General features: G+C 39.6%; 3 protein-coding genes across 5 annotated transcripts; 2 read left to right on the forward strand and 1 right to left on the reverse strand.

Moving 5' to 3' along the window:
* Positions 1–1,417: 1,417 nt before the first annotated feature.
* slc26a2 (solute carrier family 26 member 2) lies at positions 1,418–15,458 on the forward strand. The gene is made up of 5 exons (XM_041797676.1): positions 1,418–1,527; positions 5,192–5,808; positions 6,506–6,796; positions 7,090–7,538; positions 10,597–15,458. Exons 2-5 carry the CDS (start codon positions 5,206–5,208, stop codon positions 11,423–11,425), a joined length of 2,172 nt encoding a protein of 723 aa, XP_041653610.1. The 5' UTR covers positions 1,418–1,527; positions 5,192–5,205; the 3' UTR covers positions 11,426–15,458.
* Positions 15,459–68,073: 52,615 nt separating this feature from the next.
* Positions 68,074–374,312, reverse strand: htr4 (5-hydroxytryptamine receptor 4). Of its 2 annotated transcripts, none has more exons than XM_041797980.1 (7): positions 374,111–374,312; positions 276,447–276,525; positions 212,305–212,418; positions 198,109–198,309; positions 167,403–167,556; positions 158,823–159,415; positions 68,074–68,379 (listed from the first exon to the last, which is right to left on the reverse strand). In XM_041797980.1, exons 2-7 carry the CDS (start codon positions 276,500–276,502, stop codon positions 68,292–68,294), a joined length of 1,206 nt encoding a protein of 401 aa, XP_041653914.1. In that variant the 5' UTR covers positions 276,503–276,525; positions 374,111–374,312; the 3' UTR covers positions 68,074–68,291. The 2 variants fall into 2 exon arrangements, with proteins under 2 accessions (XP_041653914.1, XP_041653915.1); XM_041797981.1 differs by lacking the exon at positions 68,074–68,379 and adding an exon at positions 123,101–123,201.
* Positions 374,313–485,829: 111,517 nt separating this feature from the next.
* Positions 485,830–500,993, forward strand: lman2 (lectin, mannose-binding 2). Of its 2 annotated transcripts, none has more exons than XM_041797661.1 (8): positions 485,830–486,207; positions 489,813–489,931; positions 490,649–490,766; positions 493,225–493,304; positions 496,626–496,787; positions 496,900–497,014; positions 497,317–497,436; positions 498,092–500,993. In XM_041797661.1, the coding sequence occupies exons 1-8, from the start codon at positions 486,072–486,074 to the stop codon at positions 498,250–498,252; spliced, it is 1,011 nt and encodes a 336-aa protein (XP_041653595.1). In that variant the 5' UTR covers positions 485,830–486,071; the 3' UTR covers positions 498,253–500,993. The 2 variants fall into 2 exon arrangements, with proteins under 2 accessions (XP_041653595.1, XP_041653594.1); XM_041797660.1 differs by lacking the exon at positions 493,225–493,304 and adding an exon at positions 493,095–493,177 and having other exon boundaries at positions 485,833–486,207.
* Positions 500,994–576,716: the final 75,723 nt, after the last annotated feature.

Below are 576,716 nucleotides of genomic sequence, written 5' to 3' on the forward strand. Positions count from 1 at the left end.
TGAAGCATGATTGCTTTCTCCTCCCCAGTTCCCCACTGACTGGCAACTGGGCCCTAGTATGACTCCCTCTTGCTCATATCTTCATACTATCAAAGGCAGGATTTTGATTACAAGAAGTTTGATTTCAGAATCAGCACACTAGAGTATATTAGAGCAACTCAAAAGTCTTTGTGGCTTATTTTGGTTCGTTTTGGTCAGAAATGGCCTTCTTACTTTCTTGCATTGTTTAAAATGATTATTGGGAGGAACTGTTGCATTTATTATACATCAAGCTTATGTTAAGAACCTATACATTGGCATGATATGGATTGCATAATGTAAGTGAGCCCAAAAATCTTACTCGGCCTTTAACACACCCTGAGTTCTTTCATTGTTTTTAAGTAGTAGAACTGTGATAAAGTTCCCCTATGACTGAAATAATATCATATACCACTCTCCTCTGGTGGTGAGCAACTAACTTCATCCACCCTAACTCCATTTTCTCAGGAATCCGACACAAAGAATAACAAACAGATAGAACAGCAGTAGCACCGCTGGTGAAAACATAAAACCCTTCCTCACTGTTCAGCTGCTTCCACTTGTGTGATGACAGTGGAGGCGGGTTTCATCAAAGAGTATCAATTTAGCAAGAGCTCTCACTGCTCCTCATTATGCCGTGGTCATCAAGAAATATACCAGGAATTAGCTCAGAAATGAAAGACAACAGGTACATCATGCAAAATGTAAAAGTGTTATAAAGAGGTCATACTTTTAACTGAGTTCAAATCTCCCTTATTTTGTTAAATCGAGTATTTCTAGGGTTTTAAATCAGTCAGTCATGTAAGTTGAAAAATGCGTTAACTGGAATTTAGTCTGGGGACATGCAGAGATGACGACGGGTGTTTTCATGGGACTGTAATTTTTATTGAACGGCTTTTAGACGAATGACGTTTGGTAATTTCTAATGTAATGCTATTCAAATAAAAAAGGTTAGCTTCAACAACAACGACAAAAAGCATTTTTTCCTCAGAGTCCAAATGTGAAATTATATTTTTAAAGAGCAGTCTTAAAGGATAATATTTTAATTTTGGGGTATGAAACATGACTGTTCACCTCCTCCAACTTATTTTGGCGCATCGTCATGTGAAACACACAGTCATTTCCGTGAAATATATACCAAGATTTAGTTTATTGCTTCGATAATGATAACAACTTTATTATTGTTGTTTATCACTCATTTGTTCCACTTCTTTTTAAAGTAGTTATCACTATTAATTTCCCCAAACTGTGGTAAAAATTACTTCGTGGTTTTTATTTACATTTTTATTTATCTTTGCCTTATTCAACTGCAGAGTGAGAAATCTTACTTAACAAACAATCTTTGTCTCAGCACATCATGTGACGTACACCACGCGTTCTATTTACGTCATCACGCACAAGGCAACAGAGTCGGGTGTAAAATGAATTTGAAGCGGAATGAGACCCGATCGTCTCAACACTGGTCACCATTACCGTTAACCAAGTAAACCACGGCTGCTTCGAGCTCAGGTCAGCAACTTTACCCTTTAACATCATGTGTTGCACATTTTAAGTGTAAACTTTTTTATTTTTGTACACTTTATTTCCCGGTGACTTAAGTTTCATTAAGTGTCCACGTTGACATCTTGTTTACAATAGTACCCATTCAGGTCGGCGAGTGCGGCGTTGGCACATCTTTTCGTTGAGGTGGGTTAGTCAGTCGACAGAAAGGTAGAATACGAAGGTATAGCAGCAAATATGATTTAAATGTCTCTACTCTTTCATTTCAGAAATGTTAGATAAAACTTACAGACATTGCTATTACCACTTAGTAACGTCAAAGATGTCGTAATTCTCCGCCTAATGATCCGTAAAGGGAAAGTTTGGCTGTTAAAGATGCTCTGCTTCCTAGTATTAGCCGTCTGCCTTTATATAGCCTGTAGACAGTACCGATAATCTCATTAACACCAATAAAGACGAGACTCTTATAGGAAACAAAGTTGAAGCTTAAGTTATCCGATAATAACGTTTTAAACCCGAAAATGATTTGAAAATGCAAGTGGAGAGTAGTTGATGAAGGGCCATGGCGATGACAAAAGGTGATTTTTAATGCAAACCAACTGTTAGGGATGTATCTATATCCTGAAAAACAATTGAATCCATATGACCAGAGTACATATTTCAGTACACAAGGCATAATGTGCTTTTGGCATCTCTTGTCAGATATCTAGAATTTACTATTGAAAATTAAAATTAAACAGTTGAACTAACATTTATAGAGACAAAAATAGCAAAGGGACAAGGTTTCTATAATTAGCTAAATAAGTAAAACAAAAATGTAGAAATAATTTTAGTTAAGTAAAACTAAATAGAAACTAAGCTTTACAAAAAAAAAAAAAAACAACTTCAACTAGAATATTTGCTTACAAAGCTAACTAAAATTAAATTAAATTAATTAAATTAAATTAAAGACCAAATCTCCATACTTTTAGTCTTGGACAGCAGCAGAATGACTCACATGTATAACCAAGGCTGGAGAGAGTAAAATCCCCTGATTAGATTGGAGAAGACCTCACACAATGGTCAATTTTGGTCTCACCTTGTACAGAAACATCAAAAATGAATAATTGAAATGAAAAGTGACGAGCCCTTTTGGGCCTCACCCCTGACAGGTGTCCTATATTGCCAAAAAGACTTTTGCAAAATAAAAACTAAACTAGCAACCTTGCAGGAAAAACTGATTCAAACTAAACTGAAATGTAGAACACAAGGTAAAAACGAAATTATAATTAAAGCTAATGAAAAACCCAAAACTATTATAACCTTGCAAAGGGGTCTATTTTTCATTTTAATTATCACAGAATGTAAGCATCATCACATTAATTTGTAAATCAGCTTCTATCTTGGGTATATGTCTTAAAAAAGGATTTTAAATAATGTTATAAAATATTTAGGTGAAGCTGCTATTGGGATATCATGGATTAAGTATATAGATTACATCTTTGTGATCATACCTTCCAGGAGACAAGGTTTTGACACCTTAGCTTTTTTATTCTGAGGGAGTTATAGATTTGTTGTTAGTTATAGATTATAGATTTAGATATAGATTATGGTTGTAGGTTTGTATATGTAGTTATAGATTTGTTCATGCTAAAGTAATTTTGAAATTGAAATAGAATATAGAACATAACTTCTAACTACATTGACCAGATTTTCTCCACCAAAGCATGTTGTTATGTTGTTTTACCAAGTTTAATGAAGGTATTTATAAAGGTTTTTAGTAGGGTTTAGAGGTAAAAATCCCACATATTTTCTTCGTGGTAGGTTTGTTTATTGACCATGAAGGCATACGCCCAAGGTAGGCTTCCCACAAGCTACCAAAGTGTTTAACCATAGTGTGTGTTCCTGTGTAAGACAGTATTAACCTTGTTTTTAGAAAAACATTTTTTTCATGATCTCAGGCACAAGAAGCACTCTAACCACATTCCTCAGTATCACAGAGACGTCTCAGATTGATGGAGCCCACTGATATCATGGAAATGTTTACTATTCCTGCTAACTTCAGCTGATGGTATATCAGCACTATATGATCTTTTAACATACTAACAATATAGACAATCCAGTTAAAATCTAGAGAAGAAAGAAAGCCTGTTAAAGCTCTGTACATTTGAGAACCTAGCATTCATAAGGAATTAAGCATGCATAGCTCCTCTACACCCAGAAAAAGAAAAACAGCTTTTAAACGAGCTTGCCTTTTTTCTCTGTTTTCCAATCCCATTTTTGCACCTATTTAACATATTTTATATTGACGAGTATTCAGTCACTGGTTGTCTTGGTTCCTGGATTCGGAATATAGGGGTTTTCTGACAAGTCAATGAAGGAGGTTACTTCTAGAACCAGAGCCACCAAAAAGCAAGTAACCACTGTTTAGCTTTATTAAGCCTAGTTTAAAGCTCGAATTCTATCTTCCTGTAGATGTGGCTTCAACGCCCAAAATAAAGGTATCAGAGACCGGGGACCCCCACTGTACCTGAAGGAGGTTGAACATAGTCATGCACATTCCAGAATAATCATGTGCAGACAGGGCCGTACATAAAGGGGGATAAATGGGAGAGCTTTCTGGTGCCCAGCCAAACTGGGGTCCATGGAGGACAACAAAATCATGGCCTATTGTAAAGTTAAGCTGTGATATCCATATTTTATATTTAACCTGAAATATAACCACTCTCATCAATGAAACAAATCTCTTTTTTAAATGATTTGTGTGGAGTATAGCTGTTTTAAAATTGTAAACCCCATTGAAATGGGTCAAAAATTGAAAAAATGGGTTAATAATGGCAAAAAATGGTGGCAAAGGTGGTGAAATTGGACTTTAAAAGTAGCAAAAATGGGTTATAAGTGGCAAAAATTATATTAGAGTGACAAGAAATAGTTGAAAAAAGGCAAAAATGGGTTACAGTGGCAAAAATGGTCATGAATAGTGGTAAAAGGGTTAAAAAGTGGCTGAAAAGGCTTTAAATTGGCAAAAATTTGTGGAAATCTGGTGAAATGGAAAGAAATATCAATATATACTGGCAAAACAGTGCTAATGGAGAGAGAAAAATTAGGCAGATATTGACAGAAATTGTTCAAACTGGCAAAAGTGGGCATAGCCCCTTTGAATCTTGAAATTTAGATTTTTGACTTTGTATGATGCCTAATGGAGGAACAGTGCTTGACAAAGTAGAATCAAAACTTCTATAAAGTTGGAAAAAGCTATATATGCATTAATACATTGCATTGGTTTTAATTTTCCCTACATTTCCGCTTACTTTATTAGAAAGACAGTAGCATTAAGGGCTCACTTCTCTGTGTAACCGTCACTGTGCTGAAGTGTAAGAAAAATAGGAAGTGTCATTTTTGTATTCTGATGCAATTTCAAGAGAATGACATTTCTAGGCTCCAAACAAAAGTAAGGCCCACACCCACTGACCTGAAATGAGATAGCACCTCTCCTCCCCCTCCACGTTGCTTTTTAAAGTGTCATGTGGTGGTTATTGTAGTCAGGTGCAAAAGGTTATGCAAGTAGAGTGGACAAGTTGTAATGTTTTATTGTTAAAGATATTACTTTGCTTGTAATTTTGTATCATCACCTCAGATGATTTTTGTATGACTTCATGGTGAACTAGATTCTTTCTGTTTTGACTCATCACAGATAAGAGCTTGACCATGACTCTCAGCGCTGACTTCTGCACCACGGTAGAAGATGAAGCCGACAGCAGCCCTACGGAGCCTCTCGTTCTGGAGAGAGTGGAGAAAGAAAAGGACAAAAACTGCAAAGCCATCCTGTCCCATCAGCTAAAAAAATGCTGCTCTTGCACACCAAAGAAAGTGAAATCCAAAATACTCGGCTTTGTCCCGATTCTGAAGTGGCTGCCGAACTATCAGCTCAGGGAATGGCTGCTGGGTGACCTCATGTCAGGACTCATTGTTGGGATCCTATTGGTCCCACAGTCCATAGCATACTCCTTATTGGCAAGCCAAGACCCCATATACGGTCTCTACACGTCGTTTTTCGCCTCCATCATCTACACGCTCTTGGGCACTTCTAAACACATCTCAGTGGGGATTTTTGGAGTTCTTTGTCTGCTTGTAGGTCAGGTGGTTGATAGGGAATTAGCTTTGGCAGGATACCTCCCAAAAAGCAGCAGCAGTGTTCGTAACAACAGCGAGATCCTGCCAGGGAATGACAATGTTGTGATGGAGTGTGACAGAAGCTGCTATGCAATCACAGTGGGAACTACAGTCACTTTTACTGCTGGAGTTTATCAGGTACATAAGGACATTCTAATGACCTATCCACATATGTCATTAGAATGTCATGGCATTTTAAAGCTGAGCCTACTTTTACATGTTGGTATGTAAATGACTGGAACTTTGAATCTACAGATTAACCGTGACATACGTTTGATTTATGATGCAGATTTAAGATAACAATTTAGGCCATGTTACAACATCAGATAAAAACAGCATCTTTTGCACATTGAAACGTGTAAAATACAATCATGTTTAGAGGATGTTGAAATCCCAACAGACCTTTTGCACAAATGTCATCACTATGACCTTACTAGCTGCAGTGGACAGCAGAAGTGGTGATGTTAATTCAGTGTTTACATTAGGCTACAGCACTTTTTGGACAATAATTTGATGTAGGTGTATTTTGGAGCAATGAAAGTAACAAAGTGACAAAATAAAACTAGCCTACACGACCCAAATGACAATGACTCTGTCAAATGAAGTGGTTCACTTTGAAGGTGCTCACAAAAAGACCGAAAGAGGTGTTTATCGGTTCACAGGCAGTTATCTTGGAGCATACAAAAGCCTCTATTGCTATGTAGCTGTCCATGGAAATCCTCTCAGTTTAGAGTTTTTTTTACAATATCAAAAAATTCACATCACACCAAAGAACAAAAAACTAACATGCTTTTGATAGCTCTTTTGGTAACTCTTGCAAATCTCTTTCCCCCAGGTACTCATGGGTATTTTCCAAGTAGGCTTCGTCTCTGTCTATCTCTCCGACTCTCTTCTCAGTGGCTTCGCTACAGGAGCCTCCCTGACCATCCTCACCTCCCAGTTCAAGTACCTCCTGGGTCTAGAGATCCCAAGACCCCAGGGCTGGTTTACTCTGTTTAAGACCTGGTACAGCCTATTTACTCACCTGGGACACACCAATATTTGTGACCTGGTGACAAGCTTGGTGTGCTTGCTGGTACTAATACCTACCAAGGAGCTAAACGATCGTCTTAAATCCAAGCTAAAGGTAAATAGACTGAGTGTAGATGAGTTTAACTTGAATAATTTAGTTTGGTGTTTTCAGCTTTGAGTGCAGAGGCAATTAGTAGAACTACTTTCTTTCATCTCTTGATTGGTAAGCAACCAAGTGTCGCTAATAATTTTTACTTTCTTTAAGCCAGATTGCACCTATAATATCACTATAAACAGCTTAAATTCTGACTATGTGACATTTATTTGCTCTGTCACCATTCAGCCAAACTGTACTTTGATGCCTCTCTAGTTAGATATCTAATTTTGTCTTTGATTTTCCTTACACAGGCTCCGATTCCCTTTGAGCTCTTTGTCGTGATAATTGCAACCCTGGCTTCTCATTTTGGACACTTCAACTCTGAATATCTGTCAGACATTGCTGGGGACATCCCAACAGGCTTCCTTCCTCCTAAGGCGCCCATGTGGTCTCTGATCCCCAACGTGGCTGTGGACGCTTTCTCCATAGCCATCGTGGGGTTTGCTATCACCGTCTCATTGTCTGAGATGTTTGCCAAAAAACACGGTTACACAGTGGACGCCAACCAGGAAATGTACGCCATTGGCTTCTGCAACATCCTGCCGTCGTTCTTCCGCTGCTTCACCACCAGCGCTGCCCTGACGAAGACCCTCGTGAAGGAGTCCACAGGGTGCCAGACTCAGGTGTCTGGGTTGGTCACCGCCCTCGTCCTGCTGCTGGTGCTGCTGGTTATCGCACCACTCTTCTATTCCCTTCAAAAGTAAGATAACAAACCTAATTTACCATTTTAAATGCATTTCTTAATCAGTCCTCTTTCAGTGTAATCAATAGGAGATAATTACTTTGCTTTCACTGCGGAGATTAAAATCTGCAAAGATTAAATAAAAACAGTTTCTTGATGCTGTCAGTTTTTGATTACATTTCACTTTGGATTTGTCCTGGATGGGGTTTTTGAAAATAAAACGGTGTATAAATAGTGAAAGCATGGTAAGGAGAGGGTAAGAATATCCAAAACCTCATGTGTGCACCACAGTCACTCACGAGGTAAGCCATTACAGTAACTGACAAAAGAGAAACTGGTCAGGGCAGTCATGCCTACACGACTTGCCAAGCAATTATACTCTAACGTACCAGGCTGCTTATCACCATGGTAGGGTATGTCAAGTTGTGAACAGGAACATGCATGGAAACAACTGTATATTTTGGCCCTGAGCAAACACATAACAAGTGTCTATGGTGATACAGGTGTTGATGCACAAAAGACTTCAATATAGACGATAGAAGGGAAACTGTAAATCATGTTCAGCTCTAGGTGCTGAGCAATGCCTTCCTTGATGATAACGTCATATTTTCTGCAGCTAAAATCAGTCTTTTTTAAATTATTTGAATGTTCAGGACCACTGATACTTAAAAGAGGCTTCTGACAGCAGATTTGAACAAACTACAACCCGCACACACAAATTTACATACTGCCTATGAAGTCTATGTAGGTGATACTTTAAAAAAAGATGCAGATACTGTATGCATACTCAGAGCACATTTGAACTGTTTTGAGAATCTGTTAACAGGGACAGTCTGCAGTGTTCATGCACTTCATTGGATGAATGAGGTCTGTAGAGCAGAGGGTCAGTTAGAGTTTGTTTCTAATCTGTCCATCTGAGTGTAACTACACTCTCCCTCCCACTTGATTGGCCATGTAAGTCACCTATATAGCTCACTATATCAGCTCGACCGCACTGTATACCTGTGCACTGGTTGGCACCACCTGTTTAAAGGTTGTTTTTGGGCTTTATGCCATTATTCAGATAGGATGGCTGAAGAGAGACAGGAAAAATGGGGAGAGAGTGGGGAAAGATATATGTGTGCCTGAGCCAGCCCGGTGTAGTAGCACCTCTTTTTAACAGCTGTTCTGCCTCATTATGCCAAAAACACACATTCCAAGAAAATTAAGATTCATAGTTTAGTAAATAAGCATAATGGAGGGCAGTTTTTATTTGTATGACTCCTTAATTCTTGGCAAATGAGTGGTAGAGCTGGGCAGTGTGTGTCTATCTGAATTACATTTGTGTGGTGGTTCTGCAGTATAAGTAGTTGTACTGGAACCTTGCAAAGCAGATGGATCTCCCATCAGCAAAAAGAGGTCGGTGCAATTATGGTGAAAGACATTAGTGTGGATGCTGCTATAGCATCAGTTTTATCCGAAGTTTTTGGCCTCTTATCTTTTTTAACCATAAAAGGAGGTTTTAGAGATAAGAGACAAATATAGATAACCTTTGGGCCTAGTTTACTCAGTTTTCACTTCACTGAAAGCTGACCAGAAGCATTTGAAGTGACAGCTTCTGCAAGGAAACAGACGTCAAAGACTTCCTGCAGTTCTACTATCATGTTAAAAGAAATGATTGTGGTTTAAATGTACAAGATGGAGCAAAAATTTACCATTTACCAACTAGGTGGATCAGACTCCTTAGGGGTACTTCAGGTACTTCATCGAACCTTTGTAAGAGAAACATTAATCACTGATTGTTCCTCGGTTTAAACTGCAGCTGACGATTTGTATGGATCCACTTCTTTGCAGGTGTTTTGTGAAGAAATACTCAGACAGTGCTCCACTGGTCAAATTGAATGTCTGTCCTCAATAATGTGCCCTTGTTTTGTTTTATTATTGGTCATTACTTTAATTTCTTATGTCTGTCTTTTTTGTCTTGGCCTGTTTTTTCTCTCTTATCCTCAGTTTATATTGTATATCTTCCTGCATGTAAAAAATTGTACTGAAATAGAAACCATAAGCAAAGGTTTCAACGGACACTTAACCAGTCTCCTCTACCACTGCAGAGTATTGAAGAGTATTGAAGAGTCTTTTCTGCCCAGTTAGATTTTTGCTCAAATCTTGGTATTTTCTTAAAATGTTAATCCAGTGATATGATATACATCTGGCAATGCACATAATGTTTAACTTTCTATTTTTTTATAGTATTCTGGCCCATCTGCCCGATGCTGCTCAGTGTGGGGGTATAAGGGTCAGTTAAAAATAACTTAAGTGCATACTTTAAAGGGGACACCTTTGCTACATGTTGAGAAAGTATCACAACATTAAGAAGGGCACCTAGGGTCCCACTGGAGCCTGAACACAACACAGCCATGGCCTTTGGAGTTTAGATAAATATATACAGTGCTTAACAAATTTATCAGACCACGCTAACCCTAACCAAAGTAAGGGTTATGCCACAGCTGTCTTAAATTAACAGCATTGGTAATTACCAAAATTATTTTTTATGTTTCTGCAATGGTTAATACACCAATATGTAGAAGCTCTTTAACCCAAATGATATTTTTAATGCTAAAGTATAATTTTTATTGCTATCCATAAGTATAAAGTTTACTGATTGACAAAAAATTGAAAAAATCGTAAAGCACATTAATATTTCTTGATTAATATGTCAAATTATAGTTATTTACCATCATTCCTGAACAGAAAAATTATTTTTAGTGGTTGAATGTTATGCACGATTAATTTGTGACTTCTCAGAGAAGCCCAGTGAGCCAGCTCAAATTTGGGTGAATTCAGTTTGAAATCCCTCACTCCTGTTCAAAATGGTAAAACATGGAGAGCTCACTGAAAATGAAAGAGTCCGCTTTAAAGCACTTCATGATGCTGGATGGTCTTTGAGACCAATATAACAGGTGGTCTAATAAATTTGTTAAGCACTGTATATTTTTTTGCTAGCATAGAACTTACAATAGCTTTCATTGTAGCTGTTTTTTTATTAACTGGTTGATTCTAACTTCCATTTCCTTCCTGTTTTTCTTCTCTTACTCAGGTGTGTGTTGGCCGTCATCATTGTTGTTAACCTCCGCGGAGCGTTACGAAAATTCACAGACGTCCCCCGCATGTGGCGCGTGAACCGTGTGGATACAGCCATCTGGTTGATCACAATGGCCACATCAGCACTGGTCAACACAGAGCTGGGTCTTCTCGTTGGGGTTTTGGTGTCGGCTTTCTGCATCCTGGGTCGAACCCAGCAGGCCCAGGCCCTGCAACTTGGCCGTGCTACAACCAGAGAGCATTATGAAGACATGTCGTCTTACCGTGGCCTTCGGACACATCCTGGAGTGGTTGTTTTTAGATACAATGCTCCAATTTATTATGCTAACCAAAACTTGTTCAAAAAATCTCTGTACAGGAGTGTGGGGCTTGATCCTGTGAAGGAGAAAAGCCGACGTATAAAGTTCAGCAAGAAAAACAAAAAGAAGGAAGAGGCCAAAGGACTCCTAAATCTGAAATCAGAGAAGACGGCTGCAGGTAAAGAGGACAAGGCTGAAGATGGCGCAACTGTAACTCTGATGCTCAACAGTAAATCCCTTAGTTTTCACAGCTTGGTGATGGACTGCAGCACCGTCTTGTTTTTGGATACAGCTGGAGTGAACGCTCTGAAAGAAGTGCGTAAAGATTACGGAGAACTTGGGATCAAAGTTGTCCTGGCTCAGTGTAATGCCTCGGTACTTGATGATCTGGAAAGAGGAGGATACTATGATGAAAAAGGTCCCGATGGAGGAGAGAACAAAAGAATATTTTTCACCATTGCAGATGCTGTCCACCACGCCCAAAGCCTTTTAGCTCCAAATGGAGATTATGACAACAAATGCTAAGAAGACAATCTTTTTAAAAATGTTTGCAGTTCATACCTCAGACATTGCAGAGGATATGCCAGTCCCCGCTGTTATGTGCCTTGCAATGCTTCAGTGAAGTCTTTACAGAATGTAAACCTGAACCCGTCCATCATTAATGCAGTAGACAATTTTGTACTTAATGTTACAGCACAAAAGGCTTCTAAGAAATGTCGTCAGATAGTGCTTGTGCTTACAGTGAAACTTCAACAAGGCTATTTCTGCACTAACCTTAAGCAACATTTCTTTTTCTCTTTGCACATACAAGCCAAAGTGAGATAATGAACAAAGACCATCAGTCACAATGAGGAAGGATGTAAACTACTGATGTAGTCACACCTTGATGCAGTTTGAAGTTGAAATTGTGGACACTGAAAATTGATTTCAAATATAGCAGTAGTGGTACGGTTTTGTCTAGTAGGATGTTTTCAGATGACATGTCACACTGAAGAACTGCGGATGGAGGGCAGGAAGTGGTATCTGCCTAGAGAAGCACTTTTAAAATGTCAGTTTTGCGATTTATGATCATGTTAGATATTCAAATTGTGATAAAGAAAAAATTAAACAGCCTTGTAGTGCTGAAAGTAGTGACACACAAAGAGTAAATAAAAACAAACCTCATGGAGAAACAGGGGCAGACATGGATTTAAATCCTCTGTCTAAAGTTTGGAGGAGCAGAGTCGGACAATGCACAATTTGGCATGATATAAACCCTGATCATACTTGTCATACTAGCCACTGTCAAACCAGCTTTGCCTTTGTGTTTGGAAATCCATCTCTCTTCACAGATCTATTGCCTGTTGCACCAGCTATGTGCAGATCCACACTAAACTCTACTTTGAATCTAGTTAGGTTATAACTTAAATTGTGCTATTATTTGATTGCACCACAGAGATGTGAGGTTCATCTTAACTTGTAGAGCAGTAATCATCAACCACATTTGGACAAGGGCCAGCTATTTTCTATGCAGGCACTCTGGGGGCCGAACTTTCAAGTAAAAGACGTTTTTTAAATGAAAATTAATATAATTTTGTGTGGATATTTTTATTTTCTTTCAAATGTATGGCTCTAATAGTGAGATAAGCCCCTGTACTACAGCCAGCCACGAGGGGGCAATTGAGATATTTTAGCAGAATATTTCTGTGGCTATCGTCCATTACTCGGTTTGAGACTTACATACTGTGTATTGACATGTGAAAAACCCAAGCAGGACAATTACACTTCAAAAACGCCTGAAACTTAAAGTTGACATAGAAAATGGCAGTTTTATCAGGAATGGACCGATAAATCTGTGTTTAATATGCATCATATAACAGCTGACCGGTTGATTTCTAAAAACAAAGAGATGAGACAGTCATTCCTGATAATACTCTTTCAGTCACAATTGCTTTTGGTGTAAGATCCAGCAACCTCATTTTGTCTTCTTATTCTTGTGTTTCTTTTTTCAGACAACTAATTGTAGGAGATGTTTTTTTCTTTTTACCTTGACATGTTTTGGCTGTCATCTGCAGTCTTCCTCAGAAGCGTCGACCGTTGTGACATGTCCTTTTTTGCTGGTCTTCCTAGGCGTGGTCAGACTTTATCACAGCGTTTTAATGGCAATACAAAGTTATTTTTTAATTGAATTTGATGTCCTGGGGGCCAGATGGGAAGATGTGGGGAGCCTGCTGTGGCCCCCAGGCCGCCAGTTGATGACCATTGTAGTAGAGCTTTATATCCAAACAAACCAAAATATTGTCTATAACGTTTTCACTTAATTCAACCAATCAATCAAAAGCATTTTTTAACTTAGTGTTAGTTATAGCACTGCCTCTCGTGTCTAATTGACTCTAAACAGGCTAATGGCTAAAAATAAAAGCCTACAGCCTAAACTTAGAGCCAGTATAAAGAAACAACACTGATACTGAGTGGTAAAATCACTAATAACACTAGATAATTCAACAGTGGTCGGTGGAATTTACGCTCAGGGAAAACAACCTTGTTACTGATGATGGTGCTATACTGTCTCTAAGAACTATTTTATGACAGCCATACTTTACAGAGGACTTTACACCTAGTAGGAGGTAGATGTAGGATTTAAGTTCTAACTCAAACCTAAGTTTAAACAGTATAATAGAGCACAAACCCCGTCATAAGACTTTGCGTTCAAACTAGGCTACGCTTGTACTTTTGCACAGCTGGTGCAACCCATAGCTGGATTATTTGGCTCAGCTCAGTTATAAGAGCTGCTTTATTGACTCACAAACAGTTCTCATTTGGCACTAGACGAAGAAGAAAGGACACTGGCTCTGAAACGGGAGCCCACGCCTGTTCAACCAGCTCATTTGCTTGCCCAATAGTTCATCACAATCTTTATTAAAAGTATGCTGATAATAAAATGAGGGTGAAAGGCTGTTAAAGGGGTAAAGCTGGCCTTTTGGCTCAGTACATGCCTCCTCAAGACTGATGTCTCCCTTTATCTGACTAAATGTGTAGTAGTTCATTGTTGTTGTGATATGATTGCCAGGTTGTAAAAATCATTTTTATTTTAAGAGTAGGGATCATAACCAACGAATGTCAACATTTGCTGATGCTACTTCAGCGTGCAGCTCCACAGAGAGCTTTAACGTACTAACTCATCATTAGGTGATCTTCACTTCCTGCCCCCCCATCTAACTTTATTGCATCATTGAGGTCATGTGACTGTAAACAATCTTTTGTTGGCCCTCTGATTGGTCTGCTGATCCACCAATCAGAGAGCCCTCAGTCAAAGTGGCAGTTGGTCAGTTTTAAAGATACTGTATAGCTTAATCACTGTATGTGTCGCATTTTTAGTCCTCTTATTTCAAAAAAAGGTCCATGTTTCTCTAATGCATCTCTTGTTCATTCATTTAAATCCTGGGAAAAAGTGCATTATAAGGTTTACTGTAAATGCCATTGCTTGCGTCTGGTGTGAGTCAGGAAACCTGCAAAGAATGAGAACCAAAAAAGAAAAACAGAAAGAAGAACCAAATGAACTTATAGTTTAGTTTCTGATTTGAATGTTGTCAATCGATTGTTGGTTTTTTGTCAGCTGGAGTTGTGTAGCAAAATGCTGTGCATAAATGTTTTGCAGCAAATGGCCAGATTGCCTACAAAGAAATGTACTACAACTATATGTTTCTATCTGTAGCTGAAATGCTGTTATCACTGATACCAATGCTAATTAATGACGGTATAGTTTATTACTGCCAGTGGGAAAGACTTGGTCATGTTTACAAAGCCATAAAGCAGTAAAGTTCAGTGACTGATTGTTTGAAATATATGATGTAGATTGTAAAGTAGGTTAAACGCTTGGCACAATCAAACAATATAGAATTTGTGTTTTGAAGCCTTTATGTATGCAAACAGTTGCCTTAGTAGGGACTGTACAGTACAAATACTGTATATATGCAGTGAATGTCTTTATATCATTTCATATGATAAACTTTTAATTGTCAATCTTATGGATTTTAAATTCCTTCAAAGAGCACAACCAGCTTATGATGCACAGCCCTCTGTTTTGTGTGTTTTAAGTCATTTATTTGAGAGGAATAAAAGGTCATGTGTTTATGGAAATAGATCTCCATGGGTCCTTCAACAATGTTGTGGCGTTTCACAAACTGGTATGAACTCTGTATCACTTTAAGTGCTCTTATAAACTTTGTCCTCAGTCGCTGTTTACTGAAGGAGGCAGCATTACTGACGTAGCTTTAACCTCTGTCCTATTAGCTCAGTAAATATATAGGTGATGAATGGTTGGGAGGTTTATGTTTGTTAAAACATCTCTGTAGTGAATGCCATTTTGGATTGACATGAAAAACCAGATTGACCTGGTTTGTCTTCTGTTTGATGTTGAATTATGTCTGTCAATCTTTATTCTTTGTGTGTTTGTTAATCTACTGGCTGGTTTATTGTTATTTTTTTTATATACTGAATACACTGCAATGTACCGTGAAATCTGGAATACAAAAAGCCCAATTCAAAAAAGTTGGGACGTTGTGTTAAATGTTAATAAAAACAGAATACAATGATTTGTAAATTCTTTTTTAACATATAATGTCACTGCTGTAATTGTCAGCCTGTGTGTCTGTTGCGATTTGCATGACATGCTGTTGCTCCAATTGTCTTTGATACTTCTTAGAACATTTCTTGGGTGTACTGGTTTGAAACTGGAACCATGACAAAGATCATAAACTTGTACAGATTTTCTATAAAATCTTAAAATGTGGCATCGACTCATCATTCAGGAAATTCTGCTGCATTCCATTAACGTCAGAAGTCGTATGTTGGAGCTGGGAATGACGTCACACCTGAGTTGAATACGTTCCTTTAGCAAAGAGCTTATAAGAGTGAATGATAGAGCTGGAAAACAACTGGACATGCCCACAAGTTGGTGTTAGAATAACTCTGGGAAATCACAGTCAAAGTGTTGTTTTGTCAGCTGTAGTCACTGGTGCTGCATAAACGTGTTTGGATGTGGGTCTCTCTCCATGTAGCCAGCATCATACGGCAGGTGAACCGTGTGATTCTTTGTTAAAGCTCCACAAAAACAGTGCACAAAAACTTGTTAATAAGTCCAAAAACACATCTTTAATGTTCCCTTATTGTGTTGCTGGCCTATCACCGCACACACGCACTGGCACACGGACTCTGAGCTCATGTGTAGTTATTTAGTGAGAATCACCCCTTTACACACAAATTGGCATTATTTCATTTGAAGAGGAAGGAAACAGCATAAATTAAGATTAGTCTACTGTCTGTGAGCTGATGGAAGTGTGCTGCAGTTTTTATGACGCACAAACTTCAGAGATCAGGAAACAATTACACCTCTATCTCTATGGCTTTACATTGGGATGGCACAGTGGTGCAGGGGTTGCCTCACAGCAAGAAGGTTGCTGGTTCACTTCCTGGTCAGGGCCAGGGCCTTTCTGTGCGGAGTTTACATGTTCTCCCCGTGCACGTGTGGGTTCTCTCCGGGTATTCCGGCTTCCTGGTTGAGCATGCCTGTCTGTCTCTATATGTCAGCCCTGCGATTGACTGGTGACCAGTCCAGGCTTCTTGCCTGATGACAGCTGGGATAGGCTCCAGCCCCCCCGTTACCCAGAATGGAATATGCGGTATAGAAAATGGATGGATGGACGGCTTTACATTGCTTTGACATGCTATTACTAAGCCATAACCAGGAGTTAAATCAGTCTGCTACTCCCAAACACTTTTATATTTCCATGTGTAGCACCCATATGCATGACAAGAATGTGATTTCCTTCATTCAGAGAGGAAACTTAATCAGGGTGGTGCTAAATTAAGCATATCAATATGGCCTTTAATCAAACACTGTCTGTTATTCTGGATATTTAACATGGATTGTCAGGATCTGTGCCGGTGGGATTTCCCACACCTTTTGCAGGTGTGGGCAGGAGTGGATTGAGGAGTGGTCAGAAATCCAGTGGGAGCAGGATGAAGAGCCATGTGCAGGGCTCTGGTCAGCTACTAGTAAATACACCACCAAGACAAGGTATTACATAAGACTTTATTGTTTTGGGGAAATACATTCTGAGTTTGATGCCTGCAATACACTCCAAAAAAAGCTGGGACAGGTGCAAGAAAAGACATAAAGTTGCAGAATGCTTAAAAAATAAGTGCAACATTTCACAGGTGAGTAGGTATATTGGTAACAGGTGATAGTACCATGATTGGGTATAAAAGAAACAGTCCATAATGTCATTCAAATACTCAGAGAATCTTATGAATGTAAGGGGCAAGGTGGATAACATCTTTGGATGTTATTTATTCATATTAGATGCAATGTCACCTGTTAAACCCCCTAATATTAAGCATCTTCTAAGGTTAAAAATGTGTTAGAGCAGGAAGATTCACACCACATTGCAATTTTTGCATCTGAAGTGTATGCAAATACATCAACATTTTTAACAACAGGATAACAGAATATAGGAATGCTTTTCCCTGCTGTTATTTTGAATCTTATGGAGCGTGGCTGTGCTGAGTCACAGTTTTGGTTAAATATTAAAGAGGAAAAACTTCTGTAAAGTCCAAATAAATCTCAGCTGTAAAGCTATTAATTTTTATAAAGCTGAGTAATATGCTTTTACTGTTAGAAGTTTACTGTTCTTAAATGAAACTAGGTAGTTTCTTATGCTTCTTTTGGTTACAGAAAAAACCTGGAATGACAATCCAAATTAAGACAGTAAGCATTTGCTCAAGAGAAGACGATGTTCTTCCTTCATGTTTGAGGAGAAATCTAAAGGTCATACGTCATGCCAGAATGTACTTTAATCCACATAAAGTCATTGTTCTTTTGATTCAAGTCCAGTCAAAGGACTATGTAGACGGCTTAAGAAGGGACAGTGAAATAAATCCGGACTGCCCTTGACTTAGATGATGTGATTCATTCCCCTGTGATGGTATTTGCACTCTGCAGACGTCCTTCAGCAAAACTATTTCCTGCAGCTCCTGAACACATCAAGATTTTTCAGGTGTTAAGACGCTGCTCCTCCCAAAACCTCACACCCTGGAGCAAAAGCAAATAGGATTATAAGAAAAGAACTTCCTGTCTTTTGTTTAATGCTTAGGGTGTCTTCTTAGAGAAGTCTGTAGTAATCAAACACAACTTAGTTTGATTCAATGCTACTTTATGTGGCATAGAAAATCTGTAAGTTACATTCTCAAAGAAACATGCACAGTATTGATCTTTTTTTTCCACTTAAAACCTCTGAAGATCCTATCAGTTTGAAGGTATTGTAGTGCACCTTAGAGCAAATTGTGCCACCTTAAGCATTTCATCGTTCTAGTTTTTCCTCAGGAAACTTTATATGAAAGCTGCACTTAAGAATACAATTACAGTGAGGTCTGGTGTATATGAAATATTTTAATGCTTTTCATTTCCTCTAAAAGGTCAGCTTCATCCTAGAGGCCAGTGTGAGTAACATATCAGTACCATATGTGCTATCATAACTATGAATGCTGCTACATGCTTTTAAATATTCCCCTCCATTCAAAGTGAATTGCAAGCGTCTACTTCTCACAAAGTGCTGGTAAACATAGTTATGCAGACTTTCGGGGATAGGTACAGTTTTTAACCGCTTTTCTCCCTCATAATCTGCATTTAAGGATAAAATATTTACTAATAAATAAATAAACCTTTAAGTGCTTTTTTTCAGTTGAAGACAAATAACCAGCTGAGGTGGGCAGCGTAACTTGCAAACTGTAGGTTGTAGTTGTAACTAAACAAGATGCCTTACATGCTCAGTCTTGTCGTGACTAAGATATCTGATGAAACCAAATCATTTCCTACTGCCTTGAATATTACATGTATTAGCTTATGAAGCACCATGCATGCTGCTTACGTGCACAGCTGATGGAGGAGACAGGAGTGTTTATGGCCATATGGTTATTTTAAAATAAAGGCATGTCAACAACATAATCAATAGGTACTTTTATCATGAAGGACTTGCCTGAAATAATGTGTTTATTATCAAATTAACCTAGCTTTAGCAGTGTAATAATACTGTTAGGAGTTACAGAAAGTAGAACTGCTCTGCTGACGACGAGGCACAGCCACAGCTGGCTGCTTTTAACCACTTTGGACTAAAGACAAATGAAGCATGGGCTTAAATACACCTTCAGTAGACAGGTGTATTTTTATGGTGATTTTAGTTCCAGCTTTAGTGGACTTAAGTTAGTCCATTAAAGCACACAGCCTCTCTTTGTTGACTAATGAAGCTTAGCTTTCAATTCACCCTTTCATTCATTAGTAACCACTCACTCACCTGTCCCCCCTTTTCCCGCTCGAGTGATCACCAATGGGTGTCTTACTTAAGCTTCAGCCACAACCTCCCTTAATCCAATCATCCTAAAATCTGTTCTCTTTCCTCCACAGTCAGTCTGTCGTTTCAGTGCAACCCTCCTCCTCCCCAGCCACCTCCATTATAGTGTCTGGGTCAAGCTCCTCCAAAATCTACACGTCAGAAGTGTCTCACTCATCTTATCTTATTCCTTCCATCAGCACCAGTGTCTAGACTCCGTGGGGGGTATCCTATCCTGCTGTTCGTCTCACTACCCCTTCAAGTTCATAAAGACACCACAGTGGAGTCTATATGCCAAAGACATGTCACAACTCCAAACTTGGAAAATAAAACATTGTTAAACTCGTTTAAGTGTCTTCTGGTTAAATAACAGTGGCTCTGACATGAGGAAGAGGCACGTTGTTCCTGCCATTAATGACTCTTTGGCACTAAAACACAAGCATGAATACGTAACACTGTCACTGCCTGAGTGCAGCGCTGTGTGTTTACAGAAGCAGACAGACAATCAGAAACATTTGTGCAGGAATGTCCCTTTACGTAATCGAGATGTTTGGACTTGCACTCTGTTGTAGCAGTGATTAAACCCCACCCTTAGAACAAGCATCTTTACAATGCAGCTTAAAAGACAGTTTGAAAGGAGCTCAGGTAAACAACCCAACCCTGTTAGTGGAGTCATGTTTCATTAAAAGGCTCGTCTGGATGTCTATCATCATCATGCTGCTCTGAGATACACTGGTTTCCTCTTCCTGTTTCCTGTAAATGATCATCTCTTCTTAGTGTAACTGCAGTCCATGTTAGGATTAATCAACACAGAACAAAATTATGTACTAGTGATGATGTTTTAGTGCTTTTTTAACAGGCTAAAATTGGGGAGAACCATTTTGGAAAAAAAGTGGTAATTGAAATATTTTCTCTGTGTGATATATATTTTAATATTCTAAAATACAGGAAGTTTTTCAAATAAATTCAGTGTTTTTCAATAGGCTTGCCTGCAAAATTCTATTTCTCTTAATGATTTAAAGTTTAATAGCCTAAAATACAGTAAAAGAATCCTTTATTACTTTAACTACAACAATTTGCATGATCTTTCTTGAGGTGAATCAAGCATTTTAACCTCTGAATTTACAGTAATTGCTCTAAAGGGGAGCCGATAACAAGTGAAACATACATGATGATGAATGAGAGAGCAGTATGAGTTTGCATTTAGCTTTTCTCCTTTAAACACACATTTTTCAAGAGTAACAAAATAATAATAAATAAAAAGAGTTAAAATGAGACAGACTAGAATAGAGAGAGAGAGAGAGAGAGAGAGAGAGAGAGAACAGGCTTAGCAATAGGGTGGGGTTTTGTCAGCCTTCATTTTTTGCCCCAGCTGACTTTACTCCTCCTCATCCAGATCCACTGACTGGCCTGAGCTGCACCATCTGACATTTCCTTGACTGTCTTTTGTAAATTCTGTCCCTGCACTCCCAGCTCTCTGAGTAATGAAACAGCTGATCTCGCTACAAACCCCCCTACACTGTCAGCTCCATAAAATAAACTACACGCTGACTGGCAGACCATAGCACGATGTCAGGCCTAAGATTGGTGCAAACTATCTCCTGTGGCACAACAAGTTTCCCTCCTAAATCTACCTGCATCTCCCAGTTCTTAGCATCCGTTAACTGGCCTAACTGGTGCCTACATTGTCCTACATTCACCTGCCGCCTTCTGTTTTCAATTCCTGCTTAAGTAAGTTTTAACCAGAGTAACTATACTTTAACTTGAGTACCATACTCTTGCACCTTTTCCATCTCTGTTGAGTACACTGTATTTCAAATCTGGGGGATGTGTCAGCAGAGTTTCCCATCATGCCCTTGTGCAGAGTGTTAAGATGTATTTGATCTATATTTTCTTAGTGTTGAAATGTTGCTTGTTGTTACTCGGGTTCTTTTGGCCATTTTTCAAGAGGACTGTTGCCGTTTTTGTTGTTTGACACATTTGCACCATGAGTGAAGTTATCCTCTGACTCAGGTCTTCCCCTGTGACGAGGGCTGCATGGTGCATATTCTCCGTCAGTATGCATTGCCAAGAGTTGCTGTGGCTCTGTCATACTGTAAGACATGCAAAACTCTCAAAAGAGCAGTTTAACTTTACGTAGTGTGGACAATTAGCAACTCTTTTAAAGAGTTAGATTTAACTCTACGTGTGTAAAATCAACACTGTCAACTTTGCAGTGTATTTGACTTAATTATAGCGGTGTGACTTTACTTGAACTACCGGTTTAAAGATCTTTTCTCTTGTTTTTCTTTCCAATAAGAAAAGGTCAAATTTTACATTCTGCTTCTGCAAATCAGTACTTAAAGAAAACTTAAATTTAACACTTTTTACCTTTACTTGAGTAGATTTATAGAGCAGTACTTTTACTTTTACTTCAGTAAACTTTTACCAGAGTAACTGTACTTTTACTAGAATAATAGTGCACTTTTTCCACCTCTGGTTTCCACAGCTCGGCCCTGACTAATTATTGATCATTAGGAACTGTAGAATGAAGTGGAAAGCTTTTTTTTTTTTTGTCCCCGGTTTGACTGAAATGTTTTATTTTACCACCGCCATTAACCTTGTGCGCAAAACTTAGCCTTGGAGCACCCAGTCATTGATGTAGAATGCTTTTATTTAGATGATTTTTATAGCTTTTTGTTCAGCATTTATGCTGATGTTAAATGGGAGCTGTATGTATTTATAGCTGCTCTTACTTACCTTGACAGTACAGAGAGCATAATAAAATAAGCATAAGCATTAATAATAGCTGTATTTTTGCAGCAGGAAAAACAATTAAAGTGCATTTTATGGCACTGTAAAGCATGCAAAGAACTTCAGATAAAAAAGCAGCTCTATTAACACAGAAGAATGTGTGTTTACATTTTTGGTTTCAGATTGAAGCATGTGATCCTGAGAATGGCTGATACATGTGTTGTGCTCTGAGGTTCAATCTCAGCTAAGAAGGAATCTATTTCTGTAGCTTTCTGCAGAACACTGATGAAAAGTGGCATGAGTTCTCTGAGAAACAGCTGTTGTTTGATTTCCTGATGTCAAATAAACTTCTTTCCTTGATTTAGCAAATACTCACACTTATTTATAACAGGGAAATAGTTTTGTAGTTATGTAACCATTGCTTTTAGTGAGATGCTTTAGTAAAGACTTTCAGTCTAGGAGTGCCTTTTTAAACAGCTGTTCTCAACACTATGCTTAGCAAACAAAAACTCTGACTTAAGCTTTAATTTACTCTCCTCTCTTTTGCTTCTTATCTCGGCGCTCAGTTTCATCTGCATCAAAGCCTCATAGGCTCTAAAATGACGTCTGTTTGCCTGCAGCTTCAAACACTTTCATACCTGCTCCTTCATTATTGTCCTGAAAGTCTTTTTACAAATATACATTTCGGTTCTGTCTTTATTTGGAGGACTTTGTTCCAGACCTCTGCTCTCTCATAATGCATGCACAGCAAAAAATAAAATAAATAGGGAATATTCAAAGAGAGGCAGTCAAACCACTGACATTTTATTGGAGTTAATCTCACTATTTCTGTAGTTAATTGTGATTAATACATCCTTGTTTGTTGCAGTTTAAAATTCCACTATTTTGCATTAAACAAAGGGTAACTGATATCCTGTCTGGATGAAGACATTTTTTATAGATCCTCAAATTATGACATAAAACTCAGCCACAGAAAAGAAAATCATGGAACAATTAAAAGGTAACTGTTTAATAAGATAAGCTGCAGATGACTTTTGACTTGTTTTTTTTTTTTCTTTTTCTTTTTTTGTGTGAAATGAGATGTTAAAGACCCTGTAAAGAGAAATCCAAAATGTGTGTCTTAACACTCTAGATATGTTGGAATATGGCTGCTGTAAACATGTGAAAACACTGAGATCTACATGTGCCTGAGTTTTGGATTTAGACCATTAGAAAGTTTTTCACCTCTTCCCTGGCTGGGTTTAATGTGGGCGGGGCAAACATGTGTACTGGTGATGTCACCAGTCCACAGGAATGACCCCGCCCCCTAATGCTACAATGTTGTTAATCTTGAGCAGTTCATCTCAGTCTGTTTTTAACTGATGTCACTGCCTTTATTGAGAGTTAATAGTCAGTTAAATTATGTTTTTTTAAATTTATTGTGAGGTAAATTTTACAAATCTATCAGCCACAGTGGTCTATGGATCATTTAAAGCATCATAACAGAGATCTAAGGTTAAGGGGCGGGCCAATAGCATGAGTGCTTTCTTGCTTTCATCTATTCAGCCTGTAGAATTTTTTAAATTTGTGCAGAATGTGACTGAAAAATTATTGCTCTAATTATGGACTTTAATTCGTTTTGATTATCCTGACAGCCCTAATTCTAAGACTTACTGAAACCCTTCAATGATTTGCACCAACGATGTTCAAACATAGCCTAGTTTTAATGCAATTTTAGAACTTTACATTCAGCTAACTTTAATAAAGTTGTTGAATCAGTTTAATGATATATATCTACCTACTAGTAGGCAAAAGTCTAGTAACAATATTGTTGTCTTGGGTAGAGCTTTGAAATGGGGTTTACTTAGAGGATGAGGAGGAGCACAGTGTTCTCCATGATCAGTTACCTTTCTCAGAAATGTCTGATGACCTTCTTTTGACTCACACTTGCATTTCCCATTAGCAGATATAGAGTAGGTACTGTTGAATATGTCATCATGTAGGCCCAACAAGAGTTGGACATTAGCAATCACTATAAACTCTGTGCAACAGTTCAGCTTCATGTGCTGTAATGAAACTATGTTAAACTGCACCGTCCCTATCAAATGAAATATATTAAATTCAAATGACAGCTTCACCACTCACAGTTGCTCTTATGTGACTTTAGATAAAGCTGTAGTCCCAATGCTTTGACACATTTTGCATACACTTTTGTCCCTGCTTGTCCATTAACTGCAGTTCAATCAGGAGCAACTTAATACGAGTTTAACAATAAATCATTTTTATAAGTTTGTAAATGTTTAAAACTGTGAAATGCCTTTGGTGAATAGACACCATCATGATGTCTCTGTGTATTCTGAGGGGCTGTGAGGTCAACAACAGGGTAGGATTCCCCCTATGGAGTCTAGACACTGGTTGTGGTGATGTAAGGATGTAGGACAAGATGAGGAAGGACTTCTAAGAAGCTTGACCCAGACACTGATGAGATGACTTAGAAGTAGTGATGAAGGGATACAGGATAACACAAAGGAGCCGGACCCTGCACTGATGAGAAATAATAGAGGTGGCTGAGGTGGAGGAGGGCTGCAGCAGACTGACTGCAGAGAGGAGAACAGTTTTTAAAGTCTGACAGAAGCAGGAGGATTGGATTGAGAAGTCTTGGCTGTGAGTAGATGTCCATACCGGGTGATTACCAGAGCAGGAAACATTGAGAAAAGGGAGACACATAAAGGAGTGATTATTAATAAATGTATAACAGAAGTTATTCTTAGCCACTGGACTGTTCAGAGACAAAAGGCACGAGAAGAACCCTGCAAACAAACTCTACTTGTGTGTCCCTTTTCTAAGGGAACAGACAAAGGAAATGCAAAATGCTCATGAGCATTTCAAGGTGAGCGAGGATCCTTAGATGACCTGTCTGACACTTTAGTCGATAACTAATCCTTCTCTGTGTAAACGGTTTGAAAGAGATAAGAGTTTATCTGCTGCTTTCACTGCTTCAAAGAAACACAAGTCAACTTTTTACGACTACGTGATAGCATCAAGACTATATGTAGGGGTTATTTTCCTCTTTCTTCACAGTTTAAAAGGTTTTCTTGCTCTCTACATGACTTAAAGTTTTTTACTTAAAAGTTTGCTTTTATTGATACAGAGATTGCCAAGTTAACATAAAAATCCTTCCACCCATAAAACAGGTCAATTATCAAGTATAAATAATATTTTGTAAAGAATTGTAATGACTTGATTATTTAGAAAATAAAGGACTAGGACGTAAATGTTTGACTCTGCACTCTGTCATCAAAGGTAGTGTCTTTATTTGGCCACCAGAGGGCAGCATTGACCAGGAGATTGTGGTAAATATGATGACTGATGTAGAGTGGTTTACTATATAATGCTTTCAATATTAAACATTTCTGTCAATTAACAGTGATATTTAAATAAATCTCACTCATCACAGAAGAAAAAATCAAGTCCTGCATTTTACTGAAGGTGTCTTTCTGTGCTGATTTTGCTACCTTAACTCTTTTTTAAAAACTGTATCCAGATATTTCATGTACCTATACTGCTAACTTATAAATATCTGTTCCTCTTTGATTGATAGTAGATGAAGAACTCATCAAGACTGGTCTTCACTTCAAACTTTGGTCAAACTCAAATCAAGCCAAAGGGATCAAAATAACAAGCAAATGGGCTGATTAAAGCTTTTTATGGCAGATTTGAAAGAATTTTGTTGCTGTTATGCAATAAAGGATAACTTTATATGTTCAGAAAAGCTGCCTAATGACTGTAGCAATGCAACTATCTTCTTTAGCTAACATCTGACCTGTTTTCTGAAAGGTTATGTGGTTAGAAAATAAATCCTGATAAGTAATGAAACACCATTTCCTGCAGAGAACTGAGAAAGCAGAGGTGAATTACATCTCTTTCATAGCTTTCTGCTTCCGTAAATTACATTTCCTGGGATATGGCACCTGTGTCGATGACTACAAGATAAAAAGTCTCGCACATGTAGGATGAAAAACTATTTTATTTCTCCCTCTTACTTTCAGTCTGCTTATTTTTTTAAATTTTGTCAACTCCATGAAGCCAAAAATAAGTGTTTACCAGAGGTGGAACTCTTGAAGTTGTGCAGAAATTGTTATATCATTAATCAATGTATGTATTTTAACAGATTTAATATCATGTGTCTACACTACAACAAATATGAAAAAAGCCTTATGAAGTCTCTAAGGTTCCAGTCTACATTTTTAGGCACTTGTACAAACAACAAAAGTTGCCCAAGTCATATCAGTGCAACCAAACTTTATAAGTGTTAACAGATAAAAAAGGAAGGGATGAAAGCCTGAATACACATCACTGCCAAGAAAGTCTAAAATCCATCTGATTCATAGCAAAAAGAAATCCTCTCCGTGCGTATTTGACGTAATAATGTACTCAGGGATTTACAGTCAACTAAGAATTCCTGTCCTTACTCAAGCTCAGGAGATTTCACTGCCCTCTGCTGGGGGGTGTAGGGATTGTTTGCTTGTATTTAACAGCCAACGCTTCTGTTTTCAAACATGCTCCACCTACGTATAATCAATGTCAGATACTTCAACCTCTGAATACCTTAAAGGGGAATCTCATTGATTCATCACTGCCTATCACAGTCAGGTATAGAGTGTGAAATAGCCTGCAGTTATTGTATGAGTTGTTTGTGTCTCAGATGCACATGTTGTTCTCTTAGGTGTTCGGAAAAGAATACTCAGACTACAACCAGAACTTTCCCAACAGCAGAAATCATCTTTCCCTGTCAGATTCTGCACGTATGAAACAGTATCAGGATACCGTTAGTGCAGCACACATTACATGATCTACTGAGAGCTTTAAATGACGATATGTGCATTGAAATACTGGGTGTACAAACATCGCAAAAATTTATTTTAAAAAATGAATTTTGAATCAAGGTTATCACATACCAGAATATTGATGTTATACTATTTAAAATCAAATATATTTATTAAAGATGCAAACAGGGCCAACACTGATGCTGAAAGTAATATTCTAGCCAGCTGTTAGTACTGATGCTGATGGTTTTTCATCACTTATTTTGGTGCAAGACTTCCACTAAGGCGATATTTTCTTTAATGTTTGACCACAAAAACAGATCAGAGTTGGTTCACCAGGTTCCTTTGTTAAAACTCTCTTGTCTAAATCAGTACTTTTTTTGTACTAGATGCCAGCATTAGCTTGCAGCTACACAACAAATAAAATCCTTCTAATGACATTTGATCATGCGACATCATTTGTGGATACTGTTCAACAGGGCCGATAGGATGCACCAGGATCCACTCCCTAATATTGAGATCACCACTGCTCCTTAAGGTCTCCTTTACTTTTAAAACTCACAGACAGCTCAGTGGATGAGTCAGAAGTCATCTGAACCTTTCTAATGCTCTCTTATTTCATCTTCAGTCCATAACAAGTTCCTTTTTCTATGGTTAACTTCATGGTATAATATTTAAGCTACCTATAAAAGCAGGTCTGTCACCAACAAAAAGTCAGTCACTCAGGCCTTTACAGATTAAGGGTTATGCAAATACACTTCATGAGAATGCGAATAGTTCTGAGGGGAATATTGTCGCACATGTGCACATCAGGATGATGTGATTTTGCTACTAAATCATGCACATATACAAATCGACGACCTCCTTGCTGTGTGTAAAGCCACCTTTATGCACAGAAAAGAGGTCAGTGCTATTTTGTTTCCCTGTTTCATTCACTGTGCAAGCCAAGTTTGCTAACAGGAGGGACAGACTTTTTATTCATTCTATGTTAAATATTATTAATAATAATGTTATTTGTTGCATTGTTCCTAGGAAGGTTTTGGAACTGCTCTTCTAAACAAAGCAGGTAAAAGTGTGCTGTTGTCAAAGGGTTACGATGCAATACCATACGACACAGTAAGACACGATACAATGCAATAAGATACAATATGATCTAATAAGATACAACATGATACAGCACAACATGATAATGTATGATAAAAATGATATGATACGAAACGATCTTATATAGTATGGTTTGAAATGGTAACATACAATCAACTCCTGGATGCCTCCCTTCATAGGTTTTCTGGGCACACTTGATTGGGAGGAGACCTTAGGGAAGACCCAGAATGCCCTGGAGGGATTATATATCCTGTCTGGTCTGGGAACGCCTCTAGAATTGGAAAGGTTCACTGGGAAGAAGGTCGTCTGCCTTGATTTGCTCAACCTGCTACCACTGCGACCCGGCCCCAGACAAGCAGAGGAAGATGGATGAATAGACGGTAGGATGGATGGACAATATACTTCACCAATTCTTTGGAAAACATTACAGTGCTTTTCAAAATCAGAAAGTTTGCTACAATATGATTTCAGCCATGGGCGGAGCTAGGGGGTGGCTTATGGGGCTTCAGCCCCGAATGTTTTCTCAAAAGCCCCCAATCTTTCAAGTTGGTTTTAAGTATGTTGCTAAAGTACTTGCTGATCACAGTGTGGAAATGTAATTCTTAAAGCAATTTTTAAAATCATATATATATATATACTTTTTTTTACTTTTAAGAACACATGTACAGAGGAGGATTAGGGGTTTTAACAAAAAAAAAAATTGGTATGCTTTTTTTTTAAATTCTAAGAAACATGACAGAATTTTGACTTTTTCTTAGAATTAAAGAATGCCAATGTAAAAAATGCTTTTAAAATAGTACTAAAAATACAATTTTCCCTTATTTTCATGAATAAATTAATATCTCTAACTCAAAATGTTGCTCTTTATGTTCTTTGTTTGAAAATGCAGAGCCTTAATTGTAAACTTTTTCACCAAATTCCTTTCACCCACCTATGCTATGTTACTTAATATATAAATTCCAGACATTTTTAGGAGGCAGAAGTGAAAATTATTGGACTCCAGCGTGATGTATCATGATTTTAGACTGATAATGACACTTTTAGCACAGTTAGGTTAAGAAAAAAAATGATGTTATCAACTAAATATATAAATTTTTTTTTAGGTTGAGCAACATTATTTCTGCATTAATGATGCGCAGATTTTTTGCCATTTTGAATTTAAATTTTTATTTAAAAGTGCACATGTATTTTGCATTAAACTGTCCAATGCACACATAAATTCTGGGGAAGTGCCCACCCCTCGGCCACCTTTTGTTTGGGCTTAGCCCCGGATTCTAAACATGTCTGGCTCCGCCCCTGATTTCAATTCATTTTAATACAGGAATCTGTGGTTGATATTAGACAATAAAATGATGTTTAACACCGTTAAACCTGTTGACGAAGCGCTGCTGGGCAGAAATGATCAACCAGGTAAGAATTCTGTATAAATTTCAAAATAAAAGCAGAACTCAAAGATGACAGATGTTTTGAATTTCTATCCATTCGATGGAATACCTGATCTGCTGATGAATATATCTATTCACATAGATGGATCATTATACCCCACTGTACTGAATAAGGATGACTTTTGTGCGTCTTTTATTAGAATATGCTGCCCCCTGTAGGAGGTGTCAGTCACTACAAAGCTAATTAGACTGACCAACCGCTACATCAGCTACTATAGCAAATGGCAAAGTACAATCCTGGTCAGGATAGATGATCAGGAACGTAACTGGCTGCAGAAAACATGATCAAGGTATTTCAGGCATTAAAAATAATCCATCTTAATGCTGACAGTGTTGTTTACTGTTGTGGTTATATCAGTCTGTTTCAAACCCAGTTTAAAGAAGAAGAAACAGTGGATTTTTTTCTTCTTCATGTAAAAGAAACTTTAAATGGGATCTCAGGGAGATTTGTGTTCATGTATTCCTCTACATCCTATTTTCCCAGGTCACTAACCAGGCTAATATGATTGAATAAGGCCAATGAAAGGTCAAGTGGTACCTTCAACATATTCGATCTTCAGTAAATGGAGTTAGGAGTCTCTACAGTGAGAGGCTGTGCCGGGAGCTCCGTGAATTTCAAACACTTTCAGACTACCGTTTGTGGAGTGTGGCCTTTCTCACCTAGATATTTCCACTTTGTTTTATTTGCACTGTTGACAAAAGCTGCTTCATCCCATAATAGCTACAACTTGACACGGCTTTCATCCTTTTGTTTGCTTTTCACAGAGGAGACAGACAGAGTTGGGGAGCTGGTGAGAAATGCCCATGGATAAAACACTTGTCATCCAGAGGGATGTTTGCTTCATGTTGTCAAAATCCCAATATTCTGTGAGGGGATATTTCTATATTTCAGAGGTTTGGACAGGGGAAGCTAACAGGGTTTTATGTTTACTGTCAAAAACCATTTTATCACCACTCTCACATCAGCCTGACTTTCTCTCCACCTCACATCCAATATGTTTCACCAGTAGAGCTGCCAGATAAGGAGTGTCTATTCTGAGAGCAAGAGTGGTGTTAAATGACACACAGGGTGGGTGAAAATCAGAGTTTAACCTTATTTTTTTATTTCTATTTAATTCATTTAATCAACAATCTGATAGGAGGTGGAAGTTTTGGTTATGTAGGTGATTTTCAGCAGCGGTTCTCATGTTACAGCACTTATATGCAAGAATTGTTTCTGTTCTACTTGACCTGACAGAGGGGCAGAAGGCTGGGTTTAGTTTTGCTGATTCAGCACAATTAAAAAAAGGTGTCAGTGAGAATAAAAGCAGCTGTCAGTCCCAGAGGGTGACACTAGTTTGCCTTTCAAACACCTTTCTGAACTTCTGTTCAGACTTTTTGATGTTCTAATTTGGATGAACTAAACAGCTCGGCATATTCAAGCATTAGTTTAATTTATCCATTATGCATTTTGGTGTACCATGACTCAGAGAGCTGGGATAATATGCCTGTGTCACAGCTAGGCCTATAGTCAACCAAATAAAAATTATTGCACACTGCATGTTTTCCTTTGATCAACCTAATCAGTAATGGTGTCTTCACTGCACCCTTCTTATAATCCTGAATAAAAAATAAACTAAGCAAGCTTTCATTAGCAAAATAATAATATGAGTTCATTAAGAAGAGAGTTGACCAATGTGCACCTGTTTTTTTATATCCATGATTGCAGCACAATAGCCTAAATTATACTCTAAATAAATGCTTTTTTTCTGTTTTTTCAGTGATAGCTATTAGTGGAATCAGGGGTGTAGCTATGGATTTTTGGCCCCAAAAAGAAAATTACACAGGGCCTCCCTTAGTTGGTAATCCAAACAAACATTGTTTTATAAATATCGATGAGTTTTAGTGTATTAGTTAATGTGTTTGCTATGTAGCGTAACTAAAGGCCAGAAATGTGTATAGTATTTTAAATTAACTGGGCGCTTTTTTAACTTTAAAATCTCAGGGTGGAGAAAATATATTTAAGGCCTAAAGAAAATATTCCGCTACAAAAGGAATGAAGGCAAAGAATCAGTTATGTTCCTTTTGTCTTTCCTTTAACCTAAATTCAGGGGAGCAGAACACATTAATCCTTCAAGGACATGATTAACAGTACCATAGGCAAATTTCTCCATGCATTTCATCAATTTATAACATAAATCAGTTCACTCAGGTGATGACCCCAATTGTCCCAACAGTTCAATAGAATTCAAATGCCCCATGGCATCCCCACCCCCCAAAGTTCATGCAAAATCAAATGAAATGTTCCTCAAGCACAAACAGTCCATAATTCAAATGGGCAGTTTTGGGGGAACATTTCCATGGAATATAGGTAGAATCTATTTGTAAATTTATGGGACTTTGATCAGACATTTCAAGTGGAATTTGCCTGAATTTTTTTTAGGAATTTTCATGGAACTTTTGGTCTAAATTTACATCTTTAAGCTTCTTCTTCTTTTTTTTTAAGTTTATTGAAATGTTTAGGGGATATCTGAGGACATTTTGAAGTATTTTTGAAGGGGTTTATGGATTTTACAGAAATTTTTGGCAATGTCTTGAACATTTATGAGAATTTAGGGGATTTTTATGTGTTGGAACTCTCAGATCGTTTTAAAGGGAATTTTCAAGACCTACAGAACTTTTAGGGGAAATTTTCCTTACTTTACCTGGCCTTACTTTCTCATCGCCCCCCTACAAACTGGCCCTGCACACTCAAAATAAAAAATAATAATAATAACAAAATGTTGTGTATTGTACAGTAAGATAAGCCTGTTGTCCTCAGACATTATGGTTTTACTCCAAAGTACTTCCTGATCAATGACAAAGCTTTGGTTTTATACCTATCCAGTCTTACAAACAAAAGCTGGGGTCTGGGAGGATAACCTACAAAATGGGAGATATGATTATGGCCAAGACAGCCATTAATTTGTCTTCCATTTGTTTTGTTGTTTCTCTTGTCCCTCTTTCAGCATCCCCCTCTTCTCTCTTCCTGCTTCTCCCCCATCCTTACCCCCCTACAGCTTCCCAACTCCAATGCTTGGGCAGATGGCTGTCAACATGAGTCTGGTTCTGCTCAGGATACCTGCCCATTAAAGGTAAGGCTTTCCTCACCACTGTTACTATGCTAAAAAACATTGCTAGTGCTGAGCTCATGATGATTAACTTTGGGTCTTAACAGTAGTACATCAGAGAGTACAGTCTGGATCCACTGCACACTCTCATTTCGGAAATGCATGCACGATAGAAGGCTAAATTTAGGCCTGACTTTGAAATTAGCTGTGAAACTCAATATTTGGTTTGGAAACAGTCTGAAATCACATAGTGCACTCCCAGCATTTGTACTGTTTGTCACTTGCTTCCTTCCTGCAGAAATCATTACCATACTCAGAAAACAAAATGTTGAGCTGAATATCAGATTGCTATTTGGAGCTTATAGCCAAATCAATGCAGTGCAAGTTTTATCATCAGTGATAAGTAAGTAGATCAAGTAAATTGTCATATTAAATTTGATTGCATTTTATTAGTATTTATATGCCAAGCTTTAAAGGCTTTGTTGATCTTAAACTAGTTCCTCCTGTAACTATTGTTGAGCACCCTCAGTCCCTTTATGCACACTCAGAATCGACCATTATTCCTGCAGTAAGCCACCATAAATGAGGGGAATCTCTCATCAATTAACAGTAAACTAAGAAGCATGCATTCCCCACTATATGAATTCTGAGCCATGATTGGACTGGCTTAAGTGGCCTACAGGGAGCCGGAAGGGACACACTGAGCTGCAGCGAGCAGATGGCGTGGAGGAGGCTGAGGGCAGCGACACACACTGACAAACTCACCCCCACGTACATGCACACACGCTCTCACAAGCAAAACGACCCCTCTGAGCCCCTGTCACAACCCCGGCCACCCTGTGTCATCCACTGACTGAAAACTAATGGATGAGTGGATCAGCTGGGGATCAGTCACATTCACACAATCACAGTCAGTCCACAACCACAGGCTCTGAGCACATATCAGCCAAGGAGTGACGGTCAGCTGGGCAGTGAGGCTTGGCATGGCTCTGCGCTGATGCTTGTGGGACGACATTAAGAGGCAGTATGAGGGATCACTTCAACATCTGCATAAAAGATGTTACAAGTCAGTAATGGTACTCCATAGGCATAGAAATTGTTTACGTGACATTTCCTTATTCATTGGCATTCCCTTTTTAAAAGGTGATACTTATCCTACTTTCATCATACTAATGTAAAAAGATTTGAAAGCTACAGTTTTTGTTCTGTAACTCAGTCACAAGACTGTTTTTCTGCTAAGTCCACCTTGAACTTGGTAAAAGGAGTTTCAAATATGGTGCTCCTGCAGCCTGGAATCCTCTGCAGGAAATTTTATGTCTGAGGGAGCTGGTCTCCTTAAATTGGAGAATTAAAGGTTTTGGAGGAAGATGCATCAGGTTTACAATGCTTTGATTGATGACATTCTGCTCTGGAGCTGCTTGATCTAAGTTTGTATTGCTTTTATATTCTTTATTTCCTGTCTGCAGCTCTGTTAAATGTGCAGCTGTCTGTATAGGAAAAACTGTCGAGGTTCTCAGTGTTAAAACAGTTTACAGTTGATTTTAACTCCCAAAGTGTAATTGAGGTCGTTTTCATACCTGATAGTCTGGGGGACTCGGTCCGTTTTGGAACAGAAATTGCAACATTGTTGCACTTTCCTTTGGTTTGGTTTGCATTCACACTGCTCTTTGTCGAACGGACCAAACTGTCTGAACGCCTACAACTTCTGCCCACTAGGGGCGCTGTCGTCACAAACAAACGGCAAACAAGAAGAAAAGCCGGCGTAGAAGAAGACAAAACGGGGAAATCCAGCTCCTTCCACCAGTCTTTTTTCTACATAAACAATGAAAAAAAAAAAGAATTTACTCTGTCTTGGGGTTTCTGCTCTTACATTGGGGCATAAGGAGCAGCCAGCGAGACGGTGAGCTGTCCAACATGTCGTTCTTTACACAAGATGAATAAATAAGCACGGACTATGATGTGTTGCTATGGTTACACAGACGCCAAGCGAGGTACCAACATGTATTTGAGTGTATTAAATCACATATAAATCCTTCTATCATCACGCTTTATGCCACTTCCTGTCTTTGGTTCACAAGTTGCTCCGCTTTGCTTTCACACCTCAAACAAACCGCACCAGGGTTTGTTTGGAAGCAGACCGAGACCCCCTGTTTTCAAGCGAACCACACCAAAGTTCGTGTGAGCTTTCACACCACTCCAAACAAACCGCACTATTCGAGAAAATGGACCAGAGTTCGTATAATACAAACCAAACAGCTCTGGTGTGAATGCGCCCTTAAACACCATTCTGAGCTAATTGGTCTTCACTGTTTGGAGTTATTTGCCAGTTTTTGTCCATTCAGTGTCAGTCCAACTCTGTAGAGCGTCATTTAATCTGAACTCCCTGTTGTTTCTTCTTTGCACCATGAGTGAAGTCATCCACTGAGTCAGTCACTTTCCATCTGTGGCAAAACACTGACTACAGTGAAAGGTAACCAATCTACCATCGCCAATGGACTCACCCAGACAACATATGACCCAGTCAAAATTTGGGGATGTTTGATTTGTGGACTTTGAATTTAAACATCCCCAAAGCAGAGTCCACCAGTCAGACACACCCAAACTTCAGCGAGTCCACAAATCAAATGTCTTAAAACAGTTCCTTAAGTTTGAATGTAAACATCCTCAAATCAAACTGAAGGAACTCTTTTGGGAAATTTGATTTAATCAGTAAGATATTTTGCAAAACTGATGTACAACGTTGAAATAATGCACAATCACTATTTTACTTGAATTAAAATACGCTGATGAAAATACTGGCATATCAGTGGGGACCGATCCTGGATTTGAAATGTCCAACAGTCCACAACTATTTTTTTTTTTTTCCAAGATTTATTTTTGGGCTTGTGGTTCCTTTACTGATAGAGGAGGAAAATGGAAAGCACCAGAAACGGGGATGAGAGAAGGGGAAGAGACATGCGGGAAGGGGCCACAGGCCAGATTCAAACTCGAGCCCACGAACATGGGGCACGCCTTAAACCACTGGGCCATCTGCCCCCTCCCTAGCTATCATTTAAGTATCCTTTATGACAACCGCAAATCAATATTCATCAGTTTTTTGTACAAAGATCTATTTTTGGCTGTTCTAAGTCTTGTCCTCATCAAGATAAAAAGGGAAGTTGACTAAATTTTGCTGAGGCGCACCCTACTGGCAACAGGAAGTGACATAGTTGAGCCGTGTTGAACCTATCAAGCTCAGATTTTGATAGAAAGGTGTTAGTATTTCTCTACAACACTAACATGTCTCATCAAAGGACACCTCACTGGCAATGTTGATTATTTTTGATATCTCACCAGTTTCACAGGAAGTTGGTATAACTCTTAAATGTAAACTCTGATTTTCTTCAGATTTCTAATGTATTATAAGATGTGTCCCTCTACATATTTAATGACTTTGCTGTGGTTTACACTTCTTACACATCCTATATTCATTGAATTTCCTATGATTAAAAATATCAGTCCTGCCCCGATCACATCTTCATACTGCCATCTAGTGTTGGCAGCCAGAACTAACTCATATACAAAGTGCAACATGATCATTATTTTTGATTTCTCTGACAGTCCTGGAGGATTTACACAGCCTTTCTGTTGCTCTGCAGCACACTGCATGGGTTTCCAGTACCCAGTGGATTCATACTCAGTTACCACACACCCAGACATGTGACAGGTGCGAGGGCTCTTCACTGCAGCTTGCAGCCCTAATTATCTTTGTAACACACTTGAGCTTAATCGAAGCATAGATGTAGTATCAACATAGAATGAGATTAAATGAAAAAACCTGGTTGTTTCAACCAGGGCTCACTAGCAGAGTGGATTAATAAAAACAGTGATGTGGTTTATGATCTTTAATGTATTTTTAGCTGCATTGTCTCATCAGCAGTTGGAGATGTCTTTTCATAATTTCTGGTTAAATGTGGGCTTTTAAGTCATCTTTTTAATGTGAGGAGTGCACTGACTCACAGTAATTTCAATAACAACAGAAGCTGCAGTTTCAGCTTGTCTTATAACAAGCTGATTGATTTTTAATGCGTGTGGGCTTAATAATGATTATGGGGAAAGGTTTTCATATGGGAGTGGGTGATGAGGTGTGGGTGGTGCTGGGGAATGCAACTTGTTTGTGCATGAAAAACGCTTGTGGCGTGGGTTTACAGAACTACACTTGCACAGGCTTTTATACGTCTTTGCATTCATTTAATCAGCAAGTTTTCATAATTTAGTGACTGGTCTTACTTCCTGTTGAGAGACAGTTTCCATTTTATCTATTTTTATTGTTCTTAAATATTAAAATGGCTCCTCCATGTGCACCCTGAGCTATCAGATATCTAGTTGTTTTCAGTGAGGCACATCAACTCAAAGCATTAAGGATGTGGTATCCAAATGCAAAAAACGGATATAAATCAATGTGAATGCATCGTATAAACAAGACTGATAACTTCTGAAAAGTATCCTTACACTAATTTCAAAGCACGGATTTGCACTTTTTGATTATATTTATCATTTCTGCTGACTGTTTGCAAGAGGTTTTTCTCTCGTATTGATCTTTTACCGAGGGTTCTCGTTCTGCTTGTGTGTTTATGTTTGTTTCTAGACAGAGGAAAGCAGGCAGCAGCATGTTAGCAACTGAAACGAGATTGAAGCCAGCTCTTTGTCTCCTCTTTTCTTTTTGCCCTGCTGAGAGGAATCAGTGGGAGCAGGTGAGACATGCAGGGCGGTGATCACACCCCTGGGATGTCAGTTCAAGACTTACTGCCATTACTGATGGGAAGAAGCAAAACGAACACACTATCTGGCAGACTGAGTACACAAACTTATCACCTTTCACTTTAAATAGATGCACATTCTTTTATATAGAGCTACATTTTACTCTAAATAGATGATTCTCTTTCTCTTGCCTGTAAAGGGAGGGACAACAAATGAGGGTGTTTTTTTCTTTTTCTTTATTTTCGCTATGTGTAAGTATTAGACATTGTTCTAATATTAATGAAACAATCCTGAAGAACATATGACAGTTAATTCACCATGATGCTGAGTGTACTGTGGAGAGATGGAGGCACTGCAGAAGAGGACAAAAGGGAGTTTGACAAGTTAAAAACTATAGAGATTCAAAAGCTAAAGAGGAGCCAGTTTACCTGTTTGGAAACTTTAGTATCCACTAAGAGTCCAACACAAGGTGATTCAAAGGAAATCTTGATTGTCAAAGATTAGCTGCCGCTGTGACTGCTCAGTGCTCCTGCCCTCATCAACCAGCCTGCAGTGAGGCTGTTTCTCAAAGCCAAGGAAGGATCCTCGAACAGCCGTTTTTTGGAGGATAGTACGTCATTGACTGTTGCCGGAGGACTGTTCCAATGTCAAGGATCCTCAAAATTTTTCAAAAGTCCTTCAAACAGAGAATTTCAAAGGATGCACATATGGATCCTGTGCTTGCAGGAATCACCCACAATTCAATGCACACCATTTTCCCTCTCTTAAAAAGAAATTTTAAAATTGCACAATATTAGAGGAAAGGAGTCCTCAAGCACTCAGTACACTTTTAAATATCCGATTTATGGTTCAAAAGTTATTTAACTTTTGATAAACTGTGTCACTTCTCACATTCAGAGAAAAACTATCACGCAGCCACCATTCTTTGCTGCCGCGGGTCCCTTGGTTCTTTTTCACTGCGCTAAAAAGGGAAGCCTTTTCATAACGTGGCAGTGGAGAGGAATTGATTTCTGGATTATAGCGCTAACATTTAACATGGCTAGACAAAGCTAAATATAAAGCTAAACCAAACAGTACTGGATCAGTGCATAGACTTGTGTACTCGCCGATACTAAATCCTGCATTTTAAGCAATATCGGACGTATTTTAGATACTGGTATTGAACTTGAAACAACCCTAATTTAAAATTCATATTGATGTAAAAGTCAGTGTCTAATGCTGATGTGTTCAAGAGAGTGAGGATGGGAAAAATCAGCTGCCTGATAAGGAAATGGTAGCATTTCCGTGAGTGAAGTCATAGCTAGTTTTCACATCTATGTTCATGAAACCAGAGGTTTTTCTGCTGCTTCACTGCACAGACAAGGATTTCTGCACTCTTTGAAGACATGACAGACACTCCTCAACTAAACCTGTGCTGCTGTTTGTGACTCTGAGGATGTCTGTAATCTAGTGCTTTCATTTTGGACTGCATTGTGTGTTATTCCCCTGATGGTACGGGGAATAAAGGGGAGTCCCAGTGGCGTATATCCTGACAGGGGGAATAATGGGACGTCCCGGTGGAGCGTCTCGGTAAATGGCTTCTTGTTGATGTTCTGGGTAATTGCTGAGTGCAGCTGTCATTGTTTTCATCCCGACAGTCGGCTGGCTTTTCTCTCTTCTTGACAAGAGAAGACACCGTCTCCTCCCTTCTTGGAGGAAATGTGACTTTGTGCTTGGATTTGTGTGGTCGTGTGTTTACACGTGTGTGTGTGCATCAGTGTTTGTGGAGGAGTTTGGGTTTCTTTGATTGAGTCTGTGCTGAAAAGTAGTGACTGCATCTCTGCTCTGACTTTTTTTCAGTGTGAGATTGGTTCTGCTGTTTGTGAAGGCTTTGCCTCCAGGGTGCCTGTATAATTTTAGGTATAAAACGCCTTCAGACCTTATGGATCTTGTTTCATCATGAGTGTAAAATATGCTTCTGATATAGTTAGACATGGGTTACACATACTTTTTTTGTGATTGCCATCTCTGAGCCTGCACCAGTGTATCATCCAGAAGGAATATTGCCTTCATATATCATCTTTTAGCCAGCTTCCTCCTTAGCATACTGAAATGCTACATGGCGGTGCTGAATATAAATTGCCATTTTACTCCAGAGCTGCAAAGCAATATTAGATAAATAGTTTAATCTCTTCCAAATGCCACTCTGCAGACCTGGAACACCTCATTAATGTGTAATCCAGTGCAGTCTCATAAAAATTATCAAATAAACACCAAATCTGAAGTGTGTGTGTTGTCTTCAGAGTCATTTATGTTCAAAGCAAAGTAACAAACACGATTTGTTTAAAAATGAGCAAGGGACGTGATCAGTCATATATATAAAGCCAGGGGCGGAGATAACATGAACTCATGTTCCAACTTTCCAGGCTCTCCTTTAAAAAAAAAAAAAAAAAAAAAAAAAGATATTCTTTGGGGTGGTTTAGGACAGGACAGAGGTTGGACAATTATCCATATTTGAGTGCTTCTTTTAAAAGGAACCCTGCATGATCAGACAAGTTCATCTTGTTGGATAGGTTTTTCTATCTCCTGTATGTACACCGTGTTCCAAATTATTATGAAAATTGGTTTTTAGTGTCATAAACATCATTTTTGTTTTTCAATCAAACTCATGGATGGTATTGTGTCTCAGGGCTCTTTAGATCACTGAAATCAGTCTCAGATACCTGTGATAACTAGTTTGCCAGGTGAGCCCAATTAAAGGAAAACTACTTAAGAAGGACGTTTCACATTATTAAGCAGGCCACAGGTTTCAGCAATATGGGAAAGAAAAAGGATCTCTGCTGCTGAAAAGCCTCAAATAGTGTAATGCCTTGGACAAAGTATGGAAAAATTAGATATTTCACACAAACTTAAACGTGATCATCATACTGTGAAGAAATGTGTGTCTGATTCAGAGCACAGACTGGTTCCTCCAGATAAAGGCGCAATGAGGAAGGTTTCTGCCAGACAAATTCATCAGATTAAGAGAGCAGATGCTGAAATGCCATTACAAAGCAGCAGTCCCACCAACCTCAAGGTGTAGGATCCTCCAGAGTCTTGCAGTCGTGCATAAACCTACTATTCAGCCACCCCTAACCAATGTTCACAAGCAAAAATGGTTGCAGTGGGCCCAGAAATACGTGAAGACTCATTTTTAAACAGTCTTGTTGTCTGATGAGTGCCGTGCAACCCTGGATGGTCCAGATGGAGGAGTAGTGGATGGTTGGTGGATGGCCACCATGTCCCAACAAGGCTGTGATGTCAGCAAGGAGGTGGCGGAGTCATGTTTTGGGGCAGAATCATGAGGAGAGAGCAGGTAGGCCCCTTTTGGGTCCCTGAAGGTGTGAAAATGACCTCGGCAAAGTATGTAGAGTTTCTGACCAACCACTTTCCTTCCATGGTACAAAAAGAAGAACCGTGCCTTCTGTAGCAAAATTATCTTCATTCATGACAATGCTCCATCTCATGCTGCAAAGAATACCTCTGTGTCATTGACTGCTATGGGCATAAAAGGAGAGAAACTCATGGTGTGGCCCCCATCCTCCCTTGACCTCAACCCTACTGAGAACCTTTGGAGAATCCTCAAGCTAAAGATCTATGAGGGTGGGAGGCAGTTCACATCAAAACAGCAGCTCTGGGAGGATATTCTGACATCCTGCAAAAAAAATTCTAGCAGAAACTCTCCAAAAACTCACAAGTTCAATGGATGCAAGAACAGTGAAGGTGATATCAAAGAAGGGCTCCTATGTTAACATGGGACTTGGCCTGTCAAGATGTTTTTGATTGAAATAGCTTTGATTTCAGTAAATATGACCTCCTAATACTACAAATTCAACAAATGACCATTTTCAGTTTTTTACAAATAATAAAATGTTTTGAAACCCTGTTGTGCATAATAATGTGGAATAGTGCACTCAATAGGAGGCCGCCATGTTTTGGTCTGCGCTAGCGCTGTGATGTCACAGTTCTGCAGCACTCCTTGCTGTTCCCATGCAGTAACCGCTGTTTGAGACTGGCAGCCAGTGTTAGGGCTGCATCTCAGAGATGCTGCACATCTCATGCACAGTGAATTTTAAGATTTGAGGCTTCTTCTATTTTTTATTTGCACCATGAGCAGTTATCTGTCCATCTAGACAGTGAACAGTTAAGTCTTAGCTGAGTAGTGTTTGAGTTAAAAAGCTATAATTCAGTCGCATCCATTTTATATCCCTCACATATAAACACATTCTTCATATTCACAACTGTATTAAGTAAAGTTTCTCATCAAAAAATCAGTTTTCACATTTTTATGTGCCATTTGAACATATCATAACATACATAACACAGTTGTCTAATTTACTGAGGTTACCTGAACGTATCATATTTTGCATCTTCAGCTCCTGAAGTTCACTAATTAACTTCAATTCCACCGCAGATTTCTACAGTGGATTAATATTGTTAACAAACAGGACTAGCTCAAAGTTTTGGAGCATTTATCAGCATTTATCTGAGCAGCTGACGAAGAAAACTGTCCCGAAGCAACTGAAGTGAGGGATTTGAGCCTGTTACTCCCAGCACTGGATATGGTGGCATGCGACACACAGGCAGCGTCTTTTTTCCTCAAGCCGACAGTTTAGGTCCATTCTTGTCTGATGTGATGCATGACACTTCTAGTTTATGTTCCCCTTGAAAGAACTGATGTATGTTTTTACACCAGTCTTCTCTTTAAATGACGTTACGTCACAGAGCCTGTGAGACACGATAGCAGTATCGATAAGCTAAAACTTTATTGATTTCAGGTTTCAAAAACACAGAACCGGGTCCTTATGGACCAGGTTTTGATCCCCATCACTAACATTGTGTGGCATGTTTTACATTTAGGCTGGCTGTCTTCCACAATGACACCCTGGTCATTTTTCTTGTATCCAAAAAAATCTCACACGGCTGACTTTAACCGTTTATTCGGAGTTAACAGGTCTTCCTCTTCCGTGCTGTAGTGTGTTCGGGACTGTGACACACCTCTGCCTGCAACTGCACGAAGCAACAGGAGGCGGTGACATGCGGATGTTGTGTAACTTTGTTTTCATTCCAGGCGAGTTGTGCTGTCATACCAATATGGTTCCTGGCATAATCTTTTCTGGAAATTGACGGTATTTAGGAAACATTACGATTAACTAATGGTAAAGTTTAATACTGCAATTAATTGTGAAAACGGGTAATTGTGCCATCCCTAGCCATACCACAGAGCTGCCCTGCTTAGATTAAACATAGCCAGGAAATAGACTTTACAGGAAAAACTTTATAACAGTTTAATCTTAAATTCAGTCATATGTAGATCTCAATGTTTTAACATGATTACAGCAACCATATTCCAACATATCTAGTGTGTTAAGACAAAAAATGGATTTAACTTTAAAGGGTCTTTACGGGTAAAAATGCCTTGGTCCTTTTGATTTCAGTCAGGATTGTTGAGGATGATGAACGACAGAGTCGCCTGGATGACAAAAACCACCCTAAAACCACTGCTGCAGCTCTGATGAATCATTTGAAGAGGGTGAGTCACATTTTGGAAGTGATGGACAGCGAGTCATTACCATCCTTTAGCCGGTACATGGCATGACTGGTGAGTGCTTAATCTGCTCCCTCTTATAGTTTGTCGTCAAGAGGAGTTTTTGTACTCTCTAGCTGTTCTGTCACCATGTTTTCTGTTTTTATTGATTGTGCAACATTCAGACAGCTGAAGATAGACTCAGTATGACTCACAATGGCTCCTTTGTTTACAGACTAACACTCTGTTGATGTGCAGTTGTCAGATGGGCTGGAATAAATTTAGATTCCTGCTCATCCCTTTCAGCTTTATTGATGAATTCAGTCTCTCTCTTAAATGAGACATCACTGTGAAAAATGGCACATAAAGTGTATATGAGCCACATTTAATGTGTTGCAGGTTGCAGGCACGTCAGTAGAAATGGCGTCTTCTGTCTGGGTCCAAATATCTAACACACTGAGAGAGGAAAGTCTATGCTCAGCTTGAATGCTCTATTTCCAGCAGATGGATGAGTGTTTTTAACAGCCTGAGTGGAAAGAGGCAATTTCGGGTGTGCTTAAAGGATTATTGGAAGTGATGCTCCTGGGCTGCAGAATTTTTGACTCAGCACTTGTTTAATGCATTTGTAACACAGGCTTAACGAAATGCATCGTAAAATTCTCTTTCTCATACAATAAAATGTTTTAGTTGTTGGCCGTTCCTGCAGAATCAGCTTGACAGAATTTATGTTGTGCAAATTTTTGATGTTTTAACAGGTGGAGAAGACAATGGAACAAAGGGAAATTCCTGTTGGACATGGCTGATGGCAATTTAAATTAGACTGCAGAATGGATGTAGTAAAAAAAAAACATCCTCTTTAACACACACTAGGCTTTCTCTATAACTAATAAGATCACATGACGTCTCTCCTAGAGGAGCTGTCAACCACAGATGGTAGATACGTTAGCTCTTGTGTAAGCTCTTCTGTTGCATTTCATTTTACTGAATGCAAATTAGGATGTATGGTGTGCCTCCTTAGCCTTTCCCCTGCATATTTCAGTTTGCACTGCAAACCATTGATCAGCCTGAAATAAACATTTGAGCACATTTAAAGGTATAATATGTAGAATTTTTGCACTGAAACGCTTTGGATAACACTGTGAGCAACTCCAGAAGCTTTGCAAGTATCTTTCAGTACTGATGAGCCATTTTATTAGGGACGCCTGTTCAATTGCTTGTTATCACAAATAGCTAAGCAGCCAATCACGTGGCAGCAACTCAATGCATTTAGGCTTGCAGACATGGCTGAGATGACTTGCAGAAGTTCAAACCAAGCATCAGAATTAGGAAGAAAGAGGATTTAAGTGACTTTGAATGTGGTATGGTTGTTGGTCGAAGTTTTCAGAAACTGCTGATCTACTGGGATTATCAGACACAACCTTCTCTAGTGCAGTGGTTCTCAACCTTGGGGTCGGGGCCCCATTGGGGGTCACGAGACACTAAGAGGGGGTCTCCAGATGCCTTAAAAGAACTAAGAATATTTTTTTAATTACACTGTTGCCACTTTAAACCAATTTGACCAATTTTTAATACTTTTTCATCACTATTAAACATCAATGTTGCCAAATCTTACACATTTTTGCCACTTAAAATCCATTTTATACCCTTTCCACCTCTTCTTTCTGTCTGTTTTTGTCACTTCTAAACCAATTCTTACCACTTTCTGCCTATTATCGCCTCATTATTGCCAGTATTAACCACTTTCTACACCCCTTTTTCCCATTTTAACCACAGTTAACCTATTTTTGCCGGCTTATATCAATTTTTTATCCCAGTCCACCCACTTTCCCTCAATTTTTTTGCACTTTAAAGCTATTTCAGCCACTTTTTAATCCACTGTTACCACTTTTTGTACCTATTTTTGCAAATGTAATCAATTTTTGGGCCACTTTTATCTAATTTTTGCCACTTTTAACCCATTTATGTTCTTTAAAATCTAATTTCAACAACTGTTCCACGATTTTTTTTGCCATTATTCACTAACTTAAGCAACATCTTTTACCCATTTTAAATATGTTTTTAACAAAAGTTATTTCATTTTAAGCTTAACTTCCCAATGGACCAGGATTTTGCTGGCCCCCAGTTTGGCTCTATCTCAGAAACCTTCCCCTTTATCCCCCTTATGGACAGCTCTGTCTCCACATGGCTATTCTAGAATGTCCATGGCTGTGTTCAACCACCTTCAGGTACAGTGGGGGTCCTGGTCTCTGGTCTCGCAATTTTGTAGTTTTCCTCTGCACTTTGAGTTTTTAAATGCTCTTTCAGCTTCTCAACTTTATCCTTAATGTTGAATAAGATCATGTTGAAAAGTCTCATGAGTGTAACACCAAAGTGTACAAATAGAAGGAAAATAAGGATTCCTATAAATGTATTTTTCAGCTTGCACTGAGTCTGGTTCGTTCCTGAGAAAAAGTCAGTCCTGAAGTGTGGCATCAGCTGGTTTTCTGAAACACAAGAGTCTCTGTATGAACAGGTTATTTGTTGGCTTACAAACATCAGACAGCGCCTCTTCTTGAGAAAATATCCACAACAAGTTTGTCACAACACAAACTGAGCTGGTTTTACACTGTGAGAGATTTATTGATTGTCTATGAAATAGAAATAAGGCTGTTGGGCATGAATGTCTCCCCATGGGGACTGGAAAGGTGAGGTTATATTGGAAACTGTGAGGAAGTCAGTTTGAAAGGAAACTGACTGAGTCACAATCAAATTGCTTTCTTTTTTCATTTCATATCTTGGAGATATACAGTTGCAAGAAAAAGTATGTGAACCCTTTGGGATTTCTTGGATTTCTGCATAAATTGGTCATAAAATGTGTTCTGATCTTCATCTAAGTCACAACAATAGACAAACACAGTCTGCTTAAAGTAATACTGCACAAAAAATGATATGTTTTTATGTTTTGCAACATTCACAGTGCAGGGTGGAGAAAGTATGTGAACCCCTAGGCTAATGACTTCTCCAAGAGCTAATTGGAGCCAGGAGTCAGCCAACCTGGAGTCCAATCAATGTGATGAGATTGGATGTGTTGGTTAAAGCTGCTCTGTCCTATAAAAAACACACACCAGTTTTAAGTTTGCTGTTCTCAAGAAGCATTGCCTGATGTAAACATGCCTTGTACAAAAGAGATCTCAGAAGACCTATGATTAAGAATTGTTGACTTGCATGAAGCTGGAAAGGGTTACAAAAGTATCTCTAAAAGTCTTGATGTTCATGTGTCCACAGTAAGACAGACTGTCTACAAATGGAGAATGTTCAGCACTGTTGCTACTCTCCCTAGGCGTGGTCGTCCTGTAAAGATGACTGCAAGAGCACAGTGCAGAATGCTCAATGAGGTGAAGAAGACTCCTAGAGTGTCAGCTAAAGACTTACAGAAATCTCTGGCACGTGCTAACATTTGTGTTGACAAATCTACAATAAGTAAAACATTAAACAAGAATGGAGTTCATAGGAGGACACCACGGAGGAAGCCACTGCTGTCCAAAAGTGAACATGGCTGCACGTTTGATGTTTACAAAAGAGGACCTGGATGTTCCACAGCACTACTGGCAAAATATTCTGTGGACAGATGAAATCAAAATTGAGTTGTTTGGAAGGAACACACAACGCTATGTGTGGAGAAAAAAAGGCACAGCACACCAACATCAAAACCTCATACCAACTGTGAAATATGATGGAGTGGCCATCATGGTTTGGGGCTGCTTTGCTGCCTTGGGGCCTGGACGGATTAATGTCATTGACGGAAAAATGAATTCCCAATTTTATCACAACATTTTGCAGGAAAACTTAAGACCATCTGTCCACCAACTGAAGCTCAACAGAGGATGGGTGATGCAACAGGACAACGACCCAAAGCAGAGAAGTAAATCAACTACAGAATGGCTTCAACAGAAGAAAATACGCCTTCTGGAGTGGCCCAGTCAGAGTCCTGACCTCAACCTGATTGAGATGCTGTGGCATGACCTCAAGAGAGCAATGCACACCAGACATCCCAAGAATATTGCTGAACTGAAACGGTTTTGTAAAGAGGAATGGTCCAAAATTACTCCTGACTGTTGTGCAGGTCTGATCTGCAACTACAGGAAACGTTTGTTTGAGGTGCCAAAGGAGGGTCAACCAGTTATTAAATCTAAAGGTTCACATTCTTTTTCCACCCTGCACTGTGAATGTTTACATGGTTTTTTCAACAAAAATGCGAAAACATCATTTTTTGTGCAGTATTACTTAAGCAGACTGTGTTTGTCTATTGTTGTGACTTAGATGAAGATCAGAACACATTTTATGACCAATTTATGCAGAAATCCAAGAAATCCCCAAGGGTTTGCATACTTTTTCTTCCAACTGTATATGGAAGGAAATAAACTCACTCTGAGTTTGGAGAGAAAGAAAGAAGGCTGAACAAAGATGAAAGATATAATTAGATGTTGGTGTAACAGATTTCTTCATCCTTTAATTCACTGTGGTAAAGTAAGCAGCAGACAAACTGACATCAACTTAGATTCAGTAGATCTTTTTGACAGCACTGACATAATAGAAGGCACTGACAAGAGATTATGTTATCCCAGCTTATCCCAGCTTGCATTAGGCAAGAGGTGGGGTACACCCTGGACTGGTCCCCAGTCAATCACAGGGCTGACATATAGAGACAAACAACCTGGCACACTTACATTCACACCTACAACCAATTTAGAGTCACCAATTAACCAAATGAGCATGTCTTTGCAAACGCCACACAGAAAGTTCAAGCGGATGAGGATTTCAACCAGGAACTTTCTTGCTGTGAGGCAATGGTGCTAACCGCCACAGAGCAACTTTATCTCAGACATAGGAGTCACTAGGATTAGAAATAACAAAAACAAATATTTCTGGCCCTGGTTCTGCTCTATACATGCAGGCCAAGAAAAAAGTGGTGAGACTGATGGGAATTTTCTGTTCAATGTGTAATATCAATAAATCACGGCCTCTTCAAAGCAGAACAATTGATGTAAGGGCTGCAGATGGAAATTTAAAAAAAAATCCATTGTGAGTGCAGAAAAGAGGAGCCTTCATATGGATGAAGGAATAATGACTCTGTGGTAGTCTGCCAAGAATGTAAAATCGAAAAGTGAAGATTACTTCCTCTGCTTTAAGCTCCAACATGAAGCTCTGGGGGGCTTTTCCTTTCAGACAAGATGGTTTATTAATAAGATGAAACTCTGTATCAGAGGATATTTATATCTCCCTGAAAGAGCATTTACATTTTATCCATTAAATATCCGTTTGGCTCCTTTTCACATTTCATTCAAATTCAAATGGATGCAGGGAAAGGTATCTGCATGTGTCTCTGTCCCTCAGCTATCATCAGAATTTCAATTTAGAGAACTTTCACCTGCAAAGCAGTAAAAAGAAACATCATAAACACTGAAATGAGGAAGTCACTGGCATCAGGATGACTCATTTAGAGTCAAATCTGAAGCATCAGCTGACCCAGAAGGTGCAGAAGATGAGTAAATCTGAGGGTAGAGCAGTACTGGGACTTTGTGCTGCAATGAGAGATCACGTATTGATTATCTGAGAGTCCTTGTCTCTGATTGTACCAGCTGAGCACAGATAGAGCACACAGAGGCTCATGTGGACGATCAAACCGTCATAATCTGGTCAAGTGGGGGACAAACAGGGTGCTGAAACAAGAAAGCTGGTAGATCAATCAACAGGATGAAAGGACTGAGTTCAAACACAGACTTTGATAAAAGTGGAAACTGAGGGAGCGCTGTGAGGATCAGGAGGAGTTTCAGGTGTTTGCCAAAGTGGCGAAAATGCTCTATTGACACCTGCTGAACAGGTGAGGTATTACAGAGTCCAGAGAGGAAGGTTTGCAGAAATCAGAGGAGAAAACAGCAGAAATGGCATAAGATTGCTGTGCTGTTGCTATCGTGCAGATGGTGACAACTTGTCTCTGACATCAAGAGACAATGACTTTCACAGACACGAAAAAAGAAACTAAGGGGCTGTTTGCTTCTATTGTACCTTTTTAGTCACTGATTTGACAGGAGAGGCAGCTTAATATGTGCAGCACATATTGCTGAAACAACAAAAGGCATTTTAGCAGCTCTATGTTAGTGGCAGCACAAATAAATCAAAGTCATATTAAAATCACGAGAGCATTAAAACAACACAGTAGTGAAAAGGCACAGTGGTCTAAAACCCTGTTATAAAAGCGATATAATATAGTCAAAGTGTTACTACAGTTATAGTAATGAATCTTGGAGTGCTGGTGCTGTGATTGCTGGTTAGAAGGTAGAGTAGAGCATTTTACTGCCTGTGAAAACATCCATCAATTTGACAAAACCATGTATTTGAATGTTATATGGTACTTTTATGTGATTCATACAGGACACTAAAAAGAAAGCGGTGGTTCTTGATTATCTTAATAGAAAGGAAAGAAAAGTTCTGTGAAAAGAAACATAGAAAATAAAACATTTACCAGGATTTGAAATCAATTTGCTGCAGGTGTTGTGTTACAGTGATGCATTTTTGAGATTGTGTCTGCTGCACAGCTGTTAAAAAGGAATCAAAGATGCACTATTTGCACTGAAAGCACTTACATAAACTCAAATATTTAAATCAGTTTTCAAAGCCAGAGAAATCCCACATGAAATGTGCAACTAATTTCATATTAAACAGGCCTATACTTTAATAAGAATAAAATAAAGAATTAAAAGGTAACAGAAAATTTTGCTGTTTACCTCGGTTGTACCACTTGACATGGAAAATGTACCCACCTACCTAAGCGAAACGAAGCAAAACTGTGATTAATTTTTATTTTTTGAAACATGTGAGAGCACATTTACCTAGTTCAAAGCAAAGTTAATATTTTCAGAGATTTAAAAGGTATTATTCATTTCATATATTGGCACTTTTTGCAGTTTTACCACCTGAAACATTGGTTGTACCACCTGACACAAGGGCTGCGCCATTGTTGGAGAGGCAGGGGTGAGTCTTAGCCCCTATGCTATGGGTCATCAATAACATTTGTACAAGTGCCAGTTTTTACTTGAAAGACAATGAAGGAGCCAGACTTTAAAAAAATACCAAATATTCCGGCCAATTAACATATAGTTTTTCCTTAAGAAATGTAAATAATTTTTTGCCTTTGGCAGTAAGATCAGTGCCACCTGCCTAAGCTGCACCTGCCACCAGGGGGCAATTGCAATATTTGGACAATATATTTTCTGGGGCTGCCATGTTGTGTTTGATGCTAAAATGCTGTGTTGTGATTGGTGGGGAAAACGGTAAAGAAACTGGTCTATTATGGTGGTTTTCTGGCAGGGAAAATTGAACTTTCAAAGTGCCTAAAGTAAAAGTTGACATTAGCCAATCCTACTTATTGCCTCCCAGCTCCTACAGCCAATCATAGCTCTTTCTTTTAATACTCCACACAGAGACGAATTCAGGAGAATACAGAAAAGTTTTTCTGTCATATATGCATTTCATCCACAAGTTTTTGGAGGTCGTAAACGCTACTTTTCAAAACCGGGTCACAAAGTGAACAAATCTGTAAACGCTTACCGTTTTGTCTCCGCATGGATAGCCACCCACATCTTTTTTGAAATGATTACGTCACACATAGTGTAGCCCGCATGCGCTGCATGTGCATGTCGAACCAAAACAACAATGGCGGATTACAAGGTATGCTCATGCTGCAGAAGCTATTGAGCTTATTATGGCTTTTACAGCAAAATCTGATGCTCCTTTACCACCACGGAGAACTGCATACACTAAATTTGTTTCACACATCCATCTAGAAAACCAGCGTTTGGTAAAGGGCAGAGCCTTTGAAAAAAAAGCTTGGAGGGTGATTGGATGAATGTTCTGTCTGTCACATCTTTACGGGCCAATCAGAGCAACAAAAGACGTGATGTCGTAGCCGCTACCGAGGAATAAACTCCATATAGAACAGCATAACATGAACCATGGTGAGTTTAGACATGTTAGTGCCCATCTTTTGTCGAATTTGAAAAGAACACAACTCACTGCTGTTCTTTGTTCTTCTTTTAACAAAGAAATGTCGTCAAGCTCTGATAAAATAGGCACTTTAGCAGCATCCACGCTAATCTCTTCTGCCATATCTTCACTGGCCTCTTGTTGCTGCTTGCCTATGTCACGACTCCACTCCACCGGAAAGTACTGACCCTCGTCGCTGACTGGTTCGTCACTTTCTAACCGGGCTCAAACTGTTCAGACGGGAGGTTTGCAAGATGGATTCACCTGCTTTGCAAGGTTACTGCTCCCATTCATTCAAATCAACCAGGCTGACGGTTTTCTCATCACATGCAAACTTTTAGTTCTGTTACTGCAACATCACCAAACATGTTAACTTTCTGCTCCAAACAAGTTTGACTCAACAGTCAGCCTTTCCTCTCCTCTGTGTCTCTCTCTCCTTGGAGGATGAAATCGTCAAACTGTTGCTCTGAACTCTCAGCACAGTTTAGAGTTAAAGGTCAGCGACTCCCTGTGGAAACAATAAAGACGAGTCAACGTCAGCTTGTTGAGGTGGAACACGACCGGGGGGAAAAGAGAGGAAAGTGTTCACTTCATGCTGGGTCTGGTACACACATGGATAAAAACAGATAGATGAGGGGGAAACAGAGCAAAGGTTAAAGGTGGTGGTAACGACTGACTGTATGACTACAGTAGGAGTTACATGTTTATATGCATTTAAAAGTCCAGAACCAACAAATTATTCAATTTTTTTCTTTATGTAAACATACTGAATGTGTTTCACAGCTTTTCTGCACTGCAGTGATGCATGCAAACTATACCAGGTTTTAGAGACTGTCACAAAAACACAAGAACTAAATCAGAATATTTTCCTACCATGATTTTAAACTTTAGGCTTTTGTGCAGGAATGAGTGCCAGTTATGATTTGATTTTTTTACAAAATGGTTTGAGGCATTGTCAGCCTTGGAACAATCCTGCAAACTGTTTTCTGCTGCATTTACAACAAGGCTAATTGTGAGAGCTTTGCAGCACAATTCCTTTAAGCATGAGAGTGCAAACTAGGTTGAAGCTGTTAGGGACTTTTTCTTACATAAATTATTCCAAAACTAATACCAAATTATTTCTAATCTGTGTTCAGAAATCCCACACGTTCTTTCAGTGAAACAGAGACATGCCGTGTCTTAACTGAAGCTTTGTGTCTGTTCCCCGGACAGTTTGTCGCTGAGACTGACGAGCAGCAGTCAGAGAGCTGTCCTCCATCTGTAACCACATTAAACCCTCGTCAGGAAGGATTTACTCCGCCTAATTTCATTGAGTCGATGTGTGGGCTGACTGCTCCACTAACTTCTGTCTATCTTTTCTCTCTCTGTCTTGTCTTTATGTCTCTATTTAGATTCTGTTTACCCCGTCCCCCTCTCTGCTAATGTCACCATCTCTTCCTCTTTTAACTTTGAAGTGCTTTAATGGATGGATTTTAAGACAACAGGAAGCGACAAAACAAGAATCAGTCATGTGCACATTATTTATGGAGAAACAGAAAGAAGCAGAATCTCAAAGATTAGTCATATTGACCCATGCATACATATTTGCTGTGTAATTTTCTGTTGTAAAACTGCTTCAAAATACTTTAAATATGTTGAAAAAACTGACAAAGGAACTCATTACATTTGGTGTCAGCTTTAACAGAAAAATTGCACCAGACTGGCAGAGCTTGAATTGATCCTTGAGTAATAAAGCCGCCTGCTACAGAGAACTGTTGTTCCAGGAAATAGTCACAGGTACCTGACTGGAGGCAGGAGTATGGATCATCAATTCACAGAGGACTTGTTAAAGGAGGAGAAAGAGTGGCTGGTGGAAGTCAATGGGTTTACCGTTGACGTGAGCAACAAAGGCATCAGAAATTAACCCGTTCAGACCAAAGACCACCTAAGAACTGTAAATAACCTGAGAGTTTTCTGAAAACTGCACAGTATTTCAACTTTTACCAAAATCTTTGATTTTCTGTCTCTGTGGTGGATAAAGATAGTTAGCAGGGCCTGCTGGTTTTGTGTTGCCCGTGTGCCTGTGTCCTTTTGTCTCTCTGGGCAGGATTTGCTACACCTGGGCAGACCAAACCAGTACGTGGTTAATCAGTAAATGGTTAAATTCATTTACTGACATATTTACGAGTCAGTTACACTTATTATCCATCATTTTTTATAAACACAGGCTTGAAATCCCAGGCTATAATCCACCGATCCATCTTCTTCCACTTATCCAGGGTCGGGTCTTGGTGGCAGCAGGTGAAGCAGGTCAACCCAGACATCCCTCTCCCCCGCCACACTTTCCAGTTCCTCCTGAGGGATTTCAAGGAAACTTCCAAGCCAGATAGGATATATAATCCCTCCAGCGAGTTCTGGGTCCGCCTTGGGGTCTCCTCCCAGTAGGACGTGCCCGGAAGACCTCCACAGGAAGGCTCCCAGGAGGCATCGTGATCAGATAACCGAACCACCCCAACTGACCTCTTTTGGTGTGAAGGAGCAGCGGCTCTACTTCAAAATCCTTACGGATGTCTGAGCTCCTCACCCTATCTCTGAGGCTGAGCCCAGCCACCCTCCTAAGGAATCTCATTTCAACCGCTTGTACCCGAGAGCTCATTCTTTCGGTCATTGCCCAGAGTTCATGACCATAGGTGAGGGCTTGGGCCATGGATCGACCGGTAAATCAAAAGCTTTGCTTTCTGGCTCAGTTTCCTCTTCACCACAACGGGACGGTACAGCTCCTGCAAAACTGCTGACGCTGTACCAATCTGCCTGCCAATCTCACCTCGGTCTATAATGCTCTTTTAAACTGTAATGAACCTCCCGCCACTAGAGGCTGCTGTAGCTTCAGTTAACAAGCCACTGCCTTCCTGTCTGGCACCTCACTGCATGTAAATATAAGAAGATGTGGTGGCTTAGCGGTTAGCGTGTAGTAGGAACAGTGCGGTATGACAGTTTTTAAAGTAGCAAAATGGAAATAAAGTGGAATGTAGGCTGTCAAGGGTTGAACTCACGTATAACTACTCACCCAAAGTGAAAAGAGCCCACATATCAAAGCACGATTTTAATCTGCAAAGAGGAATAAAGGTAACCTGACGAGCCTGCACCTTCCATACACGGCGTTTGAAAAAGGGCAGAGCCTTTGAAAAAAGACTTGGAGGGTGATTGGATGAACCTTCTGTTGGTCGCATCTTAACGGGCCAATCAGAGCAACAAAACACGTGACGTCATAGCCCCAAACCGAGGTGCGCCCCTACTGACAAGTAGGCTAATCTCCATAGAGAGCTGCATAACACGAACCATGGTGACTGTAGACATTTCAGTCTAGACTTTTGTCGTTTTTGAAAAGAAAACAGCTCAATGCTGTTTTTTGTTCTTCCTTAAATGAAGAAATGTTGTCAAGTTCTGATAAAACTGATGCTTTAGCAGCATCCATGCTAATGTCTTCCGCCATAATTTCACTGGCCTCTTCTCACTGCTTGCATACATCACGACTCTGACGTGCCCAAAAGTACTGCCCCTTGTCGCTTATTGGTTCTGTCACTTTCTAACCGGGCCCAAACGGTTCAGATGGTAGCTTTGACAGATGGATTTGCCAGTAAGAAACATGGAAATGGGTGAATCCATCTGCTTTGCAAGGTTAGAACGAAGGATGGCGAGGCTAGCTTTTAAAGGGGACATATTTTACCCTTTTAAAACAAGTCTTCATTGGTCTCAGAGGTCCCCAAAACATGCTTGTGAGGTTTACTGCTGAAAAAACACTCCAGTGTTAGACTTTTGCATGTCTGAAACCCCCTCTGTTTCTGCTCTGCTCAGAACGAGCCGTTTCTTTGTCTGTGGCTTTAAATGGTAGTTAGCTGTCTGACTCCACTCCTGACCACACCCCTCTCAGGAAATGGAGGTGGCACTCCTGATGTTACAGACACTTTCATCCAAAGATTAGGGCCTTTCTGGGTTTCGAACAACAATCTCCCAGACTGTAGTCAGCAGGGTAACCCACTGAGCTATCCAGCATCTCAGCTGGCAGCTGAGAGGAAGATCAGTACAGGAGGGCATAATATGTCCCCTTTAATGTTAGCCACGCTGTAGAGTGAGGAGCGACAAGGTTGAAGTCTAGATGCCAAACTCAAACCATGCTCAGCTGCAGGACTAAATGTGCCAAACCATTGCAAATGTGAGTTGCCTGACTAAGCTATGTTTGTACAACAATAACACAGGCTTGACATTTGTCAGCACATCTCTTGGAACCACAGCTCCATATCTCTGTGTGCTTTCATAAAAAGTGCAGCCCTGCATGATGTGTGTTTCTCCGAGGATATTTATCCTCCAGGTTTCATCGCCTCAGTGCTCTGCAGAGATTAAACTCTGTAGAGATGAATGGAGTCCAACAGAGATGAATCCAAAACATGCTGCTAAAGCAAAGTGAAGCTGAACTCTGAGCAATTTCGCTAAAACTCAAGTCCTGAATAAAAGCATGAGGGGATTCACGACCAGTCACACAATGAGAAACCTGTATATTCAGGGGGGCTTAAAGATTGATGGTGTTTAAATGTGCGTGTGTACCATCAGTGAATCTGCACATGTTCTTGCATATTAACCCCGGTGTGAGTGTGTATATCTTAGAACATATGCTGATGTGTGTATGTGTGTATCTGCAGTGTTAGTGTGTCTCTCTTGTGTGTGAGTCACTTTGAACACAGTGACCAGCAGCATTTATTTCTTAGTTTGTCACCCCGCTGAGCTGCTGCGTCCCTGCTGGCCTAAAGATTACAGCCTAAGGAACAAATCCAGCTAAATTCACTTCACAGAGCTGCTGGATGGGAGTTTGCTGTAGCAACTGGATGCTCGCACTTTTAATAACACAGTTGATTTAAAGTTTTGGCTTGACTTCCAACAGAGACATTTGAAGTTGTTTGAAAAGAATGTGTTCAGAAATATGTACAAAGAGCTAAATTTAATGCTCGTCAAATACAGTCGTTAAAATGTCAAATGAACCCAGTAGTTCAGGTGCTTTACTTAAAAACTGACACTTAAAGGTGAAGAATGTTAAATTTTAGATTAAAGACTGCTACTGTGTCACATTCATGTTTTGTGCTGCTTTTTTGTAACGGACCATGATTATTCTCTGTCATCAGCTGCCTGCTGTGTGCCCAAAATCACCCCCATGATTCCCCAGTACCACTGACGTTAGCTTTTGACTTTGATTGAGAACCTCCTGGTGGCAGAATTTATGTACTTTGTATTCAAAAACTAATGCAGATATTATCTAAAAAAAAAGTTAAATCCTGGTATTGGTAGATACAAAGACTTCTGCTGATATTCAGGGCCAATATGTGTCAGTCAGCAGTATAAATCATTGGCCTTAAATATCAGTAAAAATGTAGAACTTTACCGTCAGGTATAGGAGGTTGCCTAGGGTGAAACACACTGAAGGGGACCCACCATGAGCAAGGCTGCCCATAAGGGGGGAAATAAGGGGGCTGAGCCACACTGGGGGCCCATGGATGTCAGCAAAATCATAATCCACTGTAAAGTAAAACTGTGATAACCATATTTCATTTTAAAGTATAATAATAACCACTCTTATCTAAGAAACAAAAAATGAGTTTTATCTAATAATGCTTTGGTACAAATTAGCTTTCTTAAAAATGTAAACCCTCTTTCTTAAAACAGTGATTTTTTTTTTTTTATTGGTAATACTAACATATCAAGAGAGAAACAGAACTAAACAATTAGGAAAGTTATGTGAACTTCATTGGCCATAATCTGCACAAACACAAAGTAGAAATAGCCGATACAGCTTTGATAGAAAAGAGTCGAGTCAATATTAAAAGAGACCAAAATTGGGAAAAAAAGTGGGGACAAAGTGGAGAACAAGGGCAAAATGTGGCAGAAGTGGGTTAAAAGTGGCAAAACTGAGCTAAGATTTGGCAAAAAGAAGGGACCAAAATTTGTGAAAACTTGAAACAAAAAAAAAGGAAAAATGGGTCTAAAGTGCTGAAGAAGTAGTAAAAATGGGCACCATTTGGCATATAGTAGCAACAATAGGCAAAAAGTGGCATAAATTAGTTCAAAGTAACAAAAGGTGCACAAAAGTGTCAAAAAATAGATTAAATGTGTCCAGAGAGTGGCAAAATGGGTTAAAGTGGCCAAAAGAAGTAGCAAAGATAGGCCATAATTGGCAAAAATGAGAAAATTGTGGATAAAGCAAGTTCAATTTGAAAAAATAAAATGAGTTAGAAGTAAAAAAGTGGCAACAACTGGCAAAAATGATTGAAATGTGGCCAAAAGAAATACCAAAAAAGGACCATAATTGGTGAAAATGTGGAAAAAAGTGAGTTCAAACTGAAAAAAAGGCAAAAATTTGTGAAATATGAAAAAAAAAAAAGCAATAAATGGCAAAAAAATTGGTTGTCCAAATTTGGCCTAAAAGTGGAAAGATAGTTTAACAGTGGCCAAAAGAAGTAGTAATGATGGACCATAATTGGCAAAATGAGTTTGAATGGGAAACAAAGCGAGTTAGAATTGGCAAAACGTGCAAAAAAGTTGCAAAATGGGTTAAATGTGGCAAAATTGGCAAGGGAAGTATCAAAAATGGGTCAAATTTGGCCAAAAGAAGTAGCAAAACTGGGCAATAATTGGAAAAAACAGGCAAAAAAAAGCAATAAATGGCAAAAAAAAAAGTCCAAATGTGGCCAAAAAGTGGAAAAATGGGTTAAAAGTGGCCAAAAGAAGTAGTAAAAATGGACAATTATTGGCAAAAATGGTTCAAATTGGAAACAAAATGGGTTAGAAGTGGTAAAACTTGCAAAGAAGTGGCAAACTGGGTTAAATGTGGCCAAAAGAAGTATCAAATATAAGTAGAGTGGTAAAAATGAAATTGTATTCAAGCAGAAGTAAGAAATTTAAAAAAAAATCCTGTTATTTGTATTTTTTTTACTTCCCTTAAGTTTTTAAGTTCGAGTTAAGCTTAAATTGCATCACTTATGCTGAGCCACTACTTCTAATCTCTCTGGACTATTTACTCTTTCATTCAAGTCTAAGATCTTTCTGCAAACATGTGAGGCAGAGGTTTTATGGAGGTTTCAAACCCTCATCTGTCTCAAACTCATGGTGAATTATTTCCTTTGTATCTGTAGATCTCATCAGAGTTTGATGATTAATGGTCACACGCTGACAGAGAGGAGCTGAGGCGTGATGATGAATTTTATTTTCATAAACGATGGGCTAAAAATTTTCTTGAAGGCCTTTAACCGTCCAACTTACCGTCTGCTCCTGCATAAATGTGTCAGTGGAGAGATGGAGAGAAAGCGAAGGATGAATTACTATAATTTATAATTTCACACAAAAAATACCATAAATGTATCAAAAAAGACTGTTTATTTATTTCACCTAAATATTTAAAGCTAATTCTTCCATGCAAAGGCTCCAAAGGTTTGGTTATGTCACAACACACAGGTTATTCGTGTTCAGACCACCTTCCCTTTTTTACAGTATTATTATATTTCAGTCTGATGCTACAGTCATTTTTATTCTCATTGATCAACACTCAGTGCCCTGTACTGACAAAGTGAAAACAGAGTTTGGAAAGGCACAGCAGAATGTTGTCTGAATGCTCTGTACCTCATTATACTGAAAAAGTTGTGTAAATGCAGAGCCTGCAGAGATTTTTCTCTCAGACGGTTCAGTTACAACCGTGATAAACACAAAGACTGACCTCTTCACCCTGATGAAGCTGCTGATATGTTCTCTGAATGTTCCTTCCATTCATCACTGTGTCATATCTCTGCTCAGAGGAAACCCTTTGTGTGCTTTTTCTTTACGTGTTTTTACTTTCTCTGCTGCAGACTAAATCCTCCAGAGTGCCTGGATTCATCCACGTTTCACTTACCAAAGAGCAACGAGAGAGAAAGAGAGCGTAGCCTTGGATTAGCCACAGGAGGAAACGAGGATCTTTAGAGTGAAGTGAGCGCTTTAATGAGAGAGCTAACACAGAAATACACACACAAAAGCTGCTGCTATCACAGCCACAAAGATAGTCAACACCAGGATTATCAACATCTCTTTAATCTTTAATTATCCTTTATCAGAACTGTCACATAGCAACAGAAAAAGTCATACACATCTCAGCTCCCTGGAAGAGAAGCCTTTATGTTCTTTAATACATGAAAATACCCATTTTGTTCTGTCAAAATAAATACTGAAGACTTTAGAAAAGTTGTTTTTTTTGTCACTTTGCGGGAGTTTTCTTTTTATATACACATTCATGCCGTAAGCTGTGAACAGAATAAATTAAAATAAGAGATGAAGGTGAGACAGAGAAGGAATGATGCTAACACAAGTAGAGAGTTTCAAACATGGCAGCTGGTTTTGTGTCACATTTATGTTGTCAGTTTACAATGAAGGCCCACAGAGAAAGGATGGCTTCACACAGGATGGTTCTGGGCCGGATTTATGGTACAGTGTGTGCCCCCATCGATCAGGGGGCATGGCCTGATGTAAGACTCATCACAGCAGATTATTAGTCCAAGTTAGGCCAAATATCAAACATGATTGATAATTACGATTCTGGGTTTGGGAGGCTACGACGCGATTTGGAGCAGTAAATGAATCGTGTTGACACCACACAAATGCAGACTACTCAGACAAATAATTGTTTGCGATGAGGCTCCAGTTGGTATACGCCCCCATGATCGTCAGGGGAGGCAAATCTTGCCCCAAATCGGGCTTAAAATCCTGTAGTGCGTGGACGGCCTTAGTGGTGCTAGTATGATCAGGGCCTGTCCTCAGTCTTTACCTTTAGTTATTTTCTTTGAACTAATTTTATTAGTCATGTTGTTCAATTAATATGAATGTAGATTACTCATATTTATGGACCAACAATAACTGAGTTAAATATACTGATGTAAATACTAACAACCTTATATTAACAGTGGTGAAATGTGGATTTTAAATGTCCAACATTCCAGCACTCACATTTTAGTCTCCTTGACATAAACTAACCTTACTTCTCTTGTGGAAAAATAAAGTCGTCTATCATTTTTAGTCAAAGCTTTAGTCGATGAAATTAACACTGAGCTACAAACCAGGAAACTTCACCCTTTCAGATCACTTTTTCTTCCACCATTATCAGATTCTGATTGGCCGGTGAGGGGAAAAGTGACATTTAGTCATCTTGACGAAAACTAAAGTTACTTTTGTCAGTTTTAGTCACCACAGATATATTTTTGTTAGTCTTAGTCTAGTTTTTGTCATGGAAAAAAAGGCTGTCGACGAACATTTTTAGTCACAGTTTTACTCGACAAATTAACACTGGACTCTACTGGTGGTAAATCTGTCAAAAAACAATGCAGCTGTATCTCTTCTGCCTCTCAGCTGTGGAAAGCAGGGCCCCTAGATTTGGCAGAGTGCAGAGAACACACTACCATGACGTTGTACTAATTATGGCAAGAAAATAAATGCTTGGACTACAAGTAAAGAATAAAATGTCTTGAGTTTTTGTCGACTAAAACTAAAAGGGTAGAAATGACTAAAATTTGACTAAAACTAAAAGACATTTCATCTAAAGACTAAGACTAAAATTAAAAATAACTGTCAAAATTAACACTGTTGGTGAGCATGGCACTGTTCCAGAAGTCGAACCGTATTCAACTGAGAGCGCTGTGAGCATGGCTACAAAACCAGCTTACACCAAGGACATTTTCATAAACTCAGGATGCTGCAAGCTGGAAACTGGAAACTAAAATAAAGTTTACATATAGTTTCAAGATTTAAGCTGAAGTGTTGAGAAAAAGGGTCTAAATGTTGAGAATGTAATTTGAAATTTCTAGAATAAAGTTGAAATACAATTTTGAGACAAAAAGTCCAAATTTCGATAAAGGCCAAACTTTTCAGACTTGAAGAAAGTGTTCATTTTGTCAAATAAGACTAAAAATGTTTGTTGACTACCTTTTTATCATGAGAAAGACCAGACTAAGACCGGCCACACTTCAGGATTTTCAGCCTGATTTTCAGCCTGATTTGCCTCCCCTGATGATTGTGGGGGTGTACCCCAAGTGGCGCCTGCTGCAAATGATTATTTGTCTAAATAATCTGCATGTGAGTGGTGTCAACATGATTATTCTACAGCTCTACTGCTCCAAATAGCGTAGTTTGAATCGTAAATATCAAACTTGTTTGAGGTCGTAGTGTCTCTGTTGGAGTACCCGCAACAACCAATGAGAGTGAGCAGATGGGCAGCGTCACCAGCTGAACCATATGTATTTTCACCGCTCACAACCATAAACACAACTGTAGCTTCATTCCAGCCAGGATTGGACTCTACTACACAACAGCACATTTGGACTCACATACGAATCATCTAGAGCAGTGGTTCTGAACTGGTGGTGTGGGAGCAAAAGTGGATCACGATACCGTTCTTATTGGTTGTTCTCATTGTCAATATTCTGATTAGTTGGGGAATATCAGACATTTAGGATGCAGTCTCTCATGATGGAGTTCTTGGTGGGTCCAGTTGAAAATAACTGGTGTATTTTGTGCATTCTGAGGATTGTCATGGTAAAAATCTGTTGATTCTGTCTTCATGTCTGCTCTTTTCAAAATTTGAAAGAAATAAAAAAGGTCTTGTGTGAAGCCAGCCTTTGGTTTTCAACATTTCAGACACTTTTCTATTCCATGTGGTTTAAAATAATACAATCTCTGTTACTGTTCTGTTTTGTTCATCAGCATTAAAAATCAGCAGAGCTTAGAGAGAGGAAAAGCTGATCATCATCATACAGCTTGAGAGAGTTTATGAGAGTGAGCTCTGTCCAAATTGTGCAAATTATTTGCCTCTGGTTTGTGCAATTTGGACAGCATGCAGGAGGTTGACTGCAAACTGGGCCATTTAATACTGGAAATTCAACATTACTGGGTGTCTTGGACTTGTTTTTCTTAGTTCAATTGTATTATCGTTGATGCTAGAAACCTTTGATTGTAATTTTAAAATGTTGGTCTCGTAACAAACATTATCCAGACTAGACAATAACCTTTCTATCAGAAGACACCAAACCTCTGACTGACTGAGAAATCCATTTCTATGCACGGAGTAAGCAGCTGCATTCATGATTTTCTGTAAAGGACATTTAAGATGATGGGCACAATTTTTAAATGTTGAGGGGAAATTTTCATTTTGTGAATAAAAGAGGCGAAGAGGCTGTGCTGAGAACGTCAGGGTCAAATATTAACTGTGAGCTTGCATGGTAAATAAGATAATCCAACATTTAAAAAGGTGGTGGTGAGTGCATGTCAGTAAAATGAATAATTTGTCTGGATTCATTTATTATGTGATGGTTTTCACACCTACAGTTTGATTGCTCTGGTCTGAATCACAGACCTTTTTCTAACACCAATGCCTCAGATTTGGTCTGTGATCACATAGGGCCACTTCTAAGTTCAGTAAAATGTCTGATGTGAGAGAAAAAGTTTATTATTAGTTAAAATCACTGTCAGAAAGTGTAAAAGAAGATAAAGGCTTGTTGATTCCTGCCTGGCTGTGGCTGCTCTACAGATATTTCTAATAGCAGAATGGAGAGACAACTGTATGGATTGATGCCTGATCTTGTTATTGGTTTTTGTATCATTTGCATTTATCACTGTAGGAATATGATACAGTTTGGATATAAGACGCAACTTCAGCGCTAACGTTGATGGACTGGAATCCCCATAAAGTAGATTCTTATCAAGACAAGATCATGACCTACTCATCCTACAAGCATCCATCAGGTACGCCAGAGGTCTTTAATACCTGCTCAGTAATAAAGAAATTATAGTGAGCATCCATGTTAGCCTTTCCTCTTTGTAGCTGCAGATATATTTAGCTGAAATGTTTCATGTTGAATCTACTTTACCTTAATAGAGTTTCATGGGTGGAACAACGTTACGGATCGAGGTTGGTTCATATTCCATTTACAAAAGAACCACACCAGAAATGTGAACCAGGACCCAGCTTTTCAGACAGTCTTGGTGCAGTTGTTTTGACACTCAAGGTTTTGATTACCTGCTCTTACACAGGAAGAACTTCTTGTGCATGCAGGGGGAGACTGGGGACATGGAGTCTGAGTGGTCCATGTTCAAAGCCTCCACTCCACTCCGAGCAACCGCCAGGAGTCGTGGCCAGAAGACAATCAGTGCCTTAGCAACCTTTGAACCTGCTGGTGGACACCAGTGGTGAAGGAAGCCGTTGGAGGCCTTCTGGGCATGGTTGGCCCAGGGGTCTCTGGGGGCAGCTTGCAGAAGCAAAACCCAGTTGTGTGGGAGGATTTCGGGGAAGCTATGGAGAAGGACTTTGGGCTGGCAAACTGTGTGAAGACTAACCCAAACAAAGTGCACTGAGTTGGCAAAAATACTTTCAGCCAGAGCAAACAGATTCAGTGTGAAAAAAGCCAGAGTTTCTATATCTGGAATAAATCTGAAACATCAGTTACAGAGACAGCCAATCTAAATTAAAGTTAACTTGGAAATTATTTTGACGCATCAATGGCTGGTGGGGAATAAGGAGGCAAAATGTTTTAAAGGCTACAGATTCTGCTTACAGTAAAGATTTTAATGGAATTAAATACACCATTCTTCTCTTTATTTAGCAGTGAAACCATCCTTAACCACCATGTCAGTTCCTGCTGAGGTTCCTGCTGCTTGTTTTATCAGTTTTTAAATTTTTCCTGGCCTTTCATGAGCTTGCTTCATTTTTCAAATCTCTGTTGATGTGTTACTTTTTCCCATTGACATGATTTTTTATGTCTTGTGTATAAAAGATGTCTTGCTTTCTGCAAAGTTAGAGGACTTTAATTCTCTACTTTGTTAGTGGCAGTATGTTTTAATTTGGCGCAGACAGATGCTTCAATGCCACCTTTGCACTTTTCTACTTGTTGCCATTTAATACTCTTCAGGAATTAAAAAAGAGGCATCTTAATTTGCAGATTTGCTGCATTCTGTACTGATTTGAGAACACGTACTAAGTCACAGCTGATTCTTATCAGTACTTGGGGAAACAGCGTTTCATTCTGTCTTCTGTTAGCTTCATATTACCTAAAGTAGCTGCGCCCTTTTTCTCTCAGATTGATCCCAACCGGAGCATGCTCAGATTTAGATTGTGTATCTCTGAGTGATTTTTGGTCCTTATTGCACTTTTCAGCTCACTTATTTTCCTGAAGCTTGGGCTCAGTAATTTTAGATAGCTGCGGAGCTTCCCACACTCAAACATACAGACAGATGCACAGACGTCCACACAGAGTGGACACACACTGACAGAGCATTCGATGGATGTCATGGAAACAGCAGCTGTGAAAGTGGGCGGCTAGTGAACAAAAAAAGGAGGGGAAAAGGCAGAAAATAGAAAGACAAGGAATGAATGACATCCTATAAACAGAGACGAGTCTGACAGGAAGAAATCTGAGTTCAAAGATGCTGAAAACAGGAATGTGATTGACTGTAAAACGGCTAAAACTGCAACCCTATTGAGCCAAAATCATCTACATGGATGATGTATTCTTTGGCTGAGAAATTATTCTGACTGTGAGTCATAATGATATTTCTGATTTACATGTTTTCTATTTATTATTGTAGGGGATTGGCGTTTCCTTCCTCTGTGTGTTCATCTAAGTTATCTGCCTGGCTGTAGGTGTGGATGGGAGCTGGTGCATGCAGCCACAGTGCGGAGAGCTGCAATATGCTGACTGTTGATTGGCTGCAGGTTAATAGCCGCCACCTACATTTTTGCTACCGTCTTTGTGCAACAGCAGATTGTTTTGTGATAACATGTAGATATTGTTAATTCTGTAGATGCACAATTTGTATTAAAGCGGTCTGAGGTAAGTAAAGGAGAGTTTCTTCTCTTTGTACCAGAACTTTTCTCCTGCTTTTTCCTTTAGGGAGTCACTTTAGGTTATTGTGTTTTTATGTGTTCATAAAGAGTTAAGTTATTTTGCTAAAGAAACTGTTTTTGTTTTTTAGTGACCCCATTACCCAGAGGTAATGTTTTGGCATTTTTTAGTGTAAAAAACATTTACAATTGTGGGCTGAAAGGTCAGTTTTTAATGCCTTTTTGTTTGTTTGGGAGTCAGAAAGGGGAGGCAAAAACTTTATGCTTCATCTGGTTTCCCTAGGCTGGGTGTAACAAAAAAATCCTTTATAGATTTTGTTTTACAATTTCAACTCCCAATTTTAATCACACACTCTAAAACCGTGGTTCTTAACCTGCTTTTGCCTGAGGACACCAGAGATCAAGACAAAATTTCAAAGCATGTCATATTCATGTAAAATGGCCGTTGTGTCTCACCTGAACTTTTCGCCTTAAAAAGCCTGTAAAACATCAACCCTGCGGTGCACAGTCAAGCTGTAAACATCCATTTTTTTGTTTTAAGAGTTAACACTTTATAGTCTTTAGTTTATGTATGGTTGTAGTGTTAACGTATAGTTAAACAATTTTCTACAGCACTCCTAAACACACCGTTTCATTTTGGAACCACTGCCCTTATAAAACCAGAAATGTTTAAGTAAAGTAAATGTATGAATAAATGTAAACAAATAAGAATAGGGACGCTGAAAAGGGTGGGTGTGGGAATTTATGGGCAGCTGGTCCAGTTGCACAATGTCAGAGCTTAATGTTAAACTAAGCAGGCTAGTCATTTTAATCCCATTTAGAAACAAATGAAAAATACAAATTATTCAAATGCAATTAAAAAGAAATCTTTGAGCTCAAATCTCAGGGTTAAATCAGTTCATATCTTTACTTCTAACTCTGATAACATAGATTTATTGTAAAACCATGTAAAAAATGTGCTTTTGCATGTATTTTTTAGCTGTACGTTGTCAGCTAATTTTTGTCCCAATATAAAGTCACAAAAACTCTGAACATGGAGTAAATTTGCCATGGTAGCCTCATCTGTCTGCACAAGGCTGTTATAAAAAATAAAAGCACTACTGTTTTAAAGAAATTCAAGTGAATATTAAAATATAAAATATCAGTATGTCACAACCTATAATGTTTTTTTTTCTACCATGATGCTCAATATTTCATTGGCTAGATGTGGGCTGAATCAAAGTTGAAAGTGTACATGACTTCTACCAGCCTGAGTGAACCCGCTGACCTCCCCTCCTCTCCCCACCCTCTCTCCAGACTGAGCTGTAATGTTCCAGGCTCATATTTATGGATCTGGAGAAACACGAGAGACGGTGTCATTGATGAAGTTTCAGCCTGGATTAGATTTTTCCTCTGAACTGTGACTTGTTGAACTGGGTCAATAGGTTTGGCTCTGCAGGGATTTGTAATTACCCCGCCTGAGCAGAGCTGTTTGGGCTGTTCTTTGTGTCTGTGAATTGGTGCTCAACAGTGTTTTGGTCCGATCATCTGATTTTAGAGGGCTTTGTTTGTTTGTATGCAAATATTTTTAGAAGGTCTGCTTCTCTTTCTGTGTCCGTTTCGACTCCAGTGGATAAGGCTTTTGATGTCTGTTAAGGCATAGAGACAGGGCGTGAATTTTAAATGCCCTAATAGTCATTGATTTATTTTTTAAAAAGCCACAAGGTTAGACATAACTTTGATCAAAGTTGGCACCAGGTAGCTAGATAAAGCTGTTAGCTGGCCACCATTATAAAACTAAAAAAAGAAGAAATGATAAGTTGTATTGATGATGTGAAGAGCTGGATGTGATGCAACTTCCTGCAACTAAATGGTGATAAAATGGACATCCTTGTCATTTGGTCCCAGCACATCACAAATGGAATGCTGCTGTCTGCTGGCTCCATTTTTTTTCAAATTTAAAGCCTGTTAAAAGTCTTGTTGCATTCCTAATTATTACTATCAGGTAAACTATGGGTGTGTATGGTCAGTATTTTGCCCCAGATTTTTTTTTTTTTTTACATTTTTACATCCTCATATCCATCCATTCATCCATTTTTATACCCCTTATCCCATTGGGGACTGGAGCCTATCCCAGCTGTCATTGGGTGAGAGGCGTGTGAAACACATCCATCTGGTAAAGCATTTATAGACAATGTTTGGGAGAGGGCAGAGGCTTTAAAAAAAAAAAAAAAAAAAACAAACTTGGAGGGTGATAGGATGAACATTCTGTTTGTCACATCTTTATGGGCCAATCAGAGTGACAAAACGTGACGTAGCCGCTACCGAGGAGTAAACTCCTGCAGTTCCTCCTGAACTGCAATGTCTTTCGCCATGACTGCACCGGAACCTTGACGCTGATTGGTCCTGTCACTTTCTAACTGGGCCAAAACGGGCTTTGCAAGGTTACCCATCTTCCATATTTGTTAGAAATGATCAGAGGCCCCAAGTAACACTGGATCAAGTCTTTTCATGGAGTAAATAGTATTTAAAGTCTAGGTTTACCTATTATATTGTAAACAACAGAATGGATGTGCTCAGAGTCGGCCCTTGTTCTTATTTAACATTACCTCCAAGGTGAGCAGAAATGGTGGAAATGGATGGTGTCATGATGGAGTCAGCACTGTGTGGTTTGGTGGTTTGATGGGAAAAGATGGTTTCATACTTACTGGGATCAAAGAAGACAACATTAACACAGAGACTTAGACACAGACTTGCATGGAAACACACTTACACTGAACGGCTCCAACACCATCAGAATCATATAATTGACTTGTTTTGGGCAATTTTTCTGAGTTTCAGTCCTCTTACTTCCTAAAGAATGGACAGCTTTCAGCCTTATGGAGTGATGTATGTAAAGAGTGAGTTAGCAGCCTCTGTTAAAAAGCACTTGAACTGTTTAGGTCAAGGATTTGATGGAGCCTGGAAACCACATTTTCCTTCCAGCTTAGTGAGGATTTTGCAAAGCTGTAAAGCTTTGACCTGTGACATGTACACTTCTTCAGCTTTGTGTCCAAAGTGGAAAAAATGTGATGTTGAAAGTTTGATGTTTCCTAAAATAAATAGTTCTCAACTCTGCCTCTTTTCCAGAATATAACACTTCTATTTGACAACATATTTTAACTTTTTTACAGGGAACAACTTCTTAAAATCTATCCATCTTTCTGATTTGGAAAACAACAAGGTGAATCATATGATGATCAGGAATAGGTCCTATGTATGCAAAATAGCTTTGGCAAAATAATTCACTTTAAAGACTCCCAGTCATGAATCACATCACGGACTGTGAAACTCTCTTACAAAGACCACATAAGCAGCTGGCTCTTGAGACAAATCAGACCTCGTAGAATCGCGTTCGAGCTCTGTTTCAGTTCAACCAGAACAGCTCAGTCCAACAGAACCATGACAGACACAACACTGGAAAGATCCGCTGGCTGAACATGTCCCTGCCACTCTTAAAGAGCACAGATTGAGTCACATTCCTCGTCTGGACCTCTAAGTTCTACTCCAGCTCTGGTTTTAGGAGCTCCGCTGGATTTGTAGCATCTGGGATGGGTTTCAGCTCCAGCTGTGTGGTTTTCCGTCGACTCGATGGTCGTCGTGTTTGAGCTGAGGTCTTTGGAGATGTGACTGAGGAGTCGTTGTTGGTCACAAGCAGGACTCATGGGACTCTATGTCTGTGTGGAGAGTCTTCTTCTCCTGCTCCACATGGCTCCCATTTTGAAGGACAGAATACCTGAAAGAGAACAAAAGCATGGATGAGAGAGAAAATCATGAGTTACTGTAAGTCATATCAAAGAAATACTAAACATCATCTTCCTCCAGATAGTCACGCTGTTGACCACCACAGCTCAAACAGCATTGGCACCTTCAGCAGACACAGCCTATGTTAATGCAAGCTCCACAAAGCTACATCACATATGACACCCCGTATCAACCTACAACCAAACAGAACAGACTAACAGACATTAAGAGCCCATGCATTTAAGGTATTATCATGTGGACTTCTCTTTTTATCGGTGTGTCATCGAGTTAGGACAACAACACCACTGAGACATCCCAGTGCCACCCCCTCCATCCCCTCACTGCCCATAACATCCATACATCAACAAACCCAGTTACTCATAGTGCAAACATTACACAAGAGGAAAGAAAACAGAGGTAGGTGGAAAACTGAGACAAGAAAAAAAGAGCAAAGGTGAGACGCCTGTTCATTCATAAGCTCAAACCTGCTTAGACTGCTGTGCTGTCAACAAATTAAGATTTTTTTTTGTACTATAGAAAAACAGTGATAGAAATGTAGAACTCTTGAAATATTTCACAAAGAACCATCAGAAAAGACTGAATATTTGGAACCCATTTAATAGACATTGTAAAGCATTTTTAGGATGGTACGTGCTCAATCAGTTGGATGGATGGATGGATGAATGGATGGATGGATAGATGGATGGAGGTTAATTGGAAGGAAGGATGGATGGATGTGTCGGCGGGTGGATGGATGGATAAATAGATGGATGTGTCAGTGGATGGATGGATGGATGAATGGAAGGATGGATAGATGGAGCTTAATTGGATGGATGGATGAATGGATGCATGGATGGATGGATGGATGGATGGATGGATAAATGGATGGATGGATGGATGGATGATGGATGGAAGGATGGATGGATGGATGCATGGATGGATGTATGATGGATGGATGGATGAATGGATGCATGGATGGATGGATGATGGATAAATGGATGGATGGATGGATGGATGATGGATGGATGGATGGATGGATGGATGATGGATGGAAGGATGGATGGATGGATGCATGGATGGATGTATGATGGATGGATGGATGAATGGATGCATGGATGGATGGATGATGGATAAATGGATGGATGGATGGATGATGGTTGGATGCATGGATGGATGATGGATAAATGGATGGATGGATGGAGCTTAATTGGATGTATGGATGGATGGATGGATGGATGGATGGATGGATGGATGGATGGATGAATGCATGGAAGGATGTATGATGGATGGATGGATGAATGGATGCATGGATGGATGGATGATGGATGGATGGATGATGGATGGAAGGATGGATGGAAGGATGGATGGAAGGATGGATGGAAGGATGGATGGATGGATGATGGTTGGATGCATGGATGGATGATGGATAAATGGATGGATGGATGGAGCTTAATTGGATGTATGGATGGATGGATGGATGGATGGATGGATGGATGGATGGATGGATGGGTGGGTGGGTGGATGGATGGATGGATGGATGGATGGATGGATAGGTGGATGGATGGATGAATGATGGATAGGTGGATGGATGGATGGGCTGGGTGGGTAGATGGATGGATGGATGGATGTGTAAAAATTAAAGCTGACTCAGGTTTTTTTGGATTTTACTTACATCCAATCACAGGCAATCTCTGAGATCGGCCCCTCTTTACTTCTCATACTACCTTTACTCTTAAACTAGCACTGCCAGTTTACAGCCACAGTGCACTAAGCAGACCTCACTGGTTGAATCCGTCTCATTGGTAAAGACTATTTTTAGTAGACTATTGCTCCACATAAGGAACCAGCTACCAAATGCAATCCTAAAGCTCCCATGCCATTAAAACAGACTTTAACTGAGCTGTGGGCCTTCAGTGATACAGCACAGTTGGAACAACAGTTGGTACTTCATCTATGTCTTAAAAAGTTTTCCAAACCACACCGGCCTCAGCTGACATTAAGCAGACTAAACTGCAGCAGTAGAGTAAACTGATGTTCTTAGTTTACCCACATTAAAGTCATTAAAATCAGTTCCAGACTCAGTTCTTTACACTGTCCAACATCTCACACTACAACAACCTTTGTAAAAGGATAATACATCTAGTGAATGCCTCCTGATATTATCCTGATGGAAAGTGAGTCATTTCTTAACGTGGTCTTATCCCTGCTTACTGGAAAGGTGATCACACAGTCAGGGTTAGAGGAGGGTGACAGAGAGGAGCTGTCAGAGCTGGCCGCAGGCTGACTTTGTTACAGGATGTTACAGGAATGGGAAAGCATGAAAGTGAAAAAACACACAGGGAGAAAGAGATGGTTTTGCACATCATTGCACTCAAATTCAAGATTAACAGAAGTCTAGCTAATGTTTTATGATCTGATAAACTCTTAAAGTGTAGATGGAAAATCATTATCTCCATTGTATGGTTTTTATGATACATAGTGACTAATTTCTGTTTACCAATCAACCATTTCAAGACCAGATGTCATCAAAATGAACAACTGAGACAAGCACTGTCCCCATAGCATGATGTCCTGTTATAGAAAGAGATTTCACATCTTATGTCTGCATATTAGAGTCATCTAAGCAAAAAGATGAGAAAGAGGAAAAGTTTAGTGAGAATATAAGAGGCTTTTTAAAGCCTTCATCAGCACATCTCAGCACATCCATCAGAATCAAACGCGGGCTCATATATCATCATCCCCAATTAAACTGTGATGAAAAGTGTAATCATTGCCCTGATGGTTCAGTATGAAATGAATGAGCTGCTAAATTGGTGCTGAAGGAAGGTGGATGGGTGGACAGAGAGCATACAAAGTGCAGAAGTTTTACACAAGGGTCTAGAGCAGTGGTTCCCAACCCTTTGTCCATAGAGTATCGTTACTTGTAAAACATAATCACCCATAAATTGCTGTCAAAACTAAACTTTTTTATAAAGTTCAATTCTGATGTTCTCAAATTATTTTATAGTGATGTATTCTCGTTCCATGTTTTGCTTTTCTGCTGTAGAGCACTTTGGTACCCTTGTTGTTTTAAGTGTGCCATATCAATAAAGTTGAATTGAATTGAACTGCATTTAAACTTTGTAAACTTTATTGGAAATATCCCAACAGAAAGGCCTGAACACTGGCACAGCATCACATAGGAATGCTGTGTAAGTGTCTAATTCTCTGATCTGTGAATATCAGGCTCCCCTTGTAAATACATTTTGCCATTTCATGAAAAATAATAGCTCATATTATGGCAGTAACATGCCTCAAAAAGTAGGCACAGGTCAATTAAAGTCTGGTTAAGTAAGTAGTCCTGATAAAAAAATAAACAGCTGGAAGAGCATTTTGCAATTCATTGGGTTAATATGCAACAGGTCAGTAACATGACTGGGTATAAAAGGAGCATTTTACAGAGGCAGAGTATATCGAAAGTAAAGATGGGCAAACATTCAACTATCTGCAAAAAACTGCATCTAAAACTCATAGAACAATTTCAGAAAAACAGTCCTAAACATAAAATTGCGAAGACTTTGAATATCCAACCACTGACAGTCCATAATATTACTGATAAATTTAGAGAATCTGGAGAAATCTCATGTGCATGTGCCAAGGCTGGAGGTCAATGTTGGATGCTCCTGATCTTCAGAACCTCAGGTAGCACTACATCTACAACAGGCATGAGTCTGTTCTGGAAATCACTGCATGCGCTCAGGAACACTTCCAGAAATCAGTGTTGGCCATGCCAACACAAATGACTGTTAAAGCTAGATTATGCAAAGAAGAAGTCATATTTGAACAAGATACAGAAACTCCACTGACATCCATTGGCCAAAGCCCATTTAAAATGGAACAATGGAAAACGGTTCTGTGGTCAGATGAATAGAAATTTTAGATTCTTTTCAGAAACCACTGATGCTGTGTCCTGTGGCCAAAGGAGGAGAGGGGCCATCCAGCTTGTTCTCCTGGCTCAGTTCTAAAGCCTCCATCTCTGCTGGTATGGGGCTGCATTAGTGCCTGTGGCGTGGGCAGCATCTGGAAAGGCACTATCAGTGCTGAAAAGCAGATTTAGAGCAACATATACTCCCGTCCAGACAACATCTATTTCAGGGAAGGCCTTGCATATTTCCATAAGACAATGCTAAACCACATACCACACCCATCACAACAGCACGGCTCCACAGTAGAAGAGTCCATGTGCTGAACTGGCCTACCTACAGTCCAGACCTTTTACCATTTGACATCATAAAACACAGAATCAAACCAGGAGTAAGGGCAGCTAGAATCCTATATTAGACAATAACGGGGCAACATTCCTCACCCAAAACACCAGCAGCTTGTCTCCTAACTTCCCAGATGTTTACAGAGAGGTACAACTGCATCCAAGCAGAGATCGTCCCTGTGCACAAAAAACCAACTGTGGTTGAAAAGGCCTTCTTCTGGCTCCACAGACTTTTTGTAGAATTCATTCAGAGACAAGAAGATGTGGGGAGACATCCTCTAAGTATCTAAGAATACTTGTTGAATTTGTGTTTTCTTGGTAATTATTTTTTCCCATTTTGTGACTTATTTATAGATATTTTCAGAGAAATGCATAATAATAATAATCTGACACACCGGATGGATTTGTTTCACTCATCCATCTGGTAAACCTCTCATAGACAGTGTTTGGGAAAGGGCAGAGCCTTTGAAAAAAACTCAGAGGGTGATCCATGGCAACTGTAGACATGTCAGTACACGACTTTAGTCGTTTTTGAAAAGAAAACAACTCAGTGCTTTTTTTTGTTTTCTTTTAACTAAGTAATGTTGTCAAATTCTGATAAAACGTACAGTTAAGAAGCATCCATGCTAATGTCTTCCTCCACAACTGCACCAGCCTCTTGCTGCTACTTGTTTACGTCATGACTCTGCTGCCCCTAAAGTACTGCCCCTCAATGCTGATTGGTCCTGTCACTTTCTAACCGGGCCCAAACGGTTCAGATGGGAGCTTTGCAAGATGGATTCGCCAGTGAAAAACAAGAAATTGGGGTGTATCCATCTGCTTTGCAAGGTTAGACTTTTGTTAGAAGACGAGGGGATGCTACACAATGGTAAACATGGCCCTGTCTTTACTTTTTTGAGATGGGTTGCTGACATTAAATTTTGCATGAAATGTTAAAATGTCTCACTTTCAACATCTGATACGCTGTTCATGTTCTGTTGTGAAATAAATATGGGTTCATGAGATTTATGAATCATGGCATTCTGTTTTATTTACATATTACACAGTGCCCCAACTTTTTTGGAACTGGGTTCGTAGTGAGCAGTGATAATGGCTGACTGTTGAGCATGTATTATATAGCTGACTCTCCAGGCTGGTGTCTTCCTACTATGTCATGTGACGCGCAGAATGTTCGTCCAGTCATCTTTTTTAAAAGGTTCTGCATTTCCCAAACAACCGCATAAATTTGAAACAAAGTTTATCTAACGTGAGGTGAAATCTGGCAAGTTAAAAATAAGTAACTCCACATTTGTCAGTTTTTTCTTAGATTAATTATGGATGAGGTTTTTCCTTGATGAGGACAGACACATCTTTATCTTGTTCAGGGAAATAAACCATTTAAATCACATTTTCAACTCTCATACAGCTGAATTTCTGTCCAGACAGTGATAGTACGAAAATGGATTAAAAAACAGGCTGTAACACCACAGAGAAATAACCAAAGTGGCCTAATTATCAGTTTAGTCTTCATGATAAGGTAATTGATCCACAAAGCCAATTCTAAAGTGACAAAAACATACACTGTAATTTCCTCTGATAGGAAATTAATGAAGCAAAACACAGTAATTATCTGTTTTCTGATTTATGCCACTCTAATGTGTTCAAGAAAGCAATTACTCAGGCATCTTTTTGTGCCAAAGGAGCGTTTAGCGGCACAAAAGATGAGCATGACGCACACAGACTCATCGCTTCGTGTCTAATATGTGACAGTAATTGGTTCAGACAAACAATCCTGCAGAAACAAATATTAATATGACATTACTGAACAACACGGCCCTCGTCAAGGAGCGTATTCGTTAAAGTGAATCGTCAGAGAAGCTCATCTGGCACTTTTAATGAGTCTCACTTGTAAACACACTGGAGGCTTTGCTGCATTTAAATGAGAAGAATCAAAGTGTGTGGTGCACATGCAGGACTTCCCGTATGCTTCATGTGTTTTTATCAGTGTGCAGATGTTCCAGGTCTCACTGCGGGTGAAAACCATTACGAGCTGTTTACACAAACACCCTGACCAAAGACACTTCCTGCTGCCAAACTGGCCGTGAAATTTACCGACCCGACAGACGAGAACATTAGAGCTTTTCAAAAAGAAACAGGCTGCAGATTCTCGCCGGAGCAGAACCCAAAAATTGCTGCCACATTGCAGCTTTAGGCCCTTAGCTGGTCTCTCCATGGTGTCGGTGTCACTGCTTACACTCTCTGGTTAAAACCGAGATGCAAAAGAGGCTGAAAGGGGTGTTATTAATGACTTTTTCATTGATCTCTAATAAGTTGAGCTCTGTAACATACTTGATTTGATGTCATGTAAGTCTATATCAGGTACGAGCTCATTAAATGACTACATGCAGAGACTGAGGCCCTTTACTCTCAGTGAACACTGTCAGAGTGCTGCTGCATTAATCTTCATCGGTTGGAAATTAGCCCCACATGCCTGAGAGCTTTCTGCTTCTCAACACTCAAATGAGTCTAAATCATGTTATAAATGATGCAGAAATCAGTACAGCAGCGTTAAAGTGAAATAAACTGGATTTTTAGTACCAACATTACACTTAAATATGGAGATATGCAATAAAATAGCACCAACATTAAAAACAATCTGAGGTTTATTGCTTTATCTCTTCTTTTTGGAGAGAAAATTAAAGTGAAATGAGGAGTGAAACAAACATTTTCTTCTCACACCTTTAAAAAATGAAAAAAACAAAAAACAAAAAACAAAATCAAAAAAACTACATGTTTAAATGTAACGCATGAATCCCAATGATAACAAGCTGTTATTAAGAATACACAGAAGCTCTGTTCATTATGTGAAGGGCTCTTTAAATCTTTCTAATCAAATGTACATTGTATATATATATATATATATATATATATATATATATATATATATATCTAGGACACATAACAAAATGCTTCAAGGTAAAACTGTGAATATCACACTGTGTGAGCAGTTCAGACAAGGTGGTGAAACACTGCATGATCATTTTTAACACACACTAATGATGCAGATATGCATCAAGAATCTACATATACACCTCAGTGTAAGATAGCCACAACCCTGGGCACTAATAGGAGTGCAAGGTCATTTTCTATTTTGAGCAGTTGGTGTGAAAAACACCGGCACCATGCTGCTTTGTATCAGGCGTATGATGGGGCCTTTATGTTTATCACCAGCTCCAGCAGAACAAGCTGAATATCAATTTCCACTCTAACATTGTTAGATAGCTGCTTAAAGACTGTTCTACTATGCAATACAATGCAATATGACAAATTAACAAGCCTGGAAATTTATATTATTGTGAGCTGCAAGGATTAAAAAGAAGTCCTGTGGTCCTTATAACATTAAAGTAAAGGAGATAAAACTCCAACACTTGCCTGAATATTTTACATCCAGAAACCCTGACTCTTAGGAGAAAAGATAAAGGATTTACTGATGTACCCTTTAGTGATGTTGATCTGCAGAAATCTTACAGAAAACTTCTAACTGCCCCCGCGTTCCTCTGAACATTTGGATCGGATGAACATTTGGAGCCGTACATGTGGTCGCACACATTCTGTGTTTATGTGCGGTTTTGTTTGTACACAGCGGAGCCACTAGCCTAACTGGCAGAGCGGGATGCAGGATGGAGGTTTGTTTAATGAGGCCAGAGGAGAGAGAGGGACAGAAGGGCCGGATTACAAGCAGACTAAACACTTCTGCACATTTTGGGCAGCAATGTGGCAAACATTCACCTCGATGAAAAGCTGCTCAGCAGGATTTCAAATGTGCAAATAATCTGATGTTCCCGTAAAGGAAAGGGACAGGAAGAGAACATTTCACAATCAACATCATCATGATGCATGTCCAAAAACACTGAATTATGTATAAGTCACACCTGCAGGGCTGAGAGATTTCAGAACAGAGTTTTTGCTTTCTGGGATGATTTACTGTGAAACTGAAAGAACTGTTGATAAGACATTAAGTTTGACCAATGCTTTGCTGCCCACATATCCAAATGCACTAGAGTAGTAGTTTTCAACCTTGGGGTCGGGACCCCATTTGGGGTCACGAGACACTGAGAGGGGGTCACCAGATGCCTCAGAAAAACTACGAATATTCTTTTAAATTACACTGCTGCAGCTTGAAACCAGTTTTACCAAATGTTAACCATTTTTCATTAATTTTTAACACAAATTTTAGCACATTTTTACCAATTAAAACCCATATTTGTCTGTTTTATACCATTTCCACCATTTTTTTCTCCCTATTTTTGTCACTTCTAAACCAATTCATGCCACTTTCTGCCTATTGTTGCCTCTGTTGAACCATTATTGCCTCTATCAAACACTTTTTACGCCCTTTTTGCCCATTTTAACCAGTTATCCCATTTTTCCCAGTTTATATCATTTTTTCATCCCAGTCCACCTAATTTCCACCTATTTTTTGCACTTTAAAACCATTTCATCCACTTTTTAAATGTAAATGTAAATGTACTTTATTTATATAGCCCTTTATTTATATAGTGCTTTACAAAAAACAAAGAAAAAACAAACAAACAAACAAACAAAAATCAATAGTATTAAAAGGACAGCAAAAGACAAATCCATAAAACAAAAGTAAAAATAACAAAAAAAAAAAAAAAAAAAAAAAAAAAAAAAAAAAAAAAAAAAAAAAAAAAAAAAAAAAAAAGACTCACAGCACTGCTAGGTATAAAAAGCCATCCTGAATAAATAAGTCTTTAGTTTTGATTTGAAGACGCTCAAATCAGAGATAACACGCATATCAGGGGGGAGATTGTTCCAGAGCCTGGGAGCAACAACTGAAAAAGCTCGGTCACCCCAGTGTTTGTATTTAGACCTGGGCACTTCCAGCAAAAGTTGGTTGGATGACCTCAAGGCCCGGCCATGATCCTGAAGTGTTACAATCTCAGATAAATAGGACGGAGCCAGGGCATTCAGAGCTTTAAAAACAAACATTAAAAAGTTTAAAATCCCCTTTACCACTTTTTGTGCGCGTTGTTGCCAATTTAATCCATTTTGGGTTATATTTTGCCAATTTTAACCAATTTACGTTCTTTAAAAATCCAATTTCAACACCTTTTCCACAACTTTTTTTGAAATTATTACCTTATTTAAGCAATTCTTACCATTTTAAATAGGTTTTAACAAAAGTTATTTTCATTTTTAGATTGCTATTTACTACACAAATGAGTCGATATGATATAATATAAGAGTGGTTATTATTCAGGTCAAATATAAAGTTGGTTTTCACAGCTTTACTTCACATGGTTTTGCTGACCTCCATGGACCTCAAGTTTGGCTGGGTCCCAGAAACTCCCCCCCTTTATCGCTCCTTATGGACGGCCTTGTCTGCACACGACTATTCTTGAATGTTCATGGCTGTGCCCAACCACCTTCAGGTACAGTGGGGGTCCCTGGTCTCTGGCACCTTTATTCTGGGGGTCACGGGCTGAAAAGGTTGAGAACCCCATGCACTAGAGGAGGCAGTGTGGCTCTTAAAACTGTGAAATATAACTAAGGAGAAAATTACAAGACTTATTAGAAGGCAGTGTCTATCAGAATAAACTGGAGTTTCTTTTAAAAAAGTAATGGAGGTTCATTGCTCTGATTGGTTGTAGAAGTTGTAGTCTCTTGGATCTGAGCTTGTTGATACCCTTAAAAAAAGAAAATGAACTGAGCGGTTGAAGTGAATTAGTCTGACAGTGTCAGACAGGTGTATTACAGCATTGCATTAACCTGAGAGCTCACCTCTGCAAACAAACACTCCTCTGATAGGGAGGAGCTGTGTTCTTAAGTGAATAAAGAAGATTTGACTCAAAGATCTGACTAAAGCTTTCCAGAGGTTAATTCACAGGTTAATGCAGAGAACACGGACAGCTTGGAGATAAAGGTTTAGCAAACACAAGGTACATTTACAGCTCCAACCCTCCAGTGTCGAGAGAGAGAGAGTCAGTCCTTCAAAGGCTGGATAAAAATGAAAATACTGCAATGATTACCATTTAAAAAGCATGACAGACACCAGCCTTCACTTTATCAAGAGTATTGGCCTTAGTTGTCTCCCACCATTGTGTACATATATGTGACTTTTTTAATCATAAGGACTAAAAAAGTTTCAGTTTATTCTGACTAGAGCGATCAAACTCTGAAAGTTTTTATTATTGCAGTCCTTGTTTGTACTTGAACAGCTTCACTACCGTTTTCAGGGTTTGTTTGAGGTCTTGAATAAAAGCTGAAAGTCACGAGGGAAAGTGTCGTCCACTCATATCTACTGAATGTACTTTAAGGGTAAAATTAGTCAGAAACACCCATGCAGGAATTCCCAAATCAAACTGAACACTAGGTTTGGACCATTTCAAGCACAAGCACACACAAGCTGTCTTTAGAAATATAACACTGAAGTTTCTTCCCAACCTTTTAGATTGACTGTAGCTACTGGTACTGAGTAATACAGCACGATTTCTTCCCCATCTGTATTGTGAAGCAGAGAGCTGATGACTGTAGCTGGAAGGTATTAGCTTAATATCTCAACTGGACCAAAGCATGAAGCCTTGCTAGTTTAGGTGCAAAGTTTATTAAAGGGGACATATTATGGAAAAATCACTTTTTCAGCCTTTTCTAACAAAAATATGTGCCCCTGGCCTGTCTGCAATCCCCTTGAGCACCAGAAAACCCCCCCTCTCTTTCTCCAATTTCAGAAAAGGTGTGCTGAAACAAGCCGTTTTCAGAATTTTCCCTAATGATGTCATGTGGGGAGTTAGTCCCGCCCCCAGGTTTGGTTGGCCTTGCCCGCTTGGAAGAAAGTTCCGCCCCCCTCTCTTGATCTTCCTCACAGCTGGCAGCTGAGAGGAGGATCAGGAGAGCCATGTCGGTACCTGATCCGTCCCGGAAACCCGATTTGTACTGCGCATGTGCAAACATGCGTCTACATCCGCTCGGCAGCCTATCGAAGCATTTTACAGCTGTTACTGATCGTGCTGTTGCTCAGCAGTGGACTTCACAGGCATGTTTCGGGGACCTCTTAAGCCAATATAAACTTGTCTTAAAAGGATAAAATATGTGACCTTTAAAAAAAAAAGAATAGAAAATAACCTGGTTTTATGAGGAAAAGACTAGGTGTTTTCAAATTGCATCTTTATGGAGGAAATCCTGGTTTTGACTGAAAATTAGGCTGGTTTTAAAGAAGAACCTGTATGTCAACTGACCAACAAAACCTCCAAACAAATAAACTAACAGGGCTACATCACGTGGTATTTGATACGATTGCAGCTAGAAAGGATAAAGTGATGCCTTGAAGAGTTGGTGTACAGCTTCTTTTTTACAAATAATCTTCAAATACACAAAAATATCCAAGCTAATTCGAGGTTTCTGAAATTGATTTGCTACAATAAAGCTATTAATGATCTAATGCAATAAAAGGTTTTTAAAAAAAGAGCAAGAAAGAGAGAGAAGAAGAGAATGTTCCAAAGATGCCATGCTTGGTGTGCTGGGTGTGTTTGAAGGAGCATAATACCTCCATTTTTGTTCAATGGTTAAGTCCTGAATTCATCTTTTGCACCAATGAAGGGAAAAATGTATATTTGAGCATCTTTGTCACCCATTTTCTCCTCAAGTGATCCAATCTTGCACTTGAGGAAGATTGGCCATCGACACCCCATCAAAGGTCTCTCACCCTCTCTCCAAACTCTCTCTCTTTCTCTCCATTGCCTCTTCCTCTGATGATCCCACTTAGACTCTTTTCTGCCTGAAGTACAGTAATTGATCATCACCATCAGGAGTCTCTGAGCTATTTCTTTCTCCCTTTATGTGCTGTTGCTCCAAGTTACCACCAACAAAGACAACAAGGAGCTGGCATCAGCTCCCAACCCAGTGTGATGCTAATGAATGGAGAGGGAAGAGAAAGTGCTGCGGGTATGTGGAGCATGATGAATATGAGATGAAGACTATAGACGGTGATCTGAATAGAAGAGATTATGCAGTGTTGAGTTTACTAGGGTGAAAGGAAGAAGAGAATTTTTCGCAAAATTATTCAAGTTAACTCCCAGGAGGAAAAATTGCTTTTAGCTTAGCAACACAAAATAAAATCTTTTTATTTTTATGTTTGTAAGAGAATCGAGACTTGCCAAGGATTTCCTAAAAGAACAGAAAACAAGCCTTCTGTATTTACACTTCTCCAACCTTGAGGGTAGATCTGTTTGCAACCCTAAGATCTAAAAATGTGCTCAGGTAAGCAAAAGCACCACAGGTGTGGACTGGAAATGAATTACAGTAGCTTAGTGTCATCACCTCAATTACAGAGACGGAGGAAGTTTGCTGTTAAAGGGCGGTCGAGGAGAGGAGGGAAGAAAGGGCAGAGAAAGAAGAAGAGATGGCGACAGAAAGCAAATTAAAACTAGAACTATTGCCTGCCTGTTGTACTGTATGTCTCCATGAGGTTAAACAGGAAAAATATCAGACAGGAAAAATACTTCTCGAAGCATTCTTAAGATGTTGCATTTACAAACAAAATCCAATGGGCTTAAACTCTGACATAAAAAAAATATCTAATCACTTTATCATTAAGTCAGAGTGGACATTTGTGCAAAGGTTGAAAAAAAACCTTTCAAATAATGCTTGAGAAAATGAATTCAAAAGCAGTGGATGAGCATGAAGCCTTTTATTATATTTGAGACTTTTATCAAAGATGCATCTGAGGATGTTTAGTCAAACAAAGGAAGAACTCAAGGCCCAATGACTTTGACCTTTGACATAAAAATCCACCTAGTTTATCATAAAGTCAGAGTGGACATTTGTGCAAAGGTTGAAGAAAATCCTTCAAAGTGTTCCCGAGATATTGGGTCCACAAGTAGGAAATTAAAATAAAACACAATGACCCTGACCTTTGATCTGTGACCTCCAAAATGTGATGAGCTCATCCTTGAGTCAGAGTGGAAATCTGTGAAATGTTGAATTAAGGCCAACAAAGCATTCCGAGATGTTTTGATTACAAGAAATGAAGAACAGAACCCCAAAAGACCCTGACCTTTGACCTATGACTTTAGAAAAATACTCATGCTTGAGTCAGTGTGGACATAAAAAAACTCTTCAAAGCATTCTTGAGTGGTTGCTTTCATAAAGAAAGGGTGAACACGATGCCAAATGATATTGAACTTTGACCCGGAGAATCTACTCACTTTTTTAACAAGTCAGAATGGACATTTGTGCAAAGTTTGAAGAAATCAGTCTAAGTCACTGATCATCAACTGGAGGCCCGGGGGCCAAATCAGGCCCTCCAAAGCTTCCTTTCCGGCCAACACAAGGTCATTAAATTCAGAAAAGCAGGAAAGAAGATGTTGTGGTTTAAATAGTAGCTTTTGTCTTTAAATGTCTGCAGCTGTTACCACCCCACTAATTAATAGTGACATAGTTTTAGAATGACTAACATTTGTACTGTTTTTACAGAAATTCACTTGTTAGCCATTATCAGTAAATATTAACAAAATGTGTTAAAAATGGCAACAATAGCCAGACAAAGTGGTGAAAAGGGGTTGGAGAGTGGTAAAATTGGGTTAAAGTGGCAAAAATGGTGGAACAAAGTAATAAAAAGTGGCAAAAATTGATAAAGGAGGGATACAACAAGATAAGTGGTTTAAAGGAGTTAAATAGTGGCAACAATTGGGTTAAAGAGGCAACAAAAAAGCATAAGATGTATCAAAAATGTGTTAAAACTGGCAAAAATGGCCAGATAACGTAGTGAAAAGGGGTAAGAGAGTGGCAAAAATGGGTGATAAGTGTCCAAATGGGTTGTGGAGTGGCACAAAGGGACAATACCTGCAGGAAAAGTGAAGAAAATAGGTTAAAATGTGTCAAACCATTAGTATAAAAGGAAAAAGGGGCAAAAATAGACAAAAAGTGGCAAAAATGGATGAAGAAGGGATAAGACACGCAAGTAAAATGGTTTAAAGGAGTTAAAGAATTGTAAATATGAGGTGAAAGAGGCAAAAAGGGGGTAAAGTATCGAAAATGTGTTCAAAGTGGATAAATGGTGCAAAATTAGCCAATGGCAACGCAGTAAAAAGGCAGGAAAGTGGGTTAAAGAGTGATAAATATAGCAAAAGTATCAAAAATGGGTTAAAAGTGGCACAAAATGTTGCATAAATGGCAGCTTGAAGCAGTAAAGAAGTGTAAGAGTGAAACATGAGTTCATATTGGTGCTATATCATAATTGTTGAGGGCCCATTCTTTCCAGCCATTTCTGTGAGCATGTCTGTCTCCTTATACGGCATTATAGATAAGGATAGATCTCACTGGTAATGCCTAAAAATGTCCTGCGTTTGAAAGAAAATACATATACTAATAAAATGATACATTAATCAGAACAATACATTGACTTAATTTTTCTTTATTTGGAAATCCGGCCCCCAGAGACTCTGTCAAGACTAAATCTGGCCCTTGTGCAAATGTACTTGATGACCCCTGGTCCAAGTGATTTAAGGATACTGCATCCACCAAAAAAGAAAAAAAGAAAAAAAAAAAAAAAAGAAAAAAAAGGAAATTGGACAGTATGACATGGACGATGCACTTAGTTCATCCTTGTGTCAGAGAGGACATTTGTGCAAAGCTTGAAAAATATTCTCAGAAATGTATTGGAGATGTTGTGATTGCAAGAAGGCAATTAATGCAATGCCAAAAAACACTAACATCTGAACTATCTGTGATCAAGCCGATCCTCGAGCCAGAGGAGATTTTTTTATAAAGTTTGAAGAAAATCCTTCACCGCGTTTTTATGAAAGTTCATTTTGGGGTAATAAAAATGGAGGTCAATGACCTTGACATTTATCCTTGAAAATGCAATTTGTTCATCCTCGAATCAGAGTGGACATTCATGCAAAATGTGCAGCCAATCCTTTGAAATCAGCCTCAATGACAATGGCCTTTGACCTATGATCTCTTAAATCAAATCAGAGGATCCAAAAGTCAGAGTGGACACCCGTTCAGAGTTTTTTAAGAGGACTCTTAAAACAGTTTTTGATATGTTTTGTAGGCAAGGTCTGAACATGAAGCCTGGTGACCTTGACCTGCTATACAATATCTTAAGGTTCAGTCAAGGTTTCCACTTGGACGGTCGCATGGACACAAACTGGCATGTAACGGTAGCGTGGAAACATCTGGTGTGTTTATACCTAGCGCTGGCTTCCTCCTGGTTACAAACCAATATTCTCACAAAGGCTAGGGGGCAGTGTCTTCCAATATTCAGGTCATCAGCATGTCTAGACGTCTGGTGCATCCACATCTGTAAAACATTTTTGAGATAAGTGGGGATAGACGAAAATGGTCATAAAGGGGCATGCTAAGACATTGACGTCGCATTTGTGCAGACAACTCCGTGTGTCAAGCATAAAACAGCCCTTAGTCTTGTTGGTTCAACCTTGAGTCAGTGAGTGGATGTTTCACGCAAGGCTTAAAGAAGTCCTGAGCAATGGATTCAAATGAGACCCCATGATCTTGACCACTGATGTGCTTCTTTCAAACTCCATTCAGGTCATCATCCAGTCAGAGTGGATGTTTGAGCTAAATTTGAAGAAAATCCTCCAAAGTGTTCCTGAGATATTGCATTCACAAAAGTGGCCCTAACAGATGGATGGATGGACTGAGGGACTGGTGGACCTCTTACAAACTTAGTGGGTCAGGTCATAACTACCTCTGAAGGCATAATGAGGACTATTCAGGATGATTAAGAAAGTTTAGGAAGCTACAAAAGTCAGGATGTTGGCACCACTTTTTTGGGTTACCTAATAAAAATTAAACCAAAACTCAGCTAGAAGATCCCATATGAAAAGCCATACAAGGTGAAAATCAACTCAGAGTTAGACAATCAGTAACACCGCTGACTGCAGGTCTACTGAGGGAATCAAAGAGCTGCCCTTTCATGGGATTAAAACTTGCCGGATACTTTCTCTCTCTCCTTTTCGCTCAATGAGGCTGGTCTAAAAACATGTCAGACAGCATTAAAGGGAGCCCAGAGATCCTGGCCTGTGCCAGAGAAACCCAATCTGCACCAAGCTAACGGAAAAAGAAGTGAAATGCTGAAGGAATGCTACTGCAAAGATCTGTGTTGTTTCCACAGTGAGGAACAACAGGAACGTTTTCTACAAGGTCAGAAGAGAACAGGATGGAGGTTAGTGAGTTATTGATGTGAGCAAGACGTCTCAAATCTCAGATTAGGGAAAAAAAAGAGTTTAAGGCAAAAGTTAGCTACATCAAAACCAGACTAGCTGATTTTGTTTTGCTTTAGTGCTCAAAATTTTTCAAGTAACATTTCTTACACTGTCAGTAATGAAACGCATGCCATTACAATGTCAATGTGTTTGCTGTAAAAACCGTCAGAGCTAAATGGATGGTGATTGATTTATTTAAACTCACTAGTTATACCTTTATTAAGTAAGGATTTTGGTTTTTAGGCTAAAGGAGAGCAGACCAAACAAACATCATTGCTCCTTTCAATGGAGGACGTGCAATTCATATTTGATCAAGGAAAAGAGATTAAAGACAAACCAAAGCCTAATTAAACAGACTATCCTGTCTTCTCTTCCAGGTTTCTGAGACAAAATTAACAAGTTCAAAATTTTAAGAGCCATCCCAGTTTTTGCTCAGGAGGCTGCTGCAGTATTTCAGAGCTTTGACAAGCACTTTCATGAAGCAGCGGTTAGATAATTATATTATAAATGGTGAAAAAGAAATCGGGATTGTCTTTCACTAACACCTAGATCACAGCTAGATCACACAACTGGCCAACTTCAATGGTGAGGGGAAGAATAGCAACCAAGGATCTTTGGCTTTAGATAAACATGTTGTAATGAACGATTCAGACATAAAATTCTGTTTAAATTATGTAAAAGTTCTTATTTTTGGTTCATGATCAAGAGCACTGCAGCACATACTGTTCCTGTAAGCTTTAAATTTTGGAATATTTACAGTATATATAAGTAAAAAAACGGGGTTATAACTAAACAGTAAACTATTTAAATATTTTATTTTTAAAACTTCATTTTTCTTCTTCTAACATCTTTAAAAAATCTCAGAGGCATTTACCAACTGTTACCAAAATGTGTCGAATCCGCCTCAGTGGATTTCATCGTGTTTACCTTTAGTTTAGTGATCCTGATGTCTGAGGTTGTTTCAGAGACATGATGAGATACTATGAACTGTTGCTGGTGAAGCAGATGGAATGTGGCTTAAAACAAATTAATGCTCTGGAAGTTACTTCAATACAATCCTGCTGGGTTTTTACTGAGTCATCCATTCACACATGGAACCCTTAAACAACACATGGGGTTGACTCAACTAAACTCAGCTACACTAAACTAAACTCAAAATTTAAGTTAACTCAACTAAACTAAAGTAAACTCAAATAAACTAAACTGAACTAAAGTAAACCCAAATGAACTAAACTGAACCAAAGTAATTTAAATAAACTCCACTAAACACAACTAAACTCATCTAAACTGAAATACATATAACTCAACTAAACTCAGTTAAACTAAACTAAATTGAAATATTCTAAACTAAAACAACTAAACTAAAGCTAAATTAACTAAAATTAACTAGACTCAGCTAAACTCAGTAAACTAAACTTGAATAAACTCAGACTCAACTAAACTAAACTAAATTGAAATACTCTAAACTAAAACAACTAAACTAAAGCTAAATTAACTAAACTTAACTAGACATAGCTAAACTCAGTAAACTAAACTCGAATAAACTCAACTGGACTAGACTTAACTAAATTAAACTACACTCAACTCAACAACACAAAACAAAACTAAAATAAACTCAAATTAAACAAAACTCAAACTAAATTATACTCAAATAAACTGAACTAAACTCAAACAAAATAAACTAAACTTGACTGGACTAGACTAGACTAGCCTACACTAGAATAGACTACACTAGACTAGACTAGACTAGACTACACTGGACTACACTAGACTAGACTTCACTAGACTAGACAACACTACACTACACTACACAAGACTAGACTACACTACACTACACTACACTAGACTAGACTACACTAGACTAGACAACACTACACTACACTACACTACACAAGACTAGAATAGACTACACTACACTACACTACACAAGACTAGACTACACTAGACTAGACAACACTACACTACACTAGACTACACTAGACTAGACTAGAGGACACTACACTAGACTAGACTAGACTAGACTAGACTAGACTAGACTAGACTAGACTACACTACACTACACTACACTACACTAGACTAGACAACACTAGACTACACTACACTACACTACACTAACTAAACCAGACTAGACTAGGCTACACTACACTACACTACACTACACTACACTACACTAGACAACACTAGACTACACTACACTACACTAGACTAGACTAGAGGACACTACACTAGACTAGACTAGACTAGACTAGACTAGACTAGACTAGACTAGACTACACTACACTACACTACACTACACTAGACTAGACAACACTAGACTACACTACACTACACTACACTAACTAAACCAGACTAGACTAGGCTACACTACACTACACTACACTACACTACACTAGACAACACTAGACTACACTACACTACACTACACTAGACTAAACCAGACGAGACTAGGCTACACTACACTACACTACACTAGACTACACTACACTAGACTACACTACACTACACTACACTACACTAGACTACACTACACTACACTACACTAGGCTAGACTAGACCATACTAGACTAGGCTACACTACACTAGACTAGACTAGACTAGACTAGACTACACTACACTAGACTAGACAACACTAGACTACACTACACTACACTACACTAGACTAAACCAGACTAGACTAGGCTACACTACACTACACTACACTACACTACACTACACTAGACAACACTAGACTACACTACACTACACTACACTAGACTAAACCAGACGAGACTAGGCTACACTACACTACACTACACTAGACTACACTACACTAGACTACACTACACTACACTAGACTACACTACACTACACTACACTAGGCTAGACTAGACCATACTAGACTAGGCTACACTACACTAGACTAGACTAGACTAGACTAGACTACACTACACTACACTAGACTACACTACACTAGACTACACTAGACTACACTAGACTACACTACACTACACTACACTAGACTAGACTAGACAACACTAGACTACACTACACTACACTACACTAGACTAGACCAGACTAGACTAGGCTACACTATGATACGCTAGGCTAGGCTAGGCTAGGCTAGGCTAGGCTAGGCTAGGCTAGGCTAGACTAGACTGGACTACACTACACTACACTACACTACACTACACTACACTAGACTAACTACGCTACACCACACTACACTAGACTAGACTAGACTAGACTAGACTAGACTACACTACACTACACTACATTGTTATCTGGTTTGTTAAAGTCTAACAACGTCATACATGGATCTAAATGTGCCACTGTCATCTTTTTCCAGTGTCTGAGGAACTCTGCCGCCTGTAAAGGTTAGCTAGAGATGTCATCTGCCCTGCAAACAGCACAACAGGTGCCCTGTAGGAACTGAATTTATGAATCTCTAGTTAATTTGAAATTATGACAAAGTTGAAAACATTTAATAGTTTGTCTCCTCTCCCTGGTCGAACATGTCACCAAACTAAATCTGTAATTTTTTAACCACCAAATAAAAGCAGGTTTGGTTCAGATTCAGTGCACTGCTGTGAACATGTCCGCTGAGGCTGACTTGAACATCAGAACCCCAGCTACTCTTTTTTTTTCCTGCATACCAAACACCACAGCCTTCCTACAGAGTCCCTGGTTTGGATCTAATGACAGCAGCTCCCCGCTGAGACTTGTGGGATTAGACAGCAGAGTTGAGCTGGCTTTGCAAGGCGTCACTCTCTGCAAACAAAAACTTCCTCTCCCGTCCTCTGCTGCTGTGATACCATCTGCAATTTGGAGCTTAGTTTCGGAGATGGAGGAAGGGGAGGGAGAGCGTCCATCATAACCATGACCAGGCCTCTGTGTGTTCTTCATCGGGGCACTGAGGTATCAAGATGAATGGTCGATACCAGCCTGTTATTCCAGTCTTTTCCTCTCCTTGTTGTCTCTCTGTGATAAAAGGTTTCAAGCCTTTAGGCCCGTAGGGCTCAATCAAACTTGATTCCTCGATTGAGCAATTCTTCGAGCCGCGAAGGTGGCGGAACCGAGCTATCTCAGCAAGAAAGCACTTTAATCTGAAATGGACCTTACACTGATAACAGGGATGATAAAGGCTGGCATGATTGGCAGAGAGGAGGGGGAAGCTTCTGGACTGAGGACTGTACTCTATTTTCCTCACTGTTACTAGTAAATATTCATTCTCTCTGACTGGCTTCTGTTGTTTTTGGCTTTCAACTTTGCCTATAGAAGTTGGATTCACCAAAACACATGTATCAATGAGTCACATAGCCCACCACATGGTCCTTAGTGGCCATGCTGCTAAACAGCATCGTTACCATCAGCAGACCTAGGCTTTTGGTGTGCATGCTTTAGATAGACACCCCAACTTTATCTTCTAATACTACATTACCTCTAATGGCTCAACCAATCCAACCATGAAACTAGAAGAAGCTCATATACAGCAGGGGTCATCAGCTACATTTACAGGCATTATATACCAATCAGATAGTACTGAATAAGAAAAAACAAAGTGGGAACACAATAACATGGATGCGCTCAGCTGAAAGTCACCAATTTACATGGTCACTAACTGAACTGATACACCAGTGTTACCAACTGTCCTTTTTCCAACCATATTTAAACGCCGATCTCTACAAATGTACTTTATGTCAGACATTTTTGCCTCTATGCAGGGACATCAAACATCATAACGTTGTGGGTAATTGTGGACTTGGTTTATCAGTTTGCCTATAAAACTTTCTCTTGGTGTTACTCTTGGCCCTACCATCCACATGCATGCCACACCTCACGTCCATATTACTTTGATTTTTGAGAACGACACAGGGGAGGAGTGGCAAACCATCATGCATTCATGCATGTATACTATATGGACCAACGTATTTGGTCACACCTTTAGATATTTGAATTCAGGTGTTTCAATCAGACCTGTCACCACAGGTGTAGAAAATCAAACACCCAGCCATGCAGGCTCCACCTGCAAACATTTGTGATACAAATGGTAGTGTTGTACTCAGCACCACACTATCCGAGTCCAAGACTTGCCCAAGGCCAGAGTGCGCCGAGACTGAGACAAGACCAAGACTTTAGGCTGTTGAGACCGAGTCAAGCCGAGACCAAGACCATAAAAATCAATTTTCAAGGTTGAACAGTTAAAGAGCATTCTCTCTTTAATTTTATTTTTCTCTTTAATAAATCTGACAGATAAAAACAAGGTGTCTGCAACTCTTTCAAAGCACAACATGCAAAAATCTCAAATCTTAACAAATTTGTTCAACTAACTCCTTTATAAAAATTATTCAAAAGCCACTGACAAGTGAGGAATGATTTTAAATATCTAAAAATGAGATGTTTATCTAGATTTGTGGGTGAATGAGGCCTAAAGTAAGTATTCAGAGGTATTTCTGATTAGAAATAAGATGGACTGAAATCTGAGTTTTTGCAGGTGTAGCTATTTGTTGTTTTAGCAAGTGCTTCTCCTTATTATTGCATTGATGAAGTTGAAGAATAGCAGATCAGTGCTGGTCTCGACTGGTCTTGATGGAAAGTCCCAAGACCAGCCAGTCCGAGACCGAGACAAAACTGAGTAAAAATGTTCTTGAGATCCAGACAAGACCAAGACTTTCAAAATGTTGTCTTAAGACCAGTCTCAAGACCAATACCATTCTCGAGTACCAAAACACTAAAAAATGGGTCCCTCTAAAGCACTGATCATTAACCAGCGGCCCGGGGGCCATATCAGGCCCCTCAAAGCCTCCTGTCCGGCCCCCAAAAGAGCATTAAATTACAAAAAAGGATGAAAAGACGATGCTCAGGTTTTAGTAGTATGTTCTGGCTTTAAATGTCTGCTGTTGTTAAATATTGAAATAGTGTGAGAATGACTTAACATTTCATCTGTTTTACTGAAATTTACTGTCCTAATTAGTAGATATTTAAAAATAGGGTTAAGGTTGGCAGACGTGCTGCAAAAATGACCAGATAAAATGGTGAAAAGAGGTTAAAATGTGGGAAAATTTGATTAATGAGGGAAAAGGGGCAAAAGGTATCATAAATTGGTTACAAATGACAAAAAAAAAGAAAATGGGTTAAGGAAGCAAAAAGGGCAAAAAGTACAAAAATGGGTTAAAGTGGCAAAAGCCTGGAAAATTAGTGAAAAGGTGTTCAAGATTGGCACACAAGGGAAATCATTGGCAGGAAAGTTGCAAAAAGGGGTTAAATGTTGCAACTATTGTTGAAAAAATGTAATGAAAAGAGTTTAAAAAGTAACAAAAGTAGAAAAGTGGCAAAAAGGGATAAAACATGCAGGAAAAGAGGTTCAAAAGGGATTAAAAAAGGCAAAAATTGGGTTAAAGATGCAAAAAGGGGTTAAAATGAGTAAATACTAGTACTAAATCACAATTGTGGAGGGCCCATTCCCTGGGATTTTCAGGGGCCCAGCCAGTTCAGTTGTCAGGCCTGTCTCTTTGTGGCTTGCTGCATGATAGATAACAGGGACTTATCTCACTGGTAATGACTAAAATGCTCTGCATTTTGAAAGAAAATACAAATACTACTACAATAATATGTTAACCAGACCAAAATATTTATTTAATTTTTGTGTATTTGAAAGTCTGGCCCACAGAGTTTCTGTCAAGACTAAATCTGGCCCTGGTGCAAATGTACTTGATGACCCCTGCTCTAAAGCTTGCAGTGACTTCAAGTGTGGTACTGTGATGGATGCCACCTTTGCAGTAAGACTGTGAAATCTCATCCCTGATGGAGTCAATTGTAAGTGATATTATTAGAAAATGGTAACATTTAGGAACAACAGGAACTCAGCCACGAAGCGTAAGACCATGCAAAATCACAGACGGGGGATCAATGACTCATGGTGCATTAAAGTTGACAACACTCTCCTGATTCCATAGCAGAAGGGTATCAAACTTCCACTGGAATTAATGTGACCACAAAAACTGTGCAGCAGGAGCTTCATGGAATGGGTCCTGCAATCGAGAAGCTGCATGCAAGCCTCACATCTCCAAGTCCAATGCCAAGTGTCAGATAGAGTGGTGTAAAGCACACTGACACTGGACTGTGGAGCAGTGGAAATGTGTTCTGTAAGTGATGAGTCACACTTCTCTGTTTGGCAGTTAGATGGGCGAGTCTGGGTTTGGTGGATGCTGGGAGCATGTTGCCTGACTGCAATTCGCCAAGTGAGAAGTTTGATGACTGTGCCCCAGTGCACAAAGCAAGGACTATAAATACATGGTTTGATGAATACGGTGTGGAAGATCTTGACTGGCACGTACAGAACCCTGACCTCAACCTCATCGTGCACCTTTGGGGTGAAGTGGAATGCAGACTGCGAGCCAGGCCTTCATGTCCAACATCAGTGCCTGAAGTCATACACGTTCTTTGGAATGAATGGGCACAGAAACACACATGTTGAGAAAAGCCCTCCAAGAAGAGTTGAGGCTGTTATACCTACAAATCTCCATATTAGCATACATCTCTGACCTCGATATTAGCCTTCTTGGAGTTTGAAACAGTCCAAAGAACAACTCTCGGGTAGCAAAAGTGAACATTTTTTTCTGAGACTCTCAAAATACTAGTAGTTTCTCTGTTCTGACCTGCAGCTTTCAGGCCAAAAACACTGAAGCTCCAGCTTTGTTTGTCTCTAAACATTACAACAGAATTTAGCCTGGACACAAGCACCGAGGCAGGAGGGTGAAGAACGCAAGCAGGCAGGCAGGCCTGTGGGGAGTAAACACTACACACATGCATATTTCTACTCTGTGTGTGTGTTGGCACTCTTACTTTTACTATAACACATAAGAAATCTCTCTTCTAAGAACATGGACACAGGACGTTGAATCATTAAGCAAGCCGTCCTCTACCAGAACAATTAATACGTGTGTAAATTGTTCAATGTCAGGGGCTGTTGTTTGTTTGTGGGTTTCTGTGTTTAGGGAATGACATTGTTGTACGTCTGGCTCTCAGTAGATCTGCAGTTTGATTATTTCTGGATGACTAACTTCTGATATGCACCCTTCCTCAGTTAATAGCTTACATGACTGGAATGAGGAGGGATCACTGTGTGGGTTTCTCCGCGTTTGTCCATACCTGCATGTCGCCTCAAGGGGAAAATCAGAGCTGGATTTATTCAGATGTCTGTTTTCCAGTCTAAATTTTCCTTATAGGTCACATTCACTTGAAAGTGTAGCTAAACATCTCGTTTTAAGATTTAAAGAGCACAAATTCAGGGCTGAAATAAAAATGTCTGCAAGTACATGAAGAAAAAGTGAACCCAGAGTTATGATGTAGAATATTTTTTCCTTTACCAACATGTTAAAACATCTCAAAAAGGGAAGTGCTCCTTTATAGAATAAAACATTTCTTATTTTCACATCACCACCTTTAACATTTATTATTTCTTGTTGGCTACCCAGTGGGTTTGCTTGTCTGCTTTAATGAGATCCTCCTACACTGACAAAAGAGCTCCTCACGTCTCTATCTGGTGGGAGAACATTCACATCGACACTCTATTAGCTGCAGCGCCCACAGGGAGGATCGTACAGAAGATTGCACAGACTGTGAGCAGCAGGCCCGAGGTCTTTTGGAGCTTCTACAGTGAGCATGGAGAGCTGAGCGGGTCAGGGTTCAAGCAAGGCCAAGAGCTGCTCTGTGTGCACTCAGTGCTGGATTCACCACAGCTTTATAGGAGACTTAAGGTTTTATATGCATTTATTATCCATGTGTGGTTAATTTGCAGTGGAGGGAAGTAAGACATAATGTTTTATTTATTTTAATTTCATACTTCTGCTCTATTTCATACACTTCTATGTTAGTATACATCATATTAAAGGGATGTTAGTAAAACAGCACCGAGTGGAATAGGCTGAGTTGATCTTGAGTTAAAAAGTTTATGGAAAGGTCATGATTCCATCTGTGAAATCTATTTTATGAAGTGTGGTTACTGAACTTTTGAATTTATTAAATGTTGGATATTCACGCACAACTGCTATAAGTGACATCTTTAGTTCCCTGCTAGCTACTGACTAAAGTGCACATTTTTTTTGCTTATACACCAGAAATGATTAGCTTAGAGTTGACTTAACTGGATATTTTTGGTCAAACTGGACAAAACTAACCTGACACGCCAGATCTTCCATAGACAGTGTTCGGGACAGGGCAGAGCCTTTGAAAAAAAAAAAAAAACTCAGAGGGTGACTGAATGAACTGTGTGTCACAAATCTACGGGGCCAATCAGAGCAACAACACACGTGACGCTATAGCCTCTACCGAGGAGTTAACTCCATAGAGAACTGTGTAACGTGAACCATGGCGACATGTCAGTACACGACTTTTGTTGTTTTTGAAAAGAGAAGAACTCATAACTGATCTTTGTTGTTCGAAGAAATGTCGTCAAGTTCTCATAAAACTGATGCTGGCGTTGGCAGCATCCACGCTAATCTCTTCTCATAACTGCACCAGCCTCTTGTCGCTGCTTGTTTATGTCACGACTCCGCCAGTGAGAAACATGGAAACAGGCGAATCCATCTGCTTTGCAAGGTTAGGACAAAACAGCAGCCGATTCTTTTGGTACATTAACTGAGGTGTATGGGGAACACTGCACGCCACGTGCACATGTGTTTAAAAGGAAGTAAAGGTTTAGTGACAGCAGAGACGATGTCCAAGACCATGAACATTCTGGGCGCCAATGCACATCAAAAACGTCTGCAAACATTCAACAAAATGAACAAATCACTCAAAACGATTAACGACTCAGTTTACAAATGATAGCAGAAATGTGCTCCATTGATTAAGAGACAGTTTGGCAAATTTTGCATGAAAATTGTGCTGTTCCATTTATTTTCACCATAGGAGGTTTGATCTTTAGCCAAAATAACCCATACAACTCCCCCCGTAGTATCACAGTGACATCTCTGATTGGTGGGTGGTGTCAACATTTTTCCAGCTAAAAGGCAGTATTAGCCAAAAATCCTACGCCAGTGATACTCAACGCGTGGCTCTGGAGCCACATGTGGCTCTTTTATGATGATTTGTGGCTCTTTAATGTCTTCATTTGAAATATTATTCCCCCAGAAAACCTTTATAAAGGGAAACTATGACCTCAGAATTTATCCTTTACAAGTCATATAAATCAGTTTGAATCCCCACATTAATACGGTTGCTTTAATTTTCAACCTTTATTTTTTTTCTGTATTTTTCGAATGCCCTTATTTGCAATTTTTGGCCAATTTTTCACTTTTTTTGCCACTTTTAATCAATTTTAACTACTTTAAGCACATTTTACCATTTCTTTTTACCCATTTTTACTACTTCTATCCTCACTTTTCCCTCTAGTTTTTTGCCTCTTTTATCCTGCTTTTTGCAATTTTTTCTTCACACAATTTCAACACTTCAATTTCAAATTCAACACAAGTTTTGCCATTTTATGCCTACTTTACCAATTCTTGCCCCTTTCTGCCTCTTTTTTGCAGCTGTTTGACCATTATTTGTCACATTTAACTTACTTTTATTGCCACTTTAATCGGTTTTTGCCACTTTTCACCACTTAGATTGTGGCTATTGCAAAGGTATTTTTGAACAATTTGGCTCTTTGGTTGAGCAGGGTTGGGTAATGCCGTCCTACACAAATGACACCATGATGCCATTTAGCACTACTACTCACTTGTATAATCAGTGAGTTTCACCAACTTGCCATGGTTAGTTTTAAGTTATGGATGTTGGTGTAGGAAACAGGACGTTTGAGATGCACTTGGCCACTGCTGATTGGTCAGATGCTGTAATTACACTTTCTGTAACCTTGGCCACTGATTAGCTGAGAGAAATCTGGTTCTACTTCAAAGACAGGACGAGGGACAACAATGAATTAAACCAAAGTGATCATAAATGGTTCCTTTTCCTAATATTTGGTTTCCAATAGGGCTGAACAATTTGCAAAAATAATCTAATTGCGAGTTTTTCCCCAATATTAAAATTGCGATTTAATATGCGATTATCATTAGATTACTCAACTTATGAATTTACATGCAGGTTTACTTGGCAGAGAAGTCTCTGCTCTAAAGATGCTACCTGTGTTAGTCAAGCAGCATACTAGCACATGGCTAGAAACCCCCATATGGATGGGCACATGAATGACAATGTGTATTGAAAAAAATGAAATTAGTTCAGAAGCGATTAAGCCACAGTAGCATGAATCTGAATATGAGGATGCAACAAGCTTTAGACTATAAAGGAGGTGGCTGGGGTGGAGGAGGTTAAGCTTGTAAAGCTGCTGCTGCAAGAAAATGAATGTATTAAACTGCTTTTTTGACATATTTCAAGTTTAAGAAATTGCAGCAGGCCATATTGCGATTTCATCCAATTTGTGAATAATTGCCCAGCGCTAGTTTCATAATGTTTGATATATTGGTTCATCCATTCCTGCATTATTTAACACTTCTCAGCAGTCTTCTGAGCAACTGCTGACAAAGACAGTCTTGCAATTTTCATTACAAACCTCAAAATGTGCCACAAGTTCATCCAAGTTCACCAAACTCCTCCAAAACTCCTCATAACTTCAGCAGTACAACTCTGAGTCCTTGGATCTGACTGTTGACATCACAGTCTTTGTGGTTTTAGAAAAACTTCATCAGTCGCTTGTCTCTTTAAAAACCATCAAAAATGACGTAGGGTTTAATTTCATATCACACAGATCTGTTATTCCATGAATAAAACAATGGCACTCGAGGTCAACAGCAGTGAAAGCCATGATTAATTTTACTTTTGCAGACTTTGAAAGAAATGACTAATTTCATTCTAAAAAAGCTCTGTGTTAGAATTAAAAACTCATCTGATTTCATTGTAAGCTCTTGTTTTGAAATCTGCATGTAATCATCCCATTATTCAAAACCAATGTTTGTCCTTGACCAGGAATAAACTGAACCATCATAATCTTGAAATCTAAAGAGAATTTCATGAAGAGCCTGCCACTGCTGGAACTAAGATGCTCTGTAATTTGAGCGTAAACTCTTGTCTGGACGTGTTGTTGTAAATATCTCATGTTTGCCAGCTCTTTCAAACCAATGTTTGGTGATTTTCCTGCATGACTGGAAACAAAATCAGCCATCAGTTTCTCTGTCAAACCTCAGAACAAACATGAAGGCAGAGTTTAAATAATAAAACATGCCTGCTGGCACCGCTGTCCCCACTGACACGTCCGTCAGGAGACGGATCCTAATGAGAAGAGCCAGAGACACACGATATCTGTACAGGTAAAATATAACCTCAACACAGCAGGCAGACACGCACAGAAAGAACTCACACCAACACACTGAGGCAGCTGACCTCCAGACCACAGCAGCACAAGAGTCATTGAACATTTAAGAGTTTGGTACTGCCAGCCTCACCACTTGGACACTATGGTGAAACATTGATCAGCTCTACACTCAGGATCATTGGATAACTCTGACAGTGAAGATGAGAAGGAAAGCTTTGATTATAACAAAGCCAAACTAGTTTTGACATGCTAATTTTACCCATAACATGTAGGTTGGCTACTCAGCTAACCCTCTCCAGTTGTACAAAGATGAAGCCGAAACACCCCAGTGACAGGAAGTGACATAATGTGGATGTGGAACCAAAGTCAGCTAGAACAGCTATGGTACAGACCTCTCCACAAGGACTCAACACAGATGGAGCAACATGGGAGCCTAAATCCTTCTGATGTTCTGGTGGGGATTGTTAAATATTTCCATTTGGCAAGACGTGCAGGCTAGGCTCAAGAAATTAAGACGTTTTCATCTGCCAAAGGGGGGAAATAAGAAGTTTGTGAACCATTCTGCTGAAAAGTCTAACAATTATAACAGGGCACGACTTGTTATAATAACATCAATAATGACGTCACTGTCACTCCTGCCTTATCTGCAAAACCCCATCCTTTTCCCCTCCCTCCTCTCAGTAACACACTGCCCACTTTTTGTGCACGTTACAATTTTCTGAAGTAGGCGGAGTTAGCTTTGAACTGAGGGTTTACTCTACACCAGTGTTGCTCAACCCTTCTCAGCCAAAGAGCCAAATTATTGAAAAATACTTTTGCAAGAGCCATAATCTAAGCAGCGAAGAAAAAACAGCTTAAAATACAATAATAATAAGTTAAAGGTGGCAAAAATGGTCAAAGAGCAACAAAGGTGGGTGAAAAGGGCTGAGAATGGGGACGAAATGTGGTGATTCTGTTCTGCATGTTTTATTTTCGTTGGTTCCGTTTCCTGTGTTGTCTGTTTTGTGGATAACTTCACTTTGTTTCTGAGGCTGCTCCCTTCCTCCATGGCACTGAGGCTGATTGACTGCACCTATTGCCACTCTGCAATCAAGAACCCTCCGAGACTGCTGCAGACACACGCCTCAGTGCCAGAGTATTGTTCACTCCTCTAAGTGGTACCTCGGCTCTCTCTCTGGTTTACCTTTGAGACTACTTATAAGATTATTTGATTAGCGTTGTTGTGAACTTGATTTTTTGACTTTTTGTGTCCCTCTTCTCTTCCAGTGCCTGACTCCTTGCCCCTCCCCCCCCTCCACTGTGCACTATTCTCAATAAATCTGTTAAAACTTTGTCAGTCTGGTCTGCATTCTGGGTTCAAACACCCCACTCATCACACGAAAAGTGGAAAAGGGGTCAGAAAGTAACAAAAAATGGGTGAGAAGTGACAAAAAAAATGAGTTAAAGGTGACATAAAATGCAAAAATTGTCAAAATGGGTAAAAAGGTGGGAAAAAGGTTGTATTTAATGGCAAAAAGGTAGCTAAGATGGGTGAAAAGTGGCAAAAAAAGGTGAAAAAAGGGCAAAACAGTTTCTCTTTTTTAAGGTTTTCAGGGAGAATAATATATAAAATGAAGACATAAAAGAGCCACAAATGATAGAGCCACACATGTTGAGTTATCACTGCTCTACACTCTAACTTGATCATTTCTTTAAAAATATACACACATTGTAAACTTGACGCCTGCAGAATGTGGCAAAAAGTTTCTAAATCAAAGACTGCTAAATGATGAAGTGGTCACTGCTGTAGAAAGCTGCCCTTCCTTTGTTGCATCTGATTCATGTTATTTCCAGGAGGCAGTTTGATTGGGGCTGAGATGCAACATTTTTGTAAGCAGTTATGCATTTGTGGTGCTATAGTCCCAAACAAACAGTGATGAAGAAGATAAAGAAGACAAAAACAGCTCCTCTTTTGGCCAGAACACAGAAACCAGAAATCTTTTTCTTCTGCTGGCTTTTTTTTTTTTCAGCGTAGCAACGTGAAGGGTGTGTCTGCAGGCTCAGAGGCAGCAGTTTCAGGACAGTAGATCTAGGACCCTCCTTGCTCATATTTGTGCTGTTTATGAGCATTCTTTTAAAAACAGATTGATGACTCTTACTTTAAGCACTCTCCTCAGTGTGAAGTAAAGAAGGATGTCCATACATCCAGTTTCTTTGCCGCTTCCCGTTGGGGGTCGTGGACTGGTCACCAGCCAACCACAGGACTGACACACAGAGACTGGCACTTTTGCATCATGGGCAATTTAGAGTCACCAGTTGACCAAATGAGCATGTCTTTGGTGGTGGGAGAAAGACCCATATAAAACCATGCATGCACGGGGAGGACATGCAGAAAGGCCCAAACCGGGAAGTGAACCGGCACCACCGTGCAACCCTAAAGAGGAATGTATTTGAGGTTTTTTAATTCAAGAGCAGCTGTGTTTACACTTTTCAAACCCTTTTTATGAGTAAACTTGGAAATCACTGACTTTCTTTGACATTATTATGTTGGCTCTCTCTGGACCGTAATATTCTCTGGGAGATAAACAACAATTAACATCACCCCCTCATCTCCACCTACCTCTTTATTTTTCTCTTTGCATATTTCCTAAACTTCTCATTTCTGCGTGAGACGCCGCGGCAGTGATGAGAAAAGGAATGGAAAATATTATGACAGGCAGAGTTTCTACCTGCAGGGGAGAGAAAATTACACTTCTGTAGCGTGGAGTCCCATGAGATGGTTCTAGTTCTAGGATGCTCAGACAGGAGAATATAAACACAGCTCCATCATCAGACGACAGGTAATCATGAATGAAACCTCAGAGACGCAGAGAGTGGGTGCAGGGGTCGTGTGTTGGGTTTGTGTGTCACAGAAAGAGTCTGCATGTTTGCTGCAGAATAAAAGACGGAGAAATAAACAGATTCTCTTTGATTTTCATCTCAAATGGTTGAATCTAAAATCATTCAGAGAGAAAACTTCACCTTAATCGATGCTTACACATGATCTGAGGTAATGATAGATCGCGGCTGGCTGTGCCACCCACACTGGCCAGATCGTTACCCATGGGAACACAATAATTCCACCAGGGCATTAGGAGGAAAAGTTCAAATTATTTCTGACTTTAAACATGTTGAAGCTGACCTTTCTGGCTCGAGCCCGTTGACGCTGTGGCTGTGTTTGACTTCAGCGGGGGGTCTCTGTGCTACCCAAAAATAATCAACTCTGAAAAGTCAGAAAAGTTGAAACTTTGGGTGTCAGAGTGTAGGCGGTAAAGATGACGCATCAAGCTGCCAATTATAAGTACACAAGAAAGTTTCAAATTGGGATGTTTATGAGAATTTCTGCAGTCAGAGCTCAGCATCATGGTCAGAAACATTTAAAGAAATTGAATCATAAAATTTGTTTAAAGAGAGAATAAACAGCATGGAAGCCATGGCAATTCAAACGAATTAAATGAAACAAACAGAAATACAACACTGGGTATTTAAAGGATCCATTTTCCAACCAATCAAATGTCTGCCTCAAGTTTTCCGTTGGCTCTCTGACCTGACTTCTGAAATCTGCATCTGTCTTAGATGAAAAACACAGACAACAATAACAGAAAGTGAATGGTACCATTCTGAGATCAAACATTCTTTTTAGTGCATGAAAGAATTTCAGAAAGGACAGCGGGGCTGAGCTGGGTATCTAGACTGGCAGGGGGCATCTTCAACATTCAAATACAAAAGTAGTTTAAAATGGTGTTCCTGTTGGAGTTAAGGTTCTGCTCCTGGAGACTTTTTCGTAGATCTCTTGAAGACAAATCTGCCCACCAAATTTCATATCTCTAGGGTAAAGTCAGTAGAAGGATGGAGGGTGGCACTATTGATGCAATACCATTATATTAAAGGTAGAATGTTACCACCTCTAACCAACCATTCAGAGACCACTCCCATCCTCTCCTGCACCTGCTGTCTCGGCTCTGAGAGCTCCGGCTTTAATAATGCCAATGCTGGAGCCAACTGCCCAACAGGTAGTGCTCAGGACCACCACAGTCCACCACCAGACTACAGCCTGCTTCAAGGGAAGGGTAAAAAAATCTTGCACCTCTAAAGATCGCTCTGAGGCAGCAGTGCAGCGGGATTGCTGTCACTTTCTGGCAAGGGGGACGTCACTGTCACTCCCGCCTCATCTGGAAAACCTCGTCCTTTACCTCTCCCTCCTCCTTTTAGTACCAAACTGCCCTTTTTTTGTGCACTTTTCAATTTTGAGAAGTGGGCGGAGTTAGCTCTGAGCTGGGGGTTTACTTGCACTCTAACTTGATCATCTCTTTAAAAATGTATGCACATTTTAAACTTGATGCCTGCAGAGCATGCCCAAAAAGTTGGGACAGAAGCAAGAAAAGATGGGGAAGATTGTAGAATGTCCAAAAAACACCTGGAACCTTCCACAGGTAAGCAGGTTAACTGGTAACAGTGTGCAACTGCAAGAAATGTAGAGATTTTGCCTTCTGAAGTCCATCATTATCATGAAAAGAGTCACAGAAGCTGGAGAGATCTCTACATGGGGGAAAAGGATGAAATCCAACAATGAATATGTGTGACCTTTGATACTGCACATGGTGCTTCATTAAAAACTGACAACATTCAGTGATTAATATTATAACATGGGCTCTGGAACACTTCAAGAAACCAGTAAAGCTAAGTATATCATTGCATCTACAAACGCAAGTTAGGACTCTACCAAGTAGAACAAAAACCAAAGATCAACAGCTTCCAGAAGCATTCCAACACCAACTGTAGAAAAGTATTTCAAAGCATTTCTATGTTTTTTGTTTTTTAAGTCAAAATTTTTGGGCAACAAAGGAAAAGAACTATCTAGATCAGCGTTACTCAACCCTGCTCAACCAAAGAGCCAAATTGTTGAAAAGTGCCATCGCAAGAGCCACAATCTAAGTGGTGAAAAGTGACTAAAATGGGCAAAAAAGCTGTAGAAAGGTGGGAAACTTAGGGAAAAGTAGCATTTAATGTCAAAAGGCAGCTGAAATGGGCGAAAATTTGCAAAGTAGCAGGATAACAGTGGCTAGAACTGATGAAAAGGGGCAAAAATGGTCAAAAAAGTGGCTAAAAGAAGTGGAAAATGGGCTAAAAGCAGCAGAAATGGCTTGAAGTGGAAAAAAATGTAAAAAAGGAAAACAATAAAGACTGACAGTTAGGTTTGACCATTTTAACCTACTGTATGATTGTGGGAAACAAAATGGTTAATGTAACTTGCAATGATAAATTTCTGAGGTCAAAGTTTAAAAGAATAATATTTCAAATTTACACATACAAGAGTCACATAAGGCTCAAGAGCCACACGTTGAGTATCACTGATCTAGATTGTCATCAGTGAAAAGTTCAAAAGCCAGTGATGATGAGGTGTATTCGTGCCCTTGGCATGGGTAACTTGCACGAGTGAAGTCACCATTAAAGGAGCATCGTGTATAAATATGAGTATTAGTAGCATTTAATAGTCAAGTTTAGCCTGTGATGCACATTTCTCTGGTGAAAATGTAGCAATCAGTGGAATTAAAAATATTTATCTGTTATTTGTTTCCTTCTGTGGTACCATAGAAACATGCAGAATGCAAAAATCCAAGATGGCGACATCCATGGAGGGGACGCTCCCTATGTATAAATAAAGCATTTAGTCTCAGTTAATTAGTTTTTTGTATTTAGGTGATTAAATACTCATTTAGATAGACCTCCCTATAAATATGTTTAATTTTGACCAAGTTTATTCTGCTAAATACTACTAGGCTAAATATTACACGCTACATCTTTAATACTGAGAGGTAAATACAGGTTTTGGATTAACATATGCTACCATCCAGATGACATCTTTATCAGGGATGTCCCAGCTTTTTTTAGAAGTGGTGTTTGCTTTTGAAATTTCTGACAGAAAAGCTGAACCGCCAACGCCTGAGCAGCATCTTTCAGTACAACTAAAAACATAGCCAAACCTTAACCCAGCCTGGTGTCTTCTGTTAAATGAGACCACAGTTAACTAAATAAACACGAGGCTGTTTGGAGAAGAGTTGATTTTGAACCCTTGTGATGTCCTCACATTGTGCTGCCTGTTGGTCAAAATGACCCGCCTTCACTAAACCCCAGAATAAATGAGTCCAATTGAATTTTAAACACCAAATCTATTTTGCTTAAAGAAATAACTCGTCATTCCCCACAGTGTGAATACAGGAGCCTTCCCTCTTCACATGGCAGAAGACTGCATTTATTCAGGAGGCAACCCTCTTTTTTCAACTTGACCAGAAGACTATTAGTACTTTTTTGTACAGAATACATGGAAAAACTTGACTTTGTGTAACACAGGGGTCAATCTAGGAAAATTCATCAAATTTCATGCTGAGAAAATACCATTTAGGCGTTTTTGTCTCCACTATTAAAAACAGTGGTGGGACAATGCTGACAGTCTTGCTTTAAAATGACAGACTGGTCCTTTAAATGATGCTCCATGTTTAGATAATAATTATTGCAATGGTGTGGATCTTATATAACATGCCATTATCATTTTATTTATACTTGCCTTCACCTACACATCATTTAAATAACATATTGTGGCAATAGAAAACCAGATGCATGTCTACTCTGAAGTAATGACCATAACTCTGCTGACACATGTAGCAGCTGTGACCCACATATGGATTGTTTATGCTGAATTTAAATTGCATCTGTGAGTCAGCAGATGTGGACCACATGCATCCATATTGTTTATGGGGACTGTCACGTATTGTCTGGGCAGAGCTGACTGATTTCTGTAGGTCTTTAAGAGAGAAAATCGATGGAGAATGTTTGGAAATAAACAGAGGAGAGAGACGGAGCAGTGCAGGCAGAGATGGCCAAGTTAACGGGGCAGAAACCCACACAACCGGCCAATTCAATTAGGAAGTGAAAATCCTTCCTGACCACTTTAATGTGGTTACTGATGGAGGACAGCTCTCTGGATGTTAACTTCACATTTGTTCCTTCTGTATTCCTGCCACCAGTTCTCCTGGAGGGACAGACACACATACTAAACTGTTGAATTTACGGGACAGGATATTTTTGTTTTATCCATTTAAAGCTGTCGCTATAAAGTTATGTGCAGTCTGTAGGACCACAGCTTTTACGGAGCAGTAGCTCCATTAAATTAGCCTGGCTGTAACACAGTGTCACAGCCGGTTAATGGAGGTTAATGCTGATTTTCTATCCGTATTTTGTTCCAGGAGAAACTTCGACAAACTCTCAAGACACAAACTCTTATAAGCCTCTGTATTAACCCTAAAAACTCTACAAGTGATGAAGTCGTCAAGTGGTTAATTAGCATTTTTGCACCTTTTGGAAAAAGCAAAGTAAAAGCTTTCTTAATCTTGCAGTCTGATTCAGTGTTGCTCAGACATTATGGTAAAAAGGAATGCACAAGAAAGCAACAAATTAATGTGAAACACAAAAAACATAAAAAATGAAGTCAGTAAGGTTTAACAGGGTCTCATTTTTATTATCTATTTCCTGTTTTACATATATTTTTTCTGTTTTATTTTACTCATATTGTGGTCAGTGATGGGACTTTATAGAACTTATCTTTCCTTACAGTATACTCAGTAAATAAGGACTTTTTTAATGCTAAAACAAAGATTGCACAAAGATGTGCAGGTGGTACACTATGTTTTCTGTGGTGCGCTGCTCATCAGTTCTTCAAATTAAAGTTCTGAATGAAATAACATGAGATGACCACGTAAATGAGTGTTATTAGTTGTGCTTAAACTATAGAAATATATGTTTTTAAAAAAATCAACATGGAGCTTCACTGTGTAAATGAGACGTTCCAAACTTTATTTGGCCATCTCTGTCAACTAGTTAACACAACACTTCCATTTTCATACGTCAAAATAAAAGTCCTCCCTGGATATCAAATTATTAACTAGAAGTAAAGTACATTCACAGAGTAGAACTGCTTGGTGAGATGTGTGTGTGGCTAGACGGAAGTCTCTCCTCAGAGCAAAACACATGAAAGCCTGCTTTGTAGTGGTGGGAGTACTGATACTTAAAAAGTTCTCTTTCGGTATCGATCACTTAAACAACTCATCGATACCAAATGAGTACTTTAGAAAAAGTCTTGCCACCGCTTCTCCCCGATGCTACCCTGTCTCTCTCCTCTGCCTTCATAGCTTGTCTGGGTCACATGACTTTGGAGACCACTCAGACACGTCTACCCTACCTTACCATGTGACTTTGGGGACCAATCATCCACAAGAAACAAATCTCAGCAGCTCCATTTGTGTGTGAACTCAGCCATTCTTCTAACTCAGTGGTTCCCAACTTTTTTCCAATGAGCCCCCCCTTCACATATCTAAGAAGAGCCCCCCCATGACCAACAAGAAAAAAAGTGACTTACTGCTGTCAAAGATACACCTAATTTTGAATTGTTTTCATCAAACAAAACAGGAAAAAACACAAGTGTTACTACCAAAGACTTTTGTATGGAGCATTCAGGTGTTTTATCATGATTTTTGATAGTTTTAATGACCCTAATTTTAACAGCCTCAGGGCAGACAGACACTCAGCATCCCCACCCTCCTGAAATAATGCAGCATTTTTTACATTTTGGAAATTTTAATCTTATTTTTCGTTTTGTGCTATAATCATTTTTATCCTTTTTATTTTTTATCTGCTTGCAGGGAAAATACTGAAGAACCAAAAACCAACCAATATCTGACTCTTTGACAGTCTAATAGTGATAGGAGTCTGCCTCTGCACCCTAAACTTACTAAACAAGTCCACTACTAAAATGATGAGCCACTTAGATCTGGGTGCACTTTAGTTCTCACTGTGCTGAGTGCTGCTCCCCCTGTACAACGTATATTATCCAAGTGAAATAGCTACAATAATGTAGACTCCATACCATCCCTATACTATAACATTAGAGACAGGAAACTGTCCCTGCATTTTTCTTGCTGGTGACGACACAGCCATGAAAGCCAGCATGCATGCTGACTGGAACTAAAACACACACCAGCTGTTGTGTTTCCCTGTAAAGCCTTTTCAGAACATTTCCTCTGAGCTCAGTGAGCGCCAAACATCAGCCAAAGTGCACAAAGGACATGGAAACACTTTCACTCCTAGATGTACGAGTGCACAAAAGGACTGAGCAGCAATCATTCCTACAAAGGAAATGGATCCATCTCAAACACGTGCTGGACATTGAAAATACCATCCAGCCCTTACAAATAGAAAAAAATCAGCAAAAACTGGCTCTAATGGCAGTGTTTGCTTTCAGACAAGAACACTAAGACATGCATGAGGCTTCAGTTCTCTCATATTTGATGTTTCTTTAGTCTGCAAATCAGAATTAATCCTTGGATTTACAGCAGCATTGTTTGTGCATCTCAAAGATAAAGTATAAAAAAACCTTAAACTTGTAAAAGGAGAATTTAATCTAGGATCAATAGTTTTTTACAGTAACATCGAAACATCCAGAATTACTCTTTATTATGGAAAAGGGCAGCATGGTAACATTTATGGATGTCTGCTTAAGGTTTCCTTAATAGAAAACTTGGCATGTTAGTTTATTCATGCACTTTAAGATCAGTCAAGCTAGATTCATGAAACCCTAACCTGTGATGAACTTCTGCTAAAGGAAACAGAGTTTCACAATGTCAAACTGTAGTAAATAAAGTCATCATTTCTGGTTAATCCTGGCCTCAGCCTCTTTTCCCTGAAGTTGGGCTGCTGCACACAAACAGGCTGGATTAAGAGAAATCCTTACATGACAGCATGAGAGTGCCACTGACTGACCTGATGTCTCCCATGAGGGACGATGCAGCTTTAGGTTTTGATTCTTTTCTATCTGAGACAAAGACGTGAAACACTGAGCACTGTTCTTTCAAAATAAGAGCTTGAATTACTCCATTACTGTTGTGTTCTGCATGTAAGTAAAATTTCAGTTTACTATCATTTCCCACTGAATTAAAGCGTGAGGGGGATATATTTTCATATGAAAATTTTTCCAGAAAGGATGCTACAGTTAAACCAAAAGAGCTGCATAAGTAGACCTAGCCTAAATAAGAATGGTAGAAGAGGAGGAGTGCATTAAAGCACGCGTTGTGGATGGTGTTTTTCTCTTAAGAGGATCAAACAAACAAACAAACAAAAGTTAGATGTCCTGAAATTTTTAACAGCCATAAGTGGTTCTTGAAGGGATACATTAGTATTTTTGAAGTTGGGTTAAACGTGGTACTTGCTAAGCTAGGCTGCACAGCGCTACAAACCAGTATACTTCATTGTGTTCTATGTCAGAATTTTTTGAAGCATTTTATTTTGCCACCAAAGAACACCTCTGTGTTTGGCACTATTTTGCAATGCAAGCTTTGGCTACCAGTGTTAGTTTCATCAACTAAATCTATTACTAAAAATGTTTGTCAACAGCCTTTATTTCCATGACAAAAACTAGACTAAGACTAACAAAAATAGATCTGAGAAAGAGAGAGGGGAGAAACATTACTGGAAACTGGTGAGGAGGAGAGATCCGATGTTACCTGGTGGCGTAGATGTGTAAACTGTTAGGCCATGAACACAGAGCTGCTGTCATGATTGAGAGTTATCAACACTTCTTTAGGACATTTCTGATCGAGGATAGCGGCTCACAGATGCCTGCAGCTTGCATCACTCACCATCCAGAGTTCCCTGTCTTAGTGAACGCTGGTGTTTTACCAACCTTCTTCAGCTTTCTGGAGACAAACAGGAGAAACTGATTCTGACCAGGAGAGCTGAATGGAGATTTGCCAAGTAAGTTCATGGCTGTCGCTTTATTCTTCTGATGGCTGATAATTAGACAAGCAACAGTCGGCACGATAAGTTTACTCTATGAAAACTGTGCCAGCTGTTGAAATGGAAATGGAAAAAAGTTTTGCTTTAGTCTGTTATTGTTTTCTCTGATGAAGCTCACAGATCCAAACAGATGACCAGATAAAGGGCCGTTCCACTATGACTTTTGGCAGTGCCGATCCAAACCAAGCAATGCTGATTTACATTCATTACCAGCTTGGATGTGCCAGGCTATATTGAGCTGTGCCTAGAATGGGCCCACATGTGCCTGACCTACTACCAAGTGTGCCACAGTGATGTCACAATGGTTTGTCATAGGGCTGGGTTCAAAAAATTGATTTTCTGATTCAGATTGACTTTTTGTTTGAATTTTCGATATCAATTCATTTTTTCAAAGATCGATCTTTTGTTACTGACTGTTAAGTCTATGTTGCACTTTATGCAACATAGACTTATGCACTTATTATGTTGATTGATCAAATATGTTGGTCAATAAAAAGTATTTTCAGGAAACAAGTTTGGGGTCAGTTTTTAGTGTGAACTTTAATATCTTAAATATTGGGCCTAGATTGAAGGTTTCTTATTAATAATTCAACTGAAAGTATAATTTCTGCCATTAGTTCTCTAAGACCCCCTTGCATATTCAAGCCAAACAGCTACAGTACCTGTTTTGCATATTCAAGCAAAACAGGTACTGTAGCTGAAATATCCCTCAATGAATCGATATTGAATAGAATCGAATCAAATCGGAAATCGGATCAAATTGGGACCTTGTGAATCGAAATTAAATCGATTCAGGAAATCGGTGGCAATACCCAGCCCTAGTTTGTCATCAATGCCTTGCAGACATGTTGAAGTAGCAACCTCTGTACCAAACTTTGAAATACCTCACGACAACAGCATTGACAGGCATGATGTGAGTGGACAGCTAAACCAAACGGTGCTTCTTCTTCTGGCAGAGCAAAACAATGCTCATTGATGCACAGATATTTAATGTCATTCACTCAAAACACCACGCCATCAGCTCTGAATGTGCTCTCAAACAGGTAAGATTGTTGGTTTGGCCCATTTGACCACCCAACTGTCTTGATTGTCAAACTAAAGTCTTAATTTATAAGCAATGGCTTCTTCAAACACACTTCATGATGGTTTAATAGTATTCAGTAACAGCAAAGAAGCATTAAAGTCTGAAGATGTCCCATAATGACTCAGCATGTTTGAGCTAAGAGAGAGACGAGCATGGAGACTTCCTCTATCACACAGCTGGTGGTGCTGTTGGCACTGGGTTTGTTGGTTATCTGAGTGCATACAGCAGTACCATTTAAAGAGCTATGACTAGTTTCACACTTATAGCTCTGAAAATGGCGCTACCATCTGCCCCAAACAGAGATGGAGACATCTTTGAGCTGGCTGGTTGTCCAGATGTTCATCACATAAACACATGAATAGTGTCAATACACACACATCTGCATGCTTATGACTGTGAATTCTCACACACAGCTGTCACAAACACACGTAAACATCTCAAGGACAGCGTATGACCACATCCGTCAGATGGTAAGGTAATGTTAGCCCGTCCCGCCCGGAGGTCTGGAATCCATGTCAGGATAAGATGAAATGAAAATCACAATGGAAAGAAAAACAGCGGAAAAGTCAGCAAACGTTTAGATGTGTTGTCCCTGTCAGCGAAAAGACTGTGGGATCAGAGAAATGCTCCATGTTTGAGAGACTCTAAGCAGAAATATTCAGTTTCCTCCTGATTGTGGAATCTACACACCAGCACACAAATATACCAACAGAGTTACCAATATCTGTAAGCAATACAAACACATGGATGTAACAAGCTGTGTATGAATGCCGGTGCTGTGCATGAAGAGTAGTGTTTTTGCCAATGCATCTCTTTCTCTAAAGCAGGGGTTCTCAACCTTTTCAGCCTGCAATCCCCAAAATAAAGGTGCCAGAGACCAGGGACCCCCACTGTAGCTGAAGGTGGTTGAACAGCTGTGCACATTATAGAATAGTCATGTGCAGACAGGGCTGCCCATTGGGGGGGGGGATGGGAGAGCTTTCTTGGACCCAGCTAAACCTGGGATCCATGGAGGTCAAGAAAATCAGGATCCATTGTAAAGTTAGCTATATATTCATATCCATATTTTATATTTGACCTGAATAATAACAATTCTTAACATAGCAACAGATATCTTTTTAAGTCATTTGTGCCGTAGTTTATAGCTACTTAAAAAAATTTAAATCCCTTTTCTTAAAAATAGAATTAAATTAGTAAAAAAAAAAAAAAGTCCAAAAAAAGTGGTGGGAAAGGTGGTTAAATGGGATTTTGGAAGTAGCAGAAATGGGTTAGAAGTGGCATAAATTTGATAACAGTGGTATAAAAAAAAGCAATAAAGTAACAGGCTGAAATGGCAAAAACAGGCAAAAAAAGTGACAAAAAGGGATTAAAAAGTGGCAGAAATTGGTTCAAAGTGGCAAAAATTGGTGAAATGGGATTTAAAACTGTGAAAATGTGCTTTAAACTAGCAAAAATGGGCTAACTGGGGCAGAGAAATAGGCAGAAATTGGCAGAAATGGGCTGAACTGGTCCAAAAGGGCATATCAAACAGTGAGATGTGGTTGAAATGGGCAGAAATGGGCATAAAATGTGATAAAAAGAGGTTGATAGTGGCGATAACGGGTCAACAGATTCAACAATATATGGAGAGTGGCAAGAATTGGTTCAGAAGTGGCAAAACAGGCAGTAAAAAGTGGTGTAAAGGGTTTGAAATTGATAAAAATGGGTTCAGAGTGGTAAAAATGTGTTAAACTTGGCAAAAATTGTTGGTAAAAAGGAATGAAAATTGGTTAAAATTTGGCAAAAATGGAGCAAAGTTCTTAAAGGGGTCCAAATTTTGCAAAATTCACCAAGTCCAACGGCAAGCATTGGATGGAGAGGTGTAAAACACATTGACATAGAGCTGTGGAGCAGTGGAAACATGTTATGTGGAGTGACGAATCACGCTTCTTTTTTGGGTGGTCAGAAGGGCAAGTATTGGTAGGCGGCTGTTTTTCAGGGCTAGGCCCTTTATCTCCAGCAAAGGCTTATCTCAATGCTTCAGCATACTAAAACATTTGTAATAATGCTATGCTTCTACATTTGTGGCAACAGTTTGGGGAAGGCCCTTTTCTATCCGAACATGACATGGTTTGAAGAGTTTGGTGTGAAAAACTTAACTGGCACACACAGAACCCTGACCTCAACCCCATCCAGCACCTTTGGGATGACCCAGAATGGAGACTGAGAGCCAGGACTTCTCATCCAACAGTTGGATGGGCACAAATTCCAACAGAAATACACCAAAATTATGTGAAGAAGAGTGATGGCTCTTATAACACATGTATTTGAATACAATGGCATTATGCTGTATGGAGTTTGCACATCTACTGTCTATAATACGGTAGTTGATCTCAGTCTGAGATGATTACTGAGAAGGATTTACTGTCGCAAAGTTCCACTGCTGATCTCCACGTCTTGTCTTCAACTAAGAAGCCTTTTCAAAATATCACTTACCAAGATTGGTTTGGAGCATGTGGCCCAATGATCCAAGTAAATCTATACACCATATTTTACTGTATGTTTTTATAAGCCATCTATTTTTTTTATTGGTTTGTGATGTCTTGCAGTAATAGTGCTTCATAGTGTAGCATGGCTTACTTTGACATCCAGCCCTCTCCTGAGGTAGACTTTGGCAGAGATCTCTTTTATTGACCTCCCCCTATTGATTTATACTTCAGTTTAAACTGTGATTAAAAACTGAGGTAGTTATTTTTAAATCCACTGGGGCCTGTTTAGCTGCAAGGCAGGAAAACCTCTGTTGTAAGTTTTCATTGTTAAAGCAGCCTCAGCCTGATGAGCACCGGGGTTGTTGTTTCTTTGTTTGTGCCCTACGTGTTCTGAATGGAAAATTTGATTCAGTTTGATGAACCCTCTTGGAATCAAATTTCAAGTCTTTTACAATCAAGCCAAAATGATTTTTGTGTGTGTGAACTAGGGGATTTGACTGTCTAATAACCCCCCCCAGGCAGACAGACAGTATCAAGGAGGGATGTAATTAGATCTGTGGAGCCTGCCAGCGGCAACAAGTGGACCAGAGAGAGCCAGAAGACTCGAGCTGCTGATGGAGGGAGAAAGAAACAATCTACTAACACCCTTGAACCACAAAAACACTCAAGTCTTTTTATCCTAATCCAAATATTTCCTGCGTCCTTCTGTTCTACTTTTCACCCCAAAACAATAGACCACTTTAGAGAAGACATCACGGTTACGTCAGAGAAGTTGAGTGCTCATTATAGTGGCGGGAAAATAGTGGAGGCTGAAGAAACATGGAGAGGTGAGCCAGATCTCTGGTAAAAATGAGGAGGCGTCTTATTTTTCTGATGGATGGTGGAATAGGAAAGCAAAAAACATGACCTCCATTTCTACCCGACAGTAATAAAAGACAGTCTTTGAAATAAAACAAAGACATTTATAGTTGTATGCACTGAAGTAGCAGCTCTTAATGTGATTTATACTGTTCCAACTGAGAACTAATGTCCTGCATCATTAGGAACCCTTGTGTGGGTGTCATGAGACTTCAACCCTCTGAGCCCTAAGCTATTCTAAGATTTTTTTTAAGCATTTTGTTTTGCCTGGACTCATTTTCTTAAAAAGCTTGTAAAACATCAACCCTGTGGTGCACAGTCAGCTCTAAACATCCTTTTTTCATGACAACCTGGCCTTTAAAAATATATGTGCTGCAATTTGAAATTTAAAATTTATGGGACAATATAGCCAAAAGAAGAAACTAAATGGAAATTGAAACTTTTTACTGGTACAAACTTGGTCTCCCATCTCCTTGGGACCATAAAGCAAGAAGTAATCATATTGTGACAAAAATTCTTCAAAATATTCACATATATACAACAAAAGTCCTTGCACTTTTTTGTATTGGCTTGATTTGAGCCATTAATCAAAGAAGGTCCTGTCTGCAGTGACACAGAGGGACACATCACAGGCTCTCTGGCTCTCTTTCTCTCCATTATGAGCTTTCCCCTTGTCCCCTACAGGATCTGCCCAGTTTGACAAAGCATCAGTGCTTTAAGTGGACTGGTACCCACCAGTGGGCAGTAGCAGCAATTCAATTTTTTTTCCCCTTGGAGTACCAGGACTTCTTCCAGTGACTTCTGATCCATGTGGATTGATCATGGAATTGACTGTGTTTACGATACAATATTATCATGATACATGGGGCATGAATCAATATTATGATACTATTGCGATTTTAAACATTTTGCAATACAGTGAGTATTGCAATTACCATATATTGCAATCTATACCATTTTTTCAACTGTCATGTAGCACTTCTTGCTAACCTCATGTGTCATGTCCATCTCCTTTGTGCCCTGCTTGCATCCTAATGTCCTTTCCTTGGTGCTCCCATGTTTGTTGTACTGACTGTCTTCTGCTCTATGACTGTCACCCGTTACCTATTAGTAATTAATTTGAAAAAATCGATACTTGTTGGACGAGACAATACAATATATCATCAGAGAAAATATCGCGATACTATGCTGTATCGATTTTTTCTCCCACCTCTAATATATATATAAATATATATGTATATATATATATATATATATATAAATATATATAGGTGTGTGTATATATATATAAGTGTGTGTATATATATATATAACATGTACTTCAGCTTTGCTAAAAAACTTACTGAGATGTAATTTTTTTCCATTTCAGACAAATTAGTTCCATGACTGTGTGAAACACTGACGACAGATGATTAAGGTGAGTACCAGCACTTATTTTTCTCAACATAGAGCACTGCTAAGCATGAAACAACAACAGAATGGCCTGCCATCACAGCCTATAACAGTGCATTATGGGATACTAAAATAGACAATATGGCAGCTGGCATTAGCCACAAGTGGCGGAAGTGATCGAAAAATGGGTGAAAAATTGATAGAAAGGCATTCAATGTCAGAGTTACTTGTGTGGATTTAATCTTTCAATACCTAAGAAAGTCATCCATGTTCCAGGCTCTTTAGAAAAGCCTCCATAAAGGCTACAAAGGCATGGGTAGCATCATTGGAATGGGAAAACTGAGGGGGTCCAGAGGGAACAGCAGCAAGTGGCTATGAATTATGATTACTCAACTTTTTTGTAACATGTGTCTGTTCTTGCCTATGTACAACAATGTCAGCTTCAGAGGTTTAAGAACTCGTCTTATACTTCCAAACAATAACCACTGAAGCCACCCCTATACTCCAAAACTTTCTAATGTAAACTGACCACAATCTAACCTCCAGGGGGGTGCAGGATCATATCGGGGGGTACGGCAAGGCCAGGCTAAGCAGCACCAGCAGATGACTTCAGTCCGTAGAAGAGAAGTTTATTGAAGTCTCCTCAGACTGCATTTTGGATTGGAATGGAAAAGGAGTAGTAGTAGCTAGGCACAAGAGCCTTTGCCACACTTTTTCACCTGCCAAAGGGCCCGATAGAAAAAGTTTGGGAACCACTGATCTAACCTGATACGCAAGATAGTTTCATATTGCCAGGTCACCAAGTACATTTCACATCCATCAAGAAAACACCCCATAGATGGAGTTTGGGAAGGGTAGAACTTTTACAAAACAAAAGGTAGAGGTTGAATGGATCAATGTTCTGTCACCTTCAGTGCTGACCAATCAGAGCAACCAGACATATGATGTTGTTGCCATATGCCACCCTGGCAGCATAACTATATAACACAAGCTTGGCTGTTAATGTTGTTTATTATCAGTGGAGCCAGAAGGTAAATTAAACTCTTGGTTTATGAGAAGAGCAAAGATTAACTGTCCAGTGCAACTAAAGCACACCCATTGCTACTGCCTCTTTCTCCTTGAGTGATGCTGATTGTGGTGATTATCTGAAGGTGTATTGAAGATTTACAAGATGGATCTGACTGATGACATACATGAAATCTGGCTAAGGTTAACCACAAGGTCCCACAAATTAACACCAGTTGACTTCAACCACAAAAAAAACACCATCTTTTATAACCACCTTTCTAGATTACCAATAACTGGGTTTTTACCATTAGAGGTTTTAAGAACCATCTCATATTAACCCTTCTGAAAAGGTTTGCCTTCCTGTTTTCTTTTTTTAAAGATTAATTTTTGTGCCTTTATTAGATAGAGGTGGACAGCAGATAGAGTTGGAAACAGGGTCAAGAGTAGGGGAGAGACATGCAGTAAAGGGCCTCAGGCCGGATTCGAACCCACGTCACCTGCGTACATGGGGAGCGCCTTAAACCTCTAGGCCACCTGCTCCCCACCTTCCTGTTTTCTGATCAGCTTTATCTTTTACATCTTAGGCTAATGTTTGGTTAAGTTTAGGCACCTAATTATGTCTATTGGTGGGTGGGGTGGGGGCTTATGGTTAGGTTTAGGCTGCTGTGATAATAATACTTCAGTGAAAGCAGTGTTTTCTGTCTCTGTACCTTTTTCATCTTTTGTTTGCTGTCCTCCTCATGCAACCTGAAATAAAGTACTATTATAGAATTTAAAAGTTATGCAAGCAATGTAGCCTTAATGATTTGGCCAGCTCACTACTTGTAGTGTCAGCAGTTTAACAACCCTGGCTCTTCTTTTTAAATCCTCCTCGTTTGCAGAGCCAACTCTAAATGACTGTAGCGTAAATGTAAAAGCATGTAAATGCAGATCCCTAGAGTCATTACACTAAATGGTTCACACTCACACTATAAGATCGCAGATATAATCAATTAGAAACTGAGTTGGTGTTTTATCCTTCATTAATTCCATTGTTTGCTTTTCTCTGAGTGCTGCTGTTTAGTAAAGATGATTATAGAAACAAACAGCTTAGCTCTGCATTCTGCCCTGCTGTCTTTCCCTTAAGGCGGTACAACGGGATGCCGCTTCTTCTTTTCATCAGCATTGATCCTGCACATAATCATGTGTTATGTAAAATGATTTTGATTTCCCTAAATCCCTGCCTGCTTTTGTTCTCCTTCTGTTTCACTGCTGAGGGTGTGATCTAAACTCATCTGAAGATGTCTTTTCAAGGATTACAGGGAGATAAAATTTGATGTGTCATGTAAGATGCCTTTAGGTGATGAGGCATTTCCAATAATCTGAAGCATCATGTCCTGATATTTTTAGAAAATATAAATAAAAATAAAACCGTCGAAGGGTATAGCATTGATGTCGCTTTCCAACTGGGACATGCAACAAAACAGCCAGAAACATGGCTGCCTTCAGTAGGAGATACAACACAAACAGGAGTAAAGCAGACATGTGCTGACTTAGATTATAGACATCTGGACTCAAGAGATCCCAACAATAATCTAAGTCACTATAGTCCGTGGTAGTGTTGGGCAGGTATTCAATTTCAAACAGGATCTTAGCTTTCCCTGAAAATAAGATAATCCTGACTAAACAGTCACTGAAAAACAATTTGATTTGTGTCAATTTTTGACCACAACGCACCACTTTTTCAGAGTTGGTCCTTTGGGGACTCAGCAATCTGTACTCATGCCATGCCAAAGCCATTTGACCCCCCACCCCAGTCCCCCTTTTGGCCTGCTTTTACACGCATCCCTGCCTGAGAACTTTCTACCTAATGGGCATTCAATATCTGCATCGGACCAACGCCCCCCTGTCACCAACATTGTTTAGAGAGATGTTGAGAGGAATGGTCACATCTATCAGTAAAGTCATATTATGTCACATTCCCACTTGTGCTCCTTTATTTGCATTCAGTCCCTGCTTTGGCCCGCCATGTCCCACTGTGCTGAGGCCAGGAAAGTGTAGCACTCCCAGGTGGGATAGCGCACTCACACTGGTACTTGACTTAAGGCTCAGAGGTGCCCATGCATGGTGCAGATTGCCTAGTGTGAGTGCGCACATCGATACAGGAGGGAGGTTAGGGGCATCAAGATAAGGTTGGGAACCATTGCAATGAATGCACAGAGCTTTTCTTGGAGATGATTAGTCTGTCATAGATGGCTGCAGTCTGCACTGCTCTTCACTCACTTCATTGGTAAACTGAGCTGCATTAGAGCAGATAATCTTATCCGTTCCTTTTTCTTTACCAATGCATTATTGCACTAACCTTGCAAAGCAGATGGATTCACCTGTTTCCGTGTTTCTCACTGGCGAATCCATCTTGCAAAGCTCCCGTCTGAACCATTTGAGCCCAGTTAGAAAGTGAGAGGACCAATCAGCGTCGAGGGGTAGTACTTTAGGGGTGTGACGTAAGCAGGCAGCAACAAGAGGCCGGTGCAATTATGGTGGAAGGGATTAGCGTGGATGCTGCTATAAAGTCAGTTTTATCAGAACTTGATGACATTTCTTCATTAAAAGAAGAACAAAGAACAGCAGTGAGTTGTTTTCTTTTCAAAAACAACAAAAGTTGTGTACTGACATGTCTACAGTCGCTGTGGTTCAGGTTATGCAGTTCTCTATGGAGTTTACTCCTCGGTAGCGGCTACGTCACGTGTTTTGTTGCTTTGATTGGCTCATAAAGATGTGACAGACGGACATTCATCCAATCACCCTCTGAGTTTCTTTTCAAAGCCTCGGCCTTCTCCCAAACGTCGTCTTTTTAAAGGTTAAACTACAATCCTGAGTTGTTTAATGCTTGCAGAGTGGAGCAGGTTGTCAGTGCCACTTTTCAACAGCTTAACAGTATGATATTAAGTAAATTAACTGCTTGGAGTGTGTTTTGTGAAGCATGACCAAGGTGAGGCAGTCTGAAGTCATAATTTGTGTTGTTGTTCTACATTTAGGAACATTTTTCTTAAGTTATTATAAAAAAAAAACAAAAAAAAACAGACCAAACCCAAAAAATCTAGGGTAAAATAATCATGCTGCTATATCCAGCAGGACTCCCATAATCTAACCTCTAATACAAAGCAAAGCCAGGAGGAAATTAGTTATGAAGATACTGCATTCACAGGATTGGCCAGCTCGGACCATACGTACAGACGGGCGAACTGACAGACAACCCAAAAACATAATTCCTTCATCCTGGCTGCTTTTCACGATACCAAGACATTCAGTCAGATTTTCAGGTATACAGCTATTAAACATGACAGACCCTCTCAGACAGCATTTTGTTTTTGTGTCACTGTGTGAGGTTTACAAATGATCACAGTCAATTACACACTTTTCTCCACAGAGATAAATCTTCTGTCTGTTAGAAGAAAAAGCCTCTGACTGTCAGGCTTATCTCTGCTCCAGTTATCCTCAGTCTGTCTGCAGCTCTTTGTCCTTCTCAGGGACTGGTAACGATCAGGAGAGACTCTCTGAAACACTCAGTCAAAACACTGAACTTGACTACATTCAACACAGTGAAAAAAGAGCTTTTTGGGACACTCTCAGACTCTCATTGAAGGAGGCCTTGACTGCTTGTACATCTAAGCTTTGGATTTTTGAGTGAACAATGACTTTTCTTACTGAGGTTTTTGGGGCTTTTCTTAAACTGCCTACTACTGAAAGAGACAGAAACAGCTCTAATCTCAAAGTATCAGTTTCAGGTGATGTGTACAAGTTCAAGTTTGGCCGGCCATGTTTGCATAGTAGCTTAAAGAAACCAACCATAGAGAATGGGCGTAGAAAGTTACCAGGTGTCTTTGCAACCCCAGCTTTTTCTTCAGACTCTATGGACATATAAAGGGCCGTTTGATGCAATACCAGTCTTTTAATAAATACATAGAGCAATTCCTGGTTGCTTCATTTAGCCAGAGAGAACCTGTCATTGTAGATATGAGGAATATAAATGTGCACATTTTCTGCATCACTACCTTAATGCATGAAGGTTTCTGTGACGTCATACCAAGCAACAACCTCTGGTGTTCAGACTGAAGCAAATGCACAAGTGCAAAGAACCTTGCAGATCCAATACAACAGCCTGCACATTTTTCAGATGTTTTGGGTTTATTCAAACTGACATGCTAGATAGGCTGAATTGCATGGGATATAGTTCACATTCATCTGGGAAATCTTGCATAAAAAGCATCTGGTAAGGGCAGAACTTTACAAAATTCCTCATAAGGTATTAAATGAATATTCTGTGTGTCACATTTGTTACAGGCCAATCAGAGCAACAAGACAGAAAGAGGTTGAGCCCGGCAGACAGGCGCTGTCCCAGGTTATAAACAACGGAGCTTGTTATCGGATGAAACTCATGCTGAGGCCAGTCGGAGAAGTGCAAGATCTTCTCCACCAGGTAAACTTGTCATTGGGGCTCTTTGCTCTTGTTTCCAAAAAGAATGTTTTATCAGGTTCTGATAAAACTGATGCTATGCTATAGCTACAACTGAGCTTAATGCTACACCGGTGGCAGCCGTTGCTGCAGGCCTCCAGTACAACTAAACCCTGCCCATAACTATAGCCTCCTAAGATGGTTGGGTCCATTCTCAAATCTGGCAGAGTTGTTTCAGTTTTGGGGCTTTGCAAGATGGATCTGCTTGATGACAGACGTGGAATCTGACCAGTCCATCTGCTTTGTAAGGGCTATTTGAGATACAGGCGGTGGATGGAGTAGAAAATCAAGCATGGGGACATGGGGAACAACACAGAAAGGAGTCAACCTAGAGTCAAACCCAGGCTCCCAGCTTAAAGAACTCTTAACTCTTAGGCCAACCAAACCCCTTAATTTAAGAATTTCTTGCCAGAAATAAACATATTTTACTGCATGGTCATGGTGGTTATGTCTGCATGGGTTCAAATCCAGCATCTAGCTCCTTTCCCTGATGTCATTCCCACTTTCTCTCCCTGCAGTCTCTGCTCTATCTACCATTCTGCCTGAATAAAAGCACAAAAATAAATCTTACAAGCATGTTTGCAGCCTGATAAAACATTTCTGCTCCTATATCTTATTAGTCAGCATAAATGGTATGGGAATTAAATGTCTTAATAAACCATCAGGCTCAAAGCTGGCCTTAACCACACCTGTTTGCCTGTTTCTCAAATTATCTCTGTTAGATTGAGACAGCTTTCCTATATGGTGACCGCCAGGCTTCAGAAAGTCTCCAGATCAGTGGTTCCCATCCTGAAGTCTGGGGCACCCTAGGGCGAGCACCAAAGTTGATGCAGGGCTCTAATTTTGACAACCTATCTGAGGTCTGCACGTATTAGGTAAATATGTGATTAAAAATAGTTTATATAATGGTCTTTTGGATTGGACAGAGGATGGAGTAATCAAAACTGTGCTGCTTCTCTTAAACCAGAGAGACGGATATGTCTGTAAACCTTTACTGCCATAGTGATGAATCTTGCACACATAGGAAACACAGAAAGCATATGCATGCACCATGTAATATGGTAATAGTTTTAAAAATACAGGAAGTATAATAAGCATAAAGCACTGCCAAAAAGGGTCTGGTACATGGAAACTGTATGTAACTGTTGAATAAGCTCAAAATCTTTTCCATTTTCTAACTGTTTGGTTTTTGAAATTCAACCCATAAACAACAGTTAAAGGTCATGATCTCAGATGTCAGATATCAGAGCGTCCTGATTTAAAACCACTAACTGCAGACTGCCTGGCTCAGTGTTTGCTCCACACAAGGCTCTGTTTGTTGGAGACAAAAGCTTGGAAAACTACGGATGTGAAAATACAGGAAGGATGACAAATGAGCTACAGGTGAGACGCTTAAAGTCACAGTGCACTAAATCATACCTGCACGTCTACACAGGTCTGTTCATCTGTAAATCATGAATTATCAGTGGTACATTCATTTCTAAAAAGTTATTAAACACCCAGATTACTATGCTTTTTCCTAAAACTTTAATGTATGGGTATATTTATTGATCAGTATGGGTTCAAATCTTGAAATTTGACAACAGCACTTAAATTCCACATATTGTCTTAAAAACATTCATAGATCTAGAGACACAGTGAGTGTGGTGCCAGCTTCTGTTAACTCAGAACCCAACAGTGAACCAAAAGGTTTCCTCCTCTGTGATGGCAGCCAAAGCATCACATCATCAGTCATGCTGGGCTTTACCAATCATAGAGGTCACTGTGACACTGACAATTTGCCAATCATTTGCCACTTAACTGCCATTTTTTGCCACTTTTTTTGCTACTTTTTGACATTTTTAACCAATTTTTGCAGGTCTAACCATTTGTTGTTACATTTTGCTCATTCTGACTTTTTTTGTTGCAAATTTTTGCACTTTTAATCAATATTTGCCACTTATCTGTCCACTATTAACCCCTTTTAGTTGTTTTTCACCTATTGCTCTGACTCATTTGCCATTTTAACCCATTTCTGTAGCCTTTTAGCCAATCATGGCCATTTTTTTGCCACTGATTCGCCACTTAACTGCCATTTTTGCTTGCCAATTTAACCCTTTGTTACTGCATTTTGCTCATTTTGACCAATTTTTTTGCTTCTTTTCTGCCCATTTTTCCCCACTTGCCACTTTTAAACCATATCTTGCATATTTTTGCCCATTTCTTTCTTTCTTTCTTTCTTTCTTTCTTTTTTACAAATTTTTGCTGCTTTTCATCCATTTATACAACTTCTTTTGCCACTTTTAATGCATATTTTCCACTTATTTTGCCATTTTAACCCATTTTCTGTTATTACCCTTTACTTTGACTTATTTAAGATTTTAACCCATTTCTGTAGCCTTTTTGCCAATTGTCATTTTTTTGCCACTGATTCTCCACTTAACTGCCATTTTTTGTTAACCCACTTCTTCCTGTTTAACCCTTTGTTGCTACATTTATCTCATTCTGATGTTTTGACAATTTTTGCCCATTATTGCTGCTTTTCATCCATTTCTGCCACTACTTTTGGCCACTTTCAACCAATTTTGGCAACATCTTTTTGCCACTTTTGATCAATATTTTCCACATTTTTTGGCCACTTTTAACCCATTCTTGTTGTTTTTCACCCTTTGCTCTAACTTATTTGCCATTTTAACCCATTTCTGTAGCCTTTTTGTTAATTGTTGTCATTTTTTGCAACTGATTTACCACTTAATCGCCATTTTTGCTTGTCAGTTTAAACCTTTGTTGCTGCATTCTGCTCATTTTGACCATTTTTTTGCTTCTATTTTGCCCATATTTTCCGCTTTAAAACCCTAACTTGCATATTTTTGCCCATTGTTTCCATTTTTTTTTTTTTTACCAATTTTGACCATTTTAGTCACTTTTAACCCATTTTTGCTGCTTTTCATCCATTCAGACCATTCCCTTTTACCACTTTTAATGCATATTTACCACTTATTTTGCCATTTTAACCCATTTTTGTTGTGTTTTACCCTTTGCTCTGACTTATTTACCATTTTAACGCATTTTTGAAGATTTTTGCCAATTATTGCATTTTTTTTTGCCACTGATTCTCCATCTTTGTTTGCCAGTTTAACCCTTTGTTGCTGTATTCTGCTCATTTTGACAATTTTTTCTTCTTTTCTGCCCATATATGCCACTTTTAAACCCTTTCTTGCAACTTTTTGACACTTTTTATGCCAATTTTTACCAATCTTGGTCCTTGAAGCCACTTTTACTCATTTTTTTTCTGCTTTTCATCCATTTAGACCACTTCTTTTTGCCACTTTGAGCCAATTTTGGCCACTTTTTGCACTTTTCCATTAAAGCTGTTTCAGTTTCTTGTACTTTATTTTTTGTCATCCTATTGTTTGTGCACATCATGGCTCAGGTATGAAGTATGGCGTTGCTTTCCAAATCTTTAAGTTCCAAATCTATTTTAATAACATCACCAGTAGAAAGGTAATTCTATTTTAAGAAAAGTGTTTTTTTAAGGCTATTTTGTACCACAGCATAAATCAATAAAATTCATGTTTTGATTTTTTATTACTGCAGATTAACTTTACAGTCGACAATGATTTTTCTGACCCCCTTTATGCTCCCTTATGGCGGCCTTGTCTGCAACTTTCCTGAAGTGCACATCTGCTAACAGCTGAAACATCTGATCTCGGTCATTGTGTTTTTATAAGTCTGCATGCATTGACCAGCTGTGTGTGTGCATGCATGTTGTGTATGATGGTGTATGAGGCAGCAGACTCACTTGATAGAGCCTTGAGAGGCTCCACACATACAGCAGCTAGACAGGCACTGGCCTGGTGTTGCAGAACCAGAGGAGCAGTTTGGAGGCAGAGGAGCAGCCGCTGGAGAGATCGGAGGAAGAGGAGGAGGAGGAGGAGGAGGAGGAGGAGGAGAGGGAGGAGGAGGGAGGAAAGGACGGACAAACAAACGCAGAAATGATGGATGAACATGGATGGGAGCAATGGGGAATGGAAAGATGGATAAGATCGTGAAGAAGAAGAAGAAAATTGAAGAAAGGAAGTAAACGGAAGAGGACATGAGATGAGAGAAGTGGAAAACATAAAAAAAGAAGCTCAAATGGATAAAGAAGTATCAGGTAAATCAGAGTTAAATGAAATGAAACAAGGAAAAAAATGGATGAGGCAAAATAGAAGGTTAGGATGCCATGACAAGGACGAATGGAAAAAGGCAAAAACAAATTAGCATAAATGTCATGAAAGGGAAAAACAGAGGAGAGCAGGAACAAATTTAAGAAAAATAAAGGAAAAATGCAAATGAATTTTGAAGAAAAATATGAAGGAAAACAAAGGACAAAAGTAATGGAGTAGAGATACAAAAATGTTGAGATAAAAAGAAATAAGGAACGTACGTATATGATGTGATATGACAAAAGAAAAGTGAAAAAAGAGGAGGAATATGTAGGAAGAACCCAGAGGAAGGAGGTAGGAAGGGAAAGAGAGGGAGAGAAAAGGGAAAAACAAGGTTAGTTCACACCCAGACGACCCATCAGACAGACGGCAGACCAGACAAAGACTCCTCACTGGGTTTGTTCATGTTTATAGATGCATGTGTGTGAAACAGCTATCTGGAGATGCTCCCATTATAATTAGGAAACAGTGCAAGCATGGACATTAATCAAAATCTAATTATGTTTTTGTCACATGGTTTAGATTATGGAACACAGCAGGACATGCACACAAACAGTGTGATTATCTCTAACGCTCATAGAAAGACTGAACGCGACTCTGACTTTACCTCACTGACTAGGCTCAAGTTTGCGGGTGTATGCAGAAATAGTGTGTAGAAGAGCTAGTTAATAATATTATGTTTTAATTATTTAAATGTGCCACTTCAATTTAATGTGCTATCTTGTTTTAAGGGGCATAAATTTGCAAATGCATGTCAGAGAAATTTCTGCCTACTTTTCACATCATTCCATAATGTTCAGAAATTTCCAGCCAGTATGTCCATGTGGGCCCCATATGTAGGCTACAGTATGGGTCTCATATGGGCTTGTTCCCACCTGTGATTGCCCATGTGAATTGCAAGTGTGGATCAGCCCATAAGACACCCATATAGGCCCCATCTAGAGATCCTTGCAATTGCCCATGTTTACTACTTGTAGGATCTATCTTGGATCTCTAGATAAGGGGCCTATATGGGAAAAATATGGGCTGAGCCACACTTGCAGTTCACATGGGCAGTCACAGGTGGGGCCACCATGGAACCCATGGTCAAACCCACATGGGACCCATACTGTAGCCCACATATAACCCATTTGAGGCCTGCATGGACATGCTGGCTGGGAAGTGACACAAATGCCCCAATAAGCGTGGAGCTATTTTGTTAAAAACAAAAAAAACAAACAAAAAAAAAAACATATCTATTTGCAAAAGAAATTGTTTAAATATTTTTTTAAATAAGGAAAGTAGTTTTTTGCAAACTATTCTGAAAAAATGACACTTCAATGCTTGCATTATGTCTAGAGCATAACATCTCTGCAAAAATTAAATTAAACTGGTATTTTGACACATCTTTCATGCTAGAGAAACATTACACCATATGCATTTTGAAGTGGTAGATTATATTGCATTTTATTCCAGATTATGATGAGCAGCTCAGCCTTTGACCCAGTGCCTGTGTCAAATTAATGACTAAAAGATGGGAAAAAAAAAAATTATTGGCAACATGCATTTCTCTACACTCTGTTTGCATCTTCACGTAAACACCTTATACTGAGGTCAGACTACCTAAAGCACTGTAGGCACAAATAGGAGTCCAGCAGTTGCAGAGTTTCAGGGCCTATCCCACATCTTGGATGCGTCATAACCTCTAACCAGAAAGTCTAGCATTTTTGAGTTTATTCTGCTATTTATGATAGTTTCTGTCATGTCAGTGTTGTTGGTAAAGAAGAACACAGAGTGCTCACAAGATGGTGAAGTAAAAGCAGGATGATGAAATAATGCTCTGAGATGGATCTATGAAGTAGACGAAAAGTTTGTTGAGCTCCGGAGACAACATCCATGATCTGTTGTAGAGGGACGAACGGCTGAAAAAGGAGAATGATGTTGATGACACAACCCCAGCAGGTTGACTAGGTAATGTTTTTGTTTTTCTAGCACTTTCTAACACTTATATCCTGTTTTATTTTGAAATCATTCACCCGCATCTCTGTCTTGTAGGTTCTATTCCTATTATTTCCTACTGTTGGCATCCATATTCCTTTGTCTTGCTTTCTCGTGTGTTTTTAAATCAAGGGCAGACTACACATTTTCAGCACAATTATTGCTTGATCTGACAGTCACAGTTTTGTGTACCAGTCATGTCATTCATAGTAAATGACAATCAAAGACACGTCTGAGACACCTCACAACCTCCTGAGAGAAAGTCTACCATGCTTTCGATTTGTCCTGAACTATGATGTCAGTGACGTAGACCAATAAGAGCACAGAATGGTCGCACATGTAACAATCACAGATGTAAGCAAACCAAATGGCAAAGGGAAAGAACAGCGATGAATTTGGTGCTGAGATGAAACTAAGAGACAGAGAAAAAGTTTCTCAAGCTTTTGCATCCCTGCTATGATGTATCATCACGGGACTCAGGTCAGGTCAGGTATGGGAGCATGCCAGTTTGGCGTGTCGCTGCATCAACCTCGGTCCTGTACTGCTCTGACCTCCTGATGGCCATCTTCCAGGCCTGCACCAGGCCCGTGCCTCATCTCTCCAGGTATCTTCCCAGTTGAGCCCCAGTCCTAGGCTCCCGGTATGTGGTGAGTTGGATCAGGCCTAGGAAAGCATGTCAGGTTCCCACAGCCCTCACAATCGTATCGTAAGACCAGGAGGACGAAGGATCCAAACACTTTCTTCCGCATGCTCAGATACCGGGGATGCCACACCACCTTGCCCAGTGAACCCATTGCTCCATATGACTACCACCACAGAATGCATTTGTTTGGCCAATAGTATACATACTTCAGCAACCCAGTAACTGCTGTTAGCATTCATATTAAGCAAGCATTACATTCATCATGTTTGCATGGACAAACAAATACAATACAGCAGAGTAAATACAGACCGTCTGTTTACAGTCTTCTCTCTGGACATAGTCTTCCTCAGCTCCTTCTCCCCTCCAACATCACTGCATCTGTCCTGATGATTGGTCGGCCGCCACCGTATAGTGACCATCAGTGACATGGCACAAATGTATGGCTTTTGATTGCCTAAATTCACTGTTGTTACTGACAAAAAAGATGGAGTAGTAGCTGGTACTAAAGTAGATAGGCCCCACAATTGGCAGGTTCCTTCCTGAGGGTTTGGAGGGCTGCCATTGATGGGTCTGACCAACTTCATCCTCAAATTACTGGCACCCATAAAGCCCCACAACCTAAACATCACCCAAAAGGTCTAAGATTTACGGCTTAAACCTTCCCTTTTGTTCATGACTGGAGTGACATATTCTATCCTAAGCATTTTATAATTAAAGCCAAACAAAATGATTAACCATTGTTGACTGGGATTGAGACTGGGATTCATTGGACTATGGATACTGTTTCCTTGAACAAGATGAAGTCTCTTTGTAAAGCTGGATTTCTTTGGAGTGATTTTGACATACTAAATAATTCACACAGGAGCTTCTGGCCACTTCGAGGACATGGTTTTCAGGCCTGTGACGGTGAAAAAGGGGTCACTTTGGGGACAAACACAATCCAAGAGAGCAGCGGAGAGCAGTTTGATGACAGGGAACCAGAGGTCGTTTTCTGGTCTGATTTGAGTCCTGGCATCCCAGGGCGAAAGCACATCATTTGTGCTGTAGCTGTATTTCTCTATAAATGTATTTCTCCAGTCTAGCAAACAGGACGGGAAAAAGAAGTCAATATAAGTCAGTTTTGTGGCTGATTTCAGAAGATTTTCAGTGCAATGTTGCAGTCAATAATGGGTGGAGAACAAGAATTGAAAGATTTCATTCTCTAGTGTGTTGCTAATAATCAATCAACAAAGTGGACAGTAGTTGAGAATTATCAAGGATCAAAACTAGGCTGATAAATGCTCTTTAGAGAATGTATCACAGCCCTATAAAGAAAGAATGATGTGCAAAAAGGTCTGCATAAACTCACTCTTCCATGAAAACACCAAGCAGACAGCACAACAAATCATGAAGATTCCTGCATCCATCATTAGCACATACTTTAGTCATATCACCATAGACTATTAACCTCCTGAGACACGAGCTTTGCACATGCACATTTAGTGCACGTGCACATTCTCCCACTTGGGATAATAAGGACCTGATAAGTTGGAAAAAATCAGTCTTTTATCTTAACAGGAATTAATTTTGACAAAAATTGATGTCCAGTGACAACACAAATTCCCTGAAATTCTAAGGAAATTACATAAGTTTCTGTGCAAAATTCTTAGTCATATTTTTAACATTTCCTTTAAAAGTATGCCATTTTTTTTCAAGTAATCCTCAAATGTTTCAACTAAACTTTATTATAAAGCCTAAATTTTAATTAAAAATTACATTTAATTTCCTGAAAATTTTCCAAGAAATACTGAAGCAAATTCCCCAAAACAAATATATTCCCAAGGTTCCATGAAAAACAATGGAAATTTCCCCAAACATGCCAACAGATTCTTCTGTAAAGTCCATTACAATGGATTGGAATCAATGGATTCCCTACCTCCCAATTCCCAGTCAAATTCCCAAAATAAAAAAATAAAATTCCCAAATACCTGTGAGCATACCTGACAATTTAGAAGCAAATCATTTACAAAAAAATCAAATAAAATTCAATCAAATCAATCATATTTCCCAAATTAATACAAAAACAAACTTAAAAATGATCCATAATTTTCATGCAAATACTCAAAAATTTCACCGTAAATTTACAACAAAACTGTTAAAAATATATAAAATATCACACACAAAAAAATTCCATGAACATTTCCAAGAAAAAGTCCCAAAAATTATGCATGGAAATCCCTGAAATTTTTATTAGAATTCCCCCAGTATTTCAAGTGAATTACTACTACTTCAATGGACAGTCCAGACAATTTTCTCAAAAATTCTAATAGTAGATAGTATTTCTATGGTATGTTGTGGGAAAGCCAGAATGTAATATCCTCATATGTGCACGCAGGGTCTTACTGATCACACTTCAGCATACCCAGTCACAAACACAAACTCTGATCTCCTCCCCGTCTAACAGCAGTTTGGTGCCAACTGTGAAATTTTAGACAAACCTGAAGTTTAATGAGCTCCATCGAAACGTGACAGCGTTTGATTTGGACCCAGATTAGCAGTGTGGCCATAACAACAGCAGAGATCTGCTGGTGGTCAAAAGGAGGAGAAAATGAAAGACAAGCTGACAAATTAGAGACCACATAGTGACCGTGAGTCGAGAGAAGCTGTCAAAGAGAGAAACAGGCAGCAACTAAAAATAAAACATAGAAGGAAGCCTACAGCAAATTCCATACAGGCTACACATTTCTATAGCAAGAAACATTTTCTTTGACAGCAAGAGAAAAGACTCTGGAAGGATTCAGGAGAAGGTTTCCACATTCAAATGCAATGGGGAGGGCATACGTGTTGAAAATGTGATGTCTTTCAAACTTGGTTATTAGAGGTGAAACAGTATTTGTATTCAAACGCTTCAATGTCACAGTTTGGAGCATGCAGTCAAACAAGGATGCATCAGAGAATAGATTAAAAAAATGTCACTGATGTTAGCATCTATGTGATAAGTCTCGTATTTCTTTATGAAAGAAACGGAAAGGTATTGATTACTGATTGATCCTCCTTTGTTATAATCCTGCATATTGCCACTAAGGAGTGCTGCCAGAGAGAAATGAGCTGACTGAGATCCCTTCATGTAAAATCCACGTAGCAGTATATCTAAAGTGGACATATTTAACCCTTTAAGACAAGTTTATATCGGTCGAGGGGGCCCCAAAACATGTCTGTGAAGTCTGTTGCTGAAAAAACACTCCAGTATTGGATTTTGTACGTCACCCCCCCCCCTTTCAGCCCTGCTCAGATTGAGTTGTTTCTGTGGCTTTAAATGTTACTGGGCTGTCTGACTCCGCCCCTCTGAGGAAATGGATGTGGCTTAGTGGATGTGGCTCTCCTGATCCTCCTCGAGGAAGGCAGAACTTTCCTCCAAGTGGGGAGGGCCAACCGAACATGGGGCGGGGCATAACTCCCCACATTTTAATTTTATTGTGGACAGGCCAGGGTCACATGTTTTTGTTGAAAGAGCCTGAAAAATTGATTTTTGCATAATGCGTCCCCTTTAAGGATGATGCGCTGTATCCAAAACTTCACCTGAAATTTATATGAAAGTAAAATCTGACTTACTTAATTCAAAAGTGCAACAACCAAGAACTTCCAGATCAATAACATACAAATATGTATTTGATGTTTTGCGTAACAAGTCCCTAGCTGACCTGCCAGGACCCAAAATCATTCTAATTAGCTGCTCAAACACAAGGCTTTACTGGTTTGATTATTGGAGAATGCAAACATAATTACCGAACAGCACGGACAGTTAATGTTCCTCCAATAATCTACACCTCAGTGGATATGAGAGCAAAACTCTGTGGTTCAAACAGTTCACTAACTGTGGACCCAGTGACTCCTGCTGCTATGGAAACAACACAAACCCATATTTAAATGGTGAGCACTCTCACGTTACAACCCTATACTGCTGTAGGATTCACTGCTATGGGATTACACCACACTAGTTCATCATTGGGCTGTGGATGTGGAGGCAGGCTGACATGGGGTCGATATAACGATTCTAGGCTCCAGCATCATAAAGTAATTGTATCTACACCAAACACTTAAGAAAAATTAAGCAAATAGACGGTCATGGAATGTCTCAAATCCAGTCCCTCCTCTGCGATCAGTGGGGAACAAATCTGGATTAGATTGGGCTTAAATCATTGAATTTCTTGCCAGCCTAAAAAAAACCATACACCAAAGCCTGCTTCTACCTTTGTGGACTTTGCAGTCTTTACATTTGCTAAAGCTTTTTTTTAGATATGAACAAAATACAGGACAGGTCATATACATCTCTAACTAATGTGTCATCAGTGACATTCATCCTGCCATTTATTAATTGGCGAATCAGCCCATTTCCTGTAATGCTTGGATTTTATTCTGTGGATACAAGATAAACGTTGAAGATTCCCCATAATAACAAATGTAGTAACTGCAGATTGAAGTTATTGTCAAAGATAATCACGTTGGGTCAAAAACACAAAGGAAGAAAATATGCTATCATGCAAGAAATACACATTCACCCACAGTGCTGATTTAGTATGCAATGAGAAGTTAAGACTATAATGGGACATAAAGGTCTCTCAGCCATGAGACTGGGTTACAACTCACAGAATAGAAAAAAATAGAAGCCTTTATTGCTATGCATAAATACACCAATAAAACACACAGTCACACTCAATCCACACACAAACACAATCACACACAACCATAAAAGACAAGGCAAGTAAAGTGCATGTGTAAAAATATCAAATACAAACAATCCTCATCCCTTTAATGCTGGCTGTACACTAGACCAGTGGTTGGGGGGGGCACCAGATGCCTTAAAAAAAAAAAAAAAAAATTAAATTACTCTGTTGCCACTTGACACCAATTACACCAAATGTTGACCCTTTTTCATCACTTTTTAACACCAATTTTGCCAATTTTAAGTCGTTTTGCCACTTAAAAACCATTTTTTGTCTATTTGAAACTCTTTCCAACACTTTCTTCTGCCTAGTTTAGCCACTTCTAAACCAATTCTTACCACTTTCTGCCTGTTGTTATCTTTGTTGACCCATTATTGCCACTATTAACCACTTTTTACACCCCTTTTGCCCATTATAACCACAGTTAAACTATTTTTGCCAGTTTATACCACCAATTTCTTGCACTTCAAATGATTTCAGCCAATTTTAAATCCCCCTTTACCTCTTTTTGTGTCTGTTTTTGCCACTTCAACCTATTTTTGGTTATTTTTTTTGGCCACTTTTAACCCATTTATGCTATTTAAATATCTAATTTCACCAATTTTTCCACAATTTTTGCCAATATTAACATTTTTTTGCTATCTTTAACCCATTTTAATCAGGTTTTTAAACAAAATTTTTCATTTTTAAGAAGATCATTTACTACATAAATGCAGTGTTAATTTCATTGACTAAAACTATGACTTAAAATTCCTTTTTTTCCATTACAGAAATCTAGACTAAGACTGACAAAAATAGATCTGTGATGACTAAAACTGACAAAAACGAAGTTTAGTTTTCATCAAGATGACTAAAACTGGACTAAAATGTAATATAGTTTTTGTCAGACATTCAAAATTCGTGATATTTCTCCACTGTGGGTAAATCTGTCAAAAAACAATGCATCTGTAGCTATTCTGCCTCTCAGCTGTAGAAAGCAGGGACCCCAGGTTTAGAAGGGTGCAGAGAACACACTACCATGATTTGGTACCAGATTTAGGCAAGAGAATAAATGCTTGGACTAAAACTGGACTAAAATGTTTTGGGTTTTTGTCAACTAAACCAGACTAAAACTGAAAAGGATAGAAATAACTAAAATGTGACTAAAACTAAAATGCATTTAATTTAAAGACTAAAACTAAGACTTAATTAACAATAGCTGCAAATTTAATGCTGCATAAATGAATAAATAAAGATATTTGTTTCTTTGATAGGAGTGGTTATTATTCAGGTCAAATATAAAATATGGTTTTCACGGCTTAACTTCACATTTGACTATGGTTTTGTTGACCTCCATGGGCCCCCAGTTTGGCTGGGTCCCAGAGACTTCCCCCTTTATTCCCCCTTATGGACAGTCTTGTCTGCACGTTCTTGATTATACATATGTGAATATGTTTAACGACCTCCAGATACAGTAGGGAGTCCCTGTTCTCTGGCGCCTTTATTCTGGGGGTCGCAAGCTGAAAAGGTTGAGAACCCCTTCTGTACTGAACCAGACCACTCAGTGGAAATGAACTATAAGACCAGGAAGACCGAGGACTGAAAGACCCTGACTTCTGTCCCTACGCTCCAATACTGTGAAGGCCTCACGGCCTTAGCTAGCAAACCCATCTTTGAGCCAATTCTGAGAGATTCTTGGTAGCTGGTGTGAAGGGAATCTTCACTGTGAAACCGTTCCTTCAGATTGCAAGTGTGTGGTCTCACGATTTGAGAGTCCTCTAGTGTGTGCATTTACGGGGGTTTGAAGTTAAGAGTCAGTTGAAGCTTACGTCTATGGTCTCCCTTGTTTTTAAATGTCCTCAGATTTACTGACTCGTCTAGAGAGCAGCCAGGCTTCTACTCACTAGTTCAGTCCAGGTCAACAGGGTAGAAGATCTGAGCAACAACGGAAATGTTTTCAAAGAAATCTGGGAATTTGAAACCACTGTTTAATGAAAGGAAACCAAAAATATTTGCTGTAATTGCAGACGGATAACAAATTAAGGCTGGGCTCAGATAATGGACAATTTGCTAAACTTTGTTAAAGTTTTGAAGTTTGATCTTTGGGTTTCACCAGCAAAACTCCAGTTTCTGTTGGATCTGCTCTGTTATTCTTTAGAATAAGACGTCTAGGACTCCACTTTATTTACTTTAAAATGTATATTAATTCAGAAATAAGCTTCACATTTTAGCCATCCTCCCTCAGAGGAGTCTGTCATAATCTCCTCCATCATAATTGAAGGCAGATCCAGATAGCAAGCATGTGTGCCGCGTTAGCTGCAGTTGTTTGTTGTGAGCTTGTGACAGCATCATAACCTCGGCAGCCTGAGAGCACAGCTTCCTGTTAGGATTTTCACTCTTTGATTTTGTTTATATCCGCACTACAATGCAGTCCAGACGCACACAAACAAACACGTACTCTGCACATATATGCCGACATATGCACACATGCAGACAGAAACTAATGCAGAAACAAATATAGAGCATGTAATAGAATGCAAATATATACACATGTCCTCTCCTCTTCCTCCCAGACAAACACCTGTTATCTTCTCCTCATTTTATCACTGGCACAAGCACACATGCAGCGCACATATGCAAATATACACAAGCTGACAAGCACACTGACATAGTGGAGAGAGGCGACAGCGTGTGTGGTATCGCTTCAAGTCAACAAAGAGATGCCACACACACCGAGCGCTGCTGGGAAGTGATGTAGGGATGAAGATGGAGAGACGTAGACAGGAAAAGAAGAGAGAGCTGGAATGAGGAATGAAAAGAGAGAGGAGAAAGAAAAACAAGAATAGAAGGTGAGAAAGGAGAGATCTATGAGATATGGTGGAATAGAAGAGAGAGAAACTGGCAAATATAAACTACCTGACCAATAACTGACAGAGACGTTTTTTAAAATGTTCAGTTTAAAGACTCAACAAAGTTAGATACCAACTGCTTAAAGTCCCTGTAAAGTCAAATTCAAACTTTGTGTATTAACACACCAGATATGTTGGAATAAGGCTGCTGTTAACACGTGTAAACACTGAGATCTACGTGTGACTGAATTTTGAATTTAGGCTGGTAGAAAGTTGTTCACCTCTTTCCTGGCTTGGTTTTATACTAGCAGGGCAAAAATCAGACATCACCAGTCTTGATGGGGAATGACCCCACCCCCTTTGGCTACTATGACATAAAACCACAGAGCAGTTCATCTCAGTACTGCTGTCTGTCTGCTGTTAACCGATTTGAACTCAATGTCTTCATTAAAAGTTAACAGCCAGCTACATTCTGTGGTTTTGTTTATTTTGAGGTAAATTTCCAAAATCTATCAGCTACAGCTCTCTACAGGTCATTAAAAGTATCATAACAGAGAGAGCTGTACCAGAAAACAGTAATTTTAAACCCCAACCTGAGGAAATGTAAGAGGTTTTTGTTTGATTGGGCGTGGCTTCAGCTCATTTAACTGACACGCCCACACCATCCTAGAGCAAATTAGACTGCCTCAGTTTTTGTGATCAACTTTCAACTACTTAAAAAAAGGCTGTGCATAGAGATGTGATTTACTTGATTAATTTTTTTAATCAATTAACAGCTCTAGTTTCTATTTCGTCCTTTATATTGCTTTTTATTTCCATCTGATTCTATAGAGGTTATCTGATGACCGAAGTATTTCTATCCAATGGCATCACTAATCTACTTCTGTGTTTCTGCACCACGGTACAGAGTCAGATTCCTTTTATGTGTGAAGTACTTGGCAATGAAACCCAAGTCTGATCTGTAAAGACTCGTCAAGGTTGGATACCTTTCAAACAGGAGAATGTTTGAAAAAGCTAAACGAGAGGAAGCAATCATGTTTCTCACTGAAGAGGAGGTGTTTCAATTAAAGCAGCAACATTTCTGGCTTCAAGCTTTACAAAAGAAGTCCGCAAATGGCCACAAACCAATGATAAGATATGATGGAAGTTAAAGGAGACTTTAAGAAACAGAGAAAATATATAAAAGCCTGGTGTGCATGTAGAAAACATCACAGCAGTCAAGAAGAAATACTGAAGTGGCTGCCACCAGACTCTTCTTGGGCCCAGAGGAAAGGCACAATTTTGCTCTGAAAAAAATATCCAGTTTCAGCTTTAACATTTTTTTCATAGCTGGTGAATATGAGGTGTGCAGGAGAGATTTGTGAATCTAAATACCAAGGTACAGAAGATTCTGTTTAGATGGGGTCTATTATTGCTGGCTATCTTACAGGCACATCAGCAGTACATGATTGGTTTCCCATGTGTGTTCATATGATGCATGTCTTTATGAATATCTGCCTGTTTGTCTGCTCCTTTCTTCCCTCTCTCCTCCTGCAAACAGAGCAGCAGGAGGCTGAGCAGCAGCCGTACATTCTCAGCCAAAGGTAATATTCTCAGCTGGAGAGACCTCAGTGAATAATGAAGAGAGGCTGCTATTTGTTCCGCCAGTGAGAGCCCGACCCACTGAGTATGATAACATTTTTACATCTCTATCTCCCCTGACAGTCTGCAGGTTCAGAACTTTAAGAGAGAGAGGGGAGATCATCAGATGCTGGTTTTCAACACATTTTCAGGGCTCGTCTCTCCATTCAGGATGGAGCGTATAATTTAGTTTTTGGTAAAGCGGCTTCCAATCAGCCCACCTCATCAAGAATGCCTTTAGTCTCACAACAGGAACATGCCACTTTACTCCACACCCTTTGTCCTGAGGCTGCAAGAGTTCTGGTCAATTTCCTGCTCCTGTGGGTAAGGAAAATTGTCTCTGTGCCTCTTCAGTGATTGATTCTTGTTTGTATAATTGTCAAACACTACAGTAGTACAACCTGGTGATTTAGAAATATCATTAAAACAGTGCTGTGGTTGAAGAGTTACACTCCCACTTGCATTAACTCGGATCCAAAATTACAGATTAGCCATCAAAACCCAGTTAAATAATATTCCAATTGTGATGAACCACACTCAAAGAAATTCAAGAACAGATGACAAACATCACTGACATCTATCGGCCTGGAAAGGCTTACAAAGCCATTTCTAATGCTTTAGGACTCCAGCGAACTATGCTGAGAGCCATTGTCCACAAATGGGGAAAACTTGTAACAGTTGTGAACCTTCCCAGGAGTTGCTGATCGACTAAAATGACATAACATTAAAAAAAAAAAAAAAGTAATACCAACAGTCAAATATGGTGGTGGTAGAGTGATGGTCTCGGGCTGCTTGGCTGCTTCAGGACCTGGATAACCCATGAATTCTGCTCTCTAACAGAAAACCTGAAGGAGAATGTCCTGCCATCAGTTCATGACCTCAACCTCAAGCACACTTGGGTTATGGAGCAGGACCATGATCCAAAAAACACCTGCCTTCCAGTCCCATTTCCCGTTTGAAAAAAGCCTCAGAAATCAGGAGGAACTCTTGTTATTACCTCCGCCAAGGAGGTTACGTGATCAGCAGGGTTTGTTAGTTAGTTAGTTTGTTAGCAATATAACTCAAAAAGTTATGGACGGATTTTGATGAAATTTTCAGGAAATGTCAGAAATGGCATAAAGAAGAACTGATTAGATTTTGGGAGTGATCTGGATTACTGTCTGGATCCAGGAATTTTTTTTAAAGGATTCTTTACTATTGGGAGATAGGGCTAATGGTGGAGGTCTGCTTTTCTATTTGTTTTTTCTTTTCTTTTTTTTTTTTTTTTTTGAGCTGTTTTCCCTTTTCTCTCTTTTCTGAAAAAACACAGTGAACGGCTATGTGGGCTAAAAATTTGACATGAGGGATTTTATTTTGAAATGTTCACCTCTCCCATTGGGTCACATGATTTCCTTTTTCTTTGGTATTTCATTAAACAAGAAAAAACAAAACAAAACAAAACAAAACAAAAAAAAACAGAATTGAAAAAAAAAACTAAAGTTGCCCCCAATTTTTAAAAATATGTTTTCACAATTTTGCGACTGAGAAAAAAAAAAAAGGGGGGGGGGGTTGCTCATTTCTCTTTTTTTCCCATTTTATCCAGAACTGGAAAAATAGGGAAGTAGCTCAAGGTTCTCTGAATTCCTGATGCTTGTTTCAACCAGGAAATGGAACTACCAAAAAACACTATACACAAACCCAAGTCTACCTCTGAATGGCTTAAATAAAACAAAATTAAGGTTTTGGAGTGGCTTAGTCAAAGTCTGTATTTAAAAGTCTTTGCACACTGAGTCCATTCTTTTGTTGTCCTAATTTTTCAGACATCAAAAAATAAAATTGAGCTTATGTTGTTTTTATCATGTTTGCACTAAGAAAAAAAAAATTTAAAAACAGATCTGAAAATAATAGAGTCAGTGTGAAAAGACCTTAAATTTGATCGAGATGCTGTGGCATGACCTTAAACAGGCCACTCATAATTGAAAACCCTCCAATGTGGCTGAATTAAAACGCTCCTGCAAAGAAGAGCGGGCCAAAATTTCCCTACATCAATGTGAAAGACTCACTGCTAGTTATCGCAAATGCTTGTCTGCATTTGTTGCCACCAAGGATGGAACAACCAGTTATTAGGTTCAGAAGGGGTTATTACTTTAGCACATAGGACCAGGTAAGTATGAATGGCGTTTTTTCCCTTAATAAATGTAATCATCATTTAAAAAGTGCATTTTATATTTACTCAAATTATCTTTGACTAGGAGTAAAATTAGTTTGATGATCTAAAAGATTTAAGGATGCAATAGAAAGTCTTTTTGCCTGCACGAGGATATTTCCCAAGTCATGTGAAAGCTATGAACTGTCATGGCGGCTTTGTCTTTGCTGTGGCCATGATAAAAGTTCAAAACGAAGGTTTTCCCTGGCCTTAAAAAATGTTGGAAATACTTGAGGTAATGGAAGTGAACAACCTAAAAGTGATGGTTTTGGACATTTTAGTGTGAAAATTGTACCTTAAACGTGACAGTGTAAAATAATTTGAAGGCTGTAGTTCTTTTAACTTTTTCCCCAAACTGCCATCAGACCAGGTCACACTGATCTCAGCTGAACGGTGTGACCTTGGACGATATGATGACAGAAAACGACCCTCTGAGCGGTTTGAAGCTAAGTGGCTGTTTTCACAAGTACATCCCTTATGTGTTTCACTTCTTATAAAAGGTAGAAAAATCTCCACAGAGCCGCCCGACCATTCCTGATTCCTATTTCCCACAGCAAACACAGTGAAAGGCAAAGTTTGAGCATTTTTCAGCACTTTTTAAAGAGTTTCCTAACTGTTCAGCATGGTTGAAATCACTTTACTGCTATGTGTCTTTAACCACCCCTGTGTTCATAGCAGAGCAGCCAAAACCATTTCTGTGAGTCTGCAGTGAAAACTTCAGCTCGGTGTTTTCTCTGCTCCCTGCAGGAGGCGTGAGCCTTCATACAGAGCAGCAGCACGTCACACATGATGGAATCTGCCTATTAAGTTGAGGCTTTAAAGCTGGTTGGCATAAATCATAGTAGTTGTCAGGTACAGGACAGAAGAAAGATCCAGAATAAATATCAAACCTTGAGAGAGGCTCTGACATAACACTCTCTAACAATGCTTTCTTTTACTTTGCCTTCTTCACTCAGTTTCATTTCCTTTCACACTCGTGTTTTTCTTCTCTAATCTCTGCCTCTTCACTCCTACATCTGTCTTTGTCTCCCATCTTCTTTTCACTAACTTCTTTGCTTTTTACTTTCTGTTGTGTGCCTCTTTCTTTACCCATTTGCTCACATTTCCTCTCCTCTACTTTCGTTTTTATGATATTTGCACCTTTAATCATACCTACTGTCAAATAAATGTACAATGAAGTAGTCCAGGAAAAAAAAAAAATCACATAGCTCAACAGTCATTTGTGATTACTTTTCTGTATGTTATGGCAATGAATGATATGTTTTTGGCAGTTTGGGTCCCTTGAAGAGATCAGATTTCTTTGGAGCCCTCCCCTCCAATAGGTGGACCCAATGATGGACCACCATGCTTTAAAGCCAATGACAGTAGTTCATAATGTTTTATTTTTATTTTTTTGACACACCCTAGCCAAGTATTTCAAAATCTAAAACTTTAAAATGTGTTGATTTTCTCTCTTTAAACTAAAACCCCAATCCCAAAAAAGGTGGGCCACTTTGTAAAATGTGAATAAAACAGAAGGCAATGATTGTCAAATCTCATAAACTCATATTCTATTCACATCAGAACATAAACAACATATCAGATGTTGAAAATGAGACCTGTTACCTTTTCTTGAAAAATATTAGCTCATTTTGAATTTGATGGCAGCAGCACATCTCAAAAAAGTTGGGATGGGGCAACAAAAGGCTGGAAAAGTACGTGGTATAAGGAGAACTCTGCAACTAATTAGCTTTATTGGCAACACATAAGTAACATGACTGGGTATAAAATGAGCATTTTAGAGAGCTAGAGCTTCTCAGAAGCACAGATAAGTAGAGGTTCACCAAAAAACTGCACCTAGCATTTGTGGGACAATTTCAGAAAAAGCCCTCAGTGTAAAATTGCAAAGACTTTGTATATTATCCTGGATCCCATTTCTGATAGTATGGGGCTGCATTGGTGTCTATGGCGTGGGCAGCTTACACATCTGGAAAGGCGCTATCAATGCTGGAATGTAGAGAGGTTTTAGGGCAACATATGCTCCCATCAAGACGTTGTCTCGTTCAGGGCAGGCCTTATATATTTCAGCAAGAACATGCATCCATCACAACAGCATGGCTTCACAGTAGAAGAGTCCGGGAGGTAAACTGGCCTGCCTGCAGTCCAGACCTTTCACCAATAGGAAACATTTGGAACATCAGAAAAGGAAAAAATCTGGAAGCTGTTGAGCAGCAAGAATCCTACTTTGAACAAGAATGGGACAACATTGTAGGGGATGCTACACAACGGTAAAATTGACCTTGTTTCTACTTTTTTGAGACATATTGCTGCCATCAGATTTCCAATGAGCTTATATTTTTCATGAAATGGTAAAATGTCTTAGACTGTTTTCACATTAGGCTCAGTGGTTTCAAACTGCTGCGGCGTGATTCCTCCCCCTACCCCTTTCCTTCTCTGGCTTGCTTTCACACTAGCAACATTGATTCAGGCCAACTAGTGTATTTACTCAGTCTGAAACAGCAGGTGGCGGGATGCACATAGCTGGTTTACAACCCCGCCAGGAAGGAGAGAGAAGAGGAAGCTACCATGGCAACCACTCCGGTCATAACCTGAGCGAAGATTGTTTTTGTTTTAACAACACGGCAAAAAAGTCCATCCTGCAGCCATGGAAGATTTAAAATCATTTTTTAGGATGCCAGCAACTTCACTCTGCGTACCTTCACATCTACGTACAGCTCAGAGGATTAAATGGGCTCGCGCTGCGCAGATACAGCGGGTTTTTGAGGTGACAGGAGACTTTTATTGCCTTTGAACCTCCTCTCACTGACTCCAACTTGTGTTCATCTTTAAGGTGAGTCACAACAGACTATTTACATTCACATCTTTTCCGAACTGTGCCAGAGTCAACTTTAACCATGCCCCAGACAACCTCCCTGTTTGCATTCACACTACCAAAACAAACCGGACTTTGGGCTCAAGTGCACTCAGATCTGAGACCAGGACCCTAGTGTGAAAGCACCCTTAAATTGAACATCTGATATGTGTTTTTTATTTATTGTAAGTTAAATATGGGTTTGAGATTTGCATGGAATGCATTCTGTTTTTAAGTACATTTTACACAGTGACCAAACTTTTTGGGATTTGGTGTTGATTTTGAAGGAGAGATAATGTTTTCATAAAAAGTAATGATTAAAAAAGTTGAGACCTTTTCTTGTTAAAGTTTGACTATTTTTTTTTCTTTTACTACATCTAAACTAAAACAAAAAAAGCTAAAAATGAAAATGGTGACAAAAGGTGATTCTGGTCTTAAGACAGAGTCAAAGGTTCCCTAAGGTCACTATGAATTTAATTTTAACCAAGAATGTAGATGTTGCGTGTGGTTGTCAGTGGGTTTGATGGGTTATGGATGAACTTTTATGTATTATTGTAGGCAATATTTTTCTGTCTATTTGTATTTGTAAGTGCTATCTCTTTGCAGACCCCAGAAAGAGTATAGCTGCAGACATGAGCCAAAGCTAATGGGCATTCAAATATAAAAAATAAACATTAAGTCCAAGGTAGCTGCCAAAACTAGCTGTCCTGCCAGACGACTTCTGCAGACAGGCACGGATTTTGCTCTTGATCTTCAGTCCTTCTCTCGTCTCCTATTCTTGAGTCTTTTCCTCTCCTCTGCTCTGGCGGTGAAGAAGTGCGTCTTGAATACAGTTTGTTCTCTCCTCGTGGACATCCTTCAGACAAATGACTCCAGTGAGACTATAAACACTGTGCAGACGTACAGTCACTGTGTGTGTGTGTATGTAATGGAGTGTGTTAATATGCTCAGGAGGATGGAAGTATTGTGGGTGTGCTTTTCTTGGCCCGTATTAACCGGCTGATACATCAAATTCAACCTGTGTATTAAGCAAACAGCTGCTCGTCACACTCAGCGTCTGAAAACAGTCTGATTTATGACACACTCACCTCGATCTCTCTTCAGCCGGGGCGCCATCTTTGTTTCACAGATGTAGAGTATCAAAAAGATCTCTCTGCTTCCCAGAAATCACCTGTCAGTCAAACTAGACAGGATTGATACGTGCCTTTAAGTCCTTATTTTCTTGTTTTTACTTTGTTTCAGACGACTAAACAACCTAGCTTTACTTAGAGAAGCTTCTAGATGTTTTTTTTTCCATTTCAATTGTATTTCTAGGTATTCGTGTGTTTCCTTGTGTGTGCACTGCTTCTGCATGTAGATGTGCTCGTCTGTTGTGTGGTGAGAGCAGGTTTATGTTCAGAAGCACTGATTTAAAATGCATGTAGGTGTGATGTAACATCAGTAAGGACAGCTCCCATTATTGTGCAGCAGGCTGGGTGACCTGGATCAAGGAGGATTGTGTGGACATCAGTGACCTCTGGTTATATAAACCGCTCCAGAGGTTAAAAGGAAGAAAAGATGCTGAAAATGAAATACAAGTGTTTAGAAACACGGCAGCAGAAATTATGTTTAACTTCTCCACCACTGTCCTCCTCACTTTCACTTAAAGATTGGATTTTTTGCTAGTTCTGTTTATCATATTAATAATAATAGTTACTATTTATGTTATTTTTAGTAGAAGTGTTAGTATAAATTATGATAATGAACACAAAATAAGTAAAAACATGTTGGTAAGTCTAAATACTAGGGTATTACACTGGATCCTACTCTTACCCTTTAATTCCACATACTCTGTCAGTACAGAAAATGCTAATGCACACCATAGAAAATTGCTCTCTCTCTAGAGCCTTCTTTGCAGTTCCACTGCAAGTGCTCTGGTCCATCTATCTCAAAATTATGAGATAAAAAGACATAATTATGAGTTTAAAAAGTTGAAATTATGAGTTTAAAGGCTGAAAATACGAGATAAAAAGTCAAAATTATGAGTTAAAAATACATAATTATAAGTTTAAAAAGTTAAAAATTATGAGATAAAAAGTCATAATTATGATAAAAAGTTGAAATTATAAGAAAAAGTCATTTATGAGATAAAATGCCCCAATTATGAGATAAGATGTCCTAATTATGAGATAAAAACTCTCATAATTTAATCAGAAAAAATTTCAAATTATCAGATAAAATGTCTCATAATTAATTATGAGAAAAAAGTCCCAATTATGAGATAAAAAGACAAAATTATGAGATAAAAAGTCTCATAATTTAATGATAAAAGGCCAAATTATGAGATAAGATGTCCTTATTATGAGATAAAATGTCCTAAATATGAGATTAAAAGTTTCAAAATTATTCATGTGGAAAAAAAGGTATAATTATGGGATAAAAAGTCATGATTATGAGATTTAAAAAGTCAACATTTTTAGATAAAAATTATGACACACAATGTCATAATTATGACTCAGGATTCAATTTTAATTGCCTAACTTCCACATATATCTCTCTAAAGTGGCTGAAATGGGCTTCCATTTCATTCAGAGTACCAGAGGAGTACAATGAGGAGTCTTTAATGGATTAAGCTCATTTTGAAATAATAGGAGGGCTTTCTCTCTCTCTCTCTCTTCCTGAATGACTGTCATTGGTCAGTCACTTTCCGTGACCAAGTATTTCTTTGGTTGACTACAGCACTAGAATGTTATGTTCTTTTCTTACCTTCATTATGGTAAATCATGCTGGCCTGAGGTTAACAAAACAAAAACCAATCAGGCCACTCCACAAATCACTGCTCATCTCTTTTAACTGCAATACAGCAGCAAAGTCTCTTCATGTTCTTATGGATTTAAAATCAAAAGCCATATTACTCAAATCACAAAATCTGCATTCTACCATCTGAAAAACCTTCCATGAATGTCTGAAGCAGAGAAGCTAATGCATGCCTTCATAAGACGCACACTGGATTACTCTGATTGTTTATTCACTGGCCTCCCAAAATATCTGCTCAGCAATTACAGCTACTTTAAAATGCTCTATAGCACTGAACAACCTAACTCCTCAGTACATGAACAACATGCACATAAAGTGTGACTTGACTTGACTTAGTTTTATATTCAGATGTCCACTCAGTGAATAAAATAATCCATAATACCTAGAATTAAACAGCTTTGTCCTACTTCACTCTGAGAACATGAGCTTCAAAGGATAATGGAGTATTTCTGTTTTAGATCCAATGAACCTCATTTTGTTTATGCTGCAGCTGTTTCAATCATATTCAAGCTTTTCTGAGAACAACAATAGCCCTGATTATTATTTGTAGGAGAGAGTATCCATGATAATTGAGCCGTGATCTTTTGAGCTGGTGATGAGCTCTGAAACGGAGGCCACAGAGGGTCAAACCAACTCCAATCTGGACTAAAAGAGCAGCCAAATTCTCTCTATCTGTGCTGTTTCCCAGAATACAGCAGCCGTATGTGCTTTTGCATCCATTGTGTTGGTTAAATTGAGTATTGTAGTTGTGTTTTATGCTCCCCTGATTGCCAAATCACTGATGCACCTCTTTGAGATCACCCTGACCCACGTGTTAGGGATCAAACACTGAGAGAGTTCTGTTTAACTTCTCAACGAAGAATCAGGAGAGATATCAGCCGCCACTTCACTCAGATGGTAAAGGAGCTCGGTGATAACCACAGTTTAACTCTCTGTGTGACTCAGATATGCTTTCATCCCACCTGAAGTCTCACTCTTCAGCTCCTCCTGTGATGTAGCAGTTAAAGGAGCAGAGTCTCGGGCCGAGCTCACGATCTGCTGGCATTTTAAAAGCCATTAACTGAGCTGTGATTTTTCTATCAATGCTAAACCCTTCACTGCTTCAGTCAGACTGAACAGCCTCGCTGTAATGGAGTCTGGAAGAAAGGTTATGTGAAGCAGGGTCATACCTATAAAACCCTCCAATGGGGTGCAGGGAAGGAGGCTGAATACTGTAGGTGGTTATATTAAAATGACCTTTTAGTGCTCTCATGACTGTCCGTCCTTGAGCAAGGCACCTCCATCTCAGCTGTTTTCTTTAACGAGGCCTATAAAATCGTAAAAACAATTCTCCTGCTTTTGAGACATCATCTGGTAAAGAATCCGTCTTCAAGTATAGACCTCAAATTAATCTGAAACCGGATAAAAACTCAAACAAAAAACCCTGAACATTTTTATTGTCAGGTTGAGCTGCCTGTTGCTGGGCAACATAATGGCTAGGAGATTGCATTCTGTCCTCCTAGTTTTCTATAGGTTCTTAGCAGATGATGTCCCGTCAGGGTGGAGACGTCCAGGTGGGAGGCAGGGAGGGATTTCTGCATGGAAATCACTGATTGTGCCAACCATTCAAATGCAGAAAGAAACAATAATAAGGAACATTTGAGTCCCAACAAAGTGGCATATTTCTTACAAATAAAGTAGAAAAAGCTCACTGGGAGATGGTGCCAGGCATGAATTAAAAGCTTCCTTCTAAAGCCTTGATGAGATGAGTCAACTACTGAACGTGTATGATCTGTTTCCACAAAGTGGTCTGGTTTGGTTCAAAACAACTAGTCTTGCATGGTAAACCCTGATCTTGCCCGTGTTTCCACAGCTGATGGCATCAAGCCTCGCTCAATGTGATGGGAAATCAGCCTCTTCTTGGAGATCTGGATCATTTGACTCTTCATCTGGTAATAGTTTGGCTTTTTGAATGTGGTTTAAGTAACAAAAAAATGCAGAAAATGGAACTGGAGCTCAAACTGGAGCTAGCAGCAAAGAGTTGTTTCGTTGAACAAGCTTATTCATGAATAACACATCAGTATGCTGATGTACCCTTAACAAAATAATCCCACAGGATTTATTTGGTTAAAAATATATCAGAGCTTTCATTAAAAGCATGTTTGTCACAATATGAAGGTGAAAATCTGTTAAAAGAGCACAGCTAGTCTCTTAGATCAGTACAAGACACCTCAAAACTGTCTATTCGTCAATCCATCCATCCATCCACCCACACACCCACCGACCCACACACCCACCCACCCATCCATCCATCTGCTTACCTAGGGCTGGGCTGCGGTGGTAGCAGGTTGAGCAAGTCAACCCAGAAATCCTTCTCTCGAATGACACTTTCCAACTCCTGCTGTGGATCCAGAGGCATTCCCAAACCAGACAGGATATAATACCCCTCCAGAGCATTCTGGGTTTTCTTTGAGGCCTCCATGCCCAGAACACCTCTAAAGGAAGGCATCCAGGAGGCAACCTGTTCAGATGCCTGAACACCTCAACTGGCTCCTTTTGATGCAAAAGGAGCAACGGCTCTACGCTTAGTTCCTTCCGGATGTCTAAACTCCTTTCCCAAACTCTAACGCTGAGCCCATCCACCCTCCCAAGACAACTAATTTCAGCTGCTTGTAACTGTGATCTCATTCTTTGGTCATTACCGTTCATGACCATAGGTGAGGGTTGGGAGGAGGATTGACCGGTAAATCGAAATCTTGGCCTTTCACCTTAGATCTCTGTTCACCACAATGGTCCAGTACCAATTACCAATTCACTTGTGAACAAGACCCCAAGATACTTGAACTCCTCCACCTGAGGCAGAGACTCACTCCCTGCCCCGAGGAAGCAGTCCACCGTTTTCAGGCAGATCACTTCTACGTGGGAAATCATTTTTTTGAAAAGTGAAGGGATCAAACTCAACGTATGTCAAAATTTTCTGACAATAATTGCAGCATATATGTCAGCTTAGATCTTTAATTTTCATCTGTTCCCATTGATTCCTAATGGCTGTCCTTTATTTCCTGCCCTCCACCTGGCATTCGTGCATCATCCGCATGATGTGACAGCAAACATCCTATAGCTACAGAAATACTAACATCACATTATTCTTTTCGTCTAAATCTCATGCGAAGTAACAAGAGACAAGACAACAAAGGTGACGAACTAGATTAGCACTTGCTAGCTTCTCTAGTCCTGCACATAGCTAAAAAGTGAAGTCTTAGGGTTCTATCCTTTCATCAAACACATCACAAATTGTGCGCTTGAATCGATCAGAAAACTTTTAACTACAATATTGTGGATTTCATTCTGTCTCATTTTGTGACAGTGGTTACTAGACCCCATCTGAAGATTGCTTAAATGGTTGTCCATCACAGAGGTGAAATCATATGAGTTATCATACATAGACTGGAAAAAAATAACATACAACAAAGTGGAGCTTGTGTAACTCCAAATTGTTGTGTATCCTGCATTGAACCCTCTGGGATAAAAAAAGGTCGGATGGGTAAGAGAGGGATTATAACCTCTGGAGGGGCCGCTTTTCTCTGTGAGGGCCAAAGATCAAATCAGAGTGGGGATTAGAGCATCTTTTATACCACAGACACATTAATCTGTCTGCAACGAGTGTTTTGCTTTCTTCATGTTAATCCCACTTTGCAGCAGACTGACTGCTCTTAATTAACCTCATCAGAATTCACTCTGGGATCCACTATCGTTAACTCTAACAGACCCGCTGGAGTTGACTAATGATGGTGTTTTTCTTCACTAATTTGATTCTAATTCTTAGAAGTTGAAGTGTACCTTTGTATGCATAAATGGACACTATATTCACTTCAACAACAATCACAAGGACTTGATCGAGTATTTTGTGGTTCATTTCCTTATTTTGCTTCAGAGCTCAGTGTGTGAAATAGAAAAAGTTGAATCACTTTTCAGTTAAGGGCTGCTTAGTGGAGTCATGCTGTGCAGATATTCTGGGAGCTGAGAGCTGGCATGGAGTGGGCAAGATCTGGGATGCTGGAGATCAGTATTCAGCTCTCTGGAGGTATTGTGAGTTTTACTGAACAAAGCACCAGTAAACGGGGGTTCTGACATGACAACCACGGTGAAGTGCTGCCTTCTTGTGCCCATCAGTCTGCACCATTGACTTGTGGGGGGCAGTTTAAATGGCTTAACTGGCTTTAGGGATTTTATCGCTGAGTACAATCTCAGAGGAGTTTGAACAGCTGAAGACTTCCTGTTTGTTTTTCCATCATCCTCTCCTTTCTCCCTTCTCATCTTAACATCTTCCTCTGAGAGATGCAAAACCACTGAATGCAATGAATGTCTTTTCGTTGAGCAAAGTAGGTCACACTGAAGTTATTTAGCGATTGATCCTCGGTTGGCTTTCTGCTGGGTTAGTTCTGGTTAGACAAACTTTGGCCTAAGCCAGGTCTTTCAGGTGTGTTGTGGTTACTTTGATTTCATAACTCCTACATGGTTAAAAGGGGTGTTTCTAATCTGCGAGAATTTTGAGAAAATTGATTTATTTTAACTTAAAGTGTAGTAATATCTGTTGATATACCCTATGTACACTATATTGCCAAAAGTATTAACTCACCTGCCTTGACCTGCATATGAACTTAAGTGACATCCTATTCTTAATCCATAGGGTTTAATATGATGTCGGTCCACCCTTTGCAGCTAGAACAGCTTCAACTCTTCTGGGAAGGCTTTCCACAAGGTTTAGGAGTGTGTTTATGGGAATTTTTGACCATTCTTCCAGACGTGCATTTGTGAGGTCACACACTGATGTTGGACAAGAAGGCCTGTCTCTCAGTCTCCACTCTAATTCATCCCAAAGGTGTTCTATCGGGTTGAGGTCAGGACTCTGTGCAGGCCAGTCAAGTTCATCCACACCAAACTCTCTCATCCATGTCTTTATGGACCTTGCTTTGTGCACTGGTGCACAGTCATGTTGGAACAGGAAGGGTCCATCCCCAAACTGTTCCCACAAAGTTGGGAGCATGAAATTGTCCAAAATCTCTTGGTATGCTGAAGCATTCAGAGTTCCTTTCACTGGAACTAAGGGGCCAAGCCCAGCTCCTGAAAACCAACCTCACACCATAATCCCCCCCTCCACCAAACTTTACACTCCGCATAGTGCAGTCAGACAAGTACTGTTACCCTGGCAACCGCCAAACCCAGACTCATCCATCAGATTGCCAGATGGAGAAGCGCATCTCCACTGCTCTACAGTCCAGTGGTGGCGTGGTTTACACCACTGCATCCAACGCTTTGCATTGCACTTGGTGATATATGGCTTGGATGCAGCTGCTCGGCCATGGAAACTCATTCCATGAAGCTCTCTACGCACTGCTCTTGAGCTAATCTGAAGGCCACATGAAGTTTGGAGGTCTGTAGCCATTGACTCTGCAGAAAGTTGGCGACCTCTGCGCACTGTGCTCCTCAGCATCCACTGACCTCGCTCCGTTATTTTACGTGGCCTACCACTTCATGGCTGAGTTGCTGTCATTCCCAATCGCTTCCACTTTGTTATAATACCACTGACAGTTGACTGTGGAATATTTAGGAGCGAGGAAATTTCACAACTGGACTTGTTGCACAGGTGGCATCCTATCACAGTACCACGCTGGAATTCACTGAGCTCCTGAGAGTGACCCATTCTTTCACAAATGTTTGTAGAAACAGTCTGCATGCCTAGGTGTTTGATTTTATACACCTGTGGCCATGGAAGTGATTGGAACACTTGATTTCAGTTATTTGGATGGGTGAGTGAATACTTTTGGCAATATAGTGTACATAATATATAAAAGTGAAGTTTTGTCATAGCCCTACTTGAAAAATGCTCCAGTTGCCACTACAAATCAATCATGTGTTTTATAGTTGTGAGTATTCAGGTAGCTGTCAGCTTGGTTTACGCATAAAAGTGTTGTAATCAGGATTTTGTAAAATGTCGACGGTGGATTTACTTCTGGAACCAGAGCTACTGAAAAAGCAGACAGGCCTTTATTTTGACCGATACTTTTGTAGTTAATACCTTTAATTCAATCAACAACTCACAAAAAAGCAACATCATGCTGTTAACAGCATCTCCTTCAGCAGAAGTCGCCTGTATGTGTGTGCACTGCTGTGCTGGGTCGAGGATGGGAAATTACATCCTGTCCATGAGATAATGGCACAGTTGGATATCGATTGACAATCCCATCAGCCACCCACTGATGATTATTTGTCCAAGCGGCAACCAGAAATCTCTCACTGAAGTAAAAGATGTCTTTTACTTTTATTGAGAGGAGGTAAAGAGGAGCCAAAAAGACTCATAAATCATACATCACATTCAGACGGAGCAATAAATCACTATGATTGGCTGCCATCATGTCCTTGTACTGTACAGTCTTGTCTATTTACACCTTGGATTTTATTTTTCTAATATGACAGGCCACAAAATGGACTGGTCTTTTAACCCCTGTGATGGACCAGACTACCAGCACTCTGAGTTTGTTGTGTGTTTCTGAGAATGAAGAGAGGCTGAGATGGAATGTGATGATATCTACAACATCCTGCATGTCTTTTTAACAGCTCACATAAGCCAAAGTCCGATGTTCCTGAGAGACCAGAGTGGACTAATGGAGGTCTTCCAGCACTGAGCCACAAACCTCTGAGGTCCACAGGTGTCTCCCAGCTTTTGTTTTGGAGATAACGTGGACATATATTTGAGCTAATGAAGGCTTTCAGAATACCAACAATGAGCAATCTCATCAGCAATCATTGTCTGTCATGGTCTGATAGATGATATTTTCCTCTGACAATGGGCCTTAATTTCTCAGTAATCCTGTTGAATCCAGTGGTTAGGTTTTAACAACTTCCAGGAAAGACTCCCTTTTCTGTGTGGCATTTACACCAGCAGCTTATACTCAACATTTCAATTGTCCATAATACAGCAGAGTAGAGCTAAGTTCAGCTGTAGAATATAATTTAGGCTGGAGAAGTCTGGCCTTTTCACTGACTTTTTCTTTTTCTTTTAAACTACTTCAGACAAAATAAAAAAAGAAAGATAATCAGTTGTTAAAAAACGTATTTTTTGCATCATGTTCTAATGTAATGTAATGTTAGGATATAAGCTGGTCTCAAAGTTCCCTGCTCCTTCGTGGTCATGGAAACTAAAGTGTAGGGACATGAAGTCGTCTCTGACCTTTAAAGGGGCAATGGATGAAAAAGGACTTTTGCAAAAAAAAAAAAAAAGGAAAAAGGAAAAAAAGTGCAACCACAGCATGAAAAGGTCACACTGTAGAGCCTCATATCGATACCATATATTCTTAAACTATTAATTATGTCAGAATAGAGAGTTCTGAGTATGCTGCAAATGGTGATGCACTTTTATAAGTGAGAAAAGCCTTGTCATGTCATTACAGGTCTTTATTTTTCTAAAGCAGGGATGTCAAACTCAATCACAGCAGGGGCCGAATCCTGAATTTGGTCTAACCTGAGGGCCTAACTGGGTCTAAATTCCCCATAAACTGCCAACCTCATCTTCACTGCTAACGAATTATATGGGGGAAACAATGTTAGATGGATGATAAATGATTTTTAGATTTAAAAAAAGAAATCAAAAGTTAAAATCATGATTTCAACAGTTAAAGTACTAAATAAAATTCAAATTCAGGAGTTTCAAAGGTGAAAATATGACAAAAGATTCACAATTATGAGCTTTGAATTTCAAAGTATGATACAAAATTATAAAATCATGAGTTTGATTTTAAAAAGTTAAAATATGAGATAATTCAAAAAAAATCATGAGTTTTAAGGTCATTTTTTGAGATAAAATAAGAATAAAAACCCATTAGTTTAAAAGGTCAAAAAATGGAATAAAATTTAAAGATCATGGGTTAAAAATGTCAAAATATGAAACAAAACTCAAAACTATGATTTTAAAAGGGTCAAAAGATGAGATTAAAAAATTGACAATTTGAATCAAAAACGTCAATATTTGGGAAAAAATTCGAAATTCAAAGTTTAAAAGGTGAAAATGTGAGATAAAATTCAAAATACTGAGTTATAGAGGTCCAAATATGAGATAAAAATGTACGATTTCAAATTGAAAAGGTAATATCTGGGATTTATACTCAAAATTAGTAGCTGAAAATGTCAAAATGTAAGATAAAATTCTGATTCATGAGTTTAAAATGTCAAAATATGACTTGAAAATTAAAATGGTGAATCCAAATGTTCAAAATACGAGAAAAAAGTCACAACTATAACTTTAGGTCATTTTTGTGAGACGCAGATTTCGAAATGACAATAGAATTTTTTTCCCCACATTCTTGACTTTTTATCAAATCATCCTAACTCTTCCCTCTTTCTTTTTCTTATGACTTAAAAGTCAGTCACAGGGCTAAGACAGACAACCAGACACGCCCACTTTCACAACTACAGCTTTGGTGGTGGGAGGAAGCCGGAGTACCCGAGGAGAACCCATGCATGCACAGGGAGAACATGCAAACTCTGTACTGAAAGGCCCCAATCAGGAAGTGAACCAGGGACCTTCTTGCTGTGAGGCAACAGTGCTAATCCATGTCCCCCTGTGCAGCCCCCTTTAAAATACCTCAAAATATTGTTTTTTTGTGAGAATCTCCTAAATCAATATCAACAGTTCCTGTGACTATGTTGATTGGCTATTGCGTAATATAGGCTCACTCATTATTATACTTTGCTATCTATAACCACAGCTTCTCTGTAGCTGGTCATCCTACTGTTAGCTAAATTTGCATTTTTGGAACTTTTTAATACAAGAGTGGCGGTGAGAGACCAAAATATTTCTGCTGTTCTCATGATAAATGACATGCAGGGGCCAAATGTAAAGATTCAGCCCAAGAGAAAGTCCACAACCTCTACAGCTTGTAGAGTCAGAGGAAGCAGACATCCAACACTCAACAACCAGACGTAACACACTTGACAATCCTCCTGAATAAACACAGAATGCTTCTCTCTTTAAATAAATCTCTGAATAAGTCAGAACTCCTCAACAATGATGAAATTATCTTCTTTACTCTGAGATAAATGTCCAAACACTTCACAGTCTCCAGCCCTGAACGCTGTCTCCGGTCTGTATCTAGATAAATGGCACCATTGCTACACATGATCTTTGTTAGGTTTAAGGAAACTCAAGAGAAGAACGGCTGAGACAGAAGGACTTGCACTATGAAAGAGTGAATAACACAAATCAGGAGTCTGAAGGAGGCAATTATAAATGTTTACTGATAACACAGGAGCAACTTTAAAGTCCAGCATAAGAAATCTTTCTGTGGATTTGAAGGTCTGCATCTATCAGACTGCTCCAGGAAAAAAATAACCTTTACTTAATGAGCACTCTTCAAAAACCAAGCTACAAAGTGTTTCACAGCAATGTGGCAATAAAGAAGGGAGGCATAAAAATCAATTGTTCCTCTCAAAGTCAGCTTCTCTTTGCTAAACGGAGCTGTAGCTCTGCACCAAAGAACATAATACATCTTTACTTGACTTTATGCCTGAAGCCCTCTAAAGATAAGGCACCAAAAAGAACAAAAGTGTAGTACACTTTGACAATCGTATGCAATAACATTTAGTCCAGTATGTTAATCACTTATTTAATATTACAGTTGATGCAGTCATAGACTAATAACTCCAGTCATGTTCATGGAGTCTGGTCACTTTGAAGAAAACAATGATAAACTCTTTCAAACTCTCTCAAAGTGTGGGCTATCATGTCCAAAATAAAATCTCAGATTTTTCCACATCACACTTAAATTATAATGTTAATCTTAAAAGCAACAAATGAAACAGAAATTATTCAAAACATTTTTTAACTGATTATATCATTAGTAATTAGCATACAGTATATGACCAAAAGTATATGGCCACACCTGTTAATTATTAAATTCATGTGTTTCAGTCAGAGCTGTTGCCACAGGTGTATAAAATCATCGCCTAGCCATGCAGTCTCCATTTGCAAACATTTGTCATCCTGAAGAGCTGTGACTTCAAGCATGGTACTGTGATGGATGCCACCTTTGCAATAGGATAGCCCATGTAATTTCATCCCTGCTGGATATTCCACATTCTACTGTAATTGATAATATTAGGAAGTGGAAGCATTTAGGAACAACAGCAACTTAACCATATAAAATCACAGAGTGGGGTCAACCACTGGTGCACAGTGTGTAAAAGTCCCCAACACTCTGCTGATTCCACAGCTGAAGAGTTCTGAACTTCCACTGGCATTAACCCTTTACGACCTACCATAGAAGGAAAAACAAAGATAAAATGAAATTGTGCTCAATTTGCAAAAAGGTTTCATGCAGCCAAAATGTCATCATACATCTTCACGTACCCGTAAAGTAGGAAGTGCTGTGAAAGGCAACGGTCCGGATTATATTATATTTTTTTTGATGTGTGCGCTTATTACTACGTTTCTGCAAAAGAAAAAATGATATTTCTGGAAGGAAACAGTACTCTGGGACTCACTGAAGGTGTGATATGTTAATGTTACTCCTAGTCCTCCCTCTTGTTTTCGCATGTTCACATCAGATGAAGAGGTGTCCCAGTTCCCATTTGAATCGAGGGCTAGGGCTGAATAGCCTTTGAAATGAAGATTTTCCAGGACCACACTTGCAACCAAGGGGTATGATGGATTTCCCACCATGCACTGCGTTCAATTGCAAAATGGCACAACAGACTACAAAGGAGGCGCATAAATGTGATTATTTTTGTCATTGATTATAGAAAATACAACAGTTGTGTTTTCTCATATATTCAGTTTTAGCTACTATGGATGGGAGATTATTGTATTATGGCTATGACGTGTAAACAGGGCTATTAACTGTACAAATTAATGGAGAAGATGAGCACAGCGATCCATGGTATGAACCAGATGGTCAAAGCTTTATTGTCACCTCTGATGACGTACTGTTTATCGACAATGTCTGAACAGCAATCAAGTGGCTGAGCTGCTGCATTTCCCCAAGTCCAAAGCCAAACATAAGGTTAGGGTAAGGGTAAGGTTAAGGGTACTATACCTGCCTAACTGCATTGTGCCAACTTGGTGGAGGAGGGATAACTGTAGTTGGCTTTATTCAGGGTTAGGGCTAGGCCCCTTATCTCCAGTGAAGGCCAATCTTTATGCTTCAGCATACCAAGAATTTTTGGGCAATGCTATGCTTCCAACCTTGTGGCAACAGTTTGGGGAAGGCCCTTTTCTATTCCAACATGACTGATCTCCAGTGCACAGAAGAAGGACTATAAAGACATGGACTGATGAGTTAGGTGTGGAAGAACTTGACTGCCCTGCACAGAGCACTGACCTCAACTCCATCGAGCACCTTTGGGATGAACTGGAACGGAGATCGCAAGCCAAGCCCTCAAAAATGTTCTACAGGATGAATGCACACGGATTCTCCCAGAAACACACCAGAATCTTGTGGAAAGGCTTCCAAGAAGAGTGGAAGGGGAGGGGTAACTCATTACAGTCCCTGTTGGTGTAATGGTCAGGCATCTGAATACTTTTGTCCTTATACTGTTTACCAGAAATTTCAAGGATCACCCCATTTCATTGAGGCAGATTTCCCCATTACCTCTTGTTACTCTGTTTCAGGGGGCAATGGGAAATCTAGGGGTAGGGGTGAAATTCATAAATGGGCCTAAACCTCAGACCCATTGGGACAAACACAGTAATTCCACCTTAAATGTTCTATTTGTCTCTAATTTATAAATGTGCCTAAACTGTTGGTGTCTTTTAAAGGCCAACAGAGAGCAGAGAGGCTAAGGAGACAGGATTGGAGGTGTGTGGAAGAGCTGCTGTTAAGCTTCATCGTAGGGTCAGAGGTCATTGTAGCATCATTATTCATATATGTCACATCCCTACCTGATCAGATACGTGCATTATTATTTAACCTTTCAGCATAGACCAGGAGTCATTGAAGAATTCACTGCTGCATTACATTAAGCCGTATTCAAAACTGATAAGATCATCCTCATGGATGCATGACGGGGAGAACGACAAAATGAAATATGCAGCTTTCGAGCACATGTTAACGTCGCAGCCTTATCTCTGTGAAACATGTGTTCTATGTTTAGAAGCAGTTATAGGTCAGGAGAGTAATGAGGCGTAATGCAGCGCGGATTGAAAAGCGCAGGGTGTGCAGGATATTTAGAGAGATAAAGTCATCGAAAACACCTGAAAACAAATTATTCCTTATCACTGTGAGCTGTTGCTACTTACTATTTGACCCCACTGTACATTATTCAGGAAATTTCCACAGTGCTTACTGCACACAAGGCAGATGAAGGCTAAAGGCTCCCTCTCTGTCCTCTGAGATTACTGCTGCAACATCAAATTTATAAACTGAAGGGCAAAGCATGAGCAAAGATATTTAAACCTGGCAAGGGTGACTGCTGCAATGTACCGGCTCAGGTGAACTTCAGTGTATGAACTTACACTGCAAAAACTTTGAATTAAATGAACATATTTGTCCAATTCTGGTCAAAATACACTATATTGCCAAAAGTATTCGCTCACCGGCTTTGGTTCGAATATGAACTTAAGTGACATCCCATTCTTAATCCATAGGGTTTAATATGATGTTGGTCCACCCTTTGCAGCTATAACAGCTTCAACTCTTCTGGGAAGGCTTTCCACAAGGTTTAGGAGTGTGTTTATGGGAATTTTTGACCATTCTTCCAGAAGCACATTTGTGAGGTCACACATTGATGTTGGACGAGAAGGCCTGGCTCTCAGTCTCCGCTCTAATTCATCCCAAAGGTTCATCCCAGTGGTTCTATTGGGTTGAGGTCAGGACTCTGTGCAGGCCAGTCAAGTTCATCCACACCAAACTCGCTCATCCATGTCTTTATGGACCTTGCTTTGTGCACTGGTGTACAGTCATGTTGGAACAGGAAGGGGCCATCCCCAAACTGTTCCCACAAAGTTGGAAGCATGGAATTGTCTAAAATCTCTTGGTATGCTGAAGCATTCAGAGTTCCTTTCACTGGAACTCAGGGGCCAAGCCCAGCTCCTGAATAACAACCCCACACCATAACTGGCACAGTCAGACAAGTTCCATCCTCCTGGCAACCGCCAAACCCAGACTCGTCCATTAGATTGCCAGATGGAGAAGCATGATTCATCACTCCAGAGAACGTGTCTCCACTGCTCTAGAGTCGTAGTCTACCACTTTGTAGCTGAGTTGCTGTCGTTCCCGGTCGCTTCCACTTTGTTATAATACCACTGACGGTTGACTGTGGAATATTTAGGAGAGAGGAAATTTCACCACTGACTTGTTGTGGCATCCTATCACAGTACCATGCTGGAATTCACTGAGCTCCTGAGAGCAACTCATTCTTTCACAAATGTTTGTAGAAACAGTCTGCATGCGTAGGTGCTTGATTTTATACACCTGTGGCCATGGAAGTGTTTGGAAAACCTGATTTCAATGATTTAGATGGATGAGTGAATACTTTTGGCAATATAGTGCTTTTCAAGACATACAGTATAAAGGATTTTGAACTCTAGACTGATGCCTGTATGCCCTTGAGAAATATGCAACTGCTGGATAGTGAAAATATGGATCACCAAGAAGAAAGGCTGGCTTTGATGGAAATCTCTTAAAGAATCCTTGAGATATCATATTCACAAGCAAGGGATGAGCATTAGCCAAATGACTTTAACCTTCGACCTATGATGTCCAGAATCTAATCAGTTGATCCTTGAGTCGGGGGGTGACATTTGTGCAAAGTCTGAGGAAAATCCATCAAAGCATTCTTTATATATCATGATCACAAGAATGGCCCAGACAAACTGTGAACATAATGCATCCACTTTTGGCTATCATCGACATGGAAACATAAAAATGCAGCTTGATTTACTTGTAATAGGAGAAAATATCTGCCAGAACAGCGTGCAGAATTAACTCTGAAAGCTCTCCTTTCAAAGAACATCCCTTTAGCTTCCCTGGCAGGTATTTTAGCTCATTACAAGGCACTAAGGCCTTATTTCTGCATGTAATATCTTGAAATAAGGTGTGTGTCTGGACTTTTAAGATTGTTCAGGTTCAAAATAAGAGTTTCTGACAAGAAATGAGGCAAATAAACAAGCTGAGATAGCTGTTGCGGTGTAGACACTGCTTGATATGAAAGACAAGAAAATATCAGAGATACAGAGCTGCTTACTTACAGAAAAAATGATATTATGAAAGCAAAATGTGTGAAAAAGAACGCTAACAGCATCATAGAGTATTTCTGTCATAAAGCATGACTTTTTCATAAAATAGTGAACTATTATGAACTTATTTGGCACTGTTCTGTCTCATGCTAGGTTTTGCTTCCATGTAGTCTTCTTCAAGTCTAAGCCATCTACTCGCTGGTGTAATTTCTAAGCCAGTTCCCAGTCCTGCTTCCATATTTCCTGCTTGTTTGTGTACAGACGCCATGACAGCTAAAACATGTTGTAGTTAGAGCTGATAAAGCAGCAGCTGATTTACTGCAGTTATTGCAAAGATAAAAAGAGAAGAGACAATGAAGGAGCTGGAAAGTACAGCTGCTTAATCAACTGAGGTGAAGGACATGTGGACTGTTTTACACTGGCAAGCCCCAGTGCTAATCAGTGGACCAATCACAGGGCGTGCAGCCTGCATGGTTTTAACAGGTAGTTTTGAGGAGATGCATGTCAAGAAGGCAATCTGGGCTTAATGGCAGATTGGCTATAGAAGCCTCTCCTCAGAGCAGAACACATAAATCCTGCTTGGCTTTAAAAGTGTAGTTTTTTCAAACTCTAAGCAGGCTTTCATGTGTTTTGCACCGAGGAGAGGCTTCTATAGCCACCCTGACATAAAGCCCATCAGTGGAGGGCTGCAGTAATGGGTGTCCCTCTAGAACTTTGTCCCATCTCCTCACAGGATCTCTGGAGCTCAGTCCATCATTTTCTCGCACTTGAGAGTTATGAAGGCCACTGTGCTCCTGGGAACTTTTAGTGCAACAGAAATATTCTATAGCCTTCCCCAGATTTGTGCCTTGTAACAATCCTGTCTCTGAGCTCTGCAGGCAGTTCTTTTGACCTCATAGCTTTAGTTTTTCTCTGATATGCATTGTCAGCTGTGAGGCCTTCCAAAGAAAGGTGTTCACCTTTGGAAATCATGTCCAGTCGGCTGAATTTTACACAGATGGTCTCAAATCAAGGTGTAGCAACATCTCAGAGAAAAGATCCAGAGAAATGGGAGGAACCTGAGCTCAATCTCTAGCATTTCTGCAAAGGTTCTGAATATGTCTATGTGATACATAGGGGAAAAAGTGCCAAGATAGGATTTATCAAATATGCTAAGAAGGCAAAGGTACTTAACAAACAGTATCAGCCAAACATGGCAAATGACATAGGTTGGTATGGTGTTGCACTGTTACACTGTTGTCATGTTTTCCAAGCATTTATTTGCATCTATGGGGGCTGTGTTTATAGCATAACATCACTGTGATTTGGATATTTAGGATCTTTTTGACAAAGAGAACTTCAAAACCACAGATCACAGGACAGGTCGATTGTACTGCTTAAGCTCTGATGTATCCTTACTGAAAAGCAGAAACTGCCAGAGATCATCACCAAGTGTATGAGAGGGCTTAAAGGAACCCTTTCCAAGCATGATAACACAGATCTATGTGATATATGGGAACTTACTTGAGTACATGTGAGGACCCGTTGATCTGTGTGGCTGTGCAGGCTGCTCCAGACCCCAGGATGGACGGCCTGCGGTACCTCTTCCTCCCACAGCACAAGATGATGAGGAAGGCACGGCGGAAGGACTTGTTGAGAAAGGCGTAGAGGATGGGGTTCAGCATGGAGTTGATGTAGCCCAGCCAGAGGCAAGCGGCCCACAGCTGGTCTGGCACTGTGTAGTCTATAAAGGGGTCCACCACGTTTGTGACGAAGAACGGCGCCCAGCAGAGGCAGAAACAGCCCATAATGATGCACAGAGTCTTTGCTGCTTTAGTCTCTGTCCGCATGCGGTGGTTACGCTGGTGATCAGCTGAGTCCGACGTCGCACCGGCTCCGGCGCCGGCACCGGGGGCGTTGGCTCCTCCCGCCCGCTGCAGCATGCTGATCTGCCGGGCGTGGGCACGGGCTGTGACGTAGATCCTCTGGTAGGCCAGCACCATGAGGACCAGAGGGATGTAGAAGGCTACCACTGAGCAGGTCAGGGCGTATGGCTTGTTCACCATGAAGACACAGGAAGTGGAGTTGCTGCCCTCGCTGTGACGTCGCTGCTCGATCTGGTGAAAGAAGTCACATCAGACAGGAAGGTTAGACAACATCCTCTATAGTGAGAGACACTAAATTTGTTCACAAGGCAAGGCCAAGTTAAGCAGCACCAGCTGATGACTTCAACCCTGTAGGAGAGAAGTTTATTGAAGTCTCCTCAGATTTAACAATATTATTGCAGGTCAAGTCAAAAACCATGTCAGCATGTTGGATTGGAGTGGAAAAGGAATAGTAGTGGCATAAGAGCCTTTGCCACAATTTGTCCTTTGGCAACATCCCACCTGTGTGAGGATGTTACATTTAAAATGCAGAATCAATTAATAACTGGGCATTGAAAATAAACTGAGAGTGGCAGTCTCACAGCTGCACCCAAGACTCAAAAAGATCTGTAGCACCAAATAAATCCACAGTTGTCACTGAAATTATTGCAGGCCTGTGTGTATTAATCTTAAAGATGTTCATTAAAGGGGACATATTATGCAAAAATCACTTTTTCAGGCTTTTCTAACAAAAATATGCATCTCTGGCCTGTCCACAATCCCCTCAACTACCCGAAAAATCCAGTCCCTCTCTCTCTTTCTCCACCTTACAGAAAATGTGTTCTGAAACAAGCCATTCGCAGATTTTCCCCTCATGACCTCATGTGGGGATTAAGCACCCCCCCCCCCAGGTTTGGTTCTCCCTCCCCCACTTGGAGGAAAGTTGAGCCCTCCTATACTGATCCTCTCAGCTACCAGCTGAGATGTTGGATAGCTCAGTGGGTTACCCTGCCGACTACGGTCTGGGAGATTCATGGTTCGAATTCCAGTTAGGTTCTAAACTGGATAAAAGTGTCTGTAACATTAGGAGTGCCACATTCATTTCCGCAGAGGGGTGTGGTCAGGGGCGGAGTCAGACAGCTCAGTAATATTAAAAGCCACAGACACAGAAACGGCTCGTTCTGAGCAGGGCTGAAACAAAGAAGTGTGTAGACATGTAAAAATCCAAAAGTGTTTTTGCAGCAACAAACTTCACAGGAATATTTTGGGGACCTCTGAAACCAATATAAACTTGTCCTAAAAGGGTAAAATATGCAACCTTTAAGTTTTCATTTTCAGGGAATTGTTCATCTTCAGACAGTCAGATTTTTGAAACTCAAAAGTTTTAGGTTTTATGTTTTGGTAAATTCTTAAAAAAATGAATTTGTTTGCATAAATTGTGAATAACTGTGCCTTTGTTTTACATTTACATGTTTTCACATGTGGAAACATACGGTGAAGGGGGCCTGAAAATGTTCTATCTGCCAAAGAGGGGCCAATAGAAAAGTCTGGGAACCAGTGAACTATCCACTGTTCTCTATGACTAAAAGCCCCCTAAAGAAATTTTTAAAAAGACAAGTGAAATTTAAAAAAAGAAAATACAGAGCAAAGGACAGCGCTAAAAGTTTTCATCACAGAAAAGATGTTTTCACTCTCCTCCCGACCTGCTTCAGCATGAGCTTGCATTAGTTACGGATGAGGTTTAGTTGAACTGTATGCCGGTATTTACATTGACTACTGCTGGTGTAGCGATTAGCTTGGATGTAGCTATTGGAAAGCAGCAGTTTTATCAGAACTGGGCCACAAAACAAGAGCACACTGAACACTTATCTCAGTAGAGAAGATGCCTCTCAAATGGTCTTGACATGACCTGCATTTGCCGCCCGCCTATTTTGTCTCGGCACTCTGATTTGCCAGTAATGAATGTGAGGGACAGAGTGTCTGTCCAATCACCAAGTCCTGCCTTTCCCAGACACTTTTTATGGGAGGTTTCCCAAATAAATATTAATTCTATCAATGCAGAAAAAAGTGTTGTTTTTGCACACAGAGGCAAAACATCATCTTTGACTTTTTATGCAAACACACTAAGATAAAAGAGTCAAAAGCAGAGACACTCTTCTAGATTTAACCAGGGGGCTGGAAGGAAATACTTCATTAAAAGTTAAGAAAAGCACGTTCAGCCACTCAGGCTTACACTTGTAGCCTACTTGGAAAATGTCAGGGAGTCAGTGAGTGCTGTGCTTTTTGGGGAGGGTGCTCTATGATTTATCAATCACGGGTTTTCAACTCTCACGATCAATCATAATCCATCCACTCAGTGTTTAATACAGGTATTGTACTTCACAAGTACTTCACAACTTTTCCAAAGACTCCAACACCACTATGAGATCTTTATATTCCACATCATGTAAGTTATGAAACCCTGCCACCCAGGGTTCTATTATTCTTCTAATGGTTGGAGATTTTCAAAAAATCAATGCACACATAGATCCCTGTCAAATTTAGGACTTGTTTGACTGATGTTCTAAGCCACTAAGCAGAGGTAAGGCTGGCTCATCGTTCTCTTTGTACAGTTTCAGATAACACTGGTTTTGAATTATATAAATAAAAACTGGTTAGACAATATTACCATGGCTATGTTTGCCTAAAGCTTTAACCAGAAATCCAGCGTCTCTTTCCTGATGATCTGTTTCTTTGCTGACAGAAGTGAATAAGTCAAATGTTTTATTTCATGCTTTGATGAAATTGAATTAAAGTGCATCAGCCCTTAAAAAGACTAGTGTTAGCTTGATGCACAAACGACTCAGCTCAATCACACACAGACATGAGCATGCTGGCACTAAAGTTGGGATTTTTGAGAATGTACTATTTGTAGAAATAACTCCCAGACTAACCCCACGGTTTGGAAGGATCAGCCTTCCTATGCGGCGAAACGCCTCCAGACTTCACAAAAACCCACTTAAAATCCCACGCTCCCCTCAGTCTGAGACTCTGTGGTTAAAAAAGGCGAACGCGGGTCCTGTGGGATGGTGGGGGGGGGTTTGAACGTCATCATTAATCACAGAGAAGTCCCAGCCTCTATCTTCCGGTACTATCATCTCATCTCAGTGGGAAACTACGGCTCAGGGCTACGGGATGAATAATACAGAGATCAGTGCATATGGCTGCAGGCACACGCTCACTCGTGTACGCTGAAGTCGTTTTATGAATGAGTCTACAATGTTGTCATGAGTGCTGTAAGGTCACCTGCTCTGCTGCATGAATACACAATTATAATGAGACGTTCAGTATTTAGAAAAGGACAAATATGAATATTTTCATCTATAGTGCATGTAGGAAAAGCTGACAGAGCTTCTCTGTGATTTCTTTACTTCTCCACATCTTGGGCCTCGCCATGGAGAGTCTTTAAAGCAGCTTTTGTTGCTTTTTTCCTTTGAATCTTCTATCCAATTAAAAACCTTCATTAAAGACTCCATATGTTTTTTAGTATCCATGTGTAGAAAATATATGCATCTCTTTGAAGCTTGTGTGTTTTATGTTAACACCCATGGGATAAACTCCACCATCTTTACACCTTATTAACATCAACTGGTCAAAAGTGAACTGGGCAGAAAAAGAGTCATTTTCATCAAAGTACTGGTGGCTTAAGTTCCTATTTAATGATTTATTTACTATTTTAAACTCCAACTTTCTGCTTTTAAGTAAAAGTTTTAAAATCCTATGTTGAGTAGAAGTTCTGCTGGTGTCCTGGACCATGTCTGTAACATAAAAATGTTCAGAGGGAGTAATCCACTATCAGCTAAAGTAGAGTTTTATTTGTACGATGCACAAAAATGCAAAAATCTCATATGTTTGCGAGACATTAGAACTACAAAACAAATCATATCATTACATCTAAACTCGTGACGTACATTCCTATTACAGCTCAGTCTTTAACAGAGTTTTCTGTTGCCATATTTTCTTCAAAAAGTACTGGAATAAGGGTGTTTCTGTATGCAAAAGTCAGTCTGTTTTCTTGGTTTTGATTGTCAGACAACAGCAATGCTTTAAAGAGGGGGTATTATGCCTTTTTTCAAGGATTTACACCATCTCTCTGATACCCACATAGTAGCTTTACATGGTTTACAGCTCAAAAAACTCTGATAGAGCAGGACGTATCTGTTTGGTAAATGTTTAATTACTGTGTTACTAAATGGCTAATTGGCTTAAAGGCCTTGTGGGGGTGGTCTGTTCCACTTTGCCGGCAGCATGGACGAACCAGTCAGGAGATCCTATTGTGATGACCTCATCAGTTCGCTCCATCAAAATCTCATCTTGGGAAGATCTCGGAGAGATTCCCAACAAACCGTTTTCATCAATTTACACTCTAATTCCAAGATTACTGCCACATACGTTTATCTTGCAGTTTGCATACGTGAAGTATGAACACCCAACAATGTGACTTTATATTTATGTTTTAAAAATCGGTAAAGTATAATACCCCCTCTTTTAGTAGGCCGGTATGCAGCCATTAGCAGTAATGGCACTTCTAAATTTTGCACCTTGGCACTTTACCGGCACTTCTCATCAGTCGCCAGAACGCTCTCCTGTCCTCTCCACAGCTGACAGCTTTAATGGATCATTCATGACAGCATCTAAATAGATGCATTCTGTGGCGCACAGTGCTCTTCCTGTCCAGGTGAACTCACCTGCCACTGTTGGAGGGAAACCAGAGATTAAATCGTTCACCTCTCCAGGACAGTGACGCAGCACATGAGCGCGAGTGCAGCACCTCCTCCGCCAAGGAGCTTGATGCTCCACTGACACTTGTTCATACTGCTGCTGAATGAGACATCAACACTAACAATGTTTACCTTCATAAAGGTTTTTAGTTAAGGTTTGTTTTTTTAAGTAAGCCTTAAAAGAGCCACAACTGGTCACTAAAGAGCAACATGCAGCTCAAGAGCTGCAGGTTGAGTGTCACGGCACGAGAACTAGCACTATTAGCAATGATCCAACAAATCATATCATTACATCTACACTCGTTACGTACATTCGCAGCACCTCCTCCGCCAAGGAGCTGGATGCTCCACTGACACTTGTTTGACTGCTGCTGAACGAGACATCAACACTAACAATATTCAATAACAGTATTCCAAATGACCGGACAGAATGTTGGTCAAAGGATCAAGGGCTGTGGTTTTTGCTGAAAGAACAGCTGACTCAATGACAAAGGCAAAAGCCTGAATATACGATGGCAAAGTCAGAGACTCAGGGTGTCAGTGAGTGGAGGTGCTGATTAATCTTTACATTTGGTGACAAAGAACAACCATTAAATTCACTGCATTTGTTGTTTCTACTTCATTAAAGAGCCTTTTTACTTTTCATGTACAGTATATAATTTTTTTGTGAGTGACAACAATAATAAGATTGTAAAGCCGCTGCTCCTTCAAAGGAGCCCTTTGAGGTTATTCATGCATCTGATCAGAAAGCTTCCTAAGTTTGAAGTTCCTCCAGGCAGGTCCAACTGGAGTAGACCTAAGGGGGGACATATACCCAATCTGGACTGGGAACACGTTGGGATCCTCAAGGAGAAGCCTTGAAACGATGCTGGGGAGAGGGACGTCTAGCTAAGCGTGCATATTCTGCGGTCACCGCACCCCCGGATAAGAGGAGGGAGATAGACGGACCTAAAGTATAACAACTCATGACAGTGCCCATTATCAGAGTAATGTCTGTCATGCACTACCCCCTTTGACATTTGTAAATGTATTCTCATGGTATAAGAGCCCGGATCATGAATTTTTAGGTAAACCTCTTCTGTCTTTTCTCAGCCCAGTTCTCCAAATGTATAGTTTGGATTTATCAATTTAAGTATAAAACACTCTCAAGGCCACTCCACTGGTGGTGAGGGTTGAGAGATGGATTAAACTAACATGATCTTTCATCCTGCAGCTGGATTTCGATTCTGGTGCAAGAGCAAAAATCAATGTTGACTTAATCTAAGTTTTCTCACGTTTGCTGGATATCTACATTATTTATCTCAGAGCTCTCTCTGAGGCCCCAGAGAGTGAAGTTAGTGACTGTTCTGAAACTTCATTCACATTTTATTGTGTATTTAAAACTTATATGTGAAATGTCTCTCAAACAGCATTGCTCTGAAAATGTACTAACTGTTGTTTAGTCTGACATTGGAAACATCTGTGTGTTCATAGTCTAAGAGACACATTTTACAAAAGGGAGAAATAAATATTAGAACAAACTGACTTTAAGCCTTAAATGATGTGATTTAGTGTGAAACTACAGACATCCTCCGTGCAGAATCAGAGCAGCTTATCCCTCACGGCTGCACAAACAGAAGGAGGCATTAAAAACAGGCAGCGGCGTGTTTGTGTGTCTCTGAGTTTTGGGTTGTTTTGTCGAGTTTTGGAACTGCAGTTTGTGCCAGAACAGACTCCATTCTCAGAATATTCAACAGCTTTAATTAGACCCGAGGAGAGACGCTGCTACCTTTGCTGCTCAGTGCTAACTTTACACTGCTGGGCGTGAGTTAGAAAGAGAGCTTGTCTGTGCGAGAGAGATGGCTGAGTCTCTGCCAAGAATAATGATCATCCTGTCCCTCCCTCTGTACACTCAGGATGTCATTTCTGTGCACACCTCTGTGCCTGTTCCCTTGGATTTTATTGTATTTCTTACTTGGTAGGGACAATGAAAGTTTTAATACAGAAAATAAAACTGATGTGCTGCTGTAATTGTTTATATTCACCCCTTATTTTCAATCATCATCCCTCATTGGGATCCCTAGAGAAACAAGATTTAGTGAGAAAAAGAAGTTTCTATATAAGACTGCAAAACCAGGAAGGCCACTGTTAACAGCTTTTCACCCTCATTATGTGGATTTCATCCATAGAACTAAAAGCACGTTTCACAGTAAAATAAATACATATCAGATCTCAGATGAATAAAAGCATAAGGTCTCAGAGAAACCCCTGTCATCTGTCAGACCCCAGACAGACAGGGCTGAGGAAAAAAGGTGTACATCTCAGGTGAAAAGGTCTCAGTAAAAAAGGCATCAGACTGCAGACAAAAACTCAGAACAAGGTGCCAAACTGAGACAAAAGGGTCTCATGGGAAAAGGTGTCATACCTCAGACAAAAATGTCCCAGGAAACAAAGGTGTCAGACTTCAGACAAAAACTCAGGAGAGGTGGCAACTATGACAGCGTGGTTTCAGGACAGGAAAATGTGTCAGACTTCAGTCAAAAGGTCTCAGGAAAAAAAGGCGTTGAACTTCAGGTGAAATGGTCTCAGGAAAAAGGCAGCAGAGTTCACAAAAACAGGTCTCAGGAAATAACAGTGTCAGACTCCACATGAAAAGGTCTCAACAAAAAAAAGGCATCAGGCTCCAGGCAAAAGGTCTCAAGAAGAAGGCGTCACAGTTCAGACACAAGGTCCCAGGATTTAAAAATGTGTCAGACTCTAAGAAAGAAAGGTTTCAGAACAAAATGGCATCAGATTTATGACAGAAAGGTCTCAGAAAAAAAGGCATCAGACCTCAGATGAAAAGGACTCAGATGACAAGGTGACTTCCGACGACAAGGTCTAAGGAAAAAAGGCAACAGACTCCCAACAAGATGACCCCAAATTAAAGGCATCAGACCTCAGACAGAAACTGAGGTAAAGAAAGGCACCAGATGTCAGATTAAAAGGTCTTAGGAAAAACTAAGTCAGACCTCATGTGAAATGGTCTCAGTCACAGTTCAGATGAAAAGGTCTCAACAAAAAAGGAGTAAGACTGGTATGTTGGGGGCATGTTTCTTCATTGACTAAACTTTAAGAGTAAACTTGTTGCTTGATATTGTGTTCCTAAATGTCCTCAACCCTTGCTAATAATAATAAAAGTTTCTTTTAGTAAGTGTAACTTCTAGTTCAACAGTATCTCACCATGTTGAGCTGCCTGCTTCAACTCTGTAGCATGGCGGCACAGGTAACAGGTAAGTCTGTGCTGTAAACAGACTGTCTGTGAAGGAAAAAAACCATCAAGGTATGAAAAAGAAGACTGATAGCCATCTTTTTAGGCAGCCTCAGCTTTGAACCGGGGTTTAACTGCCTGCTTTAACCAGTGCAATCATTCTGCAGCAACCTGGAAAAGTTCAGCTCAACCAAACCAAACAGATCAGGGATAAAAACAACCAAAAGTGCACGCAGTCTGCAGGACTCACCACGTGGTCGATGCCGATGCTGTTCCAGCCCTGCATGATTGGCAGGAAAGAGATGAAGGTGGGAATAACCCAGCAGCCCCCGATCATCAGAGCCACTCGCATCGGTGTCATTTTGTTCCTGTAGACCAGAGGCTGGCAGCAGATAGCGTAGTACCTGCAGAGACATGACAAAAATACAATTTACACCATCACTGCACGAGCAAATAGATGGAAATATCATCTGAAATCTGAACTTTTTCACTTAAATCAAGTAGTCAAAAGCTTGTTTTCATCTATTCCTTGACATCAAATATCCTGTGTTTCTACCTTTTATTGAAAAACTTACAGTACCCAGACATATTTGCACACTGAAATTCCTGAATCACAGCAACATGCCACCAGATAATAGTCAGAGGCAAAAAGGGGGAGTGTTTGCACAATAGGAAACAATGTGAATGCATGTTTATTTCTGTCCCTCTGTTTTTGCCTCTCCATTTTAAATGAGCTTTTTGGCAAGACGAGAGCTTTGGCACTGCCAGTACATTTGAAAAAATATGCTAAACAACCATAATTAAGCACTACAACATTTTCAAAAATTCTTTTTTTTAATCCCTCATCCCTCCTCTTATTGTCTCTCTGCTGCTTTATTCTTACATCTTAATTTCCTTTTCATTAACTCTTATTAATGTCACCAAATATCACTCATGTTTGCTGTAATGTTCCATCTTTACTTCCTTTTCCCCTCTTTTTCTTTATTAAAAACAGGAGTTCATCCATTTTCAGTGTTTCATACACATATCTGTAATCTAAAGTAACTGATGACAGGACATAAATAAGTGCTGTGACATTATCTGTCTCATCAGACTCATTTCCTCGTCTGTTAGTCAGTAAATTGACGGTTGGCCTCGGCTGCTGCGTGGCTGCAGGAGACAGGATGTTAAGCTGCAGCGTCTCATTACTCGGCCCTCATGACAGTTATTAGTCTGACAACAGACTGATGGAGGAGCTGGCTACAAATCTGCTCTGACGTGTGATGCATCCAATGACAGCTCATCCTCTTAAAGTCACAAACTCGTGATATACCAGGTGAGATAAGGTAGCTGCATCTGTCTCTGGATGGCATCTGTCTCTCACAGAGTTTAAAAAAGAAAGTGAAGTAAAGTTGACTAAAGATACCAAATAGATGGGAATATTAAAGGAGAGAGCTTTTTGAACATTCCTTTCAGAGGGTGGCATTAAAAATGAACTTTTACATGACGTTTTCCTCTGGTTTGGAAAAAACATGAACTTGAGCTAATATCCAGAACTATGCGTAACTTTAAGGCAAGTGGGAGAGCATTCTGGACCCAGCTAAACTGGAGGTCCATGGAGGTCAGTAAAACCATGGTCCATTATAAAGTTAAGCTGTGGTATCTATATTTTATATAACTGTAAAGATAACCACTCTTATTAAAGAAACAATTATCCATTTTTCATTCATTTGTGTAGCAAATAGCCTTCCTTTTCTTAAAAACTGAATTAAAATGGGTTAAGATTGCTACAATGGGTAAATAATGACAAAAATGGGGGAAAAGGTGGTGAAATTGGATTATGACAGTAGCAGAAATGGGTTATAAGTGGCAAAAATTAGCTAAAAGTGGCAAAAAGTAAGCAAAAAAATGTCAGAAAAGGGTTTGAATGGCAATAATGGGCACAAGTAGTGGTAAAAGGGATTAAAAAGTGTCTGGAATGGCTTTCAATTGGCAAAAATGGGAGCACACTGGGTGAAATGGGATTGAAAAATGATATAAACTGGCAAAAAAATGATTAAGTGACACATAAAAATAGGCAGAAATTGGCAAAAGTGGGTTAAACTGGAAAATTTCAATAGTATAATGTGGTTAAATTTGGAAAAAAATGGCATAAAAAGTGGTTAATGGTGGCAATAATGGGTCAACAGAGGCAACATTAGGTGTGAAGTGGCAAGTATGGATTTACAAAGATTTAAAAAGTGGTGGAAATGCTTTAAAATGGACATAAATTGGTTTTAAGTGGCAAAAATGTGTTAATACTGGCAAAATTGTTGAGAAAAGAGTGACTAAATGGGTTAAAATTTGGAAAAATTGGGGTAAAGTGGCAAAAGTGTAACTTGAAAAATATTCTTAGTTTTTTAGGGCATCTGGAGACCCCCTCTCAGTTTCTTGGGACCCCCAAGGAGGTGTGCGGTTTTAAATGAATATCTCTGTCCTCCGAGATGGAGGATAAAATGCCAAGTTCTGCAGAAACACAGTCTTCAGTGATAGCTGCCACCGCGCTACGTTGCTTTTGCCCTCTAGGCCTCTGCATAATATACACATAATATAATATTCTTGGTCAAAGCTGAGTGAGAAGTTCAGTTTCCTCTGGTTTAATAAAGTAGATAAAAATGCATTCAGCAAAGTTGGAATAGAGAGAAAATCACTAACATTTGTCTGAGGGAGCTGAAAGCATATTTATGTTTCTGCTTCTCTTCAACCCAGATCTGTCTCTTGTTTTTACTGCTCTCTTCCTCTTCTTTAGCACTCTTAAAAAGTGTTACTCAGCCTGGTATTTTTCTCTTTTTATGCCAAAAAGTCAAACAATGTCGACTTTAACACCCTCTAGCTTTTTAAACAGTAAAATAAACTGGATTTAGCTCATTTCCAGCCATTCTATACTAAAATATTAAACTTAAACTTCCTCTCAGGTTGATCTTTTTATATCAGTATCTGTCTGACTTCATTCATAACTTCCTGAGTCACTTGTCGACTCTGACTGCAGAGAGCGAGTGCAAGTGAGCGTTATATCACACACTACAGCAGGAACTCTCAGCATGCTGTCAGGCAGTGATATCACTACAACGACGCTGGCACTAAAACGCATGAATGAAATCACACGGATCATAGAGGAAAGAATGAATGAGTGCAGAGAGAGAGAGTGAAAAGAGAGGAAGGAGAGATAAGAAAGGGACTGAGAGGAAATGAGGGGGTAGAGGAGACAAAGTGGGGGGAGAGGAGGAAGAGGAGGGAAGGAAACAAGCAGATAGGGGAGGATTAGAAACAGAATATTAGAAAAGAGAGAGAGAAAAAGATGAATCTATAAATAGAAAAGCTCAGATGACAGATGGATTGCTTACTGTAACAAATCCTCCATATCTGCAATTTCACCTGGGTCAATGACTGTGTGTGTTTGTGTGTTCACTGAGCGCTCAGGTCTGCTGCAGCGTGATAGGAAACAGATGAAGTCGACCAACCGAGCCATTCAGACCTCCATTACCCTCTAACCTCATGGATCTATGCATGCCTGTGTATATATACTATGGTGTGGGTTTATGTGAGTCTTTGCAGCATGTCTACGACTGCAGCATGCTTCACTGTGATTATGATTCTCCGTTTGTGTATTTGACACAAGCTGCAAAAGGTTTGCAGCGAATAATAATGTGTGCAAATTTAACACAGCTTTGAGTGAGAACCACTTCATTACAGCAGAAAATAAAAGAATGAATATCATCACATTTCTAATTTCATTTAAAAAGTTTCCAGGTGGTTAATCTGCCATCAAATGATCTAATAAAGTTTTTATTGGAGTGTTTTAATGCATCAAGAGAAGAACGTTGTGTACTTGATAGAAAAAGAGAGGGAGAAAAAGGAGAAAACCTTTCCTACATTCATTATTAGTTTTGTGCAAAATAAATGCACTTTTCTTTTTTTAAAATGCGATTAAATAGTTGATGTCCATATTGGCACACTTTGGTTCAGGTAGGGGTTCTCAGTGTTGGGGTTGGGACCCCATTGGGGGTTGTGAGACACTGAGAGGGGGGTTCCAGATGCCTTAAAAAACTAAGAACATTTTAAACTACATTGTTGCCACTTTGCACCAATTTAGCCTAATTTTGACCGATTCTAATCACTTTTCCCCCATCAATTTTGCCAATTTGAACATATTTTTGCAACTTCTAATCCATGTTTTGTCAATTTTAAACCCTTTCCACCACTTTTTTTTGTGCCTTTTTTGCCACTACAAAACCAAATCTTGCAACTATCTGCCTATTGTTGGCTCTGTTGACACATTATTGCCACTATTAAGCCCACATTTCACAAATTGATATGCCCATTTCTGACATTTTAACCCATTTCTGACTATTTCTGCCTCAACTAACCCTTTTTTCCAGTTTATGTCAATTTTCATCCCATTTCACATAATTTACACCTATTTTTGCCACTTTAATCCCATTTCAGACATGTTTGAATCCCCCTTTAGCAATAAAAATGCCCTTTTTGCCACTTTAACACATTTTTGGGTTATTTTTTGCCTCTTTTATCTAATTTTTGGCATTTCTAACCCATTTCTGCTACTTTTAAAATCCAATTTCACCACCTTTTCCAACATTTTTGCTATTATTAACCCATTTTGGCTATTTTTAACATGTTTTTATTCTGTTTTTAACAAAAGGATTTACATTTTTAAGAGGGCTGCTTACTACACAAATGAATCAAAATGTGTTTCTTTGATCAGAGTGGTTATTATTCATGTTAAATATAGGCGGCCTTGTCTGCACATGACTGTTCTTGAATGTGAATGGCTGCGTTCAGTCACCTTCAGGTACAGTGGGGGTCCCCGGTCTCTGTCACCTTTATTTTGGGTGTCACAGACTGAAAAGGTAGAGAACCACTAGGTTAAGGCACATTAACATTTTCCTACAGCTACAGTGATGTAAAATAAGTTCGCCATTGTTCCTTAACAGGAATAGACAGGTACTGTTTTTTTAGGGCTGATATGATACTGATTATTAGTAGTTTATAAGACCAATAGCCATATTTGGAACTGAAATGCATTTATTATGAAATATGAAACATACTTGACGTTGCACAATTAAATCTGCATGATCAAAAAGTGAGGAAAAAAAGTCCAAGCTCTGTCTGCATGAGGAATGGCACACAGCAGCAGCAGGAAAACAGGAAGTGATTCCATATCTTTGCTGTCTCTGTGGTGCTGAGGCTAAAGTGGTGATTGGCTGGTACTCATGTGACATAGCCAATCAGATTGCGCTGTATGCAGAACATTTGGTGAGAGTGAAAGAAGCAGGGGGGAAGACACACCCTGCAGTGGAACCAAAGACCCACAACAATTGATTACTGATTATTGGTAAGGAAATAAACGAAGAAAATGGCTGATACTGATAATCGGCCAGAGCACTGATCGGTCCACCCCTACTCCTTTAAAACCTACGGGATCGCTGGTGCTCCCATTTGCATATTTATTTTTAACCACGGGTAGAATTGTAACCAAAAAAGATAGAGCAATAATTCTTTTTGCATATAAAACTGGAGGAGTAACACTAACATACACACACTCAATCTGTTCCAGATTACTGTTTCCTTCTAGAAATATCCTTCCTTCTTTTGCAGAAATGTAGTATAAAGAGCACACATCAAAAACAATATAATATGATATAATCCGGAAGAGTTTTCTTTCAGATCACGAGTCACATTTGTTATTGTTTCTGCATGGTCTTCTGCAAACATATGCATGCTCAAAAGTATCTGACACACTTAGATTTGATTGCACTACTGTAAATAGTTTCATTTTTAAAAAGATGCTGTCTTTTTGCATATTGAGCACAATTTCATTTTATTTTCATTTTTGCCACGGTTTATAAAGATGAGTGCATTTCAAAAATGAAGTCATGAGAATACTCAAAATATTTTTTCATGGTTTGGAATGATCTTGTGCAACATTTTACTATCATAATGTTGAGGGACACAGATATGAAATCTCCGTATTTAGGGAAATGTGTAAAAAAAAAAAAAAAGCTTTTCATTTTGCTTGTGTTTTGTTGCACTTTTGAGTATTTTAATTTGTTACTATGGACTTATCTGATATCTTATCTTATACATATTACATATTATACATACATAATATCTAATACATATTTAAATTTTTTTGTTGTAATGGTTTTATTGATGTTTTAATAATGCTCTGGTGGACTTGTTCTATGGTAGGTCATAAAGGGTTAAAGGTCACATTATTTACCCTTTTAAGACAAGTTTATTTTGGTCTCAGAGATCCCAAAAACATGCCAGTGAAGTTTGTTGCTGGAAAAAAAAACACTGCAGTATAGGATTTTTGCATGTCTAAAACCCCCTCTGTTTCAGCCTTGCTCAGAACGAGCCATTTCTGTGTCTGCAGCTTTAAATAATACTGAGTTGTCTGACTCCACCCCTGACTCCGCCCCTCTCAGGAAATGTATGTGGCTTAATGGATGTGGCACTCCATCAGGAGAGGAGCGCGAAACTTTCTTTCAAGTGGGGAGGGTCGACCGAACCTGGGGGCGGGGCTAACACCCATGACATGAGGAGTGGAAAATCTGAGAACCCCTTGTTTCAACACACGTGGATTTTTGTGAAATGGTAGTTTAAATGGGCAAAAAATGGCAAAAAAGGACAAAAAATGGGATAAAAGTGGCAAAACTTGGGAAAATGTGGTGAAAAGACGTTGCAAAAATGAGCAAAAAATAGGAAAAAAAGGGATATTTAATGATGAAAGATGGCTTAAATGGGCAGATGCAGATGTTTAGACATTAAGGACATTTGCAAACCAAAATATCCAAAATATATTAATGTTAAAAATGTTTAAAGATTAGACATAAATCTTTGAAATGTTGTTGTTAAATTTTTTTTTTCAATTTGAATCCTTTTTGTGGGTGGGGGTCCACCAAATGTATCAGTTCTTCTTAGGGGAGGCTCACTCTCACACACTTTGAAAATCTTGGTCCTAGTTGAAACAAAATGACACAAAAACAGTTTGGATGCATGACAGTGGAGATTTAAAAAGTGATAAAAGGATGCACTTAATTGCACTTTAAAGAAATTCTAATCTAATCTCAATTAAATCCAAACAGCTTTCGTCATGTCTCTCTAAATTTCTGTCTGCTTCCTTTAAAGGTAACCGTTAATTCTGGGTACAGGATGAGTACAGCCATAAATATGTGGTGTCTGTTTCTTTAACTCTCTCTCCTCAGAGGCGTTCAAACAGAGAGGCCGTGTTGCTCTAAAAATCATCTTATCCAAAATGAGATTCCCCCTAAGAATGACTTTATGATAATCAAAACTGTTGCATTTTTCCTTCTGATTAAGCCCCTAACTCCCAGACTCATCCTCCCCACAGCAGCTGAATTTACACATTTTTATAACCTCTGCTGATCCTCAGAGGGTCGACTGAACACTGAGCTCTGCAGCAGCTGCATTAAAGCTAATCCACTTTATCCCATCGACTGTCACTGTTGGTATTTTGCTGCCTCCTCTGCTTTGGTCCCAGCTCATTACCTGTTTGTGGCGCATGGCATTTCACAGGCGTCAGTAATTTGGAGTGGTTGTGTATTCTGTGTGTGGTCTGCATGTGTTGTGGCATTAAGAAAGGTCAAGAGAGCCTTTCTATTTGAACAGCTAAAATAGTGGTGTTGAAAGGTTGCAAATGGATTCTTTAAGCGTGGATGAGGAAGTCTGAAGGCCAAAAGCCCCCAAAGAGTCTCTGATATAAGAATTATCTTGCTGCTGCCATGCTCAAAGCACTGTGTGACTTAAAGACACAAGAGAAAGGAGGGAGTCACTCCCATAAACCTGGGTCAGATTAGGAGTAGACTGGGCACAGCTGAATGGTAGCATGTCACAAACATTTTAAGTGGTGCCTGTTTCTTTTGACCTCTCTTTCTGTTTGTTTCCTAAGTTTTGATCCAAACTGTATTCATGTTTGTGCCACTTTCAGAAAAAGAGCATACAGGGTGTTTGATTTGATCTTTTTCCCAATTTGAGAGAAGAGGACAGCAGCAAATTGATGGCAGAATCTGCAGGCGCTAATGAGGTAAACAAGCGAGGATGTGTAAGAGCTGCAGACATATATTTTGGAGAGTGCTCTCCCAACATACAAATTATGTGTGCATGTCTGTAATTTCTGCCGTGTTTGGTTGATCATAGGATGCACGGAGTAAAAGCAAAGACCATTCCACACTTAAGGGTTGGTTTTTCCTGATTGTGCCTGTGCAAAACGGATGGCTGAGTCTAAAAGGACAAGACACTTTTGAAAGAAGTGTAGCTTCTCATGCATGGTGGAGAAGAGCTACAGCTAGCGATGCACCATAAATATGACTTTTTTTAACCAATACTGATAACCAATAATTTCCTACTCCTAATGGCCGACAACTGATAAGAATCCATTTCTTTTTTTCAACTACTGATTTTAAAAAAAACAAAGTTTATTCAGGACTTTTATGCACATCTGGGGGTAAGACTGGGCTAATATGAAGTGAGCAAAGATATTTATAACTAATTTTTTAGTTAAACATTTGTGTACGAAACAAGGTACAACATACACAAACAACTGGCATATGTTTTTCCCCTGATAGGAATTTAAGTGTCTTGACAAGTGGTCAAATCTGGTCCTAACACCTGCAGCTAAGACTAGCTAAGACTACTACCGCTTCATTTAACGTCGTTAGGATGATGACTTTTAAGTGATTTGTAAGATCCATTGTGTTAAGACTGACTTTTTTCTACTCTTCCGGATCTCTGTGGGACAAATTTGACAATCACTGTTATGTTATCCTCCCAGTAAATACTGAATGACTCCACCAGTACCACCGTGTTATTAGCCTCCTAGCACTGAGGCTGCTTCCTCTTCTTCTCTGCTGTTTAGCAGCAAGTCACGTACAGCGGCGCCTCCTACTGTTTCGGATTGTGTAGTCTTGTGAGACTAAGAAGACTCCAGGGTAGATCAGGACTCGCTTGAGGAATTATATATCTCATCTGGAATGCCTCAGAGTCCCCAAGGAAAGCTGGAAAATGTTGCTGGGGTTAGGAATGTCTGGGTGCACCTGCTGAAACTGCTGCCATGGCAACCCGACCCCAGATAAGTGGAAGAAAGTGGATGGATGGATGGGTGGATGGATGGGTGGATGGATGGATGGGTGGATGGATGGATGGATGGATGGATATGATGATGAATACTGGATGGATGGATGGATAATTGGATGATGAATACTGGATGGATGGATGAATGATGATGATGAATAATGCAAAGATGGATGGATGGATGGATGGATGGATGGATGGATGGATGGATGGCTGGCTGAATGGCTGAATGGATGGATGATAAAAGATAAAAGATGGATGGATGGATAGATTGACAGATGATAAATAATGGAGAGATGGAGGTATAACACTTAAGGTTAACCCTAAAATTCACAATTGCCATAAGATCCCATTTTCAACTGTCGACTTTTACTAGATGAAGTTGGCATCCTGTTTTGGAAAACTATTTTGAAGGTGTATCATTCTTGTATTCTAATGTTAGATTCAAATCAAGAGTAAAGTTGAATCAACACTCTTCATTCAAATATAAGCTTCTTTGCTTTCTTTTCAAATAGAATACATATATCTTTATATATTTCCAAATCAGTTTAAATAAATATAACTGTAGTGCTGGACAGATACAGTTAGACATAATTAGAGACTAAAGACCATCTCTGCTCTTTGCCTCTGTGTTTTGTATAAATAACCACATCATCAGCCTCAAGAAAGGCTGTCAGAACGTGATCATTAGTGACACATGTCACATCTAAATCACACGTTCTTAACAGCACTGTCCTATTTTGTCCGTCTTCAGCATCTGTTGCCTTTCTTTTAGTGAAGGTTAATATATGTTGGCAGTTTCTGACATGATGATAGAGTAGTAAAAGGGCAGAGCGTAGCCTACTCTCATGCAGCAAAGTGACACAAAGAAGACATCACTAAGAAAAGCAGGGACAGTATTATAGTGAAGAAGCTGTCATTATGTAAGAGGTTTTCTCAAAGATGTGCTGTGCAGGTCGAGGATCAGTTTGGCCTCTGAGTGGAAACATTATCCTTTTATCTGGATTGAGTGACTCATTGTTTTCAGACTTACATAAAGATCACTCCTTCTCCCTTTCTTTCTTTATACTGCAGCTTTCTGATATACATTTATCTCTTATGTAAAGTAGCCTCTCCTGCTTTATGCACAAGGAATCTAGCAGCAAACTCCATCGTTCAAATATGCTAAATAAAATCTCTCTTGCTACTGTATTTTTCAGGTCAACAAAATTACACCTACTTAGAATGAAATGGATTGGTTGTTGCATAGAAGATCCACTTATCAGTGACAGAGTGGTCAGTGCACTGGCAGTCTAAATGAACACAAAAATAAACATGGCAACCTTTTGGATACCAAAAACTAAAATGACGACTGACTCAGAGCCAATGAGTCATATCATTTCTGAAAATATAACTTAGTAGTCACAGCACAATAAGTTCTGACAGGTGTCAGTGTTTTAAATCAGGGTATGTCAAATAGGTGTGCCACAAGGGTCAGGTTTGGGGCCCATGCTCTTTATGCAGATGATACTATTATAGACTCTGTACAATTAGCCATCAAACACTTGCAGCTTGCATTTAATTCTCTCCAAGACTCTTTAATCAAACTTCAATATAAATATTTTATATTCTCCATGCTGGTTTAACTCCTCCATGCATATTCATTCATAGTCACGTCAGAATCAGCTGTTCACATCATCTGGTCACCCCTATCCAATAGCACTGTTGCCCCTAATGTGTCTTTCTCCAGTTTCTCCAGTTCTTTTATCAACCGTCATCCCCGTTCTCCACAGTGCGGTCAGCCTCTTCACTTCATAATCCTCAGACATCATCTCCTCTATCCTGGGCTTCACAGCTGATCCACCTTCATGCAATCAGCCTCAGATGACATCAACAGACAGCCTCACATCCGCCAGTGTCTGGGATAGATCTCACCGCAGCTCAGGGCAGACAGCATGATCCCGTCATGTCCTTGTGAAGTTCAAGTGTGCTCTACATGATTCAAGTCTTTTAAACACAGCCATAATCAAATGTTAAATTAATGCATAAAACTTTGCTATCTTTTTTTTTACTTCTTGCTGCTTTGCTGCTTTAGGACCTGGATAACCAATGAATTCTTCTCTCTACCAGATAATCCTGAAGGAGAATGTTCGACCATCAGTTTATGACCTCAAGCTCAAGTGTACTTGGGCTATGCAGCAGGACCATAATCTGAATCACACCGACAAGTCCACCTCTGAATGGCTCTGAAAAACAAAACGAAGGTTTTGGAGTGGCTGAGTCCTCCACAGGGATGTGAAAGACTCATTGCTTAAAGTTGTTGCCCCTGAGAATGGCACAACCAGTTATTAGGTTTAGGGGATACATTTTCACAAAGGATCAGGTAGGTTTTGGTTGCTTTTTCCCTGAAAAGATGAAATAATCATTTAAAAATTGCATTTTCCGTTTACATACATTATCATTGTCAAATGTTAAATTTTGTCTGATGATCTGAAACATTTTAGTGTGACAAAAAAGCAAAAATAGAGATCTGGAAGGTCTAAATGCTTTTCAGAAGACTGTAAATCTATGAGGAGAAGATCTGACAGCTGATTACTAGTTCTTCTTGAAACCTGGCTGTGTCAGAGTGTGAGAGTCAGAGTGCCATCCATCCATCCATCCATCCATCCATCCATCCATCCATCTTCTTCCACTTATCTAGGGTTGGGTCACAGTGGCAGCAAGCAAAGTCTGTTAATTCAGTTCCTCCTTAGAGATTCCGAGGTGCACCGAGGCCAGATGGGAATATAACCCCTCCAGTAAGTTCTGGGTCTGCCTTGGGGTCTCCTCCCAGTAGGACATGCTTGGCAGACCTCCTCATGAAGGCACTCAGGAGGCATCCTGATCAGATGCCCAAACCGCCTCAACTGGCTCCTTTTGATTTTCATGAAGGAGCACTTTGAGATCCTTCCAGATGTCTGAGCTCCTCACCCTTTCTCTGACGCTAAACTCGGCCACCCTCTTGAGGAATCTTATTTCCACTGATTGTATCCGCGATATCATTCTTTCGGTCATTACCCAGAGTTCATGACCATAGGTGACCTCCAATTTACAAATACAGTGAACGCGCTGCGAACTGCCGACGAATCATACTGCAGAGCACATCGCTCCCTCTTTTGTCTATCAGAACATTTCCACAGCCGGAGCTCCAGACCAGCAGCAGCGTGTGCCTGGACTGACACTTCGCTCCGCTTCATTTGAGATACGCTGCAGGTCTATTTTCAGTGCCGGCCACTGCCAAACCGTGTCAATACCTGTCGATCAGAAGGCTCCAAGGAAGTCACAAGCATAGAATATCCGATTCTTTCAAAATACAACACAATGCATGGACTTCTGATCATTAATCATCATGATATCAACATTACATCTCATCCTGCAGCGAGAGCAAAGGGTCACTGAGAGGTCAGTGGGTCACAGAGCTACAACGGCACCATCAATGAGGAAAAGTTAACTTTTGGGGATATTTAGCCGAAGAATTTTGCATAAAACCACAGATCCTTTAAGCAAAAATTAACTGTTTAACTCCCTGATGAACCCACTCAATGGTGGAAGCAATACCAAACCCGCGGCACTTTGAAATGCAGCGCAGTCGTCCTATGTGGAAATTGGAGGTGAGGGTTGACTAGTAAATTGAGTGCTTCGTCTTACAGCTCAGCTTCCTCTTCACCACAATGGTACGGTACAGCACCTGCAACACAATGCTGCACCAAGCAGCTTGTCAGTCTCACGGTTCATGCTACCCTCACTCTGGAACAAGACCCTGAGATACTTGAACTCCTTCAATTGGGGCAAAGTATCACTCCTGACCCAGAAGGGGCAACCCACCATTTTCCAGCAGTGGACCATGGCCTCAGACTTGGAGGTGCTTATTCTCGTGCAAACCGCTCCAGAGCCTGCTGCTCAGAGTGCCTGGTTATCATAATATTCCCGAGACTTTAGTCCCTGGTGGAAAAACCTTTACTTTCTATGGTAAAATGAGATGACTTCCAATGTAAAGCAATGCATTCTTGCTAGGGTTGTATTATGTGTGTCTCCAAAATAGACATTTGCTTACTTTTTCTACACCTATCTACTGTAGCGTTAAAGAGGCTGAGCCATCACTGATGCAGCTGCATACCATACTGAAGAACTCTGCTGCATCTCCTACAAACATCTCCGATATCTTTACATCTGTCATGACAATAAAGACAAAAAAATTATCTTTAAAAAGTAGAAATTTTAGGAAAATATTATCATCTATAAAGCTATATCCTTCTTGTAAACTGGTCTGATGAAATGATCTTAACTTGATTTGACGTCAGTCCCTACAAATCAACATTGTTAAAGTGTGCATGTTAAATCCTTCACAATATGTGACCGTGCATATTCAAGCCTTTATATTTGCCTGCTTTTATGCATCTCTTCCTCTATTCACTCAACTATTCTCCCCTGCTCAACAGTCTCTTCTTCATGCTCTGTGAGTTTCCTGTGTTTCTGCCTCAGTCTCGATGCCTCTTCACTAAACACAGCCGTACTGGAGCATCCTCCTTGTAGCTGTTCTGGTATTTTAAATCTTAATTCATTTTATTCAGCTCTTTTCAGCATCCTCGGCTCTCAGAGAATGAATAAGAAGCTTTATCCTGCAGATGTTCACTTATTTCTCTGCATTCTTTCGCTTTGGCTTTCTGTTTTCTATCTTTAGTCCTTTTTCTCGCTGTATTCCTCTGGTTTCTTTCTCTGTCACGTACACAGGGTCGTGTTGTCTATCAGCCAAGTTCCTCCAGCTGAAATGAACCGGAGGCAACAGATGTTTCCTTTTATTGCTCTACAAGTAAGTGATGTTTGGAGCTGCCTCTTTTCTTCTGCTCTCAGATTGTTGTTGTCCTTGTCTGTTCTGTCTTTTCAGTGTTTCTATCTTCTTATTTGACCTCTTCTTGCCCGTGGGGTCATTGCAAAACCAGATTGTTCAACTCAGATGCATACGAGTAAAAATCAAACAACCTCAAGACCAGTTTCCATACAATGGCGGGGAAACAGAAGTCTTAGGTGCCCAAGATTAGGCAATTTCTTGGTTTTCATTACCAAACTCCTGCACGCTGCCTTAAGTGCAAAAATATGCCTAAAAGATGAGTAAATAAATAGCTTTGGATGAAACAACTGTGTCCTAATACAAGCTGTATAATCTTGTCTTCTCCATTGTTGTTTGTGCCATGTTGTGATTCTGTAACGCCACGTCGACAGCTCGACAGATTGTTGCTTTGGGTCACGAAATATCTGATTTCAGTGACAGAGTTTGACAGTGTTACAAAGATGAATAAAGCACCACAATTTCAGATGACAGTGTTTATGCGTAGCTTAAAACGTGTCAGAAATGTTTGGTTATTTTGATGGTTTTTCTTCTCAATTCTTTTATTTATGTATCCAGAAGTTTCTCATTCTTTCCCTCTGTGTTTATTCTCTTTTACCTCCAGGGATTCTGTCAGCAGATGCTTCCTTTCATAATAAAAAACTTAGGAAATGTATTCTTCTCTTTTTTTTCCTAGTCGCATTAAAACTGTTTTGTTTTTGAGGATGCTGGAAGCTAAGAATGACTTCAACAACATCTTTAGGGGCATCTTTTCTTCTGCAAAGAAACCCAGAAATGTTGGCTTGATCCTTCTTACATTCTCAAAGTCAGTCATCAACAGGTGCTCTGATACTTTTGTTTTTAAGGTCCATTTTTGTGGAGAAAAAGGAATTTAAATATTCTCCCATTTCACACTGAATTCTTTGAACGTCATAGGGGTTGTATTGACTGTAAAAAAAAAAAAAAAAAGAGTAAAAACACATTCATATACTGATAAAAACGACAGCACTGTCACTCTCCGACTCAGAGTTACTAATGTGATCAAATTTAAAAGTATAATGAGTTTTTAAGATGAAGGCCAAAAGAACACTCACATACTGAGAGCTTTTCATGGCCTTTAAGTGTCTTCATGGCCGTTTTTGTTATAGAAGAGCAAATCATCCACCATCTTCTACTTAATCTATTGAGTAAAATGTTGGTGAAGCATGTGAGAAGTGAAGCTACATTGTTTTAGCATCACCTACATCAGTGGTTCTCAAATGGTGCGCCAAGTTGTGCCTCAAGGCAAGTGTGCCATGGGAATATGTACAACCATGTGTGCTTACTATGACTAAACAACTACATCTGGTATTGTCTTACTGTGCTGTGTTTCATATGCATTTTTTTTTCAATACTTTGGTGTTAAAATGACTTTTAGCTGGTGCAAAAAGTTTGGGATTTATAACAGAATATTGCTTCACTCAACATAAGGCTGATACAGCTGAAATATACGCTCCAAAAATATTAATTCTAGCATGTTTTTGTGCAATTCAGTTGTTACCAAATGGTGTGGCATTGTAAGTTTGAGCAACCAGGAGTTATTACTACAACTATACATCAATTAAAGATGCTGTAAGAAAATTTAAAGAGGCAAATTTTGCATGGATTTGGAGATAGTGTACCTTGAAACTTTGGCTTGATGTTTGGTGTGCCTTGTGCAAGAAATGTTTGAAAATCATTGACCTACATGATGTGTAAAATTTTCTGTGGCTGCGTAAAAACATCTGACGGTTGCATGAAGGCTTCATATTAATGCAAATAAGCAAGTCAGGGCCTTCAGACTGCTTGCACGAGTTTCAAGTCTTGTGCAGATATAGTGCATCAAGAATCTAATGAAAAGAGGCTTGCATATTTTTACTTTGAGCCACATGCTTCTCTTAGCCAAAGTGGACAGGAAAAGTATAAATACAGACCCAGTTTTACCTTGTTTCAGTAGATATGTATGTCTGCATTGGCAGAATATTTCACAGGGAAGACAAACAGAGCATTTTACACCTGTAACAGCCAACAGACTGTGAAGCCACGCTGTTGGGGTGGACGCAGTGTGTGGTTTAGCTTTGTCTTTAGCATCTTCTTTAGGGGAGACATTGTCCGGATAAACCTCTCTCTACTTTTCAGCGACAGTTCCTTTCCAGATGCATAGGCTCTAATGCAAAACCATACCATCAGAGATGCAGGCTTCAGAACTGTGCCAGGATAACAGGCTGGATGGTCCCTCTCCTCCTTAGTCCATAGGACATGGCGTCTGTACTTTTCAAAAACAATTTCAAGTTTTGATTAATCCAACCACAGAACAGTTTTCCATTTTGCTTCAGTCCCTGTTCAATGAGCTTTGGCTCAGAAAAGATGGTGGCATTTCTGCATCCTCTTCACATATGGCTTTGTCTTTACATGATCCAGCTTTAACTGTCATTTGTGGATGGCATGGCCAACTGTGCTGTCAGACAATAATTCCTGGAAGTGTTCCTGAGCCCATGCAATGATTTCCAGTGCAGAATCATGCCTGTTGCTGCCTAGGGTTCCTGAGATCACCATAATCCATTATAGACCTTCAGCCTTGTCCCTTCTCACAGAGATTTCTCCAGATTCTCTGAACATTTCGATGATGTTATGTACTGTAGATGGTTCGATATTCAAAGTCTTTGCAATTTTACACTGAGGGCAATTCTTTTTTTTATTTTTTCTACAAGTTTTTGATGCCATTTTTTGCAGATTAGAGAACTTCTGTTCATATTTACTTTTCAGAAACACTGCCTATCTAAAATGCTCCTTTTATACCCAGTCATGTTACTGACCTGCGGCTTATAAACCTAATTTGTTGCAATATGCTCCTCCAGCTGTTTTTCAGTAGAACCACTTACTTTTCCAGTCTGCTGTTGCCCTGTCCCTATTTTTTTGAGAAGTGATGCAGCCACCAGATTCAAAACTGAGGTAATATTCTTTCTGAAAGTGTAAAATGTCCCAGTTAAAACATCTGATATGTTATGCTATATTTAGAATAAAATATACTTTATGAGATTTGCAAGTTATTGCATTCTGTTTTTAATTACATTTTACATAGTGCTCCAACTTTTTTGGAATTGGGGTGGTATCATGCATTGTCTCTTGCAGCTAATTGCTGGTCTTGAGCTACCCCAAACCCTGTTGAGTTCTCATCAAACTGGGACATTAACGGCTCCTCTCTACCCAAGCTCCATCATCCAGACTGACACTCCCTCCTGCCCGCTGAGCTCTGAAAGATGGCTAACAAACTCCACTGGATCTGCAGAAAGTAGATGTGGTCTTAGTTTTAATTTATAGAAAGCATATCAGAATCTCTGGCTTGTTCCATGGCATTAAAAAAATTGATGAAGCAGTGTCGATTGCAGCTTCAGCATCACTTACATAAGATCCTTAACAAAATATGATTGCATGCTTTGTCTGTCTACTTTTTATTCCTGGAGTTCACAGTATAGACAGCAGCCAAGGTCAGGATTCTTCTCTCTATGAACCAGAGGCCATCAGCTGCCATAATATAAAATGCCAAAAGCTTTCTGCCGGCCAAAGCTTTGAACCATAGACCTCTCTGAACCTCAGAGGTGAACACACAAATAAAAAGGCTTTCCTTAGCACGCTCAGATGTAAATTTCTCATTCCACTTCTGTCTCATATATTTAGCCTCACTGTGGCTGGAAAGGTTAAATGGACTCAGTCGTCTTTAAGTGGCATCTCTCTTCAGACAAAAATATTTCGCAACATTCCCACAGGGAGCTGATCAGCAGGATGATAAATCTGTTTCACTGAAGAGAGCAGGGTCTCTGCTTTGATTTAGGGCATCTTCAGGGGAGAGAGAGAGGAAAGGGAGGGTTTTTATTCCTTACTACCAATCTTTCTTTCCATAAAAGTCAAACATTAAAACTTAAAGATATCTTGAAGGTTAAAGGAAGAGTGGGTCTCCTTTTTAACCTCCTGTCATGCTTTGTGCAGCCTCCACAGTCTAACCCTGAGGCTGCAAATGCACACAGACACTCCACTGACACAGAAATTGAAAACACTTTGAGAAACCACATGGAGCTCAAAATAAAGTTCCCAGAAGAGTCCTTTCATGTGGAGCGTTCAGGGGAAATGCATTTGTAGTGCGCAACAAAAGTAGAGCCCTTGAGGAACACCTTCATAAAGGTTTCATGAATACTTATGGAAGTCCAACCACTAGAGTAGTTTCAAACGTGGATTGGTTCATCAATGATGTCTGCTTTTCAGAGAAAAGATCCAAGAAACATCGCTGAAGAAATGGAAAACAGAAGGTCAAATGGACTTGTGCAGCACTTTTCTAGTCGTGTTACCACACATTCATGCAGTGGAGACTGCTGTGGAGACATTCAAATGCATGCCACTGAGGGAGCAGTGGGAACAATTTGGGGTCAAGTGTCTTGAGTCTTAAGGACACACGTGACTTCTGGTCGAGAAAACACCGACTCTCCTACCATGCCCCTGTCATGACATAAATGTGATCTACTATTTAACGCAAAATTTTGGCCATATAACCAAGGCTGAAAGTATTGCATTATTCTTTTAAAATATAACAGTCAGTGTTTTTCCACTATGTGTTAAAGGCTCCACTTGTCTTGACTCACCTCTGGTGAAGTTCTAAGTGAGCTAGGCCGATACAAAATGTGATTTCAAGACACTGTGGGCCATTGAAGGATGCATTAGTGGGATGCCTGACCTGGGGGGGGGCAACTTCCTCCCAGTGTCAATGAATGCTTGCAACTATCTCTAGAACAAAACTTTTCTCACTAAAATGTGCAAAGCAGAGTCCAAATTGCAAATTTCCCCATAGGTACAAATCAAGCATATAGCATTAGTATAGCAGGCCATAGAGCTCAGCACTGCCCCATAATTGAAATCAGCTGACCCTGCGCAAGCCCTCATCAGCTGACAGCCAGATGAAGCATGCTACTGGCTAATCACACTCAGGCTGTTATAGCCTGGCCTCTCTTTGCTGCTCCTTCTGCAAGCCAGTTTTTGCAACCTTCCTCCACCCCAGCTCCTCCTTCATTCTGCTTCTGACTTAATCAGTGCCATTCTGTTGTCACTGACGTCTGCTCAGCAGGAGCGTGCTTTCCACGTAGGCCCGTTGAAGGGCAGGGGGATCCCAGAACAGTCACATCTCCAAATATAAATAATAGCAATAAGTGCTCATTAATAACTGCTGATAAAGAAAATAATTAAAACCATAAACCATGTGGGTTTCTTGGCAAAATATTCCTCACTGAAAAAAAAATTATTGAATCGTACCCTATTATATCATATCATACCATTCCATTCCATACCATACCATCATACTATACTATTGGTTTGTATTGTATTGCGTTCACTTTTCCAACAGCAGTAAATCCAGTTCTGTCACTACCTTCAAGCCTGTATCACAAACCTCTATTCTATATTAAAAAGCCTGTTCAATATCTACTCCAGCTTGGCCTCCAGCTGTGTGAACTACTGCAGTGAGTCTGTATGGATAACCTAATATCACAGTTACACAGACAAAAAACTGGTAAACGAGCTGCTCTGTGGAGCAGAACTGAAAGTTACTGTACTATTAGATAAACTTTGAAAGTATATTTTAAGGTTGAAATCTTACATCACTTTTTTTGGTAAGATCTGGTTTGCAATGTGTTGCACTTGAGCTCTTTTTTCCTCTGTTCCTCAATTATAATTTCTAAATTCATCACTTTCCTCTTTCAATTATATTCTCACAAATTCTTTTCCAATCTCTTTCCTGTCTTGCTGTGCTCTTTTGAATTTTCATTAGAGTGCTTTTACTGCAGAAGTCCTTTCCTTTGTCTTCCTTTTGTCCACTTATGCCAATGAAAAAGATAGAATACTTTTCTTTTGTTAAGGCTGTCCAGGATCTAACAGCAGCAGGCTGGTATAAACCAAACTATTAAGTCTAAAGCTCTTGAATGTTTAAAGAGCTGGGAGACAATATTATTTGCATGTTTCTCTAAATCTCAAACTGTCCAGGGAAATCAAGGTCCTGATGTTCCTCCATGTACCAACCCGATACCCTCCCCCAAGGCTCTTGGCCCGATGCTCCTATGGAGGAACTCGATAGCTCTAATTAGTGTGTTTTGCTCTGACCTGGAACTCTGGGGTAGAAATGCTTACAGGCCTCTCTGACTTTGAGAATTAAGACCCAACACACTGACCTTACAAGAGGACTAAACAGGAGCAGCCGTGGGGGTTCTGCTCTGATGGGCCCAGGTTAAAGCTCTTTCACCTCTTAATCATGCAACTTTAAATTTTTGCTGACACTTCAAATCCATTCTACATTGTTCAGTTTTTTTTGGGACGATTGCACATAATAGTTCAATGTCTTTCTATGCAGTAAAAAAAGTCAATTAACAGTCTTGGAATTTGCCAGGGCTGCAGAAGTTGCACAAGGGTGAAATATTCATCAGGGCCCAAGATTTTAATGTTCCTGTCATGTTCACGTTTCACTTCAAGCATGTTTTAATGACACGTTAAGAGGAAAAGCTCTGACTAGACAAAAAGGATCATAATCTCATCCTGGTCACTTTTAATTACTACAGCGAGCTTATAGCAGAACACGGTGCTGGAGACAGAGTTTTCTGTGCTCCTTTCCTCCTGGGTTTCACCACTAAGGTGACTTAGAGGTTGGCCTCCCCCTCTGGTTTGTGAAACTTGTTTAAGTCTCAAGGACAGATGTGCAGACAATCCTCCAGAGAGGAAACAACCTGAGCTCTTGGTATGTTTTTAGAAAGGTGATAGAACTGTCATCCTTTACAATAAGGTACACAAAAACAGACAATGTTACAAGGTAATAAATAGGTAACTAACTACTAAAACCAAATAGATAACCACTGTTAGACAGGATACTGTAAATTTGGTGGGACCTAGATTCTAGTTAACCATTAGCTGTAAGTAACTTCTCCTAAAACTCAATCTAGACTTGCACATATAAGTAGATTCATGTTTCTTTTTTAGACATCATGCATATTGTAGGCCTCATCTTATGTGCAATAGCAGTAAGGTTTGCATGGCATGGTGCTGCATGGTACATATTTACATGTAATGATCATTGGAATCAATGGTATTGTATTTCTAAAATATGTCATTTGCCCATTTGCTCTTCATTTACACCCCTTTTCACACCTACGAGTTTTCAGATTTTCTAGAAATTTCAGGTAAACCTACAGGAAAGATGCTTGCTTTTGCTTGTTTAAACTTTCCTCTCACAGCAGGAAGATTTGACTGAAGTTTGTCCACCGGTCATTTGTGTCCCATATAGAAAAGCAGAGCATCTACTTTACTGTCGTTTTTCAATGCTCCAAATGTTTTCTATTGGTGAAAGGTCTGGACAGCAGGCAGGCCAGTTCCAGTGTTAATTTTGTCAACTTAAACTATTACTAAAACTTTTCGTCGACAGCCTTTTTTTCCATGACAAAAACTAGACTAAGACCAACAAAAATAGATCTGTGATGACCAAAACTGACAAAAACTAAGTTAACTTTTCATCAAGATGACTAAAACTAGACTTAAATGTAATGTAGTTTTCGTCAGACATTTAATATCCGGGATATTTCTCCACTGTGGGTAAATCTGTCAAAATGCAGCACAATCATAACTTTTCTGCCCCTCAGCTGTAGAAAGCAGGAAGCCCACACTACCATGATTTGGTACCAGATTATGGCAAGAAAAAAAAAAATACTTGGACTAAAAGAAAAGACTAAAATGTGAGGACTTTTATGGACTAAAACTAGGCTAAAATGTTTTGTGTTTTGTTGACTAAAACTAGACTAAAACTAAAAAGGATAGAAATGACTAAAATATGACTAAAACTAAAATGCATTTCATTTAAAGACTAAAACTAAGACTAAGGTTAAAAATAGCTGTCAAAATTAACACTGCAGTTCAGCAGCTGGTGTAGTGGTCCGGAGGGTCTCCACAGGTCAACAGAGTTGAAAACATGACTCGAAACAACCTGTTACTGTCACAATGCATGTTTGATATTTGCAGGAATGCTCAGGCGTTCTTCACAGGTCAAATAAGCACACTTTTGTGAAGGTAAAAACAAAGAAAAATTTTTAGAGTCCCAACTTAGAAACAAAAGCAGCATATCAATCCCAGGAGCATCTCTGATCTGACCTTGATGTGTACAGATTAAGTCCTAACGCCAATGTGCATCACCATAGTAACCAAAAGCATTTAAAGAAACAGTACACAGAGAGGCAATCATTACACTGGACTTGTCTACTGTGAAGCCATGCTGTTGTGATGGATGCAGTATGAGGTTTAGTATTGTCATTGTCATTGCATTAGAATTGTCCTGCATAAATATGCAAGGCCTTCCCTGAACTAAATGTTGTCTGGATTGCCCTAAAACCTCGATACAATTTCAGCATTGATGCTGCTTTTCCAGGCATGTAAGCTGCCCATGCCATAGACACAAATGCAACCCCTACCATCAGAGATACAGGCTTTAGAACTGTGTGCTGATAACAAGCAGGATGGTTCCTCTCCCTCTGTCGGTGGTTTCCAAAATTAATTTCGAGTTTTGACTCATCTGACCACAGAACAGTTTTCCATTCAGCCTCATCCATCCATCCATTTTCTATTCAGCTAATCAAATTAGGGGTCATGGGAGGCTGAAGCCTATCCCAGTTGTCATTGGGCGAGAGGCAGAGTACACCATGGACCAGTTGCCAATTAATTACAAGGCTGATGTATAGAGACAGAGAGGCCGGCACACTAACACTCACTCCAATTTAGAGTCACCAATTAACCCATTGAGCATGTCTTTGGTGAAAGCGCAAACCCTGCAGGGCCATTGATCATGTACACATATGGTTTCTTCTTTGCATGATACCACTTTAACTTGCATTTGTGGATGACACAGCAAACAGTGTTGATAGAGAAAGATTTCTGGAAGTGCTCCTGAGTGCATGCAGGGATTTCCAGTACAGAATCATGCCTGTTTTTAATGCAATATCGACTGAGGGCCCCAATACTGACCTTCGGCCTTCTCCCTTGATTGGTGAATTTTCCTATTCATTGGTGAACCTCTGCCTATCTTTGCTTTCAAGAAACTCTGACTCTCTAGTCATGCTACTGACCTAGTTAGTTTAAAAACACTCCTCCTGCTGTTTTCATTGATACCACTTACTTTTCCAGCCTTTTCTTGCCCCCTCTCTACTTTGTTGAGATGTGTTGCAGCTATTGAATTTAAAATGAGCTAGTATCTTCATGAAATAGTAAAATGTCTCAGATTTAGCTTCAGATATGTTGGTTTTGTCTGGCATTTTGGTTTTAAATATGAATTTTACACAGTACCCCAACTTTCTTGGACTGTCAGAATTGTTTTTTTTTTAATAGTAGGTAACATCCTTAAAGCGTAGTTAACAGATGGAAGAGTGTCCATCAGTCTCTACCTGGCTTTATAGTATGAAACATTTCTGTGAGACTCATAGCTCTTGATTGATTACAACACAACATTTGTGCTCCTTCTCGGTGGGTGCCCAATCATGCAAAATATAATCAGCTAAAGTTATACAACCCTCAGCGTGTGCTATATTTCTTTTGTCAGAAAAAATGACCTTGTTGTCTGGAGTAACAGCAATTTTTCACAGCTCTTTAATGCTATTCACCAAGAAAAAAAAAAAAAAAAAAAAAAAAAAAAAGCATGTAAACAAGTGCTTGTATTTCTTCCACTGCTAATTTGCATGGATGAGGATTAGGGAAAAATGAAAGAAAAACCCTCCGAATACAACTAAAATGCTCTGTGTGGAGAATAAAGCCCTTTCTCCTGTTTGTGTGTTACTCTGTATTTTCTCCCTCACAAAGATGAACTCTGAACTGAACATGATTTTGGTTCCAAGTTTTGGTAAAGAAAGCGGATTAGTGTAAAATCTGCCAGAGCTTGTTTTGATCTTGCTGCCGTTGTTTATGTAGCTCTAGAGAAAATGAGTGTTTTCATGTGTTTGTTGAAATTTTAAATATCCAGCAGAACACAAACATACAGACACTTAATCTGTGCCCAGTGCCATTCAGGACTCCAGGCGCTCTCGGTGCGACTGATTTGAGCGACAGTTTCATTAATTCTCCGTCTCATCCTGCAGTTTTTCATGAAGAAACACTCAGGCTCTCTCAGTCTGTCTGTTGGGTTTCTGATATAAACATAAACTTCATCTTAAATGCTCTGAAAACCTGTAATTACACTCTGACACTTCACAACTTATTTGACATATTAAAGGGAAACTCTTGAGATGATGATAGCCGCTCCTGTTAAAGCCAGTCAGAAACCTGGCAGCTTGGTACGAGCAAACACTTCATAATATGATGCTACCTTACATTATGTTTGTTTTTAAGTAAATTAAAAATACATGACTGAACAAACATTTACAGTCATGTGCATAAGCTTTATACATGCAGGGTGCCAAGGATTCATCACTGAGACCAACGGGCCACAAACCTGGGCCTGGGGTGGTCAGAGTCAAGCTCAACACGTATGCCACTTGGCAGCCAAGGTCAAGCTCAAAAGTGTCTTTGTCTGGGCCTTTCCACCCCTGGTGGTATGCCAGGAGAGCGCTGGTGGTTTTTCTCCTTTGGGGCATCCACAGCACGACCAGGGGCTGGTAGCAACCCTCAGCCTTAAAGGTGTAGCCTTTGGTGTATGCCTCTGGAAATATGCAAGGACATCCAGCTCTGCTTATCCCAATCGGGGCTGCAAGCAAACTGGAGCCTATCCCAGCTGTCGTTGGGCGAGAGGCAGGAAACACCCTGGACTGTTTGCCAGTCAACCACAGGGCTCTCACTTTCACACCTATGACCAATTTTGAGTCGCCAATTGACCTCATGAGAATGTTTTTTGTGGTGGGAGGAAGCCGGAGTGCATGCACGGGGAGAACATGCAAACCCTACACAGAAGGGCCCTGACTGGGAAGCGAACCAGGAACCTTTTTACAGTAAGCCAACAGCGCTAACCGGTCCACCGCCATGCAGACCGTATCTCAAGTATTTCAAATCATTTTCAAAGACAGACAAATTCTAACTGGAGCAGGACATGGCTTGTTATGCAGGCTGTCATATATTGCAAGCTCCATTTGCTAGACTCACCCCTGCAGCATGGAAACCCTAAACACTCGTCCTTTCCAGCACTGCACAACGCCACCAACCTCTGCAGCCTTCATCTCAGCAATACTTGTAGTATTCAGCTGAGGACTCTAAAATTGATGCCTCATAAAGCCTGATTTATGCTTCTGCGTCACATCGATGGTGTCATTGACCATTTGAAGTTCTGCGTCGAGGGAACGCGCTGCTCTGCAATTCATCGCCATCCTGCTAGGGGGGTGAGTGTGTGTGTGGTTTCAGAGGGGTCACATCCGAATCCTTGTTTTTATTCCAGTCACAGGCTCCCACTCCACCTTGGTCACAATGGTGACCAAGGTAGAGTAGGTGTGTTTGGAGTTGGAGCTCATGGATATCAATGAAAAAATTCTTTTGTTGCAAATGTTGAAGCGCAGGTGACCGGGAAGACGTTTGCAGAGGTGGTCTGTACGACCACTAAACGAGTCAAGGCTGAGAACGGGTGAATGACGTTTTCAGTGGACCAACCACAGCCCGTGCAGTCCACGTCGCCGCGACGTGTAGTTAGGATTTTTTGAAGGTGCGCCTCCGGCTACGGCATAGAGGTCCGTGTAGCTACGCCGTTGACGCGGCACGGAAGCATAAATCAGGCTTCAGGCGTATTCACTAAACGGCAAAACAACATTTGTTTTGTATGTTTTCTTCACTTTCTAGAGACAAATCAGAGGATGGTTTTGTGTTTGTGGCTGTTAAAACTAAACATGTGAGCTGTAGCTCACTTTAACAGTCATTAGATATTCAAATCTCCACCCAGGCTGTTTTATCACCTCAAGGCAAGGTTGTAGAGGATGAGTGTGCACATCTTGAGATATTTCCTTGTGTTGTTTTGCAGGCATGCTATTAAGGCATGATAAACAAGATGGAAAAAAACCCCAGCACAATAGTCCCTCAGCATCTATACGGACACAGTCCTATGATTAAACTGCTGTGGACAAATACAGTTTTATTCACCACAACACAAAACCTTTGTTCTGCATTTTCAATTTTCTCCTGCACATTTACTAAAAAAACCAGTGAACACAAATCAGCTTTGGAAGTGTAAAAAACACCGATAAGACTTTGACTTTAGCCCACACCTCTTTCAATTTGTGCACTGTGGAGCGGCAGTAATCCAGCTGTCTGCGTGATAAGCCTGGCTCTGTCTGCTTCAGATATTCTTACATCCCAGGCTGCAGCATCCAAACACAAAAGACACCGACAGGATGAAGCAAGCGAGCAACAGAAATAATCACAGAAACTTCCCAACACAGTCACGCCTTGTTTACGGACTTCGAAATCTATTTTGAATCTCACGAACCAGGGCATGTACAATTGTGAAACAGGATTCTAATTCAGTAAATATTTGGTAAAATCAACAAAAATCAACATGGTCGTAGCCTTGCACCTGTAAATATAGCAAGACAAGACTGGGTGCAGCTGCAGCTGTTCTCAGTGAGGCTAAGGCTTGGTGCACTTTGTGCAGATTTGAGCCCGGAAGTCAGTCGTAGCTCGGTCAGATGTAAGAGATAAGACCGACTTTATTTACACCCAGCTGGTGCACTCGGCTCCAGGAGAGCAAAGGCAGACAGAGGGTAAAAAAAGACAAGTTCCAGCCACACTGGAGGAGACTGCTTTGGCTGAAACACGAAGCAGTTATAATTGTAGTCTTTTGTCAAATTTAATGATCAGTGTCATCATAGGCTGAGAAGTTGAGTATAGATAAGATTAGATGATTTAAAGACCCCTAAAGTGAAAATAAATCTGTATTTAGGTTTGTTGTATGCCAGCTCACTGTGTTATGAACCCCCAGGTCAAATTTCAGTCTAAAATGGGCCTCCTCAATGTACCTAAAGTTAGAGGTAAATCTGGTGAAGGAGCATTTAGTTATTACGGTGCTGTCTTATGGAACAAAATGCCGGCTGACCTGAGAGGTGTAGACACATTAAGCTCTTTTAAGAGTGGTCTGAAAACACTGCTTTTCTCTCATGCCTTTAACTGTTAGACCTGCAGAATTTTGCATTTTTGGATATGTTGTCCTGAAAGAAAGAACAACAGAAGCTGTATTGTATATGTGCATTCTGTGTGTATGCGTGTGTGTGGGGTGGGGTGCTTTTACTGTTTGTTTTTATCTTGTGTAAAGTGCAATGAGTCTACATTTGTATGAAATGTGCTTTATAAATAAAGTTAAATTAAATTGAAAGTTGAATTGAAAAACACATCTCCAGGTTTATAAAATTAAGCTTCAAAATCATGAAAAATTAGGCATTTAAATCTGCTCTAGGATGGTGTGGGCGTGTCTGTTGAGACACTTAATACGGTCCTCCAAAAAAAAAAAAAAAAAAATGCTAGAATCTGAATGGAAAAAGAGCACTCAGGCCATTAACCTCTGTTATGATGCTTTAAATGATCCATAGACCACTGTGGCTGATAGATTTTGCAAATTTACCTCACAATGAACAATAAAACAACATTTAACTGACTGTTAACTTTCAATAAAGGCAGTGACATCAGCTATCAACAGACTACGTAGCTAGGGATTTAGTCCCCCAGAAAGAAAATCACATAGGCCCCCCCTTAGCTGGCTAGCCAAGCAACAAATGTTGCATAATTTTTACAAATATCATGCATTTACATGCATTAGATCCATAATATCCTGGTGTATGAGCAATATTTTTACTACGGTTGCATTTAATTTACATGCATTATTTCATAGCACTGGACTATACCATTTGGACAGGAAGAGCAGGGGCCCTCCAGTATTTTATTTCTCTGTATTTGATACAAATTTCAGTCTGTTGACCGATTCGCTTAGTTGCTTTTGATTCAATAATGACATTTGTTTCTACGAATAAATAAATAAAAACTCACTTTTCATTGCAGGCTTCCCAAGGGCCACTCCCTACTGTGGGCCTGGGTAGTCCCTACCCTTTTTCCCCTCTGTGCTACGCCCATGCAGATCAGCTTCACTGCGATTTTATATAGTTGTAGAGTTATCAGGGGCAGAGTCATTCCACACATACACCACTTTCCACATTATTAAGCAAATGACATTTTTCTCTTATTTTCCAAAATATTTATGCAAATGACAGTCAGAGTTTTTTCAAGTCATCAGCCATTAGAGCATAATTCAAATGTTTTTGAACAAACTTCATAATGATAACCATTAATTAAAAAAATAAAAATAAAAACCTCAAATGGACTTTTCCACATTTTTAAGCAGGCCACAGGTTTCAAGCAATATGGGAAATAAAAAGGATCTCTCTGCTGCCGAAAAGTGTCAAATAGGCTAGTGTAATGCCTTGGAGAAGGAATGCAAACATTAGATATTTCACGAAAAATTAATTGTGATCATCATACTGTGAAGAAATGTGTGGCTGATTCAGAGCACAGACGGGTTCGTGCAGATAAAGGCACAATGAGGAAGGTTTCTGATGGACAAATTCATCAGATTAAGACAGCAGATGCTAAAGTGCCATTACAAAGCAGCAAACAAGTATTTGAAGCTGCTGGCGCCTCTGGAGTCCCATCAACCTCGAGGTGTAGGATCCTCCAGAGACTTGCAGTCGTGCATAAACCTACTATTCAGCCACCCCTAACCAATGCTCACAAGCAGAAATGGTTGCAGTGGGCCCAGAAATACATGAAGACTCATTTTCAAACAGTCTTGTTTACTGATGAGTGCCGTGCAACCCTGGATGGTCCAGATGGAGGAGTAGTGGATGGTTGGTGGATGGCCACCATGTCCCAACAAGGCTGTGACATCAGCAAGGAGGGGGCGGAGTCATGTTCTGGGCCAGTTTCAGGAGGAGAGAGCTGATAGGCCCCTTAGGGTCCCTGAAGGTGTGAAAATGACCTCGGCAAAGTATATAGAGTTTCTGACTGACCACTTTCTTCCATGGTACAAAAAGAAGAGCAGTGGCTTCGGTAGCAAAATGATCTTCATTGCATGACAATTCACCATCTCATGCTGCAAAGAATACCTCTGTGTCATTGGCTGCTATGGGCATAAGAGGAGAGAAACTCATGGTGTGGCCCCCATCCTCCCCTGGCCTCAACCCTGTTGAGAACCGTTGGAGAATCCTCAAGCTAAAGATCTATGAGGGTGGGAGGCAGTTCACATCAAAACAGCAGCTCTGGGAGGATATTCTGACATCCTGCAAAGATATTCAAGCAGAAACTCTCCAAAAACTCACAAGTTCAATGGATGCAAGAATAGTGAAGGTGATATCAAAGAAGTGATCTTTATATTAACATGTTTTTGATTGAAAAAACTTTTGATTTCAGTAAATATGACCTCCTAATGCTGCAAATTCAACAGATGACCATTTTCAGTTCTTTACAACCAAAAAAGTTTCAAAACTCTGTTGTGCTTAATAATGTGGAAAAGTGCATTTTGGGGTTTTTATTTTTTTTTTTTAAATGGTTATCATAATGAAGTTTGTTCAAAAACATTTGTTATTCTCTAATGGCTGATGACTTGAGAAATACTCTGTTATTTGTACTGATATTTTGGAAAACAAGAGAAAAATGTCATTTGCTTAATAATGTGGAAAGCGGTGCATTTGCCTCACCTAAATTGAACCCAGCCAGTCAAGAGGTGAAAAACTTTTAAACAGTCACAATCCAGAATTCAGTCACATGAGGATCTCAGTGTTTTCATGTGTTTACAGCAACCATATTCCAACATATCTGGTAAATTAAGACACAGATTTTGGATTTCACTTTATGGGGTCTTGAAATTTTGAAATGTTCCTGAGCTTGCAGTTGAAATAGTGTGGCAGCAACACTGAAAAGCCTTTAGCCAAGGGTGCAAGTTTAACCTAACACTACCCCCTTTATTTCCACAACCCACATTTTGACAAAGTACAGTCCTGCAGACTTGACAGTCCTCTTGAGGGTAAGTTCATCTCCACATTAACCATGCTGAATACCAAAACAATTAGGTAGAATAAGTGAGGTAATGGGAAACTAGAAATCCCAATAAATAATTTTCTTGGACTTGTAAACAGCGCATTCGTGCACTTTAGGAGCCTGAAGGAAAAACTTTCTGTGCATTCTTGCAGTTTGAGTTGTCTGTTTTGTTTACGTCTGCTGCAGAGCTAAATTTCTTAGGTGCTGTAAATGCCAAAGTGTTCTTTTTTGTCCTCTGTGTTAAAATGAATTCCATCAGAGCGGCTGCAGAACCAATAAAACAAATTTATCCAGTCTGCATTCTCACACAGTCCCTGCTATCAGGGTGGAAGTGCTCTCCCTCGAGTCAATATCAGAGCTGTCAAAATGAAGGGCAGTGCTTTAAAAAGAAGACGTCACACAGCGCTCTGCACCTGATCAGCTTTAGAAGGCGTTCATAGAACAGTGTTTCACTCCAGGATCTACTTTTATGATGATAAGAAACATGAACGTGCTGTTTTTATGTCACTGCTGCAGAGTGCTGCAAATAAGAAAGTTACAGTTTAAAACTTTCTTAACAGACGGTTTTAGGCTTTGCAGAGATTGCCTGCCAATTTCAGTCTGCTAAGTGCTCTGGATTCTGGCTATGGTACAGGAGTAGTCCATGCTATGTTGACCAATCAGCAGATTTTAGTGTGTACAGATAAAAAATCCATGAGGACAACAGTAAACAGATGAAACATCATCTGTGCTGATGTTATATCAGCTCCCTTTGACTACATTGTAGATACTTTAAAGTGAAATTTTACTATCTAAGAAGGCCCCTATGTCTGTGTGATGAATCCAGTGACATGCTGTGCAGGTTTAGTCAAACCTCCAGATGCACACATACTGCACACACAAAAGTCACAGTAGCAGAAGGTCCTACCTGTCCAGGGCGATGCAGCACAGGTGCAGTATGGACGCCGTGGTCAGCAGGACGTCCAGCGAGGTCCGGACCAGACAGAAGGTCTCCCCGTAGATCCAGTGTTGGTGGACGAGCTCGATGGCACCAAACGGCATCACCAGCACCGACACGAGGAGGTCGGCAAACGCAAGAGACACGATGAAGTAGTTGGTCTTAATTTTCCTGGAGGAGAAAAAGAGAGAAAGATTTGATCATTTGGACATAACCATAAACAGCACAAAGAGAAAAGGGCAAATACAGATTATCTAAATAAATGGATGGGGCACAATGATGGGGGGGGGGGGGGGGGTTATTATGTGAAGACCAAGGACATTAAAAGACAGTAGCAATTGCATTATTTTTCTAATATCAACTGTTCATTTGGTAAATGTTGGTAATTAAGAAATCCATCCTTGACAACACAGCTTTATTTATTCCCTTTGATTATCATCTATTATTGAATTATGGAAACAAAAAAGAACACACAAGTATCAGCTTTAGTTTTTTCCACTGAGTTGATTTGATTTCAATGCTGATGCATTTCAAAAGAAAAGTAGGAACAATCATCTGAATTCAACATGTTTTAATCAACTTTTAACATTGAAAACAAAGGACGATACAGAGAGATTTTCATTTGGTTCATTTATTGTGGAAATTTATTTTCTGGATCATGTATTCTAAGTGATTTCATCAAATGAATATGAACAATTGTGTGCTCACATGTCCAAAGTTGTTTAATAAAAACCATAAAAACTCACATTAATTAGTTGAGTTCTAACATTTCCTCAAATACTTAAGCCTGATAAATTCTTCATTTTTCAACTCTACTCTAGTTTAGTCTAATCAAGTCTAGTGTGGTTCAGTTTAGTTAGGTCAAGTCTTATCTAGTTAAGTTTAGTTAAGTCTAGTTTAGTTAAGCCCATTCAAGTTTAGTCTAGCCTAGTTTAGTTTAGTTGTTTAGTTAAGTTGAGTCTAGTTTAGTCAAGTCCAGTCTTGTCTAGCCTTGTTTAGTTTAGATCACTTTAGTCTAGTTAGGTCTTGTCTAGTCTCATCTAGTTCAGTCTAGTCCAGCCTAGTTTAGTCTAGCCTAGTTCAGTTTAGATCAGTTGAGTCTAGTTAAGTCTTGTCTAGTCTAGCCTAGCCTATCCTAGTTAGTTTAGTTAAGTCAAGTCTAGTTTAGAAAAGTTTAGTTAAGTCTAGTTCAGTTTAGTTAAGTCTAGTCTAGTCTTGTTTAGATTTTTAGTTAAGCTGAGTCTAGTTTAGTCTAGTCTAGTCTTGTTCAGTTTAGATCAGTTTAGTCAAGTCTTGTCTAGTCTCACCAAGTCTACTCTACTCTAGCCTATCCTAGTTTTGTTTAGTAAAGTCAAGTCTTGTTTAGTTTAGTCTAAGTCAGCTTAGTCCAGTCCAGATTAGACTAGCCTTGTTTAGTTGAGTCGAGTTTGTGTAGTTAAGTCTTTTTTAGTGTAGTCTAGTCAAGCCTTTTTTAGTTTAGATCGGTATAGTCTAGTTAAGTCTCTTCATCCAGTTTAGTTTGGTTGAGTGTCTTATCTGGTCTAGCCTTGCTAAAGATAGATAAATTTAGTTAAGTCAAGTCTAGTTAAGTCTAGTTTAGTCTAGTCTAGTCTAGTCTGGTCTGATCTGGTCTAGTTTAGTCTAGTCTAGTCTAGTCTAGTCTAGTTTAGTTTAGTTCAGTTTAGTCTAGTTAAGTCCAGTCTAGTGTAGCGTAGCCTAGCTTAGTTTAGGTTAGTTCAGTTTATTTTTGTTTAGTCAATCTTGTCAAGTCTAGTCTGGCCTAGCTTAGTTTAGTTAAGCCACATGTAGTTTAGTCTAGTTAGTCTAATTTAGCTAGAGAACTTTTAACAGCTTTTCTCCTTCATTATGTAACATTTCTTAATGGAATGAAAAAAATTAGTTTAGTCGTCAGTAAAAACACTTTATAAAAAGCTGGTTTTCTTAAACAAGTCCTCTATTCAAACTGAGAATTAAGCGATAGAGGCAGGTGGAGCTGAACAGTGAGTCTCTACTCATCATCTTTTGTTGTTGTTTTGATTGAGCGCCCCCTGGTGGTGGATCATATATACTGTGTGTTAAATGCTAATGGATGCACCTAAAAACTTCATCATCTCTTAAGCTTTAATTTGAACCATGAAATTAAAATAAAACATCAGAAATTAAAAAATAGAAGAATTCTGACCATCCTTCTCTGTTGCTTATTCAATCCTACATTAAAAAAAAAGATTTTAAAAAGTACTGTAAGTTGTGATTCAAGATTTTTCGGTAAAATGAATAATGTGGTGGTTCTGTGATGTTCACATGAGAGGTTATCAAACTATTAAACAAGGGTCAAATGAAGAAGAATGATGCCGACCCTCCAAAAAACTAGCGCTAAATTCTCTTGTTTATAAAGGACTGACACTGGCAGACTGAGATCATTGATGTTTCGTAGTTTGACTTTTGATTCCAGCAAAGAAAAATGGCTAGAATTGAAATAAAACAATAGTTCCTACACTTCCACCCCCAAAAACAATAGATTTCCAGAGAACAGAAAAAATATGGGGGAGAAAATAGAGGATGGAGGAAGCATCCATCTTCTAAATGAATGGTTTGTGTGGAGGACGATGTGAAAGAGAAGAAAACTTTTCTCTCACAAACTTAAAATGAGATAAACCCTTGGAGAGACGAAGAGCTTACAGTAGATTTTCTCATCAAACAGACAAAACGCTGCAGAGACTCAAAAACTGAATCCACACTGATTGCTGGTACTAACAACCTGCAGAGTCCTGATCCCTCACTCTGTGATTAAATGTGATTTTCTTTATCCATGAAAATCTCTCCTGTGAGGGTCGTACTGTTCCTGTTCCTGTGAGGAACTGGTGAATACAAAAACAAACGTTTTAACACTAATCATTTCTGTTCTATTGAAGCACACAGGAGTCACGATTCTTAACGTGTAAAATGATCTGGTTTCTCTCTGCAGTACATTTGTGGTCCAGGCTGTACTGACCAATCACGTATCTGCAGACTCAACAATGACAGGCTGGAGCTCATCCATGCCTACAACATAGCAGTGCCCATCAACCGGATTCTCTCTTATTATGAATAAATAATTCAAACATCATTGTCCAATAATAACTTGATGCACTTTTCAGCTCAAAAACTGGGGTAACTTTTAGCCAGGACGCCAGCACCGATGCCACTGGTCCAACACACATGCACTGACATCATCATCCATACAACTGTGGAGGGCCCATTCACTGTTTTCTTCAGAGGCCCAGCCACTTCTGTGGGCAGGCCTGTGTGTATCCCTTTAAAACTCCCATGCGTGCAAAATCGACATTCATGATTTTACATTTAACATCTGAGATCAGACACAGCATATTTAAATAAATACCTGGCCATAAATAAGTGAAGTAATTGTGTATATTATTCAGAGAATAGTTAAACTGATAAAAATGCGGTAAAATAGAACTGAGAATCTCTTTGATTGTGCCATTCTTCATCTGCCACATTTAAGCGCTGCTGTAAACTGAAACTAAAGCAGAGTCAAAGACCAATAATGAATCAAAGTGACAGAATAAGTGTCTGATGGATTACTCAGTGCTGAGTGAAGGACAAAGTGCCTCCATCACTCACACATCGCCACAGTGACTAATCTTTTAGTTTGTTCTGTTTGTTTTGCTGCTGTTGTATTTCTTCACGTTTTTGTTAAGAGTAGCTCCTTTAGTTCTGTTGTGTATTCTAGAAAAAAAGGTGTACACAAATAAAACCTTTCAAAATAAAGAAATATAATGCAGGCTGACATTTGGAGCTCATGTTGTTGTTTTTCCAGCGTGAGGTATACCAACAACTGAAAACAAGGTCAGATGTGATTTACCTGACTGAGTATTTTGAAGCTGTCAGACACAGACTACCACCCACATAAACGCATAAACACTCACAGTCTTTGTCTCTCTTACACACTCTCACATATACAGGAATCCTGTCTGAGCCCGACAGAGAGCAGAGCTGCCTACACATGGTGACTTATAAACCACGCTGGCAGCCATTCATCCAGGGAGGGACAGAACCAGAGGAGGTAAATGTTTGATCCAATCAGTCCTGGTACTTCAGATTTAATATCATAACCATGGAATCACCTTGGTTTATTGTCATGGTTTATTAACACATTAAGGGTTATTTCCCATAAGGAATATATGTTTTTTGTCCACCCCCTACTGAATTAGAGGTGTGCACATATGTAAAAATTAAGGGTTGTACTGAGTTGTTTTTTTTCTTTCTTTTTTTTTTTTTTGCATCATTGTTGTGTAACATTCCCACTGTCCCAACACTTTTTTCCTGTGTCTGACCATAAAAAAAAAAACAATGTTCAACAGGTAACTTCTTCAGAGAAGTGTGCCATGAAGTATGCTAGATGTAAACACTGATAAATATCTGCTACTGATATCTGTTGTGTTGTGCTGATGGTCAATGTTCGTCTGCTGGGATGATATCAGTTAATACCGATAATATCTTAACACTGCACTTAATACTTCCCTCTTTCATCACATAAATGTAAAATCCAATGTCTTAGAATAGTAAAAATGTCCAAATCTAAACCCAAACTTCAAGTCAACACAGACCCCAGTTCTAGAAAAAGTTGGGGCGCTGTAAAATGTAAATAAAAAACAGAATGCAATGATTTGCAAATCTCATAAACCCACGTTTTAGTCAGAATAGAACATTAACAACATATCAGATGCTGAAACTGAAATATTTCAGCATTTTATATATATATTTTTTACCATTTTGAACAGGAATGAGGGATTTCAAAGTAAATTCACCCAAATTTGAGCCAGCTCACTGGGCTTCTCTGAGAAGTCAGAAAAAAATCAAGCACAACATTTAACCACTAAAACTCATTTTTCTGTTCAGGAATGATGGCAAATAACTATAATTTGACATATTTATCAGGAAATATTAATGTGCTTTACTATGTTTTCAGTTTTTTTGTAAATCAGTAAATTTGAAAATTCATGGATAACAATAATAATTCTATTTTAGCATTAAAAATATCATTTGGGTTTAAAGAGCTTCTACATATTGGTGTATTAACCATTGCAGAAACATAAGAAATGATTTTGGTAATTACCAATGCTGTTAATTTAGGGCAGCTATGGCATAATACATGAGGTGGTCTAGTGCATTTGTTAAGCACTGTCTGTATTATTTATATATATATATATACACATACATCTTAGAAATTCTGCAAAAACACAACCCCAATTCCAAAAAGTTGGCACACTATGTAAAATAGCAATAAAAACAGAATGCAGTGATTTGCAAATCACAAAAGAACATGACTGACATATCAGATGTCGAAACTGAGACATTTTACCATTTCATGAAAATTTCAAGTTCGTTTTGAATTTGATGACTGCAACACATCTCAAAAAGTAGGGACAAGGCCATGTGTACCATTGTATAAAATCCTCTGTCATATTTGGATGAATCTGTCAACAGAACAGTTTTCCATTATGCATCAGTCCATTAGCTTCGGTTCAGAGAAGACGACATTTCTGGATCATGTAAGATGGAATAAACCAGGGCAGAAGAATTAAAACAATATCTAATAACAATTATTTCGGCTCATATTGCAAATTTTATATCAACTGCTATATTGATAAGAATGATTATTCCATTCAATCTTACATTCTGTAGTTTATAATATAGAATGATTTATTGCTTGTAATGACTTATATTTGTTGGAAAATGTATAAGATGAGGAATCTAATATCTACAGCTAACGGCAAGTTAAATCGTGTTTGCAATGTTGGGGGAAAAAAAAAAAAAATTCGATTATTTTCCCAAATTGTTCAGCCCCACTTTCAACAGAGTTTGCCTTTGCATCCACAAATGCAAGTTATAGTGGTATCGTACAAAGAAGAAGCCAAATGTGAACATGATCCAGAAACGTCGTCTTTTCTGAACTGAAGCTGATTGACTGATGCAAAATGGAAAAATGTTCTGTGGACAGATTAATACAAATATGAGGGAGTATTTCATACAATGGTGAACATGGCCCTGTCCCTACTTTTTGAGATGTGTTGCAGTCATCAAATTCAAAATGAAATTGAAATTTTCATGAAATGGTAAAATGTCTCAGTTTCGACATCTCCTATGTCGATCATGTCTTTTTTGTCATTGCAATCATTGCATTCTGTTTTAATTGCTATATTAGATAGTGTACCAACTTTTTTCGAATTGGGGTTGCATTCTTGCAGAATTTCTAAGATGTATGCAACCCCCTGAAGGCTGAAGTGTGTGTTGACAGATTGCATGACCCACTGCATGAGCATCATCCCAACAGAAATGTTCATGTCAGTCTGATGCGCACTCATATTTCAAAGCCTCTGTCAGCTGATAAAGATGAAGCGGCGATAATATTACAGATCTCTTGGTATAAATTATTCACTTCTGTGACCTGTCAGTAGTGGGTTTCTGCCATTTCTCCTCTGAATAAGGCTGGTAATCCTTTGCATTCACAGACCCTCAGCCAGGCAGCTAATCAGAGAGAGAGTCGGTCAGCTGGCCTGTTCTCCACGGTCTGCGGTCTATAAATAGCTGCAGTAAGAGCGGATGGCTGTGAGGGTTTTCCATCAGCCTGTCAGTAACCCAAACAGCCCCAAAAAACAGGCTGGAAACAAGCATCTGTCTGCATGTGGGGCAGGCTTAAATCACGCTGGCTCACACACAAACGTGGTCATGTACATCTAAAGGCAGCGGCACATGTATATAACCCAGTACAAGTAGATGAGCTGGCCTACACACAGTCAGAGGAGAGGTGGTAGTAACTCAGGGCAGTTAAACAGCCATTAAAGTGTCCACAGACGTCTGCTTCATGTTTGGTTGGAGTGATGGATTGTGTTTGGCTTTTAAGGCAAAGAATAAATAAACTTTATTAAGAGGGATTATGTTACAGAGGATGGTGTAATTTACAGGAGCACATGGTGTGAACTGTAGAATATGGAGAGCAGAGGAGGTGAGACAAGGACTTTTAATTAGAACACTTCCATTACAAACTGAACAGAAAAGAAAAATGAAATGCATTTCAGACCCTGGTTACTGTGGCACTCTGGTTTAATTTCTCTTCTTTCATGGTTTGTTTGGTCGCTTTGGTCCTCTCCAGCTTATGAAGTGTCAAACCTAAAACCTGAAAATTAAATGACCCTGAGGGAGAAACAACAAAACAACTCCACTTTGAAGAAAATGAACCAAGCTACTAAACTGTGCCTTGATAAATATTTCCAGAGGCAGAGTATTTTTCTACAAAAACAACTTTAATCCACAGATTAAAGGGACATTTATAGTAACAGCAATACTAACACAAAACTTCCTTAATTCCTCCAAAGCCAGAGTGTATTTTTCTGTGCCACTCAGATCAGATATGTGATGTTTCTGTTGTAGGAAACAGGATTATATGAATGCTATTTTCCAATGGTCTAATCCAAGAGTTCAAGGGTCTGCACTGCTCTTTGGCGATATTAGGTCGCACACGTCCTTTATAATAGTGCATCTGCTTTCACAAAGACATGGCTGTGTCCCTGAGAGGCCCAGTGAATGGTTACATTAAAGATGTGAACTGATAATATGAGCCCGTGTGCATCGGATCAGTCGTGTTGATGCAAGCTTTATGGCTAATGTTACTTTTTTAGTCCAGCTGTTGTGGTCAAATGTGCAAGCTACCTCCCTCCTTCTCGTCTCCTTTCCCTCTCAGCATCCTGACCTTTCTGAAGGTCCTGGCATGTCAATACACGGTCCAAAAAGTGCACCTACAGCTATGTTCAGTTAGCCTGCCCTCTATGTATTTAGTGTTGTTGTATGACAAGTCCCTGTGTTATGAACCCCCAGTTCAAATTCTAGTCAAATAAAACATCTCTAAGTTTATGAAATTAAACTTCAAAATCATGAAAAATGAGACTTTAAAATCTGCTCCAGGATGGCTTTGGCATTTCTGTTGAGTGAGCTGAAGCCACGCCCACTCAGGAGGAATATGGTCCTCTCAAATTCAAAAAATGTTTCAATTTGGATGGAGGAAAGCACTCAGGCTATTAACCTGCCCCTTGACCTCGGAGTGAAGCTGCCTGGCTCTGTGCCAGAGAAGAGACAAAGTCAGTTTTCTGGCTCAAATCTCTGTTATGATGCTTTAAATGATCCATAGACCATTGTGGCTTATAGATTTGGCAAATTTACCCCACAAGGAACAGAAAAAACAGCATTTAACTGACTGTTAACTTTCAATAAAGCCAGTGACATCAGCTAACAGCAGACTGGACTGAGATGAACTGCTCTGTGATTTTATTTTGTAGTGTTAGAGGGGTGGGGTCATTCCCTACTGTAGGCTCGACATCACCAGCCTACATACAGACCCCGCCCACATGAGGTGAAGAGGTGAAAAACGTTCTAACGGTCTAAATTCAGAATTCAGTCACATGTAGATCTCAGTGTTTTCACACGTTTACAGTAACCATATTCCAACATATCTAGAGTGTTAAGACAAAAACTTTGGATTTCACTTTACAGGGTCTTTAATATTGTCCAGATTTGCTGAGTGGACATGGTTTTATTTAATCTTTTTGAATGCACAAGTGCATAATCACCAGCAGACCTGATGACTCCACCTTTACTGTTTTTTTTTTTTTTTTTATCTCCATGAGACCAATGAATAAGACAACCATCAATGAACAATAAAGATTGGAGAAAACTGTAAATATAAAAGCCAAGAATTAAATTTTATTGTTACTTCAGTAATGTTTGGCTTTAATTCAAATTAAGAAAGTAGCATCGTTAGTCATAAAAACACACTTTTAAGTTTAACCATCAGTCGAGGTCAGTCTGCTGGCTCTGCTTTAAAATGCACAGACTTTTGACACTAATAAATGCTCTTTCTAATATCATGTTGACAATATTGTTCATCTGCAGTTTTCACAAAAAGCTCCATGTTCAGAGATGGCAATGTTCTGATAACAACCACTGTGCATAAAGAGCTGCAAAATGACTCAGCCATGCCAGGCCAGTAGCAAGCATCAGATGTAAACATGCAAAGCTGGCTACTCTGTAAACATCTGAGTGGATGAATGATGAAGTAGGGTTATTTCTCAAATAGAGCCCAACTTTGTCTTTGAACTTTTTTACATACAAATATATGAAATTACTTGGTATTTATCATCTTAATCAAGTTAGCCAGAGAAGCTTCTGTAGTCATCGTTGTGTCTTTGGTGGGACTGGTTGAAAAATAAGAATCCATATCTTTCCTAATATTACTGGACCAAAGAAAGCTAACCCAGCCTCATACTTACCCAGAGTCATGCTTCTATATCCGCCTACCGTCCAGAATAAACACTGTACAGTCTGTGTGGCAGCATGTCTGTGTGTGTAAGGGTTTTTTCTCCCCACAGTCTGACCAGATGACACAGTGAAAGAAACAAAGGGTGATTGGTAGCAGTGTCCATGTTTGTGTGGTAGTTATTGATGAGGAGTTTAGCACCCTCTGGGCCTCCTCTGCTGGTGTCATCTCCCTGTGGAAACCTCTGAGAGTGTGAGGATGTGTGTGAGGAATGCCTCCAGGTTAGTCTTTTTTACAGGCTAAAATTTCCAACCTGTATTTCCAGGATACTCGCTCCTTTAACTTTTAGTCCTGTTACACTGATGGTGCAAGGTTTAGCCCAAAAGACCAGTAGAAAACATGATATGATTTTGGTAGGAACAGTTCATACCTTTATGGGCACACACTGTACAGAGAGGATTTTATTTTCTTAATAACTCATCAGTTCTGGTTTAAATAAGGAAACTGATTCATGCATTGTTGGAGGCATGGCTTGTGTGTTGTTGTAGCAGCTACACCTCTTTGTCTCTTATCTGAAGATAGTTAGAGACAGTGTTTCCAATATGGCAGCAACTGAGGATTTGACTCAGAGGTTACCTTCAGTAACTATCACTCAGGCTTTGTCTGATATTTACTACTGTCAATAGTTTTGACAAAAAAGTGATAAAAGTAATGGAATACACAAACAGTAGTCTGTACATGCTTAGTGATTTACAGTGGAGTTCATCTATCCATTATCTCCATAGAGTTTTTGGACTGAAGTTTCAGTTCTGAACTACTTTTAGTAATTGGTATCAATATGTGCATCATTCAAAATTAATATGCATTTATCAGCATATCAGACATCGGTAAAAATCCATTCAGCGCACCCCTACACTGACCATTTTTGCAGGTTTGTAAAATGTTCTGCTTTTGTTTAGTCACATATTCTGCCACCCATGGGACACCCACACTAAGGAGGATTTTCTGCTGAAGTGTCTGCGCCTCACAGTTTTTGTGCATATTCTCTGCATGTGTCCTTTTCATATTTGCATGTTTGCTGAAATCTAATAGGCTGATTTCTCACCCTCAGATGTGTGTGTGTGTGTGGGGGTGTGGGGGTGTGTGTGATTGAGTGTGTATTTCCCGGTGGACGGAGAGACAATGAGGCACGGAGAAACAAATATGGTTTGTCATTGTTCTCTCCATGGGGAGGCGAGGAATCTCAGCGGTGACTTTGTCACTCATCAGCGTTCTTAAACACACACATACACACTGACTGCATGTAGGCAATTACACACAATGATGGAACCTCACTTCAGCTGCTTTTGTTCACACTAACACAGATGTCTGCCTTTGAAAACTTTCTTCTTGCTAGAACTCATCCCCCATACAGACATCTCGGGGTCACCCTGAGCACTTAGGTGTCACAAAATGGAGAAAGAGAAAGAATGCGACAATCTGCGAGACACCAGTCGTCAGGAAAAGAAAGAAAGACAAGAGAGAGACATGACACATGGGAGAACGAGCAATAAAAGGTGGGGAGGAGAGGAGGAGCAGAAGATGAATGAATCATGGCGGTGACAGCAGCTCCCACAGCACAATGCGTCCTCGCCATGACCTGCCCGCTCTGCCCGTGTCGCTGAACTGCCGCTGTCTCTCATCCAACTTCACACCGCAACTTTTAAAATGGATCCATTTATTTTGTGCCTTTTCCTGCAGTTTTCCCTGCAGCAGGGATGCTCAGTGTTGGGGGAATCCACTTCCAAAAGTCCTCTTTTAGAAACATTTGATGTATCACTTAACTGTGTTTTCTCGCTCTACTTCTTTTACAGTCTGTCCCTCATGCAAACATCCTTACTATATTTGTCTCACTTTAACACACACTTGCATGCACCCATTCATTCTCTCTGCTAATGCTTTAATACACAAAGACATGCTGAAAGAAGCATCAGCTTTACTTAGCCTCAAACGTAGCCTGGATTGAACCTCATTTTTAATTCAGGAGGGGTTTTATGTGCGTAAAGTTTTTAGGGTTGCATAACAACATCTGGTATTAACCTAGGCCAGTCTTACCTTAAATACTGGCCAGAAAGAGAGAACAATACCAAAACACAACAGGTTTCTTGACTTCTGCTGACACTAAAAATAACTTAATTGTGCAAGAAAGTAACAGAATGGGACAGTATCTCTGCTATTGATAATGCACACTTTAAATATACTGCAGCTTGAGCAAGGACTACTTTTCTGACCATTCCACTGAATGTTTAGCGCTTTTATTTGACTCTGGAGATTGTGCATTTATTGTGTTTGAGAAAAACTCCATGCCCATGTTACTAATTAACTCTAAATATCAGAACACACTGCACCAGATGAGCTTTTAGGTGGTCGAAGGCACACTCATTTTCTGCATCCTCCAAATCAGGAGATGTAGCTCTAAGCCTGACCACTCCTCATGCAAAGAAAATCCCACCCTGCACTGTTTTTGCATTTCATTTAAGAGTTTTTGGTGTAAAAACGACAACATGCATCAGGTGGAAAATACGAAAAAGAGCTGCACTGCATGCTAAGGTACTTTCCACCCAGTTTCAATCAAGTCCTTCACTGTTAATTTACAATTAAAGGGATATTTTGGTATTTTTGAAGCTGGGTTGAATAGGGTACTTGGCAATAGTAGAGGCATTAGCCCCCAGAGATTTCAGGGAGTGTTGCCCCTTTACACATGGCTTCCTTGGGGAAGCAAGGCTATGCAGATTGGTCCAGTTGCTCTGCGTAATCTAGAAGATTTTAGCTTAATGGGCCAAGAAAACAATATTCAACAAAAAATCCTATATTGCAATGCAGGTTTCAGCTACCAGCTACGTACTCTTCCACCTCAGCATATCTAGTTCCCTGTTTAGGTCTGAGGGCATCCCCGGAGACAGCAATAAACTAACTAAACCAAAAATATTTGCAGATATTTACAGCTGATGTGAACACCATAATGTTGGACTGTAGCTGCTGTAAGTATCGGCTGTCTGTATGAAAAAGTTTATTTGTAGACAGGACCATTAGCCCTACATCACCTGAAGTTTTTTTCTGTATTTATCAAAATTCCTTAAAGTGAAAACGAATCCATATTTAGGTTTGTTGTATGATAGCTCACTGTGTTATGAACCCCTACAACAAATTTCAGTCAAATAAAACATCTATAAGTTTATGAAATTAAGCTTCAAATTCATAAAAAAAAATGAGGCGGTAAAATCTGCTCCAGGATGGTGTGGGCGTGTCTGTCGAATGAGATGAAGCCACGCCCACTCAGGAAAAATAGGATCCTCTCAGATTTAAAAAATGTTACAGTCTGAATATTACCTTATGATCAGAATGCAGCTGCCTGATTATGTGGCAGAGAAAAGACAAAATCTGGCTCAGATCTCTGTCATGATGCTTTAAATGATCCATAGACCACTGTGGCTGATAGATTTGGTAAATTTACCTCAAGATGAACAGAAAAACAGCATTTGACTGACTGTTAACTGTCAATAAAGGCAGTGACATCAGCTAACAACAGACTGTACTGAGATGAACTGCTCTGTGATTTCATATTGTAGTGCTAGAGGGGCGGGGTCATGACATCATGAGCCCACATATTAGCCACACCCACATGAAACCCAGTGTCCTGCAGTTCATGTCTGATTGGTCTCCCGTACAAGAATAAAATGAAATATGGCCAAAGTTAGAACATGACTCTCATCCTGGACTGTTCTGTATTCATAGATTTAGCATAAGGTAGTGCTACCATGCTACTTCTGTAAACAAACATTCTGACAATAAAATTTGCTGATGTGCTTTTTGTGACTAAAGTGAGTCAACGTTGTAAATGGTAAACATATTGGCAACCAAAATAATAACATTCTGATTTATAATACCTTTATTGATTACAGTGGCAAACAGCAGTACCAATAGCATTCCAGAGGCTGAGCCAGTAGTAGCCAGGGCTGACCAGGGCCTCCCTCAATATCCTTAAAATGATTGGCTATCTGCCTTGTCAGCTATTACCTATTAATTTCAACAGACTCAATCAGTAAGCATATCTTAACTAACATTTGATTGGTTTTACTAACAGTATCATCCTGAAGGTGAGGTAAATGGGAGTGGCCCCACCATCTTCATGCACTTCTGTATGTGGCCCTCAGGGGAAAAAGCTTGGACACCTCTGCTTTAAAGTGTGTTTTATAGACTCAAGTTGTAGGTCTGAATTGTATTTGTTAGTGGTACACATATCAGACTTGGGTGAAGTGATTCTGTAAATCCTGGCATATCCAATATCAGCAAAATTCCAATGTCCTGCATCCTTATTTCTGCCATAGATAAGATTTTTTAAAGCTTTTTCTCAAACAAAATATACAAAAAAAAAAAAAACAGGTTATTATTTCACTTATTGAATAAAGCCTAATTATTACCAGTGTATAAGATATATTTAGTTCCAAACTACTACAAAATAAACCAGCTTTAACTGGTGCCAGTTCATAGAAAAAGCAATGTAAGATAAGACTGTAAGAGAGTACATACTTTTAAAGATTACAACAAGAATTGTATCTTAAGTTCTAAGTGTGCTCTGTTGAATATTGTCTTGTAAAGGCGGGATTATATGAGATTGTTTTTTGTGTAGTCCTTTAAATTCAAGATAGGAGATTTGATGTTTTTATTTCATTGTTTGAATGAAATAAATGTATATAATAAAATTAAAAATAAAAACATCAGTGGATGATTGATACCTCTAATGTCTATGAAGTGAATAGATCAAAAGAAGTAATGCATACACATGTAAGGGAAAGGATAAAAGAGCTGTGTCCTACCTGAGTTGTCTGTCCTTGCAGACGGCCACCATGACCAGCAGGTTTCCCAGGATGCTCATCAGCATGACCAGAGACAGGAAGCAGATCAGGGCCATCCGCTTTGGCATGCTGTCGCTATGGAAACAGTTAAAAAAGGAACAACAAAACATCAATTCAGCCCTGCACAATGAAATTAATGTTTTTTCTACTACAGATGCAATTTTCAAAACCCAGATGATCCATGTAAAAACCAATCGGTCTTATTAAAGGTAGTGAAGCTCCATCAGCCAAAAAGTCACTCTGTCCGTCTAATCACTCCAGTCAACTTTTCCAAATTAAGCTCAGGTATCGGTGCAGGGAAAACTTTTAATGAGGCTGAGCACTTCATCAAGGGAACGCCGGATTCATCTGCAGTAACTTCTCTGTAGGTCACCGATCTATCCAATCAGACACGAAACTACACCGTTAACTTTTAATGCTGAATCTGCAGAATATGATTAAGTGATTTGTCTCATATTGATCCAAAAATTCATCAGTGAGATAATTCCTACAGAGATTTAGCATTGGTGGTTTGACCGTCCCTATCATCTGAACATTTAGGTGTCTTTAAGATTTATTTTTATCTCTAGGGCAGCGTGTTTGATTGCAGCCAAGCAGAGAAACCATCTAAGAGGCTGTGCAGAAAGAAGACACAGGATGTAGACTTTTTTCCTTTCTTGTAGGTGAAAGCTTCTTTTGTGAGGTTTTGAAACCACATGCATAATATGTTCTTGAAAGGGTTGACATTTATTGTAGAAGCAATACATTTCCCATTTCTTTTAAATTTTATTTTTGCAGTAAATGGAGAAGGGGCGGAGTGTGAAACAACAGGCCCCATAAAATTAAAAAGAAGGACTTCAACTGGCAATTTGGCTATTCTGGAAAGTTCCAGATGGACCAGCTCGCCTCCAGCAATGTTGGGCGGAAAATTCTGGGGATAAATTAAGGGCAAAGTCCATCCAGATCCAACAACATTTGGCAAAATTAGTTAATACCATTGCGTCTGATTACAGCTTCCCAAAAGTCCATGAGTAGCATCGCTTTGTGAGATGCCATCATTGACCTTGTGTCCCATACCTACTTTTGTTTCTGCCTCTTCTGTAGACAGGGAACAAGCAAGATTAAATTCACTTGTGACTCTAATACTGCACATCTATCATGATGAAATCCATGTGAGTTCCTGCATTGAAAGTGTATTTTTACAGCCTACACAGTCTGCCGTCAGTCTTCTTCAGAAAGTTGTCTCAAAACCTCTGTGGTTCTTTCCTTTATTTCTGACACAGACTAAACCTCTGAGCTCAGATTTGATCTTAGGTAAATAGAAAAAGTCACACAGTGCTAGATGAGGTGAATAAGGAGGGCAATCATTACTGTGATTTGTTTTTGGTCCAGATTTACTGAGACTGCAGTGTGAGCTGGAGCATTGTCTTGATGAAGAATGGAAAAATTTTACCACAGTTGTCCTCTCTTTCTACAGACTTTTTCTCTCAGTGTTGATTTACTGTTGACCCTTCTGGAACCCAGTCCTCCAAAATGATCCCCTTAATGTCATAGAACACAACCAACATGGCCTTGAACGTGGACTAGCTTTGTCATGATTTCTTCATCCTTAGCAACGATGGTGTTTTCCCATTGGTGCATCAGACAATTCATGTTTCATTTCTACCAATCCACAGCTTCATTGACTGATGCACTCGAGTCTCAGTTAAAGATTTAGATCTAGATTTAGGTAGATTTAAGCTTGTCTTTACACCTAATAAACAGAAAACAATCAAGAAGAAGCTGTGTCCAAGGAGAGTGTTTGTTTTGGTCTGAAAATCTGCTCTTAAAGTCGCATAGCAAGGCTCAATCTGATGACCCTTGTGTTTCATTTTGCTCGGGTTAAATCAGGGGTGTCAAACTCAATCACAGCAGGGGTCGGATTCTGGATTCAGGACTAACCTGAGGGCCTAACAGGGTCACCGTTTTAACCATAAACTGTCAACTTTGTTTCACTGCAAAATGTTTCATAAAATATGAAAAAAAAAAAAAAACAGCATGGATGATAAACGATTTTGACAATTAAAAAGTTAAAAAGATAAGTTTAAAGAGTTAAGTTTTATCAATCTTAAAGCTCAAAATATTATATGAGAATTCAAAATTATAAGTTTAAATGCTCAAAGTATGAAATAAAAAGTCAAACTTCTAAGTTTGAGTCCTAATTCTAAGGCCGGATTTAACTGTTCCACGGGCCAGATTTGGCCCCCAGGCCTTGAGTTTGACACCTGTGGATTAATGAAATAAAAACCCACCATATCTTTAAGATAACTTCTGTATCTTGTGCCTTACTTCTCCCTACCCTACATAACCTTCTTGTTGATGACTAGCTGCAGCAGTGATTACACAAGGTTTCAAGTTCACAATCATTAAGCCAAGAGGATAGGTACAGCTGGAAGGGAAAGGAAATAAAGTCAACCAGCACAGCAGCACCATGATTCCAGTGGTGTTCAGGGTTAAAACAGGGCAGCCACTGAGGACCTCCCAGCAGCAGATTCATGTTGTGACAGTGTTAAGGAGACCAGCAGAGACTTTTATATTGCCCTGTTAGGTTTAATGTAACTGTGCTGTAAATCCAGTGTTGCAGAGATAGAGTTGAATTTATTTCTGGTGATTGTACGCTGGGCTGTAAATGTTCCTGCAGGATAATGTAAATCCTGCACAGTGCAGGTGAATATATGTCTTAGTTTATGCACTATGGGTATAAATCCTAAAGGTATTGTGCTGTTCTGCTCTGCTGGGGGAGGGCAGAGTTAGCAGTCCAAAGATGTAGCAGATGCTGGTTGATCAGTTGACATTACACATATCAACACTGACTAGTATGGGAGATTACAACTGACACAAAAGTTGCTGTTTGGAATTTTCTGTTGATTTTCTAAGTGGAATGTTTTGCTGTTTTCAGAGAGTTTCCTGTTTGTCAGATCCTTCAGAGCAAGACACCAGAAAGCTTCTGACTTGATTTGAATTTTTGAATCAATACTTCTACCTCACAGGAGTGAATATTAACTTCGGGTTTCTTATCACAGCTGCTTTGAGGAGAGGAGGACGACAGACAGGTAGAGTTTTTCCAGCCATCAGTCAAATATGCTGTCATCAAGTTTAATATTATTCACCGCACTGATTCAGCTACTTGTTGGCTGGCAATTCAGTCAGCTTATGTGAATACATCGCACACACAGTCCTCCTCTCAGCTGTAAACACAATAGTATTAAACACAGGTGATCAGATTTGGTGATCAGTGTTGAGAGGTATTAACTCGTAGCTTTCAGTCACATGACTGGATTAGAGGCCTGAGGGGCAATAGAGCTTAGGACAGTGGTAGCTGCCATTGAACACTACGTGGAGCTGCAGCACTGGGCATTTTATTCACAATCTCCTTAAAATTACCAATGTTTACTTCTGAAAACTGCAGCAAAACTGATATTCACTGAAACTGTAAGTTTTCAATACATTAGACCATTATACAGCACAAGAACATGACTTAAATCACTTAGTCCCTGCAGCCTAGCTTTGGGGATGATACTTTTTCCAAAATTTTCTGGAGTTCAAGATAGTACAGATGACTAGAGCGGCAGCCCGTCAAACATGTGACACTGGCATACCCACCGCAATTTCTATGACTGTTTTGTAATGCATTACTTTTTTCTGTTCCATTTCAACTAATCTACAGCCGAGGAAACCAGAAACCAGAAACACTTCATAAGCCTTTTCCAAGTCCACAAAGCACATGTAGACTGGATGAGCAAACACCCAAGCAAACTGATGTCACCTAGTGTGATGCTGCAGGGGGAAAGACGTCTCATTAGTTAAAAAACATTGGTCTCCGATCCTCGGTTTTCGGTCCTTGGTCCTCTGCCTCGATTCCTTCAGTCTCTTCATGAGTCTCTGGTGAGAGGGACTACGACTCAAGGAAAAGATGCCATATCTAAAGGACAGTGAGATGCAGCCATGGTGTGGTCTTCTTTCACTTCAATTACGTCTCTGAAAAGAGCACTGTCAAACTAAAACTGGTTTTCTTTACGCCTGGAAGTTGCTGAATTTGTACCAGTAAAACCGACTTCAGTTCAGCTAGTCTGCATTAAAATTCTTCTCCAATCAGTAGACGAATTAGGACCATTCCTCGTCAGAATCCCTAACACAGGGCTTAGAAGTAACCAGTGGTTGACGTGGGTTTTCATGGGTTAACGTGATTAAAGAGGACTGTCTTGTCCTTCAGCTTTTTAAAGAAGACTGTGGTTGCACTGTGGAGTTTCCAGGTAACAGTGCTGAGTAAGAGTTTAAAGCCTAATAAATCTTTCCGAACAACACCTTTAACACCAGACAGCTGGATGCTGAGCTTAATTGTCCTTAAGAATCAGGAAGCAGATGCCAGCAGCTTCACAAACTGAAGCTGATGGGCGACTAATGATCAGTAAGTGTTTGAAAGCTTACAAAGAAAGCAATCCCTCCTTCGGTCTGTGCTGTCAGATCCAAAATGAGGGGAAACTCCGGCTCAAAAGAGGACATTTGTATGCAGCTGGCACTCCTGCTGCAGTGTTAAAGCGACTTCTAACAATAACGTGCATGTCAATGTCTCATTTGGGGGAAAGGTCAGACGGTGCAGCAGACAAATTTGAGATGAAAGAGGATTAGTGATGCTTCTGAGGCCTTTCTAACTTTTTTTGGTATTGATGCTCGTGTTCAGAAGCTGTCAGCATTCACCATTCGATCTGATTAGAGAGTTGGCACCACTGATCAAAGAACAAGACTCATTTTGCACACTTTCCCTTCGCCTTTGAACCTCGCATGGTGCGAGTAAAATAATTGGCAGATAGGGACGGCGTGTGCAGCTCCTGACTCGAGCAGGGAACCCCAGCGTGTTTAGCATATTACTGATAAATTGGCCTGAAAGTAAATGAAATAAGCTGCACATAAATTGCCAACAAGCTTGGGATTTTTTTGGTAGACGTGAAAGACAAAGAAATTATGTTCTGCAGACACTTCGGTGTTTCTGTGCCCCCTCCCTCCTGTCAGTCCTTCAGGTACGAGAGACCACAAGCCTCAGAGGGATTACTGTAACGCATTACCAATGTCAAACAAATCTGAGACTTAGTGAATCACTTTCAGAGTGCTTTAAAACTGCACAACTCAGCCTAAGAGCTTTGATTCATTCTTTTATTCATAACTCATGTCCACTGCTACCTTGAGACGTTTTGTTGTGGCTGTGCCAAGGTTATAAGAAGAGGATCAGAATGCAAAGTCTGCAGATTCATGCCATTAATATATATCATGTTCCCTGTTGTGAATAGTGAATTAGCACCCTGGCCTTCTTAACTCTTCTTTTACCCTGAATACGAGGAGCGATGACCTTTGCATTTTTCTTCACATTAGACAAAGAGATGTCCCATCAAAGAGTCCTTGATAAGTGATCCATCTATTTAAATCACTGCTTCAGAGTTTGACAGAATGTCAAAGATGACAGAAGAGGATTTAGATAGATGTGCCAAAAAGGTTTAGCTAATGAAAAAAATGAAGGCGAGGACAAGCTAGAGTTACCTCTGCAGAGTCCTATCTGAGAATTAGGCAGAAAAACCGTACCCGTGTGTTACGCTGTATAGCCTAGCTTCCTTGCCAATGCCCCCAGCACAATCTGCTTAAAGGGGCAATGCACACTTAAATCTCTGGAGACTAATGCCACTATTACTGCCAAGTACCTTATACAACCTTACTTCAAAACTACAGAAATATCCCTCTATTTAATATGAACTAGAACAGTGGGTCCCAACCTGGGGTCCGGGACTCCTAAAAGGGACGCCAAAGACCACAGGGGGGTGTGAGGCTCACTCTGCCCTGAGGTTTTCATAATTAGATTGTCATATATGAAGTAAAATCATGATAAAACACTTAATGAAGTTCATACAATTGTCTTTTGGTAAGAAAAACATGTGTAGAGCCATTTTCTTCTGGTTTTATCAGTGAAACACTTCAACGGATGTTGAGTTTTGGCAAAGATATGTGGAAATTTTTTCTCTGTACATTTTGGGGGGTCTCTCACCTTGCAAAACAGATGGATTTGCCCGTTTCCGTGTCTCTCGCTGGTGAATCCATCTTGCAAAGCTCCCAGTTTGGGCCCGGTTAGAAAGTGACAGGACCAACCAGGAGTAAGGGGGGCAAAGAAAAATGATTGGAAACCACCGAACTAGGAAATAATTTATTGCTCTCCACTTCACAAACAGCAGGATTATTGACATTACACATTAACAATGCATAAAACTGTCCGTTCTTTTGTATACTTCAGTTTTGGTGTTGATGTAGGGAGTAAGTTATGTCACTACTGTAGATATACCAGCAGGCCTGCCCACAGACTTGGCTTGGCCCCCTGACAAACCCAGAGAATGGACCCTCCCCAGTTGTGATTTATTTATAGTATCAATGTGTGTTGGATCAGTAGCACATCCTGGCTAACAGTTTTTGTATTTTGGAGCTGAAAAGTGTGTCAAACTTCTAATAGTTTCGGAACTGAAACTTTTTAATTGTGGGACATTTTCACCCCTTACTCTGCCCATTTTTGCCACCTTGTTTCATCAATGTTGCATCAATTTTTGCCCATTCTTGGTTACTTCATACCACCTTTTTGCCACATGTGAACCCATTTCCTGACAATTTCTACCACTTTTTACTCATTTTTGTCAAATTCAAAATCCCATTTCACCAGCTTTCTGCCCATTTCTGCCACTTTTAAGCTTTTTTTTGCCAACTTTAAATGTATTTCACAATGTGTTACACCCATTTGTGCCACTTTAAAACCAAGTTTGCCATTTTTGACTATTTCTGCCACTTTTAACAAACTTTAGCCAAATCCGAACCCAAGTTTACCACCTTTGCTGCCCATTTCTGCCACTTTTAAGCCATTTTGCCACCTTTTTACCCCTTCCACCCCTTTTTTTCTGCCTTTTTTTTGCCAATTTAAAACACATTTCACTGTTTGTTACACACATTTCTGACATTTTCAACCCAATTTTCACCACTTTCCCCATATTCAGTCAGCAACACTATCGTTATCTTGGACATACAGTTTTACTTGGCAGTGAAGGCTCTGCTTAAAAGATGCTCCCTGGGTTAATCAAGCAGCATGCTTTGACTTTCCAGGGGGCACATAACTAGAAATCACCATATGGATAATTACATTAATGACAATGTGGACTTAATACAATCAAATAAGTTCGTAAGCAATTAATCCACAGCAGCATGGATCTCAATACACAACAAGCTTCATGCTATAAAGGAGGAGGCTGGGGTGGAGGAGGTGAAGCTTTGCCAGCAGCAGCGTGGTGGAGCATCACATTAATGTGAGCAGGGATTAGAGAAGTATGTCATATTTAAATGGACTGCTGTGTTGAGAGACAGAGCTGTGATTGGCCTTCGGAGCTGGGAGGTAATAGTTGGATCAGCTAGCCGTCAGCTGATCATACAGCCATATGACTACCTTGTCCTGCATGAACTAATGCTGAGCTTCATTTGTTGCTTCTGGTGCCACTATATTAACCCCTTTTTATCACCATTTTCACCCCTTTTTTCAATTTAAACACATTTAACTTTTAACTCATTTTAGAAACTTTTTATCTTATACTTTTCCACACATTACTGCCACTCTTAACTCATTTTTTGCTACTTTTCAGCTATAGTGTTGCTCTGTTGCCCATTTGAACCCCTTTTTAGGAGTTTACATTTTTTAGAAGGCTATACACTACAATATGAATTTTAAAAAAATGATGAGTGGTTATAAAAAAACGGTCATCACAGCTAAACTTTTCAATGGACCGTGTTTTTGCTGACCTGCATGAACCCCTAATTTTGCTGGGCCCAGGTAGTTTCCTTTTATCCCCCTTATTGGTGGGCTTATATACAGATATATTAACTCATTATAGAAACCATCATAAATCTCAAACCTTGCAAAACAGATGGATTTGCCTGACTGTCATCAGGCAAATCCATCTTGAAAGCGTCGAATCCTCAATGTTTGTTCTGATTCTCCTTTTGGGAGAACAAGGCAGTAGCTATGGGCGAGGTTTAGTTGTACTTTGAGCTGACAGCAATGTCTGCCACTGTCCACACAATGGATATGAAGAGTATCTGGTGTGTCAGGTTAATAAATCTCCATAGCTGCTAAATGCTTCAATAAATTGGTAGAATGAAAAATTTCTCTTCAGTTTGTTCCTTCATTCCATGTATTCTGGTCTGTCTGTGTGTTTTTACCAGCAGCATTGTCCCATAATCCTCTGGTTCAGCAGCAGATCTGCAGAAAACCAGACTGCAGCCTCAGTAGCATTTGCACTACCTTGTATGTTTAACCAATTGTCTCATGTCTACTGCATGTCTTTTTTGCTGTATACCATGTGTTTAAAATTGACTTTCCAGATGTATAAAGAACTCCTGCACACTGTCACCTGCACTTAAACTCTCCTTTATATAACTGTGAGCATGTGAGGAGAGAGATTTTGCAGGAACTAAAAGAGGTAAAGGTAAAGGATGAATGAAACTGGAAACTTTGTCGACATCTGACACAGAGGAACTTTGACCTGCAGCTAATCTGAACTTCTGGTGGGCAATCAGCGAGCAGCAGCTTCAATTAGAAGTTCAGAGAGAGGCGAGGGCTAACTGGGGAAAAAATGTCCTCCAGACGTTTAAAAGTTCCAAACATCGTTATAGAGATTCTTCACATCACTGCCCCAAAAAGACAAAAAGCCCAAATACACTATTTGCTTCATTTCTACACATTATAAAGGTGATCCAAAGCTAGCTTTGAGGCAAATTCCTCTGGAATTAGTGCACACTTCTGTGAAAGGAGATTCCTGAAATGCGTCAGGTAGTGAGAAAAGACAGATCACCTTCATTCCCTCAGAACAGCCTCCATATCAGAGCTTCTGCAGCTCTTCTGCAGTGTGCCTGTAGCTTTTGGAGAGGCTCTGTATCAAGTGTCAGAGCTGAACGAGCTGCTGAAGTGCCGCTGATTGGATCTAAAGAGCTGGAGACTTTTTTTTTTCCAGCCCTGATGACTGGCAGCCAGGCACCTCGGTGGTCTGTGTGGACCTCCTGAAAGAGTTGATGCTGCAGGCAGAGAGCTCACTGTGTGCGGCAGAGTGAGAAATCACAGCTCCGACAGCACACTTGAGTCATTCTCCTCGAACCATTGAGTCAGCTGAGGTGAGCTGATTGCTCTGAATGGATCGTCTTTAGGGGCCTCTGCAAACTCATAGTGAATATGGTGAACATGTCTGCAACTGCATAAAAATTTAAAGCTGCAAAATGCAACCTTTCTACATAAAGTCACAGTAAAGATTCTACATGTTGCATCATGATTCCCATTCTAACACTGAACTGCAGCTGATGCCATCAAAGAAATCACCCCCGGCTCTTAAATGCATGTTGCTTTCTTTATTCTGCACTTTTCTGATTTGCTCACCTACTTTAGGCTCCTTTATATAGTAAGCATGGTAAAAATCAGTTAACAACCTGAGAACAAAAGGGCTCTGCAAGGCCCTGACTGAAGGATAAGCATGAAAAAACATGTAATATTACAAAGTGGGGAAGTAGAAGATTACTAAAACCAGAGTGCAGACAGGAGCTATCCTATAAGAGGTGAGAATATAAACTAGGCAGGGATTACTTGGCTGTTATTTTGGGCTTTTTAAGAGAGGAACAAGGTGGATGATCTGTGCAGTTCAACCTCCATAGAGGATCTTTTGGGCAACACCAATCACTGAAAAGGGAGATGTCCTTCTTTCAATCTAATTTTCTGTTCATTCGGACGTTAATAGGAGAGGTCAGGAGGGGAACTCAATGAAGTGGAAGTTCAATAGCTGCTATTTCTATGAGTTGTGATAATTTATCTGATTTTTTTTTTCTTCATCTTGTTTCTGGAGCTGTGCACATGCTGCGACATTTGTTGTGAAATGAATCAGAAATCTCACAATTTGCATCATGTCAGAGGTTTTGATCAAACATTTAATTCTTTCCAGATGGGCTTAAATGAAAAATAAATAAATGTTTCCAAAATTATGCAAACATTTCAGTAAAACTCCACTAATGATAGAATCCATTCAAACTGGTTCTCATACAAAGACATCAAATACAAATGCTTATTCCTGCCCTCCACTGCAGTGTTTTGGCTGTTGACACCTGTGAACCCTGTGCACATGGTGCATGTTAGCTGCATGTTTTTAACATGTTAGTGGTATTTTTTCTGTATGTTTACTACATGTTTGTTACATGTTAGCTGAGTATTTTTTGCATGCTTGCTAGATGTTAGTTGTATGTTTGCTGAATGTTGGCTGCATGTTTGCTGCATGCTGGCTGCATGTTTGTTACATGTTTTTTGTATGTTTGCTGCATATTTGCTGTATGTATGCTGCATGGTTGTTACATGTTTGTTACATGTTTTCTGCATGTTTGCTGTATGTTTACTACATTTGCTACATATTAGCTGTATGTTTTCTGCTTATTTGCTGCATATTTGCTGTATTTTCGCTGCATGGTTGTTGCATGTTTGTTACATGTTTTCTGTATGTTGGCTGCACATTGAATACATATTTGTTACATATTAGCGGTATGTTTTCTGTATGTTTGCTGCATATTTGCTGTATGTTTGTTCTATGTTTGCTGCATGTTTGTTACATGTTTTCTGCATGTTTGCTGTATGTTTACTATGTTTGTTTCATATTAACTGTATGTTTTCTGTATGTTTGCTGCATATTTGCTGTATTTTTGCTGCATGGTTGTTGCATGATTTTTACATGTTTCCTGTATGTTTGCTGCATGGTTGTTGCATGTTTTTTACATGTTTCCTGTATGTTTGCTGCATGTTGACTATATGTTTGTTACATATTAGCTGTATGTTTTCTGTTTGTTTGCCTCATGTTAGCTGTATGTCTGCTGCATGTTGGCTGCCTGTTAATTGTATGTTTTCTGTATGTTTGCTACATGTTTGCTCAGTGTTTTTCACATGTCTGTTGCTTATTTGCTGCATGCTGGCTGCATGTCCTCCTGTCTTCCTGCAGATCTTTATCATAAATCAATTTTTAACTAGCCTCATGGAAAAACATTGGTCAAACATTTTTAGTCTTAGTTTTAGTCATAAAAAAACACTGGGTGAGTTTCTAAACAGAAATGCTAAATTTGGCTTTTACTTTGAAAAGCACAAACCATGGGTGATCTTCTCTCTGACATATTCTACTTTAAGCTCCAGTTATGGTTGAAGTTCAGTCAGCAACTTTGCTTGAGTGACGTCTTTCAGTTTGTGTCCTTCATCGGGGTTATTAAGAAACTGATTACAAACATGATACCACCAAGTTTCTGCTTAAACAAGATGAATATCTATCACACCACAGTGAGGATGGGGCAAAAAAAAAAAATCTTCCACTGTATATTGTTTCATTTCTGTTTCTCTGTTAACAGGCTCTACAGGAGTCCCTTTAACTTGCGAGCCCCAGGATCTGATCTCATGCTGTCCCATTCTGTCTGTTTTCTATCATTCAGGCCTGTTTTCTGTTGCTGCTCATTCAAAAATGGTGTCATTAGATAACTTCAGCAACAAGAGGGACCTTCAACTTTACATTGCCTCCTAAAATAACAGTTCAAGCTGGAGCTGAAGGCCTCAGTTGGAATCCCTAATTCCAAACAATAGCTGTCTGGACTCTGACGTTCCCTCTCAGCAGGCAAACACAACCCGGCTATTATGCCCGGTGACACCAGAGGCATCGGGTGCCGTCCAAAGTCTCATCAAACGCTGCTTCTCAGCGTAACAAACAGGGGGAAATGTGTCCGAACAGAGAGCCGGGTCGTGACAGATTTTCCCCCACTGGCTGGAACCTCAGGAGGGAGAAAGATGGAGTCCAAAAAAGAGGATAATAATGCCTGAAAGCTCGGGAGGAAAACTAAATTATGAAAGCAGGTGGTTCACTCAGCTGGAAAATTTTCACAACAGACGATAAATCAGTGCATTAGAGAACGCTGCCCTATTGATGAGGTTTTATATTTAGTGGGAATGAGAAGAAATGAGCATTATCCCACCTGCATGCTAAAGAGGTTTCTTTTCACTTTCTTTCTAATTTTAGATGATCACTTCAGTTATTTGCATCAATTTCCTCCAATGAGAATCCAAAATACTTAACATCTGAGTTCAAATGATTCCTGAACCTCAAAGAAAGTTTAATCATACTGAATGCATCAGTGGTGCTGCCAGAATTAAATTTCATAGTACATACAAGAACTACTGCAGTGTAGGTACATCGTTATCTGAAGCTGTCCACAAATATACTGTAGAGGTTTCTGCAGACACGGGATCTCCATGACGTGAATGTAAGATGGGAGGAGGGAAGTGAAGGATGGTGGGGGAATCACTGTGAATGGATGAAAACTTTTGATGGACCTGCACGGTGCAGTTATTATCAGAACATTTCTACGTCAGGTATGACTGCTACACTTAACAAAAAGGTGATTTTTCCTACTGGTTGAGTGATTTGCCTGGCATGGAGGCAATATGTGTCACCGGAACTTTCAGATCTGGCGGGGTTTCAAACAGCACAAGTGTGGCTAAAGCTTAAAACAATCATTTCTGTACCTGGAAATATCCAACAATGTTCACGGAAAGAGAAGGAAGCTGTGATTTAAGAGTGCAATTAAATTAAAACTGTGGGGTCAAACTATGTAGCAGTCTTAATGTGGGGCTCAAGCAATGCCCAAACATAACCCAGTTTAAAAAGAGGTACAAAAAGACGAGTTATTCAAAGGTACAGGACTGACAGAAGTGTCTGTCACTTTATATGAAAAATTCAGTGGAAACACTTTTACACTAATAAGCAAATGGACCTTCTAGGGTAAGTGATCAAGTAATAATGAGACAGTTCAGATGAGCCTGGATGGCATGTGATGGCAAGATGGCACTTTTATATGAACCACAGGACCTAGCTCCTGTTTGAGAGCCTCTGTCTTGTATTCTATTCTTCCTATTAAATAATCCACATAAAAAAAGGCAAACATACCAAATGAAGAGCTGTAAAGAAGCCAAAAGACCAGTTGAGTTGAGCCAAATGATCCAGATCTCTAAAAAGAGATACATTTCCTATCACCATGAGCAAAGTTGGACAGACATCAGCTGTGCAAGCAAAAGCAAGATCAAGGTTTATAGTGCCAAACTGGGACAAACCAAACTGGACTGCTTTATGGAAACAAGCATTATGGGACCTTTCTCCAAAACATTTTACTTTAAAGGACTCAAAATTAGCTCCATATTGTATTTCCCTCATTTGAATGGTTGGCACAGATATAAACTTTGACTTCTTGATGGTGCAGAAACTGACAGCTACCACCTTTATTCTATCTTTATTCTTTATAAATGAAAGACAGCTGGTCTCTGTCTGGATGCGCTGATTAAGGAGGTGACGGCTAAGGTTATACTTCTGCAGAACGCCATCAGAGGAAGAAAACCCAGAGAGATTCAAAGAGCAGATCAATGCTGTGATACAGTAAAATATTGTGATTACTTCATCTAAATATGACTAGCTTATCAAACAATACTGCACCAGTTTAATTTCATGGAAAAATAGACCAGTAAAGAAGCTTACGTGCAGTGTGTACAGGGTAAGGGCAGGTGGAGTGACTCTACGCATTAGAAAACCTCATGTTTTTGGAAATCTGTGCATTTTTCCTCGGCAAAGACATAAAAATAAATCATAAGGAGACCAGCAGAGAAGCAGTTAAACTTAACGTCTGACTTTAATCTGTTTAAATAATCTTTAAACCTTAAAACACCCTTCAGCTCCAGGATCAATAAATGAAACATCACATCAAGCCATTTAGTTTCACATTTTTCAATGTACTCCTCTGTAGATGTCTAAAATAGCCAATCAACTTCTGACGTTTTGTTTTAGTCACTTCTAATGTGTTGCTCTCTTACATCTGCCTTCTATTTTTCAGTCCCTGGAGCTTATTTTTCTTTGAACAACACGAGCTCTTAGAGCAGCTGCTGCAGCTGAGTTTTACATCTGAATGGCAGCTTTCTGTTTCTGCAGAGCTGAAGGGTCGACTGAGAGTTTTGTTCCAATTACACTTTTGTTATCTTTACCTCACCTCGGGAAATGAGGTTTATGGCATAAAGTGTCCAAGGAGAAAAGCAGAAAGAGGTGGGAACAGAATCAGGATAAAAAGAGCTGGCAGAAACAGAGCGTTTTAGTGTTTGTGAGAGGTCGAGGATATACTATTTAAACCCCAGCTTTCATATCTGAGAGTGATGAACAATAAAAGTGACAGTTTGTCTGGTGTGACAGAAAAGAAATGGCTTCATTACTTGTTTATTTGCCTTCTGTAGATAGGCTAGAAGGAGAAGAAATCAAAGAAACTAGAGAGAGCAGAAAAATGTAGAAAGGCTTTGGGCAGATCTAACTCCATTTCTACATTGCACAGTTTTCTAAGGAGCTGTTTCTATGAAGAGCTGTTGTGGTGTTATGAGTCCAAAACTGAGATTTTTACCTGTGTCTGTGTGAGAAAAGATGCATTTAAGACATGTTCCCTTTTCTAAGCACAGTACCTCACATCTGTAACCATTGCATGTTACTTGCATAACAAGGCACACCAAATTATTCAATTTTTTTTTTTTTTTTTTTTTTTTTTTTACATTTTTGGAAATCTTTGCAGAAAAGAGCAGTTTGAACCTGCAAGACTACAAGTCATCAAAGACCTTAGTATGAACAAAACACCAGTGGCATTAACTATAGTTTTGGCTATGATAGAGCATTTATGAGGTCAGGCACTGATGTTGGAGGAGGAGGTCTGGCTCACAATTAATCCAAAAGGTGCTCAGTGGGGTTGAGGTCAGGACTCTGTGCAGGTCAGTCAAGTTCTTCTTCTACACTCAAATATATATATATATATATATATATAGGCCTTGCTTTGTTCACTGGAGCACAGCCATGTTAGACTAGAGAGTGTTTTCCCTAAACTGCTGCCACAAAGTTGGAATCATAGCATTTTCCAAAATATCTTGGTATGAAGCATTAAGATTGGCCTTCACTGGAGATAAGAGGCCAAGCCCACAACCCTGTAAAACAGCCCGCTACCCTTGTCCCTCCTCCACCAAACTTCACAGTTGGCATAGGTAATGTTCTCCCAGCATCTGCAAAAACCCAGACTAACAGAGAAGGGGGATTCATCTCTCCACAGAACACGTTTCCACTGCTCCACAGTCCAGTGTTGTTGAGTTTTACACCACTACATCCCACACTTGGCATTGGGTGGCATGTCCAGTTTCCATGCAGCTGCTCAGCCATTCCATGAAGCTGCAGTGGAACTCTTCAGCCATGGAATCAGCAGAGAGTTGGCCACTTTAATGTGCCATGCACCTTACCATTCATTGACCCCGCTCTGTGATTTTACGTGGTCTTCACCTTAGTGGCTGAGTTGTTGTTCCTAAATGCTTCCACTATCTGATAAAATCACTTACAGTTGACTGTGGAACATCCAGCAGGGAGGAAATTCTGCAGATCTTCTTATTGCAAAGGTGGCATCCATCAAAGTACCACGCGTGATGCACTGAGCTCTTCAGAAGGACCCACTGAGGATCACAAATGTTTGCAAATGGAGACTGCATGGCTAGGTAATGATTTTAAACATCTGTGGCAACAAGTCTGATTGGAAAGCCTGAATTCAATAATTAAGAGGAGTGGCCAAATACTTTTGACTTTCCATTAAGAGGATATTTCATGTTTTAAGAACTGCCTTGCTATTCTCCTTTGCCTTACTGTATACAGTTGTTATTTTTGCCTGATTTTACTCTACTTTACAGACTACTTTAGGACCTGGGTCCACTGATTTTTCTTTGCATTGGCAGTGCCCACACCTCATTATAAGAGCACTCTTCATAAATGTTACTTGTTTCTTATGACAGTTGACTTCTGCTCCCCTTGATCGGTAAAGCCTAGTATAACATCTCTGTCACTCAGTGGCTGGAAAGGCTGAGACTCATACTGTCCATGGCGTTAAAAGCACACCTTCTATAGTGCTTTTTAGAGTTCACTTTTTCCAATGGTCTTTGGCAACAACCTGAGCTACAGCTTTGAAATAGACAGAGTGATGTGGTCTTAACCGTTCAATAGTAAGTCCACAATTGTAGAGATATTATCAGAAGTGTTGGTTTTGTTAATGACAAAGTAAACCATTAATCAGTGATTAATAATATCAGAGAAAAATTGCTCAGCAAAATGAAACACAAGGAAGGGAAGCACAGGTGGCCTGATCTGACATTTACCAGCATTCATTACCAGGATGTTTTTTGTTTTGTTCCAGTGCACATTTATCCAAGCAGAGCGTGCACCAGACTGTTTACCCAGCTAAATGATGCCCATTAAACGGCTCTGTGCACGATGGTTATCAATGTAAATGTCAATGTTATGTAACCCAGCAGCTTCTGTGCAGACCAAAATCCAACTTTGTTTATCGTCCACAAGCATCTCATCCTGATCCTAAAGTTTAGGACTGAATAAGGCCTTCAGATCACATCTGAACAACAACTTTTCCAAACAAAGACTCAATACTAGTACTTTGAAATGAGTTTTGGCAGTGGGTGTAAATACAGTTCCGTAATCACAGCAAATTGTTGCATTTTAGGGAACATCGCTAGCACCAAAATAGCCCCAAACTCATTTAGATACAATTTGACAAAATCAGCCGAGATTTCCTACAAGGAAGCACACACCACCTGCCAAAGATGAGCTGCACAACAAGAGATGCAATCATTATCATCAACATGACACAATTGCAATCAGACATTCAGTTTTACCATCATTTTAGTCTCCTCAAACTTCCACACACATGCACACGTACAGATTCGCCCGCGTATCAATCAGGTTCCATTCACTTAACTTGTTTGGGGTTTTCTCTTGATGATGCTGCATCAGCATTTCATGAACATCGCTCACAAACACATTAAACTAGGCTGAAACCTTTCTGAGAGGTTTCTACATATTAAAGCCATTCATGTATGCTTTTAACGCCTCCTTTTCCACACATTCTCAGAGCTAAGAATTTAATTCAAATTTATCCTAGATTGGAACATGTGAAACATAGAAAATCGGCAGAGGATCCATGAAATTGAACTGCAAACTAGTCCATAAGCAGCAGACAAAAGAAACAACAGAAAAGCTGGACATTGCCATTCCTCTGAAATTGTAGGTCTTACACTAGAATTTACAACCATCTGCTTGTTATGGCTGACCATACAGTTGCACATGGCTTGTTTTATTCTATGCAGAGAAAGAGTTCAGCTGCTTACTTTCACCCTTCATGCATCAAAGCTTTGATTCGGCTGATTAGACAATCACTTTACCATCTGACAGACGACTGACAGGAGCTGTCCTCTCTGCATCAAATCTTTGTTAGATGTGCTACTTTCTATGTAGCCGTCTGTGAGTTCTGATTGAAAAGCCAAGTGCACCAGCCAGGCGTAAATAAAGCTGATCTCATCTCCTAGTGCTGGGCAAAAAATCAACTTAGAATTCCAATTATGATTTTGGTTTCCCCAATCATGAAAACAACATAATCTTGATCATAACATTACGGTGCTACATGCAGCCCTTTATGTCCACAGGTTTTCTTTGTCTTTGTCTTTGTTTTTATTCTTTAACTAAAAAAGTCATTCTTTTTATCTAGTTATTGCCATAAGATATCAAACATTTTATTAATTTATGTATTGCCACTCATTTGTTTTAGGGCGGAATTTGTGAAAATAGTCTAATCGCAATTTTTGTCTCACAATATTGTGATTACGATTTAATATGCGATTATTTAGGTTCCTCCCTTTATGTGTTGGTCAACAAACACAAGCAAGAAATCATTCTATATTATAACAAGCAGAATAAGTTAAACTAGAGATAAACAATTTGGAAAAAGAAATTTTAATTAATTTTTAATTTTTGTCAAAAAAATAGATAAAAAAAGATACTTGAATGTTTGAATAATGTGTAAAGCATAAAAGAAGAAAAAAGATTGCATCAAACTGGTTATTTTGACACATTTCAGGTTAAAGAAATATTGCACTCCCTAGGATTTGAAAACTGCAGCATGCCAAATTGTGATTTTAATCTAATTTGTGATTAATTGCCCAGCCCTAATTGATTTTCATTTAAAGTTTATTTTTAAAGTGTTTAGTGCCACCTTTCCCAAACCTCAGTCTGCTGAAGCCAAACTTGACCTGGAAATCTTCTGGCCATCAAAACCCTTATACAACCATAACACTCAAAAATGTACTTATTATTTACCATATTTTTGTTTCATAAACAGTGAATTTCAATGCAAATGCTTTGTTTCAGGTTCATTCATGTTACTCAGAAAGTGTTTGCGGAGTACAATCAATTTTTTATTTTTTATTTTTTTTTTAGAATTAAATGATTATTTAGCCTTCTACTGAAAAAAAAAAAAAAAAAAAAAAAAAAAAAGAAAACATGCCATAAAATTTTACATACATTTTTTGTTTTACATTTGATACATTCAACATTTTCAGCAACTGATCATCCACTGGAGTGCCTTTTTATTTTCTATCTGATTATATTCAGAGGGTTTGTGTGTAATCCACTGACCACATTGATTAGATAGAGGTCTCAAAAAAGTGTGTATCAAATATGATCCAATAAGTTTTAAGGGGTTAATCTCTGTAAATGTCCTCTGTGGCCCAACATTATCTTCCCAAGTAGCACTAATGTTTCCAAAGACACTAATAAATTCTTAAAATCATGAAGCAGGAAGCATTCAGGAATGTCACCAGTTTATCAAACACCAGTCAAACCACAACACAGTTTGAATGATGAAAAGGTGACATGACTCAAAACTGGCCATGTTTTTTTTTTTATGTTTTTTTGAGATTATGAAGTCTGTTCAATCAAATCAACATTTATAGACTACTGATCCTCTCAGAGTAGAGATACTCAGAGAGGATCAGCACCTGCATGGCGTGGACAGCTCCATGGTTCTACCTGACACATCTTAAAGTGTATTTAAGAGATTTTATTCTATTTATTCACAGCTCCTCGGTGAAAAGGAAGCATTCATATCAGCTGACTGCCCAATAATATTTCAGATGTAAAGTCCAATCAAAGATGACTCTGTGTCTCTCATCTTCATGACCCTTTTTCTTTACACATTAGATAAGTCTGACTTCTTACTCTTGCACCTGCTCCATCCTAGGTGTAAAAGTTACACCCAGGTGTATCTTAAAGAGAGCATAAGTCATTGATTTCTGCTGTAGTATACTGACAGCCCACCTGTCACTCTGTTCCTGTTTTCCTCTCTGTTGTTTTAATGGAGACAAAAAAGGAAAGAGGGAGGGAACATTTCCTTGATTTTCTCTCTCTCCCTCCCCAATTCTTAGCATGTTTTACAAAGTGGAGATAGATGTGCATGAATAATATCCACATCCTGTTCTGCTCTGACTTTTGTCAACACCGGGGCAAAACTGCGTGACTATGTCACAGGCTCTTTAATACAAAGCACCACTCTTCTGTTTCTCTGCATTGAAAATAAAGGAGCAAGATGTCAAAGTTTATACGCTGGGAAATTTATGGTGCAGAGAATAAGATATTTAAGAGATGCAGTGTTGACAGCAAGAGTGCAGTGATGCACAATGTCTCACGCTTGCATGCTCTCAGGACACAGTGCACAATGAAATGAGTGAAATAAGATGCTGCTGTGACGCAAAGGCACAGGCTTTAATTTATCTAACAGCATGCAATGAATGTGAGCGAGCATCAGGGACAAAATGAGCTTAATTACACTGATTTCTATTGTAGTGACCTGAAAACTTGAAGGCGATAGAGGACAAAGCAGCATGACACTGTAGTGTGATGTGGTGTGCTGTTTTTGACCTGTTGCCATGTTCCTGATTTCCTCTCTGCTGCTCACAATGTTGATGAAAAAATGCTGACTTCCTGTTTCCTGGCAGAGTAATATGGCCTACTGGTGGACTTTAATACTTACATTTAGGCCACCAAAACTCCTGAGATGTCACCTGAGCGTAGTGTGACGACCCGTCTTCCTGAACAGGACGGTTAATGATGTGTGACCAATGGCGTTCGAGGCTGAGGACGGTAAACGTCCACTAACTGTCCTGACACTGAATGCACCAGAGAGTGTTCAGAATAGAAACGGTGTGACGTTAGTCTTGCAAAAGCAGTCACTTAAAATCCAGGACGTCCAGCTGGTGGGGTTAGGTAAGGGAAGAGAAGGATGAAAATACACTATCTTCACTTCATTCAGTCAAAACAACGGTGGCAATGTTTGCAGACTCAGCAAAAGTTTCTTCACTGGCACAAAAGTAGTTGGGGAAATAGTTTTTAGCTGTCATGTCTGATTAGACTAAGATCAGGCCAGCTTCGCACTCATTACTCCTGAAGATGCAGGAGATCAGAGATAATAGAGTTGAAAAAGACAAAAGACTCATTTTTGTTTCCAGATGTACTTCTTTCACATAAATAATTCCTCCGATTCACAAGGATGTATAAGGGCGGATTGCTATACAAGCTGCGTGCACAAAAATCCTTTCCAGGGAAAACATCCCGGCTACCCTCAGGCAGAATGCCTCAAATTTAAGAATAAGAAGAGCTGAAAATACCAGAAGGTTTCTTTAAATTTAGTCAAGCCTAGAGCTAGACCAATACATGTGCGTCCAATATAAAGTGGACTTCAGATATCAGCAACATGTTCTGGCACCCGTCCATCCATTTTCTATACTGCTTATCCTGTTGAGTTCACAGGGGGCTGGAGCCTATCTCAGCTGTCATTGGGCCAGAGGCAGGGTACACTCTGGACTGGTCACCAGCCAATCACAGGGCTGACATATACAGACAGACAAGCAGGCATGCTCACACTCACACCTACGGCAAATTTAGAGTCACCAATCCACCTAATAAACATGTCTTTGGTGGTGGGAGGAAGCCAGAGTACCCACACATGCAAGTCAGCAATTACAGCCCGTAGTCTTTTTGAATATGATCTGAATAAGGTTTGCACACCTGGATGGGGGAATTTTCTGCCAATTTTTTTTTGCAAATCCTCTTCAGCTCAGTCAGGTTGGATCAGCAACATTTTCAGGTCTCTCCTAAGATATTCAATAGGGTTCAAGTCAAGGCTCTGGCTGGGCCACTCCAGGACATTCACAGAGACATCCCTATGCCACTCCTGTGTTGTCTCAGTTGTGTGGTTGGAGTCATTGTCATGTTGGAAGGTGAACCTTCGGCCCAGTCTGAAGTCCTGAGTGCTGCAGAACAGGTTTCATTGAGGATATCTCTGTACTTTGCTCCATTCAGCTTTCCTTCAACCCTGACCACTCTCCCAGTCTCTACTGCTGAAAATCACCCCCACGGCACGATGCTGCCACCATCATGCTTCCCTGCTGGGATCAAAGGTTTGAGCAGTGCCTGGTTTCCTCTTGCCTGTTCAGAAATGAAGCCAAACATTTCAATCTTGTTTCTCATAGTCTGAGAGTCCCTCAGGTTCTTTTTTTGCAGACTCCAAGTGGGCTTTCATGTGTTTTGCACGGAGACGAGGCTTCAGCCTAGCTACTCTGCCATAAAGCCCAGACTGATGGAGGGCTGCAGTGATGGCTGTCTTCTGGAACTTTATCCCATCTCCACACTGGATCTCTGGAGCTAAGTCAGAGTGACCATCAGGTTCTTGGTCTCCTCTCTTACCCCGAATTTCCATATACAGCGTGCGCACCACGTACCGAAGTGCCGCAGGTTTGCTCCGACCGAAAGGTGAGAGACCTCGCCCACTAGAAGCGAGTCTAGAGCACTGCGCCGCAGCGCGCAAGCCCTGATCAGCAGGAAGAGATCACGGGAGAACTGCGAGTCCACGCAGGAATAGCATGTCAACAGCAGATTATTTTACCTCTGGGGGTTAATTTACCATCCTCTCCAGTATAAGTCCATGATATCATTGCTTTCTCCACTGAGTGAGTACATTAGAAAGTTAAAAGGTTAATGCTTTCTTAAAGGATCTGTGGTTTTATGCGAAATTCTTTGGCTAAATATCCCTAAAAGTGAACTTTTCCTTGTCAATGGCGCCATTGTAGCTCTGTGACCCACTGACCTCTCAGTGACCCTTTGGTCTCGCTGCAGGATGAGACGTAATGTTGATATAGTGATGATTTACGATCGAGAGTCCGTGCATTGTGTTCTGTTTTGAAAGAACCGGATGTTCTACGCTTGTGACTCCATGGTTGGTGCTTTCTGAACGACAGTGAATTTAAGAGGTTTGGCAGCGGCTGGCGCTGAAATAGACCTGCAGTGCATCTGACACGAAGTGGAGCAGAATGCTTCTCCAGGCACGCGCTGCTGCCGGTTTAGAGCGCCAGCTATGGAAATGCTCTAATAGACTAGAGAGGGAGTGAAGTGCTCCGCAGTACAATTCGCCTGCGTTCCGCGGCGTGCACGCTGTATATAGAAATTGGGGGTTACTAAGGCCCCTCTCCCCTGATTGCTCTGTTTTGCTGGGTGACCAGCTCTTGGAAGAGTCCTGGTTGTGGCAAACTTCCAACAGTAATGTAATATTTTCAGGTTTTTTATTTTCAATAAATTTCAATAAAAAATAATCAGTTTTCACTTTGCTATTATGGGGCGCTGAGTGTTGATAAATAAGAGAAGAAACTGAATTTAAATGACTGTAGCATCACACTGCAACATTTTGAATAAGGAACAAGCTGTCCCAAATATCACAGGTACATGAGACCTGATGGAACAAACTGTCATTTGCTCTACTTTTAGTTTTAAATGAATCATGGACACCTAGAAATGTCTATGCTGAATGATTTAAATCATTGCCCACCCACAGTCAGTGTTAGACTAACTCTGAAGCCTGAAAAGCTTTATTATAGAGCAAAGAAAAAGGCAGATTACAGAGTCTGGTTTTGCCATTGAACATGGTGGTATAATAAAACCTCATTCCAGGATCTAATTGCGTCTATTTAATTGATCTCTAATTAACCTAAATGCTCCTCTAAGCTGAAAACATCTGTAATTGACACACAAATTCATGGAGGAAGCCATGCTGTGAGCTCTATAAACACTAAGAGATCAGTAAAGGTCAGCGATGACTTTGTACCCCTCTAAATGCAGAAGAAATAACGAGGCTTCAGCTGTCTCCTCTCCACCCTCCATCTCTCCCGCTGACATTTCAGAGCAGGTGAAAACAAATACGAGTGAGTCAACGTCCTGAATTTAGAAGTTAATTTCTCATTTTGCAAAAATGTTCTCTAATTCCTTGTGTGATTCAGATTCAAATTAGTGTCAGAGCGGCACCAGGCATCAAACAGCCGTTTGTGTTAATTTGGAACAAGAAGAGCTGCGAGTCATTTAACTCTAATTGTCTTCATATCAATTTCCCCGAGGCACAAGGCGTGATTCTGTGAGCTTCCCACACACAGACTCGAAACACACTTAAAGCGCACATCCTTAAGTTAAAAAACATGCTCCAGGCCTTTAGGGTGAGCTCATGCTCATTCAGCTTCTCTGAATTAGTTCCTCTCCAATTATCAAGGGCTCAACTGCCCCATCCTGGTGTTGGCTTTACCCCTAATGCAACAGGGGAAATCTGGAAATTGGTTACACATGGGGGGTAAAGTTTGACTGCAGTGGTTGACCTAACACTCCACCAAGTCTTCATTTTCATCCACAGCTCTGTAACACAGACTAGTAATAACCGCCAACTCCAAAACTGACATGTCTGGCATTAAGTCGGCAATTTTAAAGTCTGAACGGTCCATTTCTTTCCGAGACATTCAAAAGGCATTATGTCATTGTGCAGCTCAATTTCAAACCAACTGGTGGCACTTGATGAGTCAGAGCTATTCCAGGACCAGTCTCCACACATGCTCAGCACTCTTGCTTTGCAGGATTCATGGCAGAAGAAGAACCCCCTCCTGAGTCAAAGTCGCAGGGGAAATTATGTCAGATTACATCAAACGAACCAGAGTACGAGTCTACAGCTGTGCTAATTGCTGTGTGAGGCTGTACTTGGAAATAAAATTGCCTCTAGTTAGATGTCAGAATGCTAACATCCTCATAGTTAGGATGTAAAAGCCAAAGACAAACCGAACCAACATCAAAGAAGTCCGATGTGCCTCTTTTGGACAGCAAAGAAACTGCACTGGAGCACAACAAAAACTGTTCAGACAGCAGACAAAGAGCGGGAAGTCCTGCATTTGCATGAAAGGAAATAACTCTTAAACCAACAGGGGGAAATAATCAGAAGGACTTTGCCTATGGATGAACGCTGTAGTCAATTTGTGGGTGCAGACATCTTGCATTTGCTGCCAGAACTGATGTGCTGTTGATTGTGACTGCTTGGAGTAAAAACAGTGTGATGATTTCATCACTGAAGAGCTCTGAACTTCCACTGACAAAATGTAACACAATAACTGTGAGGCAGGAGCTTCATTGAATGGGTCTCTATGGCCTAGCAGTATACAATCACCAAGTCTAACGCCAAGGGTCAGATGGAGTGGTGCAAAGCACACCGACACCAGACTGTGGAGCAGTGGAAATGTACGGAGTCGTACATCATACATCTCTGTTTGGCAGTCAAAGGGTGAGTCCAAATTTTGAATGTTACCTCCTAGACTACGTTGTGCCAACTGTGAAGTTTGGTGGAGGAGGGATGGTGCGGGGTTGTTTGTACAGGTTTGGGCTACACCCCTTTTCTCCAGTGAAGGCCAGTCTTAATGCTTCAGAATACCAAGAAATTATGGGCAATGCTATGCTTCCAACTTTGTGGAAACAGTCTGGGGAAGGCCCGTTTCTTTTCCAACGTGGCTGTTCCCCAGTGCCCAAAGGACTATAAAGACGTGGTTTGAAGAGTTCAACATGGAAGAACTTGACTGGTCTGAACAGAGATTTGACATTAACCCCACTATGCATCTTTGGAATGGACTGAGGCTTTCTGGTCCAACATCAGACCTCATAACTGCTCTACAGAATGAGTGGGCACAAATTCCCACAGAAAACAGTCCAAAATCTTGTGAAAGCCTTCCATGAAAAGTAGAGGCTAATATAGGTGCAAAAGGGGGGAAATATAAAAGTAGCTGTCTTTGAAGACAATGTCATTACAGTCCCTGATGGTGTAATACTTTTGTCCATGTAGTGTATTTTTTATGGACTGCTGTTTTATAACAATATTCTACTCACTGAAATGTTACCCACAGATCACTCAGAGAGGCAGAGATAATGATCCTCCTCTAAAGAATATTTTATTCTTCTATGCGGTCAGTGAATCTGTGTTAAGCATCTGCTCTAATACAGGAGGACTCATCATGGAGAAAAGGATTGTGAACTGTGTGGAACCAGGGCTCCTACAAGCACAAAAACAATGTAGGACACGCAGAGTTTGGATTTTCCAAGTTGTTATTTTTACTTTAATGCAATCTTCTTCCTTCCTTTGTGGCTTATATTCTAATGTGTTTTATTTGTCATTCAATGCCTTTATTGTTGTAAGCATCGTTTTTAACCCTGTAGAGCAGGGATAATCAACTGGCGGCCCGGGGGCCAAATCAGGCCCGCCACACTTTCCCATCTGGCCCCCAGAAAATTTTTAAAATTAAAAAATGTACAGAGGAAAAATAGTTGGGACACACTGCTGTAGAGCACTTCTAATGGGGCTACAAATATATTTTTCTTTCTTTAACATGTAAGGAAAAGGAACCCTGTCACCTTTCACACCACATTTTTAATTCCCATATTAACAGTCCCATAATGTCATGATGAACACTGACACAAAGGTGTGAAACTTGGCTGTCCACAGACTCAGGGCCTAAATATAGAGATAAAAAGGTATGTATTTGTGTGCAGAAGAGCAAAAGAGTGGCACTAATCCCCTTTTTCCATAATATTACTCAGCTGTATTGGCATAACTTATTCTGTACATTGACCTATAGAGCTTTAACTTCCTGGTTTTAGTATTAAGGCTAACAGCCATGTCCAGTATGTGCCTTCTTACAGTAAGTTTAAGTCTCAAACCTTCAAACAATCACAGGTAGAAAAAAATAGAGTAATAAACACTGGTTCATGGACTGATATGTGCCTATTTATATTCAGCACAAACAATATTTGGTTTTGTTTTAGTGAGCCATCACATTTATCATCTGAAAGCTCCCGTGGAATCACTCCGGCCGGTGATGGCAGCATTTAAACACCAGTTTGGGTTGCTTGGCAACCTGTTTTGACTGAGTGTAAATGACTCTGCTTTTGTTTGGTTCCCATCACACCAGCAGAAGAGATGCTCGCACCAGCTCGCTGATTAGAGTCACACAGCAAACAAAACAGGACAAATAACAGAGATGGCAATAAAAAATATATTTCTAATGTTCCTTTCTGAGCTAATGATGGTATTTGTGCAGTCAAACTGAGAAACAGCAAAGAGCACACAGAGCCACTCATATTCATGCTTTTTTCTGATTACTAAATAAAAAATATCTAGTTTTTTATCAACTGATTTTGCATGAAGATTTTTTTTTTTAAATAGCTCTCAACTAAACCAGTAATAAAAATTGAATTCACTGGTAGTCAGGGGTGTAGCTAGGGATTTTGGGCCCCCAGAAAGAACATCACTCCAGGCCTCCCTTAGCTGGACAGCCAAGAAAAAATGTTGCGCTGTTTTAAGGATATTTATGCAATTTAATTTATTTTTAACTATAATTTCCCCATATTAATGAGCAGTATTTTTTATAAAGGTTAAATTAAATTTACCAGTGTTATTTCCTTCATATTAGTATATGTGTTTTTTAGCCTCATCTTGCTCTCTGTCCCTGCCTTCTTTTCCTCCGCTATCTTCACTTTCTATAGACAGTTTAGAAGGGAAGAGCAGGGGCTCCCCAGTATTTTTTTTTTTACTCCATTTGATTAAAAAATCTGTCCGTTGACCAATTCATTTAGCTGTTTTTGACTCAATAATGACATTAATTACAAAATTTTAAAAAATAACTTCCAGGCTTCTTAAGGGCCCCTGCCTTCTGTGGGCCTGGGTAATTGCAACCCCCACCCCATGTTACACCCATGCTAGTAGCAGAGAATCATGGGTGTGATTACCCTCTACTCCACTGGTTCCCAACATGAGATCCAGGCCACCCTTCGGGGGTTTACATGGATATATTTTTTATATTTTCTTTTCATGTATAGTTTAGGTCTTTTGGCGATGACAAGTGTGTACAGGCCTTTTCTGTTGATATTTTATGAGTATGGATCATTCAGGGGGAGTTTCCCCTTCTTCAGAACAAGTCTGGGGGTCCCCGAGGATAAAAGGTCGTGAACCACTGCTCTACTCCACCCTCCCATCCCCTGATAACAAACTGACAAACATAAGCTCCTTGTTCCAATGAATAAAACATTAAAAAAAACATTATGATTTGACCCAGGACTTCTGCTTGGTCCCTCTCTGGTCCACCATGGCTGTTCTGCAGATTGACTGCATGCCCCGCCAGCCATCAGCATCCACCGACTGTGTTTTGAATGTCTGTGAGTGAGTGTGCCAGTATATGGTGCTGAATCATGCAGTTACAACATTCGCTTCCCTTTTACAAGAATTCCTTAGTGTCTACAGAGATGTTTATATCACTAGAAAAGGTCACTAGGAAAGTGTTACTAGAATTTGAAGATTAAATATATTTGCCTCTGCAGATATCTGTTTAAAACAGCATCAGGTTAAAGCCAGCCTCTGAGGCATGTCTAGTAGAGCTGAACGATTTGCAAAAACAATCTAATTGCATTTTTTTTCCCAGTATTGTGATTTGATATGCGGTTATGAACAAGCTTTAAACTATAAAGGAGGAGGCTAGGGTGGAGGAGGTTACACCCTACCAGCAGCAGCGTGATGCATCAGCATTGATGCAAGCAGGGATTAGTGAGCAGTACATCATATTTAAATGGACTGCTGTGTTGAAAGAAAGAGCTGTGATTGGCTGTGGGAGCTGTGAGGTGATAATTGGTGTCTGCTGACTATCAGCCAATCACGGCTAAGGGTATGACTTAGATGAACTTATGCTAAGCTTCATCAATATTAGATAGAATGAACTAGACAGAAGAATTTAAAAAATACATCTAATTGAAATTATTGTTGCTCATATTGCAAATTTGATATCAATTGCTTTATTGAATTGGAGGTATTTTTTATGTCACTAATTTAATTTAAAAAAATGTACATAAAACATAAAGTGACTGTTTTTGTAAATCATTGTAAAAAATACACTTGATTGTTTGTAAAATGCCCATAAAATCTCTGCTGCTGCAAAAAATGAATGTTTTAAACTGGTATTATGACATATTTCAAGTTTAAGCAATATTGCAATGTCTGCGATTTGTAAATTGCAGCATTCCATATTGCAATTTAATCTCTTTTGCGATTAATTGCCCAACCCTAATGTCTAGGCCTCTTGTGGGTCCTCTTAAGTCAGAAAAGAGGCTGCAGACGATGAACCAATTCATCAAATTTAATAACAGACATCTGAAGAATATCTGAAGTAAATTACAGATCCATGTCTGGCTCAGTGACCAAACAAAAATTTCCTCCATCACATGCCTCAATTGATGAAGCTACCATACAAGTCCATCTCTTCATATGTTTCCTCCCAGCAATAACTGTGGTAAACCAGCTGCTGTTTAATATTTCGGTCAGGAACACTCTTTTCATACATTTAACCATTCTATGGCAAAATGGATGTACAGTTTTAATCGGCTGAGAAGGCTCTGCTCCAAAGATGCTTCTTGGGTTGGCCATGCTTTGACTTTCTAGGGAGCACATGGCTAGAAACCCTCATATGGATAACTATATTCATGACAATATTTACTGAATACAATAAAATTTGTTCAAAAGCAATAAATCCATAGTAGCATCAATCTGAATATGAGGGTGTAACAGCTTTATGCTATAAAGGAGGAGGCTGGGGTGGAGGAGGTTATGCTCTGCCAGCAGCAGCAGTGTGGTTCATCAGCATTAATGCAAGGAGGGGTTAATGAAAAGTATGTTATAAATGCACCACTGTGTTGAGAGAAAGAGCTGTGATTGGCTGTGGGGGCTGTGAGGTTATAATTGATTAAGACCGCGTCCTGCACAAACTAACCCTAGGCTTCATTTGTCAGCTCTAAAATAAGATGCTGGGTTTCAGTTTCCATGCTTTCATGTATCCACAAAAGGACAGAATCACAACTTCACTAGAAACTGGGTTTGAGCTGCTGCGGCCTTAATATTCTTTGAGTAACAACAAAAACTAATAACTGCATGAACGTTAAAGCAATTTCTGCCAGCAGAAACATGGACTAGAAGAAAATCAATTTAGCTATTGCATGCAATTAAGACAGAGCTAGTGAGAGAGCCTATTCACACCGTGTTTTTCTTCACAAAGGTTTAATACAGCAGTCTTTCACAAATGCTTAATTATGGCCTTTCTTCATGTTGTTGGCTAAACCTGTCCATCATCAACTACACCTTGTTTTTATACTGTCAAGCTTTAATCAAAAGAATCCCAATTATATCAGAACTCTAACTTTTTTGATTTGTTTGTCTGGACCTGATGGATGGATTATTTAACAATCAACCCCTGCTTTAAACAAATCTGCACCAGGATGAATTTATTTCTGCATCATCATCAGAAGAGCAGAGGGAGAAATAACTGAAAAATAGACACAGATCCAGCTATTAAAGAGAATAGAAAAATGTGCTTGATTGCAGAGCTGATGGAAATAGAGGAGGTGGAAGAGCGTCTGCATACTTTGTCCAGATCTCACCTTGGTGTGAATGACCCACATTAATCCATCATTCTGTGTCATTACATGTGCACAGACAGGACTTTAAATTTCACTTCAGGCAAGAAGAAGCAGGGTCAGACAGCTGAGAAATTCTCCTTCCTCTTTACTGCCCACTTTCTGCCTCATCTAGCTTTGAGAGGAGGAGAGAGGTGGTAAGGATTAGTCTATTTTAGGCATTTATAGGTTAATTTAGATCAAAACACTGACCTCCTGTCCTCTATTTTTGGTTACTGAGTCTTACACTTGGTTGTGAAGTTGTGTAACCTTTCAGATACTTTGAAATATGCGTTTTGGTCACAAATATTGTTCTACTTATTACAGTTGAGTTGTTATATGTGTATAGCATCATAGACATTGCTGCTTAAAGGAGACATAATTTATCCCTTTAAGACAAATTTATATTGGTCTCAGAGGTCACTAAAACATGCCTGTGAAGTGTGTTGCTGGAAAAACACTCCAGTAGGATTTTTGTATGTCTAAAAACCCCTCTGTTTCAGTCCTGCTCAGAACAAGCTGGTACTAAAGAGGGCACATATTTATGTTAGAAGGCTTATCTTAAGCCTAAAAAAGTGACTTTTGCATAATATGTCCCCTTTAATATTGCACTTGCTGCTTCACCAGTGTTACTGGCTGATGTATTGCTAAGCCCAGCCTCTTTAACTCAATCTTACCATCAATCAGCACACAGACCAAGTTAACTCTAATGGTTTTTAGTCGGGTTCTGGGTTTCATTGTGACTCCTGAACGAGTAGAGTCGCTTTTTGGAAGGTTAACTACTGTTCCAAGTTTTCTCCGTTTGTGGATAATGGCTCTCACTGGTTGAATGGAGTCCCAATGCCTTAGAAATTGCTTTGAACCCCTTTCAAGACTGATAGATGTCAGTGACTTTGTTTCTCATTTGTTCTTAAGTTTCTTTCTTTCTTTCTTTCTTTTAGGTTCTATCTAAGGGATTTCTCAATTCAACAGGTCTGGCGGTAATCAGGCGTGGATGTGGCTAGTGAAACTGAACTCAGCTTTCCAAAAAAATGTAGATAATCACAGTTAATTCATGATTTGACAAGGGGGACAATTATCGTTTCACACAGGACCAGGTAGGTTTGGATGGCTTTTTCCCCCAATAAATTTAGTCATGATTTAAAAACTGTATTTTGTATTTACTCATAAGTTTTTAAACCCTGGTCTGAAAGTGTGACAAATGCGACTAACTTTGTGAGTTAGTTCAGGCAGTAATTTTCAATGATCCACACCTGACACCTATCTAATCAAATCGCATGACTCCCATCCTCCTAATTCAGTGGTTTATTTAAGCTGCAAGATTTCCTGTCTCTTCCTATGCTCAATCGCCTGCAGCCCTGGTTCTGCACCTTGCATCAACCTGTTGGCGCCGACAGGGGTTCTGAGATGTTCTCTCATCACTCCTCAATTCTGCATGTAAGATATCGGTGAGGAGTGATTAAGTCGGAGCCTGATGCCAAACTATGGTATGCTACCATAACAAATGCTTGAAAAATTGCAAATGTGAAATGACTGACTGAAATATGCATTATACCTACTGAAGAGATCAGGAAGAGGGCAAATGCATGGTTGTAGTTCCTGTACTTGTGCAATATTTGCAAATATTTCCTCAGATAGCTGTTGTAAGGTTCAGCCATTTTCCTGATCATTCTTCTTTGTTGAGTGTTGCTGCTCTGGCTAAACTGTTGGATATATTGCTCAACACTGCCCTTTTGATTACCAATGGTATTGCAATTTTTGGTCATGTAGTGGAAAATTTCTTTTTATTCATGCTCATTTGTTATACACATGATGCTGACAAGAAAAACCAATGTTTGATGGTAACTTAATATATTTTTGCAATCACAGAGGGGCTCTAATTTCGTGGCGCAGTGCAGGGTGGTGAAGCGTAGCGTACCCCACGCAGTGGTAATTTCGTCCGGCACACCACCGTGCGCAGCCAATTTGGCAGTTTGGTAGACCGGGCTTCGCAGAGATGGGTGTGGCAGCGCAGTGACAATTTCGTGCCAAAACACTGCGCGGAAGGTGCGCTGAAAGCCGCCAGCTCCAACCTGGTCTATTCTCGGCGCAGGCGAAGCACGCCCGGTGTAGTGGTAATTTGGCTGACAGGCGCGCTGTGCGCACACGTCACCAAAACCTCACAGGCAGGTTTCCAGAGTGTCAGGCACGTTTCAATGCAATAAACAGTCACAGCAACCACTATTTAATGTAACCTTCTGAACCAGCATATACATTTGTATCTATATAAACTGTCTCGTCACATCTGATGTCAGATCAAAGCTATTTGTCATGCTTAATTGAAACTCAACCTGATGGCAGCTGGGAGTGATTAAAAACTAGCGAGTTCAAATTTCTCAGCCAACCACAAACAGCCACGGCATCCAATACAGAGTATATATTCGGCTTCTCTGGTCTCATGAAATTCAAAAGAAAAGAAAAAAGAGAGAGACGCTCGCTGAATAAATCTAAGTCAGTCAGTGTCTTAAGGATTAACCTGTGATTGCCCATATTTCTCTGTTTTAATCTTTATTCTTAACGTGATCTAAAAAGATGGAGTACATTATTGCAAGGAGGATGAGGAGGAGATACCGGGAGTGAATATATCACCAAAGGTTCTCCTGTTTGGCGATGACAGAGCAGGAATGCAGGTGGATCACAAGCATGATGCCTGGATTAGCCTGCTGCTGTGTTTAATGTAATTGACACTTAATTTTGTACTCCTATTCATGACACAGGAACAGATTACATCTGTCCCCCGAGGTGGTCCACATGGTGACGCGCATCGTGGCCCCTGATGCGCAGCCCGGTGGCCACTGTGTGCCTTCTTTGCTCTGACAGCTTTTTTTTTGGCCCTTCTCCTTACATCATTGAACCATTTTTTACATTGGGCACAATATCTGGGCAAACTTGATTGACAATATTAGTAACTTCCTCCCAGGCAGTTTTTGCATCATCAAACGCCAAAAAAAGCGTGCCATACCACACTGAACTGAGCTGGAGTGCTCGGTGGAAACGACTCATGCAGATGTCAGTCAACCTATGAAATACCATGTTTGTACTCTGCAGATATTTTTATCCAATGATCATTCTTTATTGAATTATACAGCATTTATCTTTGTTCTGTTAGCTATAAAAAGTGACTGCACCCCACGCCTGGTGGAACTCTCCCTTCAGCTGTCTGTTGACGTTGCTGTTGTGAGACGTCTCTTCTTGCAAGAGAAACTTTCAAATAAACTCATGATAAAGACTTCTCTGACTTCATTTGCTCTATTTGCTTGTATCCTAAATCCGAGAAACAGTCCTATCCATAACCTTTAAAAAAACGTGCAAAATATTGGACAAAATAATGGACAGAAAACTCTGTACATAAAGCACGAATGAGCCTTTGCACAGCAGCCTCTAACTCCTGCCTTAGTTTCACCTCATTCTGTTAATGCATTAAAACACACCCACAGCACAGCACTCTACTGACCCTTAGAAACAAGTAAATTTCTCCCTCTGAATTGCATGAACCACTCTGATTTGTTTATCTGACACAGGCAAACTTTTCTCGCGCCCCTCCTTTGTGTTAAGTGCACTTAGAGAATTTAAAGTGAATATTTTGCAGAAGTCAAGGTAAAATGAGAGTGTGCCACAAACAGTATTTCAGTGACTAATTCAATTTACAGCCCGGACCCTCTTCACACTGAAGCAGGCCAAGGAAATACCTTTATATAACCTACAGCAGACGGCTTTTATAAGCATGTAAAGCTGAATGAATCATCTTTGATACACAGTTACTGAGGCCTCTAGATCCTCAGTTTGGTCCTTTTTAGACCTAAAAATTGTGAATACATCCAACGCACAAACAGGGCAGAAAGCATGCCCTGCTGGACCTTTGTGCAGAAAATCAGAAATAGACTGATCAGGGACAAAAATATGATTTCCAGCATGCTGATAAACACATTCATACAACATAAAGCAGAGACTTTGCACTGCTGCAGAAAGCATCATCAGATAAGAAGGAGCAGGAGTTTAAGTGTGCTAAATATCATGTTGATTTATGTTACTGTGTTTCCTTCCTACTGTTTAAAGCTGTTAGATCAAGTGCATATTCATTAATATCTCTATAAATTAAACTGTCTTATCTAAAGCACTTAACTAATCTGTAATGTTTCAAATTGAATCATGTGGCTGAAATTAAAGCCTCCCTCACATCTACTTCAGCTGAATCATTAGCTGATTGTGATGATTCATTGAAGCAGTCATTTGTTTTTTTTTGGCTGCTGAGCAAAATATGATTCATTTATTGAAGATGAATACTAGGTGGTAGGAACAATTATCTCTTTCTCTATCATTTAAGATGGAAAAAAAGTCAACTATCTGCTTTAACATTGTTTTTGTACTCAGTGGTATTTTACTTACATTTAACATGTCTGGCTAAAAAAATACAGATTTTGCCATACCTGCACCTCCTAGTGGGGTAACCTTGCAAAGCAGATTGACAGGCAAGATCGTGTCTGTCATCAGGTAGACGCATCTTGCAAAACTCCAGTCTCAAATGATTTGAGTCATTTGAGGAGAACAAGGCGGTAGCTACTGGCATGCTTTTGATACCCCAAGAAGCTCCACCATCCGTAAGCTACATCAGCACCATTCTGTAGAGCTCACATTATTTACCAGAGCTGTGCATGCCCACTGCCTCATTTTGTCTCGTTGCTCTGATTGGCCTGTAATGAATGAGACAGACCGTGTGATCATCCAGTCACCCTTTGAGAATTTGTTGCAGTGCCTGACCTATCCCAGACACTTTGTATGGGAGATCTCCTACATGGATGTGAAAACTATCCCATGCAATAAATATATGAAACAGTCTATCTGGCGTGTCAAGTTATCCCCTCACATGGGATCTCATAGAAACATGTATGATCAGATGTGACTTCAGAGGAACATGGAGGATGGATGAAACCCTAGGCTGGCTGTGTCTAACAAAAGGCTGTCCTGGTGTGGGCGTGGCTTCAGCTCATTCAACAGATACGCACACACCATCCTGGAGCAGTTTTTACTGCCCCATTTTTTATAACGATTTTCAAGATGAATTTGATCAACTTAGAGATGTTTTATTTGACTGAAATTTGACCTGGGGTTCATAACACACTAACCTGTCATATAACAAACCTACATACAGATTCATTTTCACTTTATGGGGTCTTTAAGTGCGTAATATCTATTTGGTGTCGCTGCCCGGTCTGCTCACTCTTATTGGTCTGTAAAGGTACCTGTTGCAGGTAGATGGACCTTGAATTGTTAATTTCAAACAAGTTTGATATTTAAGATTCAAGGTCAGGAAGGCTCCAACACAATAGGGAACAGCAAAATAATTGTGTGACACCGCACAATTGAGGATTTTTAGGACAAATAATCATTTCTTTGTCCAAAGTCAGTGCAAATTTGGCCTTAAGTTTCCTCTAAAAAGGTGAAACATGAGGCCGGTCTGAGCTAATTAGATAAAAAAAAATGGCTCCAAACCTAAGAGCATCAATCAGTGGTGCCCGATAGCTTTGATGCTGAAGTTCTGCATATGTTGGGTCATGGCACTGACAAGAAATAAGTGTTGCTGCACTGTTTTAGATGCTGAGTCAATATAGAGCTAGCTCCTGGTAGTTCCATTCCCCCCACAAGGCATTAGCTTTCTGGACTGTGAAAGAACAGAAGTGTCTGACCTTTGACCTCCAAATCTAACCAGTTCATTTCTCAGTCAGTGTGGATATTTGTGCAAAGTTTGAAGAAAATCCAGCAAACTATTTCCTGAGATATATTATTATTAGCAGGGAATGAACCTGAGGTCAAATGACCTCTGATCCTTCCTGCAAAACTAAACCAGTTTATCCTTCAACCAGAGTGAACATTTCTGCAAAGTTAAAGCATCTTTGAGATTTCACATTTGCATTAATGGTAATAACAAACAGACAACCTCAACATCCAACATCATGACACCATATCAAGCCTGAAAAGGCCCAGAGGTCACATCTTCAGGGGAAACTAGTTCAACATCTCTCCCCGGTGACCAACCAGATCATAAGAAAACTAGGGCTGGGGATAAAATCCCAAATTAGATTAAACTGCAATATGGCATGCTGCAATCACAGACAGTGCAATGTTTCTTTAACCTGAAATGTACCAAAATACCAGTTTAATACAATCTTTTTTCTTATTTCATGCTCTACACATTATGCAAACAATCAAGTGTGTTTTTCTTATTTTTATTACAAAAACCCTACATTTCTTGTTCATGCATTTGTTTTTCATCATCAAATTAAGAATAATATGAAAAAGATCATTCCCTTCAATATCAATTGTTATGAAATTTTAACCTTGCAAAGCAGATAGATATGCCTGTTTCTGTGTTTCTCACTGGCAAATCCATCTTGCAAAGCTCCCATCTGAACCATTTGGGCCCAGTTAGAAAGTGACCAATCAGCAACGAGGGGCAGTACTTTCGGGGGCGGCAGAGTCATGATGTAAGTAGGCAGCAACAAGAGGCGGGTGCAATTATGGCGGACATTAGCATGGATGCTGCTTAAGGGCCAGTTTTATCAGAACTTCACAACATTTTTTTGTTAAAAGAAGAACAAAGAATAGCAGTGAGTCGTTTTCTTTTCAAAAAAGACAAAAGTCGTGTACTGACATGTCTACAGTCGCAGTGGTTTGTGGCGTTGTGCAGCTCTCTGTTGACCTCGGTAAGGGTGCAGCTTTTAGCGGCTACGTCACAAATTTAGTTGCTCTGATTGGCCTGTAAAGATGTGACAGAATGTTCATCCAATCACCCTTTGAGTTTTCTTTCAAAGGCTCTGCCCTTTCCCAAACGCTGTCTATGAGTGGGTTTCCAGATGGATGTGTGAAACAAATAAATCTGGTGTGCCATGTTAATGGAATTTTGTATATGAGCCTAAATCTCAATAAGACTTTTTTTTTTTGTAAATATTTTATCCCAACTTTAACTTAGCTGATACTATGCTTTCTAAAATAGAGAAGGATTTCTTGCTTATATTGTTGAACAACACATAAGATGAGAAACCTGAAAATAATTGCATATTAAATTGCAATTTTGGGGAAAAAATGCGGTCAACAGAAAATTCATTTCTAGTCCTTTTGCCTTTTGGAGAAGAGGCAAAAAGTCAAGCTGCCTTCCCTTTGGACAAAGCTTTAAATAATCAGACAACTGGTGTCTCTGGCCCCTGCCCAATCCTGCATGGCAGTTTGATTTTAATAGAATGAAAATTAGGAAAGACCATCCAACTGTAACTCCAGACTGTGTGATGTTTGCAGCTGTCAATCTAACTCTTCTCTGGGTTAAATGTTGGAAAAACATTTGAAAATGAGCTGCCTTTTGGCCAGCTGATAAAAGAAAAGAACAAAAGCACAGTCAATGGTACAATGAGGCAATGGAAGGTGATATACTGAATGTTTTGATGCTGTTTCTTTCCTTTAATGTCTCCTCAAACAAGCTGGAGATGGAGAGAGAGGGTCTCGGTTGATTCAGCTCTAAAGGATCTCTGCACAATAAACTGAAGAACACAAAGCAGAGATGAAGAATTATTTCAAGAGTACAAACACACAGTAAAGCCTGCTTATTAGAGTATGTGCAGGCAGGAAGAGTCAGCCTAGAGCAGTGATACTCAACGTGTGGCTCTAGAGCTCTTGGTGTGGCTCTTTTATGTCTTAATTTGAAATATTATTCCCCCAGAAAACCATTTAAAAGGGAAGCTCTGACTTTAGAATTATCCATTGCAATTTGTTTCCCACACTTATACAGTCAGATTTAATTGTCAAATTTAATTGTCAACCTATATTTTTTGTCTGTATATTTTCATTGCCCTTATTTGAATTTTTTTTGCCAATTTTACCCTTTTTTTGCCACGTTTTGCCCATTTAAGGTGCCTCTTACCATCACACGTCACTTTTCCAATTTTCCTCCAACTTTCTGCCACTCGTTGCCAATTTTTGTCATTTTAATTCATTTTTTGCTGCTTTTAAGTCATTTTTCACTCATTTGCCCCCACCCTTTTTGCTGCTTTATGCCAATTTTAGTCACTTTTGACTCATTTTCCCTACCTTTTTTGCAGCGTGTTGTCAATTTTAGTCACTTTTTACTCATTTTCCCTACTTTTTTTGCTGCTTTTAAGTAATTTTTAACTTATTTTTCCCCACCTTTTTTTTTTTTGCTAATTTTAGTTATTTTTCACTCATTTGCCCCATACCTTTTTGCTGCATTTAAGTAATTTTTAACTTATTTTTCCCACCTTTTTGCCAATTTTTGTCATTTTTCACTTATATCCCCCCACATTTTCACTGCTTGTTGTCAATTTTAGTCACTTTTCATTCATTTCCCCTAACTTTTTGCTGCTTTATGCCAATTTTTGTCACATTTCACTCATTTTCCCATACCTTTTTGCTGCTTTTTGCCATTTTTTGTAATTTTTCATTCCTTTTCCCTACCTTTATGCTCCTTTTTGCCAATTTTAGTCATTTTTCACTCATTTGCCCCCACCCTTTTTTGCTGTTTTTTCCCAGTTTTAGTCACATTTCACTCATTTTCCCATATCTTTTTGCTGCTTTTTGCCAGTTTTATTTTTCACTCATTTGTCCCCACCCTTTTTGCTGCTTTTTGCAAATTTTATGCATTTTTCACTCAGTTTCCCCCACCGTTTTGCTGCTTTTTGCCATTTTTTGTTATTTTTCACTCATTTGTCCCCACCCTTTTTGCTGCTTTTTGCCCATTTTAGTCACTTTTCACTTCACTTGCCATGTTTTTGCTTTTTTTTTTTTTTTCCATTATTACCACCTGTAAGTTGATGTTTTTTGTCACGTCTCACTCATTTTTACCAGTTTTTCTCTACATCTTTAGTCACTTTTCACACAGTTTTTGCCATTTTCTGCCTATTTTACCCCTTTCTTCCATTTTTGGCCACTATTTTTCAGCTTTTTCACCTATTTTACCAGCTTTAACTTATTTTTATTGCCACTTTCACCCACTTTTCACCCCTTCTGTTGTGGCTCTTGCAAAGGTATTTTTCAACAATTTTGCTTTTTGGTTGAGCAGAGTTGAGTAACACTGACCTAGAGGGTTATTTTGAATTCTGAAGTGTTCTGAATATTTTTTTTCTTCCAAGTGTGTATTGATTAATATGCTGTATCGATTTAGCAGCAAAACAAGTCTCACAAAAGGCATTTCCAAACTTATTTTTGCTTTTTAAGATTTATTCTTAGCCATCATGTAGCGAGGACAGCAGCTAGAGTCAGAAATCAGGGAGAGATACATGGAGGAGAGGAGCCACAGGCCGCACTTGAACCCAGGCGGCCCACGTCCCTGGCTATGGTGCATGGATCGTGTTCAAACTGCTGGGTCATCATTGCCCTAGCTATATTTTCTATGATCTAAATTAGGAGTTTTAGAAAGTCATAAGTCAAGTCAAAAGCACACTCATGCAGCTCAGCTTGCAGCCCCTGAAAAATAGGCAAGTATTATCAGAGAAATCTTGAGTCTTAGGGAGAGATACACATTTACAGTTATTGTTGCTCCACTCTCACTAATCTGCAGTGCAAATACAGCCAAAACGGTTCCTGGAGAAGCAACCTCTACTATGAACTCTTTTCTTATTTCTTGTTCGTTCTTACAAGTTATATTTCGTTTGATGAACCCAGAAAGTTCAGTCATGCATGTGGCACTAAATGAGTTGGAGCACAACCCGTGAACCCTTCCCTTCTTGGTAGAGACATTAAAAATCCAAAGCTGTACCTGCACTTTGCACCCTGCATCTTGATCTAGTCTGAGCAGAACAAACATGACAGCAGAGCAGCTTTTTACACCCCACATACACACACACCTCTCTGCAGCTCCCACTCAGCCACAGTGGAGCTGACATCCAGTCAGCAGAAAGAACCAAACAGATGTAGGCGAGGGGAAAGAAAAAAAAATCCTGGAACATGTTAGCCAAACTAAAATGCCACTTCTCTGAATCAATGTTTGGCTGTTTGTTGTGATGAAAACACATCATAACAAACTGGTAGATTAGCATAAACAGGCGTCCTGGTTTGGAGCTGCATGTTTGATTTTTAATGAGCCAAGATCCAGAAACACTCGGTTTTTTAATCTGTGTACAAAAGAGAGACAGTGACACAAACATTATGTGTTGGATGTAATGATGTACTTATAAAAGAGGGATGAATGTGTGTTTTTATGCTTGTGGGTGTGTTGAGGCTGGCTTTCCCTTTTTCATCTCCTTAATCACGTTTTCATTTATCGGGCTCAGTCTGTGCTGATCTCTCTAATGGACTTTCTAATGCGCTCCACAATTATTCCCTGTTCATGAATAACTGCACATAAAATAATCGAATGAGCTTTAACATTTGCATAAACTTTTATTTATTTGAATCAATAAAGTCGAATTAAATCCCAAATTGGAGTTCCATTAAAGTTTTTATTCCTGCCTGCTGTTCAATGTGGTTTTAGAGAGGGGGGTAAACAAAAACCTAATCCCATCAAAACTCCCTAGTACTTAACTTTCATCAGATATGTGTGCTCTTCTCTACCTATTATAGAGTAGCATGGGTTTTCATCTCAAGCGCCGATGTTAAAGCCATGCAGAACTGTTTGGTAATTTGATCTTGTAACATAAGCATCAATAAAATATTGAAACTTGAATAATGCCAGTTTTAAATGCAGGGCCACCTGAGGGCCCAACAAGAATCCATCTGGCTATTTCCTTTGCCCACAGAGTTTTCTCCCGATTCTCTGAATCGTTTGATGATATTATGGACTGTAGATGGCGGTATATTCAAATTCTTCACAGTTTTACATTGTGGAACATTGTACTGAAATGGTTCCACAGTTTAAGAGGCAATTTTTCACAGATTGTTGAATCTCTGCCTGTCTTTACTGACCTGCAGCCAAGTAACCTTATTAGCTGCAAAATGCTCTTTCATCTGTTTTCTTTAATACCACTTACTTTTCCAGCCTTTTGTTGCCTTGTGCCAACTTTTTGAGATGTGTTGCTGCCATCAAATTCAAAATGAGCTTATATTTTTCATGAAATAGTAAAATGGATCAGTTTCAACATCTGATGTGTTATTACCTCTGCCAAGGAGGTTATGTGATCAGGTGGGTTTGTTAGTTTGTTAGCAACATAACTCAAAAAGTCATGGACGGATTTTGATTAAATTTTCAGGAAATGTCAGAAATGGCATTAGGAAGAACTGATTATATTTTGGGAGTGATACAGATCCCCGTCTGGATCCAGGAATTTTTTAAAGGATTCTTTACTATTGGGAGAGAGGGCTAATGGCGGAGGTCTGTGCTTTCCGAGTGCTTTCCTAATTTCTATAGTAAATAAAAGATGGGTTTATGAGATTTGCAAATTATAACATTCTGTTTATTTACATTTTGCACAGTGCCCCAACTTTTTTGGAACTAGGGCTATATAGGAAACCACACATCCTTCTGAGAAAACGTAAACCTCTTAACTTTCAATTGCACTCATCCAGGTGTAAAACAATCACTTAAAACTGAAATGATGTGTGAGTTCAGACAGGTAAACTGTTCTTTACATATTATTCCCTTGTAAATTCGTAGCTCTCCAAAGATCTTGTGATCTCGCTGTGCATCGCTCCAGAAACACATCCATTGGGCAAAATTGGAGCAAAACCACCACGCACCAGGACTGCAGCCAATGTAGAGTATGTGAAATTTGAGGGTTAAACGGTGGCAAGGACAAAGGATCAAGAAGGGAGGAAAGAGCTCAGAGGAACCATGACAGGGCAGACTTTATGGAAGCTCTTGCACTACTGGAAGCACCTTCTTACTGGATATCACACCCTGATTGGATGTTGCAGGGCAGCAGACCTTTTAAAAACTTCACAACACAAGTGGAGTTTAATACTGGCGGAGAAGCTGATCTTAAAACTGCTGATTGCTGATGCTGAACAGAAAAGTCACTAGATCATCAAGCATCAGTTTTTGGTGAGTCTGTATTTTGGGATCCACAGTGAACACACAAAATATGTACGAAAATTAAACATGAGATTCAGATTAATTTTTGCATGTGAAGAATTACAACCCACTCAGCACACTAGCAGACAGATGATTCTGCAAAATCTTGTGACAACCTCTACCTGTGCTGGCAGAAAATGTACCACCTCTTTTCCATTCCAAACAACTAGAATACCCTCTTCAATTATTACTGACACAAAACTCATGTATGTTGCATTAAAATAATTAATCTTTTCAAAGTCATTTCACTCTGAGGCCACTTCTTGCAGATGAAAACTTGTGCTTACACAGCTCATATGATTGCATTCTTACTATCACTGATCAGATGACAGCATCAGCGCCAAAGCAGGACACCTTCAGACCGTACGGAACCTCAGTTTGTCCCCTGGGGACGATTTTAAAGGTTTATGTGAGCTGGTCGTCCAGTTGAAGGACAGCCAGCATGCTTGTTATTCCTCCTTGCAGCCAACGTTGAATAGATTTTGGAAAATGAGCCTTAATCTGGGGTCAATAACTGAGCGGCTCTTTCCACGACAGACGAGGTGAAATTTGCCTTTCAGATTTGTCTCTTAAAAAAACTGACACGTTCTGTGGCAAAGTGCTGCGAGGCAAAGGCCATGAGAATTTAGCTGTGAGACAAATTACTGAAAGTCCTCCAGGGACCTTTGCTATGAACACGGGGATTATTCGACTGTATTTTCGACTTACACCCAGGCTGAAAGTTTGTACTTCTATTAACAGGAGTCTGACTTAGGTCAGCGGTGAATGTTTGCACTAAAGTTGAACATTCTGGTAATTGCAAAAGTGTTCCCATATGCACAAGGACATTTATTCTCTGTTAACCTCGTAGGGATGCAGCTCACCACAGTGTTTGTCAGCTATGAGGCTGTAGGCATCGAGATAACAAGGCTTTTTTTCTGTGATGATGTTTATTGTTATTTTAGGTGACCTAATTTGGACTTAAATTTTGGATGTTTTATTGCGTATACTTTACACGGCTTCAGTAAGTCTGAAAAAGCCAGCAGTGACAACTAAGAGCAATGAGGAGCATACATTATATGGACAAAAGTATTTGGCCACACCTGTTATTTATTAAATTCAGGTGTTTCCATCAGACCCGGGTGTATAAAATCATCACCTCGCCATGCAGTCTCTATTTGTAAACATTTGTGATCCTAAATGGGTCGTTCTAAAGAGCTCAGTGACTTCAAGCATGGTACAGTGATGGATGCCACCTTTGCATGATATTGTATCCCTACTGAATATTCCACAGTTAGCTGTAAGCGGATTAGACAGTGGAAGAGTTTAGGAACAACAGCAACTCAGCCACTAAGTGGAAGACCACATAAAATCACAGGGGCAAAGGGTCATCAACACTGCTGATTCTGAGTAGTTCTGAACTTCCACTGGCATTAACGTAAGCACAAAAACTGTGCAGCAAGACCTTCATGGATGGGTTTCCATGGCCGAGCCGCAGCATGCAAGCCTCACATTATCAAGTTGAATGCTGAGCATCGGATGGAGTGGTGTAAAGCACGGCGACACTAGACTGTTTAGCAGTTGAAACGTGTTCTGTGGAGTGATGAATCACACTTCTCTGCTTAGCAGTCAGATGGGCAAGTCTGGGTTTGACAGATGCTGGGAGAACATGACCTCCAGTGAAGGCCAGTCTTAATGCTTCAGCTACCAAGACATTTTGGGCAATGCTATACTTCCAACTTTGTGGTAACAGTTTGGGGAAGGCCCGTTTCTATTCCAACATAACTCATTTCTTGACACTGAGACACTAAAATGCTTCCAAACATCAGATTTAAAAGTTTTTGAAGTCTCCACCATGTCAAAAACTTAGTTCCCCCTTACCACTCGCAGCATCCACTTCTTCCATGCTGTTAGATCAAGCAAGCAAGTGGAGTGCAAGGGATGATGGGAACTGTAGTATCTGCTTCCTTTTGCTCTGCAACACTAAAAAAAAAAAAAAAAAACTACTTATTGCCCTTAAGACCTATCATTTGAGCCGTCACATGTACATGATGACACTGACACACTGGTGTCACTGCAATACCATGAATTTAAAAATAGCATCACATCTCTTGTTATAGCATTAGAGCTAACAACCTGCAAATGCAGCATAGACTGAATGATGTTTCAACAGGTGGTGACGGCACTAAGCAGTGAGTGGGCCTTCCTGCCAATACTGTCCAAAGCTTTTTCTTTTTCTTTTTTTTTTTTTTTAATCTAAATTCTAGGGGAGCAGGTGACCTAGTGGTTAAAGGCACTCCCCATGTACGCGGGGTTCGAATCCCGCCTGAGGCCCTTTACCGCATGTCTCTCCCCCACTCTTGACCCTGTTTCCAACTCTATCCACTGTCCTCCTCAATCTAATAAAGGCACAAAAATGCCCAAAAATAAATCTTAAAAAATAAAAAATAAAAATGCTAGCAAATATGCATCTGATCGGAAACTCTGGGGTTTAGTTGCTTTTTAACTTAGAAAATAAACCAACATATAATTACGCTCAGGCATATCAGCCTTCAAACATGTCTATGAGAGTTTTTGAGTGTCCTTAGCTCCTGTTCTAAGGTAAGATCAAATTTTAGTCGGTGAACAAGGCTCGGAGTTTGATAAGAAACTTTGACTCAGTCTCTTTTTATCTCTGTTTCCTTTTTTGACTAAGGCCCTGTCCACACGAGGACGAAAACGATATATTGCAGTTTCATTTTGAAAAAGTTTTCCATAAAGATGGGATTATTTCAGGAAATATCCGCGCAAACACGGAGCCACTGAAAATGACTGAAAACACTGTAGTGCATATGCCAAGCCTGTACGTGGAGCTGTATTGCTGCCACGGAAATGCACCAAAAGAGAGAAGAAGATCACAAAAACTAACACAAACTTTCTTCTAGTTGTCCCTCTGGTTGTTCTCCACATTGGATTTAAGAACATCTGGTGTTTGCGTTTCACAGTGGTTGTAAAGGGGCATCAGATTTTGCGGTAAAAGCCATAACAAGCTCAATAGCTTCTGCAGCATGAACACAACCTTGTAATCAGTCATTACTGTTCTGGTCGGGCCTGCGCATGCACCTTAAGAGAGCTACATCGTGTGTGATGTAATCGTTTTAAGAAAGATGCAGATAGCTGTCCACACGGAGACGAAACGGCAGTTGTTTACGGATTTATGCACTCTGGGACCTGTTTTCAAAAAGCATCATTTACAGTTACCCAAAACGCCATTTCCATGTGGATGAAACGCCGATACAACAAAAAACTTTTGCGTATACTCCTGAATTTGTCTCCGTGTGGACGGGGTCTAACATGCAGTATGTTGTTCAACGCTAGTTAAGATGTGACTGTAGAATTTGTCCCCTCAACTCTCCCCTCAGGCACTAAATTAGCCACTGAAATCAAACCTGTATTGATTTATAAATACAATATATATGCAAATAAATAAAAATATTGATCGTCAGTCTTATTAATTGCATTTTTTTACATCTCCAAATTAGTGGAAAGAGAAAATCTACTGCTCTGCTCCCAAACAGTTACATGTATCAGTGGGTTTAATATGTCTGATCTTAACTGACCCTAATGTACTGGTGTGTTTGCTTACACTTGCTTTAAAATTTGACGAAAGTCAGTGGAGGCTGCTTTGTCTTGGGACAAACTCAGAAATTAAAATTACAACTTGGAAACAAAAAATTATTCGAAAAGTTCAGGTTTGGTTGAAGAGAGCTGCAGCCGAAGAACCTACACAAGAGGACACCCAACATTTATACCATCCCGAGCCAAAGAGGTCGATCATTTGATTGGATGATGCATTAAGTATCATCCCATGATCAATGAGCAGCTGGTTTTAAATAAACAATGGCGCCTGGATACAGTTTCATCACAGTTCATGTTATTCAAGAACTGGTGTCCTTTTCCTGAATGAATATGTAGAGGAAACTTTACACCTACTTCCACGGCTCTTTGCATTCAGTACACAGCTTTAAACAGCTTCAGTATCATTTATCAGGATTCACATAGATTAAAGATTTTTACTGCAGGAAATGTTGAGAGAAAAGTGAGATAAAAACAACTTTCAGCAAAATATTGATGCTGTTTTGACAGCTGAAAGGTTCCAGTGGTGTATTTTCATTCTTATCTTTAACACAGAGCTCATTAACATTCAACACATTTGCTCTTCATCATTTCAGAGTCTCTCTGCATAGAACTGATGGGATTTGGCTTTTAACAGGTAGACTGAGCATGTCACATCTACCTGATAATGATCAGGAAAAAATCAGTCTCTGCTCATTTTCAGCATGCTCATTTTCTGATAGAGAAGATACGACGAGGAAATAAAGTCTCAGTCTCAGTTCATTAAAACTTGATAAAATTTAAATGTTGCAATGTGTAATGCAAACCCAAAACTGACTCTGACTCTAGGTAAAAATCCCATGTTGTTTAAGGATCCATCATCCCTCACCTCCATGCCGGACAGATTCTCTAATCTTCATACATCAGAGGTCTTCAGGATCACATCAAAACATTACATCCAGAGGAAAAACAGATGGTGGAAGTTGTTGAGGCATTTGGCCGATGATCAAGCTGCTTTAATTACAGGTTAAGACTGAAAATGGTCTGATATCTTCTTCTAGGAAAGGTGTTTCTCTGTCTCTGAAATTATAGTCCAAAAGGCTGTTCTTTTACTAAACTTGTATAGATATACAATCAATCCATCCATCCATCTCCTACCCTTTCCTATCCTCTCCTATACAGTCCCATCCAATCCAATCCCATCTTTTCCTATCCCATTCCAACCCATCCCAGTTCATCCTCTCACACAAAGTCCCATCTAATCCAGCCCCATCCTATCCCATCCTATCTTATCCTATCCAATCCTATCCTATCCTATCTTATTCTATCCTATCCCATCCTATCCTATCATATCCAATCTTATTCTATCATATGCCATCCTATCACATCCGATCCAATCCCATCTTATCCTATCCTATCCTATCCTATCCTATCCCATCTCAAACTCTCCAATCCCATTTTTTCCTATCCCATTCCAACCCATCCCAACCTATCATGTTCCCTTACGTCCAGTCCCATCCCAATTTATCCTATCCTATCCCATCCTATTCCATCCCATCCTATCCTTTCATCTCCTGCTTTCCTCTCCTTTCCTTTCCTTTACTGTCCTGTCGAATCCCATCCCATCCCATCCCATCCCATCCCATCCCATCCCTCCTATTGCATCCCATCCCTTTGCATCCCATCCTATCCCAATCTATCCTATCCTATCCTATCCTATTCTATCCTATCCTATCCTATCCTTTCCCTTTTAAACCAATCCTATCCAATCCTTTCCTACTATCCTTTCCTTTCTTGTCCCGTCCCATCCAATCCTAACTTATCCTGTCTTATCTTATCTTATTGGCAATGTTTTTCCATCTCCTGGAAATTTAAATGCATTTCCAGTCCAGATGGGATTATCAGTACTTCCAAGTTCTGGGTCTATCTTGGGGTAGCAAGCAGACATCCTTATCAGCTGCATGAGCCCCCTCAGCTGGCTCAGGTTGACATAAGGAAAAAGCATGTCTACTCCTGTCTCCTGAACTCCTCACCTAATCTCTAAACTCTGAGCCCAGCCTCCCTCCTGAGGAATCTCAATTCAGTCACCCATATCCACAATCTCATTGTTTCAGTCATTATCTAAACCCATGACCACAGGTGAAGGTTGGAACAGATCAGCTGCTAAATTGAAAGCTTTTCCTTTAAACTCTGCTCCCTCTTTATCCTGACAGACCTGTAGAAGTCCTCCAGTACAGCTGACACTGCACCAATCTGCCGTCAGCCTCACAGTCCATTCTACCCTCACTTGTAAACAAGAACCTGGGAATATTTAAATAATGCAAACAGAAACCAAAGTGAAGTACATCATTCATTTCCTTTTTTAAAGTCTACTTTAAAAATAACCTTTCACATTTCCTAACAGTCAGACTGGAATGGAGTTTTAAAACTCATCTTTTTAAAGCTCCATCTGATGAGCATATTCTAAAAAAGGCCTCCAAAGAATGACTCTTCCTCTGGATTCCTTTAAAGATCTACTTCTGCATGTCTTTAATGAGTGCTTTTCTCTGCTGCCTTACGAAGAGAGATCAGCTGCTGTGACTTTAATGTGCAGAGTAAAGACAACCGGTGATGACTAAACAGATAAAAAGACAAACATGAGTGTTTTGGATTTTCTCTTTGCATCATTAAAGCTGACTTTCCTAAGAATGCTTTAAAGAAAAAAGAGACACTCAATGTGAATGTGGGAGACACTGAGATCACAAACACTCTTACTATGTGTGTATCAAAGAGAAGAGCTCTGTGTGAAAACACTGAGCAGACTTTATCACAGAGCTGCTTGTCAGCATTAATCAGCTAATTGTTCATTTTAACATAAAAAGTGGCATATTTGTTTCAGCAGAGGCTGGAAGAGAATCAAAACGTCCATCTTAGCATGTCTCTGTGGTAAAAAACCATCATGCTAACATCTGAAAACTCTGGATCCAAAGCAGGAGTGACTTCTGGAAGGAGGGAGAGGTTCCTGTATCCTGACTCTGTCCTGTTTTAATGCTGCAGAATGAATTCTCAGAGTTTCAGTGTGATTAATGGCTCTGGGAGTGTTAAACTTGATATAGGGTGATAGTGGGAAAATTTATTCATACTTGCTACAACCCCTGAACTTTTATTCAGAAAGTTAGTGGGACGTGCTTACCTGTGCAGAAAACTTTATAGTTACAATAAAAGTACACTTCCAGATTTTTAGAAGCCAGTGTGCCCTGCAAGGAGGGAGCAGTCACAGTTCTTCACAAAAGACAGCCTAAGCGGGGTCAGCTCGTGCTTTAAGACAACCAGACCTGAAAAATGCACAGTGGAGTGGAAGACTCATAACCAACACTCACTGCCTCCAGCTACTTTAAAGTTAAAAATATGTTTGAAAAACTTGATTGCTTGGTTTTCATGATTATTTAAAAGGTTCAGTGATGTTCAAAAGTCACATATTTTACACTTTAAGACAGGTTTATATTGGTCTCAGAGGTCCCCAAAACATGCCTGTGAAGTTTGTTGCTGTAAAAACACTCCAGTTTTGAATTTTTGTCTAAAAACCCCTCTGTTTCAGCCCCACTCAGAACGAGCTATTTCTGTGTCTGTAGCTTTAAATGTTAATGCACTGTCTGACTCCTCCCCTGACTCCGCCCCTCCCAGGAAATGGATGTGGCTTAATGGATGTGGCTCTCCTGATCCTCCCACATGACATCATGAGGGGAAAATCTAAGAATGGCTTGTTTCATCACAAATTTTCTGAAAGGTGGTGAAAGAGAGGGAGGGAGGGAATGGATTTTTCTGATTCTTGGGGGGATTGTGGACAGACCTGGGTCACATATTTTTGTAAGAAAAGCCTGAAAAATGTATTTTGCATAATATGTGACCTTTTATTCAAGTTTACTAAAAATGATGCGCTAAAGCGGCAGCAGTGTATGCATGTGATGCAAGGATGAAAAGAGGAAAATTGAAAAAAGAAAGACAAGGTTGTGGCACAGTGCTCTGCCTGCATGACATATAAACTCTGCAGAATCTTTTATAAGTGATGCTGACTGTGTTGTCGATGGAAATCATATGAATAGATATCCTAGTTATGAACAGAAGTTTATGCCCCTCCAGAGTTGCTTCAATGTCCCCTAATCTAATTTGTTTGAGTGTCGTCTCTGCTGTCGTCCATCACAAAAGCCACATAAATTATTATATTGTGATAAAAGTGATGCAAATAGTTAGCTTCTAAACTTTTAACCCTATAAAAAGTTCCTTCATAGGTTAGATATGATACTGAAGAACATAAACCCCAATGTATGGTGCATGCCTTCACACACCTTCTCTCTCCCTATGTCATGTCTAATTGGCCGTCCTATTATGGGCAAAAATCCCATCCAGTCCTATCTCGTCTCTTAAAATGTTTTTAGTAAAACATTGGTTAAAAACACAAACTTATCTATTTAAGTTCCAGAAACTGGTCCCTGACACTGCCATGGCTATGTAAGGGGATGACAGTGGGAGGTGGCGGAAGAACACTTAATCTTGTGCAATGCAAAATAGTCCCAAACACAGAGACTTTCTGGAAGAGGAATACAAAAATAAAGCATAGAAACCCTGAAATAATCACCAAAGAGTCAAGAGATGCAGCAGATAATCTGACGAGACCTTACTGAGTTAAGATTTTATGAGTTTATCTCTGCAAACAGCCACTTCCATATCATGAATCTGCATTTGATCCATGTTAATAAATCCTGATTTAACACAACAGAGTCAGAAAGTATTCTATCAACAGTCCTCACTCCTCCTTTACTTCCCTCACGCCTCTGCATTTTCCCTTTTCTTCTATTTTAGCTACACACATCTTTTTGAGAAAGACCCCCTAAAACCAGAGAGCGAACAGCCTGATTGAGGATCTTTCCGGGATGTTTCTTCTGATGGCAGACGATCACATAGCTGAGGGAGGCTCTGAAGGCTGAGCTGGAAGTGCTCTCTCTGACAGGTGGGATAAATCACCTTGTCAGGCATGACTGGAAACACTGTATGATGGAAGTCTGAACCCAACACACAGAAACACTCACACGTTCTCCCTCCACCTCCTGCTGTCTCCTGTCTGTCTGGGGGGAGAACACATTTGGCAGATTCGTGGCCTGAGATTCTGCAGGATCTTTAGCGTGTTTTCTATCAGACATGACCGCACTGCTGAAGTGGATGCATTTCTTTAAATGTCTGTGCATGTTCACGTCTTCTGTGAAAGTATTTTTTTGAATGAATGGAGGCTTCCTTTTTGGGATTACGTAAGCAGCCGCTGAATGAAATATTTAGTCACTGATGTGGAGAAGACGCTGTACTGTGTGGGCTGCCAAGTCTGTGCTCTGTAACAGTCACCAAACAGACAGAAAGTAGCTTTGAATGGAGGGACGGAAAAAGTACAATAAGCTCTGCGATTGCTGCTGCAGAGAAGAATCGATGTGTCAGAATTATTTACAGGTTGCTTCAGGTGAAAGATGATGAATGGTGTGGTTAGACTTCGCAGGGGAAAGAGCGGCAAAAACAGGACGTTCACCCATCTACTTAAAGTGTCAGGGGCTCCATAAAGTAGGGTATGACTTTCATCACTAAGAAAACTTACAGCTCCTCTGAGAAACTTTCAAATTGTTCCGATTTTTGTGGCCCCTGCAGATGAGGAAGCATGTCTAACACCATCCATCCATTTTCTATACCGCTTGTCTCGTTGGTGGGCTTGAGCCAGCTGTCATTGGGCGAGAGGCGGGCTAACCCTAGGCCAAACACAGTGCTGACATATAGAGACAGACAACCAGGCACGTTCATACGCACACCTACGGCTAATTCAGAATCACCAATTAACCTGACAAGCATGTGGTAGTGGGCAGAAGCGGGAGTACGCAGAGAGAACACACGCATGCACAAGGAGAACATGCAATCTCTGCACAGAAAGGCCCTGACCAGGAAGCGAACCAGGGACCGTCTTGCTTTTAGGCAACAGCCACGTCTGATATCGTCTCTGAAAATTTCCTGTTAATATTTGAGAGGTACAGTCATGGACGAAAATATTGGCACCCCTGGAATTTTTCCAGAAAATCATCATCAATAACATCATTTCTCCCAGAAATTGTTGCAATCAACAAATGTTTTTGGTATACATGTGTTCATTGCCATTATGTGCATTGGAACAACACAAAAATCCAAAGAAAAAAGACAAAATTGACATAATTCTACACAAAATTCAAAAAATAGGCCAGACAAAATTATTGGCACCCTCAACTTAATATTTGGTTGCACAACCTCAGAAAAAAAATAACTGAAACCAATTGCTTCCTATTACCATCAACAAGCTTCTTACACCTCTCAACTGGAATTTTGGACCACTCTTCTTTTGCAAACTGCTCCAGGTCTCTCAGATTTGAAGGGTGCTTCTTGCAACATCAGTTTTAAGATCTCTTCATAGGTGTTCAAGATCCGGACTCATTGCTGGCCACTTCAGAACTCTCCAGCGTTTTGTCTCCAATAATTTCTAGGTGTTTTTTTTAGGTTTGTTTGGGGTCATTATCCTGCTGGAACACCCATGACCTCTAGCACAGACCCAGCTTTCTGACAGTAGGCCCTACGTTGCGGCCCAAAATTTTTTGATAGTCTCAGATTTCATGATTCCTTGCACACAGTCAAGGCACCCAGTGCCAGAGGCAGCAAAATAACCCCAAAACATCCTTGAACCTCCACCATGTTTGACTGTAGGTACTGTGTTCTCTTCTTTGTAGACCTCATTCTGTTTTCTGTAAACAGTAGAATGACGTGCTTTTCCAAAAAGCTCTACCTTAGTCTCATCTGTCCACAAAATGTTCTCCCAGAAGGATTGAGGCTTACTCAGGTACATTTTTGCAAACTCCAGTCTGGCTTTTTTATGTCTCTTTGTCAGCAGTGGAGCTCTCGTCGGTCTCCTGCCGTAGTGCTTCATGTCATTCAGATGACCACGTATGGTCCCAGCTGACACTTTTGCACCCTGAGTCTGCAGGACAGCCTGAATTTGTGTGGAAGTTGACTGAGGATGTTTATCCACCATTCCAACTATCCTGCGCTGCATTCTTTTGTCAATTTTTCTCTTCCATCCACATCCAGGGAGATTAGCCACAGTGCCATGGGTTATAAACTTTTTTATATTACGCACAGTGGACAAAGGAATTTCAAGATATCTGGAGATGGTCTTGTAACCTTGAGATTGTTCATATTTTTCCACAGTTTTGCTTCTTAAGTCCTCAAACAATTCTCTACTCCTCTTTCTCTTCTCCATGCTTGGTGTGACACACACAGGCACACAACAGAAAGGCTGAGTCCACTTTTAGACATTCTAACTGGCTTCAGATGTGATTTCTAGATTGCCAGCACCTGTTACTGCCACAAGTGAGTTTAAATGAGCATCACATGCTTGAAATAAAATGATTTACCCACATTTTTTAAAGGGTGCCAATAATTTTGGCCAGCCCATTTTTTTGAGTTTTGTGTAAAATTATGTCGATTTTGTCTTTTTTCTTAAGATTTTTTGTGTTGTTCCAATGCACAAGAAGGAAATAAACACATGTATACCAAAAACATTTGTAATTTCAACAATTTCTGGGGGAAATGGTGTATTTTCTGGAAAAATTTCAGGGGTAGACGTAGGAAAGGTCAGCACTCAAAATGTCCTTTTACTGTTCATTAAGGCTTCACAGGCCACATCGGACGCGTTTCAACACGTAGGTCTTCGTCAGCGTCCTACTTCTAGTTCAACTTTTGAGGTTGTGCACCTACTTTTCAGTTTTACGCTGGGAGGGTGCTCCTTTTTTTGTTTTTTCGAAAACTCCAGGGGTGCCAATATTTTCGTCCATAACTGTATTTCTGCCAAAAATTCTTATTCTTCTGTCTTTTAATAGTTTGGAATATCAGTGACAGTGGATCTTTATCATGGAAGTGGTAAACAAAAACACTTCCAGTTACCTCTAATTCCCACATACTCCACTAGAGGTGTGCATGCAGTGGTTTTGCTCCGACCAAAGGCAGGTGACCTTACACACTGGAAGTGTGTCTGGTTAGACCAGAGATCTCTGGAGAACTACAATTTCACGGGGGGAAAGCACACTAACAGCAGATTAATTTGACTTTTTGAGGTTGATTTATTGTTCATTTTGACATGATTCCATATTTTTTTTTTTTTTTTTTGGCTTCTACTACAAGATTTGGAAAAGATGAGTGGCTGTAAAAGTCTGTGGTTTTCCACCTCAAAAGGTAACTTTTCTTCGTCATAAAAGCTCTGTAACCCACTGATCTACTGATCTTTTGCTTGTGTCACAGATAAGATTTAATGTTGATATAGTGATGATTTACTGTCAGGATTCCATGCATTGTTTTATTTTGAAGTTGTCTGGATGCTTTGCACATTTTTCTGGCTGTTTGGTATGGCAGTGGCTGAAAATAGACCTGCAGCGAATTTTGAGAGGAGCAGAGCAGATGGACCAGAGCACAGGCAATGGATCTCTAAAAATGGACTAGAGAGGGATTTTTCACAAGCAGATCACTTTCATTGAAGCAGACGTTCCACTGTGGGGCAGGTCAGGTTTTAAGTTACTAGTGCATTTGCAAATTTTATAATGAAAAGGGTCACTGCATCCACCTGTTTACAGGATAAATGTCTTTCAATGGCAGTAATAACAAGAACTGCACCTTAGCGTTAACTCATACGGGACATGGGGGTCATTGTTCTGATAGATCACACAAAGCAGTTACCCGGCACGCCAGATGGATTTGTTTCACACATCCATCTGGAAAACCACTCATACAAAGCGTTTGGGAAAGGGCAGAGCCTTTGAAAAAAAATCGGAGGGTGATCGGATGAACGCTCTGTCCGTCACATCTTTCAGAGTAACAAAACACGCGAGCTGCGCCCCTACCAAAGGAGCAAACTTCTTTAGAGCTGCATAACGCAAATCATGGCAACTGCAGACATGTCAGTACATGAATTTTGTCGTTTTTAAGAAAAGGACAACTCAATGCTGTTCTTTATTCTTCTTTTAACGAAGAAATGTCATCAAGTTCTGATAAAACAGGCGCTTAAGCAGCATTCACGCTAATGTCTTCCACCATAATTCCACCGGCCTCATGTTGATGCTCGCTTACGTCACGACTCCGCTGTGCCTGAAAGTACTGCCCCTCAATGCTGATTGGTCCTGTCATTTTATAACTGTTCGGATGGGGGCTTTGCAAGATGGATTCACCAGTGAGAAACACAAAAATGGGCGTTTACATCTGCTTTGCAAGGTTCACAAAGCAGCTCTTTAAGGAAACACCTTGCCATTCATTCCACCCAGCCGTGACCAGCTGATAGCCAGCTGATTACGGCTCCTATAGCCAATCACAGCTCCTTCTCTCAACACAGTGATGTATTTAGATATGGTGTACTTCTCACTAATCTCTGCTTGCATTAATGCTGATGCACCATGCTGCTACTGGCAAAGCTTAACCTCCTCCACCCCAGCCTCCTCCGCTCATTACACCCTCAAATTTAGATTCATGCAACTATGGATTAAATGTTTCTGAATTAATTTATAGTATTCATGATGCATTTTCATAAATGTATCAGTTCATAAGGCTTTTTTAAAACTATGCACTCCCTAGAAAGTCAAAGCATGCTGCTTGACTAACCTGGGGGGCATCTTTGAGCAGAGCCTTCTCCATAAAGTAACACTGTACATCCATTTTGCATTGTGCATGGTTAAATGTATGACGAGAGTGTACCTGACTAAACTACATTTTGAAACAAATCACTTATCCGGTTCAGGTGGGAGGATTTTCCTTTTAATCTCATATAGAAGCAGCAGTTTTAATGTCATTATGCCTCTCTGTTAAAGTCCTTAAGGCTATAGATTACACTTCCTAGATCAGAGATTAAGAGATTAGTATGGATCTCAAGGAGGTAAGAATGTCTGTTATCAACAGAAATCAACCTAATGTGGTCAAAATCTTCTTCATTTATCCTAAAAATAAAGACAAGTGATTATATGCAGAGAAAACTGGAAAAAATCGTCATGTTAAGAATATCCATTGTTTTATATGACTTTTTAAAGATAACCTAGAAAGCAAAGAAAAATCCTCTGTGCATGGCTGAATTTTTTTGCTTCACTTTCTTCACCTGCAGACACATCTTACACCCTCATCCATCCCCAACTCCATCCATGGAAGGATAAGGAGACAGAATATAGGGTAGAAAGTTGAACGAAGTGAGCAAACAAAAGAGCGAATGAGCAAACAAATTGACAAATGTGGTGTAACGACACAAACGTGCAGGGGTGAGCTGCTCTTTCCCTCTCTGTGTTTGGCCTCATGCTGCAGGGGGGCCTAACTTCTCTGTTGAAGGCAATCATCCAGAAAACCGGATCTGTCACAGGACACCTGAGGTGCTGAGGAGAGGGAGGGAGGGCGAGCGGGAGAGAGAGAACGAGACGGGCCGCTATCTGATCTGTGACTGAATGCTTCCTGTTGACTTATGGCTCAAACACGTCGGCCTGTTCCGGGACAATCACACTCACTGGATCCATGAAAACCTTTGACATGAGAGATGGCTCTACAGGATGTGTCTGACAGTGAAAATATTAGTTGTTGGTTTAAGATTGCTGAGTGAGTGGCACATGAATCTTTGTACAGGACATTTGTTAGACGAGTTTCAGGGTCTTCTCAAACTGGCCGTCATTAAAACACGCCCTGTTCTCTCATCACTTTTCCCACATTAGTTTGAAGATTTTCTGCAAATTTTCTTGATGTAATGTTAAAGCAATCAGATTAACATGTCTGATGGTTGTCACACTAAGAATAGGAGCTTTGACTATGGCTGCTGATTCCACTATTCAACATATTTCCCACTTTTTCTTCATTTAAAGTCTCAGAGGTCCTCAAAACATGCCAGTGAAGTTTGTTCCTGAAAAAACACTCCAGTATCAGATTTTTGCATGTCTAAAAACTATGTTTCAGCCCTGATCAGAACAAGTTGTTTCTGTGTCTGTGGCTTTAAATCTTAATGGGCTGTCTGCTCTGCCTCTGACTCCGCCCCTGACTCCGAGGAAATGGATGTGACTTAATAGATGTGGCTCTCCTGCTCCTCCTCAGCTGGCAGCTGATAGGAAGATTAGGAGAGGAGGGCGGAACTTTCTTCCAAGCGGGGAGGCTAGCTGAACCTGGGGGAGGGGCTAACTCCCCACATGACATCATGGGGGGAACGGCTTGTTTCAGCACTTATTTTCTTAAAGGTGGATAAAGGGGGGAGGGGGGGCTGGATTTTTCTGGTATTTGAGGGGCTTGTGAACAGGCCAGGGGCACATGTTTTTGTTAGAAAAGCCTGAAAAAGAGATTTTTGCATAACATGTCCCTTTTAAGACCCTGGAATGTCACCCAAGTTCCAGGCCTGCTAGAAAAGCTTCTGTAAAAGGGAAAAGGGACCAAAGCTCTCAGACTTAGGGTATACATATTTGAATATTTGCCAATACTTTGTATTTAAAAAGTTTTCTTGTTTTTCAGCCATTCTCTTTTATACCTTCTTTAATTTTGCAACTAAACCATCAACACACAAAGGTCGCTTCTGTGTGGAGAAAACATAAATCATATCATGGGCATATGTCTACTTTTAGGTCTAAAATTTGTGAATATATGAAATTAAATACTGAACTTTTTTAGGAAGCTCAATGGGCAAATGTTGCTGACTGCATTCACAGACATTTAAAGCATTTTAAGAGTTTCCAGACTTAAGTGTTTTTGCTTTTATCATCTTGAAATATGACACCAAAGTAGACCTGTTGGGAGATTTATGATGGGTTGATTTAGATACTTTGGACAAGAAATATTTTAATGTGAGATACACTTTGAATTAGTGTTGGAGTAATGAACTGTTAGGGGGGAATCGTGTTGTTTGTTGTGTTATTTGTTATGTGATCAGGTGTGTTTGTTAGTTAGTTTGTGTGTTAGTTTGTTAGCAACATAACTCAAAAAGTTGCAGGCGGATTTTGATGAAATTTTCAGGAAATGTCAGAAATGGCACAAGGTAGAACTAATTAGATTTTGGGAGTGATCCAGATCAGCCATCTGGATTCAGGAATTTTTTAAAGGACTCTGTACTAGTGGGAGATAGGGCTAATGGTGGAGGTCTGCGCTGTTACCGCTTTACACCAGGAGATGGCGGACATGAGTAACGTCAATCCCAGCCACAGTTTTTGGGTGTGTTTCTATTCAAAGTTTTGGAGTTTATAGAGTTTGAAAGACGCACGCCCGGTCGAGGAGACGAGTCGGAGCATAACAGAGAGAAAGACAGTGAATTGTAGCAAGAATACTCACAATGCTGGGAGGAATAGAGGAATATTCACCCTCTGACATGACTTCCAGTTGTCCAGTGAGACCATGGGTGCATCTGTTGGCACACGTAGTGAAGCCAATACTTTGCCTTTCCACTCCGCCGGGGAGGGAGTAATCAGCGAATGCCGTAGTGGGGGGCACATGGGGATGGATCCAGGAATTTTTTGAAGGATTCTTCACCATTGGGAGATAGGGCTGATGGCGGAGGTCTTTGCTCTCCGATCGCTTTTCTAGTTTGTTATGTATTGTGCATATTTGGTATTGTTTCATGTCTGGACACCTTCTAAAAGCTTTTGGAAGCTTCTCTGGGATGTCCCGCATGTGCCTATCATTCCCTGGCTGTTTTGTTGGATTCATGTTGTTTCCTTGGTGCATGAATCAAATAAATCAATTAAAGAGTTTTAGTTATTAAATTTGTTCAAGAAAAATACAGTATATCAATCAGTGGAGCCATTTTACAAACAAAAAAGTGCATCTGAGAAGTGAGGGTAAGAAAAAGAGATGTCTGGCCTGTAGCTCCTTTTCCCTGTTTCTGACTCTAGCCACTGCCCTTCTCTGTTGATAAAGGAAATAAATCACCCAGATATCCATGTTTAATATCTATGTTTATGACCCTGATTGTGCATTCTCTGCTGAGTTAGCACATTTCCAGAATTTTCTGCTCCAAACACATCTTATTATAATTCAGTCTCTACTTCTAGTGGAATAAAATCAAAACCAAAGGTGGCCAAACTGAAGGAAGATCAATTTTAGATAGAGCACAGACAGCCTGCATCTCTGTGTGCTGTAGTTTTTATTCTGCTGTGAGCTGTGATGGAGGCAGCTCCTGCTACGTCTGCATTAAAACACACTTTTCTATGGTACTGATTATTTATGTTGATTTATTACCAGCCATCTCTCTTAGTGCAATATGCCTTGTGTCTCCCTTTTTCATTCTTGGATCATTTTCTGTTTTGTTGTTGGGATTTTTAGCACAGTTGGATGCTGTTATTGAAAAGTACTATAAAAATAAGCTTGATTTTATAAATGCTAACGTACAGACATCTGGATGGTTTGATTTTATGTTGATGATCAGAGGCTGATATGCAGCTTTCTGTTATTCAGCCTGATGTCATTTGGAAATCAAAGGTGCAGATTAAACAGATGTGATTTCGATGAACAAGATCACAGGGTAATGACTCCAAACCATCTGTGCATTAGCAGCACAACAATGTTACATAAAACCGATGTGACCTGATAAATGTGTCATCTCACCACCTTGACAGTCTGTCAGACAGCAGAGCCAAATGTTTGGCAACAGAGGAGTGAGAGAGAAATCATGAATTCCTTAGAAGAATTTCTCTTAACCTGGAAATACCTTAAAATATAATAATAATATAATAAACTATGACACATTTTAACTTCCTAGATCCTTCACAGCAGCCTCTGCAGATTCATACTGACATGCTCCGAGCTGATCTTAGCAGTCATCGTCTAATAGTGTCTGATATGCTTAAGTCTCAGGGAATAGACTTCAACTGTTAATCCCCCTCTTGTTAAATCATCAATTTTCTATGATAACCACATTTTTGAAAAACTGAGTTCAATTTCATTCCACTTGCCACTACCAGGCCTGATTACTCCAAAAGAACCTGTCTGACAAAGTGAATTAGACTAAATGGTCTCAGAAAGCAACACATCATGGTGCCATCTAAAGAACTACAAGAACACATAAGAAAGTCACAGACACCTATCAGTCTGGAAAGGGTGCCAAGACATTTCTAAGGGTTTCAAGACTCCTGCAAACCATGGTACGAGCCATTATCCACAAATAGAGAAAACTTGGAACAGTTAGTAACCCCCCCATGAGTGGCTGATCTACCAAAATTTCTCCAAAAGCACATCAAAGACTCATCCAGGAGGTCACCAAACAACATCTAAAGCCCTACAGGCCTCACTTGACAGAGTTAAGGTCAGGGTTCATGACTCAGCAATAATTAATAACTATTAATTCATTTTGTTTCTTTCTTAAGTAGTGTTGCTCTGTTGCCTGTATACATTCTATTGGTATTGCACTATGCATTTAATTTTGTAATTTTGTGTATCTATGTTTTGTTTTTTGTTTTTTTGTTTTTTTAAATTTTCATTTATTTATGCATTGACTTTTTCCTCTTTGTAAACCTTGATAGATGAGAAATGGGGTAGATGGGTTGGGACTGGGGTTACTTTAGTTCATATTGTATGTCTGTGTTAATTTTGTATCTACGCAAAACTTCAATAAATATATGTTTAAAAAAAGAAGCAAAATGAAGGTTTTGGAGTGGCCTAGGCAAAGTCTGGACTTAGATCTGATTGAGATGTGTTGGCTGGACCTTAAACAGGCCGTTCATGTTAGAAAACCCTCCAGTGTGTCTGAATTAAAACAAATCTGCAAAATAGAGTGGGCCAAAATTCCTCCAAAGCGATGTGAAAGATGCAATGACAGTTATTGCAAATAGGAAAAAAAAAGGAAAATTTTGAATTATCTTTGTCCAATATAAAAAATATTTGATGACCTGAAATATTTACTTGTGACAAATGTGCAAAAATCAAATGCAAAATCATGCATACACTGCTATTCTGATCCTTTGTGTAAATGATAGATAAAGTCCAAACATTCTTAATCTTCTCTGCTGTTCAATAATTTAAAGCTCAATTCCTGGCATGAAAAAAGTGAAAGTATGGTAAATTTCTTGTCACAGGATTCACAGGAAAATGGATACGTGTGAGCATTAAACATGGTAAATCCCACATTTAACAACTGCCTAAAAGTGTAAAGACAATGGTAAGAAATTATTATGCCACATTAGTACCAGAACATGCACTTTAACGTGTTTTATGTGTCATATTCTCCTGCTAAAACAGAAGGAGAAGCAGATAAATCTCTGCCATGAGGAAAAGTGGGTTGATGATTAAAAACTAGGCTAATGATGCTAATTCGGTGTCACAAATGATCTTCCTGACGCCTATGACTGTACGCCTGCATGGGTGTCACCTGTCTACCACCTCGTCTTCATCCGTGCCATCAACAGAGCAAACAACACAAACACATATGTGACCGCTCTGAACACATATGGCACATGGAGGTGCAGTTAGTATGTAGGGCGCTGTGTGGGCAGCTGTGACTCTGCGTCATACATCAGACTCCTGCAGCCATTAGGAGCTGTTCACAGCTGCTGGAGGCTCCGTGTTACAGCCATCAGAGAGAGATGGATCCCATTCATACCATCCTCACACAAAACTAGGTCATATAGTGAAACCACAAACAAGCTTTTATCACGCTTTTAAAGGCATTAGCCCGCCCACTTAATGACCTTAATCTAATTCTTTACCAAAACCTACACAAACCTCCTCTCTTCCTCTAAAAAAAACAAAAACTGCACAGTTAGCTGTAAAGGATGCATCAAACTCATTCAGTACAACTTTTTGAAGCTTGGTGAAAATATAGGAAAAGTTCAGACACATAAACTAAAAGTTTTTGGATTCCTTCAAGTGCAGAACTTTTCTACTTCTTCCCTGGACGGTACTTTTCCTCTCCCTATCTGTTGGTCAAATTAAACAATAAAATCTTCTCACTGTGCCTTCATAGTGGTGATTTAACAAAATTCAAATCTCTGCATCACCCTCCAGACTAAAGGACATTAAGCAGACAGATGCAGCAATAAAATGACTCTCCATTACACAGCAGAGGAGAGAAACAGCCAACAGCTTCAGCAGGGTCTCTGTTTTAATCAAACAACAAGCCTGAGGGGGGAATCTTCAGAGTCAGTGAGCAGCACAGGAGAAAACCTACGGCGTGTTGTTTCCTCAAATGAACCAAAAATCTGAGGAAAGGAACGCCCTTGAAGAAGGCAGCAGGTGAGTCACTTCTGTTGCTATATGCAGAACTTTGAGGCTTATTTGTTACACAGTACAGCAGCTGGGTCTGCTTTCTATGCAGATGAGGAGTAGACTGCACTTAGTGAGCAGAAATATAGAAACTTAGGCTGCAAGGACAATCCTTCAGGTGGCTGTGCTGGTTGTTTCTTAATGCAGCACACCTAATGTCAGCAAACACTGATTGGCATTTTTCACTGTCTGCTTTGGGGATTTCTGATAAGCCTTGAGGAAAGTTACATTTGCATGATTATGAAATTCTTCAATATTATCATTTATTTTAAGCCACTTTTTGACACATGGCAATCCAGGGTGACTGGAGGTCAGCGTTGGTTGAAGGTCCTGTATCAGGGGTGTCAAGCTCAAGGCCCAGGGGTACAGTTGTACCTCTGAAAACTTACTTTAGGCATCATTCACCTGACACATCTAGATAAACATCTCATTTTCGGATATTTAAAATATTTCAGCACTTGTCAGTGGCTTTTAAATACCATCCATCCATTTTCTATACCTTATTCTGTTCCGGGTTGTGGGGAGCTACCCCAGCTGTCACCGGGTGAGAGTCAGGGTACACCCTGGATTGGTCACCAATCAATCACAGGGCTGACATATAGAGACAGACAACCAGGCATGCTCACATTCACACATACAGGCAATTTAGAGTCACCAATTAACCCAATGAGCATGTTTTTGGTGGTGGGGGGAAGCCAGAGTAGCCGGAGAGAAACCACATGTGCACAGGGAGAACATGCAAACTCTGCACAGAAAGGACCTGGCCGGGAAGCGAACCAGCAACCTTCTTGCTGTGAGGCAACAGCACTAACCCCTGTGCTGCCATGCTGCCCGCTTTTAAACACATACAAGGATTTATTTTTTACAGGATGTTAGTTGAACAAATTTGTTAAGATTTGTGATTTTTGCATGCTGTGCTTTGAAAGAGTTGCAGACACCTTGTTTTAATCTGTCAATCTTTAAAAAAAAAGAAAACTAAAATTAAAGACAGAATGCTCTCTAACTGTTCAATGTTGTCATGGTTTTCAAAAATTGATTTTTATGGTCTTGGTCTTGCCCCAGTCTCGGCTTCTCTCGGTCTCGACCCACAGAAGTCTTGGTCTTGTCTCGGTCTCGGTGCACTTTGGTCTTGGGCAAGTCTTTGTGACGGATAATGTTGGTTTGAGTACAACACTAGCCATTTGGTTGCAGAGTGTAGCAAGCTTGCAGTTCCAGTTTTTAACATATTTTCTCCCCCATTATGTCAAAAACATTAATTTTCATAAAACAGAGACACTCAATAGTGAATTAACAATATAGAGTGCAGTTTTCAACCCATTCAATATATGGAAAATTAACAACTGTACATGCTTCCACAAAGCAGGCAATGGTTCCCAAATTGTGGGTTGGAACCCCCTAGGGGGCTGGAGACAGTGAAAGGGGGGGTCATGAGAAGCTTTCTTAAAACAATGAGAAATTTAATATGATTTAAAATCATACATTTTATATATTATTTAAAAAAAATATTAAATAAAAAAGAGTTCAATTTAAAATAAAATCTTAGTTAGCAAGTGATTTGTGTGCTCAGATGTAAGTAAACCTTATTAAACTACCTAAAATGCAAGTTTTATACACAATGCTTGTGCAACATCTTGCACTTTATCACCCTTAAGGGAAGTTGTGGGGAAGTTCTGGTCACAGGCTGATAAGTCTGGGATCCCCTGACCTAAACTGTATGACATAATGGAGCAACATGTGAGACACCATCACAGTAATCTTCCTAAAAACATCAAATTAAGAGAAATCTTTTGCAGAAATGGTGCTAATCCTTTAAGTAGAGTTCAGAAGCATGGGGAAACGTTAACATGAATCACTGAAGCTGTTTTTGTAACTCATGGTGCACCAAGACATTGAGGACACTGATTTAGTGTCATCTTTCAACAGTGTCTGAACATTTCAAACCAATACAAAGCCCAAAAACCCTGGCTGTAAAGACTGTCAGGTCTCTACAGGTTTTTCTCTCATTTGCACTGATTTAGTGGGCGTAAAAACAGCACAATCATTTTGTGGATCAGGTCCATTGTTTTGCATGTGGTACCTATAAATACTGGTGTATTTCGAAAACTGAGTACCTGTTTGCAATCACACACTGGGCAGCACCCTGTGGATGCTGTTTGATGGATCCTGGTTCAGAAAAGGACATCATCAAAATAATTTTCATAAAACGTTTATGAAAGGTCATAGTCCATACCTGCCTTCTTTAATCTGAAAATATGCAAACTAAATATGAGTAATCACAACTTTGAATGTGGTTGTGTTGAAATGTGTGTAAACGCACATGGTCATAATCAGAAAAATGTTCAATTAAAAATCCCCTGATTATTATACATTAAATGAAAGCTCACCTCTCACTGACAAGCTCCTCCATCACCGGCATCTGGCCTGCAGCGCTGACATTCATGTAACCATAAATGCAGGGAGTCCCTGTGGGCAAAAGATCACAATTAACAGTTAACATTATCATTTTTATTATGAAGTAAACTTTAATAGAAAGTACATGCAGACAGCAGCCTCAGTAGATTACATTAACATAAAATGAGTTTGACATTTGAAGTCTGTGTTTACTGACCGGCTCTGGGATTAAAGAGCAGTGATGTTGGATTTGGAACATTAGCAATTTTAATTTAAACATCTATATTTGTAGAAACAGAGTTAAAAAGTGCTCCTGAACCAAACAAAAACACAAGAAGCAATCAAAGTCAACACCTTCGGGGCAGAGTAAGGGGTGGATGTGGCACGACTTAAGGTACTGTGCAAGCAGGAGGTAGGGTTGCAACAAGTCCCTGGTCATGCTCTTGATGTCCCAAAGGCCAGAAAACCACCAGCGGCCCCTGGGCATACTACCAGGGGTGACAAGGCCTGGACAAAAACTTACCCTTGAGCTTGACCTTGGCTGCCAAGCGACACGTGTGTATCAACATGTGTCAAGCTTGACTCTAGCCACCCCCAACCCCCTGTCTAAACCCAGGTTGTGGCACATTGGGCCCTGTGATGAATCCTTCACACCCTACATGCTTAAAACTCATGCACATGACAATAGGTGCAGATGGACAATGCAAAAACATAATGCCTCTGACAGAGACATAAAAACACAAACATATAAAGTTGTTACATAACAACTGCAGGTTAAACAGTCTCTTAGAGCAGCGATCAAAACAGTGACCGAAACGAGGCCTGATGCAAATGTCCACAGACGCAGAGGATAAAAGCAGAAGGTCGACCAGACAGAGAGGCTGCAGGAACAGACCACGGAGGATCATGACCTGCAGATTTACCCCCTAAATAACAAAAGCCATTATGCTTCGGCTGCACAGGCAGCTGTCAGGCCCCGTTCATCATGTCGACATTTAAAGCTGAAACGCCGCAGCACAAATCCAACAACAGAACGAACAAAATTCCTCATTTCATCTGCAGCATTCATGATAACAACAGGCAGAGCTCAGTGCCTTATACAATAGAAGAAGGTGCTGTGAGGCATGAATATTTATTTTTCTGTTATGAAATAAGCAGCAAAGAAAGAACAAATCCATCTCTCTTTGGGTAACAAAGCAGCACACATAAACATAATTGTTCCCTCATTATTTCTCCTCAGTCTTTGTTGTACTGTAGATTGGTCTCAGTGTTGTGTTGTGACATCTATAATAATGCTGCTGCATATAATCTTCTTACACAATACTCATTCTTTCTCTCACACACAGACGGAGATTCAGATGCATGAGACCAGAAACATGCAATCATGTAGACACTGACTTCAGTGACATCACACTACAGTGGATTATGATTAAACAGATGGCATATGCTCAGAATACCAAACACACACTCAGTGGAGTGGCATATTTGGAGTCAAGCTGTGGATCTGGATTATGGATTACTTATTCTGGAGTATTTACAGTCTGATAACACCCCTTTGGAATGGAAGCCAGTTATGTTGAGATGGCAAACAATTAACTTGTAATACCAGTCCCTTCAGGATTTCAGTAGGCCTAAAGAAAACTTAGTCGACTGAAATTACACCCACACACTGACTAGTTCAGGCGTGTTCAGTCAGCGGCCCAGGGGCCACATGCGGCCCAGAACCAGTCCCCTAGTGGCCCAGCCTGTGGTCATGATAACGAGACGCAGAAGGCAACCTGTTTCGCAATTTTCATGAATCCACACAGTATTTCAGACCATGAATGTAACACACTGAGTAGCCTAGCAACAGTCTACCTACAATGCATTGCGTTGTTTTGGAGCCGACAGAAGTTGGCTCAAAATACTGAGTATGAAATGTGTCCTTTTCAACTGTAGCTACAACTGTGCAAATTTAGTTTTTTATGTATTTTAAGATACACCTTCGTAAGATGTGACCAACATTATTATTTATAGAATTTATTTTTATTTTTTCAGTCTATTTATTCTATTTTCATTGAAGTGAAAAAAAAACATTTCTACTACCTCAGGTTATGTTCAAATACAGCTCTGTTGTGTTTTTATGCACTTTTTCAATGTGTTTTAGTCATGTTGCCAAATTTAAAAGGAAGAATATGAATAAAAAGTGCATATTTTTCATCAAATTGATCTTTATTGACTCAAAATTAAACTGCTCCCATTCATGTGTATGAATGGGGAGGTTTAATTTACCAGCACAGCCCTGTACTCTTCTGTTTTAATGTGACACCAGGTTAAAGCCATCTCCTTTATTCTGCGAGTACTGTAGATATATCTGAGAATTACTCATCCTGACAGGCACATATATCGACTTCTCCATGAAGATTATTCACACAGACACCTTATATATCACTGCACTCAACTAGTCTGTACCGCTGATCTTTAACCTTTAACCTCTTCTGTTCAGGAACATGTGCTTCTCGTAGCTTTAGCCATGAAAACATGGTCTTGAAGGATTTCTATTTATACATATATTCATGTTTTCTCTGTGTTGTGCTTGTAATTGTAAATCATGTCCTCTAAATATAAGGTTATTGTGATTTAATCATGTTCACATAGAGGCAAAGACAACAAATGCAGTAACATTTTCATGGTTTCTTCTTTGTTTCTCATCAAAAATCCTTATTTCTCATTATTTTTCTTTTTTTCCAATTTTTTGCTCATGTTTGCTACGTCTTTTTGCCACTTTTATCCCATTTTTTGCCAGTTTTTTTTTTAATAATTTCTTCCCACTTTTTGTCCATTTAAGCTGCCCATTGCAATTTTTAGCCACTTTTTCCCAATCTGTGCTACTTTTATCCAAAAATTTTCAGCAACCTTCTTGCTGTGAGGCAACAGCGCTAACCCCTGTTAGCTAACCCATTTTTGCCACTCTTGACTGATTTTTGCCCATTTTAGTCACTTTCCACCCACTATTTGTCACTTCTCACCCATTGCTGCTACTTTCTGACCATTTTTCCACTTTCCCTCAACCATTTTTGCCCCTTTTCACCCATTTTTTGTTGCTTTTTGACTATTTCTCCACCTTTAACCTATTTTTATTACTAATTCAAGCTGTTTTTGCCTCTATTTTTCAAAAATTTGGCTCTTTGGTTGAGTAACACTGCTCTATAGCATAGTCCCTATAGTAACTATAAGTCCATCCATTTTGCTCAATGCATAGCAGAGGTTCGCAAAGCAAATCCCCTTTTTTCTGGTTTATGGTTCCGCGCCTCCCCTGAAGCTCTGTGGTGCCCCCCAGGGGAGGCCTGCCTCACACTTTGAAAAACACTGATCTACTCCATATATCACGTTTTTTTATTAATGAAAATCAAATTCAATTATTTCTGAAATATTCCAAAGCACATCAGGAACCCTAACTCTGTGTTTGTACTACCTTAAAGTCGAAAAGACCTCATGTACAGGATGTTTCTTCTAATGACCGTGCCTTTCTTTCAGCGTAAATTGTTACATTAAAGAAAATTCTGGCATTTTATCACAACATTTTTGATAACCATAAATGACCAATAAGTTTGAAACACAGGTATTTCTACACTTGACCACCTGAGCCAGTGGTTGTGAGACAGGCTGTTTTAACCACAGTTTGATCTTTTGCTGTAGAATGACTTAAATGCATTCTCATTTATTTTCTTTATATGAAAGGTCCTCCAACCTTAACATTACAGAATTCATGATTATATCATGCAATGGCTATGAGATCAAAAAATGTGGTTTGAATGGGAGTCAATGGGACGTTTTGTCCACAAGTGACTCGAAAGGGAAGTACATTTTAAATCGGACGCCACACAAAAACTAATAATGCATCAAAGTCAATATTTTGGCTAATGTTGGACATACCCAGGACTGATTTAAAAAAAAACACACCCCCCACCCTCCAACAATAGTTTTCTGGAAAATAATTACTGTTTTGTGTGTTGTGTTGTGTTTTTTTTGTTTGTTTGTTTGTTAGTTTTGTTTTGTTTTTTGAAAAATATGACCATCCTGTAATCAAACTGGCATCTAAAGGGTTAAAATCCTAAAATTATTCAATAATTGATTGTTTTGATTAGAACTGAAGTTGATCACAAGATCTGACCAAAAAAAGCAGAAACAAAGTATTAATGTATACTATTTTACACAGTTTTTGGAAGTGGACGTTTTTGTCCTTAATGACTTAAAAGGGTAGTAAATGTGTTTCACAGTGTTCCCCTGACCAACTAGATCAATTGACATTTGAATTCAAAAATTAGCCTAGGAAGAAACGTTGTTGCAAAAAAATTAGACCATATGCACTAACAGCCAAAAATGGTGAGCAGAGAAGAGGAAAAATCTGCCCAAATGGACAAAAATGTTCCTTAGTGATGCCTGAGGGTTAAAGCCAAGGTTATCTGTCCCCCCAGTGGTTGTTTTTTTGTTTTTTAAGTTGTATGAATTATGCAACTGTACATGGACCACTGAGTGTTTGACTCTGTGAATGATCATGCATCTGTGTCTTTGTGCTTTCTGAAATAGTGTACATCACCTATGTGGACTTATGTTGCAAACAAATAACCCCTAAGGGATTATAAACAGTACCGTCTAATCCATTTCAACACCTCAGAGTCCTAGTATGTGTACAAATACTTAAACTAAGTTGACAGCGATATCTTGCCAAAAAGTTTTTATGAACCTATTTCCCTTAAAAGACTATCTTACAGCATTACAGCTCATTTAGCAGCTACCAGATGGGACAACAGACTCTGGCAATTCAAAATCCATTTGTTTCTCCTCAGTCATTAAGACAGAAATTGGAAAGGTCTCAGTTTAACAAGTTTGTCCCCTCTGCAACACTGTACTTCATGGATTTGCTCAGAAACACTGTTGAAAAATCCATCCCCATTAATCATTCATTCATTTATCCATCCATATATCCACAACTTCTCTGTCTGATGTTGTAATGTTCATGCAGTCATTGACTAGTAGCAGCAAAACCTGATATGAATCTGTGCATTTGAAACATCCATTTGGGACAATAAGGGTTCTATATACCGTTAACTGAGTTATATTAAAGTAGGCCTCTAATGGAAGAGCATTTTAACTCCCCATCATAAACCCACTGATAAAAGTAGATACATGTTCTACCCATGTAACCGTGGTAAATCTTTATGTTGCACATCATGATGCAATACCGTCTGCAGACTCCAGCACAGAACTAAATCTTCACACCACTGTAAACCCATTAAAGTGTTTCCATTATCATCTTTGAGTAATCAGAGCAGCTGTCACTCTGGTGGGTGCCAAGGTGAACACATTCTGCTGTCTAAATGACATTTCTCCATCTGAAGGCAGGTTGTTTGTGTTGGCAGGAGTGTTTGGCAGGTAACTCGATTACTGGCTACTTCAGCTTCTGTTCTGGCTCTGTCAGAAGGCATCCTCCAAAACCTGAAAATCCTTAGAACCCACACATCACATCTTCTTCACTCAGCGCATGATGCAATGGAAACCAACTGGGACTTCCTTCAGACAAAATTTTGCCATTTTAGATCAAAACAGGAGAAAAGATCCAGGAAACTGAGGTATGATGAGCAGAATTCAAAATCTAACCATTCAACATCTTGTTGCTGAAGAAAGAAACCAGTGCACTGTCAGAGATACATGGCTACACACCCTGTCACAGGAAATATTGAGTATGGTCCAGTTATAGCATTAAAAATAAACTGCATGCCAAAATTGTACTTGTGCATCGATTCACAATGTACATCCAAAACCTGTTGCATATAAGCCATTAAGTCCTGGACCCTTTACATATAATCTGCTCCATTTCTGACAGCACTGCACCACTCTTGGCATTACCAGTGAGATCTAGCCTATTATCTATAATGCAGCAGGCCAAAGAGAGACAAGTCCTCCCACAGAGCTGACTGGGCCCCTGAAAATCCCTGAGAATGGGCCCTCAACAATTGTGATTTAGCACCAATATTAACTCAATTTGACACTTTTAATCCCTTGTCACTACTTCATTGGGCCATTTCTGCAACATTTTTGCCACTCTTACCCCATTTTTAAATTTTTTTTTGCCACTGTTCACTAACTTTGCCACTCTGTAACCCCTTTTCACTGCTTTGTCAGGCTATCTTTGCTATATTTTTTGCCACTTTTAACTCATTTATGATATTATTTGCCCCCTTTGCCTCTTTGATCCTTATTAAAGAGACACTACTTTTCCTGCGTGTTTTATTCCCTTTATGCCTCTCTTTTATCCATATTTGCCATTTTTCATCCATTTTTGCTGCTTTTTAACCCCTTCACATTACTTTTTTGCACTTATTTTTGCCACTTTAAACCAATTTCCAAACTATTTTTCCCTTTTTTCCTATTGTACCAATTTGTGCCACAATTTAACCTCTTTTCACTACTTTTCCTGCCAATTTTGGTCCCATTGTGCAACTCAACAACCCATTTTGACACTTATTAACCATTTTTGTAACTCTCAAACCCCTTTTCATTGCTTTATCTGGCCATTTTTGCAACATTTCTGCCAGTCTTAACTCTTTTTTAAAAAAATATTTAGTAATAATGGCTGACAAGTAAATTTTTGTAAAAACAGATCAAAGTTTAAGTCATTCTTAATCTACTGTAGTTCAATATTAATCATTTTTGGGTTGTTTTAACAGCTGCAGACATTTAAAGCTAAAAGATGCTCTTAAAACCACAACATCCTCTTTTCCTCCTTCTCTGAATTTCACAATCTTCTGGGGGCCAGACAAGAAGCTTTGGGGGGCCTGATATGGCCCTCAGGCCACCAGTTGATGATCAGTGCTCTAAAGCAAAAGAGTTGGGAACCACTGGTAATGGCAATAGCAGAGTGCAAAATTGTCATTGTTGCCTGTTAAAGGATAAGCTAAAAAATCAAGTGAGGACCCTCCTTTGCCAGTGTTTTGTTCAGTTAGTCCCATGACACCTCCAGAGGACTGAACAGTGGTCCCCAGGGTCACAGAGCCACTCCACTCCATGCCAGCTCTCACCACCCATCATGCCAACATGGAGACATCCTTTACCTTCTCTACCCTTCCACATGTTCATCACAGCCAAAACAGCAATGCCACCTTCAACAGACAGTGACGCCGTATGTGCAAGCTCTAGGCAGCGGCAATGCTGATACAACCTACCCTAGTATGACTCATAATTACAGCTAAAACACGACAATGATTCCTTGCAATAAAAAGTGAGTAAGTCTAGTCTTGTGGGGTTTTATTTTGTGAAGTCCCTGTAAAGTTTAAGATAGTTATCATTTCAGTCAGTAACACTTGTCAACATTTAACCATTTTATTGCAAATGGATATACAGTTTTAGTTAGTGGAGAAGGCTCTGTTCAAAAGATGCTCCCTGGGATAGTCACGCAGCATGCTTTGACTCTCAGGGAGACAGAAAATAGCTAGAAACCTGTATATGGATAGATACATGTATGACAAAGCATACTGACAAAGTTGAGAAGCAGTTAATCCATAGTAGAAAGGCTATATGGGTTCAACAGCTTCAGGCTATAAAGGAGGAGGCTGGGGTGGAGGAGGTAAGGGTGAATCTTTACCAGCAGCAGCAGCATGGGGCATCATAATCAGTGCAAGCAGGGAGTGTTGAGAGAAAGAGCTGTAATTGGCTGTGAACTTGGAGGCCATAACTGGGATAAGCTGGCCACAGGTGATCACAGCTTGGCAGAATGAATGGCAAGGTATAGACCTGTTACCCTAAAGGGGTGCATTATATGTTCTACCAAGCTGGTGATAGTGAGAGAGGATGTTAGCAAAAGACCTAAAACAATTGTCATCTTACAGAAGCTGTTTGGACTTATATGAAGTGAAAACTATTTGCAAAAGTCATTTGGGTTTCGTAAACCAAGATATGCCTTATAATCACGTGAATGTTTTAACTGTTATTAATTAAAGCCAACTTTAAGTTTAATGGCCCAACATTAAAATATCCAAAAATAATCATTCATGTATCAGGTCTTACACCAAGGGAGTGAACTGAAGAAGTAAACCTAAATGAGAATAAAAATGCAATCATAGAGAGTATGGGCTTTTTAGGAGAACAGATGGGCCCCATTGGCACATAATGATGCAGATTCTTCTCACACATGTACAATTTGGGTCATGGCACCAGAGCAGCAGAGCATTCATTAATCCAGAGCAGATTATTATATCATCATGAGACTGTTTTGCCACCAGTCTGAAATCTCCTTGGCACCTTCTTCAGGTCGGCAGCCCTGCTGACTCTGTTCTATAACAGTCGGGGAGGCTGAACGCATGACAGAACTAATGGGCCGGACCACAGAGAGGGTTTACTGGAGTCTGTCAGATTTCATCCAGTCATACACAGAGGAGAGGAGGAAGATGAGGACGATAATGGCAGGGTGAGAAAGAGAAGGAGCAAAGTGAAAGACAGAGGAAGAAAAGACAGACTTCTGAGAATAAAGAAGTTAGGAGAAGACAGAAGAGAGGTTTTCACCAGCTGACAAGTTTCTCCTCCAGTGACTCTGGCATAATGATTACTGATCAATACATGATAACAGGACCCTCAATAAAAAGCTCTGGGGCAGTAGAAGAAAAGTGCATACAGTCTTGGTGGTAGTTGGCAACATACATTTGACCATTCTACTGCAAAATGGATAAATAGTTTCACTTGGTGGAGAAGACTGCTCAAAAGATGCTCCCTGGATTACTCCAGCAGCATGCTTTGACTTTGCAGAAAGTGCATGGCTAGAAAAAACTTAGATGGATGGACACATTCATGACATTGTGTACTAAATACCATAAAAATAGTTCAAAAGCAATTAATCCACAGTAGTATGAATCTGGATATGCAACAAGCTTTATGCTATAAAGGAGGAGGCTTGGGTGGAGGAGGTTAAGGGGAATCTTTACCAGCAGCAGCGTGGTGCTAATTAATGCAAAAAGGGATTAGTAAGAAGTACATCATATTTAAATACACCGCTGTGTTGAGAGAAAGAGCTGTGATTGGCTGTGAGAGCTAGGAGGCCCAAATTAGGATCAGCTGACCGTCAGCTGATCATTACTGGGCTTATGACTTCTGTGTTTGCATGAACTAATGCTAGGCTTCATTAAATTAATACAAATTTGTAGGGAAAAAAGTACAATTATGATTTACAATGAAAAATTGACAAACTGGGTGCTGGTTTAGCTCAGTTGGTAGAGCAGGCACCCATATGAAGAGGTTCTAGTCCTCAGTGCACTGGTGATTCCTGCTCTTAGTGCTGTTTAAAGAATGTCTTCCCCCACTCTCTCCCAAAGGTCCCTCTCTCTCCTTGGCTGTCCTATCATAATGCAGGCAAAAAGGCCAAAAAACTAATCTTGGGAAAAAATGAATAAACAAAAAGGACAGATTTAATGGCCAAAATACACAATACAGTTGGCAAAAACCTATGAGCAAAATGAGTGTAACAGCATGCAGCACAGTTATTTCTTAACCGTGATTATCTTTTTCCATGATTGGGGAAAGCTCAAATTGTGATTGCAATTGAAACTAAATTAAATGCCAGCACTCATATTCGCCAAGGTAAACTGAAAACAAGTCTGCAGGTCAGGACCTGAAGGGGCCAGGAGACATTGACAGACTTGATAACACACCGACTGGTGTCTATAAAAAGTAGAGGATGCTGAGCTTGTGATGGAGAGCAGAGCAGTGACACTTGCAGCACCACTTCAGTGTAAATAATACAAATAAAATCATCTGACCTATGAAGTTTTGGTCAGAAGAAAGCAAAACAACAAATTTAATCTGCCGATGGACTGAAGGGTGTTAGCCCAAACACAAACAAACAATTTGTAGCAACAAAAAGTCAAGCCTAATGCAAAAATGCATCTACGAGATATAAAGGTAAAACAAAATTTGTGTTTGGTACATTATTTTTTTGTTGTAACAATGCTTCTTGGCAATAAATTTTATACCATTGGAAAGCCATTTCCTGGATTTTCCCCTGATGCAAAAATGCAAAAAGGAAGAGTGGTAAACTCAAAGAGTAAACAAAGAGCCTGTTTCAAAACCATTCATGGCTAAAGTTCCGATATTAGTGTTTTGTGAAATGGAGAGATGTTAAAATACGCGTCTTGAGAAACTTTCTCTTGCTGTTGATCATGGGTGCACCCTGATAACAAGAGAAACCATGGCAACAAACAGGGCCAGCAGGGAAAGCCATCTTGGTTTATATCTGGCAGGCCGTTGGAGCGGTGGGCAGGAAACCACAAGTGGACAGAAATATTCTGCTAAGAGGTTTATTCACGGCGGCATGAATGGAAGTCTCAGCTGCAGGGAATCAAACATGCAAACATTACAGTCGTGCAGCAGAGAGAAGCTGATGGCCCAGTTAAAGCTCATGAATGTAAGCACAGCCTGGGATTTTATGAGAAAGTGTCACTGGTTGTATGAAGTTGGAGCGTCTATTGGTCCTAAAGGAGCTGAAGTCTGTTTACTGTGTGGGAGACTCCCTGCAGCCATTAAGAAAGCCGCTGACAGCACACTCCCGCCTGTGGACTGAAGCTCATTAAATATTGAAGGTCCGGCCACCGGCTGCCCCGCTGTTTTGGAGAGCTTTTCTGGCTGGTGTCAAGGGGTTGTCACAAGTTCCTGTGTTGGTGTGACATTCCTATTCTCTACCTGTCTGAGTTTTTCAGAGTCTTTATCAAAAGTTAATGGGAACAGTGTAGGATGGCAAGCAAGAAAACAGAGTACAAATAAGGTGTTGGTTCCAAGATTTCCACCAAATAGTTTAATTGAAAGATGCAGAAAGATACTCCAAATATAAGCCAATGGGGTTTCATGTGTTTTGCAGTGGGGAGAGGATTCCAGCCACTCTGCCATAAATCCTACATCAGTGGAGGGCTGCAGTGATGGTTCTGGAACTTTTTCCTATCTCCATACAGGATCTATGGAGCTCTCTTTAACAGGTTTTTATTGAGGATATCTCTGTGCTCCATTCAGCTTTCCCCCCTTGACCAGTCTCCATGTCCCTGCTGCTGAAAAACAACCCCACAGCATGATGCTGCCACCACCATGCTTCACTGTTGGGAAGGCATTGGGCAGGGGATGAGTGGTGCCTGGTTTCCTCCAGACATAACATTTAGAAGTAAAGCCAAACAGTTCATGAGACCAGAGAATCACGTTTCTCACAGCTTGGAAGTCCTTTGTCCTTTAGGTTCTTTTTTTTTTGCAAACTCTATGCGGGCTTTCACGTTTTTGCACTTTCTAGTCACTCAGCCATAAAGCCCAGATCAGTTGAGGGCTGCAGTGATGCTTGTCCATCTGGAACCTATTCCAGGATCTCTAGAGCTCATTCAGATTGACCATCAGGTTCTTGGTCACCTCTCTTACAAAGGCCTTCTCCCCCAATTGCTCAGTTCACACTGTGCTCTTAGGAACCATCTAGGCAACATTTCTTTTTTTTTGTAGCCTTCCCCAGATCTGTGCCTTGCAACAATCCTGTCTGTGATATGCATCATCAGCTACGAGGCCTTTTATAGAGATGTGTATGTATTTCCAAATCATGTCTAATCAATTTCATTCACCACAGCTGGACTTAAATTACAATATAGAAACACATCAGCAAAATCAAGGGAAATAGGAGGAACCTGAGCTAAATTTAAGGCATTGTAGCAAAGGGCCCAAACACTTATGTAAGGATGCAGTTTTCTATTTTAAATAATTTGCAACATTTATAAAATTCTGATTTCACTTGTATTGATGGGGTATTGAGTGTAGATTACTGAGAATATAAATGAATTTTTTCTAATGTAGCATCAGGCTGAAAAATTAGTAGGAAAGTCAATGAATGCTTTCTGAATGCAGTTTAAATTGAACGTATGTACATGCAAGTACTTCAGTACTGTAAAATACAATGAACTGTATTCTGGGATTGCTAATGGGTTTGAAATCTAAAACATGGCAAAGTAAATCACATTGCAGTTTTAACTAGTGCTGGAAAATTAATCAAAAATTAGATTAAATTGCAATATGGCCTGCTGCAATTTTCAAATCACAAAAGGTGCAATATTTCTTTGACCTGAAATCTGAGTCAGAATACCAGTTTTAAACGTTTTGCAGCAGCAGCAGCAGAGATGTTATGCATGACATATGCAATCACGCAGGTGCCATTTTTTTTTTTAATAGTCTTCAAAAAAATCCTACCTTCTTCATTTTGGTACTTTTTTCATATTAAATATAAAAATGACAAAAACCCTTCAATGCAACAATTCATATCCAATTTGCAAAACAAGTCAAAACCATCAGAATTAGACACTGAGAAAGAATTGTTCAAGCCTTAGTTAGGAATATTAGAAAGTTAAGGAATAATTGCATATCAAATCGCAATTGCAATATTGGGGAAAAACATTGCAATTAGATTCTTTTCCAAAATTGTCCTAGTTTTAACCTTTAGAGCTCGTAGCTGTTTTTTTTTTTTTTTCTTTTTTTTTTTTACCATTTTGTCTCGTCTGGACTTTTTGTCTTAAAAGCTTAAAAAGAATATGTGTGTTGCAGCAATGTCACTTGAATTTTAAAAAAGTTATGGGACTATAAAGATAAACTAATCAGAAATTAAAACTCAAAGATTTTTACGTTTTAAACAAAGTAAACATTAATTACTGAGAGTTTTTGGGGGTTTTTTTACAAACTTGTTCCTCCATCTCATATCTCATTGGGACTAAAGAATTAGAAATAATAATTCTGTGACAAAAAATCTTCAAAATTGTCACATTTTTACAAAAAAAAGTCTTAGCACTTTTGGAAATTTGAGATAAGTGCAATGACTCTGCTGGACAAACTACAGCCACCCTGTGTTTATGTCTCTCCATTATGACCTGCAATTTCCACATAGGACGACTGCGCACCCAAGCGTCGCGGGTTTGGTCCAACCGAAGGCGAGTAACCTCGCCTGCTGGAAGCGAGTCTAGAGCACTGCGCCATGGCACGCAGCCCTGATCAGCAGGGAGTGATCATGGGAGAACTGCAAGTTCACGCTGGAATAGCATGTCAACAGCGGACTATTTTACCTTTGGGACTCAATTTTTCATCCATTCCGGTATAAGTCAATGATATAATTGCTTCCGCCATTGGGTGAGTACATTAGAAAGTTAAAAGGTTAATGTTTACTTAAAGGATCTGTGGTTTTATTTAAAATTCTTTGGCTAAATATCCCCAAATGTTAACTTTTCCTCATCAATGGCACCGTTGTAGCTATGTGACCCACTGAACTCTCAGTGACCCTTTGCTCTCGCTGCAGGATGAGATGTAATGTTGATATAGTGATGACTTGCAACCGGGAGTACGTGCATTATGTTGTTTTTTTAAAGAACCGGATATTCTACGCTTGTGACTTCCTCTTCCGGAGCTTTCTGATCTGATAGACTAGAGAGAGAGCGATGTGCTTTGCAGTACAATTCGCTGGCGCTTCACGGCACTTTCGCTGTATGTGGAAATTGGAGGTGAGTCATTCAAACTCTCTCTTTCAGTTTAGTGTGTGCACATGCATTCTTCTGCAAAGCATGACGTGACAATGGCGCAGCTTGCCAGTGGTTGTCACAGCCTAGTCACAATGCATTCTGGGATGCAATATGGCGGTGGGCTAACTGGCTGACTGCAGAAAAGATCAAAATATGGATTATAAATGGATAAAAAGATGTTTAATATCAGAGATACTGGTGTGGATTTAGTCTTTAAAGACCCCGAAAAAGTTTGTTGGAAAGTCAGCCAAGTTCCAGGCTCACTTGAAAACTTTCCATAAGAGCTATGAATGCATGGAGAACATCATTAAAAGGGCACAATGGAAAGCTTTCAAAGGAAAAAAAAGTAAGTGCCTATGACTTGTGGTTCAAAAGTTACCCAGCAATTTTAAAGGGGTGTGCCTCTAAGGCTCATGTAAAGTATTTGAAATGTAACTACAGCAGTTAATATTGCTGTTGTATTTGTACTGCTTGTTTTGGTCACCTGGGGATGCTGCTCATGCACATCCACTGTTTCTGCTCTGCCAACAAAAGATGATCATTTAGACTCTGCCAAATTGCAAACATTTATTACAAATATTACAAACATTTGATAAATACAATTAAAGAGCAAAGAAGAAAAAGTTAAATACAGCTCCGCTCTAAATGGAGTTCTATGTGAACAAAGTAACACAACAAAAAAGCTTGATAGAAATAATGAAGACAGTATTGACTGGCTGCTGACTACAAAGCAGAGAAAGGCAGAAAGTAAACACCAACAGGAACCCTAATGGGAGACATCAGAAGTGAGCGATGCACAGATCGCAGACACATCAGAGAGCCACAGACTGTCTGGTGGGAGCGTGGTGGGGGTGGAGGGGCTCGTCTGTGTTTGTTAAACTGTGGTGGAGCTGGTTCAGGTCCCCTGGGGTTCAGCCAAAGGTCTCCACTGAAGGTGGAGCTAATCTTCCAAACTCAGCTCCAGTGTTTGTCAGTTCAGCGGCCTCTGGGACGTAATAACCCCGGCTCCTTGGAAAAAATGGACCCCTCCTAAATTTATCTGTGCAATAAAGCCGGGATCTCTGGCCGTGAGAGAATGAGGGTGATGCTCAAGTATTTATTGCATTAATCAATCAGCTGTGAAATAGTACCATGTTAATGTTGCATGTGCTGCATTGGCAACTTTGTTTCTTTAAATAAAGACGCATTAACACCTTAACACAGCAGTATATTATGGTAAAGTAAGTGTTTCAGTGATTTATACATCTCTGCCTCAGGCTCTCTCCAGAGAATTCATTATTAAACACCAGTGTAAGTGACTTTAATATTAAAGACTCTATGGGTGTATTTACAGCCTCTTTAATGCAATGTATACAAATGTTATAGAACCATATATAACTCTTTAAGTATGTGCTGTAGGGGTGATGATAATTCACTTAAGAAAAAGGTATAGCAAACACCATTTACAGTGAAAACAAAACCATTTTCACATATTAGCATGACTGGCTGACATATCTACACGAAATGCACAAAAGTATTCATCCACCTGTAATGGCAATGTATTCAAATACATGTACTTTAATATGGATTTGCCCCCCTTTTGCAGCTATAGTTGCTTCCACTCTTTTTGGAAGCTTTTACACATGATTCTGGACTGTTTCTGTGGGAATTTGTGCCCATTCATTAAGTAGAGCTTTTATGAGGTAAGGCACTGAGGTTGGAGGAGAAGACCTGGCATGCAATCTCCCTTTCACTTCATCCCAGAGGTGCTTGATGGGGTTGAGGTCGGGGCTCTGTGCAGGCCTGTCAAATCCTTCAACGCTAAACTCATCAAACCATGTCTTTATAGTTCTTGCTCTGTGCACCAGTGCACAGCAGAGTTGGTCCGAATCCGATACCAGTATCAGAAATATGACTGATACTTCCTAAAAATGCAGGTTTTTGATATTGGTGAGTATACAATTGTATGCACCAATCTGTTTTATGCAACATTAAACCGTTTGGTTTAACTTTATATTATCTCCATTTAACCATGCTAAATGTTAGCATTAAAACTGGAAATCAATTCTTCTTAGCAACTGTGTTTAGAGCAGTGAAGAAGAACCAAAGGACCCACTGCAGCAGCAAAGAATGGAGGCTGCGTGACAGTTTTTCTCTGAATGTGATAGTTAAAATGCCTTCCAGTCCGGCGTTGACGTACAAGACAAAAAGTGACACCATTTATCAAAAATTGAACGATAAATTATTCCCTCTTCCTTGTTTAACCTCTTCAAGCTACTGTTGTGCATTCCTATTGATGCTATGATGCCTTTGAATCCCTTGCAGAAACATTTTCAGCGAGCCTGGAACACATGTGACTTTTCAGGACTTTAATGATTAAATCCACACCAGCAAAGACAATACTGAACGTCTTTTTTTCCTTTCTAATCCAATTACAGTCATTTATTACCACCTGCTTGAATGCTAACCGCCATATTGTTTACTCTTTGTGAAGGTCTGTCAGCTAATGGCAGACTGTTCTGTAGTGTTGTAGTACTTGAGAACAGTCTTGGGCTTGAGACCAGTCTCAAGACCACATTTTAAATGCCTTGGTCTTGAGACTGGTTTCAGACTGGCCAGACTTAGGATTTTCCATCAAGACCAGTCAAGACCAGCACTGATCTGCTATTCTTCAACTTTATTAATGATATAATAAGGAGAAGCACTTGCTAAAACAACAAATAGCTACACCTGCAAAAACTCAGACATCAGTCCATCTTATTTCTAGTCAGAAATAACTCTGAACACTTACTTTAGGCCTCATTTACCTGACATACCTAGATAGACATCTCATTTTCAGATATTTAAAATCATACCACACTTGTCAGTGGCTTTTAAATACATACAATGATTTATTTTTTTACAAAAAGTTAGTTGAACAAATTTGTTAAATTTGAGGTTTTTTGCATGTTGTGCTTTGAAAGAGTTGCAGGCACCTTCTTTTTTTATCTGTCAAATGTATTAAAAAGAAAATAGAATTAAAGAGAGAATGTTTTTTAACTGTTCAACCTTGTCATGGTATTTGAAAATTGATTTTTATGGTCTTGGGCTTGATTCTACTGTTCCATAATCCCGTGGTGCCACCTGAATAGAGCGAGAGAGAAAGAGAGAGAGAGAGCCCGTGATGCAGCCCCCTGTACTGTTATTATTTTAACATTTAGCAGTAAAACTCAATAATCAGCAGAAAAACAACTTAAGGGTCACAGAGATGCTTGAAATTATGATTCTATTTGTTGAGCCATATTCTGAGTCAAATATAGGTCTAAAATAAAATAGTCTACACATTTAGTCCAGAAAATTCACACCGGTATCAGATCAGTACTTGGTATCAGCCGATACCCAACACCTTGGTATCAGAGTCAGTATCGGGAAGGAGAAAATGGTGTTGGAACATCTCTACTGCACATTCATATTTGAATAGAAAAGGGCCTTCCCTAAACTGTGGTTGCACTGTGCACACAACACAGTCAAGCCGGTACCATTCTCCTGGCATCCGTCAAAACCAGACTCTACAGACTTACAGTGTGCATCTCCATTTTCTCGCCAGCTCTCATGGCTCCCTACAGCCTTCATGCAACTCACCCTGAAGTTCTGGGAAATTTTAAGGATTTCATGCATGTGTGAAAGCAGAATATGAGTATTAACAAAGATGGGTGCACAAAGAGAAAATGCATAATAAATCCACATTTAAAGGGCAGCATGTTATTAAAGTTATATTTCTTCTATGCTGTTCTAATTAAAAACCCAGAGACAGGATGTGAGAAAAGAACATTTTTACACTCAGTGACCTGAAGAATTAGACTACCTCTACACTGAGACACACACACACGTTACACCACACACACTCAAACAGATGGAGTGGAACTAATTAGAAGACTATGTAAAGACAGACCACACACAATCCTGGAAAGCTCTCAGTGAGTGCACGAGTCTCTAGCCAGGCTGCAAAATCCAGACAGATTTAGTAGTTTTAATCAGGTTTTATAACATTCAGATGGGTTTCTGCACACAAAAGCAATCACTACTTATAGAGTCATAAAGCAAGTTTCTACCAAATCTAGTCAAGTTTAGTTCTGGGTTGAAATCACGAGATTTCCAAAGGGTTTTGTCAAAAAAAAATTCAATGAAAAACTTTAACAAAGTAATATAATTAATCAACAGCTGTTCTTTGAATGTTTGATAAAAATATATAAAACATGACCAAACACCATTTAAAATATTGTCCTGCTGAGTGGAAACATGGTCCAGAGAATGAAAACATCCTTTTAAAGGCTTTTCTGTGAATTCTGCAGATTAAAATGTTACTGGACATCATCAGACAAAGAGGACAAACAACTTTCTAGGAAGACTTATCACCCAATCACATCACAATGCATTAAGCAAAAGGAGAGGAGAACTCTTCACACATGATGAGCTCTGGGTCACAAATGTTAGCCATTTTCACTGTGCATCTCCTAACAATGCTGCAACCAAGCTCAGCTGACTTTACAGCTGAAGACATGCACAGTTGTCCCATGCACATAACATGACATGGACAAAAGTATTTGGCAACACCTGTTTATTTTTTAATCAAGCAACCCAAACACGCAGTCTCCATTTGCAAACATTTGTGGTCCTAAAAGGGTCGTTCTTTAGAGCTCAGTGACTTCAAGCGTGGTACTGTGATGGATGCCCTTTGCAATAAGACAGTTCATGGAATTTCATTCCAACTGGATATTCCACTAATAGCAGCATCAGTTATGCTCTGTGTGTGCACTGCAACACAACCCATCCCTTTAAACCGGTGATTACAGTGCTGCAAAAATCCATCAGATGAGTTATTGATGACAGCTGACCGCCCACCTCTATTAGCTGGTTGATTCTGCACATGCATTTTTGCATTTTTTCCAATGCTAAACCAGTTCTGACCTGCTGGACTTTGCAGTTTTTTCTCCAGGACAAGCTGAGCTGATATTGCATGCTTTACAGACATAAGATGTCATGTATGACATGCATTCAGGCTCAGTACATGGAGAGACAGTTAGGCAGTCAAATAGTAAATCCCCATGCTTTAAGTTTATAAAGCTGCTCTGCCTTAAATAATGTAGTTATAATTTTCTATGCTAAGCACAACATGTATTTTAAAAGTGGGCTTAAGGACTAAAAGCTCATTAAAAATTGTCAGCACATCGTTTTAGCTGTTCCTTTGACATAATTCCAAAGATACTGAGATTCCTAGCCAAAAAATTACACACAAATACATGTAAATCAGCCTTAATGCATTTTATGCAGAGGTAATGGCGTTGGCGTTCACCAAGCCACAGAAGGATAGACAGATGTGAGAGGACATAACTGATTGTGATCAATACTCCATGGATCGGTGGAGCTGAAGGTCGTCCTCTGACTGACTCTGACGTAATTTCATTAACCAGGAAGTAAAAACTTAACCACTTCATTCAGGTCAATCAACACAATGTCAATTAGATTTCACTTAAATCTTAATTAGCTTAATGTCTATTACCAATTACCGATTTTTAATCTAATAATAAATTAATCACTTAAAGATCACAATGTCATTGTGGAAGTTTCTAGAGGTCTTTCATTCTTGGAGATTCATCATGATCAAGCTGCATGACGGGAAATTTAAGGGCTTAGGGTTAAAAGAGGAGGAAAAAGAAGATGTGTGTAGTTAATATTATGATGTCTGTGACTACCAGCAGACTACAGTTTATCTAAAAAATGCACATTCTTCTAGATATCCTTGCTTCAAGACAAATGCAGAACTTTTCTAATTAATAATGTATTAAAATGGTCCTTTCTGAAGTCAACTATTTTCTTTGACATTTTAATGCTATTTTAAAGGACTGACTGAGGTTGAGTCTTTTCACATCCAAAGGTGGCAGGGCTGAACAATGTGGGAAAAAAAGTCTAATTGTGAGTTTTTTTGAACCAATGTTGCGATTGCAATTTAATACGTGATTATTTCTTAAGTTCCTCATCTTATGCATTTTACAGAAAAACCAAGCAATAATTCTTCCATACTATAACCGACACAATATTAGAATAAACTAAGGCAGAACAATCTTTAAAAAGATATGTAATTATGATGATTTTTTTAAACTCATTTTGCAAATTTGATATGAACGTTTGTATTAAACAAATGATATTTTTACATAATTCTCTAATTTAATAAGAAAAATATACAAAAATGAAGAAAATAAGATTTTTTTGTCCACTATTTTGAAAATATGGCACTAGAATGATTACATGATGCATAACATTTCTGCTGGGAAAAAAAAGTTCTAAACTGGTATTTTGACACAAATTTCAGGTTTAGGAAATATTGCACCTTCTGCAATTTACAAAAATATAAAAAAGCTCATATTGGGATTTAAACTGATTTGCAATTAATTGCCAAGCCCTCTAATTCCAAAGAGTGAACAAAGACTAGTTTACTAGTGCCTGGCTCCAACTTCTCTTAAGACACCCTCAAGACACAATACTGTATGTTCATGTGTGTTTATCTGTAGACATGTGTTTATAAAAGGATGCATGGGATCAGTCATTTACATGGAGCATGCAGAGTATGTGTGAGTGAGGTATGGATGTATATGAGATTATGCATATGTGTAAGCATGCATATGTATCTGCTTATGTAAGTGATTATGAATATGTGGGCACCAGGTGCATACAGTATATTCAGCATCAGGGGTGTGAAACTCTCACACAGTGTCCCATACAGTTTGCACAGTGCATAGGCTGCAGTTTATTTTACCCCAATAATTACTTCCATTGATATATGGTCCGCCATATGATATATGCCATGTGTATCAAATTATGATGATTTTTCTACTCATTTTGCAAATTTGATAAGAACTGTTGTATTAAATATATATATATATATGCACTTTGTGCAGTTTGAACATTTCAGCAGCTCATATCATATTGGGATTTAAACTTATTTGCGTTTAATTGCCCAGCCCTAATAGGTGGTTAGTTCCAGTGTGAATCTAACCTGACACGGCAGATGGATGTGTTTCACACATCCATCTGGGAAGGCTTCAATAGGAAACGTTTGAGAAAAGGCAGAGGCTTTGAAAAAAACTCGGAGTGTGATTGGGTGAACGTCCTGTCCATCACATCTCTACAGGCCAATCAGAGCAACAAAATACGTGAGGTAGCCGCTATCGAGCTACGCGTGCGCAGCTATTGAGGAATAACGCAAAACATGGCAACTAGAGACATGTCAGTACTCGACTTTTGTTGTTTTTGAAAAGAAAACAACTCACTGCTGTTCTTTGTTCATCTATTAACAAAGAATTGTCGTCAAGTTCTGATAAAACTGGCGCTTTAGCAGCATCCATGCTAATCTCTTCCTCCATAAATGCACCAGTTCTTGCTGCTGCTTGTTTATGTCACGATTCTGCTGCACCTGAAAGTACTGTCCCTCGTCGCTGATTGGTCCAGTCACTTGCTAACCGGGCCCAAATGGTTCAGATGGAAGCTTTGCAAGATGGATTAGCCAGTGAAAAATCCATCCATCTGCTTTGCAAGGTTAGTCTGAATCATGGACATGAAAATGTTTTCTACTTGATCAGAATCCTAGCAGGAAAATTCCAAGGAGTGAACAAAGACTAGCTGACTAGTTCCTGGCTCCGACTGCTCTTAAGACACAATACTCTGTGTTCCTGAGTGTTTACCTGTACACATGGCTGTGGATGCGTGGGATGGGTGACTTACATGGAGCATGCAGAGTTATGTGTGAGTGATGTATGGATGTATATGAGATTATGCATATGTGTAAGCATGTATATGTATCTGCTTATGTAAGTGATTGTGAATATGTGGGCACCATGTGCATATATTCAGCATCAGGGTGTGAAACTCTCACACAGTGTTTCATAAAATTTTGTGGGAAAACCAGAAGGGGGGCAGAAAGTAGGGGACAGCTGTTAAGAATGAATGGGAATAATGAAAAGTTAGTGCTTAACAGCTCTAGCTGGACATGGACGCTGCAATTATCATAAAAAAATGTCTACATTCACTGATTACTATTCTACATTTGGTGTGGAGGTTTCGATATCAAAAGTTGCTCAGCCAGCCTCCAGCCAGATCAAGGGAGACAAGAGACTAGAGGAGTCTTGTGCTGAGTTAAAAGGCTAAATGAGCCCCTTTAACATGCAAAAATTCCAAATTCTGTCCCAAAAATTCTTTTAACTGAAACTATAATGATATCAACCAAATAAGCCTTGTGGGGTAAGTGACTAAAAAATGATGTGCTATTCACTAACAAGCTTTTTCTATAAAACGACCCTTTAATGTGAGCCATGGTAGCTAGCTCCTGCTTGAGTGCCAGTTTCCTTTTCTCCATCCTTTGTCATTATCTAATAAATAACAATACAAAAAAGCCAAATTGGTACCAAATGAAGAGTTGTTTGGGAGCCAAACATTCATCTCTACTAGCTGAGACTAAAGATCTGGATCTCTAAAAAAAAAAAGACGGATTTCCATCACAATGAGGGAGGCTGGACAGACATCAGCTGAGGAAACAGTTAAGTTTAGAGTCCATCCGTCCATTTTCTATACCGTTTACCCCTTTGGGTTCGTGGGGACTGGAGCCTATCCCAGCTGTCATTGGGCGAGAGGCAGGGTACACCCTGGACAGGTCGCCAGTTAATGACATATAGAGACAGACAACCAGGCATGCATCCCTATAACTAACTGAGAGTGATCAATCAACCTATCGAGCATGTCTTTGGTGGTGGGAGGAAGCCACCTGGAGTACCTGGAGAAAACCCACATATGCACGGGGAGGCAACATCACTAACCCCTGAATCACCATGCAGCCAGCTAAGATCAGAGTTTAATGGCAAAAGTGTACCAAACTAAACAGGACCACATTTTTTTTAACAGACTATGCACAAGCATTCCTGAATATCCCACTACTTTCAGGACCAAATAGTAGCTTAAAAAATGAAGAATGTTTTATTTTCACACTTTGAACACTCGGAATAGTGGTAAACATCTAAAACATGGCTTTATGGTAGCGTTTCTCTATGCAGAAATCACTTCTTGCCCCCCATCTGGAGTTCTCCTCTCCTGTAACCTCTTCTGCAAAGACCCTAATGCTTCTGAGGATCTGTCTCTATGTTCACATGCTGAGCTGGCTACAGTAGCTGATTCAAGAAAAAAAACGCAATGCTTCCAGCTGTTAGGTTGCATCAAGTTTGGTTTATGTTATACAGTCATGGACAAAAATATTGGCACCCCTAGAATTTTTCCAGAAATGACATCATTTCTCCCAGAAATTATTGCGATAAACAAATGTTTTTGGTATACATGTGTTTATTGCCTTTATGTGCATTGGAACAACACAAAAAATCTGAAGAAAAAGACAAAATTGACATAATTTTACACAAAACTCAAAAAATGGGCCGGACAAATTTATTGGCACCCTCAACTTAATATTTGGTTGCACAACCTCTGAAAAAAATAACTGAAACCAATCACTTCCTATAACATCAACAAGCTTCTTACACCTCTCAACTGGAATTTTGGACCACTCTTCTTTTGCAAACTGCTCCAGGTCTCTCAGATTTGAAGCGTTCCTTCTTGCAACAGCAGTTTTGAGATCTCTTCATAGGTGTTCAATGGGATTCCAAACTCATTGCTGGCCACTTCAGAACTCTCCAGCTTTGTCTCCAACCATTTCTTGGTGCTTTTTGAGGTTTGTTTGGGGTCATTATCCTGCTGGAACACCCATGACCTCTGATGCAGACCCAGCTTTCTGACACTAGGCCCTACATTGCGGCCCAAAATTTTTTGATAGTCTCAGATTTCATGATTCCTTGCACACAGTCAAGGCACCCAGTGCCAGAGGCAGGAAAATAACCCCAAAACATCCTTGAACCTCCACCACGTTTGACTGTAGGTACTGTGTTCTTTTCTTTGTAGGCCTCATTCCATTTTCTGTAAACAGTAGAATGACTTCTATTTCCAAAAAGCTCTACCTTAGTCACATCTGTCCACAAAATGTTCTCCCAGAAGGATTGAGGCTTACTCAGGTACATTTTTGTAAACTCCAGTCTGGCTCTTTTGTGTCTCTTTGTCAGCAGTGGCGTTCTCCTCGGTCTCCTGCCATAGCGCTTCATCTCATTCAGATTACATCGTATGGTTCGAGCTGACACTTTTGCACCCTGAGTCTGCAGGACAGCCTGAATTTGTGTGGAAGTTGACTGAGGATTTTTTTGTGTTATTCCAGTGCACATGAAGGAAATAAACATGTGTATACCAAAAACATGTGTAATTGCAACAATTTCTGGGAGAAATGGTGTATTTTCTGGAAAAATTCTAGGGGTGCCAATATTTTCGTCCATGACTGTACTGCACCAGCGCGTGAAAAGAGCAGATTTAGACCAACCTTCTCTAGCAGTCTTGGTGCAGTTGTTTGGTCTCACAAGGTTTCGTCTGACCGTTTTCACACCAGCCTGAACAAACCTCACTAACCTGGCAAATGGGCTTGAGTTAATTTTCAACAAACCAGTCAGTTTTTCACAGTGTTTGAGCAGTCTCAGTACAGCACACAGCTGGGAAAAAAAATCATGAAGTTTGCTAAAATTTTAAATTACCAACACTTGTTTTGTGACAAAGACACACCAGCACTGGCATACCTTGTTGGCACAGTGGAGGCCTATCATGAATTTTGAATGTCCAGCAGTACAGCACTGATATTTTAGTCTCTATTTAGTCTCCTGGTGATAACATACTTTTTATCAGAGTTTTTACTATCAAAGGTCTATTTTCAACTAATTTTAGACTAGTCTTCTAAGGTAGAAAGGGTAGTTTTAGTCAATTACATTGACACTGCAGCACACCAGTATCAATACTCACAATAGCCTAGCCTCAAATGTATTCTGTGTGAACTTAAAATAACATTTGATCACATGAAGTGGTTAGTGCTGTTGCGTCACAGCAAGAAGGCCCCTGGTTTGCTTCACGGTCAGGGCTTTTCTGTGCAGCGTTTGCTTGTGCATGTATGGTTCTCTCTGGGTACTCCAGCTTCCTCCCACCATCGAAATCTTGCTGATTAGGTTGATTGATCACTCTAAATTGGCCGTAGCTGTGAAATTGAGTGTGCCTGGTTGTCTGTCTCTTTATGTCAGCCCTGCGATTGACTGGCGACCAGTCCAGGGTGTACCCCGCCTCTCGCCCAATGCAAGCGGGGATAGGCTTCAGCCCCCCAGGACCCCCTATGGGATAAGCGTTATAAAAAATGGATGGACAGATGGATCTCATGAAGTCACTCAGGGTGCACTTGCACTAGTGCCAGGCGTTCCATACCATGCCGAAGCACACTTGCCTCCCCCTACCTGCAGTCCCACTGCTAGACTCCACTTGCACCACTCCAAGTCCATCTGGGCCTGGGCATGGATAAGTCATCACATCATATAATAGTATGTCTGGCAGTTTTTATGGCTCAGACAACATGATAGGAGCTTTGACCATTTTGTAGATTACTTTGAGTCGTCATTGTTTAAAATAACTGCCAAGATGAATGTTAAAAGAATTATTTTAACATCTAATTTTGTGTTTGGACATTTTGAACAAATAAGTTTGACTTTTTATCTCAGATTTTGAACCTTGACTTATCATTTTGACTTTTTAAATCTCTGAATAATTTATCAGTATTACTCTTTTTTTTTCCCCATAATTTATTACTGGCAAAAAATGAGGTTGACAGTTTGGTAAAATGTGGATCCTGTTTGGCCACTGTGAGTGCACCCAAAGAATTCATCTTTTTGTCACCTTATACACTGTAAAAACATTCAAGTATTACATTTTTGGTTCATTTTCTGTTAAGCCTCACGATGGCCACAAACAACTTTGAAATAGGTAACTAACCAAGTTTAGGAAAGGAAAGTTGGACTCTGCCAGCCTACACACTTCTTTAAAGTGATCACCAACATTAGGCTGGTGTAAGACTGAGTGCAGCGTGTGTTTGTAATACTCCAGCTGTGTGGGTTCATCCCCCACACCATCTGTTTGCTGCTCCTCTACACCGAGGCCCATTAAACTTCAGTGCAGAGCTCAGTGTGGAGGGAGGTGACCTCACCCGGTCCTGTCAGAGGCCATCGAACTCAACCAGGACCTCCGACAGCGAGAACACTCCAAGGACTGTGAACCTGAACTAAGGAGCGACCTCTGGGTGAGACCTCAGAGGACAGAGAAGAGATGCAGCAAAGAAAACTACACCTGAACTCTTCACAAACAGTGTAAAGCAATAATCATAACGATATACATTTTATAGTTGACTAAAAGTACACAGGAGGCTACTGTATAGAAAATATATACATGTGAGGAATGGTTATGGCATTTTAATGCCACTATAGAGACTACATTTAAGCTTTATTCCTTTTATTATTATTCATTTAAATGCAGGTCAAGTTCTTATTAAAGCTGCTGTCATTTGCATAAATCATTGAAGGTGTTTTGCTGCATTATGCCTTGAGGCTGCCAAATACACTCCCCCAAATCCTGTGCAAGCAGTTTAGAAACCTGCTGATCCTTCCCAGCAGACGCTCACTGAGCTTCAGTGCCAATTCTTTATTACTGTAAATAAAGTTCTGCAGGTACAACAGGGAGGACACGCTCAAACCTCAGGGTTCGGCTGCCACGGCTTAAACTATGAGCTGTCATAATGCATTATGAACAAGCCATCTCACTTAAATCAGTTTTTATTTTCTTCAACTCAAAAGGGAGAAAGATGGGACAGATTGTACCACTTAAAATTAAAATGATTGTTGCTTAAAATGAATTAAAAGCTTAGCAGTTACATCTGTGCATCCCATATACAGACGCTACTTTCCTCGTGTGTGGCCAAGGTTTAAATCCAGCCAGTGGCTACTCTCTCTTTCCCCATTTTCCAACACTATCCACTGTCCTAGAGATGCACGGATTATGAAAATCTGGGCCAAATAACAATCAAGCCAATTTCTGACATCAGTGTTTTTATTTACCCCTTCTGTTGGTGTTAGACTCCTACGCTATGCAAACATTTTCCCCTTACTTTTGACCCTGAAAACAGATCAGTTTGTTCAACAGGTGACATCTTCTGCCCAGTAAATCACCCTATTTATTCATCAGATCTACGTGCTAGATCCCAGCATAAAGTGGATTTGTCAAAACAATAAACATTGCATAATCATATCTGTTCATGCCTCATTATTTGCAGAGGGCTTTTTTAACAATATCAATGTTAAACAGATGCAGTGGTGCTGCATGCATGCAAGCAACTTTAGGCTGTTTTGAGCTGTTACCAGATGAATCACTGCAGTGCTAGGAACATGTCAAACCGAGTCGATCCATTACAGTACTGAACTACGCTGCATAGTTTGTGATGGAAGTAAATTCACCCATCTAATTTGCTTATTCTGACATCAACGTGAAGACCCCTGCTGCCTCCACCGCCATTGGCTGTGCTTTTCTCCTACAGATTCTACCACATCTGCCGCTAGTTCCGTCACTATTCGTGGTGTTTTGACCACCCCTGCTACCCCCACCATGTTCCCTCCTCGGCATTCGCCGATTACCCCCACCCCGGCCACGGTGAGACAAAGCATCGGCTGAACATCATCGTCAGAGGGTGGATATTCCTCTTCGGTGAATATACCTCAACGTTGAACAGACGTCCCAGCATTGTGAGTATTCTCACTTCAATTCGCTCTCTTTTTTCTTCTCGCTCCGACTATGACCACTACTACCACTTCGCCCACAAATGTTGCTCGGATTGAAGTTACTCATGTCTGCCATCTCCTGGTGTAAAGTAGTAACAACATTAGGCACCATATTTGCAGCTAAAGCCTGTTTATTCAGAAATGTCAGAAATATTGCTTGTTGCAGTTTTGAGACTTTGGCACTTAAAGTCTTAACAACACTGGCACAAATGGGTACCTTTAGGTTAGTAGCCTGGTTGCCTTCAAGTATCAGAGTGGAACAAGCTGATGGTCACTCTGTGACACTACTTATATGTAGCCACCACTCCACCCAGCCAGGGCGAGACTGGACAGGTCGCCAGTCAGTCGTAGGTGTAGCCACCACTGTGACTGGTAATTTGACCCATTGGTGGCATTGGTTTTGCCTTGTGTGTGGACAACAACATGACGGTGCTGCAAAAACTGATCACAGCATCAGTCTAGCACTGCCATATTATTGAAATCAGCTGATCTCACACAAGTGCTGATTCACTTTAAGCTTCCAACTGGCTAAATGCACTCAAGGCACCATTTTTAAGCTCCTCTAGCCTACCTACTCTTTGCTGTTCCCTCTGCAAGTTGCTTTTGTAACTCTCCTCCACCCCAGCTTCTCCTTTATGCTGCATCGAGGTAACGCATCCTGCAGTCACTAGCCGCGTTTCCATTACCCTTAGAAATGTGCAAAATCTTAATAACGCAAAAAAAAAAATCTGAGGTGGTTTTTCAGATGTTTCGATGTAGAAATATATCGCAAAACTGCACTTTTTGCAAATTTACACCGCACGGGTAGGCCAGTCACTCCTGGGACAAATCACCACTGTTCCAAGTTTTCTCCATTTGGGGATAATGGCTTTCCACAGTGAAGTTCTAGTGTATTGGAAATGGTTTTGTAACCCTTCCCAGACTGGTAGATGTCAATGACTGGATGTGCTGCCTTTGAGGTCTACATTTGTAGCCATTGCTTGTGCAGCACTGCTGAAACCTTGAAACGTTATCTGCTGCTATGTTCCACCTGAAGGCGAGAAGTTTGACTTTTCTAATGACATTCAGGGTTAAAGGTTAATGTGTGGTCGTAGTTTTGGACGTCTCTAACCCCAAGCTGTTAGGAGTTGTCCTCACCAGCTTTTAACTTCACACCAGCTGCCGTCCTACCTTGAATCCTCCCCTCTGTTTCGATCAAGTCTAATTTCGTTCCTGCTGCTGCATTCTGCAGCCCCTCCAACCTAACACTCATTACTCATAACTTTCCCCTTTGCTCCGTTTCAAAGGAGTGACACAAATTACCCTTCAGACATCTGGACAGACTCGCTCTGGAGTTTTCCTTCCAAGTGTAGGCACACGGATGACTCTGTTTGGTTTTATTTGACAGGGGTAATCAAGTCTGCCCGTCTGTCTGTTGTTGGAGAGGTGCTGCCAACTGTGTGGCTCTGCAGGCGAGGAAATACTTCACTTATAGAGAGAGAGAGGAGCCCGCGTGAGGCTGGGTGGGTGGCTGGCAGAGGAGACGGCGCTGTCCTGCACCCACAGGACGAAGACACACACACTTCCATCCCTCTTGATGAATTTTCCAATTTAATTTAAATGCTAATTTGAGTTTGATGGCAGTCTTGGGGCTCTTGTCTCTCAATAGCAAGATGGATTCCTCTCCTCATGTGTTGGACTCAGCCTCCTTTTCCTTCTCATGCCTGTTTCAGTATTGCTCTACATGTGGATGGCTCTGCTAATCCTGCAGTCGGAGCGCTACTGCAAATTTGCCAAAGTGATAATAATGAACATCCGGCAGTCTCTGGGTACACAGGCAGGGACACTGTGCAGCTTAGATTGCCTATTTACTCTTCTCTGATGAAGTCCAACAAGGCTTTTCTTGCAATTTGCATTTGCATACATCGCCCAAACTGCTGGTTAAGGTTCATTAAGGTATCGATTGTTGATGCTTTAAGTGTTGGGAGGGAGAGAGGGGAGCAAACATGGGTAAAAGTAAGTAAAAGCAATATTAAACAAAGAATTAAAGGTTTATTATGTAGAATTTTGCACTGAAATTATCATTTCCAACAGTTTTCAAAGCAAGAGAATTTTTAATTTTTTGTAGATGTAATGGGACGTGTCTTGTCAGGAAGGCGGATTCAATTCCTTTAAAAAAAAAATCATTCATCTGCACAGCAACTTATAGTTCTTTTGCAAATATTTTACTTTAATGTCACTTTCCCTGTGACATTAAATTTCATAACACAGCGACCTGTCATACAGCAAACCGAAATACAGATTTATTTTCACTTTACAGGGTCTTTAAGCTAGACTTGTATGCTGCAAAAACATACATTTTAGCATGTATTTATGTATTTCAGTTGTTCCCAAATGGTGGAGGGAGGCATATCTGGGTGTGCATTGTGTATTTAAACAACAATACATCATACAATTTTACATTAACTAAAGATATGGTTTTGCATGGATATGAAGCAGGTGTGCCTTGAGCAAAAAGCATTTGTAAATCACTGCTCTAGGTCATGTGTCAAGCGGAATACCCACAACAACCAATGAGAGCGAGCAGAGCGGGTGGTGACACCAGCCAGATTTTATGTACTTTTATAACTACAACTATACCCTCATCTCAGCCATGATTCCACATTTATCTTTTTTTTTTAATGTAACTGTAACGCCAGCTGAGGATTTTGATCATATTCCATGCTTGTTTTTCTTCTACAATTACATTTGTGCATGCAGTTCTGTGAGATCTCATGTGTAGGCAATCTTCACTGTTGATCTGTTACTATAGATGTCACATGCATGGTCTGGCTGAGTCTTCGAGTGGCTTTAGAGGATTTTAATGAAAAATCATTCAAACTATCATTGTGTCTTTGCTGCCAATGTTTTAAAACATTTTAAGATTTGATAATCATCTCGTGTGGCCACCCATACAATTTCAGTGTCATTACTGTACAAAAATGTGCCATGCACTCATCCTAAAGAATGCAAGGAGACATTTTACACAAATAAACCATGCATTCAGTTATTTAGTCTGCATGCATTATTTGACCAATCAAGCCCTCCAATTAGATGAAGCTCCAGCTAGCAAACCTACTCTCCTAACAGTGCTGCCAGGTACAGCTGAGTTGCCCAAAAATCTGCAAGAATGCACGATAAAAATGATACAAAACATAAAGTATAATCGACAGTTAGTGCATCATTTTCTTTAACTTACAAACAATACACCATAGCACCAGCATGCAGATTTCAGGTGTGTTTCTGGTCCAGGAACTCAAAGCATGCAGCTTGACCCATCTTTTGTTATTGCTTTCATTAATAGGACCCTGGTGGAAGAATTGAGTGTGCATTGAAATCCAGTAAAATGGAAAAAAAAGATTAAATGTCAAAGGACAAAGAAAAAAACAAAATATAGACAGAAATGAAGGGAAAGAGCGAGAGGAACTTTCTGAACACTGCAGAGATATCTGACCCTGTGTCATATAACATTATTGATTGCTAATATCAGCTGACACTGGATGATATTTCATAAGCACCTACCCTGCTAAATATCAGCACGGTCACAGTTCAAAACCTCTGACTGAAATAGAACCGAGAGAGAAAGCTATCAAAAGGTTTAACTCTTTAACCGCTTTCCTCTCAGTGGCATTATTTCACTCACCGGCGTCACTCTGCAGACGAAGGAACCAATAGATGACAGCTTTACTAAACATGAGTAATAACTCAATCATGCTAATGTTAGTCCTCTGGCATGTGAATCAGACAGAGAGGACACCCCTGTAGCATTATTTTTAGTAACCCAGCTCTGTAAAACTGTCTGTGCAAACAAAGTGAGCTGAAGATAAACCAGGAAGCAGCTCTGCAGAATCACAATTCATGTTTGGATATTTGAGAACAGAAAGTTTTACTCTTAATTTTTCACTTCCCTATCTGCTCTTTTATAAACTGCTTCAACTCTGAATGATCCTGCACAAAGATATATCCTTTCCTGTCAGCTTGCTTCTTTTGTGTGGGAGATTCTTCAGAATAAAAGGCCAAAGATGCTTGAAATACTTCCTGATCCTGGTTTGTCATTGCCCTTTGTTGGTGGTGCAGCAGATCAAACGTTTCCTTCATTTCCTGATTAAAAAAAAACTAAATCCCCAGGCACAGAGGGTGTTATTTTCCAAGTTCACACCTATTAGAGAGGCTTTTAATCTCTTAGTCAATCTGAATTTGAATTACAGTAAAACAATGAAACTGAGAGCATGTAAACCTTGTCATACTATAAGACTCTCCTAAAGTATGGTAATGACATACACCTTCTGTGATGATTATGTTAAAGAGGATGCCAATACACCATCTCTTTTTAAAAAAGGAGGATGAAGAAGATCATCATGCACACTATTCACACAGGAACCTCCACGGTTGAAAAATAAAGCCATGGCTGTCATGCAAAAAAAAAAAAAAAAAAAACTGCTGCTCATGTTCACATTTGTAACAACTAGTCAGTTTGTCTTTTTCTGTAAATTGCTTCCCAATCTTTTGATTGAGTTCCTTTGTTCTCTTTCAAAATAAAAGGCTGTTTTAATCCAAACAGGAAGTCTATGGTTACATCACTTACAAATTCTGTAAGTATTTTTGTAAATTTCACATTAATTTGACTTTCTTGTCTCACAGATTTGATTTTCTTTAAGAATTTTCTCAGAAATAAATATTAACTAGTGCACAGATTATTGCACCATTTAATACATGGTATGTACTATTCTGCCACCAGTGGGCTCTCAACCAAACAATTCATAATTTGACAAATAGAGACCAGCTCCACTCGTGTCCTCTGTTTACCTCTCATATGTGACCAAAGCTGGTAAAAAGTCCTGCAAGTCATCCGAGGTCATTTTTGAGTTTTTACACATTATGAAAGCGTAGATTCCAAGCTTTCAAATGGTGTATCATACAACTTCTATTTTCTGTTTGTTCTGAGAAAGCCAGGCTCAAAGTTTCAGGACTTCTCCTACCTTCAGGCAGGCCAGGTAATGGGCGTGAACAATAGGGCCACATTTACATAAAGTCAACCCAAACCAAGCTTCTGAATCGGACCGGTGACGCTCATCAAAATATTCCCAAAGGAAATCCGCCTTCATCAAACTTTCACAAGTGAGTCGAGTGATCCAGAAGTTGTCTCAAGACTGTTGATAATTCTTGCTGCTTCTTCATTGTCTCCTACTTTTCTTCGCTGCAGGGTGCATCTTGAGGCTTGCTGATAAAGGTGATAACTAGAAACAGCTGTATTTAGGTGCCGGGGAGGAGTGGCGTTTGAGCCATGCGGTGTTTGTTATTGTCCATCTCAAAGGGTGAAACTGGGAACAATGGCAGGCTGAGTGGCCAATTATCACCCAGCAGTTTCGCTTTACCCTCCCTTCAATCTCCCAGCAGAAATTCTAAAAACAGGGCATTTTTAAAATGCAAAATTAGCACTTTTTAATATCACATTTGTGTTACTTTTTTCATCAGATGAGTAGTTTAAATGTTGGACTTGCATAAAATGAGAAAAAATGCCGACCTGCAGGAACTTTATCTGGCTTCAGTCACATATGGAACTGAGGACTCTGTTCTATAAAAATGGCATCTCATAATGAGGGAATGTGCATGTGCACTTCGAAGTGATTCTAGAGTGCACATGCGTATCCTGGGATCATTACCAGCAGGATGCGGAAGGTTTTTTTTTAACTGCATTTCTCCCTCATTCTGAGAAATCTACCAATGAAAATTGGCAGTAGTGCTGAGACAGAGGCTGCAGAGGTGCTGAACTCACTAAAATGCAGGGTGTCAGGGGGTTTCCATGTTATGGAGGTGAGATTGGGCACCTGAACTTGCAGCCCAAGGCAGCCTCCATCAAGAAACACTTCCTGTAAGAATTATGAATAAAAAGATCAATTTGTAAATTACTATAGATATTTCAGTGCAGAAATCTTATATGCTGTATTTCTAAAACTGCTTAATTATTAGTCGCAGAGTATAGAATACACCAGCAGAAGTTATAAATTAAAATCTTGTTATATAATAAAAGAAGTGAAAGTAGTCAACTGGAAGAAATGAAAATGGCAAAGGGATTTTTTGTTCTTCATATGTAGATGTTATGGTAAAACATGGTGCAGTTTTGGGACCCAGGACCAGGGCCGTTTCTAGTGTTGTCTGGGCAGTATGCAAGATGCTGTTTGGGGGCTTCTAGGTTGCTAAACTACGATGGAGAGATTCCTAATTCATTAGATGATCCGTGAACATGTCACAGTCTATAACACTTAATGAGCAAAACAAGCTACAGTCATGATAACCTCTCATATCAACTTATTTGTGCTCTTAACCTAAGTTTTTACTGTGGGCAGAGCTAGCAGGCACATATAGCATAGTTTACAGTAGACTTACTTATGTTTGTGGTATTATGGTTCCTTTAAATAAAACAAAGAACTGCATCAAAAGCTGTAGGAATGGAGGCAGAATTATTGAAACTAGTGGCAATAAATGTTCTAATAAATGTGGCAAAGAAGGAGGCTGCAGCTAACTCAGTACTCAGAAATAATCAACAATAGGCTGAATATTTATTAGTTACTTAATAAATAACAAGTGTTATTTATTTTCAGCCAATCAAATACACACTCAACTTAATAAACTAATCTTAGGTCATCTTAAAATAATGGCAAATATCTGAGAAATAACTTCCTCTGGACAGTGGCATAGATCTGTGCACCACCCTCAGTTTATCATAGCGGTGTATTTTATTCTGACATTAATTTCTAAGCATATAAGAGAGAAAAAAAAGGTCATTTTAATTCTCCTCAGATGAGAATGAGCATTCAGCTTTGGGGCCTCCTATTGGCTTGTGGGGCCCTATGCATTTGCATAGTCCACATAAATGGCCCTGCCCAGGACGAGAGAATACTAGTTTATATCGTAAATGACATTACGATACTGAAAATATTTAGTCAACAACAAATAATTTCACTGAAATTATGGCTTTGGAATGATTACATTTTTTATTCAGGATAAATCTCCAAATGTCTGCAGTTAAATGCACTTAATCTCTATTTCTGAATTTCAAATTTTGAATTTTTTTTTTCTTTTTTCTCATTTTGAAAGTTATTACTATTTTTTTTTAATTTATTTTGAAATTAGGCATTCCGGGTAGATGGAGATTTTTCCATAAAATTAACCACAGAAAAAAATGAACTTGTTATGGATTGAAAAGAAAATGCAGGAATGAACAGTTGAAATATTTGATATCACACAGTGCAGAGGACTGTTGACGTGTATAATGAGACATTAAGGAGCAGTGGTGGACTCATTTTATATCACTGTGGCTGCATAAATAAAACATTTTATAAATAAAACATTTGATTTATCACGACAGAAAAAAAATGCATCAATTATTGACCTTATTGAATTGCAATTAGTGCATTAATGTTGATAACCCTTATTTAAACTTAATTCTGAAAGATAATTATTAGCAGCTAGGCCTGTTGTTGACTAGAAAGCCATGCAGGAAAATAATCGAATAGGAAGCATTTTCTTGGTTGGGCCTGCAAAAAGGATTTCAGTGCAATTTCCTAAACCACTTTTTGACACAAAGGAACTATTAATCCATCACTCAGTGAAGAAAGTGAGGTTTTCCTGGTGCAAATATCCTTGTCCCTGCCCTTAGACCGATGTCATCTTTAAGGACAGAGACCCACTTAAACTCTCAGAAATATCACAGCAAATCTCACTTCACTCAGAGAAGAACATCTTGAGTGAAGATTAAATGCTGGCTGGTATTTGGTTCAGATATTGGCTTGAACTGAATGTCAGAACACTCAATAACATGAGCAATAAGGAGCAGTCCCTGAGCTCTGAGCAGTCATCAGAAAGTGACCTTTCTACACCGACTGAGTGTCCTCTGCGTCTGTCCTTCAGTCCCTCTCATTATATGTTATAAATGTCCACAGGAACTTCATCCCAGTGTCACTCTGCTGTATGGTGACTCAGACAGGATTTCTACACAAATACAATAAAAACCTGCCCGAGTTTCCAAAGATCACCTGAAGAGAAAGTGACTCACAGCTTCATAAACTCAATAAACTCTGTCACTGAGGGAAAACACACACGCAGGAGGTGGTTGTAAAATTCACATAAAAAAACATCAGAACAAGGACACAAACATCCATAACAGCTGCTGCTAAAAAGCAAAGTTGGCATTGACTTTAAAGGCAAACTGATAAAAGACACATAAGAAGAAAACAGCAGATGAAGGAGAAAAAACAGGAGAAGCTCTGAGGATAATTTAAGAGAGCACTTCTTAAAGTCTCAATGATGTAAGAAGTCTCCTTGAGTTTATATGAGAGTTTTATATGAATTCCTCTTGGTATCAGTAACTTCACATGGTCTCCAGCTCACCGTCTCTGTCACCATATGTGCAAGTGTTAGCTCTGCAGGGGGCGCAACAAGCTAAATACTACTGTATTTACAGAATGAAGATGTGATAAGCCAGTAAAGTAGGGCTACCTTCAGCTTCCTGAATCATGCATGGTCTGATAAAGCCAAAGCAATAAGATGTTAAATGTTATTCATATTGTCCAGGTTCAAACTGTCTATAAATATCAATAAAAAGGCAGGGAGCAACAGCCATCATGCAGACGGAGTCTGATGTTGAAGTAGAAACTGCCAAAGTTTATGAAGCAGCTAGAAAGCTAGCAGCTTGTAATCTATTCAGACAAGAGTGTTGTCACACCTCTGCAAAAAGGCAAACTATTTGCAAAACAAGCAAAAATAAAAAAAAAACTACAGTGCAGTTTTATATACTTCAAATGAATATAGGCAAAAACTACACAGCAAATTTGGGTCACTGGAATAAACTCTGTGTGAGTTAAAATCAACTCAATCTGAGTGTACGTGTGAGACCATCGAATAAACTCTAGAGCAGAGTTGAAGTAACTCTTTTCTGGGAGTTGATTTTTAACTCTTATCAGGAGTTAAAATAAACTCTTACGGGAGTTAAAATACTACGCTCACTAAGAGTAAAATTAACTCCCATCTTGACTTACAAGAACTCTTTCTCAGTGTTTGTAGTTAACACTTCAAAGTGTTATATATTTTCTTGCACAGAGGTTATATTTCAGACCACTTTAAACACCACCAGATGAATATCTACCATGTCACTAGGACCTGCCAATTTTCAGTGGCCATTGTGGCTAAGCTGCTGTACTCTTATCAGGATGGAGCAAAGTGACAGACAGCTTATTGTCCTTTTCTAATGGACTAGCCCTTGCCACATGTGAGAAGTGTATAACTCAATGGACAGTGTCACTCATGGTGCAGATGTATCTGACACCAAATCAACAATAATCCACCAGAAACATGAGCAAATGAAACACAGCAGTGATAAATGTACAACATACAACATCTAAACACATGTAAACATATCTAAAATACATCTAAACACACAATGCATGATGGGAAAACTCTGCTCCCCAGATTTGAAGTGACAGTGTAGGTGTGGCAACAAAGCTGTTGGGAATGTACTCGAGCAGTGTTGATTCACTGCTCTTAACACTGTGTGAATGAACTACTTTTTTTTTTTTTTTTAACACTGCATAGGAGCATCACTAAACACTCGCTGGAGTCTAAGTGTGTGAATGTACTCTGTAAATCTAACTCTTTCACCTATTTTTTGTTTAACTCCCAATTTTTTTCACTCTGGGAATTTGCTGTGTAACAATGAACCAATATGTCCTGATTTAAAGTAAAACCGTCTTTGAGCAAGCATCCAATTTGCTTACAAATCTACAACGTGTAAGGTTTCATTTTAGAGCTATGTTTGGCTTATGGTTGAGTTATTATTAACTATTATTAACCATTAGGTTAAATTATATGGAGCTGTTAGATCAATAAATACATAAAAGAATATTTAGTAATCCGTGGCAATGCTACTGCAGCTCCCCTGTTTTACTGTGCACAGACCGTACAGACAGCACACCTGTGGGGGCTTCCAGGCTAGCTTAGGGCTAACTCCAACATAGATAGAGCAAACTGAGCCCAAATCTATAAGATGAAGTTCTGGGTTGCATAATTAAAACGAATCCATTTTGATAAAGTAAAACCTTTGGGTGCATCTGTGTCCATCAGAAAGTAAGATTATGTAGTCATGGATGGTGTAAGGTGCACAGAGTAGATTATTAATGACTCATAGCTCATAAATTAATAAAAACCAAGCACACAAAAGAAACTCATAACAGTAAGTAGTTGACCTAAACGGTACATGAGCAAATAAAGATGTCTTACAAATTATGCTGAGGCATTAGGACTTAGTTGATTTTTCCCCCACAGCACTCCTGCGGGGGTTTCCAGGGCAGCTCAGAGTTGTGTCCAACACAGAAAGAGCAAACTGAGCCTTAAAGCTTTGGGAGGATGCCTGATGGGAATGTAATAATCCGTATCAAGGAACTTCAGAGCATTGCGACCCTTTAAAATGCACAGGGCAGATTATTAATGGCTCTCAAGAAAAACTGAACCTGCAAAAGAAACTCACCGAAACACAAAACTGAATTTAATACTCAATAATAAAATAATGAAAAAAAAACAAGTAAGCAAATTAGAATATATTATATTGAGAGTTTGGTCTTGGGCATTTTAATAACAAGTGAAGATTTGAAGTGTAAAGACTGTGGAAGGACTTCACCACAGCACACCTGCAGGGGATTTCCAGGCCAGCTTGGGCTGTGCTAGACACAGATACAGCTCATCCCAGATCTACAGGAAGACATTCTGGGATAGACTGTTAAACAGAGTCCGTTTCAATGAGGCAAGAGCATTCGGTGAATCAGTGTGGAACTGTAAAGTCAGACCCTGTAGTCTATGTAGGGACTTTAAAGCACTATAATACTGTAAGGTGGACAGAGTAGTTTCTACTTGCTCATAAGTCCTCAGAAAATCCCAATTAAAAAGAAACTCATGGACACATAAAAGTGATATTAGTGTTAGTGCTAACTAAGCTAGCACATAAAGACTGGACTGGTTTATACTGCCACAGCACCCCTGTGGGGGTTTCCAGCGGGAACCCAGTGTGAGGATATTTTTGATATAATTTGTTTCTTGTTCTGTTTAATTCATTTTAATCATTTCATTTTATCTTACATTTTAACAAATTTTATATTTTATAGTTTATTCGCTTAATGTAATGTATTGTAATGCTCTTAATGTTGTATGTTTTCTGTTAAACCCCGTGAAGAATTTAAAGTTGCTATGAGTATGACTGGCGCGCTCTTAATAAACCTGCCTAGTCTTGCCTAAGAATAGATATTAAGATATTAAAAAAACATTGTTTAGTAGGTAAATCAACTTAATACAGACTGTTTTTTTTTTTTCAGATAGTGTACCATTTGAGCATGTCGACAGGAAGAGTATAAATGTGCGAACCAAATGTAAAGGAAACTCACCAAGTTCACCAAAATTCAGCCACACACTTAAATTGGAGACTTAAATACAGAGACCAAAATCCCTATCCCCACACATCTGATATTCTTGTTAAAAATAAGCCTTTGGTTTTAGATTTCACACTTTTCCCTAAGAAGGCTGTGCCAGAGTTCGTTGGTCCAACACCAAAGACAAAACCATTTGTCAATGATAACTAGATCAGTGGTTTTCAAAGTGTGAAGTGGGCCTCCCCTGGGGGGCGCCACAGAGCTTCAGGGGAGGCACGGAACCATAAACCAGAAAAAAGGGGATTTTTCTTTGCAAACCTCTGCTGTGCATGGAGCAAAATGGATAGACTTATAGTTACTATAGGGACTATGCTATAGAGCAGTGTTACTCAAAGAGCCAAATTTTTGAAAAATACCTTTGCAAGAGCCACAATCTAAGAGGTGAAAAAGAGGCAAAAACAGTTTGAGTTAGCAATGAAAATAGGTTAAAGGTGGCAAAATGGTCAAAAAGCAACAAATAATGGGTGAAAAGGGGCAAAAATGGGTAGGAAAAGTGGAAAAATGGTCAGAAAGTAGCAGAAATGGGTGAGAAGTGACCAAAAAAAGTGGGTGAAAAGTGACTTAAATAAGCAAAAAGCAGTGAAGAGTGGCAAAAATTTTCAAAAAAGAGGAAACAAGTGGTATGTAATGGCAAAGGGTAGTTTAAATGGGGAAAAAGGGGCAAAAATGGGGGGGAAAAAGGGAAAACATTTGGATAAAAGTGGCAAAAATTGTGAAAAAGTGACAAAAAAATTGTGAAAAAGGGCAGAAATTTGGGAAAAAAGGAAACAAGTGGTATTAAATGGCAATGGGCAGATTAAATGGACGATAAGTGGCAAAAAATTGTTGAAAAAAGGACAAAAAAAGGGAGAAAAGTGGCAAAAATTGGAAATAAGTGGCAAAAAGATGTAGCAAAAATGAGCAAAAAAGTGAAAAAAGGGATATTTAATGATGAAAGGTAATTTAAATGGGATAAAAGTGATAAAAATGGGGAAAAAGAGGCAAAAAGAAGTTGTAAAATGGCCAAAAAAATATTTTTAATGGCATTATAACTGAATAAGAGGGAAAGGCAGATGTTTTAGGTCTTTGCAAACCAAAATATCCAAAATATATTAATGTTAAAAATGTTTAAAGATTACACATAAATGTTTGAAATGTTGTTGTTTCATTTTTTTTCAATTGGAATCCTTTTTGTGGGTTGGGGTCCACCGAATGATTAATTTCTTCTTGGGGGGGGCTCACTCTTCCACACTTTGAAAACCCCTGAACTAGATAATAATAATAGGCCTGATTTTCAAATGAAATTACTGTATTTAGCTCCATCATTATGTTAGGGCTTTGTGCAATTAGGAATAACAGCCTGTAATTCCAAGAAAGCTTTGGTTCACATAATTCTGTTTTGTTGGGTTTTAATTAAGCAGCAAAATCAACTTATTCAAACAATGGCTTCATGATGCCCTACAGTAACAACTGATAACCAAATTTAAAGCCTTCTTTATTATCTTTAATGAAGAGAGAAACACAAAAATCACCCACCATAGTAAGGACGACGATGCATGCAGGACAGGGAATATAAAAAATGCTTACGTTTTATTCTTTGTAGTTAAAGGATTTATGTATTTTTAATATTAACCATGATTACAAAAGGAAATCCCCTTTAGGCCCTTGAGTTTTAAAATCACATTTTATTCTAAACTTAAGGGAAATTGCTTTACAAAAGCAATAAAATACACAAGTTAAGAACATAAAGTATTTTAAATGATAATTCAAACTTCTATGTTACATTTTATTACATAGTAAAGAAAAGACTGATGGTCAGGCCGCCACCCAGCAGCACAGAGCTTTATTTCTCTGCCGTCTGAACAATGTGCCTCTAGTTGTTGCATTATTTAACGTCCAAACTTTACGACGAGACACCTCAAACAATTTAACGAGTCATGGCAGACCGCCCGGCTTCCTCACCATTAGGTTTTTTGGGGACAAAGTACAAACCAGATCTGCTGTCATAAACTATCCTCTCTGTCCTCAGGCTGTATGACTAAATAATCAACAGTTAGGGGAGTCTGATACCAGGGTGGAGCAAATAAAAGGCGTCTAAATCTCAATTTTGACAGCAGGAAAGTAGAAAATCAATGAGTAATAACGTGCTTGCTGTTTCTCCTGTTAGAAATAGATGTTATCGCCACACTGGGTGTGTTAGGAGTATTCAGGGAACAGCGTTCTACCACTCACATCACCTGTGACGGTCAGCTGATAAACCACTTCTCTTTAGACATGACAAACATTATGGTGGGTAAGATAGCCCAGCGGTTAGGTCATACAGGCAGCCTGGGTCCAGTTCAGCATGCATGTCATTCCCTACTCCCTGTTTCTGACTCTTTCCAGTGTTTGCCTCAAGCTCAAATATAATTCCAAGAAGAAAAAACATGAGCGCAATATGCACATTAAGCAGTGAAATTTAATGTAGTTTTTGTTTGAGGAGGAAAGTTCCATCTAACCTTCACTTAACCTTCACAAGTCACCAATAAAAGTTCAGCAACAAGAATGGACAATCATTCAGTGAATCCTGAGAATAAAAAGGGTATTCAGTTCAACTGGTCACTGTGTAAACTGGTGACTTTCACTGGAGTGTGTCCTGGCTGCCTTATACACTACAAGATAGTATGTGTGAATGTAGCCTTAGTGTTATAGCATCCTCCAGTGACATATTTCACCTTTACAAATATTTACAATAAATGCTCATGATGCAGCCAGATACATGCATGAATGCAAGGTGAAACAGCAAGTATATCTTCAGCCTTGAACTTATTTAAAATACTATCTGGAAAAATGTTGTTTGGGGACAAATACAAATAAACTGCAAACCAAGCTGTGCCGGCTGTTTTGCAAAAGAAAAAAGTTTGAGTCTCATTGGATTTCAGGCAGCTGCAAATTCTTATGATTGCTGTTGTTGATTTTTCCTTGAATCAATTATTCAACCAAACATCAACATCTAAAAATATCAGATTTAAAAAGATTCCCAACAGAAAACAATCACAAAACTTTTGATTAATTCCTTAAGTGCTCAATCAATAAAAATACAGTTGATTAGTTTTATTGATTAGATGATTTAGTTGTTCTGCACTTACTCCGCTGATACTCTGCTGATCCTCTCTGTGAACTTAAACCGGACCACAAAGATGAATTGTTCCTCCAGAGCAGCTCTGCCTCCGAGGATTTGTTTGTAAACTGAAAATCCAATAAAAACTTTATTAAAGGTTGCCATTCAAAGTGACATTAAGTCCAGAGCACACAAAGTGAACTCTGAGAGAATCACAGAGGGGAACAGAGCCAGAGCGGCCCCGCTCCCATTAACCTTAATGTTTGTTTCTGTTAAAAAGCGTCGATACGAGCGGAGAGCATGTGGGTCACAGACGTGCTTTTATATCACGGCAGCGGCTCAGTGATGTCGAGGAAAATGGCTACCTGTGCTCTGTTAAACAACCATAAATCAAAACATAAACTGTGGACACTGCAGGTGAACTTCCTGCATCTTTTCTGACCAAATGAAACACATTCAGTCTGCACAAGAGTCAGAAAGACATTTTTACTATCAGCTTATAAAATACAGCATAGGGTAACAGCCATATGCTTCAGAATAAAGCATCTATTTACCCCTCCAGCCTCAGCCTTTTGTTTGCAGTTAGGTGTGCAATGAAAAAAAGCAGCAGCTGGTGTCACTTCCTAAATTAATGTTGCAAGGCATAACTGCAGTTTTCACAAGTTTTGAACATTTTACAATAAAAAGATATGGAAACTTTATTTATGCTTGAAGGCAGAGTTGGTTTATAGTGACTGAGTCAGCCTCCATTCAAACACAAAATCAACAGTAAAGGAGACCAGACATGATAAAGTGACCACAGCCATCAAAACACACCTGGCCCTATGTGAAAAGTAATCGCCCCCAAACCCAACAACTGCGAGCAAGGGTTTGAGAAAGCTTGCAATGAATCCTTCAGATCATTGTTGACATATTTTAGCAATTCTTCTGTGAAAAATTATATGAACTCTGGAGTTTTGGAGCATAAACAGCCTGTTTAAGGTCATACCAACGCATCCCCCTCTGACTTGAGTCTAGACTTTTACTAGACCTCTCCAAAACCTTCATTTTGGTTTATTAAGCCAATCAGAGGTGGACTTGCTTAGGGCTGGGCAATTAATTGAAAATTAGATTAAATTGCAATATGATATGGCCTGCTGCAATTTTCAAATCGCAGAAGATGAATTTTTTTTTAACCTGAAATTTGTGTCAAATAGCAGTTTAGAACTTTTTTTTTTAAGCATAGATGTTATGCATTACAGTTCATGCAATCATCCACAGGCATTTTTTTTAGAATAGTCTACAAAAATCCTACTTTTTGTGCATTGTTCTTATTAAATATGAGAATGGCATAATAATTATAACTCCCGTCAATACATCAATTCCTATCCAATATGTAATACGAGTCAAAATCATCACAATTAGATATTTCTCAAAATATTTCAGCTCTAGTTTTATCTAATATTGTGTTGGTTTTGATAAAGAATGATTTATTGCCTGTGTTTGTTCAAAAAACACAATATAAGGAACTTAAGAAATAATAGCATATCAAATTGCAATTGCAATATAGGGGAAAAAAATCACAATTCAATTATTTTCCCAAATCATTCAGCCCTAGACTTGGTGGTGTGTTTCAGATTGTTGTTTTGCTGCATTACTCAAGTGTGCTTGAGCTTAAGGTCACAAACTGATGGCCAGATGTTTTCCTTCAGGATTTTCTGGTAGACATCAGAAGTCATGGTTCCATCAATTACAGCAAGTGGTCCAGGTCCTGAAGCAGCAAAGCAGCCCCCAACATCACACTTCCACCACCATGTTTGACTGTTGGCATGTTGTCATCTGATGACAGTTTTACTCCAGATAGGACCCACACCTTCCAAAAAGTTCTACTTTTGTCTGGCCAGTCCACAGAATATTTTTTCCAAAAGTCTCAGGATGTTTTTGGCAAATGTGGCGTTCAGTTCTATGTACCAACTTTAGAAAAGTTAAACAGATACTGAATTTTGCCTCTGGTGTTACGAGTCTTGCATTTGGATCCTCTTTTAGGTTTGGCGTTACACCTTTGTGTTTCTTTTGGTCAGCAGTGGTTTTGGCCTCGGAACGCCCCTAAGACGCCATTTTCAGCCAGTCTCTTTCTAATAGTTGACTCATGAACTCTGACCTTTAGTGAGTCAAGTGAGGCCTGCAGGTTCTTAGATGTAGTTCTGGGTTCTTTGGTGACCTCTTAGAGGAGTCATCGATGCGCTTTTGGAGTCATTTTGGTAGGCCGGCCACTCCAGGAAAGGTTTGACATTGTTCCAAGTATTCTCCATTTGTGGATAATGGCTCTCACCATGGTTGGCTGGAGTCCCACAGCCTTAGAAATGTCTTTGTAACCTTTTCCAGACTGATAGTTGTTTATGCCTTTGAGTCTCATCTGTTATTGAATTTCTTTAGATGGCGCCATGATGTGTTGGAGATCTTTTAGCCTACTTCACTTTGTCTGACAGGTTCTATCTGAGGGATTTCTGGATTCAGCAGGTCTGGCAGTAATCTGGTCTGGGTGTGGCTAGTGAAGTTGAAGTCTGCTTTCCAAAAAATGTGGTTTAACACAGTGGATTCATAAGGCCAGGTAGGTTTTGAAAATCAGATTTAAAAAGTGCATTTTGCATTTCATCCGGTTGTCTTGTCTGGTATTAACATTTGTTTGATGATGTGAAAAATTACAGTGTGGCAAATCTGCAAAAAAAGACTTGTCAATCTAAAAAAGTAAAGAAAAAAAAACAAACTTTTTTCAACAATGGTTCAAAAAATTCAGGATAATTTAGAGAGTAAAGGTGCCATTGTTGGCCTCTCTCTCTCTCTCTCTCTCTCTCTCTCTCTCTCTCTCTGTGCTTGTGCTATTTCATTCCTGTACATGACACTTTATCAGCCTGAGGTTATGCAACAGTCCTTCAGGAAGTAATAATGTGCATTGATAAGCCACACACAGTGTGTGTTTGTGTGGAGAGTGTATGCATGGATAATAACAGTCTGTGAATGTGTATTTAGATTAAGCTGTTTTTGTGCTTTTGCAGCTTTGTTTGCTTTCTTGCTCTAACGTTCCCAGTTTCTATGTCGGCTTATGTGAATATTTCAGAGTGTGTAGGTAAAGGTGTGTGTCTTTTTAATTACAGTGCCATAGTCCTAGTCGTCTTAAGCTAGCAGTTCCTGGCACAGTGGCACATCAGGGTAAACAAACGGATTTGACCTGTGAAATCTATAAACGGTCTACAGAGCTACTATCTCTGTCAGGATCTTTTATTCTGCTGAGAGCTGGAAACTTGGAATAATAAAAAGATAAAAATACTCAGAGGATCTCCTCCTTCTGCCAGGAAATTCTTACATTAGAAACAAGGAGATCCAAGTTAATGAAAGCTCGCTGGCTAAAAAAGAAAAGACTTAAGTGTGATGTGTTGATCATAAACAGGAGCATGAACCTTGACCTTACACTATCAATAAAGATAAACCTGTTTTTTTACAGTGTGGCAACCATGTCCTAGCCAGTCTACTCCATACTACTCAATAGAATGACTGCTCATGAGCTAAAAATACATCCAATAATACAGCAGATATGTAGAAATAAAAAAAATAAAAGAAGGGTTCTCAGAGCTGTTGTTCAGTAGAGCTCTCAGTCCTCAACAGCTGCAGGTTCAACTCCTGGCCTACCTCACTCTCCTTCACCCATCTCTTTACAGCAGTCCTTTCAAATAAAAGCCAAAAATATCCCAAATTAATCCTAAAATATGACGTCTCCTCCTAAGCGTCTCCTCAGCTTTAACAGCTCATTTCTCTAAAGTCATTCCTTAGCTTTTGTTTCACTGCCCACGCTGTTCTTGGTTGAGCCTCACTGCTCAATGAACCTCATTTAGAATCACAGCCTTTTCCCTGAAAAACCCACTCTATGCAAAATTTTAATCACCAAATCATTGACAGACAAAGCCAGAGTCTTGCAGTGAATGAAGAGTGACTTTAATGAAGGGGGGAAACAATGGAAGACCTACGCAAAAGTTTAGCTTTGGAAGCTGTGGGTGGGGATGCAAGGTGAGGGGTGGGTTTTATTATAATGAAAACAGTAGCAGATTCTGATCAGATGGTCAGAGCTGGTGTATTTCACATTTTTCTGGTTAGTAAACATTCTAGATACTCAGATATACACTATATTGCCAAAAGTATTCACTCACCCATCCAAATAATTGAAATCAGATGTTCCAATCACTTCCATGGCCACAGGTGTATAAAATCAAGCACCTAGGCATGCAGACTGTTTCTACAAACATTTGTGAAAGAATGGGTCACTCTCAGGAGCTCAGTGAATTCCAGCGTGGTACTGTGATAGGATGCTACCTGTGCAACAAGTCCAGTGGTGAAATTTCCTCGCTCATAAATATTCCACAGTGGACTGTCAGTGGTATTATAACAAAGTGGAAGCCATTGGGAATGACAGCAACTCAGCCACCAAGTGGTAGGCCACGTAAAATGACGGAGCAGGGTCAGCGGATGCTGAGGTGCATAGTGTGCAGAGGTTGCCAACTTTCTGCAGAGTCAATCGCTACAGACCTCCAAACTTCATGTGGCCTTCAGAATAGCTCAAGAACAGTGGTAGAGAGCTTCATGGAATGGGTTTCTATGGCTGAGCAGCTGCATCCAAGCCATACATCAACAAGTGCAATGCAAAGCAACGGATGCAGTGGTGTCTGACTGCATTGTGCCAAGTGTATTTGTGTGTTTGGTGGAGGGGAGATTATGGTGTGGGCTTGTTTTTCAGGAGCTGGGCTTTGCCCCTTAGTTCCAGTGAAAGGAACTCTGAATGCTTCAGCATACCAAGAGATCCATGCTTCCAACTTTGTGGGAACAGTTTGGGGATGGCCCCTTCCTGTTCCAGCATGACTGTGTGCCAGTGCACAAAGCAAGGTCCATAAAGACATGGATGAGAGAATTTGGTGTGAATGAACTTGACTGGCCTGCACAGAGTCCTGACCTCAACCTGATAGAACACCTTTGGGATGAATTAGAGCAGAGACTGAGAGCCAGGCCTTCTCGTCCAATATCAGTGTGTCGCCTACCAAATGTGCTACTGGAAGAATGGTCAAAAATTCCCCAAAACACACTCCTAAACCTTGTGGAAAAACCTCCCAGAAGAGTTGAAGCTGTTATAGCTGCAAAGAGCAGACCAACGTCATATTAAACCCTATGGATTAAGAATGGGATGTCACTTAAGTTCATATGCAAGTCAAGGCAGGTGAGTGAATACTTTTGGAAATATAGTGTATGAGCAGAATAGTACTGTGCCATACCTTCTGTCCAGCCTACAGCCTACCTCATGGGGGCAGTGTCAAGCTCAGTTATCTCAGCTGTGATCAGCTTATAGCCAGCTGATACTAATTATTGCCCCCCAGCTCCCACAGCCAATCACAGCTCTTTCTCTCAGCTCAGTGGTCCATCTACATGTGACGTACTTCTCAGTAATCCCTGCTTGTATCAGTGCCAATGCACCACACTGCTGCTGCTAGCAAAGCTTCACTTCCTCCACCCCAGCCCCCTCCTTTATAGCCTAAAGCTTGTTGCATGATCAGATTCATGCTGCTATGGTGAAAGTTCAAGCAGAAAGACTGTTTCTGCTCATTCTTTAGTCATCACTTGTTCATAACGCTCCCCTCTCCATTCTTTCTTCCCACTCTGGTCATCAGCTGATTATGGGCGTTCACTCTCCTAAGAACTCGGCTAATCAGATTCTGCCACAACCTCGTTGGCCAATCATCATGCACCTGTCAGATTTTAAATCTGTCTTTCACAGTCAGCCAGGTGTTCTGTGCAGACTCTGCAACCCTCCTCCACCCCAGCCACCTCCATTCAGTTAATTGGCATCTAGTCCAGATCCTCACGGGTCTGCTGCTCATCTCATTCTGCATTGCTCAGTCTCCTTCTCCATGCCACCCCATTGGTTCCTGGGCAGCTTCTCAGAAGTCTTCTTCTCATCTGATCCTGCATCCTTCAACACCACCACCAGTATCTAGACTTCATAGGGGGGGTATCCTATTTCTTCTGTTTTCCTCACTACACCTTCAAATACATGAAGTCATCACGATGGAGTCTAATTGCCAAGGACTTTGCACATTTTTCTTTCATTAAATTTTTTAAAGAAATTATTGGAAAACTTGTATTAAGTCTCTGATTGAACTATCCACATGGGGGTTTCTAGCCATGCACTCCATGGAAAGTCAAAGCATGCTGCTTGACCAACCCATTAAGCATCTTTTGAGCATAGCCTTCGCGTCTTGTCTTTGTTTAATGTCTACATTTAGAGCAAAATTGAAGTTTCTATTCATCAGACTGCTTAAGGACAAAAAAAAAAAATACTAGGGTTACTCTGTTTGCGTAAAGGGGACTGTTTACTTATCAAGTGTAACTCACTTGTCTTTCTGACATTTTTGCAGAAACCATATTTACTAAGGGAAGTTACCCATGACGCACTTGTCAGGATGCTTTGAAGAACAAAACGTTCATGTTTGATGGATGGCTTCTGCAGAAGCTGATGGAGAAATAGTTTTTTTTTTCAGTCCTAAACTATCCAATTATTTCATTTCTTTTCCTTTTTTTGCAGCGGCACGGTGTGCGCAGATGAGAGGGATTTGAAAGTGAACCAGTTCAGATGTTTGTAGGAGGGATCTTCAAAGTAAACCAGGCGGCACAGTAGGGCCTCGGCTAAAAATAGGATCCATTACATGAGCTCATCACGAATGCTCTGATGAGGCTGGCAGAGTGACTCATTCCAGCAGGTCAGCGATGAGACACCGCTCGCTGGGCTACGAATCAAACGCACACTCAGCACAGCACGGCTAAGACGTAATAAGATTTAACTCCGAGCAAAGGTGCCCCCCTCCCATGGGTTATTGTACTGATAAATCGGGTTAATTCTACAGCTCTGATGTCTGACCCCCACCACAGACATTATTCATGCTTGGGACAGCTCTGCTTCTGGGGAGAAGTTCGCATAACTTACTCTCTGTCCTGTCCACTTAAAGTAAATATCAGCTGCGGACCCTCTTACAATGTTATGCTCAACACATTCCAGAACATTCACAATGACGCAATGTTGTAATGGACCAGATTTGACTGAAACTGAGGTCTTCTGCCTTTAACCAGAAAAGACAGCCATTCAGAGCACCTCAATACCTCCCTACAATACCATAATATCATGGCATTTGTGTTCCTTCTAGCTAATATAAATCTATTTTTAGGTTAACGTCCCCTCACTGACTTCTCTTTTATGTGCTCTGGGCTGAGCAGGATGACGGCTGGCAGCTGTCATTAGTGTCACTCACACTGAGAACAGCGAATAAACAGGAGATGACATGTCTACGAAGGAAATTTGTGTTTTCTCTGAGGAAAAAACCTTGAAATTATCTTTCTGCAGCTTTGTTAAAAGGGGATGTAAAAGCACCAGTGTTTTAACTACATGCCAAGCAGTTAGGCTCTATGGTGACAGCATGGTGAGGGACATTCAAAGGAGTTGAGTTTAAAGAGCGGAAGAATGGTTGGCAGAAGCAAAACTGCCTCCTGATCAGAATCCAAATGAATCAAACTTGTTTAAAAATAAAATTTCTGTTTTTATGCGTCTGCAGAAGCAAAAGCCGAGGGTAAAGGTATTTTTAGGACGTCCATCAGTCTTGAACATATCTCAACAACGCTTGGAGGAAGCAGCTTAGCATCAGCGTAACCTGACACACTATAAAGACTGTTTTATGTCTCTATTGTATATGTATCACATTCATTGGGATATCTCCAATACAAAGCATGAGAAGGGCAGAACTTTTCTCAGAAGGTGATTGGGCAAACATTCTGTAGGTAACATTCATTATGGGCCGACAGGAAATGGACCAAATGAGGTAGTAGACATGTGCACTAACCAGAGCTCAACAAGCTAGAACTGCTGTTGTTTAAGAACGGCAGAGTTTGTTTGTGGATAAAATTCATGCTGAAGCCGGTTGGGGTTAGTGCAAAAACCTGTTCTCTTTCAAGACAAGCTTTAGGTGTGAATCATAGCTTTTGTTTTAATGAAGAAATGTGGCCCAGTTCTGATCAAACTGGATGCATCTGAGCTAACAGCTACACCAGCAGCAGCCATTCATGCTTACGGTAGATGAAGTTTAAGGACAACTTAGCCCCACCCATACTTATTGCAAACTCATGCACAAGCAGGCTGAGAAGAAGAGCCAAAACATATTTTCCAGCTTGAAAAGCTTTCAGTGCTGTTTTTGGTCTTTATCTAAGAAAGAAACGTGGTCCAGTTCTTAAGAACTGCTGCGACATTTGAGCTACATCTGAGCTAATCGCTACACTGGCAGAAACCATTGCAGTCGGCTTCCAGTACATCAAAACTCAACACTGGTGACACTGATAGGTCAGATCTGTTTTCAGACCTGGCACAAGTGTTACAGACTGGAGCTCTGTAAAATGGACACCTGATCTGCTTTGCAAGGCTAGCATAAATTTCCACACTGACCCAAGGATGATACGACTTTGGAGGTCATACAGTTGGTCAGATGTCTCTGTCATTAGGCCTGTGTGCTTCCCTTGCTGCTGAAAACAATGTCTTGAGCAGGAGAACAGAAGCTAAAGTCAGTCGGCTCACATGTGGGAGGTCGCAGGTTCGATCCCCAGCTCCTGATAGGTGTTTGGGAAAAACACTCAACCCCAAAACGCCCCTACTACTGCATCAGCGATGAGGCCTCTCAACAGAGCTTTTGCCATCAGTGTGTGAATGTGGAGTGGATGGGTGAGAATGTTAGGTGGTTTAAAAAGAATTAAAAGTTAATTTGTTAGATAGCCACAAAAACACAAGCTTAAAGTCCATTAACCTTTTAGGGATATTCTTTCAACTATGCACATACATCCACTCTGACTAAAGGATAAACTGACTACATTTTAGAGGTGAAAAGACAGGGGCATCAGACTCTGGTCATCCTTTGTTTAAGAATGGGATCTCCACGACCTCTGAGTGGGTTTTTTCAAGCTTTGTCCACTCTGACTCAAACATACAAGAATTTCTCAAGACTACTTTAGGGATTTTTTTTTTTTTCAGACTTTGCACAAGTGTCAACTCTGACTCAAGGACATACTCATTATATGTAGGGCTGAATGATGTGTATTGCCATTTTATATTGCCATTGCGATTTAATATGCAATAATTTTTAGGTTCCTCATCTTGTGTATTTTTTCAACAAATTCAAGAAACATATCATTCTATATTACAACCAACATTTAGTCAGGAACACTCCCATCATACATTTAAACATTTTACTGCAAAATGAATCTACTACAGTTTTACTTGGTGGAGAAAGCTCTGCTCTAGAGATGTTCCCTTGGTTAGTCAAGCGGCATGCTTTGACTTTCCAGGGAGTGCGTTGCTGGAAACCCCCACACACTTAGACATAGACACACTTATGACAATGTGCACTGCAAATAATGAAATTATTCACTATTCCATAGCAGCATGAATCTGAGCATGAGGATGCAGCTAGCTTTATGCTATAAAGGAGGGGGCTAGGGTGGAGGAAGTAAATCTTTGTCAGCAGCAGTGTGGTGCATCAGTGTTAATGCAAGCAGCGATTAGTGAGCAGTACGTCATCTGTAAATAGACCACTGTGTTGAGAGAAAGCGCTCTGATTGGCTGTGCGAGCTGGGAGAAAATAATTGGTGTCAGCTGGCTATCTGCTACTGCAAAAAATGAATGTATAAAACTGGTATTTTGACAGTATTTCAAGTTAAAGCAACATTGCAATGTCTGCGATTTGTAAATTGCAGCATGCCATACTGCGATTTAATCTCATTTGCAATTAATTGCCTTGCCCTAATTATATGTCAGAAGTTTTAGGTCAAAGGTCATGGACATGGGACTCATTTTCATTCAATGCTTGTGAATGGAATTTCCTGAACCCTCTGAGCGGCTTCAAATTGTTAAACTGGTACACATTTCTTGTTTGTGACAGCTTTATCTAAAGAATGTTTTAGACAAATGTCTGCCCTAACTCATGGATAAACTTACCAGATTCTAGGGTCATTCCCATATACCATATTCACCAGCAAAGGATGAAAATGAGGCCCAGTGACCTTTCCTTTTCACTTGTTATCCTAAAGCACTGATCATCAACTGGCGGCCCGGGCGCCGTATCAGGCCAAAGCTTCCTGTCTGGCTCCCGAAAGATCATTAAATTCAGAAATGGAGGAAAAGAAGATGATCTGTTTGTAAGAGTATCCTTTGGCTTTAAATGTCTGCAGCTGTTAAATCCAACCCACAAACAATTAATACTAAAACAGAAAGACTTCACATTTGATCTGTTTTTACAGAAATTTACTGTCATAATTAGTAGATATTTAAAAATAGGCTAAGGTGGAAGAAGTGCTTCAAAAATGACCTGATAAAGTGGTGAAAAGAAAAGAAAAGAAGAAAAGAAAAGAGGTTCAAATGTGGCAAAAACTGGTTAAAGAGGAAAAAGGGGCAAAACGTATCATAAATTGGTTTAAATTGACAAAAATATTTTTAAAAAGTAATGAAAATGGGTTAAAATGGGCAAAAGTAGAAGAAAGGTGTCCAAAAAGGATTAAAAAAAAGTGGCACAAAGGGGATAAAACATGTAAGAAAAGTGGTTTAAAGGGGGTAAAGAATGGCAAAATTGGGTTAAAGATGCAAAAAGTATTAAAAATGGGTTAACAGTGGCCAAAATAGAGCAAAAATAGTCTGATATATTAGTGAAAAGGTGTTAAAGAAGGGCACACAACGGAAATAATTTGTAGGAAAGTTGCAAAAGGGGGTTAAAGAATAGCAAAAGTGGGTGAAAAGTGTCAAAAGTTGGATAAATATTTCAACTATTGTTGAAAAAATGTAAAGAAAAGAGGTTAAAAAGTGTCAAAAATGGATAAGAGGGGCACAAAGGGGAAAAAACATGCAGGAAAAGTGGTTTAAAGGGGTTAAATAATGTCAGAAATTGGGTTAAAGAGGCTAAAAGGGGTTAAAATGAGTTAATACTGGTGCTAATCATTCTCCAGGGCCCCTGTCTCTGGGTTTTTCAGGGCCCCCTCTCTGGTATCTTCTGAGGCTCAGCCCACTCTGGTGTCAGGCCTGTCTCCCTGTGGCTGCATGATAGATAACAGGGATTGATCTCACTGGTAATGCCTAATAATGTCCTGCATGTTCAAAGAAGATACTAATATGTTAACCAGACCAAAATATTCATTGAATTTGTGTGTATATGAAAGTCCGGCACCCAGAGTCTCTGTCCAGACTAAATCTGGCCCTTGTGCGAAGATACTTGATGAACCCTGTCCTAAAGATCTAGAGTTCATCCATGAATCAGAGTGGATGTTCCTAAAAATGTACTGAAACTCCCTGGAAGCGTTCATAAGATATGTTCAATGACCTTGTTGCTGAGTCAGATTGGACATTTGCCAAAACTTCAAGAAAATCCCTAAAAGTGATCTTGAGGTGTTGTTCACAAGATTGGCCAGAACAGAGAGAGGGACAGACAGACAAACTGAGAACATATTTCTCCTGGCCTTTGGCTATCGCTTGTGTGGAGGCATGAAAACAAGCAATAAATCCATGTGTGGTCATGCTGCTCCTCACTGAGGGAATATTAAACCCTATTTTTATAAAGGACAAACAAAAACAAGGACAGACAGTTCCCTTCTTTAAGTTTCTCACAACAAACAATTAAGAAAAAATTCACGTTCTATTATTTATGACACAGTGACCCTCAGGTCACTAAAATCCCACTATTAAATCAGATGACCAAGTCATTAGATGATTGTTAACATATGTGTGTGTGATAGTTGGTCCTCTCAGGGACCGGTTTGTGATGGGAACCCCATCTGCTTTAGTCCTCTCCTGCTGGAGCTGGAGGAAAAATAACCCATATCTCAGACCAGGTCATGTCCATGAGGATGCAGCACGAACAGAAAGCACTGTGGCAGAAGCTGCTATGCTAAGTGTTCGGTGCGGAGGGAGCAATTAGGGGCTAAATGTCTTAAACATCCACATGAGGCTGCAGGAGCTGGCATCCGATCATCAAACTGATTAGAGATGAGAGAGACAGCTGAGTTAACCACTGAGCAACAGCCAAAATATCAGAGAAACAGCCTCCTTTGTTCATCAGTTGAACATATTTGAAAAGGCTTTTTTGTTATAAATTGTGTTAACAGCGCATCTTTGCATCAGAGAATCCAATCTTCCTTATTATTTGTAATTATAGCTTTGATTTATCCGTGTGCTTGTCCCAACAGTTTGCAAGTAATGCAGCACAAAAGAGTTATGTTTTTACCTAAAAAAAAAAGAGTTTCTGATTCTCTTCCCTCTCAGATTTAGTTAGACTAGGACAATTTTCTTGATTTTATTCTCTTAACCGACTCAACTGTGCTTTTTAGCTTATTTTACAAAGTCGAGACAGTGATGCAAAGCCCAAAGCCCTGAAAGACTCATTTCAAAGCACCAAACTTCCATTTCTCCTCTTTCAAAATAAAAGATAGATAGATAGATCGATAGATAGATAGATATCATGCTGTTTAAGAGGAGGAGACTGATATAAACAGGGAAGAGAATTATGCATCTAAAGCAGTGGTTTTCAAATGTTGTGGAAGGGCACACTGGTGTGCCTTGAGGCAAGTCTAGGTGTACTGTGGGAATTTGAGGCCATGGATATGGATAAGGTGTGCCTTGAGATTTGATCATAACTTGAACTTAAGATATGCCTAAGGCGGTGTTACTCAACCCTGCTCAACCAAAGAGCCAAATAGTTGAAAAATACCATAATCCAAATGGTGAGAAGTGACTAAAATTGGCAAAAAAAAAAAAAGTAAAAAGGTGGAAAAAAGCGTGAAAAGTGGCATTTAATGACAAAAGGCAGCTAATATGGGTGAAAAATTGCAAAAAAAGGTCAAAAAAGTGGCTAAAGGAAGTGGTAAAAATGGGCTAAAAGCAGCAGAAGTTGATTGAAAGTTGCAAAAAATTGGGGAAATAGGGTGAAAAGTGGCAAAATGGGTGCAAAGTCACAAAAATGTATACAGGTGGTCAAAAAGCGGCAAGATGAGTGAAAAGTAGGGGTGCATAGATTGCAATTTTCTGGCCATTCATCGATCACCGATCGTTAAAAAGCCGATTCCGATTTTGGCCGTTACCGATTTTTTTTTTAAACTGACAGCATACACCTTTAGTGTTCCAATCGTATTTTATTGAAAAACATTGAACAATACCCGTGAAACAATACAAACTTGTTGTTTTAACTGCACATAAGGTAGTTCTCTCAAATATAAATGAAAAGTTTAGAGCATTGCTGTCCCAACTACTAAATTATATCAATTCCTTTAGGCTTTCATTTTTCACATTTTAGTAGGTAGAGGTACATATGAAATCAAGCTTATCCACCGATCTTATCTAAGTATCGGCCAATCACCAATCCCCCAAAATTAAGGAAATCGGTGCCGATTCCGATTTTGGCCAATTGATCGGTGCACCCTTAGTGAAAAGTGATTAAAGTAGGCATGTAAGCTGTGAAAAGGTGGGAAAATGGGGGGAAAGTGGCATTTAATGGCAAAAGACAGCTGAAATGGGCAAAGGATTGCAAAGTAGGATAAAAGTTGCTAAAAATGATGAAAAGGGGCAAAATGGGATAAAAGTTGCAAAAATGGACGAAAAAGTGGCTAAAAGAAGTGGTAGAAAGGGCTAAAAGCAGCAAAAATGGATTAAAAGTGGCAAAAAATGTTTAAAAAAAAAGTAAAAAACAAAAAGCGAAAAAATAAAGGCCGACAATTAAATTTGACCATTAAAACCTACTGTGTAAATGTGAGAAACAAACTGGTTAATGTAACTTGCAATGGTACATTTCTGAGGTTAAAGTTGAAAAGAATTATATTTCAAACTAAGACATTAAAGAGCCACAAATCATCACAAAAGAGCCACATGTGGCTCATGAGTCACACGTTGAGTATCAGTGGCCCAAAGCAAAAAAAAAAAAAAAAAAAAAAAAAAAGGTAGAGGTTTGGCGTCAAGACTCACCACAACCACCTCGAGAGAAATTGTGACTCAGGTTTTTGAAAATGTTCGACCACTCAAGTTTATCTAATACATTTTTGGACCCTAAATTGAAAAAATACACTCTGGATGATGAGACAAGGCAAAATATACATCTTTCAACACACATTACAGAAAAAAAACACATGCATGCATCTTATTTTACTCATTTTTTCTAAGACAGCATAAGCCTAAAAAATACATATATAAATTGAGCCTATAGCTACTTAGGGCTTCAGTGTATAGAGTTTCTGCTTCATTTTTTTTCCTGGCACACATTTGCAACCCATTGGAAAGAGCTTTGTGACCCCCTTTTGGGTCCCAAATCAGCATGGACACAGCAGGGGGGCTGCATATTGGCTTTAAACCTAAATGTTTTCTCTAAAGCTCAGATTCTTTTTTGCTTGAAATAAAAAGGTCACTGCTTTTAGGATAGATAGTGCAACAATGAATAAATTACTATGAACAAATAGACCCTGCTGTTCACAACATGGAAATTGTAGTTAATGTGACTAAATAGAAACACTTTTTCAATCAATACCTGTTTTGATACCATGAAAAAAATCCTAGGCACCAATCATCGAGTCATTTCTTCTGTTTAACTTCCAAAAATGGCAGGAAAACTTCTGCACACCATCTAAACTGCACAAATGCATGTACCATTATTCACTGATGATAAGCTGTCAATGTATTTGTGCAACTGGGACAGTGTGCATTTGTTTGCTCACACTCTTTGATGGATATCTTACTGTACGGTGTACCTGTCCTGTAAAAAAAGATGTAATTTATGGTTTTTCTCATATTTAAAACTTAAGGGATGGGGCTTTGGAAGCCATGTAACAGGAAGTTGCTCTTACTCATACATAAGAGGTGAAAACTGCCACCACCCTTACTTGTGAGACTCCAGACCACTTTAACAGATCTGTATGCTAACATTAAAGGTCCGTCATAGTGCAACCCATTGATAAGAGCCATTAAGACCTTCACTGCATGAATCATTCGGTTAAGCTCGTAAACCTTTCCATAACTAATAGGCATCAGTACGACAGATAATGTTGCAGCTTTGCCACAATCCCAGCATGCACCAAACCCTGGCGTGCACAAAGGTGCAACTGCCTGTGCAATGCTGCTGCAGGCCTGGTTTTATTCATTGGAATAAAGGAGGATGTATCTTTTAAAAGCATGTGAAAAGCATTTAAAAGTGTCACAAATGTAGCCAACTTTAGTTAGGGCATTCTGAATATGAAGGACCTTGGACCAGAGTTCAGGAGTGAGAGTGAGAGTTCAACCTGAGTACATAAATCTAAGTACATCTTGTGATTTCACTCAGTGGGTTTTTTTTCAGGCAGTCAGGTCTTGCGGTTGTATTGGTGCCATCTCAGCCGGCTATTATTGACTGCCCAGACGGCCCTGCCAGGATAAACTGATGAGTTCTCACCAAGCTCACAACCTAAGGTAAACACTGAGGCAGTTAGCAGACGGTCGTTCGTGGACTGATGTTCAGGTGTCAGCTCCGTGTTTTGCTCCGTCTCTGTCTGAGAGATGAGCTCTCCTCTGGCTAAGTCTGTCCTCTCCTGCTGTGTGAGAGCTGACGCTGTTATCTGTGGGTGGTTACTCTTCATTCCCCTCTAAGCCAGAGTCAAAGTCCATTTGTTGAACTTGCTAAAGTCAAAGTGTACGACTCCTGCACAAAACTAGAACAAGAATTCACTTCTCTTCTTCCTACCTTCTACTTTACTCTGTTTCTTCTGTCAATAATAAAAACAACTACACCCAAATCTAAGTTTTATTTTCATCTTTAAAACCTCCTGCCCCTTCTGTCCCTCTACTTTTCCTATAATGTGGATATATACTCAATAAAAACCACTAAACAAGACAACTACAGAGACTAGAAGGTGAGAGAGTCTAGATCTGCATGTGAGCTGTAGATATCATGTGCAGCAACCAAACTTTACAGTAATCATTAAGAAAGTAGCAAATGCTATCCTTACATTGTAGGGATACACAACGTCAGCATGACATCAGTATCAGCAGATATGAACATTTCTAATATCAGTCTAAGATATCGGCAAACACAAGTGGTTTCCTGGGGTTCCAATAAGGTCTCAATAGGGTCCACCGTGAGCCCTGAATATTTTGAAAGAAGTTCCAAAACTAAAACAACTACCAGACTGTCTACATTCCCACTCCAGCTCCATAGCATGTGCCATGCTGTTACGTGCAACATCTGCAGGAACGCATGTAGTCCTAATTCACTGTGTTACAAATTAGTCCGGCATCATTAACCCTTAGAGCTCACAGCTATTTTTTTCACCATCATGTCTCTGGCCTGTACTTTTTGCCTTAAAAAGCTTGTAAAACATCAACTCTGTGGTGCACAGCCAAGCTCTATACATCCTTTTTGCTTTCGGAACAACCTTTTTTTTTTTTTTTTTTTAAGTCATAGGACTCTAAATACAAAAAGAAAAAAAAAAAAGAACCTGAATCTGAAACTCTGAGATTTTTATTGACAACAGTAAACAGTAAATAATAGTGACTAAGCCTTTTCTTTGCACAGACTTGTTCTCCCATCTCTTGGGGACACAACGGTGAAAAAATAAACATTCTGTGACTAATGATTTTTAAAATATCTACACATATACAAAAAAAGTCCATTCGCTCTTTTGCAGTTAGATTCATTTGTGCCATTTCTCAAAACAGCAGAGACGCAACTGGTCGGCTGTCCCTCCTACAATGCATCGCGATAAACAACATGGCAATGCCCTGGGCAGAAAGTTGAAGTAAATGATCGAAAAATGGATTAAAAAATGGATTAAAAAATTGCTTATTATCGGATCTAACAATGTGGATTCAATCTTTAAAGACCCCAAAAAGTCACCAAAGTTCCAGGCTCGCTAGAACAGCGTCCTTCAGGACTACAAGGGTAGCAATGACAAGGTCGGTTTTTAGAGGAAAAAAAGAATGTCTACGACTTATGGTTCAAAAGTTAACATTTTTATAAACTTGTCACTGCTTGTTATTTACGACAACACCATCCTCAGAGACCCCGGAAAGTCAGCCAAGTTCAGGGCTCACTAGAAAATGTTCTGTAAGAGCTAGGAATGCATGGAGAACATAATCATAAAGGCACAATGGAGAGTTTCCAGATGAAAAACAAAATAAAACGATTAAGTGCCTACGACTTACGCTTCAAACGATACCAAGTGATTGATAAAGGGGTGTGCCTGTGGCCTCTAAGGGTTAACAGAACTTCTGCCATCACTTTTAAAGCATTTTTACACATAGGCAGTGGTGCTGCAACAAACAGACATGCATTTTCAAGGCATTTATTATTATCATTTATGAGAAATATATGCATATTACACATGCATTTAAAGCAATACCAGGCTGATTTTTAAATACCATGGGATACGGTGTACTGTATTACTGCCCTTTCCTATGAATGGAAATTAAGTAATGTGAAGAGACTAAATACTCAGACACAAACTCAAACAAGTCAGAGAATTAAGCCAGATTAATGCAACACTGATCGAGCCAAAATGCATTATTTAATAAGTTATTAGACTACTTATGTTTAGCCAGTCATTAAATTCAAAAGGCAGAAAGCCAAATCTGGCTCCTATCTCTGGGATAAAATACCCATCCCTATCTGAGACCCCCTTTCTCTCACCTGCTCCCCTTCCTCTCCATCCTCCTCCACCCAAAACAAAAAAACAAACACTTGGACAAGTGTTTCTCTCCAACACTGCCAGAAGAGATTTGGCTGTAGCGGAAGCCTGAAGCTGGTGGGGGACCGGGCCAGTCTGCCAGCCCATCGGCCTCTCTAAAACCAGGCACCGTGGCACAATGGCACAACTTCAGCTTGTGTGCAGCAGGATGAGTTTGTATCTGTTTGTCTCTACGGTGTCAGCTGCTGAACGACATCCTCTCTGCACACATCCTGATTCTACTGACACAGTTCAGCCTTAAACATCAACACAGGAAAGGTTTTTTACTCTTGTTGACTCAAAGAGGGATCGTAGTTATGCAATAAAAAGTACAGAGTGTAATCAAAAACAGTGAAATAAAGATAAAGGGAAGCTGCTGCAAGCATTTCTTTATGAATTTTAGTCTGGAGTGGACTTAAGATTCAAGTCACGATAGGATCTTCATGAGACATCAGGTTTTGTTTGATTTTTCACAGTTTGAACAACTCAGAAATATAAATCAAAACTGGTACGTCTGATAAATATGGTCAAAGTTGGTTTTTAAAGAGCAATTCTTCTGCAAGGTGCGTCTGCATCTAGCCTTTAAAGAAACATTGGACACACATTTATTTCCTTTTGCATCCTTCTTATTTCTAGTAGTTTCTCGGTCGGTGAATGGTGCTACCTTTATTTAGCATTTTTTTCTGTGGAAAAAAGCTTGGAACAAAGCAGATCCACCTCCACACTCACAAACACTTCCGTCCTGATGGCAGCAGAGCCCAAAGCGCTGACCGGCTCATCAGGAGCAGATTTTGGGCTCTAATATGTGGACTTAGTCATGCAGCAGTGGCCGTTTGGGCTGTGATGGGACTTTCTGTTCGTTTTATCTCTCTCCAGGCAAAAACCTGAAAGGGCCTCAGCAAAAATGAGCTCCCTCTAATTAAAAGTACATTTTACTTCACCTGATCCTCCATGTTTACCTGGGGACCTGATGATTCAAACCCGTTTAGCGTGCGTCGTCTTGGAGGGATAAAAATAATCAAAGTCATTCATCAGAGAGTATCGAGATGACGTTTATTACATCAGGAAGACCGGCAGACGACCGAGCCTGGTGTAAAATTCAATCCACTCACATTCCCCGGGCAGAGAGAGAGAAGACGTCTGCACCGAGCAGTTATCTATTCATAGTCCCTGATTAAGCTTTCATTAAATACAGTTAGAGGTATTAAATTACAGCATGTCTATGATGAATGATAAATTACATGTTCATTATAGGTAATCTTTATTCAACATCTCCCTACAGACAAAGACTTTACAGCTGAGTAGAGACGGTAAAAAGGCATTTAGATAAAGCATCACTCCTTTCTAAATCTGTTCTACCTGCAGCTGCACTCCGGCTCAGACGACAAGAGGAGCTGTTTGGAAAAGTCAAGGATCTATTTTCAGCTGTGGTTTTAAAAATGTTCCGGAAAGAGGCTGTTGACATTCAAATCTCTTTGGTTCTTGTGGTTTAAAGCAGGTTTTTGCTATACTATTTCTGATCCTAGACAACAATGGAGTCAAACAAACAGAATGTTTGAGCTTAAAGGTCATACAAAAGCTTCAAGACAGCATGGGGATGTCACACTCTAGAGCACTGATCATCAACTGGCGGCCCAGGGGCCAAATTAGGCACCCAAAAGTCTCCTTGCTGGACCCTTGAAGATCATGAATAATCAAAAAAGCAGGAAAAGAAAATGTTGTGGTTTTAAGAGTATCTTTAAGATTTAAATGTCTGCAGCTGTTAATCAACCCCAAAAACAATTCATATTCAAACAGTTTTAGAACGACTTCACATTTGATCTGTTTTTACAGAAATTCACTTGTCCATCTTTATTAGTAAATATTTAAAAAATGTGTTAAAACTGGCCAAATAAAGTGGTGATAAAGGGGTTAGAGAGTGGCAAAAATGGGCAATAAGCATCCGTATAGGTTGTGGAGTGGCACAAAGGGACAAAAACTTGCAGAAAAAGTGGACAAAAGAGGTTAAAATGTCGCAAACCATTAGTATAAAAGGGGTAAAAAGTATATAAAAATGGGTTAAAAGTGGGAAAAATGGATAAAGGAATGGCACAAAAGGGATAAGACATGCAAGAAAAGTGGTTTAAAGGGGTAAAAGGATGGCGAAAATATGGTTAAAGAGGCATAAAAGGGCAGAAAGTATGACAAAAGGGTTAAAAGTGGCAAAATGGTGCAAAAAGCAAAAGCAAAGCAGTGAAAAGGTGGGAAAGTGGGTTAAAAAGTAATAACACAGCAAAAAGTAGCAAAATGGGTTAAAAGTGACACAAAATGTTGCAGAAATGGCAGTGAAGTAGTGAAAAGTGTGAAACATGAGCTCATATTGGTGCTAAATCACAATTGTTGAGGGCCCATTCTCTGGGATTTTCAGGAGCCTAGCCAATGGCATGCCTGTCTCCTTGTGGTCTACGGCGTTATAGATCGGGATAAATCTTGCTGGTAATGCCTAAACGTAGTGTTTTGAAAGATAATACAAATACTAATAAAATACTATGTTAATCAGAACAAAAAAATGATTTAATTTTTCTCTATTTGGAAGTCCGGCCCAGAAAGACAGTGTCAAGACTAAATCTGGCCCTTGTGCAAATGTACTTGATGACCCCTGCTCTAGAGCATCAACCTTCTTTTGATTTTTCTTGTGGTTATGATCATACGGCTTTAATAACTCTGATTCCAAAAAAGTTGGGGCGCTGTGAATAATGTAAAAAGGACTCAATGCAGTGAAATCTCATAAACCCATAATTCACTCACAATAGAACATCAGCAAAATATCAGATGTTGAACTGAGACATTCTACCATTTCATTTGAATTTGATGGCAGCAACACTTCTCAAAAAAGTAGGGACAGGGCCATGTTTACCTTTGTGTAGCATCCCTCTTCTTTTCACAGCAGTCTGTGAATTTCTGGGCAGTGAGGAGACCGGTTCCTGGAGTTATGAGGGAGGAATGTTGTCCCTTTCTTTTCTGATGTAGGATTCCAGCTACTCAACAGTCCTGGCTCTTCTTATGTGCATTGTTTTGTTTTATCATGATGAATGTTTCTATTGGAGAAAGGTCTGGACTGCAAGCACCTGAACTCTTTTATTGTGAAGCCATTCTGTAGTTATGCATCTGGTCTAAATAATAAATAGAGGTTGTCTGGATTAGAGCATGTGTTGCTCAGGAACCTCTTTCTACTTCCAGCATTGATAGCTGATGTTTAAGCTGCCCACACCATAAACACTACTGCAACCCTGCACCTTTAGAGATGCAGACTCTAGAACTGGGCCAGGATAACAAGCTGGATGGTCCCTCTACTCTTTGGTCCATAAGACATGGGGTGCATTGTTTCCAAAAAAGAATTTAAAATTTTGATTCATGTGACCACAGAACAGTTTTCCATTTCGCCTCAGTCCATTTTAGTGATTTTTGGCCTAAAGAAGACAGCTGTGTTTCTATATTGTGTTCACATACGGCATCTTCTTTGCATGAAGCAGCTTAAACTGTCATTGATCAATGGCAGGGTGAACTGTGTTTCTGGAAGGGTTCCTGAGCCCATGCAGTGATTTCCAGAACAAAATCATGCCTGTTTTTAATGCAGGCCCGAAGATCACAATCTAAGTTTCAACATCCGAAATGTTATGTCCCACTGTGAATGAAATATGGCTGTATGAGATTTAACAATCATTGCTCTATGTTTATATTTACATTTAACACGGTGCCCCTACTTTTCTGGCATTTGGGTTGTAAATGCCAGATATCATCTGATCCTGTCATGTTATTTGCTGATGAAATGTGTGTCAACAGGGCTAAGATCAGTAATTGTGATGCTGAACTAATGCAGTGGTGCATCCCTACAGACGACTTAATCTGCTCAGCCGACAATGAAATGATCTACTGCAAGTGTTTCTCATTACTGACCAGTCCGTCCTGTACGCAACCAGTCAATGCCCAAGGGGAGAAGCAGTGGAAGTTCAAGAGAACACTCATTTTTCAAAGTCTTATTTTCAGAAAAAAAAAAAAAAAACGATAATCAGGCCTGTTTAAAGAAAAAGCATTAAATGCAATTGTGTGTAAGCGACAGATCCAGCTTTAGCTCCTTGCTGTGTTTACTCACAGTGACTCCCACAGCGACTGTATCACTCAGCTACATCTCATTCTCTCCACCAAGATTGTGTGGTGTTTACCTTACACGGAGGACTGCAACCCCAATTAAAAAGTTCCCTTTAATTATTCAGCGAGAATAAATTAGGTATCTGTTCAGTCTGCTCAAGATAAGACAAGAAATAAGAGCAGAGGAAAGTGTTTAAAGTTTGTAAAGGCATTAATGAGACTTCATGTTAGCACAGAGTGTTTCAGCAACAACAAAAACACAACTGTCTGAAGACTATTATCCATCTCAGAGCACGGAAGCATGAATCTCAGTCTTTCTCTTGACAATATCTCACTTGACATTCACATCCTCCGCAGAATTATCACAAAAAGAAGAACATTAAACCCTAAATAAAAAACATATATATGAAAGATATTTTTTATGAATATTTTCCAAGCAGTTTTTTTTTTTTCTTTAAGTGAAATCTAAAAGAGCATCTGACTCCAGATCAGCCTGCCATCTGCACTAGGACAGCATTCCCTGCACATTTCAAACACTGCAGCTAATAATTATGCTGTTTTTTATTTATTGGATTGTTCTTTTTGACTTTTGGTTTGAAAAAAAAAATCCTGAAAGGAAAATCTTATTGAGAGGAAGGCAGTCAAATTAGTGTAAAAGGGAGAATAAGGTATTTGTAATAGATCAGGTTGAGGTTAACTATTGAGTCAAAAGATTTTGTGAAAAAATGGTTCTGTGCTCTTGAGCTGAGGTTACTCTACTTCCTGTGTGGGTAAAAACTGAGGGGCGTTTATTCAGAAAAAAAGGGAACTTAGTCACAAAATGTGACAGCAGGTCAACTAAAGGAAGATGAGTTTGCTGCACATTACAATGAGGGTAAAAAAGGAGAAGTAAGAATCAAAGTGCTTTATGGTGAAATCAGATTTTTTTTTGTCAGCAGAAAAAAATATTTCTCATGAAGCTAAATACATGTTTTTATTCTGAACTTTTAAGCTTGACACCCCTTGTTTCCACACACCTTATATAAGCCATCACTGAGTGTCTAAATAAATCCAACCTGACACTTACGCGCTGTGATGCATACATTAAGACGTATGTCTCTCCCCCGATCACATTTACATACACATCATTTCTTTTCATCACATTTACATGAAATTAAAGTGACAGTAAACACCTCATCGTGTCTGACCTACATCTGCACCAACATGAACATCTGGTTAAGTACTGAATTACCGTCTATGCTGCCTGCTCTCCACTCTGCTTGATGCATATATATACATATATGTTAATGCTAATTTCCTAAACCATGACCTGCCTATATGCCCTGCAGATATAGAATATGAAATTACTGCCAGAGAGGATGAGCCGTCGATCACCTCTAGGACTGGATTGTGAAGTGTTAGTGTTCTGTGTGGTGCTGTGAGCATGCAGCTGTGATTTTATATGTTTGAGATGTGGTTTAAGAGGATGCATATAAACACATGCATGCACTGATTTATAATCAAACACAGTTGGATGTCAACAAACCACACATAAATCAAACTCTCTCACCTGTAGCATCAATGTTCCACTCCTCTGTGTCTGAATATAAAGGTGCATCTTGATTGGAATATCGTTTTTTGCAATGCACCTGTATTTCCCAGTATTTTAAAATCTTATGGATTGCAGCCATCATTGTTAAATGGGATACGCATGAAGTGTTTCTGAATAAAGAACCAACCTCTGAACCGAGTCGAACAAAAAAGCATAAGTGTCAAACATTTACCTTACTCCAGGTTAAAGTGCTGGAAAACTTTCAGAGCTTTAAAGGATTAAGCTTTCTCTTCATCTCCCCTGTTTCTCTCCCAGTAAGAGCTCCAGTCCGTGCTGGTTAAATCAGTCTGGTATAAACAGCCCTCAGAGAGGCTGCTCTAGCACGAGCTTGAGTTTCATACTAAAACATTAAAAGTGGAAAAAAGCACCAGAGTCTTTAACCGACAGTCTCTCAGGATCTTTTCTTCTTATCTGGGTATAAACAGAAGCTCTTACACACAGTGTGAACCTTGTTGTTTCTTCAGCATGTTGTAACCCATCGATCAGCACTGCTCAGACGTTTATGAAAAATAAACAGAGTGGTTTTAGTGCTTGACTCCTGGCCTCTTTGAAGGGTCCGGGTAAACAGAAGGACCAGTAAAAACCAAATACGTCCGGCAGAGAGGAGAGAACATCAGCAGTCTGGAGCTACTAGTGACTCAAAAACAGCAGATTGGTCCTTTAAAGGTCATATATTTTACCCTTTTAAGACAAGTTTGTATCGGTCTCAGAGGTCCGTAAATCATGCCTGTGAAGTCTTTTGCTGAAAAAACACTCCAGTATTGGATTTTTGCATGTCTAAAAACTCTCCTGATCCAGCCCTGCTCAAAATGAGCTGTGTCTGTAGCTTTAAAAGTAACTGGGCTATCTGACTCCGCCCCTCTCTGGAAATGGATGTGGCTCTTCTGATTGGATCAGGAGAAGAGGGCGGAAATTCTTCCAAGTGAGGAGGGCCAGCCAAACCTGAGGGCGGGGCTAACTCCCCACATGACATCATGAGGCCAGGGGCACGTATTTTTGTTAGAAAAGCCTGAAAAATTGTATTTATGTTTCTCCTATTGTGAGTCTGATAGGTCAAAATATGGGATTAAAAAGCCAAGAGTTGAAAATGTCAAAATATGAGCTAGAATTCAAAATGATGACTTAAAAAGTTGAAAATATAACTTTAATTCAAAATTGGGGGTGTAAAAGGTCAAAATATGATATAAAAAGTAAAAAAAATTAGTCATTTAAAATATCAAAAAATATGAGACAAGAATTGAAATCATGAGTTTAAAAGTCAAAATATGGGATTAAAAAGCCAAAGTAAGGAGTTGAAAAAGTCAAAATATGACGAAGGTCATATTACGAAGGTCATTTTCTGTTGCCAATGTATTGAAAGCTGAAGGATGCTCTGATCAGGTTGAAGCTGATCAGTGAAATCAGCTGATTACAGATATGAAACAGATCATATTTAGTATTTTGGTATAGCAGCTGGTTTAGCAGTTGGTCAGTAGACTTAGGTCTCTAGGGCCTTGGTATCTCCTATAGGAGGCAGTGTAATTTGATAGAAGAGACATGCTTTTAATAATTTTGTTCAACAGAGCAGTATAAAAACCTCCCAAGAAGCCAGTGGTGCTGTGGTGCCTGGAAAAGTGGGTATGCTCTTAATTTATTCCCCACTTTTTAAGCAGCTCATTCAGCAAAGGATAACTGCATTTTGTCAGACATGCAAGATTATCTTGCATATTTAGATCACCTGAAACTGGGCCTGTTTGCACATTGTAACTTAAGCTGCTTTAGGATCATTATGAAATTAACAGCTGGATAGGAGCAGATTTTACGATCACCACTGGCCTGCAGATGACTACATGATTATGTTATCTCAAGATTTATTTTTAGGCATTTTATGGCTTCATTAAAGAGGAGGGCAGTGGAAAGAGTTGGAAATAAGGATGAGAAAGTGGGGCTGAATGGGGCTTATGTCGGGCAACAGGTGATGCTGCTGCCGTCACTGCACAGGTATGAAGCTTCAGGTTAATCTTAGGTGAGTTAATTCCTGGTATTAATGGAACCCCGTCGCGGGGCTCGCCTAAAAACAGACCGTTCACGGCACAGACGTGTCAATTATTTATTTGAGAGCTTCAATGGGTGCACTGCGGCTTGAAAGTCCAAACAGATTGACCCTGTAAGCATTCATTTAACCATCAGTTGCACTCATGGGCCTGACCATGTCGGTCAAACTTCACTTTGAATGCCGTTAGAAATGGTCGATGACATTTAAGGAACATAATGGCGAGTGTAACGGCAAAACTGAGAAGGGAAACGAGCCTCAGTCAGTCTGCTCTGGCTCCTCCTCCTGCAGTATCCGTCAGAGCTGCTGTGGCTGCACAGGGATATTTATTAATTTAATAACTGTACATAAAAGGTGCTTCATTTATCACTTTATATTTCTTTTCTTATCATAAAAATTGCAATATATATAGTGCTTAACAAATTCATTAGACCACCCTAACCCTAACCAAAGTAAGGTATATGCCACAGCTGCCCTAAATTGGTAATTACCAAAATCATCTTTTATGTTTCCTCAATGGTTAATACACCAATATATAGAAGCTTTTTCGACCAAATGATATTCTTAATGCTAAAATGAAATTATTATTGTTATCCATGAATTTTCAAATTGACTGATTTACAAAAAAACTGAAAAAATAGTAAAGCACATTAATATCTCTTGATTAATATGTCAAATTATAGTTATTTACTTGTATTCTTGAGTAGAAAAAATAGTTTTAGTGGTTGAATGTTGTGCTTGATTCATTTCTGACTTCTCAGAGAAGCCCAGTGAGTCAGCTCAAATTTGGGTGAATTCAGTTTGAAATTCCTCATTCCTGTTCAAAATGGTAAAACATGGAGAGCTCACTGAAAATGAAAGAGTCCGCATTAAAGCACTTCATGATGCTGGATGGTCTCTGAGACAAATATGACAGATGGTCTAATAAATTTGTTAAGCACTGTATATTGCAATATCTGTTTTCCCATTATTATTCAGTCCTGGTGGGATTTTGGAGTGCTTTCTTTGGGAATTTGTGCCCATTCATCCGGTAGAGCATTTATGAGGTCAGCCACTGAGGTTGGACAAGAAGGCCTGGCTCAATATCTCTGTTCCAGTTCATCCCAAAGGTTGTCAGTGGGATTGAGGTCAGGGCTCTCTGCAGGCCAGTCAAGTTGGAATAGAAAAGGCCCTTCCCCAAACTGTTGCCACACAGTTGGAAGCACAGCATTGTCCAAGTTGTCTTGGTATGCTGAAGCATTAAGATTGCCCTTCACTGGAGATGAGAGGCCTAGCCTAAACCCTGAAAAACATCCCCATACCATTATCCCCCCTCCACCAAACTTCTAAGTTGGCACAATGCAGGCAGGCAGGTAACATTCTCCTGGCACAGTCCAGTGTCAGTACATGACACTCCATCTGATGCTCGGCATTGGACTTGGTGATATGAGGCTTGCATGCAGCCGTCATGCAGGCCATGGAAACCCAGTCCATTAAGCTCCCAGTGCACAGTTTTTGTGCTGACATTAATACCAATGTAAATTTGGAATCAACAAGAGTATTGGGGACTTTTCCACACCATGCACCTTACCAGAGCAGCCGTTGACCCCTCTCTGTGATCTTATGCAGTCTTCCGCTTCATGGCTGAGTTGCTGTTGCTCCTAAATGCTTCCATTTCCTAATAATTTCACTTACAGTTTACTGTGGAATATCCAGAAGAGATTAAATTTCGCAAACTGTTTTATTGCAAAGGTGGCATGCACAGTACCATGCTTGAAGTCACTGAACTCTTCAGAAATACCAACATTACAGCTGTTGAATTGACCTAATCCTTATTTTTATTAGCATTTTTAGTTCTCTGAATTAACTCTGCATCTTTTTCACAGACAAAATGCATGGCTTTTGTACCCACAAAACCAAAAAGAGTCAAAAAGACTGGAGTTTGTGACGTGGCCTCCCCTGCCATTTACTGGACTGAATGGAGCTGTTAGCCTTTAGAGTTACTTTATCTCAGCACAGCTCCATTCAGGTTATCCATTGTATAACATCAAAAACAGCTGAAAACACAATCAAACTCTGTTTGAGAGTGTCGATGTTGTTGGTGTTGTAGTTTTAACTTGTGTTTGAGCCATGTGTGTCTGCCAACTGGGATAGACGGGGTCAAAAACATCTGGTCACAAGAATAAACCCAGGATTAATATTTTTACATAATCCCTGACAAAAATAGCATCACATTGTAAAATCCACACAAACACACAGAGCAACCACCCACTCAGGACAGCTTAATGCATCTGTTACAGATTTTAGCAGCCCATCCTACATCTCCAAAAATCAGTTTATGTGAAGGATTTTCCTTTTCCTAGTTTTGATCTCTCTCCGCATGTATGTCTCTCTGAGTGATGTCTGCAGGTGGTCAGCCTTCACATCAGTGTGCACACACTCCTCAGGCCGTTTGATGTGAGCTCTGATCTACAGAAGCAGAGAAACACACTTTAGGATTACAGAGATGCTGCATTTGGCCAAACGGCTCTAGTTTCACACAAACACCTGCAGCCAATCCCAGGTGTGCAGACATCTGCTTCTTCATGTTTGCTGAAGGGGTTTGTTTCGATCATGTATACGCTCTGATTTTATTTACAGTTCTGCCTCTTATCACTATTAGCTTCACAGTTGATGCTAATCAGCTGTTAACCTGGTTGTAAATGCAAATCCCTAAAGTCAATATTAAACACATTAATGAATACACCACTGTCAGCCCTATAAATGATTGATTATTACAGCAACATGATTTAAACATCCTCTGCAACACTGCAACAGTTTTCCAATATTTAACAGTTTTCTAACAGCAAAGCAACAGGAATTAGCATCTATTTGTCCAAATAATTCCTACAGAATATTTAAATAAAGATATTTGTGCAAAGCACTTCAGAATTCTTATCGTTAAGGTCTCCATCTGAGGATAACTATCTTTAAGACGTACTTTTGGGTTTTTTAAATCTTTTATTTGATAGTAAAGAACAGAAAATCAGGGGTAGAGAGAAATTACATGTAGGAAGGACAGATCCCCTGGTAAAAGCATTATCTCCCCACATGAAGTGACTAAACCACGAGGTTAACAGCTTTGCTATATGAAAAAAACTTTAATTTGAATATTTCAGAGCTATTATATGGCTCTGTTACCCTTAAAATATATTTTAACCTCCTAATACCCACATCCACATATGAGGACATTACATTCTGTTTTTTCTACAACATAGTAAAAATTTCTACTATGAGAATTTTTTTGATAATTGTTGAGAATGTCCACTGAAAATTAAGTAATTTGCTTTAAAAGAAAAAAGAAAAAAAAAAAAGGAGAATTTACCATGATTTTTCTTTTGGAATTTTCCTGGATATTTTTGGGAATATAACTTGATAGTTTTTCATAGATGTTTTGATTTATTTTATTTTTCACTGGAGGTTTTTCAAAGTTAAATTTTTGAATATTTTCATGGGAATTTTGCATTTTTTAGTGTTCGGTGGAGTATGGATATATTCATGTGTTTATGTGTAAATTTTGGAAATGTATTTGGGATTATGGGGGATTTTGTTTGGATTTTTGGGGTAGTTTGCTTTGAAATTTTTAGGTATTCTCAAGAAAACTTGGGATTTTTTTAAATCATTAATTTAAGAAGTGGGAGGCAGTGTCCTTTGAAAATTCTAGTATTGTATGGAAATTTCTGGGAATTTTAAATAATAAAAAAATTAGACTGCATGATAAAGCTTCACTTGTGTTGATATTGGACATCATATTTGGTCAGATTTTATTCCTGTTCAAAGGCTGGGCTTTTAAAATTATTAGATTCTTCTTATCCCCAATAAGTGAAAGGAACTAAAACTCTTATTTATTCTGAATGAAAGCACAGGTCTCAGGAAGCTAATGACCGTTTAGGACACTGGTTCCCATCCTGGGTCTCGGCCCCCATAGAGGGCACCAAAAACTTTAGGAGAAGCGTGAGGCTTTGTCTGCCTTGACGTAGTTAACGGTAGTTTTTTTCACATATTACCAGGAAACACTATGATAGACTTGCTAAAGGCATTTCAGTTAGAACAAGTGTGTAAGCCTATTCTATCAGTGAAAACAATTACGCCAAACTTAATTTCAGACAACCATGCATTGCTTTATTTGTCTTCAGCATCAGCTTCTCTTAGTAGGGGTGGGTCAACAGGAAAAAAGGTGGGACCTTTTGATTTTGACAACTAATCATTCCTCTGTAAGAAGTTAGCTTTTACACAAATTAAATGTAAAAAGAAAGAAAGAAAGAAAGAAAGAAAGAAAGAAAGAAAGAACATCAATTTTTTTTGCAGACTTGCCCAGAGCCCCCAGAAAGTAGGGATGTCCCAACTAATCTGCAGCTGATCATTATCTGCTGTTTTACATTCAAAATTAGTGATTTGATGATGGGAATTGTGTTTTTAGTCATTCAACACCTTGTAAATGCTCAGGTGTCTTTGACACTATGTGTGCATAGTGTAGTGCAAGGGTGTCCAAACTATGGCCCGGGGGCCAAATGTGGCCCTGAACTCTAAGTTTCCACATACAGCTTCATTCGAGATACGCTGCAGGTCTATTTTCAGCACTGGCTGTTGCCAAACTGCGTCAATATCGGTTGATCAGAAAGCTCCAAAAAGGAAGTCACAGGCATAGAATATCCGGTTCTTTCAAAATAAAACACAATGCATGGACTCTCTGTCGCGAATCATCACTATATCAACATTACGTCTCATCCTGCAGCAAGAGCAAAAGGTCACCAAGGGGTCAGTGAGTCACAGAGCTACAACGGTGTTATTGATTAAAAAAAAAGTTAACTTTTGACGACATTTAGCCAAAGAATTTGACATAAAACCACAGATCCTCGAAGCAAACATTAACCTTTTAACTTCTTAATTTACTTACGAATAATGGAAGCAAAAATATTATGGACTTATACCAGAACGGATGTACATTAACCCCAAAAGGTAAAACAGTCCGCTGTTGACATACTATTCCTGCATGAACTCGCAGTTTTCCCACAATCTCTGCCCTCTGATCAGGACTCTGGCCATGGTGCAGCTCTCTCGGCATGCTTCCAATGGGCGAGGTCACTCGCCTTAGGTCAGAGCAAACCCACACACTTTGGTGCGAGGTGCAGTCCTCCCATGTGGAAACTGCAGGTCAGCACATTTTTTCATTTTTTATTTTTAATTGCCCAAATTGGAATATGAAGCTCATGCTTGATTGTAGTGTCATTTTATCTCTGTTTTCTTATTGACAGATGAGAATATTTTTGTGTTGGGGGCTCATTCGGGAAGGTAACACAAAACTATACTCATCTATCAATAAGAACACACTGAAAAAAATGTGGTTTGTGAAGACGACGTGAATTTATTTAGATTGGTCTACGTTTTAGTTTCAGCACTAGCCAGTGCTAACATGCTAATTATGTAAACAAACATTTTGATATGAAAATTCTTTATGTTCTTTTTTTCCATGACTGTAACACTGTAAATTTCCTGCTACATGGAGCGCCATTCTCATTCTGATTGGAGTGGAGCCAGAGGTAGCCAGGACTAACTAGGGCTCCCCTGAAATGGGACTGGCCTCCTTAAAACCCTAGAAATAACTGGCTATTTGCCTTGTTAGCTATTAACAAACCATTTAAGCACAGCAAATCACCTAGCATGACTTATCCAAATTTGACTGGATTGTCTAACTTCGATATGATGAAGGTGAGGTATATGAAATTAGCCCCACCACCCTTAATGTTTTTGCATGTGGCTCTCAGTGTAAAAAGTTTGGACACCTCTGCTGTAGTGCGTCTAGCTAGACAAACTGAATTTCCAATAACCATTAGCAAATCTGCAGGAGCCTTCAGTGCATCAACTGCATTAGGGGAGCGCAGATGGTCGAGTGGTTTAAGGCGCCACCCATGTACACGGGCGGCCCGGGTTCGAATTCGGCCTGTGGCCCTTTACCGCATGTCTCTCCCCACTCTCTTACCTGTTTCCGAATCTATCCACTGTCCTTCCTCTGTCAAATAAAGGCATGGAAAAGCCCAAAAATAAATCTTAAAAAAAAAAAAGTCTAAGTAGACTGAACTACCACTAAACCAGCTGCTGCATTGAAAATATCAAATGTGATCATGTGATATAGGTAACAGTATGCATATTGATATCAGCTGATCTCACTCATAAATTATCCCTATTAAAAAGGGTGATCACAAGCTAGAATGTGTTAATAATTAAAATGAGCAATAATCAAGGTGGAAAATGTTTTTCAGCATTAATAAATCAGCTGTAAAAAAAAAAAAAAAAAAACGCCCTTTATGATTGACACGCTACAACTGAACTTATGTGACATTTGTCTGATAATAAAACTTCCGCAACAGTCAAGGACAAATCCATTTAAGCACACAAAAGCAACAATAACACGTCCCCTCTTCTTTAAAATCAGCTCCAAACACCTTAAATATTGACGACATGTTGTCCACACTGACAGTAAACAAAGAAGATGTCAACACGCTGCTGCAAAATTTAAGCAAACCCTCCGAAGCAGAAACAAAGGAACATCTCAAATATCCTGAAAGAGAAAAAGAAACAAAGGAAAAGGAGGTTGTAACCTTTTCATAAAGAACAAGTCATGGGAGGAGGAAACAAAAGACCTCAGAGATATTGTTCTCCGTGTTTCAGCATGAAGAAAGCGACGGAGTCTTATTAGAAAAGAGGGAAGACTCCTGCAGCCTGCAGTCTGCATACATAAATTATGAGGGAATACATTTACTTTCTCACATTTTGGGAATTTAGCTGACGTTCTTATGTGGAGAGAGAGTGAATGAGGACAATGGATCAACTCAAATAACACCAACTTTACACTAAAGCAAAAATGGTTCAAGTCTGAGATCATGAGCTATGAGACTGAGCAAACAACACTTTTCCTGAAAAACTTCAGCTCTGGACCTTTACTGCACTGTAGAGTTTGTTAAAGGCTAAAGGAGAGGATCAGGTGTTTTCATGTTATAAAAAGTTGAAGAAACTCTGAACCATTTTCAGTTTTAGTCAGAATTTAGGTCAGAGCAGAGATGTTTGTTAAGAAAACTAGACTGAACTTTCCTTTACATTGATCATTTTTCACTAGAACAAACTTTCTGTATCAAAGATGATTTTTTTTTGTACTGTGACAGTTAAATTACAGGCATGCATGTCTGCAACAACCTGCAGAGGGTTTTTTGGCAACCTTGTTTATTGTTGATGATATTACCAAAACTCCTGTCTGTACAACAAAATGATCTTTATGCATACTAATAAACATACCTTTAACTCAGTGATGCTCAACATGTGGCTCTTGAGCCACATTTGTGGCTCTTTCATGTCTTAATGTGAAATATTCTTCCCCCAGAAAACCTTGGAAAAGGGAAACTTTGACCTCAGAAATTAATCACATTAATCAGTTTGTTTCACAGACTTATCAGAAGGATTTAATTGCCAAGCTTAAATGTCCCATTTATCCCTTTTTTGCACTTTTTCACATTTTTTGCCACTATATTTATAGCTATATTTTCTATTTTGCCACTTCTTTTTGACATTATTTCCCCATTTTCCACTTTTTCACCATTATTTTGTCCCTTTTCACCCATTTAAGCTGTCTTTTGCCAATGCATACCCCTTTTCTTTAACTTTGCCCATTTTTGCCACTTCTTTTTGCCACTTTTTCACCATTTCTTCCTCTTTTTTTTACCATTTTGCCACTTTTTTGCCCATTTAAGTTTCCTTTTATCATTAAACACAACTTGTTTCCTCTTTTGTTGCCCATTTTTTGCAATTTCGTTTAGCCACATTTATCCAATTTTTGCCCTTTTTCCCCATTTTTTGCCCATTCAAGCTATCCTTTGCCATTAAATACCACTTGTTTCTAAATTCTTGTGCCATACCTTGCCACTCTTTACTGCTTTTTGTACATTTCAGTCACTTTTCTCTCATTTTTTGCCATGTTTTGGCCAGTTTTTGACCTTTTTGCCACCTTGAACTAATTTTTATTGCTACTTCAAACTGTTTTTGCCACTTTTCACTACTTAGGTTGTGGCTCTTACGAAGGTATTTTTCTACAATTTGGCTGTTTGGTTGAGCAGGGTTGAGTTACACTGCTTTAACCTGACCAAAACTGTATAATTTTATTCTTTGCATACACTGATATGATTGTGGCATGGGACCTCTGTCCATTTCTGAGTCATATAGCTGAATTGGATAGCAGTGACAATGAGCTAGCCATGAGGCTGATGTATTCAGTCCATTTCCATGCTATTCTGCATTCACAGCAGGCATCTGTGTGCATTATGTCACTAGCAGGCCTGCATCTTTTGCCAGACAGAGACAACACAACATGATGAAGGTTAACAACAAAAGCTAAGCAGTTTCTATGTGTTTCATGCAGCTTCCACAATTACACACAGTTAAGTGGGGCTGAATGATTTAGGGAAATAACCTAATTGGGATTTTTTTTCCCCAATATTGCAATTGCAATTTGAAATGTGATTATTTCCCAAGTTCCTCATCTTATGTATTTTCCAACAAACACAAGCAGTAAAATAACAAACACACTATTAGACTGAACAAGGGCTGAATGTTTAAAAAAAAAAAAAACCTTACTGATGCAAAAACAAACATCAGATCTTACAAGGAGGAAGGTCAGCTCAAAGCACATCAGCTTTGCGCATCAAATCAACCAAAATGTGAATATAAATATATACAGTGCTTAACAAATTTATTAGACCACCCTAACCCCAACCAAAGTAAGTTTTATGCCACAGCTGCCCTAAATTAACAGCATTGGTAATTACCAAAATCATTTTTATGTTTCTGCAATGGTTAATATATCAATATGTAGAAGCTCTTTAACCCAAATGATATTCTTAATGCTAAAATATGATTATTATTGTTATCCATGAATTTTCAAATTTACTGATTTACAAAAAAACTGAAAAAATAGTAAGGCACATTAATATTACTTGATTAATATGTCAAATTATAGTTATTTACTTGCATTCCTGAACAGAAAAATGAGTTTTAGTGGTTGAATGTTGTGCTTGATTCATTTCTGACTTCTCAGAGAAGCCCAGTGAGCCGGCTCAAATTTGGGTTTAAAAAGGTGAATTCAGTTTGAAATTCCTCATTCCTGTTCAAAATGGTAAAATGTGGAGAGCTCACTGAAAATGAAAGAGTCCACATTAAAGCACTTCATGATGCTGGATGGTCTTTGAAACAAATATGACAGCTGGTCTAATAAATTTGTTAGGAAATATATATATATATATATATATATATATATATATATATATATATATATATATATATCAGCTGTGTAAAGTGTTCCCAAACTTTGTAGTAGGTTCCCTTGGATGAAAATGTCTAAATCTGTGATGAGCTAAGAGATGATTATATTGTGGTGTGTTCAAGATCAGCTCAGTAAAATCAGTATTAGACAAATGTTAATAAAATACCACCACGTAATCAAATAAGGGCTGTCAGGGGGGCACAGATGCTCTAGTGGTTAAGTGGCGCCCCATGTAAGCGGGCGGCCGAGGTTCAAGCCCAGCCAGCAGATTCTTTCCCGGATGTCTCGAATATCAGATGACTATTTGATTTCATACAGATTTGTTTCTAGGGCTGAAAAATTAAAAAAAAAAAATTAATAGTGATGACTTTGACTTGTAATGCAAGTTGGACATGAATTGTTGTATTTAAGGGAGTGATATTTTTTCATTCATTCTCATGTTTAATAAGAGAAAATGAAGAAAGTAGGATTTTTTGTAGACTCATCTTAAAAAAATGGCACTTGAATGAGTGCATGGTATGTAATGCAAAACATATCTGCTGCAAAAAGTTTTAAAACGGTATTTCAACAAATTTCAGGTCAGGTCAAGAAATATTGCACCTTCTGTGACTGTAATATCATTCTGTCATTCCTTCAGACTTAAAACTATCAAAAGTAGATTTTTAAAGACTTTTATTGATAAGGAATATTGATGAGGCAATCATCATAAAAATTAACATTTCCATCCATACTTAGAAACACAGTTCTACAGTATGATGCCACTGTTCTGCATTAATACGCCATAGAAATACTCTGCCTGACCTCTACAAGAGCATATAGAGCATTTATCAGCAGAGTTAATGGATATAAAAGCTTTGAGCATCGTTGCATATCCCTGGAGCTATAGTAAAGCACAGTTTGCTCTTAAAACATTCCTGAATCACACACCAGTGACTCAATTTTAACTTCCTCTTATCAAGGAAATAATGTCTAAGTTTACTAAAGTGCAGAATATGTAAGGGAATAAAGCCAGAAGTCACAACTTCAGCTGCTGTATTTGATTTGTCTGTTTAGTAATTGGAAGCATAAAGTGCAGCTCATGGTAAACAAAGGTTCACTGGAACAGCAGAGGGCGAGTGATGCCCCAGTTTTAGTTTATTTAAATTCCCAGTCTCATCCTAAAAATGGAGGAATAGAAGTTTAACGCTGGTGTCAGATCAGGATCAGCAGTAAAGCCCAGGTATAGGATCGCTATCAAATCTAATAAAGCTGGGTTGTTGCATGTCTACAGTCAGATGAAAAAGAGCTCATTGTATTAAATGTGCAGTTCTATTTCAGGCTCCGCCCACTGGAGATAAGTGAAGCCCCAGAGATTATTTGCGCCTCAGGGAAATGTTTGTTTGACTAAATCTCATCTGTGTGAGGAGTTGGATGTCAACAGCTCCAAAAGAAAACATTATCACTGGTTAATTTACTGCCAGAGGAGAGTGTGGAAACATTTGGGCGGTGAGATCCAATTAATCTGCATCACAAGTCAGGCTCTGTTGGATTCATTAGAACAGGCTGTTAGAGAGGCAAAAACACAAAGACGCACGCACAACAAAGATGGAGAAATAGATATGAGCCGATTACTCATACAGGCATTAACACTGACAGAATTAACAGCGCTTTGACAGCCTGAGCCACAAACCCTGATCTTTAGGGCTCAGGTGTTAATCTAGAGGCATTCAGAGCAAACAAAGCAAAAGCAGCCACTCTTTTATTTAGAGGATACTGGTGGTGCTTTTAACACCCTGTTGGGTATGTTTGTTTTGCTAAAAAGGCTTTATTAAAATATTGTGGTACTTCATACAGACTGTTGCCATTTTTTCTGATTAACAAGCCTCATTTTTCATTTCTTAAAACCATACTTCCCACTAATTCTGCACCACTAAACCCAACATTGACCTCACCCCTACCTGTTGCACAGTAGTATCGAGTTGTAGGATGTTCCAATTCTTAATAGAATGAAGGGTTAGGGTGAAGTTCTGGGACTACATTGCACTATAAAAGGAGATTTTCCAGAGCCAAACTCCAAACTGAGTATTATGGGAAATCTCCCAGAACCTTCCAAATCATCAACAAAGTTTGAAATTTATAACAACAATCTAGGATCATAATTTAATGTTGCTTCAATGCATTCATTAAAAAAAAATATATTTTTTTAATGTTTGAAGTAAAAAATCTCCAGTGATGTTGTTGCACTATTTACACTACTTGCATCAAACATCTATTGATGGCATATCAGGAGCTTAAGGGTTGTCCCATTTTGATGGGGAAGATTTCATCACTACACCACTAAAGGGACAGGGGAGCACTTGGAATTGAAGGGTAGGGGTGTATTTTAGAAATGGGACTGAGCCTTCATTTGAGCATAGCTTAACTTAGAAAGTTTTCAAGTGAAGCCAGACCGACATTCCTCTTTAAATGAACCGAAAAAGTCTGCATTCAAATAGTGCAACAAAGCTCTGAATCATTTTGATTTCAAAATATCAAAAGCTCAAGAAAATGCTCAAAATATCTTCACACATTCATCAGGCTTCTCTCTACATACAATCTACTTCCTACACTTTTTTGGTGATTGTTCTGAAATCTGTCTCTGTTATCTTCAAATGAAGTTATTTCGTTTTAAAATAAAAAAAAAAATATGTATGCTTTTAACAGCTTGATAACAGCAATCAGTTGTAGCAATTGCAGCAGCAATTGTAGAGAACTGCATGTACTGCAAGTGCTGCTAGCATCCTGCACAAGCTACACAAAAATAACCTAAAAAAAAAATGATGGTGATATAACTGCATGAAGTATCAAACTGCCTGACAGTGAAAGTACAGTGGTGGGTCTAGAAAAGGGTTGTGGAGTTTAGTGTCATTAGTACAAATGTAATAAGCAAAGGCTGACTATGAGGCCCAGTTAACTTGATCTTTGACCTCCACAATCTAATCAGTTCCTCTTTGAGTCAAAGAGTCCTTTCACATTAGCTTGATTGCTCCCCCTCCACTGATTGCTTGCACATCAGCAACATTTTCTGTCCAATTTGATATTTTCTTAGTCCAATGCAGCACCCAGTCTTAACTCCTTTTCATCTCAATATGCCACACCATCATCCAGTTACATCTATCCCTATATCGCACAACCCTTACCCCATCCTTACATCCTGCCATCCTTGCCTCATCCCTTCATCCCTCCATCCCACAACCCTACCTCATCCCTTCATCCCCTCATCCCTCCATCCCACAGCCCTGACCTTCATCCCTCCATCCCACAACCCTACCTCCTCCCTTCATTCCACCCTCCCACAACCCTTACCTCACCCCTCCATCCCAAAACCCTTGCTCCATTCCCACATCCCACAACCCTTACCCCATCCCTACATCCCGCCACCCTTACCTCATCCCTTCATTCCTCCATCCCACAACCCTTACCCCATCCCTATGTCCCACAACCCTCACCTCATCCCTATGTCCCACAACCCTTACCGCATCCCTACATCCCACAACCCTCACCTCATCCCACCATCCCACAACCCTTGCCCCATCCCTTCATTACACAACCCTTATCTCATTGCTTTATTCTTCCATCCCTCAATCCTTAAATAATTCATAACAGGACATTTATGTACTAAATTCTAATGATTTCCACCCTGCATTTACATACATGTGGACAAAAATTGAAGAAGTGAAAGAAGTTTTGTTTTTCTATTACTCTGCAAAGTGTTGGGACATGGGTGCTCTCATATCTCCTGCTTATGTATTTTGAAACCATCTCTTTAAGCAAGACTTGGGCCCGGTGCCCAAGTGTGGTCCATTTGCATTCACACTGACTGAACTGAAGTGGACTTTGGGCTCAAGTGTACTCAACTTTAAAAGTGGACATTTGCTCAACGTTTGCTGAAAATCTCTTAAAACATTTCATAGATAAGAGACAAGCTCTCACGAATAGCCTGAAAAGCAAGGGGTGAATATGAGGCCTTAAGACTTTGACCCCTGACCTTTGATATTCAAACTCTAATCAGTTCATCCTTTAGTGAGAGAGGACACTTGAGCAAAGTTTGAAGAAAATTCCTCAAAGCACTTTTGACGTTTTGTCTTCACAAGTTATGAATACACATCATCCTATGACTTCAACCTTTGACCTCTATAATCTGAATGGATCATCTTTGGTGAACATGAACGTAAAGTTTCAAGAAAATCTGTCGAGTGATCTTAAAAGATTATGTTCATGAGAAAAACAGACAGATGGATGAACTGAAAAGATAATGCCTTGGGTATCGTCACCACTGAGTCATAAAACATCCCACACATGGTAGCATTTATCAGAAAGGGATGAAAAACTCATTAATACAGTTTCTAAAGTTTTCACCTCAATGTCATGACCCTGTTTTATTGAATTGTGTGAATGAATTTTTTACAGCTCAAACTGAATTTCTCTCTCTTTTTCCTTTTTGCTTGTTCTCTTCATGGTGAACTCTGTCTGCCCTCGCTCAAACACTCTTCCATCTCTGCCTGTTTTTTGACTTCAATGCATCTCTATCACCCACCTACTCTTTTTCTCTCTTGTTCTTTTGTCGCCTCCTATGATGTAAAAATATCAAAGGTGGTGACAGCGATTCTCTGTGTGCAAAAGAGCCAAAATGCAAAAAAGGGGTCACAAAAATCCGCGTACATTCATGGATAAACTATCTTTAGTGAAACTGCCAACAAGTCTTAAAAAACAGTGCAACATAGGGTTGTTTCTGTTGCTTTAACAGTTAGCCTCTCACAGAAGATGGCAAAGATAGCATGTCTCTTCACCACAAATCGTTGTGGTTACAGTCATCTTAGAACTTCTTTAACCACTAAACGGGCCTTCTTCCTGCCAACTTAAAGATTTAAGTTGCAGCTACTTGTTCAAAAGACCGTGAAATGTGATAGTAATGTTTGCTTTTCTCCAATATGTGTTTGACTTAACTCTTAACCATGTGTTTGAAAAATTAATTAAAGATAAAACTGATAAACACTTCAAAATGTAGCTGAGATTCTCTCTTTACACACTCACAACCTGATCAAATTTGCCGACTAAAGTCGTTGATTGATAAAGCTCTTATCTCCTTCTTTCGCTACACTTCATTTAAAGCGTGTAGTTGCAGGATGAACTTGAGAGCAGATTGTTTTGAGAGGTTTTACTGCACACGCAACATAGTACACCATGATGCTGATTCCTCGTCTTTGCACAAACAAAAAAGTATGCTACTGAATGATCTATGTATTTAAATCATGTGATTCCTCCAACAGTGCCTCATCTCTCCACCCTGGCTCAGTGAAGGCTGGCGTGATTTCATTGTGTTTAGCTGAGGCTGCGTTCAGGAGCAGATCTGACAGCAGAGCGCTTCAAGGACTGCAGGTAATTACGTTCATTCAGCGGCTGTGGTTCACACGCAGAGCAGATCTGAGAGGATCAGACTCTGCTAAACAACATGAAAAACAACCCAACACTGTGTTCTCTTGCTTATATACTAGTAGTCTTTCTGTGTCTCTGAAGGAGCTTTTTTCTTACTATGGCATGTAATTCAAACAGAAGGTCGGACTAATAATACTAACTCCTACACTTAGAGTGGTCTCACTTAAAGGCCCCAGGCCTGGATCTGAGCAGACTAGACCAGCGGTTTTCAACCTTTTCTTGCTTAAGATACACCTAAGATCAAGCCAAAATCTCAAGGCACACCATATCCATTTCAAAACACATGTTACAGTATTTTTAGTTCAGTCAGGCCCACTTGGTCAAGAAAAAAAGGTTTCCATATTTAATATTTTCATTTTATTACTAGCTATTATGATACTTTAAATGCCGTTATATTAGCGATATGGCTGGGACCCCCCGGCCCTTCCACGAGCCTGCATGGAAGCAGCAAGCTTGAACAGCACACATTCCTGCCTTCCCTGTGCCTACAAGAAGAGCCTGAGGTAGGGAGAGAAGCAGCAAATAACCCAGAGCAGACAACAGAATGACACTGATTAAGGCATATGTAGCATAATGGAGTAGCTGGGATGGAGGAGGGTTGTAAATCAGCTTGCAGAGGGAGCAGTCAGAGCAGCTTGAATATGGTGGCATGAGTGTGTTTGCCAATAGGAAACTTAGCGTGAATCAGCTGGCTATCAACTGATGAGGACTTGCATGAGATCAGCTGATCTCTATGAAATGGCACAATGCCTTGTGCTCAGTTCGTTGCATAGTTTCAGTCATAATATGATTTTACAAATACCTGCCACAAGGCACACCAGTGTACCTCTCCCCATTTAAGAATGACTGCACTAGACCCCAGAGTTTATTTGGTCAGTATGAAGGTTTTCTTAAGGTTGTCTCAAGCATTTTTCTCATGCATTCAAACATTCTCTGACGAAAAAACAAATGCAATGGTGTTCACGTGCAAAGAACTTATCAGCAAGTAAAAATGTTAACAGTTGATTTTGGAAGCTCTTTTAAATTGAGCCTTAGATTTAGTCTTGAATTGAAAATGCATTTTAGTTTAATTCACGTATTATTTATTCAATTTATTCAATAAAATCCCTAAAACTTCCCTAAAATAAGATGAGGAAGTTTGTTGACATGCTGCTTTACATGGTGATCTAAATGCATCAAAGTGTTGATTTAAACAAGTGCACCTAAACTGTTGGTTTTCATTCCACTACAAAAAAAATCCCACTTCTACAAGCTTTTGTAAATATGAGCTCATGACTTCAGCCATATTCATTCTGCAGACTGATGCCTCAGCACTTCACAGTCACGGTGTCAGGTTTAAAACTTGAGCTGACAGAGACAGAAAGGTGTGCAGATAATGAGGGACAGTATGCATGTGTGGGTCAGAGACAGAGATAAGGAGGAGGTTATTGATCCTGTGCAGACACTCACGTGTGTCTGTGTGGCTGTGTGCACATAAAATGTCATGTGGGAACCTGAAACTATTTATCTTTGGTCAATCTTAGCTGACTGAACGTCCGAGCTTTTCTTTCTGTGATGTGATGGCCTCAGTTTGACCATCTTTTGAAACACTTTAGGATAAAGTCAACAAGATTATCTCTGCACAGCCTGAGGTCTTTTCTGACCAAACATCTTAAACATGACACTTACATGCAGATTACAGCATCCTGCAACCATAGCATCTCTTATCAGGCGTTTAGCTTTAAAATGTGGATGTCAGTTCTGTGCTACAGCCTGATAAATAATAAGGGACTAATTGGGGTAAAATGATAACCTATGTGTATGTTACTGACATGGCTGTGTTAGTGGACAGCTGCAAAGATCGGCTGCAGGCAACAGAAATCTGCTGCCTCAGTCTGACATCCAGCCATGCACGATAACCTAATATTCACATTCAGCAAAATAACCTGAGGAAAAACATGGTAATCATGGAAAATTCACAAAGTAAGTCAAATCTGGGTGATGTATCAACAAGGGAAGACGATGGTGTTCATATGAAAAGTTCTCTGGTGCATATGCATAGCAGGTGTCTTGAAGCTTATATTCAGTCTGCCAATTTAAAGGGTGAAAAGTCTTTACTGTGCTGTTTGGTATCATGGTGTGTACCACATTGAACTTGGAGCACAGAAAGCTGAGGAGACAGTTGTCCCAGGAGATTAGAAAGAAAATTATAGGAAAGCACATTAAAGGTAAAGGCTATAAAACCATCTCCAAGCAGCTTGATGTTCCTGTGACTGTAGTTGGACATATTATTCAGAAGTTTAAGGTCCACGGGACTCCCTGGATGTGGCCACAAGAGGAAAACAAGGATAAACTGAAGAGGCGGATAATACGTATGGTAAGCAAAGAGGTGAACTCCAAGGTCAAGGTACATCGGTGTAAGAACGCACCATCCGTTGCTGTTTGAGCCAAAGTGGACTTAATGGAAGACGACCGAGGAAGACTCCACTGTTGAAGGCAAATCATGAAAAAGCCAGACTGGAATTTGCCAAAATGTGCATTGACAAGCTACAGAGCTTCTAGGAGAATGTTCTTGGGACAGATGGGTCAAAACTGTAGCCTTTTGGCAAGGTCAGATCAGCTCTATGTTCATAGATGTAAAAAGCACACAAGCACACAAAGACAAGAAGACTTTAGCTACTGTGAAACATGGAGGAGGTTTGGTTATGTTCTGGGGCTGCTTTGCTGCATCTGGCACAGGGTGTATTGAATCTGTGCAGGGTACATTGAAAGTATTGAAATGAAATGAAATGTGCTGCCCAGTGTCAGAGAGCTTGGTCTCAGTCACAGGTCATGGGTTGCAGCTGTCATTGGGCGAGAGGCGGGGTACACCCTGGACTGGTCGCCAGTCAATCGCAGGGCTGACATATAGAGACAGACAACACAGGCACGCTCACATTCACACCTACGGGCAATTTTAGAGTGATCAATTTTGGTGATAGGGGGAAGCCGGAGTACCTGGAGAGAACCAGCACATGGGGGTGAACATGCACGGGGAGAACATGCAAACTCCACACAGAAAGGCCCTGACCGGGAAGCGAACCAGCAACCTTCTTGCTGTGAGGCAACAGCGCTAACCACTGCACCGCCGTGCTGCCCCTAAAAGACATTTGTTTCCTATAAAACAAAAGAAGCCACACTCAGCCATTGCTGATGTTAGGTAATCCAGCAGTCGTACATTTTACATTCAAGATACTGCCTTAGTAACAGAATCTGAAACCAGAAAGCAGTAGGAGGAAATGAAATTATCATTTTTAAATACAACTTTTAATACACTGATAAGGAGTGGAAGAGAGTCAGAAAGCAGATACACCCACTGCTTACATTGTTCCTTTTTTCCCTGCAGGACATGAACCTCCCACTGACGCCTCCACTGGCACAGAACGGCGTGGGTCAGCATTGTGTTCGCCCAAAACCAAATCATTAATGCAGAATATTTACATATGCACATAATTTAGAGAGAAGACTGGGAAAGAATTTTGATGTTGCCAAAGTATTATGGCACAAGTCCAGCTCTTCCACTACTAAGCTTACAATATCATTTCATATCAGCTAAGGATTCAAAATTAGAAACACAACCATGTAATAACCAAAGGAATATCTGCATAGATTAATGTAAACAGAATCAAGATATCTGTAGATGTATAGTACAGTATGTCCTACTCTGGAAGTCATCTGTGTCTATGGGCCATGTGCTGCAGTCTGTGTGTTATCGACTGTCAATACTAAAATCCTTTTCTTCAACAGCTGAATTGACCACTCACACTTTAACTGACTCTAAATATAGCTATACTGTACTGGCTCATTGATAACAGGAACAGCAGGATGTTAAAGAGGACAGTTTAAACCAGTCAGAGCAAAGAGAAAAAAGGCTCCATGCAGTTTAGATTAAGTGTTGTGGTGAGAGCAAATTTTCCCATGAAAATGAGTCAGAGTATACTAGAGAAAAATGCATTCTGGAAAAGTTGCATTTATATTATCTGTGCAGCTTAATGAGTATCAATGAGCTTAATGAGTAGTATAATTTGATTATGATTCATCTCCATCTGCACAGTCTACATAGAGATGTACAATCTGTACAAGGGTCAAGATTTAGTGATGGGAATTTCAGCTTTTTTCAGTGATCTAGCTCATTTGAGGACGATTCTTCATTCAGGTACCAGTTTCACTCCATTTGACCTGCCAATTTTAGCAATTTTTTTTAAAAATGATCGATATTTGGGCAGGTATTTTTACCCCAACTATGCTTGTTTTTGTAAAATTAAAATATCATCTAACTTTTCAAAATCTACTGTCTCCGATGAAATCTGCTCACTGGCTGGGATGTATGACACAACCGACAGAAAACAGTAATGCTACACCATCAAACACAAGTCCTTAATGCATGGTGTGCCTGTGGTAGAGGATAAAAGATCCTCCCTACTAATCCATCAGATAACACAAAGATATACACAATCTATATACAACTCATAATACTACTAATAATAATACTAATAATAATAATAGTTATAAAAATATAAAACTTATTAACTCATCATTCACAGAAAAGAGCCGGCTCTTTGAACCAACTCGTTCACTAACAACTCATCACTACCAGGATTTCAGCAAGTTTATTTCTAGTCTGAGCTGTCTTGACCAATCATGTATCAGCAGGTTAAGGTGTGTAGATATTAAACATTCTTTGACAAAAATTAACAGGCATTAACATGTCAACATTTTCTCTCCTTTCAGACAATAAAAGAGACCAGGGTTTGTCCAACAGGTGGATTCTTCTGGGGCTCTGATTTCTGCAATCAAGAAACTGAGGATGGGATTGTGGAATTGGCCAATTAAAATTAGAATCTACAATTAAAGTATTTGGCCAAGCATGCTACTGTGATGGATGCCACCTTTGCAAAAAGACAGTTCATGAAATCTCACCCCTGCTGGATATTTCACAGTCAACTGTAAGTGATGTTATTTCAAAGTGGAAGCATTTAGGAGCAACAGCAACTCAGCCACCAAGCCAAAGACCATGTAAAATCAGAGCAGGGTCAACGACTGCTAAGGAACATGGTGCATAAAAGTTGCCAATACTCTACTGATTCCTTAGCTGTAGAGTTCTTCCATTGGCGTTAGTGTAAGCACAAAAACTGTGCAGCAGGAGCTTCCTGAATGGCTTGCCATTAAGACTGAACAATTTGAGAACATAATCTAATTGCGATGTTTTTCCCCCACTATTGCAATTGCAATTTAATATGCAATTATTTTTAGGTTCCTCATCTTATTTATTATTCAACAAACATAAGCAGTAAATCATTCTATATTATAACCAACACAATATTAGCTCAATTAAACTAGGGATGAAAGATTTGAAAAAAAAAAAATCTAATTGGGAATTTGGCTCGCATAGCCAATTTGATATCAATTGCTATACTGAAGGGATAACAATTTTTAATGTTATTCTCATTTTTATTAATGAAATCATATACACTAACAGGAAAAGTAGGAATTTATCAAACTATTCGGAGTAAAAGACACATGTATGTATGCATAATGTGCACAGCATGAACTCTCTGCTGCAAAAAAATTGTAACAAATTGGTATCTTAACACATTTCAGTTTGAAAATGTGCTTAACTGTCTGCAATTTGAAAATTGCAGCAGTCCATATTGAGATTTTATCTAATATGTGATTAATTTCCCAGCCCTAGTTGCTATGTCCAAGCGGTTGCATGCAAGCCTCACATCACCAAGTCCAATACCAAGTGGTGGAGTGATATAAAGTGCTCCAACAATGGGCTGTGGGGAAGTGGAAGCATGTTCTGTAGAGTGAAAAAACCATGCTTCTCTGTTTGGCAGTCAGATGGTGAGTCTTGGTTCGGACATTTTGGACAATGCTTTGCTTGCAACAGTTTGGGGACGGTCCATTTCTATTCCAACATGACTGAGCCCCCGTGCACACAGCAATGACTATAAGGCCATGGTTTGAGGAGGTCAGTGTGGAAGAACTACACTGGCCCACACATGGTACTGACCTCACCCATGGAATGAACTGGAACAGAGATCATGAGCAAGGCCTTCTCATCCAACATCAGTGCCTGACCTCATTAATGCTCTACAGAATGAATGGGCAAAAATTCCCACAGAAATCATTCCAAGAAAAGTAGAGGCTGTTATAGCTGCAGAAGGGGGGAACTCCATGTTAGAGTAGATGTATTTGAAAACAAAGTCACTACGGTCATGGTCAGGTGGCTGAATACTTGTGTCTAAATAGTGTATATCTGGGGAGAACATTCTGGGGCGTTAATAATACGTGGCACGACCCATGTAATGCTTAACAAAACCCTCCCACTCCCAGACACAAGGATGTCAACGCATGTGTCAAGCTGCTGTATGCTTCTGGTCTATGAGTTTGTCTGTCCAATGATCCAGACATAACTCTATCTGACTGCTGATTACTAACTCCGGTCAGCTTGTAAAGGTGAAGTTCCTAAAGGTCTTATGCTTCTTAAAATGAAAAACCTTTGGATGATTACCACTGAAAGCAACCTTTATTTAAAAATTACATTCTATATTTCACTGTATGTACCTGTTAAATTAATATCCTCTACTTATGATATGACTCACTCTGTTTAGTTCCTGCTCAGCTTTTCCTCAGGGAAACCCGAGGCATTCCCACGCTTGATGAGATATATGATCCCCCAAGAGTGTGCAGGATTCTTCCCAGGGTCTCCTCCCACTTTAAATAACTGCATTAGTGTCGGCATTAATGAATAATTCTCCCCAGATTATTATATTTTATCTCATGATTCCTCTCTGATCAGCCGCCAAAGAAATATTCTTAAAATAAAAAAAAATAAACAGAACAAAGACAAGCAAGAATAATCCAAAGCCTGTAATAAGCCTGTAAGTTTTAAACTGCTATTTGACACAATTTCAGGCTAAAGAAATATTGCACCTTCTGCGATTTGAAAATTGCAGCAGGCCACACTGTGATTTAATCAAATTTTCGATTAACTGCCCAGCCCTTCATCTGACAGGCTTTGATTGTAGATTATTGAAGGAAATAAGAGAACTTGCACTTTAACTTTCCATCAAACAACACTGCAGTTGCAACATGACATGCTTCAAGTCACATGACCCACATATCACATGTGATGATGTCAGTATTAACCATGAATGCATCACAACTGCAATCAAAAAAACGATAAATCATCCATCATGCTCCCTCTGATACAAATCCCTCCATGTCCTTGTCCCTCAGTTCCTTTCGAACCTCTTTAACGCTTAAAGCCCACCCCAGAACCTCCAGTCCTCAGCCACTGGCTCTGGCTGAGACGCTGAACCTATGGAAACCAGGCCTTTAAACTACAGCCCCCACCCTATGGAGCACGTGCCCTGCAGATATTCACATTGCTTTGTCTTTGGTTGTATTCAAAAATCTCTTTAAGTACCACCTCTTCATCACAGCCTACAATCTCTCCTAAATCTGCCCCACCAAAAGTTGGCTATTACTACAGATGTCATATTTGCTCTTATTCAGCTGCCACCATGGCAGGTAAGGTGGAAGGTTGAGCTATCAGTTTACCTCATGTGCTCTACAACCAAACACATCCGTTTAAATCAATCATGACTAATTTGAAAAAAATCATTTTCATGGCAGAAGTATTACCAGTGAGGCTACTGATTCTGGTTTCCCTTCCCTAATCTGTATACAGTTCAATAACAGCACAAGTAGATTAAATCTAATTAAACATAGGATTGGTCACACCTTGTGTTATGACAACAAATTGAAGTGGAGGAGTCATTTTTCCTGGAGGCTTATTTCTTAAGTCCAGAGCAAACACGGCCTCACTCCACATGCAAACACTGCTGCACAAATGTATGCACACACACAACCCTGCAAACTCTCAAGGCAATCCCCTGTGAAGAATGCACACAGACACTCATTAGTACTGTACACGGACCTTCAAACTAACTCAATAGCCCTACTTGAAGCAAAAAAAAGCAATGAAAGTGGACATAGTCACAGGGACATGTGGAGAAGAGAGTGTCCTTGTTATAGTGTGGGAGGAGAGATTCAGACGCTCGAGTCCATTCAAGTAAATGTGAAGAGGATCTGCTGCTGCTCTGCCTTTATTTCTTATTCATCTTTTCTAAAATAAGACAGCGTGATGCCCCAGTGTGCTCTCTGCTTTACTTTAAGTTTAGTGCTTCAGCTTTGGCTGCCTTCACACGAGATGATTTACAATTTTTATCTGACTTTAAAAATGTGGGGGCCCACTGACAAAAGAGCTTTTGGACTGATATTCAACATCCTAATCCTCCAAACGAACACTCTGGACAACTGGGCCAGAACACAAGACAACACACCTGCTGTTTGTAGTAGAGATGGTATTTCAGAGTAATATTATCATTCAAGTACTTATGTGATCTTGTGACTAAGGCCTTGAGTACCAGGTAAGGATTGGCACAACCCCAGTCGTGCTCTGGATGTCCTTGCATAACACCAGGGGAATGGAAAGTCTGTTTAAAAAATAACAAAGTCCACACTTTTCAGGTGGAGTCATGAGTGGTTGGGTCAAGTAAGCGCAGTCTAGGCTACTGAGTAGGGCTGTCTTTAGACCCTGGTTATGCTGTGGATGACCCAAGGGCCCGAAAACTGCCAGTTGTCACCAGACATATCACCAGGGTTGAAAAGACAAAAAAGATGCCGTCAAGCTTGACCTTGGCTGCTGAGCAACGTGTATGCATGTTGACATGTTCTGAGCCTGACTCTGGCTGCTCCCACTCCCTTCTAGATCCAGGTTGTGGCCCTATGATGAATCCTTAACACCATACATGCCTGAAACTTATGCAAATGAATGTACACTTATCTGCCAGTGGACAATACATTTCCTTTGGCATGCTGCTTATCAGTACCTCAAACCACTGAAAAGAAATAACAAGACTCGATAATATATCAGGGTTATAATGCCCAAGTGCTAACAGGGTTAGCTGTTTATTTGCTTTTTGAGTAATTATGTCCCTTGAGAGTTACCATAGCTGTCGTATGACAGTTTTTATGTTTATTTTGCTGTAATCCAGTCTGTTGTGCTATGAAGCAGAGGTGCATGACACTGGATATTTTCCGATATTCAGTATGCCGATATCTTTCCAAACTCACTTTAGCCAATACTGATATGGAAGTAGACAGTCTGGTGGTTGTTTTACATTTTGGGCTCCTTTCAAAATGTTAGGGCTTTGAATGGGCTTCTTTGAGTTTGTAGCCCAAAAGGCAACCACTTAACAAATAAATATTATATTTCACTGATACTTAAAGCTGATATATGATTTATATTGCTGATCTGTATGGCCAGTATATCAGCTGAAAATACTGGCAGAAGATTTCAGACTTGCTGATACAGATATTTAACTTTTTAAATTGATATCATATATAGTCATTTAGTAAGCATCCTCACTAGGGCTGGGCAATGAATCACAAATTAGAGTAAATCACAGTATGGCCTCCTGCAGTTTTCAAATCGCAAAAGGTGCAATGACCTGAAATTTGTGACAAAATACCAGTTTAAAACTTTTTTTGCAGCAGAGACATTATGCATTACATGTGATGCAATCATTCTATTGGCATATTTTTAAGAATAGTGTACAAAAAAATCATATTTTCTTATTTTTTGTATGCTTTTTTGTTAAATATGATCATTTTTATTAAAATTATTATTCTCTTTAATACAACAGTTCATATCCAATTTGCAAAATGAGCTGAAATCATCACAGTTAGATATTTTTCCAAAATTGTCCTGCCCTTGTTTAATCTAATATTATGTTGGTTATAGTATAGAATGAACTATTGCTTGTTTTTGTTGGAAAATGCATGAGATGAGGAACTTAAGAAATAATGGCATATTAAGTTGCAATCACAATAATAGGAAAAAAAATCACGATGAGATTATTTTCCCAAATTATTCGGCTTTAATTCCTACTATGAAAACCAGAGCCATGGCTGGAGAAGTTACAGTTGTGTGTAAGGATGTGCACACAACTTTTTTTTTTTTTTAATCAGTTTAGGCCCACAATCCTAGTCAAACGCTCTGTCTGAACTGTAACACAGCCACCCACCACTAGTAGTCACTGTAGTTGCTCTTAAAGTGATACTTAAACATTTTGGCAAATTTGTCCATTGCCATAATCCCTATAGTCTTAGTAACAGGTTCGTTACCTTCAGTTGTCGGTGCAAGCTGTTTTTAGATCGGCCGCTGCCGAGTTCGGACCTGCTGTGCCAACTCAATGTAAGTAGACGGTATTCCGCTATGAAGTAATCATGGAACATTATGAGACGGAGATGTTTTTAAGCCAAATGCAAAGCCGGAACTACACTCCAGGCATGGCTACTGCACTGTGTCACTCCGCCCAGTGGTTTACTCAAGAAATAGTTCCAAGTATTTGTTTCATGCGTCGTAATGTTTCATAATTGTACGTTATTATTTCATAGCGTGGTGAATGTGCAGGTCACAACTTGTTCAGGAGAGCGTTTTGGAGTTGCTGGATTGTGTATTTGATGAGTTTGATGAGGGAAAGCCAGAATACCGTCTGCTTAAATTGAGTTGGCACAGCAGGTCCGAACTCGGCAGCAGCCGATCTAAAAACAGCTTGCACCGACAACTGAAGGTAATGAACCTATTACTAAGACTATAGGGATTATGGCAATGGACAAATTTACCAAAATGTTGAAGTATCCCTTTAATGAGTACTGCCATGCTGCTACAATGTTCTATAATCCCCTATAAACAACTACTAACAGCTTTAGCAGCCATAGTTTCTCGCAGGAAAAAGCACACTGTTTGACCTAGAAATGGAAGGAAAGTAGTTATGAATGTGGGGGTCAACCTGCAAAGAGGACCAAAGGTCAGCAGTGCTAGTGCTGCTAACGTTCACCACATTCTGTGCAAAACTGGAGCAAAATCTACTTTGCACCCTTACAGTGTGCTGTTGTATGCAAAGTATATATTCAGCAAGACAAACCTGGAGAATGTGGTTCCACGTGTGACGCTAAATCACTTTAAATGTTCAAGCCTAAAGCAGCATGTGCACTTTCTGTGATAATGATGGCCACATCAAATACTCAAGTACTCTGATACTCACATCCATCTCTAGTTTGTAAAAATGACTTCACAGTGGTGATTCCACAGACACAAGAGCTATTGAATCCTAATGATTAGAGAATCATTGCAGTACCAAATAACACGATAAGGTGCTTGCTATGTTTTTGTTGTAAAGAAAGTTGCTAGTCTCTCCTAGCCATCTTGCATGTATCTAAAACTGTGAACATGACTCCTGCCTTCCTGGAGCTTCTTCAACTGTTGCTAATGCTGCTAGCCTCCCCACCGGCCCATCATAGTACAATATGTGCAATTAAAGATTAAGAAGGCCTTCTAATAATATAATAATCATAATGACACCATGCATGAGGATTATTTGTGAATAAATGTGTTTGTGACAAGCCTAGAATCCAGATTCTAAAATACTAGTTTGTTGTCAGCTGTGAATAAAGGGTGTGTGCAATAAAGTGAGCACATGTTACATACTGAGACAAAGGGATCTTTAAAACAGAGCTAAAGGGTGTTTTAAAAGGCAGTCATTTAGAGTCAAATGAGAAGCCTGGACACCCACATCCACATATAACTTACACCTGAAGTGATCTGCATTGACTGTAAAATTACAAGTGCTTTGGCGGCGCTCCAATCCATTTCACATGGCTCTTAATCTGCAGCTCTAACTGTCTGTGGGTGAGCGAGCGAGCAAAAGTGTGAACTGTGACTGACACAAGTGTGGAGCTCCGTTCATCATATCAGGAGCTGAAACGACACATTGAACCTGCACCTTTGATCGAGGCACGTTGCTCCTCTGCACGCCTTATCCATAAACATTACACAACCACAATAATCAAAGTCCTTCAGTCAGAGAGAGCACGCTTAAATTAGTGAGAGTGTCTGTGAAGTGGTTTCAGTAACAAATACGGTTAATAATGATTAAGACTGTAAAGCATCCTGCAATTTGTCAAACAGTGAAGTCACAGCAAAGAGAGGGAAGCAACTGCACAGTTTTTGGTCATATTTAACCACATTTTAATATTTTAAAGGAAGGGAGGCATAAATTATTAAAGAACGTGACAATGCAGTGAATCAAGCATCCAGAAACATGCTTATGTAGGGTTCCATTTTACCGTTTCTTTTCCAAACACAAGCCTGTTAGGATTTCATACCATTTTTAGCTTTAAAAGTACTCTGATAAAACAAGACATTGGTCTAAACAGCATACATCTGGAGAGCATAAGAACGCAGGCGTCACATGACATCATAGCTACCATAAGAATCATAGGAACCCTTTTTTGCCTTCTTAAAATCATAACATAAAGTAAAGCCAGGCGTACACTGTGCGACTCACAGACAATTCAGACCCAGAATTTTAGTTGCATGGCTCGCTTGCCAGCTGCGCTGCCTTTAAAGCATGATTGTGCGTTGTTTCTGACCACGGCCTGACCAGCTGATGCAATGACATCCAGTACAATTAGTTAAAACAAACACATGCAAAACAAAATGAAGAAACATACTATTAAAAACAGACAAAAGCAGTTTGAAAAGTGGGCAAAAATAAAATGCAATTTAAGTTTTGAAGAGATCCCATGCAGCAGCTTTGCAGAATCTGGTAAAACATATTAAAACATACATCTGTAGCTGCACGTCCAAAAACATCGATTGTCCAGACTGTTCATTCAGGAGAGCCTGGAGATATCTGAGGATGACTGAGGGATATTTGGGAATGTTAGGCAAGGAATAATTCAAGATTCCACGCTGGAAGATTATAAAAAGTTACTATTGAGTCTAAAGGAAAAATTTAAAAAGCAGGGTTTACAGGAAAAGGATGAAAAGTAGTGTCATATTTACTTAGACTGTCTTATATTGGCATGAGTTTACAGAAGAAACAAGAGATGCAATAGAATTTCATCTTTGGCACATTAGAGCTAAATTTCCTGATAAACATGCAGCAAAAGATGAATATCTTGATGATTTAGCTTGCAATAACAAAAGGTCATTATCAGGAAACCAACCCAACCAAGGAAGAACTGCTATCATCAATGAAATGCAATAGTGGCTTATCATTTTCCTTAAAACTGCAGTTTGAAAATTTCATAAATATCAGAAATGGTCACAGCTCTATGGCACTGGTTCTCAAATGGTTTCTCTCAGGACCTGCAGTCAGTTCCTTGATAAGAGAGTATTCAACCAGTCAGGATTATTTTATGAAAAATTGTGCATTTTAGAGCTCTGACAGTACAAAAATGTCACAATAAAGGGGTAGATAAATAAAGCACAATATATTATATATTAATATATTGCACTGGTGTACAATATACTGAAACTTTTTCCATGAAGCCCACACAAACTTGTATTTCTGTTCATTTTCTTCTGTTATTTTCCAGTTAAGACTTACAATTAAAATATAAAGGCTCAATGGTTTCTCTCAGTATGAATGAGAAGGAGGAATCTCAGAAAAACAGCAGAAAGACATCAGTTTAGATAAAGTGATACTCAACGTGTGGCTCTGGGACCACATGTGGCCCTTTTGTGATTATTTGTGGCTCTTTTATGTCTTAACTTGAAATATTATTCCCCCAGAAAAACTTACAAAAGGGAAACTTTCTGTGCTTTCTCAACATTTTTTGCCACATTTCACCCATTTAAGCTACCATTTTCCATTAAATAACACTTTTTTCCTACTTTTTTCCAATTTTTGCCACTTTTATCCCCTTTTTGCCCATTTAAGCTACCTTTTGCCATTAAATACCCCTTTTTTACGTACTTTTTTGCCAATTTTTAACACTTTCTTTGCTACTTTTACCCATTTTTTGCCACTTGTATCCCATTCTTGCCATTTTTCACAATTTTTTCTCCCCATTTTCACCCATCTAAGCTTCCTTTTGTCATTAAATACCAATTTCTTTCTTGTTTTTGCCCATTTAAGCAACTTCTTTAAGGTAATTTTATACCATTTTTGCCCTTTTTCACAATTTTTGCCAATTTAAGCCACATTTTGCCATTAAATACCACTTGTTTCCTTTTTTTGCCACTTCTTTTTGCCACTTTTATCCCATTTAGGCCCTTTTTTAAATCACTTTTCACCCATTTAAGCTACCTTTGGCCACTAAATACCACTTGTTTCCTATTTATTGCCCATTTTTGCCACTCTTGACTGCTTTTTGCCCATTTTGGTCACTTGACACTCATTTTTGCCATGTTTTTGCCACTTTTGGACTCATTTTGTTGTCACTTCTCATCCATTTTTGTTACTTTCTGACCCTTTTTCCATGTTTTCCTCCCAATTTTTGCCCCATTTCACCCATTTCTGTTGCTTTTTGACCGTTTTTGCCTCCGTTAACTTATTTTTATCGCTTCCTACAAGTTTTTTTGCCACTTTTTACCACTTAGATTGTGGCTCTTGCCAAGGTATTTTAAACAATTTGGCTCTTTGGTTTAGTAGGGTTGAGTAACACTGGTGTAGATAAAGTGATGCAGTTTGGTACAATCAGATGGTGTCCGTCTTCATTCAGTAGCAGCGACATCCACTACAGATCAAGAAATTCTTATTAAAGGCTGAATGGCAATGTCAGAATTATAATGTGCCATCTATAAACCAGGATCCTCTCCAATAGAAGAGGTTTAAATGCAAACCTGTGTTTTAAGAGCACTACAGGAGGGTCAAAGCCATGAAAGGTCAAAAAATTAAGTGCTCTGAGTCTGAACTGAAACAAGATAACCTCCGACAGCTCCACAATAAAAGTGATTCTCTGTTCACTTACATAATCCAGCGTTTCTTTACAGCCTCAGGCTTCACACACACTCAAACACACAACGTGTGAGAGCTGACAGTCAATCAGCTGTGGATCTATAGGGCTCGTTATCGATAGATCAGTGATCCGAAAAGAAAAGCCTCTCACAGTCACACGTATGGAGGCAATCACTCACATTAAAGGGGGTCGATATGGAGCAGGTTTCTACACGTGGAGGTCAGAAGACTGAAAGCATGAAGAATAAACACTAACATTTTTCTTTAACACACTTTACACTGACGGTTCTCTCAGGATTTCTACACTAGAATCTCATTTTAGCGCTTTTTGGCGCACAAACATACCAGCACATGCGCTTTAATCCCTGACAGAACAATCACTAATCCTTAAAACAACACAAAAATGCCACAACTTAGAGACTTTTGGTGAATGAATTGTCCATGATGGGGTTGTAATTGCATTAATGCCGATTTTGGCGTAACAAATCGCTCCAAGGTGACATTTGAGCACCAAAACTTCCAACTAAAGCAGATGCGCAAGAAAATTAGGATTGATTTGTCTTTTGACGAAGGTGACACTTGTTCCAGCAGAGGTCAGACCCACGCTGGGGATCACAGGAACACTCAGGGGCTGATAACGTGAGGGAATAACGCGGATTGTACTCACCATTTCCTTGTGGAGTCGCCGGGTCCAGAAAGCATGTCACGACACTAAATCCCCATGAGCCACAATCACATTGTTCGTTCTTCAGCCCGACTCTCTTTAAAAAGAGAGGGAAAGTGCAGAATAACCCGGGGCTGTGACGCGGAGGAGTCCTCTGAGGAGACACACAGTGAACGGGAGCGCAGCGGAGAAGAGTTCGTGCGCAAAAGCAGCGAGGGGCGACAGTCCGAGCGCGTCAGGGAGACGGCGTGGGAGAGCAGAATCAGCGTGGACAGCCACGGAGAGGGACCGTGCAGAGGTGAAGAGACCCCGCAGATGAGGTGAGAAGAGCCCGCAGATGTTTGGGGACGCAGCGCGCGGACTGTGACAGCACAGGGGATGGTGCGCGCTTTACCGCTCCGTGTGAACTCACAGTGGACATGAACCGGCTCTGCTCTGGTCCCTCCTCTACTGCCCTGAAGTGAAAGAATCACCCAAGACTCTTCCCCTCTCTCTCTCTCTCTCACTCTCTCTCTCTCTTTCTGTCATAGCCCAACATTTGATTCATTTGAGCTTTGACGCTGCGTAAGTGCGCAATGAAGACTCAAACCAGGTTTATTTAAAAAAATAATAATACAATGCGCAACTGAGATGCATGTGGAGCCAAGGCCGTCCATAAGGGGGGCGAAAGGGGAGAGCTTTCTGGGGCCCCGCAGGAAGGGGGGCCATGGAGGTTTCAAAATCATGATCCATTGTAAAGTTAAACTGTGACAACTAGATTTTATTCTTAACCTGAATAATTACCAAGAGCAATAAAAACGGATTTTATTTATTATATAACCGTTCCAAGATGTAAACCCCTTCTGAGATCTAAGGGTTTTCCCTGATATTTACGTAATTTTTTTAGTTCGCCAGCACCAGGAAGGGCACTTTAATAGCTTTTCTCCTTCATTATGTGAAATCCATGAAATGAAAACATCAGTTTATTGTTGAGTTATTCCACCCTATAGAGGGCTGTTTATAGTTAACTGAATTTTCAATTAAAAAAAAAAAAAGATAGAGGACCTGATCCACTGGATGTGGATTTGACATTACTAGGGTGAGTTTGGGCAATTGAACTCAATAGTACCTGGATGCATCCGAGGACCTCCACTTCACACCCGAAGTCTGAAAATCACCACCAAATCTTGTCTTCTAATACCAGAAGTCACTTAATCTGATCGGCTTCTTCGTTGTTTTCTCCGTGTGTCGCCACCATGTTATTAGAGGCAAGTCCACCAAGTAAGGAAATACAAGTAGACGAAAAATTTGCGAGTTTTCGGGTTAACGAGCACATGTTACATTTAATTTTATCCAAATTCAAGCATCACTGAGCACAGACTTAATAAGCAACGGGAGACTGGCTGGCCAGATGTCGCTACGTCATTCAATACAGTAAACAGGATTGTGCGAGTTTTCAGAATAAAAAGCTTAACCGACAAGATTGCATGGATTTTAATAAATCAATGATAAAAAATTATCCATGTTAAAATAATAACTGACAGTGAAACATAAAAGCAGTTAAATGAAAAGATGTACTCCATGATTTAAAATAAAATAATTTTATATATAATACAGTTTCATATATGTATAGATATTTTTATTTTAATCTATACATATTTATATATAAATCTGATCGTTTGATCTTTTTACTCCGATAACTTGCACAGCAAGGCTTTTTTCACATGTGTACGAAGTATTCCCGGTTCAGCTTTTATTGTGCCGGACCACTTCAGACAAAATGGGCAGCTGCACGAAAAACTATTTGTCTTATTTATATAAACTTAAATTCCACTATCAGTTATTATTTTGATATGGATCATTTATCAAATGATTCATTAAAATCCATGTAATCTCATCATTTGAGCTTTTTATTCCAAAAGCGTGCCCAGTCCTTGTCTACTGTATTGAATGACGTAGTGGACTTGCCTCTGGCAACATGGCGGCAACGTCAGCGATAAGCCAGTCAGCCAATCTCCCGTCACATATTATGTCTGTGCAAAGTCATACTTGATTTTAGATAATAAATCGATTTAGTGAAATTAATGTTACATAATCACTGTGCTTGTTAGTCTGAAAAGTCACATATTTTTTGTCTACTTCTATTTCCTTATGTGATGAACTTGCCTCTATTAATATGGCGGCGATGCACGGAGAAAACAGCGAAGAAACTGTACAGTTCAAGTTACTTCTGGTATTAGAAGACGAGATATGGCGGCGCTCATCTGACTTTCGGTGAGAAGTGGAGGTCCTCTGATGCATCCAGGTCCCTCTCACTGAACTTGCAAAACACGCCTCTTCACAATTATAGCAATTAAGAATTCTTCTGGTTTTGAAACCTGTTGGACATATCTCAGTTGATATTTGACCTATACTCAAAATGTATCCAACATATAAAACATTTTTTTTTTTGTTTTTTTTTTTTAATTATTAATACAGACATTTCAGTACAATATCTCTACGTATTGTAGTGTTAACCTGTGGCTGATATTTCTCTAGCTGATTGAGTCCGGTCATAGACAGCTGTATAAGTGCTCAAGGCATCATTCATAAAGTTCAGTTCTGCAGGTTTGTAAACCGTAGCAATGAACCTTTGCATCTCTACCCACACTCCTTATTTCCTGTCATCTCTGTTCTAGTGTTATGTAATCTATTCATGCAATATCACTCAGTTTCTTCCAAGAACCAATGTCCCCAATACTCAGAGTAACCAAAAAAATCTCAGTTTACAGTTTCACTTTCTATCAAAACAGAGTGGAAGCAAAGTGTGTTGGGAAACAATCACAGATGTGACGGTTCCTAGAGAGACACTCTGCAAAACAATGAAGCACCAAAAATCAAGCATTAAACCTTGACTAGCCAAATCATATCTGTCTGGCTGCAGAGGTTTGCATAATGAGCATCTCATGAAGGAAGCACAAGCTTGGCATCAAAATACAAATTCTGCTTTGCCTAGATAAATTGTCGGTTGGTTGTGTAACATTTCATCTTTTAAAGCTGTAGATTTAAATATAACTATCACCTCTGGTTGACAGTGAAACCACAAACACGTTTATTGTATGGGAAATTTGATTTAAATATGCAGACACATGTCTGCTTTCTGCTTTCTGCACAGATCTGAAAATTGATGTTATCACTTCATCACGCTGGTGCAGGAATAGAGGGGAACTGAGACATGTCCCCCCACTTTCACATGTCAGCCAGTCACTAATGTCTAAAGTATACTTTTAGTCATGTAGTCTCCTCTTATGGCTCCATGTCAGGTCGGGGAAGTAGAAGCATCACAAAGTGCATCAGCAGCGCGCCTCCATGTGGTGTCCATGATGACCAGTTGGGTTGTGAAGACAGGGCACACACAGTAATAGTTTGAGTGATTTAAGATTTTCTCAATGTGCCATGTGCAACTCTAGCGAGAAAAGCCAGGGTCACCGTGACACTGCTGTGCTCGCTCCCACAGGCCATGCAGCGAGTCTTGTCTGCAGGGATCACACTGCAGCAGAAACGAGTGCTAGTCTCAGTCTGCAGCATCATGCATGTGGCACATGTAGTCATCCTCACTAATAATCTGGAGCTCCATCCCTGTCCAAGGATAATGAAAATAATGATAAATTAATTACTCAGTTTAAATAACCCCTTATAGATATAATGTTTGCAACATTCGTTAACCCTCAGGGGAGGTTGTGAACTGCGTGTGTAAGGAAAAGCACGCAGCTTATATTTTGATACTTTAAACCACTTACACAAAAAGAAATAAGAGAGATTTATGCGTTTTGCTGCTGTTAATGCAGCAAAATAATGTTAAAGCAAATGTCCGGTAGTTGTTCTAAGTGGCCGGAATTCTTGAGGACTGCCGGTCATTTTGACCGGGGACAAAACAGTCTAGTGGAAACGTTGGACTGACCACAGCAGCAAAGAATGGTGGCTGTGTGACAGTTTTTCTCTGAATGTGATCGTTAAAATGCCTTCCAGACCAGCACTCTTACACGACAGGAAGTGGCACAGTTTAGCAAAAGTAAAGTGACTTTGAACCATAATTTTGAACTTGTTTTTAGCTGTTGTGCTTTTCCATTGATGCCTCTGAATCCCTTGCAGCAGCATTTTCAGCAAGCCTCAAACTCGTGTGACTTTTTCGTGACTCTAATGATTAAATCCACACCAGTAAACACAACATTGAACGTCTTTTTTCCATTTTAATCCAATGTATCTTAATGCTGTCTGAAGGGACCCTAATGGAGAGAGAGATAGAGAGAGCTTGTAATGCAGCCCCCTGTATTATTATTATTTTAATATTTGGAAGTAAAACTCAATAATCTGCAGAAAAACAACTTTAGGGTCACAGAGATGCTGTGCATCATGATTCTATTTGTTGAGCCATGTTCTGAGTCAAATAAAAGTCTAAAATAATTCACTAATCTGCACAGTCAGTCCAGAAAGTTCACACTATCGGATCAGATCGGTACTCGGAATCGGTATCAGGAATGAAAAATTGGTACTGGAGCGTCTCTAATCATTAGCATAGGTTTAATTTACATTCCCTGGTCTCGCTATATCAACTTTGAGGGTTCAGTTTCTAAATTTTGCGACCACATTTGCAGCTGTGGAACTACTGCATGTATCAAAACATTTAAAAAAAATTGAAATCAGCCTCTTAGGTTATTAAAAAATAATATTAAAACAAAAAAATGTACAAGAGCCCCATCTGAAGCTGTTTCTTCCTTCTTGTTGATTCTCAAATTTTCCAAGATGCTTTTTGTCTTTGGATTCATTAAACATTATTTGATAGAGAATAAGAGAAGATGATGGAAGCTGTGAGTTTTATTGATGCTACATGAGCTATGCTGGCCTGTGGGTTAATACTCTCTGAAGTATTAATTAATATGAATTATGATTACTATAGTATGTGCTGCAAACCAGAAACAGCTGACTTTGTGTGCTTCCATTGTTAGTTTTGAGTGGTTATTGTGAATTTCTGGAGTGTAAATGTAGATAAAAATCACTGTGATGATGAGTATTAGTTATAAACATGACATAAGAAGATGTAACAGAAAAAGAAGATGATGTGAGCAGGTGAATGAGTGTGATGGATCACCATCAGACCTCAGTGTTGACAGAGGAGACACGATTAGATACCAGAGGATGGCTGAAAATACGTGGTCAGGTAGGATCTGATCACAGAAAACATTTCTAATGGCGGTATAACGGAGGTCTGTACGTCATCCAGCTCAATCTCCCCGTGCTTCAAGACTCCAGTGCCAGTTCCTCCTCAAGGTTTGCAGGATGTTTCTTATCACTGAAACTTCAGTGTCTCATCTACAAACTCATCTGTCTTTTGAAGGGATATGTTATATTGTAACTAAGCTAACACAAAGTGCCTTGATAACATTTTATATTAATGAGCTTATTTTGCAGGTTATGTTGTGTATTTTATACTCATGCGCTTACTTTGCAGGTTATGTTGTGTTGAGCACATTGTGGCTTAAAACTCCTGAGAGGCGCTAGATCACTCAGTACAAAGGAATGAAAATGACTCACACATGAAGGTTTATGCTTTTCACACATATAAGCTTTTTGACTACATAATGATGTTTGTGAAACAGGAAGACAGGGTAGTCACAGATAGTGCTAACTGTAAGAAGTTTGTGGAACAGGAGAAGCAGTTTCGGTGGAGTCAGATAGCAGGTTGAAATATGTAGAGGCAGGATGTTCTGTGTCTTACAGATGGAGAGTCACTCAGGGCGGAGTGACTGATTTGCCCAGAGATGAAAGAATGTTGACGTACGAGGAAGTAAACAACCAATGAGGAGCAGACAACATCCAAAGATGCACATTTTTCATATTTAGAGAACCAATGTTAGCAGATAAAAGGGTTCAGGGAAAGGTAGACGGGGTTCAGACTTCGTGAACTGACCCAGCATCTGTCTGCTTGTCAGGGACGCGTAATTGAACCCAGAGACTCTGTACTGCACCTTCTTGATAAATTTTCATCAACTGAGACCTGATCCAGCTCCAGACTCTTCTTCCAGATTAACCAACACGCAGAAAAGGACAAAGGTGAATGATTGATTAGGAGGGAATGGATTTATTACTGATTAATGAATAATTAAAGGTCCTTTTTTCCCAACACTTTACAGTTTTTAAGATCATTAGCGTGTTCCTGTTCCCCTAGTCTGTTTCCAAGGTTGATGTCTCCTTCTTTCCTTTTCACTTTTATACTCAGAAGTTTGTAATGACTGTCACCTTAGCAGTACAATTATAATCCTACCTTGGGTGCTTTCAAATGAAGTTTTCCCTTTTAACATTTGTGTCTGACACTTTAAATTAGTGGTGGGTGTATGGTTTCTAAAGTATCGATATATCGATATTTACAAAGTACTCATTTGGTATCAAGTACTTTTTAAAAGTATCGATATTAAATGAGTACTTTAAAAAAACGTCTAACCATGCACCCCATCTGTTTGTTTGCAGTCACTCTCGTCTGTCTGTTGTGCCAAACGTCCACTGCTGAACTGTTTTCCGTGTCACGTGACTTTGGTGACCAATCGGATAGAGCAAACACACACATACACACTCAAGGCATCAGCTCACACACGGTTATTCAGAGTCCTCATGTCTGTATCAAACTGGCAAGAACGGCAGAAATAAACTGCTGCATCTTTGTGGAATAATTTTCCACAAAAATGCAAATGTGAGTAAGCATTTCCAGTGTCTAACAAGTTTTTATCTCAGAGTTATAAAAACTGATGCATGAAAAGGATGTTAGCGTCATGTCTAATCTGCACCGCTCACTTTCAGACTAAAGACACTGATGGTGTTTCTCACTGGGCCAAAGCCACAGCTAGTGCTGTTAGTCATAAAAACCAGGAAAGAAAGAAGTGCTGTAGCTGACTCTGATGCATGTGTGATTTATTTTCATTGACTTTGAGAGTGTGCTTATAAATCTGTTCCTCTTTATTACTGTTTACTAGTTTTTCTCCTATAATTTGACTGCCTTTTCCAAAAGTTTAGAAAGTTGCAGCATTTTCTCAAACCACACATTGAATAGTCCACGGATTAATTAACTAATTTAAACAGTCTAACCATTAGCTACAGTGGGGAAACAAAATAGATAAAAACAAGTCCCATATTACAAAAACATATAAGTTAAAATCTTGCTTTGTAATATGTTTTACCCTGAAAGCTTAGTTAGATGGTTAAAGATAACTTGGGAAAGAATTAGTTCTATTTATTAAGACTGATAAATAAATGATACATTATGTTTTTTGAGTTTTTATTGGCCTTATTCATATCAGTTTAATAATTATGTATACTGCTGCTTTTATAAGTAAAAAGTGTCTGCATCGAGTATCAGTATTGTTGATACTGGTCCTGTATTTACTTGGTATCGGATTGATGTTAAATATTGCAGTATCACCCATCTTTACTTTCAATGCAACTCAGAGAAGAAGAAAGAAGCACAGTGGTGAAATACTGAAAGTGTTGTAAGAACGTTCAGATAACATTCAGTGACTCATTCCTTTATGACATGACAGGAATGACTGAAAGAAGTCATTTCTGTAGAAGTTTGGTGTAAAAATAAAGATTCCACCCTTTTTTTTTTTTTTTCTAAATTTGAGATGCATATCTGTCATAGATTTGAACTTTTAGACCAGTTGCATTGATAAAATATGCAGAGGTCAGACTGCATCATGGTTTTGTCTGCTCTGATGGTCACTGTGTCAGGTTAGGCGATCATAGAGCCATGGATTTGTTCCTGGACTTTCCCAGCAAACAAAGCAGACACTTAACCTGGCACAGATGGATCTGGAAGCCTTCATTACACAGCATTTGGGAAAGGGCAGAGCCTTTGAAAAAACTTTGAGGGTGGTTGGAGGAATGTTCTGTCTGTCACATCTTTACGGGCCAATCAGAGCAACAAAACACGTGACAGAGCCGCTGCCGAGCTGTGCCTGCGCCCCTGCCGTTTTTGAAAAGAAAACAACTCAGTGCTGTTCTTTGCTCTTCTTTTAACGAAGATATGTCATCAAGTTCTGATAAAACTTAGTCTTTAGCAGCATCTATGCTAATGTCTTCCCCCATTATTGCACCGGCCTCTTGTTGTTGCTTGCTGATATGACGACTCTGCTGCGCCCGAAAGTACTGCCCCTCGACGCTGAATGGTCCTGTCACTTTCTAACCGGTGCCAAACTGTTCAGATGGGAGCTTTGCAAGATGGCTTTGCCAGTAAGAAACACGGAAACAGGCAAATCCATCTGCTTTGCAAGGTTAGCAGACACTGTGGTACCTGACCGATCAGCTCCCCTGTTATGCAGGTGTTAGAAGACAAACTTTTCCTCTGCATCAAACTTGTAGCACAAACTCCATGTTTTTCTTCCTCTGCTTTGCCATTTGTGTTGGAGGGCCTCATATCAGAGTCAGCTTAGGGCCTCACTTTGGCCAGGGGTGGCCCTGGCTACAGTTAAGTGCTGCACTTTGAGCCCATATTTTTCTAGTCCTTCAGTCCCCTACCCTTTTTCTAAATTCTTATTTCTGAAACACTGCAGTTTTCTGTACTTATCCCAGCTATCTTTGAATGCTCCATGTTAGTGCTCAATGTTTTGTTTTGTTTTGTTTTTTTTTGGTTGTTTTTTGACGTGAAGTTCTTATTTGATTCCCATCTCTATACTCCTATATTTCCTATTATTATATTTTTACTAGAGCAACTAAAATGCCCAAATGTCCTTGCTGAATGAGGTACTGACTCCAACAATGGTTAGATTTTGGTTTGTTTGAAAAAGTTACTTTTTTGTTCTACATACGTCAAGTTTAAAGTCTTTCTGGCTGATATTGGGAAACCAGACTGAAACAAAGAGCATTACTGGCAAAAATGTGATCACAAAACTGGTAATGTATGATTTTATGGGTAATAAGTACAGATATAATCCAACAACTTCATTTAGTGAAACAGGCTGGGAAAAACATGAGAACATCACCAGAGTTAACAATAACTGCAGTAAATCCACAAATAAAAATAAATTCTTGGTGCCAGAGTAATTGGGATTTGGGTAAATGATTGGCAGGGATTTACTGATTAAACAAAGTAATGACGGACTAGATTTTAACATTTGATGTGGAGAGAACATTGGTAGTCAATTGAGACAACAAACATGAGACACCAGCCAAGTAATTAACACAGCTAACAATAAATGATGTGATTAAACTCTTTATTACGGCTTTCTGCTTCAGACCGCAGACACAAATCAGAGAGAGAAGCAGCCTGTGAGCGTCTTCTGTCCATGAATCTCCGTCTGTCTCCGTCTGACTCATCCTTCAGGTCAGACGCTGCAAATCATTTCTGCGTAACTCATCCTAATCACCCTAATCATCCATTAACAAGCTTTTTAAGAAGCATCAAAAACCAATCCACTTTCTGTTTGAGAGATTAAATCTGATGATTTAGACCAGAGGAGACTTTATAAAGCAGACCGACTCCTATGGAAGTCAGTTTGAGCTCAGGTTAAGTGATATTACAGCTTTTTTTCACTGGGTTTACTGGCTTTTCTGTGCTTTATAAAAAACTGATCTTAACGTACATTAAATAATCAAATTTTGATTTAGGATCATTGAAATGTCAGACCTAAAATGCCACGTAAATATCAGCGTTCTGTTTAAAAGCAAACTTCTGACTTACAAGATGTTCACACTGGGATTTTTTAAGATTTATGTCACTGTTTAGGTCTTTACTTCTGTTATTAGATCTGTTGAAGCCATAAGGTTCACATTTAGGGTGCTTTCACATTAGGCCCAGTTGTTTCGAACCGCGCCGCGGCGCAATTCCTCCCCCTCCCCCTTCCCCCCCGGCTTGCTTTCACACTAGCAATATCGAACCGTGCCCAGGTGCACTTGTTTACTCGGTCTGAAACAGCAGGTGGCGGTATGCAAGTAGCTGGTTTACAACCCCACAAAGGGGGAGAAAGAAGAAGCTACCATGGCAACCACTGGGGTCATGACCTGAGCGAAGATTATTTTTGTTTTGACCCGGCAAAAAGTCGATCCTGCAGCCATGGATGATTTAAAATCACTTTTTAAGATGTCAGCAACTTTGCTCTTCGTATCTGCACATCTTCGTGCAGCTCAGAGGATTAAATGGGCTCACGCTGCACAGATACAGCGGTTTTTGAGGTGACGAGACACTTTTATTGCCTTTGCACCTCCTCTCACTGACTCCAACTTGTGTTTATCCATGATTGACTGATGATTTCCGCTTTTTATTGAGGAAAAATGTGAATAAATTGCCGCGCTGTTGAAAGAAGTTTAGTTTTTACGATGACTTCATAAAGCTGATATGACACTCTGTCCCATAACCGAGTGCGGTTGCATTCACATCTCATCTGAACTGTGCCAGAGTCCACTTGAATCACACCGGAAACCCCCTCCCCAAGTGGGCCAGGGCATGGTGCCCGGGCGCGGTTTGTTTGCATTCACACTACTAAAACAAAGCGGACTTTGGGCTCAAGTGCACTTGAATCCTGGACCAGGCCCCTAGTGTGAAAGCACCCTTAGTCAACATATATGCTTTAAAAACACAATAGAAAAATTGAAAGTCAAACAATAGTCTCCATAATGTAAATGCTATTCAAATAAATTCATCTTCAAGGCGTAGATGTGCCGAGTAAGCCTGCTTGAGATGTCCATTGGGTGGGAAGGAGGATTGACACAATACCCTTCATGCTCTGGATGTCTTTGCATATTACAAAGGAGATGGGGAAATAATCTGTTGAAAATTCAAGTGTTACACTTTTGGCTTTGTAGTTTTCCAGCTTTTCATGCGTGGATAAATTATGCTTTAAAGGCTGAGCTCTGATATATTTTGATGGTCTAGCCGGCCTGTAAACCAAACTTCCCTCTCCTAAAAAGCATCATGTTGTGGCCTACTGACCAAAATATATGGTGCATTAAAAGTTTGAGCAGAGAAAGCACAAACTTTCATTTTCTGTAATATCACCAAATGGTTCTGGGCTCTGTGGATCTCTGTGGTCGGCTCTAATGTGATGATTATCCCTCCATCCTCTTATGTCACAGAAATCATTTCATGTAGTTTGAGCTGGTTTTTTTTATCTATAACCCAGTTTTACCTCATCATATAGGATAGAAGTTAATAATCAGTCTTCATATAGCTTTTATAACATCGACTTTCAGCCGATGTTTGTAGCCAGGCTGGAGTTTTAATGACCAGATAGGAACGCTGTTTGTTCCATGTGTGGGTCACTTATATGACTTCAATGTCACATGTCTGCTGACCTTTTGGCTCTGCCTCCTCTATGTATTTATTCTCTACAGTTAGAGATGAGATTCTTTGACTTTCTAGTCAGCTTCCATAACAACAGCGTATGCTTTTATTTTCAAAAGCAACATGGTGCTACTGTTAAATCAATGTTTCCTGATTAGCATCATCAAAATCTGTTAAAAGGGCACAAATAAGATTTTTTTTTTTCCTGCAGAAACCAAATAGTTTAAAAAATATATAGAGTGTACTGTTACCAAAGGCTCAGACTTATTCAAAAGTGTTGATTGAGACTGGTCAGGATATTTGGATTTTGATGGTTGTAATAAAGTATGAGTGCAGACAAAATAATAAATACAGTATTGGATGACAACAATAAGAAAAACTGATATTAATAGATCTTTCACACAGAAAACCATCTAAATTGTGTAATTAGTAAAACAAGAAATGTAACAAATGACATAAAAACACCTGAGCCAGCATTCACAACAGCAGGACGCTCTAAACAGCTTATCTGACAGTTTCCAGCATTGTCATCATCATTCATCATACCCATGTTTATCCTGATTTGCAGGTATAAATGTCCATGAAAAGGAGACAAGAGGGGGGTCTTAAATAAAAGACAGTTTAACTAATAGGCAGAAATGTAAATGTTGTTTTCTGACTTTGGAGAAAATCAAAGTTATACTCACTTTGCCTGCTTCATCAGTTATTCTGATGACCCCAAGCTTGGACTCATCAGTGTAAAAGGAGAAAAAAAGAACATTAATACAGACATTGTTAAACCATAGCGAGGGCTGATGTTTTATGAAAGGCGTTTCCACGTGTGGGAGCATGAGCCATCCCCTTTAAAAAGGGTTTAATAATGGATTTTTTAAAATCTGTTTTGTCTGTAAATAATACTTTTTTTGACAATTTTTCAGCCTTTTTAAGCATTCATCTTTCCAAGATTAACCTTGCAAAGCAGATGGAGTTTCCAGACTCTATACATCGCTATCTTTTGACCAATCAGCATCAAACTGCACTTTATATCTGACTGTGAATCCATGTGTAAAAAGGCTTACCAATGTTTGTATTGTTTATGGAAACTGCCATATTTTTTACACTGATTGAACAATAATGCCCATGCTTTATTCTGCTTTTACTGAATTGGTCTTGTCCTCGTCTTTGGTGTCATGGTTTGGTCTCACTTCTTTGACAGTTTTAGTGGGTTTAATAGGTTTCATGTTACTTCTGTCTTGTGATCTGCGTGTCACCATGGATGTTATAATCTCACTGGCTGCAAAACAAATCTAACCTGACAGATTGATGTGTTTCACACATCCATCTGGAAAACCTCTCATACACGACGTTTGGAAAAGGGCAGAGGCTTTGAAGAAAAAAAATCAGAGGGTGGATGATTTTTGGGCCAATCAGAGCAACAAAACACGTGACATATCTGCTACCGAGGAGTAAACTCCATGGGGAACTGCATTACACGAACCATAGCGACTGTAGACATGTCAGTACACGACTTTTGTCATTTTCGAAAAGAAAACAACTCACTGCTGTTCTTTGTTATTCTTTTAACAAAGAAATGCCGTCAAGTTCTGATCAAACTGGTGCTTTAGCAGCATCCATGCTAGGCTCTTCTGCCATAATTGCACCGGCCTCTTGTTGCTGCTCGCTTACATCATAACTCCGCCGCACCCAAAAGTACTGCCCCCCTCATCATTGATTGGTCCTGTCACTTTCTAAATGGGCCCAAACGGTTCAGATGGGAGCTTTGCAAGATGGATTTGCCGGTGAGAAAAACGGAAACAGGCGAATCCATCTGCTTTGCAAGGTTAGCTTGGAACACCATTTTTGCACGAAATCAGGTTTTTAGTTGTGAGTACTAAAGTAGCTGGTAAGCTTGGTTATTGCATTTATAGCATTGCAATAAGAATTTTGCTAAATGTCTATGGTGGATTTGAATGGAGAATTTTACTTCCAATAAAAAAGTTGGTGGTTACTTTAGAGCTTTATAAGAAAACCTGCAAAATTTCACAGTTATTAGAAGACTGGGGAGTGAGATAAACATAAAAATGATGACTTTTCTGAACAAGAATTGGCATCTTCTTTTATTATTGTTTTAATTGAGAGCCCCCTGGTGGCTGCCTATTGTACAGTAACATCTCATTAATATGTTGTATTTGAGGTTTTGAGGAATAAAGGATTTTCACTCCTGATGTATGGAAATATGGCATATTTTGGTAATATTAAAAATATGTTTGATTAATAATGTCATAAATCTACTTTTTTCAGTATCTTCCCTCCTTCTCACCGCTGTATTATTGTCCAGTATTGTGTATTTCAGTTTATTAGTTTAAAATTCATTGTTTTATTCTTTTAACCCATGTCCATGCACACTTACCCAGCTAATAAAGCTGATTCTGGATCCTTGAATGGATGCATTCATATTTAATTCACACAGTAAAAGAAGTTTTCGCTCACACATTTCTCTTAATGCTACCTGAAGGTCACAGTGGAAGTCTTTCCCCATGCACGGAGTCTGTATATTGCTCTGTTTGCAGACACCGCGGGTCATTTTGCTCACTTTAGAACAGAAAATAAGGCTGAGAGAGGAGTAGACCAAGTTCATGTCGGTGTGCATTTCCTAAATGTATTCTTTCCCGGCGTTGTCGTCAACCTGCCGACCCTGGCTGTGATATTGTGTAACATCTCTGTGTGTATCTTTCCCCTGAAAGCTCTTTGCGTCAGTCGGTGTTTTTCCAAGCGAACACGCCATTTGTAATAATTTGTGGGGAATCTGAGAGAGGCCGGCAGACGTTTTTGTGGAGGCGGCGTGGTGCTGGCAGAGATAACGACTGTCGGACAGCTTTGATTGTCGCTGCAGAGACCCCGTATCTTTTCCTCTTTCAGGCTGCCATCAATTCTCCTCCTCTTTTTACCCTCTCTGTGTCTTCTGCCTTTTTCTGGTGTTTTCTCCTCCTCCTTTGTTTTTCTTCTCATTTTTTACTCCATTTCTGATGTTTCCTATCACTCATCAGCTCTTTGACTTTTGTTTTCAATTTTCCTCTCATTCTGATTCATTTTCAGGAGGTTTAAGTTTTTAATTCCACCAGAAGCTTTAAGAAAGAGAAAAAAAAAACTTAGAACTTTAGATGCTGATTAGTTGGCTTGAATTTACCTGATGATAGTACCTTAGGTTCACATAGCCACCAAGTTAAACAAAAACAAATAAATTAAATAAACCAGTAGTCTATTATGCCAGTAAAGGATGTCTTATCTGTTTTCTGCAAGCCTGGATATTGCAGTGAATCTGCCTTTACTATATTTAAGAAATAGAAACCAAGGACTTACTTTCACAATATGATGGAGACAGGGCAAAGCTAGGGATTTTGGGCCCTCATAAAGATTCCACAGGGCCTCCCTTAACCAGCTAGCCAAGCAACAAATGTTGAGTCATTTTTACAAATATCTATGCATTTAAACATTTTTTAACCATAATTTCCAGGTGAGTCTACCACATCTCCTCACAACGGTGTTTCCCTGTAGAAACCAGGGAGAGGGGTAACGCCGGTTAGCCAGGCTCTGATTGGAAGTGAGACAGGAGGTCTCACTCTTGACAGAAAAACTGTTGCAGAAAGTGACTGTATTGACTTGTAAATAGGGGATCGGAGATGGTGAATCTGGGGTTGTGGGGATTGTTTGGGTTTGATGTTGGGTTGAACTGTGGGTTTTTCATCAAACTGTTAAATACACTGTGGGGATTATTGAAACTGCTTTTGTGGTGCATGTTTTTTATGCTTGCTTGGTTTTTTGTTGTTGTGCTGGGTAAGGATAACAGTGGGGTTTGTGTGTGTACCACAAACCCTTTGTGGTGGAACATTTGGGTAACAGAAACAATTATTTTGTCAGAGTTCACTCTGGCTGGCTCCCTGACTTAACCCCGACTGCATCCACTACAACCTGACCCCCATCTGCTGGCTGGGTCCTGTCCCTAGAGCTGTCCTGAGGTACAGTTCTACTTGGTCTAGGTTGATTTGGAGAGGTACTGACTGGACCCCTACCCTTTACCATATAGGCTTACCCCTGGCTTGGCGTAGCAGTCCAGTGTGGTCATGGATCTCTGGGTCCTTGTGTACTCGAAACTTCGGTGTCATCCAGCTCTGCTGCCTCTGCTGCTGTGCCAGCGTTGTGTTCTCTGACCCAGGTCTTCATCTCTGGATAGAGGACCCGAAGGTACTGCTCCAGGACTGTTTTATCCAAGATTTCCTCCTTGCTGGCAGCATCAAGTCAACCCAATTGTGAAACAAGTTTTTGAGGTGAATATAAAATGCCTGAAAAGACTCATCTGGTGGTGTCTGAAGGACACAGAAATGCTTGTTGGCTGGGTCCATGGCAGCATAAGTACTTCTTGCTTCACCCATTAGTAGTGGGATTAATGGTCCAGTCATGAACACTCAAAAGTCCTTTAAAAGTTGTGGGATAATCTTCAATGTCATCAGAGTCTCTAATCTCACCAGCTTTGGCTCACCTATTGGCACCCTTCCTGACGCAGGGACTGGAGGCTGTGACCTGGGTGCCTCCATGTCCGGTTGGAGCAGGGTGACCTGATGGTCGAGGATGGAAAGGTTTCAAACATCCTGGCTAGACCTAGACTGGCAAAACCTCAAGTGAAGTTGTTGTGTCCGCTATCAGATGGAAGCCGTCCTCGAGAGCTCCCCCTGTTGTGCCCTCTTCTGTTTTTTTTTTTCCTTCTGACACCACACGTAAAGATGGCCGAGTGGGTCAGGCTCAAAAAGGGGTCAAAGAATCCAAAAGTACAGTCCAAGTGAATCCATCTTTAACTTATTTTTATTGCTACTTTAAGCCGTTTGTGCCACTTTTTACCACTTAGATTGTGGCTCTTGTAAAGGTTTTTTTTAACAATTTGGCTCTTTCTTTGATTAGGGTTGAGTAACCTTGTAATAATGTAACAAAAAATTGGAAAACCCCTTAGAAATGTGACATTTTTCTGTGTTATGTCTTAAGTTTTGTAGCACTGCCTTTATTTCATATGCACATATTTTGGATAATTAGGTGTAAAAATGCCTTATAACAGGTGAAAAATATTTTGAATTTGCAACAGCAGATTGCTTTAATCAACAGCTATGATAAAAGCTGATACAGCTGGAATGTATGCTGCAAAAACATACATTTTAGTATGCACTTGTGTACGCCATTTGTTACCAAATGGTAACGGCCAGTATTGTCTAGGTTTGTGATGTGGATTTAAAGTACCAAGCATGTTTACATCAAATAGAAATACAAATAACGAAATGTTAAAGAGTAAACTTTGCATGAATCTGGAGATGGTGTGCCTTGAGATTTTGGTTTGATCTTAGGTGTGCCTTGGGCAAAAATGTTTGGAAATCACTGCTTTAGAGGGCACAGGGTAGCCCCATGACAGTGAACATATTAAAAAGCTGTAAAGGGGTGCAGGTGGCCTAAGGAGCGCCCCATGTACGCAGATAGCCCGGGATCGCATCCAGACTGAGGCCCTTTACCACATGTCTCTTCCCCACTCTTGTCCCTGTTTCCGACTCTATCCACTATCCTCCTCTATCAGATAAAGGTGCAACAATGCCCAAAATAGATCTTTACAAAAAAAGCTGTAAAGGTTTTTGCATCTTTTAGCATGTTATCAGGCCGTAGGGTTACAGTGCAGTGCATTATGGGATTTGTTTAGGTCAGGAAGGGTCTGAACCGTCATATTGGAGGACCATCAGTTGTACTGGACTATCTAAATAACAGGTCCTGCAAGTGTTATTCTGGTGTTTCTAATATTTTTTGAAAGCAGTTTAAAAGACAGTGCATACAGAGACAAACTCCTACCTGAAGATTATGAAAGATTAATATTTTCAGAAACGTAGACCCATATGAAGTGTCAAAATAAAGACCTGCTTCTTAACCTGGACACCATTCCTCCTCCTACAGTTCCAGATATTTTCAGCTTCCTCATATGTGATCAAAATGCTGCCCAGCCTTGATATTTTAAATCTCTGGAAGCCTGCATACAGTTTACCAATGGCTGGGCACTTGACCTGGAAGTTTATAAAAGTCTAAGTATTTGCAGGTGAGCCCTGTCGCGGATCTTGCCCATAAATGTGAACTCTATGGTAACATTTTGGTTTACACTTCTAAAAACGTTCCTTACCTGAGCCTTTGTGGGTAAAACACCTTTGACGTCTTTACTTAAACTAGCTTTATTAATCCCAACTTACAGTCCACTCTGGTTCTAGATGACTGGAGCCTATCCCAGCTGGCACTGGGCGAGAGGTGGGGTACACCCTGGAATGGTCACTAGTCAATCACAGGGCTGACATATAGAGACAGCCAACCAGGCACACTCACACCTACGGGCAATTTAGAGTCCAATCATGAACTTAAATGGGTTAAAAATAACACTTCAGTCCTACAAAGATCACACTAGTTTTAACAGCGTACTAGCAGCCTGAATCATCTTGTGTCCCTGATTTCTGACATTTATCTGAATGAACATTCATCCCACTGCTGGTCATCCTCCATTCCCTGAAGCTCTTGTTGCCAGTCAATGTCCCCCAAAAATGATCCCCAGTTTCCTCTCTATTTAGTTTCAGCCCTGTTCCTATTTCTAAAATCATTTTTTTCCCTTTCTCCCTGCTTTGTTTTGCTCCAATACGAGTTCAGCAGCACAGAAATGGCTCTACTCTCTCCATACAGCTCTCTTTATTCCCATAGCGAGTATTTCTACCATAAATTGTGTGCAGCAGAGAGCGAAAGCATTTCTGTTAAAGAGAAAAAGTTATTTTGTTTTGGGGACGAACTATTGATTCCACTTTGTTTCTGCTTCCTGCCTCCCTCTCACAGTTTCTAAATCTTCTCTGCAGTGATTCAGCTTTTTACAGCCTCTTGTGATGCTGCTGCGTCCTCACAGCTCAGCCTGTGAGTAACATAATCAGACACTTCATGAAGGAAATTATGTCAGGGACAATTACATACAAGTTTATTGAAACAAAAACTAGAAAAGGAAAATATCTGCAGACATAGAGGAAGTGAGCAGATATTTATCCATACATTTATTTCCACTGTTTTCCAGTGATAAGTACATTTCAATATTTTATTGAGATCATGACTTGAAACTTGCATTATCTCAGGATAACAATGCCAGTTTCTTAAGGTAAACATTTACTTTCAGTCATTATGACTGCGCAATTTTTATCAGTTGTTTGGCACTAAAATGAAATTTTAAGCCAATTTTGATCATGTGAAGCAATTTCTATGAGTGTCTTAATTCAAATGAAGTAAAAAATTTGAATTTTATTATGTTGACTTTTAGATTTAGTGTTTAAATTTAGAGGTAGAAGACAGCTTCAGTGTTCATTCTGTCTAATAGACTTTAACATTGTTAGATGTTTGATTCATGCAGGAGTGCATGTACAAAATGACTCACTGATGTCTAATGATGACCTCTGATTCTTTTGACAGAACTGACACTTCTCAGGAGTCCATCTTTAGTAGCTTTCTCTGTGTAAGTAACCCAGTAATGGCTAAAAGTTAAGCCAAGAGTTTTTACTCAGCAAACTGGAATGCTTTTACTTTGTTAGCTTTTTCTTTTCCAGGCTAAGGTTACTTTACTTCCTGTTTGGAAAAAAAAAAAAAAAAAAAAACTAGCTTTTGCTTGAAACAAAGTAAGTTGGGAAATAACTGAAAAAAAAAAAATTAAAGAGGAAAAACTGTGAACTGTGGTTCTCAACCTTGGGGTCAGGACCCCTTGGGGGTCGCGAGACACTGAGAGGGGGTCACCAGATGCCTTAAAAAAAACAAAGAACATTTTTTTAAATTACACTATTGCCACTGTACACCAACTTGACTGAATGTTAACCATTTGTTGTCGCTTTTTAAAACTAATTTTGCCAATTTTAGCACATTTTTGTCACTTAAAACCAAATTTCGTCAATTTTAAACCCTTTCCATCACATTTTTCTGCCTGTTTTTGTCACTTCTAAGACGATTCGTACCACTTTCTGCCCATTGTTGCCTCTGTTAACCCATTATTGCCACTATCAATTACTTTTTCAATCTTTTTGCCCATTTAAACCACAGTTAAACCACTTTAAAGCCATTACCACTTTTAATCACCATTTACCACTTAATATGCCCATTTTTGCCGCTTGAACCCATTTTTGGTTATTTTTTGCCAGTCTTATCTCATTTGTGCCACTTTTAAACATTTATGTTCTTTAAAAATCCAATTTCACCACCTTTTCACCATTTTTACTCATTATTAACCCATTTTAGCAATTTTCAACCAATTTAAATTATGTTTTTACTTTTTTTTTCACCTAAAGAAGGCTAAATGAATTTTAAAAAGATATTTGTTTCTTTGATAAGAGTGGTTATTATTCAGGTCAAATATGAAATATGGCTTCCACAGCTGAACTTAACAATGGACCATGGTTTTGCTGACCTCCATGGGCCCTGTAGTTTGGCTGGGTCCCAGAAACCTCCCCTTTTATCCCTCCTTATGGGCAGCTTTGTTTGCAGACAACTATTCTTGAGTGTTCCTGGCTGTTCAACCACCTTCAGGTACAGCGGGGATCCCCGGTTTCTGGCACCTTTACTTTGGGGGTCGCGGGCTGAAAAGGTTGAGAACCACTGGACTTGTCCACTGGTCTGTCTGTGAGTTTTTCAGGTGTAATGAGATGTTAAGGAGCAGTGATGGACTGATTTTGCATCACTATGAGAGCAGAAACAGAGTGTGTGTGGAATCCAGCTGTCGCAATCTCAAATCTATTAAGTATTGTAATATGAAAGTGGTAGGCCAAAGGTCATGGGCTTTATGTCCATCCCTTTCCTGTGAACACAAAGCAAAAATGTTTTGAAAGATTTTCTTCAATATATTTGTTCAGAAATTCATGCTGACTCAAGGATAAACAGAATACAATTTTTGAGGTCAGATCAAAAAAGACCCCTGCCCTTTTATTTGACTCACCACTCTACTTTCACTGCAGGAACTTTTTTGTTGGCATGTCGGCCAAGTGGTACTTTTAGTTCCAATTATTATGGCTCCATGTCATTGCAGGATAACACAGGTGACAGAAATAGGCCTTTTAAGCTCTAAATAAGTAGTTACAGAACAAAAGGGTAGCAGAACATCTGGTACAAAGCCAATCAGGAGGGCCCATGGAGGTCGGCAAAATCATGCCCCAATGTAGAGTTGATCTGTGGTAATTCTATTTGAATCCTTTTTTTTTCCCTGAATAACAGCCACTCTTATCAAAGCAACAAATTATTCATTTATTTATTTATGCTGTAATGTATAGCCTTCTTCTAAATGTAAACCTCTTAAACAGAATTAAAAAAAGGTTGAAACTGGGTTGACAGAAGCAAAAAAAATTAATTTGCTGTTCATTTCAAAATGATTCTGTGATTTTTTTTTTTTTTCCCGACAGAGCACAAGCTGTAGAATTAAAAAGACTGACAAGGACGGAGCTGATTTTACTCCAGAGTTTGCATCATGCTCAGGTCACTGTGCAAACATAGAATGTCAGATTAAATGGTTACCCACAAATTCCACACACTGCATCTGCACTGCACCGTGGGATGCTCCTCCTGCACTACGTTCCACGTAGGAAGCGTTTGCAATGAGACCAGTGATGGGTGCCATCACCCACTGGAAGCATTACTGGAGTGTTGTGCAGCCCTGAGACTGAAGATCACAAGAGAACTACCAGTTCACCCAGAAAGATTATTCTGCAGTTTTTCACCTCAAAAGTTAACTTTTCTTTGTCAAAGGCACTGGAGTAGCTAAATAACCCACTGACCGACCAATGACCAGATGCTTTGCATGTTTTTGAGGCTGTACAGATCCATCTGCTCCTCATGGATTAACACGTTTAGGAAGAGGCTGGTGCTGAAAATAGACAAATCTCAAGGTGAGTGGAGTGGCGCTTCTGCGATGCGCTGGAGACACACAGGAGTATGTGCAGTGCACTACAAAGATTGAGGAAGACATTAGCTTTGCAGTGTTCTTTGCAGGTAAATCGGTGCAGATTGCTGCACGGATGGAGTATGTTTGAATTTGGAGGGTACAGAATGGCTCCACTAAATCTGTTAGCTTGGACATCTCTGCTGACTTCTTTATTTGAATGAAGGGATCTTTTAATGGAAAACCCATTCTATGGTTTATTTATCTAAGAGCAAATCACTTTCTGTTTCATGGGTGAATTTCATAGAAGAGAGAGAATCTGAAAGTAGAGACTTTCTGTCTTTGAGCTGGAAGCATTTGCTGCATAAAGCCAGACAATGGTGGGCTACAACGTCACTTTCGAGCAGGGTTTCTGGTAAGAAAAACAGAACCACCAGTTTGTACAGATGGCAGTTTCTATTGAAAAGACTCCTATTCTAAAAATCTGGTAAGCAGAAGTGGGCAGAACTAAGCGGTCTAAAACTACAGATTCAGTGGGTCCATCTTTTGGCATGCAGATGCTATGATAATCTAATTTAAGTTTATAGGGGGAACTTTTTGGACATTCCTGCACTTACAAGCTGCACTACCATAACCAGCCTTCAGACACGCTCTGTCTCATTATCCAGTTATGTACATCTGCTGCTTAACTCGGTCAGTAATGAGCACATTTAACCTGAGAGGTCACGCTGAATGATGTCTTTACTGCCAAGACAGAAAGCTGCTGTGTAGAAAATCATCCCTGCTTCATGCTGTGTGATGTATTTAAAGCCGCTCTGCAAACCTTCCCCTGATGGAATAACAAGTCTGGAGATAATTTTTCTGCTTCAAATCATCAGTCTGCATTAAACAAACACCTGGGCCAGTCCACAGCTCACATTAGTCTTTCATAAAGGAGAAACTTTCATGATGATTTGATGCTCCAGTAACATTCTCCATAGAATCAATGTCTTTTTCTAATTGGGTGAAAATGTTACGGCTGGGTGAGAAATGTTTCAAATCACTCATTAGGAAGATTCCTGCTGCTGCCAAACACAAAAACCAGTTCAGCTTCCTGCAGCTGGAAGCAAGAATATCTGCTCTGCAAACAACCAATTACAAGCTGTGTGACTAACCTCACCCACAGAAGCATCTATTAACCACGCAGAGATTCAGTTTCTGATAGATGCTCATTTTCACAAGAATAAATATTTCAATATATGATATTAAAAATGTGTACAAATATCCAGGGCCCTGCACCCAGTATGCAGCTCACTGCACACTGGGTGCCCATGACCCGGTGGGCTGGTCCAGACACCAGGGGCGGCCATGGGGCTTATGAATTTAGGAGGAACTGAGCAGATGGATGCAGAGATGAGGTTGGGTACTCCTGAGCTGGTTTGATAAAAGAATTCAAGCTGAGACTTGATGGCGTTAGTTGTTCCAAGACAGATGATTGACCGGCTTGGGCTGTCGACGGCGCAGCTAAAGGAAGTTTGATAACTGGAGACCTGGATGGAGGGATCTGATGACCGGCTTCTGTCTGCTGATGTTGGTATGATGTACAGGAACCAGAGAGGTCAGGACTCTGGAGGAAATTTCACTCTCAGTAAGAAGCACCCAGTGGTTCTTGTGTTAAGACAGAGAGAAGATAGAACTAGAAAAGCACTCAGAGAGTGCAGACCTCCGCCATCAGCTCAATCTCCCAATAGTGAAGAATCATTTAAAAACATTCCTGGATCCAGACGGTGATCCAGATCACTCCCAAAATCTAATTTGCTGATTACTCCCTCCCCGGTGGGGTGGAGACACAGTGAGGCAAAGCATTGCTTTCGCTACATGTGGAGTGTCATGGCGGAAGCAACAATGGTCTCACTGGACGACTGAAAGTCAGAGGGTGGCAGAGGGTTATTATTACTCTATTCCTCCCAGCATTGTGAGTATTCTTGCTACAATTCACTGTCTTTCTCTCTGTTACGCTCTGACTCGTCTCCTTGACTGGGCGTGCGTCTTTCAAACTCTATAAACTCCAAAACTTTGAATAGAAACACACCAAAAACATGCTGCTGGGATTGACGTTACTCATGTCTGCCATGTCTGAAGTGGTAACAGCGCAGACCTCTGCCATTAGCCCTATCTCCCAAAAGTGAAGAATCCTTCAAAAAAATTCCTGGATCCAGACAGTGATCTGGATCAGTCCCAAAATCTAGTCAGTTCTTCCTTATGCCATTTCTGACATTTCTTGAAAATGTAATGAGAATCCGTCCATGAGTTTTTGAGTTATGTTGCTAACAAACAAATAAACAAACAAACGATCACATAACCTCCTTGGCGGAGGTAATGAAGGGGAATTTGGGTGTGAGGGATGCAAAAGTAGCAACAGAAGCATATTGATAAATGAGGTGTGCTTACATATGTTAAGAAGTGGAAACTGGATTTAGTAGAGGCATGGTCTTTGTTCCTGAACCAATTCATAAAACTATATTAAGTGTCTTGCCAAGGAGCAGGGGATCCAAACCCTGACCCTGACCCACAGCCGCCCCTGTACAGTACCCCTGATGGAGTGCTTTCTCTTCAATTTAGTCACAAGTAACTATAAATAATAAAGCCTTAAAAATACTAACTGCTAAGTAAAAAGTTCATGTTATTACTCATTTTTTCCGTGCTGCTCTAAGAGTCAGACACATTCGTGTCTGTTATTTTTCCTGGTCATCATATCTCATAGTGTTCATGTTGTATCAGGTTGAGGTGTTCTCTTCTCTCGTCATTGTCCGTGACAGGATGACACCCAATTTCACACAAACATCTCAGAGCTGCACTCTTCTTCCTTTTCATGGAGGGGTGACTCTGACATTGACAAAAACCCTTTATTTTATCCTTTTCAACCTGTTGCAACCGTAACTCTAAATATGAGTATTTTCATGTGCAAAAATCTGCAAAAATGCACATTTATACTTTATTATAGTGTGTATTCCACTTTTTACCAGTTTTATTTTGCATATTTCTGTTGTTTTTGATCTATAAAAATGTTCTCTTTTTGTGTGTGAACCTGTAAATGTGTCTGTGCGCTGTCTCATGGACACGTATCGCTGATATGTGATTATTGTGCACTGCTCTAATTAGAAAAAAAGCATTAATAAGTGAAATACATGAAAATAATAGCTGCACCCAAAATCAACCAGATGCATTGTCATATACTTTCTGTTTGTCTTGTTTTTCTCTTTAAACTGAGAGGCAAACCCTGACTAAGGGAGGCTGATACTTGAAATTTTCTCTGCTGTTTTTCTCTCTCTCTTTGTGTGTCTGTAGGGCTCGCTCGACCGCAGGATATTAACAAGGTGAAAAAGTTATGTTGAAGTTCTGCGGCTGATATTCTCTCTCACTTGATTCCCAATTAATATCGGAAGGGTCGCTGACCTCGCCGTTGTTCCGCTTGAGCAAACTGAACAAGGCACAGTGTGTGAAGCTGAAGTAATTAGCTGGACACACACATCCACTCACACACCCCCACACACTCACTTAACACATTCACACACTCACAGTACACAAATCCTCCTCCTCATAGGCATCCAGATATTAGAATCATTTCAGCCACTCAGACTAATTCCCCTTTAAACAAATATCACGTCTGCTCAACTACACTCAGCCTCTTTCTTAAAAAAGTATCAGGATATTTATATATTCCATCTGCATTACAGATCTATTAAAAGGTGAGCAGCTCATGATTACATTTGCTGATCTTTTGCCTGAAAACCTCCAGGATCACAAAAACAAACACACATCAATCTTTAAAAAGGTTTTTTTCCAAAAGTGCAAAACACTTTTGAGTTTAAAATCTAGGGCCAAAAACACACTGGCATCATCCGACAAATCTACCACTCCTTCTCCTTTCTATGAATATACCAACACCAGGGGAGGCCGAGCCATGCCACAGCACGTAACGCCTCTGCTTTATTCCTGGCACCATCAGTCGCAGCAGCAGAGACTTTTCCTGAGAGCACAGTTATTTTGTCCATCTCAGCTGCCGAAGTAGCAGCTCTGTTTGAGCGCACAGAAAAATAATTGTAACGCCATATACTGTTCAAGGAGTAGAGTAAGTGGATGCCTCTGCTGCTGGTGAAATACCACTACTGCTATTGTTTTTTCACTTATTAAGGGGGGCAGGGGGTGACCAGAATCCCAGCTCTAGTAACAAGTGTCTGGCCCAGCACTGGCTGATAAGGAGTTTGACTGTTGATGTGCTGCTGTCGGTGTTTGTTAGGGATGGCAACTGGAGCGTGGGGCATGATGGTGTGGCACTGGTTAGTTTTGGGCTTGACCCGTATTCGGTATGGTTACAGCTGTCAGTAATGCAGCTGAAAGGGTGGTTGGCATCCCTTGCCTCTGGGGCCTCAGGGCACAGGGTTTGCATCACCACACCTTGAAACTGCATCAAGATCGGGCAACATTCATTTTTAAATTCTGTACTAGCAGCTGGGCCAAGCACTGCAGAGCCTGTGTCTCTACAGGTGTTTCATTCAATCCTTTTACAACATGCTTAAAAAAAAACAATGAGAATGTCTATGACAGAGGTGTTGGAAGGGATTTATAGCTGCAGCACTGATTTAAAACTTCACAAGTAAACTGAGTTACATCAGGACAGAGGATCAAATGAAGATTTCTTCCTCTCTCTTTCTGCATCAATGGCGAGCTCCATTCAGCAGTGAGCTATGCTTTTAAAAACTCACCTTGCCGTAGATCACATTAGAACCAGTGGTGAACATTTAACAGATTGATTTTAGGAGACCAGAGCACTGTGCTGTGACACCATAGTGCAGGGGTGTCAAACTCAAGGCCAAGGGGCCAAATCCAGCCCACAAGATCACATGATATTTCTGTTATAACTGGCCCATCAGTACAAGGTCTGCAGGTTTCCTCAGGTATAAACATGTGAACTTATCCTTGATGATTTAAAATATCCTTGTTAAATCATAAAATCTGAGAAAGTAAGGAGTAAAAATAAATACATAAAAAGTCAGCAATGTGGGAAAAGAGATTAATTTGTGTTTTGATTTCATATTTTTCAATTTTTCATGTCACAATTAGGACTCAAACTTGGAATTTTGTCCTTTTATTTTGTGCTTTGAGCATTTCAACTAATTTTGATTTCTTATGTAATATTTTGAGCTTTTAGATGTATAATTTAAAATTTTAAGTCATGTTTGGACATTTCTAACTAATTATTTTGTATTTTATCTCATATTTTCAACTCCTTACTTTGACTGTATAATACCACAGTTTGACCTTTAAGACTCACAATTTAAAAAAAAAAAATTGAATCATTTTTTGACTTTTAATTTCGTGATTACTAATTTTGTTTTATATTTTGACCTTTTAAACTCATGATTTTGACTTTCTTTCTGAGATATTTGCCTTAAAAACATTATTGTTTAATTTCAATTTCATGCTTTGACCTTTTTGAACTAATAAATTTACTTTTTTCAGATTATGAGACTTTAACCTCAAAATAATTTATCATTTGTGCATTTTTTTTTCCACATTTTATTACTGGTGAAATGAGGTTTACAGTTTAAAGGTAAAAAGGTGACCCTGTTAGGCCCTCAGGTTAGAACTGAATCCAGAATCCCGCTCCTGCTGTGATTGAGTTTGACACCCCTGCCTTAGTGCATGCCATTATGAGAATAAATGCATGAGCTCTTTTTATTCCTGGCTTGTTGTTTGACAAAATTAGCTCATCTTTACACACAGAAACTACACTGAAAACATGCACTCTCAAGGCATTTGTTATAAGCACTCATTACTTACACAGCACAGTCTCCTTGACAGCAATTAAAGTAAAACCATGGCTATTTTAAAATACCAAGGGGTATAGTATAACCATATTAATGGCCAATTCTAAATTGCATCACCTAAAATTGGAAGACCCATGCAGGGGAGTGGTCCTGATGCTGCAGCATTAAGAAGAACTGCATGTCATATAAAGGCAGCGTCAGACCCATGGGATCCTCTGCACCGGAATAGAAAGAAATCCCTGCAAAGGAAACAAAGGCTGAACGTTGCTGATGGTGCAGAGGTGTTGATGAGTTTACACATATAGGTGCTTTAGGAATGTTTGTGTATGTGGTCTTGTTTCACCAAAAAAGTGCCAGTATCTTCAGGCATTTTCGAAAAATGTGAAATGGTTTGTCTCACAGTTGGAAGTGTTTATTGTTCGGTCCCACCGTCTGAAAAAACTGGCCCCTGACCAATCAGCACCAAGGACAGAGCCAGCAGTCGGTGAACTAACAAATAAAGGGGGAGTGTATTTTATCTGAGCACTGAGGCTTTAGAGAAGCACACAAACAGGATGTTGGTCCGTTTTCAGATGAAGGCGTTTTGGAATAATAGGTTTTTGTTATCTGGATAACAGGCTGTTGGACAAATGGGCTCAGGGTCCACTGGGAAATTTTGGGTCTGTCTGGACAACATCCCAGCACTGTAAGAGGTATCTGCAGCGATACCTGTCCTGGTTTAACATGGAATCACTACAAAACCTAAATCTGTCTCTTATGTTTGGGTTAGAAAATACTGTTTCAAGGATTATGAGGGGAAAACTCCTCATGGGAGCAGAGAAACATGAAAACAAGTTCTATTTATTTGTGTTAGAAAGAAGAAACAAGTCAGCTTGAACATCCAGTAGAGATGGTGCATTAGTATTCTTTTATAATGGTCACAAAATCAGGTATTCAGTCAAATATGTGGTTGTTTTAGGGTACAATGTGTAGAATATTATGATGAAATGTCTAGTAACCAAAAATAACTACCTCAATGTTGCATTTAAGTTATAGTTGAGTTTAGACATCATATTTCCAACAGTTATTAAAGCCAGAGAAATTAGTAATTTTTAGAACTGTGATGGGACATGTCTTGTTACTGTGTCTTCCATAAGGAAGCCTGAAAGCCAAGGGAATACTAAATATATCTTAGAATGCTAGTTAAGGAAGTATGAACTTTCACAGGAAGCTGCTGTTCTGTTGTCATGAATGTTTTGTTCTGCTTAACTGTGATGGACCACGAATTGATCTGATATCAGCTTTCTCAATCACCTAAGCTCACCTCATAATGCAGGACTCAACCCCCCACTTGGTTCTATGCCTATAAAAAAACTACTCACCCTTTGGATGTTTTACCCTTTTATTGATTTTATAAATCAATCATGGTCAATACAATTTTTGACCAAAAAAGTGCAAAAAAAAAAAAAACTTCTTCAATGTCAGAGAGGAAACAGATTTCTACAAAGTAATGCCAATTAAATAAAAATATATGCAAAATAAGCAACTTCATAAATATTCAGTCATTGGTTCATCAGTATTCCTGGCTACCATTACACCATGAAAACAAAAGAACACTCTGAGCAACTCAGAGCAAAGATTATTGAAAATCATAAGTCAGGGAAATGGATACAAAAACATCTCCAAGTATCTGAACATCCCCAGGGTTCAGTTAAATCCATCATCAAGAAATGAAGGAATATGTCACATGTATGAATCTGCCTAGATCAGACCATCCTCACAAACTGAAGGAGACTAGTGAGAGAGGCCACCAAGACACCTATGACTACTGTGAAGGAGCTCCAAGCTTCAGTAGCCGAGATGGGAGAGACTCCTGCAGACGACTGTTGGTCGTGTTCTTCACCAGTCAGAGCTTTATGGGAGAGTGGCAAAGAGAAAACTCAGATTAAACCTGCACTAGAGTTCACCAAAAGTCATGTGGGAGACTCCACGGTCAAGTGAAAGAAAGTTCTTTGGTCTGATGAGACCAAAATTGAGCTTTTTGGCCATCAGAAACCGAACACTGCACATCACCACAAACACACCATCCCCACTGTGAAGCATGGTGGTGGCAGCATCATGCTGTGGTAATGCTCCCCAGGCCTGAAAGGCTTGTAAAGATAGAGGGTAAAATATAACATATTGAAAATCTTTGAGGACAATCTTAATCTGTCGGCAAGAGAAGTACAGCTTGGGAGAAGATTTATTTTCCAGCAAGACAGTGACCCGAAGCACACAGAGAAAGCTACACAGAAATGTTTTAAGACAACAAGGAGAATGTTCCAGAGTGGCCGAGTCACAACCCAGACCTCAATCCAACAGAGAATTTGTGGCTGGACTTGAACAGAGCTGACTCCTGTGCAACCTGACAGAGCTTGAGCAGTTTTGCAAAGAAGAATGGAGTAAAATTGCAGCTGTTTGAGCCTGATTGAGACCTATCCACACAGACTCAGAGCTGTGATTGCAGCAAAATTTGACTCTACTTGATACTGACTTGAAGGGGGTGAATATTTATGCAGTCACTTATTTTACCTTTCATGTTTTAATTTAATTGATATTACTTTGTATAAATCTGTTTTCACTTTGACATTTAAGCTTTTCTTATTTAATAAGCCAAATTGTATTGACCTTGACTTGATTGATTTATAAAATCAATTAAAGAATAAAACACGAGGAACTTAGGAGTGCAAAGCCCTTCTAATGATGCACAAACTGATTGAAATTTAAGGGTTACAGCTTAATAGAGAGTATATGCATGTGCTGTTCACTAATTACACACCGAAAGCTGCTAATAGCATGATGTGCACAAACTGGCTGATGGTGAAATATGTTTTAGGATGAGAAAGTGCATTTGGAAAAATAGATTTTTTGGGAGGTTTTGCATCAATGCAGGATCTCAAAAATTTAGCCATTGCAATTGTAATGTGTATAGATTGTTCCACATACGCCTACTGCATGTGTGGCTACCATCATTGTGTTTTCTTTAAAGCACAAAGCTGCTGAATGAGCTGCTGTTTGATGAGTCCAGGGAGTGAACACTTTGTCACTTCATAGCCACCTTTTAAAATCAGTTTGGCTCCTGTGTAGATAAATCTGTATCTATAATGCGCTCTGAGAGGTGCATACATACCTCAGCATGTATATTTGGCTGTGTGAGTGCTTATGTGAGTATCGAGCGCCCGGCTGCCTGCTCACAAACATAATTAGCTCTTTTATCTGAGTGTGTGAGCAGGAACAGGAGGGATTTGATCGAGCTTGGCGGCTCCCTGCAGCTGCTCGATGCTGAGACAGAGCAGTCTCGTGCTCCTCGTTAGTCCATTCAGGAGCTGTTGGACGCTTAGTTCTAGTAAATATAACAAGGAGAGGGACAGTCTGCTTTTTGTCTTTGTAATCTTTGCACAGCAGTCAGTTTAAGGGCAAGTGTTTCACTACATTATTCATAAATATGAAAAGCCTCACAGACAGCAGAAAACACTGAAATATATCAATACAAAGAAAACACAGAGAAAAACAGGAAAAAGAGTGGAATAGAACAATGGAGGAACTGTGAGTAGGCGAAGTCAGATGAGCTGTTTTCAGTTTGAGATTAACTGAACCCAAAGCTTCAGGCGCTGTTCAAGCTATTGTGCTGCTTTTTATTTACTTCACACGAATGTAATTTCTGAAATTTAAGGGCAAAGTTTACACACTGTAACCTTGCAAAGCAGATGTATACGTCTGTTTCCTTGTTTTTCACTGGCAAATCCATCTTGCAACGCTCCCATCTGAACCGTCTGGGCCCGGTTAAAAGTGACAAGACACATCAGTAATGAGGGGCAGTACTTTCAGGCGCAGCAGAGTCGTGACGTAAACAAGCAGCAGCAGGAGCTGGTGCAATTATGGAGGAAGAGATTAGCGTGGATGCTGCTAAAGCGCCAGTTTTATCAGAACTTGACAACATTTCTTCGCTAAAAGAAGAACAAAGACAAGCAGTGAGTTGTTTTCTTTTCAAAAAACTGCATGGGCTTAAGAACACTTCCGGAAATCGTAGACTGTCAATGTAATTGGCCGTGCCATTCATGTGTTCAAGTTAAAGCAGGATCATGCAAAGAAGAAGCCATATGTGAGTTAGATCTAGAAACCCCATTGTCTTCTGTGGGCTAAAGCTCATTTAAAATGCAATAAGGTAAAATGGAAAACTGTTCTGTGGTCAGATGAATCCAAATTGGGCATTCTTTGGGGAAACTATGGGCACCATGTCCTGCAGACTAAAGAGGAGAAAGACCATCCAGCTAGTGATCAGTGCACAGTTCTAAAGCCTGAATCTCTGCTAGTATGGGGTTGCATTAGTGCCTATGGCATGGGCAGCTTACACATCTGGAAAGGAACTATCAATGCTGACAAGAAGATAGAGGTTTTAGAGCAACATATGCTCCCATCCAGACAACGTCTCTTTAGAGAAAGCCTTGTATATTTCAGCAAGACAGTGCTAAACCACTTACCACATCTGTCACAACAGCATGGCTTCACAATTGAAGAGTCCTGGTGCTGAACTGGCCGGCCTGCAGTCCAAGCATTTCACCAATAGAAATCAATTGGTACATCAACATTTAGCATGCACAATAGACCCAGGACTGTTGAGCAACTAGTATCCTATCTGACAAGAATGGGGCAATATTCCTCCCCAAAAACTCCAGCAACTGGTCTCCTCACTTCCAAAACATTACAGACTGTTGTTAAAAGAAGAGGGGATGCCATATAATGGCAAACATGGCCCTGTCCCTACTTTTTATGAAGCGGACTCTAATCTGTCTTAACCTGCTGCTTTTGGTGCTCAGTTCTTTTGTTTTGGATCTGACCCTGAGCCTTTTTAAAGCACAGACAGAAAGAGACGTAATGTCCCTTTAGATGCATGAGAGAGCTCTTTCAGACACTGGACACAATCAGGAAAGACCTTGACTGAATCAAGCTTGAGGCTTGTTTTTCTAGATGTTTTTGAAATTTTGGGACAGAAAGATTTCATTACAAAGCCGATGGGACATTCAGACATAATATAAAATGTACCGAGGCTTTCAAACAGCCTCCTCTGACCTTTGTATTTAAGAGGACAACATTAAAGTTCACCCAGAGGACAGCTACCATCTCCTCTCTCTGTTCCAGACGTTTGTTTTTACTTTTTATTTTCCTCACCAACATTTTTCTGCACTTTTCCTCGGAATAATTTCACCCACCAACCTTCGACCGCACGCTTTCAAGGCATCTGCTGGTTCTCTCATTACACCCCCACTAATTTTTTTTCTTCTCCTTTTCCAGGTTACACAAATATTTTCATGCTTCGGAGTGATCGTTTCCTCCACTGTGCAGAGGGGAGGTATCGGAGTCTGACAAAGGCCAGAGTCTCACATATGATTGAATGTCTGTAAGGTGAAACTTTTCCTCCTGCAGCATCTGAACTGTGTTTGACTTCTTTTAAAACTTCTGAAGATTGTCTGATTGCTGCAGAAATGTCGTGGTGCCTAAATATCTTCACAAACACCATCTGTGGCATGTAGGTGGCAGGAGGCAGGGAAATGAATTGTTACATTTATAATTTTCTCGTTTTGTTCTGCTCAGGGAAGAGATGATTGGGACTTCTGATGACTCACATTTACATACTGTTTAACAAGACACAGTGGGATGCCTCTCATACACTCCTGACTTTAGTCACTGCACCTTTTCACACAATCTGCTCCTCTGTTGTTTGCATTTCAGCCTGTTTTAGACTGATCTATCGTTCTGGTAGGTTTCACATAGTTATAATAAAGCACAGAGGGCTGGAGTTACATGATCAATCACTTCTTATCTACTTTGGCCAACCTTATATTTTAATTTCTTTTACACACATTCCATCTTTTTACCACATCACTTAATACAGTTCTTCTTGGAAAAGTTTCCACAAGATTTTGGAGTGTTTCTGTGGGTATTTGTGCCCATTCATTCAGTAGAACATTTATGAGGTCAGGCACTCATGTTGGACAGGAAGGCCTGGCTTGCAATCTCCGTTCCAGTTCATACTGGAGATAAGGGGGCTATCCCAAACCCTAAAAAACAGCCCCATACCATTATCCCTCCACCATCAAACTTCACAGTTGGTACAGTGCAGTCAGGCAGGTAACGTTCACCTGGCATCCCCCAAACCCAGACCCACCCATCTGACTGATAAACAAAGAATTGTGATTGGTCACTCCACAGACCAGTGTCAGTCTGCTTTTCATAGAGTTGCTCTGATGACCACCTAACAATCAATTTCCACATACAACAGCTGCACTGTTAACCTGACATGTCAGATGGATTTGTTTCACATATCCATCTGGAAAACCTTTAATACTAAACATTTGGGAAAGGGCAGAGGATTTGAAAAAAAAACTCCGAGGGTGACTGGATGAACGTTCTGTCTGTCACTTTTACGGGCCAATCAACAAGTGACATAGCCGCGACCGAGGTGCGCGTGCACAGCTACCGAGGACTAACGCGAACCATGTCGACTGTAGACATGTCAATACACAACTTTTGTCGTTTTTGAAAGAAAGCAGCTCACTTCTGTTCTTTGTTCTTCTTGTAAGGGAGAAATGTCATCAAGTTCTGATAAAAGTGGTGCTTTACCAGCATCCACACTAATGTCTTCCGCCATAATTGCACCAGCCCCTGATTGATCCTGTTACTTTCTAACCGTCCCAAACTGTTCAGACGGGAGCTTTGCAAGATGGATTCGCCAGTGAGAAAACACGGAAATGGGCGTTTCCATGTGCTTTGCAAGGTACCTTTGCTGTGATCCACCCACGAAATCGTACTGCAGAGCACATGAGCCTCAAGTCAATCAAAGCAGTTCCAGTTTCCTGCTCAAGTCTGGCACAGCGTTGGGAGATACTCTGCATGTCTATGTTCAGCACTGGCCGATGTCAAATCGCATTAATTTCCGTCATTTAGAGAGCTCCACACAGGAAGTCAAAAGTGTAGAGTAGTGGTTCTCAAACGAGTGGCATGGCACACTGTGCTGCTGGAATTTGTGCAACCATACGGTATTACTGAAACTATACAACTTATGTTACTCTAATACGTTTTATAAAGGCTATTTTATATGGTGTACCTTGATATTTTGTCTTGATCTTAGGCAAAAAAAAAGGTTGAAACCACTATAGTAGAGCAGGGGTGTCAAACTCAATCACAGCACGGGCCGGATTCTTGATTTAGGTCTAACCTAGACCCTAACAGGGCCGAAATTTAATCATAAACTGAACCTCGTTTTCACCAGTAATAAAACAGGAAAAGAAAACACTGATAATAAATCATTTTGAAATGTGAAAAAGTCAAAACATTAAGTTTAAAGCTCAAAAAAATTATTTTAAAAAGTGAGATAAAAGGTCAAAACACAAAATAGGAATGAAAAAATTGCGTTTTAAAAGGCAAAAGTCAAATTCATGAGTTTGGAACGTGAAAGTGTGAAAGTGGAAGTGGAAGTGTAAAATTAAAAATCATGAGTTTAAAAGTTAAAATATGAGTTAAAATTTTAAATTGTAAGGCTAACAGGTAAAAATATAGGACAACACAGCCAAAGTTAGGGATTGAAATGGTCAAAATATGAGGAAAACATGAAATAATTAGTTAAAAAGGTCAAAATATGACTTAAAATTTGAAACTGTGAATCTGAAAGTCAACATATGAAAAAAAGTGAAAAATATAAATTGAAAACGTTAAGTATGCAATAAACAGAGGTGTCAAGTAACTAAGTACAAATACTTTGTTACCTTTCTTAAGTAGAAATTTTGGGTATCTATACTTTACTGGAGTAATTATTTTTCAGCTGACTTTTTACTTCTACTCCTTACATTTACAAGAAATTAAATGTACTTTCTACTCCTTACATTTTAAAAATAGCCTTGTTACTCCTATTTCATTTCAGCTTGTTTTCATTCTGTCTTGTCATTGTTCAAAAAAAAAAAACAAAAAAAAAACCCCACAAATAAAAATCCCCAAAACCTATCCAGATAAATTGCGCCATATGGATAGAGTGAATTTGATTGTGGTTGGGTGAGAAGTATAAACATAATACCATTTTGACACCCTGTTGTTTGTACGCGATCCAACACACATCACATGATACAAATCCCATCACACTCCAGCAAGGAAATAGCAGACGTTTGTAGCCTAGTACGAAGATGACCATGGCAGAGACTCAAGAGAACTGGAGTGAAATGTCCCAACCAAGCACCAGCAAGGAGGTTGGTAGTACACATACGTGGTTCTTGAATGTATTTGCATTGTAGTACAATGCGTTCATTTTCAATGGGCATAAATGCGGCTGAAACAGGTGCATCCAAAATTGTTCAACATTGACATTTTAATATAACATTATAGTCATTATGGCCTTTAGAAAAATGTTTTTTAGGGAGTTGGGGTAGTGTACTATAGGCCCCTGTGGTGCGGCCTAAGCTTTTGTCCTTAATGGCATTTTCCCCCTTACATTACTTTTACTTTTATACTTTAAGTAGTTTCAGACCCAGTACTTTTACACTTTTACTTGAGTAAAAACCTTGAGCTACTTCAACTTCTACAGAAGTCTTTTTAAACCCTACTATCTATACTTCTACCTGAGTAATGAATGTGAATACTTTTGACACGTCTGGCAATAAAAAGTCAAAATCACAAATGTGAGTCATAAATTTGAGATACAAAATTGAAAATATGAAATTAAAACTCAAATTTTCTTTTCCAACATTCCTGTTTTTCATCTCTTGATTTTCAGATTTCATATTTTCAAATTTTGATGACTTTAACAAGGATGTTTTTTTAAATAATCAAGGTGAAGTTTACATTTTTATACTGGAGAAAATCTGCAGACCTCATACTGGAGGGCCACTTATAATGGAAATATGCTATTATATTATTAGTTATATATTATATAACTGTACCACGGACCAGATTTAGCCTTGAGTTTGACACCCCTGTTGTAGAGAATCCATTCCATTCAAAATACAACACAATGCATGGACTCATAATCCTAAATCATCACTATATCAGAATCACATCTCATCCTGCAGTGAGCACAAAGGGTCAGCCAAAAGGTCAGTGGGACAAAGATCTACAACAGCACCATTGATAACCTGACACGCCAGATGGATTTGTTCTGGGAAAGCTTCAATAGGAAACATTTGACAAAAGGCAGAGGCTTTGAAAAAAACTTGGAGTGTGATTGGGTGAACGTTATGTCTGTCACATCTCTACGGGCCAATCAGAGCAACAAAACACGTGACATAGCCACCATTGAGCTGCGCGTGTGCAGCTACTGAGGAATAACGCAAAACATGGCGACTATAGACATTGATACAGACTTGATTTTTGTCGTTTTTGAAAAAAAAAAAACATCTCACTGCTGTTCTTTGTTCTTCTTTTAACAAAGAAATGTCTTCAAGCTCTTTAGCTGCATTCATGCTAATCTCTTCCGGTTTAACTGCACCAGCTCTTGCTGCTTGTTTACGTCACGACTCTGCTGCGCCTGAAGAGCCAGTAAGAAACAAGGAAACGGGCATATCCATCTGCTTTGCAAGGTTACACCATTGATGGGAAAGGCTAACTTTAAGGATAAAAAGCCACATCATTTTACATAAAACCATACATCCTTTCAGCAAACATTGACCTTCTTAACTTTCTAATGTACTCGCCCATGGCAGAAGCAATAATATCATGGACACATGCTAGAGTGAATGACAAATCAACCCCAAAACACTAAAATAATCTGCTGTTGACATGCTATTCCTGCAGGAACTCGCAGTCGTCCCGTGATCTCTGCCCTCTGATTAGGTCTTGGCTTTGTTGCACAGCGCTCTCGACACACATCCAGTGAGAAGGATCGCTCGCAATCAGTCGAAAGAAAATGCACGGCATGTGTGGAAATTTTGAGTAAAAGTCACAGAATGTCAGAAAATAGAATTCAAATTTAACAAGCACCTTAGCCCTGCTTCATGTAAAATATGCTGCACTGTCTCTTACTGCTTTACTGTATCTTGAATACAGCAAGAAAGCTCACTGTAGTAAAAGTCTCACCTGATATGCACACTTGCATTTATGAACTATCTATCATATAAATTTGCCTGCATCTTACAGTGTTCGAATCATACAGTGGCTTTCAAGCGGAGCCCTATTTTCCAATGTAAAATGCCACTGGTGACACTTGAATAAAGAGTCTCACTATTCTTAACTACAACGAGAATTTCTGGCACTTTTTCCACAAAATGTTTTCCCCATGAATTACTAGTATTTCACTGTGATCACCAGCAGAGTAATGGTGTTTTACAAACCTTCACTTTGTGGTCTGGAAGTGTGATCTCAGTCATCATAAAACTGTGCTTACATGAACATGTCTACTTCCACAATTACCCTCAAATGGATGTTAAACGGCTGCTGTTTGACTGCATTCAGACGTAAATCTCTCTGTCCTTGGCTTGGCCAGGGTCGTATGCTGTAACCGTGCCAGAGCAGCTTTTGTGTCATTATGGCGATTATGTGTGTCTGTACCGTAATAACCCGCTGACAGATGACGCATAAACGTGTCTAATTTATGATCCCTGATGCATCATTGTTTCTCCCACATCACCTCTGTTTACAAACACTTAAAAATATGATTGGAGAAAGAGGCCTGCTGCTTAAATCAATCAGACCTCCAATAAATCGCCACCCTCATTTCCTCTTTTTACTCCGAGAGCCAGGCTGCTGTGTCACACTTTTTGTTTTCAGCGTTTCATTCAGCAACACTGGAGAAGTGGAAATGTAGTGGGGTTCTCATAAGATAGGCAGTTTCAACGCAAAGACAGCTGGAGTTGCAAGGGCAGAGTTTGCAAGGAAGGCATTGTCAGATGAAGTATATCAAACCAGTCAGTAGATTTGGATGAAGAGGCCAGATGGGGTCTAGAATAAAGATGCTGGTCTATTCTTCCTTCTTCTCTCCTGTCTTTCCCTTAAAAATGAGAGAGTTGGGGGAGGTAGAGAGACCTGTTCAGCCAGGTGCTAGCCCCTGTGAGGTCACTTCACCCAGTCTCTGTTTCCCTGTCCTTTAAGCTCTTTCTCCAGACTTCTGTTTGAGTATATTGTCTCTTGTGTGCTTTTTTCTGTTATCATGAGAATTCAAAGCTTTCACATGGCGTCAGACACTAAGGGGACAGCCCCCTGGCAGCATGACATGGCTGTGGCATGGGGGTGCTGCTTACTCGGGGCCACAGTAGCAGGTGGCCCTTGAGAAGGTCTGGTCAGGTATGGGAGCATAAGCCTGTTCAACACTTCACTGCATCAACCTTGGTCCTGTACTGCTCGGGCCTCCTGATGGCCATTGTCCAGGCCTGTGCCCCATCTCCCCAGGTATCCTCCCAGCCGCCCCCTCTACGATGCACACGGTCGCCCCTCCACATCTCCACCAGCCCACCTGGTCTTTGGCACCCAGTATGCAGTGAGCTGGATCGGGCCCAGTAAAGCATGTCAGGTGCCCAAAAAAGCACAGCTGCCATTACCATATCAGGCAGCTGACCCTTTCCTGAGCAAATCAGCGTTAAAGCAGTCTTGCCAACGATACCTCAAGATGCGCCAAAGAGAAGTCATCCCAAAGGAGTCCAGTCAGTACCTTAGGCCATCAGTCAATGTCCAGGCCTCACAAAAAGCACAGTGGAGGCAGCATCATGCTGTGGGGATGCTTCTCAGTCACTGGCCCTGGCTTGTAAAGGTAAAGGGCAGAATAATGCGGCAAAACATAAGAAATTCCTGGAGGACAATCTTATTTAGTCTGCAAGAGAACTACAGCTTGGGGGAAGATTTATTTTCCTGCATGCATACAGCAAAAGCTACACTGAGTAGACGAGTCAAAGCCCAGACCCCAATCCAACAGAGGATTTTTGGTTGCAAAGGGCTGTTTTGCATGGAAGAATGGAGTAAATTGCAGTGTTTGGATGTGCAAGACTGATGACATCTATCCAGACTCAGGGCTATGATTGCAGCCAATGGTGACTCTACTAAATACTGACTTCAAGGGGGTGAATATTCATGTAGTCACTTATTTTACATTACATATTTTTATTTAATTTGCATTACATCATAGTAATGTTTCATTTTTTTGGTCAAAAAGCTAAATTATATTGACCATGATTAATTTACAAAATCACGAAAAGGGTCAAACATCCAAGGGGCTGTGGGCGCACAGATGGCCTAGCGGTCTAAGGTGCGACCCATGTACACAGGCAGCCTGGGTTCAAATCCAGCCTGTGGCCCTTTGCCGCATGTCTCTCCCCACGCTCATCCTGTTTCCAAATCTATCCGCTGTCCTTGTCTGTCATAATCAAAAATCCGAGGGGCTGCATTATCAGTACTGTATGTAATTGAGATTAGGGGTCTCTTCACCTATCTCCCACCGATCCTTTTATTGGAGTAAAAATAGTCTCTGGTATTATAGTCCTTATTCTCTGATTGAAGTGTACACTGTTTTTTTTTATTCATCTGGCCTGAGATCTGATTCCTAAACAGAACCAAGTTATCTTAAAGTAAACAGAGAGGACAGACAGTCATCAGATATAAAACAGGCATCAGACAGTTTTTATTGGAGGGTTTTATGTTGAAGATGTCATTTATAAACATTTTCAGCTTTGAAATATCTCCTTTATGATCATAAATCCATCCAACATTAAAAAAGATTAAACATCTGAAACCTGCTTAAAACCCCAGAGGGAGAAAAATACGACTTTAACTTTTACCGATCCAAGACTGTCTGTCTCCGTCTGATGGATCCATTTTGTTCTAAACACATAATTCAGGAATAATGACATTTATCTGCCAAACATAATGGCTGTTATTTAAAACCATGACATGATAATGAAGACAGTGTGTTCCAGGAACAAAACCTCCATTAAGGCTACCTCTTATTTTTCCCTCCTGGTACCATGCATGGTAACAAATATTAAACATGTGCAAGAGTTATCACCATATAAAGGCGTATGAGGGAGTGGAGACGTGAGAACTTTAAGTGGCTGTTAAAGCTGGAAGGAAAATCAAAGCAAAGTCATTACAGCTATCCTGAAAATGAGCTGACATTTTAATCATTAACAAACTCTTATGGCCTTTTCATGATGAGTGTTTTGTTTCAGACACACATTGAATTTTTTTCAGCACAGCAGAAAGAACAGTTTGTAAATTATGATGCCATTATCATCAAGGTATGAATTAAACTGAGACTGTTATTGGATTTAGAAGCTGCTAGCATGATCAGAGGATTAATGGTATGAAGTAGTGTAGTCATGCAGAGTGCTGTGGCAGTTTAATTATAAGGAAGAGTTAGGCGATGGCCTGGGGCCTCATGTACCAAGAGGCCTTAAGATATAGACTGTAAACCATAATCTAGGATGCTGACCTTCGAGGGGGCATGAGAACAAGTCCAGAACATTTTTATTTAATGCAGAATATCATGCAAAGTGTAGGGTACGGGAAGGCCTTTCAGCTGTCCAGTTCTCTATGGAATACACTGAAGTATCCATCCATCCATCCATCCATCCAACCACCAACCAACCTTCCATCCATCCATTTTTAAGTTTTAATCTAACAGAAGGAGCAATTAAAAAGCTTTCATCATCACTGATCAAACCAACATTTATCTTTGGAAAATAAATAAGTAATGCTTAACTTGATGATATAAACTCAAAATTCAAACAAATTCATGCAACTATTTCAGTTCAGTGAATGGAGTGTTTACTGTTTTACTTAGTATATTTTACTTTTATTTCTATATACAGTACTTTGCACAACTTTTAGGCAAGTTTCAGCCAAAAATTGAGGCTGAAGTATGGCGTGTATGGCAACTAAGCCCATCTGAGGGCCCCACTGGCCAGAAAGGAGGATTGACACAACCACAGTCGTGCTCTGGATGTCTTTGTATCTTACCAGGGGCATGGGAAAATTATCTGTTGAAAACAAAACAAAGTTAGCACCTTTATAGAGGAGAAATGGGTGGATGTGATGTGCAAGCATGGCCTAGGGTAGTGTCCGGTCAGGGTCAGGGTTGCCACAAGTCCTTGGTTATGCTGTGGATGTCCCAAGAGCCCAAAAAACCACTGGCATTTTCCAGACATATTACCAGGAGTGAAAAAAGGCCAAATAAATCTCAAAGACATCTCTTATTTCTTGCAGAGAACAAAACTTAAACTGTCCAGGAAAGATTATATTTTAAATTTTTGCTATTTTTATGACATAACTGTATGAATTTTCATCATGTTTACAGTTTATTGATGTTTGAGATTGACTTTTGGGCTGCATGGAAATGGGGGCCACATGTGCACCCCCAGGCTGCCAGGTAGCAACCCTTGGTTAAAGGGATCAGGGGGATCTTGGTCGAAAGAATGATCAGCTGATGGGCGAAGAATTGAGACAGTGCAAGTACTCAGCTTAAAATATTCAACCTGGATTTAGTTTAGTTTCAATTAATGTAGACCCTTCAGTGCAAAACAATCTACACTCTGTACCTGAACTAGTGCATTGGTTTAGAGGTAATGTATTAGTGGTGTAACAATTCAATTCATGCACAACATGACTTAGCTGCACAAGGCAAACTTTAACCTGTTATTGACCAGTTATGTTGTCTTTTGCTGAATTAATTGACAGAATCTAGTAACGATAGTCCTAGTGCCAAGTTCCTCACTCCCTGTGTGCTTGTAACATATCTGGACTCCTCCACGATGAAGCACTGTCCTGATTTTACAGTATTTTGGTAGAAGAGGTTCAAAGTAATGTAGAGCTAAAAAATGCTGACAGTCACACTGGTTTAAATCTTAAAGCTCTGGAGCTTTGGGGACACAAATCTGGGTCAGTTTCACAGAAAAGATGACCGTGACAGAATCTGAACAGAAAGGGTCCATGCCTGTTCAGAGCTTTAGTAACCTTCAGTCACAGGGTCAGACAGATAAATGATGGTGTTTCTGACAGAAAAAGGTTCGGAGAAAGCATCTGTTTTCAAACATCTTTGAGACAAGGATAAGAATTTCAAAATCCCGGCAGCTTTTCACATTCACACTGAATATTTCTGATTTATGTTGTGTCATATTTGAAGGAATGAATCAGCAGCATTATGAATGTTGTCTGGTTTTAAAGTAGAAACAACAAATCTTTAGCTCCTTCACTGAGCCACCAAGATGCATAATGACAACATAAAACATCGTTTTTCTATTTCTTACCCTCCATCAACAGCAACCATCCATCAACACTCAGCCAAAAAGGAAAAGTACATTGTGTCAAATGTGTGCATACAGATTACAGAGTCATGAACAAACCAGAGCTGACAGATGTCTCATTCTACATCTGATGTTCCTCTGAGCTCCATAAAATGTAACAGAGACGGTAAGAATAGACCTTAACCTCAGTTTCTGTCTCCAACCTTGGAGGCAAGACAATGGTCCTCAGGAGATCATGCCTTAATTTTCATGTAAATGTGTTGTTTGACAGGGTGGGTTGTTCAGATATTCAGCAGTGCCTCAAATCAAAATAAGCATTCAGTGCAGCAACACTGACAGCAAATACATTAAAAGTTGGTGCATCAAAATCATGAATGAATCAGTTATTCTTATTCATAACCAACGGGGTCTGGAGTGGCGATTACCCCATCAGTGCCCTAACACATGATGAATGACAAATAGACCTCCAGGGTGCCCTTTCAGTGCAGAATACATTATGTGGCATTGTGTTCCTAAACAAAGTACTCACCAGGATGGACCTATGGCACTGACATTATTATGTAGTGCCCTTCAGTGTGGCCTAATAGTGGACAAGACATGATAAAGTGCCCTCCAGGATGTCAGCATGGTGAATAAAACTTGCTAAAGTGTCTTTCAGGGTGCCTTTTCAGCAAAAAAATACCTGTTTAAGTGCACTCCAGGAAGAAAATGCCTACAACGTGCCCTTTCAGAGTAACCTTGCAAAGCAGATGGATACACTCGTTTCCTTGTTTCTCACTGGCGAATCCATCTTGCAAAGCTCCCATCTGAACCGTTTGGGCCCGGTTAGAGAGTGACAGGACCAATCAGCGACAAGGGGCAGTACTTTCAGGCGCAGCAGTACCGTGACGTAAACAAGCAGCAGCAGGAGCTGGTGCAGTTATGGAGGAAGAGCTTAGCATGGATGCTGCTAAAGTGCAAGTTTTATCAGAACTTGACAGCATTTCTTCATTAAAAGAAGAACAAAGACAAGCAGTGAGTTGTTTTCTTTTCAAAAACGACAAAAGTCGAGTACTTACATGTCTTTAGTCGCCATGTTTCCAGTTATTCCTCAGTAGCTGCACACGCGCAGCTCGAAAGGGCCAACTTCACGTGTTTTTTTGCTCTGATTGGCCCGTAGAGATGTGACAGACAGAACGTTCACCCAATCACACTAAAGCCTCTGCCTTTTCTCAAACGTTTCCTATCGAAGCTTTCCCAGATGGCTGTGTGAAACACATCCATCTGATGTGTCAGGTTACTTTCAGAGGACAAATTGTGATGATATTGTCCTTCAATATGTGTCTTTAGTGCCGTGATCCTCAACGTGTGGCTCTCTTGTGATGATTTGTGGCTCTTTTATGTCTAAACTTGAAATGTGATTCCCTTGAAAACCATAAAAATGGAAACTTTGACCTCAGAATTATCCATTGCAATTTGTTTCCCACACTTCTACATTAGGCTTTAATTGTCAAGCATTATTTTTTGTCTGTATATTTCCATTGCCCTTACTGCTTTTTGCAAATTGTATTTTTTTCCTTTATTGCCACTTTTTGCCAATTTAAGGTGCCTCTTGCCATCACATGTCACTTTTTCCCATTTTCTCCCACCTTTTTGCTGCTTTTTTTTGGCCAATTTTAAGTCTGATTTTTTGCCACGTTGTTGCTTCTGTTTCTTCTTCTTTTTCTTTTTTACCATTATTGCCACCTGTAAGTCATTTTTTTTCAGGTCTCCCCATTTCTGCCACTTTTTCTCCACATTTTTTAAAGTCACTTTTCAAGCAGTTTTTGCCATTTTCTGCTTGTTTTACCTCTGGTCACCCATTTTTGGCCACTTTTTTTTTTTTTTTTTGCAGCTTTTTGAGCTTCATTGCCAGTTTTAACTGATTTTTATTGCCACTTTCACCCACTTTTCACCACTTAGATTGTGGTTTGTCATGGTTACTTTGAAAGTTAATTTTATTGTTATGGACTTCCGGTTTCCGGGTTCCGGGAACCGGCCTTGTTGCTGGTAACTTGTCACTGCTTTCCCTGAGGTTCACCATCCCCCCACGGCGCTGCGGAGAGTTCTCACACCTGCGATTAATCACTCATCACTACTCACCTTCAAGAGACGCCTGGAAACTCTCTGCAGTGCCAGAGTTTCGCTCTTTACTCCCCGTGGTAAAGCTCCAGCGCTCGGCTCAGTATCTCCTGTGATTCTTTGATTGATTTCTGTACCTACCTGTGGATTCTCCTACTAACGTGTCTCTCCTCTTTTCCAGTGCCTCACTCTCCGCTCACCAGCAGCTCGGCTCCAGCACTCTCACCCACGAAGATTTCCCCTCACTCTCTGGACATTTGGATTCCCCCCTTTTCCTGTGCACAATAAATCTCTTAAAACTGCTCCCGACTCCGCATCTGGGTTCATCCACCACGCACGCACACAACATGGTTCTTGCAAAGGCTTTCAGCCCATTTTTTTCTTGTTTTTTTTTGTCACTTTTCACCCATTTTTGACACTTCATCCTGTTTTTTTTTGCCATTGGCAAATGTCACTCAGTTCCTATTTTTTCACCTTTGTTTTGTTTTTGGCCATTTTATTCAATCTTTTTTTTTTTTGCTACATATTTTGTGGTGTTTTACTTTGTTTAGTCATTTTATTTTTGTGGAACTTCCGGTTTCCGGAGGCTGTGACTGGCTGCTAACTTTACTGTGTTCTCCCTGAGGCTTCCTCCCCTTCCCCCCGGTGCTGTGGAGAGTTCACACCTGCAGCGTATCACTCATCAGGAGCACTACTTAAGACCTGCTGCGGCTCTCTACAGCGCCTGAGTCTCGCCTTACTTACCTCACGGTAATCGTCAGCTCCAGGCTCCTTCTCTCACGAGATTCCTCCAGAGAAGTTCACCAGTGTTTCTTCCATTGAGATTTTGAGTATTTTCTAGTGCTTGTTAATTCTTGTGCTCACCTCTAACGTGCCTCTCCTTTTCCTTCCAGTGCCTCCTGCCCAGATCACCGCAGCCAGCTCCAGCACTCTCTCACCTTCTCGGACTCTTGGATTCACCCCTCCTGTTCCCACTTACCTGCACAATAAACCTGTTCAAAACTGCTATCCGTCTCCACATCCTGGGTTCAGCCATTACACCCACATAACATATTTGCCACTTTTGAACCATTTTTGCCACCTGTTATTCATTTTTTTGCCACTTTTCACCCATTTTTGCCTCTTTTTCCCCCAGTGTTTGCCCCTTTTGCCTATTTTTACCATTTCTTGCAATTAAATGCGAGTTCTTACCCATTCTCCCTTCTTTTTTTCTGATTTTTGCCCATATTTCCTACCTTTTTGTCTGATTTTTGCCACATTTTGACAATTTTTTTACCACCTTTAACTTATTTTTGGTCACTCCTCACCCATTTTTGCCTCTTTCCACCCTTTCTGCCACTTTTCCCCCAGTGTTATCTGCTTTTTGACCACTTCTGCCACCATTAACTTATTTCAATTGCCACTTTCCACCACTTAGATTGTGGCTCTTGCAAAGGTATTTTTCAACAATTTGGCTCTTTGGTTGAACAGGGTTGAATAATTTTTTCCACTATTGCCACTTTTTCTCCACATTTTTGCCACTTTTCTCCTATTGTTTTCTGCTTTTACCCTTTTTTTTCTTTTTGTCACTTTTCACCCATTTTTTGACACTTTCATCCTGTTTTTTTGCCATTGTCAAATGCCACTCAATTCCTGTTTTTCCACCTTTGTTTTGTTTTTGCTCGTGTTATTCACTTTTCACTCATTTTTGCCACATATTTGCCACTTTTAGACTATTTTTGCCACCTGTAACTCATTTTTTTGCCACTTCTCACCCATTTTTGCCCCTTTTCCCCAGTGTTTTCCCCTTTTGCCTATTTTTACAATTTCTTGCAATTAAATGCGAGTTCTTACCCATTTTCCCACTTTTTGTCTGATTTTTGCCCATATTTCCTAACTTTTTGTCTGATTTTTGCCACATTTTGACAATCTTTTACCACCTTTAACTTACTTTTTGGTCACATCACACCCATTTTTGCCTCTTTCCGTCACTTATCCCCCAGTGTTTGCTGCTTTTTGACCACTTTTGCCACCATCAACTTATTTTAATTGCCACTTTTTACCAATTAGATTGTGGCTCTTCCGAATGTATTTTTCAACAATTTGGCTCTTTGCTTGTGCAGGGTTGAGAAACACTGATCTACAGTATACGAGTCCTTCTGGCTACCTCAACATTAGACAAGACATAAGATGTGCCTTATTAGAGGACAACATTTTACGGTGTGCTTCAGGGTGCACCTCTAGTAAGCAACACATGAAAAAGTGCCTTTCATGGTCCCTTTATATTGGAAAAAAGATGCTAAAACGTCCTCCATGTTGCCCTGAAGGCCTGAACATACTCAAGCGTACTGTGAGCGGAGCAGACTCTGCGCAGAATGTCCGCAGTCATGAGAGCTTCCATAGTCGAGCACACTGCCGTGTAGTAGTTTCCTGTGAAATTTCCGTGAAATCGTACATTTCCCACAATGTGCATTGTTTACATTTTTCTGTCAAGGCGTCCTACACTGATGACGCGGAAGAGGAGCTGCTCTACCTGCTGGCTTTGCAAAGCAATAAAATTAAGAGACGGTGGTATGTACGGCCATTAAATGTCACAAGAGACAAGGAAGGGGAGTATGCCATGTTGGTGAAGGACATGCGAAGTGTTGATGTGGAAAAACATTTTCAATACTTCCGGATGACGTGAAAAGTTTGATGATCTAGTTGGGCGCCTAGCCCCACTCCCTCTCCACTCTGGGAGTCACCGCCCATCTGTCAACACTGCACAGAGGATGGCAGTCGCTCTGAGAGTTCTGGCTCTGCAGGTCAGAGTCACATTCAGTGTGGGTCGATGTGAAAAATACATGCTGAGCAGTGTTTTGTGTGACAACAGTATGCAGAGCAGAGTCCGCGCGGACGTAAAATTTGAGCTTTGCGCGCACAGGCCGTGCGGACATCCACTTTGAGTCTGCGCGGACCTCCGCGGAGTCCGTTTGTGTACGTTCCGCCCGAGTATGTTTGGGCCTTTACAGTGTAGTTAAGTTTACAGTCAAGTGTCCTCCAGGGCTCCCTTCTACCCTGACCAACCTTCAAGCAGCTCTAGCCAAACTCCACAAAATACTGTTTTTACAACATCGCTCATGACAGCTGCTTCAGTAGAGTGGTTATTTTCCAAAATGAAGCTGATCAAGACCCAGCTCAGGAACTGAGAATGACAGGCTCTCTGATCAAACAAACTAAGTCACTGATGTCTTCAAACAAATGGCCAAAGGAGGAATTTTACTGTGGTTCTAGCATCCTGGCTATAAGCCCTGCATTATCACTTGCATCTTAACATCTGTCATTAGCAGTGTTATAGCATTGTTGACTGGTGCAAACTACAGGTGCCAATTTGTTATTTTTCCCCTGCATCTCAAACATCCTGTCACTGATGACCACATTAATCTGATAACCAGGAGTTATCTGTAAGAATCTGTTTGTTATAACAGGCAAAATGATGAGCTAATTTGAATGGTTGGCAGGAGAACTAAGCAGCTGTTTGATGACTGTCTGACTTGGTTTGTTCAGGAACGGTTTATCTGACTGGTTTTGGCTGAATACACGTTAAACCGACCGTCTGACTGAGTGTTCTCATGAATCTTTGTAATAATAACGTCAATAACCTTGCATGGCTGACATTTAGAAGAAGGCTCTATGAATAGCCACAGCCTGGAGGACCCATAATGCATTAGTGTTATTGTTGTGACAGAACAGTGAGGGTGGACGTCTCTGTATGCATATCCATCTGTAAGCCTGTCTATGATGTTTGCAGTGCGGAGTGGCAACAATGTCCATGAATCAGCTGGTGCTTCAGGACATGTGACCCTCTTGACCCGGCCTTATGTTGCTCTTTAATGTAGCCCAGAGGACGCTAGCCATTTAGTGCTCCTATATGCTAACCCTCATGGTCTTGTGTAATGTTTCTTTGAAAAGATATAAAGGTACTGACACGCTGTATTAGAGCTAGACCAAAATGTATGTTTACCAATGATGCTGCTGTTGTACCAGGTAACGTCAGAATGTTCTGTACCTTTTCTGAATTGTGTTTGAGGTTTTCCATTCATGCATGCTTCTGCCTCTCCTTATTCTTAGGAACGTAGGTAAAAGCGATAGCGTTTCTTAGGTTATAGGTCAAATGTTAAGGTCATTTGGTCTCATGTTAATTCTTTGCTTTTGAACATGGTTTTTAAAAGGAACCCTCCATGATTAGACAAGTTCATCTTGTTGGATAAATACACTAGATTGCCAAAAGTATTCACTCAACCATCCAAATAACTGAAATCAGGTGTTCCAATCACTTCCATGTCCACAGGTGTATAAAATCAAGCACCTAGGCATGCAGGCTGTTTCTACAAACATTTGTGAAAGAATGGGTCGCTCTCAGGAGCTCAGTGAATTCCAGCGTGGTACTGTGATAGGATGCCACCTGTGCAACAAGACAAGATGTGAAATTTCCTCGCTCCTAAATATTCCACAGTCAGCTGTCAGTGATATTATGAAGTGGAAGCGATTGGGAACCACAGCAACTCAGCCACCAAGTGTTCGGTCACGTAAAATGACAGAGCAGGGTCAGCAGATGCTGAGGCCCATAGTGCGCAGAGGTCACCAACCTTCTGTAGAGTCAATCGCTACAGACCTCCAAACTTCATGTGGCCTTCAGATTAGCTCAACAACAGTGCGTAGAGAGCTTCATGGAATGGGTTTCCATGGCCGAGCAGCTGCATCCAAGCCATACATCACCAAGTGCAATGCAAAGCATCGGATGCAGTGGTGTAAAGCACGCCGCCACTGGACTCTAGAGCAGTGGAGATGCGTTTTCTGGAGTGACAAATGGCTATTTTCCATCTGGCAATCTGATGGACAACTCTGGCTTTGGCGGTTGCCAGGAGAACGGTACTTGTCTGACAGCATTGCGCCAAGTGTAAAGTTGGGAGGAGGGGAGATTATGGTGTGGAGTTGTTTCTTTTTTCAGGAGCTGGGCTTGGCCCCTTAGTTTCAGTGAAAGGAACTCTGAATGCTTCAGCATACTAAGAGATTTTGGACAATTCCATGCTTCCAACTTTTTGGGAACAGTTTGGGGATGGCCCCTTCCTGTTCCAACATGACTGTACACCAGTGCACAAAGCAAGGTCCATAAAGACATGGATGAGAGAGTTCGGTGTGGATGAACTTGACTGGCCTGCAACCCGATAGAACATCTTTGGGATGAATTAGAGCAGAGACTGAGAGCCAGGCCTTCTCATCCAACATCAGTGTGTGACCTCACAAATGCACCTCTAGAGGAATGGTCAAAAATTCCCATACTGGTAAAGTGACAACAGTGTAATTCAAAAATGTTCTTAGATTTTCTTAAGGTATATGGAGACCCTCTCTCAGTGTCTCACGACCCCCAATGGGGTCCTGTCCCCAATGTTGAGAACCCCTGAGTTAGAAGACTGTGGAGGTCATAGGTCACTGATTAAGACTTTTGTGCATCATGTTCACTGCTTTCTTTCCTTCCATCTTGAACTACCTCTACACTTTCACCATCCAGCAATGCTAAACCTCGTGAAGACTCAGAACCACTTCATGGTAGTTCTAGTCGTCTGTCGTTGCTGTATGACCAGTCTGTCTCTAAACCTCTCTGCAGAAAATACTTCCGCCAACTAAAAAGCTGAAACTTCCCGGTGTTTTGCTGACTCAGTACAATTGTTAATATCCTGTAAACTGTATTTAAAGGGAGCTCCATGGTCTGTCAGTGCTGCGTAGCTCCACCAGCCCTCCTGTCTGTTCACATCGGAGCTGAGCTGCTGTGAAAAGAGCAGAGTGTGAATGGCTCCTTAATATGACATGCTAATACCGCTGGATGTTGGAGTTGATGCTCCCCCACACAGCTTGCTCAAACAAGAATTATTGGCTGTTCTTTGGAGTGAAGCTGAGCTATATGTCTTTTCAGAGCGCTCAAGAGTCTGTGCAGTGCTCTTCTGTTCCTGCACTTATTTTTATTCTCTGTCTTCATGTGTTTATATGTTCTTTGTTTTCTTCCTTACTCTCTGCAAAAGATATTTCTTTTTTAAAGCATGTTTACAACATAGTCACACGTGTGATGTAATAGTGTTGTTTTGACATCATTTGAATTTTCTTCACAGAAAAAACTCAAATCAAAAGTCATATATGCCTATTATCTATTCTATCTATTCAACCTCTTGTTAAATTTATGATAATGCACGTTCATCTGAAATGATCCTATTTCAATTTATGAGGAGCAAAACCAAAGTCCTTTGCTTATATTGGATTACAATATATGCCAGTGCAGCATGGAAATTTTACACCAGTGTCTTGAAGTAGATGTGTCGACTAATTCAGATATAGAAATATAAAAGTGACTTTGTATGAGACTGTAGCATCAGGCATTATTAATCTACACAGGAACCCCATAATGACAGTGAAAATAGAATTTTAGTTTTTTCAAATTTATCAGAATGAAAAAAACTGAAATATCACACTGCCATAAGTATTCAGACCCTTTCGTCAGAGTAATTACAGCCTCAAATCTCTTTGAAAAAGAAAATGACACAACAAGCTTTGCACACCTGGATTGGGGGATTTTCTGCCATTCTTTCTGCATGTCGGATAATTCAGGCCTCCACGTAGTCCATTAAACTCTGATAACTGGACACCTGGAAGGGCATTAACCCGCTTATACCAAAGTCACTTTCCAACAAAAATATTTCATTAAAACTACTTATTTATAATTTCATACTTTTTGTGATCAAAGTAGAAAGTTTTACTAAAACAACAATTTCTTTCCCCTAGCAACGCCTGAGGGCTTGACTAATAACTGGAATAGCCATTCCGAGCCCAAAACGTTCTTAAGGAATGTAAACGTTATTCAGTACTCCAGTAAGTAGGATGGGCCATAGATACAAAGTCACAGCAGAACAAAAAAAAAACATAGTCCGCTCAGCGCACTTTCTGAACGGATTTATCAATGAAATGACATGAAGACGAGTGAGACTGAGAGTCATCTGTGATCAGACTATAAACCTGTATGTTAACATGAACAGTCATCTGATAGAAAGCTTGGTTTTAGCAGACCAGCTGTTTGAATAAACAGAATGATTCCTCCTTCTGCACTACGAGGTCACAGACGTGAAACGGAGCTGTCCACGCCCTGCAGGCGCTGAGTGTCCGTCAGACACGTCAATATTTATCAGATATTATCATGTCAGTTTCTCAGAAGCATTTCCTTTGGCTCTACAAAGAAATAATGACTTTTTTCTTTTGTTTATGTTATTTGAATCTTCTGACAATAGTTTTTAGCAGTTAGAACAGGAGGGAAGTGAGTTTTTTGCGACACTCACCGCTCAGAGTTGAGGTGAGCCTGGAAACAAGACGTACATCGGATAAAGAAGATAAGACCGTCTTACGTTACTGGTCTTAAACTTGGAGTCTGTCATTTTGTTTCTCTCAGTTAAGTGACGGTTGATGCCGGTCCGCAGGCTCCTTAGGCTGGCAGCGCTGTACTCCCTGCTCAGAAAATATGACTATCTCAGGTTGCTATGGTTACTCCTAACGGAGTAATGGCTAATGGCTGCTGTGCATTAATTTGGAACAGTGAAATGATTTTTTTCACTAGAACTACTTGTGAAGTTCAAACAGTCTCCATATATCAGAAGTTAATGGACAGTAATGGAATTTCCAGAGCCAATCAGAATCAAGTATTCACCAAGACCATGGTATAAACATATATATGTTCTTTCCATACTTCTGATACATACATTTTTTTTGGTTACATAACATTTTCACTCTCGGTAATCCAGTTTATCGTTTTAATGTTTCTATATGGATCTAGCGAGTTATACTTTGCTTGATATGGAGGAATGCTGGGGCTTTTGGGGGCTTGGTGTTGGGGCCAGGGTTATGTAAAGAGACTTTTTTGAGTAATAAAATGTATCCTGATGCTTTTCTATTCATTCCAAATACACGTTATGATTTTAGACATTTGCCTCATTACTGATGCATACTTAAAATGTATATATCTTAAAGCTCCTTGATGAACATGAGCCCAGGCTGTTGCCTACCTTTGGTGAATGGTAAAACTGCCTAGCAGCAGAGCAGCGCTCATCAGTATCCTGTGCAGAGAGACAGGAGAGACTACCCACAAAAGCAGAGAGCATTTCTGCAGGACCTGAATTAGTGCAAACTTCTGTTATCTGTCTTAAGATGGTGCTCTAAGCCAGTGGTTCTCAACCTTTTCAGCCCACGATCCCCAAAATAAAGGTGAAGGTGGTTGAACAGCCAGGAACATTCCAGAATAGTCATCTGCAGACAAGGTTGTTCATAAGGAGGGATAAAGAGGGAGGTTTCTAGGACCCAGCCAAACTAGGGGCCCATGGAGGTCAGCAAAACCATGGTCCACTGTGAAGTTAAGTTGTGAAAACCATATTATATGTTCGACCTGAATAATAACCACTCTTATCAAAGACACAAATATCTTTTTTCTTTATTCATTTAGCCTTCTTTGGGTAAAAAAAAAAACATTTGTTAAAAATATAATTTAAATGGGTTAAAAATTGCAAAAATAGATTAATAGTGAGTAAAAATGGTGAAAAGGTGGTGAAATTGGATTTTTAAAGAAAATAAATGTGTTAAAAGTGGCAAAAAAATAACCAAAAAATGGGTCAGCAGGGCAAAAATGAGCATATTAAGTGGTAAATGGTATTAAAAAGTGGGTGAAATGGCTATAAAATGCAAAAAAAAGGTGGAAATTAGGTGGAACAGGATGAAAAATTGATATAAATGGGCAAAAATGGGTTAACTGTGGTTAAAATTAGCAAAAAAAAATTGAAAAAGTGATTGATAGTGGCAATAATGGGTCAACAGAGGCAACAATAGGCAGAAAGTGGCAAGAATTGGTTTAGAAGTAGCAAAAACTGGCAGAAAAAAAGTGATGGAAAGGGTTTAAATTGGTTTTAAGGGGCAAAAATGTGCTAAAATGGGTAAAATTGGTTTTAAAAAGTGACAAAAGGGTTAACATTTGGTAAAATTGGTGTAAGGTGGCAATAGTGTAATTTAAAAAAATATATTCTTAATTTTCTTAAGGCATCTGGTGACCCTCTCTCAGTGTCTCGCAACCCCCAAGGGGGTCCCGACCCCAAGGTTAAGAACCACTGCTCTAAGTGTTTATGGATGTTCCAGACAGTATCTGTTTATGAAATCAGTCAATAGTGTTCAAAATTTCATTGAGGAACTCTCTAATGTGCTGAATTGTCAGGCATTGCCATGCATAGAGCCACTCAGCCAACACTGCTAAAAAGTGATTAATTGTGTTTGAGCTGACAGGTGTTTTTTTTTAAAGAGGCCAAAGATCTGTCCCTGCTTATGAGGAAGAGGTGATATGTGCTGAGCTTACATCCAGTACAAGAGATATGGGAGACGACAGCAATGCTATGATCAGCAACTCTCAGCTATGACATTCAACAATTCACGGGGAAAACTTCATTATACAAACACACACTTCTGTGTTTCAAAGACGAGAGGATGTTTGAGGCGTCAGGACGTCTCTATGCATAGAGAGAGTCAGAGTCAGACATCAATCATTCAGATATAATCCCCTAAATGTCCCCTGATTCCTGCCCTTTACAGTTTTTATTAACTTCTGAACCCACACAGACCAGCTCCAACAGGACGCACACAAGATAGACAACAGTATGTTAACACTGTTGTCAGGTAAAAAACCCTGCTAAATGTCAGCCACTTCGATAGAGATAGGAAAAAAAAGAGCCGTTTTACCTGGGTGGATGGGCATTAATGATGTTATTCCCAAAGGGTTTATGAGGTTTAATGAGCCTGAGAAGTCAGCAAGCACTTCTCAAGAAGCTGTGCACAATCTGGAATGAGAAAGGTTTTAAAAAGAGTGAGAAAAGTAGAGTTGGGGTTTGTTTTAAGAAAGGAAAAAGGAAGAATGACAGAACAGATGGCGATTCAAAAAAAGAGGACAGGAGAGATAATGAGCGTCTGATGAGAAAAATTATAAAGTAGGTAAACAAACGTTATCTGGGATTTAAGGTGGAACAAATACTACTTTTGGTACAATAGCAAAAAAAAAATGGATAAAAAGGCCTTTATTTTCCCCGCATGCCCATGTAGGCCTTGAAAACACATTTTGATAAATTTCAGCATCAAACTATCAGGAAGTCAAACGAACTGAAGCTAGAAAGCAGGAGCGTTAAAAGTGGTACTTTACTGATACAGATTTGACACGTGGCCACGACTGATCGTTGGTAAGACTGATCATTTAAGGAGTCGGATCAGCCAATGATGAGATCACTGAGTGATTCATGAATTACTGTTTGAATGCTAAAATTTGCCATTATGCCCATTAGCGTTTTGGTAGCAGTGACCATAATTGGACTGATAGAACTAGACTGTCTATCTGAAGTTGTGTTTTCATCACCTTTGGAAACCTGAATAGCCACAAAAAAAAAAAAAAAAAAAAAAAAAACTGGTAATAGAAACCTGAATTTCAAAAAACCCTCTGAAATATTGCTGAATATTAGAGGAGACCGAGACTTTCTTTACCATCATACTTATACCCTTATACATGACTTTTGTCATTTTTGTAAAGGAAACAACTCACTGCTGTTCTTTGTTCTTCTTTAAACGAAGAAATGTTGTCAAGTTCTGATAAAACTGGCAGTTTAGCAGCATCCATGCTAAGCTCTTCCTCCATAACTGCACCAGCTCCTGCTGCACCTGAAAGTACTGCCCCTCACTGATTGGTCTTGTCACTTTCTAACCGGGCCCAAACGGTTCAGATGGGAGCTTGCAAGATGGATTCGCCAGTGAGAAACAAGGAAACAGGCGTATCCATCTGCTATGCAACAGGACCAATCAGCGACGAGGGGCAGTACTTTCAGGCGCGGCGGAGTCGTGACTTAAGCAAGCAGCAACAAGAGGCTGGTGCAGTTATGGTGCTGCTAAAGTGCCAGTTTTATCAGAACTTGACATTTCTTCGTTAAAAGAAGAAAAAAAAAACAACAGCGAGTTGTTTTCTTTTCAAAAACAACAAAAGTTGTGTGCTGACATGTCTAGTCACCATGGTTCATGTTATTCCTCAGTAGCTGTGCACATTCACCTCGGTCACGGCTACGTCACATGTTTTGTTGCTCTGATTGGCCCGTAAAGATGTGACAGACATAACGTTCATCCAATCACACTCCAAGTTTTTTCAAAGCCTCTGCCTTTTCCCTAACACTTAGTATTGAAGGTCAGTTTACGCCAATATAGTATCTTGTTTTATGCAGTTTGCCTTTGTTTTGTATGTGCACGTGGAGTGAAGCAATCTTCCTCTAGAGCTTAGCTCTCATGCTAAACTTCAATTATTATTTTCCACCAGTGCAATGTGAACATGAACTCTAAATGTTTACTGTCATCGTTTGTTCGTTCTTTAAGTTAGCTTAAGCTCAAGTCACATTAAAAAAAAGGCCATTTTTATGATCGCCATGAAACAGGAAGTAGTTTTTTTCAATGTGTTTTGACATATTTTTAATCAACTCTGCTAAGAATCATGGCTCCATGAATGTTTTAAGACTCTGGACAACTTCCTGTTTCATGGAGAAATGAAAAAGTCACCATAACCATGTCTCTTGCAAATGTAATAGTTAATATGTTTGTAGACTGGTATCGTGTTTGTGGACATTTGTGGGATTGTTATGTTAAAGTCTGCAGATTTTTACTAAGTTTATGGTTTGTCACATTTGCAGGTAGTTATTAAGTCTGCAGATGTTCCAAACCTCTTGGCAGTCATCATACCAAAGAACTGCAGATACAACTTTTAAAAACGTACCATGTATTTGTGGAACGATTGCATGGAAGCATGCATCAGAAATATTGCTTCTTTCTGACTCTAGTGAAGACTGTGAAGATTCAATAATTGGATAATGCCCTTTGAGGTGTTTATAATTAGGATTTTACACACTCTGAAGAGGAAACAGTGACGCAAGTCTTACATCCATCATAACCTATTAGTAGACACTTCATCAGGGATTATACCTTAGATGCAGTCCCACCAGGACACAGACTCTGATCTACTGTGTCTGAATGACCCATTTGTTCCCCTTTTTTCAGAGTTTTTGTTCTTTGCACTTGTTTTAATTTATACAGCCTCTAGTCACTGTTAATGAAAAATACCCAAGCTCGACTTAAACCCTCATATTTATTCTCCAAATGTTACTCATCATGAATAATTTTGACTACTAAATCAGCTTCTCAACCCTCATTTTGATTCCTATTCCAACAATCATTTAAAAATAAAGTTAGTGCATTTGTTTGTGGTCAAAACTCCCCACCAAAATGATCTTAGCATTCCTGCTGGCTCTTAACCCGAGTCTCATCACTTTCACCCTCTGCTATCCATTATCCCACAACTCTGTCAGGCTCTTAAGCACTGCTCAGCCTTCATTAATAATGCTGTCAACCCCAATTCCCCCGTCAGGCAAAGCTCAAGTAAGCCATGTGTATTTCTGCAGAATGGTAAGTGAGTTTTCCAGTTACAGCTTCTGCATGATAGTGTACTTTTAGAGGAAGGGTTTGGAGAGATGTGTGTCAATTCTGCCCCATTCTCAGGGGAAATCTGAATTCTTGGGAGGTGTTGTACATTTCACAGATATTCAGAATAATATTTTGACTTTTTGTAAATCTTGAGAGAAAAGGGAAGCTTAATTATGAGACATTTGGGACTACTCTTGCTCTTCTCTGCTGTGTCGATTGCACTTTGCTGTTACAGTGATAACCAGCTCTCATTAATCTTGGGATTGACATCCGCTCCAGAAACGCTGACATGTTGGTCTGTGTGTTGAAGGCAATTAGGCTGAGAGAAGTCATTACAGCGACAATTGGGAGACGCTTTTCCATTTGGGATCAAAACTGAACCCTGATTGCTCAGAAGTCAAAGATCCAGGCTCTGAAGGTGCACAACAACATCATGCTTGGCCTGAATGGCCGAATTGAAGTACTTCTTCTATCAATTCAGTTTAAACTTGTAATGCATCTTGTCTCAAGAGGCTTTTTCACCATAACTAAGAATTAGTCAATGTGCATCCCTTTTATTAAATAATCAAACATTTATCTTATAAAAAAGTTCCTCTTAAGTCTTGGACACCGTTTCTTCAACATGTGACACTGGTTATAGTGTTCTACATGGTAGGATTTGGGAAAAAAATCTTTTCTCTCTATGTGCACCCCCTGGGTGATAATATAAGACATCATAATGTAATATAATTGTCATGCAATGATATGTAACTGTATACACTATATTGCCAAAAGTATTCACTCATCCATCCAAATAATTTAAATCAGGTGTTCCAATCACTTCCATGGCCACAGGTGTATAAAATCAAGCACCTAGGCATGCAGACTGTTTCTACAAACATTTGTGAAAGAATGGGTCACTCTCAGGAGCTCAGTGAATTCCAGCGTGTGCAACAAGTCAACTCATGAAATTTCCTCGCTCCTAAATATTCCACAGTCAGCTGTCAGTGGTATTGTAACAAAGTGGAAGCGATTGGGAACCACAGCAACTCAGCCACGAAGTGGTCGGTCACGTAAAATGACGGAGCGGGGTCAGCGAATGCTGAGGCCCATAGTGCGCAGAGGTCACCAACCTTCTGTAGAGTCAATCGCTACAGACCTCCAAACTTCATGTGGCCTTCAGATTAGCTCAACAACAGTGCGTAGAGAGCTTCATGGAATGGGTTTCCATGGCCGAGCAGCTGCATCCAAGCCATACATCACCAAGTGCAATGCAAAGCATCGGATGCAGTGGTGTAAAGCACACCGCCACTGGACTCTAGAGCAGTGGAGATGCGTTCTCTGGAGTGACAAATGGCTATTTTCCATCTGGCAATCTGATGGACAGCTCTGGGTTTGGCGGTTGCCAGGAGAACAGTACTTGTCTGACAGCATTGTGCCAAGTGTAAAGTTGGGAGGAGGGGAGATTATGGTGTGGAGTTGTTTCTTTTTTCAGGAGCTGGGCTTGGCCCCTTAGTTTCAGTGAAAGGAACTCTGAATGCTTCAGTGTACCAAGAGATTTTGGACAATTCCATGCTTCCAACTTTGTGGGAACAGTTTGGGGATGGCCCCTTCTTGTTCCAACATGACTGTGCACCAGTGCACAAAGCAAGGTCCATAAAGACATGGATGAGAGAGTTTGGTGTGGATCAACTTGACTGGCCTGCACAGAGTCCTGACCTCAACCCAAGAACTTTGGTATGAATTAGAGCAGAGACTGAGAGCCAGGCCTTCTCATCCAACATCAGTGTGTGACCTCACAAATGCACTTCTGGAAGAATGGTGAAAAACATACTCCTAAACCTTGTGGAAAGCCTTCCCAGAAGAGATGAAGCTGTTCCAGCTGCAAAGGGTGGACCGACGTCAATTAAACCCTATGGATTAAGAATTGGATGTCACTTAAGTTCATACGCGAGTCAAGGCAGGTGAGCGAATACTTTTGGCAATGTAGTGTATGTTTGAGTCCTTGAGTTATGCATAAAAAAACCTGAAAGAAGCACTTTCCTGTTAAAACCCAGAGCTGAGAGCAACAAACCAAAAGGAAGTTTGACTTTTGTCTCTTTTTAGAAAGGCATTAATCTGTTAACATTTATGAATCTGAAGCTTCCATGTATGGTCCCTGATTCCGTTGAAGGTGCTGTTTTGGCTGTGTCAGCCAGGTAGTAGGGCGGGTATTTTTTTTTTCTTTTATGACATGATTCCCTCCCTCTCTATCCGTTAGCGCTGCTACCATGTGAGGAAGAGAGACATCGCTTAGGGATGTTCTTTTTAGGGCATCATGATGGAATGTGACCACAAAAGTACAATGAAACTTAAGATGTAGATGATTCCTTGAAACCTGACCAGAAAGTCCTGTCTTCTGTTAATGGCACTTTTCTACATCTTTCCATCTCACAGACACTTGCTGGTGAAACAGAAGGGAAGGTTCATGCAGCTTTTACATGGGAGCTTGGCAAACAAGAGATTCAATTAAAAAACTTTCTTTGCCCCGATTGGGCCAATGCATTGTGCAAATTTAAGGAGCATAAGAAGCATACAAGACACATAAGGAATAGGAGTACATTAAAACATGCATGAAAGATACACATGTAGCTCTCTTAAAGCTCATTTCATAAGCTAATGACAGAAGTTAGTGCACAGTCTCATTGGGAAACATCTTCAACAAAAGAGGAAGTTAGATTTTGTTTTCAGAACCACTGAGCATTGACCAGAGAAAGCAAGGAGGTCAGATTTAACTTACTTTGGCAGCAAATGTCTGCTGTAGTGATGCTGAACAAATCTGATTGTCTGCTACATTTTAAGCTGGCAGCAGGTTGAACCAAAGTTCATACTCCCCCACTTTATGGGTTAGTGCTTGTTATTTCCTCTTCATACCTTCAAGTATAACAGTACTTGTGTTATCTCTCTGCAGAGATCTGCACATTCATCTATACATTCAATATTCCTGCATTTGCTTCTCTCACAGTGCTGTGGCTGCAGTAAAGGAGCTGTCTGTTAAGTCTCTGCACAGTAAAACTTCTGCATTGTTACCGACACTTCACACATTATCCATATAAACGTTCTTTCCCCCAGCTTTGAGGCTGAGCCAGGTCAGACCCGCTCCCACCGGCTCATTTCATTTTCTTCAGCTAATGAAGCGAATCTGCTGCAGTCCTGAGACTAAAACATCAAACTACGTCAGCGTCCTCCAGTAAGTCTTATCTCTCCATCCAAACATAAACCTCGTCTGCAGGTACAGTCTGGCTTTGTTTTGCATCCGTTTGAAGTGTTTCATCCACCATGGAAGTGTGGAGGCACTGATGTCTGTAAAGGACACAGATGTTTGAAAAGTCTGAGTTGTTGTGTGTGCTTTCTGAACCGCTGCCATACTAGAACTTCATCTTTCTGTGTCTGGAGAGAAATCAGGCTTCTCACTCATCATCTATTTAGTATTACAATGAATGTGTCCACTTTAAATGCAAACATCAGACAGGAGAAGGCCATTTGCTGTATGTCCAACTGCATTTTGCTATCCTGATGGCGCACCAATCCAGGCATAGAGCCCAAAGAGGCTGAAATAAGGGAGAGGCTGCAGACCTCTATGGTGGGATGTTTTGAACCCATCTGTTGCAGAGCTCTGCAATGGGGCAACCTTGACTGTGGGGCAGGAAGTGACTCTACTTGTTATCTTTTCTTATTGTTTTAAATGAGAGCTCTCTGCAGCAGAATTCCTCTGCGTGTTACTGGCATGAAATCAGATAATTGCTGATGGTATTGCTGAGTTAGATCAGGAGTCCTTCACTGACTAAATGGTTGTCACTTTGTTCCCCATTATACTTTCCTTGTAAGTTTCCCACCAAACTGAGGTCTGAATTTGTTCATACCTCAGTGAGAATATGAACCTTACTCCGGTGTGACAGCTCCATCTAGCATGCATGACTCCACAGAGTTCTGTTGATGTTTAATGGAGCAGCTGCAGCAGCCTTTCTCTCTTATTTAGGAGAAAATAGTAGAGACCCATAAAGCCAGACTGAGCTGTCCCCAGGCTCACACATAATGTACACTATTTATCCAAATGGCAGACATTTTCTTCCAGGCCTTTGAATAGCTTCTGCATTGTGTTATACAAAAGTGGTCAAATGTTATTAGGGGGCTATTCCTCATGTTGGACCCACTGAGTGTTTTCTAGCAATGTTATGAAACGGCCCAGTGAATGATGGGAAATGTTCCAGAGCATGATGTACACAGATTGCTTTTTGAAATGGGATTTTTGGTCTGTTAGTCCATCACTTTGGTCCAGACCAATATTTCTTAAAATACAGTTGGAATTTAAATGTAGATTTTGCAGCTATTTATATTCCCCATAAGGATTCATATAAGTGAGTTTGAGAACCTCCTGGCTCTCTCTGCAGTTACACCACTATTTTTATAGCTTTAAAGAAAATATGTGAAGAATTTTTGAACAGAGTGGTAAGAGTTTATCTATGAGACAAAGAGAAACTCTGAACACTGTTCCCAATTACTCTGGAAAAGCTCTGACTTCCCCTGGAGTGGAACAATGAGGATGACATGTAAGGCTTTCTGTAAAACTAATGAAGGATTGTCATGAGGTTTGATATAAACGTTCGTTTTCCTATCAGCTATTTTGGTTTCCTAATTTCGTATGGAGCTGTGAGGGGGAATTTTGATTTGTGTGTATTGTGAGAAAGCATGGATTCTGCAAGGCCTTTCTTTCCCATCTGGAATCATCCATCCACCCATTTTCTATACAGCTTATCCTGTTAGGGGTTGAGGGGAGGCTGGAGCCTATCCCAGCTGTCATTGGGTGATAGAGTACACCCTGGAAAGGCCCTGACGGGGAAGCGAAACAGGGTCCTTCTTGCTGTGAGGCAGCAGCGCTAACCCCTGCGCCACCATGCAGCCCTCCACTCTAAATCTTATTATATTCATATGGTGTCAAAGTAAAGCTGGACGGGTAAAAGTCGTATAATGTTGTTAGTCCTGTCTCCATTTTGATTTTGACCGTTCCAATCATGCACACTCACTAGCCTGTTTCAAATGTGTAACAGTTCCCAGGGAGGACTTTTGCCTCGCCTCTGAAGGACTTATAAGGATCCATCCTATGGAGAAAGGACCCTGGACTTTAAGAAGGACCACCAGTGTTTTTTTTTTAATCCTGAACAGGGGTGGAGCCAGAGAGGAGAGAGGACCAATCAGGGTCCTCTTAATATCTAATTGGCCACCTCCAAGTCTTAGACAGTGTTTGGCTATTTGTCTCATCAGACTTTCATGTTTTGACACAGACTGTTTTTTGTCTATATATTATAATCTCATAGCCTGCACTGGACTGGTTTTACTAACTTGACTTAAACATAGAGTTAGGTCAAACACTGACTCTGATTGATCAAAGAACACAGATCTACATGGGAGAATAGCCACATATTTAATTTCCTATTGGCCTGTCTTCCCCCTTAAAAAAGAAAATCCATGTAAAAGTTTGACCTCGATATAAAAAGGGAGGTTTAAATAATTGTCAGGTAATTTTCTTGATTTAATGTTTTTCTAATCTTACTGATAGATGGTAAAATCACCACATTATGCATTTTTAATCCTCTAAGCTCTTTTTGAACTGCTCTCCTGTTGAGAGAATTGACTGCTGCCTGTCCATTTTTCATCCTCTTTGATTTAATGATATAAGAAAAGAAAATTCTCCAACATGCCAAGCAGCTAACAGATCTCTCTTTGTATCTGCCTGTGGCTTTGGTCAGACTTTTCCACATTTATCTTTAAAGAAGCATAAAGACGAGGAGTTCTTTGGCCAAAATGTGGTGAAAAGGATAAAACACGGCCAGTGGCTTCTCTCTAATTGATCACGATCTTTGAAGAAAATGGATTACACCCATTCCTTCCTGCATTCAAAGTAAATTTTCTGGGCACTGGAAAGGGAAGACAGGAAGGAAATGAGGATGTTGAAGCAGCAGGAGAGATGACATGAATGCAGAAGAGCTCATAAACAGAGGGAAAGGAGGGACAAATGCACATTGTCCCTGTCGTGCACAACAGCAGAGGAAACACTTCTGAATATTAACATCCAGAAGTTTTACTAATGCTACAGCTAGAAGTTTCAACAAGGTTACTCACACTTTCAGTCTTTTCAGCTTTAAACAAGAAGTCAAATCTGGTCTGCAGAGAAAATAAAGTATGGGAAACACCAGGTTTTCGTTGGAGTGGAACTTAGTAAAAGGAATGAATCATTCCAACGACTGCTCTTAAACCCAGAAAACCAGGACCTGCAACACCTCAGGAAACCTTACATTAAGAGTTTAAACTCAGGTCATCAATCTACTAAGAACTAATGATGACTGATGTTTTTAGCTACGGTTTCAAGGATAACTTAACCCTTACAGCTATTACTTCACCATCATGTCTCTTTTGGACTTTTTGACTGAAAAAGATTGTAAAACATCAACCCTGCATTTCCCAGTCAAGCTCTGTACATCTTTTCTTTTTTTTTTTCAGGACAACCTGGGCTTTAAGAATATATCTACTACAGTAATGCCACTTGAATTTTGAAAAAGATAAAGGACACTAAAGACAAAATAAAAAAACAAATCGAAATTTGAAACTCAAAGATTTTAACTGATAACACCCAGTAAACAATAGTGACCAAGCCTTTTCTTTGCACAGACTTGTTCTCCCATCTCTTGAGGACAAAACAGTGAAAAAATAAATATTCTGTGACTAAAGGTTTTAAAAATATCTTCATATATACAAAAAAAGTCCACGCGCTTTTTTGCAGTCAGATTCATTTGTGCCATTCCTTTAAGCAGTAGAGACGGAACATCTTGCTATTGGAGGACAGCCCCTCCCACAATGCATTGCATATAAACATTGCCCTCAACAAATATGGCGCTACCCATTGAAAAAACCAACATACATGTGGAAAAAGATGCTTATTATCAGATGAAATGCTGTGGATTTAATTTTTAAAGACCCCCAAAAGTCTCCAAAGCTCTGGGCTGACTAGAATGGCATCTGTAAGGGCTACGGAGACGAGGGTAGCAAACGAACGGCAGAATGGTCAGCTTTTATCGTCTATGACGTATGGTTCAAAAAGTTATCAACATTTTTATAAACTGTGTCACTTCTTGTTATTTACGACAACACTGTCCTCAGAGACCTCGGATAGTAGGACAAGTTCTGGGCTCACTAAAAAATGTTCTGTAAGAGCTACGAATGCATGGAAGACATGATTAGAAAGGCACAACACAGAGCTTTCACAGGAAAAACAAGTTAGGGTCTACGACTTACTGTTCACAAGTTACCAAGCAATTTACGAAGAGGCGTGAGCTCTAAGGGTTAATGTGCTCTCATTTTCATATTGCCATTTGAAGCACCATTGTATTCAGTGCATTTCAGTGTTTAATCAGTGTGCAGTCTTCATTTTTGCAGTTATTTTGAATTTAATCCTAGTCTCCCAATTAAAATGCATTTTAGTTATGGTCATATTTTAGTCATGTTCACTTTTGGAAATTTAAGTTTAGTTTTAATCAATCAAAACTCCTTAAATTTTAGTCTTTACTTTGAGTCAAAACGATTTTTTTTTCACTAATTTCATCAGCCATATTGTAAAATAAATATAAATGTTAGACACTCATATTAATTCACTATCTCTTTAATTGGTTAAAAATACACTGATGAATACTGACATACCTTGAATGTCCTCTACCCATTTACAGCTTGTGTTTTTACTGACACAGTGGAGAAATATCATGGATTTTAAATGTCCAGTTTAGCACTAACATTTTAGTCTTGTTTTAGTTTCTGTGACTAAAAACGAAAACTCACTTTTGGTCAGAGTTTTTATCACCAAAGATCTAGTTTTAGATCTAGTCTTCCTCATAGAAAAAATGGAAGTTGATGAAAACTGGGCTACTTCCAGTCATGCACCAGTGTTAATTCCATCAACTAAAACTATGACTAAAAATGTTTGTTGACAGCCTTTTATCCATGACAGAAACTACACTAAGACTAACAAAAATAGATCTGTGATGACTAAAACTGACAAAACTAAGTTTAATTTTTGTCATGATGACTAAAACTAGACTAAAATGTAATGTAGTTTTCATTGAACATTCAAAATCAGTGATATTTCTCCACAGTGGGTAAATCTGTCAAAACACAGCACAGTCGTAACTTTGCTGCCTCTCAGCTGTGGAGAGCAGGGACCCCAGGTCTGGCAAAGTTCAGAGAAAACACTAACATGATACCAGATTTAGGCAAGGAAATAAATGCTTGGACTAACAGTCAAGACTAAAATGTGAGGACTCTTTATGGATTAAAACTAGACTAAAATGTTTTGAGTTTTTGTCGATTAATACTAGACCAAAACTAAAAAGGATAGAAATGACTATAATGCGACAAAAACTAAAATGCATTTCATTTAAAGACTAAAACTAAGACTAAAATTAAAAATAGCTGGCTAAATTAACACTGCTGTGCACAGGATGGTCCTGCTCTGGAGCAGGGCCAAAGCGTGCCCGTCCTGCCAATAGACTGTAGAAAGAATTGGACAAACCCTGTGTAATGTCAGCCATCTGCTTACAATAGGCGGACTCGAACAGCTCTTGAAGCCAATCTGTAGTGGCTTCCATATTGAAATCACGGTCTCAACCTAACGGCCCACCCACTAAGCTCGACTTCCTGTCAGCTAGCTAGCAAGCATTCTGGTTGAAAGAAATGTAGCCTTTGCCTGACAAGCTATCTGTCAATCAAATGAGGTGTGCCAATCAGCGTGAGGTGAGGTTTTTCCTAAATATAATCCAAGTGATCATGGTACAAAAAAATTCAGCCCCTGTACAGTGAGAGCACAGTAAGACACTAGCTAATGAGACACTTTTGTTTTTTTGAACCAGGCTGTAAACCAGTTTATTTCTAGTGTAAAAACCAGCTGTTTAACATGTGTCCAAACAGGACCTCCAGTGTTCCTGCAGCCAGCTTCAAGTGGACACTCACAGTATTGCAGTTTTTTGCACTTCCGCACTGGCTTCATTTTTCAGGACCGGAGGTTGCCGCTTGGTCCTGCCTCAAAGTGTGCCGTGGTGACGCCACAGGCATTTGTCATCAATCAGGGATGCCTCGCAGGCGTGTCTAAGTTGCAACTGTTGCACCAAATTTTGAAATACCTCAGGACAACAGCATGAACTTCCTCTTCTTTTTCTAGCAGGAGAAAACAACGCTTACAGCTTTTCAATGCCATTGACTCAAAACGCCACATCATCAGCTGTAGACGCGCCCTAAAACAGGATTGGTTGGAAAGCAAACAAGTAAAGCCTCAATGTAATGGAAAAGCCCAACAGGCTGACTTTATATCCCAGAATGCTTTGAGAGTGGCTCCCACCATGAACCAGGAAGGCCACTTTTAACAGCTTTTCTCCCTAATTTGATAAAATTTATCACTAAAACCAAAACGTTTGCTTACTTTTTGGTAAACACGCTTTATGGAGTGCAGTTTTGTGAAAACTAGTCCTGACTTCAAAAGAAGTAAACAGTGAAAATGGGTAGAGCTGAGTAGCACTGCTCTCTCATCCTCTTTTGCTACTCTGTCCTGCATGCTTGCAGGCAGAATCTGAGGAAGGACTGAAGCAATTTAATCTCTGGAAACAACGGACGACTGTGGGAGCTCAAGAATGGAGACACTAAAAACATCTAACTGTGCCCTTAAAGCTTTGAAACAGGAAAACAACCTGACCAATAGCTGTAAAGATCATAAAATGCTTAGATCAACCATAAAAGAAGAGTTTTTCTTCCTCTTACAGCTTGAGCAAACCCAAGAGTACACATTCTTTAAGGTGCCTTCTGTCACTGTGAAACTATAAGGTAAAACAGACTGCCTTAAGCATTTGTTTCCTCTTTTTTTTCCTAGTTTAACTCTTTGCACTACCACAAGCTTAACTTTGTCGCACACAGCCTCGTTGTTGCCCCCCTGGTGGCACCCAGTCATACATTCAGAGGATGGATCCTTATAGCAGCATCCTCCGGTTGTTCTCTGCATTTTCTCTTTCTTCAGTTCTCCCTGGCCTCTATAAAGCTTTGCTTTTACAGTGTTGTGAAATCCTTTTGTTACAGTGAATGTGCAGGTAATGATTTACTTACAGTCCTCAAGTTACACCATAAAAACCTTGAAAGCTGCTAAAAGCATCCAAGCACTCCCTCCACTGAGGTCTGCTGTTGAGATGTAAAGGATGATTTAAGTTTGAACTTACAGATGCTGTGAGGAAGTGTCACACTCCTGAGTATTTGTAGTGTCATGGTTTATGTTATAGTCAAAGTTGTTCGCCACCAGCTTCTCAGCAGGCTCCTAAAAGAACAGGTGGAGACAAAGCAGTGGCAGCTTTAACAGCTAGCTAACAATCCACTCTTTGATGTGGCTGTCAGCTTAATTTTGTATATTCAGAATGTCATCGAATAAACCTGTAGGACAGGGTTACTCAACCCTGCTCAATCAAAGAGCCAAGTTGTTAAAAAATACATTTGCAAAAGACACAATCTATGTGGTGAGAAGTGGCAATAAAACAAGTGGCAAAAATGGTCAAAAAGCAGCAAACACTGGGGAAAAAAATGGCAAAAAATGGGTGGGAAGTGACCAAATAATGAGTTAAAAGTGGCAAAAACATTGCCAAAAAATGAGTGAAAAGTGACTAGAATGGGCAAAAACTAGAAAAACAGGGTGGGAAAAATGGGCAAAGTGTGGCATTTAATTGCAAGAAGTGGCAAAAAGGGACAAAAAGCAGGATTTAAGTGTCAAGAAGGGAAGAAAAATGACAAAAATGGGCTTAAAGCAACAAACACTGGGAGAATAGTGCCAAAAATTATCCATCAGCTGTTGGACTATTTGCCTAGATTGTTGTTCACTCCTTTTGTATTCAATCATATTATTATCATGTATTACCAGTTAACCTACCTGTGGAACATTTTAGGTATTTTCTGAGCACGCCACAACTTTTCAGTTCTTTCCCTGCCCCCGTCCCAACTTTTTTTTAAACTGTGTTGCCGCTGGCATGGACAATAGAAGTTAAATTACACAGATATAGGAGATGAAATTGCCGTCATTTCAGTAGAATTGTATTGTGACAGATCTATTTTGATTGTTTGGGCGTCTTGCACATACATATAGATGTATTACAGATTTATTTGCATGTTTTTACATACATCTACACTCTGATGTTTGTGGCTGGGTGTGTGGGTTTTATCAGTCCTCTCTGTGCCTTCTGTATCACCATAATCACTCAGACTGATTTAATAAAGCCTCATCGCTTCTGTCTCGCTTTATTTAATTTTATACATAATTGTTTTCTGTCAGTGACTGTTTATGAAACGTTAGATTAAGTTTGTGTAGTCTGTTGTCCTGCTTGTAGAAATATTTCACAGATTCTTAGTGAGTCTTCATATACTAGTAGTAGTAGCCATTCTTTACATTACCCATCAGCCCCTCTTTCCAGTCACCCTAACGTGGACTGACATCTACTCTGAAAGGAGAGACAGAAATACCGACCTGATCACGCTGCTTCCTTTGATGCTGCCGATGTCACCTCCCCTCTGGGCTGAGATGTCCGTCACGGCACCATGGCCCTGGAGCAGAAAAAAACCTCTGCCTGATCCCATGACAAGCAGGGAAGACCTAGATGACAAGATGATGATGCATAAACAAGTCTGACCTTGAAAATATCTTAATGAAGGTCATATAAAGACTTAAAAGAAGAGCAAATGGATATGGAAGGAATAAAGGCCTGACTCAAAATCTCCAGTTCCAGTTCATCCTGAAGGTGCTCAATGAGGTTGGGGTCTGGTCTTTGTGTGCCAGTGAAGTTCTTCCACACTAAACTCATCAAACCATGTCTTTATAGTCCTTCTTTGTGCACTGGGGCACAGTCATGTAGGAATAGAAAGGGCCTTTCCTGAACTGTTGCCACAAAGTTGGAAGTATAGCATTGCTCAAAAGGGTCTTGGTATGATGAAGCGTTAGGGTTGGCCTTCACTGGAGATAAGGGGCCTAGTCAAAATCCTGAAAAACAACCACATACCTTTATCCCTCCTCCATCAAACTTCGCATTTGGTACACTGCAGTCAGGCAGGTATTGTTCTCCAGACGTCCACTTAACCCAGATTTGCCCATCTCAGAGAAGCATGATCAGACACTCTAAAGAACATGTTTCCAATGCTCCACAGTCCAGTGTCAGCACGCTTTACACCGGTCCATCTGACACTTGGCATTGGTCTTGGTGATGTGAGGCCGGTTAAGGCCTTTGCACACTGACTCCCTTTTTTGGGGGGGTCCAAATTTTTTGGCACATTAAAAGAAAAAAATCGAGCTTATCTTGTTCTAATCATGCTAATACATTCGTCTGTCATGTTTTTTTTTCAGAATAGGTTCGATTCAATGCGAAATTTCCCATCAGTCCAAGTCATTTAAAAGGGATCTTGATGCTGCAGAACAGTGCTCACTGCTTCATTCTCGCTTGCTCGCCACTGCCTGACCTCTCTCTCTCTTTCACACCGAAACCTCACTTTCAACACCGTAGTTTGCCAGTGTATTATGTGGATATCAGATATAGAAAATATAACAGACAAGGGCCCAAGTCTGTAGCCTACTCACAAGTCATAACAGAGACAGAATTAAAAAGTTGCTCTCCATCTCTCCAACTTGGACAGCGCTATGACGCATGAGTGTGTGCTGTATGAAGCTCTCTGCCAGGATGGATCCAGCGGGATTTTAAAGGAGTTACAGAGCCACAGGCTCACAATGCAAAACAATTTTCTACATTCTATGAATTTCCGCAGTGAGGTCAAATAAAAACGCAGCAATCTCAGTGTGCAAGGTCAGAGTGTGTGACGTTTTTTCCGGATCTGAAAAAAGCACATCAGAGAATAACGTACCCAGTATGTAAAGACCGTTAATCAAGCAGCATGCTTTGACTTATCAGGGAGTGCATGGCTAGAAACCCCATATGGATGGATACATTTATGACAATGCGCACAGAATACAATAAAATTAGGTCAAAAGCAATTAATCTATTGTAACATAAATCTGAAAATGAGGGTACAACAAGCTTTATGCTATAAAGGGGGAGGCTGGGGTGGAGGAGGTGCCAGCAGCAGCAGCATTGTTGTGCATCAGCATTAATGCAAACAGGAATTAGAGAGAAGTACGTCATATTTAAGTACACCCCTGTGACGAGAGACAGAGCTGTGATTGACTGTGGGAGCTAAGAGGCAATAATTGGGATCAGCTGGCTGTCAGCTGATCAAGGCCGGGCGTATGATGGATCCTGCATGAACTAACACTGAGCTTCATTTACAGCTGACCAAGGAATATCCAGCAGGAAGGAATTTCATGAACCCCCTTCTTGAAAAGGTGGCATCCATCACAGTACCACGCTTGAAGTTACTGAGCTCTTCAGGAAAAACTATTTTGTACCATAAATGTCTGCACATCTAGATGCTTCATCTGAATTCAGTAATTCACAGATGTGGCCAAATACTTTTGTCCATATAGCGTGTATGATTTTAGCTCACTGGGAACAGCGACAGACCGCTACTGCCGACGGACGCTGCTGCAGTAAAGTAGTTGTGGAGCTCCATGTGAGACAGTGACCTCTAGAAGAAAAAACATTTCAACGTTCACCCCAAGGTTATAGATGCACAGGTAGCATGTAGGCAGTAACAGCTGTATTGTTGACACAGGATCTGCTTTGACATATAAAGAGAGACTTGAAGAATGTCTGCATTTATTTATTTCAGTTAGAACATTTTCCTCAAAACACAATTATCAATTAAAGCCCCTGACGTTGTGAGAACCTCTATACATCAGCCTCATAGTAAAAACCATGAAAACAACAAATCTTTGTTCTTCTTACCGACGTCCCACTTTTGATGCCTGCATTAATCGAGAAAAAAATAGATTCGTTAACAGTAATAGCATTCATGAAATTTAAACATGGAGAGTAAGTACCTGCAGATGTTAAAGGCTTGGTTTGCTCCAGCACATACATGCCATAAAATCAACCGTTTTTCTACATTTTCCCATCAATAACACTTGTAGTATTCAGAGCTATACCGACCCTGAGTATGTTCTGGCATCCACCAGCCAAGGCAGACAAATTTCAGTCAACAATTACAACCCTTTTACCCTGCAATCAGAGATGGTTTTCAATACAGGGAGGCTTTCTTCCTCCAGCCACACCACTTTATTCAATTGCTGCTCTCCAGTTCACTCATTACACAGCACATTTACAGCACTTTCCAGCCAAAAACAAGAGGCGGAGGAAGACCAGGCAAGATTGATTTACAGCGTGGATCAGATTCCACCTGCACAGCAAGGTTTTTGGTCTGGTGCTGTGGTTTGGCGAGCAGGTTGTGTTTTTTGGGGGTTTTTTTGTTTTTTTTTTGTTTTAGCAGACGGAGCCGGGAGTTTGCTTTTGGAAATTTCATACTTGAAAGAGGCGTAAAGAGAGGGCACAGACAAGGGCAGAAAATAACACTTTGAATGAGGGGCTTCATGGTGAACAAAGAGTGGAGACATAGACCCGATCTATGTGAGGGGTCTATGGGAGCTTCAGGATGTGTTTTTACTGCTCCAAATGAGCAGTTCTTAGGTGGACTTAGGTGGAATTCTTAGGTGTTGCAAATATTGAAAAAAAGCATTCAATCAGTACACTGATTTTATTTCATCCTTATCTGTTTTTCTGGAATTCTGGAATTCCACCCAAAATGAGAGGGGGCAGTCTTGAGTGGTGAAGCCAACAGTTTAAGTCAGATCAGCTAAGAACTAACCTGACATGCCAGATGGATGTGTTTCACACATCCATCTTCAGCTTCAATAGGAAACATTTGGGAAAGGGCAGAGGATTTGAAAAAAACTTGGAGGGTGACTGGATGAACGTTCTATCACATCTCTACGGGCCAATCAGAGCAACAAAACACATGACATAGCAGCTATCGAGCTGCGCATGTGCAGCTACTGAGGAATAACGCGAAACATGGCAACTATAGACATGTAAGTACTCGACTTTTGTCGTTTTAGAAATGAAAACAACTCACTTCTGTTCTTTGTTCTTCTTTTAAAGAAAAATGTTGTCAAGTTCTGATAAAACTGACACTTTAGCAGCATCCACGCTAATCTCTTCCTCCATAACTGCACCAGCTCTTGCTGCTGCTTGTTTATGTCACAACTGTGCCGCACCTGAAAATACTGCCTCTCATCGCTGATTGGTCCTGTCACTTTCTAATTGGGCCCAAACGGTTCAGATGGGAGCTTTGCAAGATGGATTCGCCAGTGAGAAACAAGGAAACGGGCGTATCCATCTGCTTTGCAAGGTTAGCTAAGAACAGGATTACATCCAGAAAGATCCATGGACTTGTGGTTTATGATTCCAACTTTGCTGTTGTTATTCTAATAGGTTCATTGATTTACTGTGGTACACGAATATTATCATTGCAATATAGAAAAATCACTGACAATGTTGTAACAGAATAAATGCACAAAATTAGGCAGTTATAATAGGCATAAAAAAACTGAATGCAAAAGGGTTTTCATCACACTAACCATTATTTTTTGTTAAGTTAAGGTGAAATCCAGGGCTACAAAAGATCCTAAATAAAGAGCCGCTCTGGAGTCAAAAGAGCCGGCTCTTCTTTGGAAGCCGAGCCAAAAGAGCCGGCTCTCTGAAAAGAGCCGAACTTCCCATCACTAAAAACAGCAACAATCAACCAGAAACATGATCGAATGAATCTCAGAGGTGATGACTGCACATTAGGTGTCATCTAAACAAATAAAATACATATAAAACATCTAAAACAGTGGTTCTCAACTGGTGGGTCGGGACCCAAAAGTAGGTCGTGGAGCAGTTTTCAGTGGGTCGCAACTTGGTGTCTGTAAAAAAATATGGTGGCAAAAAGTCCTGGGGGGCTCAAATTTTTCTTTGATACAAGTAAGAGGCTCAAAGGAACAAAGGTTGGGAACCACTGTTTTACAAGATACCCTGCATGTGTTTGTACTCCAAGTGGTTCAAAAACAGCGCTCAGTTTATTTGGGTTGTCTGCGTTTTTGACTCATTTCACCTGGACTGTTAGATGGTTAAAGCAGTGGTTCTCAACCCTTTCAGCCCGCGACCCCCAAAATAAAGGTGCCAGTGACTGGGGACCCTCACTGTACCTGAAGGTGGCTGAATACAGCCATGCATATTCAAGAATAGTCTATGCAGACAAGGCCGCCGATAAGGGGGGATAGATGGGAGAGCTTTCTGGGGCCCAGCCAAACTGGGAACCAGCAAAATCATGGTCCATTGTAAAGTTAAGCTGTGATATTTTATATTTAACCTGAATAATAATCACTCTTATTGAAGAAACAAATTTTAATTCTTTTGTGCAGTAAGTAGCCCTCTTGAAACTGTAAATCCTTTTATTAAAAAAACAGAATTAAAATATGTTAAAAGTAGCTAAAATTGGGTTAAAATGGTGGGAAAGGTGGTGAAATTTGACTTTAAAAGTAGCAGAAATGGATTAGAAATGCCAAAAATTATGTAAAAGTGGCAACAATTAACCAAAAAACTGTAAAAATAGGAATTCAAAAGTGGCTGACATGACATTAAAGTGGGAAAAGTAAGTGGAAAATTGGTGAAATGGGATGAAAGTTGATACAAACTGGCAAAATAGGCTTTTCAAATTGTGAAATGTGGCTTAAAAAGTGGTAAAAGGGGTTAATCGTGGCTATAATGCATCAACAGAGCTTATAATAGGCAGGGGGTGGCAAGATTTGGTTTAGAAGTGGCAAAAACAGGCAGAAAAAAAGTGGTGGAAAGGGTTTAAAATTGACAGAACATGGGCTTTCATTGGAAAATGTGTTAAAATTGGCAAAATTGGTGGAAAAAAATGATAAAAAATGGGTTAAAATGAGGCAAAATTGGTGTGAAGTGGCAACAGTGTAATTCAAAAATGTTCACAGTTTTTAAAGGCATCCGGAGACCCCCATTTAAGTGTCTCGCGACCCCAATGGGGTCCCGACCACAACGTTGAGAACCCCTGGGTTAAAGAATAGTGGGGACAGTGGTGGGACCTTTGAAGAAAGATGAAGACAGGACAGTTTATCTGAAGTACCTTCATCTTTATTCTTTCACTGAGGGCAGGCTTATTAAAGAATCAACTCAGAAAAAGTCTGACAAATTCTGGGGCATTTTAATGTTTCAAAGGGGAAGGAACAAACTCTTTCTTATTTTTCTTTACCTCGTAGCAAAAATCAAAGTAGGCAAGTCTTGAGAAATCAGCTCCCCTTTAAAGCATGTTTTAAAAAAAATGTAGCCTGATGAATAAAAAGTCTGATATCAGTGTAAAGTTTCACAATTTTAACAAGGTTTTGACAAATTAATCAGCATTAAAATCAAATTAAAAAAAACTTTAGCAGTCTGACAGTGGAGATGAATTACAAAGAATGTCATGAAATAAAATAATCCCTGCCATCACTCACCACAGAGGCCTGTTAGGCTTGATAACATTATATTCTCCTCCACTGTGGTAGACATAAGCAGTGTGCCCCCTGACTGTCTGTCATCTCTGAGTCTTTGCTTTTAGAGGTGACTTGTTTCAGGTGAGAGTGGCGTAGGTATGAAATAATCATCTGTCAGAGCTGATCCTGCAGCCTGTCTGTTGTTCTCTGCTGTGTGAATACAGATTGACAGGCAGCGCTGAAATTGTGCAGAGCTGCGGGGTGAAATGAAAGGTAATCGCCACTTTAACGTCGTGTAGACACACAAAAAAATCATTTGGTGTGTCTGAGTGTTTTCATGTTTGATTTAATGATTGTCTTAAACTCTTTCTTCTCACCTTAACTGTCTTTATCTTTTATTTTATTGCATTACCTCCTCTCTTAAATTCAACACCCACATTTAAGACTTACATGACTAGATTCAGATTACACTCTATAATGATTCAGTAGGTGTTTTAATCAACAGAATGCAAGTTAAAAGGACAAAAATCAATTTCTTGTACCTGCCAGACATACAAATCCTCTTCACCCAGACCTTCCCGGGTTATCTCCTCCTTTCTGGATTTTCTTTCTCAGACAGGATTTTTTTCAGAAGTAAAACCCAGGCCTTTCTCTTGTCAGCCAGTGCATCCAAGGACCAACCACAACCCTTTGTTTGAAATGAAAGTTCAGGAAGTATGAAGTATGAGGCCATGAACTTCTGCAGATTGTGCTGCAGCAGGAGGCCTCGCTTGCCAGACATGTGGCAGGTTCCATGAGCCTGACATCATGTTCTGCTTTTACAAATTGTACTGGTCTCACCAGCGGATAGCTTATCCAGACAGTTAAACACAGAGTTCAATAAATCCAGTGGAAGCTAAGACTCGTATTTGGATGCTTTACTGAACCACGGTGTGAAACTGTAACAAAAATATGACAAAATATACATATTGTAAATCAGTATGAAAGATGATAAAACAGGTGAGTATAACATTCCGTACTGTACTGTATACACTGACAGGTAAGTAAATGGGTATGTATACTGCAAACAAGAAAAATAAACTGTAGCACAAGAGGTAAATATACTCTGTAAATGCACTAAATAATAATATTCTCTCATTCACAGTCAGTGAAAGCAGGTGGGTACGTAAGGTGCGAATAAACACAGTAGCATAGAAGGCCATATACCACCCAATTTGAGTTAGCAACTAAACATAAAAATTCTGGTTGTACTTCACAAATAATGCACTCTAAGCATCAATATAAACCTTATAACCATATGTACTTACAGACGTTGCATCTTAATAAACTTATGAAGAAGATGGAGGTAGATGAACACACACAGAAAGTGTTCTGTCCGCAGCACATGTACCATTCACCTCCTGAAGTATCACAACTTCCAGTCCAGACCGGAAATGATGTAAGTATTGAAGTAACTAATGATTTTACTACACAACTGCCACTAGGGGGCTTCAAACAATAAAACAAAGAATACATAGCAGTCTACAAGGTCCTCAACACAAATGATGCAGAATTTTTTAACCGATACAATAATCAATACACAATTAAATTAATGATTTTAAAAAGATACAAATTCATTCACTTATGCACATCTGGGGGTAGGAGAGGTTAATATGTAGTGAGCAAGGATATTAATAACCAAGTCTAACTGTCATCATCATGTTTTTTAGCATTTACTGTTAAAGGAACCGAGGTGTGACATAAATGTCCTTTTTTCATCGTCTACAACAGGGGTCATCAAGTACATCTGCACAAGGGCCAGATTTAGTCTCAACAGAAACTCTGGGGGGCCGGACTTTCAAATACACAAAAACTAAAGAAATGTTTTATATTATTTTAGGCATTACCAGTGAGATCTATCCCTGTTATCTATATTGTCAGGCCATAAGGAGAAAGGCCTGACAACAGAACAGGCAGGACCCCTGAAAATCACAGAGAATGGGCCCTCCGCAGTTGTCATTTAGCACCAAAAATAACCAAATTTTTACACTTTTAACCCCTTTTTGATACTTTTTGCCCCCCTTTGCCTCTTTAAAACAATTTTTGAAAGATTTTAACCTCATTTACCTCACTTTTCATGCATTTTTTATCCCCTTTGTGACACTCATCAATTTTTGCCACTTTTTAACCCCTTTTCATTACATTTTTTCAACAATTTTTGCAACTTTAAAACCAATTTTTTCAATTTTTCAAAGATTTTTTTTTTTCAAAGATTTTTTTTGGGCCTTTATTTGATAGAGTAAGGACAGTGGATAGCCTCGGAAACAGGGAAGAGAGTGGGGAGAGACATGCAGTAAGAAGGCATAGTACTGTTTTTAATGGATTTTAATTATTGTAGTGCTCATGTCAGCTGCCCCAGAGACTACGGTTGAAAATTAGCCAACTTGGCTAAACTGGCATATTTACAGAAATGTTCATCAATGTGCATTGTCTCTGTATTTTAAACCAGTAAATAAATAAAGAAGAGGGCAACAGGCCAGATTCAAACCCCAGCCGCCCGCGTACATGGGTGGCGCCTTAAACCACTCGACCATCTACACTCCCATTTTTGGAAAGATTTTAACCCAATTTAAAACACTTTTCATGCATTTTTTTATCCCCTTTGTGACACTCTTATCAATTTTTGCCACTTTTCTATTTTTTCCACTTTTTAACCCATTTTTATTTTTTTTCAACATTTTTTGCGACTTTCAAACCAATTTTTGCCACTTTTAACCCACTGCTGATACTTTTTGCCCATCGTTGCCTCTTTAACACAATTTTTGAAAGATTTTAACCCCCTTTAAACCACTTTTCATGCATGTTTTATCCCCTTTGTGACACTCTTTTATCAGCTTTTCCGCCTTTTAACCCCCTTTCATTACTTTCTTGCACTCCTTTTTTGTCATTTGTAACCAATTTTTGATACCTTTTGTGCCTTTTTTCCCCTTTTACCTTTTTTGCCACATTTAACCTCTCTTCACCACTTTATCTGGTCATTTTTGCAGCACTTCTGCCAACCTTAACCCTTTTTAGAATACTTACTAATTATGACAGTAAATCTCTGAAAAAACAGATCAAATGTTAAGTCATTATAAAACTATTTCAGTGTTATTTTTTGTGGGATGGATTTAACAGCTGCAGACATTTAAAGCCAAAAGATACTCTTAAAATTTTCTTTTCCTCCTTTTCTGAATTTAACAATCTTTCGGGGCCAGACAGGAAGCTTTGGGGGGCCTGACGTGGCCCCCGGGCTGCCAGTTGATGATCAGTGATCTATAACTTCAGGAACAAGTTAGCGTGCATGCTCTCTGGTGGGTCTGATGATGGCGCTGTCATATAGATCCTAGTTTTTAGTCCCTGCTTTGTTTCCCTAATGGAGCCAGCTGGCTGCATCTCTTTTTGGGTTCTTCCTGTGCCTTAAAATGTAGAGAAACTTAATTTTAGCATCAGCCCCTCCTGGGTGTTGGAGCCAAAGTTTAGCAGCAGTTGAGCCATGCAGGAGAAAGTGGCAGCTGTACAATGGTGATGCTTTTAGGTGTGATTGCCAATTAGTGCTGGTTAATTGACTGTAACCGCTTCACATCTGTCTTCCCTCTTTCCCATGGGCTGATGTCCTTGTGGATCTTGGTGCAAAATTTCAGCCCTTTGTAATTACACTCTGATTAAAGTGCCTATCCTGCTGCAGATCCAAACACCTGGATACCCCTCACCAGGGACACAGAGAAGAAGTACAGCAGCAATAACTCTGGGAGTCAACAGTTTGCCCGTGACTTTACATTTCATTTTTGAGCTCATTAGTGTTTGTCCAGACTCTTCACTGTTGGAGCCGGCTGGGTGCACCAACCTCATTTGCAAAACAATGATATTTTCCAGCGGAGTTAAATTGTCCAACAACTCAACGAGTAAATCCTCATTTATCACACAAGGAACACGAGCTCCAGTCCTCTGCTACTTTCTGTGTCCAGTTAAGCTGTTTTGTATGAAGCACATTATTCAATTCATTTGGCATGAATTTAATGTAAGATGAAAAAGCTTTCCATTTTCCTGGTACTGCTTTTCAGGAGAAAGCGCCCTAAAGGTTTCAGCATACGTGTTTTTTGGTCCGTAATAAGAAAGAATGTCATGCACGTCTTGCACACTGAGTCTGATGAATTCTATTTATATTCACTGCAAAAATTCATAGAATAAGGCAATTCTTTTTGTACTGAGAGGAGAAAAAAGACTGACGGTGATTCTGTGGTTCTTTCACCCTTAAAAACAAGACACTGGGTCGATCCATCCTGACAGAAGACTTTAAGGTTTCAGTCACAGACTGTAGAAGAATTGGATAAATCCTGTGTGATATCAGCCGTCTGCTTACAATAGGCAGACTCAAACTGCTTTTAAGGCCAACCTGCTGCGGCTTCTATATTGAAATCACAGTTTCAACTGGACTTTGGATCAACTTACAACCTGCCCACTAATCTTGACTCCTGTCAGCTAGCTAGCTAGCATTCTGGTTCACAGAAACGTAGCTTGCTGTCAATCAAAAGAGAAGCGCCAATCAGTCCACAGTGAGGTTTTTCCCGAATATAATCTACACCACTGATCATCAACTGGCGGCCTGGGGGCCATATCAGGCCCTCAAAGCTTCCTGTCTGGAAGAAAAGGAGGAAAAAAAAGATGTTGTGGTTTTAAGAGTATCCTTTGGCTTTAAATGTCTGCAGCTGTTAAATCCACCCCACAAAGAACTGATGTTGGAATAGTTTGAGAAATGACTTAACATGTGATCTGTTTTTACAGAAATTTACTGTCATAATTAGTAGATATTTAAAAATAGGGTTAAGGTTGGCGTAAATGTTGGAAAAATGACCAGATAAAGTGGGGAAAAGAGGTTAAAATGTGGCAAAAAAGGTTAAAGAGGGGACAAGGGGCAAAACGTGTCATGAATTGGTTAAAAATGATTAAAAAAAAGTTCAAAAAAGTAATGAAAATGGGTTAAAATGGGGAAAAATAGAAGAAATGTGTCAAAAATGGATAAAACAGTGGCACAAAGGTTATAAAAATGTGGGAAAAGTGGTCCAAAGGGGTTAAAGAATTGCAAAAATTGGGTTTAAGAGGCAAAAAGAGGTTAAAATGAGTTAATACTGGTGCTAAATCACGATTGTGGAGGGCCCCTTCTCTGGGATTTTCTGGGGCCCAGACAGTTTTGTTGTCAGGCCTGCTGCATGATAAATAACAGGGACTGATCTCACTGGTAATGCCTAAAAAAGTCCTACATAATGAAAGAAGATACAAATATGTTAACCACACCAAAATATTTATTTAGTTTTTGTGTATTTGAAAGTCCAGCCCCCAGAGTTTCTGTTCAGACTTAATCTGGCCCTTGTGCAAAGATACTTGATGACCCCTAATCTACACCATTGTAGTCCAAAAAATTCACCCCCATACAGTGAGGGCACATGAAGACATAAGCTGATGAGACACCTTTTTTTTTTTTTTTAACCAGTTTATTTCAAGTGTATAAAACGACTTTTAAACAGGTGTTCAGACAGGACTTCTCGTGTTCTTCCAGCCAGCCTCAAGTGGACCTTGCCATATTGCAATTTGTTTGCACTTCCGCATTGGCTTCATTTTTCAGGACTGGAGTTTGCTGCTTGGTTTCAGTGTGAGAGAGAAAGGAGGGAACTGGATGGGCCAGCGAGAAAGGAGCAGCCGCTGCTGTTCTCGGTCATCAATAACCCATTTAACTGGCTTGGACCGATGCAAAAACCACGAAAAATTAAACCTGTTCTAGAAAAAATAATGACGGACAAAAGTTTCAGGGCTATCGTGCAAACGTGTAGACAAACATGAGCTTGTTTTTCTTTTCTTTTTTTATTTTTTTGAATGTGAAAAATTTTCAGACAAGAAAAAAAAGCAGAAGTGTGCAAGGCCTCAACCACAGCCCATGCAGCATGTTTCATTTAGTTACAGCCCTGGGTTTACATAGGAAAGTCTTCTAAAACCATGCAGAAATAATGACAAGGTTAACTCAGAATAAAGGTAGAAGGCATCACTGTGTAAGCATGAATAACACAACACGGGATTGTTTTTTGTTTTTAACATGCAAAAATTTTGTGCAAGTGTGCTCGCTTGCTTTCACACTAACAGCACTGATCCATGCCTGGGCCCACTTGTGTATGTACTCAGACTGATACAGCAGGTGGCGTAGCTGGTTTACAAACCTGCCATAGAGAAGAAAAAAGAAGAAGCTACCATGGCAATTACTCTGGTCATGACCTGAGTGAAGATTGTTTGTTTTAACCTGGCCAAAAAGTCCATCCTGCATCCTTGGATGATATAAAATCACTTTTTAAGATGCCAGCATGGTCCCTCTATGTATCTACACACCTACCACAGTTCAGAGGATTAAACTGGGACTGCACTGCATGTACACAGTGGCTATTGGAGTCATCTCACTGACTCCAACTTATGTTCATCCATTAGGCAAGTCATAACAGACCGTTTGTTGATTTGATTCTGAGGATTTCGGTCTTTAATTGAAGAAAAATGTGAACTAACTGCTGTGCTGTGGAAGGAAGTTTAGTTGTTACGATGATGTCATAGAGCTGATATGACGCTCTGTCCCGTAGCCGGGCTCGTTTGCACTCACATCTCATCCAAACCATGCAAGAGTCCACTTGAATCGTGGTCTAGACCACCTCCCCAAGTGGGCCCGGTTTCAGTTCATTGTATTCACGCTGACCAAAATGAGCCAGATTTTGGGTTCAAATGCACTTGGATCCAGGACCGGGCCACCTTAATCTGTACAGCGATCTAAAGCAATCCACTCTCAGGGCTTTCTACAGAGCAAATCTCTGCAACTCCACTGCACATGCTCTGGTCTGTCTCTGGCACTTTCCAGAAACGCCTCTCCAGTCCACTCAAGATACGCAGCAGTACTATTTTTGGAGCCAGCGGTGGCCAAATTATGTCAATTCACGCAGAGATGATCAATCCAAACAGCAGGAAAAACATGTAGTGTACTTCAAACACACTCCTGATAAGAAATCAACACTTTATCAACATTACATCTCATCCTGTGACAAAAGTTACAGGTCACCAGTCAGTCAGAGGGTCACAGAGCTCATAGAGAGCCACTGATTAAGAAAATTTAACCAGAAATATTTATAACAAACCACACATCTTCTGTAGCAAACATAAACCGTTCAACTTCTGATATAATCACCAGAGGTGGCAGCAAACAAATCATGGAAAGATATCAAAATGAATGAGAAATCAACCCCAGAAAGGCAAAATGATCTGTTATGTACATACTCTTCCCCTGTGAACCCAGAGTTGTCACATGATCCTGAGTCTCCGGTTGTTTTCACTCCTGACAGTCCGGGGGACTCGGTCCATTTTGGAACAGAAATTGCAGCATTGTTGCACTTTGCTTTGGTTTGGTTCACATTCACATTGCTCTTGGTCAAACGGACCAAACCGTCTGAACACCTACTACCTCTGCCCATTAGGGGCGCTGTTGTTACAAACAAACGGTGACCAAGAAGAAAAGAATGCGTAGAAGTAGATGAAACTGGAAGTCCATCTCCTTCCACCAGTCTTTTTTTCCACATAAACAACAAAAAAACACTGAATTTACGATGTCTTGGGGTTTCTGCTTTTGCATTAGGGCATTACGAGCAGCCAGCGAGGTGGTGAGCTATCCAGCATGTCATTCTTTACATGAGACGAATACTAAATCAGCATCGACTATGACCTGTTGCTATGGCTACACAGACGCCTAGCGAGGTACCAACATGTATTTGAATGTATTAAATCACATATAAATCTGTATATCATAACGCTTTATGCCACTTAATGCCTTTGGTTCACAAGTTGGTCTGCTTTGCTTTCAAACCTCAAAGAACCGCTCCAGGGTTCGTTTGGAAGCGGACCAAGACCCCCTGTTTTCAAGCAGACCAGAATCCACTTGTTTGGTCCGCACCAGAGTTGGTGTGTGCTTTAAAGCGGACCAAACAGCTCTGGTGTGAATGCGCTGTCCAACTGCTCAGGGTTGCGCTCTGATCCAGGGCTCCAATGGGTGGTCGCACCAAAGCGCTGCACACCTGGAACACAGTGCTGGCAGAGTATGTGGAAATTAGGTGCTAGTTTCCCCTGTCATTTGTGGTTATGGAAATTCTCTAATATAAAGGTTTTTGATTCTGGTGCTCAGCAAGTTCCTCGTCTAATCCTACAGTTTTTAGACAAAGCTTACTTCTATAAAACTCGAGTGAGAGAATAAAAACATAAAGTCATGATTGCTTCAGAGCAAGGGGTTGCATGAAAATAAGTGTGCATAAAGACTGTTGTTTAGAGTGTCAAAACAGGCAATTAAAAGCCCAGAAGTTTTTATGTCTAATAGAAAAATTAGGGTAAGAATTAAACAGTATGACAGAATGACGCCCACACTAATTTAGACAGAAGTGACTCATTTAGAGCCATAATTAACACTCTCAGTGAAGATCCACTGACTAAATGCATGTGAATGACTTACAGCTCAGAGGAGATGATGGCACATCAGTCAGCGCCGTCACTGAATCTCATTTCTAATCATCCAAGAACGCTGGCGGGTCAATGATGCCAATCAGTCATGATGATTAAGGCGGTATTGTCTGAGAGTGCTTTCACTGTAATTAATGGATGGTTTGGGGAAATTCTGGGGTTGAATTTTGCATGGTTACAATCAATTATGGGCACAGCTGCAGGCCATTTCTCCATCCACTAATCTCAGTGTATGCATTCAGAATAGAGTGTTATAAAATGAGTAGTTTATACTTTTCAAACAGAGATGTTGGCAGAGTGCAATCTCCCTCTACTATACCCCCAGGCATAACCAACCGATTACAGAACCATCAACCCACACGCAAAGATCTAAATGAATCCCTAATAAGAAAGAAACTTCTTATTGATATCAACACAATTACACTAATAATCAATACTGGTGCAAATTGATGACTGAAAATGAAACCATTTCTGCTGAATGGGGAAGAAATTAATAAATGCACAAAAGGAGAATGAAACAGGTTAATGATGCCTGACCCATCCAGCAACTCCCATATCTATCCTCACCATCCTCCTTATTGATCTTACATCCTATTGAAACTCAGTGTAATAATAATGGTTGGTGATTTACTTATTTAAATATTTTCAACCAGCAGTCCTGACCAAACCTTGCAAAGCAGATGGATACACCCTTTTATTCGTGTTTCTTACCGGCGAATCCATCTTGCAAAGCTTCCAGCTGAACCATTTGGGCCCAGTTCGAAAATGACAGGACCAATCAGTGTCAAGGGGGCAGTACGTTGGGCACAGTGGAGCCGTGACTTATGCAAGCAGCAACAAGAAGCCGGTGCAGTTATGGTGGAAGAGAATAGCATGGATGCTGCTAAAGTGCCAGTTTTTTCAGAACTTGACATTTCTTCGTTAAAAGAAGAATAAAGAACAGCAGTGAGTTTTCTATTCAAAAACGACAAATGACATGTGCTGACATGTCTGCAGTCACCATGGTTCACGTTATGCAGCTCTCTATGGAATTTATTCCTTGGTAGTGACTACGTCATGTGAAATTTTTTTTTCAAAGGCTCTTCTCTTTTCCAAACGTAGTCTATCAGAAGTTTTTTTGATGGGTGTGAAAACCACATCCATCTAGTGTGTCAGGTTAGTCCTGACCTCAACCCCACTGAACACTTGTGGGTTAAGCTTTGGCCAGAGTGACCAACACAGCCACAGTGGATGAAGAATGGGATGCCATCCCACAGCAGAGTGTGACCAGGCTGGGGACCAGCATGAGGAGGAGGAGCCAGGCTGTTGTGGCTGTGTAAGGTTCTTCCGCTTACTACTGAGGCTTCTGTTTGTGAGATGAATAACATCTTGTTTATTCTGACTTCAACCATCCACTCCACCAAACAAGAGTCAATGGCAGACTAAGCTGTTTGGCATTGGTAGAGAAGATTTGGCAAATTTGTCATGAGCACAACCTTCATACTAAGCTATGCTGCTCATCCCACAGATGAATGTTCCTTACAAATGTGGCACCATTTGAAAGGAAATAAGCAGGCTTTCTAACAGTACACAATTCACTGCCAAGAAGCATTTTTACAACAAAGAAATAATCCACCACACTCGTTTCCTTACTGTTTGAGCTAGGTTTAGTACTTTTCAAGGCATAGTTCCATTTGAAAAGCGACATTCACAAACATATTTATCCATGGAAAATAATGTAGACACTTTTAGTCATGTTACGACATTTGCTTTCCTTACTCTGACATGATTATTTTAGCACAAACGTATAGCTTTTATTAAAAACCCTTTAAAAAGAAACCTTCTTAAAAACTACTCATGGTTTTAACAGATGTATTTTTCATATTTAAACAGCCCAATGCCCACTAAAGAGGAACTATACTGCATTTAATAAAGACATCACACTACACCAGTCTTTTGGAGTAAATCAACAGCAACCTCATTTTCTGAACTTTTCACACCAACCACTTTTTCTCCCCTTGTCTTTAGAAACATCCTGAAGAGTTGGAGTTTCCTGCTGCTTTCTTGATTCCCAAATTGGAGCCAGTTACATCTCATTAGCTCCACTTTGTCCTGCTGAGGTTTGTCCTACTCAAAGAGGAGCAGAGGGGTCTGAGGATGGGGGGTAATTTAAGATCTGAAGTCGTGACAGACATACCTAGCTGGAAACATGTCAGTCTGTCTACAACAGACTCCAACTAATCTAAGAGGCTGCTGTGAGAGTCATACCAATACTGATACGCACATATGTGTCCACTGACTCCTTTCACCTTATTCTGTTTTATTATGTTAGAGCCTGATGCTACAGTCTTTGAATTCACTTTTGCTTGGAGTTTGCAAAAAGCTCTGCATGAAAGCCGAGCAGGCTTCCGTCTCTGCCATAAAGGCCAGATCAGTGGATGGCTGCAGTGATGGTTGTCCTTCTGGATCTTTGTCCCATCTCCATACAGGATCTCTGGAGCTCAGTCAGCCCGGACTTCCACTGGAATATCACAGCTGCACTGCAGTTTGACGCCGTCCGTCAACAACCACTGACTGCATTTACAGCATAGAGCAGCATCCCGCGAGACTGAGGTACAGAACCACACCTGGCTGTGCGAGTAGAAACTACTTAAGTGCTATAAAGCATAACAAACACATGTGAAGCTATTGTTCTGAACTGCAGGAGTAGGATGATTTGCTTGGATTTGTGTCTGTTTTGTCCTTTTTCATGTGGATTATGAGGTTTTGTGGATGTAGTGAAAGGAAATGCGGAGTATTTTGTTCTGAAATGTAACCAGATATTTAAATTTGGTTTCGGCGACACTTCCTGCCCCGTTCGATCTGCTCCGTGCTGAATTTATGTGCACGCATCAGGCAGAAATAGAGGTCCAGTGGAGGGCTCCAGGCTTCCAGAGCTCTACTGCACTCGTGCAAGCACTCTCATTGACTAAAACTGAAACCTATCTGCCATTCTGGAGCAGACATGGACCAAATACCCTTTAGTTCAGAGTGGCCATCAGGTTCTTAGTCACCTCTCTTACTAAGGCCCTTCTACCCTGATTGCTTGGGCAGCAGCGGCCAGTTCTTTGAAGAGTCCTGGTTGTGCCAGACTTCTTCCATCTGAGAATTATGGAGGCCATTTTCCTCTTGGGACCCTTCGGTGCAACATGATTTTTTTTGTAGCTCTCCCAATCTAGCTGGTTTAATCCAAAAAGTGCAGTTAGGTCTGAAATACATCGTTCCATGTTCTCACTATAAGCAAACCACACCAAGAAGCAGACCCACCTTTTAAAGTGACCTGGGTCCAGTTGTTTGGTCCAGATCAGGCTCTGATTGACAGCTTTCACATTTTTGCAAATGAACTGGACTTACTTGGCAAACAAACAAACATTTAGTTATCAGCTGCTCTGCAGTGTTTCTACTGCTGAAGTTTGATGCCTTTTAGTGAGCACAGACAGAAATAAAACAAGACTGAGGCTGTTTGTCAGAGACAGGCGACTGAATTAGACTTTGGATAACAAATATTTATAGCTGACATTTACTTTTTCACACTCTCGGCGTAGCAACCAACAAGAGACCACAAATGGCATGTGCAAGAGTTACACAGAACTTTAGCAGGTTATAGAAAGTTGATCATCCTATTTCACCCTTTTTTTAAAACTTTTCTACCTATTTTCTTTAGCTCTTTTCATATTGCCTGCTCTTAGTTTCTCAATTTTCCTCACTTTAATACCTCATCTTGTATTTGTGCTCACCTTCATGCTTATCATCCTCCCAGTACCCCACAATAATGCCCTTATTCGCCTTAATCCCCTGAAACAGATCGTTCATCTTTCCATATTTCCAGATTCTGCCCAAAGCCCTGCACCAGACTGGCACAGGGTTTATGGGTATTTATCATGCCCAGTGGAGTTGGTGAGTAATTACTTGGAAGCACAGAGCAATCTATCACTTTAATTCGGCATTCTTTACAGGCAGCACAATGTTATCGTCTCTTTTTGTGTTTTTCTTTTTATCTCTGCTTTCTGGGGCTTGTGGGCTGCAGTAGAGGTTAATAATGTCCTTGTTGTTTCTGGAGGCGATTATGCTCATTAATCCTGCATGAGAGAAGGGGAAAAGTTGGAATATCCTTTCTGACTTCCTGAGCTTTATTTGTGCAGAGTAATTCCAGTTATTTAAGGTGCCAAAAAATGAGACGCTTGCAGACCACTGCTGTGCAACACCACCTCTGTCAGGATGGAAATTCACAGTAAAACTTTCAAAATAAAATTGGATTAAACTTCCTGTTGGTGTTAGGGTAAGTCTTAAGGCCCTCGCACACCAGCAGCATTTTTTAAGCAAATAATTTTGCTTTTTTTCTTAAGCATGCAAAATCAGGTCTAATATTTTTTTGGTCATTTTTTTTAGTTTTACTCCCAACGAACACAAATTTAACCAATCAAAAACCTAGCTGGCTAAAAAATTTTGTTTCTCGAGCACTGCATGAAGATTTTCCTTTGTGTTTTTAATGAGTGGCTCGCTGTCATTGTTGTTGAAGTTTTATTTACATGAGGAGGCCTGACCTCTAATATCAAAAACGATTGATTTGAAGTCCTGGAAGCTCCAGCCTAGTACAGAGCAGTGAGATAACTAAGGGTGTAACGGTATTTGTATTTGTCCCGTACCGTCACGGTACGGCCGTCACAGTTCGGTGCACGCAGTAATACGATGAATACATCTGAGTGAGTATTTAAAAAAAGTAAGTTCTCACTTCAATCCAGGTGGCAGCAATGTGCCTAAAAGCTGCCAGCAACCGTCATTATAGAAGAAGGAGCAGTTACAAAAACAAACGAAGAAGAGCAATGGCGTGTGTGGAGTCAGAAGAGCCGCCGGCTTCATTTAAATCACCCGTATAGCAATGGTGCACTGGGTCTGTGAATTATATTAACTTAACCTTCAGTCTCAGAGGAGTGAGAGAGGGACTCTGCAGCTGTGTCATAGGCAAAGTTATCCTCAGATTTCACACGGCTTTAACCTCTTTAACCTCCAAGATGGGCTGTGAAAAGTTCTTCCAAACTTTGTAGTAGGTCCCACTGGTTAAAAAAGTAGTCCAGTGCTGAAGTCCGTGTTGAAATCGGCAAAAAAAGACATTAATTTGCATACTTAACAAGCTAACTTGCAGTTGTGTGATGATGCGTTCAAGTTAACTGGGAAATTTTATGGGTATAAATATGTCAATTTATCAATTAAAAAACAACCTAGTAAATCAAAAATGCATTTATTTATTAAGATTTATTAAGAATTTCATTTACTTAAATTACTTTAATTGATAAGCTTTTTTGAGTTCTTGTACTTGTGAGTACATTTTAAAATCAGTGTTTTCACTTAAGTAAGTTTTAACCAGAGTAACTGTACTTTTACTATATTCTTGTACTTTTCCACCTCTGTTGTCTACACATTAGCACAGAGAGAGTGAATGATTCTCAAAACTCTGCCATCTCAAATCTTGGGGGATGTGTGGGCAGTTTCCCATCATGCCCTTGGGCAGAGTGTTTCAGTGTTTGGATAATTCCTGTTGTGCAGTGACCCCTGCTGGGGTTCTTTTGCTCATGTTTCTGCTGGATTGTTGTTATTTTTTATGTGAAACATATTTGCACCATCCACTGAGTTAGAGTTTGACTTTGGGTACTCCTAAAGTAGGGATGCATGATATTATCAGTCTGTTATCGGTATCAGCAAATATCAAAATTTCTGCTGATATTTACATCAATATTTTGGCTGTGTATTTCAGCATACATCAACTCTAAATTTTGTCCATATATACTAACAAATTAGTGGAGTTTTAGCTGAACCAAAACAAGCTGAGGTCTTTTTCTTTATTTCTTTAAACTTTTTTTAGGACTACACTGTAAAAGTTTTGTTAGTGAAGTTTATTTCGAACATGTAAAAAGCATAACAATGAAAAAATGGTCATGTACCTTCAGAAGACATACAAATTTTAAAGAGAGAGATGAAACAAAACAATTACAAGAACACTTAATGATCAAGATTACATGTTCGAAAAGGAGTGGGAAGAAGTGCAAACTTATTTAATCCCACCCATTCTTAATACATTATAACAGGTCAATTTGTTTTCAACAATAATATCGTTCTACATGAAGACAAGCTACTTAGAGCAAAAACCTTCAAGTTGTGCCAAAAATCTTTCTGACTCAAGCTATGATCTCTTATGTGAGCTTCTTAGTACAAAAATAGAACTGTTTATTAATTTGTAACAAAAATAATCATAGATAGGTTTATCTGTATAAAATAATAATAAATATTTTACCCCATTCATACATGTTTAAACAACCAAAAGATAATATTTTGGGAATTTAAACAGATATTTACAGAGAAATACAACACAAACTACACTAAAGTAGTGTAAAATAAAAAAGCTCTGAAAACTCAAAGTTTCAAGGCCACTTACTGCACTGGATTTTTGGATTTTGATACCAACTCAAATGTTTAAGTTTTGAAGAAAAGTTGGGCCAACAAATAATCCTTAGTTGAAGTAATTTACAATTCCTGATTGATAAAACTTGGAGTTTTAAGTCTTACAAACAAAAACTTCCACTCCACAAAAGTTGTCCCAACTAATTATTTTTTGATCAGATAATTCATCTTTCATAATTCTAAAAACTTACATTTTTAAGTTCTAAATTTTGTTTCCTTGGTCATCCTCAAACAAAGTGTGTCCAAAAGGACTGAAATTTATGTCTGAAAAGCATATTTAAATATCGGTAGAGGCTAAAATGAATCTGTAAATATCAGCATATCGCATGTCAGCAAAAATCCAATACTGTGCATCCCTATCCTAAAGGACAAAGTGTGTATTCGTCATCAATATGCATTGCCTTACAATGAGGTTGACTCTGCGTTGTTTTTGTCAGAGGAGACCCTCTTCATATTGTAAAATATTTAACATTTTCAAAATGATAGTTCAACTATGTGTAATGTGGGCTAATAGGCACTTTTCAAATGTTGAATTAACTCTATAGGAGTTTAATGAACAATGTCAGTTTTGAGGTATGTTTGATAAAATATAGAAATGTGACTTTTCCTGAACAACCTGGCTGGAGATCTGCTCTCTTGTTCTTGTTAATAAAGAAAGATCAGATTTTGCTGTAAAACTCACCAGGAGCTGCTCAGTACTCAGTAGACCTAAAGTAGACTTTAAATTAGATACTTTTCCTTGAGTACATTTACACTGTAGATAAAGGAAGCTTAGTGTAAGTTCAGTCAGGAAGACTGTATCCCAGCACTATTTCATGTTCTCTGTCACATCATAATCAGCTGTTCATATCACCTGGTCACACCTATCCAATAGCGCTGCTCCACTCCCTCATTGTAAGCCTATCAAATCACTGCTGCCCCTTTTAAATGTGGCTTTCTCCTCCATCAGTTCATTCATGGCGTGGTTCAGAGCGACCCTCCACCTCCCCATCACCACCAAGTCTACAAGTCCATCAATGTTCAGATGAACTAAGATGACTTCTTCAGCCATCACCACCACCACCAGTGTCTGGACTCCACAGGGGGGATAGATCTTTCTGCCGCTCAGGGCAGACACCCTTTGATCACGCTACTGTATGTCCTTCTGGAGTCCAAGCGCCAAAGAGACCCTGACAATAATTCAATATCACATCAATGTTAATAAGTACAACCATTATCACACATGTAAAATAAAATATTATCTTTAAATCTTTAAATCAGTCGCTGGTCTCTCCTGATTGAAGTACTTTTACCTTTACTCAAGTGAATTTTAACCACAGTAACTGTACCATTACTTAAGTACAACAGTGGTGTACTTTTGTCCACCTCTGTTTTTGACACCACACACTTGAGGGCTTAAAATTGTCTAGTCTGCAGCTAGTTTAAGGGTCTTGAATGAAGAACTTCAAGTACATTTAATTTAGTAAAAAATGTGGTTGTGTGCTCAAGTATGCACTATTTAAAAGATTTAGCCACAAACGCCTGTCCATTTGAACTGTTTTTGTGCTAATAACTTAGAATTAAACAAATATGCATCTCTCAAACAGTTACAGTTAAATATAAACTTATTCATTTTAACCCGTGCACAGCAAAAGTATGACTTACAGGCCTGTTTCCAACAGATCTGGCAGAGGTTTTGCTATAATTACAGTTCCCTGTCCTGGGAAGAGTTTCTGCATGATAATATGTGTAGTAAAACTGCCGCTGTGGGAAATAACTTCTACAGAAAGCATAATAATAACTTTAAAATCTATATATTCAAACCCAAATGTGGTTTAAACTCTTGGGAAATAGCCTATATAATGAGCTGAGTGTTTAGAGCCTTTGCCTTACCCTGAATACAGACAGGATCCAACAAGATAAAGTATATTTAATATTTTAAGCAGAATGCTGCACATACAGACAAACATTAAGGATAAACATTCAAAATATAAGGAGTTTCACTGCTGATATTTTACCTCAAGAAGTCAAAATTAAAAATCAACTGCTTTATCTTTTATATTAAAACTTTTTACAATAACTTACTGAACATTTCAAGCCTTTGGGTAACTAGATCACTGCAAATTAGGCCTGTAGAGGAGCATTTATTTAGAATTTCCTGAAAATAAAACCAAGTCTAATCCTGTCAAGAGACTGCCAGATAACACTGGAAGGACTCAGCACTAACCTACCAAAGCTGATAGATTGACCAGGTTCATATCTATGATCAGGTGGATCCATCTTGCAGAGCATAAGGTGGGAACCCTAAAGAATGATTGGACCAATCAGCATTATTCATTGAGAACAAGGCATGGTTTAGTTGCACTGTAAGCCTTTAAACAAGGGTGACTAGTGAAGAGATTAGCGTGGATGCAGCTATCGTTGCAGTCTCATCATAACTGAACAACACTTCCTGTTGAAAAGAAGAGCACAGAACTGCTCTGAAAGATTTCGTTGATGCTTTTCTTTTTGCTCTTTTCCTGACCGGCGTCCATCAGGCATGTCAGGTTATCAGAGGATATTTCTAAAAAGCCCTTGGCCTGAATGCCAAGCGCCCCACATGAGAAATGTCAGGAACCATTCATCACCATGTTGACATCATCCGTACGATGACGCAGGATGCAGCTAATCATGCTGTGGTGAGGTCTCCTATTGGCAGGATGTAGAGTGACGGAAAAGGCTGGAGAGAAAATCTGCTTCTGAGTTTTTTAATATAAGAATTATGAGAATAAAAACAATGAAAACATCTGAACCCTCAGATGAACTCGTAGGAAATAAAAAGATGTGAAAGTGTCTAAAACCAGCCATGAATCAGACTGTGAAATCATGTGCATAGACAGAGTTGTTTTTTCTAATTTGAGAGAAATGTGGAGCTCATTAATGCACTTCACACAAAGGACTTTTGGAAGTCAGATGACATAGAATCAGAGCCAAAAGTCTGCTGTGGTTGTGCTCAGAGATGGATGGGTCAGAGAAGGGACCTTTTCAAGGAGCTTGAATATGAGTTCTCTGCCAAAAGTCAAGGTTGAATTATTTGAATTTAGCATGTGCAAAAGGATGCTTTCTAAGTATACAGAGTCATTGTTCCCACTAAAACAGAGGTGAGCAAAATAATAAGCAAATAATAACCATAAGCTATTTTTACAGACCTATGTGACTATGACTTGGGCACAATTCTGAGACTGATATGTAAAACACTTTAAAGGCAATTAGATACATGATATACGTCAGTCACTTTTCTGGACTGTTTATGCTTGAAATATAAAAGAATTGTTTGAAATCATGTCTTTTTTGTTGTAAGAATTGGCACAAAATGTAAGGAAAGTTGTGTTTGGTGGTTTATTTCTTTGTTGTAACAGTGCCTATTGGCAGTAAATCTTGTACCATTACAAACCCTGTTCATTTCCTTTTAAACTGAGCCACATTTGTAAGGATCATGCATTTGTGGGATAAGCAGCAGAGCTGAGTCTGAGGGTTGTACCCATGAAAAATGTGTCAAGTCTTCTCTGCCAATACAAAACAGCTTATTTTGTTGTTGGTGTTCTTAAGTGGACTAAAGCTTGAGTATGTAACATTCGATGAGAGCCATGTAGAATCAATTCTACTCCCCCTCCCTTCCTGTTCTTCTCCCCTTTTGAGCTCCGTAGCTCTGCCCCTCTTCTCACATACCTCCTCGTGAATGTGCATGTCCGCTGAATCGAATACTGACAGTAGCAAAGCTCTCGTGGAGTGATTTTGCGCTGCTTTTCCACTGAAATCCATGGCTGAATCACAGGCAAGAAAACACTTCGTCTCAGCATGAACAAATTCTATATGGGACCGAACACCACTGGTAACTCCGCCATTGCATCAACTTCTCACTGAGCTGCGAGGCAGAGGTGCACCTACTACAGCGGCCAATGGGAATGCTACCTCTGACCTGAACCTTGATTGGTTGCGAGTACTAGCCTCCTCATTGGCTGGAGCATCGTCCCTTGCTGGTTTTCCTCAAGTGTGAGTGCAGTGCGAGGAGGTGTTGCCAGATGTGTGTTATTCTGTTAGATGGCTTCAATAACAAGACCCTGACGGGTTGTGTTGTTTTTGTGGGCATACGATGCTAAAAATAAATCGCTTACTACAGCTTTAAAATTAAAGTCTGAAGAACCAAGACATACCGGCAATATGACAATGAATTCGTTTAATAAAGAGGAAGCCTCAGTAGTGTGCGGAAGAATTATACACAGCCACAATAGCCTGGCACCTCCTCCTCATGCTGGTCACCAGCCTGGTCACACACTGCTGTTAGGCCTCCCAGCAGCCCTATGGGATCAGAGATTAGCAGAGATGGTCAGCCCATTAGGTTTCTAAGTGTTGATAGGGAGAGGAAACGGTCTTCTTTGGACACCTACTTCACAGCCAGTCTCTCTCTCATATGAAACTCGGCCTTCAGTTTGGAGACGGTTCTTGGGCTAACTCCAACTAATACAAAAGCTTGGTTTTGAGAAACACCAGTTTCCCTATCCCACAGGCCCAGATCAGTCAAACATGGCATGCTGATTCTTGGAGCAGACACCTACTGAAATCTGTAGCAGGGGCCAGTGCTCACAGGTGTTAACAAGGTGCCATGAGGCACCACGTCAACGTCTCCCTGAAGCTACAGTGATGTTAAAGAAGTCCACCACTGCCCCATTATGTCTCATGTCGCTTTAACAAACTCACAGACATCTCAACTGACAAGTCAAAAGACATCTAAACCTTGGGTTACCAAACATTTATCTTTTTACTGTTCCCTTATTTAATCCAAAACAAGTCCCATTTTCAGTGGTTAAGTCCATGTTAAAATCTTTGATCTACATTGCTCTACATCTTTCACCCACCCTGTACCAGATACACTATATTGCCAAAAGTATTCACTCACCCATCCAAATAATTGAAATCAGGTGTTCCAAACACTCCCATGGCCACGGGTGTATAAAATCAAGCACCTAGGCGTGCAGACTGCTTCTACAAACATTGTGAAAGAATGGGTCGCTCTCAGGAGTTCAGTGAATTCCAGCGTGGTACTGTGATAGGATGCATAGAGAGCTTCATGGAATGGGTTTCCATGACCGAGCAGCTGCATCCAAGCGCTACATCACCAAGTGCAATGCAAAGTGTCGCATGCAGTGGTGTAAAGCACACCGCCACTGGACTCTAGAGCAGCGGAGATGCCTTCTCTGGAGTGACAAATCACACTTTTCCATCTGGCAATCTGATGGACGAGTCTGGGTTTGCTGGTTGCCAGGAGAACGGTACTTGTCTGACTGCATTGTGCCAAGTGTAAAGTTTGGTGGAGGGGGGATTATGGTGGAGGGGGGATTGTTTTTCAGGAGCTGGGCTTGGCCCCTTAGTTCCAGTGAAAGGAACTCTGAATGCTCCAGCATACCAAGATATTTTGGACAATTCCATGCTCCCAACTTTGTGGGAACAGTTTGGGGATGGCCCTTCCTGTTCCAACATGACTGTGCACCAGTGCAGAAAGCAAGGTCCATAAAGACATGGATGAGAGAGTTTGGTGTGGATGAACTTGACTGGCCTGCACAGAGTCCTGACCTCAACCTGATAAAACACCTTCGGGATGAATTAGAGTGGAGACTGAGAGCCAGGTCTTCTAGTCCATCATCAGTGTGTGACCTCACAAATAAGCTTCTGGAAGTATGGTAAAAAAAATTCCCATAAATACAGTCATACACCTTGTGGAAAGCCTTCCCAGAGGGGTGGACTGACGTTATATTAAACCCTATGGATTAAGAATGGGATGTCACTTAAGTTCATATGCGAGTCAAGGCAGGTGAGCCAATACTTTTGGAAATATAGTGTATCTAAATAAGCCTTTAATCTTTGCACAAACTGTGCCCACTGTAACCCAAGCATGAACTGATTTAGTTTGGGAAGTCAAAAGCCAAGGCCACTGGCCTTATGTTTATCCCATAACTTTGGAGCTACACATGCCAACTCAGACTCAAGGATGAATGGACCAGATTTGGGGGACAAGGCCGGTGGACCTCATCTTCATCCCTAGCTCATCAGATCTCTGCATCCATAAAACCACCGCAATCCCCTCTTCATAGCTGTTCTTCCACAGTCCATCAATGGTAGACCACCTGGATGTGTATAACTGCCATGCCATCTTTAACCAGTTCATTATATCTTCCACTGTGTTTCTGCAGATAGTTTTTTCAAAGTCTCTAAACAGGCTGGAGGATCAGACAATTAGAGAGGTTTACAAGCTGATTTAGGCTAGTGTCAGACTGCAAAATCCAAATGTAATAAAAACAAACATCCACAGCAAATCAAATAATAAATTGGTCATTAAAAGATGTACATGAAGGGAATGAAGCATGAAGGGAAGAGAAGACTCCTTTATGCCACAGGTTGATGTATATCTATATCTCCGTCACTATGGCTACAGACACTGGCCTTTAATTGGATCTACCTGGGGCATCTAAACTGCATGGTTCCTTATAAAACTAAGTCACAGAGAGGTTGAGAGAAGAAGCTGAGAGATTAGGGGGTTTATCATCTCCTCTGGGAGCTCAGATGAGTCAGTCTGTACTGAGAGGGCAAACAAAGCTGCAGGTTAATAATGAACAGGGCGAGACACAGGAGGCAGGTATTTTCATGGAGGCAATCAGCTTTCTTCTTTTCTTATCAGTCAGACACCACTGCCTAATTAGTCCATTAAGGTTTGAGCATACAGTGAGAAACATCTTGTTATCTGCTTAAAGGTGAATCATAGCTTAGCAGGAGAAGGATCAAATGCTAAATACTGTCTCTGCTTTTTTCACTGCAGTTCTTTTGTGGGAAAAACAAGAGGGGCAAACCTTTACAGACAAGGAGGCTGAGGACTGTGTTTTTTGTTTTGGTTTGTTTTTTTTTTCATATTTGTCACACTTAAATATTTCAGATTGCCAAACAAATTTTAACATGAGACAAAGATAACCCAAGAAAATAAAACATACAGTTGTTAAATGATGATTTCATTTACTAAGGGAAAAAAACATCAAACCTACCTGGCCTGATGGGAAAAAGTAACTTCCCCTTGTTGAGTGATGAATTAAGTAAGATGAACCACATTTTTTTGGAAAGCTGAGTTCAATTTCACCATCCACATTACTACCAGACCTGTTGAATCCAGAAATCCCTTCAATAGAACCTGTCTGACAAAGCGAAGAAGACTAAAAGATCTCAGAAAGCAACACATCATGGCGCCATCTAAAGAAATTCAAGAACAGATGAGAAACAAAGTCAATGACATCGACCAGTCTGGAAAGGGTTACAAAGCCCTTTCTAAGACACTGGGACTCCAAGAAATCACAGTGAGAGCCATCATCCACAAATGGAGAAAACTTGGAACAGTTGCTAACCTTCCCAGGAGTGGTCGGCCAACCAAAATGACTCCAAGAGCGCATTGACGACCCATCCAGGAGGTCACAAAAGAATCCAGAACCCCATCTAAATACCTGCAGGCCCTACTTGACTAAGTTAAGGTCAGTATTCATGATTCAACAATCAATAAAACACTGGGGAAAAATGGCCCCCATGGTAGAGTTCCAAGGCCAAAACCACTGCTGACCAAGAGGAACACAAATGCTCATCTCACATTTGACTGAAAACATCCTGAAGATCCTCAACACTTTTGAGAAAAGATTCTGTGGACTGTCCAGACAAAGGCTAACCTTGTTGGAACATGTTTGTCTCGTTCTATCTGGAGTAAAGCTTACACAGCATTTCATCGAAAGAACATTATAGAAAATCAAGAGTCAAACATAATGGAGGTAGCTTGATGGTCTAAGGGCTGCTTCAGGACCTGCCTTCATCAGAAAACCCTGAAGGAGTGTACTGTACTGTCAAAGTTACTGTCACAGTTCAAAGTTTAGTATCATTAAACTTTAAAAACATGCTCATGAACCTGAAAAAGTTTGATGAAAGGAGTCCAAAACCAAATTATATGAAATTGAACAAAACCTGTGTACAAAAATATGCATAAACAAAGTGTATTTATAATTTCTGATATTGAGTTTAAATCAGAAATGAGGCATTTAAATGTGATTCAGGCTCATTTGTATGGAGTAAGGATAAATAATGAGTCATGGAAACTTAGAGGAAAAACAGATCAACATGATAATGCTTATGTTTGTTATTATTTTTATCCTGCTGTAATGAATGTAGGCTGTGTAATTACTATCTGAATACACACTGGCGTGTTTTCTTTTTTAGCTGACCTGCAGGTAACAGTGGGGGCTTCAACTCTGCTGCAATTATCAAACACTGGATTCTCATTTTCCCAGAGAGATTCGCTCTAAAATAAGACATCTACTGTGACAAAAAGGGGTCACTGGCTATTTAAAGATGACTGACAGTGTTAAATTAAACTATTAACACCATGATATATCAGGAAGTTCAGCAGGGTCACTGGAAATTAGATGTACTTAGTGGTAATGAAGGCAGCAGACTGATTTGTTTACTGTTTTTATGCCTGTGTGAGGTTATAGCCACAGCCTGAGGAATTACGTCTTTGGGTTGATGGTTCATAAATACGAGGGCATGAGAATATCTTAAGAAAGCTTTGAGGAACTTTCTTCAAACTCTGCACAAATTTCCACCCTGACTCAAGGACAAATTGAGTACATTTTAATGGTGGAAGGTCTATGAAAAAACGTCCACTGTGCTGTCATTGTGAACCTCATAGAGGCATACAACTAAGTGGAAGTTCTACTTATTGATGACATGTCATAACAAATGGATTATCATGATGGCTGATGGAGTTGTTACCAAACAAAACACAAAGTTATACCATGTTTTCCTGTCAAATTTACACCATACTCCAATCCTCAGGGCCCGGATCAATATGTATCAGTTAGGTCTGTGTAATAATGGAGCTTGGGGGTGTTTTCCATGGCTCTGTGGAGGCCTTCAGGGTTCAGAAAATACACTGACCAGACCTTATTGATCCGTCTGCTTGTACAGTCACTATGTATGCATCCATAATGGGGTGAATAGGACAAAGAGCAAAAAGAGGTGAAACACAGATGTACACGGAAAGGTTAACAATTTAATTCATTCTAAAAAAATTATACTCTAGCAGGGGTGTAGCTAGGGATTTTAGACCCCCAGAAAGGATATTACACAGCTAATCTCATTCTTCCAGTCACTTCCCAAAGCTAATGAACATAGGTGAGGGTTGGAAAGTAGATCGACCAGTAAATCAAAAGCTTTGTCTTCCTGTTCAGCTCCCTCTCCATCATAATGGTCCAACACAACTCCTGGTATACTGCATAAATCTGCCAGTCAATTCTCCCCTCACCTGTGGACAAGACCTTCAGATACCTGAACTACTTTTCTTGAGGCAGAGACTCATGCCCCATCTGGAGGGAGCAATCATCTGTTTTCCAGCAGAGAACCACAGCCTTAGACTTGCAGATGTGTAGCCACCATTTTTTAGTTGCATTCTCTATTTGTCCACAAAATGCTGCCAATCTGGAAAAGAACAATCTTGAAATATCTTGAAAAAAATTTCACGCTTGGAGGAGGTGGAAAAGTTTAGGTTACATTAGTTGCTTATACAGCCAAAAGAGGGTTGTGGCTTGCCTCTAGAGCCTTGGGGCAGAAGGTTTACATCCTTATGCCCTTAAACCCCATCACATGTACACACTGAAGAATGAAGGACCTATGCAGGGGGAATACTCTGATGCTGCATCCGTTAGATGAGCTGTGTATTATACGAAGTCCGTTGAGAAAGGCTCTTGGGACCCTCATCGCCAGATTAAGAGGAAATCCTTGCACAGCAAATGCTTGTTGTGCTGAGGTATCATCCACCAGTTCTTAGCTGTTTCAGCTCAACCTGAGGCAGTCGGTCTGAGTCGATGCCTGGAGAGTGACTTCTCCTCAGGAGGACTCTCACGTACTCGCAATGATGAGGGAGCTAGCTCGGCTTTGGATTGCCATTGCTGCCTTTCTTGAGGTGAGGGACCCTGGCTCTGGTGTGATCTTGCACAGAGTGAAGCAGCTTCACAGTCTTTTTTCCTCTCACCAGTGTGTTCCTTGGCGCTCATCTGTTGAGATTGTGAATATTCAAATACATGTAGCATCAATATAAACAAAAACTCCTGAGTTTAGTTGGGAGTTCAGTGATTAAATTGGCTGTACTTGCATGTAAATCTGTTCTCTATAAATATTTCAGCTGTCTGTCCATGCTGAATCATTGCCAATTTGGCCTGCTGTTTGTCAGGCCTCTGGCTCAGCTCACAGTATACAAGGGCACATCACAGCCTCCAAACTCACTGAACCACAAAGCCATCTGGCTCCATCTGATCCACATCAGAAACGACCAGTCTGATGCCATTTACACAGATGTACAATGCCCTAAATCTGACAACATGTTAGGGTTGTTTCACAGAAAGAGGCAGTGCGAAGCGATGGTCCCGAGTCTACAGATGCCAGTTTATGACTGGGAGGTCAGGACTCAAATCCCCAGATCCACTAAGGGATAAAAACCTGGAATATGGAGGGTGGATGAGTGACGCTCCCCCTCCCTGAGAAACTACTGGCATGCTTCCTCTGAAGTTTACATGCAGGAATAAGCAGAGCAAAGTCAGACCTGTAGGTCACCAGCTTTTACCAATTACCAATAGAAACAACATGGATGCTTTATGGGGTCAAAGGTCGAGATGAGCGTTATAGTTCTTTTACAATAACATCTTATAGCTTTGTTCATACAGTTATGTAGGCCCTAAGTAGACATGCACCCATTTACTGTATTTTCTCAACATTTGGAGTAATTTACAGTTGTTTTCTTGTGATCTACAAATTCTTCTTCTTATCTTGGGATAACAAAGCTTGTTTCAAACAGAAGATGGGCTGTATTAAGTTATCAGCAATAGTGGCATTAACCTCAAAAGATTCCAATGTGCATTGTCCCTTTAAGGAGAGTGTGCTGGGGGACTGGCAGGAAAGTCTGGCTATTCACATGCCATATTTGGCTAAATACACTATATTTCCAAAAGTATTCACTCACCTGCCTTGACTCTCCTATGAACTTAAGTGACATCCCATTCTTAATCCATAGGGTTAATATGACATCAGTCCACTTTTGCAGCTACAACAGCTTCAACTCTTCTGGGAAGGCTTTCCACAAGGTTTAGGAGTGTGTTTATGGGAATTTTTGACCATTCCTCCAGAAGCGCATTTGTGAGGTCACACGCTGATGTTGGACGAGAAGGCCTGGCTCTCAGTCCCCGCTCTAATTCATCCCGAAGGTGTTCTATCAGGTTGAGGTCAGGACTCTGTGCAGGCCAGTCAAGTTGATCCACACCAAACTCTCTCATCCATGTCTTTATGGACCTTGCTTTGTGCACTGGTGCACAGTCATGTTGGAACAGGAAGGGGCCATCCCCAAACTGTTCCCACAAAGTTGGGAGCATGGAATTGTCCAATATCTCTTGGTATGCTGAAGCATTCAGAGTTCCTAACACTGGAACAAAGGGGCCAAGCCCAGCTCCTGCAAAACAACCTCACACCATAATCCTCCCTTCATCAAACTTTACATTTGGCACAGTGATGTCAGATTATGTATTTATTTCTGATAGGAAATGAAAGATGGCAGCAGAGTCAGATATTTTGTTAATGAATTTAATTTTACGTGGCTCATGCTGAGTTCCTAATGGTTCCTCATGGTTGGTACTGAAAAATGTACTTAGTGATGCACAATAATGACTGACTAAGGAGAAAAGAGAAATACAAGGGGGAGAGAGAATTGCTGCCAGTTTAATACCTGGTTTTGTTTGGTGTTCAGTTGCACCACTTTTACTGCCTGTTGCAATTAGTGCTGGCCTTTGTGGTGCTGATTTGCATCTGAGTGCAGCAATTTTGCGCCGCATTTTGTCTGCTTTTCCTCCTTCTCCTCATTTATCTACATGCAAAAGGAGCAGGGCACTGTTTGCTCTGTTGAGCCGTTTGTGTGCGTTTTGTGTGTAGTTATTTTCTGACAGATGAATAAACAAAAGCTAAAGAAAGTCAAGATAAATGAAAAGATGTGATACTATTAGGCAGCCTGTAGCAAATATAAGAATGTCGAATCTTCCATTAAACATTAATGAATGACTTAAATGTTAAACTGGAAACGCCAAGCTGATTTTAGTCAGTAATTACTTTTGTCACTTCCAGGCCTGAGAGTAGAGGTCTGTAGCCAGACTGTGAAAAATTCCTCAGAAAAATGTGATCTGTAGATTGAAATTTATGCCATGTGTCACGTAAACCTTTCACCTGTGCTTAACGCTGGGTTAAAAGTAGTGATCTAATGCTGCCCCTGAAGTTTCCACAATATCTGAGAAGTCTGCTTCAGGTAAAGGCCCCTGGAGTTTTACTTTTTGAAACTTTAAAGAAAAGAAAGCATCAGAAGTTAACAAAAAAACAGCCACATTGTACTTAGATAAAAGAAGAAACACTTGCAATAACTTGTAATGTCTTCATGAGTGTGCATTGCATAACGGTCAGAGGGCTTTGAGATTACAGCACTAAAAAGAAGACCTTGGTTTAATTATTAGTTAAAAGCTTGTGTAAACTCAAAGCCTGTTTTCATTTGGATCTGATATCAAAGAAAAACTTCTCTGAGCAGAGGAGGAGAATAAAGGAAGAGATCACAGCGGGGAGATGAAAAACCACACAGGATCAGAGAAATCAATAAAAGCTGGAGCACAAAAGAAAGCAAATGAAAAAAAACTCCAAAGCAAAGTTAAAATCAGTCTGGATAATTTTAGGCGGCACAGGAGAGGATTTCCAGGTCAGTGCATGTGCGGCAGTGATGAGAGATGAAGGTGAAGCAATAAAACTGCCGCCCTGCTGCTGTCAGGAGGAGTGACTCCTGCAGATTGATGCCACCGGCCCTGAGCGCTTTTATATCTGAGGCAAAGTGACGTTCAACAGCATCAAACCCTGATCTACAGTAAAAGTGAGTTAGCCTCAGTGACGTGTCCAGGCTGCTAGGGCTGCAGTGATAAATCAGTTTCTATCACTGGATACAACTCACACTTTTTGTCTTGAAAGACAGAGGCCTGTGTGGTTTTGGGAAGACATGCACCAAACAGTTCAGAGACTCAAGGGAGCGGTCTTCGACAGACATCTGAAACACCATGTATCTCATAACAGAAATACATGCTGAAACTTTCAAAATCAAATCAGATGAAACTTACATGTAGGGTTTGGGTAAGAGTTGAAGTAAACAAAAGTCAAAGACAAAAACTAACCTGCCAAACCTGATTACAAAACCTTTCATGAAGGGTTAGGGTTAGGGACAGGGGGACAGTAAACATGTAACTAAAGTTAATTTAGCTATTTTGGCTCATGATGTAATGTTAATTAGCAGGTAGGATACCAAAAATTAAAAAGTCAAAGACCTGACCAGCAAAACCTGATTACAAAATATTTACTGAAGCTGGGTGAACAGTCATGAAAACATTCTAACACAGTAAATGTAACTAACATACCTTACGTAGTTATGTTAACTATGTAGATAACATAGCAACGTAGCTAACATAGCTGAAGCTAAACTTACCAAGCAGCTATGTAAGCTATGTTTCGAGGTTATCTAGGTAGCTAAGTTAGCTTTAGCTGTTTCCTACCACTCATGTTGCTAAAGCTAACTTAGCTACAACATAGCTAGGTAGTATAAGTAGCCAAAGCTAAGCTCAGAAAGCAGCCATGTCAGCCACGTAGATATGTTCTCTATGTTGCTATGTTTGTTTTACCCTCGTTGCTAAACTCATATTGCTTAAGCTATCTGTGCTATTTTGGCTCATGAAGAAACAATAATTAGTGGTTAGGATACCAAAAGTTTAAAATCAAAGACCTGACCAGCAAAACCTGATTACAAAATGTTTACTGAAGCTGAGTGAACAGTCATGAAAACATTCTAACACAGCAAATGTAACTTACATACCTTTGTTAGCTATGTTAAACTACGTAGATAACATAGCTACATAGCTAACATAGCTGAAGCTAAACTTACCAAGCAGCTATGTAAGCTACATATCTAGGTTATCTAGGTAGCTAGCTAAAGCTTACTAAGCTATAGACAATGTAGCTAGGTAGCATAAGTAGCCAAAGCTAAGCTCAGAAAGCAGCTATGTAAGCTATTTAGATATGTTCTCTATGTAACTATGTTCATTTTACCCTTGTTGCTAAACCCATGCAGCTAAAGCTAACTTAGCTATTTTGGCTCATGATGTAATGTTAATTAGCGGGTAGGATACCAAAAGTTTAAAGTCAAAGACCTGACCAGAAAAACCTGATTACAAAATATTTAACGAAGCTAATTTACATACCACAGATAACGTAGTGATGTAGCTGACATAACTGAAGCTAAACTCATAAAGCAGCTACATAAGCAACGTTTCTAGGTAGCTAAGTTAGCTTTAGCTATGTTTCCTAATGCTCATATTGCTAAAGCTAACAGCTATGGACAATGTAACAAGGTAGCATGAGTAGCCAAAGCTAAGCTCACAAAGCAGCTATGTCAGCTATGTAGATATGTTATAAGGGTATCTACGTTAGCTTCAGCCACATTGCTATAGGTAATTTAGCTACATTGGCTTATGTAGCAACTTTACATAGCTATGTCTAATCCTGGGTTAGACCTCTGATCTTGCTCTGTTTTATTTATGAGTTGTTGCTCAGTCTTTAACATTTACAATAAAATTATCTAATGAATATAACAGACTTTCTTTATAATAAAGATTGTTAAAAAATTACTGAAACCCTGTGCCGGCAAATTATATCACTTCTTTTCTGAAATAAATGCATCCCAGATGACCGGTCTGTGTTGATATATAAATATATATAACAGATAGTTGGTTGATTTGCCCCTGGGATTCTAATCGGGCCTAAACCAGGCTTAAAATCATCTAGTGTGCAGCCAGCCTTTGTCTGCTGTGTTTTGTTTGTTATTTTAAGAAAATACTCCCGATAGATCTATTTCTGTGTTATTTCTACCACATTATTTAAAATGGATGTCAATATGCAGCAGTGCATGTTCTGAGGGCATTGTTCCACTGGTTGCATAACACTGACTTATTGATGGGAAATGGGTGTTTTTGTTGCTCAGCTAAGCTGGTCCATAAATACAACCTGACGACGAAATCCAACATCTCCAGACAGACTTATCTGCTCTCCACATCTTGTTCAGTCAAATAAAATCAGTAGTGTGTGTTGTTAAACGCTCGATTAAATGATTTTGTTGTGCAGACTGGTGACTCACGGAGGTGCTGTCAGAGTGGCGAGGACATTTATGGCGTCATCAGGTGGAGTGAGACAGACAGACAAACCAATAAGTTCTCTAAGTCTAGTCTGATTCCACATTATGAGATTTCTGCTGATGTACATAGATAGATGAACAGATTTGTATTGACCAAATTGGCAGATTTATCTGGTGTTGGCCTTTATTTTCCTTACTGTAGTCCTTTTGTCTTTTCAAATAGATCCACCTTTTCCTCTTGAATCTGCCATTAAGCTAAAATGTATGATCCCTTTCAAATCCATGTTTTAAAATAACAGGATGTAAATTCAGTAGTAGTAAGTTGGGCAGTACTTTCAGGCACGGCGGAGTCGTGACATAAGCAAGCAGCAACAAGAGGCCGGTGCAATTATGGCGGAAGAAATAAGCGTGGATGCTGCTAAAGCACCAGTTTTATCAGAACTGGACGACATTTATTCGTTAAAAGAAGAAAAAAGAACAGTAGTGAGTTGTTTCTTTTCAAAAACAACAAAAGTCGTGTACTGACATGTCTACAGTTGCCATGGTTCATGTTATTCCTCGGTAGCTGCGCACGCGTACTCAGTCACGGCTATGGTTTTGTTGCTCTGATTGGCCCATAGAGATGTGACAGACAGAACGTTTATCCAGTCATACGCTGAGTTTTTTGTAAATCCTCTGCCCTTTCCCAAATGCTTAGTATTAAAGGTTTGGTGTGTCAGGTTAGTGGACCTCTAAGACCAATATAAAGTTGTCTTAAAGGGGTCAAATATGTGACCTTTAAAATTTACACACATCTATTCATCATTTGGGTAAAAGTGTTGCACTACCAAGAATTCAGTGTTAATTTGGGCAGGCCATGGAGTCAAACACTACCATATAATTGAGACCAGCTGATCTCATGTAACCCCCCTCAGCTGACAGTCAGCTGATTTGCTTCAAAGCTCCCTCTGGAAGCTGCTTTTTGCAACTCCAGCTCCTCCATTATGCTACATCTGAATTAATCATTGCCATTCTGTTGTTACTGATGTCTGGCATCAATGCTCTGGATGGTAGCTGCTCCTCTACCTGCTTCAGGCCTTCCTTTACTGAACAGGAAGGGCAGAAATGTGTGCTGTTTCTTCTCGATGCTTTCATTCTATCTGCATTTCTCTTTGTTTTGTGGACACTTGTGGACAAAACATTGCAATATCACTGGAAATTGTGTGGGGGCAGAGTTGAGTAGTGTAGCTAGAAGTTCAAACCAAACCAGCAAAACACAATGTAGAAAGTTTGGGAAATTGTTGGAAATATTTGCCAGGGCACAGGGACAAACAATTACAACAGAACAGCTGGAGAGAGGTTAGATGGAGCAGTAGCAAAGGAGGAGCGGAGGTCCATGCAAGACTGCATGTTCTACTGGGGCCATTTTTTTAACACCCACCCCTACCCCTACGTTAAGGCTGGTATGAATATTTGGGCACTTAAGACTTTATTGGTTAAAACATTCAAATCTATTTCCATATGCAAATAGATCATAAATGCACCTTGAAGCTTTTAGCATATAGACCGTTGAACAAGCAGCCTTCAATCAATATTTGGCACAAAAAAAGATAAAGAAAGTCTGATCCGTTGCTGTTCAGCTGTTCATTGCCTTTTCTGACAACAGGATTCTGGGCAATGATGTAAATATACAGTACCCAGTTTTGTTGCACATATCCTTGGTTGCTTTGTAGGTCATATGTGCATGAGCTTTGATTGAAATAACCCAATATTGGGTACTTTCATTTTGTTGCTCAGACACAGGTATCATTATTGTTTGATTGATACAAGTATTTCATGGAAGATCTCAAATCCTGGTCTGTTTTATCTTAACATGCATGCTGGGAATATGTGTAAATCTTCTAAGATGTTTTGCATAGTCTGGAAACCTGCCTATCTCTTGGTGGATGTTCCACTGTAAGAGTGTGTTTGTGCATTTTTCCCATGTCTACAAGCTCAGTTGAGTGCACACGACTGTCAGCTGGCCGTTTAGACATTTCATACGTGTCCAGAACATCACAGTAATTCTGCTGTCTGACTCATTTAACACACATCAGTCAGCCTGCTGTAGCAGGGGGGGTTGCCAGCAGTGTGACAGCTGCTCAGCTCACTGACCTGTTGGATTCTCTGATGGAGCGGCTAAAAAATAAAGATGCAGGAAAATCCTCAAGAGAAGGTAAAACACGCTGGATTTAAGGCCCAGAATCAATTCTAATGTCTTTTCAGCACTGTACTCAAGGTATGCACTAATTATCTGCCCTTGCCTTTATTTTGGATCTTGGCCTGACTTGGGCTGGTCTTGGGCAGAGAATCTAACACAGCAATGACACTCTGGTGCAGAACATGTCAGCCAAGATGACCTCTCAGCTTGCTTCCAATTAAACCCTGAGGTGATTCGTTGAAGTGAGGACGCAATCAGCCCAGCAACTGGAACAAATAACTGGTCAGCTCATCACACTTCAGTAGTTGTGGTAGCATAATAGTCAGAGCAGTAGTAGTAAAGCTTCTACAGCTGATTAGTATTACTCCTAGGCAGTATACTTGCTGTTAACTATGCATCATGGCTGCCACACATCCCCTGCATTGAATTGCTGGTTGAGGATGACCTCATAAATTAATGCAATGCAGACACAAGATCCAGTATTCATGTGTGGTAGAGGCAGTGTTGAGGCGGAAGTGTGACGGTCAATACAGCAGCAGAGGCGCTGTGACAAAGACCTGTGAGCGGCTGGATCTCAGTGATGAAGGCAGAAGCAGGAGTTGGTGCAAAACGTCTCTTTTCTTTTTTATTTTTCTTCAAACTTGCACTTTAATGTCGCACAGTAACATCCATCCCTGTCTTAACCTGAAACAGCCTTTTATATTCTCCCACTGATTGGCACAAACTATCTCATCCTCAGAAAGGGGGTATTTAATTTTCTGGGCACTAACTAAACAACACATATATTTTTTTTAAACATTTTTCTTAAATACATGGTTAAACTAAATAAACACCTGACCTAATCAAAGTATTTACAATAATTACATTTACGCCACACTCTCTAAAACCAAAGCAAATCACCCAAAAATCCCACAGGAACACCCCTAAACAATCTACTTGTGCCGTCCCTCCCGGAACCTTTGAAATAGGTGTTCGGACCCCCGGGGAAGCATTTGCCCGAATACCCTGGAGAGAGCACAAGAGAGAAAGGTAAGTGAAAGTTTCATCCTGGTTCACACTTAAATTATACATACACACTACTGCACAAATAATATATTGCACATACAACACCAGACTATCAACCCAACGGCACTCAATTAATTTTCCGCTGGTAATGTGATCTTTCTTTTGCAGGCGGCCGTCAATCAACCACAGCGTAGCTGCCGCAGCATCCGGGGGACACAAACTACATCCAACAGTGCCAAAACACTCAATAAATGTGTGCCAACATGCCTTATCAATATGCCCAAGAATGCCCTACCACCATGCCTGACTAGTAACGAAGTGCCCCTTCGTTACAGGCGCCAGCAGGTGAGAGTTTAAAACAACCTGTAGTCCACAATTCTCCACGTGTGCAGTATGTGATTGCCACTGACAAGAGACAAACATCTCTATCAAACTAGAGTAACTGTCAATGTTTAAACCTGTAAAAACAATGAAAATAAGGCTGTTGTTCAGTACAACCAGTGATCATGTGTGTCCATGACTGTTTGTATTAGTTTAGTTTTTTCATCAAATTTAAATCAAAGTTAACCTTGCAAAGCAGATGGATTTGCCCATTTCTGTGTTTCTCACTGGTGAATCCATCTTGCAAAGCTCCTATCTGAACAGATTTGGCCCTGGAAGAAACTGACAGGACCAATCAGGAGTAAGAGGCAGTACTTCCAGGTGCGGAGGAGTCATGACATAAGCAAGCAGCAACAAAAAGCTGGTGCAATTATGGCGGAAGAGATTAACGTGGATGCTGCTAAAGCGCCGGTTTTATCAGATTTGTCGACATTTCTTAGTTAAAAGAAGAACAGCACTGAGTTGTTTTCTTTTCAAAAACGGCAAAAGTCATGTACTGACATGTCTACAGTCGCCATGGTTCATGTTATGCGGTTCTCTATGAAGTTTACTCCTTGTTAGCGGCGCACACCTATGACATCACGTGTGTTGTTGCTCTGATTGGCTCGTAAAGATGTGACACACAGAATGCTCATCCAAACACCCCCTGAGTTTTTTTAAAGGCTCTTCCCTTTCACAAACACTGTCTATTGGAGTTCAGGATGTATCTAATCAGGATATCTTGACATAATAATGAAAGACTAAACAGAGAGATATCGATGAGGCCTCCTTGTGTTTTCATAAGCTGTTGTAACTATGACATCTCTGAAGGCTGTCGGCTAAAAGTCCCCAGTTAACACAGTCACGAATTAAACCGATACACTGGGAGCTTTTGGTATGTGGAAGGGCATTACATTTGGGGAAAATGGTGTAGACACAGTGTAAATGGGTTCTGACCACCAATAATCAGTCTGAGCTGATCTGCTGTTTCTGCTGATTACTGATTTTAATACTATGGTTGGTCTGATCTCATACTTGACATAATAGTACTTTCACAAATGAATGGATGACTCACCAGATCATTCATAAAGTCCATGGTAGAAATTGCAGTCAATTCTGAATATCTGAGGGACTCTGATATGATACAAAAATCCTTTATTAAACTAGGATGATGACACATTTTGACTCCAATGAGTCAGTACTGTCTGCCATTTCTACCGTGGACTTTCTAAATAATCCGGCAAGTCATCCTTTCAGTTCTTCAAGTTTCATACCTGTCGTCTTATCCTGAAAAGCACCTATCCTGGTTACATTTTTAAGACATTTTGACCCCATGTAGCACTCACCCTCTTCTATAAAAATCCCTAAAGTAGTGATGGGAATATCAGCTCTTTTCAGTGATCCGGATCATTCGGTTCGGCTCAGCAAGAAGAATTGGCTCTTTCAGCTCCCAAACAGCTCTTCATTTGTTCGCATTTTAGTCCAACTGTGCTCAATTTAAAAAAAAAAACATGATGAAAATAACATGCTATTGTTTTCTAAAATATTGTGGCGAGCTGCGATGAGGAATGGCTCATAGTAAAGCTGAATGAGTTCAGCAAGCCCTCATGCTGTAAGCATGAGCAGCTATCTTTCATTCATGACTGCAGATACAGACACAGATAGAGTAGTCTGTAGCATTAACCCCCTAACTCATGGTGTCATATTTGGAAAAACATTTTCCCCTTAAAACATGAACCAATAAACAAAAAAAATGCATAATTATAACATTGCAATTAAACATGAACATTATAGAACAGTAGAAGAGTGAATTATTTTGCACAAAACAATCCCAGAAGTCCCTGCTCCAGGTGACTGCCTCCTGAATCACCACAATATACTGTCAACCCTACAAAGAAAAAAAAAAAAAAGAAAAACACCTTGCAGGTCATGTGAAATCTGCTCACTGGCTGGGCTGTATGACACACATGATATAAAACATTAATGTTATACCATCGCGCTTGTCTCCCTAATGTGAGATATGCCTGTGAAATTTTATGTAGAAAAGATCATTCATGCTAATAAATCACATAACACACAAACAACATACATAAAAATAAGAAAAGTAATAGTTATAATGATATAAAACGGCTCTCAACAGGATCCGGCTCTTCTCATTCACATAAAAGAGTCTGCTCTTTGAACTGGCTCGTTCACTGCCCTAGAGTGTCTCCATGTTTGAACTTTACATCCTACACATCAGGTAGATGCGGACAGCCTGAGCTCTCTTGTGGCCCCTTTAGAGGCTTTATTCTCAACCGATGTGTTAGGCCTTAAGAGTGGGGTTTTGAATGGGGTTACAGATGTCTGCCTGAAAATAAAATATGTTGCAAAAGTCTATGATGTGCCTTTTTGTGAAGGATATTTTTCTAGCTCTTTGTACCACCCCATCTATTGTTCCATCTCAAGTTCAAACTGCCCAATTTTTTCATATGATTGAAAGTTTTTAAGAAATTTGTGTTGCAATTTGTTTACTTAGAGTTATGCTTATGTTGCAGCCTTATGCATCCACAAACACAAGGTAAAACAGCAGGTATACATGCTACCTTACAGGGGCTAACATACTGACAAGAGATGTGGGCCAATTTTGTGTGTAAAAACACTGTAAACTAGAAAAATAACCTGAAGCTGAGTGTAGGAAAGTAAATCTCTGGTCACAGCAGACAAATAAAAACCAGCCCTCTACAGCTGCAGAGAAACAGAACACAACTTGTTTTCCTGGTGCTTTCTACGGGAAACAACTGTTTTGCTGTAATGAAAGCGAAGAAGTCTCAGTTTCTAACAAGCTTCGAGATCTTGGGATGTTTGGAGGTATGTTGGCATGGGAGGAGAAAACTACCGGCAGCACTGCACCAAAAAAAAAAAAAAAAAAAAAAAAAAACACTGCACAAAAAACAAGAAAAAATAAATAAATAAATAAATAAATAACATGTAGTCTTAGCTCTTCAAATCAAAGAGTCTTGGAAAGAAATGTTCTCCCTAAACTCAAAAAATCTGTCTCATTTTGCATAAAAAGTACATGCATGTTTCATCCTGGTGCACCCACATTTCTTGAATTTTGTTATTATTTTGCATTAATATTTCATTCCAACCCCAACAATTACTCTATTAATCAGTATCATACTCGCCAATATGGATCAGAGGCTGTGCTGTTAAAATCTAAGAATGCCTAAAGCTACGACTTTTTTTTTTAATCATGAAAAGGAACAACTACAGCTCCACTAAAATTCAGTGTTTTTTAAAAGACGTCAGAAAATTTAATTTAAAATCCCACATGGAAGAAAAAAGTGTCCAGCTCTGTCGCCATCTAGTGGATATAATCTACATAGCAACGGCTCTCTGATTGGCCCTAATTTTCGATGTGCGTGTCTCTGATTGGCTAGTATTACTCCGCCGTCTAGAAAATTCTTCCGGATGGGAACAAGCTCACTTTAACGTCTCTCTTGGGCCACCAAATATCGAATTTTTATCGCTGATGGTACTTTTTGGACTGTTTGAACTCTTTTCGTATAAGTTTGATTTAGAAAATACCCTTGTGTGAAAAAAATATGCCCTCCTTGAAGAAATTGTAGCAATAAACGCCCGGTTTGTTTTGTTTCTACCGGGGGATACTGTTAGACGGACCGGCTCGATTTATGGAGTTACGAGTAACATTTCGGTTGTGAGAGTTTCTCTACGAGGCTTTTTGAACAAAATGGGAAACTTCAGAGTATGTGTAAGAACAACAGTCGTCTTCCTGATATTTGAGTTGTGCTTCGTGTGTTGTGATATAACGGACGGAAACGCAGAGCATCTGAAGAGGGAGCACTCGTTAATGAAACCTTACCAGGGTAAGTTAGCTCAGTTAGCATGCCAGCTAACTTAATGTTGTTTTCACTTCTCTGTTCTCAGCTGCTATTTCAAAAGTTTTAAAGCGAAAATTTCAACTTCCTTATTACCAAGAGTAACCGCCTGTTTCATTTAGGTTCCATTTGGCGATCGAATCTCCTACTATACTGTAAAATGCGTCTAAATCAACATAATGTGCCATGCAAGCCGAGAGTGCTGCAAGTTAATAAAAGTTTTTCGCTCGCCACCCATGTCGGTTAGACCATGGGTGCATCTTTAACAAAAAAGGGTCCAGATTTGGGCTCTGCAATTATTCGCGATTTGTCTTTGCAGTATTGGGAGCATTTGCTATTACCATTTTTTATACTGATTTTGTCGCCAACGTGGTGACAGGGAACACTTTCTCACCAAGCATGCACATCAATACAGTCGAAAACAACTCTGCTGTAGTTTGAGGGATTCAAGCCACTCAGAGCAACAGCATAACAAAAGTCAAAGAGAAGAATAAAACATACAATTAGAGAACAACATTGAAAGCCAAGAGTGATTGTAGTGTAAAGAAAGAATAAAATCAGCTGGAAATAAATAAACAAGGTGATGTAAAATGGAACAATACAATGTGGACAAAGTTGTTGTAGTGCAAAACAATGTAATATAGATATATCAATAAAAATATAAACAGGCATATGAAGTGGACTAAGTAGAAGTGCAGGAAAGGACAAAGTTGCAGCAGTGACTGCTGAGTGTCCATCAGTGATTCTGTGACTATAAAGGAGAAGCTTAAACTTGCTACCATGACACTTAAAAAAAGTTAGAGTGCTCCCAACTATAAAAACAGAAATACAACAAATAAAAAGTAATATTACAGCAAGAGGTTGTCAATGCATCACCAAAACAGCCAGTCAAGGAGATAGAAGTTATTGAAAACTAAATAAAGAAAAAAGATACAACGTACATCCTCCAAATTAAAAAAGTTAAAACTTAAACCAAGTAAAAAGAAATAAGTTAAATAAGATTAAGCTGTTTTAAAATCAGAGCCAGTAAAAGCACACACACAAACATGTTTTCTTTAGAGATTCTTAAAAGGATGAGGAACTTTCCTGTCTGAACTTCTTGAGATTGGTGGTCCTGACGTTAAAGGCCTGGTTGTCCAGAAAAAAAGATAAAAAATCAAGACAACATTAAGAGTGCATTTACAGCCACCAAAGGAAATGCATTTCTCAAGGTCTACGTCACAAATTCAACACAGTCTTCAGATTTTTACTTTGAAAATGACAGTACTAGAATGTGTTGTACATATCATCAATCTGTCTCAGTTTTTGCTTGAATAAAAATTATCTTAATCAACATTTACTTAAATGAAATTATTGTCTAATAAAAGAAAGATGTGAGCATGAAACTGTGTTGTAACCATGGGAACAAATGCTTTTTGTCTTGCTGCCAGGAAAACAATGAAGATTCAACCTTATTTCTAATTTACTCTGATGAAACGCTGATTTGTTTACCACCTTCTCCTCATCATTCATGTTGGACTCTGAGCCATGCTGTCTTGCACTTTGTCTCTAGTTTGGTGTTTTTCCCCTTAACTCTGTCACATGAAATGATTGCAATGTGCAGAGCACCCCCCAACCTATTAAACAGCAATGCTTCATGCACCTGTGATAAAACATTTTGTTCAAACTCTCCAACTGGGAAACTAAGCTTAAATTTTGAGGGCGCTGTTCTAAAAGACGGCTGCAAGACCACTCTAACCCCTTGACATTTTGTATGACGGAGCTGCATTGGTCTTTGTCATCTAACAGAAGAATCCCTTAACGGTACCTTCTTGTTTTTGTTCTCTTACACTTTCCTAACACTGTCATATGCACATTATGCATTAGAGATGCACAATATTACCTTCATGACATTGGTATTGTAGCTTCAACAGGTAAATATTGGTATGTGCAGACATGAATAAGTCCTCCAATATTTACGACCAATATATCGAGTGTATATATCAGCCCCTATAGTTCCATATTGGCAATAAATATCAGTCTTATTACTATGGATATGTTTGTAGAGTTTTAGGTAGGACCAACTGACCTACTCCAACTGCAGTCTTTTTTGTGGTTCATTGTCTTTCCTGAAAGTATAAATTGTGATCTAAGAGTTTACATTTGTTTCTTTGTTAATTTTTAAAGTTAAAGTGCATTCTAAGGACTAACGTTTTAGGTCTGAGCTTCATCAATACATTGTTTTTTATATCAGCATCAGCTAAAATGGATTTGGAAATATCAGATAATAGCAAAAATCTAATATCTTGCATCCCTGTTATGCATTTAGCCTAATTCTTCAAATGCATTCTCTCTTTAATAAAAGAGAATTTTTGGGGTTTTTTTTTAGCTGAGCTACAGAGTCACCTTAAATTTAAAGGTTTGAATTATTTGGACAATTGTAAAACCAACATTAAGGGTCATTTAACCAATGTATGAGCATTTTTTACAGCTTAATATTTCTAATTTATTGAATCAAATCATTTTTTGTAGTTTAAGTATTAGTTATATTCATGCAGCTGTTTTTAGGACTGCCTTGTTAAAAAGTTTTTCTTTTTTATCTTAGTGGGAATGGCTTGGTCAAATGAAGAATAAAGAATAAAATCTGCTACTCTTAGATTAACTGGTGCCTGGTTTCTGATGAAAAACTTCTTTTTAATGAGTTTTCAATTAAGGGGAAATATGTTGCTTGTGCAAGTACTGTATAAAACATAAAGCTGTAGAAAAACTGAGTTATAGCTAATTTCTGCTCTTTGATATTATTTATTCGTTGCACTTCTATTGTTATCCAATATTGGACAATGTTATGTTGGCGTGTAGCCCTTTTTTCATAAATTGTGTAGGCCAAATCCAAATAAAACTTAACGCTTCAAGAAAGATCTGATTTCTGCACCCTTTAATATCTTGGATACTAACTGAAAATAGTTTCATGTATATGTCCTCATGTCAAATATTATTCCTTTTTTTAATATAATTCTTTGACTCACTAACATGTTATAGTTGATCAGTTTGTACAACAATCTAATCAGTGCATTTGATCAAATTCTTTGCAAGGTAGATGAAGCAGTTTCTATAACATAGGATAAGGAGTAAACTGCAAACTGAAATGATTTCATATGCCTGATATAAGAGGCAAAAACATCTGTAATTCATAATGACAACATCGACAAAGCTCCCTCGACACGCCCTTGGGGAATGGGAATATTTGTTCAAGGCGTTTGCAGTTAAAGCAGTAGAAGGGAAGCCTTAACAGCACTGTAGCGGAGTGTGCTCAGTCTGAAGATACACACAGGAAATGTCAAGAAACAGTCTTGTTCTACATGTTTTACAAGTTTCAGTTCTTTCCTCATATTAGACCTGTTAGCATAGACAGCTCCCAGTGTAAAGGAGCTTTCATTTGGAGGACACTTTCCACACTTGTGCAGCCGATATTCTGGATATTTGTTAAAAACAAATATGACCTGAAAAGAAGTGTGATAAGTTAATGACACTTTCAAACACATTAAGTTCTATCTACTGTTTCTTACCATATATGTCTGCATGTGTGTGACTGTGTTTGCATGTTTGTCTTGCAGGAGTTGGCAGTGGACATAGCAGTCAGTGGGATTTCTGGGGCAGCACATTGGTGACCAGCTCATATGTCAGACTCACCCCAGATGAGAGAAGCAAGATGGGATCCATCTGGAACACAGTGGTGAGAAAATACTACAAATGCAATACCACTCAAGTTTTATTATTATAATGGCAAAGGCATCTTATGTACAGGGATGCATGATATTGGACTCTTTCTGATATGCAATATGTTGATATTTCCAAACTCATTTTAGCCAGTACTGATAGAAACAGCTTTTTTGTCATCGTGTAGAACAACCAAGTTTCTCCTGTGCAAAGAGAGGCTGAGTCAAGCAGAGCTGGGAGAGGAGTGATGTGTAGATGGTCTGGTTGTTTTATGTATGTTGCTCCATTCAGAATGTTCAGGGCTCATGGTGGGCCTCCTTGAGTGTTCGGCGCCCTAGACAACGATATAAATTGCTGATATTTATGGCTAATCTGCGATAAATGCAGCCGGTATGAATGGCTGTTATATCGGCTGTAAATTCTGGCAGAAATTTTCAAATCAGCCAAGATGATCTTTAACTTTATAAGCTAATATCTGCCGATACTGATATTATGCTGATGATATCATTAGGGAATCAAAATCCAGTACCAACATGATACTGGTGCCAATATGTCAGATACACACCAGATCAATTATAGTAAGTAGTTCATACAGTATGTGTATGTAGTAAAGCCAGCTTTGCTTCAGCCTAACCCTTTTTAAAAACATGTTTTTGTAATTAACATGTAACTTATTTGTATTTAAAAAGTAATGCATCACTGTATTAAAACTGTATCTTTTTCTGGTCTGCAGCCGTGTTACCTGAAGGACTGGGAGATGCATGTCCAGTTTAAAATTCACGGGTCAGGAAAGAAGAACCTCCATGGTGACGGCATCGCTCTGTGGTACACAAAGGACAGACTGCATCCAGGTAGTGTTAGCTTTTGCATCATTGATGCTCTTGGACTGTTGAGATACTGTTGTGTTTTTAGAAGAATCTCACCCAGCTTGATATAAATTCATGTTTCATTGTAGCATCAGATTATTGAACTTTGAGTTTACACAAGTACAAAACTCACCTGTACCTGCAGTTCCTAATTTTATCAATGCACTGTGGCTGCTATTTACCCTGCCCTTAAATGTGTAGTTAAAAAATGAAGATATGAAGGTCACAAATGAGGTACCATTTACACCCAAAGTATGTGAGATAAAATCAAGCCTACAGTATCTTAGTTGAATGAAAAACAATTAGTGCTGCACAGTTTATCAAATCGCAGTTGCAATCCTGATGCCAGGCTGTACAATTACATAAATCAATAAAAGGTGGCCATTATGTATTACTATTTAGTAACTGGAAAGTTTACAAAAATCTCACAGAAAAGGCCTTTACCTTTTTAAAACTTTAAAAAAAAAATATTCTGTTTTATGAAAGCAGTACTGTAAAAACTTCTGGCTTTTTTATGCTACTTAATATTTGTATATTTTGAGTTGAGAAATACACACTTCAAAACTGTTGTGTTCTTCATTTACATTACTGGAAATATATGATGCATTATAGCAGAACTGGTATGTCCCTTCTGTCTCTTAGAATGAATAATTACTGTGCGATTTCAAGCTGACCATATGACAGTCCTGGCAGAATGTCAACTCGTACTGTGCGACTGAATCGCTTATGACACACAACCATTGCGCACAAGTTGTGTGCTCAAACTGTACGATCCAATGGTCATGCACAACCTGAGTGCTCACACTGTACGAGTGAAGCCAGGACAGACTGTGACAAAAATCCATTGAGTTTCCTTTATGAAGCGTCACACACTGAGGGTGAAGTGTTTCCAGTCATATCCCCCCTCTCTCTTTTCTCTCCCTCTATCCCACACACACAAACAGCATCACCATCCTTATTAGCTGCAGGTTAACAGGTAGGAGTGTTTCCTGCTTGTTTATTTCCTTTATTATAGCAGGGTGCGTCAGAACATCATTCCAGCTGTTGTCATGGTAATTTAGGACGTTGTCTGACAGTTTACAAAGAAAAACAATCCCCTGCTCGCATTTCTGCTCATTCTGTGAAGTGTTTTGAGTCGTACGAACAAAATATCAAACATATCAGAAATACATCCGAGCAGTTGGGAGCAGGTCGCCGGGTTGTAGCCGGGCCACGGTCAGCCGTCGTACCCACCTGTACAAAAAAAATTGCACAATGTACACTTGGCTTTGGCCAAATTATGTTACAGACTGGTGTTGCATAAAGATTAATCACTTTTACAGCATCGTAAGTGTACCCTAGATCTCACAGTTAACATGCGGAAACAGGACACATGACCTCCAGAAAATGAGACTGTCTTATATCTGAAGCCTAGGTTTTCAAGTGCCAATATGTTCACAATAATAAATGCAGATGCTGATTTACTGTGTGGGGCTCAACTGAAACCAGATGTCACTCACAGCTGCAGTGCCAGGAAGTGACACAGAGATGATATAAAACAGAGAAGCTCAAAATCAGGCCAAGTTAACTGACAACTAAAGAGAAGTTATTTCAATTGTAATCTAATTCCAATCAAATCTGCCTTTTATTTGTTTAAGAGTGCCATCCCAGATCAGTAAACTAGTGCAATCACATGCTCTGCAAGTGGAGGTGGGATACACTGTGTATATGAGGAAAGGAGAGGTATATGTGTGTGTGATATGGGAACTCAGCAGGTGCAGCAGGTTTACTGTCAATCTAAAGGAAATACCAACAGGTCAAATAAAGGCTAGAGCTGTTTTAAACAGGATTTTAATGGACAGGTTTTTGAGAAATTAACCTGAACTGTGTTTGTTTGATCAATTCTTTACAAATAGTACTGCTTTGTTTGTCATTATGTGGCACAAAGACATGATAAAATGAAGGAAATGTTTACAGTGTGCCTAAAAGGGGAACATTTTTATTACAAAAAATAGCAAAGAAATTATTCACATTACATACAAGCACCCAAAGGATATTCTGCAGTCATTACAGCCTATTTTAATACTGCCTGCTGAAGCAATCTACTGGAGCAGATCTATATGTTTTTGTGCCTGCAAGTCATTGAGACCCCAAATTATATAAATCAAAGTCCACCTTTTTACATGCATCATGCCTGCTCCATCTCTAAGCTTGTTTTTAATCATGTTTAGATGTTTGTTTTCACCATCTCTGCTTGCTGTCTTCACTGCTGCCCACAGAAGAGCATCTTGACTTGTCTGCTCATGTCTCACCTCATCTCTGCCTCCATCCTAGGCCCTGTGTTTGGAAACCAAGATCAGTTTCTTGGCCTGGCTATTTTTTTGGATACCTTCCGCAATGACCTCCATGGGATGGATGTAAGTGTGTGTGAGTTGAGGCGATTGACCTGCTTGTTTCTTTGCAGGGCCCGTGTTTTCCAACAATGCTCTCTTCCACGGGCTGGCCGTTTTTATAGATACTTATTCTAACGACGATGCCACAGATGTGAGTGGTCACTCAGGTTTTAACTGTCGGCATGGTGTCTCAGTTGGTTTTATGTTTTATTTAATTCCAAGCCAGCATGCTGTCAGAAATTTTTCTGCATGTTAACAGTGAAAATTATTTTTCTTCTGCACACTTTCAAGTTTGTTTCTACAGCAGATTTTTAAACTAAAACACACACATGTTTAAGCATGATGGTTGTCTGGCAGTTATGTTGCTTTTAAACATTGTCAAATGTCTTTATATGTAGGCTGCTTATTTCCACCAAAACTACAACACTTTCATAATGCAGATTAAAGTGCCCCACTTATCATCTTCCTTATCTGTCATGAGAGTCTGTTACCTTTAAATGTTTTTTTTGTGCATGTTTGCTTGGTTTTAAGGAGACCTAGAACCATTCAGCTCACTTTAAATCAAAAAATTCAATTTTGTTAGATTCTAGATGTTGGTCGGTTCATAATAGATTTGTGTTGAAAGTTTAAATCTAAATTGATTTATTTTTTACACCCTCTTATGAAGAACTGAACCTGTGCATGCCTGCAGTGTGAAAGTCGCCTTTGTGTGTAAAGTCACGTGAGCTTAAATGTGCAGAAGCCCCAAAAGGAAAGTGAGAAAATAAATCTAAGTGCTGCATTTTTGAGTCTTTTACTTCGTGTATTTTTGTTTTATTCACAGCTACTAAAAAGATATGGACTGAAAATATATAGTTAAGTTTCCTGTACTTACTGGAAAGTAACCTGTGCTCACAGCAAAGTTTTGTTAGCTCATCAGAAATTCTTTGAGATGTCTCAGACTCACAGAAATGGCAAAAGACCTCTAGGCCTGATTTCTTACTGTGTGTGTTGAAAATTCTTTGCTATAGCTTACTCCATGTAGCTGTGAAGACACGGGCATGCCCAACTTGAACATCCTCAAAACTGTAGCTACATGTCAAAACAATGCAGACTGGAAGTTCTGTGATTGTTGTACTGGGTGGCACTGGGTGACTGCTAGTAATGTCTACATGCTTATTGTGTGCACTAGGATGAGGCAGTATCTATCTTTTACTACCATTAAACCTTCCCAATATTTCCAGCAGTATACACTTCAGCCACCAGCTCAAACAAGCACTTACCATCGTGTAGCTGCAAGTACAACCAGAGTGCACGCCCCTAGTCGTGCTTATAGTTTTTATATAGTAGAAGCATTTTTTTTTTCACTCTTCTCAGTTAAACTGAGTTACATAGGACGGAGGATCAAATGAAAACCCTTCTCTATTTCTCTCTCGTCTTTGTTACGTGGTTATAGGTTGTTTGCAGATGACGCCACACAGCAGCAGAAAATTCTACTCGGGGGCCAAGAAATTATTCCTACTTAGAGAAACACTACCAACAGGCCATGTTTTGAGCTGTCTACAACTATCCCAAGCTTTCAAAGTGCAAAAATATCAGTGTTCTTTATTCTTACGCTACTTCTTTTCCCCCTGAAAGAGGTGAAATATTGAGGCAAAGATCTGGAAAAACTTGGAGAGAAACTGCAGCAGCTAGGAATTAAAAAAGCCTCCCTCCAAAGCCCTAAAGAGCAGTGACACACACCCCTTGTATATGGTCTGGTCCTACAAAGTATTCTGGCTTGGTTCTGTCATGGTGGTGATGGGAAATTCTTCTCTTTTCAGAGATCCTTATAATTTGGCTCAGCTCAGTAGTGCTGGTTGTTTGGATCCCAAACGGCTTTTCATTTGGTACTAGTTTGGCCCAGAATAACCAGTAAAATACCTTTCAACATCATCTACATATCCCATGCAAAATAATCGTTAATAAAAATGTTTGGTGGTTTTAAAATGTGCCTGGTGTTGCTACTTCAGCACGTAAAGTTATAAAATCATTTCCCATCACTGTGTTAACCATAGAAAGAGGAATTGCGTGTTTTTAAACCCACATTGCCAGCGATAACCTGATACAGTATTACTGTAATACTGCCCATTCCTAGTGTACAATCCCGAGCTGGATCGCAGAGGTTATAGTGAATTCCAAGAGTAAATTTTAATAACGAGCCAGGAAAAAGCATCATATTTAAGGATGCACAATATTTTTTTTGATGATATCCAATATGCTGATATTTCTTCAGTGCACTTAGCAAGAAAAAAAAAAACACTGGGCGCCCTTAGCATCAGCTGTTTTTGTTGCCACACTTCCAGTGCTCTTTTTCAAAAACAGTAAAGCTTTTTGAACAGTGCTGCACTCGTCAGTGTCACACAAAATATCAGAATTCTTTTTTGAAGGTAAATTTTGCAGAACTGCAGCTGCTGCCTATGCCAGGACAGGATTATTTTACATTGTCTTTATGTTTTCTTGGTTAAAAGTCCCTATATATGGAAATATGAAGCACATGGAGCTACTTGAAAGCGACTTTATTATACCAACCAGGATGGGCTGTATAGTGGCCAGGGATTTAGCGTTGTCGCGTCACAGCACGAAGGTTCCTGGTTTGAATCCAAGTCGGACCAGACCTTTCTGTGTGGAGTTTGCATGCTCACCCTGTGCATGCTTGGATTTGTTTGGGTAGTCTGGCTTCCTGCCACAGTCCAAAAACATGCATGTTAGGTTAAATCGTAACTCTAAAATACCCATAGATGTGAGTGTGAGTCAGCCCTTCAATCGACATGCAGCCACTCCAGGGTGCACCCCAGCTCTCACCCAAGACAGCTGGGATAGGCTTCAGCCCCAACAACCCCAAATGGGATAAGCAGTGTAAATAGAGCAGTGTTTCCCAACCATTTTTCCTTGGAGCCTTCCCTCATGTTCCTAAGAAAAGTGGAGCCCCCCAGGACCCAAGAGAGAAGGAAAAGGGGCTCACTGCCACCAAAAATCAATGTAGATTTTAAATCTTTCATTGATCAAACACTACAAAAGGCCTATGCAGGCTTTTCTTACCTAAAGTCCCTTGTATAAACTACTTAATAGATACTTTATCATGGTTTTAGTCAATATATGCGAATCTAATTTTGGGAGCCTAAGAGCAGACAAAGCCTCGCACCCCTCCCTAGGATCTTTGGTTACCCCTGAGGGGTCCCGGACCCCAGGTTGGGAACCAATGAAATAAAAGATGGATAAACTAGAAATGTTCATATCTGCTGATACTGGTTATTAAAGATAACATTTCCCAATTTGGATATTACACTGATAATATTGTGCCTCCCTATCATATTTATTTTCTCACTTGCTGCTTCTGAAGCGATGTAGTGTGTGTTTCTTACATCTGATCATTTGATCATCTTTATTTTACAGCATCTGTGCTATGACTGTTTTAGGTTATGTTGTTATTTTTTGTCCTTTCTGTCTCCAGCGTTCCTTCCCGTACATATCAGCCATGGTGAACAACGGTTCAGTGAGTTATGACCACGGCAAAGATGGCCGATCGTCAGAGCTCGGAGGCTGCTCTGCTGAGATAAGGAACAGAGATCACGACACGTACCTCGCCATCCGCTACTCTAAAGGAAGGCTCACGGTGGGTAGAAGAGCTGCTTTTCATTCTTGCAGGGATACTCTGTGGATAATACTTCTGTTTTTGTATTTTCTTCTGTTCTGTATTGTGTGGATTTCGTTTTTATATCCACCAGGTGATGGTTGATGTGGACGACAAGAATGAGTGGAAAGAGTGCATTGACATTGGCGGTGTTCGCCTTCCTACTGGATATTTCTTTGGAGCCTCAGCAGCTACAGGAGATCTGTCTGGTAAGGCTGGAGTGAGATGCTGCAGATAAACAGTCATGAGTTAAAGTGTTGCTGATTTTACACTTTGTATGGCGGAGTCAATACAAGCTTTTTCCTGCAGAGTCATAGATCTGGAGGTCTATTTTATATTTAACAATGCTCTTCCCAAAAGTCATCGTAAAGGTCTATTTAAATTTGAAAAATAAGTCTTTAATTTCACTTTTCTAAATTTAAGAGGAATAAACTCTTTGTAGATATCTTAACATTTTATATAAAGTATAAAACAGATGACTGCAACTTTTGCTTTTAATATTGTTTTCCAGATAACCATGATATCATCTCTATGAAGCTCTACCAGCTGATGGTTGAACACACCCCAGAGGAGGAGAATCAGGACTGGACAAAGATCGAACCCAGTGTCAGCCTTCTCAAGTCCCCAAAAGGTAGATTAATGTCGCAGGAATCTTGTCTCTGACATTCAAATCAAATAAAATTAACTTTATTTGTATAGCACATTTCATACAGGCATAAACTTAATGTGCTTTACAGAAGATCAAAAACAAACAGAAAAAGCAATCAGCAGTTCAAGCAATGCTGATATGTTGTACTTTAACAGTTAAAGGCATAAGAAAAAAGCAGTGTTTTAAGACCACCCTTTAAAGAACTTAAAGTGTCTACCGACCTCAGGTTAATTGGCAGCTTGTTCCACAGAATAGCACCATAGTGGCTAAATGCACCTTCACCTGATTTGCATTTAACTTTAGGCACATTTAGACGGCCCATACCTGAAGATCTGAGCGACCTGGTTGGGTGGTAGTGAGTGAGCATGTCAGAAATGTACTGGGGTGCCATACCATTCAGTGATTTATAAACAAGAAGTAGCACTTTAAAATCGATTCTATATTGGACGGGAAGCCAGTGAAGATTTTTCAGAATGGGTGTGATGTGTTCTATTTTGAGTGGAATATAAAATTAAAGACTATCATAAATTTAAGACTGAAGTCTTGAGACATTTTCTTTGACATAATGTAGAAATGTCGAACAGTCATCCACTGGTCAGACACTGAAGTGAACTGGGACTTTCTCCTTTCTTCCCAGACAACATTGACGACCCTACTGGAAACTTTAGAGGCACGCCCCTCACTGGCTGGAAGGTCTTCCTGCTCCTGCTGTGTGCTCTGCTGGGAATCGTGGTGTGTGCTGTGGTGGGGGCTGTAGTTTTCCAGAAGAGACAGGAGAGGAACAAGAGGTTTTACTGAGAGCGAAGAACCCCAGAAGAACCGTGTTTGAGAGATGTTTGATGAGGAACAAACTGCTTCCAGATGACAGATTGAGCACATTCAATGTGAATTTTTCTAAAGATTGTACAAATGTTTATATCTTTAAAGCACTGATGATGGTAACTGAGATGTTGGTGAAATGATGGGGGACTAGAGGTTACCATGAGTGACCCTGATCGATGCTGTTATTGTCTTCATGTCTCTCTGTGTTCATTAACGGTCGGGTTAGAAGAGCCCAACTGGTGTTTGTGCTTTGCTCTTCTGCAGATGTGATGCTAAAAATGCTGTTCTTCAGCAACCAATGGTCTTCTAGATTTTTTTATTTTTTTGTCTTCCAGACTTTTTTTTTAAGATTATTTATTGGATGAAGACATAGCACAATCAAAAACGTTACAAAGAAAGTAATTCAAAATAAAGCGGTATTGGCAGACAAAAGAAAACCCAAAGCTGCTTTCACACACAGTCGGTATGTTTACATGCAGTCACAAGAAGTGGATTTCTGAAGTTAGTTGGGCTAAAACTGGACTTTTGAATGCATCTTAATGTGTTAGTTAAGTTAATATCGTAGCGAGTTCCTTAAAGTTAGACTAACACACACTGTTGAAGATCAATTTATGCTTACCTGTATCCACCTCAGTCAGACCCCAACTGTTCAGGGCGTTCTACTCATGCTCCACAGCATTCGCATGGAGATTTGACGTAGAAACAGAGCAGTGTAAATGTGTAGCAGAAGTCTTCTTAAGGTGTAGTGTGCATCATTTTTGTACTAATGTATTAACTGTGGTTGGTGGTAAGCTGATACCAGTGTTGTCCAGGTATTATTAATGCCATGAAATTGATTTTTGCAACACCATTGTCACCAGTTTAGACACAGCCATTGTGTTGTGCATGTGCAAGGCATAACCAATGCCACAGACAGCTCAAAATACCAGTCGAGGTGGTGAATCAAAGTAGCATAACAGTGTCAAATGAGTCTGACAACAGCTCAGTTTGAGTTCAGTGGTTTGCATGTTTGTCTCTGACTCTTCAGCTACATTCAAACTGCAGTTAAAAGTGACCTGAGTCTGATTTTTTTGTTCACAAGTGACTTGTATCTGAGTGATTCTTTCTGACAGCATGAACAGCGCAAGTTGCATTGAATCTGACCTTTTCGAGTCAGATTCAGGCCACTTTCACATGTGGTTCTAAATCAGATCTGATCTTTTGGAAGTTGACTGCAGTGTGAACATGTAAACATAACATCTAAACTAACAAGGTCAGAGAAAAGATCAGAATTGTGCATTAAGGCCTGCAGTGTGAATGTAGCCTTAAAGAAGGCAAACTAAATGTCCCCTGCTTTTGCTCTCTCTGCTCCAAGTTTGATGTCGGTAATAACAGCAACATAATGCAAATGTGTTACTATGCTGAGCTTCTCTGTCTATTGCATCGACTCCATTCGTCTACAGCCCAGCACTGCTGCAGTTTGTGTTGTAACAGCTTAAATAACTGTTGAAGGGTATGCTTTAATTGATGAATTGCTTTTTTTTAAGTCTATGATAGTTAAAAGTAGCAGGCTGTGGCGTTAAATAAGGTCAGAGAAGCTGCTGTAAACACAGTAGCACTCGCCGATATATCTGCTAAAGCAATGTCAGATAGAGATAAACACGCCATTTCTGATAGGTTCTTCAAAATAAAAGTCTGTAACTGTTATATTGTTTGAGCACTTTCATGGTGAATACCTGCATCAGGAAATGTTTTTACAGTAGCAGTAACACACTTCAGCAGGAGAGAAATGAAACTTAAAAGCACAGGTGAAGTGTTTCTGTGATCATATGCTCAGATGCGAGTTTGGTATGCCCTCACAGGCTAGTTTTAGGGGGAGAATACCAGGATGTAATCCAGTTACTGCAAAGACCAAAACATTACTGTGATATAAATTTTAGGCTGTATGCCCAGCTCAACATGTGAGCAATGTCTACCTGAAGAAGTGTTTGTATAGTGAGACAGCAGTCCAATTAAATAGCCTGATTAAGCTTCAGTCGTAGTTCAGCATAACTGCATGTAAACATACTGAGCCACTCCTGAAAACTGACTTCAAGTAGCTATTATACTAGGGGAAATTGGAGAAATATTCAGGAGTGTGTGGATGTGTGAAAACTCAAATTAGACTGGAGAACCCATAAAAAGAATACTTAAATTTGTGTTGGTTGATCTCTTTTTGTTTTTTTTGTTTTTTTGTTTTGCTTCCATTCTTGCTCTCAGAAACTTTAAAGAAGACATCTTTTATTTTTCTTTGTTACTGTGCCCATTTACAATTAAAATACAACTGGATTTCAGGCGTGGTAGAATAAATGAAGATTTCTGTCACTGAAATTTTGTGGACATCAGGCTCTCCACGTAAACATTCAAAAAGGAACAGAATCGAGTGCCTAGAAGGATAAATTACTAAAAATGTTATCAGCTGTCATCCCTCTAACAAGACTGGAAATGTTGCTGTTTTTCTTGAACTCTTCATGCCTGAATCCTAACGGCTGAATTTGTTGCTTGTTTTCCTTGCTGGGTTTTTGAGCAGGAGTGAGAGGGGGGTGTTTATCCAGAATATGCCTTAGTTATTAACTCTTTGTTCTATGTTTGATGATGTTAAATTTTACAAAACCTGTGTTTCAGTGACGTTAAGATAATGAGAATCACTAATATGAGTGTGATAAATAAAAACACACGCTAAATGTTCAGTTCAAAAGTCCTTTTAAAATCAGATAAAAGAGGTGTTAAACATTTGAATGGATTTTTCAGACAGAATAACACTTTAAAACCAGTTTAATATCTTTTGAAGATCTCGTGAGTTTTCATCCAGCTGTTTTCCCTACAGCGTTCTATCATTTCTGTGTCCTAACATCCAGGTTTTATCACTTTCTTTGCTCTCCTGAAGCTTTTCTGTATTTGTTTCTGCTTCATCTGATTTGTCATGAGACTTGACAACTTGAAACCCCCTCTACGGAAATAAAATAATAATGTAAAAAATATGTGAGTTGTGGTGTAACGACAGAAGAAAACTCCTGTGGGGTTAAACCCATTCATTCAGTTGAACTTAAAGGTCACATATTATGCAAAATACAAGTTTTCAGGTTTTTCTAGCAAAAATATGTGCCCCTGGCCAGTCCACAATCCCCCCAAGAATCAGAAAAACCCATTCCCTCTCCCCCTCTCGTGCTCCACCTTTCAGAAAATGTGTGCTGAAACAAGCCAGTTTAAGATTTTCCTCTCATGATGTCATGTGGGGAGTTAGCACCGCCACCAGGTTCAGTTGGCCCTCCATGCTTGGAGGGAATTTCCGCCCTCCTCTCCTGATTGGATCCAGAGCCACATTCATTTCCCGAGAGGGGCGGAGTCGAACAGCTCATTAACATTTAAAGCTACAGACACAAAAAAAACAGCTCGTTCTGAGCAGGGCTGAAACAGAGTTTTTAGACATGCAAAAGTCTACAAACTTCACAGGCATGTTTTGGAGAACTCTTAGAACAATATAAACTTGTCTTAAAGTAGTAAAATATGTGACCTTTAAGAAGTCGCCAATGAGGTAGGGACTGCTGAATTACATATGTACTTAAATAATGATATGGTCAGTGTCAGTACATAGTGCACATGGATTATCCAGATTCCATCAAACTGAAATGGTTGTGCTGTCTAAAAAAGGCCGTGACCAATCAACGTTTATGGGGAGAATGATGTGGTATCTACTGGCTTGGGTTAAGTTGTCCTGCAGCAGGTATATACAATGGCTGCCGCCAGTGTAGCTATTAGCTTGGATGTATCTTTAGTACAGAGGCAGTTTTATCAGACCTGGACCACATTTCTTTATCATAAAAACAAAGTGAAGAACAGCCCTGAAAGCTCTTCTCCTGACTTGGTTCAGCATGAGTCAACGATAGTTACAGACAGGGTTTAGTTGTACTGTTAACAATAGTACATAATTGTTGTTACCAGTGTAGCGATTAGCTTAGATGTAGCTATAGTACGGCAGCAATTTTAGCCAAATTAGGTCAAATTTCTTCATTAAAATGAGCAAAGAGCCACACTGAAAATTTTTCATGTCAGAAAAGACCTTTTCTGGCCTCGGCGTGAGTTTTATCCAACAAGCTCCACCGTTCATGCCCAGCCCAGCACATTTTGTCTTGTTACTCTTTTTGGCCTGCATTAAATGTGACAGAAAGTTCCAGTCACGTTGTAACTATTTTTTTTAAAGTCCCGCCTTTCCTTAACCCTTTTGATGGGGGGTTTCCTAGATGAATGTGAAATATGCAATATAAATAAAAGTCTATGTGGTGTGTTTGGTTTGAATGCAATAACATTCTTATGGTCAGAAAACACAAGCTACTTAGAGACATTTTGCAGAAATTGTCTTTTACTTCCTTTTGGTTTGTGTGGGGGTATTGTACATGTGTATAAAAGGTCCTTCATCAGTACAAAAAACTGTGTTTCTCTTAATGAATTTGCATTTTTACATGTAAAACTATGCAGGAAGTGAAGTCAGATTGATGGGTCATCTTCAGCACTATAATTGAAGCAGCAGAATATAATGTTTGTAGGGTAAAGGGTAAAGTTGTAGCACATTTTCCCTAAGTTAACATCCTTCCATAGCTTTTCTGCCTTTTTGACCACAAGATGGCAGTATTATATCGATTTTCACGCTCAGACAGTGTTGTGCAAACACAGCTGTGTTTATGACATACATAGTAGTCCACTTCACTTTATTCAGTATTTTTTCCACACAGTGAACATTATTCCACGTCACAACTCTCATAAACACTGCAACAAGGCCAGTAACTGTTGAATTTAACCTTGTTCATCATCAGAGGAACCCTAAAGGCTGAAAATTATGTGACTCCTCAGAAAACATCAGTCCAAGTCAATTGTTTTCACATGATTCATTCATATTTTCACTGGGCTGGCCTTGAGTACACACAGGCTACAGATATGTCTTTAGGCTCTGACCTCTGAGCTGACTCCTACACATCATGTGAGAATCTGTGCTATCATCGCTCTATGCACAACGCTGATAGAGTATTCAAGCACCTTATTGAATTTTCATTACCCGGTGCGGCTGCATAGCGTGGCAGCCTACAGGCTTCACACACACTGACTATCAATCCAGCCCACCGTGCATCGCCTGAATAGGTTCTCTACCGTATGACAGGGGGCAGCAGTTTTAATAGTCCACGGTTTGTTCTTCCACTTCCTCACCTGGAGGCTGTGATTGACTAGAAAGCTGACTGACAGAGCGAGCTGTTGCCTTAGGGGCTGATGGGCCACATCCTCCAGAACCTGGGACTGAATGACATTAGTCAAAGCAGAAAGTAGGGCTGTTAGATTTAAGCCTGTGGGTAAAAATTAATAATGCCCGTATTATATAGTACAGTAAAACAGTGTTGGAAACTTCCCAAGAAAGTGAGGAAAGGAAGAGTTCCATGTGCTGAAAGCATCTAAAACTTGCTGTTATTGTAGAGCTGCTTCTAAGCTGTAACCCTCTACAAAGTTCTCTCCATTGAACCCCAGATGTTATTTGTTGGTGTGGTTTTTACTAGGAGCCCAGATTCACCAGATCATACAAACAGCCATCAAAAATGATGAAACACTGAATGAAGCATCTCTGTTGAATATCAGTGCACATCTAAAGTTTTCTGCAGAGTTCAGGTGGAGCATTAACACTAGAAAGGTCTGAGTCCAAACCCGTGTTAATTTTGTCGACTAAAACTATGACTAAAAATGTTCAATGGCGGCCTTTTTTTCCATGACAAAAACTAGACTAACACAAAAACTAAATTTAGTTTCCATCAAGATGACTAAAAATAGACTAAAATGTAATGCAGTTTTTTGTCGGACTTCAAAATCTGTGATTTTGTGTGATTTGTCTGATTTTTCCACTGTGGGTAAATCTGTCAAAAAACAATGAAGCTGTAGCTATCCTGCCTCTCAGCTGTAGAAAGCAGGGACCCTAGATTAGACAGGGTGCAGAGAACACACTACCATGATTTGGTACCAGATTTAGGCAAGAGAATAAATGGAGCTGGACTGAAAGTGAAGACTAAAATGTGAGGACTTTTTATGGACTAAAACTAGACTAAAATGTTTTGAGTTCTTGTCGACTAAAACTAGACTAAAACTAAAAAGGACAGAAATAACTAAAATGTGACAAAAACTAAAATGCATTTCATTTAAAAACTAAAACTAAAATTAAAAATAGCTGCCAAAATTAACACCGGTCCAAACTGACTAGAAAGACCATGAGAGGCCATTGTGACTGCTAAATTACAAACCCTGGCTCATCAAAGATCAACTTCTCGCCATGTAACAGGAAGTTACCATCATACAAACAAACAGAATGCAGACCAGCTTAAATTGTAAACATGTAATGAGTGAACGCTTCTTAAAGGGGACATATTATGCAAAATACACTTTTTCAGGCTTTTCTAACAAAAAAAATGTGCCCCCCCCATTGCCCCCTAATGATGTCATGTGGAGAGTGAGCACCGCCCCCAGATCCGGTTGGCCCTCCCCACTTGGAAGAAAGTTCCTGCCCCTCCTCTCCTGATCTTCCTCTCACCACATCCTTTTCCTGAGAGGGTGGAGTCAGAGGCGGAGTCAGACAGCTCAAAAACATTTAAAGCCACAGAGACAGAAACAGCTTGTTCTGAGCAGGGCTGAAACAGAGGGCTTTTTTTTTTTTTTAGACATGCAAAAATCCAATACTGGAGTGTTTTTTCAGCAACAAACTTCACAGGCATGTTTTGGGAACCTCTGAGACCGATATAAACTTGTCTTAAAGCGGTAAAATATGTGACCTTTAGCATATCTATGACCCAATAGAAAACTTTATCACAGCACCACCTACTGACAAGACACATTATGACATCGACAGCACAATAACTCCATGACATTATTCGGGGTTAGGGTTAGGGTTAGACTCCCACCCATTTGGTGGTTGTGCCAGGTTACCAGCAAACCCCAGTGTGCAGAAAGGTGTGAGGGCCTGTTCAGTGCTGCAGCCCTAGTTGTATTTACTTTTCCATCCATAGAAAGTCCTTTTTTCCCATGGCTGAGTTATTGCCATAACTTTTGGTTTACAACAGGTTCCCCTTTTTCTCTCAAAATAAAACTCTTAGTTTAAGACACAACAAATTACAGCATAAAAGCAGTGCAATGTCCTGAGAAAATCTTTTAGCTTAATTGTTAATCTTACAAGATTATTCATACAGAGAAAATAAGATTAGATCTGCCTCTGTCACATTATCTCCTCTTCTGACTGCAGTACATCTGATTCCCTCTAATCTGTTTGACTCTCAGCAGACCGTTCAAGACGCTGTCTCTTGAGATTGTCCAAAAAGTTTGTAAACTCAGTACAGATTGTGCAAATGAATGTTTTGGCCATGGAGGTTTAGAAAAACACAAAGTTCTTCCACTTAACCCAATTAGAGTTCTTTTAAAGGACTAAATGATTGTTTTTATTGTCAGCCATGAATCTCCATGAGGCCCCACAGATAAGCAGTGGAGGAGTGAGTGAACATACGGTACTGTGCAGAACTTTTAGGCATATTTGGGCCAAAATTGAGGGTGCAGTAAGGCATAGATGTGGCGAGTAAGCTGCCTGAAGACACCCAGGAGGAGGATTGATACAATCCCACTTGTGCACTGGATGTCCTTGCGAACCACAAAGGGTGGTGTCGGGGTGAGAAGTGGGGTTGCCACGAGCCCCTGGTTGTGCTGTGGACGTCCAGAGAGTTTGAAAACTGCAGATGGTCTCTGGGCGTATTACCAGGGATAAAAATACCCAGACTAAAGAGATACCATTGAGCTTGACCTTGGCTGCCAAGGGACACACATGCGCGTCGACATGTGTCAAGCTTGAATTGGGCCGACCCCCAACCCACCCCTCTCCAGCTCCTGGTTGTGGATGAATCCTTAGCACCCTACATGCCCAAAACACGTGACTGTGGATCTGTAACTCATAGATAATTTCTATTTACTCATGATTTAGGGCACTGATCATCAACTGGTGGCCAGGGGGCCATATCAGGCCCCCCAAAGCTTCCTGTCCGGGCCCTGAAAGATTATTAAATTCAGAAAAGGAGGAAAAGATGTTTTGAGATTAAGAGCATTCTTCGGCTTTAAATGTCTGCAGCTGTTAAATCTATCCCACAAACAATTAACACTAAAATAGTTTTAGAATGACTTTACATTTGATCTGTTTTTACTGAATTTTACTGTCATGATTAGTAGATATTTAAAAAGGGGTAAGGTTGGCAGAAGTGCTGCAAAAATGACAAAGTGGTAAAAAGGGATTGGAGAGTAGCAAAAATGGTTGATAAGTGGCACAAAGGGATAAAAAATGGCAGAAAAATTTGTGGAAAGATGTTGAAATGTGGCAAAAATTGGTAAAAGATGAAAAAAGAGGCAAAAGGAATCAAAAATTGGTTACAAATGACAAATAATAATGGAAAAAATAATGAAAAGGGGTTAAAAGTGGCGAAAATAACAGAAAAGTGGCACAAATTGATAAAAGAGTGGCACAAAGGGGATAAAACATGCAGTAAAAGTGGTTTAAAAGGAGAAAAAAATCTTGCAAAAATTGGGCTAAAGAGGCAAAAAGTATCAAAAAGGGAATAAAAGTGTCAAAAATGGGTTAAAAATAATTGCCAAGAGACAACTGGGAAGGGCCCATTCTCTTGGATTTTCAGGGGCCCAGACAATACTGTCATCAGGCCTGTCTCCTTGTGGCCTGCTGCGTTATAGATAATGGGGATAGGTCTCACTATTAATGACTAAAAATGTCCTGTCTACAAATACTACTACAATATTATTTCTTTAATTTTTGTGTATTTGAAAGTCTGGCCCCCAGAGTTTCTGTTGAGACAAAATCTGGCCCTTCTGCAAAGGTATTTGATGACCCCTGGTTTAGGATTGGGAGTGAACAAATCTCTATTACGTTTGAAATGAGAAATGTGCAACTATTCAAAGGAGTTGTGAGGCCAACAGCACGATACCCCTATGGAGTCTGGAGTGGTTGTGATGGATGCAGGATGAGATGAGGAGTAGTCTTCTCAGGAGCTGAACCTGGAAGCTGATGAGATATTGAAGGTGGTGATGAAGGGATTCAGGATGAAATGAAGAGTAGACCTCTGAGTAGTTGGACCTGGACAATGATGAGATGGCATGGAGGTGACCGGGGTGCTGAAGGGTCGTAGCAATCGCACTGAAATGAAGGATTGACTGCAGAAAAGAGAACAGGTTTTAAAATATGACTGGAGCGGGATGAGGAGGGGGTGGAAAAGTTAAACAGCAGAAAGAGCGGGAAGAGATTGCATGAATGAGTGATGATTAATGGATGAAAGATGAATTAAAATGGAGCAATCTTTCCGCTTGAACTTACGTTAAGCTTTGCAGAAATGCCATATGTTTAGATGAAATAGAAAGGACATGATAACAATGGGAGAAATCTGTTGCTGCTTTCTGATATTGTGAGGATGTAAAGTTCTTGAACCACCAGCTGTCTCTGACACAGCAATCAAATATAGGGTGAAGATGTCACAATCTTTCTCTCTGAGCCGCCAACTTCTGTTTTGCTCCGCCTATAATTGCCCAATGTGAAGCAGACTTTTGGAGAGAAGAAGCCAAAATGTCACATCTGTCCTGTCTCTAAAGAAAAGCTTTGTTGGACTGTCTCTGCTCTCGCTCTTTGGGACTGATTTATCTTTTAATTTACAAGATGGGTTGGGGTTTTTTAACACCCTAGGCGGGTCGGATGACCCCATCTTTCATTAGAGGGTGTGTGGTTACATTTTTTAAAATATTTTGACCTTTTTATGTTTTTTTTAGACAGCCTTTATCACTCGTAAATTTTGGAAATACCACGTCCAAGTTATCATTTTCCCTCAGGTGTTTGTCAGCCACCAGTAAATCCATCACAGGAGGAACACCAATAAATTCACCTCTAATTGGGTTGAAAAGTGAGAATCTATATTTATTAAACGCCACTGTTTGAGCTTGTTAGCATTTTTTATTTAAGCTTGCACATTAAAAATGTGTTATTGATGCATTTCTCACTAATCTGTAACACTATTTGCAGCCTGTCTGTTTTCATATCAAATTCATTGAGTTTAAAGCAGATTTCTGCAGGTTTTTTCCATGTTTAGAGTGAGAAATGTTGGTCTTTGGATGATTAGATCTTGATAAATTAAGGCCTGAGAGGTTGGATTGTCTGCGTTTTGGAGGATTTTGTGACTTTTGTTCCCCTGAGGGACTCACCTTTGTGGGCTGCGTTCCTTCCAGCCACGGTTCTCAATCAAGTCAAGATCAGTCTTGTAGACTCTCCAGGCAGGGAAAAGGGTAAACATATGTTTTATGTTTAAGTATTTGCCCTATTCTCTAAAGAGACACGTTGAATAATCACTCCCAAGATTAATCACAGTGACTGGTTCTTGGCTAAAGATCATAACTGATCATTGCTGAATGTACTGTCAGTCAATGTGAATCATGCATTTATGTTATTAAATCTAACTTTTTTTTCAAGGACAATGTACAAAATGACATTAGGCTTATAAAGAGAAAAGATTAGACTACACTAGACCACCATTAACACTAGAAATGTAATCAAAATACCAACATTTTGACTTTGATACCGGTTCGATGGTTGATTACTTCATACCTTTTATTCTTAAAGACCCTCCTTCTTGTATCTAAGAAAAGCTAAGCCCTCCTGGACCCACTTTTAAATGTTTTCATGGACAAAATCCCAACATAATTGACCTACTTATTTCTCAACAAAAGATCTATGTATAAACCATCCAATATTAAGATGGCAAATAAGGGCCACTCTAAAAAAGAGGATCGATTCATTTTTGAGACTCAGAATCTTTCATTTTAAAAAGTTGTGAATTTACAAGAAAAAAAACATGAAATTTTCTGCTTTAAAAGCTGTTTATGTTGATGTTGGAAATTTATGTTTTTTTCTTGTAAGTTTACAACTCTATAATCTAAAACAGGGGTGTCAAACTCAGTCACAGCAGAGGCCGGATTCTGGACTTGGGTCTAACCTGAGGGCCTAACAGAGTCGATATTTAACCATAAAATGCCAACCTTATTTTAACCAGAAATGAATTATTGGGGTAAAAAACTTGGCACTAATGATAAATGATAAAATGTCAACATGATAATTTAAAAACTCAAAATCTGAGATAAAAAGTCAAACTTATAAGTTTAAAAGGTAAAAACATGACATTTTAAATTAAAAATAATGTTTTCAAAAGGAAAATATGAAATAGAATACTGAAACCATGAATTTAAAAGGTCAAAAACTGAGAAAAAATTCAAAATCATAATTTTTAACAGCCAAAATATGAGGTAAAAATCAAAATCATGAGTTTTTAAAATAAAAATATGAAATACAATTAAAATCATGCGTTTTTAAGGTAAAAATATGAGATACATTTTTCACTTAGGAGTTGAAAAGGTCAAAACATGAGGTAAAAGTCAAAATCATGATTTTAAAAGGTCAAAATACTGAGATAAAATTAAAAATCACAAGTTTTTAAGGTAAAAATATGAGATAAATTAAAAAGTTAGGAGTTGAAAACGGTCAAAATGCGAGATTGAAGTCAAAATCGTGATGCTAAAAGGTCAAAAAACTGAAATAAATTAAAACACCATAAATTTTTAAGGTAAAAAAAATGAGATAAATTATAAAGTTAGGAGTTGAAAAAGGTCAAAATGTGAGATAAAGGTCAAAATTATGATTTTAAAAGGTCAAAAAACTGAAATAAAATTTAAAATCATCTAAGTTTTAAAGGTAACAAAAGGAGATAAAAGTTAAAGTTAGGAGTTGAAAAAGGTAAAACTATGAGATAAAAAGTCAAAGTTATGAGATGTAAAGGTTAAAATATGAAATAAAAAGTCAAAACCATTACTTTTAGTCATAACTGAGATCCAAGGTTGAAAATACAGAGAAAACACTAATTTCTTCCCCATGTTCCTGACTCTTTATAAAATTATTTTTACTGTTTACTTCTTTCTAAGAATATTATAAATCAACAAGGTTATGTTTAAATTTTTATACTGGAGGAAATGTGCAGACCTCATACTGGTGGACCAGTTCTAACAAAAATATATGATCTGGTGGGCAGGGTATAACTGCACCACGGGCTGGATTTGGCCCCCGGGCCTTGAGTTCGACACCCATGATCTAAAACATTTCAATTTTGCTCTGCTTTTTTACAAAATAAGCAGATCCTCTTTATTTATTAATTGATTAATTTATTTAATCTTCTAGGAGGGCCCTAATACACAGTCTTTGATTATGTTCCTAATCATGATTGTAAAGAGACTTATGGTCTTCTAATTTTAACAACCTCAGAGCAGACAGCATATATTGATATTCTTTAACTTTTAAAGAGCGGTGGAGCTCATCATTATCAGTGCTGGTATCAGACGGCCTTTTTCTTTTGGTTGAGGTTTACAGGTTGAGGCTGACGGAGCTGTCCTCTGCACTGTGACACTGTGCCTGCCTATACCTTCCTCACACTGACATTCACCTAACACTTTTTGAGTCTCTCAGCCCACTTTTTACTCTACAGGTCACTGCTCTAGAGCCCTATTTAACCTACAAATAGTACAGGACGTCAGGAAGTTCTCGCACTATGCCATTTTAAATAAGAAAAATACTGGCAAAGAACAAAAATGTCAGTATATTGTAAAACTCTAACTATTAGTTATCAAAGTTTAAAGATCTGATGTCCTGACAACTTTTTTTTTCAACAGTTCTAGGGGGAAGTTCTCTCTCCTGCAGATCATATCAGGTCAGTGTCACAGGGATTGTATTCTATAGATAATCGGTCACCTTTACACCATATCAAACCTGAGTGTGTACGAGTCTATTGTGTCTGTGAAAGCGACCAACTTATGCTCCGTCTCCTATACTGTTTTACCTGCCATATTAGCCAGACCTGCAAGTTACCTGTACTGAACGAGCCAAAGCAGCTGTCCTGTACCACGGCTAGGGAAGAATAAGCTGAATGAGGTAACAATGGCTACTTCTGAACAGATTACACACACATAGGCTGAGTTACATGCTAACATGCACACACAGAAAGGCACTAATGGAGAGATGTCACAGTGATGGCCTTGCTGCTCTTATTGAAGCGCTTCCGGTTCAGTTTGACCGAGTCTTGAACCGGCAACCCTCTGATTCCCAGCCCAAGTCCTCACAGACTCAGCTGATGCCATCCCAAGTAACGGCTTCAACTTAAAGGTAAACAACAGCAAATCAACTGTTACAACAGATAGCATCTCATAGAAACAGCCAGTTCAGCACTACTTTGATCAAGAAAATGGGGTGAAACTGTATACAGGCTGTGTTGTATGTAGGATCGTATTAACTATATTCTATTTGCAATATTCTGCAAACAGACTTTGCACCGTTCCCCCACTGCTGTGATCTTTAATGAAGAGTGCTTAAATTTGTCTGTTTCCTGAGTGTTTTATTAATATTAGCTAGTCGACTAAACACAAATTTAACTGATGTTTAAGCAGATTTGAAATCATTTGCATATGAACTCCTCTTATGAGTACATCCCCATCTTTCTCCCCGTTCCTTCTGTATTCACTCATAATGGATGATTCTGCCAAACCCATTCTTCTAACATTAAATTCAGCAAATTAAATGCCTAATAAGTGTTATATTTAGGCTCTTAGTGTCCTCTGTCATGCTGATACAGTCTCTGTCGTCCCATCTCTCCGTCTCGCCTCCTTTTGTTCTTCTCTGTTTGTGCTCCATCAGCGAGTTGTTGTGTTGTTACAAAGCAGCAGGCCCGCTGAGTCTGACAGCAGATCTTCCTCCCACCACTTCACCGCGCCAACAGCCTCGCTCCTGAGCTGAGACAAAGGCCATCACTGTTTGAATCCACAGGCGTCTGTATAATTTCCACATCTACATGCCGTTATCAGCCGTCACATCTCTGTCATATAAACATGAAGTTCAGCATCTTGTCTTCATTGGCAGCAGCGTATAGTTCCCATTCTGAATCATGGAGGCCCCTCAGCAGTGCAGTCAGCTTAACAGTGCTTCATATGTGTGTTTGTCTCTCACAGGAGAGTTTTTACGCCCCATTAAGAATGCATTTGACTTCTAAATTTAAGCCAAGACTGTGACTTTGTAGAGAAAACTTTTCAGCCAAGTGGGCTTTCTTGTGTTTTGCACTGAGGAAAGGCTTCAGTAGCCACCCTGCCTTAAATCCCAGATCAGGGGAGGGCTGCAGTGATGGCTGGCCTTCTGAAACTTTGTCCCATCTCCACACAGGATCTCTAGAGCTCAGTCAGAGCGGCTACCTTGTTCTTGGTCACCTCTCTTACTGAGACCCTTCTCCTCCAATCATTCAGTTTTGGTGATCAGCTCTTAGAAGCATCCTGGTTGTGCCAAACTTCTTGCATTTGAGAAGTGCTCTTTGGTACCTTCAGGGCAGCAGAAATTTTTTGTAGCCTTCTCCAGATCTGTGCCTGTCAACAATCCTGTCTCTGAGCTTTGCAGGCAGTTCCTCTGACCTCATGGCCTGCATTTTACTGTTATGCATTGTCAGCTGTGAGGCTTTCTATAGAGGGGTGTGAGCCTATCCAAATCATGTCCAATCAGTTTAATTCACCACAGGTGGACTCAAATAAAGGTGTAGAAACATCTCAGCAAAAATCAGAGAAATGGGAGGAACCTGAGCTAAATTTCAAGTGTTTTTACAAAGGGTCTGAATACTTTTATCGGTGTTATTTACGTTTTTATTTTTTTATACATTTGCAAAAATTTATAAAATTCTGGTTTCACTTTGTCATGATGGGGCACTGAGCGTAGATTAATTAGAATAAAAATGATTTTTTTCAACTGTAGCATGAGGCTGGAACATAACAAAGAGTGCACATCTGGATACTGCAATTTTACTGGAAAGGAACCACACTTAACATAACAAATTCACTTAATAAATTGAAATTCATGCAGATGTATTTATAATAAATAAAATTATCTTTCTTTTGCACCAGGAAACATCCAAATATATGATTTATTTATTTGGTGCAACAGAGTAAGGCTTGGTTTTATTGTGTCAGACTTCTTTTGTGTACATTAGGTCTTTTGATGCAGTGTAGAATGGGATAATAAAAATTTATCAGCCATTAGAGACTTTTTAAAGCTGGTTCACAAAGGCAGGATTTCCCATATATGCTTTTATGAGGCCATGGTGGTGATGTTACAAACCAATGAGCAGGCCTGCTTTATGGACGTATTGCTTTTACACGATTCATCCCTCAGTGTGATGAAGTGCAGCTCTTCATATGTTTAACTGGATAAGCCATGCAGACATGCCTGTCTGGTTATTTTATCGGCTCCTCCATCGAATTTTCAGAACATTTGAATTCACTTTACGACAGAATTGATTTCTCAATACAAAATGGAACTATAAAGACAGTGATATAAGATTGGATGGGTACCGCTAAGCCCTTGCCTGTGATAAGAGCTGCAGGGTAAGGGGAAAGGTTTTCATGTAGCGTGAGCTTATCAATGAAACTCTTAAATGTAATAATGTGATGTGATAAAGAAGATCTGCAGATGAGGCTTATGATTCAGCTAGTTTGGACTCACTTTAGTCCCTAAAATATGGGAAGAAGGAGGAGAAACTGCTGAATTAGAGAAAAATTACATCTGTAATAGACATCTAAATGGTATGAGACATGAAGAAAATGCTCACCAGATATGCATGTGCTTATAAATTCACAGCATGTTCTCTGTCTGTTATTTATAAAGGCCTTGACTTACTTTACCACACAGACCATCATTCTCTGTGTTCTTTCTCTTCTGTCTCCTCTTACATGTCAGTAGTTACTTTATGTCTGCAGTCTGGAGGAGTGACGGTGCTCCTTTGTGTGTCGACAAACCCTCATGAATGGCAGAGAAAGTTGAACAGCACGTCACTTAGCCTTGACACTTCCCCACTTTGAAAGAAGAAACTGCAGCATTTGTGTGTCTTATTCTCCCCTGTACACTGTCTGAGCTGTTGTAGCATTGCTTTTGTTGCAGTTAAATGGTGAAAATGTAAGTCTCGGGCTTTCAGTTGTTGAAGTAGCTCGTCATTTTAGAGATTTACTAGGATTTAATTTTCTTTATTGTAGTACAAGGCACACACTAAATTTATAGCCACAATGTGTTAAATTCTGCAGTGAAATGTCTTTAAAAATGCCTTTTTATTGCAGTTTCTAAAGCAGTGATACTCAACCTGTGGCTCTTTTGTGATGATTTGTGGCTCTTCTGTGTCTTCATTTTAAATATTTTTTGCCCAGAAAACCTTAAAAAAGGTCAACTTTGACCTCAGAAATTATTAGTTGCAAGCTAAATTAATCTGTTGGCCCACTCTTGTGCAGCTGGCTTTAATTGTCAACCTTTATTTTTTGTCTGTGTATTTCCATAGCCCTTGTCATTTTTCCCCTTTTCCTTTTTTTGCCACCTTTGATCCATTTTGTTTATTTTAAGGCTCATTTTTGCCATTTCTTTTTGCCACTTTTATCCTAATTTTGGCCCTTTTTTCACCAGTTTTTACCACTCTTATCCTGCTTTTTGCTATTTGCAATTTTTCCCCCTTTTTTGCCACCTCTCACCCATTTAAGTTGCCTTTTGCCATTGAAGGCCACTTTTTTCTCGTTTTTGCTACTCCTGCTGCTTTTTGCCCATTTAAATCATTTTTCACTCATTTTTGCTAAGTTTTTATGGCCTTTTGACCATTTTTGCCCCCTGTAACTCATTTTTTAGTCATCCATTTTTGCCACTTTTTCTCCCCATTTTTGCAATTTTATGCCTATTTTGCCCCTTTTCATCAATTTTTTGCCGCTTTTGGACCATTTTTGCCATGCAAGCTTAGTTTTATTGCCACTTTAACTCATTTTCGCTCCTTTCCACCACTTAGATTGTGTGTAGCCTGTTTGAGGTCCTGCCACAGCATCTCAATCACATTTAAGCTTGATTGAGATGCAGTTGAGGAATTTTGACCCACTCTTCTTTGCAGAATTGTTTTAATTCATCCACATTGGATGGTTTTCCAGCATAGATTGCCTGTTTAGGGTCAAGCCAGAGAATCTCAATTAGATTTAGGGCTGACTGAGATGCTGTGGAGGAATTTTGACCCACTCTTGCTTTTTGCAGAATGTTTTTAAAATCAGCCACACTGGGGTTTTTTCCAGCATTAAAAGCCCGTTTAAGGTCAAGCCAGAGCATCTCAATCAGATTAAAGTCTGATTAAAATTCTGTGGAGGAATTTTGCCCTATTCTTCTATACAGAATTGTCTAAATTTAGCCACATTGGAGGAATTTTGACCCAATGTACTTTGCAGATTTTTTTTTTTTAAATTCAGCCACACTGGGGCATTTTCCAGCATGAACCGCCTGTTTAAGGTCTTACCACAGCAACTCAATCAGATTTAAAGTCCGAACTTTGACTAGGCTACTCCAAAACCTTGTCGGATAGGTTTTATTTAAAGGATTCCTAAATTCAAGATGTCTGGCGATAATCAGGTCCAGGTGGGGTTAGTGAAAATGAACTCTGCTTATGGTTGAGCACAGTTAATTCAGTACTTAACGGGGGGGGGGATTACTTTTCACCAAGGGCCGGGTAGATCTCCTTCACAAAGGACTAATTGATCCGGTCATTCTGCCAGGTAACAGCCAATCTGGCCAATCCATTGGTTTGCAATGCTGATCACCCTGGACAATGTGGCCTGAATTTAAAATTGACCTATTTGGTTCTGCTACCTAGATACACAGTCAGTCCCATTTATAATTGAATTATTTGTTCTGTAGCACAGATTTTTCAGTCAACACTCTCTTAGGTGCCAACAAACAGATGCCAAATGGAGTTTCATGCCAACGACTTGTCAAAATGACACTGTTGCACAAAGCCTCCCCAGCAGAAACACAGACATAAGGATGTGATGACATTTGTGCACTTTTCTCAGAATATCTCTCTGTAGGTGGTATTCAACGGTAGGAACAGACAAGCTTTGTGGTCGGATGAGCTGGAGGCATTCTTGGAGCAGGGACAAGAAAAAAGGTGTCTAAAAACTTTATTTGCTTTGAAAATAATCAGTCTTAGTATAAAAAAAAGACAGAAATCCATACTTATGTTCCAAAGAATTGTGAGAAACTCAGTTTCACTTTTTAATGAGTGCTTTAAGGTTCTTTGGGTAAAGTAATTATTTTAACTCCCGGACACCTGCTTCAGGAAAAGAGCGAGCCGACAAATGAGACTGTAGGTGTAAAGGGTACATTTTTGTGGGACAACTAATCACCGGGCTTCACATTTTTTAAAAGGGTAACATAACAAAAATACATCATTTCTTTTCAAACTGATAATGTAGTTTTAATGGTGTGATGAATGTGAGAGTCCTCCCCTGCTTCTCTGAGTGATAAACAACGAGCTGAGGTTTAATGAGTCGCTCCTGGTTCTGCATTTAGTCAGTTTGACAGCAGCCATCCAGGGCTGAAGGCTGGGTCGTGATCTGCATTTAAACTGTCACCACACAGGATTAACTTTTTTATTGCATCGCACTAATGGGGACCAATGGAGGAGGCTGGATGGATAGATTACTGTGCTCATGTTTGAATGAAAGAAAACCTGCTCAAAACCTGAAATTAGGGTCACTCTTCACATCATTTTGTTTTGTTTTCTCAAAGGATTTACTGTTTCAATAAAAATTTCAAACCACACTTCTCCATCTAGTTACAGTCAATTAGTTTTGATCATCTCCTTATTATTAGCCATTTATATCATTCATAACACCTCCACACCAGCGATTGCCAATGTAGATGGCATGATGTTTTCAGTTTGTCTTCCCTGACCGATATCTGTACAGCACCCATAAAAAGTATCAACCCCCTTAGATGTTTTACCTTTGTACTGATTCTATAAATCATGGTCAGTACAGTTAGGCTTTTTTTGACATGACAATTACAGAAAGCTCTTTAATGTCAAAAACATCTAGACACTGTCATTTTGCTCCATTCCTCTTTGCTAAACTGCTCAAGCTCTGTCAGGTTGCACAGGGATCAGGTGTGAACAGCCCTTCTCAAGTCCAGCCCTAATCCTCTATTGGATTGAGGTCTGGGCTTCAACTGGGCCACTCCAGAACATTCTCCTTGTTGTCTTTAAACCATTTCTGAGTGGCTCATTGTCTTGCTGGAAAATATCTCCCCAAGCCGTGGTTCTCTTGCAGACTGAATAAGATTGTCCTCCAGGATTTTTCTTGCAAAGCAGATGGATACACTTCCATGTTTCGCACTGGTGAATCCATCTTGCAAAGCTCCCGTCTGAACAGTTTGGGCCCGGTTACAAAGTGACAGGACCAATCAGCTACGAGGGGCAGTACTTTTGGGCGTGGCAGGGTCATGACGTAAGCGAGCAGCAACAAGAGGCCAGTGCAAATAACCTCCTAAGACCCTGCCCGCACATATGGGGACATTATTTGGCTGTCTAAAATATAGTGATAAATTTTGCAGTTAATTTTTGGGATAGTGGTCTGAAATTTGAATGGAAGTTTAAGTAATTTGCTTGGAATTTGCTTCAAAATTTTCAGGAAATTTTTGGGGAAATGTTTGAATATTTTGGTCTGATTTGAAAGTCAGGGCATGCTTTGAAATTTTAAGAAACCTTCGAGGGAATATATGGGATTTATTCACATTTTTTCCTTTCCTTTGTCTTTTGCTTTTTCATTTGAATGGGATATTTGCATTTGATATTTTTCCCAAATTTAAATGAAAATTTCAATTGAAAAAAATTCACTAAAATTCATGGAATTTTAGTGAACTTTTTTCAATTGAAATCCAAAGTTGTTTCAGAAGGTTTCACTAAAATGGATTTAAAATTTTTTTTTTTTTTTTCAAAAATGTCTTAGAATTTTCACAGAATTTGTTGGTAATGTCTTGGAAATTTGAGGGGAATTTTTTGAGTTTTACAAATCTTTAATAATTTTCTAAGAAGATTTTAGTGGAAAATCATATGTTTTGTCAAGATGACTTAAAAGTAAAGAGGTAATTTTGCTCTGTATTGTGCAGTCCCTAACAAATGGGAGGAACTAAAAGTGCATTCCAAATAAAAGCTCAGGTCTCAGGAGGATACGGCGGAAAAGATTAGCGTGGATGCTGCTTAGGTGTCAGTTGTATCAGAACTTGACATTTTTTTTTGTTAAAAGAAGAACAAAGAAGAGCATTGAGTAGTTTCTTTTTTTCAAAAATGACTAAAGTTGTGTGGTGACATGTCTACAGTTGCCATGGTTCGCGTTATGCAGTTCTCTACGTTTACTCCTCAGTAGTGGCTACGACACGTTTTGCTGCTCTGATTGGCCCGTAAAGATGTGACAGCCAGAATGTTCATCCAATCACACTACAAGTTTTTTTATATCCGAGTCTTTCCTAAATTCTGTCTATAAGTGGTTTTCCAGATGGATGTGTAACACATCCATCTGGAGTGCCAGTTTAGGATTTTCCTCCATTTTGCCAAATTCATTTTATCCTCTACCTTTTTAAGCCCTCCAGGGCTGGCTGCCAAGAAGCATCCCCACAGCATGATGCTGCCACCACCGTGCTTCACAGTGGGGAAGGTGTGTTTATGGTGATGTGCAGATTTACACATGTGCCATATCCCTTCCATTTCTTCATGATGACTTTTACTTTTTAGTAACATTTTCTCTGAGATGGTTGGAGTGTTCTTTTGTCTTCATGATGTAATGGTAGCCAGGAATGCTGATTAACCAGTTACTGGACCTTCCAGATACAGGTGCCTGTATACTGCTATCATGCGTGATGCATTGACTGCACTCAGGTGATTTACATTTCACTAGCTGTTAGACTACAAGCACAATGTCTGGACCTCTGTTGGATAAGGTCAGACACTTTAAAGATGTGAATATTTATGCAGTCACTTATTTTACATTTAATATTTTTATTTAATTGACATTACTCTGTAGGCAAATTACATTAACATTTTTTGATTTATAAAATAAATAAAAGGGTGAAGTATCCACAGGGGTGAATACTTCGTATAGATACTGTATCTATACCCAGATCATTGTGTGATGATGATATCTCAGCAGCACTTTGAGGGATTTTCTTCAAACTTTGTATATTAATCCACTCTGACTAGATAATTGGACTAGATTTTAGAGATACAAGATCAAACTGAAAAACCAATGCAGCCTTACTTTCTGACCCTCCACTGTACTTCCACTGTCTTGTGGTTCTACTTGTATAACATTGCAGAAGAAAACACTCCATCCCACAAACCTCTGACAAAAAATATCTGCCAGTAAGATTCTCTTTTTAATTAAATGTTTTTATAAAGCGTAGAGAGATTGCCTCAACCTGCCTTGTAATGTCTGAGGTGTTTTCCTCGATCATGTTCTGTAAGCAAGTCCTAGCTTGAAAATTAATCTAGCTCCTTTTACATATATTCATTTTTTACCCACAAGGCCTTTGGTAAAGGTTTCTCTGTTGTTAGTTAAGTCAAACATGTTTAATCTGGCACAAAATGCTAGAACTAGTGGCTGAATAAGCACTTTAGGTTAAAGCTGCTTTTCATTTTACATCTTTATCTGATGGAGGTTTAATTAAAAAAAAAAGCAGGAAATGATGTCATCATTTCATTTTCCTGAAACTGGTGTAAGACAAGTGTCAGCAAATGTCTACATGATCTCCTAATTATCACATTGTTTTGGAAATATGAAACTGGCAGATGACTGAACTTTTCCTCCAATGGCTGAGCTCCATTTGGCCCTTTTAGCTTGCTTGTAACAACCAAGATAATACAAGCAGTAAAACACAGTAGGTGCAGCAGGAACAATGTCGTTAGAATGACGTTACAGAGGACCGTGACGCCAATGCTGTTTGAACATGCCTAGTTCCTAATTATATTGAGCAACTTGTGCAAGAGCACTTTAAAACACTAATACACATGCTAATCCACTGGTTTAGGGGATTTTGTAAGACATGCACAGATTTTAAATTGACCTGTTACAGACGTCACGTGTTGGCCAGTACTGAACATTTCTAATTAGGGTTTTTCTGCATTCAGAACTTAGAAGCAGCCACCTTCGATTCATTTTGTACCACTATCAGCCCTTGCCAGAGTCAGACCTGTTTTTTTCATTAAGAGCTCTGTCGTCCAAGGGCGGCACTAGATGAACTGTCAGTTACAACAGCAATTACAGCACTATGCCAACTTGGTGAAGAGAGAGCGGAGAGGAGTGGGTTTGACTGCTGATGCACTGCTGCCAGTGTGTGCACTGGCGTGCTACACTGCTGAACGAAAGCCCCCTTTGCAGGTATAATGTACATACTGCATACCTCAACTTTACTTTATTTGTTTTGCACAACTTATTTTATTCTTTCACATTTGCTATATATTTTAGAGAGAAAAGATCAGGACGAAACTTTTTTCTGATGTTTAGCCCTGGTTTGTAGAACCTGTTCTTTTCATTAGAAATATTCCTTTTAGAGGTTCAACTGTGAATTTACAAGTAAAAACTGTGCATTCAGACTAGGGCTGTTAACATTAACGCATTAATGCTTGTGATTGATTATGAAACCTTAGTGCGTTAAAAAATAACGCAATTTAATCATATGACATAGTTTGACCGCAACTTGCTCCCGTAGTCCTCCAGCTCAGTGTTGATTTTGACAGCACTTTGCTTGTCATTGTTTAAAGTTTACATTTCTTGTAATAAACTCAGAGGGATCTGACTCAGCATTAAAGAGAGACAAAAATGCAGACTATTAAGTTGAAATATTTTTAGCTTTAACCTGGTTTTAATGTCAATGTCATGACAATTTTTAAATGACATGAACTAAGCTTACAGTTGACCTGATTTTCTTTAACATCTTGTGAGTTCTTCCCACATTAGATTGTTTTAAAACAGAGTTTCAGGCAGGTAACATGTATATATTTATCCCTCTGGGTCCCATTAATAATCATGTATGAATCTAAACATGTCAGTACCTGCCAGGGCGATCGAACTGTCAATATTCTCCAAAACTCTGCTGACTCATCAACATTCTCTTAGATAAACTGAAACTGAACAGAGTGACACATTTTATTTCTCTGTTACAATTTAATTCCATGACTGATGTGTGTGTTTATTAAAACTGCGACTGCCTTCAGGAAAGACAAAATGTCAGATAGCAATCCTTAGATCAGTTTGACTACCTTTACTTTTATCTTTAGGTTGAACAAATATTTAGGAGAGTCATGATTTTCCCACGTGTCCCATCACTGAGATTCCCTCGAGAAAAGCATGGTTTAAACAGAGAGGGCTTAAACTTCAGAGCTCCCCATGTGAACATGTTTGGTTTAGGTGTAACACGCAGTGAAACGCCTCCCAGTTTAAATATACTAATGCATATGAAGATTAAAGACACTCATAAGATTAAAGACACATTAAAAAGATTTAATGTCTTACAGGATCACATGGAAGGAGTTAGACAGTTTTTCAGCTGTTTGGATAAAGTGAAGTTTACACCAGTACTTTAGGTAGAAGTTACTCATTGGTGCAACAGACAACAGGAGTTGAACTCTGACCTTTGGGTCAGAGCTCAACAATGATCTTAACACCGAAACCTGGTGCCACACACACACGTCTGACACTGACCAGACCAGATCACAACATAGATTTTGGTGCTTCATTTCAGAACCACCTGCTAATACGTCAGATCCAAATATAGTACCTTTCCGCCTTCACTACTCAGTAAACTGACCATTAGACATTCAGACATGGGCATTACAGGAAAAAAAAAAAAAAAAAAAAAAAAAAAAAGCCTAATCATATGGACCGGACGAGAGTAAACTAAAAGCTTCACACTTCCTGTCAACTGTGCTAACAAGCAAGTAGCTAACTGGTTGTATGCTAAGCAGTGACAAACTTGGACTTGGCTTTAACTTTCACAAATAAAATGAATGCCATACCTCCAGCTATCTGTAATATAAAAAGCAGACAATAAAACTAGCACTAAAACATTCTTGAATTGAGGAAGTTATCACTTGGGTTAAACTGGTTACTTTACCTGGTTTTACATGTATGCTAACAGCTGTTTTAAGAGTCCAGCTGTAGTCAGACTAACACAATAATTCAAATTTTTCTAACTGCTTAGCCTAGCTAGTAGCATCAATTGCAGCAAAATGACCATAGTCTGGTGTACACTGTGGTTTCAGGCTGGCTCCGTAACAGTCAAGGCTGAATGTCAGTTGACACTTTGCTGCTGAATTGTTTACAACATACAAACATTGCATACAGTTTATGTGCTCTCACTGTGTCCGATGGTCCTGCACAACATGAGTGCTCACACAGTTTGAGAAAGGTCGGGATGGACTATGACGAATGTCGGTGGAGTTTTCTTTGAAAAGCCTCACATAGCCTTGCAAAGCAGATGGATGCGCCCATTTCCTTGTTTTTCACTGGCAAATCCATCTTGTTAAGCTCCTGTCTGAGCCGTTTGGGCCTGGTTAGAAAGTGACAGGACCAATCAGCGACGAGGGGCAGTACTTTCAGGCACGGCAGAGTCGTGACGTAAACAAGCAGCAGCAAGAGGCCGGTGCAATTATGGCGGAAGAGCTTAGCGTGGATGCTGCTCCTGCGTACGTTTTATCAGAACTTGATGACATTTCTTTATTAAAAGAAGAACAAAGAACAACAGTGAGTTGGTTTCTTTTCAAAAATGACAAAAGTCGAGTACTTAAATGTCTAGGCGCCATGTTTCACATTATTCCTCAGTAGCTTCGCTCACGCAGCTCGATAGCTGCTATGTCCTGTGTTTTGTTGCTCTAACTGGCCCATAGAGATGTGACAGACAGAGCGTTTATCCGGTCACACTCCAAGTTTTTTTCAAAGCCTCTGCCTTTCTCAAACGTTTCCTATTGAAGCTTTCCCAGATGGATGTGTGAAACAAATCCATCTGGCGTGTCAGATGATCACATAGTGAGGTTGCAGACAGATCTATTTTGTTTTCATGCTTTAAATGGCTACAAACTGAGGCAAAACCCCTTGCCATCACACACATAAAGAGCATCACAGCAAACAAAACTAGCAGCAAAATATTAACTGTATTTTGTGTCAGCTGGAAGTCCACAGGTAGGTCAGTTTCCTGCTCTTTTAATTCCTTTATTATGGGAAAGGCACATAAAATGAAATTCCTGTTTTCAAGGTGATTTACGATGCTATCTAAAGCCTAAAACACACCAGCGCCACAGTGTCGTGTCACATCATATGACGCACCTCAGTTGCTGCCCCAACACACATTGGCAGGAGTGCATCATCAAATTCCCTTGGGGCTTGCCTCTCTGCCCCAACAGGTAAGTGAAAAAAAAAAAAACAAAAGGACATTTTTATTTCACCAGCCAAAGCCTCCCACTTAATTTCCACCACAAATGGAAGATGGGGCTATGTTTTTTCTTCAAGAAATGGTTTAAAGTGACTTGGCATTATGCATGAACATGTGTCTGGCTCCTGCTGGTGTGGGTTTTGTTAGAAAATAAACAAAGGGGCGATAATTTGGATGCAAGTTGGATAGTACAGGTTTGTTTTGGAAAAAATGTCCCATAGTTGGGGATTCTGCTCTTTGTTCTGCTGTCATAGTGGAAGTGTGTGCAGTTGTGCAAACGAAATATCAAAAAATGTCAGAAATCCATCTGACTATTTGAGAACAGCTGGTTGGATGGTCGTTGATAAACCACACATGATGAGGATGACTGTCCAGCTGACTTCCAAATGAGCGGTGCAACTCAAAATTCATGTCGGAATCGGCTAACGATTGTGGCGAATCCTCGCTAGGCTTTAAGCAAAGCAGTTGAAAGTGTGGCTTTACTCCACAAGGATGGAAGACTCCAGAAACATTACAACATGTAGTAAGTGTTTGTGGCCCACACTGTGGGCATCTGGCATCAGCAATGGGAAGACTGCTGTTGATGATAATGACGACAGTGACAGAATTTATCGTTGTAAAGAAGCAAAGAATGCTAATTTGACAAAAGACAAGGCAGAGAACTCCACTGGGCTGTTATGACATATATTGTCAAGGGACTGCATTCTTATTAATCTCCATGCTTCAAGTAAAACAAAGAAGTGTTTAAAACTAAGTTGTCTACTGGATCAACACCAATAATATAACTGGTAACCAAAGAGACTATTTTTTTTAAAACAGCAAGATGACTACTGACCTTAATCTTTGCTACCAACCTCTGTCCAGAAAACTCTCATCCCTGTGCCGTTTCTGTGTTTCTTACTGGTGAATCCATCTTGCAAAGCTCCCATCTGAACAGTTTGGGCCCGGTTGGAAAGTGACACGACCAATCAGCGTCGAGGGGCGGTACTTTGGGGTGCGGCAGAGTCGTGACGTATGCAAGCAGCAGCAAGTGGCTGTGCAATTATGGCAAAAGTGGTGTGGATGAAGAGGTCCAGCATGGCCAAACCTGTCGACTTACTGAGAAGCAGCAACTTGTCAGTAAAGAGATTACACTTATAAATCTTTAACTTCTCAAACATCTTTAGAAATGTACGTTTTAGTTCAAGATGTGTGTTTGTGTTTCAAATCTTTCCTGATGGTAGAGAGTGTTTTGGGAGTAAGCTGCCATCAAGGCAGCTTCATTTGACCAACGACTCAGGAAGCCAGTGGAGAAGGAGAGGTGACAAACAAGACGATTACTTGTTTAACAATCATTTATTGTTGTGTAGCTTCATTTTTCCTCCACAAACCAGAGGAGATTCTTGACATGTTGGTGTCATACACTATGTCAGAGTTCCCCCATATGTGGCCAAATTCTCCCAATCCTTACAAAGCTGGATGCAGACTGTCTGGGAAGTTCTTGAGAACAATATTTGGGCACTATATAGACAAAACCTGTCTATATAGTACAGCTACCGCCTCATTCTCCTCAATCTACACTCATTGGTCCAGTAACTTTTTGGACCTTTCAGATTTCACTTTTAAAAATGGAATCTGGTCAATTCATTGGGTTTTTAAGGCAAATGACTTTAACCTTTGACCTCCAAAATCTCACCAGTTCATCCGTGAATCAGAGCGGACATTTGTGAAAAGTTTGAAGAACATCTCTTTAAGTGTTCTTGAGATAAGGCATTCAGAGGAATGGCCCATAAAGTGATGGGACAACCAAAAAAAAGCAGTGCATTCAGCCTCGGCTATCAGTGGCATGGAGGCATAACAAAAGCTTAAAGGACAAGAAAGAGAAATAGTTGACAGTTAAAGAATTTTAAAAGCTTGTTCTTTTGAAACCATCGGCCTGTTGACTTTGGCCAATCAGTGTAACTCTTCTGACTGTAGAATTCGTCTGATTTCACCTCGTTTCAGATACACAGAGCATGTCAGTGAAAGTGAGAGGTGTGTCAGTCAGAGAAGAGCTGCTGATTGATTTAACGTGAATATAATCCTCCATCTACAGCCCCAACTGTGAGTGTGTGGGCCTTTTTAAAGAGAGGGACATGTTTGCTCACTCAGGTTCAGAGTAAAGTGCAGATTGAGTGATGTGAGACAGACGGGGGAGTCAGCGTGTTGAATGAGAAGTAATTAAAACGTTAGAGCTTGTATATTGTCATATTGTCTGTGCTTCAAAGAATAGCAGTATGGCAATCATGATTTTGTTCCAATAAGACTTTCAGACTCAACAATAGTTATATTGTAAGAAAAAAGTGTGTGACTTTCTGAAAATAATGCAGATTTTCTTTCCTCGTCTGAACGCTGAAGTCTAAAAAAGATTTCTCACCTGAGACATTTCTAAAGTCCCTCTCTGAAAGCGTCCGTCTGAAGTGAAAGAGGAAATGATCGCGCCCACATTTTCATGTCATATCTCCAAAGTGCTCCTCCAAAGGATAAAACATGATTGTTGTTCCCGTTTTTAAAATGGAAAAAGACGGAAGGGGTAAAAAAAGAAAAAGAGCCGTTTTCCATTTTCACCAAACAAAACCCCACTGAAAACACGGGGGAGGGGGAAAATTGGTTTTCTGTGAAGAAAATTTTTCATTTTCAGACTGCAGAGCGAGGACCACGTGTGGTGGGAGCACATGAGGAGCTGACGGACAGCGCTGAAACATCACTTGACCAAAGTGACCTGCAGAGACCAGCCTAGTTTTCAGCTTAACTCTGCTTAGACATCTCAAGTGGGTAATGTCAGAAATTAGCAACTTTTTAAAGTGTGAAGCAGACACAAGACGCACACATCCGCATGCCATTGTCTGTGTATTAAACCTGTTTTATCAAGCAGGAAGAATTTTCAATTTCCATTAATCCATCAATTAACAAAAATCGCTCACTGTCTCCCTTTTCCTGCTCTGGTATGGGCATCTACTCACTTAATTCTGAGCCAGTCTGTTTCTGCTACGACATATTTCTGACATATTTCTTTCAAAATCTGTTCTCCTTTCCTCCACACTCAGTCTGTTGTTTCAGTGCGACTGCTACAACCCTCCTCCACCCCAGCCACCTCCGTTATATCTTATTGGTGTTCAGATCCACCTTGTTCGTAACATGTTGATCCCTTCATCGCCACCTCCAAGCCATCTCATCAGTGTCCAGGTCAAACTCCTCAGAATTGCACTCCTCATCCTGACCTACTCTAGGGGTAGGTAAAAATATCGATTAATCGATGCATCGCAATATTCCCCCCCCCCAATGCAATATCGATTCAGCAAATCCTCTGAATCGATTCACCTCCTGGCCAGTGGGGGTCACTGTGCGTGTGATTCGTGTTGTATGGACGAAGGCTGCACTCGACCAAACAACAACATACCATAACCATGTTATGTGAGGTTTATCACAATTTCCAAGAGGAAAGAAATATTATTTGAGTTTACATGCACTTTACTTTTTCAGTGTTTATACAGAACTGTCATGTTTTTTACTTTTGTACTCCATATGCACAAATAAGTTATTGTGCAAATTTTTTATTTTCAGATGTTTTATTGCTCAAAAATGTGAGGTCACTTACCAAATATGTTAACATGGGCATGAAAATAATTATTAACAGTCAACAGGTTATTTGTGTATTTCTACTTCTTACTGAATCGACATTGAAGCATTTAGTCAATATCGAATTAGATCGAATATTGAATCGAAATCGAATCGAATCATGAGCTTCTTAACAATGCCCAGCCCTAACCTACTCCTTTCATCCTTCCATCACCACCACAAGTGTCTAGACCCAAGGTCATAAAGACATCAGAATGGAATCTAACCTTGCATAGCAAATGGATACGCCCATTTTCATGTTTCGCACTGGCGAATCGATCTTGCAAAAGTCCCGTCTGAGCTGTTTGGGCCTGGTTAGAAAGTGGCAGGACCAATCAGCGTCGAGGGGCAGTACTTTGAGGCACGGCAGAGTCGTGATGTATGCAAGCAACAACAAGAGACCGGTGCAGTTATGGCGGAAGACATTAGCATGGATGCTGCTAAAGCGTAAGTTTTATCAGAACTTAACAACATTTCTTCATTTAAAAGAAGAATAAAGAACAGCAGTGAGTTGTTTCTTTTCAGAAACAACTAAAGTCGTGTACTGACATGTCGACAATTGTCATGATTCAGGTTATGTACGTCCCTATGGAGATTAGTCCTTGGTAGGGGCGCAGCTCCACAGCGGCTATGTCAAGTGTTTTGTTGCTCTGATTGGCCTGTAAAGATGTGACAGACAGAATGTTCATCCAATCACCCTCCAAGTTTCTTTTCAAAGGCTCTGCCCTTTCCCAAATGCTGTCAATGAGTGGTTTTCCAGATGGTTGTGTGAAAAAAATCTATCTGGCGTGTCAGATTAGATGGAATCTATTCACAAAAGACATTTCGCATTTTCAAACTTGTAGTATAAAGTATTGTTAAACTCGTATTAAGTCTCCCTGGACTGAAATAGTGTTAACAGGGTGTGAATTGCTGAAAAACCAGAGGGGGAGACATAAAAAATATAGCACCTTGAGTAACTCCTAACTCGGATTAGCTTTGCAAACGGACATTTACAAATAAAAACAACAAACAACCGGGTCGAGATCAGACCAACACTGAATGTCAAATCACCACAGCTAAAAATTTCTAAAGCTGCAAAATGTCCACCCTAACAAAAAAGGATGTATTTGTTTATGTGAAGGAAGCATAAAGGAGCCCTAAGAAGGATTTACTGTAAGGAATACTTCCTCTCAGCACATATATCACTTTGGATAAAAGTGTCTGCCAAATGATATCATAGCATTGTAACCTCTCATCCTGTAGCACAAGCGACTAGGAATGTGCACAGTTAAAGGGTTAAATTTGTTTAGCAAATCAGCTGTTTTTACAAGTTGGTTAAACTACGTAACTATATATTTTTATAAACACAGGCTTGAAATCCCCGTTTATAATATTCTACTAAACTGTAATAAACCTCCCGCCACTTGAGGCCGCAGTAGTTCCAGTTAATGGCTGCTTTCCCACGGCACTTCACCGGACACAATTATGAAGAACTCAGTGTTAGCTCAGCGCTTAGCGTGTACCAGGAACAGCGCGGTATGACAGTTTTAAGCAGTAAATGAAAGAAAAATTGTAGGCTGTCGAGAGTTGAACTCACATATAACTACCAAGGTAAAATTAGGGATTTTTCATTACATTTTATTTTATTAAGGTTTTACCGTTTGCTTACAATTTTAGTTTAGTTTTAATAAGTTTGTACTGTTGGTTTGTTAGTTTAGTTTTTATTTTGCAAAAATGCTTAGTTTAAGTTTAGTTTTTATTAGTTTTAGTGTTAGTTTTAGTTTTTCCTGAAATATGGGACAACTATCAGGGGTGAGATCCCGAAAAGGTTCTTCACTATTCATTTTAGATGGGTCTTAAGTTGCCTAGATATATGCAACTTAAGACCCAAAATTACTATTGTGTGACATATTCGCCAATCAATTCAGGCAATTTTACTCGGTCTAGTTGTGGGCCAGTCAATATGTTGCTGTCAAAGACTGAAACTAAGGGGATTTTGTACTCAGTTTTATTTTATTTTAGTTTTGTCAGTACAGAATAAAGTTTTAGTTAGATTTCGTTCTTTGGTAAAGCATAGTTTTTATTTAGTTTTGGTTATCTAAAATAGTTTTTACATTTTAGTTTGAGTTATTTAGTTAGTTTTACTATAATAACCTTGATAACCACTCAACCAAAGTGAAAAGAGGCCACATATCGAATACTAATTTGCAAAGAGCAAATGAAGGCTAGCAGAGCTATCTTTTAATGTTAGACAGGCTGTAGAGAGTCTATCAGGCTCATCTGCTGACACTAGACCCTGTGAGGAATTTGACTGTTTTAAAAAGATTTTCTCTTCTCTAGACAAGTCAGTGATACGAAATTTAAATTGGCATTTAGCCAAATGAGGGAATAGATGCTCAGGAATATCCTTACAAGCTACAGGTCACCTAATAAGCCAGCTGGTCACAGAGCTACTACAGTGCTATTGACAAGGAAAAGTTAATTTGTGGTGGAAAACCACAGAATTGTACATGCAACCAAACATCCTTGTAGAAAACACACATCTTTTAACTTGCTGATGTACTCATACAATGTGGAAGCAAAAAAATAATAGAATAATGTGTAAATGATTGACAAAACAACCCCAGAAATGGGTCTGTTGTAACTTACTCTTATGATGTGAAGTAGCTGCTCTGAACCAGAAACAGATTCAGTGGGTAAGCACCGCTGGACAGAGCAAATTGCAGTGCAGGTAAATTTTGTGGAAATTTTGGGTTAAACCTGGTCTTAACCTTCAGCTTTAGGGTTGGACACAACACTACACTGACGCGTACAACAAACTGTTGCACTCTTATGCAGGCTTTAACCTACAGAGGCTCTCTGCTCTGACATTCAAACACTGGATGACTACAACTTTTAAAAATGGTTCAAAACTGAATAGAGACATTAAATCTCAATACCAGTGTCTAGGTTTTCATTTGCACACGTTCATTCTTGTACTGCATGTACAGAAACAGCTATCAATTGATGATAAAGCTACACTGTAATTCAAGCCATCGAGGACAATCATTGCCAACTCTTGCATTAAAAGAGGGACTTTCCGATCTCTGCACTACATCAGTCTTTTTCGAAAAGTTGACAGATGTGTTCTGTATTCCAAGAACAACTGATGATTTTCCAGGAAACATGTTGCTAGTTATTTTTTAGATAAAAATTTTAACTTTGATGAAGTTGGTTACTTCAGGTTGAATTGTACATTTTTATAATAGTGTATATCTCAAAATTTGGACTAGTAACCACCATTATCGTTTGATCCAGCAATGCATGTCAGGTCCTTGTCTAGTTTTTTGTAATTTGGGTTAAAACAGATGTTTTTCGAAGGTGTAAAGAGGATTAAGCCGAGAACAAAGAGACTGTGTTGAATGAAAGCTGGGAAAAGTAGAAGGATTAGAAAGCAATCCAAAGAAAACAGAAAAAAAATGAGAGATTTGTGTGGATACAGACACATGGAAACATGAGGAATTACTGAGAGAGGAGATCAAGGGAACGTGAAAAAATCTCCTCCTTTCATCGTGTCAAACAGACAGCTCCCATAACTCACAGGTTTGTACGAACCCGTCATGGCCTGCAAAAGCACCGCTGCCAAAATACTTACTGTCGATATTGTCTCTGAGCCGCTGGGATCAGAACCAACTTGTCCACATCTAATCTTTCCTCCACGGAGCATCAACAAAGAACAATGAGGCTCATTTCACACAGACGAGCTGATAATTCATGTTCAGGACCAGGCTGTAATTAAGGACTGTGTTGAAATTCTAAATTCTAGTGCTGAAACCTGTAATAAAACTTCAAATCATTTTGACATAGAGAAGTCAGACATAAATCATGTGTCCTAAAAAAAAAAAAAAAAAAGAAAAAAGAAAATATGCCAACCTTCTGCAAACTGTCAAGTCTGCACCCCCATTTGCATCATTCTGTTTTATTAAGCAAATTACCTTTAATTACCCCAATAAAACAGGAAAATGTTCTGTTAAAAAAGAGCGCAGTTTTCAAATGCATGCACAACTACGGTCCATTGATATTTGTTCACTCTGGCAGCTGTACAGCTATTAGCCAACCTTATAGTAATATAATTAGTAGTAATATAGTAGTAATATAGTAATCATTCCTAATAGGAATGATGGGTCTTTCCTGCTTTTTTGTAAGACACATCAGACATTATCTGGACGAAGCACAACTCGTGCCTCATTGAGAAAACTCTAGAAAAGAGGTTGTCTAGAGCTGGGTTACTGTGCTGTGTGCTGGAGTTACTCTACAGCTGCAGGTTTCACACTAGGTCATTAAAACATCTTGATTGCCTTAAATGAGCTGTGGCTGAGCTTGCCCGGAGCTCCTGACCCATCAACCAGCCAGCAGCAAGAGACAGAGACAGAGAGCCATCTCTCCTGCACAAAACTGACAATACAGATTGTTGCAAAAATTACAAACCATGACAGCAAAGCTTTAAGTAATGGCAGCAAATGAGATTAGCACAGATGCAGCTTTAGCAGTAGTTTCATCAGAAAGAGACAACATTTCTAACCTTGCAAAGCAGATGGATACGCCCGTTTCCGTGTTTCTCAATGGCGAATCCATCTTGCAGAGCTCCCGTCTGAACCATTTGGGCCTGGTTAGAAAGTGACAGGACCAATCAGTGTCAAGGGGCAGTACTTTCAGGCGCAGCAGAGTCATGATGTAAGCAAGTAGCAACAAGAGACCGGTGCCATTATGGCGGAAGAGATTATCATGGATGCTACTAAATCACCAGTTTTATCAGAACATGACAACATTTCTTCGTTAGAAGAACGAAGAACAGCAGTGAGTTGTTTTCTTTTCAAAATGACAAAGTCATGTACTGACATGTCTACAGTTGCCATGATTTGCGTTATGCAGTTCTAATGGAGTTTACTCCTTCGGTAGGGGCGCAGCTTGCTGGCAGCTACATCACGTGTTTTGTTGCTCTGATTGGCCCGTAAAGATGTAACAGAACCATAGACTATAGAAAGAATTGGACAAACCCTGTGTGACGTCAGCCGTCTGCTTACAATAGGCAGACTCAAACAGCTCTTGAAGACAATCTGTAGCAGCTTCCTCATTGAAATTGCAGTCTCAACAGAATTTTGGATCAACCTAACAGCCTGCCCACAAAGCGCAACTTCCTGTCAGCTAGCTAGCTAGCGTTCTGTTTGACAGAAATGTAACTTCTGCCTGTCGAGCTATCTGTCCATCAAATGAGATGTGCCAATCAGTCTGCAGTGAAGTTTTTCCTAAATATAATCTAAACCATTGTGGTACAAAAAAATTCACTCCGGTACAGTGGGAGCACAATAAGACACTAGCTAATGAGATACGTTTGTTTTTTTTTAACCAGGTTGTAAATCAGTTTATTTCTAGTGTAAAAACCGGCTTTATTTAACGTGTCCAGAAGGGACTTCTGTTGTTGCTGCAGCCAGCCTCAAGTGGACACTCGACGTATTGCAATTTTTTTGCACTTCCGCATTGGCTTCATTTTTTAGGACCGGAGATTGCTGCTTGGACAGAACGTTTATCAAATTACCCTCTGAGGTTTTTTTTTTTTTTTTTTTTTTTTTTTTTTAAGGCTCTGCTCTTTCCAGAATGCTGTGTATGAGTGGTTTTCCAGATGGATGTGTGAAACAAATCTATCTGGTGTGCCAGGTTACAACACTGTAAAAGAGAAAAGAGAAGACGAACATGGAAAGCTTTTCGTTGTGGAAAAGATGTTTTTGCTCTTCTCCCTCTAATGTTGTGTTCACACCAGACACAAATAAAATTATTTTTGCATTTTAATTATATGTAAAGTCCATGTGAAGATGTGAATAGCAGCCATAGACTGTAAAACACAGGGCAACGCCGTTTGATTATAATAGGCGACTCAATCGGCTTTTGAAGCCAATTCAATGCAGCTTCCATATTGAAACCGCTGTCTCAACCAAACTTTGGATCAACTTAACGACAGACAAGAGCCCGCCCACTGAGCTCGACTTCCTGTCAGCCAAGCAATCATTAAAGCTAGCCTTCTGACGGTAACGTCTGCCTGTCAAGGTTTCTGTCAATCAAACAAGATACGCCAATCAGTGTGCAGTGCGGTTTTTCCTAAACATAATCGAAATTTATCGTGGTACCAGTGTCTTTTTGACGTTTTGTTTCTGTGACTTCTGATGTTTCTACAGCCAGCATCACTCATGTGGACACTCGCCGTATTGCAACTTTTTGCACTTCTGCATTGGCTTTAGTTTTCAGGACTGGACATTGCCGCTTGGTAGCAACGAGTTAACCTTGGATGGCTTGAATCATGCAGTGAGTAATTCATGCAGGTTAAATGGGCTATGACTTAATCATCTTAGGAAATATGTGCCAGGCTGTACAATTGGAGATGAAATGGTTGGCATACACAGATTTGTTTACCCGTTTTCAATAAGTAGTGTTTTCTGCCTCCCAAATATCGGCTCTGTGTGGATGAAATACCGATATAATAAAGTATTGTTGCAGATACTTCTAAACAGGTCTCGGTGTGGAAGGCCCTATTCCCCTGTTTGCTCAGTTTGGCCAGGTGACCACCTCTTGGAAGAGTCCTGGTTGGACCAAACTTCTTTCATATGAGAATTCTGGAGGCCACTGTGCTCTTGGGAACGTTCAGCCCAGATCTATGCCTGTCAACAATCCTGTCTCTGAGCTCTGCAGGCAGTTCTTCTGACCTCATGGCTTGGTTTTTGCTCTGATATGCATTTTCAGATGTGAGGCCTTCTTTGTGCTTTTCAGAATCATGTCCAACAATTTATTTTACCACAGGTGGACTCTAATCAAGGTGAAAATGGAAGTTAAATTCCAAGTGTTGTTGCAAAGGGTTTGAATACTTATGTCAGTGTGATATTTCAGTTTTTATTTCTAATAAATGTGCAACAAATTCTGAAATTCTGTTTTCACTGTCATGATGAGGTACTGTATGCAGATCAATAAGAATAAAAATATATTTTTTGACTGTAGCATCAGACTGCAACATAAAAAACTGAAAGAAGTGAAGGGGGTCTGAATAAAGAAAGGAAGAAGAAATTAGGCCTCTGTGTAGTTTGCATTCACTTCCTGCTCTTCCTGTGTGACTGAGGCAGAACATTTTTCTTTCAAAGGTTAGCAGTCACGGCAGCTTTATCTGAAAAGTAATCACATCTTTTGTGGATCTTGGATTGGTTGAATGAGACACGTGAGGAAATAATGGAATAGTGATTTTTTTCTACATCCATGACATTCTGACAGAAGCAGAAAACAGAAAGCATGACTGAGGTAGGTGTTATTCGCTGGATGTGTCATGAAGTAGTCCTTCCAGAAATCAGTCATTTGCCACCCTCAGAAGATTTATCACTTTTAAGCAGAACATGTTAGAAAAAAAAAGGCTTTTTTAACATAGATTTGAATAGGATTTGTAAACGGCATTATTAATGCCATGTTGCATCAGTACTTGGGATTTTTTTTGTTAAAATAAGTTGAAAATGCAATGATTCCATATCTGCAAAGTCTTACGAATGGCATCTCAATGAGGATTTATTTGCCAGCAATTCAGAATTCTGTCTTAATCCTTCCGGAGTCTTGTATTTTCACAATTTATAAGATCAAAATTATGATCACTGTTTAAAAAAGGTTGCCAAATAAAGATAAATGCATCCCTAGTGTATATCTAGAGTTTCCTCAATAAGCATCAGTGTCCAGACTAAAATAAAATGACGTGGGTGCAACACAATATCTCACCAGATCATGCAGCATGAAGACGGACAGGTCTCATTTTCACGCTGTTAAAGTGACGAGACACCTGTCAGGGATTCAGGTTTAGGGTTTATAAAACACCGTTCTAAACCATTCTGCTTAAATGTGATTTAAGTTTTTAAATAAATGTATTTAGCTGAAACAAATTAGCACTCTGACAGACACCAGACGTATCTGCTGTCAGTGTAAACATGTCGGAGCTGTGGAGTTTGAGTGACTGTGAGAGATTGAGCTTTGTTGCAAAGTTTCATGCGGTTGTCAAGTAAACAGGGATTTGAAAGTTTGATACAGTGCTAGTACAAATCAAATGATGTTGATACCTGTTTCAGTAGAAAATGAATTTGAGGGCCTACTGTAAATTTTTGCGAGTTAAAGGGCCCAACTTACACAGAGCCCTGTGAGACACTGTGATTTTGGGTTGTCCCAGACAAAAGATGGCCAGTCATGTTAATATTTTTGGTCATGGCACTAAAATGTTGTCCTACATCGCACTGTGAGACATGCCGACAGACGGTGGTTGTCATGGTCTTGCAACTAAAGATAGCCTTGGATAAAATTCTGACAGTGCCAGGAATTTAGGATGGACATCTCAAAATGTGACTGCTGCTACAACCTATGTCAACCTAACCAACCAATAGGATTGCAGAAAGAAATATTACGATTAACATGGCACTGGTGCTGACAAACAAGTTGGCATTACAATAAAGACAATGCCAAAAAGCGGAAGTTTGTGGGATTCCAAGGAGGAAAATCTTTATCTCAGATGTATTTCTAAGCATGTGAATGCTACAGTTACAAGAGCTTTATTGTTGCTTTGCTTCATTATTTACCACGGCACTGGCGGCATTGATGGATGACTCACACTGATGATCTTTTTCTTTCATACTAGCGTATGTAGTAGCCTGCGATTCAGCTGTGTTTAATGTGTTGTCATCGTTCAGTCTGCACACATCAAACTAGATGTTCGATGAGATTCATGTCTCACAGTGTAGCATGCTAGTAACGTATAAGATTGCTAAAAACACACAGTCTTAAGAGGCACAAGGTAGTCATAAAACTTCATCTGAGCAGTTTTAATGCAGTGTTTCCTCATTCTTAGCTTTATGACGATATCAAATATGATTGATATTCTTAAGTCTTTAGTCTGGTCTTTAGTCTGGTATGCAAATTTTGTTTTCAATGACGTAACTGTCATCCACAATCAATAGGATGATTGTAAGTTATGAACATCTGCTCATAACTGAAGGGATGTCTGTTAAGAGCTGCAGTCAGATCTCACCACTGTGTCTTGTCTGTCAATCAGTTCCAGGTTGACATGACAGGTATGGTAAACCTCCATTGGGATTTTCAAAGTAAAAGCCCAGTCAGATGGTGAGACAACCCATGTTCTCATACGGTACTTTTATTCTGAAGTGTTTTTGGGATAGTTCTTCAGTGGGCTCTATGCACGAACTGCTTCCACATTTAGCATTAGACCACTCCCACACTTCTGGTTGGAGAAGAGAAAGGCGTATGATGGCAAATTTGTTGCAGTTTACTCGCTGTTTGCATGAGTTACCTGAGCTGACTGTCAATGATGAGTTAAATTTAGCTGAAGATGTACATTGCAGCACACAGCAATGATGTCCAGAGGGGCTTTTAACCTTTTTTTTTGAAAATACACTGTGCATGGCAAGGTGGAGTGGTGCTTCTGGGATGCTCTGGAAACAGATCAGAGTGTGGGCTGTAGAGTTGCAAAGACCAGAGAGGGAGTTAGTTGCTCCAAAGTGTGCTGCACATGCTCAACTCAGTGCAGACAGAGTATGTGGGATTTGAGGGTTTGCCTCAGCCATTGCATCATACAGCACTGGTTTCTTCTGTGAACTAATGCCATAAAGAAGCATTTAACTTTCACTAGAGAGCTGTGACCTGCTGTGAACCAAAGTTAGGTAGTACTGAAGGGGCAACTGGAGAATCTTTTAGAAAAGGGAAATCTTATGTACTGGCAGATTAACTTTGAAACTACTAGTTTAAGCTTGCAAAGTAAGATGCTGCTTAGGAAATAACTCAGTAGTGTCACTTTAATGTGGATATTCTGGATATCATCTATGAGTCTCTCCTCTAAAATCACATCAGTCACATAGGTGTTACTGTGACATGTGCAAAAGAGAAAAACATCTTTACGTTCTGGCCTCCAGCAACACTGATGCTGAAAAACAGCCAAATCCAGTGACTGAGAAGGAGTCCTGGGGGGATTTAATGAAGATTTAATGGTGCAAAATTTTACAGAACAATAATGCACTTACCTTTGTTACTATTAAAATGTGTGAAATAATGAAAAATGTCTTCAGTCTGTTGTAAGTGGTTTAAATAGCTCAATACTGCAGCACAATCAGAGTACAATGGTGCTAAACAGATAGAAGCAGCCTTGTAATCTTCACATTTAAGGAGCTGTAAGTAGAAAATAACCCTTGCTGATCAATAATTCAAAACTATGGCCGATTAGCTCTGTCATTAAATCGACAAAACACAGAGCACCACGTTGTTTTCTGATTCTAGCTCTGAAACGAAAAAGTTCACGAGTTCAGAAGTCTCATAAAAATCTCATTTGCATGGACGAACCTGTTTCTGCTCTGGCAGGTATTTAAGCTTCAGTGTAACTGAGAGCGAAAAAAAGACAAGCCAATATCCTCATTGGAAAGACAAAGCTCCCAATAAAAGTGTCAGAAGCTGTCGCTGTGACTGCACCGCAGGTGTGTGGAGTGTGTGGAAGTGTGTATTTGTGTTAGTGTGTTGTGGGTACATGTGCGTGGTCAGGAGGGACGGTCACGCTTCACCAACATTGCGTCAGCGTTAAATCCCCTGATCATCCTCGGACCAGCTGATGCCTGGTCAGCGCTCGGTGACATGCTGTGTGAGGGGAGAGGGAGGGAGAAGGGTAAAAAAAGAGAAACGTGTAGAGGAGAAAGCAAAGGTTGTAACATGATATGATGATAAAAAAGGGATTACAGAGAAGAAAGTGATTTCCCATTTGACTGCAAAGCTAAAAAAAACCCCCAAAAAAACCACGGATCAAATATTTGAAGTTTGGCCAAAAACAAAACAAGACAGCGTGTTGTCTCCCATGAATGATGCAGGCGGCTCTTCAGCCAACAAGTAGAAAGATGCATCAGCTCTCTGGGTTTTGTTTCAATCAGACAAGATGGCATCAGAGATACAACACAGCCGTGTCAGGGGTTGACTGTTTAGACTGGTGTTTATGTGATGGTGTGTTTGACTAAAACCTAGAGGGGCCAATATCAAGCCTAAAGCAATGAGAGACCCCACACATGCTGACAAATTATGACACATTTATTATTGCGTGTGGTGTGCAGAGATGACACAGTATGCATACCACAGATTTATTCACCAACAAGCAGAGTCGCCACTCAAAACTCCAAATCTGACAGTCTATGTGACTTTGGAGTAAACAAGGTAAATGTGTTAGCAATATCTAACCTTGTAAAGCAGATGGAACGGCCAGATTCCATGTCTGCCATCATGCAGGTCCATCTCGCAAAGCTAAAATCTGAAAGTCTGAGAGGGGGCCAGACTGATCAGTGTCATTTGAGGAAGACCAGGAGGTGCTGGTGGTGTTCAGTTGTACTGCAAGCCAGTAAACAATAGCAACCAGGGCGCCAGTTGAGCCCAGTGGGTAAATCAGGCAACCATTGACAGAAGCTACAGTCCTCAACACACTGGTCGCAGGATTGGTTCCCAGTCGTATTGCTGTTTGGTGCATGTCTTCCTCTCACTCCCTGCCCCATGTTTCCTGTTAGTCTTCAGCTATTCTGTATAAATAGAGGCAAAAGAGCCCCAAAACTAATCTAGGAAAAGAAAAAAATAGCTTGAATAGCGGCAGTTTTTATCAGAACTGAACGTTTTCATTAAGATAGTCCAGCTGCAGACCACAGGTCTCAGCTGCCTCCCCCTGTCAGGACAGAAATGCATGCAAAAACTTTTAAAATAAATTCAAATTAAATTTCAGGTGAGGGTTAAGATAAGGGTTATGACACCTAAAGTTATGTCAAAACCCTGACATGCAAAACCTAACTTTAAAATGTTAATATAGCCTAAGCTAAAGCTACATCAGCTACATGAGTAACTAAGCTGAAGATGGTACACCTTTTCATGTTTGCACACTCATAAACCCATATGTACATAAAATAGCTACGTAGCTAATGTAGCTAAGGCTAAAGCTATATAAGCTACATGAGTAATATGCTGAAAACTGTACACCTTTTCATGTTTGCACACTCGCAAACCCATATTCATATAAAATAGCTACATAGCTAATGTAGCTAAGTCTAAAGCTATATAAGCTACATGAGTAACATAGCTGAAGACTGTGCAGCTTTTCAATTCTGCACACTCATAAACCCATATTATACTACATAATTTATGTAGCTAATTTAGCTTTATGTTTATGTAGCTAAGGCTAAAGCTTCATCATCTACATGAGTAACCTAGCTGAAGACTGCATGCTTGCTCAGTTTTGCACACTCATAAGCCCATATTCACATAAAATAGCTACATAGCTAATGTAATTAAGGCTAAAGCTATATAAGCTAAATGAGAAACATAGCTGAAGACTGTACAGCTTTTCAGTTTTGCACACTCATAAACCCATATTCAAGTAAAATAGCTACATAGCTAATGTAGCTAAAGCTAACAAAGTAATGTTAGCTACATAACATATGTAGCTAATTTAGCTTTATGTTTATGTAGCTAAGGCTAAAGCTTCATCATCTACATGAGTAACCTAGCTGAAGACTGTATGCCTTCTCAGTTTTGCACACTCACAATCCCATATACATTTATAATAGCTACATAGCTAATGTAGCTAGGATAGTTTTATGTTAATGTAGCTAAGGCTAAAGCTATCTGAGTTATTGAGTAACACAGCTGGAGACTGTACAGCTTTTCAGTTTTGCACACTCATAAGCCCATATTCACATAAAATAACTATATAGCTAATGTAACTAATGCTAATAAGGTTATTTAGCTACATAGCCTATGTAGCTATGGTAGCTTTATGTTACTGTAGCTAAGGCTAAAGCTACCACAGCTACACAAGTAATGTAGCTGAAGGCTGTACACTTTCTCAGTATTGCACACCCATAAACTCATACTCAAGTAAAATAGCTACATAGCTAATGTAGCTAAAGCTAACAAAACAATTTTAGCTTTGTTCCTATGTAGATAAGGTATCTCTATGTTAATGTAGCAAAGACTAAAGCTATATAAATAACACGAGTAATGTACCTTAAGACTGTACACCTCAGTTTTGCACACTCATAAACCCATATTCAAGTAAAATTGCTACATAGCTAATGTAGCTAAAGCTAACAAAACTATTTTAGTTATGTAGCCTATGTAGCTAAGGTAGCAATGTTTGCTAAGGCTTACGTATATGGTAATGTTCACTCTGTAGCTAAAGCCAAATTGAACCACTTTTTTGTGTAACTACTTCTGAAACTGGTCTTTTCAGAATGTCATTCCAGACTAGCCTCTGACCTTTTTCTGTTTCATTTATGAAATGTTTTTTTAAGTCCCTACTCTTTGCAATTTGTTTTTCATTGAATGTAACAGCCAGACATTGTTTATGACACAAGTTTTATTTAAAAGAAAAAAAAAAAAAAAGAGACTGAGAGCTGCAGTCTGCAGCCTGACCCCTCTCATTTCTTTATTGAAAGAAGACCAAAAAAACTCCTCCAAGCTTCTACTGGCTGAAAAAAATGCTCTTTTCTTTTTGTTCTAGTGCAAAGATCAGTCTTCAGAGCATGCACATCAAACTTCTCTTCAGTTTGGTGATATTTTAACAAAAATGAAGATTATACGCTATGAATTATGCAATGCTTAATTATTAGGAGAAAGTGTAACTCAACAAACATAAAAAAAATAAATAAATAAAGAAATGTCATTGTTTCTGTAGTATTTGCATTACTCATATCAGAGAGTGCCATAACGTAAGTACTTGTTCTTAGTCTGATAACAGTTGGTGTCAAAACATCCCCACATAGCCCATACCTTATCACTGACTGTTTTTCTGTAAACACTGATGCGTACAAAGATACAGCTGCTTACTTGACTTTGAAGTGAGCTTTCAGTATTGATTTAGCAGAAAGATAGAGCTGCACATCAAAGTAGGCAGACATGTTCTTATGGCTTCACCCCAGTCAGTGTTTCTCCTGTACCTCATGTTTGTTATTTCTGGACTGGATTTGCTGTTAAAGGTGGAATGACGAGTGGCAAACAGCATGCTTCTTTAAAGCAGTGATTTTCAAATGATTTTTGCCCAAGGCACACCTGAGATCAAGCCAACATCTCAAGGCACACCATCTTTATATCCATGCAAAAGTGCGTCTTTAAATTTTCTTTTAGTATTTATGGTTCTGGTAAGAACCAGGGTTGTTCTAATTCCATTTGGGAACCACTGAATTATGCAAATAAATGCTGAAGATCAGATCACATTTGATGACTAATTACTGCAGAAAACCAGATGAATTCAAAGCATTTACAAACTTTTTTCTTGCCACCGTATTTTCAACTGAAAGCGCTGATTGCTGCAACAAAAGCACCCACCAAAGTCTTCTTAATTGCGAATTGCAACCCAAATTTCTGAACATTTTCAATAGTTACCAAATGGTTTTAATGACAGATTGGGCAGTTTTGGAACAGAAGATCTCACAGAATGTAGAAATCGAGACGTCCTTCAAAAAAGAACACTTTTGCCACAATTTTTTTCTCAACCCATTGGATGTGGCTTCACATTTGGGAGTGTGCATGGGTATTTGTGACTCTCTTGTGTTGCCATAGGATGTCACATGACTATGAGCTATCAACACAGGCAACTTGAAGACAACTATCAGAGACACTTCGGCTTCATAACACATTTCTTTATAATGGATCATTTCTGATTAGTTGTATGAGGTATTCAAGTATTTGAGATACTTCATTTTTTGGACTTATAAGCCCTAATCATCAAGATTAAAACAAAAGAAAGGCTTTGAATATTTCTCTTTATATGAAATAAGTCTAGACCATATTAGATCTTCACTTTTTGAACAAAATAAAACAATTTTTCCATGATATTTAAACATTTTAAGCAACATCTTTACATCTTGTTCTTTGTCCTGTTATCTGGTGGAGCAGCAGCGTTACAAAAACCAACAAATAAATAATATAAATAGGGTTCAAGTGCTGTTGGAATGATGTATTTCTTGTGTTTAAGGCTTGAAAATAGAAAAAGGGGGTTAAGAAAAAGGGGATTAATGTAGTTAATGATAGGCTGCTTTGGAACCTGAGTAAATGGGTATATAAATGTGCGAGGAAGAGGGGTGTCGGTCAGCTCATATATCAGGGAGGCAGATGGTGCTGAAGCAGGAGGTACAAGACCGCCAAAACTCCTCTATGTATGTCCGTGTGCACGTGAGAGTGTGTGCATTATGTTTGTGCTGCCTGTGTTTGTGAACTCAGCATGTCTCAGGAAACAGGAGCATATTCCCAGCAGATCTGCTGCTACAGACGCAGTTATTCTGCTCTAGTATGGACCACACTGTCTCTGTCAGCCTGTCCATCTGTCCTCTACGTCTCTGTTTGTTCTGATGCTTGAGTTTGTCTATCCTTATTCTCTTTTATTCAGTGTCACATATCTTTGTGCTTTACTGTCTGAAGCAAAAACCGCCCCCAAAAAAGGGTCATAAAATGAAGCAAATGTCATGAATGTGCATGTAAAGACAGTTTCTGATGTGGCTAAAGACTCCACATTCATGGTTTCCAGGGGTCGGAATCTTCATAGTTTGAAAATGTTGAAAGAAATTCTGAAATCTTAATTTTGCATGTTTGAATGGGGTTACAGTGTGGTTGATTTGAGGCTGAATACATGTTAGAAGATTTTCAAATCAAAAAATGGATTTGTTTCACACATCCATCTGGAAAACTTTAAATACTAAGCGTTTGGGAAAGGGCAGAGGATTTGAAAAAAACTCAGAGTGTGATTGGATGAATATTCTGTCCGTCCCATCTTTACGGGCCAATCAGAGCAACAAAACACGTGACGACCGAGGTGTGTGTGCACAGCTACCAAGGAAAAACGCGAACCATGTTGACTGTAGACATGTCAGTACACAACTTTTGTCGTTTTTGAAAAGAAAACAACTCACTGCTGTTCTTTGTTCTTCTTTTAACGAAGAAATGTCATCAAGTTCTGATAAAACTGGTGATTTAGCAGCACCCACGCTAATGTCTAATGCCATAATTGCACCGGCCTTTTGTCGCTGCTTGCTTACGACACGACTCTGCCACACCTAAAAGTACTGCCCCTCATCACTGATTGGTCCTGTCACTTTCTAACCGGGCCCAAACAGTTCAGAAAGGAGCTTTGCAAGATGGATTCGCCAGTGAGAAACCCGGAAACGGGCGTATCCATCTGCTTTACAAGGTTACAGTTTCTACTTTTTTTTAATATTCTAATTCTCTGAAAACACATTCGATAATTTGGCCAGACTGTGAGACCACCACTGTTAGTCAGAACAATTTCACAGTGATGATTCCACTGAGAAGAACTCTTGCAGAGACCCACACGTTTGCACTTTTCTGTTGTATTCCTTGCACAAGACGTTACAAAGACACACAAGACAGTCTTCTTGGAGATCGGGAATGCTCCATCTTGACCCAGAACAGTAAAATAATTGCATTGACACCACACTTCTGAGAATTATTTGGACAGTTATTTGGTGATGAGAAGCCTGAAAGGGGTAGGCCCTCCTTGGGTGTTAGTCCGGCGATACACGTGGCAGTTTAAGGCCTTATTTTATCCCTTTGCTAAGTCTTTCTCCAGCCAGTATTTAAAGACTATAGAACTACCTTCTTGGTGATTTTCTTCTACAAGGTATCAAATCCATTTTATCAGGTCATCCTTGAGTCATGGTGGATAGTTGGGCAAAGCTTGAAGAGAATCCTGCCATGTAAATACTCAAGCATTTGGCTCATATAGACTACTATCGAGCCTAACAGGTTCTGTGATGCAACACTATAATATCTCATAATTTGTAGGATATTAGGCATACTTCTGTTCTTGCAGGGGGAACATAAACTCAAAGCACATCAGCATTGTGCATTAAAATTAAACCAAACTGCCTTCACCTGTCATCTTGAAGAAAAATAACAGACTCCAGCTGTCTTTGAAATTTTCCAGAGCTGCTCTTCATTCATCCCTCACAGAAGGACATTTTCTCTGCCGGACAGGCGAAACAAAAAGGAAGCTGCAAAAGTAGTAACAGTAATTACAGGTTTCTGCCTTCATATCACCACTACAAGATTGGTTGTATTTACAGCATAAATGAGAGCAGAAAAGAATAAACTGGCAAGCAAAAATAAAAATGAAACATTTCCATTAAAGACGGCACCAGGTACTCAGAGATCGCACTGGTCAAGCAGAAGTCCAGAAGGGTATACATGTCAATACAGTTGCCTTCTTACTCCACAGGGCTGGCGGGAAAAAATCTGGATCAAGCCCATGGAAGACAGATTCACATGTGCATATAAAGCTCATTCAAAAAACTCAGGAGATTTCAAAAGGTTTACAAATGCAAAAAATGCAATTCAGTCATATGCCTCTGTAACAGTGGGAATGCTCACAGGGAGTAAACGATATAACCCAAGCTCAATAGGCAGCCATGATCACTGTTAACTACCAGTGGAGCCACTTGGTACATAAACTCTTGCAGGTGCAGGTCAGGAGAATAGCATAATTCTCTTTCCCACCGAGAAAATTTTCAGTGCAGTTCATTGCTCATCACCATTGTTTACAGGTTAAAGCACCTTGTAGCTACTGCCTCTTTCTGTTCAACTCATGCTAATTGGTCACGTCATCCTAAGACAAGGAACAAGCGTTTCAACTTGGAGCTTTGCAAGATTAATGACAGACAGGGAATCTGGCCAATTAATCAGCTTTGCAAGGATAGGTGGCCCGTTGATTAACTCCCGAAAAACAGACTTGCTGAAAAGTCAAATGTAGGAACACACAGCTAAACACAATCTGTTAAAGATGTCGAAGATGCTTGCAAAGTGTGGCTTACACTAGCATTGCTAGCACCAGTTGATTGGACCCTCTTAAGGCTCACTTATGGGACTTTTCCATTACAAGGCCATGGCTCAGCTTGACACAGCATGACAGCTCAGCGCAGCAGGGGATTTGCTTTCCCACCACAACTGAGCTACCCGTTGGAGGGCGCGTCTAGAGCTGATGACGTGGTGTTTTGAGCCCTCCTCAATCTCTCTACTCTGTCTGGTCTGAATGACTTCACATCATTTAAAGCAAAAAATCAAACTGTAGACCGACAGCGCTGCAAGCTGCTCTCTCTCTCCCAGTGTCTCTCTCCCTCACTCTCTCTCCCCCTCTCTCTCTATCCACGATTACAATCGTGGACAATAATTCATGCTTATCATCAAATGAGATAATTTTGCTGCATACAAGTTAAAGAACAGTCTCATTAATATTGATTTGTGGGTCTCTAAAGAGCAGAAAATTAACATAATCTTATTTTTGGATTGGGCAGTGAGAACATCTCCAGCATTTTATTTTTAAAAGTCTAAAATGTATTTGTCTATAAGAAGGGGGAAGGGTCAAATTTTTGTTATTAGTAGGTGCAGAAAAAAAGGTGTATTCCTGGATCTACACCTGGTCCTTCCTGATCTCACTGGTCAGTGTGAGAAGCCGTACACAACTATCAGACCCTAGTATGCACAGAGACCTGGAGTTTTGGTCTCGTGTCATAAATATCTCAGTCATACAGTGAATGCTGACACTGCTGTAACAGAGTTATGGACAGCTGGAGCAGACACAGGGACAAAACATTTCGCCCCTGTCTCCCCATGCAGGTGAATGTTGAAGAGGTTATAAGTAGCAGAGGGGGTAAACCCCCCCCCCCACCCAAATCGGACCCCGCGAAGCACTTTGACATCAGCACGGCGTACTTCAAGGTGGGGCCAGCCTGCTTTGAGTGCAGCTCGGTGCGTCCAAAATAGTGATGGAAATGCAAATCAGCACGGCTTGGTTTGGCTTGGTGCGGCCAAAAGCTGAAGTGAAAAAGTCTCATTATGCTCCATGTTTGAACCACAGTAAACAGTTTAACCCAGAGTAGCAAAAACAACAAAGAAGAAACATTAGGAAAAAAAGGTAGGAGTTTTCTGAGGAAAAATCAATGAATAATGAGTGAGTTGTTAGTTAATGCAAACAAACCAATTATGTTAGCTCACCTGGGCAGAAAGAGAGTCAACAAGAAGAGCACAGCTGCATGCACGTTAGTGTGAGGACAATGACAGTTGTAAAGTTCAAGATGCGGGGATCCATTTCCATCCGTGCGTAGAGCATGAAGGAGCCTTTACAGCCATGTTTATACAGGAGCCAGATTTTGTTTTGATAGACGATGCGGGTGCCTAGCTGGGGGTTTCAAATATTCTAAATTTTTAATATTTTTCTCAAATTAACAAATTACTTTAATAGTATATGTATATATTTTTTTCAAAGTCTTTGTAATGTTTAGACAATAGCAGTGAAATTAGTTAGTATTAATACCACAGCCACCCATAGAGGATACATATCTGAGGCTGTCATGTTGTCTACTACTGGGTTTGATACTAATGTGCTGTGTTTTCGATTGGTTGAAAACATGCAAGAAACAGGTCTTTTGTCTTGATTCTCGCAGGAAAAAAATGCATTTTAAGTGGAAAGCTGACAGAAAAGTGCAGATTTAATCAGGTTTGGATTGATGAGTGTGTGTTAATCATGCATCATACATCCTAATAATGGCTGACAGGTTAATTTCTATAAAAGACATCAAATTTTATGCCCTTCTTGCAAAAGGGGTCAGAAATATTGATTTGTTTTGGGGTTTATTTAATAGCTATGGAGATATAGAGACAAAAGATATCCTAAAAACCACAAAATCTTTTAATGTTTGCACTTTTTCTGAATTTAGCAACCAGTTGAGGGCCTGATATGGTCCCGGGCCGCCAGTTAATGATCACTGCTTTACAGGCTATTGTCCATACTGTCTGCACTGAATGTGGTCACTTACTGCTTAAGTTGTTATCCCAGTTTAAGCTTTACCTCCACTTTTTAAGTTTGGCAAATCTGTGTCATGATGTCATTCTTCACTGTACTGTTGTGTGTTTCGGGGTCATAGTGCAACATGAAGTCAATTAGCATGAGCCACTGATGGAGCTCCAGCCTGGACTAGGTGGCTGGTGTCAAAGTTACACAACATCTGATCTGCTCTGGTGCACTTGTCAAAGTGCACTATGAAACCTAACTAAGCCAAATAACAAATGCAAAGATGCCACAGCGTCACCACTGAATTGCACCAATTTCCCCTGACTTTATAGGTAAAAACGACCTTAATCAGAGTTATTGATGATTCACAAAAGGAATTCTCTTTGCAGAAATTTTGGTTTAAAGAAACAATTTAGTGGTATTGGTCCTGAGCAACCACAATGGCTTAAAAGTTCTTGAAACTTTGGTAAGCTGACTAGACTGTAAACTGAATTTGTTGATTGCCGACACACAACTGGGAATAAGAGGCTTACTAAAGGAAGAATAATAGTGATGTTTAAACTATTGAAAGGGTGAGCCTAATGTTATCAGCAGAGTCTGCTCTGAGACCGTAAAGCCAAGGCAGAGCAGAAGATATTAAAAAAAGCATGTACTTTGTTTTATTTTGCCGCTCTGAGTTCTTATCATGAGGGGAAACATTGAAAGCTGTGCTATCTGCTGCCTCGGTGGATGTGTTGTTCTGGAGCAACAATGCTTTTTGTTCCTATCACAGGCTGTCAGAGTTTGGCCTCAAAGCTTTGAGGCTGTTCTGCAGAGTTTCACTCCAGCGGGCCTTGCTGTCTGCAGCTTAAATGTAGACGCTCCGATCAGATGTTAACTCCTGCAGAGCGAAAAGCAATAGTGTGACAGAAATGCATGCTGAGAAGGTCTCACCTGGAAGATTAGAGTTAGTTTAACAATGAAGCTGCATGATGTCTGATATGAAGCATTTAACCTCCAGCTGAGACCAGCCTTTATTTACATTATTATTTAGCTTTGCTGACAATCCAGGTAATGCACATGTTCATACGATGCTGGTTAGACTTTGATAAAGCTTGCAGTCATTATTTATACATTTGATTCTATATTGTGGTGTTATCATCTTGTTTTTGAGCTCTTTGTCTCCCTAAAATCTCTTCAAACACCACAGGAGAAAAATAAAAGGCTGAGATGCTGGTGTGGAGAAGACAGAAACATGTCACTATTCTTTTTTATATGTTTAGGGGGACTTAATGTAACTTGGTGCATAGTTAATATGTACACGGTGCTAGAAAATCGAAACACAATAACAGCTCTTAAAAGGCATCAGAATTTTCTGCAAGAATGTGTGTAGAAACAAAGTAAAGCTGATCTTTGTCAGTGTCCACATCAGTAAACTACCTTTCTATCCAACTAGACTGTCCAACATGAGAACATGTGGGCAGAGTCATGCAGATTTGCAGGTAGATTGGTGGACTGTCTGAGAGTTTTAGATCCGATAATCAGACAGGAGTGTCATTTTTGGCACCTATATTCTTTGAGATTTCGAAATAAACTGGTAGTTTACAATATTATCAGTCGTTAGACCTTACCCCTCTGAATCAAGAAGTTGTAGATCTTGCATGCCTGTGTATCAACCAAAGAACATCTTGAATCTTCTCTCCAGATTTCCTGACTGAAAGTTTAACAGCATCCATCCAGGTGGCTGACGTGTGGGTTGGCGATAAAGAAAACAGTATTTCTTGTCCTGCGTTGGAGCACAAGGCCGCAGCGAGGACAAGATAACAACTAAAAGAGCATCTTTGTCAGAAAGTGGAACAGACAGCAGGGAGGGAAATGGTGAACCTGCAGAGACACAGAACCTCTGTCTGCTGAAGGCATCTACATCCTTGACCTGTGAGGAATACAGACTCGGTGTTTGATATGTTCTGACTCCAGGAAGTAGACATATAACATGTATACATTTTTCCTTTTTTCTGCCAAAGAACAAGGCATTGTGGGTAGAATGACCTGAGGGAAAAATACTGATTTGATGTCTGGGTATATTTACTGGGTATACTTTCCCCCTGCAGGGAAGTCATGATCTGATTAATGCTATACAATAGGCTTCAGTTTCATGGAATATGGCATCACTGGAGATTACAGGCCCATATTAACAATAATATCATGACAAAGAAATTCAAGTATTTTGTAAGACAGCCTTGAAAAAATAAGTCTACCAGTGCTTCTTAACCCTTAGAGCTCACGTGGCATGGATTCGTGCTGCAGGCACACCACTTCGTAAATTGCTTGGTAACTTCTGAACCATAAGTCGTAGACACTAGTTTGTTTTTTCCTATGAAAGCTCTCTGCTGTGCCTTTCTAATTAAGTTCTCCATGCATTTGTAGCTCTTACAGAAGATTTTCTAGTGAGCCCAGGACTTTGCTGACTTTCCGGGGTCTCTGAGAATGGCGTTGTTGTACAAAACAAGAAGCGACACAGTTTATAGAAATGTTAATAACTTTTGAACCATTAGTCATAGACACTTTTTCGTGGTTCACTTTGGTTTGGACTGAAACAACTTCTTTTGGTTGGACCAAGGTCTATATATGTGGTAAACCTCTTACATACATTTGGGAAAAGCCACAACCTTTGAGGGTGATTTGATGAACGTTTTGTCACATCTTTAGGGGCCAATAAGAGCAACAAAACACGTGACGTAGTCGCTACTGAAGAGTAAACTCCCGAGAGAGCTGCATAACATGAACCGTGGCGACTGTAGACATGTGAGTCCATGACTTTTGTCATTTTTGAAAAGAAAATAACTCACTGCTGTTCCTCTTCTTTAAACAAAGAAATGTCATCAAGTTTTGATAAAACTGACACTATAGCGGCATCCACGCTATTGACTTCTGCCAGAATTGCACTGGCCTTTTGTTGTTGCTTGCTTGCATCACAACTCCACAGCACCTGAAAGTACTGCCCCTCGACGCCGATTGGTGGAACATGGAAACAGGTGAATCCATCTGCTTAGCAAGGTTATGCTGGAAGCACTTCCAGCAGAAATAAATACAGCAAGTATCTGGAGTGGAGCAGAGTGTTGCGGCGCTTCTGGCGCATGCTGGAAACAGATAGTTGTCCGTGCCATGGAAACACAAACATCATCTAAGTGCATGAGCAAAGCAACACAATGCAACGCACATGTACTCTTTGGAAACTCTAGATTATTCAGAAATGCCTCTATGAGGAGTCAAAGTTTTATTCTGTGATTTAAATTGGCAGGGAAATCTGTTGAATTAAGTTATTTGTTTCATCAGGGATCTAATAATTATGTATTTGTCCCAACCTTTATTAAAATAAATGAATTGTTTCAAACATCCCAGTAAATTCATGCGCGAATTTAAAACCTAAAAGAAACAAATGTAAATGTTAACCAGATTCTCTCTATTTATATTCATGGTTGTGAAAGTGGCTGACACAGGTATTATCACACAACAGTTTGCACCAGATTACATCCATACATAACAATGACATGTTAAACAGCCTCATAGACACTAAAAACTGCTTTTCTGCAAAACATAAAACAGATTCCAAGCATGCAGGCTCACTTACATGTTCATCAAAAAACATAGATTCAAATAAAAGACAAATAAAGGCTTGAAAGAGACACATGAGACCATTTGTATGCTAATGCTAGAGAGAAAAGCTCTCTTTAGATGTGTATGAGCACTGCTATATGTCCTTGTTCTGTATGTGTACATGTAAACATGAACATGTCTTTACAGCGGTGAATGAATTATTGTTCCCTCTGTTTCCAGTCAGTCACCTTTCCTCTACTGTAGCCTGACGAGTGAGAAGCAGATGATGTGTCCGAGCATGCCTCTCTCTGTCTACCTGCCATTCAGCTCTCTCACTCTTTTCTTTCTAAATCCTGACTCACTCTTTTCTGTCTCTCAGCGTTCAGTACTTTAGGTTTCAGGTGGATAAAAGAGTGGCTGACAGGATGGACGGAGAGGACGTTTTATGGAAAAAGAGCTCATACTGATGTGATGTTAACATGCTGTGAGCTCGACCATGCAGAGGTACCCCAAAGCTGCAGAGATCCAATATACCCTAGAATGTAGCTGAAAACTTAGAATATGGCTAATCTTTGCTCCAGATAGCAGGTGAATTGATTCAAAGGTGAACTGCCATTGAATGCAGGTTTCACCTCAGCCCCCTGCAGTCACACAGAAAGATGGTTTGTGGCAGGTAAAATTAATCTATGTGGAGTTATTTAAGTGTGCAGATTAACCTGAGGTGCTCAGTGATGCAATCCTGTGCTTTGGGCATATTCTGTCCTTACTTGTACAAAGAGTGGATGGAAAGAGGCAGCTGTATTGAAAGTTGTGTTAAAATTAGTTTGGTGTTTTATGCATGCATAAATCTCCTTAAAAAGTCCTGAAATTATAAGATGTGCAGTGTGTGTGAGAATGCACATGGTTGAATTTACTAAGACACTTCTTGTCAGTCAAATCCGTAGAATTTCTCTGTGAATCAAGCTGAACTGATGAGACAAAACCATCGCTCACAGCCAGGGCTGGACTGGTAATTGGGCATACATTTTCTTGCTGTACCTCTACTTAAAAACGCAACATGTAATTTGTTGATGGCGTATTTCTCGGCTGTGTAATAGTATGAGGGGATTTTCTGGTAGATCTATCCAATGGGGATGGAGAATGGTGTTTTTAAGGCTTGGTAAACTTTGGGTAAAGGGCCCGTGCAAATAGTCTATCTATTATCTATACAGCTTATCCTGTTCGGGGTTGTGGAACTGGAGCCTATCCCAGCTGTCAGTGGGCGAGAGGCGGGGTACACCCTGGATTGATTGCCATTGAATCGCAGGGCTTTACAATCCCATCTACATCAATAGAACCCAACGTAAAACCCACCCAATACAAGACATCCAGATACTTCTCCGGCCTTCCAGCTATGAAGAAAGTCACATGAAGTCTATCATGGGTTGGTGGAAGTCTGCAGAAACTGGACGTTGCTATACAGGATTATTGTACAGCCTGCCAGCTTTGTTGCCACATGTACAGAGGCTGAAGTCCTCCAAGTGGGTAGGCTAGGTTCAGATAAGGCCTGTGGCTCCGATGTCATTTGACTCGCTCGACTGCTTATTTCCTTCTTGTTATCCATGGTTCTGTCAAAGTAAAGAATAAAAACCCAAATCTAAAAAAATTTAATCAGTATATCTTAATGAAAAGTCAGAACCCTTCTTGTTTTTAAGACACCTTTTCCTTTCAGCAGCGCTTTAACAGCTATTTTCAAAGATTTTGACACCCAAAGGAAACGAAACACAAGCTGGCAGGTACAACAAAAGGTTTGTTTACACAAAAATGAGAAAAGTCAACATAACGTGTGAGCAGAAGAGCAAGCGTGAAAGCGTGTCAAGCTCCTGTTGTCATTGGGCTGCCCTGGAAGTTGGGGCTTCCTTCCAGAGAAAGCAAAAACGACTTGGCACACGTGGCTGAGTTGCCGCTTATGCATCCGATTAGCCTCCACTCTCCTCATCTGCTGTGAACATTCATTTCATCTGTAGTTCATCTGTTCTCTTGAAACTTACAGGTACAGTCCAACTGTTAAAATACTGCTGCCAGTTGAGGGGGCAGTGTGGACCATTGTGGCCTAAAGTTCATCTAGAGCAGAAAAACATAATAAAGAATATGTTGATAAATGTTGGAACAATTTGTTGGAAACTACAAATGTGTTTTAGCTCACCTGGGCAAAGAGACAGACAGCTACAAGAGAAAAGTTGGACAGAGGACGGACGGAGCAGCAATAAAGGAGTCGAGGAGCCGAGACAGCAACATCAATTGGATTTAAATTTTAACATTCAGCAGTGTTAATTTCGTTGACTTAAACTATGACTAAAAATGTTACTAAAACTAACACTAAAACTAATTAAAACTAAACTAAAACAAAGCATTTTTGCAAAATAAAAACTAAACTGAAATTCAACACAGAAAGAGAAAACGAAAATAAAAATGAAAAACTTAAAAATCCCAAACTATTATCACCTTGGTTTGTACTAAAGTATCAGGTCAACATGGTGTTACTGCATAGCACGGTAGCATGGACTAAAGTGCTGTTACTTGGTATCTGAATACCCAAAATGCATTGTTAATGCTAAATGTAAGCAGGGCCTTTGTCACTAGAGTTTGACCAAGCATCTTAGGCTCCGTCCACACGGAGTCGAAAACAATATATTGTCATTGCATTTTGAAAAAGTTTTCCGTAAAGACGGGATTGTTTCAGGAAATATCCGTCACGGAACCACTGAAAACGACTGAAAACACTGTAGTGCATATGCCAAGCCTGTACATGGCGCTGTAAAGCTGCCTCGGAAATGCACCAAAAGAGAGAAGATCTCAGAAAACTGACAAACTTTCACGGTGGTGGTAAAGGAGCATCAGATTTTGCTGTAAAAGCCATAACAAGCTCAGTAGCTTCTACAGCACAAACACAACCCTGTAGTCCACCACTGTTGTTTTGGCTGGACCCACGCAGGCATCTTAAGAGACCTACGCTATGTGTGACCTAATCGTTTCAAGAAAGATGCAGTTGGTTGTCCACACGGAGATGAAACGTGGTAGTCGTTTACGGATTTGTGCACTCTGGGACCCGGTTTCAAAAAGTATCATTTACAGTCACCCCAAATGCTGTTTCCGTGTGGATGAAATGCTGATACAAAAAATACTTTTGCGTATACCCCTGAAGTCGTCTCCATGTGGATGGGGCCTTAAAAGCTTCCAAACAGGACACTTCCCCACTCTAATGTAAACACCAAGAAGTCAGCCTCTCCATCTTCATGTGTACATAAGCCATGTGATACAAATTATAGAAGATGCAGTTTTCATCTTGCGTTTGTGAATGTATGCCAACTTTGTGAAATTCAAACCAGAGAAGGTATCATATATTTGGTAGAATGGCGACATTTGCATGCCGGCTAAGGTAGCGAACTTTACTCATTAATGAGTGAGCAGGCTGGCTAATCTGAAGTTTTTCATTTAAGTTAAAACTCTGACTTCATGTGTAAAAAGTTGGTGGGCCCTGAGAGCGACTTTACATAACCGTCAAAGTGGAAATTTTTGACTGGTGCTAATGTCTTTCCGAGAGTTTCCTCTTCATGTTAGTAGAACAAGAGGTGTGTTCATCCTGCTGCTGCCTGTATGATGGTTATCAGGCAGCCGGGGCAGGCACTAAGTGAGGTGGGGGCAAACACTGTAAATCAAAGCTTTCCCTATGGGGGCTGTTACACCACAACCTGCAGGGAGAGGGGGAGGCTATAGAAACAGACACTTCATTCACTTCACCGCAAGTGCTAATGTCATAAAACTGCCTTGACGCTCTTTATCACTTTATTCACTATTTTTCTTGATGAGAAGTTCTCAGTTTTGAATCTATGCTTGGTTTAAAGATAAAGCTGCTCAAGTGAGTGGCTGACAAATCTTTTTTTTTTTTATTTAATCTTTATTTTTTATCTTAGTTTATTTGTTCAGCCAAAGAATGCTGTGATGGTTTTATAAAGACAAAGTTCACCTACTATGACGATCACGATATGCTTTTCTTTGCAGGAATCCACGTCTGATGTTTATCAGCCCATATCTCATGGGAGTTTTTGGACTAGTATATATGCTGAAGGAGTGTTTCGAAAGAAAGTTGGAGCTGCAATGATTTGACTTTTAACCCAGATCATGAGAAATACCTTTGCACAATCCCAGAAACAGAATTGTTGGAAACCCATAAAAACTCCATGTGATCCTTTATTCTAAATATTTTAAGAAATATAACAGTCTTTTTATGTTTTCTAGTTGATTTCTTCCATTATCATATTAAAGGTTATTTTCTAGAATCATTAGAGCCCCACTTTAAACAGTCAGTAAAGTTTTGAATAGAGACAAAAACAATTAAATTAATTTTAGTCTGTAGAAGTCAGTTAATGCTAACTTTCAATATAAAATAAGCTTTACAAACTAAGAGACTTTGTTCAACACTTGGCCCAATAAAAATGTGTTTAAGTTTATTATTGTTCTGCACAGATTTTCTCCCCTGACCTGTGTCCTCCGCCTGACCCCTGAATTCCTCGTCACCTGTCAGAGAGAAACGGTAAACTCGCTGACAGACACATCGACACGTCTTTAAAAAAAAAAAAAAAAAGGTCAGCTGAGGACTTTTTCAAACCCTGCAGCCTCGACCCATCGCTGCACCTGCAAACTGCTCGACATGTCGACATGCGGCGACGGTCTTCCTTTCACTATCCGTCGATCTGCAGGCGACAGGGTGGAACATGAACAGGCCGTAGCTGAACCGGTGAACTCAGCGCTGACCCTGGTGATGGGTTGTTCCTCTCAGATTGGATTTTTTTAGAGGGGTCTGTCAGTCTGAAGAGGAGCTTGCTGCTGTTTATAGGTCCTCATCTTTCATCATCAGCATGCCTTGTTATTAAGTATCAGTTAGTCTGCCTGAGGAGAAACAGTAAAGCAAGCTTATTTTGACTGATAGATGGCACCTACCCAGGGCTGCGCAGGGTATTTAGAAAGTCTTGAAGATTACAGTTGTGAAATGAATGACATAAATACATTTTAACCAAAAAGATCTTTAACTTTAGATGGCTGTTTGACCAAGACATGTCTGAATATCTGTACAGATGATATATACATATATATATTTTGTTTTGTTTGTTTTGCATAGTTGCTCTTTATGTAATACATAGAATACATTAGAGGGAAATGCCAATCCAAGGAAAGCTGACTGAAAAATAAAAAATACAGGATGGACCATGGATGACAGAAGCAAACAAGGGATATTAAGAGGAGATTTACAAGATACCCAATAAGTAAATAAATAAAGCTGTTAAATCTCACATAAAATCTCAAAAGCCCCAAGAAGACTTATTAAACTACCCTTGTTTAGGTCTCGGGGAAGCACAGCGGTGCAGGGTTTAGCGCTATTGCCTCACACCTGGTTGGCTTCGGTCAGGACCTCCCTGTGCTGAGTTTGCATATTCCTCCAATGTGTACGTTGGTACTCTGGCTTCCTCCCACCACCAAATACATGCTCATTAGGTTCATTGGTGAATCTTAATTGGCTGAAGGTGTGAGTGTGAGTGTTCCTGGTGGTGTGTTTCTGCATGAAACCTTGGTGTTTGACAGGTGACCAGTCCAGGGTGTACCCCACATGTCACCCTGTGACAGCTGGGATAGGTGGTACAGGTATAAGGGTATAGGAAATGTAAGGATGTTTAGGTCTTAAAGAGTGTTGAATTTGACTTTTTAAAGTTTGCATTAATGCCATCTGTGTCAGAAAGGAAGTGCCATAATTTGCCAGACCAACACATTTCCAGTTTTTCTTTTTTTCATAAAGTTACATTTATGAAATAACCACATTAAAATCATTACAGTCTAAACAACATATAATTTATACAGAGAAAAAGGTCAGAAATATAATCCTGGATTAAGATATGTATCATCTTATTTTAGAACTAGTTACACAAATGGTGGCTTGCGTTAGCTTAGTCAGCTTTAGCCCACGTTAACATAGCAATGCTAGCTGCATAATTTACCTTATTAAGCTGATGTAGCTAAGTTAGCTTAGTAATTTAAGCTTTAGCAAACATAGCCAAAGCTAACATAGCAGCTTTGTAAGGTAAGCTTTAGCAATGTAAGCCACTTAGCTACATCAGCTATGTAACTACATCACTTATGCAGCTATGTTACCTATATTATCTATATAGCTAGTGTAGCTACATCAGCCACTTAGCTACATAAGCTATATAACTATGTTTCTTATGTAGCTGTTATCTACATTATCTGTATAGCTAATGGAGCTACATAAGCTACATTAGCTACCTTAGAATTTTTTCATGGAGGATGAGCTTTTTTACTGTAAGCAGACTGTTTATGCTAGCTGCATAATTTACATTATTAAGCTGATGTAGTTAAGTTAGCTTAGTAACTTGAGCTTTAGCAAACATAGCCAAAGCTAACATAGCAGCTTTGTAAGGTAAGCTTTAGCAACGTAAGCCACTTAGCTACATTAGCTATGTAACTATGTCACTTTTGTAGCCATGTTATCTACATTATCTATATAGCTAATGGACTTACATCAGCCACTTAGCTATATCAGCTATGTAACTACGTCACTTATGTAGCTACATTATCTATGTAGCGATTTATAGGTAATGAGCTACATAAGCTACGTTAGCTGCCTTAGAATTTTTTCATGGAGGATGAGCTTTTTTCCCTGTGAACAGACTGTTTACTCGGCTTTATTAAACATTACTGATCAGGTTTTGCAGGCCAGGTTTTTAACTCTTAACTTTGGTATCCTAATACTTATCTCAAGCCTCTGAGGCATTGTATGTGACAAAAAGAAATGTGTTATTCAAAGTCAAATAACGTTTGAACCATAAATTGTAGCCACTGACTTTCTTTCCTCTGAAAGCCCTTCGTCTTGCCGTTCCAAAGGTGCTATCCATGGTTTTGTAGCTTTAACAGAAGCTTTTCTAGTGAGCCTGGAACGTGGGTGACTTTCTTGGGTCTTGAAAGATTAAATCCACTCCAGTAACTCTGATTTTAAACTTTTTTTTATCCATTATTTAATCCAATTGTGATCGTCTATGCCACTAGTTCAGCATTAGCCACCATCTTGAGTTCCCAGAACAGATGTCACATGGGCTGTGACAACCAATGGCAGGCTGTTCCATTGTCATGTCATGCTTTTTCCCCAAACAGGGCGTGCGCAAACACAGAAACTGAAGAAGAGAGGCTAAATGGCACATGAGAGAAAGAGACACAGAGAGGCTGTGATGTGTTTCTTGTGTCATTGCAGACAGGAACTGCTTTGAAAATAACTCAAAAGAAGCCAATTTCAAAAAGCACAAAGACAAATTTTGTAAATATGTGACTATTTTGAAGACTTTTTGTCACAGAACAAGTTCTTTTTGCTTTTTGGTCCCCAAGAAACTGCCAAAAAAAAAAAAAAAAAAGTATAAGTCATTATTAACTGTGTGTAATACATGAAAATCTTTAAGTTTTAATACCAGTTTAGCTCTTTTGTTACTTTTGTCTTTACAGTCCCACAACTTTCTTATATCCAACTGACATCCATGTGATAGCACACATATTCTTAAAGCCCAGGTTGCACTGAATAAAAGGATGTTTAGAGTTTGTGCACCACAGGCTTCGTGTTTTACAAGTCTTTCAAGACAAAATGTGCAAGCGAGACAAAATGGTTAAAAAATAGTACAGGATTCATAGGATTAACACTTACTTTAAAACTTGAGGCCTAGCAAATGTTTGGCTCCTCTCAAGTACATCAGTTATGCATACCTTTATTTTGATGTGAATTATTTCCTGTAATCCTCCTGACATTTACAGACAGGAAAACCACCAAAAGCAGAAACAGAAATGTCGTATGTTTAGGCAACAGCTGCCTTTGTGTGAAGTGGTAATCTGCAACCACTAAGGCCATTTAAATAAAACTTAATCCTCGTATCAATCAAATCATGATTTTATACCCCTGTCATATCATCTGTCATTTTTCCATAATTGTCTCTCACTTTTAAATTAAAATTTATTTTTTTTCATTTACCTTAATGCAGGTGGAGAGAAAGAGCAAAACATCCCTTTATGGATGTGCAACAGTAAACATGAGCGGTTTAAATCCATCGGCTAACTCATAATGAGGAGATTTTATCTCTGAGAAACTTTTGATCACATCCGACATAAACTACTTCTACTTCAGAAATAATTAATTGGACAAAGTTTAAACAAATTAGGTTCACTTGTTGCAAAATAAAGGCACTCATACATACTTAACCCTTTAAAGCCAAAGGTATCATATTTGATACACACTTTTATGAGACCTTTATCTAATCAAAATGATCAATAAGTAACTAAAAAAAGCTTTTGCATACATTCTGGTAAACAATAAAAATGCACCCCTAATCTATCAAATGTGAAACAAAAAATATATACGTCAAACTTTATTTCTTTTTTGGGATTTTGGTGGAAGGTTAAATAAACATTTCAGTTCCAAAAACTGAGAATTTCCTTGCTATTACCTGATTTTTTAGGCTTTAAGGGGTTAAACCTCTGTAGAAGCAGTGATGGATTTAAGGAGAAAACTTGATATGGAAATTCATCAGTCAAGCCTGGAATGTGATTTATTTTTGTTTTGTTTAACCTCAGTTTGGGGTTCAGATGCCTGCAGCACTGCTGGAACACACTGATGGTCTTCTGGTGAGTTTGTGTTAAAAATGCACCATGAGGCCCCAGTACTGCTCCTGTCTGCTGTTTAATAAAATGACAGTAAAAGTTACAGTAAAATCTGCTTTCCTGGCTTTATATTTTGATGTTAAATGTAGTTATGTTAGTATAATGAGCAGGATAGTATCTTAAGTAAGACAGAAGTCAACAAACTCAAATGCAAGGTTTGAATCCCAACTGAAAGCTACAAGTTTCATAGTTAAAGTTTCTTAAAGACTCAATTTAGAGACATTTTTGTCTGTTTTTACTTAACTATTTAATTGAGCACAACTCATTATCTTCATTTAACCTCTACCAGTGGTTGTGCCTGGACCTGTTGCACTTTCATTAGGTTAACCACATTATTATCAATGACACACAGCCAGAATGCTGACAGAGTGTTTAATAAAATCAGTAAAAATGTCAAACTATTGTACTTGCATGAACGGGCCTAAATAATCCAAAGGTAAAGAGGTTATCTTAACAGCTGTCTTTTTAAAAGTCTAACCTTTCACATATCAAGTAAATTCCCTAACAAATGAACGTTTAAATGCTAGCACATCTACTTAAGTTACCAAGAGTTCCATCTAAAAGACTGTGTCTGTTCGACACAGGAAAGATACTTATCTGTTTAAGTCCTGTGTGTTTGACCCTTTAACCCCAACCACCAATCAGAGCTCTCATTCTCTGACTTTAACAGCACACAGAGACAGTGATAGAGGTCAGCAGCTAGAAATTATGCCTAAAAGCAGCTACCTGGTCATATTTTGTTCAACAAAGGACCCCCAGAGAAATACCACCTTTGGCAAATCTGTTTTTAAAGCCAGCATTTCCCTCTGGGGTTGCCTATTAAGGAGTCCAAAAGAATTGCAGTGCCTTTAGTGTCCACTAGAGGCTAGCTGTCAAAGATTTTTAAGGGCAGGCTTGGCAAGGCTATTTCTACTTAGCCACAGCACAACAGCCTGTATTCTCCCTGACCAGTTGGCAACGTTTTTCACACTGGACAGATTTTGGACTGCTATGTTCAGGCTGTGAGTGAAACAGCCCATCGTCATAACTTGCATTTTCTTGACGGCTACATCCATGTTGGACTTCACCTCAAAGTCATCTGGGATGCCGTCTATCTCCTCAGGTATAGCAGACCCTGTCTGGGAGACTTATGCTGCTCTTGTATGGAGGATGTTCTCCCTCAGCTCAGCCTCCACTACATAGTGAACAGCAACTGTGATGTAGCGATCTTGAGCCACACTACCCCATGCATCTGCAGTCGCTGCAACATGATCTACTGCTTTCAGTTCTTCTTTGACATTACTCTTTTGAAGATTATAACGAGCTGGTATAAACGTGTTGCAAAGATCCTTTTTGTTGGGGGGGACTTTGGATTCAGGGCCCTTGTCATCTCCCTATTACAAATAATAACAGTAATTATGCAGAGTAATAATTTACCTAAACAATGGGGTGTCCACTGTTGTAAAGGGCAACGTTCCTTTAACCACAAATGCAGTCATAGTCCTGTGACACTCATCTGCCCGCTGACAGAACAAGGCAGTCTCCTTGGCTTTTGTAAAGGGGGTCACCATTTCAGCCGGGACAGACAGACCTGCTAATGAAAACAAACATTTACACTGATGTAACAAAATATGAGAAACCAGGCTCATATTAGCTGGGTTTCCATTGCAGTTTTTCTCAAAATAAAAGGGATATTTCTTAAATTTAGACTAAGTATAACCTTAGTTATACCAAAACATATGGATAGGCCCGTTTCCATGTCTCTCAGTGATGAATCCATCTTGCAAAGCTCCCGTCTGAACTGTTTGAGCCTGGTTAAAAAGTGACAGGACCAATCAGTGATGAGGGGCAGTACTTTTGGGCATGGTGGAGTCGTGACGTGCTGTTATGGCGGAAGACATTAGCGTGGATGCTGCTAAAGCGCCAGTTTTATCAGAACTTGATGACATTTCTTGGTTAAAAGAAGAACAAAGAACAGCAGTGAGTTTTTTCTATTCAAAAATGACAAAAGTCGGGTACTGACACGTCTATAGTCGCTATGGTTCGTGTTATGCTGTTCAGTATTAAGTTAATTCCTCAATAGTGGCGTACGCACACCTCAGTAGCGGCTATGACGTCACGTACTTTGTTGCTCTGATTGGCCCGTACAGATGTGACGGACAGAACATTCATCCAACCACCCAGTTTTTTTTCAAAGGCTCTGCCCTTTCCCAAACATTGTCTATGAGTGGTTTTCCAGATGGACGTGTGAAACAAATCCTTCTGGCATGTCAAGTAAGACTAAGTACAATTGCACTTTGAATGTGTTTTTATTAAAAAGAGTTTCAAGCATGAGCCTTGTAATTCTAGTAAAATCTCATCTTGTGGAAATTTGCTGCAAGGAAGCTGGACGCTGAAAACCTTTTGCACGTTGGTACAGTTATGACATCTACAGCGGTGGCCTTGATAATTTTGAGCAAAAGATGAAGGCAACCATCCATATGTATGGCAAAAGCCACGTTTAAGGGTATAAGCAGGACATTAAGAAAAATCTTGTCTCTGTCCACACGTACCGCACCACGTTGTCTCGGAGTGACTGGTCACGTGACACCGTGCGTCACACCCTGTGATTTTTAAATACGGAACAAGTGTTTCCATTACACTTTTGCCATATATTTCTATATGGAAACATCTGAAAAACCTCCTCATGAGAGCGTAAAAACTTTTTAGTGATGTTTGAGAGGTTTTTCGAAATTCAGGTGTTTTCACAACCATTTTTTATTGCACTATTTAGATTTTGCGCATTTCTAAGGGTAATGGAAACACATCTAATGATAACGTATGCAAGTTAAAATGCCAAGCTAATATGATTTTAAACACTAAGCTTATTATTTACCTGGAGCAGACGAAGATGATGATGCCTCACTTGCATCGTCATCGCCGCTGTTGTCATCCTCAAATGTTAAGGCCACTTCTTCTCTCAAATTGCTGTCTGCAGGCAACGAGTTGCTGGTGGATGCAGGCATGCTAATGGTGTTGACTGTAGATCTGAAGCTATCGAAAATTGTGCACTCTTTTGCCTTGAGAAAAATCAAGTGCTTAACCAGGTGCTTCCTCAGATTAGAAGTATTGCCGTGGTTGGCCTTGCACTTTGTGTCACAAGTACTGCAGCAAGCACAATCTGCATCATATTTTGATTGGAGCCGTACTTTTGACCGCTTCCTATCAGTCATCTTTGCTTTCTAGATCGAACACACAGCCACTGTTGTCATTATGCTCTCGTCCGTGCAATGCTGAATTTGAGTCCGGCATGATCGCCTACTCTTTCACTCTCACAGTCAAGAAGATACGTTTAGGTACCGAATAATTGCACGGTTTTATTTTATGTGAATCTTTACTCAGCAGTACCGTCAGAATTCGGTCGGTACCTATAAAAGTACCGAATTCAAAACCCACCCCTACTGCTGATTCAGTTGAGGCAGAAGCCTGGGAAGGGTTCACACTCATTCGTCCACTGAGAGACATGAATGAGAAAATGCACATCTGATATTTTCAGTACAAGTAGTAGATTTGACTAGTTGTAACACCATCTGCATGATTTTTTTCTCTCACCAGAGTACTAACAATATGCCTGCAGACATTACTCAGAGAGTAAGGCTTGTAGTCTGTTATTCCAAAGCATAGTTATGTTTTGTTTAGAAGGAGCACAAAGGCTGTGTGTAAAAGCCTCTGCGTAGGATGTACAGAGATGCAGAAGCATAAATGGGGCTCAAGAGATGCACATGCAGTTTTATAATAAAACGTATGGTGAGTTGGAATCATAGATGGATGCATTGTAGCTTTTTGCCATCAAGCGAAAGGTCTGTCTCAGTTTAACCTCTTTGCCTTTCTTTACTTTGATAGTTAGATAAAGTCAGCATTTTCAACAGCAGCTTCAAGACAAAACTAGTGAAGGACGCAGCAGAAATTGTCCATGATATAGCCTATATAGTCTGTTTTCAAGCACAAACAAAGCCATTAAGACCAAGACAGTCTGGCTGCAGACCATTAATCTGCTGAAAATCTTAAAACGGAATTTCACACTAAAACTTTCCAAATAAAATCTGCTTAAACTTCCATCTATGGTTAGGATACCAAAATTTAAAGGTTTAAAACCTGACTTGCAAAAGCTGATTCCAAAAAAGTTTGATAAAGCTTAAACAGTCTGCTAATAGGAAAAAAGCTCAGCAAGTGAGCCTGCATATCGCCTTTAGCTGCATAAACTATGTAGATAACAGAGATATATAAATAATGTAGCTACATAGCAAAGTAGCTAACATGGTTTAAGCTTAGCTTTGAAAGCAGCTGTGTAGAAAATGTATCTTTTAGCTAAGCTAACTTGGGTTACATCAGCTTATGTAATACTGTAAATTATGTTGTATAGCTTACATAGCGCCTTTAGCTGCGTAATCTATGTAGACTACAGAGACATCTAAATAATGTAGCTACATAGCTAAGTAGCTAATATGGTTTAAGCTTAGCTTTGAAAGCAGCTCTGTAGAAACGTTATCTATACAGTTAAATCATAAATGTAACAGCCAGAATTTATTCATGAATAAAAGATTCTGCAGCCAGACACCTCTGAGTGTACACTCAGATAAATATTGACAAAAATAGGCATTTTTCAGGGCAAAGCATTTGTAAACCATACATTAAAACCAGCCAACTAGCCTACGTAATGGTATTTTTTGTCTGGTATAGCCTGGATTTGTTTCCTTTTGACAGCAACAACTGTCTTACTCATTGCTTTTCTTTAAGGCTTTCTTGATTTTCAGTTAAAATAAAATGTATTCTTCAACAGCTGAGCACAATTTAGATATTAGAAATAAATTTCCATTTTTAGGAAACGACTGAGCCGTAACTAAATACGCAGCAGTGAAACCTCAGGGCCTGTAAGGACCAATTTCCTCTGGCATGCTCAATAAATACGAGCCCTAATCCTGTTCCTTTTCCTGTTTTGTTTTTTTTACATGAGAACTAGTTTGCATTTCCTTTTCACTGATGGATTCACAGAATCCAGCACTAGAAGTCAAAACCGCGTGATTCTAAGGGATAAACGCTGGTTCTCTGACATTAATGATGATGTTTTTATCAGCAGAGACATTTTGTTCCACATTAAAGCCGTCGGACACAGAAACACGTGCTGAATGAGCCGTGGGGTGGATGTAAATGTTGAGCAGTATGGATGGAGCAGCGTGAGGCGGCAGCAGCAGCGGGTTACGTAAGGTGGATTTGAGCTTTCATTTCCTCAGGCTCTCCTGCTCTTTGCTCAGGTTCACCTGCTGCCGGTGGCTCCCTGCCCACCTTCTGTTGGTGTTTATTTCTAGAAGCAGACCTCCTCCCTCCTCCCTCTGTTCATCTGTCCTCTTCTCCAACTCTCTGTCCATCATTTTGAGTCTTATAAAACCATTTTTAGATCCATTTCAGTGCTTTCTTTTCCCTTAACATCACCTACGCTTTCTTTTACTTCGTCTTTGCTGTAACAACCTCCATCCTCCTCACATTTCTCACCGCCATCAGCTTTTGTTTGATGTTTACCTTGGTCAAACTCATTTCTATCCATTTCTTCTTTCTCATACCCCTGCCCATCTTCCCTTTGTCTTACCTCCATTGATCTCTCATTTCCTTTCCTCCATTTTCCCCATCGGCTCTCTTTAAGGCTCTATCATCTCCCACCCCTCCTCTCACTCTCCACAGGTCCATGTATCCTCTCCCTCTCTCTCCTCCCTATCATCAGGTCTCTCTCCACCTTTGGCCTGGAGACTCTGGACATGGAGCCTCGGGCAGCTTCTGCTCTCCTTCTGTTCCAGCATTAAAGAGACAGTACACTGTTTAGTACTGACATTTAAAAAAAAAAATCAACAGTTCACATTTTTACATGACAACATGCCAACTCCTGCAGCTACTTTTTTTCAGGCAGATTAAAAAAAAAAAAAAAAAAAAGAAAAGGTTTCTGTTTTTGGCGCCAGGGTGATGATGGATGCTTTCGATTGAGACTTTACAGTGCTGTCAGATTGGTTATTTCTATCCACTTAGTTCTGTTCTTTCCTGCTTCTTCTTGTAAAAACAGTTCCTGGACGGCATTTGTTCTGCCACTTCTCCAAGTTACGTTAAGTACAGCTCTTTCTCTCTAAAACCACATCTTATTTCACGCCTAATCCACCACAAGTAGGTAGTTTTTTTTTTTTTTTTTTTAAACTAAAGCTTTCTCCCTTCATTTTAAAAAATGTTCCCATCCACACACATTAGGATCTCAAAAACACTTTCACTCACATAAAAACAGAAAAACACACTGTTAAATGCTGTAAAAAGGAAGAAAACCCCCCATTAAATAACATTACAGTTTGGCCACCTACTCCCAAAAGGAATGAAGATGAGACTTAAAGGGAGTAGTATTAAAAGGATATTTCTGTATTTTTGTACAAGGTACTTGGCAATATTAGTGCCATTGGCCTTCAGCTAGGAGGCTAGGCTAAACACTGTAACAGAAGATACAGTTGCACCATGTAATTAAGCTTGTTTAGAAAAAATGTTGGCTCAACTGTATACTATATCAAAATTTTTATGTTTCGCGGTATTTTGCAATGCAAGCTTCAGCTTCCAGCCTCGTGCTCTTTTACCTCAGCATATCTGATCAGCTGTTTGGATCTGCAGTCTTTGTAACAGGCGTTAACAAGAAACAAAACCAAAATGAGCTTTTTCGACTGGAGTGACAGTGACTTGCTGTTTACTGTGGATATGAGGAACAACTTCTGCAGATGGACACTCGGCAAGAAGAACAAGAAAAGAGAGAAACTTCAGTGGACCGTATGGAATTTAAGAAAACGTCCAGATTCACTCGTTTTTGGCCAGAAACAATAAAAAGAGAAAACTGGGCTATTTTTCCTTTTTTGGTTTTTGAATTGAAACGGTAAAACAAGGAAACAAGCTTTGAAAAAAATGGTTGAATTTCGTTTAATTTCTTTTCCTTTTGTTGTTTTACAGTAAGACTATGAAGAAGCAAAAACGGACGGCCACATGGCCTTAAAGTAAATGCACATTTTTCAAAATAAAAGCAGGAGAATAGTGATAGATTACAGAGCCCTTTGAGGGACATAGGAAAAAAAAAGAAAAAAATGGGAGACTTTTTTTTTAAACAGTTTGCGAGATCTCGCAAAACTTTTGTGAGATCTTGCAAAAGTAGATTTAAATGATGTAATAATAACTACTTCTGGGTCAAACCAACCAGAACAACGGAGGGCGAGCATCTGTGGGGGATATACATTGAATTTTACTTTGAAATTGGCCTAAAATATAAAGAAATTCAATCCATGCTGAGTCGCAGGCATGCTTTTCATCTCAGAGAGAAACATTTCATGTGAAAGGGAACTCTTTCGTTGTAAAACTTACTCGGATCTGGCGTACGTGGACGAATTTATCAGTAACCAGTAGCAATCCTCCAGACAGCTGCATGGTACAGATGGGTGTGTGCCAAATGCAGAGAGCTATTACTATATGTAAGTAAAGAAAACGTACAAATGGGTTTGAAAGAGATGGATCTAGGACGGCACTCATTAGGACAAGTGAGCTGTTCAAGTAGACGGAACTACTTTGCAAAAGGAGTAACCTTTTTAAAATAAAGCCTGAGTAAGACATAAAGATAGTATCTATGTTACTCAGGCTTTTATTCTGAAAAGTTTACGTTTACTTCTGGGTCACGTTACCGATCCCTTTACTGTAAAATGATAAAATGAGTGAAGATGGCAGGTTTATTGATTTCCATTCAGTCAAATACCCTTTCAAAATAAAGTATCCTTTGGAACCCTGACCTGAGCCCATACAATTGAGCCAGCATTGTTTGTTGGCCCATTTTTACCTTCAACTCACTAAATTATGCAGAGCAACTGCAACTGTCATTAGAAAATACAATGGCTCACTATCCATGCATAAAATAATCCTGTCTGCTAATGGTGGATTGTGGAATAAAGTTCTGTATTTAGTGAAAAATAAATTAATTAGACGGATTAATATGCAACTTGCTGTCATTCTACCACCTCATCACGTGTGTTGTCAATTTCTCTCTACTTCCAAAACATTTGTACGAACGGGTCAGAGTTTCCTTACAGGTGCACACATTTTACCATCAGGTCTTGGTTTTATTTTCACATACTTTGTGTGGGATGTGGCGTACGCAACATGCATAAATAAGAGACCAGGACTCTTTCACCATCACTGGCAGAGGATTTGAGCCTTCAGAGTGTTGTATGGAGCAGCAGTGACCGCTGTAGTTCATTCAGGCATCTCTGATCATCAATGTAGAAGGTGAGTAACTGTATCTGTATATTTATTTATGTATTAAGTCATAATTTTGATCACCAGTGAAGGTGAACATCACTAATGTACCACGTTAGATTGACAATCCATGTAATCTTACTAGAAAGATTTTGTAACTAAAGTAATCCATTACTTACAAGAAAGATGAAAACTCTCCTCTTTCCTTTCTGGAAAGACAAAATACAGAGTACATGCAGCAATCTTGAAGTTAATTTCAATACCTTTTTAAGACTTTTTCAAGACCTTCTCAATATTTTTTCATACCTCACCACCACTTCAAGCTGTAACCATTTACATAAGTGATATAGCTTGCTCTGGCGCTCTCAGAGACAATTTACGAACACACCCACAATAGCCTAGTTTTTTATGTACCTGTTCATCTTTGTTTTTTAATAAAAATTAGGAATGCACCGAAATGAGAAGTCTTGGCAGAAACCGAAAACAGAAAATGAGGAAACCAAGGCCAAAAAAACGAAAACCGAAACACCGAAAGAAATGATTATGCCAATTATTAGTACCATTGCATTTATGGCTATGACTGTGTACTAACCTCACTAAAACCAATTGCAATTGCAAAAATTAATATTAATGCTTCAAAGAATAAATCAGTTACAGAATTATGTAAATATTTATTGAGCACTTCATTCCAACAATACACAATATAAAATAAAATACAAAATAAAATGTTTAACTTGACCGCACTCATGTATACATTAAATCAGTAGTTCTCAACCTTTCTTCAGTCATGTGCCCCCTGTGAAGTATTTTTTCAGCCAAGTACCCCCTAAACAGTGCAAAGCTTTTTGCCAAAAAGAAAGACATGAAAGGAGACATACCCTTTTAAGACAAGCTTAAATTGTTCTCAGAGGTCCCCAAAACATGCCTGTGAAGTTTGTTGCTGAAAAAAACACTCCAGTATAGGATTTTTGTCAATTAAAACCCTCTCTATTTCAGCCCTTCTCAGAACGAGCCGTTTCTGTGTCTGTGGCTTTTAATGGTAATTAGCTGTCCAGCTATCCAGCATATCAACTGGTAGCTGAGAGGATCAGTAGAGGAGGGCAGAACATTCCTCCAAGTGGGGGAGGACCAACCAAACCTGGGGACGGGTGCTCATGCTCCTGGTGAGGTCACCAGGACCTAAATCTGAGAACTTCTTGTTTCAGCACACATTTTCTGAAAGGTGGGGAAAGAGAGGGGGAGAGGGAAGGGATTCTTCTGGTATTTGAGGGGATTGTGGACAGGCCAGGGACACATATTTGTGTTAGAAAAGCCTGGAAAGGCTTTAAACCCAGAAGTACGCAAAACTCTGCTGGGCTGCAGTGGTCTCTCTGAAACAATTTGGAAATAAACACATAGCTAGAGCTAGAAAGAACTAAGGACCGGCAAATAATAAACAAATTAAAAAAAAAGACTTCTCTCTTCTCAAACTGAAATCAGGAACTTAGTTATAGATCAGCATTTCTTCACAAAAAATAAATTATAAACAGTTTTATGAAGGGAGTTATTGTGGATACAGTGATTGACAGGCATGCGCCAGTGTGGGTCAAACCATTTTGCCATGGGGGGAGACTCAGGATTTTTTTTTTTTTTTTTAAGAGCCTACAAAATATTAACTCCAGTTTATAAACTTAAGGTCCTTACACTCTATGCGCAATTTTTTCATGCAAATTATTTACACAAAATATTTACATTTAGAACCTGTAGCGAGTCAAAGCAAGCTTCCACACCCGCAGCATCATTTCGCAGCGTGACATTGCTGCAGATATTTAAGTAGCGCATTTGCGCTCATATGGACATGTCAGGCTGCCTGTTGCCTGTCTCCCTCTCTACCAGGCTAAAAAAGAGGCAAAAACACAAGCACTGTTACAGAGGGATATGAGGCAATATCAAACATCAGGTGGTGTTGGAGAGGAGGACGTTTTTGTTCCTCTGTCTACCTTTAAAATCGGCACCACCACCATGTGCGCTCGTTGGAGCGAAACTCACACAGCTGGAGCTGTTTCTAAACTAACAGGACTTTGGTGAAATATTTACCAACACAGTCTCCTCTGACCTCAGACATACGACTTATAAATGCTCCGGATCAACCAGCTAAATGACTCCTCTCAACAGTCTGGAACAAAAACAGGTGAGCCAGTCTGTGTGCTGTGGAGAGAGTTAACTCCTCTCACCGCGAGCCTCAGCTGTGCAATATTATAACTCTTATTGATCATATTTGACATGGAATGAATGAAAAGTCAGTCCGTCCTCATCCAAACTTGGCAGGCACAGTGAATGAAACCGTGAAACAAAACGGCACCGACGTCCTGGCTGTGCGTAAAAGTGCCACGTTACGCATGGAGTGAAGGACAGAGAGGGACAAACCCATTTTTATCTTCTACTTCAATAAATATCACTGTTTATCAGAGGACAGAGAAAACACACCGCAGACGTTCGCAGCACGAATGTTTTTCTAGAACGTAATATACCCGTATAGCTCCTGACGTGCAAAGAAAGGCACTATTTTTCTTAAATAGTCAGCATGTAGTTTAAAATCTACCCCCTGGAGTGCCTGCACGTATACGAAACCTTATTTGAGAACCACCGATCCAAGCGCGTGCTGGCCGCGGTTTTTGCTTGTGTCGACACAACGTCGTGTATCAGCCTTGTTTTATTGGTGATAAAAGTCTTTCGGCCGAAAACCGAAAATGCACTTTTGGGCCATTTTTGGCTGAAAATTTTCGGTGGCCGAATTTTCGGTGCATTCCTAATAAAAATGATTAAATTCACACAATTTTTCAGTGTTTTTGGGACTCAAACTCTTGGACAGCTAATTCAGAAAAAATACTTTCAAAATTTAAGACTTTATAAAGTCGTGATAAGACTTTTTAATACTTTTTAAGGGTCTTAATTTTCCCCAAATTGATTTATCACCTTTTAATACTTTTCAAGACCCCGCGGATACCCTGAAATAAGATCCCGTCTCCTTCCTACCTGTCGGCAGGTAACAGCTGAAGAGAAAAATGAAGTAACGTAGCAGTTTTCCTTCTTTACTGATAAAGGGTTCTCATTGTGGATTCATCTAAGGAAGGACAAAGTTACTTATTAAAGTTTAATTTACTTTACAGTTCCTCAAACTTTTTATTAAAAATATCATGCATTAAAGAAAAGCAGTCTGTGTTAGACAGACTGGGAGGTCTCCACAGAATGAAGAATGTCATTTTTTTATTCATGGACATCTGGCATAAACATAAAAGTGGTATTAAACAAGATTTTTCTTGCTGTGCTGCACAAATGACTCTAATTCACAGCATCTGCAGGAGGTTTATTTTAACAGGCTGCTACTCGCACAACAATCCCTGCTCTGTGAAATTTCTCTCTGTTCAGTGATGACACCAAAAAGAAATGTATTTGTCCCAGGAACAAAGACAGAATGAAAAATCTGTGTTGTTATTTCTTAAACTCATGATTGATTATTACCTCTTTGCTTTGATAGGACGCCTGCATCGATCTCAGGCCTTTGAAAAGTTGACTTGTTGATTTGTGTGCCTCGCAGGCTACTGTTGACTGTGCCCTAGGTGTGTCAGCGGTTTTGCAACCCTGTGCTTTTTAATCTTGATAAAAGAGAAAATGCCTTAATGCCTCTTAATTCACTCTCAGTATAGATTACATACAAGCGACACCCTCATGATGCTCCTCAGCTCATTCATGGCCTGCAGGCAGCTGTTAAAGAGCCGCATGCACTCCGTTTAGTTGTCGTGTTTGCACAACAAAGCCTGTTGAGTTTCATCAGATAATTAACCCTCTCCATTAGGCTGAGATAGTTAGAAGAAGCCACAGCACCGTTAATTACTAATGAGTCACACGGGGACACCCAGACGACTGGTCAGCAGAACAACCAACAAGAGGATTATCATCACCTTAATTTAAACGTAATTAACTAATTATTCACAAAACATGCAGCATTTTTCAGTGACACTCTGTAAATGTGTATTTGTTACAGTTTACATTTCTGGCCTCTTAAATGTCTTTTCTCCACTTCTACATCATTGAGAATGGTGTATTTATAGTATTTTGGATGTTGACCAATGAAAGAATCCTTGATCCTTTGGGGTATGGCGACAAATGATGGACAATTTCACCTTTTTGACCTTATGTTTGCTAAGCTGTTTAATATTTGTCAGGATCTGAGCAGTGGTTCTCAACCTTTTCAGTCCAAGACCCCCAAAGTAAAGGTGCCAGAGACCGGGGACCCCCGCTGTACCTGAAGGTGGTTGAACAGCAAGGAACATTTATGAACAGTCATGTGCAAACGAGGCTGCCCATACAGGGGGATAAAGGGGGAGGTTTCTGGGACACAGCCAAACTGGGGGCCCATGGAGGTCAGCAAAACCATTGTTCATTGTGAAGTTAAGCTTTGATATCTATATTTTATATTTGACCTGAATAATGGCTATTTTAAACAACGAAACAAATATCTTTATTCATTTAGCCTTCTTTAGATGAAATAAATCTTTGTGAAAAACATAATTTAAATGGGTTAGAAACTGCTATAATTGGTTAATAATGATTAAAAATGGTGAAAAGGTGGTAAAACTTAATTTTTAATGAACATTAATGGGATTAAAAGTGGTGAAAATTAGATCAAAGTGTCATAGATAAAAAAAATGGTTAAAGGGGCAAAAACAGGCACAACAAGTGGTAAGAGGGAATTAAAAAGTGGGTGAAATGGCTATAAAGTGCAAATAATGGTGGAAATTAGGTGGAATGGGATGAAAAATTAATATAAATGGGCAAAAATGGGTTAACTGTGGTTAAAATGGGCAAAAAGATGAAAAAGGGGTTGATAGTGGCAATAATGGGTCAACAGAGGCAACAATAGGCAGAAAGTGGCAAGAATTGTTTTAGAAGTGGCAAAAACAGGCAGAAGGAAGTGATGGAAAGGGTTTAAAATAGACAAAATCGGTTTTAAGTGGCAAAAATGTGCTAAAATTGGCAAAAAAAAAAAAGTGTTAAAAAGCGATCAAAATGGGTTCACGTTTGGTAAAACTGGTGTAAAGTGGCAATCGTGTTATCTAAAAAATATTTTAGTTTTTTTAAGGCATCTGGTGACCCCCTCTCAATGTCTCGCGACACCAAGCGGGTCCCGACCCCTAGGCTGAGAACCACTGCCCTAGAGCACATCCAATCTTCCTGGGGGCCCACATCTTCTGTAGCTGTTAACAGCTTCTGCTCTGCTTGGAAGGCTTTCCACAAGACTTTGGAGTGTTTATGTGGGGATTTGAGCTCATTCATCCTGTCGAGCATTTATGAGGTCAGGCGGTGATGTTGGATGAGAAGGGCTGGCTCACAGTCTGTGTTCTAGTTCATCCCAAAGGTGCTCGATGGGGTTGAGGTCAGGGCTCTGTGTGGGCCAGTCAAATTCCTCTTCACCAAACCTATCAAACCATGTCTTTATAGTCCTCACTTTGTACACTGGGGCTCAGTCATATTGGAGTGGCAAAAGGTCTCCCCCAAACTATTGCCACACAGTTGGAAGCACAGCATTGTCCACAATATCTTAGCATGCTGAAGCATTGAGATTGGTCTTCACTGGAGATAAGGGGCCTTGTCCAAATGAAATAAAACAGCCCAATACCGTTATCCCATCTCCACCAAACTTCATAGTTGGCACAATGCAGTCAGGCAGGTAATGTTTGACTGCCAAACCCAGACTCACCTAACCTTGCAAAGCAGATGGATTTGCCCGTTTCCTTGTTTTTCACTGGTGAATCCATCTTGCAAAGCTCCCATCTGAACTGTTTGGGCCTGGTTAGAAAGTGACAAGACCAATCAGCAACGAGGGGCAGTGCTTTAAGGCATAGCAGAGTCATGACGTTAAAAAAGCAGCATAAAGAGCTGGTGCAGTTATGGAGGAAGAGATTAGTGTGATGCTGCTAAAGCGCCAGTTTTATCAGAACTTGACGACATTTCTTTGCTAAAAGAACAAAGAATAGCAGTGTGTTTTCTTTACAAAAAGACAAAAGTTGAGTACTTAAATGTCTATAGTCACCATGTTCCACGTAGCTGCACGCGCAGCTCGATAGCAGCTACACCACATGTTTTGTTGCTCTGATTGGCCTGTAGAGATGTGACAGAACATTCACACTCCAAGTTTTTTTTCAAATCGTCTGCCTTTTCTCAAACGTTTTCTATTGAAGCTTTCCCAGTTCCCAGTTTCCCAGTTTTCCACCTGGCGTGTCAGGTTAAGACTCACCCATCTGACTGCCAAACAGTGAAGCATAATTCATCACCCATCAGAACACATTTCCACTGCTCCACAGTCCAGTGTTGGTGTGTTTTACAGCACTCCATGTGACACTTTGCATTGGACTTGGTGACGTGAGGCTTGCATGCCGCTCCTCAGCCTTGGAAGCCCATTCATGGAGCTCCTACAACACAGGTTTGGCGTCTTATTTTAATGCCAGTTGAAGATCAGAACCCTCAGCTATGGAATCAACAGTGTTGGTGATTTTAACGCTCCATGCACTTAATCAGTTATGTAGTTTTTCCCTTTGTGGCTGAGTTGCTGTTGTTCCTAAATGCTTCCATTTTGTAATAATATTACTAACAGTAGGGGTCAGATTTAACTGTCTTATTGCAAAGGTGGCATCCTTTAAAGTACCATGCTTGAAGTCACTTAGCTCTTCAGAACAACAGATTTAGGATCACAGATGTTTGCAAATGGAGACTGTACAGGAAGACACTTAATTTTATACACCTGGCAACAGGTCTGATTGAAACACCTCAATTCAATAATGAACAGGTTTGGCCAAATACTTTTGTCCATATAGTGTACTATGCTGGAATACAGCAAAACACTGACAAGGCTATGGTGCCACTTTTTTTTTTAAAGATTTATTTTTGGCCTTTTTGCGATAGTATAGGACAGGGGATAGAGTCGGAAACAGGGGAGAGAGAGTGGGGAGAGACATGCAGGAAATAGTGCCACGGGCCAGATTCGAACCCGGGTCGCCTGCGTATATGGCATGCGCCTTAACCACTCGACTACCGGCGCACCGCCACTTTTAAACTGCTTTTCACCCTCATTAGTGTCACGAATCAGATTTGTATTTATGTGTCTTTGTTTTTTCCCAGTGTCTGCTGTGTTTCTGTGTGAGTTTTCCTCGTCGGTACTCTTGTGTTGGTGTGTTCCTATTTGTGTTTGCATGTGTTCTTTGTTGTTCTCTGGTTGAGTTTCCTCATCCTTTTATTTTGTAATCCTTGTCCCATGTGTTTCATGTCTAGTTTGACTTCCTGGTGTTTTCTCTCTACTCTGATTGCCCTCACCTGTTTCACCTGTGTCTCGTTCGTCACACCTGTCTCCCTGCTTGTAATCACTACCTGTGTATTTAGGTTTGCTGTTTCTCCCTGTCCTTTGTCAGATCATTTGTCAGTCTTTCCTCTTCGGGAATCCGTCCCGTCTCCCGTACTTTTACCTTTTTGATGGACTTTGTTTTAAAGTAAGTTTTGTTTTGTGGATTTTCCCCTCTTGGTTGCTTAGTTGATTTTTTTCTTTGTGTTTGGACTTTTGTCATGTTTGTTATTGTTTAATTAAATCCGTTTGAGTTAATCTGCACTCGAGTTTTTTGCCACTTCATGACAATGAGATCATACCCATGCATTTAAAGAAAACATACACTGAAGTAAATACACCTTGAGAAATGCTGGAAGGATAGTAAAGACTCCATTACCAGCAGAGGTGGGCAGAGTAGTTCTAGAAAAAAACTGGTTGCAGGCCCGTGGTTCTGTTCTTTACAACCATGATTGTGACCGTGGGCCCAACCATCGTAGTGCTGTCTAGGAGGATCAGAAATCCTACATGGTTTAAACACACACCACTAAAAGACCGACTGAGTAATCTTTTTTGGACTTCCCTGAGCTTTAAACCATAACAGAGAAAGAAAGTTCAATTTTTTTTCCTCAGAGAGAGCCCTAACAAACAGACACATTAGAATTTAACCACCTCTATGGAAGTTAGCTCCACCTGGAAGTTAACTTTATTGGTCCAGACTTTGTAAACAACAACAAATAAAGCAATGAGCAGGAGATGTGAACTGAAATATCACCAGGAACAAACATAGTCATATCTTTCAGGGTGTAGCCACAAAGCTGCCTTTTTTACTGTGCAAAGTGTCCCTTAGTGGTTGTGGAAACTCTTGGAAACTGTTTCTCTCTCGTGGAAACTGTTTCTTTAAAATCCTACAATCAATATTTTGATTGATGAAGAGTTTATGTTTGTGTTCACCTTGCTCTCTCCTCATCCGGTCACTTGAGGATGAGTAAACACTGATGAGATACCACGAGGTTAAAGTGGGTTTTTGCCTGTAATTTGGTTGAAGTGACTCCTCCAGAGTGTTTGTTTTTGTTGCTTCAGTTTTTAAGTGTAGCTGTCCTCAGAGGTCACAGATGGCTCTTTATAGTTTGCTTCTGGACAGAAAATATGGTGCAGGTTTTATGACTACAGTGCCAGGAGGGTCTCTCTGTATAATGAGGTTTTCCTTTATTTATCACATTCAATGTAAAGCCTGCTTTAAAGCTGCTGCTTCAAGAGCTTTGACCAAAAAATGTTTTTTTTCTAAAGAAAATTAATGCCATAGAAAATTAAGCCAGCTGACTATTAATTATTGAAATACACTCTAACAGTGATAATCCACTGGAGGCCCAAGGGCCACATTAGGTGCCCCATATCTTTCCATTCGGCCCCCAGAACTTCATTAAATTCAGAAATATACACAGAAAAAATGGGTTAATGTATATAAGGTACCTTTTTAAAACTTCTCTCCAGCAAAGTAACAAAACAGCAATTCAGACAGATAGAAATTATACATATTGGTTAAATACTTGATCCATTTTATATAAGCTTACCTGTCACCCATTATTAGCAAATAT

Source organism: Cheilinus undulatus, linkage group 10, assembly GCF_018320785.1.
Source record: "Cheilinus undulatus linkage group 10, ASM1832078v1, whole genome shotgun sequence".
In the NCBI taxonomy this organism is placed as follows: domain Eukaryota; kingdom Metazoa; phylum Chordata; class Actinopteri; order Labriformes; family Labridae; genus Cheilinus; species Cheilinus undulatus.

Bases quoted from the DNA above. Each gene is read 5' to 3' on its own strand.
- htr4 (XM_041797980.1), bottom strand. From the start codon at position 276,502: ATGAATGTCAGCGCTGCAGGCCAGATGCCGGTGATGGAGGAGCTTGTC. The intron at 167,557-198,108 runs GTAGGACCTTCT...ATGTCTCTGCAG, and splicing joins TGCTGCATCGCCCTGGACAG to GTACTACGCTATCTGCTGCC. The intron at 68,380-158,822 runs GTAAGTTCCCAT...GTTCTCTTTCAG, and splicing joins GGGTCCTCACATGTACTCAA to GTATTCTGTCCTTCAAAATG.
- lman2 (XM_041797660.1), top strand. From the start codon at position 486,072: ATGGGAAACTTCAGAGTATGTGTAAGAACAACAGTCGTCTTCCTGATA. The intron at 493,178-496,625 runs GTAAGTGTGTGT...TTCTGTCTCCAG, and splicing joins ATGACCTCCATGGGATGGAT to CGTTCCTTCCCGTACATATC. The intron at 496,788-496,899 runs GTGGGTAGAAGA...TATATCCACCAG, and splicing joins ACTCTAAAGGAAGGCTCACG to GTGATGGTTGATGTGGACGA.
- slc26a2 (XM_041797676.1), top strand. From the start codon at position 5,206: ATGACTCTCAGCGCTGACTTCTGCACCACGGTAGAAGATGAAGCCGAC. The intron at 5,809-6,505 runs GTACATAAGGAC...TCTTTCCCCCAG, and splicing joins TTACTGCTGGAGTTTATCAG to GTACTCATGGGTATTTTCCA. The intron at 6,797-7,089 runs GTAAATAGACTG...TTCCTTACACAG, and splicing joins GTCTTAAATCCAAGCTAAAG to GCTCCGATTCCCTTTGAGCT.